Below are 576716 nucleotides of genomic sequence, written 5' to 3'. Positions count from 1 at the left end.
AAGCTGGGAAGAACCCACTATGCCTCCTGGAGTAGATGTTTGGGTGTCTGTAAAGGAAACCTAAAGCACAGCATATCCATAAAGCCCCAGATCTGGGCAGCTAGGATCCTGCAGATTCAGCTATGAGATATGAAGTTATGGTCAACATTTTCCCTCAAATTCCAACAGTATATGAGTGGTGGTGCATTCCTCCAAGCCTACAGTGTTGGAACTCCATGTCACCTGAGGTAGCCTGCAGTTCAAGGTCACCAATCGAGAAAATGAACTTCAAGGAAAGGAGGGCAAGATCAGAAATTCCCAGCAGGGAATTGTATGCAGTACGCTGTAAATTTCTTCTGTTTCTCAAAGGAGGAAAAGAGAAGTTGCATAACATTTTATTAAAAGCTTTAGAAAGTCATTACTACTTATTTGAAAGGAAAGCAGCACACGGAATTTTCATAAACTATAAGATATACTATAAGATATTGGCGCTTAAAACATTTTAAGGGATTTATATTTTCAAAAAAGGCTTTGATTTTGTGGCCACTTAAGTGATTCAAAGTTATTGTTCTGCCAAGTCAAATTCTTTTCACTTTGGGGATTTAACAGATAAAGTTAAAACAGAGAAAAAGAAAATAATGAAGAACATGTATTCAGACATGCTTTAAGCAGAAGAATAACTTTCTTTTTTAACTGCATAACTCTAACATAGTATAAAAGAACTAAAAACCGAAATCACTACAAGAAAATACCCTTTTCTGCTTGCACATTTCAGCCACAGGCCAGTGAAGAAAGTCAAGAAAGCTTGGAGATCCTAAATGGCTAAGTATCTAATATTTCTAACAGTTTTTCTCCAACACTTTAATTACTGTTTTCTGCCAGAATCAATAGAAGACAGAATTTCAAGCCATGGAGGTTACTTTCTACCTTTTCTCTTGATTTTTCTCTATGGCTTTTGTATTCTGTATGTGTGCAAGTTTAACTGCAGATTAATACATTTCCACTTCTTATTTTCCCAGTACCTTTCACCTGCATGAAAAGTTGGTTTCTAGGAAACCTCTAGAAGGTCAGTGATCTAACCTTCAGAGCACTTAGGGAAGAATTGTCACAAAAATACAAAACAGATACATTTATGACTTCCGGTAAAATATTTAAACAGAAGTGTGAAAAAGTACTAGGTTGTTTTCACATGAGATCCAGATAGTAGAACAAAGTCCATGCTCTATAACATTTTTATTCTTGTTAAAAATTTAAAAGGCAAGCTTCTAATGTCTGAGCATTAACTTAAGTCATAGTCAGTCTGTAAAACAATAGGAGAGATGCTATTAAAAGTGTATTAATAATAAAACAGATGCTTTAAAATAAGCTTAGTGTCATGGCAAACTCAGCCCACTTTGCTTTCCATGCAGCAAGACTGGCTGCGAGTTGCTGTGATTTACACAGGTTGAAGAGTGAGCAGAAGATTGTAGCTTTTTTTCTGAAAAAGAAAAGGGGGGGCTTGAGTATCCTGCTTATGTAACTTCTTTGGAGAAGTGCCAAGTGTAACTTCGGTCTTTGGTTTAACCCCTGAGAAAAGTTGCTGCAGACATACTTTACTTTCAAGGAACATTGAGACCTAGGTATGAAGTAGTCATGAATGAATGAAACAACAGTGAGTAAGACAAGCAGAGCTTTGTGCTGCCTGAGAGGCATGGCTGAGGAGTGAGATGTGATAAACATCAGCAGCCCCACCAGCATGCAGTTTCCAGAAGTGAGGCCTGACACTCACTAGCCCAAGATCCGAACACCAATGTACTGTAAGACCTCTTGGACCTAGCAAACCCTCAGCACCTGCTGGCAAGACCGCAGATCTGTAATTAAGCTAGACTCTAGAGCTAGAAGTAGTAGTTAGAAACACCTATGGTATCATTTTTCCTGCCAGTTTTCTTTGCTTATGTAAAGGGTCTCTATTAAAATATACCACAACTTTATAAAAATCCTACTCTAGATTTGAATAGAACATTGTAGCTGTTTCCGTATCTCCAGTGCCTGTGCTACATTTTTTGTGACACCTTGTCTTGACAATGCCACACACAAGCATCCCTTCAGGAACAGGTATACATGGGCACAGATGCACTGTTAGCACTTTCGTATCCATTCTAGAGCTGTCTGTACAGATGAAGCAGGCACCTAGACTTCAAAAGCAATTAATTTAGGGCTCGTATAACCTCATGGCAACTGTCTTTGTAACTACAAATGGCCCTTTGCTTTGTTCAGGTTTTAACAGATCTATTTGCTCTGTCTGCTGTTGCCAGTAATACAGGCTTATCAAGCACTGTACAGGACAGCTGAGCAAAAATACTCAAAAAATAAATCTTCCAAACAAAGAAGCAAAAATCAGTCTTTGTCAGTTACAGGAAATAAAACTCACTGTCAGTACTTCCTTTTCCAAAAGAGGCTAGATTCTTCCCAGTCATGGAGAGCTAAGCTACTCGCTGAGCTAAAGAGGTTCCTGCTTCTTGTAGTTATGAGTGCAAGAATGCATTAAACAAACCTGGGGCCAATACAATCAACTATTCTTCAGGCAATTCTTAAGACTAAGATTCAGTGAAATTACTTGTCATGTTTGTAGATTCAGTGAAATTACTTGTCATGTTTGTAGCAACACACTGCCTCTGGCCCACAGAAGTTCAGAACACACAAAGATAGTGAATTAATAAGCATGGATTTATATCCTGCCTTTCTTGTAACAGCTTCAAAGAGCACTAGCACATAGGTCTAAAGCTCTTGGACTGTCTCTATCTGATGCAAAGTAGTTTATAATTTACAGTGAAAGTATTCTTTAATACTGAGATTAGGAGCCAGTCATAAGTTGGTTCCTCTTCTACTTTCACTCACCTGATTGCAACTGAAGGCATGATTTAAAGGAAGATAAAGTTTGGATGGATAAAGGGACAGACATTTGCTGAGCATCTGCTGTCTCAGGGATTACTACATACTTCACTGTACACCACATCTTGTTATTCCACTGTATGGACTATTCTGGACTGGAGAGAGAGAGGAGAAATAAAAAGCAAATAAATAAATAAATAAGTGGAAATAAAATGAAAAAGAGGGAGGGGAAAAAAAATAAAAAAAGAAAGAGGCTATGCTCAGTAATCCTTAAATTACGAGACTTAAATTAGAAAACCAGAAAGAATCAAAAGCCCTTAAAGAGAGTTATAACAATTTATGGATTACATTGATTCTATAGGGAACCTAAACTTTTATTAGTTTCATATGCACAGTTTGTCCCCATATTATCTCTGGCCTCTTCTTCTCCTCAAAATCTGCATGCTATTAAATCCCACACCCTAAAGAAGATGACAGGCTCTGGCATAGGCCCCATCCCTACAACACATCCTAGACCTGCTTGATTTACAGTCTGATGAGAGCTGGTAATGCCAGCTCTGGGTGCTAGTCCCAGGGACTATAATGGGTGGAACATAAGAACCCACACTGTCACTGGATTTGAGGACAGAGTGAATTGCTGCTCAGAGACACATAAATACTTTGGGATTCAGATAATTATAAAATCATGCTTTGAAAAAGGGAGTGATTTTCTTTATTATCCTTGGAACATAACAGAAACATGGCATAATACCCCTATTCAACCTCACAGAACTAGGTTAAGTCCAGTGGAGTTAAGCAGAGTTTATGTTTCTATATTAACTGTATTCTTGTCATTTGTAATATGTCAAGGAAATCTGGAAGGTATAAGCACCACTGAAGGACTGTCTTCCCTGGGTCAACCTCCAGATTTGAATGACAAATGCTTATGTGTAGGATAAGTAGTCTTTGCTAGTGGGATATCCAAACAAGTATGTTCTCTTCTTATTTAGGGCCTGCTTCTCATAAGCTCTTTCATCCCTTCAAGTTCACTGAGGTCCTTTATATCAGCTACTGCTAGTAGCTGAGCTGAGGCTTATTAGACATAAAGAAAGGAAGATATGGTTTCTTGAGAACTTATCCAGGACTTTTGTCTTATGATGTAGGATTTCAGGACATAGTGTTGTTATAAACCACCTTCCAGAAGCACATCTATGGAGGGAAAAAAGAGAAATGAGGATTTTTATGCTAACATTTTTTTTTCTAGCAAAGTGTAAAATAAAAATGAGGGATCTTCTCCTGAATTGTGCTACATGCATCTATTTTTACAGGGATTGGAAACTTTATTTGCAGTATATGGCTGTAAGCATTTCCAGAACAGTTTTAGGACATAAGAATGCAACAGCAATTAAAACAAAAAAAAGTTTTACAATTAAAATAAGCTAAAAGATTATTGAAATTGAAGAAAAGTACAGATTTTGTTTGTGCTTAAAAGACAGGGATAAAATATGTATAGATACATGATAGCAATGCAATTACAATTAGTTTACATAAATGCAAACTCAAGAATGGGATATTCGAGTTTTCCAAAGCAGAGTAAATAAATGAGCATGGCTGAGTCTTTCTTTCTAACCACACTGTATGAACGATGTCTAAAGCAGGAAGTCGATGAAAACAGCCCTTGGAGTTTCTTGGTAATGGTTTACATTAAGGGTTATAAAAGTGTGTTGTTAGACACTATCCATGCAGTAATTAATCCTAATTATTATTAAATGTAAAACAGCAATAAATAGTTTAATAAGAAGCTATTTAATAGTTGTTGGGTTTTTTTCTTTACGCATATGCAAGTAACCCTGATACCTATTCTCTTCATATTTGCTTGATTCTTGAGTTTGCTGATAAATCCTAGGTGAACAGAGGGATCTCAAAAACGATGCAATAGAAAATTAACAGTTTCTTAACCACTCTATACAGTAAGATGCTGTAGAATTTTAAGTGTAAAAATACTGACCCTTTCTGGTGAGTGAATGGATTCTTATATTTAACATTTTGATTCAGCCCTGTACTCCAAGTGCACAGTAACTTGGATTTTATTATACACTCATATAAATAATGCAATACTTCTAATGATCTACGAACTTCAGAATGCCACACTGAAAACTGTCTAATACAATAAGAAGATACTATGCACTGTTTAAATTAGTAATTAAATTAGCAAGAAACATTAAGAAAATCAGACATCTATAAAGAAAATAAGTAAATCACTTTAGCAATGGATTTCTCTAACTCATCAAATTTATTTTGCATGTCTCAGGAGATTAATGGTATGTTGATATCAGAATGAGAGAAAGGAATCTGGAATCATAAAAACAAAAGTAAACACATTGTAATAAGAAAGTTTGACTTAACAATAATTATTTTGCCATTATACTAAAATAGCATTTAAAATGTGTTAAAACAGTAAGTGAACACAAAACTCATGATGAATCAGTCCCATGTATCTTGTTAATTTCTCTAATTCTTCCCAAAACTGTGTATGTTCCTTTTACCCGGGAAGATTTTTAAAAGAAAATATGATGCTAAACAATTGCCCCTTGATAGCCTTTACGTACACTGTCTTCCAGTCCCCATGGGAATTGATGTTTTTTTATCATTTTGTTCCTAAAAAATGAAAGTCTGAAAAGAATGAGTCTGATACAACAAGATCTGTGACAAAAGGAGGATTGGATGCAGATGTATGTATGTGAGTAGGTTTTATCTGGACAACTAATTATAACCAGGCTTGGCCTTGGATGTTCTTGATGAGTATTTTCCTTGCATCTTGCCATGGGTCAGTATGCATATTCTTGCTTCAAGAACTTAGATTCATCCACAAAACTTTCACCCACACAATAATGTATATATTGAGTTAATGTTGCTTGCTCAGCTATACATACAATCAGAAGTTTGTGCTGGTGCTAAAACACAGCCTTGCTCCTTCAATTTGCAGGTACCAGACACTAAATAATGCCTATCTGCATTTCTAATGTGTTCAAAATCCTCAAATCCCGCCTCTTGCAGCTTTCCAGTTATTCTTGGACTTCCTTCTGTGGACAGCTTGCCAATTCGTTTGAATGGCTATGGTCATCTTTTCATCTTCTAGTCAGGTCAGTACAATGGCTTGCCAGAAAAATAGCTCCATAGAACGACTCCCAGGCAACACTCTATAACATGATGATTCTTTCATCCCTGTGAACTTAATTAAAAATTGCTGCTGTGTTTTCCTTAGCAAATTTTTATTACTTCATCAAGAAACAATTTGGTACCTTCCATCATTCTGTTTATTTTGATCCTGTGATATCTGATTACTTTGTAGTGATTTTGATACTCTTGCAAAATAGTCTTATTTATAGATTAAGCACCAGCTGAACAATGACTGTCCAATCTTTTGTCTTGCCTGGGCCACACTGAGTGAAGAGAACCATAGAATCATAGAACTACCAAGGTTGGAAAAGATCCACAGGATCATCCAGTCCAACCATCCACCCATCACCAATAGCTCTCAGTGAACCATGTCCCTCAACACAACATTCAAATGTTCCTTGAACACCTCCAGGATTGGTGACTCCACCATCTCCCTGGGCAGCCCATTTCAGTGCCTGACCACTCCTTCTGTGTAGTAGTACTTCCTAACATCCTGCATGAAACTCCCCTGGCACAGCTTGAAGCCATTCCCTCTAGTCCTATCACTGAATACATGAGAGAAGAGGCCAACCCCCAGCTCAATACAACCTCCATTCACGTAGTTACAGAGAGCAGTAAGATCTCCCCTGAGCCTCCTCTTCTTCAGATTGAACAATCCCAGCTCCCTCAGCCATTTCTCATAAGACTTGTGCTCTAGACCGGAGCTTTGTTGCCCTTCTTTGAACACGTTCCAGGCCTCAGTGTCTTTCCTGTAGTGAGGGGCCCAAAACTGAACACAGTACTCGAGGTGCGGCTGCACCAGAGCTGAGTACAGGGGGACAATTACTTCTCTGTTCCTGCTGGCAGTGCCATTTCAGACACAAGCCAGGATGCCATTGGCCTTTTAGGCCACCTGGGCACACTTCTGGCTCATGTTCAGCCGAGCATCAATCAATACCCTCAGCTTCATTTCCACTGTGCTATCTTCCAGCCACTCCACCCCAAGCCTGTAGCGTTGCCTGGAGTTGTCGGCCAAAATGCAGGACCTGGCATTTGGTCTTGTTGAACCTCATCCCAGTGGCTTCATCCAAATGGGAAATCCAAAGAGGAATTGTCTTGGGCTGCATATAAAATACATAATAAAGCTAATGTATGTAGATTACAGAAGTTATTTTTTTTTTACATTTTTATTAAAACATAAAAAGGGAATAGCAGGAACATAAAGCTAGTGAAATATTTGACGTTATTGTTCTGAAACTAATGAGTCAGGGTGGTTTTAAAGGCAGTGGTTGCAATTCTTAGTGAGTGCCCAAGGTGCCCATCAGAAGTTTTTAATGAAATATTACTCTTCCTGTGCTTCATCCTTGAAAATATTTGCTCACAAATACATTCATTGCCAAAAAACAATTAAATGAATAAATGAGGGATATTTCTCTACTATGATAAGGCTTATAAATGTCTTATAGAGAGACATGACCCAATTTTTGAGTTGAATATCTGATTACAATTCTACACATTCCAAGGGGAGAAAAATTGAGAGTACATATTTATGTCAGCTGAGTCAAAAATATACCGAAAAAATACAATTTTTTTCAGAAACCTATTCTCAAATCCGTGTGTCAAAACAGAAAGTATGACTGCATATTTTTTGCTGTTCACGGGACTGTGTTTCGACAGCATTTCAAATTGCACACAAATATTTGCAGTCTCTTGAGTTACCATTACTCTGCATCCTCCCTGTGCCCTGGTTTCAGCTCAGTCAGTGCCCATGTTTGGTTGGGTCGGGCTGCTCAGTGGGGCACAGCTGCCCTCATAATGCCATGGGGCAGGGAGTGGGAGCAGGGCAGGCAGGGCAGTGCCACATGCAGCCTGCTGGGTGTGGGTTGGACTGGCCTGAGTTAAACCTTCCTGCTCTTTTATTTGCTTTTCCCTGGCAAAAAAAAAAAAAAAAAGAAAAATTGTTTTTTGCACTGCTACTCTGCGTCTTACTCAAAGACATGGTAGAAGATCAGAGCTGCCTCCTTTGCCTAAAATGCAGGAAATATTATGAGCTATGAAAGGTGTTAGTGCTATTCAGTGACTGAGGTGCTTCTTGAAGTGGCCTATAGTGTATCAAGGGCTTTTTGAGTTTTCAAACAGCTTCAAAAGATCACCACTAGCTGTATTATTTGTGTCAGTGCATTTTCCTAGTTTGGCCTAGTTCTGTGAGATGGCTCAGTATCCACTAGTCAGGGACTCACAGCATCACCAAGATTCCAATGGAGAAGCATGTTCCCTATGCCATGGATCATTCGGAATCATATTCCAAAAATTAGCAGCTTACTTTTCAACTGTATGAATCAGATCAGCTGCCTTATTTGGGTATGTTGACCATACAGAAAAATGCTGCTGCTTGGCACTAACAAGAAATCATCTTCATGAGCCCAATAAAACAATGAACACTGTTCTCTCTCTTTTCCTCTCTTGCTTGTTTTGCCCATCAGCACTAACCATGCCTCCCTTGCAAAGTGTTCGGTGTCACGTCAACAAATCTAACTGACCTTTCTCTACTAAAACACTCAGATATTTTCAGTCTCAAATCTCACTTGATGAGTTTCTCTAATTCTAAACCTGCTTCAAAGAGTAGCTGCACTAACACATAATCTATACCTATAATGTTTTCCACAGTTGATTTGGGTTTTTATAAACCCCTTGAAAAATGATAAAATTTGAAATGATAAGAAAGAAAGAAACATGGTCACCAGTACATGTCTGACTCATATGAAATTTAAATTGTTGAATAATCTGTCAATAGAGTTTCAAATGTTTGTGAAAGGTGGTTTTAAATATCACATTATTGACCGCCATGCAGCAGCTAACTCTGGGGCTGAACTGATCTCTATCATGTAATGTCTAAAGGCATTTCAAGTTCTTCAGCTGCAGAACCAAGGGAAAATGTGGTGATCAGATACGCAGTGTGATGCTATTGTAAAATCACAGTTGCTAACATGGAGCGCTATGACCATGTGAATAATTCAAGAGAAAAAAAAAGGAGTCAGTGGAGTTTGTGAACTATGGAGACTTGGAGGTAGATGACAGTTTTTCAGAAGTCTTTCAGAGATCTTTCTCCCTAATCCAAGAACTTTTGTAGCTTCTTCTCACACTGACATGGAGCAAAAAAGTGAACTGTTATTTTCTCACTTTTCACAATTTTGTCCACAGTAGTACTATTTCAAAACAATTTATCATTAAGCATGAAAAATCCTGATTTTTTAAAACACACATTTCGTATTTCAAATACACTATTTGCTATTGCAGTACTTAAAAATTTGAATAAATATATAGATAGACAGATGAAAATGCAAAAACAAAATCTTATCATATCCCATCAAAACATCATGACACAGAGACACAGAAATTGTTTCTTCTGGTTCTGATATTCTGTAGTTTAAAAGTATCACTGTTTAAGATTATTCCGTTTTCTAACAGCCCTAAAGGAATGATAGCCACACAGCCTTCAATTGCTCTCAGATATGTAAATTCCAAAAATTTTTGAAATTTTCACTGAACTTCAATTCTTGTCTCTTTAAAATACTTAATTAATATAAAACATGCTAGTCTGATCTCCTGCAGAGTCTTTCAGGGCTAGATCCAGCTTCCTTCATTCTGGAGAGATTTTTTACTGTTTACTTGATCAAGACTAAGGGCTCATGAATTACTGGGTCATGAGATTTAATGGCCATACAAACTGACTGCAGATTTAGAGTTCTTCTAGTCTCTCTCCTCATTATTTAATTCTATTTTACTTCTTTATTACCCTTTGATGAACTTGGTCTTACAAATTTAGATAGAGATTTTTTCTGAAGTACAGATACTTTTCATTTGGAATTAAAAGGCACAGGGACTAAACACACTATTTATTCTATTTGAAAAGGTCAGAGGAAAGCAAATTTTCAAATCATGTTTCCACTGTTAGACTAAGGGAATGAATAGAGTAGATTAGCTTGATTGGATTATTTTAGAGATACAAAGAAATTGGCCAAGATCATTTTTCTGTGAACATAATTTGATAACAGATATTCTCATAATTAGCAATCTGGCCACATTTATATAAAGAGAGGTCCTGCAGGTTGTTAGAGAGCTCTTAGGTAGCCATTGTTTTGTTGTTTGTTGGGTTTTTTTTTGTTTCATTTTGTTTGAGATCTTGATGCATATTTGAGATTTCCTAAGTCCTTGTATGTTATTTGGCTTCCCTGGGCCACACTGAATGAAGAAGAATTGTTTTAGGCCACATAAAAATATATAATATACTTAATAAGTGTAAATAACAAAAAAATATATATTTTTTAATTAAAACTTTAAAAAATTGGTCAACAAAAAACAAACAAACAAAAAAAACCTAGTGGAATATTTGACCTTGCATTTCTGAAACAACAGCCTAAGTGGTTTCACTTCTCAATGAGTTTTAGGTGCTTATCGTGGATTGTTATTCTAATTTTACTCTTCCTGTGCTTCATTCTTGAAAATACTTGTTCACAAAAGTACATACTGCCAATAAGATGTGATAATAAAGCAAGGGATTTTTCTTATTGGGAAATATAGGTCTCATGAAAGACATAATCAAATTTTTCTTTCAGTTTAATGTCTGATTGCAACTCTATCCATTCTTTCTGAAAATTGGCAGGTCATTTATAAGTCCCTCTTCTTCACCATCACCAGGGCACCCCAGGCATACACACTTGTAAGCAGGTTGAAATATTATTGGAAATCATTGTGTTTTACGTGCCAAGTGGCACAAGCATACTTTATATGTAATACATGTGGGTTTCAGTTTGACTGTGTGTGGTGATCGAGTAGAGTCAGCACTGCACTGAGCCCTCCACAGCGTGCTGTTGTCACCTACACAGTCCACTCTTGAGCTATGAGCAATGGATTCATGAAAAAATATCATTAAAAATCACATAATAATGTTAAAGTTTTATAATTTTGGGGGGACACATTACTAGCTGTTGAGGGCTGTGTGCAGCCTTCAGGCTACGGATTGGATATGCCTGCTGTAGTCCATCACAAACATCATAAAATCCTTTATAATTTTTAGTAAAGTATTTTTCTAAAGAGGTCACAAGATGATTTACACAGTGGAGAAACAGCGTGAGTTGCTCTGGGTTACACATGTAATTCATCACATATAGTTCTGAAAGTTGTTCTGGAATGAGAAAGGACTTATTTATTTGAAACTTTAAATGAAAAACATTCCAGCTTGAATGTGAGTTTTCTGCAGCATAAGAATGCAACTCCATAAATCACAGAAGCTATTAGACAGAAGAAGGAATGAAGAAAACAAGCAAAGAAGCTAGCTGAAAACTTGTTCTTCATCATGCTTGTTTGGTACTGTTCTCTGTTTATTGTGCTTCCAAAACATATGTGCCAAGGCCTAACACAGGTTACACTGTGGTATATCCTTGTTCTCTTCTAAAGTGTTAGTATGAATGTTTATTTATATGCCACAGAGGCAATGTGCAGAGATCAGAAGCAGGGCAGCTTTTGACATTATGCTTGCTTATCAAGATGCTTAACTATTTTCAGTGTGTGGCACCATAACAAAAATATACTTCTTGTCTTTTAACTTCAAAAATACTGTTAAAACATTGTCAAATTAAGTATTTTTGAAAAAGAAAATGTTATTGGTGCTTTTCTCAGATTCTGCTCAAACAGGCCCATGGCTTATAGTTAGGGAACTTAAAAATCCTTAGTCATTTGATCACATTCCAGTGAATATTCCCTCACCTTGTGTGAATCAGGTTTACCATGGTAGTTCCTAGTCATTCAGAATGCAACAGTTATTACCTGCCAGAAATGAGAACAAGCAATTTTTATGTATTTTCCACTTTTCATTTTTGAATGAAACATGGTTCCATCCACATGGAAATAATAAAAAAGTAGTCTTTTACTCCCACTCTTTTAACGAGTAGGGAGATAAAAACAACACTCGTCTCAGAAAACAGTGTATAAGCTAATGAGTTTGGCCCTTCACATCTTACAGACCTTGGAAGTGAAGCTATAGAGAAGTTCATCTGTATTTCAGTGGGGGAATAGGACAAATGCTGTTGACCTACCTCTCCACTGAAACTTATGGTATACTCCCAACATAGGAGACTTTGAAAAATTGAGTCTGTATCTCCATTTTTGCTGCGCTCTTTTTATTAATCTAATTAAGATGATATGTGGGAAAACACAATGAGATGCATCTGGAAAAAGCCTTTATTATCAGGCCCCAGTTGGCTGACCAGCTACCCTCATTGTCCACTGAAGGGAGTGTACAGCAGAGCACAGGCAGCCTGGAGTTTTCTGGGTTTCTGCATTGACAGTTTACTGTCCAGTGATGCAGAAGCTGACAAGGAGAGATGTTCTGCTTTCATACAAGGGATAACTGAGCAGGGATGTATAGGTTGAGGACAGTCTTAACTGCAGTGACTGTGGGATTGTGATACTAAGTATCGTGGGAGGAGAAAACAAGGCATAAAGCAGGAACACAACAATAGACTTCAAGAGAGTAGAATACTATTTCTTCAGCAACTTGCTGAGAAGTATTCTATTGGAGATTATACTGGAATGAGAGTGGTTAAGAAGTTTTGACTGATTTCCAAGGATTACATTATTCAAACTCAAAACAGTCCTCCCAAATTTAAGTAAGTGAAGCAAAGATAGCAGAATTTAACTGGATCAGTGAACAAGGAGCTCCTGGCAAAACTGACATAAAAAGAAACATTAAATAAGTGGTGGTAGGATCAGGTAGATCAATAGGAATGATAAGCATGCAGGAATGGGGTTAGCAATGCCAAAACCTTCTTATCTGAAGGGGGTAAGAAGGGCATAGAGAAGAATTTCTATGAGTATTTCAGCAGAAGGATGACTGGGGAAAGTGTGGGCCTGCTGCTGAAAGTGACAGGAGACCTGGTGACAAAGAACACTTGTGAGCCTTTACTGGTAAGACCAGCCTTCAGGAATCCTGTCTGCCTGAGACCTGTGGGAAAGTGTAGAACAAGGAAGAATTTCTCTCACTGGTAGTTAGGAAACATGCAAATTGATCAGATGTACACAAGCACATCTGATCTCATGAGAAGCTGCCATGGCTGCTGAGGTACCTGACCTACATAGGTTCATAGGTTCATAGGTACATTAGGTTGGAAAGGACCTACAAGATCATCTAGTCCAACCATCCTCCTATCACTATCCCTACCCAACTACTAAATCAAATCCTTTAGCACCTCATCTAAACGCTTCCTGAACAGCGCTAGGGATGGTGCCTCAACCACCTCCCTAGGCAGGCCATTCCAGTGCCTGACCACTCTTTCAGAAAAGAAATGCTTCCTCAGGTCTAATCTAAATCTTCCCCGGCGCAACTTGTGGCCATTCCCTCTCGTCCTGTCATTATTTATCAGGGAGAAGAGGCCCACCCCCTCCTCACCACAACCCCCCTTCAGGAAGTGGTAGAGTGCAATAAGGTCTCCTCTGAGCCTCCTCTTCTCCAGACTAAACAATCCCAGCTCCCTCAGCCGCTCCTCATAAGACTTGTGCTCCAGACCCCTCACCAGTTTTGTTGCCCTTCTCTGAACACGCTCCAGGGCCTCAATGTCCTTCTTATAGTGAGGGGCCCAAAACTGAACACTGTACTCGAGGTGCGGCCACACCAGAGCTGAGTACAGGGGGATGATCACCTCCCTGCTCCTGCTGACTACACTATTTCTAATACAGGCCAGGATGCTGTTGGCCTTCTTGGCCACCTGGGCACACTGCCAGCTCACGTTAAGCCGAGCATCAACCAACACCCCCAGGTCCTTTTCCTCTCTACATTCTTCAAGCCATTCTGCCTCAAGCCTATAGCATTGCATGGGGTTATTGTGGCCAAAGTGCAGGACCTGGCACTTGGTCTTACTGAACCTCATCCCATTGAGCTCAGCCCAGCTGTTCAGCCTATCCAAATCCCTCTGAAGGGCCTCCCTACCCTCAGGCAGTTACATAATGGAGAGGCTACTCTTTATGACTTCTGAAAAGTCACAACAAGTAGGAGAGATGTGAAAGAAAGCAAATGTCTGTCAGTCTTTAGAGACTTTTTCCTAGTGATCTTAGTCTTAGTAATGTACCAAATCCTCCTAAACAATATGAAGGGAACAAAGGTGAATGAATCATCAGTACAGATTTTTTAAGGGTTAACAATGCCTGACTAACTTGACAGCCTCTTACAATAAAGTGCTTGTCTTGATGAATGAAGAAAGAACAGTGGATATGCTTTATCTTGATATTATCAAGGCTTGACTTTCAAACATTTTCAATTCAAGGCTTTTGACACTTTCATCTTCTAGAATGCCCTTATAAGCAAAATAGTTAAGTACAGGCTGGATAATTGAACAGTGGGTTGGATTGTGTGAACTGATAAGCTCAAACACTTGTGATCACTTGCATGAAGTTCCCTTGGAAGCCAGTCCCTGTGGTAAGTGATGACATCAAAACTTTTTAACATTTTCATTACGTTTTCTTCATCCATGGATGATGGAAAACTGTGCACAGTCAACAGGTGTGCAGATGATACAAAACTGGAAGGAGCAGTTAATATTTACAGATGGCTGTGCTGCCATTGAGGGGAACCTAGACAGGCTGGAGAAATGGGGCAACAGAAATCCTGAGAAATTCAAATGGAAATGGAAAGTGCTGCTAATTGGATGAAATAACCCCATGTGCTATAGTAACCCATGTCTGTATTAGGATGGAATGCAATGGCTTTTCAAGAAAGGGACTGAATGTGAACTAGCAATGTGTCCTTGTAAAAAAAAAATGGTCAAAAACCTCTTGCTTTAGGAGGAGCACCAGCAGCAGGTCAAGGGAGAAGAGCCTTTGCCTCTGCTAGGCACTGGTGAGACACATTTCTAGTATTGTGTCCAGCTCCGGGGTCACCAGTACTGGAGAGACATGGGCATACTGGAGTAAGTCTAGCAAAGGTCCATGAGTAGGATTAAGACACTGCAGCACCTTTCACGCATGGAGAGGCTGAGAAAAGAAAAGAGTCAGGAGGCTCTTATCAATGTGCTTAAATGTTTCATAAATGTAAGTGAAGAAGATGTAGTCAAACTATTCTCAGTGATAGAACGGGTGTCAGTGGTCAGAAATAGAAATAGAGGAAATTCCATACAAGCTAAAAAAATCCTTCTTCGCTGTGAGCATGCTTGAGTTACAGAGAAAAGCTGTGATTTCTCCATCTTTAGAGGTATTCAATACCTGAATGGACACAGCCTTGACAAGCCTGCCCTGCCTGACCGTATTCTGAGTAGAGGGCTGAGACTAGAAAAAATTCAGATGTCTCTTTCAAGTACAACCATACGTACTGAAGTTATGGAGGCAGATTTGTTCACCATTCTTGTCTCCTTTCCATGAAAGATATATATTTGAAGAGATATGGGAGTATCTGAAGATATTCCTTGCACAGAAGAATATCTAGGTAGCATGAAATCAGTGTTGCTTGCTTAGTACCTCTGTTCTGTTTCACTGTCTCACTTACATAGGTGATGCACTTGACTGTATCACCTGCCTGTTCCAGACATTCCCAAACAGACCAACAGTCTCATCACAGCAGTTATTTGTCCACATAACTCTGAAGACAATGGTGGACAGTTAGAAGGGACACTGAAAAGTACAGAGGGAAGAAGAGACAGAGGAAAGCTAAGAAGAAAGCTTAAAAAGTGTATTTTTCTTTTCCAGTCCTTGCTATCTACATGTGCAGCTGGTTGTATTTTGATCTTTCACAGAGCTCTTACTCAGCTGTATTCAAGAGATAATGTGAACTGTGAGCACTCAGCCAATGTAAGATATCTCTGTTACATCAGGATGTGAAAAACAATTGGTAGGTAGGTCTTTGTGTAGAATTCTGATAATGTGGTTTGCATGCTTGTTTTTTCTTTGTGCACAGCTAAAAATTTACTGTAGTAATGTCAGTAGTACACCAATCCACCTGTAGCTAAGTCTATAAAGTTAAAAAAAAGACACGCAGAGCACGACAATTCTACTTCAAGAAGAACTGAGGTATTTCAGAGACCCTCCAACAGAAATGGTAGGATAAAAATTCTCCACATTGAGGAATGTGTGTGTAAAACAAAGTATTGCAGATCTTGAATAATTTCATTCTGATGCAGCCTGAACACAAGTAAGATTCATCTTACTTAAATTTAGGCATCAAAGTTTGAACTCCAATGTAATATTGTCAGCCATGATCCCTTATGTCAGCAGTGGGGCACAGACCCTCTTAGGGAAAACTCATCCAAGTCAAATGAAGAACTGGATTAATTGCACTCTGAAGGTGAAGCTGTTTTGCCTTTATCTACTCCCTATACATAGACCATACAGTGACCAACTCACATCTCAGATTTATTTAGCTTCAGTTTACTTATGTGCTCATGTTATAACTAATGATTGGCACTTAAAAAATAATAATATAATAAACAAAATAAGAACAGCCTACTCCCCTCATACTAGAATAATGATGTTTTAAGCATCTGGTCTACATATAACATCTGAATTCTGAGCAAAGTTAAAACAAAGTGCATCACTAAGAGGGTCAGAATACGCAAAACAAGGATGTAGTCAGAGCTGTGCTGAGTGTCAGACAGGAGGAACAAAGGGAACTATGCTCAGATATTCTGATTTGCCCTGCCATAACAAGGTGTATCTTAGTGGCAATATTGGATCTTTCCAAATTCTCAGTAGTAGACTGGAGCATAAATACAATAACTAAATATTGCACTCTCCATTATAAATCCATGATGGTTCATACCCTTGCAAGGAATTCAAAGGAAAAAATGTTGTCTGGACCAAAAAAGCACACTTTTCTATGGAAGGGTAGAAGAAAAGCCACTACCAGAAAGAAGGACCTTATGATTTGCTGAGCAAAACATGGTCAAGTGAGGGAACCCTGATTATTATCAAAGTGTTAAGAAAAGGTAGTAAGAGTGAAAGGTTCTACATAACAACTCTTTACTGCAACTTAGTATTTCTAGTGCCAAAATAAAATGAGTAGACTTACCTATTTGTTTGCATTTTCCATTGTATCTGCCTAAGGAGTTAAATAATTAATCAACAGATCAATAAATGTATGTTGGAAATAAATGTATGTTGGAAAATCTCTATTCTAGAAGAAAACTAAAGCCAAGTAGGGAAACAAACAAAGGAAGGTTTAAGAAAAATATCCAGCACAGTGAGGTTTGCAACCAACAAACTCACAAGTGAGCAGCCAAGGAAACTCTTGAGGGCATTGTAACAATGCTTACGTGAAAAGATATTCCTGAAACCAGCCAGTCATTTTCTCCAAACATGTCAAAGCAGTTTGCATTGTTCCTCCAGAAGATCTTCCCTGAGATTCGGGCAAGATCAGAAGAAAATACAATATTTCCAGAGCATTCATTGCTAAACAGCTCCATCATAATTCTCTTGTGCTGTTCTAATTGCAACATATTACTTCTGCAATACCTGCAAATCAGTTGTGCCATAGGGTCAAAGCTGTTCCCAGATTTTTATTTATTACTTTCTATGGTAATATTGCGCAATAACAGATAAACCCTATATTATAAAGTTGTTCTTTCTCCCTAAGGAACACTTATACATTTCTGATATTTTTAGTTGGTAGTGTATCACAGCAGTTCAGTGATCTTCAAAAGATTTCATCTGTTTGTACATGCACTTTCATCTTTACATGACTGAAAATGAATCAGTGTTCTTATGCTGTATTTTCCATGAGTCATCATGGACAATCCTTCTGAATTAGCAAACTCTGAATTGATACAGAATTAATAAAATCCCAGAAAGAATTCCTTTCCCAATTTCTAGTGGGATCTCAAGATAGACTTTAAGGTTAAGATTTTGCTCTTACTTATCTTTGTGTTAGATACAGGGAACTTTATGAGGTAAATGGAACCAGTCTTTCTATATCTACCATATAAGATCTTTATAGAGTCAGTCACCATGCAAGCTCTATCATTCACCACACTTCAGACTGTATGTTATTTTCATCCTTATTTGAATTTTTCTCTTGATTTCCTGTAGAGATGAGGGTTACACAACCATGCCCTGCTGATCTGAGAGTCAGTGGTGTCATGATCCAATTATTGGAGGAGATGGTTCAACATATATACCCAGGGGAAGATTAAGGCAGCAAACAAGGCCAAATGTTGCCCAGTGACTTATTGCAAATTCTAAGCTATTAAGGAATAAGGGGAATATGGGGAAGTTAGCAATAGTAAAGAGAGAAATCCTAGTAAACAGTTTACAAGGCATGGATAGTCACCACCAGGGATCCAGCAACGTCTCATTGATTAACGGGGAGGCAGCAAGTCAGTCAGTGACGCCTCATTGATGTGCACGTCTGCAGGTCGGTGCAGGGGATACCCGTGCTTCCTCGTAATTCTTCAGGTCTTTATACTCTCCATCACCAGCTAGTTGCTAGGGGCACTCCTGCCTACCCCGGCTATCAGGGGCATCGTGTCCTGTTCGTCAGGTGACAGTGGGTATAGGGTTGTCCACATTTTCTTCATCAGGAGGAACAGCACATCTGTCCTCTTACCGGTGTGTTTGTAGTAGTTAGCCATAAACTTCAGAAGCTTGATGAGCAGGTTAAGTCTCAGACGAGTGCCACTGAAAAAAGCTTTGAGAAGCCTTTCTGGCTTCTTACAAATGGGATCATCAGTCTTTAGAGTTCCTTTACATAAACAGTGGCGTTTTAACTTAATGTCTAGTTTCAGTCAAACTGGGGTAGTGAGTACTGTTCTTTTAAGCTCCAGAAAAATGCTATGCTGTTAGACTTAACTAGTCACTTTTTTACTTATTTTATGGAATTTTTATCAAATAAGAAAAATAACGTAGCACAATAAGTATTTGATGTCTGAGAATCCACAATGCATGTTCCACAGCTTCAGGAGAAACATCAGTTACTGCCTGCATCTTTCTAGGAAGGTAAAATAGAAGACACAAATCCACAGGAAACCAGACTTACAGGATGTTTGCTGTTATACATACATATGTTTTTCAGGTTGAAAATTTTCAGGAATATTTTTTTTTTCTTGTAGATGAAGTTTAGATGAAAAAGTATAATGCTTTTGAAACATAAAGGTGCAGAAAAAAGTGAAACACATTCCATTTGTTAAGACAAATATATGAATACAGTTCTGTTGTTGTTGTTGTTGTTTGTTTTCCCTAAACACCTAAGGCTAGAAACAGAAGGAAGATAAAGAGTGAAAATTCTTGACTGCCACTATCCTGAACAGCAAATAAATGCTCTTTGATAGTTAGTCACAATTTTTAAAGAAATAATTCATGGTTATAAAAAACATATATCTTTTCCAGGGTAAATCAACAGTCTTAAATAAATAAATAAATAAATAAATAAAAAGAAAGCAGAAGTAAATTAATGCTAATGACAGTATTTAGATTAGAATAATATACTGCATTGTTCAATAGTGAATTGGTTAATAGTAAATGCAAATATTCCTGGCATTACTAGAGGAGGTCGTGTGTTCATGTGAACATTAGATCCTAGCTATATCTTCTTCATCATCTCCTAAAATGATGATAGGACTTCTGTAATTTTTATGTCTGTTTTACTGCATTGCTATTAGTCAATCAATTTCATTCACATATGAGCAAGATACTGCATTTAAAATGCTAGTACTTCATACTTTCAAGTCCTTTGATTATTTCATTGATTGATGTTATGATCTGTAGCCAGGAAAAATTCAGTGAATGAAAGGTATTCTACACATTCAGAAAGCAAAAAAACTTAAAGACATGCAATTCTTTGTGGTATGTGGATTTGTTAGATTTGCCTCACAGCTTTTCTTCATAAAAACAAATTTTCTTGTTAGCTAAAAAGCTATTTTCATTTACTATATGAGTCTTATGTCTCTTTTGTGACGACTAGGTAAGTAGATTTTTTAAAATACAATAAATATTTCATTTATTTTTGACACCTGGAAGCCTTTCTTTCAAGTTACCTTAAGACCAGTCTTGATCGTATCTTTTTAATCCATTCATTAATATTCATCTGAGAAGAAGTTTTAAAGTTTATATTTTGACTTTCATATTGAATTAAATTAAGATCTTAAATTCAGAAATGATAATGCAGTTTATAGGTTAATTGAATTGAAGAATAGCTTCTGCATTCCTTTGTAGCTTCTGCTATGATAAAAATACACAGGTTCTCTTAACTTGAAAGCTGTAAATGATTTTCACCATAAAGCAGCTGTTATTTTATCCTGCTACCTTTGCTCCTTTTTTGTCTTTAAGATCTTTCAGTACAAACATGTTTAGATAAATGCACATAACTTGTTACTATTTCCATGCACAGGTAGTCAAATATTTGATTCATTTTCACAAACATGAAAAGTCAAGGGATTCAGGAAACTGTACAAATGCATAAGCACAAATTCTCTTTCTGCCACTTACTTGATTCTCACAAAATCCATTATCTTCTGAGCTAGCTCACATTATTTTTATCACTTGGCATACTCACATATATGTTAAATATCTGTTTTGAAAATTCAGAAGGAAAAAAAAAAAACAGTTTTCAGGGAGTTAATATGCACTGTTTATATAGTTAGTTTAGAAGATGAAAATTCCACTCCAGACTTTAAGAGAATGGCTGAGAACAGAATCACGTTCACGGGTTGATAGTGATAGGACAAGGGGAAAACAGTTCTAAACTGAGACAGGGGAGATTTAGGTCATATGTTAGCAAGAAGTTTTTCACTCCGAGGGTGGTGATGTGCTGGAATAGGCTGCCCAGAGGGGTTGTAGTTGCCCCATCCCTGGAGGCACTCAAGGTAAATCTGGATGTGGCTCTGGGCAGCCTGTTCTAGTGGTTGGTGACTGGTTGATATTTGAGGTCCTTTTCAACCTAGGCCATTCTATGATACTGATTCTATGATTCTACGATTCTCTTGCCTAAAGAAAGAGAATACTATCCACTTGTCTGTTTGATACTTATCTTTATAACTGTTAGCAGTAGCAAAGTGATAAGTTAATGAAATACATTTGATTTAATTATCCTGAATATTTTAGTAATGTAAGGGTAAAAGAACTAACTTCTTTTTAGCTAGATATGTCTGAATAAACAAATGCTAACAGAACAGTAGTTTACAGAAAAATATAATCTGTATTAAATCATCTTTTAAAAAAAATTAGACATCTGGCTTAGAAGTAAGAGCTTTTTAGTGACCTTATGGCTGTTGCACTTTCTTCACCAACTGCTATCACTATTACATACTTTCTAATGTGCTTTTAAATACATAATATCAATGGTGAGTTAATGCAGTATTTCCATTTTTGCACATTGAAATGTTTTAAATTAATGAACTGTTCTGATCATAGATACAGATCATATTTGGCATCTGTGGAGACTATGGTATTCTGACAGTCACCGTCTCAGCTTCACAAATAATGGGATCCTTTAAATGATAGTGCCCAGTGAATTTTCATCTATAATTCAATATGCAGTTACCATAACCATAAAGATTTAACTTTTGTAGTTCCTCTGAGTAACTGAAACTACACACAAGTGCAAATAAATCACAACTGAGACATACTCCTGCCTAACCTCAATGACCAATGTAATGCTGCCTGTTTAAAACAAAACAAAAACAGGGAATTTGAATGCTTGCAATTGAAGGATAGATTATGATAAAATGAAAATAAATAGCAAATATGACTTGCAATCTTATCATTGACTAAATACACCACTGAAGAACGTGGGATGTAACCCTGAATATGCACAGACTTAGGCTTTGTCAAGGAGGATTTTGACTAAATGTAGATTGGTGAGGTGGCTCTCCCTGACATGCATTTCCCAATTATGTTACAAGCCCCACATTTGACCAGGAATAACTTAATTAAACTGCCATAATTAAGCCATAAACCCAAGCTGAGTGAGAGCAGGCGACATGTTTTATCAATTGGATGACAGATCCTCTTTAGTAAAAGTAAGAAAGTCTCTTCAAGCAGCAAATCTTCCCCAGGAGGGCTGCTGAAACACAGCGCACTCATAGCCTGGCACTGACACCCTCCCATCCAGCTGAACTCAAAGCTGGATAGAAGAAGGGCACAGAAAAGCTGGAGACCCCTTCTCACAGAGACTGTCTGAAAGTATCTGCAATGAAAATCTTTATATCAAACACAATCATCTATTTGTGTTTTTGATCTTGAACAATTCTGAAAATATCAGGGAAGAAGCTCTGTCTTAACAGTGTAGAGAAATATTTTCTCATACAAAGGAGATATGATTATACAAATACTGTGATGATATATTGGATGTGCTAATTGAAAGTGAGCAGTTTTCATGCAACAGTAAGAAATTCTGCCCTCCACTCATTCTTATAACTGGTAGAAGAATAACTGAATTAATATTTCATTACTGGTCACATAAGTTTTGACTTTCTCTGAATGGAAGGATTGTATCCAGGCCCATAGATATTATCACTGATGTCTAATCTAGCACACATCAAGATTTCTCTGTGGAAACAGGAAGTATCAGGAATATGAAATAAGAAAAGGGAACTAAATCTAAGTATCTGCTGGAGAGTGTTTCAAGCAATGATTATCCTTTCAGCATTCAGTTAATTACTCAAGATGACTGAATGTGATTAGAATACCACTGATGATATTTAATAGCAAACATGAATTCATGAGGCATTTTCCAGAGACAGAACAAACAGCACCAACATGTTTCTGATGTTATTTCTACCAGCTTCATGAACACATGCAACTGGATCAGTCTCTGGCTACAGATATTTTAAGAAAATTCCAAACATCTCTGTTTAACTGCAGACTTCCTTGACGTTATGTATGATGAGATCAGTATATAGATCCTTGATTTTAATGATGTAACACCTTATTTAGAGCAGCATGTGTTTAGAATCAGATTTGAATGTGAGGAAGCCTTGGAGTTATAGTTATAAGATACAATATACTGAGAATAGAGTGCCCAGTACACATGGTGAAATATGAAAAAGGAAGCTTTATTTTCATGCTCACACCTGAAATGCAAATGTATAACAGATGTTTAACTGTCTCCTTTCTTACTGGTAAACTCAAATTCATCACATTACTAAAAGATATAACCCGTCATAATGGAACTGATGGAAATCCAGCACCACACAAGTGTCTGTAAGCAGTGTTGTGTCTAGTTTAATTCAAAACAGTGAAGTTGGGTCTTCCATTAGAGCAGGTCCAAAACAATTCTGACTGAGAAATCTCTGTGAAATGTCATATATTAGCCTGTCGATTCCTGCAGTTCTCAGTATGTAAGGCTTCTGTGAAAAACAAACATGTCTATATAGACTATGCATTTATATTTGCATTTATGTATTCATATATATATGAATTTGCATGAACTTACATATTTGGTTTTTTTTTCTTGTTTATGTTATATTGAAGTTGCTATTCTTTTGGTTAATTTCAACTGAATCCTCAGTCATCTCATTCATTTGGTATAGCACAGGTTTCTTACATTAGGCCACGCTGGGAATGGGGGGAAATAAACACTGGAGGAATATATAAGAGTGATTATGGGGCTGGAGCAAAGCAGTCAGGATTTTTCCAAGCCTCTTTTTAAATTGTTCCACCTAAGAACATACCTAGTGTGTTTGTGTTTTGAGTTACACACTCACACGAGGCATACAATATACCAGCAAAACTCTTCTTCACTGGGAGTAGTCCATATATTGAATAAGGTACTAAAAAACAGAAAAAAAAGAAAAGAAAAAGAAAAAAAATCAAATGTATTCATGTATTTTTAAAGCTCTTGGATTAATTTGTGATGTTCTCTTCATGTTCTTTAGGGTTTTGCAATCCTTTCTTATCTTCAACCTCCAGTAAAATGAAAGATTGGCATTATTCTGTGGAGTTAACATAACCTGTTTATTTGTGATCTCCTGCAGTGATGAGAAGAGTATATGAGAAAGACAGGTACAGGACTGGAAAGGACTCAAGGTACAGGAGAGGAAAGGACTTGACCTATGGTGAGACCAAAGCCCATACTTTTTTAAAAAGAAGGAAAATGACATAAATAACCAAAACAAAGGTCACAGGAATAATTTTTCACATGGATGGGCAATAAAAGAACATCACTAGAAATTATCAAACAACATGAAAGTTGAAAAGTCTCATATCAGCAGAAGCTGTGGTGTGTCAACAGGATCCATTCAAAGTATTCTTTTCTAAGAGTCTGTTTAACTGCAGCCACTTTTGGATATGGCAATTGTGAGGAGGGAGGAAATTCAGAGCAATTTTTGTACTGCACGTTTTTGTTCCCAGGGATCCATGAGACCTAACCCTAGAATTAGATTACCAGATGCTCAGGGGTTAGCTAATCTATTAAGTATTACATCTGCATTCCAGAGGTTTTATAAGAAATACTACAGCTGTGGATCTCTAAAGTGTCTCCTAAAGTGATGACTGACTTCAGAGATTATCACTCCCCTTTCCCTTAGAACAGGATGGAGCTTCTCCATTGGCTTCATACCATTGGAAAAGATTCTGGATAACTTCTGGCTGTTTAATCCTCACAGACCTTGAGAGCAGTGCAAGTGAAAAGTTTTCCTGTTGAATTCTGAGAATTCTTATGCCTCAGGTGCTCCTCTTTTCCTGGAGTGTCAGTGATGTGCTGTCAAGATTTTCGGGAGAAACTTGAAGGAAAATAATTTCCCTGAAGCTAAGATAAACTCCATGCCTCAGAGATGCAAGTCCAAAAAAGGATGAAGAAAGAGGGGAATATACATATAGACCTTTTTAAGGAAAATGATAGACTGACTGTTTAAAAAGCTATCTTAAAGAAATGCATCTACACTACAAGTATATTTAGCATATAAATAACAGGGAAGGTAGTTAAAATTAAACTTGGATTTAATAAATAGCATTTACAAAATGTATGCTACATGGTTCAATATACTACATGGAAAAAAATAACAATGAGTTTGAATGCTTAAAGTATATATGGTAAGCTCAGCAACTTTGGGCATTGCTAGCAAGAAAAATTTACTGCAAAAGATAGGTAGACCACAAACAGGATTCTCCTCTTTTCATTTTATCTTTGGCCTTTACTCTTAACTTAGAGCTTATAAAAACTCTTCAAATGTTTGTCAGTTCTCAGTTTGAGATAATGAAGGCGTAAACACTTACTCTATTTTTCTATAAATGATGATCTCTGCTCTCTCAGACAGATACTAAAGAAAAGCAAAGATGGGCAGTATGCCTCCGGGTGAACATCTTCCTTAGGACAAAGTACAAAACAGAAGACCATGATAAGACTTTGGCCAACAGTCAAGTGAGTTATATTCAAGCCGGAGTGTCCTCAACAGATTGTATTGTTTTTTTTTCTGGAAGAGCACAGCAGGCCAGAGTATGTTTGAGTTTTTATGCGAGAGCTGAATAATTCTTTCTCTTTTCTTATATACACACACCCAATGAAGTCAGATACACAAATGAAGGCTCCTGCATCCAAGATAGAATAAAGACCAGGACAGAACCCATCTTGAAAATGGAAGTGAGCAAGTAAGGTCAACAACTATTCAAACCATCACCACATATTCTCCTTGAATCCATACCAGTGGCTAGTTCACTTTATAAAAATTACTTTTAATGCGAGTCCTTATGGATTACTGGCAAACTATTTTGTGTTTAAGGTCACACATGAGACAGTGCTTTGATTTTAAGCGTATTGGCAGTCTTTTCCACTGTGATCATTCTTTGTAATCACTTGACAAGATGGAGATGGAAGAAAAGAACAGTAGGTGGCATACTTAAAATATGGTTTCTGACTAGCATAGTAAGCAACTGAATGTCAAAACAGATATCCTTTTGATCATGTATCAAATATGAATAGAAATGTCCAGCCAAAGTAACTTCAATTGTTTAATGGTGAGACAGTAAATCAACAAAATATCTTACATATTTATTTTGATTTGGTTGTATCATCTGTTGTTATACTGAATAGAGGCTTTTTTAGGAGGTGTCTTATCACTGAATTCAATAAGATGAAACATGAAATAAAGGTATTGTTTCTGCAGCTTCCATCCATAACATGCTTTTCCAGAGGAGCAGAAGATACCACTCCTTTGTTTAGACTCAGCTGCCTAATATATTTATGCATGTTAGGTTATGTTATTTCTAAAACAGAATAAGAGATTTTAATTTTTCAAGAGCTCCATCTCTATTGGATTTACACAGTTTGTAAAAATCTAATGCCAAATGAAGCTGCATATTTTCAGTGCTGAGGGATGAAGAAAAATGACTTAGAAAATTTATATTTGTTCAGAACAACTTATATCAATTTATTCCTATAAAACATCTAGGGTATTTCCTCTTGCTTAGCTGGCATATTTGATAAAAGAAGAAAACAGGTTGAAGAGTCAAGCTGTGACCACAGAAGAACATTTCACAAACATACTAAAATATTAACTAAAAATGGATGTAGCCAGATTCAGGTATAAATGATTCAAGATTTTCAGGAACAAGTGGTTAAGGAGGTGTTTGCAGCCCAATAGTCAGGTATCCATCTATCATCCCCACCGAACAATTTTAAAAGTTACCTATCTAGATACTCTAGAAGATCTCAGGAATTACGTCTAGACACTTAGAAACTGCTAATTATACTGTTCTTGTATATCTACCCACACTGTAGGAATGCATTCCCATCAGAAACGTTTTCAAAGCCTCATTAGTACGAATGGGAGGAGCACATCCACCATTTAGTAATATCAAAATGCATGAACTGTTCTCCCAATAGTGTCTGTCAGTAGGTGAACACATTATCCAGCTCAGGCAGGTTGTCTAGAACTTGGCAAGGGACAACGGCTTCCAAAGCATTAATAACATGACACCAAACTTGTTACTGACAGTTTTATATTTGTCTGTTTTATTACAGGTTGTAGGGTAAGGCGACTTGACGGAGCAAAAGCAGTTGCTTTTCCTCTGCCAAAACATCACTGTTTGAGAGGAAGAGAAAGAAAGGCAAAGTGTAAACTAACATGTTATTGGGAAGAATGGAGCAGATTCTACATTGGTGGATACAGAACTTCATACACCTCACAAAAAGAGGGCTGCATCTTAGGTTCATAAGTTTGTACTGTAGGTATGTATTAGCTTATTTAACAGCTACAGGAATTTAACTGTGTGTGAAATAAGTGAGTGAACTTGTAGAAGGAAGTAAAGTCATCCCAGAAAGCAGTTTGCTTTGTATTTCCAGTAATTCTGCTGGCGTGAGAGTAATGTTTATACAGCAAATCCTCACAGTCTACTTTTATTTTATGCTCTTTTTTAACTTTCTCCTTTCAAATTGCTTTATTGCAGTGGGGATTAAATCATATTTTACCAAGTGTGAAGGTATAAACTAATAGTTAGGAATGTGCTTGTTTTAAATATTTCTGTTTAATGCAAGGAAGCAGATACTGCTACAGATTTCAGTGAGCTTCGCAGATGCTGTTTTCCACATTTCACATGCACTAACTTTTCTGAATATTTAGAATTTATTCAGAAGAAAAGCATCTTCTTTATAGACTTGAACTCTCTAGCTAACGCAGTTGATACAGTTCTCATTTACCTTTCTTTTATAATCATCTCATCAGCCTTACTGGAGATGTTAATGAGATTTAGACCGGAAGGCTCCCAAAGCATTATCATTGTTCACACTAAAACACTCATGAATCTTTTCTGTTTCTGTTCCCATGCGCATACATGCAGGGTATTTCACAGAGTGAACGACATTCACTGACCAGAAGCAGTCTTCTGCACTTCCTGGCATTTGTCCTGACAGAATACCTGACTTGTTATCTCAACTGACCCTCTGACTTCGTCCCATGGTGGGACACCTCCAGAACATCAGGAGCTGTTTTGGGGTTGTTGTGGCACCCACCTTCACTCCTGCCCTCTTCTGCTTCACTTTGCCTAAACTCAAGGCTTGACAAAAGCAAGAGAGGCCGCACAGCACAGATCAGCTAATTGTTAAAATAATGGATAGCTCTAACCAAAGCCAAAACATTGCATAGCCATTTTGAAATAAATGAAAAAAAAACTATACAAAACTGTTTGACAGTTGTTGGTATGCTGACATGTAGTTTTTATGGTGAGGGAGGAGACACTAGGACTGTCAGTAATACAAAATTCTGCTCAGGCAAAGATCAATTAGTTTTATCTAATGGATGAGTTTAAAATCCATTCAGGATCTGTTTATCTGGTCACTTTGCCTGTTTGGTATAAACCCATTTAAAGCAGCAGCCACTGCTAGAAACACTACCTGGCACTTCTTCTCCCACATCTGTCAGCATCCTAAAAATAAATTTTAAAAAACCTTGTACTTAGCTTTTCTGTAGTAACAAACAAAGTAAGATACTGTTAATTAGCAACATTTGTTTTGTCAAAGAGTAAATCTGCATGTGAAAAACAGATGTGCTCAAGAGAGTAGACTGAAAGAAATTGTTCACCATGTTATCTAAAAGCAAAGCACAAAGCTAGAGTCTAAAATAGGAAAGTGGAATTTTGCAGCCATTTATGAGCCTTTATATTTAGGGATTACTTGCAGTATGGCACAATTGTGAACTGATTCAACAGATGGAAAGGATGCCATTGAAAGGGACCTGAACAAGCTCAAAAGTTGCATCCATGCAAAGCTGATGAGGTTCAACAAGGCCAAACCCAAGATTCTGCACTTTGATCAGGGCAATCCCAGATATGTGTACAGACCAGAAGATAGTAGCCCTGATGAGAAGGACTTGAGAGTTCTGATGGATAAAAAGCTGGACATGAGCCAGGAGTGTGCTCTCTCACAGCCCAGAAGACCAACAGTACCCTGAGCTGCAACAAAAGAAGAGTGGCCAACAGGGCAAGGGAAGGGACTTTACCCCTTTTCTCTGCCTTCATGAGGCCTCATCTGGAGTGCCATATTCACATCAGGGGCCTCCAGCATGAGAAAGATGTGGATCTGTTGGACCAGGTCAAGAATTGGGCCATAGAGTTGCTCAGAAGACTGAAGCACCTTTCCTGAGAAAAAAAGTTGAGTTATCTGGACTTGTTCAGCCTTGAGAGTAAAAGACTCTAGGAGATCTCACTGCAACCTTTCAGCTTGTAAACAAGTTGAAGAACAACTTTTCACACAGGCAGATAGTGATAGGATCAGGAGGAACATTTTTAAGCTGAGAGGATAAACTTTGATTAGATGTTAAGAAAAACCGTTAACTCAGAGGGTGGTAAGGCTCTAGCACAGGCTCCCCAGAGAAGCTGGGGGTACCCCATCTCTGGAGGCATTCAAAGACAGGTTGGATGGGGCCCTGAGTAGCCTGACCCAGCGAGTGACAAAACTGCCTATAGTAGTGGGGTTTCAACTGGCTGGTCATTAAGGTCATTTCCAACCTAAGCAATTCTATGAGACTGTGATTCTATTATAGGTGTTCTAACTTGTATTATCTCTTTCTTCTCCTCTTCACTAAAAAGTTACCCCTTACAGTAGGTCAGATGCCAGCAGCATTTTGTGATACAGCTGTTGCTGAGTCTCTTCCAGCCTCATGGTTGTAGTGGTGACAGGATTCCTCCATGGAAAACTCCTCCTATGAAGAGCAGATCATAGCCTTAAAGCAGCTTAATCTGTTCTGGATTCTTTCAGTGTTTGAAGCACACAACTGACTTTGTACATGCTATATTTATGTATTGGCTGGTATTTTTACAAGTATTCCTGCATTAAACTAAAACATGAGCATTCTCACAAAGTCCAGAAAGCATTTGCCAAAAATCCTAATGGTGAGTGTTAGAACAGTCCTGAACAGATTAAGTTTTCAGGCTCTTTTAGTGCAGGCCACTGAAGGGACCATCATATTTGACTTCTGTCTTCCAGGTTAATAATTCAAAGGAAAAGGAAATTCCAGATAAAATACTGGAACTGGAAGGGTGATCTGGAATTTCGAGTACTGAAAACAATCATGTTTGCTGGATATCCTAACTATTTAAATTCTGTACCATTTCTGTTAGTAAAGAGCCTTCAGAATGTAACCATCAACATTAAGTTTTACATGGTTCAGAAGACAAAAAAAAAATGTACCTGTGCTTATCAAAACTTCGCGAAAGATCCTTAAAAATAAAATGGCTTCTGAAAAGTGTACCAGTTGTAAGCATAAATGAAAGCATGGATACTTGAGAGTTTAAATCCTCTCTTGGAGAAACAAATTTTCCAATTTCCTTGGCTTGTCCTACCACATAAACCAAACTGGTGCTATTTAAGAATTATATGGTTTTGTGAAAAAAGGAGTTCCAGCCCTCACTTAAATATTAACATCAAGTGTTTTATAATAATCACACAGATATGTTTGATCATAAGTGTTTAAATGGAGAAGATAAATTGCTCCAAATACAAAAATAAAGAATTTGACTGTCAGAAATTAGGAGGCTGATTGGGTAGCATTAGCAATCCATGCAGAATGAACCAATTCTCCCAGTCCACAATGAGAATAGCAGTGTCTTATGAAGATGTCATAGTGAGCCATTATGATGGCTTTGACAATTCCACTGGAATCAAAAGAAGCACCTAAATATTTAACCCTCCCTAAATATAAGCTGCAGAACTTCTTCCACCACCATATTAAAAAGGCCATATTTCTAGAATGACATGCTCTTTGCCAGATATCTGCACTATGCATAACCCTCCTTAACTGATATTCAGATGACTAACAAGGCACCTGTACAGTTAGCATTATGTGTCACAGGACAGCCATGGCTAATTCACCCAATTGCCTTCCAACAGTGATGTGGGAAATGCACACTGGCATTAGCCCATTGTCTAGCTGGGACTTAGATAACCTGTTTGGCCTGTGGCTATTTGTTTAGAAAACCATATTAAGAAATGAAATATTCCTCTTTTCTGAATCCTCTGAAGAGTTCAGTAGGTGCTTATGGACAAACTGATGGGAGGCTGGTGGAGGCGGCACAGTGAGATAGTAGCTGAGTTGCTGCTGTGAATGGTGACGTAAATCTTGAAGCCAAACAGAGTTGGGCAGAGAACATACAAGATTTTGTATGGTTCATTTGTCCACTATTGTCATCTAAAGAAATAATGATCCGTTCATGACAAGGTGCACAGTGGCCTGGATCCTGGCAGGCACTTGGTTTTAGCCAGGCTAGACCGGTGATACAAAAAAATACCAAGTGCCTGCAAAAACATAACATGAAAATTGATTCTTCCTGGCTCTGCCACCTCAGCTGGTTAACAGCCACTCAACTGACATCTTGAATTGAATTAGCTATGAAGGTATTTTGCCAATTTCTTAGAACAGAAACAAAATCTTTTCCAACCTTGGTGATTCTACGATTCTATGATCTTCAGGGCCATTTGATTATAGCAGTGGAGCCAACACGGTTAATGCAGTTTAAGGTTGATACTTGTCAGTTAATAAACACAATTGACCATCTCTGACAGCAAATTGTTTCCTTAGGGCTTTATAAACAACCCTTTTAGCAGATTCATCCAATTCAGCTTTGATGGGTTTCCTGTACGTGATGAAACAGAATGTGACAAAAATACCATAGTGAATCACTGACTAAGGATCCTACTTTACAGAGCTATGTAAAGCACTAGACGTGAATTCCTTTGCGTGAAGTTAGGAAAAGGTCAGTGAATCATAGGTCTGCTAAATGTACTTAGAAGTGAAATCATAAAGGTCTCAATTTACGAGGTATTGTAGGGTTTTGATATTTCTTGGAATTGCTTCACCACTGAAAGGCCTTTAGGTAGCTATCATCCATGGGTTTCCAACCAAAGCAAACAACATCTGGAACACAGTTCTTTCCCCAACTTTCTTATTTATGTGTACATGCAGTTTCACTGAAAAAAAAAATTCCGTTGTGTTTCAAGAACAAACTCTTTACACATTCAATTTCTTGCCAACACACTGATGTTATAGAATTCACATGAATTAGAATTTCAACTAGCCTGAGGCACTTACTTAAGAATTAAATTACCAAACTTGTATGGGAGCATAGTGCCTGTGATTTGAATAATGAAACACTTAATATGATGAACTGAAAACAGAAAATTCTTAGAATTCCTAAGTGATACGTGATTCTCAGTCTGCAGCCAAAACTATTTTCCCATACTCTTTCTCCAAGAGACCTTGCTAGACAAAGCTCCTCTTTCAGTTTATACTGTACATGATAGACAAAAGTATCTCTTTCTGTAGACTGCAGTTAATAATTGGTATATTTTATTTTGTTTTTTGACTCTTGAAATGAAAAGTTCTTTGATTAATAGACCCTAAGAATCCCATATGATCTCAGGATGATTTTTCAGGAAGACATTCTTCCTAGCCTATCACCCACAGCTATTGCTGCTCTCCATCAGTTATTCTAGAATGTGCTAGCAGAATTTATTCGTGAGTCTTGGTATTCCAAATAAAATGGAATCAACATTTCATCTTTCTCAAGAGAGCTATGTCTATATATAACCAATGGTCTTTCATTACAAAAACCTTTCAAATCTTTTTAATGATTAGCACAGGAAATATTTGAGGATGTTGTGGGTGTTTATCTTAACTGTTTCCTAAAAAACTAAAACTGCCAAAATATTTCTCATTTTATCCAGAAGACTTCAATTTTAAAACAGCTCTGGAGAAAAAGTCATTATGTTTTTGCTATTAATATCATAAAAAATTTTGATATAACACGTGCCATTCATTTTCAGTGTTTGTGAGCAGTATTCCAATTGCATGTGTATGAGTGATTCTCAGACATTTCTCAAGAATTCACCTAATCCATGCAAAATTCTCTGGAATGAGAACTGTTCCACTCTAAACACCAAGCTTGCAGCACTAAGGTTTTTGGATATGTGATTCCTGGAATTTGAAACTCTTTCCAGGCATAAGAACAATGTATTGTAATTGTGAAACAGCTTATTATTGTTTTTGCTACTTCTGAGGTACTGAAAAGGTAGAGGGAGAAAGAATTCTACAGTAGAAAGCAAAACACAAATTTGGAAAGATAAGCACTCTGCAAACTATCCACTCACTTTACTGCTAGTCATATCAAGAAATGTAGAGGCTCTCAGGTAGTAAAAAGAGTAGAATTATTCATCTGAATTTTTGGTATGATTTGTAACACACATAACCGTAGTATCATCAATTACTTACTTTAAAATATGACTTCATTACTGCTGAGAGAAATACTATCATATCAAATAAGACACCAGAATCCCATTTCCCAATTCCCCTGTTTTTTACTACAGAAAACTACTATTATTCTGAGTATATGTTTGTTAAATATGTTTGAGTATATCGTATTCTCTATTATAACTCTATGAAACTTGTTTTCATATTCCAGTGTAATTCTTATACACTGAAATGTATATCTTCTGTTATCAACATGTACTGTGTCAGTGTATGAATAAATTTGTGAGTTTAAACCCTAGGGAAGAATGAATCATTTAAAATACAGAAAAGTAAAAGGTCTGCATTCAAGAATGCTAATACATTTCTGAAAAATACACTGAGTGGCTTTAAACATTTGCTAAACATTTGTTAAACATTTAGCAATTTTTCATCCATGACTGCAAACAAAATTAAACCATTTAGGACCCTCAAAGAACAACAGCTCTACCACTAATACAAACAGAGCTAGCCAAAGCTTTTGATATCCCTTTGGTCAAGTGTATGAGCAATTAAGTGGGCTGGCTCCAAATATCTCAATGTTAATGTCATCAGCAGTTTGCTGTCTTATTTCCTGCCTCCATTACTCTTGTACAAAGGCACAATCCAACTAGATTTTGTATCACTCATGAAAAATTTGAATGTTTCACTACTTAAATCCAGAGTGGCCTGAATAATAACAGGAATAATAAGAGGCCACAATAAGAGGAGTGGAGATGCCCTGAGACACAGTGATTACATGTGTCACATGCAGACAGCTAACAAGAGCCAGAAAAAAAGCTCTCATCCCTTGCAGTATTTCCTAAGTCTGCTAAAGCTATCAGTGTTCCCCAAATTACAAATATTTTCTTTTCAACACAAGACCTATAAAATCATACATCTTGAAAATCTGTTTCTACCTTTGAACAAGGATACAGCTGTTCTGTCTATCCAAAGGGTTTATTCTTTTAGTTCAATGGGTTTTGTAACACAGAAGTGTGTGAGGAGTCTGTTAAACCGAAGATCTACTTACCTTACCATCCAGTATCAGGTACATGATTGAAATCACAATCTCAAATAACTGCTTTTCTGACAATTCCATTCAATTGTGGAACAGTAGTATTTTAGATGTTAGGATTAAAGGCTGGTTTTTCAATTACACCAAAACAGGTTAAGCACAGGATACTAGGGTTTGGTGCAGTTTGGTATGTTTTGCAAATGAAAGCTGCCACATCTGCATATAGACGTCAGAAAGTATATGTGCTTAATTGTACAGGCTTCAGTAGTCTTCAGTGGCATAAATGGGACGTGACCAAACTCAACTAATTAATGAACTTTTACATCCCACCACTCTGAGCATGAAATGGATTAAGCAACCCCCCAGTAATTAAGTAACCCCCCCAGCTCCATTTTTACAAAACTCTTATTTTATAAACTTAAAATCACCTATTTTGTTTAAATGCAGCTTTAGATAGTATATCTTTAAGCCTCTGTTCTGTTTTCAGAGGTGAATTTAATGTAGAAATAGAGATATGCCTTATCATGAAAATAAAATGTGGGTGTTCTCATTCACTCTCTTAGAAACTGGTGAAAGTGAGAACTGGCTCTAGTTTTATTACCTACTGAATTATATAGTGCTTTATTACCTACTGAATTACAATGCTGAAGACACAGAAAAAATTGAGCAAAATTAGACAGCAATAATGTTTGCATGATACATAGCTATAAAAAACAGCAACATAATCCAAAGATTCATTAACCAAAAGACACTATTGTATGGTTTTCAGAATGCTTTTCTCTATTAGACTACATCCTATTTGCATAAATATAAATGTTCTGTTTGCATAAAATAAAACTAATTCTGGTTAAATATTAAATAATGGTATACTGATATATTCTGCAGTGATTTGTAACTTGTAGAATTACAGCTCTCTATAGCTTTCAAAAAACAATGTTTAATAATTAAAACATTTTTCATGTCCGTGTTAAGGAGTTTAAGGTGCAGGTATCAAATTCAGACCTGGTCTAAAAAGTCACTCAGGACACTGAACATAGTTTCTCTGTCTATCAAAAAAGTACAACTGGGGCAAAAGTAAAGCCTGAATCCTGTTTTTAAGTGCAAAATGTGTAGCTACAGTTTATTTTATGAATAACTATGATATCTGAAACTATATCTATTCCACAGTCACTATATTGCTACATATTAGTAATATACAATGTCTTCATTTCAATTTTTACAAAAAAATTCTTCTTAGTAATTCCTCCATAAGTCAATATGGAGATGTTTTGTTTGTCACTTTACCAAGCTGTAAGAATCAAGAATCATGTGACAGTGCTGCCACCAATGCAGGCTCACAAGTGTCTGAGCATATTCATAAACATTATGCTTCCCAATAAATGAAGAAAAACCTGCGGGTTCATGCACACACAGCTGGATATCACAATCATATATTATCACTTTGTTTTGGTGTTATCTTCTACTACAGTACCAAAGTACTTCTAAATACAACAGATTTTGTCCTAGAACTTTGAATTAAAACTTGGGAATGGGGAGAACAAAATTTTCCCTGGTTCTTTATTAAGATTAATTAATTCTTAACAAAGGAGAACAGAGATTTTATCCAGTTTACATCTCTCTACATTCCTCAAAAAGATCATGTCTATATACAGAGTTGGAGTGTTTCTTATATGGCCACATATGCTTACTTCTGCAAAAACAGGGTGGGAACAGTCATAAAGGCTTCACATTTTCCTGAGCTTGCTTATCAGCCACAATTATTCATTTTCTCTTTTTTTTTTTTTTTTTTTTTTCAGAAAGTTCCCTGTAATCCTTCTTTGACAGAATCAAGATCTACTCAGTTGCCCCTGAACTGTCATGATTATAGACTAGCCAAACAGGGAAAAGCAGTGCCTTGCAATTCATGTTATTGGTTAGAGCTATCATTTTTCAGGATGGAGCTTTTTAAGCAGGCCAAAATACTTCTGATTAGTAATGTCTTGCCTGTCAACTAAAGGAAAAGACAAGTTTCATCCATGAGGAATAAGATACGGCAGACCAATAGTAGCAGATGATCATTTGTGTTCAGACATTAAATGCATACACTACACACAATAACATGTGAAAGAAAGGGATCATGGCAGATCATCTAAACATTCTGTGCACTCTGGAAGATTCAGAAAAAAAAACCCTGCAGCTATGTCAGTAAAACGAGAAATGCTAACAAACTGATTTTATGGCTTGATTTACTTCTGCTGTCCTAGGGAGAAAAAAAAAAACAAACCCAAGCACCACACTTCCTACCATCAGGTCAGCAAAAGGACTGATGCTCCTTTTACTACTGCAAATTTCTATCTGGACCTAAGGCACAACATCAAGATTGCCAGACACACATGTGCAACTGAATAGGCATTTGCTTAGAATGTGAGTCAACACATCTGAACATTCTCTGTTCATAAAATCTAAGCAAAAACTACCTTCCTGAAGGGTCTGAAAGTAAAGAGGAACCATATAACATTGCCGCTGTCAGGACAACTTTCCTCTCTAACCCATCATGCTCACTGTCTTTGTTCCCAGTGAGTTACAAGGGTTTAAGACAGAGTTTATCCCACATCTTTTCTAGCAAGGGGAAAATCCATTGAGACAGTTCCCTCTTGCTCCGGAGAGGAGAGAGATTGTTTCCAAAATTGGTCACTGCTTCATGAAGCACTTGAAGCATTCAGCTGTAGATTTTCTTATGAAAACCCTGGAATGTAGAAGCAAGAGCTAACAGATTAGCAAACCCCTGAGGATCTGGTAAACTCATGCTGGGGTTAGGTCCTTATGAAATCCTAGAATAGAACTGCATCACAAAGGTACTCTGCATTTCCTCTTTTGTCATAGTGCTATAGCATTTGCCTAAACAAGTGAAATCACTCTTTGGGCTGATTTTCAAGTTGACTGCTATTTAATTCAGCAAGGCCTCTATCAGTGCTTTTTGAGTTGCCTTGTGCCAACTGTAACTTTCAAACCAAGCCGCTGAAGTTGGTTGGACTTTAATATTAATGTTAGTGGTAATGTTTGTCTGGTCCATGCACTTTTGATAGCTGCGAAGATCTTGCCTTCCAAATGGCACCATTATGGGGCTTGGGGTTGTTTAATAAAGATGATGACTTCTTGTGTGGCACCTCCCAGCTGTTCTCTGGGAAACAGTCCAGAGGGTGAGGCAGGTCAGGCAGATGTGTCCCACCACCCCTGCCATGGAGCAAGACAGACAGGGGGTACTGGTCAGCCCAAACCAAGCAACTCCTAGAGGAGAGGCATGGGCTTTTGCCACCTCCTGCCCACAGGAGTCTCCCACCTGGGAGACTTCCCATTTCATTAGCGAGCTGGAAACTCACAGATGGCCCCACGTCCCAGCAGCCAAAACTTGTGTGGAATGACAATCTCTTTAGACCCTGACATTAAGTTAACAAGGAGTTACTAAAGTATTTGACCATGCTTTGCATTGGAAACAAGGAATAGTGGTATCACAATGCTGCATTCAGACATCCTCCAGAAATCCATTTTTTCAAAAAATATTCTATGTGCTCATTCATACACAGATCATAAGTATTGTGACACTGTATATCAGACTCCTGATTTCTTGAGAGAGAGCCTGTTGTTTTTTTATGTTAGAGTATACTTTAAGCAATTAAGCTAATTTTTTCCCCAGATTTTTAGTATATTTCTAACTTATAGTGTTCCAAGAAAAAGAAAAAAAAAGTGCTTTTCAAAATGCTCAGCCTTCTTTGCTTTCTTGTATTCTTTTCTAGGAAATGTAATAAGCAGAAAAGTGAATAAGGAATATTGTCCAAAGGCTTCGAATTTTCAGAAGCAAAACTTACCAGCTTTGTTTTATGCACTGCAAAGGAATTTATAAATAAATTCATCTTCTTGGCTTCAGCAGCTAAGCCAGGACTAAATCAGTGAATACATGAAAGAACCCATCCATGTTCTTATAGCTACATGGGGTTGAGAACAAAGCTTGGTAATAAGTAAATATCAAAGTTGACCTACTGCCTGAAAAGCATGCATACAGATCTTGATTGCTATTGTCCTGAACATAAAAGGTTATTTAACAATAGACCTCTGTTATAAACCCTCCATGTTTTACAATACATGAGTGTTCATTTTTACTTGAAGTTTATAGAATACTGTAAAACTTCTGGTTTTTAGAGCGTAGGTTCAGTCAGCTATATAATACCTCCAGAGCCTTGCTCAATACCTTCTCATGGAGGTAAGAAATCATATCAAGTAAAATTATGTTAGAGGCAAGATTCAGCAACTCTGCTCCTACATGACACCTCATATGTTCTGCAATTGTTGGCTTTTGGGACTGCATTGCAGAATTTTAAACCTTTTTGCACCAAGTCTCTGAAAATGGTCTTAAAGCACCTTGATATTTTGCATCTGTTATACATTTATTTTTCAAGATTACTCAGGAAAATAAAACTGTCAGTTTTCATCTTATGCGCCATGTGGTTCAGGCATTTTAGATCTGACAGCTTAATCTCACAAATCTGGCAGTTTAGTCTCACAGTGTTGTTTTTCATTTTTAAAACAAAACAAATCAAACAACAACAACTAAAACCTATTCTTTAATACACAGCACATTATGAAAACCTCCATAAACTATCTAGCATGGTCTCAATTATAAGTGCTGGCAGATAAACTTCTGAATTCTTAGGTAGAAGACAACTATAATTCACACAAGGAGATCACACCATAAGAGATGCAGCTCAACAACTGTGCTACATCATTATTCTAAGCCAACAGCATCCCCTCTTAACCTGTAGACTTGTGGGAGTTGGATACTTTTCTATTATGCAGTCAGACATATCTTAGCAGAACAGACCCTTGAGCTACACTGGGCAACATGAAAGTAATAATAACACCAGTATCATATTTTCAACTCCAATGGTGGCCTTCCCTCATGGGTAGCACACTCTGTTAAGTAAAAGTTTTGCCAGTGTGGATATTAGCTGATGTGTATGGAGAGCTGTGTATTGATCTGAATCAGGTCCAGCTGAGAAGATGGTTAACCCCCCTCATAAGCTCTATCAAAACCAAGGTGGAGATGCATGTTTAGATGCACTTTCTTGGTCGCATTTATTATGCATTTCTCTGACTCATAGCAACAACAAAGGCCAAAAGTCACATTTCCTTTCTATATCTCTTCATAATAAGCCTATAGGTAAATGAAAACACAAAAATATAATCTTCCTCTGCCACTTGTTAGCTGAGCTGGTGAACTTAATGTCTGTGTAACACATTACAATTTTTTCTTTCTTATTATTGTCAGTTTCTGCTTTCCATTATTAAGAAGCATCAGAAACATAAAATCCTGTTTACTGTTGCATAAAAAATTACAATTCACTGTGTATTAGACAATATAATTTGAGGTTTTTCCCTAGGTATTAATCATCTTCACTCAGAAGTAAATTATTTATATTTTAAAAAGTAGCTAACAAAATCAAAATCTAAATGCATAGTAGAGTAAGTGGGAGGAAGAGACTATTTAGATTACTGCTATGGCAAAATAAGCCAGGGCACTTGCATTAGGCTCAGAGCTGGATTATCATTTTAAAATGACAAGAATTGTTTCACGGTGAGACCTGCAGCCCTTCTAACCCAGCTTTCCATTTCTTCATCTCACAGGCAGTGTGTGCCTCAGAGGAACGTAAAAGAGTTCCGAAGGAGAGCCAACATATCCAAAGTTCCCTACATTCATCTAAGATCTGATAGTTAAAATTCATCTTAAATTCTAGACCTTCTGCTTAGCAAATTCATTCCTTTCTAAATATCTACAGTTGTGACAACTCCAAACTTTTAGGTTTTAATCATCTAGTCTCATCTTTTAACTTCCTAGCTCACTGTCCTCTGATACTTGTTGTAATGATGAACTCCATTAACTTCTTTTACTGCACGTGTGGAAAGGAGAAGTCTTTATCAGTTAAGAATTTGATACTTTCACATAACATTAAATAGCTCTTATTTTGTTAGGTAAAGGATATTGTTTTAACTACTGATCTAATTTCAACTCACTGACCATTTTATACTAACTTTTCTCCCAGTTATTCTTATTTATTATATTAAATCTACTTTCTATGGTAAGATTTTTTTTTCTTCATAAAAAACATTATTTTGCATCTTATTTATTCTCAGGTATTCTTAACACCTGACTGACCAAAACTGATAGAAGGTGCAGAGATTACTGCTACATGTAGAGGAAAATATGCCACTATACAGATCAGTTCCACCATGCCTTTTATACTCATTCTCATGCCTTTTTTTTCCTGTATCTTGCTTTTTCCTTTTTTGTGTTGTCGATCATTTGGATTTTTTTATTATAACTACATTGAGCTATGGAAGATAGATATGAAAATCATTTTTTTTCAATGGTTATGCATTTGTTAATATTGAACTTTGTCTGCACACTTCCAGCTATGAAGGGAAGGGGACACACCCTCACCACATGGGTCTGGTGCTTATCTGAATTTCTCATTTCAAAGGTGGATTGGGACTCAACACAGAAAAACAGTTCAAGGAAGTAGAAGTCTTGTTGCCTTCTGTTTACCTACAATACTGCTGCCTTAGAAAAAGGGATATCTAGTTTTTACTCTGCTGAACTCCCATTTCAAAAATGTCTTTTTTCCAACCCACTCAAACCCATCCTTACCTGGAAGGCTGCATGTCAGTAGGAACACCTAATATGGAAGAGGAGCTCATGCCCATGCAATTCTGCTTTAGACTAACTCTTACTCATTTTCCAGAATAGTAGCATGTATTTATGTTGTATTACAATGAAGTTGCCTAAGACAGCTACTGAAAAAACAAAGCATACTCATGTCCATTTATTTTTATTTTATTTTATTTATTTATTTCATTTTTAAATTACGAACTTTGGGGGCATTTCCAAATTGCTGTATTAAAAAAAAATTATATAGTTGTGCAGCCCCTCAGTTTAAAAGCCTCATCAATTTGTCACCTTGGGACTTCACGTCCATCAATCTTATCACTGAAATATGTTCTGCTCAGAACAATCAATGAACAGTCCTGTCTATAAGAGAGTAATTGCTTCTAGAAACTTGAGACCACTATTATATAGTGGTTACTATAAACTAATAGAAAATAAATGGAAGGGGAACAAGAAACCCAGGAGAGCCCATAGGAAAACAATAAAAAAAAAACAAAAAACTTGTGACATAATGAATAAAGATGAAGCAGTGTTAGTAAGTTAAAAAATAACAAACAAACAAACAAACTCACAATGAGCAACTGTAGGGCGACAGACAAGCATATAGTGGAAAGAAAACATGAAATACAGACAAACAAACAAACAAACAGTACACAGTCTTCTGGAAGATAATCATACGTGATAGTTTAGGCTTATAAACCAGTGGAGATTAATCAAGTTTGCAACATAATCACATAAGAAAGCACATTCTCTCCCATCATATTTCTCAGACAGCTTTGAGAAGGGTGAAATGAAAGATCAGAAAAAGGTGAAAGGGATATTATTCTGTGACAGTTATCTCTTTAGAATGCTATTTTGGATAACATTAACATATTGCTAAACTTTGTGCTTGTGAATCATAGTAAGTGGATGGCACTGAAACCTGAACTCATCTTCTCTAGTTATTTGATGACATGAGGTTTTTATTGCATGAATAGTCTCAGATCCACTCTGGAAACAGAATTTACATGGGTGAGATAAGTTAGTGATGAATGATAGCCATTTCTCATTATTGCTGTTAATTGTTAAAGAAACATCTGATTTCAGAAATTGCAGGTAGGTCGACAGTTAGTAGCTCTAAAAAATGTACTGCAAATAACCACAAGAATTAACACTTTTAATCATTTCTCATTTAGCAAACACAGCTGCAAGGAGACTACCACAAAGATAATTTACATTCTGGTAGTGAGCTGAGTTGGTGATCATACAGGAAAGGTCCAGTCCCAAACAGTTGCCTATTTTTTCTGCAGTTACAGAAAAATGATTCTTAGGCAAGAAGCCTAATTGCTATTCACTTTAAATTTTTAATAAACATCTGTGTCTTGGAAGTCTAATTTCTTTCAAAAAGCTAATGGTTTTTGGCTTCTAAATCCTATCATTGCCCTTGCAGAATCTCCCATGGAGTCTGAAAATAATACTTTTACATTTAATATAGTGCATATAGACTATTGAGGATTGAACAGGGATGCATATGTATCATCTTTTATGCATTATCAACCGATAAAATCTGAGATTTGTGCACACTAAGGACCACTTGTAACAGAGATGCTGTTATATAGGAATCCCCCTTTGGCTTTCATTAATTCGATACAAATCTGAAAACTGCAGATTCAGCAAGGTTGCCTGTAGTAATTTAACTGGCCTTGTAGGGCCAGAACATTGATTTGTTGCACTTGGATAAAGACAGAAACACTGCAAGAGCAGGTATTGTGTTTGGAGGTCACTGACATCCCATCAAAAGCTAGCGTGCAAGGAGATAGTATTCCCGTCACATTTGAAAATAAAGACAGTTTGACCAATATGCAAGAAATCATCTCTCTGACTGTTATGCCCTTATCAGATGATGTTACAGAGTCAGCAAAAGTGTTCACAAATACTCTGAAGATGTGCAACATGTAGAATATGCAAACAACATGCTTGAATAGCAGTATGTCAAATCAAAATTATTTTCTAGCTGTAAAAGGGAAGACAGCTTTCAGCTAGTAAAGTCAGCAGCACCTTGGTACCTCACGACATGAGCAATTAGACTACAGCAGTGCAGTTAGCTCTTAGAAACAGCTGTAAAGAGTCTTTAAAAATATAAAATAGTTTTTGGCCTGAATTATCAATTATGCTCAAGCAAAACAGCAACTACTGATCCTGATTTACCACTCTCTATTCTTCGTGGCAGGCAGAGTTATACACACTTTTAGTTTGCCTATTCCTTTGTTAATTCAATGGCCTTGATACCAACAACGATATAGATCTACTGGGGTACTAAATGCGTTTACAGACATCTAGCATATGCCTCAGGCTGCCATATTTTGCTGCAATAATCTGGATTTAAAACCAGAATAGCTGTGACCCCTCCTCTAAGAGTTCACCTTTATTTAGAAAGTAGTCATGCCCTCAGACAAGGAATTGCTAAATTTTTACAACAGACAGAATGCTCAGTCTGAGTACTGCAAAATGTAAAAATATAACTTCTTTCAAAAGTTTGGTTTTCATTTATCAATCTCCAAAACTGCTAATAACAAGACAACCAAACGCAGTCCAAGTTTGTTTCAAATACTGCCTTAGTCATTATCCACATCTTTGTTTTCTACAGATTCTTCTTAGATTCTTCTTAGAGCATCACAGAACTGAATCCTTCCTTGCTCCCAGAGCGGCTGATGAACATACTCACCTTTCAGGACTGGTATCTCAGTCACATTTTAAAAGAAGTGCTGGCTTTTGTCCACCTCAAGAGATGACAACTCCCTGTTCTTGAGAGAGCTATGCTCTCAGGCAAGAAAAGGGTTCAACACTTTGAAAAAAGAAGTAAAAGATCTGTGGGCCTACAACTCTCAGAACTATGCTTCTTTAAACACAGACTTCTGGTTAGGTTGGCATGCATGGCACTGACCTTATTAAGAAGTTACCACTTCTCAGTAGCTACTGCTCAGATCTCCTTTTCCGGGAATAAAGTTTTCTTCTATCAAAAAATAAAAAAATAATAATAAAAAGGCCATTGCACAGAAGTACCACGCTCCATGCTGCAGAGTATTTTATTATGGCTTTAAGGAAACATGACAGTGAAATGTAGAACATTTATATGTACGAACTGAACTCTGCACAGAGAGCTACAAACATAGAAAGGGGATAGTGAGCCAGCAGCACACGTTGGCTATAATACTTTCTCAGATTGATTCAGAAAAATATTTCTAAACAAAAGCCTTTCTTTGATGTGTTGGTGGTGGTGGAACAGTAGCAGCAAAGAAAAGCTGCATTCTTGAAGCAGTAAAACAAATTTTGGCCAAGGTCTTTTCCACTAAACCATAGAACCAGTGTGGTCCTTAGAACACTCAGTTAAGAAACTGATCATTTGTTCACATCTGATGAAAATGTTTTCTTGAGGTATTTTCATGCATCTGACTGCATGCATGAGACTGTGTTGTGCATTTGCTAAGATGACAGCAACAGTTTCTCATTATAGAACAAAAAAAAATTAGAACTTTTTTATCACTGCCTTACTCACTGATCTAAGGACTGACTGTAGAAACTGATTACACAGCTGTGAAGGGGTTAGTTCTCAATTAAGAACAGTGCACTGCACAGTTCAGAAAGGGCAACTTTCAGTTAACTGTCTATTTTTCATTTTTAAATAAAAAATTTCCAAAACTCACAATTTGAGGATATCTTGTCCTCACAGGTAATGGTGTATATACAACCCCGTGCTGACTATAAGTAAAAGGAACAAAAGAAATTTACAAAAAAGAAAAAAGAAAAAAAGAAGGGGGTGATGGTGGGAGAAAAATAAAGGCAAAGAATGAGGTTTCCAGTTTTAGGTGTACCCTGTTAAGTGCAAGAAAGAAATTGGCTGGTCTCAGCTATTTCTCCATTCCTATTTCTATGCTAATAAAAATACACTACAGAAATCTCATGAGTTCTTTGACTGACTCATCTACCATTTATACAAACAGCAGTTTCCTACTCAAAGGCAAAAATTCTTGCAGCACTGCTTCTGCAGATTAGGAGCAACACCATACGCTGTCCCTAAGTTTCCTTCCTGGAAAAAAAATAATATAAGGAGAGGAAAAGTTGTTAGGATTTTTTTTAAGAGCTTTACTTGTTCACTGTAAGGAAATGACTGTTCAGTAATTTGCACAGTAACACACCCTGTCTAGCTGAGATACAAAGGGTATGTTACAATAAAAAAATATACTGAGGAGCCATTGATTGAGAGCAGTCATTTAATGTGTAGTCTGTTATAAAGATTAAGATTTAGTTTAGGACAATATTAGATCTTCACCTATTAAAAAAAAATAAAAAGATTTTGTTTCCCACCTTCCAGATCTTGAGTGATAGAAAAGGAGAAAAAAAAAAGAAACAGTAGCTGTAAACAGCCCTCCTTCACTGTGGAGCAATGGAGCTTTATTGACTGTCAGGCTTCCTCACTTGCAACCTAACTCCTAATTGTTACAGAAGTCTATAGATTAGATTCGCAGCTGCAAATCACAATGATTCCATGACTTTACTGGAGCTGCACCCTTTGAGAGCCAGACTATCCTATTTCCTATACTAAATGGTGAAACTGCAAGCCAGTAAAGTCTGTACTTGTTTTACCGTTAACCTCATCAGGGCCTTGCTCTTCCAACTCTCGGGAAATCACGATTTTGGGCTACGTCTTATCCAATTCACAAATAATTCTACAGCATGTGAGATTACATTTAAAAATAACCGCCATGTATTAGATGAGATTCTGATTTAACAGCAAATTAATGACTGTTCCACTTTATTTTCAATATTATTCAGTGTTTTATTTCAGTGGCAGCTAATTTCTTCTCAGTGATGTGGTGCATAATATATGCAGATAACTTTACAAATTATGACTGTGCTAAAATAATTCTTCGCCTAAAACATTAACTTTCTTATCTTTCTTTAAAATATTTTAATATCATACTCTTCTCCTTATTGATCCAGAGGTAGTAAAAACTGAACTGAGTACTGCTTTTATTGTTGTACGTGGTTCAGTTTCTAATGTGGTTATTAAGGAAATGATTTGTTAAAGAGCTTGCATTATTTATCTGAAAGAATAATGAAATTGTAATTAATGTACACTTGTGGTACCAGATGAATTTCAAATGGATAAATTCTCTCATTTCTCCCTGAGATAGAGGAGGTACTTCAGGATCAGTGGGCTATGTGACCAGCACCATCACACTAGTAAGTCATCCTCCAATTAAAGAAACTGGACACAGATAAAATTTCAGCAAAAACAGCACAGTTATCTGCAAAATTCTCTGTTGAAAACCATAGGTTTTGAGCAGTTCGAGTCTCAGCTCAAGTGAATTTACAACTGTTCCTGCTAGGTGCAACTCCAAAGTCCTACTTTCCTCAAGCCAGAGGTGACATAATGCAACACTTAGGCTACTGCCATGAATGTTTCTGAAATCCAAGAACAAAACCTTTTCTAGCGAGGGGAAAGCAGATTGCCTAGCCAGAGCTTTCTTCTAAGAACATTAGGAACACTGATCTTTATTTCTTGTTTGTCCAGCACTCTAAGCACTTAGTTACCCACACAATCAGAAGCTTAGATCTTTGAAATTCATCTTGCTATTGTAGTTGGTTGCAGCTAAATCTTTTCTAAGGTATAACAAGAATGCTATAATCTACTGTTCCTTTTTCAGTGGATATTCCAACGCTGGCAAAGGTTGAAGACATCAGAACTGCTTCTTAATTTATTACTTTTCAGATTAGATATCTCCCTTTCTACACCTTCTCTGTGATTTATGGTGCTGTAGGTTACAAAAGAGATCAAGAATTTGCTCTGCAAGTCCAAGAAATATCATGCAACTGCAAGGACTAAGAAGCTTTTACAGCTTTGTCAGAGAGGCTACAATAGCCTATGCTGTCATGTTTATGAACCTTCTTACCTTCCACCCTCATTGCAAATATAATCCCAGCTTCTTAGGGAGCACCAGCTAACTTAATGGAAATTACAGCCAGTATAACAAAACAAAAACAAAACAAACAAAACCAACATTGATGATTTACCCCAGTAGCAGAATTTACTGTACTGGGCTATAAACTATAAAGGTTCAGTAGTGGGAACCACTGCAATTACTCCAACATACACTGCTCAAACAATAACATCTTTAACTAATACAGCTTTGAAGTACTGTTCTTCTTGGTTTATTCTCGTAGATTAAAATCAGACAAGAAGCATAACTTTATTCTGAGCATGTTTATTCTAAGCATGTCTCTCTCTTTATGTCACATGAAAGTGTTACAGGAATTTCCTCTTCTAAAAGTAAAATACTTAGGATATTTTGTTGATTCACCAAAACACTTTAGCAAGCACTAAAAATCCATCAACTTCGATAGCATAAAATTCAGTGCATTGAAAAACCTTTGCAAAATTAAGGTCCAGAGAGTGAGTTCTACATATGAAATCTATGAATTTGTTACTTCCTAAAAAGAAAAAAAAAAAAAAAGAAAAAACAGCATCTTTTTACACAGATGTTCTGTACAAAATCACTTTACAGTGAAGAAAAATGACAGTCATTGGAACAACTTTTGTACACAGGCCATTTGTAAATTTCTGCCTATTCCCAAATTCTTTTAACTCAGTCTTCATGATTCGTAATTCAAGGTATAACCAGCTTTTCAGCTCTCTTGACACATTTGTAAAGTCTGACATATTCTACTTCTAGCAGCTCTAAGAAAGTTGCTACACCAATCCATATTTCATATGAACTTCCTAAAAAGAGAATGTCCTGTCTAAAGCATTCTGTCAGTTCTTGCTTTACAGATTACTGGCTATTCATATCCTGTTAGATTTCTTAGATCAAATTAAACTGGTATTACAGAATGTAATGTGATATCTGCAAAGATACAATTATAATTTATGTTCACCTCATGACAGCAGACTGCCAGCATTTTTATACAAACAAAGTCTTGATACTGCTCTCATGCACGTTGTACTTTGCTGAAATTTCTCCAATTTTGGTAGTTTTCTCTTAGTGCTCATTCACAGAAGTAACACAACAGGCAGATGTATCTTTCCCTTTTAACACATAAGAAACCATTCCCTGCATTCTGCTTTCAAGATAGTAGCATTACAATCCATTACTAGCCATTGAAAAAGTTAGAAATGCCTGAAATTGTATCCTTTTTAAAGATGAAATTGTTCATGTCCCTTCGCTTTTGCATGCCTAGAATCAGAGCTGAATGGAAAAAACAAACAATAAAACAAACAAACAAAAACTTTAGAAATGTGAATATCTGCCAGCATTTTGCTGCCTTTATAAAACTTTGCTTCCACCTAAATCTTACATTATTGTTGTCTATAGCTACATTGGCAAAGTTCAGCACTAGAGACCTTCACTATCCCTACATTACCTATTATAACAGCACTCTCAGTTTAGCCAGTGCTGCTTGGCACTGATTTCTTATTAAAAAAGTAAAACTTTGAAGAACATTTGGTCCTTTGTGCTGTCCAAGTAATACATAGCACTTGAGCTGCATTAGAATAATGAAATCATCTAGTCCACCTATCCAATCTAAATCCCACTGTCAATGTCATTGATGAAAATATTAGAGTGTCAGTCCCAGTACTGATCCCCTGGGGACAACATTCATCGCTGATCTCCATTTGGACACTGAACCATGGGCCACCACTCTCATAACCAGTTTCTCCTCCACTGAAGAGCCCACCTATCAAATCCACATCTTCCTAATTTGGAGAGAAGAATGTTATAGGGGATCGTGTCAAGAGCCTTACTATAAAGTCTAGGTAAATAATATCAGTGGCTCTTCCCTTGTCTACTGACATGGGTACACCATTGTAAAAATCCATTAGGTTGATAAGGCAGGGCCTGACCTAGCTGAAACCATGTTGATTGTCCTATATCACCCTCCCTTTCTTCCATGTGCCTTGGCATAGCTCCCACAAGGTTCTCCATGATCTTTCCTGGCACACAAGTGAGGATAGCAGGTTAATAGTTTCCTGAGTCATCCTTTCTAAACTTCTTAAAACTGAGTGTGATATTGCCTTTCTTCAGTCACCTGACTGCCACGACTTTTCAAATATAATAGACAGTAGTTTGGTGACTGTGTCAGACAACTCCCTCAGGACTCTGGGACGCATCTCACTGGGACTCATAGACTTATGGATGTTCAGGTTCCTCAGACAGTTGCAAACCTGATCATCACTCACAGCAGGAGAGGCATTGTTCCCCCAGTTTCCACCTTCTGAACCATCTGCTTGAGAGTATTGTGTACAGCAGTCACTTGTGAAGGCTGAAGCAAAAATGTTGTTGAATACCTCTGCCTTCTCCTTTTCCCTTGTTACTAGCTTGCCCGAGTTGCTCTCTAGGCAGGGTACACCCTTCTGGACTTCTCTTTTCTGGTTCATGTACCTGTAGAAGTCCTTCTTATCCTTCTTTATGGCCTTTGCCAAGTCCAGCTCCACTTAGGCCTTGGCCATCATGATCCCATCCCTACACAACCTAGCAGCATCCTATACTGTTCCCAGATTACCTGTAACTGCTTCCACTGCCTGAGCATTTTCTTTTTGCTCTCCAGCTTGACTAGCAGGTCCTGGTTCAGCCATAGCAATCTCTTGCCTTCCTTTCCTTACTTCCTACACCTGGGATGGAGAGTTCTTGTGCCCTAAGGAAAGCTTCCTTAAAGATATGACAGCTCTGCTCTGCCTTTTTGTCCTCAAGGACAGATTATCAGGGAAATTTGTTGACTAACTCACTGAAGAGCTGAAATTTGGCTTTCCTAAAACTATGCTTCCTGATTTTATACTTTACTTGATGGACATTCCCAAAGAATGTGAGTTCCACCATTTCACGGTCACTACTGCCTACGCAGCCTCCAATCCTGATTTTCACTTGCATTATTGAGCAACAGGTCCAGCACTGCATCTACCCTGGTAGGGCTGTCCGTTAGTTGGCTCAAGAAGTTATCCTTGATACATTTCAGGAGCCTCCTGGATTGTTTACAGCTTACCAAGATACTTTTCCAACAGATGCCAGAGTGGTTGAAGTCCCTCAGCAGAACAAGAGCCTGCAATTCGCAATACCTCCTGTAGCTGGAGGAAGTAGGCTTCACCAGCAGGTTCCACTTGATGAGGAAGCCTGTAGTAGATCCCAACCACAAGGCTTCATTTGTCACGTCTGTCTGTACTTGTCTAGCACCTCTACGAACTCTCACCTTGCTCAAGGTCATTCTTTAGGGACACCTCTTCACGTTCTATTCCTTCCTTTTGTTATACAGGGCAAAACCTTTCCCCTTCCTCATCTGTCCTTTCTGAACAGACTGTACTCATCAATAGCCACATTTTAGTCATGGGAATCATCCCACCAGTTTGCAGTGACAGCAACTACATCACAGTTTTCCAGTGGTACAGTGGCTTCCAACTTCTGTTGGTTTCCCGAGTTGTGTGCATTGGTGCAAAGGCACATCAGCTAGGTAGTTGGTCTTGTCAACTTCCTGGAGGACAACTCCTTAATTCCTTTTAAGTATTTACCTTTAGTCTCTCTGTTGCCTTCATCATCATAAGATACAGTATGTTGAAGGCCCCCACTAGCATCTTGTCCCTCTGATTTAGCTCTGCCATCTCACATTTTGTCATGTGCAGGCTCACTATCACCTCCTTCCACCTTGACCTAGTTTAAATCCCTGTCAGTGAGCCCAGACAGCTCCTGAACCAGAATCCTTTTCTCTCTTTGACCTGGGTGGACCCCATCCACAGCCAACAGGCCATGTGCTGAGTAAACTCCATGGTCAAAAAAGCCAGAATTCCACAGTGCCACTGACCTCTCAGTCGATTATTCATCAGATGAGTTTTTCTGGTCCTCTCAGTATCCCTCATTGACGCAGAAGGGATAAAGGAAAACACCACCTGTACTCCTACTCTGTCCACTAATTACCTCAGCCCATGAGGTCCCTTTTAATAATCCATAGGCATCTCTCAGTGACTTCATCACTGGAGAACTGAACTATTAGTAAGGGATAATAAGCAGAGAGGCAAATCAGAATAGGGAGTCTCCTAGTAACATCCCTGACCCAGTCCCCTGTTATGCAGTACACTTCCCTACAGGTAGGGGCAAGCTGACATAGGGAGCCCTCTGTTCACCTCAAAAGGGACAATAACCATGACAATAACCCTTCTTTCCTCATTGGTGGAGGCAGTCTAGAGATACAGAGTCAACGTTTTTGCCCTAGACAATGTTTTAGGCGGACATTCCACCAAATCCTCCTCTACCCATCCCTCCAATTGCAGAGCCACTTAGCTATTGCATCTAAAGGGCACCAGAGAAGGCAAAGTAGGTACGGAGGGGCGTTGCCTGCAATGCCAAGCAGGGACTAGTTTCTACTCCTCCTCGTGTCTTAGGTCCGCTCCCTCTGCACAATTTTGATAAAACAGGGGGTCCACCACTACGTGGGGTGCCTTTCTCGTAGATACGGGAGGGAGCTGCTTCACCAGACTATATCCTGCTCACACTCCATGATGCCCCTTAATCTCTCCACCTCCTCCTTGAGCTCTGCCACCATGCTGAGCACATCTTCCATGCTGAGCAGCCCTCCAATGGCAGCAACACGCTCAAGCACCCCTGCAGCCGGAGACCTGACCAGCCACATTTCTGATCAGGCGATCAGGATGGGTAGCTGCGTTGTTTTCGGCAAAAGCTTTCCTAGCAGCCAGACCGGTTCTCTCCCGAGCAGCGGATACGTGAGGGGGAAGAGACACCCCGCCCTCCCCGCTCGTGCTGCCGCGCAAATTGCAGTGCCACACTGTAACGTTAGGCCGTGTCCGCTCTATACTCAGCACTCCAGGGAGTTGCGCCGCCCAGCGGCCGCCTTTGTAATTGCAGAGTGTGATGTCGCAGCTCCTGGCCTCGCCCCCGCCGCCTCGGAGCTGTTGCCGCGCAAAAGCAAGGGCGCGCAGCAGCTGCTCGCCGTTGGGAGCTCGGTTTCCGAGCGCGCGCAGTTCCTTACTTCAGCGCGGAATGCGACGGCGCCAGTGCTGTCCGCCTATTAGTTTTACTTTTCACGGGTACAAAGCAAGCAGAGTGGACCAGAGTTTCGTTGCTTGTTCAGCCATTAGTTAATGAGGGGTTACTAACTGATAACTGATGGAGGGAAATGAAGAGTTGTCATTGCTCTGGATCAGAGATGTGTGAGAGTGCTGGTGCCTGTGCGGAAGTAACTCATTTGTGTGAGTGCCTGCTGAGAATAAGACTGCAGCAATACCAAATAAACTAAGATTAAACTACCAAGCGCTCTTTCATGAGCTAGCTAACTCCAGTTTCAGCTATTTCAGAGAGTGCTTTTTGGTAGTACCAGACCTGGTTGTGCAGCTGGATGTGCTCTGTTGTCAGCAGGCGAAAAAGAATTAGACCAAGAGGTCTAACACTGTGGTCACTGCTGTTCCACTCAGTCTGTCATGCTGCCTTCCCAGCTCAGGCTGCAGCTTTTCTCACCAGTCTTGCAGTTTTTCGGGATTCACTATAGTTTCATCTTCTGTTTTAGTCTATATTTCTGAAAGTAATAGCTATTACAGATTGAAATCTAGATCCAAGCAGAGGATCAGCTCAAGGTTTTTACTCAGATGGGGTCCAGCTATGAGAAATTACTGCTATAGCCATGGCCAAGATCTGCTCTGCAAATTTAGTAGGACTTCAGCAATACTCTTTTCTGCTCTTCTGTGTGTCTTTGCCTTCACTACTAACCCTACTAGAGGTTTCAGCTGCGGCATTTCTCCCTTTGTGGAAAAAAAAAATGTTTCTGGACAAAGAAGACATTTTTTTACAGGTGGTCAGATTCCTATTAATGTCTTGAAATGGAAGAATCCTATTCCCACTTGAGTCTGGAAGAACTGTATCATTCAATTCAGTGGAACTATTCTAACAATAATTTGCAAATTACCTGTTTAATATCATTGGTCAAATCTGAGGAAGAATTATTCTCATAAATACATACTTATGGAGATTTTCTAGTAACTCACTAGGGGAGGGGAGGAGTAATTCATTCAGAAGGGACCTATGAAGATCTTCCAAGTCCAACCTCCTAAACACTTCAGAGCTAACCAAAGTTCAGTCATATTATTGAGGGTATTATCCAAATCCCTCTTGAACAGTGACAAGCATGGGGCATCACCAGCTCTCTAGGAAGTTTGTGCCCATTTTTGTGCATCATCACAGTACAGAAATGTTTCTTTATGTCTAGTCTAATCCTCCCCTGAGAAAGCTTGTTCTATTCCCTCATCCTGCCATGAATTCCCAGGAGCAGAGCCCAGCACCTCCCTCGTTCCTCAGGGAGCTGCAGAAAGCAATGCTGTCACTTCTTGCCCTCCTTTTCTCACAGGACATGCCTCCCAGCACCACTACCAGCTGTGTTGCCCTTCTCGGGATACTTGTGAGGACCTTAATATACTTTTTATATTGTGGAGTCCAGAACTGCACCAGTGTTATTTAACAACTTTGTAGGTGATGTGCACAGTAAGATCAAGTGCACATTCAGCAAGTTTGCAAGTGACACGAAGCTGAGTGGTGCAATTGGCACACTAGAGAGAAGGGATGCTATCCAGACTGATCTGGATAGGCTTGAGAGTTGAGCCCATGCCAACCTTAAGAAGCTCAACAAGACCAAGTGCAATGTCCTGCACGTGTCAGGCCAATCTCAAGCACAGATACAGGTTGAACAGAGAATGGCTTGAGAGTAGCCCTGAGGAGAAGGATTTGGAAGTGTCAGTTGTTGAAAGATTCAACATGAGCAAGCAATGTGTGTTTGCAGCCCAGAAAGCCAGTTGTATCCTGGGTCACATCAAGAGAAGTGTGACCAGCAGGTTGACAGAGCTGACTCTGCCCCTATACTCTGCTCTCATGAGACTCCACCTGGAGTACTGTGGACATTTCTGGAACCCCCAGCACGAAAAGGACATGGAGTTGTTGGAGCAGGTCCAGAAGAGGGCCATGAAGATAATCAGAGGGCTAGAGTACCTTCTTAGAAAGAGCTGAGAAATCTGAGGCTTTTCAGCTAGGAGAAGAGAAGGCTTTGAGGGAGACCTTATGGAGGACTTCCAGTAGCTGACTATAGGAAAGCTGGGGAGGGATTTTTTATAATGGCATGTAGTAACAGGATGAGGGGAAATTATTTTAAACTGGAAGAGGGTAGATACTGGCTAAATATGTCTAGGTGAGACTGCATCAACAAATGTACCTCTTTTGGAAGGAGTATCACCTCTTTTGTCTTCTTGGCTGTGCTGTGTTTCCTGCAACCTGAATGCCATTTGCTCTCTTGGGTTCCAGGCATACTGCTGGTTCACACTGAGCTGATGTCACCAGCATCCCTAGGTCCCTTTCTGCTGAGCTGCTCTCCAGTCACTCGTAGTCTGTGGCTATATCCAGCATTGCTCCATCCTGGGTACAATATCTAGCATTTACTTTTGTTGCCTTTCATGCTATTGGTTCTTACCCTATGCTCTGATCTATGTAGATCTCTGCAAGGCCTCTTAATTATCATCCCAGGGAGTCCACAGCACCTCCCATTTTAGTATTGTCAGTAAAATGGCTGAAGATGTACTTTTACTCATTTGAACACAGAGTACAAGTATCGTTATCATTAGATTTAATCTGCTCTTAATCTGAGTAAATATGAATAAAGTCAAGGGTACATTTTCTTATGCAAGAATTCTGGACTAACTTTCCCATCAACTTCTACTGTATAGTACTGATCTGATGGATTGAATGTAGGTATCTGAACTGTAAGCTTTTATTAAAACTACTTTATAGAAATTCTTTAGTCTCATGTAAGCACTCCATGGCACTTTTGTAAGCACAGTTTAGAGGTGAAGGAATATTTGGAGAGGAACAAGCAATGTTATAACTTAAAAAAAAAAAATAGTTGTAAATTGCATTCATATTTTCCATTTCATGGCTTTGACTGAGGTAGATGACAGCCATGTAAGTTCCTAAAATAATCCAGTGTCATCTAGCTTTTATCTCAGCTGCAATACAATCCAGAGATTAAATGGTCAATTATGTGCCTGCAACAGCCCATTGGGCAATTTTCCAGTCAGATACACCTGCAGTTAACATTGCTGAATTTCAGTCCTATCTGAAAATTTACACCATGTTCACAGAATATAAAATGACTCTCGGAAATCTTCTGCTGAAATAAGTGAAAACTATCTGACCAGGATTGCCTGTATTTTTCTGCAGGGCTATGTTTACCAAACCTGCAGCTGAATGATGTTGTGTGATCATTATAAACAACTTTGTTTCTTATAGTGGCATTACATGTTGGTGTAAAATTATCTTAATGCAAAAGACATTATAATAACCTATTTGAAGTAATTACAAAATTGTCAGAGGTGCAATCATGATGTTGTCTATCTTCAGTAGTTGCACTGCCTGGCATTGTACAGATGGCCAAGGCAGTGGGGTTATGTTCTTCAAGTCTGCTGATGATACAAAACTGGGAGGAATGGCTGGCATATAGGAAGGCTGTGCTGCCATTCAGAGAGACCTGGACAGGATGGAATGCTGGGCATAAAGAAACCAGATGAGGTTTAACAAGAACAAGTATAGAATCTTGAACCTAAGGAGAAATAATTGCATGCACCAGTATAGGCTGGGGGATGGTCTGCTGGAAAGGACCTCTGAGGAGAGGGAGCTGGGTGTCCTGGTGGATGACAGGTTGGCCATGAGCCAGCTGTGTGCCCTGGTGGCCAAGAAGGCCAATGGGATCCTGGGGTACATTAGAAAGAGCATGGCCAGCAAGTTGAGGGAGGTGATCCTCCTCCTCTGCTCTGCCCTGGTGAGGCCTCATCTGGAGCACTGTTTCCAGTTCTATGCTCCCCAGTACAAAAGAGACAGGGATCTCCCGGAAAGAGTCCAGCAAAGGACCACAGAGATAATAAAGGGCACGGCACACCTTCATTATGAGGAAAGGCTGAGAGACCTGGGTCTTGAAAAAGGAAGACTCAGAGGGGATTTGATTCACATCTATAAACATCTAAGGTGCAGGAGGCAAAGAGTCTAGGCCAGACTCTTCTCAGCAGTGTTTGGTGATAAGATGAGCAGAAATGGCCACAAACCAAAGCATAGGAAGTTCCACGCAAATGTTCATAAGAACTTTTTCACAGTGAGGATGATGGAGCACTGGCACAGGCTGCACAGAGAGGTGGTGGAGTCTCCTTCTCTGGTGATGTTCACGACCTACCTGGACACCTACCTGTGCAACCTGGTCCAGGGAGCTGCTTTGGCAGGGGGACTGGACTCAGTGATCTCTAAAGGTCTCTTTCAACCCCTGCAGTTCTGTGATTCTGTGATTCTTTCCCAGCTTTTAAATCAGGATTCAGTATGATGTGAAATAGCTAAGCCACCTTAACTGGTTGCTTCCCTTCTCTTTCCCCACACCAGCCTTTCTCATTTTCATCCCATTGCTATCCTCTGTGCTATTCCAGCAGAAACAACTGTGCAACAGCACAGATTGGGAAACCAATCTGGAAAAAAAAAAAAAGAATACTGATTTTAACTGAGTTATTTTTTGGTTTACCATACCACAAAGAGCTACACAACTGTGGCAACGATTGGCCAAGAAATCACATAGTAACGTAGGATGCCAAAAAACTTTCCCTAACACTGCTGTAGCCTGTTCAGTGAGAATTTTTTATTAGACTACCTCTTTATTGGATGTTACTGACTCAAACAGCATAAAATGTGACTTCAGACTCACCTGCACAAGTAGAGAAGTTCATCATTAGTACACATTTATCATTATTACATCTGACAACAAAGAGCACCTGCGTTATAAAGGGACTGTTCAGAAAATCTGCTGTGTTTTCCATATATAGTAGTTATCTCCTGCTCTGCAGAACTCAATTCCAATCTCCCATTACTGTGTCATGGGTAACTTCTATGTTTCAGTCATGTTTGCTCCAGAAGGGGTATAATCCCTTGTCACCACACAGCATACATGGCGCCAAGCATTTACAGTGGTAAACTGTCCTCACCTCAGGCCAGTTTATGGTCTGATCATAAGCTGAGGTTTTTGGCATCTTGACTTGGCCCTTCTATATCCAGTATCAGTATTGACTAAAATATTGTCTCAGAAAAAGGAAATGTGAGGTGTTTGGGGATTTTTTTTCTTAAGGTCACACAAACCAGTGAGTCGAAACAATCCAGAAACTCAGTTTCTCAATTTGTTTAGAAGAGTACAGTGCTGTAGCCTCTGAGCTTACAAGTGCTTTTACTTTCATGTTGTATGCTTTGCTCTCCTGAGCCCCCATAAATAAGACTCTAGAAGCCCATTTGCTTCATTTGAGTCATTTTAACAGAATATTGAACAAAGCATTAGCTCCTTGAAGACAACTACTACATAATATATTTATGGATTTAAAAACTGGTATATATTCAGATTGTAAGGATTTATGTACTTGAGGAAAGATGGACCTAATGGATGTAATTTATAGCAAGCATGTTAGATTGATACCCTTGTTTATTGAGGGCAAGAATCTATTAATAATTGAAATACAACTCCATCCCTATTATTTATACATTCTCTACAACATAATTCATATTTACTTTGTAATAGTTTATCAGTACCATCTGCGTATTTCTACTAATTATGTAATGAAATATTTTTAGGGCCGTAGTGGATCTGCCTCCAAGTTTGAAATCTGTTGCCAAACATATAATCAGAAGTTTAATGCAGTATTTTAGTTTTTCTTGAAAGACAATATAAGTAAATAGCAAATGGACTAAAAATCACAACAGAGAATCCATGATGGGGAAAAAAAAAAAAAAAGAAGGAGAAGGAGAAGAGGGGAGTGGAGGGGAGAAGAGGGGAGTGGACGGGAGAGGAGGAGAAGGACTTGTACAGCAAACCTATCTTTGGGACAAGATACCTGCATTGTTTTGCTTGTCTTTCACAGCTCAAACTGTATAGAACTAGGATAAGGTGACAATGAACTCCTTGAAACATTATCTGTCTTATTGGTTTGCTTGAGCAGGATCTCTATCCAGGATCTGGAGTAAATGTATTCAGCCTGTGATTGGAAAAAAATTAGTCAAAGAAAGATACATCAACTGGTCATCTCCTATTTGACCTGAGACTTTGCAAGACATCAGGAGTTCCATTTCTAAACTTTAAACAAATAAATATAGTTTCAAGATCCATAAAGAAATACAAGAATGAGTGGAGCAATTTTTAAGTTCCTTGACAAGCCCCATCTAGGAGGATGTCATGAGTACATTGCTTACAAATAGAACTAACCAAAATTCATTAGCTGCTTTCTTTCAAAATGCAACAAAAATAGACTCCTTCACTTTACCATAGAATCATAGAATCAATCACCATGGTTGGAAATGACCTACCAGATCATCCATTCCAATCATCCACATATCACCAATAGTTCTCTCTAAACCATGTCCTTCAACACAACATCTAAATGTTCTTTAGATACCTCAAGGTTTGGTGACTTCACCACCTCCCTGGGCAGCCCATTCCTGTGCCTGACCATTCTTTTGGAGAAGTATTTCCTTGCATCCAGTCAGAATCTCCCCTGGTGCGACTTGAAGCCATCCCTCTAGAGCTATCACAGATTACAAGAGTGAAGAGGCCAACCCTCATCTCACTACAGCCTCCCTTCAGGAAGTTACAGAGAGCAATAAGGTCTCCCCTGAGCCTCTTCTCCAGACTGAACAATCCCAGTTCCCTTAGCTATTGCTCATAAGGCCTGTGCTCCAGACCCCTCACCAGCTTTGTTGCCCTTCTCTGCACAAGCTCCAGGGCTTCGATGTCTTTCTTGCAGTGAGGAGCCCAAAACTGGACACAGTACTTGAGGTGCAGCCTCGCCAGTGCTGAACACAGGAGGACAATTACTTCCCTGTTTCCGCTGGCAACACTATTTCTGATCCAAGCCAGGATGCCATTGGCCATTTAGGCCACCTGGACATGCTGCTGGCTCATGTTCAACTTATACCCCCAGGTCTGTTTCCTCTATGCAGTCTTCCAGCCACTACCCCAGGCCTGTAGTGCTGACTCAGGTTGTTGTAGCCAAAGTGCAGGACCTGACACATAGTCTTGTTGAACTTCATCTCATTGGCTTCAGTCCAGCAATGTAACATCCCCAGTGAATAAAGCAGTCATGTAAACAAGATAGCCTGAGATGCTAGCTCTCATCCATCTGACTTTCTGGCTCAAGCCATAAAATCACTAACCACTTGCTACGCATTATCAGAAAATGTAAAGTGAATCCTAAGATACGGGTGGGCATTCTCTTTTCCCACCAACTTAACCAGTATGTTATTTCTGAAAGAGGAAATGTTATATTTTTCTACTCAATCACATAATCTAAACAGGAGACAAGAACTCTGCTTGTAGACAAGAGCCTTGTCTAGGTGCAAATACTGGGGATCAACAACTCAAACCTATGTAAGTAGTCCTCAGACAGCATCTAGTACTCTAACATAGTAAGATGGTTCTTATCAACCCCTCAAAGAAAAGCAGAGGATTTCAGCACACTCCTTTCAGGTTTTTCCTACTGGCTTGTTCAGTAAATAAAATTTTTGCAGCACTGCTCTGAAACTTAAATTGCCATTATGAAGCACAAAACCTTAAGGAGTATGAAAGGAAAGAAAGCTGTGGGATTTATATTCTATTTCTGCACCACATCTTTGACTTCTAGGTGTTTATGTTTTGTTTGTTATTTGAATTCTCAATTTTAAATGGTATCAGGTCACCTTTTCAGCATACTCCTATATATTATGCCAGAAGAGAACTAAAAAAACGCTATTATTCAAGAATGATGTGATGCAAACATGTACTGCAGTAATTACAATACTGCCTCGTTTCAGACTTGCTCACTTTTTAGCTCACTTACAACGTGCTCTTAACGAGGTGTTAAGTATTTCAATTAAAGGCAAATGCTGCGGAGAGACCTTTGCACCTCACAGAAGTGCTACTTAAAAATTTCCTGCTCTCCACTCTCCAGCTGTTAGCAACTCCTTGTCTGCTGGAGGTTGCCACCCTTGCTGAACAATGTGTATGACGGATGCTTAATCCACTTCCCGCAAAAACAGCTGCACCAATTTAAACAGTTCATATAGTGGTTTGAATTAACTTTGTTTGTTTTGTATGATCTGGATTAGGGAGTATTCCAGGATCCTTTTAAGCAACCACAATTGTGGGAGGTGGAAATTTCAAGCCAGCCAAGACAAACACCCAGAAAGAGCAGGCATAATGTTTTCAGCTGGTGCTGGTGCACCCATGGAGAGCATCTGTTCATCAAATAAAAAGCGTCAGAGGCAGTAATACTGGAGATTTTAAAAACTGAATTATCAAAAATTATGAATTTGATATTAATCAAATTAGCAATGGTAAGTAATCTCTGATTCAACAGAAATTTGGAGAATGACACACTACCCCTGATACAAAATAAAGTTGGACAAGTAAACCCCAAAACAAAATACATTAAAACAATTTTGAAAAGAAAAAAAAATGAATTTAGATTGCTTCAGTGCGTTGTGTTGGGAGAGCACATCTTTTTTGAGGTACGTACAAATATTCAAATCAAATGTACCAGCTTCTGGTACTCCTTGACAGAAGCTGATCTGGGGATGTTGCTATTTTTTTCATGATTTGTTGTGAAAGAATTCATGCTTCCTATGTTTTTAAGAGTTCAGGGAAGTCTTTCCATAGGACAAATGGGAATTCTATAATAGCCAACAGGGTTGAGGGAGACCCTGTTTTACAGTGAAACTATGGAGACAGGCTGATTATGACTCTAACTCTAGGAAAAACTGGAATGGTCTTCTTCATACAAAACATTCTTACTTCATAAGTAAACACATGATAACTGGACATATCAAGATCCCTGTGACCACAGCTGAAGAAGGAGGCATCTCATATTTAGGCAAAAAGACAAAAGCCTGACAACACTCAAATTGCAATGCGGATTTACCTGGTATGGAAAGCCGTGCCTGTCTCTTTTATTTTAATATGATTTTGATATTCTGAAATATTGTCTTACTATCCACAGGCCCTTCCTCCTATGTCCAAGCCAAGAGCAAACATTTTTAATGGTGTCTTTATGAGTTTTATTATTGCTCATGAACATGAGTTGGTAGATTAAGTTCTGATTCACTAATCTATGTTGAAAATTACATGTTGATGGCCAAAATTTTATAAACATTCAAAATCAAATACAGTAATTTTGCTTGAGGCAGATGATGACATGGAAGACTTGGATTTACCCTACATGTTGCCCACATTAACTGTTATCATTGGAATAAAGTATACAAGAGACAAAAGCAAACTTACAAAATCGATCATTCTTGACCAGAATAGAAGTCAATTCCAGATCTGAATTTTGGAGTGATCACTGTAAAGTCCAAAAACTAAAAATATTAAAACATCTGTGAAGAAAATCTCTTGAATTCTGTAGGATTAATCCCTAGTCCTGTTTCAGATCGGAATTCTACAGCTCAGAAACATCTCAGCATTTGGGCCAGACTCTACACTATACAACAGTTTTTTTAAACATCTAAAAATTGAAGAAAATCTATATATAAAGTTAATAAGTTTCTATTATTATTTTATATTTCTTTGAGGCACTGCAGAGAAACTGAGCATGAGTAAATCAAGTTATTCAAATACATAGGAATACACTAACCAATCCTAAAAAATTTGAAATATTTGAAGTATTGTTTCATTTTGATGATTGACATTTGCAGCTTTAGATTAAATTATTGGCAGCTATTTATCATGGCCATTTTAGAAATGCAGTCATTAACATCTTTGTCCTCAAAGGGTACAAAAATGGGAGACTGCCTCCAAGAATCCATTTCTGATACAAGAAAGTAATAATGGAGCCAAAAATAGCATTGCACACTCTAGAGCACCACCTACTGGCACTTCTTCTGTTCACTCACTTCTAGAAACAACTAGTGCATCTGATTAATGTCTTTCTCCAAAGGTTTGGATTCCCTTTGATTAGATGTCATTGGTTAGTGGGAAAAAAATGTTTTAAGAGAAAGCAGAGAAGTTGAATAAAACAACAAAAAGCGGTGCAAATTCTTAATCTCACTGTAAATGCTGGAAAATCTATCAACCTTTTCCAAGTACAGAGAACATTTTTAGACATTTCCATGTAAAGGAATTTCAGATTCCAAAGGGTTCTGCTGAAGAGCAAGATTGCTCTGTGCACTGCTGTCTTCCCAATCCTGTCATCGCTAGTCATTCCTTTGGGAAAGTTAAAGGGGCCAAAGCTCTCCTCTCTCTCCCCAAACACACACGCTTTCACATCTTAATATCTCATGGAGCCATAGTGATTTCAGCAGATGTTTTCAATGGGCCACACAACTTCAGAATTTTGATTAGTTCAACTCTCAACTCCCAGCAGTATTGCTACACTTAGCATAAATTATTAATTTATTACAGACCATTTCAAGGGAACAGAGGAATAATTCAGCTGGATAAAGACATCAGCAGCAAAAAAGGAGATGACGCCTCCGACATAGTGAGAGGGAAATCTCCATTCCCAGCTTTTCAAATGAAAACAGGTGGAATGATGCCTCAACTGGATATGAAAATTCCCTAGCTGCATCCCTATATTAATTAATTACTCAGTGAATCAGATCCAAAGTCACTAAAAATAAGCAATGTTCAAGTTACACTGCTTTACATCAGCTGAGGAACTGTCTTGGCATTTCACAGGGATTAAGTTCAAGTTCTATCTTGCATGATTTTCTTATAGTTTCCAACATTTTTACAGTAAAAAGCCAGTTTTTGAGCAACATGGAGGATGACATGTTGTTTGTTTGTTTGGTTTTGGCTCATGAGAAGCTGTGGAAACCACCTAACAAGACCAAAGATTAAGTTTCACTAAAACAAGCAGGAAAAAGAAAAGATATGTCGTTCTTGTTCTAATTCACTGAAAAATCAAAGTTGCATTAAGAAAACAAATATTTACCCAGAATAAATATTTGGCATTTTACAGTTTTACCAGAGCACCAGAATGTTGATTTTACTATTTGCACCACAAGCACTGGCATCTGCTGCTCATATTTGAAAAACAAATAAACAAACAACACAAAAACAAGAATTTCCACATGTCTTATTTGATATTAGGCAGGGCTGAAAATGCCACAGTCTACAAGTTTAAGAACTTAGAAGAGGACAAAAATAATATTTGGTATGTATGTGCTTTACAAATTCCCCATAGTCGTAGCCATTGTTGTGAGCTATGCTGCACTTGTCAACTCCCAACCCCCCAGAATGGGTAGTGCCAACTTCTACCTCTGACACATCTGTGCAATATTAGCAAGGGATTTCTTCAGTCATCTGCAGAAAGTATGTAGCCCCATATAACTATTTCCAAAGGTATCCCCAATTACAGGTAAACAGTAAGTTGTGCAGTAAGCTGTCCTGCACAGCTCTTGGGAACTACTCTACCTTCTTATCTCTCACAACAACTCTATGTTAATTCTTAATCAGTATAACCCCAATCAATGTTATCATCTGCACTGTGATAGATTTCAAATAACTGTTCATAGAACTTATGATCTGAGATGGAGTAGATAGGATCAAAGGAGCTCCTGAGATCAAAGGCCAACAAAAACAACCAGAAAAACACAGTACTTAAAGCAAAATCACGTCTGAAAAATTGTAAATCATATTTATTGTCTTTCTCCACCTGTGATTCTCTCTTTTCCTTCTTCAAAGCCAAACAAGCCCACAGCTCTTCCAAGGCTGCAATGGGAGCTACGTCAGTAATGGAGTTACTGGTGCAGGAACCCTATGCACATACTGCCATCAAGTGCCCAACACATCTGTCTGCAGTGCAGGGTCCTGTTGGCAGCTACATGCAGAGGTATGCACACTCATGAGAGGAGGGAGGCTCATAAAAGGGAGTCCCTCTGGCACAGTGCCACAGAGTTGAAGGATCTGAATTTACAGGTATAGGCAAAACAATCCTCCCTGAAATAGCAGTGCTGCATAAGGTTTAAACAAGTAGCCATCCTTTCTATTCATGCTATTGTATATGTGTTTGCAAAACCTATTCCATCTCCTGGCATGCCCCAGAAATTAAATCTAAACCCTCTTTCCTGATTCAGCACTTAAATGTATTGGCAAGGGCTTCAGGAGAAAGCACACTTAAAGGTATGGAACTGTGGCCGGCAGTCACAGGGACTGGCACCGGTGTCCTAGATACTAAACAAGTTAACTTCATAGGCTAGTGTAGGTTAGATTATTCTCTATCTGTAAAATATTAGTATTTCAGTAATTAGCATTACTTACCTTAGTTGAAATTGCTGATCTCATCCTATGTCAGACAGAAAATTCTTTATTGGGAAGACTAGACATACAAACAAGCTAAGGAATAATTTCTGTAAAGCAGCAATTATGGACAGATCAGCTAGGAGACACAAGGTGATAATAGAGGGGGAATAGTGGAAAAGGAGGCATTCAGCAGTTTGGCTGCTGCTGTGCCTTGTCAAAGGCTCCAAGACCAGGGGTGACCTCTCCATCTGGGTGTCCTCCCAGGAACAGGGGAAGCCAGCAATTTCTCCCAAGTCACATTTCAATTCTTGACAGGAAAACTGATCCAAATGTACACCAACCACCGTACCCATAAATATGCATTAACAATATATTTTTGTTCTATTATTTTGTCAAGGGCTAAGGACATCCGTATGAATAGTTACGTAAAGCAATAGTTAGGATAATGCTTACATTTGCTTATATTCACATTTCAGACCTCAAAGACAATTTGAAAGATTGGTGCTTAGTAACAATGTCACTGTAGGATATACAGAAGCTTCCTACTCTGACAGAGTGTGGACTTTCTGGAGTACACCACACAAACACTGAATTTCCTCTACCAACAGATGTTACTCCACTGCTTAGAATGAGATAATTTACTGAAGTTAGTCCTCCCACACAAGAAAAAAAAAAGTAGGGGGAGAATTGGGCCTGACCTTTCATAGTTAGTCACCTCAATCACGGTAAGGACTGTATTACAGTTCCCACGCACTGTCCTCTGGTGCTGCCTGACAATTAATCTCACATACAGATGGTGCAGGGCAACTCAGCAAAGTAATTTGCTTCCAGTGAAATTTTTTTATTATGCTTTAAAGTACTTAAATGTAAAGCTTTACAAAATGAATACTGTGTCACGAATAATTAGACCTGCCCCTAGAAGAGTTAGTCAGAAACTCAGAAACATATATGCCAAGTATTTAGCTTACAGGTTATGTGTGGCCAGAAGAGAGCTTTTCTGATAGAGGCCCTGACCAGAAAATGTCAGCTGGTAATTTGTTGATGTGAGGAAAAGCCACAACTGGAAGCAAGTAATTACTTGTACTTCTACAGTGTTTTTACCAAAATGTCTCATGCTTTTTACTCATTATATATATATATAAATAAACACAAGGATAGATAGATAGACAGACAGATAGATAGATAGATGTGTATATAAATATATGCACATACACTTACGTATTTCATTTAGTGTTCACTATTCAAGTAGCATTTGCTACTTTTCTGGCACAAAATATAGTTTTTAGCTTTTTATGGTCTGCATGCAATTCCATATTTAACTAGAACAACTTTCTCAGCTACATAGTTATGTATTTCTTTCTGCTTTATTTTTTTTCTTTTTTTTTCTTTTGGTCTAGTGGTAAATAATTTAATTTTTTATCCTACTCTTCCTTTAAAGCAGGGTGTTACTCCAGAAGATGCCCTTGTCCTTCTGCATTGCTGTATGTTTGGATACACAATTCAGGTTTGGAAATTGAGCCTGCAAGGATTTGAACTTGACTTTCTTTCCAGTATTCTTCTTTCCCTCCTAATTCTTCAAAATGTTACTTTTCATTGACTAGTGGTTCTCAAGGATCACATCCATACAGTGCAAAACATGAAATTCAAAGATGTACAAAGAAATTGCTACCTGTGAGGGGATGCCAAAATTTAAAGCAACTACATGAGGACATGGGATCAGACCACTAAAGTGAGTGGAGGATATTTCCTCCTACAGACTTTGTGTAGTATGTATCAGTAAATTATGAAAGTGTTTCCTGTGTTACTTAGATCAACAAGAACGAGCTAATTCAGTGATAACATGGTTGCATATCACCAGTCATTGGATCTAGGTAGAAAAAAATCAGCTAGAGGGAGCTCTGTTGTTGAAAAAGCTGGCAGAAAAAAATTACAAATTTAATACAGTGAACTGGTATAGATGATGAGTTTGTCTGTCAAGAACACAAGGAAAAGTTGTCTTCATGTTATGTGATGTCATGAAACAGATTGCTTTTGCCAGCAGTATATTTAAGAAATTCAAAAAAGGTCAGTAGGTCAGCAAATATTTAACCGAAAGGGTACTAATGAACCATCAGCACACACTACCTGCAGTGTGAAAACTTGACAGATGTTGAACATGAGAGCTTTGGACTGTTCTGAAGCAGAACAGAATAAGGCTTGCTCTAAACAAAAATAAAAAATAGAACAAGACCTGCTTTAAACTACCTGTGGAAAGATTAGCTGTGGAAGCACAGGTTCTGCTGGCAGAAGGATTAATCCTCTTGGTGATTATGCTGTTTTTTCCAAATCCACTTATGTTCTACTAAATCCTTCACCTTGACAAGCAAGAGGGAGTTTTATGTTTCTTGGAGCTTAAAGCTGTATATTCTGAACTACTTGATGGAGAGGAAGTGGCAAATCCTTATAGTAAATTGTGGTTGGAATATATATATTTTTTTACTCTTTGGCATAGTTCCAAATTTGGCATCTCAGATGTCAGGCAAAAAAGGGATAGAAGTGAAAAGATGCTATGTTGGAGCCTCCAGTCTCCAACATAGGTTTCATTTTAGGTGACAAAACTGGTCCAGCAACAGTGCTGTGATGCTGAGGCACCTGCAGCTGCCCTACAAGTGTGCCCTAGGCCAAAACTCCCCCAAAAGCCAAACTCAACTTCTTATCAGGATGATAACAGCTTTTGCTGTGTTAAGAGCAGTGTGTTAACAATGGAATTTAGACTCTACATCTCATCAGCTTCTGTAAACACTTGAACTTCTGAACAGCCATTAAAAATCGAAAAGAACACTTTAAATGGTGCCTCTCCCTCCCCAGGCATCAGCAGCTTTAAAATAAATCCCTGGAGTTCTAAATGAGTGAATATGTTGACCTTGGCTAGTGTAGTATTTTAGAACCCAAGAAATTATCTTCTGAAACATATTACTTCAACCTCTGCATCTGGTCAAAAAGTGTAAAGCATACAAGTATGGAAAGTATGCCAAAATATGCTTAATCACATTTAAGTATTTCAGTGAACTGATTCTCTTGTATTTCTAGGAGAAGGTCCTTTCTTTTAAAAAATGTTGATGTTCCTATTTCTTTTAAGTTGCCTTCAGGACTCAAAAGATGACCTTTAATAGGATCATACTAGGTGATCCCATTATATCAAGCTGAGTGATGTTACATTTTCTCTAGTACATCCAGAGAACCAATATAAGTGAGAGAGTTAGCTCAGTCACTTCAAGTAAATATGGGTTATATTCAAACCCATTTGTATTCATTGTGTACACACTTTTTCTAGAAAAATCTTTTTCTACTTCACCTGCAAAGCACACACAATTCATATCCTTTTGCAGGCATGGTTAGATGTATTAAATGAAAAATACTTCTCATTGTAGTATATTATATGAAAAGTGCTGTACTTGAAAAAAATTACTTTAGGTATGGTACATCTCAGTCCTTTTACTGAATTTATTATGATAGTAAGAAGGCTCTGAGGCTAGAAAACTAGAAGTTGGGGGTCCTGGCCTGAACAGTAAATTAGGGCACAGGGCACAGTTCAGAGCTCTGTTGTGCTGAAAACATAAACTTGTTGAACTAAGAGTAAGCAGAAATACGTGGAACAACACAAAGATCTAAAAAAAAAATGAGATAGGACCTCTAGGACCTCTTCTTTTGCATAGATCACAAGGGTAAATCTCCCACCAGTACTGCTGGTTTTCAAATCTATGTGCAAATAACTTGGACTGCAGATAAATTTATGATTCCATGTACAGATTCTTAACCTGATGGACAGTGCCAACCCACAGACCACAGCCAGCAAAACTCTGTAAGTAGCATTAGCTAAATTACTTGTGATTTTTACAGCCATGAAGCTGTGTTTCCTGTGTAATGAGTGACTCCACAAGGAACCATATTAAGCACTGTATATTCACACTGCTTCTAAATTACTTTGGATCCAAGTCAATGAGTGATTTACCATTAAATGTAAGGAGTGAAAGCAAAGAGCCTTTTGTGATATTCTCTTCATTGCCCAGTAAGTAAGGACTCATTAAAGTTTCTAATTAAAGTTTCTGTTTATCAACACCCTCCTGCAGTTCCACACTCCAGCACCACTGTTAAATATGACAGGGAAACAATAACCACAGAAAATCGCTGTTGGGCTATGTGTGTAGATTTTTCCTCTAGACACACACAAGAAATAAAACAAATATTTTCAGGACTTTTGGTCAGAATCTTCGTATTTTTGATCCATGACTTCTTTTAGTCCTTTCAAAATACATTATAAATATATATATATATATATATTGATTTGAGCTGCTAGATCTTAAAGACCAAAAATATCCCTGAGATAATGTTGAATCAACAATTCAGAGCCAGTCACTAGCACTTCTATTTCCTTATGGAAAAAACACTTCAGGAAGTAAGCAAGTATCACTGTTTGAGCAGGTAAAAGCTATCACAATAATAAACATTGAAATATGCAAATGATGTCAGATCATGGACACATTTTCAAACAAGGAGAAGTAATTGACAGCATTTTATAGCTTCTTATGAAAGGAAATCTCCCTGAGCTGTACAGAGATTCACAGCCAAGGTGCGAGTGAAAAATTATTATTATTATTATTATTAATAACAACAGTAAGTAATGTTTTGCACAGTGTTTTGTACTTATAGGGAACTAAATCTCTCAAAGAGGACTGTCAGTAACTGTACTGATATAATTCAAGCTCTGCAGTGGTATCTAGACTGGATCAGATGACTGCTGAGCAGTAGGTGAGCTCTTACAGCTCTAATGATCTTTATAGTGTCCTGACGTATGTCCTACTAGCAGGATGAATTCTTTGGCAGCAAGTGCATGATCCACTGCTGTTGGTTATTTTAAACTGTCTACAATATATATCCCATCTTAACTGTACACTAAAGACTCTCCTATGTGTTACCATTTCTGCAGTTACTATATGCAGAAGTTATTCCTACTAGCTCTCATCTATGCATATTTTGATCACCTCCATCCTACAGGAACTGAATAGGGAAGCCCACAGTATTACCATCTATTATCCAAACAAGATATTAACTGACTTATTTCAGAAGATACATGGTGCTTATCTGTTTGTCTCTACTCTGGCACTGGGGCTGTCAAAAGTCCTGGCCCAGGTGGGAATCCAGGGTAGGGAGAGCTCCAGTAGCAATTAAGCAAGTGCTTAGTGACTAATCAAACTGAAAGTACAGTCAGGTAATCTACTGCAAATAGTCCACTGCCTCTTCTATACAAAGACTTTCTGGGGTGTTTCCCTGACTAAGCCTTCTAGGTATGAACCAAAGCACAGCCTTTGTATGCACAGCCCCTGCACTCCACAACTGTAACTACTGGAAAAACTTAAATTTCCTCTTCATATCACAGTTACAAACTAATTTCCATGGGTTTTGCCAAGCTCATCTTCAGAAAAAGTGTACCGAATAGCTGGGGTAAGAAGGGACCTCAGGAGTCCATTGAGTTCAAACCCCTGCTAAAGCAGGTACCCTACAATAGTTTCTCAGGTAGACAACTAGATCGGTTTTGAACACCTCCATAGAGGGACACTCCACAGCCTCTCTGGGCAACCTGTTCCAGTGCTCTGTCACCCTTACTGTAAAGTTTTTCCTCATGTTATTATGAATTTTTCTATGTTCAAATTTTAAGCCATTGCTCTTTGTCCTATCACTACACACCACTGAGAAGAACCTGGCATCATCATACTTGCCTCCTATTTCCCTTTAGGTATTTATAAGCACTGGTAAGATCCTCTATCAGTCTTCTTTCCCCCAAGCTCAAAAGATTTAGTTTATTCAGTCTTTTCTCATATGGGAGATGATCCAGGCCCTTTATCATCTTTGTGGCCTTCCACTAGACTTTTTTGAGATCCCTACTTTTTTTTCATTTAACTAAGGAGCCTGGAACAGGACACAGTAGTCTAAATGTGGCCTCATCATGGCAGAGTAGAGGATCACCTACCTCAAACTGCTGGCCATACTCTTTTTAATGCACTCCAGGATACCATTGTCTTTCTTGGCCACAATGGCACACTGCTGGCTCACAGCCAACCCATTGACCACCAAGTCACCCAGGTGCTTCTTTGCAGAACTCATCTCCAGCAGGCCATTCCCTAATCTGTACTGATCCATGTGGTTATTCCTACCCAGGTGCAACTTGCTCTTATTAAACCTCATCAGGTTCCTCACTGCCCAGCTCTCCAGTCTGTCCAGATCTTCTTGAATGGTAGCGCAGCCTTCCAGAATGTCAGCCACTCATGTCAGTTTTATATCATCAACAAACTTGCTGTAGGGGGACTCTCCCTTCGTCCAGGTTGTTGATGAAGATGTTGAACAGGACCAGAACCAGCAATGACCCCTGGGGAACACTGCTAGTTACCGGCCTCCAACTAGACTGTGCTGCTGATGACAACCCTCTGAGCTCTGCCATTCAGCCAGTTCTCAGTCTTTCTCAGTGCCCACTCATCTATCTCATACTGTCTAAGTTTCATAACAAGGATGTTGAGGAATAGAGTCAAATGCCTTGCTGAAGTCAAAGCATACAATATCCACTGCTCTGCCCCCATCTACCTAGTCACTGATGACATCACAGAAGGGCTATTCAGTTGGTCAAACATGAATTGCCCTGGATGAATCCATATTGATTACTCCTGATAACCTTATTCTCTTACAATTGCTTGGAGAGAGTATCCAGAACAATTTGTTCTACCACCTTTCCAGAGATAGAGATGAGGCTGACTGGGCTTTTGTTTCCTGGATCCTTCTTCTTGTCCTTTTTGAAGACTGGAGTGACATTGGCTACCCTCCAGTCTTCAATCACCTCTCCGCTTCACCAATACCTTTTGAAAATGATAGAGTGGTTCAGCATTCACCGCTGCTAGTTCTCTCAGCACACATGGGTCCATCCCATCAGGGCCCATGGATTTTGGCTAGATGCTCTCTGACCAGATTCTCCATGACCAACTGGAAGTCTTCCTTTCCCCAGACTCTCTCTAGTCTCAGTCTGTGATTCATGAGGGCTAGTCTTAGCATCAAAGACTGAAGCAAAGAAGGCATTCAGAATCTTCCCCTTCTCAGTGTCCCCTATTACCAAGGCACCCACCTCTTTTAGTGGAGACTCACATTTAATCTGGTCTTCCTTTCACTGTTGACATACTTAAAAAAAAGCCTTTCTTGTTATTCATTACTTCTTTTGCAAGGTCTCATTCCAGGAGAGTCTTAGCCTTCCTTGTTGCATCTCTACAGGCTCAGACAATATTCCCAGAGGGACAGGCTCTTTTTCCACATTTAATGGACCTTCTTCTTCTTCTTCCTTTTAGTTTATCCATGAGTTCCTTGCTCATCCACAAAGGTCTCCTTCCTCCTTTTCCTGATTCCTTATTCTTATGGATGCACTGACCTTGAGCTCAGAAGAAGAGGTGTTAAGGTGCCAAGCAGCTCTTATGGGCACTAGTCCACGGGATAGCTCCAAGTAGGTCTTCAAATAGGTCATAGCTGTCTCTCCTGAAAACCAGAGCAGCAATCCTACTTATTGTTTTGCTTCTCCCACATGAGATCTTGAATTCCAACATCTCATGACTGCTGCATCACAAGCCACCCCCAAACTTCACATTCAACAGCCATTCCTTGTTAGCAAAAACAAGGTCAAATAGCATACCCTTCCTTGTCAGCTCCTCCATCATCTGCATTAGAAAGTTATCATCAACACATTGCAGATATGACCTGGAAGTTTTGTGCCTCACTGTGTTGCTTATCCAAGAAATATCAGTATGATTGAAGTCACCCATAAGAACTAGTGCCAGTGATCACAAGGCTACTTCCAGCTATTTGTAGAAATCCTCATCTGCTTCCTCCTCCTGATCAGGTGGCCTGTAGTACACACCCACTACAGTGCCACATATGTTTGCCCACCCCTTAGCTCTTACTCAGAAGCTCTCCACTTGTTCATCATTCCCTGCTAAGTGGTGCTTAATACACTCTACTTGCTCTCTCACATAAAGAGCAAATCCACCTCCTTGCCTCACCAATCTGTCTTACCTAAAGAGGATGTAGCGATCCATGACAACAGTTAGCAGTCTTCTTGTTTTATGAGATGCACTAGAGTCTTCTTAACCTCTCTGACATATGCCCCTGAAAGACAGCAAATGTTTCTGGAGAGATTATCTGAGTGGAAAACGGGAGCCTCACTGCCTGACAGCAATGCGTCCCTATTTACAGAACCAGATTCAGATCAAGAGCCTTGTATCTGTTGCTCAAGTGACTGTGGGGATAAGGGAAAGACACCTCCTTCTCTAAGCAAAGATGAGGTTTTGACCCTCTTTATATTGGGTGCTACCATGTCCTGTAGCCTACATGTGGGAAGTCAGTTTGGTTGCTTTTGTATTTGTGGGGTGCGGCCCCACTGCTCCCGGCTCCACTCCACTGCATCAGAGCTGGGCCACCACAAGGAGGACAGCTGTGCCTGGCAAGAAGCTCCGTGGCAGGGAATCTCCCACACTCACTGAGGTGATATTCCTGTTTCGCACATCTGCCCCAGAGCCAACTACCTTGCAAAAAACGTGCATTACTTTAATAAGCATGCATTCACTTTAATTCACTTTCTACATCATCTAATTTTTTGTAACAGTAGTAAAGAGCCAGCTCACTGAGTAGAAAGACAAACCTAGAAGAAAAAATGTCAGTATCAAGCTGTGAGTCTGCACATGTGCCCAGAGCTGTATGCTGCTTGAAGAATGTCAACACATTTGTCATATCAAAATCAGTTGACTTAATTCTTGCCTAGAGGTTATGGTGATGGAAAAAATCTCTAACATGTAAAAGACAAAATTTAGTAAGTAGAATAAAAACTAAGCTAAAACTGCAAAAGAAAACATGGTATGTTAACATTTCAGCTCATCTTTTCCTTTGATGAAATTTACAGATTGATGATAGCTACACAAAAATTAAATGATAAGTATCAGAAGTAGGAGGTAGGGATTGATACAAACTGTAATGATGTTGTTAAGCTTGCTGGTGTTTGTTAATGGATAGCCCTGCAGTTTGTTTAGATTATGTTGTCTTTCTGTACCAAGTAAATAAGGAAGTCCTGGTAAGTCTTTGTACCAAGAAAAAAAAATAGAAGCTCTCCTTGGAATATTTTACTGAGTATATAACATACCTCCAGAAAAACTTCTGCATATGTAACAGAAGTAATGTATATAAGCTTAAGATATTTTGTGCAAGGAATAGGGCACACATGATAGAAGAAGCTCAACCTGCATTCATCCAACACTGAAAATAAAGAATGTCTGGTTTCTAACGCTCCAGCTTGAGTTTTAGAGTATTTCTTGATTGACTGCTTTACAGTATCATGGCACTTCCTGTGCATAAAAGGTTAGTAGATACAGTCCAAGTGACAGAAAGTCGATAAACTCACATTTACATCAAATACATTATGAGAGTCATATCCAAACATAATATATAGATGGTGATACTACAGATTTCTATAAAATTAAAAGAGCTTTACAACCCTAATTGAACTTCTCCCTGTTAAAACACTGAGGTTCCTGTCTGCAGATGGCCAAATAGTTTCTGAAATATAGTTGTTGAAGCTTCATAAGATTTCTATCCTAATTAATTTTCCTAATAATACTATTGGAGATAGCCTTTCCTATTGAAGTGTACACATATTTTCCCTTATTTTTTTTATTTTTTGTTTTCATTTTCTTTCTGTATTCACATATCATATGAATGTATTCACATATGGCCTAAAACAATCCATGCAGTGTTACTGTCTTTTACTTAGCCTGCATTGCTTGATTAATATGTCATATAGAGTACTTTTCTTTTTCTAACTCTCTGAAAGCCTGCTCCCTTTAAGATGTTCTCCTTGAACTCTGCTGAAGTTGCTGCTGATGTCTGAGAACCAGTAGTAGGAGGATTCCTGCCATTTAGCTTTATGTATGTTCTTGACAAAATATAAAAGAAAGTTGAACTCAAAATGCCTTTACTTTCTACTCTGAATCTTCTCCAAGATCTTCTGGGTTTTTTTTGTTCATTTGTTTTTCTGACATTTGTAATTGAAATCTCACCAGTCTTGGCAAAAATCTGTGTAGAAAATGATGTTCATTGATTGCAAGAATAACAACTCTGGAAAACTCTGGAGTTTTGTCTTTAGGTGGGGACTGATGCTGCTCTGCTCATCTCACGGCCCACTCCATTCCACTCAAATCATGTTAAACATTACCCAAGGGAGGGAAACAAGTAATATAAAATATTATACATACATACATACATACATACATACATACATACATATATGTATGTAAAAATATATGGAAAAGTATCTCAAGGGGAAAGCAGAGTGGAACAAGGAAAAAAGTGATTGGAGAAGTGACAGGAAGAGAGACTGAAGAAGAGAGGAGAGATAGGAAGCTGCTCTTCTTCCCACCAAGACAAGAATGCCTCTTGGTAGGCACTGTGCCTCACTTCTTGGTAAAAAGTACCCAGAATATCACTCTTTTCATATATTAGCATAATTGCAGCTAATGCACCTATCAACAAGCAATCCTGCACCTGTTCTGCTTGTTCCTTCAATAAATAATCTTTTATTTTAAATGTTTGTGAATCTGTGTAGGAAAAGGCCACGGAGGGGGACTCAGGAAGTCAAGCCTTTTTGAGCCTGTACAGTGAAAGGCCAGGACAGCAGGGGCTCTGCTAGTTGAAGTCAAAACTAGCTGGGGCTGAAAGCTTGTCCTGCGAGCAACACCTTGGCTATCATTTACCTGTATTAGAATTCAAGGAAAACATTTACAGGGTGTGGAGGGGAATTTTGAACTTTCTACTTCCTTAATAAATATACATGAGATTACTGGAAACATCTCTCATCTTTTTTGAGGAAAGAATCTACAGAATTTACAGTATCTTTTCTTTCCTGAAGTTTATCTATTTTCTGGGTTTCAGTCATAATTGTGATGAAGTAACAACAGCACATTGTGCCAGCTGCTTGCAAAGTTGTTAAGATTCACATTTCAAAGTTTGTTGAAATTAATTTCTGACACTTGTGCAATTGAAGTCCTTTTTCAGATTACTGTTTTAAATCAACAAAATGCTTTTATTTCATGACTTTCAAGGTGTGCTATGGAAAATATCAGCATTAATTCAACAAATTAATAAGCTTTTACCATTAGATAAAGGAGTAAGAATCCCCCAGGAAAATCAAATTTATGACTTCAAATAGAATGAACTACCTCCACTAGGAGGAAGCCCACAGGGAAAAATATAAATCTTATCTATACAGAAGACGGAGCAAAAATGTTAGGGTTTTTACTACTTTTTCTGTAAGAAAGAGGAGTCCTGAATACAAACAATGTGAGATTGTGGTTCTACTGACTATAAATCACACAGAAACATTGGATCTGAACTTAAAGTTTATTAATGAAGCTTTTAGAAAGCAGTTCTCCAATTGTAAATGCTTCCAAGTCAGTTTAATTTTGGCAACGTGCATCATTTCAGCACTTTAAAATGCTAAATCACTGGCATTTTAGTCACTCTAAAAATCCAGGTCTTCAGTGTCATCTTTTAGCTATAGGAATCACAATTTTGTCCAATTTTTTTAACAACTAGAATTGCAGGATGTGATAAGTTTCAAATAATTGTTTCATTAAATCTATGTCTTCATTCAAGTATTTAATCAACTTCATGCAAGTCATCAAAGGGAAGATCTTGAGTATATAACACTGAAGAGAAGGGAAGCCATCCAGACAGGTTGGAGAAGTGGGCTCATGTGAACTTAATGAGGTTCAACAAGACCAAGTGCAAGATGCTGCACGTCAGCTGGGGCAGTCCTAGGTATTTATACAGACTGGGGGAAGAACTCTTGGACAGCAGCCCTCTGGAGAAGGACTTGGTGTCCTGATGGACAAGAAGTTGGACATGAGCCAGCAGTGTGTGCTTGCAGCCTGGAAAGCCAACTATATCCTGGGCTGCATTAACAAAGGGATGGCCAGCAGGGAGATGGAGGTGGTTGTCCTCCTCTGCTCAGCTCTTGAGAGGCCCATATGGAGTACTGTGTCCAGGCCTGGGGTCCCCAGCACAAGGAAGACACAGAGCTCTTGAATGGTTCCAGAGGAGGGCCACTAAGATGATCAGACTGCAGTACCTCTCCTATGAAGAATGGTTGAGAGAACTGGGTTTGTTTAGCTTGGAGAAGAGAAGGCTCTGGGGAAACCTCAGTGTTCCAGTACTTGAAGGTAGCACATAAACAGGAGGAGGAATGGCTGTTTATATGGGTTGATAATGACAGGACAAGGAACAAGCTGCCCAGAGAGGTTGTGGATGCCCCATCCCTGGAGGCATTCAAGACAAGGCTGGATGTGGCTCTGGGCAGCCTGCTCTAGTGGATGGTGACCCTGCCCACAGCAGGGTGTTGAAACTATACCTCTTTGAGGTCCTTTTCAACCCAGGCCATTCAATGATTCTATTATATATTTAGTAGACTGCTTAATGATCTCAGCAAAAATCATCAGTCAGTTCCCACCTTGAGATAAAAGAAGCTTGAAGATCCTTTGCAAATAAAATCACTTACACAGAGGCTTGCAAATGAATCGCCCTTTCTCACAAGTTGCAAATTTCTTTCCACTCTGTCTGTACACTCTTACCAAATAAAGTTTTAGTTACAAAAGTCTATATTTACTACACAGACCTAACAGATCGCATACAAGTGGGAACATGTATATTACTCAGACCAGGAAGTCTGTAACCTCTGAGAACTTCAGCCAGGAAAGGAGGAAGGGACAGTGTTATCAGGAATTTAGGATTAAAGGGAATCTGCAAAATCTGATACTTTGAGAGACCTCACAGGGCTATGTTCCAGAGGATATTCCCTTCTTGTGAATAAGGAAAGATAAAGACTCCTCTGCCTCTTTTTGGGATAAAGATAATTGAGCATGCCTATTTGAGCAGAAATTTTCCCAGTTTACATATGTTTAACTATGTGGTACTTTGTCCAAAGGTACACCTTGCTTTCAATATCCTGTGAGTTTGTTAACCTAAAATATAACTCAAAGGAGTAATCTTGAATATAGAGCACTGAAATGATCAAGTCGTTGTAATCCTGACACTTCTTCAATGAAAAAGAACCAGTTTTAAAGATTATTTAATGTGTTGCCAGAAAAGAAACAACAGCAGAAAGCACTTGTGTATTTATCAAGATACTACTGTAGGACTTACTTAAAACTGAGTTCAGACTCAAGATTTTATCACTGAAAAGTCTGGATTGAAAATGACTCAGTGCCACATTTCCTCTGTCATGTTCCTTGTGATAGTAAAAGCATTTCCAAAACTTGCAGGAAGGCAGGAAGAAAGAAACAGCCGAGGTATGCAGTAATCAGAGGGACATTATATCAAACTTGTTAAAGATTTTAGCAGCTATTTTTGTTGCCAGATATGTGCAAACAGAAAGAGGCAATTAGTCACTGAAATTGCTCCATTCACAAAGTGTACACAAATAGGAAGAAGCGTTGACTTCAAAACCTGAGACACCAAAGATTCTTAATTATATATTCTGTTTTTCCATATTTGAACATGGAAAAAAACTACTCATCTTTTTAATCAGTAGTTAGATCCAGAGACCATATACTGGAAGCATGCTTTATATTATAAATAAAACACATATAGATGATTCCTCAGAGAGATGCATCACCTTATTTTTCACTTAATTCTTCTTTTCCATGCTAATCAATTGTGCCTTTATTCCGAAAACAGGACATATTTTTTGGTCTTTCACAGGAAGAAGAAAAACACATAACATTTTCAATTTCCACAAAGAAATCATGAATTCAGGAACCTACCAAGTACATAAATATATGTTGTTGTATCTCAAAGAAAGAGAATTTTTGTTTTCCTTAAGGACAAAAAATATATTTATTCAAAGTTTTTCAGAGATTTGTGTCAGTAAATGAGCCATTTTCAGTGAATTTGCAGAGAACTAATAGTGAATGAGAAGTCCATAGGAAAATAAAAAGTTTAAGAGATCTCACTAACTGTTCTAAGAACATAGCTTCTCTGTACAGGAAATCATCTTGAAAACATGTAGTAAGAAATTCTTCATTTAAAGGTGAGTAATGTTAGGACAGATAACCAAATGATCCTGTGTAGTAAGATTTGTCATGCAAACTAAAAATGCATAACAGATATCTGTTGAAGGTTTAACAATCGCTCCTTTTATGTTGTTTCTATTGTAAATGAAATATTTATTGACTATGAAAATAGAATCATGATAGCATCACAGAAATGGTGACTTAAAAATAGCTGTGTAAAAAAGAAAAAAAAGATGAAAACTAAAATGATGTCATAAAGATGTGGGTGGAGAAAGTTTTGTTTTCCATTCATTTTTTGCTTCACCAAGCAAGAAGCCATGTGAATAGACAACATGCCAGAGAGACCTTGCAGAGCATGCAGAAATTCTTTCTTCCTGTCACAAGAAACATTGAATTCAGTCTCACATGCTGGCCAAAAGAGGCTGTCCAAGGCAGAGAAGGTGGAGCTAGAAGTGAGCAAGTGCAACCTGAGAATCCCTCCACTTAATTAGTCTTCAAGAGGTAGTCACAGACCTCGTGGATGGATTAACCAGATTCTGGCTGCTGTTGCCCAGTGCTACAAGTAGATTTCAATATTCATCAAAAACTCTTGTGTCCTTGATAGGTACATGGAGCTGAAGGAGACCACTCGTGATTACTCAGGAGTGCAAAATTTGACCTTCCAGGTAAGCAAAGTTTCCTTTGTTTTGTGGGGAATATACTTAGAACAATGAACAATGCTTACTTCAGTCCCTGAACAAACACTCTACATGCTTTGCACTGATATCCTGCCAGAATACATAGCTTTTATCCAAAAAAAAACAAAGCTACAATTGACACAGGCTTCTCTTGCTCCCTCCATCTGTTATCTGGTATACTGGTATCTTTGAGAAGTGTCATGACTTGGTTAATATGTGATAAGCTGACAGGTCTCACAACTAACTCATCCAGTTTTCCTCTTATACTGATGCTGCTTTATTTTCCTCAAGGATACCTGATTTACAATTCTGTTGAGAACATCAACTTTATGCAGCAGAGAGTAAAGCAATGTACATTAAAAACATAAGAAAAATATTCATATAATCATAGCAGGGCATATCTTTCTTCCACGTGTAATGTAAGTGTAATGTAATTGTATGTTTTGCTTCAGAGAAGAATGCAGAGTGGAGGTAAGGAGTCAACACAAGGTTCTGCATATCATGCGCAGGAGGGAATGTTAATAGACATTTTAAAAATGCAGATTTCAAAAGCTGAAGCATAGAATAATACTATTTAATGTTTCTCAGTGCTTGGCATTCTTGCACTGTCATAGGAATGTCAGGGTGGGAACAAGCAGAAATTTCTGAATCTGCAGCCAGGCCAGTTCACTGTTATTTATTTCTGAAAGTAGAACAGACAAGGAAGTTGTGGCTCTGAAGAGTACTCCAATGACAAAATACTCCTTGCTCTTTCCCCACAGCCTTCAATCCTTGCATTGTCTCAAGAGTCCAGCTAATAGGAAGGGCAGCATGCTGTGGGTGTTAATTTCAGCCAGTGATATCCAATACAGAAGAACATTTGTGGATGTTAAGTATGATGTAGCACCAGTGACATACAAGCATTTTGTACTAATAATTAAATATTCATTGGGCTATATGATGCACACACACAAAAGGTTGATTTGATAATGTGCCAGTTGAGGAATATCTGGGATGTGAGGGAGCTAGGGGCAAGTGCCTACTCCCATTAGTAGTTAATAATTCACAGTAAGTGGGACTGTTTCAATAGGAAAGGGAGTGATAACACGATGGCCTGGTGATTAGGGCATTTTCTTGGGTAATGACAGTGCCCTCACTGCATTTCTACTTCAGAGCATGTAGACAAGCAATGTGAATCTCACTGTCCTTCATTTTGAATGGTTGAGATAAGAGAGAGCATCATCTTGGCTTCATTTTCACATCAAACAGGGGCCTAAGCCAGCTTCCAAAATCTGTGCATACAAACCCATAGAGGAGTCCTTCCGTAGGTACACAAGCTCAGTGCTGAGTGCTCTTGATCTTCCCAAACTCCAAATCACTGCATTCTTCAGCAGCCTCTATGGAATACAGAAGAGTGACTGGTAGTTTCCTGCTTTATGCAGGTACCTCACCTGGGCAGTGTGCAGGTAACCCAGGTGCCTCCTATCCTTCTCACAGCAGAAGTTTGCATGAGCCTGGAAGTCTCTGATTTACATAATCCAAATGCCATGTTATTGAGACCATCCATTAGGGAATCCTGGTCCTTGAGTGAGGTTTTATGTTTGTTTGTTTGCTTGTTTTTATGTGTGTGTTTTTGTTTTTCCTCACTTGGGACAGCAGAAGGACTAAATGTTTATGTTGTTTATCTGACTCAACATGTAACTCACTCTGAGGAAAATGAGATAGAGAAGGAAATAGGTACCTACAATTAACCACAGTAACGTCATAATACGCAGAAACACTAGTGTATCCCTTGCTTTCAGCCTACTTCGTTTTACATCTCTGATAGCACTGGCTAGAGGATCATCATCTCAGAATCATAGAATGATTTGGGTTGAAAGGGACCTTTAAGATAACCTAGCTCCAACCCCCTTGCTATAGGCAGGGACACATCCCAGTAGATCAGGTTCACTGCAGCTGCCCTAAGTATTTCCTACTGACAAGCATAGAATTGATAACAGTAATCCTGAAATTTTGATTTTATGTATCTAGTTTGTGTTTATCCTAATTTAAGATGCAAATGTTTTACTTAATTAGTTCCAGTGATTCAGATCTCTGTTAATGATGACGTTAAACGAGGAATTATAAATCCCTCAAGGAGCAGTAAGCGCTGGCTCATACAAAGAAATGGTAGGTGAGACAACACTCTGACTCACAGAGGAACTTGGTGTTAAAACATAAACTAAATACAATGCAAAGAGCAGATTGCAGCTCGTAAATATTTATTGGTCACTAGGTCTGATTGATGGTGTTAAAGTTTATTAAGTACTCAGAACTGGTTTCTGTAGCCTTGTACATCATGCTTTCAAGAAGCTTACCTGAGGAAAGATCCCTCTTTTATCTGCCTTCTATTGATGCTGCATAAGGACATTGATACTGCCATAATGTAGGCAACTTTCATAATCCATTTCATACAAGGATATATTCTTACAATATCTCTTAAAAATGTCTTTTATTTATCTCTGTATTTACTGCTGTTCTCTGAAGTTTCCTGAATATTTTTGTATCGTTTAATGAAGAGCATACAAACTGTTAAATATTTCAATTTCATGGACATTATTGTTACAATTTTCCTTGGAATTTATGAAAGCATTGTACTGTATACCACCATCAGACCCAGGCAGGGAAGTATATGATGTTTTCCCACATTTTTCAAACTTGATTTCCAAAGCTATCTTTATTTTAACTAAAAATATACTGCTCTGTTCGTTGCTGGAAATACTGATAGTCATACTTCTAGGGTCTTTTGTGCTCAGATAAAGTAAAATCCTAAAAGGATTCTTGTCCGACCACCAGTAGGTAGTTTGAATGCCACGAGTGCCCAGTACACACCTTGCTATCTTCTCAAAAACATGTTCCCTCTTTCACTTTTCCTAGATTTTGCTTACTCTTTCTCATGCACTTAATCTATTTATTTTTAATGGCTGCCACTTGTGCCAGTCCATCGTTATAACTTGTTCATCCTGCATTTCAGGATGCCTTTCAATTGCCTGTCTCAAAACAGACAACTTGAGCTTTTAAAGAAAAACTACATACTCAGAGGTCGATGAGCTTAATTCGCAGCCCATTTCAACACGTGAACGCTGTGATTATTTATTAGAAATGTTTCCCCTCGGTATTTAAAATTCATTTTCTATCTTTCACAGAGGTGACACTGGCTAATCAAAAACAATTCACGAACAGGGAGAGGGAAACCTCAGGTGGATGGTCTTAAATTGCACTGAAATAGCTAAGATTTGAGCTGTAAACTAGGTGGTTTCATTTCGATTGACTGAAAACAATCTATGAAATCCACCTAACACAAATTAAAACATTTGCTTCTGAACCATTTGCTTCTCTTTTGCACTGAGTTCCTTTAGGCACTTCGATTGTAATCTCAAAAGCTAATTTAATGATCCACCTTTAAATGCAAAACAGTTAAAGCAACTGCCTTAGACGCGCAGACAGCCAATCTGCTGTAATCACAATGTGACTGGGTGGAAAACCATCTGGAGTGGGCGCAGTTGCTAGAAGCGCAACCGAAAGCGAGTTTGAGCTCTTTCCGGGAACAGCTCTCGCTAGAAAATCAAGGAGGAGATAGGCGAGGAGCTCAAAGAATGTAGCTATTCAGAAGGCGAACAGCTTATCTGAGGAACAGAGAACTGTTTCACCATGAAAGAGCACTTTGCATATAAGTACAAGATAAATAAATCCACGCATTTGCTATTTAATCAAATATTCTACATGTGGGAAACTCCAATTGGAAAGGTTCAGTAGAATGTGAAATTCGTTTGATACTGGTCATACTTGCTATAACTCGAAACAAATGAACCAAATCTGTAACCTTTTCTGTGTATGCTTCCAGAAAGACGATTTTCATATTCAACTTGCAGTAACTTCCTGCTTCCTTGTGTCACTGTATACTGAGTGAATTCAGAAATGGCTTGGTACGGTGCTGTATCTGTGGCTGTAACAAGGCTACAGTGCTATGTACTTTGGAGTCTGAAATTCTGTTTTCTGTTACAATATAAAATTCAGGAGACCTTACTGGGGAAGTGAGTGGAAGGAAACACTGAGCAAATGAACCAGATGTTTTTCTGTGATGGGTACTCTGGCAGTAACATGTAGTAACTGTTGATAAACACACACCAGTTCATTATTAGTGGAAGATTATCTTCAGTAGACTCAAAAATACTCTGCAAAAGTAGATGAAAAAAAGAAAAAAAAAAAGAATATGGTGCTTTTTTATCACTTGAATATTGCTGTTCTGATAAGAAATTTGATAAGTTATTTTTTCTTCAAGAACTAGGGTCAAATAACATTTAAATAATATGCTTTTTCACCAAATAGGATAACAAAATTTAAAATATGAAGTAGGAAAGATGATTATTTGCCAATACATTAAAATGGCATTGTTTCATGAGTCTCATTCAGAGACTGTTTTTAGTCCCTTACTAAACCTCTCTGACTTAATCTTGCTATCAATAGTAATTAATCCGTTCCTACTAGATTTGGAATGTGGCAGAAATGAGTGCTTTATAAGCTTGTAGAAAATAATACATTGCTATCGTTCAATGTGCAGGCTATTTAGAGTTTCAGCAACAATGTCGTCTACTATATTGCACATGCATTCATATATTTTAATCACTCTATAAATTAAACTTTTCTGTGACGTGTAGTTGAGAACAGTGTTGGACAAAGCAACTTCTAGAGTTTTTTCCAACAAAAATTATTCTGTGCATTTTGTCTGAAGACAGTAATCAACATACTTTCTGCTTTTCACTTGTTCTTGAACAAAAATCCTAAGAAATCTGCCTTTTCTTGCTCTCAGTAACAAGTGCTGAAATCTTCAGGGAGAACATTCTGTTTTGTGTTTATCAGTTATAGAACTGCATCACTTCAACTTCACAGTTCCATGTGGTATTTCTTATATATAAAATTTAATTCCCAGAGTTAAGAATTGCTCTTGCTTTTTTCAGCTGTAGGGAGTGTTCAGTAGAGGCTTCAAACATGGGATGCATGTCTTGCTATAGGAAACGTTTAAGACGGCTTAATTACAAGACAGAGGAGTAACAGAGGCGCTCTTTCAAAAAGAAACGCTGCTCTTCAAAGGGAGCACAAAAAAATTTCTTTCCTCAAGAGAAAGAATGGAAACTATGTGTTAGCATTTAGTTTCTTAAAGCCATGGCAAGCGAACAGATGGATTTTGTGATGCCTTCCTCTTCTCTCAGTTCTAGAAACACTTTTGCTGACACTTTTTTGTGAAGTTAGGCCATCTTTAAGAAAAACGTTACTGAAAGTTGTGGTTGCTTTTAAATTCATGTTTCTGCTCAAAGGCAAAATTTAGTTTGTATAGAAGTATTGTTATTTTCTGCATTTATCATAATTTACTATGATTAAGGTTATTTCGTATTGTTCATCTGAAAACATTCATTTTCTTAGAAGATTAAATGTAGATAATTTACTGTTTTTTACTATTTAAATAATGCAATACTTCATTTAATAGAACACAGTGAAATGACTGTTCGATAGAAAGTAAGGAAAAAAAAGAAGAAAAAAGAAAGGGAAGGAAGGAAGGAAGGGAGGGAGGGAGGGAGGGAGGAAAGGAAGGAAAGGAAAGAAAAGAGAAAACTCATCTTCAAAATAAAATTGTGTAGAAATAGTGGAACTTGTTAGGACTGGCAGAAAAGTACAGACAATTGGTACACATTAATAAAAGGCATATGGCAGAGAACTAATGTAACAATGCTAACTGCTGCCTTTAAAGACACTCCTGAGCTTTATTCCAGAAGCAATTGAAATACATGATAAAACATTGTACACATTTGCTGTGCAGGCATTGACAGATAGCATTGCCTTGAAAAAAAAATGCTGACAACATGAGGCAGACCCAAATAAGCCATTTTGTTGTAATGGGAAGGACACATTTTTGTTAGTGTGTTAAACAAGTTCTGAGGCAATGAGTAGAAACGCTGCTTTAGGCTGAGAAAACAGCAGAGTGACACTAGCTGAGTTCTGTTCACAATCAACACAACATTGTGTAGCAGTGCATGGATATAAACACCTGCATTTTATATAGAGTTTTGCGTTCTTCTGTACGAGTAAAGTGAAACATGGAAGTTGAGAAATCATAGAATAAAACAGTTCTCACTAAGCATAAGAAAGGCTTTGGCTTTTGATTTGAATTGACACTATTTCTGGCCCTGTTATATCCCAGAATGACAATGAAGACACTGACACTGTAAATTGGGAAGATATTCAAGACAATTCACAGAGAACTGAGAATTCTGAAAGTGAGAAAAATGTACATACTAATCAGGTAAGCTTCTAGCTTATTTTCTTTTGAGAGGTGAAAAAAAATGCAGGTTTTTGAACAGCCTGGTATAAATTCCTTAACAGCAAGTTCAGTGTGAGTGGCTGTTATATCCAAGACAAATATTTTTGTAAACTGACACGGAAGCCTTTTTTTTTTCTCTGAAATAAGTTAAGGAAAAAAATACAGAAATCTGACATACCTCATAAGATTCTGAAAAAAGAATTTTTCTAGTGTCTGGCTTCATGCTAGATGCAAAATAGGCATCATAAATGGTATTCAGAGGAAATATTGTTGATAAAGAGTTGCTACAGAAGTATTTTGAGAGAAGTGAACTAGATGATCATTGAGGTCCTTTTCAACACAGGCCAATCTATGATTCGATGGTTTTCTCCTGAGAAGTTGAGAACAGAGAACCTGGAAACACAATTTGTTATTGATGCTGTCTTTCAGTCAGGACAGACATATTATCAAATATCTATGCATCCCCTACATGGGAAATTTCAGAAAAACACAATCCGAGGACAACAGCTCTGGCTAGTGACTGAGCAAAGAAAAAAAGGAAGAGAATACAGTACAAAAGCAATACTAATGACTTCATAAACATGTCTATTTTTGACTGTCTAAATCTACAGTGAGTAGGTAACTATGAAGATGGGAGTCATTTTTAAATAAAACTTCCTTTTTTTCCAAAAGCAGATATTTTCTAGTATCATTCATTAATTTTACACCCATAATCAAGAAATAATCTGTTTCCCTGAATTCTTGGTAAAAACTTTATGTATATATACATTCCTGATTTGTAGTAAAGTTTCCAAGTTTGATGATGGTATCTGAAGTCGCATTTAAGAAATAGAACTTTCCTGGTGTTGGAGTTCCCTTTCTTTCTTTCTTTCAATGAGTTTTGCATATGAACAGGAGCAGAAAATTCATGTTGCCAGAGAAATGAGTCTGCCTTCCTCCCGTCTCTCAAAGCTGAAGTGATTCCAACTTTGTTATGATAGAAGGTATCACCTGATACACAAGTCCTGAAAACTGGACTGGAATGCGAGATCCTAGGAGAGGAACATAGTAGACAATGTCTATATCTGCCTCTTCAAAAAATCAGCAAGAAGGAAAGCATCCAAAGAATGGAATAAATGAACTTTCAGAATTGTTACAAACTGATTAAAAAAAAAAAAAAAAAAAAAAAACCAACAACAAATCGTGGCAGTCAATGAAAGCTCGATTTCTAGAAGTCACTCTGAAAGTGATGTCTTCTGTTTATGCAGTGGCACTTGAAGAATGATCAGTCCTTAGTCCCATTAACAGTCCACAGTAAAATAGGAATTTATGTATGCACAGAATTTTGGAAGTCATATGAGCCTAAAAATGTACATATTTGATCAGATCCATGAGTCACTGTCTTTGGAAGTGTTCAAGAAACATTTAGATGTTGTACTAAGGGACATGGTTTAGTGGGGAAATATTGGTTGTAGGTGGATGGTTGGACTTGGATGGTCTTGGAGGTCCTTTCTTGGTGATTCTGTGATTCTGTTTATTTCCATGGAAACTACAACAGTTACAAAAAGCACAGTAAATCTGTTTGATAGAGGAAACTCTGAACTACAAAACTCTACTTTTCAACATAGTCACCACCATTAGCTATGCATTTTTTGGCAGTAATGAACAAGAGCCTGCATGCTGCACTTGTCAAAATCTGCACCAGTGGAAGTGAACCACGTTTCACAGCTGCTACAGTGGAATAGTTGCTAGGAAATTGTTGCCCACACAGCCCATCTTTCATTGGTTTGAACAGATGGAAGTCAGAAGATGACAAATCCAAATAGTACAGTGGGAGTGACAGGACATCCAAAATTGGCAATGTGCTTCTTGGTGCTTCAAATGATATGGGGCCTGGCATTATCACATTGCAAGAGAAAAGCTGTCTTCTCTGTCCTGACTCTGGAAGTTCAAGCCAACAGCTTATCTAGCATCACAACATAATGATCAGAGTCGATGGCTTGTCTGGATTCCAGGAAATCCAGAAGGATCACCCCTTTCCTAACCAGAACACAATCCACATCACTTTACCCACTGAGGCCTGTGTCTTGAACATCTTCTTTCCTCTCCTCCCTCAGGCTGGTGTTTGAACTCCAGCTCATGGCGGTGACAGCACAACTTGTCACCAGTGACAATGTGATTCAGGAAACTGTCACCTTGTACTGGTCCTATAGGTCCTAACAAACTTGCATACAGTGTTCTTTCTGTTCCAGTGTTCCCATCTGTAGGACTCACTTGGAGCAAATTTTATGATATTCCAAAGGTACTGCTATCATTTCTAGTGCAGTGAAGCCAATATTCCACTCTGTACACAGTTCCCTGATCAAAATCCACTGATATGTCCAGATGAGCTGGTGGACACTCCTAGATTTCATGGCGTGCCAGCTGTGCGTGGCTATCTGGAACATGGTTTTTCTTTCACAGCTCTGATGCCGCTGCTGAAATGCACCACCCACTGACTCACTGAGCTCGCATCTACTGTTTGGTCTCCTTAAATGTTCCACAAATGTTTGTCAATGTCAGTGGGTGCAGTTTTTTCCACTTGCAGGAATTTAATGACACACCTTTGCTTCATATACACTTCCATGTCAGACACCATTTTCTCAGACTGTCCTTCTGCTGCCATCTGTCACACGGCGACAGTATGTATTGTATTGGAATATTGGCAGGAAGGTTCAGCTCCTTCTACCATACCCTCTTTAAACCAGAGAAACCAATTTCCAACTGAAACTGTTCAGCTGACATGTTAAGTCAGTACTCTTTACAAACATACCAGAGATATGTGTACCCACACTGACACTTTCATAGGCATAGCACATCCTATGAGAGAAAAGCTTACATGAGGGCTTTGGAGCAAATCAGAACAGGCTTTCTGTGCCCCTTAGTGGCTGAAGTCTATGTCCTTCACACAGCCCGTGAGTTAACCTTAACAAGGACCACCACCTCCACAAATCTGAAATTACATTTGTCCAAACTAAATGTTTTGGAAGCCTTTTGGAAAGGATTTGGAGCCATTCTCTCTTTCCACTGTGCCTCTGCATGGAGTAAGGTACAACATGACCTTTGATTTCAGATTTTCTTCTTTTTAACATACATCTAAGACAGTATTTATGACCATAAGGATTAGCATAATATTCTGGATCTGTTAAAATGCATCATAAACAATGTAAAAAGACAGGCTGATGCTTTTTATAAAGGTAAAAATCACTGAATTAAAAAAAAAAAGAAGAAGACAAAAAAGTGATATTCTCAAGATGAATACTTGAAAACAATTTTCCCAGCTTTCACTGCCTGGAAGCTTTATTGTACCAATGTATTTCACGGATTTAAAGAACCTTGATGCAGGTGATGGGTGGTCCAGGGGTACTCCCTGCCTTAGGATGACACAGCAGCATGGGGGCAAGGAACAGGAAGGTACTGTTTGGCTTTGGCCACATGTGAATCAGATGCAATGGGGACAGTGGTGGAGAGAGAAGAAGGAGGTGTGGGACGTAATTATCACATTGCAGTCTAGGGAAAGGACAGGGTGCCATAAGGATCTCAGTTATCTACAAAATTGGAAGCATAGCTCTTCAACACAGAAGGCAATACATTCCTGATTTATAAAGTAGGCCCAAGATTTTTCTCCCTACAGATGCAAAAACATATGAGAAGTTAAGCCCAGGAAAAAATGATATTTCTATAACCTCTGCACTCTCTATCCCGCAGGAAAGAAGTCAGTCTTTTGCAGCTACTGGGAGGACTGCTTTCAGCTACCAAAAAATAACAATTCAGCATCTGCGTTTTCAGATTTACGTTGTTTAATAATAGCTACCAAAGAAAGACAGAAATGAAGTTTATGGAAAATATGTCCATACCTTAGAGCACAGTTCCACATAGCTTTACATCTGCATCCCTGTGGGATTTGTGGTAGGAGAGTGAATAGGAGTTTCCATGTCTCCTGTGTGCCATTTTAATCACTGGCCACGTGTCCATCCTTTGTCAGCTTTGCCTATCAGATGCTTCTTGAGAGATGCTAATGGAGGGCTCACCAGAACTGTCAGTGAAACGGCAAAGTCCTAGGATGGGCAGAAGAGCCATTCTGAAGGCAGGGTCCTGCTCCAGGGAATACTATGGCATACAAAAAGCAGCCTGCAGAACAAGGCTGCTACAAATACTTGTAACATAGAAAAGTTTAACTCCCTCACAGGTCAGCCCTGCTGGGACATTTCCGACCTAGAGTATAGCACTTTGCCCAGTACAGGCCAGTATGTACTCAGAAACACAGCGTGTGCCTTTGCAGAATTTTTCAGACACCACGGAGCACACAGCTATTCACATTGCTCAGGCTGGCTGCTAAAAAAAGCAGGTAGGAAAGCAGCTAGGCTGCACTGCATCATTCGTTTTCTGTCCTGCCTTTAAATGCCAAAGAGTCCCAACAAGAACTGCTGCCTGGCTGCAGGTGCCACCATAGGCTCTACCAAGAGCACCAAGGTACATACAAACAGGTGAGACAGGCACCTGGTGGGCTTCTGAGTGTCACCAAGCCAGTTCACAGAGGCATCTGTGAAGCCACATGTCTCCCAGACTCTGCAGGGATGTCCACCAAGTGTGACAGAGCTGAATGCATGCTGCAGCACTGACATTTTGGCGGAGAAATGGGAACTAGCCAGAACATGTAAGAGCACAAAATGAGATGAAAAGGAGCTTTATAATCTTCCTGATAAGAAACTGCCTTAGACTGCATATATACATATATAGTACAAGGTAAGATTAGAAATTTAAAGTGAGTAATGAGGTACAGGAGGAAATGTCAATATTTCCCTGACAAGGGAAGATCCAGGTATGAAACAGAAACAGTTTCTGGATTTTATGCTAAGCCTGCTGACAGAAGTGAAATATGCTTCTGGGTAAAGGCCAAAGTAGCCAACATGGTCTCACCAAGGGGAGGTCATGCTTGACCAACCTGGTGGCCTTCTATGATGTTGTCACTGGCTGGGTGGATAGGGAGAGGACGGTGGATGTAGTCTACCTTGATTTCAGCAAGGCATTTGATACTGTCTCCCATGACATCCTTTTATATTATAAAGCTAAGGATTTGTGGGATAGACGAGTGGACAGTGAAGTGGGTTGAGAACTGGCTGACTGGCAGAGTACAGAGTGTTGTCATTGGTGGTGCAGAGTCCTGTTGGAGGCCTGTAACCAGCGGTGTCCCCCAGGTGTCCATGCTGGGTCCAGTCTTGTTCAACATCTTCATCAATGACCTTGATGAGGGGATAGTGGCCACCCTCAGCAAGTTTGATAATGATACGAAGTTGAGAGAATTGGTTGACACGCCTGAAGGCTGTGCTGCCATTCAGCAAGACCTGGACAGGCTGGAGAGCTGGGCAGTCAGAAACCGGATGAAAATTAACAAAAGCAAGTGTAGAGTCTTGCACATAGGGAGGAATAATTGCATGCACCAGTACAGGCTGGGGGATGAGCTGCTGGGGAGGAGCTCTGTAGCCAGGGACCCAGGTGTCCTGGGGGATGACAGGTTGACCATGAGCTAGCAGTGTGCTCTCGTGGCCAAGAGGGCCAATGGCATTCTGGGATGCATTAAGAAGAGTAAGATTCTAAGTGCCTGTTTTTACATACCTCACAAACCCAGCATTCTGCCCTCCTGCCCACAGTGCCAGCCAGTGCCCAGCCCTCAGACCATGCCAGGAGCACAACAAAGCCAGAAGGAAGGGAAAGGTACAAATATTGTATGTGTCCCTGTGGACAAGATCACACTCTGGTTATTTAAAACTTGCCTGTATTACAAGCCAGATTTATGTGGATTATAGGGGCAAAAATGTGCTGTCTGGCCAAATTTCAGGTTTCTGTTACCAGGAATAAAATCCTTTCCCAGTAACTTTTCTTGGGAATAAATTAATTTGCTTTGCTGAATTTTTAAAGCAATGACTCTCTAGAATTTAACCATTTTCAACACATAAAATTTCCATTCCACCATATCAAAGACTTGCAAAGAGAAAAACAGCCAAACTAGTGGTCAGCCATTGGAAGTGCTAGTGAGCTAGTTTGTAGGCAGCTATACCACCCCCACCTGTAGCATTCACACTGCTTCATATAGATGCCTCTTTAGCTCCAAATAACACCGGAAGGTGATTGGTTTTTTTGTTTTGTTTTGTTTTATTTATTTATTTTTTCATTCGTTTCCTATTTCAAAATCATGTGGAAGGCTTGGGAAAGTTTGTAACTCAGAACACTGGTGAGTTGGCAGTCACAGTTTAACTACCACATTTGCCTACTAGTTATCACAGTGTTGGTGGCAGACAGAAGAGATGGAGCTGTGCACTCAGTGCAGAAGGGGAAGGTCTTGTGACTGTTTCAGCCATCTGCCCAAGGGGATCTCTGTTTTTCACATGTTTCTTAACAACCACGCATCCCTCTCACAGTGTCGGTACTGATCTGTTTTCCAGGAGGATGAATTCATCAATATTGACAGTGATCTGCATGAAAACAAACATGACTCAGCAGATGATGAGAAACTACGCTTGAAAGGGTAATGTCTTTTGGATGAGCAAAAATAACCCACTCACTTCAACACAGCCTAAGCAGTCAGCTGCCAGTGTTCCAGCTTCTGGAGCAAGGGCTCAAAACGTTGCTGCCATACCCTTGTGCAATACAGACTTTTGTATCACAATCTGAGTAATACAGAAACACATTGTGTATAAAATCATTTTACCCTTCAATCAAAATACTTGTGAAATTATGCTCCTAAAGCCTCACAAATTGAGCAAGCAGTATGCATTTGCATCCCAGAAAGACAATGACATCCTGGGTTCCCATCAGAAGAGAGGTAGCCATCAGAGAAGGAGGTGATTGTCTCCCTCTACTTTGCCCTTGTGGGGCTCCAGCTGGAGTACTGTGTCCAGGACTGGGGTCCCCATACGGGAAAGATGTGGAGCTTTTGAAGAGGGTCCAGAGGAAGGGCCATGAAAATGGTTAAAGGGCTACAGCACCTCTCATCTAAAGACAAGCTGAAGGAACTGTGTTTCTCCAGCGTGGAAAATTGAAATTTGTGGGGAGACCTCATTGTGGCCTTCCAGTATTTAAAGGGAGATTGTAAACAGGAGGGAAATAAACTTTTGGAAGGGTAGATAGTGATACAACAAAGGGGAATAGTTTTTAACTAAAGGAGGGAAGACTTAGATTAGATGTCAGGGAAGTTTTATGCAGAAAGAGTGATGAGGTACTAGAACAGATAGGTTGTGGATGCCCTGTCCCTGGGGGTGTTTAAGGCCAGATTGGATGGTGTCCTGGAAAATCTAATCTACTGCTTAATCTAGTGGCTGGCAACCATGCTTGTGGCATAGGAGTTGGAACTTGATGAAACTTGAGGGCTTTCCAACCCAAGCCATTCTACAATTCTAAGAAATTGAAAGAACAATTCTTTTACTTTTTATTTTTTATTTTTATTTTTTAATTAGTAAAGGGCTTTTTAAAAGAAAGGCCTTAAACTGTGAACTCTTACAGGAAGTCAAAGATTCATTATTGGTTTTCGTTTTACATAACTGTTTACCCCACTGCAAGTTAAGGGTAGAATAGATGTAAAAAACAATCATTTTGCTCTAGCAGAATCTTTGCCTCTCACGGAGCATTGCTATGTCTACATATTGAAATATGGTTATTTGCGGGTTAGTATTCTAATTAAAACTATAAATCTCATTAAGACATCCAAAAAAGTAAGGTAGAATACTTAAAATAGTAATTTATATCTTAATATTTTTTCCATCAGGTTGATGCTTTGCTTAAATCCTCATATAAATCGTACTGTAATTTTTCTGCTAATTTATATTTTTGCATTTAAATATACATCATACCATTTCAGCTTTGGACCTCTGCTTTTATCAGCTGATTCTAGGAACTGACTGGTTCTATGTCCCAAACAACAGTTTATCTAACTCAAACTGAACAACTAGAAATGATCTCATGCCTGTACAAATGATACAGTTATATACAGAAGCAGTAATTGTGAAATGATTGTTTATGTTTTTGAGCTGTACATACAGAACTTTCAAGACTTCTTACTATGATTAGGCTTTATGATGCCACTATATTATTAAAATATTGCTTTAAAGAGCCAGCAAATGTCACTAGATATCCTTAAAGTCTTTAAATTTTGTCTCATTTCTCTCCAGTGTTCTTTGGAGATTTTGTCAATCCTTTAGCAGTGCATGACATGAACACTTTCACAGATAAACACTTTCAGTCTTTCTTACCAAAACAAAAGCTGAGATCTGACCAAATGTCAGTGGCAAGTATCCAGTGTATATACAGAAATAAACTAATCATACAGTAAGTGTTGGCACACAAGTGCATAAACGAGGTTAGTAGGGTCTGCCTCCCCTCAGACCTGGGCCCAGGGGCTCATTGGACAGGAGAGAGCCCTGTCCAGAGAGGTTTTTGGGTTGAGGCGAGGTTCCATATTTGTCACACATTTTTGTTTATTTATACACTCATGGAGAGCCAAGGGATAACCAGCTTTTAATTCACAGGGCCTTATCATTCTCTAGGTAATCTTGTTCTTCCAGAAAGAAATGGTATCGTCCCCTTGGGCAGTGAGAGCTCCCTTGCAGACTGGAAGCTGAAGAGCACTTTGCCCTGTCCTAATTGTATTCAGGCTATGACTTGCTTTATTCCGTTGGGCAGTGCCTTAACAGGATCTAATGTTTTCATTCTATCTGCGTAAAAGGAGTATTCACAAAGTGTCCCTTAATTTTGAATGCATCGTTGATTTCTTTCAATAGATGGTACTGAACAGAGTGTGATCTGAGACACAAAACCTTTGAAAGGTCAGACTGTGGATAACAATGATAAGCGTGAGCACATTCACTCACAGAGTACAGGCAGATCAGAACAAGGAATTCGAGGTTGTAAAATGCAAGCAGTATTAGAATTGGTATGCAAAAATGTATCACATAAAAGCTCTCGTTTAAGTATGCGTAAAAGACATTTGCTTTTTCAGTCTTCAGTTAAGTAGAAGCTACCAGCAGTGTGCTGCAGTACAAATCAGTAGTCAGCCTTTAGCAGTGTTAGCAAGATAACCAAACATAAGGGAGACTATTTTCTCCTGCTACCTTTCAGAAACAGAGCATATATCAACATAATGTTCATATGTTTAAGATATACTAGTATCAACGTGATAATCACTAGACAGATAAAATAATGTGAGGGATAGATGCTAGATTAAATAAGAATTTACATGGAGTTTTAATCCTAAATAGTGATTTTCAATCCCAAACGACTCATAACACATAGTAACAGTTCATAGCTAATATATTTTCCTTTTTATGGTTTTAGTGGATGAACAATAAATCTGATAAAGTCATTCTGGATTATTTATGAATCTGTCTTTCCTTTCTCCTTTTATTTCTTCTCTTGTATCTAATCTTGCTGTTGAGATTGAGTGGATAACCTAATGTTCTAGCAAGTAAAAGCGAAGGACTGTGAGGCAACAGGAATTCTTAGAAAAAAAAAAAAGGAAAAAGAAAAGAAATATCAAAGCCAATCAAGGTTTCTCAGAGATTCTGTTACTTTTTGAAATAATGAACAAGAATGTTCCTTCTCTGCTGTTCAGAGTACTTATACAGCAGTACAGAAAAGTAGGGTATTCATGCTGAATGTCAACAAGTATCTGACTCCAAATACATCTAGTTTTCCAGCACATACAGTCTGGACAATTAGCAGCTCTAAATATTTGTTTGCCTTTGTAGACTGTAAGAGTGTGAGACACTGCTTTTACAGAGACATAAGCAATAGCTATGATTATCTTCTCAGCTTGAGCACTACTAAGGGATCTATTTAGCTACCACCTAAAGTACACCTTCATCATCAGCATATTTAACATTTGAAATCTGGTGAATTAATTATCATCAAAAATGCTGTTTCCCTAAATCTCAGCCTTCTTCATGAAAACACTTTGTGTTACCACTAGTGAGATGAGAAAAGAAAAATGAAATGGAGTATTTTATAATTGTAAGAACAGACACTAGAAAAATGTCCTCAGTATTAGAAATCATTTTACCTTCTATTAACTGAAGAGTCTTAGATGAGAGATTAGTATACATGGGCTGCTCCTAAAATAAAGCCATCTTTTTTATTGTGTTGGCCCAGAACGTCAGAGGCAGTAGGTCAGTGGTATGGCAGTAGAGGCTGAACCTTCCCACTTATTTTCTGTTCCTTTTTGTTGCTGTGTGACACATGGCAGCGCAGGGGCAGTCTGAGAAAATGGTGTCTGACATGGAAGTGCTGATGTAGCAAAGATGTGGAACTGAATTCCTACATTCAAAACAATTGCACCCATTGGCATTCATTGACACTTGCTGAATCTTTATGAAGACCAGACAGTGGATGCGAGCACAGTGAGGCAGTGGATGATGCATTTCAGCAGTGGCAAGAGTGATGTGAAAGACAAACCATTTTCAAGATGGCATACAGATTTTCACAAGTGCAGCATTCAGACTCTTGTTCACCACTGGTGAAATACTTAGCTCATGATCATGACTACGTTGAAAAACAGTGTTTTGTAGATGAGAATTTGCTCTATCAGATTTATTGTGCTCTTTGTAGCTTTCATAGTTTCAGGGGAAATAAATGGCAGGCCTTACTTTCAGAGCAACATATGTAAGTAACAAACAAATGTTAAAATCCAGAAGCATCTGTGCACACTATAATTAAAGATTTTTGCTTTATATTGATTATTTTGCATGAGTGCAGATAGAAGCTGCAAGCCTTGAGACAAATTCGACAAATTCTTTGTCAAATTTTCCTAGTAATTTTTCCTCTAAACTTGGGCCTTCATAACTACAGCAGAACTGCCACTCCATATGGCAGTGATAGATTGCACTAACAATCTATGTGGGTTCAGTAACGGGCACTGAATCTTTATCTACCATATCTAGTTTGCACTAACCTTGTAAACAGAGCTTCTCATAGAAGTAGAGCTGGCTGAAATGGCCTGCTAACTTTGGCCCATTATACAGATACCTGCACTTTTTACTTGTCCAACAGCAAACCAGAGAAATAATTACAAAAATCTTAGTAGGCTTCACAATGATATTTCCCTGTCACTTATAGATTCAAATTTAGCACTTACTCCAGTTAAAAATACTCCACTAGATAAATTTACTCCAAAAGTCAATTTAAACTGTTGATTCTGTGGAAAATACTTTTTATTTACAGCTCAAGTTTCTGTTCTGATTGTTTTTCATGTTTTCCTAGGTTTTTAGAAAAGAAATATGATAAAGCCTACAATTTTTGCAAGAAACATAGAACCAGAATTAACTATGTGGTGTACGGAGTCTTAATAACAGGTACAGTATTTTACACCCAGTGTTGGTAAACCCTTATTTATTTAACTATATGAGGTTGTAGACTGTGCTTGTCTTATATCTGACATAAAATAAAAATAAATAAATAAAAAAGACCACCAACTCTTGACTACCTTAAAAATGCATTTGAAATGGTATTAAGATGAAGTTAGTCACAGAGAAAGCTCTAAAGTGCTAACCACTCATTTCCAAACATAATAGGAGCACAGACCTTTCTACATTGCTCCTCTAGTATGTTTTAACTCTGATTAGCTGTTATTCAAGGCATAAAGGGTAGTTTAGTCTCTGTATCTACTCAATTTACAACAGTTCATGTGGCTTGCTAAATTACGTCAGGAACATGCTCAAAAAATATGAAATTACCTAGAAAGTGTCAGGGACCAACCTAGATGGGACTTAAGTCTGCAGGAAATGAAACCTTTTTGTTCTGACCTTTCTCCTCCATTAGCCACAGCAAATGTTTTCTACGGGAAATATTCTGATGTATGTCAGTGTGCACTGCAAAGTAATTTAGACATTCTTACTTGTTGCTTTCCTGATTATCCAGTAGGTTGGTTTGTTTCCTTCCACTTAACCAAGTTTCTTTTAAGATCTTTCTACTTGAACATTTAGTGAGAACACATAGACCTATAAAACATGACTGTGAGATAAGCATCAGCACAATACTAAGAGGTTATAAAAGATTTTTGCATTGTGAATATCCTGTTCTCCTAGCATCAGCTCATATTTATCATAGTATAAATCTATTCTGGCTCGAGAATGAAGGTGAGATCTAAGACTATGTCAAAGATTTATACCTTAACTCCATGAAAAAAAACTTGCCTTACAAAAATCACTAGTTCTTTCTTATTTGCTATAGACAATATATATTTCATTGCTATATATAGAGATTTATATTTTAATTATTAATTTATTGATTTTTTCATTGCTAAATATATAGATTTCATTGCTATATATAGCAATGAAACTACTGAATGACAAATTATTTCATTGCTACTTTATGAAATATATAAACTACTTTTAAGCTGCGCAATTATTGTAGAGGTCCATAAAATCAGGAAATTGTCAAATGTTTCTAGACATCACTTTCATCTTCTTATTGCATAAATTAATTCTCTTCTGAAACAAAGAAGATCAATTTTTCTTTATTCACTGTTTTTAATACATGAAAAGGCATTTGTGCATTTTCTCACATGATGAATATATTTGATATGAAGTTGACTTGGTGAAAGCATACATATTCTGCTTCCACATAAGAAAGCCACTGAAGAACAATTCCACCATTTCCAGTACAGTTCATATCAATGAGCATAAGTAGCAACACAACCCATGAAAGCGAAATTTCTCAATATTTAGAATAAGAGTTAGAAAAGCAATGGAAGCACTCATAGATAAGCTCAGTCCTGACTTTAACTCATGCCCTTTGCACTGAATTTAATATTTTATTCTCACTATAAATAGGCAATACATAACTGACATGTATACTTCTGTTTCTGTGGCAGCTTACTTGGCAGCAGTTATTGCAGCCTGCACCATGAATTTTCAGAGAGCCTTGCCACTGTTCATCATTACTGTCCTGGCCATCTTCTTCATCTGCTGGGATTTTTTAGTAGCAAAATATGAAGACAGAATTGCTGCATTTTTTTCCCCTGGAGAAAGATATTTGGAGAAACAGTGGTTTTGGCTGAAATGGTAAATATGAATGTCTACTTACTTATCCAGAAGAACAAAATGATAGTTTACTTTTACAGCTTTCTTTAAACTTAAAAAAACATAAGCAAAGAGAGTTAGATTAATCATTAAAAGGAGTATTTAACTTATCCCTGGGGAAATGAGTGAAAGGAGGCTCACTGAGATTCCAAAGACCAAGTGAAATATCTTTAATATAAAAAACATTAATATCCTTCACTCTCATCTATTTCACCTCATCCCAGAGGGAGATAGAGCTATAAGAAGGAATCATTCCAGGTTCAGGAAAATGACCGTTAATTAGTCTTTTTCTTGAGATTTTAAATGTTTTTTTTTAATTTGATTTTTAATTTTTTTTAATTGTAATTATGCCCCAGGAGTGTGAATTTCAAACAAAGTTGCTATAAAGATTGTGGTCCTTCTTCTCCTGTGTCACATCAGGGAGCAGCTGCACACAAACACCTATATTAGGTGGTTTGGCAGGGGAAGGAACAAACAGAGCAGGAGAGTCCTGATGGGTAGATGGAACAACTCAGAGGCACTAAGTGCTGTATTAGGAAGGCTTCATTCTTTAGATAGCGTGTTCCAGAGTAAGTGGTTAACTGTTGGTCACAGATCACCAAGAGAGAAAATCTCTCAGGTCAGAAAGTGTTATTCAGTGTTATTACATATTAAATTTAGCTAAATACCACTCAAAACAGTGAAAGCTAAACAACAGTTGGACATAATTAACATGAAATAAACAGAACTGTGTTTAGTTTTCCCCTCTATAAGCTGTATGTTGTATTTCCCTCTTTCAGACTGTTGTTAGCCCTAGTATGGAAACTGCACATAGTTCTTTGTTAGTGGAGACCACAGAAACAAGGAACACTGATGTACACATTGTTTTTGTCATTGTCTCTAGAATAACTAAAATTGCTGCAACTAAAAGATACTGTTCTAAACAGGCTACAGTCAGTTGCAAAGAAGTAAACAGTTTGCAGCCTGCTCTTCCGTGCTATGTATTTAATGTGCCCATCAATTAATCTGCATAATATAGTTTGAAATGAAATAACTGCATGATCAGCCACTCCTGCCCATATCTAAGAAATTAGTCAATGGAGAAGACAGAAAGGAAAAAGAGGATGGAGTGGGAAAGGAGGGCATATTTTTACGTTTCACTTAATAGAAAAACACTTAGGTCATTTGTATTTTACTGAATGTTCCCCACCCTTTGACTTTATACAGGTGCAAAACACTTCTGGGGGGTGTGGCTATGATATCAACATGAGTACAGGTTCCTACTTATGTACAGCTAAATGTTTCAGCTCAATACTTGTGCTCAGAGATCTCTTTCACAGAGATTTAAATGTGGGGGAGAGGTAGGATGGGAGGACTATCTGAGCTCCTCCACAATGTCATGCTTGACACTTTTTTGTCTTGCAGGGTACTGTGCATAGCTCTGATTTTAGCTGTCATTTTCTGGCTCATTTTTGACACAGCAAAGCAGGGATCCCGCCAGCTAATCTCCTTTGGTGGACTTGTGATGTATATTCTATTGATGTTTATATTCTCCAAATATCCAATGAGAGTGAGTATTTAGTCTATTTTGGATCTTTCTTATTTTAAGCTTAGTGCCAGGGCCATGTTCAGTGACAGTAACAGAAAACTTATTAAAACCAGAATTTAAGCTTGTCAGAACAAAGAGATGTTTCACTTTGAAGGAAAGCCATTTTGCTCTGACATCTTGGGAAACACTCATGGGGCTGTATGAGCACTTGCTGGGGAGGTCATTTCCAGTCCTTTGTAACTAGGTGAGGATTCATTTGCTTCCAGAGCATGAGTGTAAACTTGGACAGGTTGCTCCTTGCCTCTCCACCGCAGCAGGCTTACCACAGCTTACAGAATGTCACTTGTATGTGACAATGTACATTACTGTCATGTCAAAACACACTGCATGGAACTGGAGCTGTTGTTCTCCCTTGACTCCCACTGCAAAAGCAGTGGGGGGGAGGGAGGAAGGAAGGAAGAAGTGAGAGAGAGAAAGGAGAGAAAAAGAGACAGGAAGAGCCCTGTCAAAGTAACACTTGTCTGCTGCCATCATGTGTGTTTATTTCAAATATAAACTGTAATAAAGGAAGAACTGTCTCTCCTTCTCTTTTAACTTGCTTGCTTGCAGTCTGTGTTGGTGAAATGGGTATTTTCACACTTATGTAACCAGATTTTCAGCACTTAACTCAGATGGAGATAGCCACATCCCAGAGTTCTCCCATCAGGAGAGACATGCTCTGAGACCCCTGTTTTAGCAGCTGCTGCTATCCTGCAGACTAGCCAAACTATCCATTAAGCATTATATTGAGAAACATCTGAGGTACGTTATTATATGTTTAAATAACAGGTCGTTTCTCTGTTTTTATTTTCCTGTCTATCTAGGTTGCTTGGAGACCAGTGTTTTCAGGAATAATAATGCAGTTTATTCTTGGGCTTCTTATCCTCAGGACAAAAGTAGGGTTTGAGGTGTTTAACTGGCTAGGCATTCAGATACAGGTAAGCTACTGGACAAAGCCATTTATTTATTATGACATTTTCTGTCTTGAGGCTCTTACCTAACAGGCAGTGCAGCAATCCATACGCCCCCGGATGCTTTTCCCTCATGAGTAAAACTGAGTTCTCAGTGGTAGCTGACAACCTGCATTCAGTGTTCTCAATTCTGTTTCATCCTGATACTACAAGATCTCTTGCAACAGATTGATAAATAATGACCAGAATAACCCTGTTTGTTAATGTCTTTACTTTCCTTGGGATAAAATCATATCTTGAATCCCTCCAAATGCAAAACTGCTTTTGTGCCAAAGCCCGCATTGAAAATCCTTAGACTTGGTCCAACAAAAAAATACCCTTTCAGAAATCCCGATGTGCTAAAAAGCTTAGAGATTTAGCAAGGGAGAAACACCATTATCTTCAGAACAGTCCTAAATCCAGGAGTTTGTAATACATATGAGAAAGTAAGAAATGAGTAGGAGAATCCACCACTGGGACGAGGCAAATCAGCTCAATGCAAACAACTAAGAGATCTCTAAAGTGTTGCAGGATTCTGCCATAGGTATCTGTATAGGTAGTCTGCAGACACAAAGGTTTTTTAAGAAGTTCATTGTTGCAAAGTACTAAATAAGAAAAATCCAAAAACCAGATTAGAGGGTGCTCACTGAAGGACATTCAGGCTTTTCATTCTGAAGATACTATTCAGGCAGCTATTCTTCACAGTACAGATAATAAGGCGCCTTTAAAGTAAGTCAGTGCAGAATATACTGTTTCTGTTCAGGTGTGGAGGCCCGTGTCTGATGTCTATTTGCTGCTAATCTGCAAGCAGCATGAGTTACCTTGGTTTTGTCACCACATTCTCAGCCTCCCCCTAAAGAGAATAGCACAAGATCCTTGAACTGCACCACATCACTGCAACAAGTCTAGGAGCATTTGCGTGGTTATTTTTTATTATTTTTTATTTTTGTCAAGGACATGGAGCCTATGATTAATTTCATTTTATTTCTGTCTGTAGACTTTTCTGGAGTACTCTGACACAGGTGCTAAGTTTGTGTTCGGTGAAAAATACACAGATCATTTCTTTGCTTTTAAGGTAAGGCAGCTTTTATAAATACAGTATGGAAAGACGGGTGATAGAAATGAAAAGAATGTTTGGAAAATGTATTTATTATATGTCTTGTGATAAGAGTCTAGTAACCAGAGAGATCAGCTAAGCAGCAAACTCCTCTGTATTCTACTCTGTGCAGAAAATCTGGGAATCTCACATATAAAGGACTGTAGTTAGTGATCTTGTAGTAATGTCTGTAAGGGAAAAAAGGGTAGATTTCTGTTAGATATTAGGAACAAATACTTTACTCAGAGCATGGCAAGGTGCAGGCACAGACTGTTCAGAGAGGTTGTAAGTGCCCCATCTGACAGGTTGGATGGGGTCCTGGGCAGCCTGATCTGGTGAAAGGTGTCCCTTCCACTGTAAAAAAATAAAAATAAAAAAAAATAAAACCCACATCTCCTGCCTGTACTTTTCATGTCTCCGCAAGTAAAGGTTCTATACTATGCTATGCTGTCATATCCTGAAGTGCTCTGTAGATCACTGACACTCATACACTGCCTCTGTAGAAGTGGAAAGTCTCATATTTTTATACCAAGGAGAAGGTACCCATGCAGAAGCAGGGAGAACTGTATGAGTCATGTCAGCCATTAATGTGATCCCTGGGACATTCTCCATCTCTCCCTTAGAATTTGTTGGGAAAATGCTGGAATACAACTCAAGTGTGCTCTACTCCCTAGCATCTGTTGACATTCTGTCTGGTTTTGTTCCCACACATAGTTCCTGTTATGGCACTTGCTTAGTCTGAAATCGAGAGCACTTATATGTTCAGAATAACAACAGCAAGAAAAACACACTAAACATATCAGGTCTCTCATAGGAGCCATTTCTCTGCCTGGTACTTTAGACATCTGGCTATAGATTTACATAGCTTTTATCTTCTTTCTTACCTTGAGATATCAAATTGGAATATTCTTATATTCTTCGCACTTAGTTCTGTCACTTCTTAAAAGTGATAAAAAAGAAGATTCTACCTGTAAGATATGTTGTTACTAAGAAAGCTTGTAACAATTTAGAGGAGGGGGAAAAAAGCATTTCAGCAAGAAATAGAAAATATATTTTAATATACTATATAGGTGTAGCAAGTCAGGAAAGTTAGGAAAGAGTCTGGCATTGCTGAACCAGGACCTGCTTGTCAAACTGAAGAGCAAGAAGAAAATGCACAGGCAGTGGAAACAGGGACAGGTACTGTGGGAAGAGTATAGGGAAGATGATAGGCTGTGTAGGGATGGCGTCAGGAAAGCCAAGACACAGCTTGTACTAAACTTGGCAAGGGACACCTAGAAAAACATGGAAGACTTCTATGGGTACTTCAACCTGAAAAGTCCAGGAGGGCATACACTCCCTAGAGAGTGACTGAGGTAACTGGGAGCCACAGACAAAGAGAAGGCTGGGGTATGTCTTTTGCCTTGGTCTTCCCTGATAACTGCTCTCCACACAGCCCTCAAATGTTTGGCTTGTAGAAGGGGATTGGAGAAGTAACATCTCTCACACTGTAATTAAAGATCAGGTTTTTGACCACCTGAGGAACCTGAACATCCAGAGCGGGTCCCAGTGAGATGCATCCCAGAGTTCAAAGTAAATTAGCTGATGTAGTCACTAAGCCATTCTCAGTAGTATTTGAAAAGTTGTGACAATTGGGTGAAGTACCTGGTGTCTGGAAAAAAAGCAACATCACACCCATTTTTAAGGATGATAGGGATGACCTTGGGAACTACTGACCTGTCAGTTTCTCCTCTGTGCCAGGGAAGATCATGGAGCAGAGCCGCCTGGGAGCTCTGCTAAGGCACATGGAAGGTAGGGATGGGATACAGGAGAACCAGCAGGGCTTCACCAAGGGCAAGTCCTAGTCGTCTTTTATGATGCTGTAACTGCTTCAAGCAAGGGAGCTAGTTCTTTGTTGCAGATTATCTATGGAAATGTTACTGGCTTTTTCAGGGTGCTGTTTAAATTTCTTCCTCAGTTAAATCTTGTCTATCTAAAGGGATGTGGTAGGTACTAGAAGCTATACCTTTTCAAGAGTAAACTTTCTCGCTGTTTTTTTCACAGAGGGATATATAGTTCCATTAGTTTGACCAAGAAGGTATAATTACACTGCAGGACTTACCACTCTTCCCATGAAGAAACATGCTAGCCATTTATGTAGAGAATGATGAGGTCCATCTGACTTCCCCGTTATATTTCCTTTCATAGTTGTCTATCCACTTTTTTTGGCACCGATGTATTCTTTACCTACAGGTTCTACCTTTGTGTGTATCCAAGCTGAAATGATGAATAGGTTTGGTTTTCAGTTCTCCAACTTTGTTATGCAGTGAAGGCAGAAACTGTCACAAATGGAAAATAGCCTCTCAGTTTTATGAAGAGTAATGCTACATCCAGAACTACTTGCAACTCAAAAACATAGAAGCATGTTTTATAGTTCTCTGAGTTATTTTCAGAGGAATGTGTGATTGAAGAAAGGTGAAGGGATGCTAGCTGTCACCTACCATGGATAGAACATTGACTCTTGCTCCTTAAGCCAAAAACATTACTGCTGTTTCAACCGATAGCTCGTTTCATCCATTTGGAGTGAAAATCACTTACGATTTTAACATTTGATATACACAGCTGACTTTTGATTATCTAAATTGATTTTCCAGAGTTTATCAAAATTGTCGATTGTACTAACTCTCCTCTAGCAAGTAACAGTTTAAATTTGCTGGAAAGTTCTGAACTAACAGTGTGTTTTGTTTTGTCTTGTTTTGGTTTGGTTTTCATTCCATTTACTGCTTTTATTGATAGTACGTTATGACCTCATTTAAACACACATAATACCTTACTCGTGTTAGTGGTATTGTTTTAACCTTAATTAATTTGTCTGACTAATCCTGGAGACTTCTTAGGGATTTTTTCTTCCTTTTATGTGTTGGTATAGAAATGATGTGTTCTTGTGTGTTTTATTACTTGAAAATTAAGTGATACTCTTTTTACTCAGCATGAAAAACTAACTCACCTAATAAGTTGTCACATAGTAGGTTAGACATCCTTGAAATAGTTTTAAACCATAATTGTAAGGAAAATGTTCCTTCTACTTCCACCGAAGTATTGGGTTTCTCCTTATATTTAATAAGTATACATGTGTGAATTTGTTTTTAAGCAGAATCTATCTGTGCTTACAATCACAGAGTTCTTCAGTATGCTCAATGTTATCAATATAATGGAATAACAAAGGACAAAGGATTTTGCTATAGTGTGTTATTAAGAGCTATGCTGTTTGAGCTTTCTAAGATTCAAGATTTCCCTTTATTATAGGAAATCAAGTCAGTTACAATTCCCATTAGAATCGCTCAGTCTTCCAGTAGATTTCTGTCCCAGCACAGTTTAGCTGTTTAAACAGGATATTTTTTTTTAGAAATAAACACAGAGGAGCTGAGCTCTGAATTGTGAAATGCTATAGTGTGTATTCCATGGCTTTTGAAGTCTGTAGATGTCTTAGAAAGTGCTAACACCCAGTAAATGTTTGCGCTCACATAAATATGGCTATAAACAAATACTTGAGATACATGATAAATAATTCCAGCACAAATACATACAACAGTTCAAGAAGGTTGAAAGTTTTATGGCATAAATGCAAAGTTAATTATTAGTTTTCAAGACTTCTAAGTGAATCTCAAAAAATTTGAACCTTTTTTTCTTTCTAAAATTAGATGGCCTACAGAATCATGGACAGGAAAATCATTGTAGAAGTTTAATGATTTTATGCTTCCCAATCAGGTCTTGCCAATTGTGGTTTTCTTCAGCACAGTAATGTCTATGCTTTACCATGTTGGATTCATGCAGTGGCTCGTTGGAAAGGTAGGAATTGTTGACAGTAGGTTCTTGTTTGACTTGTATGAGATATATCTTGAATGCCTGTATCTTTTCAGGGAGAGACATATGGAAAATAGTTTGTTTTTAACTTGGCGATAGTTTTGAATGTTACCACTACAAAATCCCAACTGACACCACCAAGCATACTTTCCTCCCCAGACTTTTTCTGTTAACACCACAGGAGTTACTGGCTTTGCATGGCTGCTTCAGTGTAGCTCAGACACCACACTTACCTAAATCTTCCTTTCCATCTGCCCCACGCCTATTGTCCATCCCATAAAATGCAGGATTAATTCTAAATCACAGCTAGTGTATTGCTGCCTACTGCAAAGTATCACAGGAGTGATTGTGTACACCAACCTACACACAAACTCTCCAGAGATCTTTTCACCTTGAATAAGATTATAGAATCACAGAATAACAGAACCTTCTGACATGAAAGGGCCCTGCAGGGATCTTGTCCATCTCATGCATCCACATAGTACCACCTAAAAATCAAAGATTGCAATGCGTTTCCTCACCTCATACTTTGAGACTTCATTTTTGTCAGGTCATAGGACCAATGTCCAGTCTGGAAGGTCTACAATTAGTCTTTCTACCTATATGTACAATGAATTTATCAGATGAGAGAAAAGATATTTTTATTGGTGATAGTTGAAGCTTATTTCTGGACGTTCACATACACAGGATCGTTACATACTAACCACAAATCTCACCAATCTGAAATACTGTGTACTAAAATTTTTAGCCTTTATAAAATTCAACATTTTTTTCCCATTTGTATGGTCAAAGTCCATTTGGAAAGGTATGTAAGTAATAATGACACATCCAAATATCTACTTTAGTTAATTTAGTATATCAGTTACTGCCCAGGAGGAGCCTGATGTCTTTTCAGCATTTTACTCTCGATTCTGTTATATTATTCCACCTTGCCTTATTTAAGTATGCTACTCCTAAGTAAACACACATTATCTTGATGTTTAAATCATTAAATATTTATGGAGTCTCAAAACCCTGACACTGACATGATTAATTCAAGAAGTTAATGGATGAGGCATAGCAATATATTTGTTTTTTGTTTGTTTGTTTTTTCATTTTCATTTTTAATCACTTTAGGTTGGTTGGATAATGCGAATATTTATGGGGACAACTCCTGTTGAATCTCTTGTAGCTGCTGGTAACATATTTGTGGGACAGGTGAGTTACAGCACGGAAAAACATGCTAACATGAAGTTACTAAATACTGTGAAATACGGCTACTCAGCAAGCATCTGTGTATAAAAATAACCCTCAATTCATATGGAGTAAGGTCTATAGTGGGGTAAGACTAGTTGTTGATTCCCAGGAAGACTGAATTCTGCAAAGTTTCTAAGTTGTCTGTGATGTACAGCAGGACATGATTTGGGAAACACAAAAGAAATTCAGATATAAATGTAGCTGGTGGATCTCCCTTATGAGACTACTCCAAGGCTACTAAATATATATATATTTTTTCTTAAATTAAGGAAGAAAAGAAAAATGGGATGGAAAGGGGGCACATGAGGCAGATAGTGACAGAGAGAATGGGATTTTGGCTCTTCTGCACAAGGCCTTAGCCAAGAAGACATAGCACATAGTCCACCTAATGGGAAATCCTGTAAAACCCACACTGCAGCAGAGTCTGTCCAAGTCTTCAAGGGAGAGTGAAAATATCACTGAGTAGTGTCCAAGCCCAGAAAAACACTAACACGTCATAGTTGTTTTGTAACAGTCCTCACTCTTTCATACTTTTAGTACGTCCATTTAACACTATACCCAGGATATGTTCACGCTCATGCAGAAGGACTGAGAGCACCTGCCCATAAATACTGGCTGGTATGAATGTATTTGTTACACGATGCATAATGCTACCTGCAGCTCAGATCCATGGCTGTTTCTAGCTTTGGAGGCCTTTGGAGTAGAGTTCAAGTCAGCAAAAATCATCAGCAAGAGACAAGTTGGCAAAATTTTCCCTCCTGAAGAAAAAAGAGCATTCATTAGCACAAAGATTAACTAGTGAAAAACACATAGGAAGGTGTGATGCAACCAGTGATATTCCTGCCCATTTATTAAGAGAAATTTCTGAAGATTTATTAGGAAGTTCTTAATTTGTTGTTTGTTTTTCAATTCCAGACGGAGTCTCCTCTCATGGTACGGCCATACTTACCATATATCACCAGATCTGAACTCCATGCAGTCATGACAGCAGGATTCTCAACTATTGCTGGAAGTGTCTTAGGAGCATATATTTCTTTTGGGGTAAGTGAGGGAAGGAGAATTGAGAATGCATGGTTTAGCTTAAACCATTTAAGTATAAAAGCTAAGCTAAAATACAGGGAAGTACACCTGAGTTATTCCTCTGCTTCTTTGTTTTTCTTCCTGATTGAAGTAATCACAAAAAATTCCTGGCTTCTGATGGTAGAAGAATATAAAAAGATTTAAGTTGAGTAAAATTCTATCTTAGATGTATGGAGAATCTTCCAGCCATGGCTGCAAGGAAATTACTCATTCCTATATATTTCTACAGTCCAGGTGTACTAACATGGAATATGCTAGCTAGTCAGTGCCTCCTGCAGTGGCATAGATGAAAGCCTTCAGGAGTGGCTGCTAGCTATATGATCCTAATGAATCCATTTCTGGCTGAGGTTCTAGTAATGCTGTACACAGGTAGTACATGCCTTGTCTGCCATGAGGCTAGCAGCACAAGGTTAGACAGAAAAGAAATGCTGACAATGTGATTTACTATCAAGAGTCATCAAGGGATGGATAATAAATGTGTTCCATATCTGAATGAAATGCAGTGGAGAGGCAGAGGCAAGAAGGAAGGACTGACTGAAAAGACCAAGAAGCAAAGACAGAAAGGGCTAGAAATACTCCAAAAGCTAGTAAAGATGAATTTTTTTGTGTGTAGAAATTTATGAAAGGAGGAGTGGAAGGGTAACAGAAACTGATGTTAAGCCATGTAATTTTTGTAAAATGCACTTTCAAAGGACAGTAATATTTGGCTATTGAGGGACATACACGCAGTGTTACAGAAGCTAGCTCTCACTCTGCAGTTCTACTATTCTACTGTTCGGCTATTGCTACATCCAGGGCCTGGATTTGCTTTTGGTCTACCATGTATCTGGCTTTTTTGTTTGTTTCTTTCTTTCAATCTATCTTTCTTTCTTTCTGTTTATATTTGGATTCTCCCCAGTAGCCACGGGAGAAGTAGCTCTCTTCACGGAACAATCACTTTGTACTTTTTATTTCTTAGGCTTCTCCTGTCTCCAGTTATCATTCTCCAATTTTCTTTCTTTCCCTGTGAGTAATGTTCTTTTTAATGACTCCCAGTAGAAAAATTATCCAGTCATCTAATAATTTTAATTACTTTCTACATGTTTGTTTATGATATTCATGATGCATATTTTTTGCAACCCAAAATTCTAGGTTTCTGCCTCCCACCTACTGACTGCTTCTGTCATGTCTGCACCAGCATCATTAGCCACTTCCAAACTGTTCTGGCCTGAAACTGAAAAGCCTAAAGTAACTTTGAATAGTGGCCTAAAAATGGCAAGAGGGTAAGTTGATTTAGGTTCTAGGTTAATAGTAATAATCTTGTGAAAACATGCTTCAGAAAAGTAATTAACTCCTTACGCATAAAATTTAGGGGCAGGACATGATGGGTGGGCAGGCAGCAAATCAAATACATGCTTCTACATACCAAGCTAACAGTGGCTCCTGAACAGAAAAAGCATCTCTGCAAGGGCTGCCTGCAGAAGTATCGGTGCCCACTCCTTCCTTCCAGTAGTGTCTCAAGCAGTCACAGCACTAGGATCTGACACCAAGCTTGCCCAACTTGTACTTCCAACAGACTCCTATTCCCAGCAATGCCAGAATTTGTCCAAAGAAACACTGTCCCAGTAGCCCCCCAGCAGGATTCAAGGCAGAAATGTACTTTACCTGATCATTATTTTCCCTATGACTGCACAGACAGCTCTAGAAAAATGATTCCTAATCACATTCATGTAACTTTTAGATCTATGATTTGTTCCCGAGTTACAAAATGTTCATGCACTGAATTTTTTTCATTAATAAAGTGAATCAAATAACCTGCTGGAGGCAGCCAGCCAAGGAGCATCCAGCTCTATTCTGCTGGTGGCAAACATTGCAGTGAATCTCATCTCCTTCCTTGCCCTGCTGGCTTTCATCAACTCAGCCCTCTCTTGGGTGGGCAGTCTGTTTGACTATCCACAGCTGAACTTTGAGGTATGGTCTTCAAGTCCTTAATACACCATATATGTATATATAATTTGTCTTTCTTAATTTATGTGTCTGTGTGGTTTGTTCTTGTCATTTTTCTGTTGTGTTTCTTTTTTTTTTGTTTGTTTTTAATCTTAAAATTTGTATTTTTATGCATATATTATTTTAAAATGTCTTTACAACCAAAGGGAAATTGCCGTGTAAATACTTCTGTATTCACTAGTCCATGAAGAGCTTTCCTCTGGAGAGTTGTTGATAAGCAGCAGTGCACTTTATTGAGCATTGTATGCTAATACTTTCCTCCTCTGGCTTGGCTGTGTATTTGCCAAATCATTAATACCTCCTCCAGATAAACTTTGAAATGACGATTGCTTTACATAACCACAGCAAGTCCTTAATGCTCACCAGCTTCACCTAAATAAGGAGAGTAGTTAAGGCTGGACTTGTCACTAGCATAATTGTGAGACTGCCCCCAAATCAATCAGCTGAGAAAACAGACTTTAAATAGGACTTATTTTTTAAGGGTTTTCTTTAGCTCATCTTGATAGTCCTTTTTGACCCAATAGAATAATTCAATGGATTTGGTCTGTTTTCCAAACTCCTGATAAAATGGCAGTGTGAAACATGCATATAACATTATGATACAGGTGCTAAAGACATTTACATTGGCTTTAGCAATATAAAGATGCTACCCAGAGAACTTCCACAGATTATCCCACCTCTTTTTCGCTTAGAAAAATAAACTATACTGTGTTTCCTTGCATCTAATCATGTCAGGAGTACAGCTTTTATGCAGAAATAAGCCCTTTGTTTATACCAGATGGAGTCCAATAACCGGATATGTAAAGCCTGTTCATTAAAACACTTGATTTAATCAGCATATGAACCAGACTTCACTATTCTTTTGTTAACACTTTTAACTCAACCCTCTTTATTTTCTTCAAATACGCTGTCCATTCTGAACTTGTTGCTGTGGAAAAAAATGCACAGAGACTTATTTTAAGTGTAAAATCAAGGATATATCTGATTACTTTGTTAGATCTGAATTTTGGGTTGGTCTTTTAAAAGTTATTCAGTAATTCCCAGTCTCTTAGACATGCTGTCAGTAACAATTCAAGACCAATGTTCCTACACTGAAGGAAACCCACATTCACTTTCAGTTTATAGAACTTGTCAGATGTTATTGATCTTTGATCAGTTATCACTTTTGACCGGCTTTGTCTTACATGTTTTGCAGAATATTTGTGCATATGTCTTCATGCCATTCTCCTTTATGATGGGAGTGGACTGGGAAGATAGTTTTATTGTCGGTGGACTCCTGGGTTACAAAACTTTCTTCAATGAATTTGTGGCTTATGAGCGTCTCTCAGAACTCATTCACAATCGAGAAAAGGGTGGGAGCATGTACGTAAATGATGTGAAACAGTATATGACTGTAAGTAACATTTTCTTTTGCAGATATTTATTTCATCTAATTCTTTTCTGCTGCAGAACACTTTCCTAAAGGCCAAGGCTATCTTCAAAGTAACTTTTTTCTTAATTCATTCTTAGGTAGCACTTCCCTATGAGATACTCTCCTAGGACAATCCTGGGCAAGAACTGGAGGATATTCCTGTCCATAGGGATTTACCCAAGCCTTATGCTTCAGGAGAGGAATCCAAGAAGCTTTAGCTCATAGCATTTAAGATATTATCATCCTACTGTCCATGCCACAACTGTGCTGTATATTATTGTCCACATGCAGAAGGCAGCAGTACAAGGCAAATTACATGGCATTCGCCATGGATTTTTGTGCCACATAATTTACACTTATTTACACAGGAGCAAAGAACAAGGTGATCAAGACTGATTTTTGCAGCTGTGATTTTTGCATCCCCACTTTGTGAGCTTTGCCACCTCCACTGGTTCTTGCTATTCCAATCAAGATAAGTTGTCAGTGTGGAGGACTCTTAATTAGGAAACATACTTAGGTAAAAGGCTTAAATTTTCACTTTATTTAGTATGATACTGTGGTTACCTGCCTTGATACATAACCAAAACCTTGTTCTTGATCACTCTCATTCCTTATTCCTGGAACATATTTCAGAAATTGAGGTATTAAGCCAGTTAGTCTGATAAAATTCCCATACTCTTGCCCATGTTTCCATTACCAGTGATCCTGGAGAAAGATCGATGGCTAGATCAGCCTTGCTATAGTCATGCTATGTTCTACAAGTGAGTATGGCTGTGAATTCAATGAATGCTTAGATCTAGTCTGATTTAGATCCCATCACCTTTATTTTATGTTTTTTTTTCTTTTCCTTTTTTTTTCAGTAAAATGCAGTGTAAGGTTTCTTTATTGACATTTAGTACCTCAAAGAGCCATATTATCTTCCACAATAAAAACTTCTGAGATGCAGAAGTAATTTTGATTTATAAAACTTGCATGAGACCAAGTAATCATTTTAATTGGTGCAACCACTCATCTGAGAGTAGCATGGCTTCCAGTTCTAATTTCTGTTCAGTATAAATACTATCTAGTATCTCACAGATATTCAGACAGAGAAAGCAAACAAGCAGTCTTTTCTAATACCTCACCTGAATAATAACAAAGATTCCAATTTTCTAAGCTGGGAGAATGCAAGTGAAAGCAGGGAAATCACAGTACACAAAGCCTTTTCTAGGAAAAACAAGTAAAATGTGCACTTGAAGCACATTTCCCTGCATATGTGCGGGCTGATTGAAAATGTCTACAGAATGATTTTCATAAACAGGAAGGGAAATAGAAAATCCTTCAAATAAATAAGAAACCTACAAGAACACACATTCAGCTGTCTTGCACATAAAATACAGTAAACAGAAGTTCAGACCTGCCTGGGGCCAAAAGTCTATTTGCTAAGAGATGCTGCGTTTTTCCCCAAAGTGTTAGGACTACATTTGTCTCAAGATTTCTACCTTCATTCTACCCAAAGTCATTGTTTTCTGTGAAGTATCCCTTCATGTGGGCAAAGGGTATTTGTGTGTTGCCCAAGGGAAGGAAGATCACTAAAGTCAGGAAGCCAATAAATTACAAATAGGGTTTCATAAATTCATAACATTCTTCTGCCCATTATTGCATCAAAGCACCCACTCTGGAGAAAACACATTTCTATTTTCCCTTCCATGCACAGAGTGGAGCTTGCACAGGCACAGAGCAGCTGGGCTCGTGGAGCTCTCTGCTTGTGAGAGACAACGTAACAAAACTTCAGATTTCAGCAGTGTTACAAAGGCAAGCCAGCTATGAACAGCAAGATTAATTAAGGCTCCCTGACTCATGATATGAGGTTCAACAATGCCGAGTGAAAGGTGTTGCACTTGTGTCAGGGATGGACTGAGAGATGAACTCATCTCAGTTAGCAGCCCTGCACGGAAAGTCTTGGAAATTGTGGTGAATGGAAAGCTGGATATGAGCCCACAAGTGTGCACTTGCAATCCAGAAGGCTATCTATCTCCTGGGCTGCAGCAAAAGAGGCCAGCAGAGAAAGGAAGGAGATTGTCCCCCTGTATTCTGCCCTTGTGAGGCTGCATCTGGAATACTACGTCCAAGCCTGGAGCCCCCAGCACAAGAAAGATGTGGAGCTGCTGAAGAAGGTCCAGAGGCAAGCCACAAAGATGATCAGAGGGCTGGAACACCTCTCTAAATTCAGGCAGAAGGAACTGGACTTATTTGGCTTAGAAAAGAAAAGGCCCCCAGGAGACGTTTTTGCAGTCCTCCAGTAAATAAACAGGGCTTATAAAAAAAGGTGGAGATTGACTTTATGTGGTCTGATAGTGATAGGACAAGAGGAAACAATTTTGAACTAGAAGAGGGGAGATTTAAGTTAGATGTCAGGAGGATTTTTTTTACACAGAGGGTGGTATGGAATTGGAACAGACTACTTAGAGATCCTGTGGTCCCTGGAGGAGTTCAAGGACAGGTTGGATGGGGCCTTCAGTGGTCTGATCTAGTGGGTGGCAACCCTGCCCATGGCAGAGGGTTTGGAACTGACTGGGCTTTGAGATCCCTTTCAAGCCAAGCCATTCTATGAGTCTGTGAGTCTGTGAATCACACTGAAAAAATAGCATCTGAATTATTACTAGGAGTTAAGAATAGTTTTTGTTTTCTATTACTTGTACTCATCAATATACATGCAAAAAAATCCACCCCATGGTCTGTGAGTCCTCAGATATGAAAGCCTGCACACTTGCAGGAAGAGAATGAGCTAATCTTGTTGAAAGTCACACTTTGGGATTGCAACCGTGTGAAGTTTAATCATGTGATTTCAGTTCTCAGAGCCCAGGGCCACAGTGCCACACTTGCAGACTTCTAAATCAGCCTGAACTGTGTCAATTCATTCAACTTTGTATTTATTTCTTTTCCAGGTCCGATCTGAAACCATTGCCACCTATGCTCTTTGTGGATTTGCCAACTTTGGCTCCCTGGGAATGGTAATAGGAAGCCTAAGTAAGAATGCCATTCATGGATTGTTTATTTAGAGAGCAAATGCCAAGGAAACACCTAGAGGGATAGGCTGCAGGTGAAGCTTGGCAGCTTTAGGGGCTGAGCATCTCCCTTCCAAGAACTAGTACCCAGCTAGGCATGGGGGGGCTCCCCAAGGGATATATCTGTTGAGGTGCAGGAGATGAGCTGAGAATAAGGGGAGGGGACCAAGCCCTGACCACAAATCCCGCTGTCAAGAACTCATACTGCCAACCACTGCAGCTACTGCAGATCTTAGGCACTGGGGTAAGCGAACCATATCTGTAGCTCACTAGTCTGAAAGACAAAGGTAGTGATTTTCTCTGAAAATGTTACATATATACAATAGACTTAAAGAGAAATTTAAAAATGCATCAGGGCACTGTGTAAGAGCAGGATCCAGCTGTGGTGCCAGATCCCAAAGCAGTGCCTGGGTTCACATCTGAAAGCAGCTGTTGGCTGGCAGAGATGTGCAAACTGTCAAAGCAAACAGATTGCCCCTTTATGCACAAGCCAGCTTCTTAGCAGAGTAAGCAAACCTTACTTTTAAATGTCCCACTAAACTTATTTTCCTTCCTGATTTCTTCTGGTTAGAGCCACAGGGTGGGGCTTTCCTCACATGAAGGGAGAGCTAGCAGGTTAATTTTGTTTGTGTCTACATGTATCTATCACAGAAGTACAGAATTGAAGGGGTTGGCGGGGACCTCCAGAGATCACTTAATGCAACTGTTGCAGTGCTTGACTACTCTCTCAGTGAAAAGCTCTTTCCTTATATCCAAGCTACTATTTTATACACACTTTTCTTCCTAGCAAGCATGGCTCCCTCCAAAAAAAAGGAAATCGCTAGTGGTGCTTTCCGAGCGATGATTGCTGGAACTGTCGCCTGTTTCATGACAGCTTGCATTGCAGGTACTGTACAGGTGTTTGGTACTCGTGGTGAGAGTGCCCACAAGGCAGCAGTGCATCAGTATGATAAATACAGGGGGAAGATCCTGTTACTTAAAACTCGTATTTTTGGTTTCATGAGATTAGAAGTTAAAAAAGCTGCTGAAAAGATGAATGTATGAAATATTTATTTCTTCAATTTAACTTTTTTGTTACAACAATCTCTGTATAATACCTAACAAGAAAGAAAGATGTTGGCAAGTTATAGTTGAGATAAAGTCTCTCCTTTACATTGCTGTGTAAGTACAGAGCAGAAACAGAATTAGATGGAAAGTAGAATGCAAGAGAGAAGTGAGGGAAGCTGCAAAATTTTTATCTTAGTGCTAAAAGGATGCTTGAGAGTAATAGTATTCTCACATTCATGCTGAGTGAAGAATCACAAGGAAACAGCCACTTTGGGGAGGAAATGAGAAAAAACATGTTAGTCTCTCAGGAGATATGGTCAGGAATGATTCAGCAGGAAAAACTCATCCATAGTATTTTATGATGCATTTCACAGCTTTCTTTTTGGGCATGTGATAAGCACTGATATTTATCCAATGAAGTATTTCTTTATTTAGCTGAAGAAGAAGTCAGTCTATAGGAACCACAGCTTTCTTATTCCTTTATAATCACAGCAGCAACAAAAACATACATGTTGTAAGGATAATTCTGCTCTATTTTCTGGAAGTTATAGAGTTAGCTGAAATTTCATTAGTCACACCGCTCTCATAATGTTCTAATACATGACACTACTGTGTATAACTGAGGAATCAGGATGTCTTACTAAAAGTTGTCATTTCACAAAGTTGGCCTTAAGAATAAAATTGTGAAGAACTGCTGAGTAATCTTTCCAAAACAAAATCTGCCATGGAAAGAAAATAACATTCTCCTGGCATGGCACATGTTTTCATTATACCCAGAAGAAGGCAAAGGAGTCAAAGAATTTCTATTATCCCATGTAAGACACTATATTAAACACGTGGCCAAGTTTCACAGCACTAAGTAAAAGAAAGAGCTGTTATTTTCACGTTTCTGTGTCTTCATCCCTACATTGGATGTTACTGTTTGTACTTTTGGAGAATGTCTAGCAAAGCAGATAGATAAACCGTATACATTCTTTTAAAACAAAAGAAAAATATTGTATGTGTACTTACATTGCTATAAGTGTAACATAGCTCCGTTTCATTTATTGAAAGCACACTGGCCCAGTACTAGCACACATTTTTAGAAGCATGAGAAGATGTAAAAAGCCCAAATGTTCTAAATGCAATGGATCACCACAGTTTAATTTCTACAAGTAAAAAAAAAAAAAAAAAAAAGAATATTTGATTTCTTAATCCAGTTCTGTAAAATTTTTGAAGAATTTTAAGATTTTTGAGGGTTTTAAACTTGCCCTGTTTTATAGAACTGTCTCAAGGGATGATTTCAGATCAGCTAGAACATTTTATCCAACCTTGCTTCAGTGACTGACAGTCTCTAATCATATAATTACCAAAATTGTTCCTTACTTAACAGGAATGCTGGCTGTCCCTGATGTGAAAATCCCCTGCCACATTTTATTGCAAAATGCCTTCAACTCTACAAGTTCTCCTGCCAACAGCACAAAGCTTATTGAATGTTGCCAGCAGACCTTCACCAGGTAATGAGGGCCTGAGTGTCTACTGCCAGTAGGGCAGGCTCTGCTGCAGGTGTTCCTCACCCTACTTCAATACCACACCAGCTGGAGAAAGCACACAGGTAGGGGGGTGGACCAGTTCTTCCTGTCAGCAGCCCCTATCCTCTTCCTCAGGCCATCTTCATCTCCCAGCCACAGGCCTGGTGAAGTTGATGTTGGGAGAGAGCTGCAGGCAGAAAGGGCAGATGGTGATGAGACTCTCTGTCCCAGTGCCAAAGCCCAGGTGGACAAAGGTCTCGTTCAGCAGGTCTGCACATAGAAATGAGGAGCTCCTTATCTTTTTAGCATCCTATCTAAATTGTTTTGTTTTGTTTTTTTCACCTGCTTTTTGTGAACTTGCACTTTTTAAAGTTTTGAGTCTTACAATAATTTTAACACATTTACAGTCGCTTTTCAAAAAATATGTATCCATGTGTATACATGTGTTTGTATACATACACAGGAGTAAATCTGATTTCTGTTTTTCCCTTCTTCCCCAGTGCAAACAGCTCCCAGGAGAACTTCCCTGGAGGAAACTACTCACTGAATTTCTGGATAAAATGTTGCCAAATACTGAATCAAACAACTTTTAATTGCATTTGAATTAAGCCTTAATCTGGAGGGGGATATTCTAAACTAAGAGCTGTGTTAGTTGGCAGAAAGGCAGTTACAAGCTTCCTTTTCAACAACTGTGAATAATACGGACCTTTATTTCCTGTATTTTGCAAGCCTACTTCTTACAACATGTGTAGAATTAGTTCAAAAATTAAACTGTAATGAAAGCAAGAGACTTCCTGCTGTGGATCTGTTCTCCCATTACACTTCAGAAAAAAAGGAGAACATTTCTGATTTCATTTCTACTCTGAAACTGACGAATCTGTAGCATAAAACTACTCTAGGTAAGAAGAAAATCATACCCAAAGTATCTGACTTGCAATTACAGAAAGTTGTGAACTTCAAGTGATATTTTTTGTATTATCATCCTTTCTGCTCTTTTTTGATACTTCAGAAGTGGTTTAACTGCTCTGAGATAAATGCCTCTGTTCTCAGAAGTCTCTGAATGTTTCTTCTGGTAATTATGGCTACACATGAACTGAGCTGCATTACCTTTGTCACCAAAGTACTCAAACCAAGGGCTAACTAACCACTCTGTGTCAAAGTCCCTCTTTTTCTTCCCTCAGCAGAGAGTAGGAGTCATCCAGTCCATATCTGTATTCAGGAGGTTGATTCCTGACTCAGAAAGATCCAAATCACAAAGAAAGTTTCCTACAACAATTCATCTCAATCTTTGTTATCGAAGGCTGATCCCATGGTCACCAATTGGGTACTCACTGTTGTATTCCCACTAGAATCAACAAAGTGTGGATAAGATCAAGTCAGAATCAAACTCTATGAAAGCAACAATGGTGCATCTCAAATATCAAACACTAAATATCAGAGTATGTCTGTGGAACATTTTTTTTCCTGTGGTTATGTCTTCTACCCCAAGGTACTGTGTGCAGGATTCCAAATTTCAGTGAGAAGCCTTTAGTAAGTTGCATAATGAAATAGATGTTTTAATAAGGGGGGAGGGGGGGGAAAGGAGGTGGGAGAGAAAGCGAGAAAAAAGAAAAAGAATTTTGATAGTGAGTAAGTCTGACATTCCTTCAGATGCCAAGAATCCTGGTTTCATGCAGGACTGAGCTTTCCCAAGTTCTCTGTGCAGCTCTTAACCATGGCAGGGTCCTCAAGGTGTCTATCTGATTCTGCCTAAAAGCAAGATTTTCAGGAGCAGAAAATTCATTTGTTATATTCCTTATTTTCTTCTAGGATATAAGATTTATTTGTTATGTTCCTTTACTATTGTTTTCAAACAGCTGTACTACCTTCTTCACCTCTCCCCATGCAAAGCACTGTGCCTGTGTAAATATAATAAAAAAAAAAGATTGCCTACCTTTAGGTAAACAAATATATTATGAGTTTGCATAATAAAATTTATGTGTGTTTTTGAGATCTGACTGATGGATGAGGAGTTATCTGCCACAAGTGAAGAATTTCTGTTCAGAGGGGATGTCTATTATGCTTTTAAGCTCTACTCTTTTTATGGACTTAAGACTTGAAAAGCTTTGTGTAAATTGTTTTGCAAAATATTTGTGTGTCTAATACATGGTTATCCCTAAACACTGGTAATGCCAAAGACTTGGGGAAAAAAAGAACAAACAATATACATCTAACTTCCATTATTGCAGAGTCTGCTCTGGGAAAAGCAGATTAATAAATGCCAATACAGCTGTCTTCAGTGGGTATTGATTTGGATTTATCCTAAAGGGTCCTAGTTTCCTGTAAAATAAAGTTTATTGACTTAATTGCCTGAAATTATAAATGCCAATATTACTGCTGTTTCTGAATTTTAATATTAGTCTCCTGTTGGTAAGTGTTCTTCTTTGGCCTCATTCTCCAAGACTTAGGAAATTGTGTGACAACCTCTGTCTTCAGTGCTCGTAGAGTCTGTTCCTAATCCTGTTAATTGCAGATCTCGCCCAAATGCTTGGTGCAGATGTGTCTTAACGATTAAAACTGAGTGAATTTACAGTTTTTAGTAGCACAGTACTAAAAACTGTGTAATTTCACACAGGTACACAGTTCTTAGTAGCACAGTATAGCTTTCATAGGTAAGTTCTCAGCTGATATGAAAAACAGAATTATATAATTTCAAGAGAAATGAATCAGAGACAGTAACTCTGCCAAACAGGTTATCCAGCTGTTTTGCTGCTGTCTCAATCAAAAGATGATGCAGATGTTGCACTGCATCCTAAATGTAATAAATGAAGCAGAGAGAACTGGATAGACTATTGAGTACCACCATGCTTCCAGGTGGATATTTTTCCCCCCTCTTTGTGATGGTGTTAGGAATTCAGACTCTGTCAACACAAAAAGGAAGCCATGTATCTCGTATGTTTTAACATGGCAGCTTGGGCCCAGGGATATAAGTGCTCAGGAACACATTCCCAACAACACAATTGCAAATAACAATGAACACAGAGCACATGGCTACAAAGGCATTCTATTTGATCAGATGTTTTCTAGCACTCCATTCTTCTATAGATTCAAACTTCACATACATCTAGGGTTAAGCAAAGGGCAAAGCCTGTGTAATCATATCACAGTTTCAAAGATCCTGCAAAAATGAGAAAGCTTTGCTTACTTTGCAGTTATTGATAGGGCAGTGTGCTCTACACTGTAGCCAAGGCAGATGACAAACTAGTGCATAGGTGACCCAATGTGTCACCTTCACAAACTCCACTGGATGTCACTATCTGCCCAAAAGCCTTGTGAAGCTCGGTACTGAAGCATTTACAGGGTATTATCTAGTCACGAAAAATCACTGGTAACAATTCCAGGAAATGTTTTACATAGGTATACAACAATTCTAGGAAATGTAACACACAGCCTTTATTATGCTCAGAGCATATATGATCAAGTCTTAAATATAAGACAATTTTTCTCTGGCACTAGAATATGCAAATGAGAGAAAATGTTAGGGAACAGTAACATTTCTATTTTAACTTAATGAAAGGCTGTTGGGAAAAAAAAATAAAAATGCACTTTTAGAAACAACAAGGTTTTTTGTTTGCTTCTTTGTTTGTTTGTTTGTTTGTTTGTTCTAGTTCTAACATCTCCAAATAGCACTTCAAACTTGTTTAGCTTTGTAATCATATGAATAACTGTGTCAAACAGGCATGTCACAACTGCAGCAAGTAATGGAGCCTATCAAGTCTTCTCTGAAAGAAGTCCAACATTATTACCACCTCTTTGTGAGAAAAGGTGAGTACAGAGGGTAGTTTGCTAAGGAGGCAGAATATTAATAGGAATTCTTTTATTCTGTAGAATGAGGGCACCTTCACTAAGTTAATGGATGACACCAAGGTGAGTGTTCCAGATGATGATTCACTGGGAAGGGAAACAATGCAGAGTGACCTTGATGAGCTTGAGTGGCAGGCTGATGCAAACTTCATGAAGTTCAGCAAAGCCGAGTGCAAGGTCTTTTGCATAGGTTAAGGCAATTCTATGCATCAGTACAGACTGATTGATGGATTGAGAGCAGCTCTGCAGAGAAGGACTTGGGGATACTAGTGGCTGAGAAGCTTGACATGAGCCAGTAGTACACGCTTGCAGCCTGCAAGGCCTACGGTATCCTAAGATGCATCAAAAGAAGTTTGGCCAGCAGGATGAGGTTTGTACCCACCTTCTAAGCCCTTGTAAGGCCCAGTCTGAATTCAGGTCTTGAGCCCACAGCATGACATGCAGAGCTGTTGGACAGGTCCAGAGGAGGGCCATATAAATGATCAAAGGGCTGGAGCACCTATCTTGTGACTGAAAGTTGTTCAGCCTGGAGAAGAGAGCACTGAGGAGACCTTGTAGTAGCCTTCCAGCACTTAAAGGGGGAATATAGGAATGATGAGGAGGTACTTTTTACAAGGGTGTGTAGTGATGATAGGGCAGGGGTAACAGTTTTGATACAGAAGAGGATAGGTTTAGATTAGATGTAATATATGAGTGAGGTGGTGCACTGGCACAGGTTACCCAGAGAACCTGTGGATTCCTCATCCCTGGAGGTTCTCAAAGCCAGGTTGGATGGGGCCCTGGGCAGCCTGGTCTGTTGGCTTGCCAGAATTTCATCATTCCCTGAAACAGATATTGCTATGCAGTCTGCTATGTTAGACTGCTTTTCAGAATGCAGTGCAACAAATCCGTGGTTTCCACTTATGTGAGTCTGTGAATCAGTGCAAGACATTCACATTTGGCCTTGACCCAGGCAGCTTCAAAATTCTCTAAGCAACATAATCTATTCAGCATGGCTTGTAGTCAGTATGGTGGTTCTGAATTTCAGACCCATCAGCAATGGCTAAAGGCAGTGTCCAAAGCAAAGGTGCCCTGGTGGCATGTTTAGCACAGAGAATACAGAGCCATGTCTGTCAGCTAGCAGCATGAATATCTGTGCCCAGAGACAGCTGGCGTTTGTCTCCATATTCACTGAGGGCTTTAGGACACTGTTCATGCACGTAACACCAATCAGGCTCACGGAATAACAAAAGCTGCTAGGATTCTCGGCTGTTTGTTATCTGATCTGAAACATGAAAACAAGTGAGATGCTATGTACCTTTCATATTAGGTATTCTGTATCAAAATACTTTCTCATTTATGTCAGTCTAAGTTTGGGTGATCTTCTTTGAAATTTGAATTGTTTTATATAAACAAGAATTGAATTGTTATACTTATGTAAGTTAACCAAGATGAGAATTTAGTTCCTGGGATTTTATTCTGATTTTGAGTTAGTTTTCAAGTCATACCAGTTCACTAGCTAATGGAAGTATTTTAATTATGACAACATTGTGATGGTGGACTGTACAAGCTTTTGGTTTGCCTAATGGAGATCTGAATCAGAAACTTAAGAATATTCATGAAAACCTACTGATTAAAACCAATTTGAAACAACATCACGATACATTAAAGCATTTTCTTGTTGCTAAGGCATAGAGATTCACTATAGCAACCAGTGTGTTAATTCAAAAGGCATTGATCAGAATGGATGTGTTGCTATTGTGAAAACATATTTTCCTTTGCCTTTGGTACCAGCTGGCTAGCAGTGTCAGAAAGGTGTGAGCATGTGTCCTGGTGGCAAGTGTAGACTGGAGCTCAGTTCTAGATCGGGTCAGGTGAAATGAGAAAGTCATGTGTGGTTACTTACATAACTGTGCATGCTGATGGGATTAACTACATTTAAGAAATACTATACCTGAGTGCTGTTGTTGGTTTTCCACACGTTAGAGAAGTGTCTCTGCCTCAGCAGTGATTACATAACAATATCTGTAGTCCCTCTGTTAGGGAGAGCAGATCTGTGCCTGGAGGAAGAAATAGGGATTTGTGTCCAGCTACTAGTTCTTCCACAGACCCCATATATCCTTTGGAATTTTTCTCTGTGACTCTGTGATATCTCTGCTCCTAATATGCAAAATGAAGCAGCAGTCTAGGGATGCTCTTAGCAAATACAATACAATAAAAATGATTTGACAGCAAAAATTGTAGAGCTGGGTCTTTGCAGCTGTGGGATGACAGACCCACAATCTGTCTCCAGCCTAATTTTGTATAAGGAAGTAATAAGAAACTATGTATTACTTAACTATTTTCTGTCAGGTTCTTACAAAATAGCTACAGTTCCACCATCTTGATGCTTCTCCTAAACTGAACATGAGGAAACTGAAGAGTTATGAAAAGGGAAAGAAAGAAAAGAGGAGGGGAGGGGAGGAGTAATCCATGAAGTTAAACATTATTCTTGTGAACAATTCAACTAAAATCAAATGAGGTACTGTCTGTTTGTACTTCCAACATAAACAGAGGATTCTTGAGTTTTTCACCTCACAGATCTGTAGGTGGCAGAACGCAATCAGTGAAACCCTTTCAGAAAAGAACTTGCAGGGACAAAAGTATCTAGCATTTTCGTTTGGATATATATATTTCTTGTTTCTTGCATAAAATGATGGACTAAATATATTTATTAGTTGTCTACAATTTCCAGGTAATGTAAAAATATGGTACTCTTTGGCCAAGATAGTTTGTTTTAATTGAGATACTGTAAGCACCTTGAATAACTTTGAAAACAATATTTTCATAAAATGCTGTTCACCAGTTCCCCTAAATCACTTGTTATCTTTGTAGACTGTGATGAAGGGTGTTACTGCCTGTTAATAATAACAATGAAATATGAAATAATATGCTGGGAGGTATGGCTGGTACCCTGGAGTGCTGTGTTATAATGATTAAGAAGTATCTTGACATACTGGGGAGATTGGCACAGAGAAACATATTGACATACAACAGTGGCATGTGCAGGGTCCTGTACCTGGCAAGGAATAACTGCATGTATCCGTATAAGTTAGGGAGATGAGCTCTGCTGGGAAGGACCTGGGTGTTCTGGTGTACAATGACCATGAGCCAGCAGTGTTCCCTTGTGGACAGAAAGGCCAATGGCATCCTGGGTTACACGAAATAGAGCGTGGCCAACAGAGCAAAGGAGGCAGCCCTCCCCCTTACTCTACCCTGGTGAGGACACATCAGGAGTACTGGTTCCATTGCTGGACTGTCCAATGCAAGAGAGACAGAATTCCTGGATAGGATCCAACAAAGAGTTGCTAAAATGATGAAGGGACTGAAGCATCTCTCCTATGAGGAAAGACTGAGGGAACTGAACCTATTTGTCCTGGAGAAGAGAATGCTTGGGGGATCTGATGAACACATAAAAATATTTCAAGGGATAGAGGTGTAGAGTCTTGCACCTAGGGAGGAATGATTGCATGTACCAGTACAGGCTGGGGGATGAGCTGCTGGTGAGAAGCTCTGTAGAGGGGGACCTGGGTGTCCTGGTGGACAACAGGTTGACCGTGATCCAGCAGTGTGCCCTTGTGGCCAAGAGGGCCAATGGCATTCTGGGATGCATTAAGAAGAGCGTGGCCAGCAGGTCAAGGGAGGTGATCCTCCCACTCTACTCTGCCCTGGTGAGGCCTCATCTGGAGTACTGTGTCCAGTTCTGGGCTCCCCAGTATAAAAAATACAGGGATCTCTTGGAAAGAGTCCAGCACAGGGCCACAGAGACGGTGAAGGGCCTGGAGGATCTCCCCTATGAAGAAAGGCTAAGTGAGCTGGGTCTCTTTAGCCTTGAGAAAAGAAGACTGAGAGGGGACCTGATCCAGGTTTATAAATATCTGAGGTGTGGGGGACAAAGGGGCGAGGCCAGACTCTTTCCAGCAGTGTGTGGAGACAGGACAAGGGGGAACGGACAGAAACTGCAGCACAGGAGGTTCCACACGAATGTGCACAAGAACTTCTTTACGGTGAGGGTGATGGAGCACTGGCACAGGCTGCACAGGGGGGTTGTGGAGTCTCCTTCTCTGGAGATATTCAAGACCTGCCTGGATGCCTACCTGTGTGACCTGGTGTAGGGAACTGCTTTGGCAGGGGTGTTGGACCCAATGATCTCTTGAGGTCCCTTCCAACCCCTATGATTCTGTGACTCTATGATTCTATGATTCTATGAAGGGAGGATGCCAATGGGATGAATCTAGTCTCTTCTCAGTGGGCTCAGTGATAGGATGAGAAGCAATGGGCCCAAAATGAAACACGTGAAGTTCTGACTGTAGATGAGGAAAAATGTATTTCCTTTGAGGATGAAGGAGTACTAGAACAGCCTGCCCAGAGCGGTTGTGGAATCTTCTTGAGATACTCAGAAACTACCGGTACATAATCCTGGATAACGTGTTTTGTGTGTTCTTGCTTGGGCAGGAGGTTGAACAAGATAATCTTCAGAGGTCCTGTACTATCTCAACTGTTCTTCAATTCTATGAATAAACATAGTCACAGATGTTGCAGCACCTGGTCTTCTGGGAAGAATGTTGTGCACACTTCCACAGTAACATCATGTTAGTTGGCTACAGGTACTAAATGTTTCTGAATGGGTACACAGCTGGTGAATAACCATGAATATCAACGCCAGTAACAGTATCAAAGTCTGTTTTACTTTTATCTCCGCCGCCAGCCCAGCTTCCAGTCTGTCATCTTCTTTGATCTTTATGAACTGCCCTCAAATTCTGATGCAGTTTTTTTTAGATGTATTGTAGTGGTGAGGGGGAACAGGAGAAGTCAGCTCACTGCTGTTAAGAGAGTAAAGAAAAAACATATTTACAGTACATGCTCCATTAATAGCAGCTCTAGAAAATAATGTTCTTGGATAGGAGAGGAAAATGTTATATTGTGGAGAAAGTAATGATAAGATTAATTCTTATGAGATATAACTCAGGTAGGTGACTGTTTCTGAAGTGTCAGGCACACACTTATTTACAGGGAGTAGAGAAGCACCAAAAGCCTTCCTTGCCTTCCAAATATTAAAAACGCTACTCAGGAGCTTAAAAATTATTGCTAAAAATGGCAAAGTAATCCACTTTGTAGAACAGTAACCTGTTTGCGGTGATTGTGAAGAGCCTATATTGTATTTTAAAATCTCTTTAAAAGAGACTGGATATGTATAATGCCTTCAAAATCCAAATGAGGTGGGTCTCTCCATTATTTTCAATCTTGAGAAAGATCAAAGAATATGAGGCAAAGCACCTGCTACCTACTTTGGGCTGTTCTCATCTCTCAGAGCTGTGACTGTTAACAGGAACATTCAGGAAACGCAAGGGAATGTGATAACCCATCCCTCAGAATCCTGAACTGAATCACTCTCAGAAAACTCCTGGAAAATCAGGAAGGCCCAGAGATGGAAACAACATGCTGTTGAGACAAGATCGGTTAGATTTTGGCTTTCTTACATCAGCTTTTTCTTAATTTTTCTCTTCATTTCTGTAAGGTCTATAATGCATGTTTATTGCCAGTCGACTGAAGTCTTGGAAAGGAATGGGAAAGCTTTTACCAGCTAGGCCCTGCATCAGAAAGTCTCTGTTTTCTGTAACATTGCTAATAAAAGCATTTCCACTTGAAAATGGAAGGAAACATATTTTCCAAAGTTACTTTCAGCCAGATTCAAAGGTGTGTTTCTACTATGCAGTCTCTAAGTTGATGGTTCCCACTGGAAAAGTTGTCAAATAAAGACCAAAAGAAAATATAAGGATGTTGATCTAACTCACTATAGTGTTTTCTCTATATTCTTTCTTTTTCCAGGGATGCACAAGAAAAAAATAGTGATATCTTTCCTCTCTGTAAAGCCTGCTGCTTAATGTTCCCTCAAAAATATTAGCATCAAGCAGGAGTATTTTCTTCTCCATGTCTGAGTGTATCTCAACAACTAGAATAATTTAGTCTTTAGTTAATCACTGTAATTACTCTCAGTCCTTTGCAGTTTATTGAGGGTTCAGTACCGACTACTACTACCTGCTAACATTGTACAGAACTTGCTCCTGCATTAGGGGTCACCCTCAGAACCTTCTTACTCTTTAAACAGTCCCTACAATACCAATCAGTATCTGCTTTCAGCTACATCTAGATTTATTTATTCTCTGAGATAAGGACTTCATCCTCTGCAAACATCTCCTGTAATCCTACACCAGAAAAATCCATCAATAGTGAAGTCTGGCAAAAAATGTCTTCTGCACTTTATATCTGCTCACATATGTGTGCTTAATTCTGTGACAAAAATATTCCTCAGTGTATTTGATTCCTACAAGAACCACTTGTGGAACTGGCAGAGAGTGAACTTGATTTCTTTTATGTTTCATATTTGTCCACATGTAACTGTCCTAGATATAGCTCTGAGCACATCTAGTCTGTAGAAGACTAGAAGGCGCACATCGTGTAATACAACATAAGTCAGGTTAACTTGTCAACCACTGAAGAGAAAATGAGCTTAATTCCTAGGACTTGTGTGACTTTTCAACAGTGACAACAAGGAAAAGAATAAATCTGACAAGTTTGAATCTACCAAAGAAAGTACCAGCTGAGTCTGAGCTGTAGTGCTGCCCAAAGCAGAATTAAATGGCAAATCCTTCTCTCAGTTATTTCAAGAGAGGGCTCTGAGGACACTGTTTTTCAAAAGACAAAAAGCCTTCCCTTTTCAGATTGCCTTTACCAATATAGACATCGAAGAGAGACAAGGCCAAATCTTGAAGTCTTGGTACAATTGACCCAGGAACAATTCTGGTATTGTAAATTTTCACTGTTCTTTCTCAAAAAATGACCTCATTTAAGATTCTTGGAAGAACCTCTTACATTTGTGTGCCCCAGAACAAGTTGCTGCTAATGTTTTTTCCTGCATAAGACAAAATGACTGCCTTACTTGACACATCAATTGTAGCAAAGCATATTCAGAGCACAGTAGGTATACATCTGAGTTTATTAGCTTCATAGGACCTTGAAAAGCATTAATCTCTATTTTATTTTGCATATACAAATAAATAGGCTAAGCATCTACGGAGGGCTTTTGATTCATATTTTTTATGAAATAGAAAAACAAGATGCAGAGATCAAGGAAAAAACAGAAACCATTGCACAGAATAGTAATCATTGCAGTGTTATCTTGGATAAAATAAAGGCAGTGTGAATTAAAGAGCTGTTAATGATGTAGTGTAGTGCAAATCCAAATAAAATCTAGTTATTTTCCTAGGCAAGAATGTCACTGTACTGCACTTCTGTTCTATTAGTGTAGCATAGCCCTAAACTACACATAAAACAGTGTAGAGCAATCAGGTAATACCTCCCTTTTAATGCTGTGATACATGTTTAGTATACCATGGCAAGTTCTGTGTTGGTTGTCTACACCACTGGACACCAATAAGAGCTAAACTTCTCATTTGGGGTCGCTGATGAGCCCATGTTTCTGCCACAGGTATCCAACTGTCTCTCAGTGGGTTGGTATCTGAGTTTGTAGAGTTTTGACTCTTCTATCATACTAGCACCAGAAAGAACAGCTTGGAGGAGCTTATTTTTAATTAGTGTTAACAGTAGTTTCTTTATCACAAGCCTAGGCAGGCTGAGGCTAAAAATGTACGTGACTGACACAAGGACAGTTTATTCACAAATGAAAATCTGTAAAGACAGCATCTGTGTTAATTCATTTGTTTTGTTTGCTGAGCTTATAAATAGGCAGCTTTACAGTGTTCAAGAGTGAAAGAAGGTATAAGCTATGTTACCTTATCATAGAATCGTAGAATCATAGCAAATGAGGTTTGAGACCATCTAAAGAACCTGAAGGTACACAAGTCCATGGGACCCAACAAGATCCATCCACAGGTTCTGAAGGAACTATCAGATGAAGCTGCCAAGCTCCAGAAGAAGGTCACAAAGATCATCAAAGGTCTGCAGCTTCTTTCCTATGAAGAAAGGCTGAGGATGTTGGGCTTTTTTAGCTTGGAAAAGAGAAAGCTTCAGGAAGACTTCATTGAGGCTTTCCAACACTTGAAGAGAGCTTATAAACAGGAATGGGAGCAATGCTGTACACAGTCCAGTAGTGACAGAATAAGGAGGAATGGCTTTAAACTAAAAGAGGATAGATTTAGGGTAGATGTTATGAATAAATTCTTTACTCAAACAGTGGTGAGGCACTGGCACAGTCTGCCCAGAGAGACGATTGTTTCCCCATCCCTGGAGTTGTTCATCATCAGGTTGGATTGGGTGCTGGGCAGCACGGTGTAGTGGTTGGCAACCCTGTTCACAACAGAGAAGCTGGAACTCAATGAACTTTAAGATTCCTTCCAAGTGAAGCCAATCTATGATTCTATGACTCTAGGATCTTTTGGATCTGTGATGAGAACAGTGATGACAAAACACTAATGTTTTAGCTGTTGGTGAGAAGTACTTGTACAGAGTCAAGGTCTTCTCTGTTTCTCACACTGTGCCACAAGCAAGGAGGCTGGGGGTACACGAGTGTCTGGATGGGGACACAGCCTGGACAGCTGACCCAAATGAACCAAAGGGATATCCCTAATTTTATGATGTCATGTTCAGCAGTAGAGGTGGAGAGAAAGAAAGAGAAGGAGTTGTAGATGTTCAGTTACAGCATCTTTCTTTCTTCATAATTCTTTCTTCAGGGCTCTGCCTTTTGCTGGAGGTTAAAACACAGTTTTGATAATTATCAAATTTAATATACTTAAAACTATGTTTTTTCCATGATTCAAAAGAAAACAAAATTATTATCTTAAAATCAGCCTTCAGACTATTTTAATGATGCATTTGTAATAAGAAGTGTTATAATTCACATAGATGTTGAAAACTTCCTCCATCCTTCATTATGAATCTTATACCTGTATATAATTAAGTTTGTTGCCTGACCTTTTTCCCAAGTTCTACTGTTGTCTAGTTTCAAAACTATCATTGTTACAAGAAAAGCAGAGAGACTACTGGGAATGTTCTTTAGAGGTAGAATTCATTTTTCATCTTTGAACAACTTTATTTTACAGAATATTCTTTTGATTTGTCACAACATCTCTTTACACAGGTACTGTGATGAGGATTGAGAATGTGAGCTCTGTGATTGTGAAACCACTTTTTGCTTCCTGGTATTTCATTGTCAGCTTTCCAAGCTCGGACTCTCAAACTATCAGAGAGTAGAAAACTACAAAATCTGAGAGAAAGTGATAGAATATTGAGTGCATTCTTTTTTCATCAGGTAGATTTGCTGCTGTAATCATTCTTGAACCCAAAGAGAGATATTATTAAAAACACTCATCACTAGAAAACCCTCAGCAGCTAAATAGTCTTTCTAACTTGTCTAGACTTTTATTAAAGCCTTTCTTCCTTGGTCTGTTGTTACCTTGTCTTCTCTGGCTGATTTAAAACTCATCTCCGTTCTTTTCACTCTCTGAAAATGATGAAAAATTTGCCAGCTAAAGAAATTCTTACCACCTTCTGAAACTTCTTTCTTTTTACTTATCTGCTCCTGTCCCACTTCTCTGATAAGTTTCAAGTTACTCTTCCACTTTTGTCCTCCTGACTCATCTAAGTGATGTATCTATGTTGGTTTTTTTTCTGAGCCCACTGTATTCATTGTCTTTTGTTTTCTATTTCCTTCTCACAGTTCAGTTTACAGTTCAACCTTTTGGACAGTTAAATAGGCACTAGTCCCTCCTTGGCCACACAGATGCACTCATCTCTTTGTGATGAGCTTTACTCAACTCAGTGCTGAATTTCCTCCTCTCCTTTCATAGTATTAAATGCTGTTGAACAGGGAGAATTTGTTTAGCTCTCATGAAAACGAATGATTGAAAGCTTATGTAACTGCTATCTGTCAATAAGAGGGGGTAGTTCTTACCTGTCAATAAGAAGGGTCCAGATCATGCTGAGCATTACTAACTTTTCCAGTCTACCGCTTTGTCATAGTATCACCAAAAGGTAGAGCTTGTTTCAAAGCCAAGAGGAGTAAGAAGATGAAGACCCATCAGTTCTGCTGAGATTTTGGGCTAAATTTGTACTTCAGGTGTGAGGAGTACGTGTAAAAGATGATGAAGTAACAGATTTTTATATGTAGAACATTGACTTACTTGTCTGTCATTTACAATGCTGCAAGCACACAAACAGAAATTGTATAAATTGTGTAGATGCTGGAGATGTCACTGTCAGGGAAATCTGGAAGGAACGGTTTTACATACAACAGGCATAGTGAGAGCTTAGATGTTTCACTTGCCCATTTTGAAATCTCTAAAGGGAAAATCTTGAAATATCAGAGGTAAATGTGTTTTTACACAAGACTAAGAAATAAGCATTTTCTGTTAATCAAACAAAGTCTAAACTTACTAATAATATCTTACATTTCTGATATTTTTTCCTGAAGACTCAGAAAATTATATCAAACTTCAAAAAACTAGACTTTCAGGACATAAGGAGTTCTCTCCATTTCTTTTCCAGATGTAAATTTTCAACAGCCAATCATATTTTATTAAAAGAGAAAAACTGTCACTGAGAGCTACAGCAGTGCGGAAGCATACTGAGGATTTGATGACATAGTAAACAGAAGGGTGACTCTTGAGTGGTGTGCCACACTATGAAATCCTGTATAGTGTACAGCTAGCATTGTTGGTAGTGCAATTCATAGAGTGGTAGCTTTTGTCATATTTAAAAATATATACTTGTCCTTCTTCCCTCTAGCATATGCTTTATGTATATTCTCCACAGTCCAATTCAGTCGTAACTGTAATTTGTTTTTGCTCTGCCTGCTTTTATTTTCAATTTGGTTTGTGAATGAACCTAAGGGATTTTTTAGGGCAGAGAACAGAAAATTGCCTAATATGAAAAGCATGGCACTTTTGGCTGTAGGAAAAGGATGCTAACAGAATGTTCCTTCTAAAACAGTCAGTAAAAAAATAAAAAAAAGTTAATGATAATGATACAAACCATTTCCTTCAGGCATCTGAGCTCACAAATGGAGGCAAAGTGTCCGCTTCATGCTCAGCTGGTACAGGTTGACCTGGCTGCATTGGCTTAATTCAGCATGTAGTTTTAAAGCTTTCATGATAATGACATAAATTATACTTTTTTCAGTATTTATGTGACATTTGTATTCTAGGGCACAAGTCTCCTGCAAGCAATTTACATTGCTACCTACCAGTACCTATCAGGTACTATTAAAAAGAAAAATAGCTACAGATAATATTAAAAGAAAAACCATATTAAAAGTATGTGAAACATACATGTATTTGCCATATGTGATTTTGTTGCTCTTGTGATACACTGATAACTTGAGTTGGGAAAAAATAAATGGCAACCAAAGGATGGCTGCTGTGCAGCTTTATATCTCATCAAGAGAGAATTATACAGGAGTGTGTGGAGAGAAAAAAAAAATGTGAGCAGGAGCACAAGGCGAGAAGTGAAGTTAGAGAGAGAATATACAAGAAGAAAAGGAAGGAAGTCAAGGAAGAGAACAATGACAGGGAGAAACAGAAGGGGATAAAAAATGATGGAAGAAACAATAAGAAGGAAGAGGGAAAGGAAAAGATAAAAAATAATCAAAGTGGGGCAACAGAAAGATTGAAGAAGGATTTTTTACTGTGCATTAATCTCTTGTTGTTATACTTCCATGTGAGGAAAAAAAAATCAGACAATAAGAAAGCAGATGGTCCAGACTAAGAAAACCTTGGGACACGTAGTTCAAGAAAAATCTTTAGTGCCTTGCTATGGACCATGCATGGAGATGGTTCCCATTCCTTGTACAAAGACCAGAAGGGAAAAGGTAATCTGTTTGTAAAAAGATTATGGAAAAACATAGTGAAAGGATTTGAGTGTCCTGTCATTCAGTCAGGGAAAATTTGGTTCAGGTCAGTTAAAGGATTTCTGGAGCATGCTTAAGCTGTCTATAAAAACTACCACCCTAACTATCTTATATTTTTAGCAAAAATAAATAAATAAAAATAATAAATAATAAATACAAATATAAATATAAAATAAAAATTAAAATAAAAAAAAAAAAAAAGGAAAAAATCCTGGATTTTGCATTTTGGACTGATTCTTTTGATGATCTTGAAACTGTCAAACACATTTTCCAGCATGGGAATTTGTTGAAAGAAATGCTTTTTCAACGATTTTGTTATTATTTTGAGAAATCAGCTTTTTATGACTGAAACAAGGTGTTTCAACTAATTCCTGTTTCTCTGATCTGTAAAAATACTAATGTGATTTACTGCTATGGATTAAAAGGCCTGTTGTCATTATTTAAAATATAAGGCAACAAAATCTTCTATGCATTTCATGAGTAATAGTCCTTCTGTTGCTTTCTCTGATTAATACGATAAAGACAAAAATGAGTTACTATAATCAAATAATCTCTTTTAAAAAATTTTATCTGAACGTGACTTTCTATAATGGGAAAATAGACTTAAGTCCTTTGGAAAAGCATTTCTAAATAGATGAAAGTCTTCAGGATGTGTGAAGGCTTGACAAGAATTCTGCCAAATGTCTTGGCTCTTCACTGTTCTCAAAGGTCATGATGAATGTTTTGCACAAAATAGACCCCCAGTTCTTTAAAAAGCTTTATAGAATTTATTGGGAAACCATCCAAGTCAGCTGTTTTTCTATTATTTAGTGAATTAAAGGCCTCCTCAAAGATTGCTTTTTCTGAGATATCCCTTTTTGTATCTGTGCATGTAGGCATTTGGAGCTTGTTAAGGAATCCACTTTTTTTTTTAATGCATATCGGAGTAGTCATTTTCCAAACATATATCTTCACAGAGCTGCCTGTTTATTTTATATTGTTTATATTTATATTTTTATATAATTAAATGATAATGTAAACATATATTATTGTATATTATTCATTTTTTGTTTGTTTAAAGTTACTTTCCATTATCCTGAATTTAAACTGTACTTATTTAATTATTTCTAAGTGTACATTCTACATACTTTTCCTTCCCTATTCCCCATTTTCCAGTGTTGTTCCCTTAAATTATAATGCACAGCTTACTCTGTAATGGGGCTGGGGATCATTTTTTTTCTCTACAAAAGCTGTAAAATGGAAGATTTGTTGCTCTGCCTTGATAATGTGTCTGTCCCAAGGTTTGATTTTTCACAAACAAAAATTAGAGATGGATCGGTAATAGCTACCGTTTCTATAACAACTTGCATCTCAGGAATTAGAAGCACTCAAAAACACTATCAGAGTTTAAGAATGCCCTGAAGAGTTTAAGTAATTCTGTGGTATGTTGCTTCTCTCACTTGTTCTGCATAAACACAACGCTTTAAAATGAAAGGTAACTCAGTCAGCTCCTCATACTCTGGCAGCAGCACAGGGAGAGAAATAGAAAACGCTACTGTTGTCAACAGTCCATGCTAAGGAGGGAACTAGAGAGGTTCTTTGGTGGGAGCTCTAGGATTAAAGGATTTTAGGATCGGATGTGGGAGCTGAGGGCTTTCAAACACTGATATTGTTCAGCAGTAGCAGAGTTAGGTAAAATGTAGTTGTAGAATCACAAAGTCATTTGTTAGAAAAATATTACTTTAGCAACTATCCTTTCATGAAGCCTTCCTCATTAGGTTTGTAGTACAGCAGAGTAATATTTTGTTTTTGCCAAGGTCCAGCTCTTTTTGTTTATTTATGTTAAACAAAATTTCAGGTTGTTGAGCACTTCTCTTTAGGCTTTTGAACTCCAGCACTCCCTTTGACTTGCCATGTAAGAGCAGCAGATTTCATTATGAACTTCCAAAAGAGAGCTGATCTGCATCCCAGAAAAATAAATAAATAAATAAAGTGTTTAATTGATAAAAATTATAAGTAGAAGGGGAAAAAAAACAACATTTATGTCTTGTTTATTTAGTTTAACCTCTTAACATGAAAACAGCTCTTGAAATTATGAGAAACTGCATCCAAAGACTTACTTCCCTCCAACCTTTCCCTTAATATAATAATAATTAAAAATGAAACAACAAAAAAATAAATAAATCACAAAGCCTTTTCTGAGAAGTTGAGAGGTTTTGGAGATCCAGATTAAGTCTTTTCTTTCTCGCAGTCAGGTTTCTTTACCTAGGTAAAGTCACAGGTCTGTAAGATAATGTGTGTGAAGAGTAGCACTGGTTCCTATACTTGTAAAATGAAAAGAAACACATGCCTTTAAGAATGAGGGTGACTGTACCTTGAACCAGGTCTGCTGGTGACAGGTTAATTCATTAGTGTTCCTTCTGAACACTCCTCTTTGCTGAGCTGAATTCAGTGATGAAGTTTGGGAAATCCACACTTCTGTAGCTGAATACTCTTGCTTCACACTAATGAAAACTTTCCACCAGCTTTTGCAGCCAAGGTTTCTTTATCAATAGTTTAAGTAGCCCTTTTGATTAATTCCCTTTTTCTTGGTGGGTTTACTTGTGTGCTTCCACAGCAATACTGCAGTGTGTCCCTACACAGATCAGAGACAAATCTCTGATAGTGTTTACAAAATCTCTCATTTTCTGCTCCTTCATATGTTTCTTTAAAGAGTGTCCAGTACTGATACCAACATTGCTCGCACTCTATTTTGAATACTGTGAGACTGATAGTGCGTCCTTTTTGTATGTGCTCATTTGTGTAGACAGCAGGAGCGTTCTGGCAGAAGTCTGAGCACTTTAATGCAACCACGGCACAGGGGCAGCTCTATTTTAGCAAATTAACAGACTGAGGTGGGTCTGAGAGACAGGGATTTATCAGCAAATAACACTGCCCCCAAACAAGGGCACCTCTTTAAAATACTCCACTGCACGGGAAAATTCCAGCTTTTGATCACTCTTTGTGCAATAAAATCCAGTTAATGGCAAGCCTCTGTTTGCTCACTGCTGCTGTCTATTCCAAATGTCCAACTACCAGCATTTTTACTGAGAGTGGGAGCCATCTGCTATTACAGCTCACATAAAGAAGGCATCAGCAGAATGCAGGGGATCACAGCACTGAATGGTACTCACAGCACAGCCTGTATTTTTAAAATGGTTTGAGAGGGAGCACAAGTTGTACAAAAACACCATTTGTATGATAACCAGCTTTTTTCCCCTGGGTTCCTTTTAAGCTCTTAACATGTAGAATATATGCTTATTATTTACAGCTTGTTAAATAAGAACTTGAACAGCTTCAATTTGTTTCATTCAAGACAAGAGTGAAAGAGAAGGACATTTCAGATCTTCCTGATGAGGAAATACAATACACAGGACTACTTTATAATGTGTGATAGTCTAATGTCAGCACTTTCCCCAGTATTATTAAAACATGCTTGCATTGAACCACATTTACTGACTTGGAAATACTTCTGAGTTCAAATACCTTCCGCTGAACTGGAGGAAAGCTTCCCACCTGATTGTACCCCTGCAGTTTACTTTAGAGTTACACAGGGCATTTACTACAGTCTTGATATAAATCCTCTTTCTTCCTGTTCATGAGCTAAAGCCTTGTTACTCAGCTATCTTGTTATCTAGGACCACTGAAAATCATTCAGCTGAGGTTTGGGTCATTCTGTAAGTCCTCCACTTTACAGCAAAATTGAATCCTGTGTCTCTCAACTGTGAGTAGCTGTTTAGTGCCTCCTCCTTTCCTGGAGGAAAAACTTACAGAATGAGTAATGTACTGCAACTCTCCTGTAGTCATTACTTCAAAATTATTGTAATCAACATCCTTAACATCTTCAAGAACAACACACTGCACTTGTACACTCAAACTGCAAGTAGTTTTGAGCAACACTTGATGATTTCTGTGTAATTAACAGGAAAAAAAAGCAGGCAACAGAGTGAGAAACTGGAGGCCTAGATTCTGCACATGTACTGTTCAGCGTCATCTAAAACATTGGTATATTACATGTATTGTTTCGGTCACAAATATAACACATACCACCATGCAGGCTGCTATTAAGAAAATGAACTAAATCTCAGCCAGACTTGTTACTGGTGGTTGTGTCTACAGTCTCTAGGGTGTATTTCCTTGACTGGATTTCCATAGCCATGACTATTAGCTGAAAGACAAAGGACATCCCTCCTTCCATGACAAAGAGGAATGGACAGGAGTACAAAGCTGCCTTGATCCCTGGGTAGAACTCATCAGTACATCTAAACCAAAATGAGCTTTGACAACGTGCACTGGTAACAGTTCCTCCAGGCCTGGAAAGGTCTGAAAGACCTTTCACCATGTCTTTTCTTGGAGGATAGAGACTCCTGTTTAAGACAGGCTCCTACAAGGAGACACTGCAAGGTCATGGGTGGAAGTGCATGTGGAAACCTGAGAATAATTCCCCATTAGGACTGGTGGATAAATAAAGCAGCAAAGACAGCAGTGACCTGACTTCTTCAGACACTGCAGAAGAACACTCAAGGATGGACATTTTCCTGTCTAAGTGCTAACCTGTATCCTCACTGTTCTTCACTCTGGTTAGGCTGGTGATCCATGGAAGACATTAATTGAGGTTATACCCTGATAAGCCTGCAGTAGTTTTAGTCCATTTATGTCTGAGATTGGACAGAGCAATGGTAGCCATGAGTTTGTCTAATTTTGTTGACTTTTATTATGTCTTCATAGATGACTGCACCTACTTTTGTTTGTTTGTTGAGGAAGTTTTGGTGTTTTTTTTGAAAACCTGAAATCAGAGATGAAGATATAGCACTAGTAATAAGACTTGTGCCATCACTGGAACAATGAAATACAGGAGAGTGCAAGTAGAAAGAGCTGCTGGAGTAACAAATAATCACAGTAGTAATCATTATTGTTCAAGAACTTTTGACAACATACATTTTAAAAAATGGTTTGATTTTTCTGTCAAAGTGAGTTAATAGTAAAAAAATATGTAAGAACATGGCATAGTTTTATATTTAAATTAATTAATTTGCATACATGTGTTGAAAGAGACAAAGATCAACAAAGGGATAAAAAAATGCCTCATCTTAATTACTGTTTTCAGATGCTCAAAAAATGCCTGGCCTGCCATTGCTTCATCTGCTTTTTGCGGTTGTCAAGGGAAAAATGAGTATGATTTCTTGAGTACATCTAAACAGACACAGTGCACTAAAGATCAGGCCTTCAAATATCATATGAAGTGCTTGTATATTTTATATAATACAACGCTTAGGAAAATCATTTGTTTTTAGCGTGGTACAAGGAATGTTTTCTAAATGCAGTTATTAGGGCTTCATATTGCTAATATGAATATGAATATGAATGTGAATATGAATATGAACCATGCCAAATGTACAAGTGGTTTCAGGTGCTGAAAATTACAGTGGGATTTGAGGCTTCAAAATGGCAGAGGGATTTAGCCACAGAACTTCTACTAAATTCAATGTTAGGTGATTGGCTAGGGATTCTGTATAACTGCAAAATTTTGGTCTTTTTCTATCAAATTCTATTACTAAATAACATTTAATTTTTATTGCAGATATTTGATATCAAAAATGATAAACATTAGTTTCTAGCCTTTTGTTCAATTAATTTGCTTCTTCCCTGCTGTCTTTTCTTATTTATGCTAATAAGTAAAATACTAGCACTAGCTTTTTGAGAACTATTACGTTATTAGGAGCCAAAGCAAGGCCTGCTTGTGTTTACCTAGCAAAGCCTTTTTTATTTGAAAACACATGTACACTCTACTTAATTGTGAAACACAGCTACTGAACGAAGAATACAGCAGCCAAGCAGGTAAGGGGCTGAAATGTTTATAAACTCTGCTTAGTTCAAATTAGTAGTGTGGGCAACAATAGTGTGCTATGTTTTCATCTTCAATTGCACATATTAACAGCTACACATGCAAAACAAATTCCCCTTTGTGGAGAATGAATTATGTGAATGTAATTTATACCACCAATTTGAACTTGTAAATTTAATCCACTCAAACATGAAAAGGTTGTCGTGCACTGAATATTCCTGTGGTAGTTTAGTCTGTTTAAAATAAATGTTGAACAGCTGACAGAAAAACATGTCCTCCATATCACAAAAAAAGCTGTTTAAAAACCAATAATTTAATATAAATGCCTAATTAATATTTACTACCCAAGGATTAAACCACTGAATAAATTTTCTTTCTAAAATATTAATTGTGCAATCTATGTAGGTGGCAGGTATAGATGGCAAATGGGCAAGCCTAAAGCACGAAATAAATGCTACTATACTGAAAAATCCTTCCATGAAATAAGAGCATCTAGTACAAAAGAGAGCTTGACTTTCAGGTCTTCAGCATAGGAAGTGCATTTTCCACCACCCTGTAAATTTGAAGAGAGTAGAGGTAATATAATTTCCTTCCAAAAAAACTTTCATTGAAAAGGTTTTATGCTTGTAATGCAACATCAAGTATTTGTTCAGGTGTCCTACACTCTGAGGATCTTGTTTAGCAACTTGCTGGTAAACCATTAGCATAAAATGGAGAAATCTGATCAATACAATCACTAATTTTTATATGAATATGTATGTAACTACATATATATAAAATATTCATTAAATATGTATTAATTAAAATTTTATATTGTACATTCAGATAAAGGCAGGTGCATGTGATGAGTTCATCTGAAGGTGCAATCATTCATCAGCTCTCCATTTCTCTTCAAAAAGAAAGACAAAAATTACCTGCAGATGATTATAGTACATTGCAGAAACGTTTGAATGTTGTACATATGTCAGGAGACACAAATCTGATGTTTCACTAACCGTAATGAAGGCAAGACATGGTTTACTTTTCCAGATGAACTGACATTGAATAAGTAAACAATAATGACAAACACAGCCTTACTGTTGTTTAGCTTTCAATATACACAAACCCAGTCCTGGAGCTTATCTAACCTGTGAAAAAAAAATTGTATAATGGAGCCACAGAATATCCTCTGTTGTAAGAGATCCACAAGGTTCACTGAGTCCAACACCTGGCTCCACACAACAACTCCCAAAAATGAGATCATATGACTGAGAGCACCGACCAAACATTCCTTGAACTCCAGCAGCTTGGGGCTGTGATCATAGCCGCAGGAAGACTGTTCCATGTCCACTGCCCTTTCAGAGAAGAACCTTCCTGAATGTTGATCTTTTAAGTGGGATTCGTAGTCTTGTTGTATAGCTCACTTGTATTTTCTTCTCCTGTGTAGGCTTCCATTGCCTTTCTAGGGATTACAGTGAAGATAACTGTCCCATAGAACTTGAGCTCACTTTCCTGCCCCTTTCTGAGAACAGGAGTGTTATTTGTTCTCTTCCAGTACTCAGGATCACCTCCCTTTTGCCATAACCTTTGTGCAACCAAATCCAGCATGTCGCAGTCCATGGCAAGGGAGATAATCTAGACAGTTCTAAAGGTCTCTTCTAGACCAAGCCATTCTGAGTCTATGAAGAGGGGCCTCACAATGACATTATCTCTCTCAGAAGTTGTGGGTGTTTCACATGAAGCTCCGTGGACCTGTGCATGTCCAACTTGTTTAAATATTCTCTGACTCAATCTTCTTGCACCAAGGGTTTATCTTTCTTGCTCCAGACTTTCTTACAAGTCCCAGGGGCCTGGGGTTCTTGAGGATTAGTCCTACCAGTGAAAACTAAGCTAAAGTGGCAGCAGGCCACCAAGCAAAATTTTCAGAAGGGCTAAAGTCAGTGTTGTATATTTGAAATCTAGGAATGTAGATCTCCATTTTTTCAAATCTTTAGGTCAAGAAATTCTATTCCCTACATTTGTGTTGGCAACAAAGTCTTTTTGGTACACAAGTGTTTATAAGCAAGTAGATAATTAAGCATCTAATAGTCCAGGGCCATGGTGTCCATTTCATGTTCTGTTTGTTTTTCATAGAATAGAATCATAGAATCATCAAAGTTGGAAAAGATCTAAAAGATCATCCAGTCCAACTGTTCACCTATCACCAATAGTTCTGACGACACCACATCATTTTCTTAAGTTTTTTTTTACAAGCTTAGGTTATATTATTTTTATCTTACAATTCTTTGTTCTTTTTAAATTTTAAAGATTAGATCAATAAATGCACTTCTGAGTTTGTGCAACTTTTAAGATTTTTGCAAAGTCACCATTTACCAATAAAACACAGTCATAAATAAATAAATAGTATATTTACTATATTTTCTCATATTTCTGTATTAAATAAAAGCACAAGAAATAGAAAGATAGGTTGAGTATTATGTTCTTCTTAAGAGAATGAATTAAAAATTAGAATCAAGGGAATACCATATGCAGGTATCTCTGTTTTAACTGACATTTTCTGATATAACTTTTTTTTTTTGCATATGTTTTAGACTATTAATTTATGCTTTATTTTGCAGTCATTAGCTATGAGCTGTCACACTGAGCTGACGTTATTGACTTTGGAAATGTTATTTTCTGATTTTGTAAAAATATATACCTTTTTTATAGAAGCCTACATCTAACAGAAGAATATTCTCATTATTTAACGGTTAAATAACATTATGCCTAAATAGCCTCTGCACTTCTATGACCAAAGATACGCATAAAGACAACCACAGTAAAATCTGCTATTGCGTAAGTTTATTACTCCTTCTCATCTTCTCCTTTCAAGATTCTTTGCCAAATCCCTGTGGTCAGTCTTCATCCCTGAGATGAGGAGTAATTAGGAAGCATTGCTTCTTCAAGAGATTTTTCTTCCAAAGATGAGGAAACAGTGTTCACTATCTCCTGTCTTGATGTTCTTTGTTTAATAGGAGTTAGCATTTGCAGCTTGCTTTGAGTTCACTGATATTTGTATGCTGTTGGGACCTCTAAAATCCAGGTTAATTCTTGGTTTCCTTTGGGGATCTGGGAACTGTGGAAGGAGGAAGAAGTATTTAATCACACTTCACTCCGCCAAGTTTGAAACCACTGACCACATCCAGTTGGTTATTTTAATAGCACGATTGAAAAAAACAAAAACAAAACAAAAAAAACCAACCACCAGTTTGGAAGATAGCATCACATTATTAAAATGATCTAGAACTTTTTCAAGTCAAAATGGCAGCAGCTAGCACAGGTTACTTATTTTCTGTATTTAATCTATTATCAGGCAAGAATATAACTGTGTTTTCTCACACAGGTAGACATACCTTTAAAAAAAAGAGTTTTGTTTCTCTTTGGGGAAATATAAATTAATAAATCACATCTACTCATTCAAGACCAGCCTCTGTGTGTCTAAGAGCAAGACAAATCTGCTTTCAGGGCTTGTACATCACCTTTAATAAACAGCAATTTACAAGGCTCTTGCTCTTACCATGAGGACAGAAAGGTTACATCAGAGCTATATTATACTGTTCTGCTCAGCAAAATAAACTTTTGTGCTACCTGTTCCTGTTTTCACTGAATTCAATATTATTTTGTCATAAGCAGAAATGACAGCATTATTTTGCCCCTAGTAAAAAGAACTGCTGCAAAACAAGGAAGAAATCTGATCCTGGAAGAAAATCAAAGAAGCCAATCATGATATAATCTTCAATTACTTTATCAGATGAATAATACAACATATAGGATTTTATTTGCCCTTTCCAGAAAGTTATATTAATAAATATCCTCCCTTAAACAAATACAACTAAGATGTACTCCAAGATTTACTTGATCTAGTTAATTAAAGAGTACGCTGTATAACAAATGCATGAAGAGGTGCTCTCTGCATCTTAACAGTGATTTGAAACTGTCTGGTTCACCTGGATGTGTGCATTTTTTAAATGTCATTGGCAGGAGAAACTTGATTAAATGTAATGTTATAGTAAACAGGAGGCTCCTGTGAATGAATCTATAGTACAAGAGCAGATGGCACAGGTTACATCTATTTATTAGCAGTCGTTTTGCAGGGAGACTGAAAAAAGTAGAAAGAAAAGAGACAAACATGATAGGTGTAGCATGACACTAGGTATAATAGTTTCAAGCTTAAAGGTAAAATATGCTTAATTCTCCCATCTCTCTCCTCAGCCTTCAGCCAGAAAATTTTAAAATCCACTGTTTCTCACTGGGTCTTTTTTAATATCTGCACAATGTGTAATCTGCGACAACACTGCTGTGCAGTTGTTTTTCCATGAAGAACATGAATGTTATTATTCTTTCAGTGGAAAATCAAGGATTGGAAGTCATCAAACAGCGATGGAGATCTTTGCTGTGTGAAATTCATTCACCTGAAACAAAGCAAAATGAGTAGCTTAACTGCCGTCAAGTGTTTTCAGATGAAACTCCCTCCCCTCTTTGTTTATGGTACTGCTGCACTTTATTTCTTTAAGAATCAGAATGCTGTTTTTTTATAGAGATTGTTCTTGTCCTCTCTCCACAACCCCCTGAGCAGATTAAAAATACGTATTTTTAGTGTTTTAACTTTGTTTTCATCCTTAAAAAGCTAATGGGTTATGCAGTGGTCTGTGTTTGGAATATACCAAACCTATTATTATTGCCTTACAGCCCATTAAAATGGTAACGTATTATGGTTTTTGCTGTTTTTATGGGAACACAACTGCTAACTCTGCTGCGAATAGTATGATAATTACCTTTATACATATTATTTTTCCCATCATCTTTCAAATGTTTCAAATTAGTTGAAAAAGGGAAGCTTTGCTGACTATTAAATCAATCTTGCCTTATATCCTTTTGTAAGTGTGAAGTTAATACCGAGTGATACTGATTATAGCAATTGTATCCTGGCCTTGGTCAAGCCTAATTACTATTTCATGTGGTGTGGCACTCCATTGTTGTTTATTGAGGCCAGAGATAATGTGGCCTCTTTTTTGCTCAGCAGCCTTTGCAGGCAGCTCCCTGTTAATGAATAGGAAGAGTTGAAAAAAACCTACTCAGAGTCTCAAATGACCTCTTTTCCATTTTAAAAAGATATGCGGATTGATAAACACACTAGGATGTGTTAGTATCTATTATTCAATTTTACAATTAATGAACACCTGGCACAGGGAAAGTGAGATGGGTGTCTTCTTTCCATCAGTATTAATGTTGATGTCCAGCAGTAACCAGAAATCACACTGATTTCACCCTTTTAGAGGAGACAGAATTACAAAACAAAAGATAATTTTACTTAATATTAACATATATAGATTTAAATGTTAACTTTAAAGGTTATGAATTCATGCCTTTTCTTAAATATCACTTATATAAGGTTTATCATAGAATTGAAATAATACTAACAAGGATTGTGAAAGATCAGTTACATCAAGTCTGCAAAATAACAAGGACATAGGTCAAGAAGGGGTAACACTGCAGTTTAAGATAGCCAGACAAAAATCATTTTGTTTTGTCTAGCTGATGTTATCTAATAGAGCTGAATCAACGTGATGTTCAGATATAATTTTTTGAAAGTAGTCTTTAAATCACAGATAGAAAAGCTCGATAATTTTTGATTGACTACTGTTAAATGTAGATCCATCTGATTTTGTCTCCAGGTGCATCATTTTCCACTTTAATGTGTAGCATAGAAAATTTAAACAAGCACTTGACTACATCAGGCTTTGCAATCAAGAACTTATCAAAAAGATACATTGAACAAAATTAAGGGGAACAAAATGTTTTTTGAAAGCAAACATTTGAAACTCTGGAAATTCACAACTAAGACTTTTAGTATAATAAACAGAACAGGTGGAATCGTTAATCTTAGCTTTGACTGCAGCATAAAGGAGGATTTATGCACAAAGGAGTGGACTGTTTTTCTTCAGTGTGTGCAGGTGTCTATTTTTCTGAACACTGACTTTACTGTTTGTGCTAATAACAACATGACCTTCAAATTCCAATAAATTAATATATTTAGGAAGAAGCATTGATCTATTGACCACTGTATCTGATAAGCCAGAATGCTTTTCCACAGGTAAAGGGCAGAAAAGTGAGGAGGAAAAAAATAGGGGGGGCTTGCCAAAGAATGGCAATGAATTAGAAAGAAGTGGTAAGGATATATCTCTTAGCTGCAAAAAATGACCCACAAACTCAGGAATGGTCCAGACGAGGCATAAACTGCCCAATGTGTTAGAGTAGGAACAGAAAACCATAAAAGAGTAGACCACAAAATGTTTGGCATAATAAACACCTCTTAAAATGCTGTAGTGAGAACATATGCAACCTGCAGACTTTGTCACACGTGAGGATATTTCAGCTGATTTCCATATGCTGCTCTCCTGATAACAGACTGATTTATTCTCTGAGTTCATAGTTAAAGAACACTGTTCACTAAAAGTGTAGCAATGCATTGGAGGTACTGGTGCTATTTCAGCTCGTAAAATGTACCAGTTCAACAGCACAGCTCTGTATTTACATACCACCTCTCATTCTCCTTACCTGCTCCTGCCTCTCAGTGTACCCTGTCTATAAGTTCAATAGAATTCATAGAACTGCACAGCCAGGCACAGCAGTGTGGGAAGGAAGGGCAGAAATCCATGTCAATGCCTCTGGCTGAACATAGAATCATAGAATAATTGGATATTCCGAATTGGATCCATACAGGTTCACCCAAAAATCACACCATATGTCTGAGAGCTTTGTCCGAACAGTTATTGAACTTCATGAGCAGTTTCCCAAGGAGGCTTTTCCAATGCCTGACCACCCTCTTAGTGAAGAACGTTCTCCTAGTATCCAACCTGAACTTCCTCTGTCACAGTTCCATGTCATTCCCTCTGATTTTCTTATTGGTCACCAGAGAGCAGAGAGCAGCACTGCCCCTCCACTCCCCTCATGAGGAGCTGTTGCCCACACTGAGATCCTCTCTCATATCTCTTCTCTGGACTGCAGAAAACAGGGAACTTCAGTCGTTCCTCACAAGTCTTCCCCTCTAGACCCCTCACTGTCTTTGTTGATCTCCTCTGGACACTCTCTAATAACTATATGTCCTTCTCATACTGTGGGACCCAGTGCAGGAGATGAGGCCACACAGTGCAGACCAGAGCAGATAACCTCACCCCTCACCCACTGGCAGTGCTGGGCCTTGTGCACCCCAGATACGGTTGGCCCTTTGGGTTACCGGGCACAGTGCTGCCACCTCATGTTTCTCTTGCTGTTGAGCAAGACCTCCAGGTCCATTTCAGCATGCCTGCTGTCCAGTGTCTCATCCTTCAGTCTTTACACATATCCAGCATTGCCCCTTCTCAGGAACTTGCTTGTTAAACTACATGTGACTGATGATTGCCCAGTTCTCTAGTTTGTCTTGACCTCTCTGCAAGGCCTCTCCACTGTCAACCATGTCAGCCTCCCAATGTGAAAACCTCCCAATTACAACTGTAAGCAACCTTGCTCAAAACTCTTTCTAGTCCTGCTTCCAAGTCATTTATGAAAACATTAAAGAGAACTGGCCCTGGAATGGAGCCCTGGGTAACCCTGCTGGTGTGTGGCCAGCAGCATAATGTAAGCCCGCTGACATAGCCCTTTGAGTCCAACATATCAGCCAAATGCTCACCCATCACAACACAGATTGCAGCAGCTTGCAACTCAGAATAAGCAAGTCTTCCTATTTTTCATTAGACAAAGTGTTTTTTTGTACTAGGCTTTGATACCATCTTTTAAAGAGACAGTGGTAACAGCTGCTGTCATTAAACACGCACTTGTTTGACATGCATGGTTAATTTATCTGTTGTTTTAAAGGTAGAATAAAATACCAAATACAAAGTGGCATTAGAACTGGGGACTACAAAGAAAAACACACCGCGAGACTGTTTGCCTTTATGTGAAGGCAAAACAAGACTAGCAAAGATTAGTTCTGCGAACTACCTCTTTGGGATACAGACACTGAAAATAAATGTATTCTCTAGATACCTGGAAATTTATAGTAAGAAATTTGCTGTAGACTGACATACAAAGCTGCAGTGACTGTTCCCCTAAACTTGAACATGGTTGCTGGGTGCTAATATTCTCAGATTCATCTAAGAACAGTCAAATAAAGACAGTTGCTTTGGGTGATATCAGTCAATAAGAAAAGACTTAGATGTGGCTCAGTGAACCAAATTCTGCCCTTGGATAAATCAGTGTGATTCTCTGAATTCTTCCAGAGGCAACACCCCTGTGCAAGTCAATAGACATTCATTTAGTGCAAGATCTGATGACCATCCAAGTGCTGGGAGGCAGACAGGAACATCTTTTTTACAATCTTTTTTAAATACTACTGTCTTTTAACTGTTCTTCAAAACAGATAGATTTGCTTGCAGTCATCTCTTATGCATACTACAGTAGTTTTTGGACAAGGTCAAGACTGGGTATGTAGCTACTAGAACCATACAAATACAAATAGGAAGCAGCACACTGAAGGTAAGTGGATCTGTTTGCTGAAGTATTGCTTAAAAATGACACCTCAGTATCACATTTTCCAAATTTGTGCCTTTCCAGTGGTGACTAGGAATAACTACTGTGAAAAGTCATACAAGTGAGACTGAACATTTCCATAATGTGAACGTGTGCCTTTCCAGAGATCTTGAAAATATCTCAGTAGAACTGAAGTAAACAGTGAACATTACAGCAACAGAGCACGCTTAAATACATTCCAAAATAAGTTTTCTGGGTTTGGGCAATAAGAGAAGTATTTTTAAATCTTTTTAAATCAGTTACAGAACTCATTTTGAACCTCTATTGTCATTTAGAACTTGTTAACCTTATCTTGAATATTACTTCATAAATATACACAAATATGAATTGCTTGCTAAACAACATGCCAATGTTTTGCAAAGAGTTCTTAATCTTCTAGGATCATCTAAATGGACAGAAGTTCTATGTCAAGAAAACATTGCATGCTATAATTTTTTAAAAGTTGCAGGAGTATTAATGCTTTAGGTGATCTACATAATTATATTTGACATTAGTCCAAAAATACTTGTCACCATCTCTATTAGCAGTGACTGTATAACAGCAAGAGATATGGACTCAGAGAAAAGCGTACTAGCTTCTCTTATGTTTGATTTAGTGAAAAGTTATCAGCACTGGAAGATAAGCACCAGCATTTAAACCAGTGTAGATGCATGTAAAGTAAGCCAGCTGGGAGTTCACTGGCTTTTACAAGTAGCCTAAGTAGAGAAGAAATTGACTGAAACAGGGCTGAATTTGGCAGCAGAAAGAAGCAGCTTGTTCCACAGCACTATATTTAAGTAGAAGACAGAGAAGAAGGGTTTGAGACAGAGACATTTGAGATTGTGTCAGAAGGTAATCAAAAATCATATAAGCTATCTGCAAAATAAACATCTAGTATGCTTTTATGTGGGAGATTCTGACCAAAAAATAGGAGTTTCATTCAGAGCAATAGTGAATTTAAGAGATTCTAGAAAAAGATGGCTCTTAACAGTAATGCTTACAGATAGCCTGGTTTTTATTCAAAGGTGAGAGAGGGAAGGAAAGGGGGAGAGAGGGAGAGAGATTGGAAGGAAGGAACAACAGGGTGACTGAGGAAGTTTTCTTGATCATCTGTAGCTCAGGGTTTCTGGTTCTGTGGAGAGGTAAAGGAAAGCCATAACTGTTTTTCCATTTGAACAGGCAGACAGGAATATTTGAATGCAGCCTTCCCAGTGCTGGGGTAGATGGAGTAAGGGCAGAGAAAAACTGAGATGGGGTTATTTCCCTCTTACATACTCCAATGATTTACTCACTGATTGATTTATTTACTTGCAGTCAGCTGGTTCATGACATGGCACTGATGCACTGTTAAGCTGCTGCTGGATAATAGAGTGCAAGAAAATGCCCAGGAGAACAACAAATGTGAGCACTTAAATGTGCTGAACACCAGCAAAGCTGATCAAACCACTGAGCACGTGACAGCTCTGGTTGCTAAGGTGTGCTACAACTGGCCATTGTGCAAGACCTCAAAGCAAGCAGAGGCAGATTGTTTGCGAAGGAAAGCAACATGTGCCCAATGCAATAAACATGGAGTGGCGCACTTGCTGGAGAGTTGTTTCTGCTCAAGACTGCACTGAGACCTATGCCTCATTTTCCTGGTATTGGCTCTCCCACTGGTGCAGAGGCTCCCTTGCTAACATGTCCCTCTGTCCACCATGGTAGAAAGGCAGAGCCACAAGGTAAATTCTGCATCAGTCATTGGAATGATTGGGTCACCAACTGAAGTGATTTCACAGTGTTGTGAGAATACTGCAAAGCCAAGGTCTGTTTCAGGAAAGCAGATTTTGAAGATTCTGCTGCATGAGAATGAAACAGTGGGAAATGCAGTGTAGGTTTCTTCTACCAACAAAAGCAAAGCAGAAACCAGACTCTTCTGCCAGCATTCTCATTCATATCAGTAGATAATTACTGCATGCCTGTTTTACAGTGGCTTCTCAAAGCAGGTGTTTCTATTTAGAGAATTGCATACTCCTGAGAAGATACTATTTTTCCACCTTTGATCAGTATTGCTTGCATCTGATTAACGACACAACTGGGAGCAGAACAAAGATATTTCAGTTTTCAGTCCCAACTCTTATCCACTTACTAAGATTATAAGACTGTGAAAGAAAACATGTTTGCTGTCTATTATAGCATCCCTGCCACACCTACATTAACTGGCAAAAAAAAAGGAGATCAATAGATTTCATTATTATTCACCTCTAATTTGAACAATAAACATTTTTCAAATATGATTTACCATTTACAGAAGATTTTGCATTATTTACCATTAAGTTGGTTACTTGTTTGGGTATGTGACGTATTTACCAGCAGAAAATCCATACAAATGTAGTTTGGAAAAATCCTGAGGTGTACAAGTCATTGTTATGCCAGTGATGTGACTTTGGATTTAAGAAATACTTTTGTCAGGAAAGTATATTTTGTTCATAGTCATAGTTTAGTGATATAGGAAGAGATCAGACTACACAAAGCAGTTGCACTGGAGGATAATTCAGAATCTGCATTCTAGTAAACAAGGGGGTGAGCATAAACTGGGATGGGATTTCAATGCAATTTTCCTTAGAATGTATTTTTCTGGAACAGCATTTAGGAAATAAAATTCCTTCTTCTAGTTACTTCCCTTGTCTATCATACAGAATAAAGCAATTAAGAATAGTCTTATTAAAATGTGTGCTATAATTTAAAGCTAGCTCAATTCAGAAAACTTTTGATTTGTCTTCTTACATTTATGACTGTGATTAATCTGTTTGTAATTCCTTCCTGTTTCAGTGTTGCCATAGCAATTTCTGTCTTTCAGGTACCAAGCAAATTGATGAAAAGTACATCCTTTCTTGATAATGTGAACAGCATGCTTCTATAGAGGAAAATACTTCACTATTATGTGCACTAACATTTCGTCTATTGTAGCTACACTCCCTCTTTTCGGAAGTGTATCCATTAGGGCCCTAGCTTTATTAATTCTTTTCTAATCATGACATCAAAAGATTTCCTTCTCACAATGACATTCAAAAGACATGCTTCTCAAAAAGAGGATGGTAATCAAATTATAAATGTTAATTTATTTTTTTTTCATAACAGTTCTGTAGTATCCTTGTGCAAGCGAAGCATTTACCAACAAAAGTCTGCTACACATATGCCAGAATTCCATTCCAGTATCTCTGTAAACTGAATTACTTTCAGGCATCTGAAACCCTCAAAACAAAAAGAAATGCATTAGAAGATACAAAGTTCAAAAATGGTTTAGCTTTTTTCTTGCTTGTAAAAGCAGTGTCTTGTCAGAACTGCAAATAAATGTAAAGGGAAAAGGAGAAGGGATGTTGCACAGACTGATAGTTGTCTGCTGGGAAGGAGAGAGGTGGTGAGGTTTTAGATTTCTGAGAGTATGAGGTAATCTATGTCGGAAGGCACTTGGTCCGCAGTCCAGAACAGGGCTGGTTTGACATGATACAAGACTACTCCTGCATTTCATAGATTCATAGATAGATTCATAGACACATTAGGTTGCAAAGGACCTACAAGATCATCTAGTCCAACCATCCTCCTATCACTATCCCTACCCACTGAACTACTAAATCTTAGCACCTCATCTAAACGCTCCTTGAACAGCGCTAGGGATGGTGCCTCAACCACCTCCCTAGGCAGGCCATTCCAGTGCCTGACCACTCTTTCAGAGAAAAAATGTTTCCTCAGGTCTAATCTAAATCTTCCCTGGCACAGCTTCTGGCCATTCCCTCTCGTCCTGTCATTATTTATCAGGGAGAAGAAGCCCACCCCCTCCTCACCACAACCCCCCTTCAGGAAGTGGTAGAGTGCAGTAAGGTCTCCTCTGAGCCTCCTCTTCTCCAGACTAAACAATCCCAGCTCCCTCAGCCGCTCCTCATAAGACTTGTGCTCCAGACCCCTCACCAGTTTTGCTGCCCTTCTCTGAATACGCTCCAGGGCCTCAATGTCCTTCTTGTAGTGAGGGGCCCAAAACTGAACACAGTACTCGAGGTGTGGCCATACCAGAGCTGAGTACAGGGGGATGATCACCCCTCATGGGGCGTATTATGCACTCCATCCCGGACTTCCAGGTCAGGCAAAAAGTACCCTGAGGATAACTGCTCTGTCTATTAAAGACAGATGTGAAGAAGGCATTGAGAACTTCAGCCTTTTCCTTATCCTCCATGGTTACATTCCCTGCCGTTTCAAGTAAAGGAGAGAAATTCTCCTTAGTCTTTCTCTTAACTGTTAATATATTTGTAAAAGGATTTCCTGTTCTCCTTTACTGCAGTAGCCAGTCTAAGTTCAAGATGGGCTTTTGCATTTCTAACTTTCTGCCTGCAAATCTTGGCCAGTTCTCTGTAGTCTCCCCAGGTAGCCTGTCCCATCTTCCAGAGAACATACATTCTCTTTTTCTCCTGGAGTCTCAACAAAAGTTCCTGGTTCATCCACACTGGTCTTTTTCCCCTCCGTCTTGACTTACGGGACTCCGGGACTGCCTGCTCCTGTGCCTTTAAGATTTCCATCTTGAGGAGCATCCAGGCTTCCTGGACCCCTTTACCCCTCAGGAGAGAGTCCCAAGGGACCCTTGCAACAAGCATCCTGAACAGGTCAAAGTCTGCCCTCCAGAAGTCCAAGGTAGCAGTTTTGCTAGTCACCCTCTTGACATCACCCAGAATAGCAAACTCCACCATTTCATGGTCACTCTGGCCAAGACAATCCCCAAACTTCACATCTCCTACTAGTCCTTCTCTGTTAGTGAAAAGTAGGTCTAGCAGGGCACGTCCCCTGGTAGGCTCTTGCACCAGCTGTGTCAGGAAGCAATCTTTCACACACTCTAGAAATCTCATGGACTGCTTCCTCTGCGCAGTATTATATTTCCAGCATATATCAGGGAAGTTGAAGTCCCCCATGAGAACAAGTGCTGGCCATCGTGCAACATCTACTAGTTGCTTATAGAACACTCATCTATCTCTTCATCCCGACTCGGCAGTCTATAACAGACCCCCACCACGATGTCACTCCTAAAGACCATCCCTCTGATCCTTATCCATAGAGACTCTACTTTGTCATTTCCAACCTCAAGCTCTTCAACATCAAAACACTCTTTGATATAGAGAGCTTTGCCACCACCCTTTCTTCCTTGTCTATCCCTTCTGAAGAGCTTGTAGCCATCAATCCCCCAGTATTCCAGTCGTTGGAGGGGTCCCACCATGTTTCTGTAATAGCCACAAGGGGGTGGTACTCACACGTAGGTCACTCCTCCCTATGCCTGGTGCCCTGAGGTCTTTTCAGAGCTGGGGGGGGGGGGGAGCGGTGAAGGCGCCGTTGCCCTGGTAACGCCTACGCCACGTCAGCCTCTCGCGACAGAGCTGCCGGGAGCTGAAGGGACTACCCGCTCTCGCTCGGTTCTCGTGAGACAGGAACCTCCCAAAAACCCCCCTGTACCTCAAAATCTGCCACTGCAGCTCTGGCTGTGCCGATTTCAAAGCAGTTGATCTCAGGGATTTTATCCATTCAGGACTTGAAAATACTACTTGAAAATACTCCATTATGAAGATAGATCAGTTTCTTCAGGTCTCTTCTCCACTGCTTGGTTCTCCTTAAGGAGTAAATGTTTCTCATTATAGGCAGTCTTAACCTCCCATTTCAATTTTTGTTTGCTGCTGCTGCCCCTTCTGCATGGAATATTGTATGGAACTTCGCTCCATTTTCTCAGTGACCTCTCCATACTTGCCACAGGGCTGCTGCTAGGTGTCCCTAGCAGCTGTCCCTTCTCCAGCTTAAACTAGCCCCAGTCCTGAAGCTTCTCTTTGAAGGGCCATGCTCCAGCCCCCAATCATCTTGGCCTACTGCTCAACTCCCTCCGGTTTATCAGCATCTTTGCTGTATAGGGACCCCCAGATTGGCTGCAGCATCTAGGTATGGCCTACCAAGTGCTGAGTAGCAGGGGATGATCGCCTCCTGAAAGTGCTTCTGGGCCTCACTTCTGTTAAGATGCATGATTGACATTTGCTCAGCTCACTGCACATGAGATGCTCCACATAGCATCTTCCCAGTCATTATCAGGGTCTCTGCTCTCTTACAACTTGTTTCTACTGAGTTTCAGCAAATTTCTTTGCACTAGTTCATGCAGCCTTCCCAAGTCCATCTGAATGTTCACTTTTTCAATGAGCATATTAGCTTGTTCCCCACCAGATTAGGTGTCACACACAAGAGTGTCCACAACCTCCTGCTCCAGATCTGTCCCCTGCATTACACCACATTTCATCAGCCTCTGGGTAAATTAAGATCCATTAGCTACTATCAGTTATTTAAGCAGTTTTTGGCCATCTGATTGTACACTGTGCTGTCCTAACTTGAGTATACAAACACTGCGGGACACACTGTCAAAAGCCTTGTTAAAAGACATCCACTGCTCTTCATTTGTCCACAGATCCAAACATTTTATTATCAAAGGCAGTTAGGTTCGTCAAGCATTATATATTCTCGGTAAAATCATATTCACTGGTCCTAGTTTCTTTTTTCCCCTGCATTTGCTCCAAAGTATGTTCTAAGAAGACTTAACTCTTATTTAAACCTCTTTTCCTGAAGTTGACCGGTCTGTTGACAAAGATGCTCTTTCCTCATTCTCAGGTTGAATTCCATTTTTTTGTATAAGTTCTCAATTCTGAGTTGGGGTCATGTGTGGAAAAAAAAAAAAGCTGAACTCCCCTCCATATCACCAGCTGAACAATGAGGAACTGACCTTCAGAATCTATCAGCTCCCCTGCAATACTTTTCCTTCACCAGTAGGGTAGGCTATACAAAACCTCTAATGCACTCAACCTTCCTCTCCAGAGCCATTCAGCCCTTCTCGATATGGTCAAGGTAAACCTTGGCCGTATAGTTGGTGCTCAGAAGGAATGGGCTGTGGTATACAAGAGTCCAAGAGCAGAGCAAGACTTGTTCCTTCAAGCATCGTTGATTTAAGTCCCATGCAAGCAGCAAAATTCCCTAGCCAGCTAGTCGAGTCAGCAGGTGAGGGCCTCTAGAGTCCCTCGCTATCATTTGCCAATTCCTCTTGGTGCTCTAACAGAATTAGGGCTCAGACAGTTCTGATACTTTGCCAGGCAGGAGTTTTTGCCCTACCCCATCCCTCTCCCAGGGCTTTATCCCTGCTATGCAGCTGCAGATCTGCAGGTGGAGCACCAGCTGTATTCTTGCCAGCGGTCACAGGCTTCCAGCCCGTCCCCATCACAGGAGCTTTTATTAATCCCCGTTAGCCAGTCTCTGGATGCCTCTCTTTCGGCGCAGGATCTGTTCTCTGCAGAGTCTCTTCGAAGATCTCATCAGCTTTATATTTCGAGTTTTCTGTTTGTCTTCCCTGCTGCTGAGCAGTCTGCTCACTGAACTTCTTCAGCCGGCAGCGCAGCTCAGTGCCAGCTTTCCCTTCCTGTGGGACATCATCTCCTGCTGTAGCCTGGGGACAGCCTCCAGCCTGGCCTGGAAGCTTCCTGCTCTCTCTGGAGCAATGCCTGAGTCAAGGTCTCTGGCTTATTTAATGCTCCGTAGCTCAAGATACCTGAGCTGGGAATACTGAATTTGAAAATACTAAATATTTTATAAAAAAATCAAATGCTTCTCAGCTGGTCAGAGGCATTGAAGATAAAGGCCATTCTTAACCCAGTCATTCTGTCATAGTAATATGGATATTTTCCATTCATGAAGCATCCAGTATTTCCAATACTGCCTGCCTCCAAGCCTCTTAAGCAGAATAGCATTTTAGCATCATGCAGACAACTATTAGGGAGTATTCACTCTGCATCAAGACATTCATTACCTATTTTGCACCTGCAGTCCATGTACCTGACAGCACATGCAAAAGTACATCATACTGGAAGATTCTGATGCCATATTAGGATTTATATATTCTAATGGTTTGCCCAGAGAATCAGATGACTAAGTTCTGACCACTGAATCTTACCACTCCTGCTAGCTACTCTCTAGTCCTTACCACCAGAACCAATACCCAGTCTGAAACCCATTGCCCAATGTCACAGTCACGTGTTCTCGCTGAGGACTGTCTAATTTCAGGGACTCTCTGAATTCAGAGAAGTCTCACCATGATCAACATCTACCCTAAATTGCAAAAATCTAGAAAATTAGAAACCTAAGAATAAATTCTCTAGGCATCCCAGGCATCCCCAGTTATTTCCTAGCCCTGGATTTTTAGTTAAGATTTCTACTTCACACCACAGGGCAATAAAGTATCTTCATAGCTCTGGAAATGGAGTTAAGTCTTATGTTAAAATTAAAAATTCCTAATTAAAAAAAAAAACTTCATCAAAGAAAAAATAACTTTAAATGTGTATTCTGAATTCTTCCCTTCTTTGCTACCAAAATTTTTCACTATTTCAGTATGTAAGCCAGATGGGATTTTCTTGGACTTTTAAATGTTCCTTCTCTCTCTTTTGAAATTATTAAATACATAATCTCAGTAATATTTATTTTTGACAAATAGAGTAAAAAGGAATTTTAAAACTATTCGAAATATTCCAGGCAGCATCCATCTCACAAGACAACAACAGCTTCTATTAGTCAGTAAATTTCTACTGGGCAGATGTTGATAAAGAAAAGCACAGTAAGATCTTGAAGAACTAACAAATTTAATCAATATCCAAATTCTTTGGCAAAGATGCATCAAAACCTTCTGCTGCCTGGACATCAGCAGAAATATTTATCTTCATTTCAGTAAAGGAATTGTTCACCAAAATAAAAGAATTCCAGACATAGACCTTTTGTCAAAACTATTTGAAAACTTTGGAAAACTAATTTCCTATAGCTAGATTCACAAACATGCTTCTTCCCTTATGTAGTGCATAAGAGAAAAGCAAAAAAAGAGAGTACTTTCTGAGTCTTATTCTTTCAGGGAATCACACTGAGACATAGATCTGACAGGCCATCTTATACTTCTGCCTGTGAGTCTAGTCTGGAGGTCTGGAAGGGTGTAGTTGCCATTCAATTGCCAGCCCATCTAATATAATATCATAATCCTTAATTTGTTGGCACAAAACCACATCTGCCACCACTTACAAGGAAAAATGGTTTGAAACACTCAAAGACAGGTGATGATAATAGCAAATGCTTGAATTTCCCCAACTCTAAGGGAATAGCATATTGCATAGCCCTGCCTCAGAAAAGATTTTATGTTTGTTTCACAGTATACTGAAATGCATTTAAAGATAATGCAAGGTAATACTTCTCTAGAACTGTGGTTGAGGTCTCCATGAAACCAAACATTTTTCCCTTCCAAGAAGATGAAAATCACATATCAATAAACAGCTTAAGAATTTTATTCTACTGTCTTCCTCTTTTACTGAAATGAACAAATATACACACCTTCATATACCATATAAAGATGCACACACTTGTATATATACATGATTTTATAAACAGAAATACTTATATGTCAGTTGGACAAGATAATCTGGTTGGTCCTTTCCAACCTTCTGATTCTAAGATTCTATCATTTTGCAAAAATATCGGTGGTAAGAGAAGAATCAAGAAGAATTTCTCTCCTTTACTTGATGCAGCAGGGAATGTGACCACTGAGGATAAGGAGAAGGCTGAGATCCTCAATGCCTTCTTTACATCTGCTTTTAATAGGCAGAGCAGTTATCCTCAGGGCACTTTACACCCCGATCTGGAAGTCTGGGATGCTATGCACAGTTCACCCCTGGTGATTCAGGTGGAGACAGTTAGAGAGCTCCTCCTCCGTCTGGACTGTCACAAGTACATGGGACCAGATGGGCTCCATCCTAAGGTACTTGAGGGAGCTGGCAGGGGTGATTGCTGAGCTGATCTCAGCCATCTATCAGCAATTCTGGTTAACTGGAGAGGTCCCAGAGGATTGGAGGCTTGCTGATGTGACTCCCATCTACGAGAAGGGCCATAAGGAGGATCTGGGGAACTGTAGGACTGTCAGCCTGACTTTGGTACCAGGGAAAGTTATGGAGCAAATCACCTTGTTCTCAGAAGTTATTACTCGTGTTCATATGGAACAGTCTATGTTCCAATTTGACTCCCATTCTTTAGATATTCATAAGCACTGATAAGTTTCCAACCCTCCCCAGTCTTCTATTTCTCAAGGCAGAGCAGTCCCAGGTCTCTCAGTCTTTCCTCATAAGGAAGATGTTCCAGGCCCCCCATCATCCTTGCAACCCTCCTTTTCTAGAGGTTCCCTGTTTTGCTTGAACTGAAGAGCTCAAAACTGGACACAGTCCTCCAGATGTGGACTCGACAGGGCAATGCAGAAGGGGAGGATCACCTCCCTCGACCTGTTGGCCATGATCTTTTTAATATGCACCCCAGGATACCATTGGCCTTCTTGGCCACAAGGACACACTGCTGGCTCACAGTCATTCTGCTGTCCAACAAGACACCCAGGACATTCTCTTCAGAGCTTCTTTCCAGCAGGTCATTCCCTAACCTATATTTATGTGTTTACTTATTTCTCCCAAGGTGTAGGATACTGTACTTGACTTTGTTGAGCCTCATTGGGTTCTTCTCAATTCTCCAGCCTGTCCAGGTCTTGCTGAATGGCTGCACACCTGGTGTGTCAGCCACTCCACCCAGCTCCAAATCATCAGCAAACTTGCTAAGGGTGAACTCTGTCCTTTCACCAGGTCATTAACGAACATGCCAAACTCTTGTCCAAGATCAAATCAAACACTGACCCCTCAGGAACACCACTAGCTATAGGCCACCAACTAGATCCTACTTCATCCTCTGAGCATGCCTGTTCTCAGTCCTCCTCACTGCCCACTTATCCACCCACAGTGGTGCTTACTAGAGCACCTGAGGTCATTCACATTAGCCTAACCCTTATTCTCACCCATAAGCTCTCCACTCTCACATCATTCATCCCTAGACAGAGCTTGATACATTCCTGTTATTCTCTCACTGAAAGAGCAACTCCACCACCTCACCTCACTGGCCTCTCCTTTCTAAAAAGTACATAGCCATCCATGAAAGCATTCTAGTCGCCAGCTGTCCTACTATGACTCTGTGATCCCAGTGAGATCATGGCCTTGTGACCACACTCATGATCAGCATTTCTGGCAAAATCACTTCCCACAGTCACAGACAATAACTGGAGCTGCAAGACTGCTTATTTTAGGACAAAATACAGTATTACTTATTTGGTGTTTTGGCCCAAATTTGGAATTTGTGTGATAAAGTCAGCAAGCATCACAATTGATTTCTCATCCCACATCCTGTCCTGGAGTCATGAAAAGTCAGACAGATGTGCCCTCTGACCAGAGCCAATCTCTGGGAATTCTGTAGGCTTCTTTAGGAAGTGTGTGCAGGCGCTGTGAGTAGAATAGTGCTTCCTTTAACCACTGATGAGTAAATCTCTTTGCAATGTTTTCAAAACACATTTTCATGAAAACACCTGACTGTCCAGGCTGAAGCATATAATCCTACCTGGTGTAGAGAACCTGCTTTGGCAGGTGGGTTGGACTCAATGATCTCTTGAGGTCCCTTCCAACTCCTGTGATTCTGTGGTTCTGTGAAAAGGAACTAACTTAGTTCTATAGAGTTTCGAGAGGGGAGGTTTTATAGCATCTCCAGTCCTACAGTTATTTGAGGTGAACAAGAATAAAACTGAAAACTTAAATAATTTATCTAGCATTTCTGGATATTTCAATGCAATTCTACTTGTGAAAACACCTTAAAATTCAAAAGCTTGAGTATTATAATGAAACTGAATAACCTTCATCAACTCTAATAACCAATAATATTTTGCATTAACATTTTTTCTTTCCAGAGGATTACAAGACTGGAGTAAAAATATTCATCCAGATAATACTTTTTAGATGATCAGATGATCTCAAGGGTAATTAATTAAGCCTGGTCGTACTCCATTCATGCACATCATACCTATATATTATAGAGAATACAGCGCAAAGGTTAAGTAATTTTCTATTCTCAACCTGCTGTGGAAGATCTACCTCCTAACATTCAGTCCTATTATCTGAATGCAGCAAACTCGTGGGGACAACCATTAAGCCACAGTCAAAAAAATTACAGTCCACAAAAGCAGAAATCACTCCATAGGTCTCAGAGGAGAAAAAAATCTAAAACTAAGGAGTCAAGCTATATTTAATAAGCAACTTTCTAACTGTCAGAAAAGGGAAGTTCAAAATAATTCATCTTCTGTTTCAAAAAAAAAGAGGCACTTCAGTATTATGGCCATCAAGCAATGCATCATTCATTTATTATATAAGAGAGCACTATTATATCTGAAAAGTGGACTAATTATTCTAAAAGCATTAATCCATTTGTTAAGAACTCTTCACTAATAATGTAGTCTCTTTGCTGCTACCACAGTAAGATTTACTTCACACAGCCATAATCTGCTTACTGATACAAACACCATCTCGTTTTAGTTCATTTCAGGAAAACATTTTAGAAGTGCCCCAGGCTAAAAGGGATGATAAATAAATTTTTAGACTGAAAGCTGAAGTGGATTGATTAGGAGCAATTTTTTATGTTTTACACAATAAAACATGAACTGCATGGTTCATGGAGCCAATTTGCAGAGCAGCCTCTTTTCTCTAATTGCTGCTAGACTAATGTAGAAGCACACTACTAGGAAGCAGAGAAATCCATTTACCCAACCATGTCATTTAAGTAGAGAACACAAGTAGTGAATTTTTCCATTACTTTTCATATTAGCCTTGCTACATTCCACCTGTGACCCTCATTTTAAGAGTGCATTGCTCTTTTATACAATTTTGTAACTATAATAAAGGTCCTCTTCAGAATTTTTTGAAGTAGAACAAGGACATTTAAAAAAAAAAGAAAACATAATTAGGGACATAACCAATCTCACTAATTCCTGGTAATGTATTGTAAAACCAAATTATTTGTTAAAAGGTCTAATAAATCCCCATCTTCTGGAGCAGAAAAGAACATTTTCTCTATTTCCTCTAGCATTAGAGTCTAGTGACTCTTCTCTTCTCAATACTCACCCCGTGGTTGCCCCAGCTACTGAGAAATTTATTTTAAGAATCATTCTTTTATAATAGGAAATCGACATACCAAATGGACAGGCCCTATTTAACTCAAGATAGGATTTTTTTGTACTCTTCACATGAAAATAATCAACATATTGCAGCTGGAGAGGAAAAAAAAAGAGAGGCATATCCTTAGTTCCACTTATTGTAGCAAGTCAGTGTACACAAAATAATGGCTTTGTAATAAAAGTTTTGTGTTCCAGATGTTTTCTCTAAGATGTTTCTATTACTGCTGGAACTGCACTAAAAAGAATGCCACAGGTAGAAACTACTATAGAAGCAGGAGCTGAGTGGAAACTCACTGGAATAATAACATTTTTTAAAAAACTATTCTCATAAATGCCTAGAAAGAAACTGTAAATGTCTTTGAAAAAAGTATTCATATTTCCAGAATAAAAGCAAAGAGCACCACTGAGATTGTCAAGTTGCAGAGAGAGTTTCCTAATAACTGAGCTATGCCTACAGTGTCCCCTGACCCATGGGTGAAATACATTAAAAAAGTACAAAGTGTTTTGATTCTGTTACTCCAAAATATCTTCTATGCTACAGAAGAGCTAAATTAAAGGGATGATTTTGGAATAAATGCTCTAATTTGGCATTGCATACACAGAAGTCCCCATAATGCCAACAACTGCTACAGCTTTTGATGCAGCACAAAAACGATTGGTACAAGGAAAACAGGAGAACTGAAAAAAAAGGGCTTAGTTTTTTAAAGACAATAGCAGTACTTGTAGCACTTAAATATAGGTAACAACATTCTCATTGTTAATGTTCTGCTTTAAAACATAATTAGCGAAACTTGACTCTTGAAAATTGTATTAACAGTATTAACAGTAATAATTTAAGATGATGCTAAATATCTGCTACTTGTGTAACTATGGATTTCAATGTATTATTTAGACATCATAAGAGCATGGCTAGCATGGATATACATTAGCGCTGCAATACTTTCTGTTATCTTCAGCAGTATCTGGGCCTTTAAAACAAACGTCATCGTGGCCTGGTTGGAACCTTTCAGAAAAAGTAACATTTACAGATGTGAGTACGTAATTTACATCTTAATGAATATAATATGCACACATAAATATGAGACATAATACTTTAAAAGAATTGGCATCTTGAGAAAGGGTCAGTAGACTTGGACTGCCTGCTGTGTATGGGAACTGTTGAATTATGGCATGAACCACTGATTGATCACCTGAGGCAAGCACTGAGTCAGCCACAGGGCCACAGGTGAAGGTAATGTACTTGTGTGATTGGAAGGGGTGGACCCTGGCTCCACCTATCCCAGACCCCATTTAAGGGCTGACCACCACCAGGGAAGGATCTCTTGTTGGAAATCCCTCCTGTGTGAAGTCAATGGCAAGCCTCAACCATCGTAAAAGGTGAGCCACCCTTTACTTACCAGTAGTCTGTGTACCATCTATATAAAGCCTTACAGAAAGATACCATCCCCCCATGATAACTCTATCTGAATTCCTTCCTTTAGAACTATTCACCCTACAATTGGTGAAACAGGCAGGCTTAAAAAAACAAAAATCATAATATATATATATATATATTAAACATGTCCTTCATTTTGAATATTTTCAAATGCGGCACGGGGGAGAATGTTACTCCTCTAGACCAAACAATTCCTGGTCAAATTCCAGGGTTTATGGGTTCACCCTGTTATGGTTTTTCAACGGTTATTGAAAAATGGGGACCCCTGCAGGTTACAGGGAGTGTCTCTCCCTCTCCAGCCCGTCTGATGGACTATTTTCAGGGACTAGACAAGGATATTCTCGTTATGAAGGAGTGTTGGCTAGCTGCTTTTGTGGTAGCCTGGCCTCTAATAATGGCATTGCAAAAATTAGAAACAACAAATACTAACATAGAGTCTGAAAACCAATTATTAAGGGACCACACTGAAAAACTAGAACAGCAGTTGGGTACATTAACAACTAAAAAACCAGGACTGAGTGTCCCAACAAGACAGATACGCACTGCCTCAGTTGAGGATACCCAGGTTCCTGAGATAGCAGACCTGGGTGTTTCAGAGAATAAGATCTCTAAATCAGATCTCAAAGATCCATCTATGATAGATCCATTTGAGATATGACCAATCGTGACCCAAAACACAAAGAAAATGCAAGACAGACCAGCAGGGGTGCTTCCTGATCAATGGCCCCCTGCTGAAACGTGCTTATATGTAACAGCTCGCCCATACACAGCAAGTGAATTGATGACCATTCCAGTCACCCAAACATGGTTGAAACTGGGGGTTGGACATTTCCAGCCCTGGGAGTATGAAGTGTCGATTGCCCCAGTTCCAAAATACATCCTGGGCATAGACATTCTATGGGGTCTGGCTCTCCAGATGACTGTGGGAGAGTTCAGACTTCAGCAGAGGTACATTAGTATCCGGGCAATGTGGACAATATTGAGGGGCCATGTGAAACATGAGTCCATTTGTTTGCCGAAACCACAGTGGATTACTAATGTAAGACAGTATAGACTCCCGGGGGGGCAGGAAGAAATATCAAAGATGGTGCAGGAACTATTATAAGACCTGCACACAGCCCATATAGTTCCCCCATATGGCCAGTACGGAAGTCAGATGGAACATGGAGAATGACGGTGGATTATAGGGAAATGAATAAGGTCACGCCGCCCATCCATGCGGCTGTACCCAATATTGCCTCCTTAATGGACGCTCTCAGTAGGGAAATCAAAACCTACCATTGTGTCCTGGATTTGGCAAATGCGTTTTTTAGTATATTGATTGCCGAGGAATCACAAGATCAATTTGCATTTACATGGGGAGGCAGGCAGTGGACCTTTCAGGTCCTGCCACAGGGGTACGTGCACTCACCAACATACTGTCATAATTTGGTGGCACGTGACCTGGCTAATTGGAGGAAACCTAATAACGTAAACCTATACCACTATATTGATGATCTTCTATTAACATCTGACTTGCTGGAAGCAGAAGGGGAGGTGGCAGATTCATTAACTGCCTACCTAAGTGAGAGAGGATGGGCTATCCATCCTCAAAAGGTGAAAGGTCCAGGCCTGTCTGTAAAATTTCTGGGAGTACTCTGGTCAGGAAAGACCAAAATGCTAACCAATGCCATTGTAGATAAGGTTCAGGCATTCCCAGTCCCTACAACACCAAAGCAGCTGCAGGAATTTCTAGGTATATTGGGATACTGGAGTTCCTTTATATCTCATTTGGCACAGCTGCTGAGACCTTTGTATAGACTTACCAAAAAGGGCCAATTATGGGATCGTGGGAGAACAGAACAGGATGCTTTTCAACAAGCGAAACAGGTGGTTAAACAAGCCCAGGCACTGGGCATATTTGATCCTACCCTCCCAGCTGAATTGAGTGTTCAAGGGACTCAAGATGGCTTTGGCTGGGGCCTGTGGTAACGTCAGAGGTCTGTTCGGACCCCCATTGGATTTTGGTCTCAGGTGTGGCATGGAGCAGAGGAAAGATATAGTATGATTGAAAAACAGTTATTGGCTGCCTATTCCGCATTACAAGCGGTAGAGCCAATAACCCAAATAGCCGAAGTTATAGTTAAGACCACTTTGCCAATTCAGGGGTGGGTAAGAGATCTGACCCACCTTCCTAAGACAGGGGTGGCCCAGGCCCAGACAGTGGCACAATGGGTCACCTATCTCAGTCAGAGGATTTTATTTGTTTTTAAACAGAATGTGATAATTGAAGTTTTCCACTCCCAGCGTGTCATCAGCAGTCAGCTTCTTTGTGGATTCAGAACAGGAAATCACTCAATTTTCCTATTCAGGTACAGGGACCTTTTCTTCTTTACCATTTCTGGATAATTGCTCTTACATCACAGGCTTCAACCTTATGGTTACAATTACCCAAATAATCCATGCTTATAATAGAGTGTTTGCAAGCCGTGAAGAGGTAAAATTGCTGACAAGGACCGTGGCAGCGGAAGTCCCTCATGCAAATAGCACTCCACTGGCAAAATGGCATTGATGACTGGAAATGGATACAGAAAGGGATACGCAGTGGTGGCTGGGCAGAGAAGATGACACATTTGCAGGGTACAATCTGCTTTTATTAGGATAAAAACAAGCCTTTTGGATAAGCTCGCTATTTCTAGCTGTAGCTGCATCCACCGTTGGAACAATGTCAGGAATATTACAAATTCTGGTATTCAAATAAGAAAAATACTGAGTTTCAATCCTAGAACTTCCCAGATGCTTAAAATTTCAACAGTCATGAGAGAACACATTTAAAGGGATTCCATGTTCTTTGACACAATTTTTCCCTTCGAACCACGTAACTATTCAAGGCACTCCCGACCATTCTAGTCTAACCTGTTCCTAACGGCCTCTTGGCCACTGAGGCCCACCACCTCTCTGCATTCATGACAGACCTACTTGAGGTCGATGCAGGTAGTACTTTCACTAATGCTTTATGGTAATTTCTCGTCTTGTCACAGAAAAGATTAATTGCTTTCTGCCCTTAGTAATCCTACACTCATTTGGAATCTATCATGTTTTCTTGTTGCTCCCTCCAGCCTTCCTTGAGGCAAACATCTCAATTTCCTCTGACCCTCCATCTCCAAACCCATTTTCTCTGCTGACAAACTTTCCTACTCTTCGGATCTTCACTGTCTGGTTCACAGCTCCCCTGCATCATGCTTTCTAAAGCTGGACAGAGTAAACCTGTGTAAATTCACCAGTGCTGGCTGGTGGAGAACTATTTAGTGTATCATATTGATTTTGGCTAGGACGGAGTTAGCTTTCTTCACAGCAACCTCTATATAGAGCTGTCTTTCAGATTTGTGGTGAAAACAGTGGTGATAGTACACAGACACTTTCAGTGTTGCGGAGTGGTGCTTACACAGCACTGAGTTCTCCTCTGTTTCTTATGCTGCCCTGTCAGCGAGGAGGGGATGTTCCCAAGGTAACTGCTCTCCTAGAAGTGGCTGACCGTCTGCCTGCTCATGGGAAATAGTGAAGTAATTCCTTATTTTGTTTAGTGAACTGTTTTTACCATGACCTGTGAGATCTCACACTTCTATACTCCAGCTCTCTCTCCCATCCCACAGGGACGGAATTGGTAGCTGTGTGGGCTCATCTGACTGCAAGGGCCTACTCGCCACGTGCGTATTTTAGGTTACAGCCCATTACATATTTCCCTGTCTGATATCTGTTTTTCACAGCCACCTGTGGCTGAGGCTCTGCTGCTGTCCGATCCACCAAAACCCCTAACTGCTTTCCTGAAGAACTGCCTCCTAAGCAATTACTGTCCATACTAAATTTGTGCAGTTGATTGCTCCTCCTTAAGTATCTTATACTTGTTCTTACTGATTTCCATTTAGTTTGGGTTGGTCTTTTTTAATGTTTTTAAACTAAATATCCAATTTGCCAAGATCATTTTGAATTGTAGTTTAACCATTCAGGCTTTACTCCCACAGCAGGCTAAACTGAAAGAAATTTTAGCAGGAAAGGTTGAGTCATTTCTGAGAAGAAGATGGAAAAAAGTGCTCTTCTGCCAGAGATTCAAAGGACGGTTTAGAAATACTAATACAACCCCAGCTGTCAGATCTCCATGCTCATAGGCATGATATCTCCCACCCACGCACCTGTCCCTTTCTATCATACCATCTAGTAAAGCAGGACAACCCTTGACAGTGGAAGAAAGCGATTGTGGAGGGAGGACTGAGAGTATGAATCCTCAGGCAGTAGTATCAGGAAGTACACACAAAAGCCTCAGTATTTTTGACACATGTAAAGAGTACAGTTATGCTAGTCACATGCTTCTTGGAGTAGAATCCCTGCTTTACTTCCACTGTTTTCTTCCCATCATCTTCTCTTTTGCCATTCAAAACCCTGGAGCAATGAGGGAGTGTGTTCTGATAACTGTGAAATTAGCAGCCCCAATTGTTTTCAGGATTGCAAATAAATGGCAGAAAACAAACAAACAGCTTTTTCTGACCTAAGAAGTAATTCTACTTGGTTTCTTGGATCCAAAATATCAGAGCATAGAGGGAACAAGTAAAACATCAATTTATGTTTTGTACTATGATGTTCCAAATGAAAGCAAGACAAATAGCATCAGACACTTCAGTTAACACACAATTTAAAAAGACAGAAAATCCTAATTAATTTATGGTTTAAACAAAACAAAGGAGAAAAAGCAGTATTAACAATATATACAAGAAAATAAGGAGTCAGACAAGAAGACTAAATTCTCAGTGAGGCTGTGTGACTAAAGTACTTGGTTCTAGCAATATAACTATTTCAGTACTTATGTTTTTAATCTAATAAAGTTTTCCTTCAAAGGTCTCTGTTTACCATCACTGAAGTTAACAGTTCTCAAGAAGTCCTTTCGAAAGAATACTGTCCTTGCCATTTCATATAGCATTGCTGCAATTTCCAGTTAAGTATTTAGTTCATATTATTGTGATTAATCTAATCCTTTAAAATGTCCCGTTAGGATTTTAAATGATTTGGGTTTTGTGCTTAGATTAACTTATTTATGGAGGTTTCTTTTTTTGCTATTTTCAAAGATTTAAAATGAACTATTTATACAGGAACACAAGTAGATGATGGCATTAGCTGTACTTCTACCAGCGCTTGTGTGCATATCACACCTTATAAAAGAGGGTGTGTAGTGAGAGAATGAGACAGCAATGTAAAGAAACTTGAAACACAGCTTCTATGGACATAATATTTGTTTAAATGTAAGTTTAGCAGTCTCTGAATGGAAGACAGAAAGCAACAATTAACTCTTTAGCTAACATTTTATATTCTGAAATCCTTCCAGCATGGGTCTAGCTCAATTACTGTATTTTCTTAATTTCCACCAGGGACCATATTAATTGCAAAGGCTTATGGGATCCATAAGCCAGAGACTGCTGAAAGAAACAAGGAAAGAGTGCTATGCCTATCACATTACTGTAAGTATGCATTACCAGAGCTTTTCAGGGACACTGAACTACAAAAGCCTTCAGTGTTCGCCTATACAGACTTCTTGTATTATTGTTTATAAAACTAAGATTTATTAAAGTCTCTCACAAAAGGGTTTAACACACACTGGAGGTCTGGAAAATCAGTTTCTGTTTATATTACTATAAATATATAAACTATATGGTATTCTGAGAACTCATTAGGATACATGGCTGGAAAATTCACATTTGAAGTAGAATTGTTGTTAAGCAACTTTAAAATGTAATTAGAACTCTTCGCAGCATTTCATTATGAGGTTATTTCATAATTACTCAGCAGGTCCTAAGTATTTACTAATGCAGAAGTGACAGTACATCATAGAGTGAAATTATAACTGCACAGCTGGAGAAAATACTTAGAAAAATGAAGAACAGATAAATGCACCGATTAAAATGCATCAGGGGAACACTCAGCATTGAGCACCCTTACCTCCCACCCTCCAGTTGCGAATAATGGTACAAAATAGTGTGGTCATCTAATGTCTTAAGGAGTCTGACAAAAAGAACCAGCTGGTTCTTTACAAATGCAGCTTACAGGAGGTTAGGATGCTAGTAACCAGGAGGAAGGTACAGTCCTATACAACACAGAAATGGATGAACTGACACCATTTGTACAGTGCTTACTGCACAGCATGAGAGCATACAGGGATGGATCTCAACATCTGCTGAGACACACAGTTTTTACTGTGCAGGGAAAAAAATACACAAATCAACAAGAAAAACACAACATCTAAACCTACATATCTTTTTACCCGAGAAATACTTTTACCCTTTAACTTCTCAAATTCTGCCACTAAAAATGAAGTTACTACTACCACTGAGTCTGTTTAAATAACAAATTAATAAGCTGCTACCTTGAGAAAGAAACATTAGCATGCAGATATTATTTGTACATGCATTCACAGAAGTACAGTCTGTGTTTTGCATTCTTACATCTGAAAACATTACAGTTCAGTGAAATACTTATGGGAAAAAGTGATCCACAGTGCCTTCCTTCCAACTAGAAAAATCCCAATAGGAAACACAATTTAGGTAACTAATTACCCTTAAATTAAGCAATTTCTTCCAGTTTTGTTGGATACCTTCATTGGCAACTTTGATCAGAATAAATATATGATTTTCTTCTTTTGCTTCTCCTGCAGCTAAGTTGGGCATTACACAGTCAGGTATTTATTCAGTGCCCTGGAGAGCTTAGAATTTCCCTTTCCCCATCCCTCCCATCCCCTTTTGTTTATTATTCTTTACTACTCCTAATAAAACCATTGTCTGATTCAGGGAAAAAAAAACAGAGGACACAGTAAGCTTTTTCTCTCACTGTTACATTCAGAGCTTCTTAACTTCCTTCTCTTGTGTTCTTTACTTGGCCTTTTCCTCTATTTTCATACTATTTTCCTCCATCTGGTTACAAGGATGCCTGTTGCTATTGATCAGCAAGACTGCGCCTGTGGCTGGGGTTTCATACACCTTGAGCCAGCCCACGCAGCTTTTCCTCCTCCTGCTGCTTCCAGACCTTGCACGACTTACTTCCTTGTGCCTCAGGGGGCTGATTCAGGCTAAAATCCAACCCAGCAACAGCAGTTAAAGGCAGTTTATAAACACAGCAGCATTGCAATGATTTTTCCTTGTTTTTAACCCAGGAAAGAGTGGACCGTGTATAGACATGAAAACAGGGACAGAAAAGATCTAATAGCTTCTATCAGTAGTTGTACTGGCTCAACTAAATCTAAAGCGAATGCAGAAATGTCATGGCAAATTATCAACTCTTTTTTGTTTGTTTGTTTTCAGTAAGATAAGTTGCACCTAAATCTTAAAGGAAATTTATTGACTAGGATTCTGCAAACTGACACGAATATGAGCAGTCTAAGCATCTTTATACAGAGAAAATAATATCCATTGATTCCGTCAGTCTATGACAATATCACAAATAATGCAGTTGCACTGAAACCAACCCCCATAGAAAACAAACCAATCCAGTTTCCATGACTGAATGGCATCAGGTTACCCCAGACAGCTGACTGTTTCGCAGGCTTCTCCCACAGAATGAACATTTTTGTTCCAAACTTGCTGCATGAGACAGTACACTCAGTAAAAAACAAAACCCACAGTATCCTTAAGTTTTGACAGCAAAGCTTATAAACACTACAAAAATATTTAGGAGTGCTTGCTGAAGATATATTCTTGCCGTGAGCAAGTCCAACACAAATTCTGCTGCTGCTGCTGCCTCTGTCGATGTCACTAACACAATGTTTGAAACACTGTACCTGTAAAAAATCATTACTTCCTTGCACAGATCAGCAATCCTAGTTTAAATACGTTTTCCTATAGATATCAAATTAAAGTAAAACAAGAGAAAGCTCTTCTAATGTAGCTTCTTAAAAACCTTTTGCTCTTTGTTTACTATGTAGCTAAAGAAACATTCTGCTAAAATATGCTTCCTTTGTGACACTCTCACTAGTCACATCCCCTTTTAGCTTTTACACTTCCTAAATGAATTAGGGAACAGACATCCAATTTTCCAGCACACAAAACCTTCACAATGAAAATTTGGTTTGCGTCCTTCCATCACAGAACATCTTTCCTGAAGCTTGAAAATCCTAGTAGAATACAAAGTGAACAAACTTATTGCCTCAGGAAGACCTAAAGGAGTAAATTAAAATGGAAATACTGAATTTTTAGATTAAAAACTATTTCACAGAATAAAGAGTCTTCATGAAAAATGCTGAGCTGTGGATTGTCCAAAAGACTTTTTTCTTACCACACATTTTCATGTGCTGACAAAAAAAAAAAAAAAAAAAAAAAAACACTTTATTCCACAAAAAATAGCAGTAATAGTTCATAGGTTCATGGGAGTTAATTCATGCTTACAGAAAAGTGGGTGCTGTCCAGATTGCACTGTTGAAGCACAGCACAAGTTCGTAGCACAAGAATAAACTACTATTAGGAAAATATAAAAACTATGTAATAGATAAATACAGTCATGCTTCACTTCGCACATTTGCAACCGTCTGTGGAGACTGATTACTATCCTTACATATATATAAATATTACTTAGCAAAGAGTATTCATTATTATTTCACACCTTGATTTTTGCAGGGCCTAGTATATTGTTCATTAACTTAATAAAGGCCACTATGAAAATCTTATGAGATCAAACTAGCCCCCAGTTCTGTTTCTGAATGGCAGAAGTTGAAGAGCAACTAAATTATGAGTTTAAAATGGAATTGGGAAAGTAACAGTCACCTGACTGTCTTACACCTGCTAATACCAGATGTTTTTTTCTCTTGTGATTAGTCTTTTACTATCACCAACTCCAATAAACATGGTAGATATAGTATTTTGCTGGAGACAGGGGACTGTTTAACACTGTTCCGTCTTAGCTTTATGTTAAATAAGATTTGTGCTTTACAACACTGGTATTAAAAAATAAGGTTATAAACAAAAGCTTATGTAGTTATTAAGAACATAACATCAAACTAATTTCCCTTCACAACTCTACAGCAACACACTCAATAGCTAAAACATCTCTTTGGCTCCTGTGTTGGCTTTGCCTTCATTATCAAACGTAATCACTTTACAGTATTAAACACTTCATGCCCAGCAGCTTTTGTAGCTAAACATGTACATTCCTAGTGACTCCTAAAATAAAATCTCCCTTCAGCATCACTGCATCGTCTAATAAATGCTTTTAAGAAAATTTTATTATTATAATTTATAATATATTTTTACATAGGTTCTTGCTGCACATATGCTGGTAGCAAGTATATTTTGTCACTTTTTGTACTCAAGAATAATTTTAAGTTAAAGGGAAGAGCCCATCTTTACACAGTATGCATCTACTGGATGATTTCTGAATGCTTTAAGTTACAAGTAGATCTTTCTTTACTCTTCCTATTTAATGACATTTTCTTGTGAGAATCTGTAACTACACTAATACTTCTTACCTAAGTACGTGCTTAGCCAGCAGCACTGGTCTGTTTTTTTGTAAAATAAATGGCAGACTTGTAGTTAAATAATAATAATTCTTGCCTGTATTTTATACACGCTACACACTTGTTAAATGATGATTGTACTGCAATGGTAAATATTAAATGAAATTGTCTTACATACAGAAAAGTCATTTGTGAGCATCTAGCTTGTAATTGTAGTTATTTCCTCAGTACTGCTGGTGTAGAACATTTCCTCATAATGACCATAAATCACACTCCTTCCTGTCATAAATTCTCTGAATGCATGCATATTTTCACCTCAGTGTTCTGAGATCTTCTTTTTTAATATAAAAGGATACTTTGTGAAGGCTATGATTCTGTCAGTACTTTAAGATCAGGCTGTTATCTACTGCCTCATTCTTGTCCTGTAATTATCAACATCATTAAAAAAAAAACCCGTGACCCTTTATGCAGAAATAATAACCTGCTTCTTTTTTCCCCAGGGATGACTGTTCTCAACCAAGAACAAAATTCCAAAGACACATATACAAAGAATTTGCATAACACATCAGGGTGGTCCACGCCAGCTGGGTTAACTCCACAGGCTCCCAGCACAGCCTTTTCAAGGAGTTAGGTGCTTCTGAAAAGTGCAGAGATGCTCATTTAGCTAACACTAAATACCAGCTGTCTCCAAATTCCCACCCCAACTGCAGATGAAGTGCATAAGAGCTGAAAATTAGATGCTTTCTGCTACTCAGGTTCAAACTCCTGAGTTGAGGGAGATTTCTTTTCTTTGGCAAATAGACTTGTAGGAGCTTCCTTGGGAACTAGGGAAATTCTTTTGCCTGTAAAAGTCTCGAGCCTGTTACTCCTCGTACAAACATCTTTTTCAGTTGCTCATCCAGTCAGGCTTCATTACTGATGCAATGTTATTTGCCTGCATCCTGATCTTTTTCATCTTCTCAAAATTGTTAAAATCAATTACAGTTCTTGAATATAGCAGAAGAGTTACATTTTCTAAAAATTCATCTAGCACAAAACAGTAGGCTGCATATAGCCACTGTCTTTTTAGTAACTTCTTTTCCTGGACTCCATTACTCACGCTTCTTTAAAGCTACTATAAATCCATCATTATGATGACTTCTATTACAATACAAAATCTACCCCTAAATAGCTTACAGCTTACACCAGCCATACAAGTAGAGAGAGGCAGGTGATCAATGAGTAGATGACAGGCAATGCTCTTGGAAACCCAACCCTCACAGACAAGACCTGAAGATGGCATGACTGAGGGTAAGCCTGGCTGAGTGATCCTGAGACTGTGTGGTTTAAAATCCTACAAATAGTGAGCAAGGTTAACAGTCACAACTCTGAGCTTCTGGAAATCAGGTTGGAGCTCACTTAAGAGATCTACCTGGATCCAGTGAGAAACTACCTGGAAAGGGCCAGGGCAAGGCCACAGCTGCTTCCCTAGGACAAGATCTCCAAAGCAGGTCTAGGAAAGCAGCAGACACGAAGTCAGTGCCACGGAGGGCTGAGCAGGCAGACCATGCCTGAGCTCAGTGTGACTAAGGAAGAACACAGAAGGAATATTTGGAAGACTATGGAGACAGCAGGAAAGCACACAGGGACGAGCATGGCAGCAAAATGAACTTCTATAAGTATATTCAGAGATAGTGAAAAATGGAAGCTCACCATTCAGTAAGAGAGAGGACCTAGTGAGAAATGACATGAGGTACTCTGTGGGGTTTTTTTGTTTGTTTTAAAGTCTTGTTTATCTAGGGTTAATGCCTGCTTCCTGGCCTCACATTTCCACAATTCTCTTATCAGGATATACAGAAAGGCAGCACTGTGCAACACAGGAGACAAGACAGATAAGAAGCACAGTGTGTTTGTAATGAAGGCAACTAGTCATATAACAAGCTTAACTGGACAGCAGCAAGCAGCTTCAAGAAAGCAATCCTTCCTCTATTTTCAGTGCTTTGTGAGACCATATTTGGAGCAGTGTCCTATTTTGAGCTCACTGGCACAGGAAAACCACTAACACAGTGGAGCATGTCCACTGGCTGCCAAGGTGGTCAGAAGACCAGAGTACACATCACTCCCTGGAGAAGATAAGTGAGTTGGCTCAGTCTGAAAAACAAAAGCAGGACAGGTTCTGACAGGAACACACTAGTTTTGCTGTGCTAGAAAACCCACTATATGCAGGGAGGAGGAAAAAAGAAAAAAACAAACAACTGATCCCTAAGGAAAAAAGAATTAAACATGTACATGAATAGCAAAAGCTGATTTGTAGGAAACTTAAGCCTCTTCCATGGAGCTTTACAAAACTGCAGGCTGCCCTTAACCTCCCACTTCTGTCATTGTTGCTGTTCTGTTGCTCTGTTCCTTCAGGACTATAATGCAAAGAATTGGACCTGAAATCAGAAGTACTATTTACATTTTAAAGTCCTTTTTGCCCTTTTTTTCCCCTCCAGACAAATACATGTAAGTTTGCCAGCCACTAGGTAACTCAGAAACACTGTACTGTAATTCATTCTTTTCTATCTATGAAGAAGGAGTTGAAGTTACTAGTTTCTAAACAGAAATACTTGACATTACTATAGCAAGATACTATGAAATACACCTAGAACCGAATGCTATGATTCCCTAACTTAACTTTTATTAGAACTTCTCCTACCGATATGACCTGAAATATTCTTTCAGCATGAAGTCACTGAAATGCTCTTAGATAGAACCAGTACAGCACATCCTTTTGGAAGTCCTTTACCGTTACTAACCGGTACTTTAAGATGACATTATCACAACTAGCTGTTGCTTCCTTCCTTAGGATGCTGCCTTCATTCAACAAGATCACATTGCCAGGTTACAACGACATGCATCACTGTGGAAAAAACTTGTATCCAATAGGATTAGGCTAGTCCCCAAACTGTTCCTGCAAACCTAGTCTATTTGGAAGCCTGCCACATTCTTTGGTCTAGCCAGTGTTTTATTCTACTGTGAATACCTTTAAAGAAAGTAGGGCGGGCACAGTTAAGGAAGAGTGAAGGAGAAGATGCAAAGAGCAGGAGCTACTTTCTGATACAATGCTACATGCAGCTCTTGAGTTATATTGACTATCATCTTCATCAGCTTGTAAGGGAACTCTGAACCATTTCCAAGCGAAGTGCATTTGTACCTCTCCACTTGATCAGTAGCACAGATGGGGAGGTTGCAGCCTGTTTGTAGATTTGACAGGTGAGAATTTTGACCACCTGAAAGACAGACATGCACAGTGCTTGGCATGCAGAGGCAATATACATACATCCACATGTACTCACAGCACACAAGCATTATGATGAGTAATACCGAAGTTGGTTCTGTTAGCCAATAGTGTGCATGAACCAGCTACTGGTGAACACAACCAGTTATGTCACTGCCTGCACTGCTGAAATCTTATCTGAAAAAAATAAATAAATACGTACTTGTCATTAAATACATGCCAGACCTGGAATCAACACATGCCAGAAAACCAAACTGCAATATCTGCTGAGCACTGAATGAGAAACAGTACTGAGATTCACATTGTTGCATACATCCGACAACAGGCACAGAAGCCTTCTGGGAAAAGAACATTCAGAAAATGAAGATTTAGGAGGTGGGAGGGAACAAATCTGACAAGTAACATTGTCTCTTTCCACCAGGGGAAAAGCAAAGCAAGGAGGGAAGGCATATGAACTTCCTTCAGCGGAAAAAGCGATGCAAATGCAGAAAAAGAGTGACATGAGGTGACCAGCTAAGACAATGACAATACTTTATTTGTTTAAGCGCTTTGAATGGTTTGCCCTTGCTTTTCACAGGTAGAATATGCAGGATCATTTGTTTAGCTCAAACTTAAAGGACTTTGATACTCTTTCATGATAAAAAAAAAATCTCAAAATTAAGCAATTTCCACAAGTCCAAGAAGTGTAAAACTATCCCATAAAGTTATCCTAGATTAGTCAGCTGTATTACATTTTAACAGGATAACCTGAGATGAAGCTTGGTCAGTTCCCTATTAACAAGCACATTTTTTTATGAAGCAACTGAAGCTCCAGCATTATAGATTCCTTACAGAAATCTGTTTTTCTTCTTACAGTTCTAAATGATACAACTCTGTAGGCTCAGACTATTTAAAAAAAAAAAACAAAAAAACCCAGACAACTAACAGTGTTATAGTTTGCTCAGATTCTCTTCAGAGTGGAGAGAGAAAAGAAAGGAGAGAAAGTAAAGGAATACAGGAATTCACAAATTTCTAAGCTGTTGGGAACAAAGCATAAAAAGGCCCATGCCTCAAAAAGTTTCCCTTTCTCCACCTGCAGACATTTTTATCTCACTTAGCAAATTGTCTCTACTTTTCTTTAAGTCACCTGGAGCGTCAAAGAAAACCTCACAACTCGGGGCAAAACAGGGTAACAGTACTGACAGAGTCTCACAACAACTTCCAAAGTCCTAACAGCCATGGTTTAGAAAGAGAAAAGGGCTATGAAAAATTCACATAATGACAATCCAAATGAAAAATCCCTCTCCTCACTGCCAATTTTATATTCTCCACAAGCACTCTCAACACTGCACAGACTTCTGCTGTCATCAGTCCCCCTACTCCTGGAAGAATTCAGAACTCTACTCATTTCAAACAGCAAAATGAAGGTTAGAGGGTGGGATGAAGAAAATGAAAGAAAAAAAAACATTTCTTATCCTCTATATACTCAGAAAGACTGATATTTTTCTCTGAAGGTGACATAATAGCTTTCACCAAAGTTCATACAAAAAGTAAAATGTTTATTTTTATAAAAGCAAAAAAATAAATAAAAATTACTGCAAATATTAAGCATACAGGATATTTGTAGCACAAGTATTTAACAACTCTGTGGAGAGAACAGACTAGTAAACATTGTAGGAGCTAATGAATAAGTCTGCGAAGGTCCAAAACTATTATGAATTATTAACATGCAAAAATATAAATTCTTCATTTGTTAAAATAATTCTTTTCTGCTAATATCACATTTTTTTAATTGCCAAACATTTTAAGTATAGGTTTTTTTTTCATCCAATTTATGCATATGTAGGTTTTTGTTATGTTTTAAAACTCGAACACTTAGAAGAAAATCTTCTACTTCTCTACATTTCATGATCCTGCACAAACACCATGCACTCAAGTTTTCAAGCTGGCATATTCAGAAGTGAACATACACATGTCTATCTCAATTTACTCAACTGCTTTCCTCCACAACTAACTACCTTTTAAATATCAGACAAGAATTCAACCTTGAGAAAGATAAGAACCTGCACGTTTGTTCTTTACTATTCATTTCTTGACAAAATCTGCTCCTACATTATACCAGTCAAGAACACAGAAAATTCTGCTGAATGATACAAGAACATTTTAAATCAAGCCAGAACTATCTGCAAATTGATTTCAATGCTGTCACCTAAGAAGCACATTGAAAATTCCTTCCCACCAATTCACCTCCTACACTAATTTTTCCACTAAAAGAAAAGGCATGCCACTTAACTTTAAAATGTTAAAACTTTCAACAGCCTCTCGAGGGAGATATTAAGTTAAACATTTCTGTTAAGCTTTGCACACATTATTTATTTAAACGTTTCTTCAGCTGTTCTAGATGTCTTGCATCAATCTCCTGTAGAATTAAGACAGTGGCTTTGGACTGAAATGGATTAAATTCTATAGTCATCAAACAATAGAGATCTATCAGTTGTTTTTGACATCTCTCTAAACCATCCTTAAGCTTTGGCTGTAAAGCTGGATCTTTTCTCAACACGTGCATTTCAGGCACTGAAAATCCTATCAAACCTGTTAGAATATCATCAGCAAAATCTACCTCAAGATAAGCAGAACCGTCAGAAACTTTTGCTTTTATACCCCAGGAACCATTACTGCTTGTGAGGTTTCCAGTAAGAGTTACAATAAAGCACTTAACTTTCATAATTGTAACAGTTTCTGGCTTTTTTGCAAGGAGAAGGGAAATATATGTGAAAGGTGGAGAATTCAAATCAAGATCATGTGCATCCTCCAGTCTGCAAAGAACGTCCTGCTGATCTGCTTCTGGATCAGTTCTTGAGAAAGACATAGGATCCTTGTTCAACTGCCTGCTGTCAGGAGCATGACAGGATTGAGAACTGCTCTCATCTAGGCCTAAATCATTCTGTCTTTCTTCATGAGGATTTTCCAAAAAAACATCCACTGAGCTGCAGGCCTGATCTACACTGTTACACTGTAAAAAGCCACTAGTACTAGTTCCATTTCCAGTAGATAATGTTCTTACAACATTTTTTTGCTTGCTGGCAACTTCTACAGGTTTGTCTCTTTTATATCCATCATCTTTTTCAGAAGTTTCATTTAAAGATGAATTACAGGAGCTTCGGTACGTACGTGGAATTCTATCAGTACTTAAATTTACGTTTCCATTCCTGGCAACTGACGGCACTTCTTCCAGCTCTCTTCGAATCTCTTCTTCAAGAAGAATGTCATCTTCCAAAGGAAAGTCATTTAAAAAGGCATCATCGTACTCCACAGGAGGTGGAATTTGCTCCTCTGAACGAGGCAGAAGACATACTGATTCCTGTTGCAAAGTATTGTCATTGTGTGTAGTGAGTGAACCCGAGGTTGTACTAAAGTTGTTGCTTCTACTGCAGTATCCACTTTCTAAAGATGTTTCATTGTTTAAAATAAATTCATTATTTTCATCAAGACTGGCCAAGAGCTCTTCATCTGAGGGACCTAGAGTTTGTCCTAATTCATCCACAGGACTTGGAACAATTCGTTCATGACCAGGTTGCCCAACAGAATTAGTGTTCTCAGCTTCTCCAAGTAATCTAGCAAGGACTCTTTCCTGGGAATACTCCTCTAGAAGAGCATCCACCTCACCACCCAACAGTTTTACGTTTTCTGGTTTAAGCAAAAGGACTCCAAGACGATACGCAACATTACCGTGCACAGTGATTTTTGTTCCAGGTGGAAGGTTGCTATGGAGGACAGGCACTGGCTGATACTCCATGCCCTGGATTTGGTGTATCCCATCAGTTAGCTGCAGCATCAGCATTCGAGTAGGCTTTGCTTCCCAAGGCTTCTGGAACGCCTGAGTATTGGCTGTTATTTCTTCATTTACAGTACTTTTCCCTCTCATCTTCTGCAACTGGGAGTATGCTGGTTGGCTAACATCAAGCAATGAATCGATCTGCAGGGAGTAAAAGCCAGACAGCTCTCCTTTGGGAGCATCTAGGATGCCATCAGGCAAAACTGGATACTCCAAATCTCTTAGATCAGTAAGCAGCCATTGCTCAAATACCTGCTTGTTAATTTGAGCTTGACTTAAGTTACCACCACCATTTTCTTCCTGAATCCAATTAATACATGCTTCCAGCCACGACAAAGGAACTTTAACATGCCATGTGGATGAAAGCCAGGTTTCCACTCTCGCTGTGACACTAGATGTAGACATTTTCTTTCAAGCTAAAACAAAATAAAGAAAGACATATTTACACTTCTGACAACAGCTGAATTTATGACATATCTCTCACTCCTATCGTACAGCAACTTCCTCTCATTTAAAGGTACAGCTATTCTAAGTGCTGGAAAACAGAAGAATTTTCAACTAGAAACTCTTCCACCGATACTCAAAATAAGCATGCACTTACAACATTTAAATAAGTAAGCTTTAGTTGGCATCAGCAACCTATGCAGTTTGCTTGTGGAGGATCAGTACCTAACCCTTCTTGGCAAGTCCTTCTTTCCTGATAACTTAGTCAGAAGTACGCAACTGCTTCCCTCTCACTGTGTGTGGAAAGACCAGACCAAAACAACTTAAATTTCATGACCAGACCCAAGTATAAGAACGGTTCTCCTATTTATTTTTTTCTTCTTCCTCTGGTACTGCTTTTAACACTGAATTTACCTCAGGAAGTGACTCGAGACAGCATTCTCCCATTTGTGAGCAGAAGCAGAAGGCCCCAAACAGAATCACAGGGGTTGGAAGAGACCTCAATAGATCATCGAGTCCAACCCCCCTGCCAAAGCAGTTCCCTACACCAGGTCACACAGGTAGGCGTCCAGGTGGGTCTTGAATATCTCCAGAGAAGGAGACTCCACAACCCCCCTGTGCAGCTGTGCCAGTGCTCCATCACCCTCACTGTAAAGAAGTTCTTGTGCACATTCGTGCAGAACCTCCTGTGCTGCAGTTTCTGTCCCTTCCCCCTTGTCCTGTCTCCACACACTGCTGGAAAGAGTCTGGCCTCGGCATTTTGTCCCCCACACCTCAGTTATTTATAAACCTGGATCAGGTCCCCTCTCAGTCTTTTTTTCTCAAGGCTAAAGAGACCCAGTTCACTTAGCCTTTCTTCGTAGGGGAGATCCTCCAGGCCCTTCACCATCTCTGTGGCCCTGTGCTGGACTCTTTCCAAGAGATCCCTGTATTTTTTATACTGGGGAGCCCAGAAATGGACACAGTACTCCAGGTGAGGCCTCACCAGGGCAGAGTAGAGTGGGAGGATCACCTCCCTTGACCTGCTGGCCATGCTCTTCTTAATGCATCCCAGAATGCCATTGGCCCTCTTGGCCACGAGAGCACACTGCTGGCTCACGGTCAACCTGTTGTCCCCCAGGACACCCAGGTCCCCCTCTACAGAGCTTCTCACCAGCAGCTCATCCCCCAGCCTGTACTGGTGCGTGCAATTATTCCTCCCTAAACAACACAACACAGCCCTGCTTGCTCCTGTAGCACTGGAGCTGAGAGCTTTGTGCCTGACAGCATGGTAATATGAAATACCACTGCAATCTCGAGCTCCAGGGCAGGGTTAGATAGCAACAGCTGATGTCAGTCATTACCTGATGATCACTGGGGGCTAATAGGCCACAGCTTCTGCTTAGTTTAGGGCGCAATTGTGCGCGTTCAGGCTACAAGTAGCTCATCCCCAAGAACAGATGACCAAGGAGCTACACAGCGAAACCCAGCTCTCAGAGCATCTAAGGCACACAACGCCTAGTTTTAACCGTTATATCCCACAGCCATATAAACGATCACAAGACCCACTACACCTACACCACCACCAACGTGCGGCCGCCCAGGCAGGTCTCGAAAGACCCGCTGTGCGAGAAGCCTCGGCCGCGCTCCGGCCCGCACTTACCGCAGCCGCGGCGCTCGGCCCGAGCTCAGCGCGCGCCCGCACGCCGCAGCAGCCAATCACAGCCGCGAGCCGCGAGCCGCGAGCCGCGCGCCGTTTTAGGCCTCGCGAGAGCCCCGCCCCCCCAGCGCCGGGCAGCGGGCACCAGGCGGGGGTTCGGCGGGCGCCATTTTTTCTCCGCGCGTTCTCATCGCCGATCTCCTTCGTCGTTTCCCGCCGTTTCCGCCGCCACCGCCGCTCCCGGAGCGGCTTCCGCCCGGCAGGTAGGAGCACAACGCGGGGCGGGGCGCGGCGGGGCGGTGGAGGGCACCGCCCTCCCGAGTGCGTCCGGGCCGGCCTCGCCGCGGCCCGCTCGGAGGGCGGGGCGGAGCGGGGCCCGCCCGCCGCGCTGACGGGCAGCGCTGTCCCCCAACGGGGCGGTGGGAGGGCCGTGCGGGGGGGACGCGGCGGGACCAATCGGCGGGCGGCGGCGGAGCTGCGCGTTGGCGGCTGCTCCCCTTTCTCTGCAGCGCGCGCGCGGGGGCTGGCGGTGGCTGCAGGTAACGGCGGCCCCCGGCGAGGGGCGGGGGTCGCGGCGTTGCCCGGCGGGCGGCGGGAGGTGCGCGCGGAGAAGGCCGGGCCCCATCGGGGGAGTAACGCGGCGAGGGCGAAAGGCCCTGGCGGACTTCGGGACTTAGCAGGGTCTCGCGGGGCTGTCGTTGAGGCGGTATGGAGGACGAGAAGGGCGGTGCGGGCCCCGCGCCAGCGGTACGGCCGAGGCCGGCGGCGGTGTAGCGGCCGCTGTGGAGGGCGGGGGAGCGGCCGCCGCCGCCTCCTCCTTTCTGCGCCCGCCCTTGTTAACTCCGCGCCCGCGGCGAGCTGGCGGCAGTCATGGCGGCGGGGGCAGGGCGCTGGCAGCCGCGGCCTGCGCCGAGAGGCCTCACCGGGACGGGGCGGTGCCGCCTTCCGGCTCCCGGAGCCCTTCTTGCCGCCGGGTCGTTCCGGTCCGCGAGGCGACAGCCGCCAGCCGCCTTTGTGTTCCCCCGGGCGGAGGGAGGCGATCCCCGCGCGGCCGCGTGGTGGAGGCTCCTCCGCCGTCGGCTCCGCCTAGCAGCGGGCGGGCGCCATTGCAGCCGCCGCCATTTCTGCTGAGCGCCGCCACCGTGTGCTGGGGCGGGGGCTGCGGGTTACGTAACGGCGGCTGCCCGGGGAGCGGGTAGACAGCGGGAGTGAGCCGCGTCGGCTTTCCGAGGCGCCGTTCTCAGGGTTGCAGTCGCAAGTGCGGCCGCTCGTGGACGCTTCGTCCACCTGGTGTTGATGAAAACGTTGCGTTTGTCGAGTTAATCCTGTCGACTCGATTTACAGAGTAGGCTTTGTAACGGAGAGCACTTTTAAGTACACGTGACGGGAAATCTGGTGTGCGCGATCGGTACAGGAGACCGGGGGAGATTAAGCCCTGAATCGAGACGTTATATTTTATTTCCTTCCCCGCGGTGCTGTAATTTTTGGGATGGTCGGAAGTAGAATAACCGATGCTCAGGAGGGCTGACTGAGTCTTGTAAAAATCTCTTTCACCGCATAATAGCGTTTTGGCAATGTCTGGTTGAGACTCCTTAGCACACACGAGGCAGAGGCCAACCTTTCCCGGGAAGGTGCTGCTCCACAGCTTCCTCGTGTCCCTTACAGCACTGCTGTAGTAAATTAACGACTGGCTGAGAGTACACTGAAAAGTTCCATCCGCCTCCTTTCCTTTGTGGAAACCAAAGTGTCAAACATTTGTAGGAAATGAAACAATAAATAATCAAGGTGACTAGTGGATTGTGTGACGGTGCTGTAGAGGTTATCTTTTGGAAGAATTGAAGTTTCAAAATTATTTCTGTCTGGGCTTGCAAGTATTTCCAGATGGACTTAACAAAAGAAGGCATGCTAAAATGTCTGCTAGTTAGTTGACACTGAATTTATAAAAAACTAATTTTGACATTCACCAAAAATGAGCTGTTCTTTATTTGAAATTGTTCAGAACTAAAAACGAGGAGCAGATCTTTTTAAAATACAAATTCAAGGCACGTATCATATAACAATTTAAACACAGAGGAATAACGTTCTTCTCTTCAAGTATCTGAAAATCACAGATACTGACTGTAATTACTTCAAATATTTGACCAAATGTTTGGAAACTGATATTTAAGACTGTAGTTGTATTTGTAAGGCTACACATATGTTTAACATTCCTCTTAGTGGAATGTTAAAAAAAACTTCCTCATTTGGAAAGAAGGGCTTTACCACAAAAACTGGGGTCGGATCTCTTTTTTCTGGCTATAGTGAGAGTCAAGGCTGGAAGCAAGCGGAGTCACAACTTATCTGTACTGTTTTCATAGGCTTGGGAAGTGATAGGCTGTTGGATTTTGATCCCGCCCAGAATACTTGAGTTTTTCTCCGCAAGGATATATAGCAGTGGTAAGTTCCAGAAGCAGGCATTTATCCTTTGTTTTTGCCTTCAGTATAATGCACAGTTCACCTTCCTATGAAAAAGGTATGCTAGCTCTTTTATTCTTTGACAGGTTTTGCCTGCCCACCTAAGAAAAAAAGGTAATGGAGACTGAACAGCAGGAGGAGACCTTTACCAACACAGAGACAAATGGTAAATTTTTTAAAGGGCTACTTTTTTCTGAATTAAGCTTTTAAAATTCTGTTGTTTCTAAACATCTTGTTAAGCTTTAATTGTATGAAATAAGTTCTTATCAGGTCCAGTTTTCCATTCTGCATTAAATCTTCCCATTTCCATATTCTATCCGACTTACTTTTGAAGCATCAAAGCATGATTTTAATTTGGATGTTTTAGGGATTGCATAAATGGCTGCAACTATGTAAGAATATAAGTAATATCTTTTAACCTAATTTTGTTCATTGCAGGAAGTTAGGGCAGTAGTGCTGAGTTCATTCATGCTAGTTTTCCTGAACAGTGTTTGGAATTCTGTTGTCCTGTTATTTTGCTGTTATTTCAGTGTTGGACAAACTACCTGTGAACTTCTCTTTTGGAAGGTTTTTACCAATTGTAAATTGTAAGAGGAGATACTGGGTAGGTGTTGCTGTATTGTTTAAGACAGCATGTCACTAATGTGTCACCAACCAAGTGTGTAATATTCTCATTTAAGTCATGATTCTTGGTATTTAAATGGGATCTCAGTAACTGATGCAGGCTGATAAAGACGTGTTGACCTGCTATGGATACTGAGATTGGACATCGCTAACTAGTGCTGGGCTGATAGGAAAGAATGTGTGAGAAAGAGGATAAACTTGACGTCTGTTTCATTCTGTTTTGACTTAGAAAGTTAAATAAATGTATGTATTTCCTCCGTATGGACCTTTCTACAGGCAAACGTCCTGCAGAAGATATGGAGGAGGAACAGGCCTTCAAAAGATCTCGGAATACAGATGAGATGGTTGAATTGCGTATCCTGCTTCAGAGCAAAGTACGATATCTTTTTGTTATCACTCTGTTTGTAGTGTTGTTCAAGACAGTTTTGACAAAGTGCAGGTTGGAACATACATTTGAAAAGAACATGCTTTATTTAATATAAAACGAGTAGAAATGTTTTTCAGTGTGCACGGATAGTAGTAGAAGAGTATTGCAGTGGAATTATCGTCAGTAATTCTTTCAGAGGGTAAGTTATTGAGAATCTACAGGTTTAATTCTAGAAGATACAATTTCTGGAGAAACGGAGTAATAGAAATGAACAGCTGTCTTTCTTGCACTTGAGTAGATTATTATTTTGGAGTGGAGGAGGGGGAAAGGGGTTTGTGACTGTGCATTAGTCTTCAGAAAGGAAGTAGTTCATAGAATGGTTAGCCAGTGATTGTTAATTATGTGAGTGAGCTGAGATGAGAACTTGCTTGGGATTTTAGTAACTCTCCCTGACAAATTTCCTAAATCTGTTCAAATGCACCAGCAGGAAAAATTGTTGGAATAATGCCTTAGGGATTGCAAAAGTTTCATTAGCTTGTGTAAATTCTTACTGTAAGCTTGTTGTGTATGAATTTCCTCCGCTGCTTACAGTTGTTACAGATAATTTATGTTGTCTGAAGTATCTCAGCCTTTTGTGTTGGCATAAGGAAATATCTGAACTCCGTGCAGCATTTCTGACCAATAGTCAAGTTACATGGAAATGGTGGTGTGCAGTTAGCCTCAGGTATGAGCATGTAGTCCTTGAAACAACCTGGTGAAAAAAAAAAATATAACATGCTGTCTTGCAATTACTCTTCTTAGTTAATCTTAGTTAACTTAGTTCAACTTAGTAAACTTAGCTCTGCTAGTTTACTTCTGGTGCTTCTTTAGAAACACTAAGGAAATCAGTGATTGTTAATGTTGTCTTTGCTTTTTGCCCGACTTGCCACTCTGGAAAGTTAGTTGGCTTAAATAGATATAAACCAAAGGAAGCCCTTATAATTATCAAAAATGGTTTGGAGTGGAAAAGTGAAAATTGTGAAACATCACAAAAAACAACAAAAGGTTGAATTAGGGAAAACGCTGATGTTCATAGAATCCCCTTTTTTGAAAGTTGTCTTAACTGTGAAACAGGTCTCATGTTAGAAGCAGAGACTGAAGTTTGGAATTGAAACACTGCTAGTTGTAAAAACGGAATGTCCTTCTCTTAGAATAAAAGAGTTGTTGGCATTTTTCCTATGGGTGACCTTAGTTTGTTTCCATTACATCCAAACCTTTCAAAAGCAAACTCAAGTACCCTCCCGCTCCTTCACCCCCAGCAACAGGGTAGTGCGAACATAGATACGTGATTCTTGTAAGTTCAGAATTGTTGGCATAATGTGACTTCTGAAAACTCTTTTTTAGAACGCTGGAGCAGTGATTGGAAAAGGTGGCAAAAATATTAAAGCACTTCGTACAGACGTGAGTATATATGAGTTTGAACTAATTTAACACCTATTCTTTCAGAGCACTACATCGAAAGCTTGGTTGCGTTCATATTTAGAAGTGGGAGCAATTCAACTCTAGACACCAGTAGTCTAGTTACAAGCTATTTGTAGATTGTTAGAGTAGGAAACTTAATAATTAAAGCCCAGCTTGACTCATGTGGGAGAAGAGGTTTATATTAAAACCTCTTTTCTTTTGAATAGAATTCCACTAAATTACACACTTCAAGTGAATTAACATCCTAATGAGAAATACTGATAAACCTTAAAACCCTTAATTGTGCAATTCCCCATACGTGTGAATCAATTATAGTGCTACTGAATCCATTGCAGGTGGCTGGCTTAACCCAGTGATAGAGGAATTCGTTGACTTCCTTTTAAAAACAAACAAACAAAAAAAACACCACCACCACCACAAAACACACAGCACAAAACACGGAAATGGTCTGTCTATTCATTAACAGCTTGCAGATGGAACACAGAAGCATTAATATTAGGTTTACTTGATTAATTTATGGGCATAGAACAGTAGAGAAACACAGTTAAAAACATTGTTCAGTGGTCATGACTTGTATGCTTATTCACATTTAATAGTGGGTTGTCTCTTATTATTAGACACATGTTCAGCATTAATGTTATGTTTTTATAAAACTTGGCAACGCTTCTTAAATCCTGTTTGTTTACACTCCTGTACTTAACATCAACTACGATTTCAACAATTTTTTTCAAGCAAGACTCTGTTCAACACAGTATTTGGCAATGTGTCAGTACAAATCTGTTCCGACTAACGTCATAAATACAGCAAATAGGTTTAAACTGAAATGGTCAGGAATCATACATATGCTCTCTTCGGCAGCTAGTGGTTTTCTCGTTTTCTTTTTTTTTTCTTTTTTTTTTCTTTTTTGGTTTTACTTTTCTTAATAACTAGTACATCACCCACGTCCAGATAGCTTGGATTGGTCTGGAAAACTAACTTTCCCTATTTGCCCAAGGTCTTCGTAGTATCAGTCTTGACAGGTTTTGTGTCTGCCCTCATGAGCCAGCCTGCTACTGGAACATCATATGTTAAAAGTTAGTTCAGTCAGATAGCGACTCATTTTTAAGGTCCATACTGATAAGCCACAGTTCACGTAGCAATCCGTTATTGTGTTAGTCTTCAGAACAACGTAAGCTTGTTTCATTAATTGAGAGTAATGAGTATAGTCTGTATTAAATTAAAATTTATTGCTTTTCCCCCTTTTCCCTCTCCTTGTTTTTTTGGCCATATATCTCCGTTGCCCATGTACTGGATCGTCTTGCCCCTGCGTTGCCCACCATGACGTTGGCCCATCCGCCCCTGAACGCCCATGTGAAAACCCTGGTTGGCTATGCCCAAAAATGTGCTCGTTGCCAAACGGGTACCATACTTGACAACTTCCGATTGAATACCCATGCCCAATGCCAACATCCACGAACGCCAATGACCAATGCAGTACAATGCCAGTGTTTCAGTCCCAGACAGCAGTGGCCCCGAGCGGTATGTCCCAACAGTTTATGCCTCACTGCCTGATTAGAAAGAGAGAAATGTATTTTATTACCTGCCTTTATATAATTAAATAGTATCCCCTTATAGACGGTGTATTGTTTTTTTTCAAGTTTTCTGTCTTATTTTCCCCATTAAGTCTTTTTGTCACTGAACTTTTACGTGAGTTGCCCACCCAAACAATCCACTAATTTTATTTCAATGGAAGGAGCACAGCTTCAAGTGTTGCATATTCGCTGCATTGTAAATCAAATTGTTTCAAAGTAGTCTCTCGCTCTGTCTTTGTGGCCCACCTTGCTCCCTCAAACATTGCCTGTTCATAATTATTTCTGATGAAATGCTAACTCTGGTTCACTTTCCTTCACTTCTCATTTGTATTGTCCTTTTTTGTCGTGCATTTGTATTTGTTTTCTTGCAGAGCCCATTAGTAGCCTAATTTCTAACTGGTATCATAACCTTACTCCAGATACAATGTTCACCACTTGCATATCCCCACTTATACTACGAGAAGGTGTGCCAGTTTTACCGATGTAACAGCGAGGGTATCCTAAATTAGTGGTGGCGGGGAACATTCACTTCTGCTTTCAGTTCTGCGTCAATTTCTTGCCCACTTAATCTGAGCCCTTCCAAAAGCCCATTCTCTCTTTCTCTTTCTGTCTCTCTGCAAGACCTACCTAATCTTAAATTTATCATGCATATGTATTGGCTATAAACAAGGATGCATGTGTTCTGAATTCAGAAAACAGGTTTACTTTAAATGGGGAATGTTGACTAAGTTCTTCAGTGCAGTAAATCTTGTTTGAATTCTACTTACCATTATGAATAAAAAATTTACTTCTGCTTCTTCTTTTCAACTTCTCCATATTGTCTGGCACTGTGGGATCTGACAGCATCTTGAGTATAAGTGCAGATATAGAGACAATTGGAGAAATCTTGAAGAAGATTATCCCTACTTTAGAAGAGGTAAGTTTCTTTATGTGTTTTTCTTTAGACCCGCAAGGTTTGCTTTTAAAATGAGAATGATGATTTGATGCCTTCTAGTGCATTAAATTAGAAACTGTGAAACAAAACCATTTTAAAGGAGTACAAACCTCAAACTACATGTTGGCATCTTTTTTTGTTGGTTTGTTTGTTTTTTATTTTTATTTTGATAGATGACGGAGCGATCTCTAAATACTAAATGAATAATTGGAGCAGCCTTCCCCTTCCTCTTGCTTTTTTGAGCACTTGTCTCCTACCATGTTTAGTTTCCAGTTTGAAGTAGCTGGATTCTCATTTGTTCATAGAGAAAGTGTCGAATTCTGAGAATTTGTACCCTGCCTTGGTTTTGTAAGCTTATTTGTGCTTTTTGCTGTCTTCTGAAGTTGTAACAGAAAGTTGTGCAGTGTAATAAAAAGTAAGGAAGCAGGTCTTGACATCAGTTCATGCTGAAGCAAGATACTGTTATGTTAAGGGAAATAAAAGGTTACAGTTCGGCAGCTGACTAAATCATGCTATCTTCTGTGGAGGAAAAAAGCTGTTTCTTATTTCCTTCTTTAATGTATGTTTCTGACAGTATCAACACTACAAAGGCAGCGACTTTGACTGCGAGTTAAGACTTCTTATTCACCAGAGTTTGGCAGGAGGAATTATTGGTGTCAAAGGTGCAAAAATCAAGGAACTCAGAGAGGTACTGTTCTCTGTTCTTCCAAGGCTTAGCATTTGTTTTGTGTTCATAAAGAGCAGATGTAAATATCCTCTTTTGGATAGTTCCTTATTACCACAGTGTGTGTGACAGATATATCTTGAAATGAATTTTTACTGGAAGCATACATTCAGAAATAAAGAGATGGTTAATAATAGAGCCCTGTACTTCTCAAGCTTTTGTGCAATGTTACTAGTAATGTTTGTAGAGGACACTTCTTAATTTAAAAAGTTCGTCATACTTAGGAGGACCTACTGCATAGGCTAGATTCATATATTCATATTCAACAGCATAATTAATAAAGGGGAAAGAAACAAACCTATTTCCTCTAAATACAAAAATATGTAATTACAGAGCTTTAAAATATACATATCCTAAAATCACATTTGTTGTCAGGACTCCAAAAGCAAGAAAGTTCTTAAAATAACTGGAAATTCAGTTGCCTTTGGAGTTGTTTATTTAGAAGCGTTTTAGTGGGCATTCTACCCATTTTACTTTAATGAATTTATGATGTTGTTTGAAATAATATTTCAGAGTCTGTATTTTCTTTTCAATAGAACACTCAAACCACCATTAAGCTCTTCCAAGAGTGTTGTCCTCATTCAACTGACAGAGTGGTGCTTATTGGTGGGAAACCCGATAGAGTTGTTGAATGTATCAAGATTATTTTGGATCTTATCTCTGAGGTAATGTGTGTTAAATTTGATTTTTTTTTTTTGTCATGAACAATAGGGTCCATTTGGTTGGAACACTGCAACTTTCAGTTTCTGTTTTGAATTCAGTACCTCCTACTTTTCCAGTAGCAAAATGTTGGAATATTAGTTTTGAAATAGTTGCTGTTTTCCAGAATCAGGATGTGCTTACAAGCTATTTTTTATACTAGTGGGACATTATTCATGCTTCACTACATTAAGATGCAAAGATTGAAAATTAAGGCAACTGATAAGTGGTAGCAGTTTCTCTAACACAGTTAACAGGAAACTCACCAGTTCTTCCTTTCTTAGAAGCATTGTGAAATTAAAAATAAGATCTAAGTGTGTAAATTCACTTCTTTACATGCAGTACATTTAAATATGCTAATTATAATGGTGATAACTTCTGGTTTGTTTGTTTTAGTCTCCAATTAAAGGACGGGCCCAGCCTTATGATCCCAACTTCTACGATGAGACGTATGACTACGGTGGCTTCACTATGTTTGATGATAGAAGGGGACGTCCTGTGGGCTTTCCTATGCGTGGGAGAGGAGGTTTTGATCGAATGCCTCCTGGCCGTGGTGGACGACCTATGCCTCCATCAAGAAGAGATTATGATGATATGAGCCCTCGTAGAGGACCTCCACCACCTCCACCAGGTCGTGGTGGCAGAGGTGGAAGCAGAGCTCGTAATCTTCCTCTTCCTCCTCCACCTCCTCCTCGTGGCGGGTGAGTTGTTGCATAAATACATTGTATAAAATTCAAGTTATATTGAATTGTATTCAGGTTTGCAGTGTTGGCTTCACACTTCCATGCTGGTAGTGATTATGGGAGATTGTGTACAAATTCCTCTGAAGTGCTTAGAAATTTTTTGGGACTTGTTTTTTGTACTGGGCATGCAGCCTGCTAGAACTGTTGTCAATGTGGGGCTCCTCATGTCATTCACTGCCTGGCTAAATCAGTTACAATTAAAAGTGCGTGCAAATAATGAATGTGAAAATTTGAATGAGGATGTAGGAACCGGTTTGTGATGTGATTTATGTGGTTTTTCGTTTCAGAGATCTGATGTCTTACGACAGACGAGGCCGACCAGGAGACCGTTACGATGGAATGGTAGGAGTCGAAAATTCACATTGTTCCATTTTTGTAAGCACAGTTAAGCACATGACTGTCTAATGAAGGTACTATGGCTGAACACAAGCATGTTCATAGTGTTTTGTCTATAAAAACAATCCCCTCCTTCAAAGAAGTGTTTAAGAGAAAAGGATTATCTAGAACAATAACCTTAAACTCCTTCCGACCCCACCCCCCACAGCTGTCAGTGTCACATGAAGTTCCACAGTGCTTTATCCTGCAAGTTTTCATACACTGACATTCCTTTATATTTTGTTCTTAGAGAAAATAGCAGGAACGAGAGATGTTAGGCTTTTCAAGTAAAGATAACATGTCATAACAATCACCTTAGATTATTTTATTGACAGAAGCAGTCTTAATACTCATCTTAAAAGAGACAACTACAGATTGAAAGTATTTTATATTTTGTTATTAAATTTTGTTACATTAAATTAAGTACATTTAACTGCATTAGTACTAATATCTGCATGGTGGGGGACGGGAAGGAGGGTGGAATCTTGTGGTTTATGGAGGCTATGAAAAGTACCCTTAAATGTAACTTCTCCAGCAGTCATCTGCAGCTTATTGTAATAGATTCCTGTAGTTGTAATCAGAAGAAAAATTGTAGCTGTGATAACATTATTTTTCTCTGGCCTCGTTGGGTACCTTTCTTAAAATGGCAGATGAGGTTTTCTTTCAGATTCCTTAAAAATACTTTTTAATTTAATGAATGAAGATGAAATGAAGTATGAGTTAATGAGTTTTGCACATCTCCTCTCTGGGGAGTAATAGTTACTGGAAATATGTATTACAAGAATGTAGGATGCTCACTAGAAGTGCTGAAATGAAATTCTTGCACTTAACAGATACCAAAAGAGGTGTTGCCTACACTATTTAATGTCATAATAAACTGGAAGAATTAAGAAATGTACTGAAATGATTATTAATCTGTATCCATAGGTTTTCAAAGCTCAGTTTTTGTTTCTTCATATTTATAATCAGTGAAGCTGATCCTAAATACGTATGAACTGAGCAGCTTGCCCTTTCTTGGGTATCTGATTCAGCACAGTCTCACTTACCTTTATTTCTGAGTAGTAATGTATTCTGGAGTTGTTTCTTCCAGCTGGAATAGAAAAACAGTATGGATTCCTGTTCGGTACTGTTAATCTGAAAATTGACCTTTACTTTTTTGACTTAAGTGTCCATAAGAAAGTGGAATCACATCTACTTATTTTCATAGAACAAAAACACTTCTGTGCATTGTGTAGATAAAATAAAAGGGCAGTGTAGATGTGCTTCTCAGGCAGACACCTCCGAAATGTTGGAGGTGTTGAACGTAAACAGTCATGTTCTGCCAGTTGTATTTTCTAGTAAGAGGAAATCTGCAGTAGTTAAAAGACCATTAAGTCCGAATGTTGGACTGTGAATTTTTGGGATGACTGAGAGAAGATAGGCCTTGTGAATTCTGAGATGAAAATAACTCATTATAAAATAATGTTGATCTTCTTTGCCTATGGTAGCCTGGCTTACAGTTCTAATTGTGCACTGCTTTTGCAAGGGTTCATGTGACTTACTGTCTCTGTTCTGAGGGTTTTTTCTGAAGTACAGATCTGTATTGTTTCTCTTTGCTATACTACTCCAGATCAGAGGGCTTTGGGCCATGAAAACTGGAGAGAAAAAAAAGGGTATTTTTTTCCCCTCATCCCCATGGCTCTTCCAAATACATAAATACCCACAAAAAACCTATCAGCAGTAGGAATGGGCAGTAAGGTGGTTATGAATGAACTCTGGTAGGCAGTGAGGCGCCACACAGCCACTCACTCACTCCCATTCTGCCACATAGGTGGAGAATTGGGAGGGTGAACTTTCAAACCTGTGGATCGAGGTAAAGGCAGTTCAGTAGGTAAGGCAAAAGCTGCACACAACAAATTCAAAATAAGGAATTCATTTGCTGTTTCCCAATGGCAGGCAGATTTTGAGCTATTTTTGAGCTACTTAGGAAGAAGAATTACAATAGTTTCTTTCCTGTAGGAGGAGGACTTTGGGAGGTACTTCTTTCCCTTCCTTCCACCCCCAGCTTTTGTTGCTGAGCACAGTGTTGTATAGAGAGGAATATCCTTCCATTTGGTTGGTTTGGGTTTGTTGCATTTCAGCTTCGTGTGCAGCTCCAGCCTGCTCACAGGAGTAGAAGTGTGAAAATAGAAAAGACCTTGACTCTGCTCATCAGGAAGCTGATAATGCTCTATTTTTCAGTTGTTCTTATCACAAATCCAAAGCACGGTATTCTACAAGCTACTGTGAAGAAAATTAACTCCATCTCAGCCCAAGCTGGTAGAAAAATGGATAAACATACAAAGCCATTTCATTCTTTTTCCCCCTCCCCTCTTTTTTGCTTAACTGATGTTTATAGTGGTAAACATTCTAAATCGAGGTTTATAGAGAACTAAAGTAAAATAAGTTTCTATATGGGATGCATCTTCAGAAACTTTCTTGGAGTTTATCTTCAGTGTTGATGTACTTTTTACTCCTTTGGATGATTCCTTTTTGTTTGTTTGTTTTTTTAACTTAGGTATGTGTATGTACATACATTCCTGTACAGGCACTGCTGTAAAAGTTCATACACTTCAGAATGCAAAGTACTGTCAGTGTTCAGGACATTTGACACGAAGTATGTAAAAATCAGTAATGACAGAATATTTGACATCTCTTTTACTTACCCAACTAAATAGGGAAAAAATGAAAGTCTCTAGAAAGCTTAAGCATGAGTGTAAGTTAGAGTAACAGGTTTTGATGCTGATGAGGACTTACCTTCTGTAATAAGCAGCAAAAGTTAATGTGTTATTCATACTAAGCTCTTTGCCTTACCTAGCCAGGGTTTTATCTGATTTCTGTTCTAGTACCTGGAATTGTTAGCACCATTAAGCCTATAGACTAGAGGGTTTGATGATGTATCTAAAGATACCTTGCAACTAGGGTTTTAGAAGCTGCTTTTAGTGTGCAGGTGAATTTGTATGCATTTTGTGTTGAGTGTTACACACCATTTTTAACCCTGTGCTTCCTATAGAATTCTGAAAGTACTATATATTGTGTGTTTTTAAAAATAAAATTAGATTTCTGATGTCGATATGAAGCACTATACTGCTAACATACTGGTTATATTAGATAAACAGAAATTAATTAGAACATGAGAAGCTGTGTCCTCAACCTGCTACTGGCATCGAGGTGATCCCCGATAGTTGAGCCTTTATTAAACTTTTTCTAAAAATGGAGAGGATAAATGATCTTTTTATACCAGAATAACACTTTCTGATATATAAATTTAGTACTATAAGAACAAGTTTAAAGAAAAAGAAAAGTCTATTTATGCTTTGCTGTTAGTTGTCTGCTTATGTATGTTTGAGGAAACTGTGTCACCGCAATAGAAGTGAGTGACCAGTTACAGTTCCCTTGAATTAAAAGTACAAGTTAGCAGGTCTTGTAATCTAAGACTTGTACTTTCCTGTCTCTGTTGTACTGCAGGTGGTTCAGAAAAATGTTTCTTGGTACCAGCTTGTATTGGGTTTGTTTGCAGCTAACCTTTAAGTCTCTAAGACATGGACTTACATTTGTTATTCCTTTGTTCCTCTTACATTTTGTCTGAAAGATGATGCAGTGTCATGTAGATGCCTGTGATGACATGCAGCCACCAGAGCTGGTGAGTGTCCCTTGTCTTCTTTTCCTAGAACGTTCATTGAATTGGCTAAGTGATAAAGGTGTTTCTTGAGCTTGAATGTAGTCACTGTCAGCTTTCATCTGTTGAAAATAGTAAATCTTATTCAGAACTCTCTGGCAACTAAAAACGTGTCAAAAGGGATGTTAACCTATTAGAAATATAGAAGTATGTAGCAAAGCAGCCAAAATAGAGGATTTTTTTTTTCTGTTCCATTGTATCTTTTATAACCTGTTTCAGTGTTCTAAACAGTAATATTTTCTCCATAACTGATGCATTATAACTGAGTATATTTAGGGTATGTATTTTGTGTTGATTTCATTGTGTTGCTTTCCCCTGTATCAAACAGGAAATACTAAAAGTTGTCTCTTATTGTTGCATATTTGAGAGTATTCAGTTTGAAGAACAGGTTTTAGGAAGGAGAGTTCCGACAGGGTTCATCAGGTGTTTGCACTGTTGAGAAATAGTCAGGATGGAAGACATCAGACAGCAGTTCTTACCTCACACAAACACTGCAGCTGTGTTACTAACCTGCTGTCAGATTTATTTGCTGTCCTATAGTCTTGGGAGGAGTAGCAGAAATCACGAAGATTTGTTCTTTACAACAGTTTAGCCCAAAATGGGCTTCTGTAGTAAGCAGCAGCAGCGGAGATGTGTTTGTGTGTCTGCAGCATGCTACTCTGATAGCTCTCTGAATTAAGTCTTAAGCAGTAGCCTTTATTCTCTTACATGTTGTACTCTTACTATGACAGCTGTGCTGTGTTATAATCTATGCTGCTAAGCAGTATAATTACACTATATGGATAACTTGGAAACAGTTACAGAAGGAGTGGGCGAAGTAGGACTGTTGGAACTGGAGAAGAGAAGGCTTGGGAGGGATCTCATCAATGTATGTAAATACTTAAAGGGAAGTTGCATAGAGGATGGAGCCAGGCACTTTCCAGGGGTACCCGGAGCCATTACAAGAGTCAGTGGATGCAAACTAAAACATCAGAGGTTCCCTCTGAACACTAGGCAGCACTTCTTTACTGTGCTGGTGACAGAGCACTGGCAGTGACTGCCAGAGGAAATATGGTGCCTCCTTGGAGATCTTCAGAAGCTGCTTGGATGAGTTCCTGGGCACACTACTATGCATGCTCCTGCTTGGGCAGCAGTTGGAGCTGATGGACCCAGAGGTCCCTGCCAACCTCAACCATTCAGTGATAAGCTGAACGCTTTGGTGTAAATAGCTCCCATTTTGGTGTTCAAAACAATGTAGAAGATAAATGGGTTTTATGGGGGGAAAGGTTGTTACATTGGGCTAGTAGTGTGATGGGTTGACCTTAGCTGGCTGCTGGAGTTTGTTGAAGCTGTGCTGTCACTTTCCCTGCTCAGCAAGATGAGGAAGTAAGATGGAAAAGCTCATGAGATGAGATACAGACAAACAGATTACCAAGTACTGTTACCCAGTTTGGGGAATACTCATGTTGTTTGTTACCTTAAACTGTGCAAGAGTGGTGAGGGAGAAGCACAGAAATAAAAATACTTTTCCTATGAAATGGTCTTCCCAGCCTCAACTTCAGTCCTTCATTCCTGACTCTTTTACCTCCTTCCCAGCCCAAGCAATGCAGGGAGGATGGGCTGTGGTGGGTTGTCAGGGGGAATCTTTACAATGTATTTGGACGTTGGGGAAGTTCTTTGCAATGAGAGTGGTGAGGTGCTGGAGCGGGCTGCCTGGTGAGGCTGTGGATGCCCCATCCCTAGAGATGTTGAAGGCCTGATTGGATGGGACCCTGGGCAGCCTGGTCTGGTATTAAATTGGGAGATTGGTGGCCCTGCCTGTGGCAGGGGGCTTGGAGATTCTTGATCCTTGAGGTCCCATCCAACCCAGGCTATTCCGTGATTCTGCTGTAGTCAGTTCTTAACAGTTCTTCTCCACCACTCCTCCCTCCTCTTGCTTTCCCTTGATCCATAGTGTAGGCCCTCACCTGGGTTACCATCTTGCCCTAACTATACCTGAGCAGGTCCTCTGCATAGCCTGCAGTTCTTCATGAGCTGCTCCAGAATGGGACCTCCCAGTGAGGTACAGTTGTTTGGGAACAGACTGGGTCCTCCACTGGACATGTGTTCCTACCAGAAAAATGTGTTTCTGTCTGAACTCCTGAGATGGGCAGTAGTTCCTTCCAGGAGGCCTGCAGCTTCCTTCAGGGCATCTCCACCTCCTGCGACGTGGTGTCCTCCATGAGCTGTAGTGTGGATATTGGCTCTCACGTGGTCCTCCATAGACTGTGAAGGAATCTGCTCTGGTGGTCTAGAGCGCTTACTGCCCACACCACCCTACTGTAATCCTCTCCTTTGTGTCCATGGTATTGTTTTTCTCACCTGTTTTTTCTTACTCCTCTGTCTCACAGCTGATACACAACATGTATTTATTTAATTACCGTTTCTTAAATACAGTATCACAGAAGTGCCACAGAACCTGCTGGTAGGTTCAGCTCTTTACCAGCAGTGGGTCTGTTTTAGAGCCAGCTGGAACTGGCTGTATCTGGACAAAGAAGCAGCTCTGGTTTCTTATAGAGGCCATTCCAGCAGCTGAATTCCAGAAATTGAGTTGTAGAGAACTGCTCTAATAATGAAACAGTACAGTGAGGTTTTGTGCATTTAGAAGACACTAAATGAAATTAAATATTTGGATATCAAGTACCAGTCTCTGAATCCTAAAAATAAGCCAAGTGTGCTCATTATGGTGATTTGGAATTGATGCATGGTGTTTTAGCAGAACAGAATAACTCATGTCATGACAGTCTGTTTTAAGAAATGAAGGTCTATAGCCTAATTGAAATGGAGAGACAAAGTTGCAGAGCTGTGTTTAGAGTTGAGTTGTGTTTTAAGATTTAGGTGAATGGAGTAGGAGGGTCAGTCAGGCAATGGTAAACTTTTGGTCACTGAAATGGAGCCTTAGACTCTCCTGAGCTATTGTGGTAGTATTGATTAAGTGCTGTTCTCAGATCTCTTGTTTGAATGTTAGTTTAGTCCAGTGATTAGTAGGTAAGCATCAAGAACTGTCTACCAGCAGCTGAATTAGAAAGATTGCTTGGTAAACTGCTGTGACTGGATTGTTAATGTCATTTTGTCTTGCCTACTTGAGGTGTTGACAAGGCAGGACAAGAGGTTAATGAGATTAGCACCCCTTTTGTGTCATCTCGCCATCAGAAATTTCCTGGGGAAAGATGGCTGTTAAATTTTAGCACTTTTATGTTGCTAATAATGGGGGAGTGGTGAGACTTCCGTATAAAATAGGCTCAGAGTTAGCAGTGTCTTATTTAAAATGTAAACATGTTAATGAAGCATGTCTGTTCACTACTTAAGTGTTTTTCTCTTTCTGTTGCAGTTTGAGGGTGGCTCTGGATATGGTAAGTTTTTATACAGAACTTTGATATGTAATTAATTCTGAAGTTAATTAAAGGGCTTGGTACATACGTTTAAATCAGACTATTCTTACGCAGGGGGCCGTGGTTCATACGGAGATCTTGGTGGACCTATCATCACAACACAAGTAACGATTCCCAAAGATGTGAGTAAAGTCATCTTGCTTTTAACTTAGGTTTTTTTTTTTTTAAGATAAAGCCACAGAGATGCTTAGAACAATTGTAATAGTTAATACTGAATAATAAAAATGATCTGTGTAACTGGGTTTTCACATGATGGACAATTCCCTCAATTTTATCCCACCTGTATTTATGTACTTAGTGTTGTAGGGAATGTCTTGAGAGTGCAAGGGTGGAAGCTGCCATTGCAGCTCTTAAAATTAAACTCATGCTCAAAATTTGCTGTGACTTTTGTAGCAGTTGTTATGTCAAGAAATATTAGTAAAAGAACGCTTTGCTTTCTCCTCCAGCTGGCAGGATCTATTATTGGAAAGGGAGGCCAGAGAATCAAACAAATACGGCATGAGTCTGGAGCTTCAATCAAAATTGATGAACCATTAGAAGGCTCAGAAGATCGGATTATAACTATTACGGGAACACAGGACCAGATACAAAATGCACAATATTTACTGCAGAACAGGCAAGTTGAAGTTTAATGTTATTCTCCTTGTGAGTTTTAAATGTTTGTTTTTTCTGCTACGTTCTTCTCTGTAATAGATGTTTGTGGAAGACAGGTTTTAAGTAACTGTTTGAACCTAACCCCTCCAGCGGTAGTTCTGCCTTGATTCTCCTGTTTTCCATTCTCACTAAAATGAAGACGCCCTCTAAACTAATTTGCTGGAAGACACCCTAACCAAGCAGTCCACTCCTTTCTCTGGTGAAAACTGCTGCAAAAACAAAAACAAAACAAAAACCTACTTGTAATAAATTACATAGAGCCTGTAGAAAATGTAGAAGATTTCAGTGGATGTTGGTCTAGTTCTGTGTGGAAGACTAGTGATTTTGTTGTTTTTAGATAATTAAATTGACAACAAATCACAGTCTGCCATATGGCACAGATCATGCCTCTGCAGGACAAGTTGCAATCAGGACAATTTGGTGCTGTGAAGCAGCATTTCACACCTTGCTAGCGTTACTGGGTCATTTCTGCCAAATACAAATAACAGCTTCAGATATAATTTGCTAAGTTTTGCTATGTTAATGTGTTAGCTGTCAGCAGATTTTAATGCTTAACTTGAGTGTTCAGATTACTAATATATATATGTGTGTATATGTGTAATTGCTAGCAGTTAAGTCTCTTGTAACTATTTTTAATGTATTGCAAGTTTCTGAAATTTAATCTGTTGTAAGAATGTCATTGTTAATGTTGATGCAAGATGTATGGTCAATCATTCTAATACATGCTTTTTTCTTTTTCTTTTATAGTGTGAAGCAGTATGCAGATGTTGAAGGATTCTAATGCAAGATTATTTTTTCTTTTTTATAGTGTGAAGCAGTATTCTGGAAAGTTTTTCTAAGACTAGTGAAGAACTGAAGGAGTCCTGCAACCTTTTTTTTTTTTTTTTAATCTGCTTCTGTTTAAAAAGCCAACATTCCTCTGCTTCATAGGTGTTCTGCATTTGAGGTGTAGTGGAATCTTTGCTGTCCACCAGATGTAATGTTTTAGTTCCTTACGAATATTCTCGGGGAGGGAAAGGGCGCACAGGACTAACATGGAAATTTTGAAACAGCAGCAGAGAGAGTGAATATCATTTTTGTTCACTGTTGGTGGTAAATCGTAACGTTTCTTTGTAACTATTGTGAACACCCTGCTTTTACATACACTGTATCTTTTGAAGGGGAGAAGAATACTGGTAATGGTGTGTCCTTGGCATCCTTTGAGAGCAGTGTGCAGAATGTAATGCTCTTTTGTAAGAAACATTTTTGATTTTTCAATAAATTTAGTGAACCTATTCCTGGTGGTCATCTCTCTTTAGATATAAAAAAAAAGTAATATCTAAAATCAATACACCCTTTTTCTTTCCTCCTCCCCACAAGAAAATGCATAAGTGAAATTTGCTGTTAGGCTTGCTTTTATGCTTCTTTGACATAGATGGAGTTATGTGGGATTTTTTTAATGCCGAAGCTGTGTGAAAGCAATGGCTCAGCTTTGCTGTTTTGGGGAGAAAAAATGCAAAAGCATTTGTGTGAACTCAGTGTAAAAAAAAAAAAAAAAAAAAAAAAAAAAAAAAAAAAGACTTTCTGCAAGCGTTCGGCGGCCCTCTTCGCAGTGCATCTATATATTGGTGACAGTATATAAATAAAATATTTAAAAACGTTGTGATGTCACTGAGGAAACAGTGGTACACTGGTTTTAGACAGCTCGCTTGATGCAAATAACACTTAGAAATGGCAGTTGGTTAGCTGTTCTCAGAGCTTTCGTTTGTATGAGGTAGACATTCTTACAAATTGGCAAGTCGACAGTATATAACTCTGTAACTTGTTTTTGTTGTATACAAAACTTAACCTTGTTTGGTTTCCCTGCTGTATGTTTAATGCAATAGGAAATATGTGAGAAATAAAAAAAAAAAAGCCTCTTGAATATCTCATGTGTAATACCTTTGCATTTGTATTTATAGTTTACAAGTCTAAATTTCACTTCCGAAATAATAAAAAAATTAAAAACTGCAAACTGTTTTGCGCATGCGTATGAGTGGATTCCTTGTTGCCCTTTAGGTGCAGGTAGGACGCTGCGCTTTCCCCGCTGCTTTTAGTCTGGGTGGGGAATTCCGGCCTTCGTAGGAGGGGAGAGCTCGTGGGCGTGCCTAAAGAAAGCGAGGGCAATTGCCGAGCTGCTGGCTTTCCGGTAACGGGTAAGGGAGTCGGCGCGTTTCAGCCTCTTCCGCGTTGGGCGGCGCGGGCCTGCCTCTTTCGCGCATGCGCAGCGTGCGGCGGGAAGTGGGCGCTCCGCCGCGGGACGGCCGGCAGCATGAGGGCGGGGCCGTGGCGGCCGGAAGGCGTTCGCGTTCTCTGCCCTCAGGCGAGGCGGCATGCAGGCGCTCCCGTCGCCGCTGGAGTCCGCCCGGTTCATCGCGGGTCGCAGCCGAGACGTGTCGGTGGACGAGGAGGGGGCGAGAAAGGTGGCCGAGTCGCTGTTTGATAAAGCGTCGGAGGCGGCGTTCGGGCTGTCGGGATGGAAGTCGCTGCACGAGCTGAACCCGCGGGCCGCCAGCGAGGAGGCGGTGAACTGGGTGTTCCTGGTGGACACGCTCAACTTCTCCTTCTGGGCCGAGAACGCCGAGCAGAAGTGCCTGGTGCGCTATAAGGGGAAGGAGTACAGCGGCTACTGGGCGCTCTGCGCCGCCGTCAACCGCGCGCTGGATGACGGTCAGTGCGGGCGGGGCGGCGGGGAGAGGGGGGACGGAGGAGGGAGGGAAAGTCTAACATCTCTTTTTCACTCTGCTGAAGGAATTCCTGTTACCAGCGCTTCATACTATGCCACCATGACGCTGGACCAGGTCAGACAAGTGTTCCGCTCCGACACGGAGGTGCCGATGCCTCTGCTTGAAGAGAGGCACCGGGTACTGAACGAAAGCGGAACAGTTCTGCTGGAGAAGTTCGGGGGCTCATTCCTCACCTGCGTTAAAATGAGTGAGAACAGCGCTCAGAAGCTGCTACGTCTTGTGGTGGAAAACTTTCCTTCTTATAGGGATGAAGCTGTTTTTGAGGCAAGTTAGTTGAGGCGTTGAATTTTTTTATGGTACAAACCTATTACCGGCTGTGGCTTTAAAATACAGATTGTGATTTCTTCTTTTAATTATTTTCTATTTTTCTGGGGTGACAGTCTGTTCAGAATTTCTGTAAAATTTGTATATTTGTCGTGGCTTCTAATTCAGAAAAACAGAAACTGAACATAAAGATTTCTGTATAATTCAAGGGAAATACAGCATTATTTTAATATTCCACTCCAAATTGGTAAGGACTTTATTCTTTATAATGAAGATCAGACTTTGAACTGGTTTATCTGCTTACATAAGTTGTTATGAGTAACATAGATAGGGAAGAGAATTTGAAATACCCTTGGGCCAAAGTATACGTTTTTCTTAAGACAGAGCAAAGGTATTGAGATTTCATTTCTTGATTAGTCTATACCTCTGAAAACAAAATCACACTATTTGTTAAGAGTAAATTAATCCCCATCATCTGAAGTACAGAATTGGCCAGGAGCGTATCTAGTGATAATTCTTTTTTGTTTGGTTGGGTTTTTTTTCCTTTCACTAGTGGAGAAACAGTTTTTCATGGGTTGTCTGTCTTCTTCACGCTGTTATAATCTTATTTTTACGTACTCCAAGTAGACTGCAACTCTATTTTATGTCCTTCAAATGTGCAACACATAAGCTAATTTCTGCATGAGAAATCTGAATCTTAGCTTTTTCTTGTCTTTTTCTCCTTAAATTTGTACCTCTCTTTTTCTTTGTTTGCCATGAGGATCTTTGCATCTAATGAAGGAGATGAAACTCCATTAGTATTATGAAAATGTACACTAGCTACCAGGAATCTGTAACTGTTGTTAGTTAAACAGGAATTACTACAGGACAGAATGAACTCTAAATGTCACACCATTTATGTCAGAGTTGTCACAGTACTTAAGATTTTTGCAGCAGTGTCTCTGAAAGAAACTGATGGAAAGTGAACAGAGTGTGTTTGGTGTTCTCCAGTTGTCCCTATTCAAGCACCCTTTTTCTTTAAGCCTCAGTGACACGTAGCTGCTCCTTGCTCTGTTCCATCTGTGTTAGTTTGGACTCCAAAACACCTTAATCTAGCTCCAGTACAGCCCCTGTTATGAGATAGCTTGTACAGGCCTTAGGAAATAGTGCCCTGCAACACCGTTTGTTGGGCCTCGGAACCAACTACATTTTTTACTCACCTGTGATGCTGAATAGATGGCATCTTTTGTACTTCTTTGTCTCCTGCTATGAAGGTAACGTATTATCATGAAAAATCAGGGATTCTCTGTAAGTTATCGTTGATGTTACTGGTTTAATTTATTGGGATTTGTACACGTGAAGTCATTTTTTGATGACTTTTGTGATGAAAAAAGGAGGCATTTTTCAAGTGATAAATAGGGTATTTTTTTATCTTTGTAGTGTCTGTATTCATTGACATAATGTCTTGTGTGAGATGGTGCTGAGTGCTTAATAAGGCAAGACACCCTCAAAGCAGCAGCAAACTACAGAAAGAAAAGCTGTCACAAAAAATGACCCAGACTGTAAGCACTGACATAATACTGAGCACTATTGCACAAACACAGAAGCTGCTTTTCTACTTTCACTAAGCAAGCTGTGTTTTGAAGGTGTGTGAAATAATGCAGATGAGGTTTTACACCTTATTTGTTCTGAAAAATATATTATTAAGAAATCATAATATGAGGTGATATGGATTGTATTAGCAGCACTATTTCTGTGCAGCCAGTTGAGATCTCACCAGTAAAGATTTTCCTTCATTAAAAAGGGAAGTAGACACAGGTATCTGACAACATACTGCTGTTTTTCACTTACTCTTTCCCTAATAGAAACATGTATATGAGAGTAAATTCTGTACTGCAAGAAATCACATTATCACAGTCTGCTACAGCTCTCGTGTGATCTGACCTCCTAGAGGAACTTGTAAAATTAAGACAAGTTTGACTGCGTGTATTACCAAAAGTGTATAGAAAAATTTGTCATAGTTAGACATTACTGAATGTAGTTACACATTGTCTGTTTCAAGACAATGTTTTGCTTTAGTGCAGTGTAGTGCAAACAAAAACCACTGAAATCTTTTTTGTCCTAGTGTGGGTATTTCATATTTAAACATGATGCTGACTTTGAATACTGTTGAAGTATGAAAATTAAATTATTTATCAGGATTTTCACGTTCTGACATACTTTTGAGTGCTTCCAAGCTGCTGCATGCACTTTTTTGTTTCATTTTTTATGGAGATCATAAAACTCTCGTGCTCCTCCTATTCTCTGCTTTTCTTTTTAGCTGTGTTATCACATTTACGTGTTTCCCAACACAGTACCCCTTCTTTTTTTTTTTTAATATCCATTGGCCAGAATTAGCTCTGTCTCTTAACACTTCTTGAAGTAAAAGTAGTGGAGAAGTGGTAGCTTTTCTTGGAATGCAAGAATGGAAAAGTTGAGGAGAATAAGTGTAGGTTTGTTACCATCAGGTAAAATGTTCCAGTTTTGGACAAATTACACTATGTTTGAGAGGTAATACCATTCACACAATGTTTTTCTTGCTCTCTGTTAAAAAGATTGGAGGGAGAATTTACTATGAAAGCTTCCTTGTCTTTTCCACATAGAAAATTTTCACAAACTTCATATCTGTGCAGCATAAAAACTACCAACTGAAACAGTGAAAGGATAAATCCATGAGAAGCCCCAGACGGTATTTTTCTTCCAAGCTAAACTGTAGCATAAGATGAAAGGTTTGATTTAAAGTCTCTTTATGTTTTCTATAACAATGTAACTTACCTATCTTTCTCTAGTTTTCATTTTATGTATTTATTTATATTATTTGGCTTTATTTTCTGTTTCATCAGAAAAAGAAGGTGTCTTTCTACAAACGGGCACAAATACTTGTGGCTGATACGTGGAGTGTATTGGAAGGCAAGGGAGATGGCTTTTTTGGAGACATTTCTAGCCTGACTATATTTGCTGACTACAGAATTCCTCAAGTTCTTGTTCACTTAAAAGCCATGAAGTATTCTGAAGATCTGATGAAAAAGCTACGCAAAGGTTTGTTCCTTCCTTACTATTGTAAAGTATTCTTATGTTTTGAATCTGTCTGTTCCTTGGAATTAAGAGCTGGCAGGGGATGGATAAAGAGAATCTTAAGGGTTGATTTCAGAGTTTCAAAACAGCCACTGTTGATGGCTGCACTTTCCAGAATTATTATGGTTGTGATTTTGATATTTAGATATTAGAAATGGCAGTTACTTCATTAGTTCAAAGAACATGGAAAAGCATGGAGGTTCTTGTTTGTCAGAACTCAACACTAACTGCTGTTTATATGAGCAACAAGCAAGGTAAAAAGGTTAACATCCACTGTAAGAAAACATGCCATTGGTTTTGAAGAAGATAATCGTTCAGTTCTGGTTCCATCTTACAGTGCTTATTAACTTGGAGCAGGAATGAAGGAAGATACAATCCAGTTCTGTTCCCACTGCAAAATGACTGTGTTTATAGATAGGACTATTGTTAGTGATTTTAAAGTGGCACAGCAAATTCATCGAGCAACCCATGTGTTTGAATACTTGCATTGGAAATGTCCTTACCAAGATTTCGTGAAAAAGATTAATTGCTCTGTGATTGTAAATGTATCTTGTATGTATGTCTCTTCTCCCACAGGAACTGTTTTCAAGTCTGGAGACAGAGAGGAGGTAGAGATCCGTGGCTGTTCGATTTGGTGCTGTGCGCTGATCTGCAAACACTTGCTGGAGCTCTATGAGAAGAAGGGGCAAGACATGAGTGATCAGATCAACGCGGTTTTACTTGATTACTATCTCTGGGACTATGCCAGAGATCACAGGGAAGAGATGAAAGATATTCCATTTCATCGTGTGAGGTGTATATATTACTAAGTCCAGCAGGATGACTACTGTGCAGTTGCATTTTCCTTTGAATTACTATTCCTTTTTTTTCATACAGTGATCTGTCGTATGCTAGTTTGGAACTTACTAAATCAAACACTTTCTGATGGCATACATGAATAACTTGCTTGATTACTTTGAATCACGTACTGATTGAGAGTGAAATTAATAACGCGAAACTGATGGAAAATTTGCAGTGATACAGATTTTATTACTCTTGCTTTGAATTTGTGTATGGGCATATGAATGTATCTACGTACATACAGTTGTATATGTGTACGTGTATAGGCGTAGGTTGCTCTGAAAGTAGTGCCTTCTCTTTGTTTCCGTGGAAATTACAATGTGTATGTAGAATGCAACAACACTGACGTAGCAGATTCTCAGCAATAAAGCCCTATTTTTGCACATGGTTGCCACATGTATCTGTACATTTTTGCCAGCGGTGAACAGGAGCCTGAATGCCATGCCTGTAAAAATCTGCACTGAGGTGTTCCTCTGGCATTGTCCCCACTGCTGCAGTGTACCACCCACCACATCACTGTGCCCACATTCGTGTTTTGGTCTCTAAATATGCTCAGCTGGTGTTGGCAAATGTCGGTGGGTGCCACTATTATGCACGGAGGAATCATTTCCACCCCTTTGCTTCATACATGCTTCCACATTGGATACTGTTCTGTCATGCTGCCCCTCCGATGCCGTGTGTCACAGATGACCGAAATGGAACAGAATATCGTTGGCAACGTTCAGCCTCCGCTGTTGTACCACCACCATTTGGCCCTGACTCTGTGGGCCAATGAAGTAAAACAGGACGTGTTGCTTTTGGAGCAGCCCTGTACCTGCACGCGGCTGCAAACGCAGCCGTCAGTTGGCAGTAATGCCGCGCCTGCGTGTCCCAACGCAGAACTGACCCGTCCTTTCTCTCCTTCGGGGAAAACTCGCCTTGCATCTCTTGCAAAGGCGCGCGCGGATCACAAGCACCCGCCGCATGGGAGGGCGGGAGCTCCTCCCGCCGCATGGAGGCGCTGTGGGCGGCGCCGCCGGACGCTGCGGCCGTTGCCTAGCGAAGGGGCGCTGTCAACAGCGGGCGGCGGCAGTGGTCGGGCTGCTTCCGGCTCGCGGCCGCGCCGTGTCCCACCCGGCTCCGGCTCTGCGTTCGTTGTTCGTGATTGCTCCTGGAGGCGGCCGGCCCCGAGCTGCGCAGGTTTGGAGCGGGGCTGGGCCGCTCACGGCGCTGCCGGCCCGCTGCTGCTGCGTCCCGGCACCGCGGTGTTCCGCGCGGCGCCTTCCCGTGTTCGCGTGTTGTTAGGAAGTAGTACGCGGCCTCTCGGTCTCTTTTTGTCTCTCAGGCGGCTGCTGGGGATAATAAGAAGGCCCTCAGATAAATAAAAGCAAACATAGGTCAATACGTGGCTTGGGTTTGCGTGCAGTAAATCGTACAGCCACTCGTGGTTGGCCTGTTCTTTGTGATACGGGAGCAGCTCCAACCCCAGCTTTGCCTGCTTGATTTCCAGCTGCTCAGATTAACAGAATGAGGTTTTTCTTCAGCTCACAGATAGTTCCTTAGCCCCGAACTAAATGGGACCTGTGTGAGGTGCAGAAGCTGCCACTTTTGCAATCGCAAAAGGCAGTGACTCTAGAACTCCTATGTATATATTTTCAGGAAAGCCGAGTATCACACGCTTAGCACGTGAGTTCTGCTGGGCGGGAGCTGAGCAAGTAGGAGGCTCCGCATGTTTCCCTCGCTCCGTAAAGATGATGAGCACTGGGATGAGCCAAAAGCCGCAGTGAGGATCCAGCAACGCTTGGTAGATGCAAAGGCGAACCATGTTCCCCACATCTGTTTCCCAGGCATCCGTTTCCCAGGCAGCTGTGAGGAAGTGCTGTTTGTTGACGCTTTTCTGTGCGCTGCTACGCAGTGCTCATGTGTTAAGAGTGAATGTGCAAGGGACAGTATCAGGAACCACACATGCTAAAATATATAATTAATACAAGTTAATTACATAGAGCCATAAAGAGGCAGATTGAAACCAGATGATGCTTTGTAAATAGCAGTTGGCTACGTTTGAAACCATCCCTGCCTTGCAGGCAGCAGAACAGCCTGCTCTGCACTTCTCAGGTTACAAATGCGTGGCCCTTTTTAAGTGGAAGAGGGCTCCGAGGCGTATATATGTGTATAAATATAACTTTAAGAGGAAAAGAATTTGTATGAGTAATTTCTGTCGCCTATGCTGCAGGAACATAGCACTAGGAAGGTAAGAATCCCCATAAAGATGTGCTTTATCAATAAGTTTGTGAACAAAGCCTTGCAATACTGTTGCTTCATATGGCAGTATTAAGTTCATGGAGAAAGTCAGGCAACTTTCAGTCTTAAGTCTGCTAGCTTAGCAACTAACAAAACAAAATTATGTTATGAATTCATTTAAAAGTTATTATATTGTTGCTTTTCTAACAGTTACTTTTCAGCATTTAAAGATGCTTTGTATTCACTAGGAAACACTTTGACTTTCTGCCTCAGCAGGGAATTCTTATTTATTATGTATCTCAGATAACATTTTTTTTTCTTTTTTTTTTCTTTTTTTTCTTTTTTTTTTAGTTACAGGAAATTTTGACATGAACGCAGGAACCGTAACATTTACAGTGACTACGTGAATACTGGATGGGGAGCACAGAGATGGAGGCTGGCATGGAGGAGATCCCAGTTAAAGTTGCAGTAAGGATCAGACCTCTGCTTTCCAAGGAAGTACTTGATAACCACCAAGTGTGTGTGAGATTAGTTCCAAATACACAACAAATTATCATTGGAAAAGACCGGACCTTCACCTTTGATTTTGTATTTGGCAAAGCCTCAACTCAAGGAGAAGTTTACACAGTTTGTATTAAGCCTCTTCTACAGTCTTTAACTGAGGGATATAATGCTACAGTACTTGCATATGGACAGACAGGCTCTGGGAAAACTTACACTATTGGAGGTGGTCACATCGGTACGTCATAGAAAGACTTGCTCACTTTTTTGTTTGTGGATGTAGTTGTGCAAATTAAATATTTAATACATAGCAGATGGAGCTGGAGAATGAAGGGGTCATGAAAATAGGTATAGTAGAAAAAAAAAAAAGAAAGCACAAGAATGATCAAAGTGTATGTAACAGTTGAAACATTCTTGACACAAATTCTGTATACACTAAGCTATAAGAAAAGTACTGGAGAAAGAAACAATTTGGTTTTTTTTTGTGTTTTAGCATTTAGAAATTCTCAGTACTTTTACCCTACTGAGAAAGTATCTGCTTTAGGCAATAGCTTGCTAACTATTGGCTTCTTTTGTGAGTCTGGCAAAGGTGCTGATTTCATACTTAAGTTTCATAGAATGAATTCATAAAATCGAGGGATTGTTTGGTTTGGAAGGGACATTAAAGCCCACCCAGCTCCAGCTCCCTGCCACACACCAGCTCTGGCTGCCCTTGGTTCCTTCCTATCTGGCCTTGAACATCTCCAGAGCTGGGGCACCCACAGCTTCTCTGGGCAGCTTGTGCCACAGCCTCACCACACTATGTGTAAAGAATTTCCTCCTGACATCTGACCTTACTTTAAAACCATTCCCCCTTCTCATACCACTACACCTCCCAACAGAGACCCTCCCCATTTTTCTTCTAGGCTCCCTTTGAGTATTAGAAAGCTGTTATAAGGTCTCCCGAATGCCTTCTTTAGATAGAAGTTTCTGGAATAATTCAGAACTTATTTTTAAATCCTATTAATGGATGAAAACAAATATCCTGATCAACAGAAATGCAAATATTTACATAAATCCTGGGGATCACTGAACTCTTTGGATTACTTAATCCATCAAGTACTAAATTTTACAGACTTCTCGTTACCTTGAGTCTTTTATGCAGCAGGATGGCTACAAGTGCCTGTGATGTCCTTCTTTGTATTTCAGCTTCAATTTCAGAGGAGGAAAAGGGCATAATCCCACGGGCTATTCAGGAACTATTTCAGCATATTTCTGAAAACCATAACGTTGACTTCCATGTGAAAGTGTCTTATATAGAGGTCTACAAAGAAGAACTTTATGATTTATTGGAGTTGGAGACATCTGTAAAAGACTTGCATATCCGAGAAGATGAAAAGGGGAATACAGGTGGGATTTTGGATCTAAAATTTGATACATGTGGTTTCAGTTGTGTGCCCAAATCATTCTTTCTGTCTTGAAAATAGAGAAATAAAATCAGATGCTAAGGTAGAATTACAGTTTCTGCTTTTGTAAATTTTGTCTAGAAACACAGTGGTGCCTGATTATTAAACTGAATAAATATTTTAAAATTAAGCCTTCTCACCTTAAGGTTATATTTGTTAAGCTAGTGACTCCGTAAATATCAGCACCCATTTTACTCTGAGATGAGTGGGACAAAGAATAGTAGCATTTGATTTTATTTATTTATTTTTTTTGGAGCTCTGAAAATAACATTTATCCCATAGTTTTCATGTCTTCTATGGGAAGATGCTAGAAGAATCCTCCACAGAGTCTTTTTATTCTGAAACTGCATAACTTGTGTTTTGGTGTTTTTTTTTTCCTTTATTCTTTATATTCTCATTTTTATATTCACTATAATATTATTATTACTGTTGCACTGAGCTAGTATGACTTTCTTCTCTGCAGCTGGAAGAGGGCACTGTGTGCATTTGTAGTTAGTACAAAGCCTAGTCTGCAAACAATGTCATTGCTTCAAAATGGTGCAGCAGTATATTTCAAACTAATGCATCAGGAATGTTTGGGTCAATCGTGTACCTGGTATGATGTTTTCCATCCTTTACTAGAACAAAGGGTAAAAATTAAGCTGGTAGGAACACTTACTACCACTTCTACATCATAAGATTATTCAATCAGTAGATACTTCTCCAAAAGGCCCAACTACCTCATCTATAGAGAATGGAAATGCTGCTCCTGACATAGAATGGGAATTGTTTCTACTAATTTTTAATTTTCTGCCTCTTTTTTTTTAACTCACAAGGTAACCTTTGAGCTGAGTTTGCTCCTTGCAAATTGTGTATGGATATGTGTAAATGCCTAAAGGAGTGTGTTGTGTTTAGGATACTGTTACAAATGCTATGACGCAGTTTCCCCACATGTTAAGTTCCTGTAGGCTTCAGTTGTGCTATGCTTCATGGTTTCCACATGTTATTTTCTTAAGCTATGTGCTGTGACCTTATAATAATGCAGGCTTGTACGTTTCTCTGATTTTTTTCAACTCACAATTGCTGTAATCTGTCGCTGAAAATAATTTATTCTTATTTTCTTTGGTTTGTTTTTTAAGTGATTGTTGGTGCCAAGGAATTCCAAGTAGAATGTGCCGATGAGGTAATGAGCCTCTTGAAAAGTGGCAATGCAGCTCGTCACACAGGCATAACACAGAAGAATGAGCACTCTAGTCGATCTCACGCTATTTTTACCATCAGTATTTGTCAGAAACAATCTGCAGAGTCTCAGAAAAATACTGATGTTCTGCAGGATCCATCTTGCAAATCAGTCAGGATGATTGCTTCAAAGTTCCATTTTGTGGATTTGGCAGGATCAGAGAGAGTGACAAAGACTGGAAATACTGGTGAACGGTTCAAAGAATCCATTCAGATCAATAGTGGTTTGCTGGCCTTGGGGAATGTCATCAGCGCTCTTGGAGATCCTAAAAGGAAAAGTGTGCATATTCCATACAGGGATGCTAAAATCACTCATATTCTGAAAGATTCCCTAGGAGGAAATGCCAAGTCTGTCTTGATAACGTGTATAAGTCCATCTTCATCTGATTTTGATGAATCTTTAAATTCACTCAAATATGCCAACAGAGCCAAAAACATTAGGAATAAACCAGTTGTAAACTACAACTCTGATCAAGACCAGATTGATGAAATGAGACTTGAAATCAGATTGCTCCGTGAAGCTTTGCAGAGCCAGCAAGTCAGTAATCAGTGTCCTCATGACTTGAGCCAAGAAAGAATTCAAATCAGTTCACTAGAAGAGCAGCTCACCCAGGTTCAAGCTCAGTGCTTGAGTTACAGAAACTGCATGGATGAAGCTTTTCTGTTCCTGGTTGCGCTGAATGATGATGTTAGCTTAAAGAAAAGTCAGCGGGAGAGGTTGCAGAGTTGGATCACCATGATGCAAGAAGTAAGGAAAGAAGATGTCACCGTGCAGCAAGCTGACACCAGGACTGGGACCAGCGAAGAGCCTCATCATTTCACAGCCCTTCAGCTACAACGGGAACTCAAGAAATGCCAGGTATTTAAGCTGATTATTTCAGTAACTGTGAGAAGTCTGCCAACACTTGAATTCAATTTCAAAGGGTGTAGAACCTCTAAACCTTAATTAGACCTTACCTGTCTTTAATTTTGACAATACATTTCTAGTTAATTTATCTAATCCTCTGGAACACAGTTTTATTTTAGTGGATAATTGAATGGACTGTCATCTTCATCCTGATAGAGCTAGGTAAAGTAATACTGTATTTTTGTTAAGAAGTTTTATGATAGTTCTATGAGATTGGGTCTTTTTATCTGTTAGATTCTTGGTTTTAGCTATGATATTTTTAGTTGCCCTGTAAAGCTAGAAGTTGTTTAAGTAATACTGGTCAATGGGCCTAACAAAAGCATTACAAATATAATGCAAGCATTTTGACAAATACCTGTGTACTTAAAGATAACACTTTTGTGCTATATTTTGTAACTTACATCTAATACTACTTATACTACTACGAATACTACTACTACGTATGTATGTAGTATACTAGTAGAGCTGATACTATGAAGTTGCAAGTATCTTTTCTGGCATTATCAAATAATTTCCTAACATTCAGCAATCTTCTTACCTAGAACTCTTCCTTTTCAGTTTAACAATTAGGATTTTAGTTCACTGTTTTTGAAAAATAGACAGGTTTCCCTTTCTCATCATTTTCTTATACTTGCTGCTACTCACTTCTTGCTTTTAGAAGACATCACAGTTCTTTACAATTTTCTGAGTTTTCTGTCTGAACTGAGAATTCCAAAGCAAGGTAAGGGATTTTTAGTGTGCAGGTATCTCACGAGTATCCTGTCATGCTGATAATACTGAATAGATCTTTCTCAGCAGCTGATAGCTCCAGGTGATGACCTATGGGAGAAGAGCTTTCAGCTTTCTCAAACTTGATAGTATCTCCTCACAGAACTGACAAAGAAAAAGATTTTAACATCCCCAAACACATTCAGGAAGTGTGTATTTTGGTTGTACTAAGTTAAAATGTTAACTATGAGTAATAAAACATCTTAAATGATGCAGATATGAGGAGTACAATAAATAGAGCCTCAACTGAAAATTAACTTTGTGACTTAAAATACCTGTAATGCTAGTTTGAAACTGAGTGAAGTTCCAAGGTGAGCTCTTTTTGTACATATCAGAAAAGCTGACTTGAGTCTGTATTGCAGAAAGAGATAGTGCTCCAAGAAGTTGGAATTTTATAAAATCAGCACACTTACAGTTTTCACACTGAATTCTGGTAAGCCTGTAGTTTGTTCAATCTGCCAATTGCATTCACAACTTCTGTCTTTTCTTGGCTCCCATCATCCTAACTTACAGCTGTTTTATTTCTTCTGTGGCTTATTTAAAACCTCTGATTCCCAGGTTCAGAACAGCATAAGAACTGGGTTGAAACTGAAAGATTCACAGGTGAGCATGCTATCTACAGCTTAGGGAAGATGGTTAGAGAGAAGAAGAAATAAACAGTCAGAGAAGACTCTTGACTAGGGCTTTCCTATGGAGTATATGATGTAGTAGCAAGTAGTCAACCTATTCTTGTGTGTGCAGGTGTATTTCTCTGCTAACAGGTGTGATTGCCTGGATAATGTTGTCTTGTAGAAAAAAAAAAATAATAAAGGGATGTTGTAGCCTTAGATAACAACCAAACTCACACCCAACTTTGCATTCACACCTACTCCATCAGTGGGACTAGGGAAAAGAAAATACCAAAAACAGGAATGAAGCAGCTTGACATAAAGACAAGAAGATACAATTTATTGTAAAGAAACATTTAATTACTCATTTGGGAAGAGGGACACAAAAATATAAATATTAAAGAAACAACTTTCCTCCACCCTTTTCCAAATTCAACTTTGTGCCTTCACCCTAGACTTCCCTGTCACACAGCTGAGAGGTGATAGGGTATTGAGGGGTGGCTTATGGTGCATGGCAGTTTTTCTCTGCTGCTCCTCTTTAAACCTTCTGATTTGGACACAGGGTCTCCATAGCTGAAGTTCTTTAAGGAATATCCACTTGCTCCAGCACAGGGGCTTCCTATGTTACAGTATAGTTCAGCTGTCAGCTCTGCCATAGAGCATCTCCTTCTGACCCTGGTGTTTCTTCTGGTCTTTCTGACTTTGTTTTATTTCTTGACCTTCTTTTCCTTTCTTAAGTACGTTATTACAGAGATTACAGCAGCTCAGTAGACAGTAGATCAGCTGTGCCCTGTAATGCAGGTCTGTTTCTCTCCATCAGAAGTTTAAATATTTGGGCATGACAAAGGTTGTAGGTAAATTCACCTTCCTCATTTAAAATCACTGTCATGTACTTTGTGTAATGACATATATTATAAAATAATAGTATTAATAGTAGTATTTATATATAAAATATAGTATAAAATACTACTTTCTGGCATTCAAGGCCAGTAGGCTGGGATGGGCAAGAGGTGAGCAGGAGATGGGGCAACTGACCTAAATCAACTAAAGGGTTATGCCACACCATATGATGTCATGTAAGCATTAAAAGCTGGGTAGAACTGGAGTAGAAGGAGAAGAGAGGCAACTCATTATGAAAGAATCTGTCTTTTGGAGCAACAGCTTCACATATCAAGGCCTGGCTTTCCAGAGGGTATCTGAACACTACTTGCTGATGGGAAGTCGAGAATATTTTTTCCTCTTTTTGCTTCTGTATCTGGCCTTTGCTGTTCTTTCATTGAACTGCTTCTATCTTAGAAAACAAAAAAACAAAAAAAAAAACAAAAAAACAAAAAACAACCCTGCAAGTTTTCTGTCACTTCATTTTCTATCCCACCATCCTTTGGAGGAGAGGGAGTTAGAGAGCAGTTATGTGGTGCTGTCACTGTTAAACCACAACTCCTTACTTTTCTGTCATTTCATCCACTCGTACCATGCTAGTATCTGTATAACCTTCTTTACTACTACCTGTTATTTACTCCTCTTCTTCTGTAGTTGTCTTAGCTCTGAACAATGACAGAGCCCCATTGGGAGCCAAGGATACGCTTGTCAGCTGAGTTAAGTAGAAACGTTTCTATCGGTACATATACTTTGGAAAAAGTTCTGTCCTCTAAAGAGACATCAAGTTCTTGAGTGCTTTCTCTAAAGCACTTTAAAAGCTCTTAAAAATAATGTTGCCTTTTTGTGGATGAAGGATGTAGGTAGGCTAGCTGTGCAGGAGTATCCAGTTTTAGAATGGAGAAATATGGTGTTACCATATTTCTGCAAGTTTTCTGGTAGACTAACTACAGAATCTCCTTGAATCAGTATTGAATTATTTAACCATAAAAACACCTGAAGGAATGTTGTTATTTTTTTCATTTGAGCATATTAATGTTATGATCGATGCTGAGATTTTGTGGCCACATCTCACAGCACACTGAGGAAAATAGTTGGATTTAAATATCCCCTTCATAATGTTGGATTGTTGGTACATTATTCCCTATGGGAGAAATAAATTTGTCAGAAGAAAGACAATAGATAAGAAACAGAAGTGAAGAAATAACTGGTAGAATGCAAACACTCCTCAGGTGATTACCTGTTTCACCAGAGGGCCATGGTATTATAACCAGAGGGATCTTGCCAGCTGCTCCTGCTGGATACCTCTGAACATGAGCCAGCAGTGTGCCCTTGTTGCTAAGAAAGCCAATGGTATTCCTGCCTGCATTGCCAGCATGTCAATGTGGTGATCTTTCCTGATGGGACTGTATCTGAAGTACTGTATTTGGCTGTGACTGCATGCCACATCTGGGGGTGCATAAAGCACAGCATAGTCTGATGATCAAAAGAGGTTATTATCTTGCTCCATGTAGTTTTCATGCTGCTTCACTGTGAATATTGTATGGCGTTCTGGGCCTCATAATGTAATAAGGATGTTAAGGTCCTTGCAAGTAGCTAGAGGAGGGCAACACAGCTGCTAACAAGTCTGGGGGACATGTCCTATGATGACTGAGAGTAGAGGACTGTCCAGTCTGGAGAAGAGAAGGATAAGAGGTAACCTTACTGCTTTCCACAGCTCCCTGAGGAGACAGGCAGGAGGTGCCATGATCTGCTCCTGGGAACCTGTGGTAGCATGTGGGAACAGCACAAATCTGTGGAAAGAGGGATGATGTGGAAAGAGGAACTGGATGTTAGGAAAAATTTCTGTACTGTGGAGATGGTCAAACACTGTCACAGGATTCTTAGGAGAGATGGCTGATGCCCTATGGGGCAAGGTGCAAGAAGCATTTGGATGAGTCCCTCGATAATATGCTTTGTTGTAGTAGGCATGGCTGTTGGTTAACCCTGTCATGATCAGGCAGTTGGACTAGATCTTTGAAGGTCCCTTCCAAATGAACTGTTCTGTTCTATTCATTTTATCTTCTATTCTTTTCAGTTCTGAAGCTGCCAGTACTTAAGAGATGTGGAAGGACACAAAAATTGTGTCCACATGTAGGGACACAAAAATTATGAAGGGACTGAAATACCTCTTTGAAGAGAGGCTGAGAGAGATGAGACTTTTCAGCCTAGGAAAGAGAAGGGGATCTCATCAATGTCTATGAATATCCGAAGGAAAGGTGCAAAGAGCATGGAGCCAGGCTCCTTTCAGTGATGTCCATTGCTAGGATGAGAGGCAGTGGGCACAAACTGGAGCATAGGACATTCCCTTTAAACACCAGAAAGCACATATGTACTGTGCAGGTGACAGAGCACTGGCACAAGTTACCTAGAGAAGTTGTGGAGTATTCATAATTGGAGATCTTCAAAAACTGTCTCAGTCTAGGCCTGGCCTCCCTGCTCTGGGTATCTGCTTGGGCAGGGAGACTGGACCAGGTGGATGCAGAGGTCTCTGCCAACCTTAATCATTCTGTGATGCTGTGATTGGAGAATCTCCTATACATACATCAAAACTTTGTGGTTCTAATCACGTCTGTAAACAAAATGTATATATTTTTCATTTTCTAGTTCCCTTTCTCTGAGCTGAACTTTCATTTTATTATCCAGCAGGCTTTAATTACGAATGAAGAAATATTTAGCCAGCAGGATCATGAACTGATGATTCTACAGAGTCAGATAAAGGCATTAATACAGGAAAAGAAAGAACACCTGGAATCTTTAAAGAAGGTTGAAGAAACACAGAGATTACAGGTATCTTTCCTCTGGTACATATTACATATGTCCATATTGATCCATCTTTCCATTGTATGAATGAATGATTCTTTAAAGACAGACCCTTCAGGATATTTTGGGGGGCATACATATCTACCAATCTATAAGCGTTTTGTTTGAATCAGAGCTGTATCCCTTAATGAGGCAAGTCATCTAGTGGATGAGAACCAGCCTAGCTATGCCACAGCCTTTCTGTACAACCTTACTTCAATCATTTACTTTCTCTGTGCTTCTTAAAGCATACCATATACATCTCTCTCCAGATGCGTATTGCTAATACGTTGTTTTAGGACAATTCCTGAATTCATGGTTTTGAAAGACCTTCAAAAATTCTTTTGAATTATGTCAAGACTTACCAAGTACCTACTAAAGGCTTTAACTGAAAGGTTGTATAGAAACATATTTTGTTATGTCTTTAAGTATCAGAGTAAAGTATCACTCTGCCTTTTTACTATAGAAGACAGAATTTCATCCTTATTTTCTGAGTTCAGTATTCTAGAAAACCAAGTAACATAGTGGAAACACTGCTTTCCTCTTTCCCTCTCTTGATTACATGCTAGAGAAATTGTAATGGGTAGGAGGTTTATAGCATTTCAAGATCTGGGAGACTGTAAATAGAATATTTGATATTCTCCTAGTGTTGCCTGTCATGTGGATTTTACTTTTTGAAAGGGAACAACATAAACATGGCTAGTTAGTACTCTTTTCCTTATTCTTCTTTTTCTCCTTTTTCCTCTTCTTTACTGATGGGTTTGGGAGAGGCGATTAACAAATGGTAAGTATACTAATCATTATCTTTTTCTACCCTCTGTTGCTTTTTTCTGTTCTGTCACCTCTGAATAGGTTTGTTGTTGTTTTTAAACTCACTAAACATAATGTCAATGTATTACACCAATCCAATGCTTATAATATTAATTCTTGTTTATACGAGATAGAATTTATGAATAAAAATAGTTGTGCTTTAGGCAAAAAATCACAGCTGGTTCAGATCTAGAGACAAGAGAGGCACTTGAGAACTCCCAGCCACCAGTTTTTAAAACATATTAAAAACAATGTTATAATTAAAAGCAGATTCTTGTGGCAAGTGGTTTAACATTATATTCACAGGAACATGCATTTAAGTGATACATGATGGAGTAAGAACTAAATGTAGCACCATAGTAAATGCTTGTATGCACACCTATTTATGTAACATGCAATGTGTTGTGAGGATACGAGGTTAGCAGGGATGAAGGGTCTTAAAAGGCTTAAAAAAACCCAAACCTGCGAAGTGGAGTTGGCCTCTACTTCATCCAGAATCATAAAATGTGTGGTATTCATATGTATATTCTATCTTTTATGACTCAAGAATATTATGTATTGTATTCCAATGTCAACTTGTATTGTCTGTGTATGTGGAAAGAATTTGTAGTCTAAGACAACCAGACATAAAGGATAATAAAGAAATATATAATTTGAAGTAGGAGAATGCATATTTTTGCTTAACTACCACCAGTTGTTCTTCAGATTCCCTGTTTTTGGTAGGCCAGATATTAGAGGTATACTTAAAGGAATAAATTGAGTTGAAAATCAATACAATCTTGGCTTTGTTTGATGAATTAGTTCAGCAAATATAAGTAATTTTGAACAATGAACAGCTACTGCTGTAGGAAAAGCAGATAAGTTCATTTTTCAAACTAGCATTACCAAACATTTGAGACTGAGTAGGAGAGAATTAAGTATTTGATATACGGTTTTGTTTATTAATAGAAATAATCTTTTAAGTAAGACTGCTTGAAGAGGAAGCTTGTGCACAATTAATCGTTTGAACTTGAACCATTATGTTTCTTTTGAGCATGTTTTTTTAATTACCATTTTATTTCTTCATAAACACATAAATAAAGCAAACTGGGTCTAATAAGCATGTCATCTACTTCTCAATAGATGACTGAATATGCTAGCATAACCTATCTAGGATAGCTTCTTCTGAACAAAAAAGTCTCTTAACAGTATTTATGGGAATTTGAGAGGAGATAGGATTAATGATATGCCAGATAATTGTCAGCTTGTTGCAGAATTTGCCTATACACTGTAGAAAAATATAAGGTCAGTGGATGATTTGCCGTGTTCTTGACCTTTGTAATGAATTTTGCAAAGGTGAGTATGGTGTAGACCTGATGATCAGCAACAGTTCAACAGTTTTGCTTTTCTTTGTTGTTGCTTGTTTGCTCTTATTTTCTAATGAGATTGAGAAAATGGTGGAACAGCAAATCCTTATCGATCAGCTAAAGGGAAAACTAGAGAAGTTTACAGTTGTGAAAACACTGGACATGTCAAGTACTTGTGAAGATGAGACAGCTGTTGTGGCATCTGCAAGGAGGCCATACAGTGTTTTGCTTACAAAAAACCTGCTACACTTACGTCACCCACCTTCTGGGACAGACACACCAAAGGTAAGATCTGCTATGTTACGTTTTCGTAAATGGTTATAGTTTGGTAGTTAGATTAGAAATAACAAATTACTGTCAGTTGCAGTTTAGTTTCCCATAGTGAAAACTCTGAACAACTACTTTTACTGTTGCAACGGATTGTATGCTACCGTTGTCCAAACTGTATGGGCTTGCATTTAGAATCATGCATGGCTAGAGTTGAAAGAGAACCTTAAAAATCACCTAGTCCAACCCCCTGCCACTGTCAGGGGCATCTTTCATAACATCACATTGCTCGGAGCCCAGCTAAACAGACTTTGAACACTTTGAAAATTTATCAGAGTGATAAACCTGTAGTCTTTTCTGGTCTTTCCCTGGGATTTTGGAGGTTTCACATATGAAACATATCCAAAACTGAATTGATTATTCTGTATGGATACATTGAATATTTAGGGTAATTAGTTGATATCAGCATCTTCTTCTGCACTTAGGGCTGTTTTCTGAACACTTAAAGAACCTTCTGTTACAAAATAATCCAGAAATATAATGGTAAACATCTTTAATCTTGCTCTCAAGGTCAGGTAGTGAGAGATTGACAAAATGAAATACTACTGCAATAACAGTAGAGAGTTACAAAATTAATACAGGTATTTCTTGGGTGGCTTTTGGCAGGTATATACCAGTCCCCCTGCCTTCTCTCTGGATTGGATGATGGCAAGATTCCGTGCTCGCAGCCAGATGATACTGAGCTGCATAGAAGATCAAGATGAAGTCCTTCACTGCCATCTCTCTGATCAGAGCGATGATGAGGGAGAAAATACACACAGTAAAAAGAAAACCTCATTTAAGTAATTTTCTGTTCTTTATTTTTTATGTTACAGACATATATTTTGTTATATACCAAATGTAATACTACTGCCTGATCCTGTTATAATGTGAGGCCATCTTTGAGCCTACTTAAAATATTAACTTATGGGATGAGCAGGGCATGTCACAAAGATAAGTTTAAGAAATATGTATTTTTATTGTAATTAAGTTTGCATGGTCTTTGTTTTGGGTCCAGAATCTACCAAGAATAATGAGAGGTGGAAGAGGAAAGATGCTTGTGTGAGCTTTCTCAGTTTGGTATTCTCTTTTAAGATCAGATATTTAGCATGAAACTAGAAGATAAAATATTCCTTTTTGTTTGTGATGCATCATGTTTTGTATTCTTCTGCAGGCATTCAAGAAACTGCACACAAACACAAAAACAAGCTTCTCTGTGCTTTCCACTTGAGCTAGGTGACATGAAACGTCAAGTAGAAAATTCCAGTCCATCCAACAAATCTGTAGTACAGAATGACACACCCACAGGTAAAATGGAAGTTATGAGAGTAAATCAAATTAGATATTGTAACATCATAATGTGTGAAATTGTGTTCATCACATTTAGTTGTTTTTCCCATAAAATATCTGTCTCATACAAGTATTTTTTGTTATAGCTCAAGATAAACTTAATTTGTGATTTTTTTTTTCTTTCTTTTTGAAACTAACATCAGTCACCTTAAAGTTTGAATAATTCTCAGCAGCCAGAAAGTGCTTCACATATCAGAAAGCTATTTGGGTATTAATCTCTAGTGCTCATTAAAGGAAAGGAAGTGGATGCTGTTATTTTATCAGAGATTCACTGAAAAGGTTTAAATGCTATTCTACTTCCCACTCAGGGTCTTGAAATGCTAATGCATCATTTCTTTCTCTGTTTAGAACTAAGGCAGAGAAAAGGCTATTTGCACTGTTGTTTCCTTTTGGTTCTTTCACACTTCATATACTAGATGTCTGCACATAACAGTATTCCAAAGCACTCTCTTTTTGAAAAATAGTTCTCTTTCGTCCTTCATTTCCTTCATCTCCACATTACTTTGTTTATTTCAAGTCAGAAGTGGAAAAGGTTAGCTTGTATCATTAAGCCTCTGTCCTCGTCTATATATTATTCTATGTCACATATATGCGTATATGCCTTCTAGAAGCTAGTATTATAATGACCCTAAGGGTCCCTCCTTACACCTTTTAATCATGCTCTACTCTTGTGTACAAATTCTCTCGAGGCTGTCTTTTGGCATTCAGGAAGATTCTGTATCCAATGGTACCATGAGGCAGATTGCCCAAACTGGGAAAATCAGAGCAGAAATACAATCCAAAGTTGTTTACTCATTGCCAAGTTGGAAGTTGAGTATTAAATGAACAGCATAATCTTCTGGGGAAAAGAAAAATAATATCTATGAAATACAGGGTAGACATTTTGTCAGAGAGTGAAATAGGCATAACTTTATTTGGCACTCAAATGGTGATTTATTTGGTGACATCAGATGAGTCATTGAAGAATTCAAATTTGAGATTCCTTTGTCTCTGTCTCAGAATTTTAAAGGACCTATTTGATTAGGGTTGGAAAGTGTCTCAGAAATTCTCACTTTAACCAGAATGAAGTAACAATTAACTACATGTGGAAGTAATAAATTTCAACTGATTATCTTGCTTTTTTAAAATTATTTGCATATGGTGTCTTTCAGGTAAGGATGCACAGTCCATAAGCAGGAAGTATACTAAACTGGAGCAAGAATCTGAGCAGGCCAAAACAGAACTGGCTGAAACACAAAAGCAGCTTCAGGAGCTGGAGAGTAAGGAGCTGAGAGACGTTCCAGAGAAAGCCAGATTACAAAGAGAGTTACAGAAGAAGGTGGATGCAGCAAAGTTGAAAGTGCAGGTATTTTTGACACGACCATTAGGATTTGCAAATGCTTGTTTAAATGTCACCTTTAAAATCTTAACTGTCTGCTTGTGAAACTCTCACCAGCCTTAGGCAGTTGAAGCTGGTTGGACTGAGGTAGCCATTGAGAATGTGAATACAAGTATACTTGATGCTACTTAACAAATATATTGTTAGATACATTCCTGGTATAAAGAATTCGATGGTATTAAATACTTACATACCACTCTATGTAATACCATACAAGAACATACACAAGTAGATTACTTCAAGTGTATTAGCTAGTGTAAATTGCTGTTTTCTGGAAATTGTGTATAAATTCTGTCTTTAAGCAAGTCACCATGAAGGTTTGTGATTATGTGTTTATAATACAGGGTTCAATACCTGCTAATGATTAAGTTTAAGTTCTCTTGTGGGCCAGCTTGTGCACTCCATACCTTCTGGTCCTAGAATGGTGGGCCAAACAATCACTGCATAAAACACTGACTGGCTTGTTGCAGAGTTCAGGACCAGAACCTTGGTAAACCTTCATATCTCTGCACATTATCCTGAGCTGTTGCTTCTGGAAGAGTTCACTACCTTCACTGTGCTACCAAGTATGAACTGTATCTGTGCCTTTTCATGCTGCTTTCAGATTAGTTGTGCCTTTGCTGATTTTACCAGAAGGCCTAGAAACCACAGAAATAATAAGTGATTATTGTGGTAAGATTTAGTAAGTCTTGCTGAAATGTCCAAACTCGGTGAAATAAAGAATAAACCCAAGTCATGTTATAGTTACAACTTTTCTTGCTACTAAGGTGAAATTTGCCGTGAACATTCAGGCCTTACAGAAAAAGAAGCAAGACACTGAGAAACTGGCTTTGTTATCTAGCCAAAGTGAAGAACAAGCAAAGTAACTTACAACAGATTTCACATAGTTTTATGTAGTAACTTTATTGACAAATTCTCTGAAGAAATTATGTATACATATTTTGACAGAAATCTTCAAGTCACCTTTTTGTTCAGCTTATTTAAAGGAATGGTATTATGTGATATATAGTCTTGAGTTGCGGATTTACATGTAAACTAATGGTTGATATTTCAGTAAATATACTTGTTTAGATTCTGCTATAAAATGTATGTAAAAACAGGCTGACTGAGGCAGGAATAATTTTTTGTGTTTCCTTTTGTGTTTTGGTTCTTTTTTTTTTTGCTTTGTTTTTATTTGTTTGGTTATAGGAAGTGCAACTTAAGATGGAGCAACAACAGAAGTCTCTTAATCTCAAAGATGAAGAGATTACTGTATTTAAAAAGAAGAATAATCACTCTACAGGAACTTCACACAAGTCAGAGGTAGGAAATATTCTCTAAATCTGTGGGTCTGAAAAGAAAAAAAAAAAAAGCCCAGGTCATTTTGGTAGAATAGTAGGTGTTCTGTGCAGCAGTGCTACCTGCATTATTTCAGATCTGGACACTGGGACATGAGAATTTCATGAATTGTCAAAAGTCTTTCTGGGTGAAAATAAATTAAAAAAAAAGTAAAATAAACATAACTATTTAGATATATTAGCATTCTACCCACTGATAGGCTGTTACTTCAGAAGAAACTTCTCTGAGCAGGATCAGAACTTTTTTCTGTCTTGCAGCATCTTCACTTAAAGCCTTTCCACTAATAATTGGTCCTAGGGGCAGCTATAACAGAGTGAGGAAGGGCTAGCTGAATTCTTGTGGTACCTTCCTAACCTAGTTGCTCTCTTTATATACAAGGCACCTATTCATATACCTGATTACAGAAAAATAGTATTTTTCATTAGAGGCATCTGGTAAAAAACTATTTAAGGTGTAGTAATATAACATTGCTGAGCCTCCTTTTAAGTTACCCCAATTTCTGTATTATCCTGAATCAAAATTTTGTTGCAGATTTAATGTTAAGATTAGAAAAGTCATTTCCTCATACAGTTTATTGATTACTCTAGAAGAGGAAAAAGCAGAATCATAAAATTCTGACCTCAGAAGTTCCCATTAACTCTCTCTCTGTATCTCTATTTAAATTACAGAAATCAGAAGAGCAAAAGAAATGTCTGGATGAAGAAATGGAAAGAATTCTCCAACAGCACCGACGTTTAGCAGAGCTAGAAGAAGATTTAAAGAAAAGAGAAGCCATTATAGCCAAGAAAGAAGCATTATTGCAAGAGAAAGGGCACCTAGAAACTGAGAAACTGAGATCTAGCCAGGTAATTCAAGAAAAAAATACAAAACTCATCACAATTTTAGAGCTGACTGGAAGACTATAGAAGGAGAACAGCCAGATAATAGGAGAGGTTTAAGCCATATGACATGAGCTTCTAGCACTGACATTAAGTTGTGGTATGGCTTGGGCAAATCAACATTTTAAATGTGAGTAATACAGACAATCACTTTTATTCACATTTTGTCCCCAGATTCCAACAATAAAACAAAAAAATGAATACTGGAATACTGTGATTGCAGATCATTAAATAATGTTACCTAAAAATGACTTCACCAGTGTGGCAGAGAAATATTTCATGTTATTTGTTTATCAGTAGCAAAGGAAACAGAAACTTAAGTATCATTGTCAAATTCATTTAATGTATGTAGGAAAATCAACATTCAGTGGTTTCATTTCCTTTCATATTCTAAGTAAATTTTATGATAGCTGTCAACTCAGTTTGAACGGGGTCCCATTGCAAGAAGCAAGCAAGTCTTTCATTGTGGAAAGTGACTCACATTTGTCTCAATTTTATACTTACTGTTTCTGGGTGTTTTTTTAGGCTTTAAATAAAGATAGCATGAAATTGTCTTCTGACTTAAGTATGCCGGACCAGAAATTGTGTGATAAAGGTATGCAGCTTCAGGGCAGCACTACTGAAGACAGGACAGACATTCTGGAAAAAATCCAGGTTCTTCAGAAGGAAAGAGATGAGCTGCTCACAAGAAGGAATAGTGTGAATGCGAAACTGAAAGAGGGTAAAATGTTGTCAGCTGAAGTAAGTAAGCACTCTTGAAATAAATGTAAAGGTTTTAGGCAGTAATAAAACATTCCGATCATGACCTATGTTTCCCAGCAGCAGGTAAACAAGAACCAAGGAACTGAAGCTGGGTATTTTTGTTAACAGTAATGCTAAAATACTGTGATAACTTGTATGAAAGTAGCACTATGTAAAGTTTATATTTGGAGGGACTTTAGCTAGTACCTTGATAAATGTCACTACCCAAAGGTTTATAAAATTAGAAGTGATGGAATTGGACATACATCAGTTTATCTTAAGCAGTTATTATAATGTCAGGACATAGACAAAGTAAAGTATTTGAATTGTGATATTCCCTGATTCTTTTGAAAGGATTTTCTGGAAAAGCAACCTTCCCCTGAAGGCCTCCATAGAATCACAGTGAAAACTAGCCTAGTTGTGTAGTTGATCAGTATAATTAAGTTGATGATATTGCATACATTTATATAAAACATACAGATTTGCTTTATGTCTTGAGGAGCAATGTGGGCCTGAGTATGACCTGATAATGTGCTAAAGAGAGTCCTCCTCATCTCACTCCACAGAATCTTCCGCAGTGCTTCAGGCCATTCAATTCTACCACTTCTCTGAACACACTATGGTCACAAAACTCCTATCTTATCTGATTCATTCATGAATCTAACAGAAAACTAGTGCAACCAAAAAATATCAGTAAAAGTCAGACTGTGGAGAGGGAGAATGAAGGAATGATAAAGCTTAAACTTTTGTGGTGATGAACCAATTGTTTGAATTCTTTGTTCTGGAAGGCTGAAGAAAAAAATAGTTGTTCTAGATTTCTATTCTTCCTTATTTTCCCCATTTCATTCTCTGTAATACTACTACTAGTTTGTCTAGCTCTTAATTTCTCTTTTGAGAATGAAGTTAATGTCTTATGTAAACAAAGATTCAATTTGTACTTTTTAAGAAGATCTATGTTTCTGTACAGGAGGAACGTATCCTTTTCCAGTGGGAAGAAGGAACTGCAGCCCTGGAGGCTGCTACTGATGAGAATAAGAATGAAAATATTCAGGACGGACAGCACTTGCCTAAATCTTCTCAAATCCTTTCACAGAGTGAGGATAACATAATAGGAAAACTAGTTTCCTTGTCTGCTGCTGAGCTCAGAGCTATCCTCTTCAGATATGTAAACAAGGTATGCTTTGGCTAACGAGTAATATTTTAACTGATAATCTGCTACTGTTGTAGCTAATGAAATTAAATGGTGTCAAGTAGCAAAAATAAATGTAACAAGCTTTTTATGAAAGTCTGCTTAGGTTACATACATTTGTTGTTAACTCAGGTATTTTGAATCTTTAGTTAATGTAAATAGGATGCTTGTGCATTAACTTTGTCTATCTTGTTTTGAAGTCACCAGCTTAAAAAGTATTTAAAATCTAGACATTTCCTTGCTCCTGTCCACTGTTCTGTACTGCTAACTTTTCGAGTAGCAGTATACTTGAATATTGGTGTCATATTAAAATTGTTCCCACCTGTAGGCTTCATAAAGTTCAAGCTATTTTGGGGATGAATGTTTCTTTTTCCAAGTTCAGTATTAAATCCCTGCAAATACCCTGCTGTTTGCAGCCACGTGCTGAAGAATCAGACATCTGGAAACAAAATGAAATACTCTAGGACATGGTGTGTCTTTGTGACACTGGTGACTTAGATGTTTTTGTTAAGTTGTCTGTGGGTGGTACTTAGGTTGGAAATTTTCCAGAAAGAGGAAAACATTGTTATGTCAGTTTAAACACTGCACTGAGCATTAAAAAAAATCCACTAGTCCATGTGATCAAAATGTGCTGAACTTTTTTCTGAAGAATGTTAGCAGCAGGTAAATCTGCTTCCAGTTTGAGCTCACAGATCACGCTGTTAAGCAGTACTGCAAACGTGTGTATTAAAATGGTTAGATAAAAGAAATGTATTTCTTTCTTAGGTTGTTGGCCTGTGTAAGACTGAACGTAAGTTACAACTACAGACTGAAGAACAGGGAATGAAGGTTGGAGACCAGGAAAACATAATACGTGAATTGGAATCTGCAGTTGAAAACATCAAGTTGCAGTGTGACAGGCAGCTGACCCTAAAACACAGAGAACATGAGAAAAAACTACAGTTGATACTACATCATTTGAAAGGTGTGTGTTTGTTTGTTTTCAAGGAGGGGATGGTACAGCAAGCATCTTTACCTGCAATTGAGAAATAATGTATTTCATCTAAAAAAAACCAACCAAGAACTATCTGAGGTACAAGGATACATTTTGGCTGTTACTCTTCTGATATTGTGTAGGATGCTGATGAACTGACACAAGGTACCTGCATAAGAGAAAAAAAAGGTACTTTTAAAAAGCTATCGGAATTGACATATTTTTGTGTTGAATTTGCTGACATTGAAAGGTTGAAATTCCTGCTGATGTTTATTTTCTCAGTACTCCTATTAAAATTCAGAAATGAGGTTGGCGTGGCCTTTTTGATCACATGTCATGCTAGCTTACATGTACACACTGGAAGCAATGTACCAGCAAGATACAGGGCATATTCCACCTAGCTGGGCATCTCGATTTTTAGCACAGGGGAATAGGTGTTTCATTCTGAAACTAATTTTACTTGTCCTAGAACAAGATGGTGAAGGTACTAAAGAAACCTTGAAAGAGTATGAAGTGAAAGTCCAGCAACTGGAAAAGGAGTTATTTTTCTACAAGAAAACCAGCAGAGATCTGAAGAAGAAGTTGAAGAGCCTGCAAGAGTCCTCCCACCGACTAGTTGCCCCCACTAAATGTAAGTACATTAACTTAAGATGCTATTGCAACTGTCTGTAGACTACCTGAAGGGAAGTGAATGCACAATGTACATTGGATAGACATAGAAACTGTATTTTTACTGAATTAACTGTTCTCCAGAAATGTACTATACCTCCCCTAGTTTCAAAGGAGAGACAACGTTGGCTTGTAACTGCAGCAGTGGTATATCAGTCACAGTTCTATGTTCTTGTTCATTTTTCTCTGAATTCTAGCATAATTTCAGCAGTAGCTGTCTCAAACTGTTGTGATTAAGAAAATGGCATTTTTGCTGTGAATAACATGGTAATTAACAGCTTTGTAGTATGCCACACTTCAGATGTCAGTATTATAAACCCTTAATTGACTTAATTCTGCTGCTAGCACTTGGTTTCACAGAAGTTACTTATTGGGAGATTGTCTGTGAGGAGCTCCATACTTATAGTTACTAAAAGTAACTTAATGAAGTACTCTTAACAGTGTTTGAGAGGATGAGAGAAAAGATTCCATTTAGATATGTCACACCTCACAGTGGTACCTCACATGCACAGTGCAGCCTTCCTGCCTCCGTGCTTCTTTTTAAAGCTCAGTATGACTGCTTCTTCCTCTCATCTGATGCTTCTCTTTCTTTCCACTTGAGATAATGCTATGTCTTTTAACACATAGATGTTGATCATGTTTCTCCAGCATTCAGGCCCTAAGGCAAGATAAGATTAATTACTCTGAAGTACACTGTGATGCTGTGGACATGAATATTCTAGAGGTTGGATTGTAATTGAGCATGAGAAAGATCATTCTATGTTTAGTATACAAAGAAGCTTGTAGATCTGGACATGTTTCCCTGAGGAGAAACACAAATCCTAGCCAAATTGCAGCAAACTACAAAAATGAAAGGAAGATCCCTTCGCATTTCCTTTTTTTTTTTTTTTTTTAATGTGTACATTTGCAACATTTGTGATCTGTATTTTTGTATAGTTACTTTTCTTATGAATATATTTTCAGCCATATTACATTGTGATTTAAAACATTTTTTGTTGGGCTTTAAAAATAATAAGAAATATATGAGTCTGTTCAGCCTGAGGAAGAAAAGACTGAGGGGGGGGGATCTTGTCAGTGCTTTTAGATATCTGAAGTTAGATGGGAGGCAATAACATGAGGCCAGGCTCTACTCAGTGGTGTGTATTGATAGAACAAGGAGAAGTGGCCTAAAACTTGAGAACAGGATGTTCTGTACAAATATGCAGAGAACTTCTTTGTGGTAAGAGTGACAGAGCACTGGAGCAGTCTCCCCAGGAAGGTTGTGGAGTCTCGTGCTATGGAGATATTCAAGACCCATCTGGATGCCTACCTATGCAACTATTGTAGGGTACCTGCCTTAGCAAGAAGGTGGGATTTAATGATTTCTTGAGGTCCCTTCCACCTCTGCTATTGTGTAAATCTGTGACAAAAAAAAAAAAAAAAGAAAAGAAAAAGTGAGGTTAGTGTGACTTTTGATGACCTTCACACTACGGGTTACACACGGTGTAAAATGATACCAGCTCACTAACCATTCCTGATGTCAGGTACTCAGAAAAGTTGAACTTTTGCTGATGCATCTCCTGATAAACTTTGTTTTAGGTAACAGTGTTGGTGACAAGGCATCCAGTCAAGCAGAAGTTGCTTCTGAAGAATTCAAGTTGAAAGCCAATAGTCAAGCAGGAAAAATAAAAGAAGCAGAGAGAACAAATATTTTAAGAGCACCACAGAATTTGTACAAGCTTGGAGAAGATGTATCCGAATTTGGATGCAACAAAGAGTGTTTGTCAAGCACTGTTGATGACAGACAAGGAGAAGAAGCTCAGCCTCCAAAGTCTCAGTTTCATCTGCCTTCTGTAATCCAGAGAAGAGAGGCTGTAACACAGTTTCAAGGAGCAACCCCTGTAAAAGTATCTCGGCGAGAGCTACGTCGTATCCCTGCCTCGGAATTATCTTCGAGGCTCTCCAGCCTTGGAGCTGGTGCCAGCGTTATTGCTCCAGATTCCATTGCAATGGACAAAATGTAGCATCACTAACACATTGTTACCCCTTACTGAATATTTAGTATCTGTCGCTGCTGAAGCTATTTTGTTAGATTTCTTTGTTACATAGCAGCAATGAATAAATGAGTAAGTCTGCTTTGGTTCTTCTGGCTAGTAGTTACTTGTGCTGTTCACACAGCCTCAGTGAATCCTGGATAGATTTTAACAAACATGGTATCCATGGGCATGTGATTCAAAGTCCTTTTAACACTGAAGAAATTACACTACTTTATTTTTTTTCCCACTGATCTGGAAAAAACAAACAAACAGTTTTTCTAAAACTGTGCTGTGATTTGCAGAACCACAGAACTGTAGGGGTTGGAAGGGACCTCTGCAGATCATTAAGTCCAACCCTGCTGCCAAAGCAGCTCCCTAGACCGGGTTGCACAGGTAAACTGGTACTGTACTTGTGTAATTTAGGTTTCCTGGAGCAATGGTCGCCTGTCTTGGGTCAGAAACAATATAAAATTACTTAATTTATTGCAAGATACAGCTGGAAGATACAGATTCCAGAGTCTTACCCAGTACTGATCACGTCTGATTTCTGTATGCTTTTTTCTAAACACACTTCATGCAAACTATGCCCGAGATCAAAACTGATGGCACAAGATAATTTGCTATTTTAAGGACTGTGAAAGACCTTTTTTTTTAAACGATACTTAGTTACCGTAATTTAAATGTCCTATTGTATGAGCTGGAAGTGACAGGGACACGAGGGAAAAAAGAAGGGAGGGAGGGAGGAAAAAAAACTGCACCGTTAAAAATAATAATAATTAAAAAAGCAACGGCAACAATTTGAGGAGGAACGGTGACCTTACTAAATCTAACAAAATCGAACAATTGTGGGAGAGACAAAAGCTTCCAGACCAAATTTGAGAGCTTATGTTAGAAAAACTGCGGGGGAAGCACAGGTACCGCATCTCCGCGGCAGCCGAGAGAGCTCCGCCCCTCTGCCGCTCCCCTGCAGAGCATGAACTCTGTAACTCCCTGCATGATGTGCTGATGGGGAACACCGGCATCACAGCCACAAAACCACAACACTCCCCTACCAAAAATAGATCTTATCTGCAAAACGGTTGTTAGGGCCCAATTGTGAAATGAAGAGAACTGCTGATCTCATGTTACGGCTTTGTTTGTTGCAGCTTTTAAACAATTGAATTTTAGGAACGTCAACATGTGGCGTTTGGTTTTGTACCACTAGAGTAGGAAAAAAAAGAAAAAAAACAAGAGAACCAAATTCATATCTTTAGGAAGGATAGACAGACAAATACATAATTTCTTTGTCCCTATTGCTCGTGTCCTTTCATTTAGAACACAGAGAAATTATTCTTTGGATTTCTTACCTGCTTCAGAGCAAGGACTAGACAGATCTTTTGGATTACTGTTGCTGGTAGTCAGTTCAGGATGAAAAGCAAAACTGTTTTGCATAAGTACTGTGCTCACTGAGAAGTGTGCACTTCACAGCTGCACGAACTTGAAGGCAGGCAACAGGAGGGCCACAATTACATGAATTTAACACTTCTATCCATAAACCTCTCCTCGTAAAAAGAAGCGCTTTTGAAAGTAAGTTTAGTTTTATTTCAGCAATGGATTTCAAGTGCCGATGTTTGAAATGTTGTGGCTTACTAGACATATTTAGCTAAAGAATTTTTACTCTGCTGTTGTTGTGTATAGCAGATGTGGTAATAGAAGAACTGCATTTTTCCATGCTGCAAGCAAAGAACATATTTTTCTGCATCAGAGATGTTGTTAACAACATGATAAATGGATTGATTGTCTTGTGCAAAAAGATTTTATAAGTAGGCTGCAAAACATTATATTGTTATTAGTTACATAAACCATTTAACAAGTCTAATTACTGTATCATCATCAATTACTGTTATTTTCTCTTGTTCAGCTCAACTGTGAGATAAGGACTGGGGGTCTTTTTGTTTGGTCGTTGTTACTTTCATGGAAGAAACAACAGAATCTGACTAATATTAAGTTAAATATTAGTGTATATATATTTCACTCCACATTTGTAGTCAAAGAGCAATAAACAGAAACAATAAATGCAGTTTAAAATGCATACTTATTTACTACATCTCCTCATTAAGTGAAAGAATTACTGAAAGCATTTCTACTTAGGATAATTCTGCACATTATCGTATATCGCAAACTACTCTACAAATAAATACCAGTTTGTCTTGTTCTTAAGTTTCCAGAAATTAAAAGCCTGTTCTTGATGGATGTAAAATAAGCAAAGGAAAATAAAGTACAATTCGATCAGTAGTAGATGTCTGCTGATGCTTTAGAGCATGGGTGCTCAGCCTTTGGGCTTTTCTGGCCTGTACTGAGAGAAGAATTGTCTTTAGCCACATGTAGTTTGTTCCAAAAGCAATGCTTCCTACTTATTTATATGCTAAGTACAGCAGATGCAAAGAGTACAAGAACACTGCTTCATACAGCTAGTTCTCAGCTACAAAACACTGGTTTTCAACACAGTCCCTACCATTACCTGTGCATTTTCACCACTGATGAGCAGGAACCTGCATGCTGCAATGTAAAAAGTCTGCACCATCAGAAGTGACCCACTTGTCAACCTATGTTGCTGAACATATCACCCTCCACCTCGCCATGCTCACATCCACTGTTTGGTGTCTGTAAGTGTTCAGCAAGAGTCAATGGATGGCTACCATTCTTTCTGCATCGAGGATTTCAGTGGCACCCGTTTGCTTCATATGCAATTCAGTGTCAGATGGGATTTTGCCAGACTGCCCCTCTGCTGCCATCTGTCACATGGCAACAACATGCAACGGAATACTAGTGGGAAGCTTCAACTCTACTGCTGTACCACCGGCTCCAGTTAATGCGTATATGTAAGAGAACTCACCTCATTTTTATTTTTAATTTAAAAAATATTCAAAGGAGTAGCAAACCACATGAAACTACTGAGAATATAGTTGATGGACCTTGCTTTGCTGAAACTGATGTGTGGACGGACTGGATTGATGTGCTGAGTCAAACTGCATGATGTTCAACAAGGCTGAGTACTGGGTGATGCACTTGGGTCCTAAAAACACTGTGCAGTGGGGTTCTTCACTGGGGAAGAGTGGCTGGAAAGCTGCCTGACAGGAGGAGCTGGGGGTATTAGCTGGCAGCTGGCACCTTGGCTAGCAGAGTGCCAAGGTGGCCAAGAGGGCATACTGTCTTGTTTCAGAAATAGCCAGCAGAACTAGGGAGGTGACCGTCACTTTTATATGGCACTGGTGAGATACTGTCATAAACGCTCAGAGTCCAATCAGAGTTTTTGGAATATTTTATTACAATCAAAAGGTGAAAAGCAATAAGCAAGCAGCGCTGGGTGTGCCGGAGAGTCTCACTCCACCAACGACACACACCAAAGAAAGAATACCTATTTAAAGGTATGGTTCATACATATTCATCACATTCCAAACTCTGGTTTATAGAGAGGATTACACTTAAGGGTCGATTTTGCTGTAAATCTTCAAACCTTGAAGGGGGAGAGCCCCTCACTGGTGTTTTGTTAGGAGGGACATCCATTTTGAGGGAACAGGATGTCCATCCTGTTTTCTTATCGATAAGCTTAACACAGCTGGCCCAACAGATAAATCAGTAAGGGGGTAGCACCTTTGGAGCCATGTGGTCCTTTTCCAGTGATCAGCTTCTCCAAGCTAGGTACCCCGAAAAGGACTACTGGCCCCTATTTACAACCATAACAGAGACATTAAGGCACTGCGACAATTATCAAGATGATTTGCAGTTGAAAATTTCCCTGAAGCCCCTCTTCTTCAAGTGGCCTTTATGGATGAAGGCTGTTTCCTATTCGTCCCTTGGTGCAACCCAGGCCGGTCTTTGCAAGGTCTGCATTAAAGATGCTTATCTCTCACTCCTTCGTGTGAGGATTTTGCTTTCTTTGTTTTGCAAGGCTAGTGTTTGAAATGCAGATAGAGTTCTATCTTTCCATGCCTTACAAGGAAATTTTACTCAATTAAATAACTTTATATGCCAATTGGAATTAATGCCAGTTTAAAAGTATTGTGTCAGCAGCTTTGACTTTCTATCTTTGACACAAATCACCTTTACGTGTTTCACAGGTACCATACCTCCAGTTTTGGGCTCCTCACTGCAAATAGGATACTGCTCCAGCATGTACAGAAGAGGACAACGCTGGTGAAAGGACTCAAAAACAAGAGCTGTGAGGACCACTTGAGGGTACTGGGGAAAAGGAGACTGCAGGGTGTCCTTGTCATTCTGTGCCTACAAGGAGGCTGTAGATAGAATAGTGTCAGTCACTTTTAGTGACCGGTAATAAGAAGCAGAGATACATTCATGTTGTGCCAAGGGTGGTTTAGACTGGATAATAGGAAAAGTTCCTCAATGAGGACCGTGGACAGGCACTGACCCTGGCAAGTGGTGGAGTCTCCATTCCTGGAGTTATTATATAAGAGACAAGTGAAAGTGGCACTTGGGGACATGGCTTGGTGATGGGACTTTGTAGGTCAGGTTGATGGTTGGTCTTGAAGATCTTGAAGGTCTTTTCCATCCCAGATTATTTTGTGATTCTCTTTTCTGCTTTATGTAACTCCAATAGAGCTAAAACAAAACGTTTTTGTTTTTTAACTCTCAGAAAATATGTAGTTTCTCTTAATTCTGATAATTAAAACCAAGGCTTTATCTGATAGTCTCTTATTAAAAGAATATTACAAAGAAGGATAATGTTATTCATTGGCATTTATGGCCTTCACTGATATTTGGCTTAGGTGCAGTATGGTAAATAAGACAGCGTGGACTTCATTTGCAGTAACCTTATGCAATTATTTTACTTATTAACAGCTGTTTATCAGCTAAAATAACTACAGACCAAAACAAAACAACAAAAAAGATGATTTATTCTGATGCTCAGCTAGTAACTGTGAATACAAAGCTATGTCCAGAATTCTGTTATAGTTATGTGAACACAGTGATGTCAGCTGGCTGCATTTCTTTAATGAACTCTTTTCCCTTGCATAACAGACTTTTTACTTACAAACTACATATGAATGGTAGTTGTAATCCCACGCAGGCAGTTTGCAGAAATCCCCTGACCTGTGGAAACATGAATTGCATCACTTCTGAGAAGCAACTCTTGTACTAAGTGAAGTGTTATCCAATCTGTATGAAAGCAAACAAAAAGAAAACACAATTCTTTTGTCCTTAGGTGAGTGTTAACAGGTTTTAACCACAAAGAGGCGCTGGCCGGTCGGGACGCGTTAGGAGCACACGCGCGCAGCGGGATCGCCCCCGCCCCGCCGCGCCCGCACTCCCCCCGCTCTCTGAGACTTTGCTCTGGCGGCCGTTATTTTGACCCCGGCAGGATCCCATACAGACCGTCCCGACCCGGCTCTAAGGCGGCCTTGCAGCTCGGGGCCAGCCAGCGGCCGATAACCCCTCCATCCCAGCCCCCTCTCCCCTGCCACCACACGTCCAGCCGCGGCCGTTCCCGCTTCCCGTGCCCCGTGCCATTACAGCCTCCCGCAGAGGGGCTGCGGCCGTTCCGCGGTCTCCTCACAGCGCTGCCGCGACCCGGAGCGAGTGTCTCCTCACAGCTTTTGGTCGGCTGGCGTAGAAGGCAAAGGTAACTGAAGAAAGGAGAGCTGGCGATCTCGGTGGCTGGCTCACAACTCCCTGTGAGCGCGATGCCTGTCTGTCTGCTCACCAGAACCTTAAGTGGAGTAAGCACTGTGTGCTTACAAATCACAGCGTCAGGCATGCTGAAGCAATTCTACGTGTCACTAACGGAACCAGCTTGTTGTAATCTATTGCTTTGCTATCCAGTTCCAAAATGACCTGCTCATGGAGGCTGATGTGATTTGTAGGGGAATATAACCAATAAATAAAGCATTAACAAATTAATGGTTGATAGGAGTAACGTATGCTTCTACGTTGCCTTAAAATGATGTGGTGTATGTGTATCGTGATTCAGTTTGTGATGCAAGAAGCTGAATGATTGGTACTTTTTCCTCAAGGAGCTGTGCTCATGGTTCTTCCTGCAGTTTGGAGCAGGCTCAGTCTGCTGGTGACATGTAAGCAGAAGGTTTTGAAGTGGAGTTATTCATTGCTGCTGCCTGTCTATCTATGTCATGATGATGTTGCAGCTTTGAAATCCAGTGCTTAGTGATCTCTTAGTAGCACAGGAATGAAGGGCTACTTACTGTGAGGCACTGGAGTCTTGACCATACAATTGCCAACACAAAACCCAAGTGGAAGCAGTACCATGTACTTGAAAGCATGTTTTGCCTCCTTTTCCTCCTCTTGTGACATTTTCACTGTTACTCCATGTGGGAGGGATCTCCAAGAAGAGATCCTTCCCTGGTGGTGGTCAGCCCTTAAATGGGGTTTGGGAGAGGTGGAGCCAGGCTCCACCCCTTCCACTCACACAGGTATATCACCTTCACCTGTGCCCCCATGGCTGACTTGGTGCTCACCTCAGGTGGCCAATCAGTGGTTCAGGTCCTGATTCAGCAGTTCCCATACAGCACCCACTCTTGAGTCGATCCTAAAGGAAAGAGAGTGTCCCGTGACCGCAGACAGTTTTTTTCGTTCCCTCTGAGCGTAAACACGTAAAAATGCAAAGCACTGCAAAGTCCTCTGGGGAATGGAGTTCTTTTCTGAGACATGTACACCTGGAACTGTCGATGATCCTCAGAGCTGGAGCATTAACTCTTTGTAGGTTCATAGGTTCATAAGGTTGGAAAGGACCTACAAGATCATCTAGTCCAACCATCCTCCTAACACCATCCCTACCCAACTACTAAATCAAATCCCTTAGCACCTCATCTAAACGTTTCCTGAACAGCACTAGGGATGGTGCCTCAACCACCTCCCTAGGCAGGCCATTCCAGTGCCTGACCACTCTTTCAGAAAAAAAATGTTTCCTCAGGTCTAATCTAAATCTTCCCCGGCGCAACTTGTGGCCATTCCCTCTCGTCCTGTCATTATTTATCAAGGAGAAGAGGCCCACCCCCTCCTCACCACAACCCCCCTTCAGGAAGTGGTAGAGTGCAATAAGGTCTCCTCTGAGCCTCCTCTTCTCCAGACTAAACAATCCCAGCTCCCTCAGCCGCTCCTCATAAGACTTGTGCTCCAGACCCCTCACCAGTTTTGTTGCCCTTCTCTGAACACGCTCCAGGGCCTCAATGTCCTTCTTGTAGTGAGGGGCCCAAAACTGAACACAGTACTCGAGGTGCGGCCGCACCAGAGCTGAGTACAGGGGGATGATCACCTCCCTGCTCCTGCTGGCTACACTATTTCTAATACAGGCCAGGATGCTGTTGGCCTTCTTGGCCACCTGGGCACACTGCCGGCTCATGTTAAGCCAAGCATCAACCAACACCTCCAGGTCCTTTTCCTCTCTACATTCCTCAAGCCATTCTGCCCCAAGCCTATAGCGTTGCAATTTCAACTCCAAATGCACTACATGATGTTATGGTGTGGAATACCAATGCCAAAAATCATAAAACCATGACAGTCAGAAATGCTGCTTGTTACTTCTTGTATGAAATTGAACAGGGCAGTATTAGTTTACATGTTGGCTGCTTCATCTCTTAAAAGTGAAATTTCACATTCCTTTTAAGTAAGTAATTCTTCTAAGTAATGTTTTTTGCTGTGCTGTTGTTGTTGCCTGTCGGTATATCTGAGCACATTTGGAGTTACTGTAGAAGTTTGTACTTGAGAAAGTCTGGAGTTAAATCACAGAAAGAGCCTGTTGAGTATTCTGTAGGTTCTCAAGTGAGTTGCTTCTAAACTATTACAAAAGAACATGTAGACCAACTAAGCAGACGTTCAACTTGTCAAACTACAAAGATTGCTTCTGAACAACATACGCAAAAAGTGTATGTTTTACTAAACCTCTATCATAGTACATCAGCATATCTATTGTCTGTTTTTTCTGTGTAATTTGTCATTGCCAGTGAATATTCCACTTTCAATACTCCACTAGTTTTCCAAACCCTGCAGGGAAACACTGCAATTTGTCAAATATTCCTATATCAGAGATGTAAATTTTTTTACTAGATAAATGATTTGGATTTTGAAATGTCATGGGGATATGGGCACAAAGGGCAACTGCAGGCATATGTATTTTAGTTCTGCATCTCCTCAGCACACCCTGTGTTTTGCTGTAAAAACAGGTGGGGTAATTAATGGCCAAAATGTTGGGCTCACCTTCCTGCAGGGAAAACTGCTTATTGAATTTCCAGTGACTTGCAAACAAAACTGAACTTGTAAAAGAAGAAATAAGGCAGCTTATCCCAAACTGGAGCCTCCCTACACAGAATACCAACTTCCTTAAATCATGTTTGTCCGGGGCGGGGGGGGTGGGGGTGGGGGGTGTCACAGGCTGTGGGGGCAGAATTTGAAACAGATCCATTCTATTTGTGTTATTTCCCCCATAGAACATGAAGGCCAGTTTCTTTAGAGCCTACCACTTTCAGTTTTTTTCCTCACTAAATGCCGTCTCTCAGGAACAAATGCACTAGCTTAAAATATCTCTTTTATAGTTTTACTTTTTATTTTTAGAGTAGTTCTTCAGACATAAGATACTACAATGTAGTTAAAATACCAAGTACTTTTAATTTCAACGCTGTGCTTTCTGAGCTAAAACTTCTGCGAACAGAAACAAGTTTTCACTTGTTCTATCAACAATGTTTTCACATTTATTTCTGTGCTTTTTTTCCGAGGAAACTCTTCACTGAGAGAAGCCAGCCGAGTAGAATTTCAGACATAGCAATGGCACATGCTGTATCCAGTTCAATTCCTACCACTGCAACTCATTTTGCCTTACTGCACCTGGAAAGTGATACTGAGTCAGAGCCTGAAAAAGGCAAAAGTGGCCAAGCTGCTGGCAAATCTCAAGCATCAGAGGGTAGATCTTCTACAAATCAGAAAAGAAGAGAGAAAAGGAGAGAGAAAAGGAGAAGAAAGAAAGAACAGCAGCGAATTGAGGCCAGTGAGGTAAGAGGGTTGCACTTTCAGCAGTGGATAGGGTTATTATCTAATAAATAACTTTCTTTTTTTTTTCTTCTTTTTTTCTGCCCCTGTGAAATCCCTGTTTTGCTCTCTTTCTCTGAAAGAAATTCTACGAAATCAAATTGCATTTTTTCTTTTTCAAAGTAGTTCTTCATACAGGTTGGTGTATACCTTGTCTGATTAAACAGAAATGTAGCTAAAACAGTAGAGCAGGATAAGGAAGTTCCTGACTGTAAATCAATGATAGATTGTTTTTGTGCCAGCTTTGTGTGTAATAGAAGGAAACAGTATATCTGTTGATGTCTATGCTTTTAGCAGCAAATGTCTTCAAGTTCCAAAATGGCCAGATTTTCACTATCAAACTTTTTAATTTTGTAAATAATTAAGATGGCACTGTTGTATTCATGTGGTACACCAATTAAAGGTAATTTTTAATGACAGATTCTTAAATAGGACCAACTTCAGATTGTTTAAAAAATTTAATGACTGCCTACCCAATTGTTTTTCCAAGCAGAACCTCTAGTCCCTCTGCTGATTGATACCAAGACTGTATACCATGTTTTCATTGGTATTGTATTCAATTTGGTTCAGGTGTGAGCACACAGTAAGATCTCAACCAACACAAACACTACAGCATGACATAAATCTATTCAAAGTATTTTCACCTGGCAATATGTATTTATTTTATGTGACGTGACTGGTGATCCTACTACTACTAAGAAAAATTCTCTACTGTGGTATGTAGTGTGTTTAACCAAACAAAAACGTAGCCCAGGCTATAGAATAAAGCACATGCAAGTCTGTTGGCATGTGTCTCAGTGCCTTTATTAGTCTGTTAAGGCTCTTTCTTATTAACACTATGATTAATGTGAAAAGGAACTTTGTTTTTCAGCTCAGAAAACTTTAAAAAAAAATTTCTTGGAAATCATCCCACAAAGGTTGTCTCTCTCAGCATGAACAAGAACTGCACACTACAATGCAGAAAGACCCTCAGGAATAAAACTGTCAAGATGTCACCGTTTTATGATTTTTTGGTATTGGTATTCCACATCATAACATCATGTAGTGTATTAAGAGTTAAAGAGTTAATGCTCTAGCTGCATTCTGAGTATACCTGAGTGTATACATTCTGAGTGTATTTTTTGTAAAATTGCACTGAATGTATCATCAGAGTTGGTAAAAATCTCTGTATTGAAGACAATAATTGACAAGTAGGTTCAAATTGCAGTTTGTGTGTTTATCAGAGTGAGGAGGTATGGATTCAAACTCTTCATATTCAGAAGGCATGAACTGCTAGTCTCTCACTTCAGTATTTATTCTGTCCGATAATACAACACTGATGAAGAGGCAAAATTTGAATGATATGCTGAGATGAATGTGGTATTCAACTGAAAAACCATGGCTCCCTGCTTCCACAGAGATACTATGGAAAGGGATGCTCTTCTTCAAAAAGCATCTACTCTGTGAAGAGTTCCTTTTAGTATGTTTATTCTTCAAATAATCATACTATTGACACTTTCCATTTCTAGATGTCTTGACAAAGGCAAAAATTAGATTTGTCTCAACTCAGACACTGGTTATCAAATGTGCCCCTCAAGTATGTGAGAAAAGGAATGTGGTTTCTGGACTTTGGATAGGCTTAAGTGATAAGCAAAGTTAGTGGGCCTATAGCTGTCTATTTAGGAACAGTGGGCCGTGTATAGAGACAAGGCTGAATGTCCTTGGAAGGCTTTAGCGCTGACGACTGGCTTCGAGAAAGGACAGGTCTATGGTGCAGCTCAGCTTTGAAAGTAGTGACCTTAGTTCTATGCACAGTCAGCTTCACTCAGGCTGTCTTGAACTGAATGACTACTAGGTAAATTAATAGAATTATTTTTGTACTAGAGATCCCACTATACAGTTGTTTAATATTTGTAACAACACTGTGGTAGTATGAAATATTGATAATTTAGGATCTCACATGCTAAATTAGTACTTAAACACATTAAGTGACGAAAGCCAAGCTCATATTCCTTGCGAGCTTACTTGGTTTTTTTTTTTCATGTCACCTGTTCTGTTTTTGGTAGTCCCTTTTCCCATCCCCATTCTCTCTGTCTATTTTTGTGCTCCTATGGATCTTTTCAGTGTAACAGCAAATAACTACCATGGTCAGCAATTCTTGTGGCTAAAGCAGCTGAAATTTTGGAGGGATGTTAGTCTGTTCATTGTCAGTTAACAAGCTTATAATTACTGATCCTGGAACTAAAAGAAAACAAGCTCATTTTAAACAAACAAAATACCTTACTCTGAAAGAAACCTCACAAAGAAACCAGACGAAACCTCACTCTGCCTCTACAAAACATCTCCTTCGCAATTTTTGTTTTCCATTCTCCTTCCTGTATGCAGCACTCGGTCCCTTTGGTGAGGCTATGAGCAGTGCAGAAGATGGGAGACCAGGGTGAGGTGATTCCTTCACTGTAGCAATCTTGAGAAAACCATACCTCTAGGCTCCTCCCAGCCAGGCTACTTCTTCACTCCTCTGACTCTGGTTTACTTGCCCAGTACTCCCTCCCACCCATTTAAGCTGTTCTCACAAGGGGTACAAGACATTGTGCTTAATTTGCAAGCAGATTGTGTCAGCTTTCAGCGTATCTGGTACCATCTGGTGATGGTGCCCCAGTAGTGGTAGGTAAAAAAGAGGTACTTATAAAATTAATAGAAGATGATGCAAGTAAAACCAGAAGCTCACGCTGGATTAAATATCATTGCATCAAGCACTGAGAAAATTTATGTGCAAAAGTTTTAAAAATGGATGTCAAGCAAACTGTCATCAAAGCTGTGAATTTCATAAAGTTCAAGGGATTGAATCATCACCAGTTCTAGGAGTTCCTTAAAACTATGGATACTGATGGTGCAGACATCATTTATTTTACCAAAAGAAGGTGTTTAAATCAGGAAAGAATGCTAAAAAAGACTTTACAATTTGCAAAGTGAAATGAAGTCCCTTATGGAATCAAAACGATAAATTGAGCTAGAATGTGAATTTTAAAATTGGCTCTCCACTAGAAGTTTTTGGTGGATTTCACCTCTCATTTAAATGAGTTAAACATCCATCTTCAAGGAGAAAATTACCTTATCTGTACTATGTTTCAAACAACAAAAATAATAGAAGGTGCTTACTCCTTTCTGTGCAATGAAAGAACACAGACTTTCTTTTATGATGACACTTTTCATCCCTTAACAACATCTGAGTTTCCTGTCAAGACTAAATCCAAAAAAGATTTTAAAGAAATCTAATATAAAAAAGTCTTCAAGGTGGAAACTATATTCTTTAGATATTTGTATTATTTGCTGTATGTGTACATCCACTATGCAGTTTTGCAGAACAAGTTATTGTTGATAATGCTATTTACCACATCAGTGAAGCTTTTTGTTGACTCTGCCAATCTATGCATCGGAACAGAAATTTTAATATGGTCTTAGTGGCTTTTTTTGTTGTTGACAAACTAGTCACAGTCTTAATTCTTTTCCTTATCTGACATCCAAAATGTTTGAAGCTGATCTTGAAAAGCATTACTGCTAAGCAAACTGGAATATGAAGAGCACAAAAAGGTATTCATAGGGCTCATCCTTATTTAAAAACATAAAAAAATGGAAAATTGAGCTTTGAAAGTAAAGTATATCACTCTTAAAAGTGTTCTTTTCTTATGTACATCTGGGATAGTGATAGTTTGCTAGAAAATATTAGTGCAGATGTGGGGGGAAGTGGTATTCAAATTTAAGTGGATAGCACTTAACAGCAAGTCTGATTTTAACAGGAGATCAAGTCAACTGATAGAGCACTGCTGTGCACTAATAGCTCTTACTTCTCCTAAATGAGTAAGCATATTTTGAAAATAAAGACACAGTGGAGCTGTTTTTCTGTTTGCTTTTTTTTTTAGAAGGAAGTGCTAACTTAACACTGTATATTTAGCATTCTGCCTTTTTGCATTTGACTACATTATATTTTCAACTAGATTTTTTTTCTGAAGTGAAATGAAGAGCAGTGCTCTACTTCAGAAAGCAGAATTGTTGTTCAATTGCTCATATGTGCCTTAGAGTCTTTAAACCAAAATGAAGCCTGCAAATTGTTGCTCAGGCTAAAATTTCCTTTAGTATATCATTACCATATTTCTCCTTTATAATGCTTCAGGAAAAAAAGGAAAAAGAGTATTGAAGAAAATTATATCAGTAGGACTTTATTCTTCTAGGATCATGAAAACACTGAAGGTACTTCACCTCAGTCAAAGACTGCGGATAAGAGAGAAAAAAGAATGAACCAGCAAGGAAAAGACAAACCTCTCACTGTGTCCCTGGAAGATTTTCAGTCAGACAGTAATATAGGTATTCCTTATCATACTGTATGAGCTGTTCTACTTGGAATTTTGATAGTGTGTATGCTAAAAGCAAAACGCCCTTCTGTCTTTGTTCATTAATACAGTGTTAGAACAAATTCTAAACAAGTTGGAGCTAATGTCTACTACTAAGACTAAAAGTTAAACATTCACTATGTAATTATGTACAAGTTAGATCATCAGGGAAAAAAAAAAAAGAGGAGGTTACAGAAAACCAGATTTCACATATCCCTGGAGCGGAAGGTAGATTCCACATTCTTTCTTTATAAATCTGTGTTGCTGTTTTCGTTTTGTTTTTGTTCTTTGCTTGATTTGTGTGGGCTGTACTGAGTTTGCTCAGGCAACTGAGTTTTTCAGACTTGGCTAATAGCAAGTCACTATTTGCCTTTCTTCAACACTGTCTTTCATTAAAATGAGTAAATACTGGAAGTATTTGCATATGCTCATTTTTACATGTTTAAAATTCTTCTGTGTCTATAGAGCAGAGATTGTGAATTTTAGTGAAGAAATTAAGGTGGAGTCTGGAAAAGGAGGAAAGTAATTTATTTTCTAAGGTGCTCTGTCTAAGTATATTTTTATCTAAATTACAATATTTTCAGAGAATCTGAATGTAGGAAAGAGACTGATAGCACAGTGTTAATATCTTAACTCAAGCGAATGAAAGGCATTCAGATATACAGTGAGAAACACACTATGAAAGCAAACAAATAGTAAGTTTGTGTACTAACAACACTGTCCTCCACTTTAACTGAAGCAAAGGTATACAGGAGGCTGCTTTTGATTTTAGTAGTAAGGAAGAATAGGAATGCAAACATAGAGATCAGCCAAAATATAGTCTTTGCTTCTAATCAAAGAATGTCAGGGATTGGCAGGGACCCTGAAAGATCATCTAGTCCAATCCCCCTACCAGAGCAGGAACACCTAGATTAGGTCACACAGCAATGCATCCAGGTGGGTTTTTAATGTTTCCAGAGAAGACCCCACAACCTCTCTGGGCCGCATGCTCCAGTGCTCTGTTACCCTCCCCATGAAGTTATTTCTAGTACTTATGTGAAACCTCCTATGTTCCAGCTTGCACCCATTGCCCCTTGTCCTGTCATTGGATGTCACTGAGAAGAGTGTGGCTCCATCTTCCTCACACTCACCCTTTACATATTTGTAAAGACCAATGAGGTCACCCCTCAGTCTCCTCCAAGCTAAAGAGGCTCAGCTCCCTCAGCCTTTCCTTGTAAGGGAGATGTTCCACTCTCTGAAATGTTTTTTTCTTTTTTGATGAGGCTTATAGAGGTGGGTTAACATTAAAGAGCTCCTCTGTTACTTTCAAAATAGCTTGTTTTAATGGCAAACAGTATAAGATTTGAGAGACTTACCATTGTCATTTTTTCTTTCTATTCTTTTCAGATAATGCTGCTAAAAAACATGAGGTAAGTCTGAATTTTTTTATTAAAGTAGTTAGAATACTTATTTTGTTTAGGAGGTAATTATTTGGGCTCTCTGTATTGCCAGACTGCTATATATTCCCAAACTGACTTATTTGCATTTAGAAAAATTTTACAGATGTGTATTTAACAGAGATGTATGTCTGCACTTACAGCACTTGACAACACAGTATTGGCTTTGTTTTAGATCTAGTGCTTGCTTATTTAGTTTTCTGATAGTCTTACACTTTGATGCAACTTGAAAATGTAAAAGCATGTTCAAAAAATAAGGTCTGTTGTACAAAACCAAAACAAAGAAAAACAACAACCAATCAGATAAGAAATTGCTACCGTGCTTTTATGTTGTGACTCAGAGCACAAACATAAAAACAGAACATAGCAGGGAGAATAGTTAACAGTTACATGAAAACAAATCAGTGAGAGCATAGTGGAAAGTGTAAAATTCTAATTTAATGCTTTTGTCAAATTTCAGAATCAGTTAAATGTTGACTTCTAATTTCCAAACTCTTCAATTAGTATCATTCATAATGTCATATTCCATCAAGTTGTGGAAGTCAGAGTATTCTCAGGATCTATGAGATTTAAATAAATAAATCAGCATGCTGTCTCAGCTTCCATTACTTAAGCAATTTTTAAAGCATGTTGTTTTTATCTCAATATTAATCCGTATAAAGGGAAATCTGTTACAACACTTATTTTTAACTAGAACCTATTCTCAGACTTCAATGAACAATGGAGGATTTTCCCGTAAGCTGGAAGATGATGTTCACAGAATACTTGAAAGAGAAAAAAGAATAGTGCAGCTCACTGACTGCAATGAATAGATAACTGCAAATCTCATGAGCAGGACCAGGCATGTAAAAAGGGAATCACTCTGAAGTGAGAAAGTGCTTAAGAATTAGGCGAGAGCCCCTAAGTGAAAGAAAACACTAATCAAAGCATGATAATCTTAAAATAAGCAACAATTAAAAAACCAACTAACTGAGACAAAAAAAACAAATATTAAAAACCTGCAACACAAGCTTTTAATACTTTTATCTATCCAAAGAGATATTTAAATCGCGTGTGATCCAAGAACTTGCCCCACAGAACATGCCAATATCTATTTCTGCATTACTTATTCATCCTTCTGGCATTTGTGCAGATATGCTTATGTAATTTCCATCAATGATGATAGTTTACAGTAAGAAGAAATAAGTTGCCTTTCACAGCAATCAAATTCAAATTGCTCCATTATTAACAAATGATGCTTCCTTGTTTACAGGAGAGTGGCATGAAAGATGAAAAAACAGAACAACTACAACTTGAACTTGAAAAGAAAGACACAGAAATTCAGCAACTTAAAAATATAATAATTCAGATGAAGGTATGTAGCTTTTAATAACGTCAGAATAGTAAACAAAATCCAACTTCAGTTACATCTTAATACATACTTCAAGTGTGTGATAATCTGCAGAAATAGTTTAGCTTGGCCTTAGATTATCTTTACAAAGCAAAATGATTCCTCTACCACCGTGTGAAGTAGTCCATCCAGACAAAATTCATCTCACTTTTTTTTTTTTTCGTGATCAGAGATTTAGTCCACTACTTGAAGTGCTAAAAGAGAACATTGAAAGAGTGACTATTTTGCCAGGTTTAAGGGGACACTTTTAAAGCTCTAGTTGCTCCCATGTTTTCAGGTTTTAAGCACTGTCTGGGTAGTGTCTAGAGAAAAAAGGGCAAAACATCCCTGAATAACAGTTACTGTAACAAAATAAAGCAGTGTGGAATTACTTTTAAATTATTATCACTTGTATTTATTGGTTAAGGTAGACAGAGCAGGTTAATTTTGAAAGTGCTCTGATGCTTCAAAGGAGGCTTCTGCATATGTGCATGGTTCCGTGACATTAAGTAAGTGGACATCCCTCTACCTAGACCAATAGCTTTTTTTCAGGTTTGCAGTTGGTCTGGAAGGTAAGCAACTATTTTTGGAAGTAAGATTGTTTATTGAGATCTGATGTGATATTGAGTGAGAAGTTGTAGATTCTTTTTTGAAGAAAAGAAGGATATAGAACTTCATAGTGAAGAGGCTTTGTGACAGAAAAAGTAAGTTTACCATTGAGTTATATGGCTACAAGTGACAATGGTAATCAGTTAAGGAAAAGACTGTCTGAACAATAAAGTGTAGTTGTCAAAATCATAAATAAAAAAAAGGGGGGGGAGGGTGAAGGAATTCCTGAGGTGGAAAGAGTTAATAAGGAAACTGTAACTAAGAACTGTAAATTATAAAATCATCTGTAGAACAGTGAGATCTTATCCTACTAACCAAGTAATATGACAAACTATTTATATTATTCAGAAAGTTTTGTAATTATGTGATACATGTGTACTTTTCATTGGAGAAGCCCTATAGCTTCTGAAGCAACGGGCCTATGTAATTTTAGGCAGATTTAAACTGCAGTTTCCAGTGGCATAGCTTTATTATTTTAACTTTCATTAGAATTTGTGCTTGCCTTAATTTCTTGACTTTGCTGTGAATCCATTTTTCCTATCATATTACTTTGTCTGTGGCTTAATTAAATCAGAGATCAGATGCAGCAGTCATAATTTTCAACTCTAAAAAGTTTTAGTCATGCTTATTTAAAGAACACCTTGCTATAGTGTGTACGGGATAATATTTATTTTCTTCATACAGATGAAATATAAACAAGTAAAAGCAAAAAATGCACAACCTCTGAAGACGCTGCAGGAAGGCAAAAGTAAGAGATTCACCAGGATATTTGAGAGCTCCTTCTGAAAACCTAGAAGCAACTTACAAATAATTTTTAAAAATAAGTGGTCACAGTGACAGCTATAAAAAACTAGAAGGCTATTGTTTTGCAGGAATTCCAGTGAAATACCACAACTGAACTACACAATACTATATATCCGATGTTATATCATCAAATAACTGGTTGCATTCTGATACTTTTCTGTGAAATTTAAGCTGCCTAGTTATAAGTTCATAAGTTCATAAGGTTGGAAAGGACCTACAAGATCATCTAGTCCAACCATCCTCCTAACACCATCCCTACCCAACTACTAAATCAAATCCCTTAGCACCTCATCTAAACGCTTCTTGAACAGCGCTAGGGATGGTGCCTCAACCACCTCCCTAGGCAGGCCATTCCAGTGCCTGACCACTCTTTCAGAGAAAAAATGTTTCCTCAGGTCTAATCTAAATCTTCCCTGGCGCAACTTCTGGCCATTCCCCCTCGTCCTGTCATTATTTATCAGGGAGAAGAGGCCCACCCCCTCCTCACCACAACCCCCCTTCAGGAAGTGGTAGAGTGCAATAAGGTCTCCTCTGAGCCTCCTCTTCTCCAGACTAAACAATCCCAGCTCCCTCAGCCGCTCCTCATAAGACTTGTGCTCCAGACCCCTCACCAGTTTTGTTGCCCTTCTCTGAACACGCTCCAGGGCCTCAATGTCCTTCTTGTAGTGAGGGGCCCAAAACTGAACACAGTACTCGAGGTGCGGCCGTACCAGAGCTGAGTACAGGGGGATGATCACTTCCCTGCTCCTGCTGGCTACACTATTTCTAATACAGGCCAGGATGCTGTTGGCCTTCTTGGCCACCTGGGCACACTGCCGGCTCATGTTGAGCCAGCATCAACCAACACCCCCAGGTCCTTTTCCTCTCTACATTCTTCAAGCCATTCTGCCCCAAGCCTATAGCATTGCATGGGGTTATTATGGCCAAAGTGCAGGACCCGGCACTTGGCCTTATTGAACCTCATCCCATTGAGCTCAGCCCATGGTTTAAGAATGTGGCACTTTCAGTTAAACAGTGTTTTGCCAGTGACTTGATCAGTTCTGGACTGATCTCACAAAAGTATATCAGATGACGGTAAATGTTTTATTATATATATGCAAACTGTGCTTTAAGCTGTTGGACACAAGTCTTTTGCCGTACATTCAATAGGGACAACTAAACCAGTGTATCACATATGAAACTCTGATAATTCTTTTCTGTCGTAACTCTGTTTGTAGTTCCCTGATTTAAGCATATATGTATGTATATATTGTTTCAATCTTTGAAATGAATTACATTGCTTAAATCTATGTACATAAATATTCCAGTAAATTTATACTAATTGAGCATAGTTATCCTTTAATATCCCTAATCTTCCATGAAGATTTGGTTGGCCCACAATACTAATTTTCTCACAAAGTTGCTTTTGCTTTTCAATTTCTTAATTTGGCTCTTGAATGTGCTGTAACTGATTTAGATATTTTTAACTCAGAAATACATATATATATTTAACGTAAAGCGTGCTTATAAGTAATCTAAGCCTGTTGAAGCATTAATAAGATGATTGAGCAGCACAAATTTTAACTGGTCATTACTTTAGGTCAGTCTCTGAGTGAAGATGAAATGTTTTCATGTGAGAGTAGAGAAAACCTTTGGAATTTCACTTCCCTACATACATGGAATATTAATGTGTAATAAAAGAAAGCAATCTTGTGGTTTTACCAGATCTGATCTTGCATCAGCTGAAGCTATTCTATTTTCCATTGGGATAGACAGTCCATAGCAAAATTGAGCCCTGATAAAAACTTGTTTTCTTCATACTGAGAATTTTAACTTATCCATGGATACTTCATAGGCACTAACTAGTTTTAACAGATCCATACTTCAGTAGATTCTTAATACCAGTGTGAACTTCTGTGGCTGTGACCGAGCTCATGTGAGGTTTACAATCCCAAAATTGTATTCTATGGCCAATACTCAGTTTTCTGATGGACATCTTTCACAGTGGATTTCTCTAAAAATCCATGCTGCTTACATGGTTATGTATCGATAAGCAGTAGCTGAAGTTTATGTTCAGAACTTCCCAAGCTGCTACTAATGGCTTTAATAACAGTTACTTTTGATAGGCATCTGCCCTTCCTTCAGCAAAGGCAGAATTAATCACAATAAAGTAATATCACAGTTCTGTTACAGATGAAGACCTGCAAATATAGAAAAATTATCATGCTGTCTCTTTCTCTCTGTAGTGAAAGAAGAAATATTCAAAGAGGTGGAAGAATTACAAACTATAATGAATGAATTGATCTTACAGGTAAGTGAGAATATTTATTTATTTATTTATTTATCATTTAACAAATGCTTTTTAAGGCAATCATGGGAGAAAACTGAAACCAATACTTTAACCAAAAGATCTTGCGTTTCATTAGCCCAACCCAGTATGTGTCAGATACTCACTTAAATCTTTTTTCTGTTAGGATGGCAGACATCAGCATGCTTAAAAGGATTTTGAATTCACAGTACTTTAGGAATACCATCCTTTTGTAAACAGAGATGGGAAATTCTGAAAGGTGTTTCAGAAGATGATTTTTTTCCTGTTAGTTGTTTTAGTGGATTTTTTTTTGTTGGTGCTGTTGGATTTATTATTATATTATTTTGCTTTCTTTAGTCTCTAGTTTGGAAAATGCTGCTCTCTGAACAAAAGTGAGCTAAAGATTATTTGCAAACGTGACTGTTGGCAAGCCATCATAGTGAAGAGCACACAAAATGTTTATGCTTAGTTTTGGTTTGCAGCTACTATTCTAGGTTTTTACTCTGTGTAAACTTACTATATAACGTGGTACTGATTTTTAAGGATGAATTAATCTTATCTCTACTGTGTAATATGCATCAGTTAAGTGTTCTGTGGAAGAAATGAAAGCGAAGTCCAAAAGTCAGAAGAGTTTCTGACTTTATGGCTTTCATATAACATAAAGGCTAACTAGTAAATGTTGCATGGGAAATAATGGTTGTTAAAGAATATTTTGCTTGTACTTCTAATTCATGTGCAATTACACACACATTTAATTGCTTTTTCCCGCAAATCCAGCATGTGCTACTGATTCACCCAAGCCATGGAGGACCACACTGACTTAATTATATTGACTTAAACGTGTAAAGCATGCTTTATAAGTTAAGTGTTCTGTATGTTTTTAGGTGACTACACTTCATGTTGAATTGGAGCAAGCAAGGACCAGAGAAAAGCAACTGCAGGCAGAATTAACAAAATATCAGGTTATTTTGCATAGTGTTAAGTATGTTAGTAACTTTGTTTTGGTAATGTAACGGAGACTGTGTTGAAGTAATTTACTCTGAACTAACCTGTTAGTTCTGACTTTTGTGATTCAAATTATAATTAGTAGTTCAAGCTGCAACTGGGGGCTGTGCCAGGGAGAAGGACATAGTAGCAGAACAAAGCAAGTTTTGGCAAGTAGAATTCTGTTTTTTATTTGTAATTTGTACTGAATTCTGTACTTTAAAACTATGAACTATGCTAGTAAATAGCAAAAGCAAGATGTTCTCTTCATATTCCATCCTTGCATGCCCTATGGACTTCATAAATGTGTCTTTTCTTTTTCACCACATTCTTTCCTCATTTCTGTATTACACCCCTAGCCAAATGTTTGTAGGAAATTCGTAACAAGTTATGTTGAAACTGAACGTTAGGATTAGTGCCTTGCTGACTATGCATGTTTAACTTGTCAACTTAAGCAAATGATGTTTAGTGAATTTCTGTGAACTGCTATGTAAGTGGTGTGATGCTTAACATTCTGGCACTTCTGAAAACAGCAAATATTTGATCCCACGAGACTGAGGTGCATATATGGGCATGGCTTGGTACAACTTGTATTTTTCTTTAGCTATGATATTTCGCAGAGGTTACAAGGAGAGACTGCATTTATTATATGATAGAACCTCCCATGATGGTCCTGTAGACTTCAGCAGCTTGACTACTCAACTCAAATTGTTTGGGGTTACGTTTGTTTGTAGGAAATCCTGCCTCTTTCTGTTGACTTTTCCCTCTCCTGTCACTTTATCATAACTAAGCAAGTTCCTTCTTACAGCTGTTTTGCACTGGTGCCAAATACAGTAGTGTAAGGTAAACAATCCCCAAGGATGGTACTCAAACAGTATAGAAGATGATATATTTAAGTAGGTCTATATAGATGGTACACAAATAGCAATGCAAAGAAGATGGCTCACCTTTAGGATGATAAAGGCTCACTGTGAACTCCATGTAGGAGAGAACTCCAAGAAGAGATCCTTCCCTGGTGGTGGTCAGCCCTTAAATGGGGTTTTGGAGAGGTGGAGCCAGGCTCCACCCCTTCCAATCACACAGGTATATCACCTTCACCTGTGCCCCTGTGGCTGACTCAGTGTTCACCTCAGGTGACCAATCAGTGGTTCAGCCTGTGATTCAGCAGTTCCCATACAAGGTAGTTCAGCTTTATGGTGAATCTGAGTGTGTGTACTGCTGATTGAAAATAAAGTAAATTTGTTACAGTCCAATTTATTCACATTGCTGTTCTTACAACTATTGTATTTTACCTGTGTTGAATACTTCTTTGTAATCAGACAATTTTCAGTTAAGAATTTTTTTTATTACTTATAATAAGCTGGATTAACAGGGTAACAACAGAGACTTTGCTAAAATATGTGGTCTTCATTATGTACTTCGTTATTATTCCAAAATCATCACCCACTCTTTATTTCAGCTCACCCCCATTATAATATTATTTAACCTTCACACATCTTGCTGTATTTTTCTTTATCCATCATGACTTTATTCCCCCCCATCTTTTTCCCCCTCTTTTTCTTCTTAATTTGCTTCTTTAAAGAAAATAGTCTTATCTGCCATGCAGGGATTGTTTCTACTTTCCTTATTCTCCACTGTAATCCTCGCAAGGAGACCAGGATGACACTTCTTATTTTTGTGATATTGTATTTTGATAACACTAGACTCACTTTCTTACTTGAAAACCATTCTGAATCAGGAGGACACATTTCAAAAAATAATAAACCAAAAATGTGTGGGTTAAAAATTAGAAAAAATAATAATAATGAAAAAATAAATGTGATTTTTTTTTTAAATCACCAGATGTTAAAAGGGATGTGTGCCTAGTGGCAGAGTTTGGAAAAAAGATGAGCTACCAAAGGAGAGAAAGCATAAGTTATGGTTCACTTGCACAGACTTGACTTACATACAAAACTCTATAGAAACAGACAGTATGCCTGCAAAAGAGCTGAAGAATCCAGCTGATGTTAGTGCTATGCCAGTCTGTCATTTTTTTTAACATTTGGAGAACAACTTTTATATGTGCAGATAATAAGACAAGGGGGACACTTTAAGAGAGGGGAGATTGAAGTTAGATTTAAGTGGAAATACTTTTCTCAAAGGGTGGTAAGGCTGTGTCACAGGCTACCAAGAAAACTTCCAGATGCCCCCTTGCCTGGAGCCATTCAAGGGCAGGCTAGGTGGGGCCTTAGCCCCACAGCAGGTGGGCTTGAACTAGGTCCCTTCCACCTAACCTGTTCTGTGATGTCAATTATTTATCATTTCAGTATCTCAACTATTTTCATTGATTTATCAGCATCTGGTATTCAGATGGGTTCATGTCTCATAATATTTGTATGGTTTAACAAAGCTACCTTTTTTCCCTTACTAATTGATGTTACTTTAATTAAAAATAACTGCTGATAGAAAGTGTCATGTCTACTATATTAACTATGTTTGTTTTTACTCTCTTACAGAGTAAGAAAAGAGAGGAAAAGCACTCATAATATCTTCTTTGCCACCAGATTCAATGCAAAAAAAGAAAAGTAAATCTTTCTTCAGGGTTTTGCAGAAACATTTGTATTTGTTGTACAACTGCTCAAATATGAGGTTTTTGAAGAGAAATTAACTAATGTTACTTTAATTAATATTCTGAAAATTTGATTTGTTGTACTTTCTGCTAAAGTGAGAAAACTAGCATCCTAGTAAAGCTCAAACTTGTAATGACATTAGTTTTTCACCATTCAGTACATATTACTCTTGCATGTCTGTGTTTGAATTCTTGCTTCTGTAGAATTTTTGAGTTAGATAGCTTCACTTAATCAGAATATAAGGAAAGGTGAGGTGATAAAAAGGCTCATATTCTTCAAACATTTACACTGCATTGGTTCTAGACTACTTTTAAGGCAGGTGTACTTACTGGTGGTCACAGTTGAGAAGCTTTGGGTTTTATTTCTATCAATGCTCCTTTTATAAAGGTCTCTAATGCCTTCCATAAAGTAAAGAGAAATCCCACAGTGAGACACAAGCATTTTATTTTTTGGAATTGCTGATGAGCTGACAAGATGTTGCTCTCTGATTCAGCTGTAACAATTCATTATGCCTGTGTTTTCCTCTATTAAAGGCAATATAAACCTAAATTAAAGGCAATATATAAGGCAATAAGCACAGCGGTCAGTAGAAGATCATTATTGTTTACTCAGGAACAGTGTATAATGCAGTGTTTTTTGTTTGTTTGTTTGTTTGTTTGTTTCTCAATTTAATCCCTCTAAATAAATCTGAACAAACAGTTCTAACCTTTGTTCTGGCAAACCTCAATGGAAAACCTGATACATTTATAGTGTTTTTTTTTTAAGATCCTACAAAACTGGAGTTCTGTACTTTTTCATAGGTTCATAGGTACATTAGGTTGGAAAGGACCTACAAGATCATCTAGTCCAACCATCCTCCTAACACCATCTCTACCCACTAAACCACTAAATCAAATCCCTCAGCACCTCATCTAAACGCTTTTTGAACAGCGCTAGGGATGGTGCCTCAACCACCTCCCTAGGCAGGCCATTCCAGTGCCTGACCACTCTTTCAGAAAAGAAATGCTTCCTCAGGTCTAATCTGAATCTTCCCCGGCGCAACTTGTGGCCATTCCCTCTTGTCCTGTCATTATTTATCAGGGAGAAGAGGCCCACCCCCTCCTCACCACAACCCCCCTTCAGGAAGTGGTAGAGTGCAATAAGGTCTCCTCTGAGCCTCCTCTTCTCCAGACTAAACAATCCCAGCTCCAGACCCCTCACCAGTTTTGTTGCCCTTCTCTGAACACGCCCCAGGGCCTCAATGTCCTTCTTGTAGTGAGGGGCCCAAAACTGAACACAGTACTCAAGAGCTGAGTACAGGGGGATGATCACCTCCCTGCTCCTGCTGGCTACACTATTTCTAATACAGGCCAGGATGCTGTTGGCCTTCTTGGCCACCTGGGCACACTGCCGGCTCATGTTAAGCTGAGCATCAACCAACACCCCCAGGTCCTTTTCCTCTCTACATTCTTCAAGCTATTCTGCCCCAAGCCTATAGCATTGCATGGGGTTATTGTGGCCAAAGTGCAGGACCCGGCACTTGGCCTTATTGAACCTCATCCCATTGAGCTCAGCCCAGCTGTTCAGCCTATCCAAATCCCTCTGAAGGGCCTCCCTACCCTCAGGCAGTTTGACACATCCTCCCAACTTGGTGTCATCTGCAAACTTACTGAGGGTACACTCAATTCCCACATCTAGGTCATCAGTAAAGATATTAAACAAGACGGGCCCCAAAGCTGACCCTTGGGGGACACCACTCATAACAGGATGCCAGCTGGACTTAACTCCATTGACCACTACCCTCTGGGCACGGCCCTCCAGCCAGTTCTCCACCCAGAGAAGAGTGAACCTGTCCACACCATGGGCTGCCAGTTTCCTCAGGAGAATACTGTGGGAGACCGTGTCAAAGGCCTTGCTGAAGTCCAGGTAGACTACATCAACAGCCTTTCCCTCATCTACCTGTCTGGTCACCCAGTCATAGAAGGAGATGAGGTTGGACAAGCACGACCTGCCCCTGGTGAACCCGTGCTGGCTGGGTCTGACCCCTTTATTGCCATGCACGTGTCGTGTGATTTCCCTCAAGATCATCTGCTCCATAACTTTCCCTGATACCGAGGTCAGGCTGACAGGCCTGTAGTTCCCCGGGTCTTCCTTACGGCCCTTCTTGTAGATGGGAGTCACATTGGCAAGCCTCCAATCTTGTGGGACCTCTCCAGATAACCAGGAATGCTGATAGATGGTAGAAAGCGGCTTGGCAATCACCTCTGCCAGCTCCCTCAGCACCCTTGGGTGGATACCATCTGGTCCCATGGACTTGTGGCAGTTCAGATGGAGGAGCAGGTCTCTGACCGTCTCTGCTTGGATCACAGGGGGTGTATGATGCGCTCCATCCCAGACTTCCAGGTCAGGGCAAGTACCCTATGGACAACTGCTCTGTCTATTAAAGACAGATGTGAAGAAGGCATTGAGAACCTCAGCATTTTCTTTATCCTCTGTGGTTACATTCCCTGCCTCATCAAGTAAAGGAGAGAAATTCTCCTTAGTTCTTCTCTTACTGTTAATGTATTTGTAAAAGGATTTCCTGTTCTCCTTTACAGCAGTAGCCAGTCTAAGTTCGAGCTGGGCTTTTGCATTTCTAACTTCTTGCCTGCAAATCTTGGCCAGTTCTCTGTAGTCTCCCCAGGTAGCCTGTCCCATCTTCCAGAGGACATAGACTCTCTTTTTCTCTCAGAGTCTCAACAAAAGTTCCCGGTTCATCCACACTGGTTTTTTTCACCTCTCCTGTACATTAAAACCTGGTTATCAAAAATGTGTTGTCTTGGTTTTAATAGTCAGGAATACAAGGAATATAATGTCTATTTTATAGCAAAACATTGGAGATCTTGCATGTAAGCTGTACAGTAGCTAAACCACCTGAGTGAGACCTTGCCTAAATTTAAAACTGTGCTGCTGACTTCAGATTGAACATAAAACTGAGTTTACCTAAGGCTGTCTACTGATACTGTTGGTTTGTTTCAGCTTCACTTGAATTGGTATTTTATTTTGATTCAAAATAGTGTCTTGTCATGGTGAACTCTTTTTCTGTTTAAGCCACTTCAGATGAATCCTGCAATTGGAGCAGAAATTAATGAAGGAAAAACTGCACAAGTGTTTGGAAATAAGTGGGGGGAAAAAAGTACAGATAGAAGAAAGTGGTAAAGAAAAAAGCAAGTGGAAAGAAATGAAAGGATATTGTTTAAGAAAATAGCATTGAAGCTGAGAAAACCCAACACAGAGTAACTTGAAATGCCAATGAGTTACGTCAAGCAGGTATTTCCTTTATTTACAGTGCTGGGTGCATGAACATCACTCACCAAATGTACACCAAAGAGAGAGACTGACTACGTATTAAAAAGGCAGAGCACATACATACTCATTACATTCCAAGGGCATGAACAGAAATTCCAAGAAATGATTGACATGTCTGGTGGTCATGGGATTAAAGCTAAGAGCCATTTTCGCTGTAAATTTCCAACCTTTAAGGCGGGGATAGCTTGAACTGGTTCCCACTGATTTCACATTGAGCTGAGGTGTCTGTCCTGCCATTTTATCTTCAAAAACAGGACTTCTATTCTACTTTCTTATCTTTACTTGACAACATGTTTTGGGACCTCCCCATTTTGTTCTTGAGCATTTATGCAAGCCTCCTGTCCTTCAGCTTATATCTCAAGACATTCTCATAATATACTCATGATCCAGTATCCTAACGTGGAATAAGAACTCCCATAAAATTGTTTGCCGTATTATTTTTACTTTTTCCCATGTGTTATTATAAGTCGCATTCTGAATCGTCTTACTGTGAGCACACATTCATACAGGTAACCGAATCTTTGTCTCTGTTATCTGTACTGGAATTAAGATGCAGAAAATAGTTTTCTGCTCAAAGTACCTCTTAATTGCCTGCTTTGCTGCAGATATCAGGGTCCGAGTGGATTGCTCTCGGGCGGGGAGCACGACAGGACTCAATACATGAATGATCAGGCTTCAGTTTATTACCTGGACAGCCTTATTCTTACAGTGTTTAAGACAGGGCCGTACAGAGAATAGCACATAATCATTGGCTGAGAGCCTCAGAGAAAGACAACTTTAAGCAGTTCCCAACAATTAACAGCAGTGAGAAACCATCCTGAGGGAGGTAACTCTTGATATCACCCTAATCCTAAAAAACCCAAACAGGAATGCATCGGCGGCGGGTGTGAAAGGCAGTGCTGGCAGGGCGTCCCCTGTTTCAAAGTGCACTTTTCCTCTCCCACTCGCCACAGACCATCTTCTGCTTTTACCTTTCTCAAGGTTCACACAGTGTAGTTTCCTTTGAGCACCGTATCAGCATGGCCAGGGCATAACACAGAGCACAAAGGGAACACCTGCAAGCGAAACAGAATAGACTACCAAGGACAGCTTACTCTAAAAATACCTATAGTTACAATTATCAGCAGTCCTGTGAAGCCTTCTTCACTGAAAGCAGGCTGAACAACATCATCACAGAAGTTTCCCACAGACGTCTTGACAACTTGGGTTGCTCAGCTGAAGCAGTTCATGTCCACTTTGAGTTGTTTGTCACTTGGCCCAGGAGCATCATGACCTCCTATCAACATCTAATACTTTTCCATGAGCATATAGTCTGTGCTGCAGTGCAAACTGTGCTCGTACATATCACCGTGACTTCCCTGCTCCTGCAGCCATTTCCCAACACTGCTTAATTAATAACTTTTGATAAATTCAAGTTCTTATTTTGCATGAATATGTAGTATTCCTTGTTAGGTACTCTCATTGAATACCACAGATGCCCAATAATCCAAACTGTAAATCTCTGCTAGCCTAACGTGGATAGCAGTTGTGCTTTTTTGGTACAAACTGTACTCAAGCAGCCATACAGTTAGCATGAGCAATTGTACTTGTAGACTAAGAGCAGCCTTGGGTGAGGAACATCACCTTGCACTTTGATCTGGTTGATTTCTGCTTGAAATCACTGCTTGATTGAGCAAAGCATTACTTCATTGTGGCCACCACTCTGTCGAAGCGCTCTATCGCACCACAAGTCAAGGCTGTGTAGAGTCACAACTAACATGGGAAAGGAATCAATGTGACAAAGGAAAGACCCAGTGGTTAAATATGCCTAAAAGCATTTTTTTTTTCCTTAACGAACTAATTCTCTAGCTTGGTCAAAACTTGGAACAGCCTTCTGCCAGCTGTTGCTGTATCTGTTTTAAAACTTCTTGACAGATTCGGAATGAATTTCATTTTAGAGAGTTGGAGGCAGCTTGGTTGCGTTACTAACCACCGTGCTGTATGTGGAGGTCCTACAGAGATGATCCAGACAGTGGAACAAGGAGGCAGCTCTGCTGCTGAGGAGCATCCTTCAGGGAACTGAATTGTTACTGGAGGATAAGCAGCAGCAGGTGCTCGGCTTGGAACAGAAAGCCAAGTTCACGTTTTGTGCTAAAGGAGAAATAGGAATCTTGAATTTAGGAATATTGCTAACTAGACCCTGGCTTGGTGACAGCAGATTTAATTAGTGATTAATTAAGTTGATTCGGCTCAAGCTTGAGGATAAAGTGCCTCCCAGCTACGGAGTGGTGCCACAGGAATTCTACTTGTAGACCACTAAACGTTCGATATTTATCGCCCTTTAAAGCAGCGCCCAACGAGAAACAGACAGCCAGACCCGGGCCACAAGCCCATCCTGTCTGGCGGAGAGGGAGGGGGGAAAGCGCTTGCTACCACTGCGCCTGCACTCAGGTTGCGCATGCGCACAAGGAGAGCGCCCCGTCCAGCCCCCGCCCGGGCAGGCAGCGCCCCTTTCTAGTAACTTCCCCGAAGCGCTGCGTCATCAGAGCGCGCCGCGGCCAGGCCGGGGGATGTACGCCCGGCGCTGCGGGAGCGGGCACGGACCGGCGGGCTGAGGCGGGAGCTGCGTGACGCGCCTGTGCTTGTCCGGAGCTGCCGCGCGTTGGGCGCTGGCCCGGCTCTGCTCGCCATGTCAGACAGCGCAGACAGCCCCGCGGGGCGCCGCAGCCCCCCGGAGTCCCCTGCCCAGGGCTCAGCTGCCGACGAGCCGCGGATCATCAAAGTCACGGTGAAGACTCCAAAAGAGAAAGAGGAGTTCTCCGTCGCCGAGACCAGCAGCATCCGGCAGGTGAGGGCCGGCTACGCGGGGCCGGGCCGTGCCGGGCCGGGCTCTGCTCGGCCGTGTGCCGGCTCCACACAAGGCCCAGGTCGGCTCCTGCCGCGTTGCCTGGCCGGGCTGACTCAGGTGGCAGCGGGAGGAGGCTGCTTGCTTGCCGCCGGGTCGCTCGTAATCTTGATAAAACGTCCCTTAAAAGCATTAAAAAAACAAAAAAACAAAAAAAGCCAAACAAGCCGAGAACGCCGCGGCGGACGTCTGAATTTTAGGGAAGTTGTCTTTTTTTTCTTTTTTTTGATTGGTAGACCGTAAAGTGGGCGCTGCAAGCTTCGCTTTAGTGTGCTCGTTATAGATACAGGGCGCTGCACGGTGATATTGCTTGATAACTGATGTGCTGGGGTCCTTTTTTCACACTCTTATGAAAGTCTGTGCCCTTTCCCCCTCCCCCCCCCCCCCCCCCCCCCCCCTTTGATTGAAAGAAGTAGTTACATTTGCTGAATCGTTGACACAATTTCCTGTAATGCTGGTGTTCTTCCTGGAGGCAATCTGTGCCGGTATTGATGAGGACTTTTGCTTGAATTACAGGGCTACCAGTCATACAGGAACTACAGTCAAAGCCTAAGGTAGATCCTGTAAAGTCAGCCGCCTGCTTGTGAAGGAGGTGCATACTGCTTTGCTAAAATACTCTAGAAGGTGCAGTTGCCTGGAGGGGATTTACAGCTTATTTCCTTTCTCTAAGACTTGTCTGAAATGTTCTCTGAGGTACCATTGGATGAGGTGACTCAGTTCGACTTTTTTTTCCTTCCCCTCTTGTGTGTGACTGGTAACTGCAAACCAAAACGTGGGTGCATACATGAGCAACGCTGGCACAGAAATCCAGGATTAAAACTTGACAGCCTCACTGACAGGTTAGAAAGCTGCCATTACTTTATTGCAGCACTGGGTTACACGGTGGATTGATCCTCCTAGCATGCACACCCAGGATGTAAAGCACACAGATCTCATGCATTTCAACGTGTAAGTACACATACAATTTCCATGAAGTGCCTGTCTATTCCTAGAATTGGTATATTTATTCAAATGTCATGCCCCATGTGTGCTCAGTTAATATGGGTTTCTTGTGAGTGGTAGTTTTTAGGTACTTGTTTCTTGTGAGTGAGGTAGTTGTGAGGTTCCACTGGGAAGTGTTGCACAGGCAAAAGGTTGTGTGGGCCAGGCCCCATATTTAGTCGAGAACTTATTTACAGAAACCATGGCTATTTACTTAAGCTTCACATTAGCACATCAAATTAGTTATGGCATCTGTATTGCCAACCCTAGCAAGGTACAGTATACCTCCTCAGAGCCTGTGAGCTTCTGGATGAGGTTCTGCTTTCAGGCTTCAGATGTCCTACTTACCCAGGAATAACAACCTTCTCTGAACAGAACGTCAGTTTCCTGAGGACTTAGAATTAATTGCTGGAGGCTCTGAATTTATTGCCAGGTATCTCCATTGCTGTCAAAATGCAAAGCTTGATATCATTCCTTGTGGATGAACCAGAAGACACTGTGTGATTATCAAAGGAGAATACTAGAGACGAAGTAAAAGCCCTGATTGTAAGGTGTCGTACCAGCTACTTGGCTAGAAATTACACTTTCATTCTACCTAGTTGCTGTTAGGGGACAAAATGTTGTATTACTTTGAAGTTTTTTTCACTTACTTTACTTACAGGTATCCCAGAAATAAGTTTAATTGAGGTTCTCCCTCCAGCCACTGGGGAGGTGATACTCTCCTGTCTTTGGTGGTCTTTTCACAGCATCTATCTTATACTCTGTCTGCAAGCTTAATCTAGGCATTTCTCCCAAAGGTAAACTGACTGTGTTTGTTTTTAATGTTGTTGAGAGTGTTCTGTCTGAAGAGGCTGCTTTTTTTCTCTTCTAAACAACGCTGTTAAGAAGTTACTGTAAAAATCTTTGTGTTTTTGTTTTTTTCTAAGATTCATACACCAGATCTAACAGAAGGATTATGTCTGGCACCAAAACCAGTGTAGTTGCAATGTGTACTTCAGGAAATGTAAGCAAATATACTGAAGGTCAGATATCTTAAAAATTTAGTAAGATTTGTTTTAAACATTAAGGCCAGTTGGGATGTCAGGTTTTTCTTTTGGCCGTTTGTCTGGGTTTTTTTTTTTTTTTTTTTCTTACAAAAAGCAGACACACAATTTTAAGTAGTTAATAGAACATGCTGCTTGAAATATAATTTTTGTCCACTTACCTTAAATGCTAAACATTTGACAGTATCTCCATCAAAGGTACATGTTGTATTTGCAGTTATATCTTTGTTCCCATGAAGTAAGATTGCCTCCGGGGGCACACCACTTGCTGTGGGTCCTAAACATTGTCACAGCTAACACTCAATGTTAGCTGTGGTGTCTGGTAGTGGCTAGCATTAGTCTGTTTTTCTTAAACTGTAATAATGAACTGTTAATAGTAAGCATCAGCAGTAAGTATGATGTTTCTAGAGTTGGCCCTGAAAATAGGTTAGTCTCAAATAAAAAACAAATTGCACATCTGTTCAAATACACCTGGGATCAGTATGTGGTTTGTCATCTTACGATAGGTGGGCCAGATGTTTCTGCTATATTTGCAGATGGGGAAAAAAAAGAACTAAACACATGGAGCAAAATGAAAGCTATTCAGTTTTGTATTTCTATAGCTTATGTTATGACTCAGTGATTTTTTTTCTTTTGCGGTTGTTTCAGAACATTTCCAGAATAAACTCTTAAGGTTTTCAGGTAAATATTTTGAGCTATTAAGGCCAAATGGCTATACAATGTGTATTATTTGTTGCTCTCTTGATATAGAGACATAGAGCATTGCAAGTTGGAGGGGACCCATGAGGATCATCGGCTCAGCTCCTGACTCCATACAGAACCACCCAAAATCAAAACTGTGTCTGGGTGTGTAGTCCAAATGCTCCTTGAACTCTATGAGCTTGTGTCTTTGTGTGCTGCCCTGAGCAGCCTGTTCCATGCCCACTGCCTTCTGGTGAAGAACCTTTTCCTGATAGCTGGTATGAACTCTTCCTGGTGCAGCTTTAAGCTATTCCTTTTTATCTTGTCACTGGCTGGTGGAGAGAAGATGTCAGCCTCTCCATCTCAGCTTCCCCTCATGAAGTTGTGGACAGCAGTGAGGTCACCCCTCAGCCTTCTCTGAGCTAAACAAATCAAGTATCCTCTGATGCTCTTTATAAGTCATGCCCTCTGGACTTCTCACCATCTTCACTGATCTCCTTTGAATACCTCTAATAGTTTTATATCCTTCTTATACCACGGAGCCCAAAACTGCATGCAGTGCTTGAGGTGAGGCAGCACCCATGGTGAATATAGGCAGACAGTCACTTAACTCGACAGGTTAGCTGCACTGTGTTTAGTATACCTCAGGATATGGTTGGCCCTCATGTGCATGAGGGCACATTGTTCTGTCTCTCATTGAGTTAAACCATTAACCAGAACTGTAGGTCCTTTTCTGAAGAGCTGCATTCCCGCTGTTTGTTCCCCATCCTATACATACATACATTCAAGATTGAAGAATCCAGCATTTGCTTTTGTTACGTTTTGTATGGTTTGTGATGTTCAGCACTCTGATTTGTCAGTCTTTCTTTAAAGCCTCTACCCTCAGGGGAGTCAGCAGGTGCTCCTAATTTAGTACTGTCCAAAAACATGCTTGATATGCACCCAACTCTAGGTAAAGCAGCTTTCCAACTATTCTCTGAAAGTCTTCTGGCTTTTTTCCTATATTGAAAACTTCAGTAATGGAGTCGTTGCTGATCCTGTGCGTCTAGAACATGGAGTATGCAGGTTACAATGGAAAATAATCTACAAGTACAAAGCCGCTTTGGAAGGTTGCTTGATTGCAAGTGCTGCCCATCTATCTCTTCTAATTTTGTTTTGGTTTTTTCCTTGGGAAATTTATGTGTGCTCAGTGTGTCTTTAATCACTCAGTACGAGGACATTCCATGGGGTCCTCCTTCAGGTTGCCAACTTGCATAGGCTTCCCGTAGACTGCAGCTTTCCAAGCTCTGTTCTGTACCACATGATCAGGCACTGCTCCCCATGGGTGGCACCTCTCTCAGCCCTCCTGCCCCACAGCAGGCTGCTCTCCAGGGCTGCAGCTCTGCCCTAGGGGCCCCTGTGTGGGTATCCGTGGGCTGTGCCTCCTTCAAGCCTCATCCACTGCTGCCCTGTGGGGTCATTGCTGGGCTGCAGGGAGGAAGCTTCTGCCCCATGTCTAGAGCTTGTCTAGAGCTCCTGTCCTTCTTCTACACTGACATTGTTTCCCTTGCATGTTCTTGCTCCTCTCTTCCACCTGCTATTTTTCCCTTTCTTCAGTCAGCTCTCCCAGAGGCACCGTCAGCTCTGGCCAGCGGTTGGTTCCTTTTGGAGCAGCGAGAACTGGCTCCAATCTGGTGTGGGACTCTGCTCACAGAGGCTACTGCAACTCTCCAGCCTGACTAAACCTTGTCATGTAAACCCAATAGAGCTGCTGTGTTGGTAAATTAAGAACGAACAAACAAACAAAATCCCTAAGAGGAAAGTATGTTGACCTTCCTGACAGTTGGCTTAGTTCAGTGCTACTTCTGAGTTCTATTTATCTACCATGGTTTTTGGCAAGTGTTTTTGAATAAATGGCTGGCAAATATGGTAAGATATGAACACATTTAAAAGATAATATGAAATATTTTGTGTGCAGATACTTCTATGAGAGTAGCAGCTTCATTTTGATACTGATTTTTTTTCTTTAAAGTTTTCCGTGTCAACAAGTGGTCTTCCTTGTATGATTATAGGAGGAAACTTATTTTGCTAGCATCAGTCATCCTTCATTTTGAAGAAAAGAGGAAGGGGAGCATAGAACTGTAAAAGACAGTTTGTACTGCTTAAAATTGTCAACAGCAGAGAAATACCCATGTGGATTAATACCTGTTGTAGAAATAGCATGAAGTATTCTGTGTATTTCAGAGTTCAGCCAGCATCTGTATCTAGTGACTATAAACTTTGGCTATATAGGAAGGTAAATGAAAGTATGAGTAAGGCTTGAACAAAACTTTACAAATTGTGGATTACATGGTGGATTATATGTCTAAAGAAAATGGCATTTATCTCCTTGTTGCTGGTGAGGCTAGTAGTTCCTTTCATCTGACAGACTGAAAAGAACATTAACTGCTGACTGTAGTTCATTCATGTTTTATATTCTGTATCACTTCAAAGCTTACTAAAGTCAAACAATTCGGAGATGTTTAACTGAGTGGATATATGAGTAATAATTCTACTAGCAGTAACTCACATAGCAATTTTTCCTCAGGAAGAATAGAGAAAAATACTATATGTCTTACGGTGTTTCATGAGAAAAAGGAAGCATAGGACAAATTCTCAAAATGCAGCTTCTCTGTACTCTTACTATTAGCATGTGATATTCTTAGGTCTATTTTCTGCCTTCGTGGCTTGCTAGAGAAGAGACCCGTTCTGTTGCAAACACAGTACTTTCCATCAGGAGTTGTGGATCCCTTTTTTGGAGAAGGGAGGAACTGTTTCTCAAAGTGACATTTTTATCAGTTTACGTTGATGGCAGTGTTTGGGGGAATAATGTGATCGTGAAACTTCCATGTGTATTTGACAAGGGTATGGGAAGACAGTAACTCTCCAAGTCATAACAGACAAAAAAACCCAACATGTATGAAGCCTGATTTTGGGTGGACTTTCCAGCAGTGCTTTGTCTGCTGCAAAAATTGGTTGTGCCAAAAGTGCTTTGCTGCCTGTAACCACAAATTCTTGTCCCCCCTTCTTGTATAGCATCCAAGAGTTGTGCAATGAAAACTCCATTTTCACTGATTCCCTTTAATTCAGAGTCATGAGATTACCCGATATGATTCATCTGGAAGGGAGGCCACAGCCATCAACACTTGTATTGCTGTAATGTATTTGGTTCTTCGGTTCTGTACTTCCTGGGTTTGGAAGACTTTTGATTCCATTGTATAAAATGTATCTGGAGCTCATCAGTGTTAGCCTCTGTTGAAACTACTGTGTGTGGGTGTAAGAGGCTGGAGTATTGTTAATATACTGAGCTGTGCGCTTTAGCAGAGAAGGCAGTTGAAATTTTAAATGGTCCTGGATGTGTTATGAAACAGCAGTTATGAACAAGGTAATGTCATTTGACAGTAGTTTTTGTAACAGGACTGTTATTTGAGGAACTGCTAGGAGTGTAAATTGCAGTTCCGCCACGTAGTAGACGTAAACGTTGGCTTCATTATCACGTTTGAAACAGTTTGGTTTGGGAAGACTGCAACTTCTTTTTTTTAATGGTCATCTAGATGAAGTTGTAGCTTAGTATTTTCAAAGTAGTTGCAGTTTTTAGGAGCCTGTTATGTGCTGACTTTCAGCGGTAACTGAGTGCTAATTCCCCAAGGCCTCTTGCATACTGTTACAGAAATTTCATTTTTAAATATGTCTCATTAAGTCAACTTGAGAAAATTTGGGAAATGTTTTTTTCATTTACTTGTTTTCATCCTTTTATTCTTTGTTCACAGCATCCATGTGGATGGAGAATAATGTTCTTGCTGTTTTCAGTGGCAGTGAGTCAGCAAAAAGCTGTTGAATCATAAGCTGGTAATATCTCAAAATACTGTTTGCATTGGAAGATTTTTTACTTTATCTGAGCCTTTTCACTTTGATGAACCTTCCAAAGCTGGCTTATTAGGTGATCAGATATTAGAAGACAAAGGTTTAAATTGTGGGTATCCCTTGCAGAGTGGCTGTGCAAAAGGTCTGTTGTGGTTGACTGTTCATGTGCATTCAGATGTGTAGGTGCTTTGTTCAGTGACAGTTTTTAACTGTAACTAGCTTGCGTAGGAGTTTTGCAAGTTGGATTCTCTTTATGTTAGTTTGGGCTTGGGCAGCAGCAGCGCAATGTTCATCTGTATCCTGCAAAAACCTTCAGAGGCAGTCAATTTGAGCAGATGTAGCAGAAGCCTTAATGATTTGTTCATGTCATAACATGGAAACAAAGAGTAGAATTCTGTTTGTAGAGTGTTGAACTGAGTTATATTTTAAAGTACTGAATTTAAGAATATTTTGTTTAGAAACCAAGAGTGTGAAAGATGAGAGTAAACAATACTGGAATTCCTGTGGAAAACAACAAAGAGTAAATGCTCACAACATGAAAAATGTTACATTTCCTGTGTTAAAAACAAAAAACAAAAAAAGCCAGTAACGAGGTGAAATGTGAGTGCAGGCCTGGTGCTTCAGTACAAACAGCTCTAGATCTGCTCTAATTTATGTCACATCTATCAGTTTCTGTGCTTTGAGGAGACTGTGACCTTGAGTTAAGTCATTCTAATTAAGAATGATTTCTGTTTTGTCTTCCTGGGAAGCCGGGCGTCTGTCTTGAAGTTAGTCTTGTGCTTCAGTCTGATGCCTATGTCCTATGTGCTTATTTCCCCTGATTCCTCTACTAATGTTGTTTAAAAGTTATTTCACTTCCTACCTTATTTTGAGTATATTCAGTTACTATACCAATAAAATGGAATAGTTCTGTGAAAATGTTAGGCATTAAGTAGAGCAAACCACTATTCTTAGTAATGTTATGTTGAAGTAAATCATCATTTTTGAACAGAATTTTTCAGTGGTATTACAAACTTAATAAAACTGTTGTTTGTAGTGTTAGATGCTAATAAAAGAGTTCATGCAGTGGGAGAATTGTGTAAAGTCTTTGCTTCCAGCCAGCTACTGAGACTTACTGCTTCCACTCCTGGTTTTCACAGGTAACAAAGGAGTTTAAAACATTAACTGTAGCTTGCTGATAGTGTTACGTAGTTGAACTGTACAAAGGAAAAATGTAAACAATACCAGAGTTCATTTTATTAAAAACACCTAAAAACGTCCCATCGTTATCTTCATTACTTCCTTTATTTTGTAGGTTGTGTAGTGTAGATTGTAGATTTAGTAGGTCCATAGGTTCATAAGGTTGGAAAGGACCTACAAGATCATCTAGTCCAACCATCCTCCTATCACCATCCCTACCCAACTACTAAATCAAATCGGCACTAGATGTAGTAGTCTAGATGTAGTCTAGATTTGTAGATAGGGAAGTGATATTAGTTTGGCATTTGAAGTTCTGCTTAAGAAAAGAGAATTGATATAGTTGTCTCCATTGGTTTCATCTAGGATCTTCCAGAGTTCATGGTGCTTTTTCTTAACAAAGTGCTGTAGCGCTGTATCTCCCAAATTATTTGTTGCATGTTAGGGTGGTGAGATACCCTATAAAAACTGCACATACAAAAGATCTGCGGGAGTAAGAATGCAATTGCAGTTCATTTATTTTTATTCCTACTCTGTCTGAATTTAAAGGAAACTGTGAGTTTCCCCTTTTACTATATGAGAATGGTCTTGCATTTAGTTTAGTTACCAGTAACAGTGCAAGATGGAGACTAAATGGAGAGATGCTTGCCCATAGAGTATGAGGAAAATTGCTCTATTCACCCCTCCCTAAGTCTTCTTCATAAAGCAAGCAGTAGTGATCTGTGTCATCATAGAAAGGTTTGGGTTGGAAGAGATCTTAAAGATTATCTTGTTCCAAACCCCTTGCTGTGTTAAGGGCTGCCACCCACCAGATCAGGCTGCCAGGAACCCATCCAGCCTGACCTTGAACGCCTCCAGAACTGGGAGATCCACAGCTTCTCTGGTCAGCCTGTTCTGCTGTATAACTACCTTCGTATTAAAGCATTTCTTCCTAATATCTGGTAGAAATCTCAGTTTTAAGCCATTTCTCCATGTGCTATCACTACATACCCCTGTAAAGAGTGTCCCTCATCATCTTTCTTGCAAGCCTTCTTTAAGTACTGGAAGTACAGTGAGGTCTTTCCAGAGCTTTCTCTTCTTTGGAGTGAACAAGCTCAGATCCCGAGCTTGTCTTCATGGGCAGCTTATGTTCACATGGGAGGTGCTCCAGCCCTCTGATCATCTTCATGGCCCTTCTGTGGACCTGCTCAAATGGCTCCATGTCTTTCTTGTGCTGGGTGCCCCAGGCCTAACTGCAGTATTCCAGGTAGAACCTCCCAAGAGAACACTCCAACCTAGGTCTAATCACCTTATAGTATTTGCAGGGATTATGTGATTCTGAAAACTGGCACACGCTGGATGATAGCCATTAAAAAAAAAACACAAAAAAAGCTGAAAAAAAAACTTCTACTGAGAAAGTTTTGTAGGGTTCTTTCCTGCAAATGTATGAAATGATTTCTTGCCTCTGTCTCTAAAAACAAACAAACAAACAAACAAAAAAAAACCAAACAAAACTGTGCTAGTCTCACAGGCCTGTTTTGCTTTGTGTTATTTTTGATTATTAAAAGTAGTCATCAAACTCATTTACAGAATGAATTTCATGACATCACATCTAGATGGTATTCTTTTGTGGATAAAACGTGAAGCATGGCTCAGTAATTGCAGAAATCTCAAGATGCTGAATTCAGGTGAAGCTGATGAAAAAGACCTGACTGACTTCTTTTTTTTTTTTTTTTTCCCTCCTAGATGTTAGTTTGTGTATATAAATTTGTGTATATAAATATGTCTCAGTTAACTGAAATTGTCTCAGTACTCATGATAGATTTGCCTTCCTGGCTGGGAAAAAAAGATCTTTTGTGAATTTGGATTGTGCACATACATCGCTGTAGAGTTTTCTTTTTGATTCTGGTACATTTGATTTTGCATTCATGTTTTAGGTTAGTGGTTTTTTTTTGCAGGTCATCTAAAGCAGGGTCGTATGGTAGTAGTGAAAAGGATGTGTATAGCCTTTATGCCTGTGTCATAGTAATACTAGGTAGCATGTAGCTGTATTGTATAAAAAGTGTTTTGTTTCCTTAACCTCATGGACAAACAGCTGCTTCTGGAAACGTGTGGCAAGGGTTGTTTCTGAACACTGTTTTTGCTACAGCATCAACTTTATGATGACAATTAAGTTGAGGGTCTCCCTGACATACCATATCGTGAAAATCTGACAGCATAAGACATCAAGATAGCAAATGACGTTATTCTTTGGTCTAGCACAATGTTTTTATGCATTAGTTTTCTACCAAACTGAGTGTTTCTTCTGTTTCTTCTACTCCGGAGTGTGCATTCTTGGGAATAATTAACTGAAAGTATGAAAAATAGGAAGCAACTGTCTATGAAGTTGTTCTGCAGAAAGTGGTCTGTAGAGCTAATACTTGTTAAATAAGTCAGTGCTGTTATTTTCCATATGGGTTGCCGCATCTTATAAATGGGAATGTATCTTGCAAGATGCTGTTTATCCTGTTATCCTACTAAGTGTAAGAATTTAAGTAGAAGAAGGAGTGTGAAGCTCTGGAGTAGGTTTCTTGGGAATAAAGATGGAGTCTGTTCCTGGGGACCTTGGTAAACAGGCTAGATAAATGCACCAATAATAGTTCAGGTAGGTAACTCTCTTTGGCAAGGAATGGTCTCAGTGACTTGCTGGAATACTGACAAGCCTAGATATTGTCAGTAAAAAGGCTGTTTAGAAGTTGTTTCTATAAGAACCAGAGCTAAATATGTGTGATCACACTAAACTAACCTGGGGCTACTTCCTTCCCAGAGATTTATCTCTATTGTCTGACACTTTTTTTTTTTTGCATGGTTTTTTTCTCTTCCTGTGGAATAAACCACTCCAATTAGAGTCTCATGTTCAAAGTGTAATACTTGGGGATTTTTTTTTAAGTCCTGACAATTATAAAATGTAGTTATTAATAATCTACTGTAAGATTAATATTTGAGTTTTCCATAGGAGTGAGAATTTTGTAGAACGTGTGGAATTTTTCTTCTGAAGTAGCTGAAATTTAAAATGCCAAATAGGGTGAACTTTTGGAGTTTTTCCCAACTGACTAGGATACCTTCAAAAATAATTAACCTACTGACTAGTCTTGTTTAAAAATGTACCCGGCTTTGATATAATCAAGTCGTTCCTTTTCATTTTTTCCTGCTTTTTTCCCTTTTTACTTTTCGTGATTTTTTTTTTTCGTCGATGTAAAAATTTCTATAGATTGATAAAATCTCAGTCAAGTATAACCTGGTTACTATTTGCTAGGAAGGCAGGAAAGTATATGGTGGGTTTCCATGTTCTCTTGTGCTGGAGAGTGCAATTTTGTGGTCAGCTCAAGTATGTGGCTTTTCAACATGACCTGGGCTGGAACTGTTTCCTTTGGTTATGTTATGAGTTGGCTGAGAAAATGGGGCCAACTGACAAGTATTTTTTGCCTGTGTGAAGAGGAGTGCTGGTTTTAGGGCATGGAAGACAGCAAAACTGTCTGAGAAGTGAGGATACTTCTTTGGTTTGTTCAAGGAAAAGTGTAGACATTCACTGTAATTGGGGTATTCTACACACAGTCTTATCAGCAAAGGATAAATTCTGTGGCTTGTTTTATGTGTATATATATTAACAAATGTATCAGTATATATATACTAATACGTAATCATGCGTATAAAACTATGTACTTAGTAGAACATGTAAATAGTGCGTGTATATATATATATATATATATGCTAGTATGTAGTTATTGTCATGGATGTGTGCCTGAAATACTAAATGTGAAACACTTCTCATATTTATTGCATGGAAGGGGAATGACTTGATTGTCTTTCTATCTTTGTACAAAAAAGAACCCAAACATCGAGTGACCTTAATGAAGTATTTCTAGATAGTGTAAAGCGGAAAATGCAGAGCAAGTGCTTTAGTATATTAAACTGGAATCAGGTCCACAAGTTATTAAAAACATAGTTGTTCAGTATATAATTGTGTAAGTGTATAAAATTAACTTTCTTTTTAGTTTAAGGAAGAAATTTCTAAGCGTTTCAAGTCCCATACCGATCAACTTGTGCTCATATTTGCTGGAAAAATATTGAAAGATCAAGATACTTTGACTCAGCATGGGATTCACGATGGACTCACTGTTCACCTGGTTATCAAAACACAAAACAGGTAACATTACTGATAAGCAATTTTCTCTTTTCCTCTAAGAAGTCAAAATACCCTTAATTTCTGATGTGACAGCTTCCTGTTGGGCAAACTTAGATCTGACTACACAACTGTAGTCACCTTGTTAGTCATGGTGCAAAATAAGTCTGAAGTTAAAATGCTCTTTTCATAGACCTCTTTTACATTTTAATCATATTCATGTTTCTGAATTCAAGTAATAGAATCTTAGAATTGCTTGAGTTTGAAGAGACCCTTTAAGATCATCTAGTCTCAACTCCTTTGGAATGAACAGAAACACCTACAGCTAGTTCAGGTTGCACTCTTGCTTTCGCCACTTAACTTCGCTAGTATTGCTGACTGTTGACTGCATTTTTACAGCTGTCTTAGATACTAGCTTTTAGTAACCACGTGTATCTGTTAAGCAGCTTTCCTTTTGAAACAAAAAAAAAAAGTGAGGAATCCTTTCTGTTTTGGTAAGTTAAGGAGAGAAAGCTCTTGAGAGAGAACTGCTTTAGTGTAAACAATTTATCTGCCTGAGCAGAAAGTCTTTATTTTCTTTTTTTGACATATTTTGTTTTGGTGAGGCTACTTCTAAATGACAATGAAAAAGACACAAATTTGAGCTATGCTATCTGCATATTACTTGTGAAATGACCTGAAGAAAAAGAGTTGACTAAAAATCATTTTTGTCAAACACGGTAAGGTATTTCTCATTTGGGTCTAGTTTATATAGTCAATAACATGCTTGTTTGTTCTGGCCTGCATGTGTTCTTGCTACTTTTCTACTACTTCCTATTTGTAGTGAGGGGAAAAGATCAGATGTTGGAGGGAAAGAACATGAGTTACCTGTTTACAGGAGTGTTGGTGGAATCCTTTGTAAGGAAGTACTGATGAATTGGTAGAAGAACTGGCAAAACTTGCAGAGCATTTCATTGTTTGATTTTTTTTATTTTAGTGACAGAGAAATCTTAGAAACTTCAGGGAAGCCTCTGTATTAAAGGCATCTCTCAGACTTGTATTTTCATTTGTTTTTGTTTTGACTTTGCATTATTGAAGAAAGCACAGAATTTTCTTGTACAAGAAAGATACTGAGATGAACTGATCTGTAAAATGTAGCGTATTGTTTAAGCATCAGGACTGTGTGGGAGGTCTGCATGCATGGATTCTACAAGTTATTTTACACTTTCTGATTTTCATAAACATCTACATTTGAAAACTGTTTGTTGTACCAGATTGAGCAACTGATTTGGGTTTAAAACTAGACTCATTGAGTAGAGGCCAGGTTAGCTTTGAATCAGCTGAGTTGTTTTTTTCTTACACCATATGGCTGCACCAATACCTTTGCCTCTACAAATGACGGTTGCAGTGAGTATATGAATTAGGCAGCTGTTTTTACTCCATTTTTAGTTATGAAGATTATTGAGATTTTAGTATTTATCTTGTAATAAGGCGTTAATAGAATTTCACATTCAGTAAGCCATCCTTACTGTATCCTTTATGGAATATGTTAGATTTCATTAGGCTTTCTTTCTTTAAGCCCTAAGCATGTAATCATTACTGTCTGATGGCCTGCGAATATAGAAGGGTAAGGCAAAGAATCCCTGTAGCCAGGTAAAGACTCAGAAAGCAATACTCTGTCAGTACCTTAGGTGTTGCATGAGAAGGTGATAGTGGCTGCAGTGATGCCCATTCATTTTCTTAATGTTTGAAACTTCTCTTCTGAAGAACATGATGTTACAGATATCTGAGAGGCTTATTACAGGAAACCGTCTTGAGAGATGTGATACTGAGAAATTATCAAAATGAAAAACTTGAGATTCCTGAGTGTGACATCCTTGCTGTGTTTAATGACATTATTTAAATCACCTTGATACATTTGTAATTTTAAAACTGTCTTTTTGCTTTTTAGATCACAAGACCACCAAGCTCAGCAGACACATACCAGTGGGAGTACTGCTACCACATCAACATCAAGCAGTAGTACCTCAACACCAGCTTCAACAAATAGTAACCCTTTTGGCTTGGGTAAGAACATTTGTTAGACCTCCTGGTCAGAGGGGTGGAGCACCTCTCCAACAAAGAAAGACTGAGGAACCTGAATTACTTCATTCTGGAGAATAGAAGGCTCCAGGAAGACCTCATTGCATCCTTCCAGTACTTAAAGGGAACTTTATAAACAGGAGGGAAACAAGCTTTTTACACAGTCTGATAGTAATAGGACAGAGTAGAATGGTTTTAGGTTTAAATTTGCTTCCTTAAAAAAGGAAAAAAAAACCCAAACTGGAATTGAAAAAGCTGTGTTATGTAATTGTGTTTTTAGATGTAACTAATTCTATAGCTATCTCTTAAAAATATGAACATTTTCTATTTGGACTCAGCAAAGGAAGGGAAATAAAAGCATTATTTATTAGTTCTTGGTGCAGCAGTGAAAAGGAAAAACTCTTCTTTTAATTAGGATAGGCAATATACGTCATATTGTGGTCTGTTTTGGTTACAGTCTAAACAAGAGTAGATAGGTGAATGGCTATCAGAAATAGTCTGGAACATGTTAGGAGGAGAAAAAAAAATCAAGGCCTCGGTATTCAAGCATCACTTCTTTCTAAGCTGTGGAAAATGAGAAGTTGTTAACATTATAATATGTTCTATTTCAAAGCAATTTCTTGTCTTTTTTATAGATTTTTTTATTTAAAGAAGCAGACTTAATGAATTGACTGCTTAATAACCTCACAAAGATGGACTTTCCACTAGATGTCATGATTTTTAAATGTGGGATATATCCAAGTATTTTGCATTTACAAAAGACGTGGTTCTATTTAGATTTATTATATAACTGAATTTACATTTATTGCTTTTTTTTTTCTTCTTCTAAAGGTGGTCTTGGAGGTTTGGCAGGCCTGAGTAGCCTGGGTTTAAATACATCGAGCTTTTCAGAGTTGCAAAGTCAGATGCAACGACAACTCATGTCCAACCCAGAAATGATGGTTCAGATTATGGAAAATCCATTTATTCAGAATGTGCTTTCGAATCCTGACCTGATGAGGCAGTTAATCATGGCTAACCCTCAAATGCAGCAACTGATACAGAGGAATCCAGAAATTGGACATATGCTGAATAATCCGGACGTAATGAGGCAGGTATGTAGGAAGGTCTGAGTTTGTGACTTTCGATTATACTGTAACTGAACAACATAGCAAGAACTGGACATACTTAGTTGAGTATTGAGAAACATCTTTAAAGAATTTGAGCTTTTTAGACAGTCAGTTAAATGTCACTGAAGGCAACTTATGTTTATAGTTGTTGTCTGACATAGATTTAGAAAATCTGCAGGGTGGTTTTGGTAGATGTCACTGACTGTATGGTAATACCTTCTGAGTTTAGAGCTGGATACAGTTGTATGCACTTGAAAGCTCCTGCTGTCTAGCCAACAAATTTACCACAAGTAATAATTCTCTGAAACGGTACTAATTTCCAGTTCACCTAACTGTGGGTACTTCCCTGTGTGGTTCTAAAGTTGCATGGTATGTAAGATGTGTTGTCTGGCAAAAGGTCTCAAAAAGCAAATGAAGGCATTTGAAAATGTGGGTGTTGAAAGTATGGTATAAGCCGTGCACTGTAATGATGTTAGAAGAACATTTAGTAAATGCTTCTGATGGCAGAAGTATATTGTGTTAAAAAAGGCAAAGAGAGAAGAAAGAATAATGTATTCAAGGCTTTTCTTCTGTTTAGCAGTGCTTCCTGACCCAACTGGTATAATCACAGCTGTGGCGGTACACATGCTAAGTGTCGAATTCCTCTGGCTCCTACTAAGCTGACATCTTGATTTCAGCTTTAATCATAATATCAGAGTTAGACACTAGTAAAAGAGATGCTGTCAGATGCTGACGTTTTCACTTTAGAATGAACTTCTTATTAATACAGATTAAACGTTCCACTTCCTTAGACAATAGAACTTGCTAGAAACCCTGCAATGATGCAGGAAATGATGCGAAACCAAGACCGAGCCTTGAGCAACCTTGAAAGTATACCAGGTGGATACAATGCTTTGCGACGTATGTATACAGATATTCAGGAGCCAATGTTGAATGCAGCACAGGAACAGGTGAGAAAAGATTGAAGGTGCCACTGAGAATAAATATTTTTCAAAAATGGGAGAATATAAACTGTGTAACTTTTCAAATGTGTACTTGGCAAAGTTTTCTTGAAGGTTAAATTCACAACATGGCCTTTTCTTTCTCTTGAGAGAGAGAAAGGGAAGATTTTTTTATCTTTTATGTATTCTGTGCTTCTTTAAGTTTGAAGTAGTACAGATTGTTTTGTGGGTCTGAGAAGCTATTTTGAAGTTGATAACTTTTTAGATTTATGTAGAACTTTTAAAATATAAATTTCTTTACTTCTTGGACTTGTAAAGTTATGAGGTCCAGAGCAGTTAATAAGGATGTGTTTAGTAATCTTTAACCTAAAATGGGAGAAGATTTAACAGTTGTAAACTGCTGTGGGATTTACAATCTTATCACGATCAAAGTACTAGTGTAGTAGAAATTCTGCTTTCAGAAAGAACTGAGATATTACTTGGAGAAACTAGATTTTCTTTCTCCATGTTTACTCTGTGTTATTTAAGACTGGTGAGTATAACTGATCAAAAGCCATCAACATTTATCTTCCTGATAATTTTGGAAAGGTAACTTGCTGTATACATCAAACTTAAAAACTGTTTGCTTCGCGGATGATACATGTTTGCTTTTCCTTTGTAGTTTGGAGGTAACCCATTTGCTTCTTTAGTAAGCAATGCCTCATCAGGAGGGGACAGTCAGCCATCTCGTACAGAAAACAGAGATCCTTTACCAAATCCCTGGGCTCCTCAGTCCACTTCTCAGAGCTCCACAGCAAGTACCAACGCCAGTGGTGAGAACGCTGACAGTAATAATGTTGGAAATAACACCTCCAGCAGTACGGGACAGAGCTCAACCTTACCAAATTTGGGACCTGGACTTGGAGGTGTGTTTGTTACTGCAGTTGTATATGTTTGTATGTACTGGGAAATTTGCTGAAATGATCCTTTGATTAGAAAGAGAAATTTTGATTCACAGCTTTTATTCCTTTAGTACAGCACTTGATGAATATGAAAATTCTCTGTATCAAAATGCGAAAAGTAAACTTAGAATACAGGGTTGACTATTGCCCTAAAACAACAGTGATAGGGAATCCCTGGATGGATGATGGTATTCTTTCTCTTTGCTGACAAACATGGAAACTGTTAATGACTTAGGTGCCTAGTGGGCCTACTTGTTGGATACATTTTTCATAACTTACTTTTAGGAGGCAGATGCATCTGTATATGCAAAACCACATTAAAGTGCATTTTGGGCACTAGAATTTGCAGTAAAAAATTGGTTATAGGTTACTGGTTCTAGGCAGTTTACTTCATTTGATAGTATGTTTAATAAAGTGACATTTTATTGTCTTTTTTTAAGCTGGTATGTTCAACACACCAGGAATGCAGAGCTTGTTGCAACAGATAACTGAAAATCCACAACTTATGCAGAATATGTTGTCAGCACCTTATATGAGAAGCATGATGCAGTCATTAAGCCAGAATCCTGATCTTGCGGTACAGGTGAATGCATCTGATATAGCACTGTATTGATGTGCATTGTTGTTTTTTTTTTTAATTATGTTTATTTTTTATTTTGTATGCATGATGGTTTAATGTTCACTGCAGAGTGACGGTAATTGAGCAACAATCCAACACTTGTCTGCAGTGAATGGCTCAGTTTTTCAAATATGTTAATGCCTAACTCACGTAAATTATTACCAGGTTACCTGTAACAGTCTATTGCAGTGAGTTTCTTCTATTTATAGTTGGGCATCTGCCAGGCGTTCTTCTGAAATAACTTCTAAGTTTGTGTATGTTCTGTACAGCCCTGAACTTGTGACCTAGTACAAGAGCCAGATAGAGAAAACAAATGCTTGTACATTCAGGTAGATCTGCTTACTTGTAAATAAATAACCACAGTACTCTGAGATGAGAGAAGTGAAAGGGTAGAGTTGGTGCTGTTTCTATGTGTTACTCTGTTTTACATTGCTTAAGTGACTCTTGCTGTAGAATTACAGATACTGCTGTTCTGTGAGTAATATCTTAGAACTGTTTTCACATTTCAGTTAGAGAAATAATAGCCAAAGTCAAATGATAAACCAAGGTAATGTGTTTTATTTTCTGTATTGAATGCTGGCCTGATCTGATTTTCTGCAGATGATGCAGAGCAACTATTGTTTAGGTGTGTAGCAGAAGCTGGGAAAAAGTGGATCATCTTATGATATAAATGAGATTGTCTGGCAAGGATCTGGCAATTTTTCCACATAAGAAAAGATAACAACAGACAAAATCCCTACGATGTCTTTATGAACCACCAGCATAACAAATTATGGACAAAGGAGATAGTTGTTTGAGAGTTTGAGGTTTTTTCCTAGATGATTATTGTATTCTTTATCATATTCTCTGCAATTCATGTTTTTTAAGTAATCACTTTAAAACCCACAGTGATTTTTACTACTTGATCTTTGGATGTAAATTATTTTTGTCCCATAGATGATGCTGAATAATCCTCTATTTGCTGGAAATCCTCAACTTCAGGAGCAAATGAGACAACAGCTTCCTACTTTCCTTCAGCAAGTAAGACAATGTACTAGATATTAATAAATGTCTGTATTTCACTGAACTTTTTTTTTTTTCAGCAAATTGGTGTGTTTCCTTGGTTTGGTTAAAAGCTAGAGTCTGTTACGTACATTCTTGTTAGCTTTAGACACCAAATTATTTTGTTCCTTGATAAATAAATTCTTGCTTAGTGTCTCCATCCTTCCAAAAAGTTAAATCTTTTGATGGATATTTTTATTTGATTGGCAGAACTGTTTACATTTGCTCTTGCTTCTTTGCATAGGAAGATTGATTCATACTGCACTATAGCCAGAGAACACTTGTTTGCTGTGTGTTTTGTTCTGTAAATAAACAAAAGTATTAGTACTTTTTTTCCACAGAATAATCTTGCACTGTGTTTCTCCTACCAGTTCCACCCCACCTTAAGTATTTGAGTGAAGGCATTTTGCAGTGTGCCTAGAAAGATCCAAATCAGCTAATTCAGAGTAGAGTGAGTTCTGAAGAAACAGAACTCTATGAGAATTGCCTTATCTTCCTTCTGAACACCACTGTGCTTGTAGCTCGGGTGTCTGCATGATCTCAGTCATCATAGTGAATGGTGATACTGTGTTCTTTGAATAGGAGTAAACAAAATTTTGGGGAATTAAATGTGTAATCCAGTTGCATAACTTTATCATTAGACAGTCCTTAGAGATTTGAGTAAATTTGCATTGCTCTTACTGCAAGCAAGCAATGTTACAAGTAAAACAACACACCAAGAATTACATTAACAAGTTAATTGTTCAGAATAAATGACTGAAATTGTTTCAATTGTGTGAATGTCTGCAGTGTTTTGTAATGACACTGTTTGATGAATTAATATCACAATTATATTTTTAAATCTGTGAATAAGTGCTAATTAGTGAAGACACAACAGGAATCACTAATGTGATCCTTTTCCTTTGATTATTTCCTCACATTGGTATCACCTCGGGATTTATGGTGCAGACACAACCGCTCCTGTCTTTGCTCTATTGGGCCAGATGATATTAGGGCATGAAGTGAAGTGGAAAAGCACCTCAGAATGTTGATAATATTGCAGTTCATACTTCCTTAGCTATCTTTTAGCTTTATGGTTTGTCATCCAGTCCAATCATATAAGGTGTTTCTCTGTATAGTGGAAGGTACCTTTTGCAGTAAGAGACAGTTATCCAGCAGAAGTGGGAAAACTCATCAGTGAGCTACTCCATCTGCAGGTTTTTTGAGTATTAACAAGAATTGCTGGTACTCAACAGCTGGAGTTAGTGGTGTTAGTAAATATAAGGTCCAGGTCAGATCAGTATTCCAGAAATTGTTGGGTGACCAACATACTGGGTAGGAAGCCACAGTTTAAAGATGGTCATCTTAAAAAGAATAATTGCAGTAGCTCGCTTTGAGGAGCCCAGAATGCTTTCCTCTGAAGATCATAAAATCACCTAGGTTGGAAAAGACTTCTAAGATCATCCACTCCAACTGTCCACCTCCCACTAATATTTTTCCACTAAATTGTGTCCCACAGTACAGCATCTAAATGTTTCTTGAACACCTCCCTGGCGGCCTGTTCCAGTACCCAACCATGCAGTTGGGGAGGTATTTCCCAGCGTTCAACATGAACTGCTTCTGGCACAACTTGAAGCCATTCCCTCTAGTCCAATCACTAGTTACCTGGAGAAGAGGCCAACACTAACCTTACCACAGCCTCCCTTCAGGAAGTTGTGGAGAGTGATAAGGTCTCCCCTGAGCCTCCTCGATTGAACAATCCCAGCTCCTTCAGCTGTTCCTCATAAGGGCTGTGCTCCAGACCCTTCACTAGCTTAGCTGGCCTTCTCTGAACATGCTCCAGGACCTCAGTGTCTTTCTTGCTTAGAAGAGCCCAAAACTGAACACAGTACTTGAGAGGTGCAGCCTCACCAGTTCTGAGTACAGGGGGATGATCACTTCTTTGTTCCTGCCAGCAACACTATTTCTGATCCAAGCCAGGATGTCATTGGCCTTCTTGGCCACCTGGGTGCACTGCTGGCTCATGCTCGGCTGATCGTTGACCAGTACCCCCAGGTCTGTACCCTCTGTGGCAGTCTTCCAGCCATTCTGCCCCAAACCTGTGGCATTGTCTGGGGTTGCTGTGACCAAAGTGCAGGACCTGGCACATTGATCTTGAACTTCAGCCCATTGGCCTCAGCCCAGCAATCCAGCCCGTCCAGATCTGCCAGCTTCACCAGGAGAATACTGTGGGAGGCAGGGTCAAAGACTTTGCTAAAGTCAAGGAAGACCACATCAACTGCCTTTCCCTCATCCACCAGACAGGTCACTCAATCATAGAAGAAGATCAGGTTGGTCAAGTAGGACCTGCCCTCCACAAACCCATGCTGGCTAGGCCTGATTGCCTGGTTGTCCCACACATGCCATGTGATTTCTGTCAAGGTGATCTGCTCCATAACTTTTCCTGGCACTGAGGTCATGCTGACAGGCCTGCAGTTTCTCAGATCCTTCCTTATGACCCTTCTTGTAGGTGGGAGTCACGTGGCAAGCCTCCTGTCTTCTGGGACCTCTCCAATTGACCAGGAGCACTCATAAATGACAGAAATCAGCTTGGCTATCACCTCTGCCAGTTCCCTAAAGCACTCTTGAAGGAATCCCATCTGGCCACATGGACTTGTGGCAGTCCAGTTGGAGTAGCGTGTCTCTGGCTGTTTCCTCCTGTATCATAGGAGCTTTATTCTGCTCCCCAGCCAAGACTTCTGGGTCAGAGAGTGGAGTACCCTGTGGATAACTTGTCTGACTTTTAAAGACAGATGTAAGAAGGCATTGACATCCACAGCCTTTTCCTTATTGTCAGTGGTCTGCCACGTCCAGTGGCAGAGATGGAGATACTCCTTGGTCCTCTTACTGTTGATATATTTGTAAAATAATTTCTTGTTCCATTTTACCCCAGCAGTCAAGTTGAGTTCAGGCTGGGCTTTTACCTTTCTCATTTTCTTCCTGTGCATCCTAACAACTTCTTTGTATTCTTTCTGAGTTGCCCGTCCCTTCTTCCACAGGGAAGATTCTGTTTTTCTCCTAGAGCCTCAAGAGAGCCTCCATGTTCATCCACATTAGTCTTCTTCCCCACCAGCTTGTGTCGTGGCTTATGGGGATAGCCTGCTGCTGCACCTTTAAGATTTCCTTCTTGAGGAGCAAACAGCCTTTCTGGACCACTTTACATTCCAACACTGAATCCCAAGGGACCCCCCCCTACTAGTCTCCTGAGCAATTCTAAGTCCACTCTTTGGAAGTGCAGGGTAGCAGTTCTGCTGTCCCCTCTCCTAGCTCCACCAGGAATCAAGAGCTGTACCATTTCATGGTCACTCTGTCCAAGACAGCACCTTTCCCTGATCCTTACCATAGGAGTTCAACCTTATAGCCACAAGCTCAGTAACATCAAAACTCTAACAAGAGAGCAGTACCACCACTCCTCCTTCCTTGCCCTTCCCTTTTAAAGAGCTTGTAGCTGTCCATTGCATCATTCATGTTTCTGCAATGCAACTATGTTATAGTTTGCCTGCTGCGCAATAGCTTCCTGCTCCTCCTGTTTATTGCCCATGCTGTGTGCATAGGTATAGATGCAGTTAGGTGAGCCCCTTTGCCTCACCTCCACAGTCCTTCTAACGCTCCCCTGAGCATCTCTGGCAGGCCCGGTTTTGTTCCCTTCCCCCTTCATATCTAGTTTAAAGCCCTGCTAGCTCCTGAGGATCTGTTTCCCCCTCAGAGACAGTCCTCAGGCCAGGTGCTGAGTAGACCACCCTGTGATTAGCAATTAAATATTCGGTAACTTTTTATTAGGTACAATGAAACTTGATTAACAGATATTCAGTGTTGTTGGTTAGGAGTAGTGTGACATAGAAAACTAATTGTAGAATGAGGACAGACTAGTACACTCCTGCAGCTTTGAGATGTGATAGCCTCTTGAAGAGGTATTGAAAATTTTTTTTGTGTACTCCTTATTTGAAAAGCTTTGTCCACATTAGAGAAAGTTCGCTGTTCACCTCCTGTGAAAGTTTCGTCAGGAAACCCCCCAAACTCTCAATAATTACATGTAAATATTCAAATTTGACGTTAAAAATCAAGTTCTGAAAACATACCAGATTCTGTAAAACATGAAGTGGTTAAAAATTAAAACTGAATACTTGTATATGATTCAGTTACAAGTCTCTGTCATTTTCTTAGATGCAGAATCCTGACACGTTATCAGCTATGTCAAACCCCAGAGCAATGCAGGCTTTGCTTCAGATTCAGCAGGGTTTGCAGACACTGGCAACAGAAGCACCAGGACTTATTCCAGGGTAAGACTTGGTGTCAACAGTTTTAGAAACAGCTTTTCGCTTGTGCTGCGTTCTCTTACGCTTCTTTTATGGGTACAGATTTTGTCATGTCTTCATTCTACCTTTTTTTTTTTTCCAGTTTCACTAAGCTTATTTTGGAATGTTTTCTGACACAGTGCATTTTTGAACAATTATGATGTTATGGTTTTGTGATTTTTGGTGTATTATTGATATTCCACACCATAACATCATGTGGTGTATTGGGAGTTAAAGAGATAATGCTCCAGTTCTGTGGTTCATTGATAGTTCTGGGTGTACCTGTCTCAGAAGAGAAGAAGAACCGCATTCCCCAGAGGACTTTGCGATGCTTTGCATTTTTACATATTTCTGCCCAGAGGGAAAGATAAAAACTGTCTGCGGTCACGGGACGCTCTCTTCCCTTCGGGATGGAGCTCAGCAGTGGGTGTTTGTTGCAGCCGTCCGCCTTCAGCGTTAGCATAAGGCCTTCAGTTTATCGGACACTCTCTCTTGCTCATTTTATTTGATTCGTTCGCCTCAATTTCAATTCTATTATATTGTATTGTGATATCTTATTTAGTAAATTAGCTTTCCTCCTCAGATCGTTGCCACTGTTTTGTTCCTAAGCCCATCTCCCTTCTCCTTTTGCCCCTTGCCCTTCCCCGGGGTGTGGGCCCGTGGGTCCCCTGCCTCAATTGTCACAGCACCGGGTCAAACTGTCCCGCAAACCAGTGACAATTTTTTGGCACCCAACATGGGGCGGTTTAGCTGCCTTAGCTGGGCAGAGACATACTTTTAGAGTGAATCTCTGTCTTTTGTTAGGAAGCTTATCTGTACTGCAGGTCCTGTACGGCAAAACACGACCTTGAAGTCCAGGCGTACTGCCAGTTCTTCTGGGATATTTGTAAACTTTTCGGGTGCTGCCAGCTTGTTTGAGTAAAAGAAAAAATTGTTTTTACTGTTTCTGTTAAAACTGCCCTTACAGGGGTTGTATTTCATTGCTTTTTCCCTTTTAATGCTCAAAACGTACTGGAACTTGGTTAAGCTTGCCATTCTGGTCCATGGAGTCTGGTCCCTATACAATAAACTAAAAGCTGTGATGGAGGCACCTGCCAGATACCTGGGCACCCCAGCTAATGTAACAAACCATACCATGTTAACAAACCAAACAATATTTGAATGAGTGTCCAGGTTCTCCTCTCAGTTCCTTATGAATTTTCAAGATTACAGCTTAGGGACTGTGTTAACGATTGGGATATCAGTCCTCTTGAATATATCCCTTATAATAGCACTTTACTCCATGTGGAGGAAGCTTTTCCCAGAAACAGAGAATGTTGAATGGCAGGGAAAGTGGAGAGTTTTAGGAAAGAAATTAGAGGCATGGGGTTCCCCGGTACCTTGGGATTTTACTCCTGAACACTTGCAGGATCCTGAGGAGCTAGGCCTGTATCTGAGTAAGGGGTGCTGTGGCTCAAAAAGATCTGAGGTGGAACAGCTTGTTTGGGGCTTGGCTTATGCTTTCTGAAGTTTATATACTGTTGTAGAGAGAGAGAGTGTCCAAACTGAGGCTTAGACCAAAGAGGAAAACCTCCCAGTTACACCTGACCAGCCAAAGGAAGCACCGGTATCAAAGTTGGTTGCCCTGGTGGAAGGCCAGAAATGGAAATGTGTGTCCTCACGCCTAGAAAGCAAAGAAGAAGAGGTGGTGAAAGAAGAGGAAGATACAGGAGAGGGGCCCTCCTCAACCCCACTGCCACCGAGAAAGACAACAAAGAAAAGTGAGAGACGTGGAGGATATAGTGATGATGAGGATGATGAGAGAGTCAAAGCTACCACGTTTCGTCGACCCATGAAAATGTCTGAGATCCAAAGCTCAAGAAAGGAATTTGAGGATGAAAGTATTGTCACTTGGTTGCTTCGGTGTTGGGACAATGGGGCCAACAGCGTGTCCCTTGAATGTAACGAAGCTCGCCAACTAGGAAACATTGCCCGTGACCCAGCTGTTGACAGGGGGATCAGCAGGTATATGGATGGAATCACCAGCCTCTGGCAACGAATGTTTGTAGCTGTGAGGGAAAGATATCCCTACAAGAGTGACCTGGCACCTAAAGTGAAAAGATGGAAAACTATTGAGGAAGGCATCCAGTATTTGAGAGAAACAGCTGTGGCGGAAATGCTGAATGATCTCACATTTGATCCTGAAGATCGGGACCATGATCCGGAGAAAGTAAGGAGTACACCCAAAATATGTCAGAAGCTTTCAAAAACAGCACCAGAAAGGTACGCCGGTACACTAGTGACAACGTTCAACAGATATGAGGACCAAGACAGAAAACCCCCAGTTTTTGAACTGATTCTTACACTTCAAAACTATGGACAAAAATTTCCGCCATCACACACTTCCATTTCAGCCATATCAAGGTTAGAAGGACAGATGGAAGACGTGTTAGAGAAAGTATCCTGACTGATTGATAGGGTTGAAATGATTGCAGCTATCAGAAGCAAACACCGTCCTGCTCGAGCAAGTGACAGCACTCACTTCACTCACTTCATGTCACGTGCGGCTCTGTGGAGTTACTTACGTGCAAATGGAGAAGATATGAAGGAATGGCATCAAAAACCCACCCCTGCACTGCGAGCACGGGTGAGAGAATTACAACACAGACCAACGACCAGTGAAGTTGTTCCTGTCACTACAGGTAACCAATAGAGGGGCCCTGCCCTCAGCCAGAGGAGGGAGAGGGATAATAGAGCATATTGGACTGTGTGGATTCGGTGGCCTGGCACATCAGAACCACAAAAATATGAGGCACTGGTGGATACTGGTGCACAGTGTACTCTAATGCCTTCGAGTTATAAAGGGACAGAGCTGAGCTATATCTCTGGAGTGACTGGGGGCTCTCAGGAATTGTCTGTGTTGGCGGCAGAAATAAGCCTCACTGGTAAAGACTGGCAGAAGCATCCTATAGTGACCGGACAGGGGGCTCCATGCATACTCGGTATAGACTATCTCAGAAGGGGGCACTTTAAGGATCCCAAGGGGTACCGTTGGGCTTTTGGAATAGCTGCTGTGGACACAGACAACATTAAGCAGCTATCTGTTTTACCTGGCCTATCAGAAGATCCGTCTGTTGTGGGGTTGCTACAAGTGGAGGAGCAACAGGTACCAATTGCTTTAGAAACGGTACACAGACAGCAGTACTGCACCAACAGGGATTCCTTGCTCCCCATTCGTAACCTGATTCATCAGCTAGAGAGCCAGGGAGTGATCAGCAAAACTCACTCACCTTTTAACAGCCCCATATGGCCGGTGCGTAAAGCCAGTGGAGAATGGAGGCTGACGGTAGATTACCGTGGCCTGAATGAAGTCACACCCCCACTGAGTGCTGCTGTGCCGGACATGTTACAACTCCAGTACGAACTGGAGTCAAAAGCAGGCAAGTCATTTGCCACCATTGACATTGCCATTGCATTCTTCTCAATTCCTCTGGCCACAGAATGCAGACCGCAGTTTGCCTTCACCTGGAGGGGCGTTCAGTACACTGGAACCGTTTGCCCCAGGGGTGGAAGCACAGCCCAACCATTTGCCATGGGTTGGTCCAAACTGCATTGCAACAGGGTGGTGCTCCTGAGCACTTATAATACATTGATGATATCACTTTGTGGGACAATATAGCACAGGAAGTCTTTGAGAAAGGAGAGCAGATTATCCAGATTCTCCGACTAGCTGGCTTTGCTATCAAGTGAAGCAAAGTGAAAGGACCTGCAAAAGAAATTCAGTTCCTAGGTATAAAGTGGCAAGATGGACGTTGTCACATCCCTACAGATGTGATTGACAAAATCACTGCCATGTCTCCACCCACAAGTAAGACACCCAAGCTTTTCTGGGTGTAGTGGGCTTTTGGAGAATGCATGTTCCAAACTACAGTCTCATTGTGAGCCCTCTCTGTCAGGTGACGTGAAAGAAGAATGATTTTGTGTGGGGCCCTGAGCAGCAGCAGGCTTTTGAGCAAATTAAGCAGGAGATAGCCCGTGCCGTGGCCCTGGGGCCAGTGCGGACGGGACAGGATGTAGGGAACATCCTCTACACTGCTGCTGGAAAGGAAGGTCCCACTTGGAGTTTGTGGCAAAGAGCTCCTGGAGAGACCCGAGGCCGACCCCTTGGATTCTGGAGTCGGGCGTACAGGGGGTCTGAGGAGCACTACACTCCAACTGAGAAGGAGATCTTAGCCGCGTACGAGGGGGTTTGAGCTGCTTCCGAAGTAATCGGTACTGAAACACAGCTCCTTCTGGCACCTCGACTGCCAGTGCTGAACTGGATGTTCATAGGAGAGGTTCCCTCCACCCATCATGCTACTGATGCCACCTGGAGTAAGTGGATTGCACTGATTACACAGCGAGCTCAGATGGGGAACCTCAACCGTCCAGGAATCCTGGAGGTGATCATGGACTGGCCTGAAGGTAAAAAGTTTGGAACAACACCAGCAGAGGAGGTGTCACGTGCCAAAGAGGCCCCACCATATAATGAACTACCAGACAATGAAAAGAGATACGCCCTGTTCACAGATGGATCGTGTCGCATTGTGGGTACGCACCACAGATGGAAATCTGCTGTGTGGAGCCCCACATGACGAGTTGCAGAGGCCACTGAAGGAGAAGGAGAATCAAGTCAGTTTGTAGAGGTAAAGGCCGTCCAGCTGGCCTTAGATATTGCTGAACGAGAGAGGTGGACAGTGCTTTATCTTTACACTGACTCATGGATGGTGGCAAATGCTTTATGGGGGTGGTTACAGCAATGGGAACAAAATGGTTGGCAACGGAGGGGTAAACCTATTTGGGCTGCTGAACTGTGGAGATACATTGCTGCCCAAATAAAGAATGTGGTTGTAAAGGTGCGCCATGTAGATGCTCATGTTCCTAAGAGCCGGGCAACTGAGGAACAACAAAATAACCACCAGGTAGATCGAGCTGCCAAAGTTAAGGTGGCTCAAGTAGACTTGGACTGGCAACAGAGTGAATTATTTTTAGCATGAGACCTCAGGCCATCAAGGAAGAGATGCAACATATAAGTGGGCTAGAGACGGAGGGGTGGACTTAACTATGGATGCTGTTGCACAGGTTATCCATGACTGTGACACATGCGCCACAATTAAACAGGCCAAGAGGATGAAACCTCTTTGGGAGGAAGGCTGATGGCAAAAGTATAAATATGGGGAGGCGTGGCAGGTTGATTATATCACCTTGCCACAATCTCTCAGTGGTAAGCGTTATGTGCTCACCATGGTAGAGGCAACTACTGGGTGGCTTGAAACATACGCAGTACCCCATGCTACCGCCCGAAACACCATCTTAGGGCTCGAGAAACAAGTCCTGTGGCGACATGGCACTCCTGAGAGAATTGAGTCCGATAATGGGACTCATTTCAAAAAATTCTCTTGTAAATACTTGGGCCAAAGATCATGGCATCGAGTGGATTTATCATATCCCCTATCACGCAGCAGCTTCTGGTAAAATTGAAAGGTACAATGGGTTGTTAAAAACCATGTTGAAAGCAATGGGTGGCGGAACATGTAAGCACTGGGAGAAGCATTTGGCAGAAGGCACCTGGTTGGTCAACACTTGAGGATCCATCAGTTGCAATGGTCCTGCCCAATCCAGATCTCTACCTACTGTAGTGGGAGATAAGGTCCCTGTAGTACATGTAAAGAACATGTTGGGAAAAGCGGCTTGGGTCCTTCCAGCTTCTGGAGAGGGCAAACCTCTCCGTGGAACTGTTTTTGCTCAGGGACCTGGGTCTACCTGGTGGGTGATGCAGAAGAATGGGGACGTACAGTGTGTACCACAAGGGAATTTGACATGGGGAGAGCGCCCTTAGTAATTCTATTACTATGTATATATGTATGTTGTGTGTGTTTGTATTTAATGCTTGTTAATCATTGTTTCTGTATGTATATATATTAAGCATGATGTAATGATGTTAAATAAGGGGTAGAATGTTATGGTTTTGTGATTTTTGTTGTATTATTGATACTCCACATCATAACATCATGTGGTGTATTGGAAGTTAAGGAGTTAATGCTCCAGCTCCGTGGATCATCAGTAGTTCTGGGTGTACCTGTCTCAGAAGAGAAGAACTACATTCCCCAGAGGACTGTGTGATGCTTTGCGTCTTTACATATTTCTGCCAAGAGGGAAAGATAAAAACTGTCTGTGGTCACGGGACGCTCTCTTCCCTTCGGGATGGAGCTCAGCAGTGGGTGTTTGTTGCAGCCGTCCACCTTCAGCGTTAGCGTCAGGCCTTCGGTTTATCGGACACTCTCTCTTGCTCATTTTATTTGATTCGTTCGCCTCAATTCCAATTCTATTGTATTATATTGTGATATCTTATTTAGTAAATTAGCTTTCCTCCTCAGATCGTTGCTGCTGTTTTGTTCCTAGGCCCATCTCCCTTCTTTTTCCCTCTTCCCCTTCCCCGGGGTGTGGGCCCGTGGGTCCCCTGCCTCAGTTGTTACAGCACCGGGTCAAACTGTCCCACAAATGGGTGACAGATGAGTATTGTCTTTGCCTTAGTATGTTACTCAATATATCACCTACTCTGTATTTGACAGAATTTTTACATGGTAATTAAATACAGGATGATTAGAGACATTATAATTATGCAAGGGTTTATTATTCAAGTTTATTGACTTATTTCTATTTTTGTCACTTGTGCAGATTTAATCCTGGTTTAGGTGGATTGGGAAGCACTGGAGCTCCTACAGGGTCCAATGTACCTAGTTCTGTTCCCAGTGATAGTACAAACCCAGCATCAGGAGCTGCTGAACCCAGTCACCAGCAGTTTGTCCAGCAGATGTTGCAGGCACTTGCTGGTGCAAATGCTCAGGTAAAGTTAATACTTTACTTTTTACTGCGATCTAGATTTTTTTATTATTATTATTAAAGTTTTCTCTTAAAATGAATTAAATTTGCAATTTGAGGGGAGAGTTCAGAGTACTTCTGGTAAAAAGTAAAAAAAAAAAAAAAAGGCAACAAAAAGCAGAAGAAGCTTAAAAATGGTGTTGCAGTTGTGCAAGTAAATGCTAAAAATCATTAAATTTGAGTAAAAGTGTCCTCTGAACAGTTAATCCTTTTAATATACTCATTTTTATACCCTTCAATTTCTGAAATGCCTGGAAAGAAGCAAATTGTGGTGATGAGGTTTGCTGATAGTTGAACTGTGTGCTCAGGCAAGAGCTTAAAAATGCATGCAGAAGGCACAGCTTTGTCAGCAGTGCTGTCTGTAGCTGTGACAGCTCTGTGCAGTGCTTCGGAATAGCCACTCCAGTTATTTGTGTTCTGAATTTGTTTTATGCTCCATGGACATTCTGTGGGCTGAAACTGCAGTGCGTTTTGTTATGCTGTGAGCTCTTAGGCTATGGCTTTGCTGTTCTGCATAGTTGTGCTTAGGGAGGAGCAAGTGGTGCTCGGAGAGACTTGTTCAGTGTTTGGTTGTCTTTATTTTCTGTTGTCTCGAACCACATGTTTGGAGCTTTTACTGGCAATAGTTTCTTGATGGATGAAACTGTTGAATTAGAACAAAAGAGCAATTAGCTGTAGCTACACAAGTTTTGTGTTAAGATCTAAAATTTCACTGATTTAAAGTGACTTATTAGTATTACTCCAGCACATTGTTTTCCTATAAATGTTCTCATTCAAAAATGCTTTTGAAGTGGAGAATTTTGCCATGAGTTTATAAATGAGCACAAGTGTGAGTTTGCTTTAGGGTGAAGCTTTCCAACAGTTAGAATTCTGGTAACTGAAACAACAAATACTTGGAAGATTAAAAGCAGGTTGACGACATTAGCATCAAGAAAAGAAAGCCTGAGACATTCGCCACTGCCAGCAGTGACATCATGAGAGTTCTGCTGTCTGACATTACTAGGTTCAGTTATCTCATTTTATAAATTATCTATTTTATGCATTTGTAATTATATATATATGTATCTATGTTATTCAATATGTAACATAGAAGGAGAATGGGATCAAATGTAGATATGCCTATTATCTGTAGCTATACTAAAAAGTTATTCTTACAGCATAAATGTACCAAATTCTGTTTTTTTTTCTTCTCTTTCTGTAGATTAGGAATGCTGTGTAAGTGTAGATACTCTTAAAACACGATGCTATTCAAACAATGATTTGTATGCAAATTGAATTTGTCATGGTCTAGGTTTAGAAGCCAGAATTTTGTAAAGACGAGGAGTGGTACAGAAGCTACTGTGTTCAAGTCTAGTACTTTGCCAGATGTGTACTTTGGTTTTACAACTTGAAATTTTGTTCTCAACAGTTCCAAACTCCAGAAGTTAGATTTCAGCAACAACTGGAGCAGCTGAGTGCGATGGGCTTCTTGAACCGTGAAGCAAACCTGCAAGCGCTAATAGCAACAGGTGGGGATATCAGTGCAGCCATTGAAAGGCTCCTTGGCTCTCATCCTTCATAGCAGTGTTTCTTTAACTTGAAAAAATGTAATTTATTTTTGATAACTGCTCTTAAATCTTTAAAATACTTGCTTTTGTTTCATTCTGACTCTTGGAATTGTCTTGTTATAACTAAAATCAACCTACATTTTAAGGTGGAGTGCAGTAATTTTCTGCAAACAATGGGGATCAGTGAATTTTCTCTCAGTTGTTGCATGCATCACACAACTTCTGTTTTGCATTATTTGTGATTTCACAAAAGCTTTCACAGTTGCGTGAACATGTTTTGTATCACTTGCAACTGTCCAGTTTATTTCCTGCCTACACATTAGCCTTCAGTAGTAATTTAATGTAGAGTACAAATGAAAAAGAAAAAAAAAAAGATTGAAGCTATAATTCGTGGTTACCAATACTGCTTATTGTGATTTCAGCATGTATTTTTTTTTGCTAGCAGAACACTGTAAGATTTATACCACTTGAATAATCTACCATTTTTGCTTTAATTTGTATAAAATATAAACACAGTATATACAGTGGAGACAGCTCATTTCTAGAAATTTACATGTTGCAATAGAATAATATTATAAGTAACCGAAAAATACAGGAAAAAAAAAAAAAGTCATATACCATGTTTTCAGTGTAGAATCTTCCTGCCTCTTTGGTAACCATCTCAGCAAAAGAGCTTAGGCAAGTTCATTTAAAATAATGCAGTTACTGTTCTGGTTATTTCGTTAAATCTAACTTTGGAAACTTGCATTGTAAAATCGTCTCAATATTCACAAAGATTAACTGTAAATTACTTCAATTGCTGTGCAACTTAAAGGGGTGCTGCCTTGTGCTCAGAAACTGCTCGTACGGCTTTTGGGTTTGTTTCTTGAGGTTCTAACATGCATTGATTTTGTAATTGGAAGCATCAGCGTCACACACTGTCATCATGTGATACTCTGCTTACTTTCAAGCTCCATGTAAAAAAAAAATACTGTGTATCTTCTGAAGTTTTACTGGTAGTAATCTCTACTGTGCACAGATAATAAATAAATTCAAAAATCTTTCAGCATCTCGGCTCGGTGTGTTTGCAGCTGATGAGTTGGAATTTAAGATGGTTGATGAGTTAACAGCTGGCCTCTGAGTGTGAGCTCAGGAATATTTACCAGTCTGGGGCTAAGACTTGTAAAGAACTCTCTGCATATGCACTGAAGGGGAGAGTCTAAGACATCTGATATTGAAGAGCACCACTCTGTCTAAAAGTGGGGATGATGCAATAAAATATACTGCTGTGTGTTACTGAATGGCATTTTGTGGGCACTGGCACTGAATTCCTATGAATGTTGGTTTGAATAATCTTTTGATGGAAAGTATAACTTCAGTTTGTTTTAAAAACATCACTTGCAAATGGCTTAAAATTATTAGCATGAATTCAAAGTTGCTAATCAGTTTAATGAAACAAAACTGTAATAGGAAGTAAAGTAGTGTGAACGTTTTCTTGCAACAACATCCATCAGCACTCGAAGTACTTGAGATGCACCCTGCAAACCAAGACCCTGCATTTGAAGTAAAACTATATTAGAATTGAAGAAAAGGTGAAGTTTGACCTAAATTATACAGCAATCCCTTGAATGAAGTTTACTTCCTGAGGTACAGCCAATATTTATCTATTTCCAAGTGGTAACAACAGTAGCTTCCTTGTAAGCAGTGGTAGAACACTGACCATCTGCCCAGGGTGAATTCTGCTTTTGCCACAAAGTGAAATAGCAGTGGGTGAAACCAGGTTTAGAAGTCTAGAATTGTTTGTGTGGATAAATGAAGCTTATGTACAGAGACCGTTCTGGGATCTTCCCCTGCACGTGCATGCAGCCTCCTTAAAGCCTTGGGAGCTGTGGTGTGTGATTGGTGCTTTAGGTGACTGTTTGTCTTTTCCTAGAATGTAAGCAGACAGAAGTAAGGCTTTCTTACCTTTCAAACTGGGGATAATGCACTGCTTAACAGGTTGAGAACCATCTCTTAAGTGGTGTCCTCAAATAGTGGAGCTGGGATCCACAGACAGCCCTGAGAAACGTGTGACCAGAGATCCAGTGTTCTTCTCAAGTGACTTCTGCATTCCCGTGACCTCACACATGAACAGGCCCTGCAGAAGCCCAGCAGGATTTCCCTGAAGTCAGGGAAAAAGCCAAACACCGCTGCAAACCACTGTGCATTTAGCTGTGAGATTCAGACATGCAGCACCGTGATAACAGTTTAAGAAACAGGATATCACAACAGCTCAGTCCAGCAAAGTACAGAAACCTTGTATTTGTTGGAATAAAAACAACCATCAGCTGCAGCTAATAAAAAGTTTCCTAGTACTCAACTTCTAAAAAAAAAAAAGCAGAAAGAGAACCTACTGAAAGTAATGGCTTCCTGGCTTCTACTCAGTTTTGCAGTTCAGTGGTGCAGATCCCGTGGGCTTTTTGTTTTTTGTTTTGGTCTGTTTCTCTCTGGAACACAATGAAGTGGGGCAAAAGTTCCTCCTGTTCTGAGATTCTGAGTAATGCCGGCACTTGGCCCTATCTTCAGATCAGGGTTCTGCAGAAAAAGAGGTGGTGCACTTTGAACGGCCTTCTGCTTTCAGCCCCTCACTGCCTGCTGCCCTTTCTTGGAAATGTGAGGTTCTTGTGAATGAACTATAACTGGCTTTGGATGCTGACAATGTCCAGTTAATGTGGAGGCAAAAATACTGAGGTGTCTTCTTCTAATGGAGAGATACAGGTGAGAATCACTACGGACATAGCAGGCTCAAGTACTTAGCTACAGTAGTGAAAACTGCAACTGTCATTCATAACATAATTGGCATGTTAAATAGTTCTCTTAACATCCTTCCCTTTCAGTCTCATTGGAACTGTGGAAATATTTTGATTTTCCTCTAAATTAAAGGCAAATGCATTAACGATTAAGAAATGGAAACCTGCTGTCATTGAAGATAGCAATAACCAAACTTGAAGCAGCATGAACTGCAAGAAGAATATACTTTGTTTAGGAAAGGCAGACTTCCAAGCCAAGGTGCTTACAGCTGAGGGACCTGCTAAGTGCCGAGCACAATTTGCTGTTAGTACCAGCTAATTTGGGAGCATGGGGTGAGAACTGGAGTCTTGCTTTTAAAGCACTCATGCAGTTTCTTTCTTGAGGGTCTAAATCATGATTGTGGCAGGATGCAACTGCTTTCCCATGCATCATAGTGTCCTGAACATTGCCTGTCACAATGGGAAAATAAATAAGTAAATAAATAAGTGGGCGTAAACGTGTAATAGGTGGCACGCAGGAAATGTGAAGGCTTTGTTAAAAGCCAAGGCACCACAAGAGGGTGCCATTTCTTTGATTTTTCATTGTGCTTAAACATTTACATTCTGGGTCACTTGGTCTGAGGCTAAGAAACATCCAGATGTCTCTTGCTTGTAACTCTGCCTCTGAGAGCTTGCAGTGCTCATCATTCCTGCTAAGGGCAGGAATTTGTACTAGTACACCAGAAAGCATTGAATGCTAACACGAAATGAGAAGGCAAAAGCTTTTCAACTAGTTACTCAGGTAAAAATAACTCCAGAGGTACTTGGAAGCATGACTTTTTAATTCATCAATCCTCCAAAAAATTTGCCTGACACACAGACTAATTTGTGTGCAACAGTACATTAATATGATGCTGTTAGGTCCAACTTGTAGAATCTTTCCTACAAAAATTGCTTGTGGAGTTTTCATTAAGTTAAGCTAAGAAGGTACCTTCTGTTTAATAAGATGTAAAGTTATTTTAAAAACAGAAACAGAAGAAAACAGCATCTACATCTTGTAGTCCTAAATTCCATCGAGCTAGGTAACCGTGTTTGGAAACTCCTACTGAAAAGAAAAAAATAAAGTATTAGAAATTGTTTGCCCCTAAGACTTAAAGGTGTTGTACAAAAACCTATGTGTTAAAATGTATTGGAGTAAGCATTGCCTGTGATGGATGACTGGAGCGTGCCAGAAAAGAGAAAGGGAAGTGAACAAATATTTAGAAGAAGAAAAAGTCATTCAATCTTGTATGCAGTACTACTTCACTGCTTGTCTTGCTATATACTCTGTCAAAAGATAGATACATTTTATATGTTTCAGACACTACTTAGGAGCCAGGATGATGCCCCTGGTATTTATTTACATAACTCTTTATACAGTTGTATTTTGTATGTTACTTCACCACTACCACCATCACCTTTTTCCCTTTGTATCTTCTGCCTCCTTGTTCAGTAAAAGTATTAAAGATCAGTTCTCTGGGGATGTTGTCAAGAACACAAACACAGAAACTAAAACATGTTAAAAATCTGTCAGTGAGACACTGTCATTGTCAGGTGTGGAACTTCATTATGTGTATTCCTCTCCTTCATACTTGTAGCAAAATAAATGTACTGCTTTAACAAAGCTATAAATTAAGCCATCACTTGTTAGATGTGCCTGTCTCCATGTCTGACAGTAAAAATTGGAAAATAAATCCAATTACTGTGTGTGATTCTTGGTGCCATTTTCAAAAGTGGGCTGTGTATAGACACTAATACAAATTTTATGTTCACATAGTGAGGAATTTAAAAATTGGCAGATTTTTAGAACTTCGTTTTGTATGACTCTTACAGAGCCATGACAAAAGTTCCAAGAGTAGCAAACCAGTTCTTAACACTGTAATTCACTTAAATATTGGGAAAATGAATCACTGCTTTGATTGACTTAGAAATTATTAAAATGACTCTTCATCAACCTGATATTGCTAAGGGAATTTCTGCCTGTATAATTTAGAAACTTACTTTGGAAAAGCCTCACCCTGAAAAAATGGCTTGCTCAATCTCCAGCACTATCTCAGGAAGAGATTTCTCTAGACTGACAGTAATAAAGTTTTCTGGTGCTGCAGGAGGCTCCAGAGCATCAAATTGAGACTGGAGAAGTTTCAGTGGCATGAAGTGTCCTCTCCTCTTCTCCAGGCGCCGAGCAATGAGGTCTGGAGGACCATCCAGATGAACAAAGAGGATCTTCAGTGCTGCATTTTCTCCTGGTTTCTCTGATGGGTTGTTTTCAATTGCAGATGCTCCACTAACTAAGATATGTCTGTAGATTTTCTTCAGTGCCGAGCAGGCCAGAACTGCATCTTGTCTAGATGACTCTTCTCTATCAAACAGGAAAACAAATGGCATATTGTCATGAGAGACAAACCCTGTATCCTTGTAAAGGACATCCTTGGGACTGTCATTGGTAAACCAATGCCATGTGCTTCCATGTGTCTGCAATTACGCTTCAATTAGTCAGCAGTGCAGTTATGCACTGTTGATTTGGGGAAGTTTCTGGAGTTAGGCAGTGGCCTTGGGCTGCCATGTTACAAAAAACATTGGATCTAACATAATAGTATAGATAATTTCTCAAGAAATTAACATATGCTCGAACAAGGTATGATCACTTGGTGTGCACATGGAATCAATGGCCATTGTCCAAAGCTAGAGCAAGGAGAGCATTAAGGTGAAATCAGATTCAGAGGAAGCTGGCTAGATACGACATTCTGGAAGAGTAACTTTTGAGATATCTATGTAAATAAAATCCCGTCTACTTTGGGAAGTTGGTGGCTGATGTTACAGAGCGATTCCCCTTCCATCTACCCCTAATAGATTCTGTGATCCAAGAAAGAACATAGCATACTGGCAGCAGGCTGTAAGTAATGGCCAGTTGTTGACTGTGATAGTCATCCTTTGTTTGCAGTAAAGGTGCAAGCAGGCTAAACTAATCAAGACAACCTATGTCAATTGCCAATCTCTACGGCTTTCAGCAGGCCCCTTTCCAGACTAAATCTCACCCTCTCTTTATGTTTCAGACCCCAGATGCTTCTGAATAGGCAGCAAATTGCCCCACAGGTTTATTGCCAGCAGTTTAGCACACTTCTGCCATATGAAACTCAGAAAATGGATTCTGTATCCAAGTTACTGAAAAATTAAAAGGATATCTGATAATGGCTACAACTGAGAAAAGATAAATCCAAGGAAACAGAGTGCAAAGTTCGGTATTTGAGCATTCTAGATCTCCTTGGAGCTTCACAAAATGGTTGAGATTGGAAGGAGTCTCCAGAGGTCATCTGGTTCAAAATCCTATGTTCATGCAGGGACACCTGCAGCGGACATCATGTTCAGACAGCTTTAGAACACGGATGGGGATTCCACCACCTGTGGGCAGCCTGCTTGCTGCCAGAGCTCAGTCCCCTTTACAGTTCCTCTTTATGTTCAGGAGAAATATCCCAAGCTTCAGTTCATGCCCACTGCCTCTTGATCGGTTACTGGTAACCACTTGAAAGAATCTGGCTTTGTCTTCTTTGCAGTCCACACTTCAGATATATGGCCATCTTGGTGAGATTTCTCCCCATGCCTCCATGTTTTACAGTCCCAACTCCCAGGCTTTCCTTGTAGGAGAGGTAGTCCTGTCCCTTTGTCTTCACAGCCCTTTGCTGGGCTCTCTCCAGTAGCTCACGTTTGTACTGGGAAGCCCATAATAAGACACAGTACTCCTTCCACCTGCTGGTAAAACTCCTCCTAAAGCAGCCCAGGATATTGTTAGACATCTTTGCATCAAGAGCTTATTGCTAATGTTCACCTTTTTGTCCACCACAATCTCCAGAGCCTTTCCTACCACACTGCTTTCCTGCTGGGCAGCTCTCGGCATGTCCTGATGCTTCAGATTGACACTTCCCAAGTGCAGGACTACAGTTCTCCTTGTTGAACTGTCAGCCAATTCTTCTGCCTGTGTAGGTACCTCTGAATGCCAGCACTGCACTCTGACACATCATGCACTCATCCCAGTTGAGTCAACTGCAGGCTTGCTCTGGGTACACTCTTGATCCAGATCACATACGAAGATATCAGACAGGATCAAATTCAATCTCTATATGTGTAGCACACCTCTAGTTACTGGGATCTAAGTAGACTTTGTGCCAATGATCACCAGTTTCTAAGCCTGGCCTTTCAGACAATTTTCAGTCCAACTCACCAGCCCATACTTCATCAACTTCTCTATGAAGATCCTATGTGAAATAGTGTCAAAAACCTCACTTACTCCCAGGTAGACAATATCCACTGCTTTCCCCTCTATCTATCTACTAAACCAGACATTTCATCACAGAAGAGGATCAGGTTTGTCAAGCATGACAACACCTATGTAAATCCACACTGACTACTCTTGATTCCTTCTCTTTCACATGCCTGGAATGGTTTCCAGAATTAATTTCTTAATCGTCTTCGCAGAGATCAAGGTGAGGCTATCCAGCCTGTAGTTCTCTGGGTCTTTCCCTTGGCTCTCCTCTTGAATATAAAGTAGTAACATTTACTTTATTCCTGTCATCAAGCACTTCTCCAATTTGCCGTGATTGTTCAAAGATCACTGAGAGTAGCATCAAAATGACATTTGCCAGCTTCCTCATCAGGGGTGCATTCTGTCAGGGCCTGTAGACTTGTTAAGTTCACTCTGCTCAAGTATTCCCTAACCTGGAGACCCATTCTCTTCTACCAGGAGATGATCTTCCCCGTTCCAGATCTAACCACAGGTGTTCATGGAAAAGCCTGGAATTCCTTTGAATTGAAAGTGCTTCTAGCATTCTTTGCAGGTTATTTGTCTCTGCTTTCTCCTTCTGTATGCTTCCTTTTTGGCCAGGAGCTACTTGTTCATCCTCAACCGCCCCCCAGAATTTCTGTCTGACTTTGTGCTTGCAGGGATGGATTGCACTTGGACTTGGCATAGGTAATTTGTGAACATCAGCAATTTTTCCTGGGCTCCTCTTCCCTCAATGTCTTAATCCCATGGGACACTTCCAATCAGATCCTCGAAGTAAGCCCTCCTCAAGTACAGGGTTGTGCTCTTGCTTTTTACCTGCCTCACGCTCTCAGGAATCTCAATGCCATGGTCACTGCATCTAAGGTTGTCTTTGAGCTTCACATCTCCAATAAGCCCTTCCTTATTACTATGTATGAGATCCATCAAAGCATCTCTCCTCAATGGCTTGTCTGTCATTTGAGTTGAAAAGTGTCACTAATGCACTCCAAGAACACTCTGGATCGCTTAAGTCTCACTTTGCTGTTCCTGTAACAGTCACCTTCTGCACTGCCAAAATGTTGGCTTGCTCTTTAATCCTCGCCTATAAGCTCTCAGCTGGCTCCACATCCAACCCCAGGCTGTATGTACTTCAGCTATTCCCTCACATAAAGGGCAGCTCCTCCTCTTTGACTTCCAGGCCTTGCCTTCCACAAGAGCCTGTATTCCTACAGTGCAGTACTCCAGCCATCTGAGCCTCACCACCAAACACACCGTGAGTCCAACAAGACCATAGCCCTGCAACTGCACACAGTTCTGTAATCTCCTGTGCTTACGCCTCATATTGCACAATTAGTGTGCAGACACCTCAGAGGCACTCCTGCATTTCCCAGAAAGGGTCTGCTGCTGTTTTTCCCCATTTTTTTCTCCTCAAGAATCATTCTTTGTTGACAGTTCCTTGCTTACGCACAAATGCTTGAGGTGATGCCATCTAAGCCCTATCTTGCTTACTTTTTGTTCTCTGTTGTTCACATCTCTCCAGGCCCACTGTTTGCCAACCTTATCCATCACAAGGCTGCTGGTAACTCTCTCTCTCCCCTGTCATTCCTACTTTAAAGTCCTCCTTTCCAGTTAAGACATCCTTCTGGCAAAGACAGCTTTGCCTCACTGAATGAGCTGGACTCACCCCTCACTTCACAGCCAATTGCAGGAATGCAATACCAGTGTCCTCCTTCTTATACCATTTGTCTTTATTGGAAAGATGGAGAATGCCAACTGGGCCACCATGACCCTGATTCTTCTTTACAGAGCAGGATCCTCAGGGGTTCAGCACAGCATATTAAATTAAAGAAGAGTGAGTTTAAAGCTACACATCTTACTATTCTCACCTTCCAGTATAAAAAACCTTTGATTTACCTTTTCCTCCGAACAGCTGAGGTAGGACTGAGGTTAAAAAGTATATAATTACTATAATCCAGAGCTAAATAAAAAGTTGATCACCTGACAAATCTCTGAATACAAATATCTCTAAAAGGAGAGTCAGTGTTATAACTACCAGATACTCATGCATTTGGGACTGCATCTTACTAAAACCAAAAGTATTTTAGATTTTTTTTATCCTACTATTATTGTCATTGTACTCTGTGTTACGCCCTTTTTAAGTAGATAACGTTGGCTTTACTATCAAACCAGATCCTTGAAATGATCCACAGGCAGGAGAAAGAAGAAACTTGCTGGCAACAGTTTTCCCAAAATTATTGTTCAGGAATTGTCACACCCCCAGTAATTGTTATGGCACCTTAGATTACTGGAGATAGAATGCTTTTACTAGCTGCAATAGTTTGTACATTACCACATAAGTTTCAATTTTTGAACCTTTTTTTCTTTTTTAAATATAGTTTTGTCTTTAACCCCAGTTCCTTAAATCTAGAGATTCTCTTACCTCTTTAGTATATCATGCAATGCACAAAGCCATGGAATCCTGTCCTAGAAACAAAACAAATTAGTTCAAAATTGTATGTGAAATTGATTTGAATAATCACTTTCAACATCTGAAGCATTTGATCAGCAATAATATTTATAGCCAGTTCATTTTTTGTTGTCATTCTTCCTAATACAGATTTGCTACCTCTGCTTGCATGCTAAGAAGTGCAGTGCATATTATCAATATGACATTTTATGGGGGATACTACTTGTTATGTTACATACACCCAGAGATATCTTATGGAGTTAAATTGTTTTGAAAGTCAGATAAATTCTCCCTAGCCTCTACAATACGATTCAATGTAGTCTGCTCTCAGAATGGTTATTTCTTGTCCCTTCTCTACAACACTGAGGCTGTCAGGAACTACTCCAAGGTGTCAAGACTGATCTAAACTTACGTTACCTGAAATAACTTGGCTATATAATTTTTATGCCAGCAGCAACCACAACTAAATGCACTCATAACTGCAGTTTTGTAACTCCTTTGCTCAGTACTCTGGCAAAGGCAGTGTGATTGATTGGCTTCTTAATATAATCTGATCTTAAACCTTAAGCTCTCAGCAACTTTTGTCATACCAGCTGAGCGGTAAACTATTGATCCCATTTCACCTTTCTCTGCAGCTCCTGCTGGATGAGGGCAACAAATGAAAATACAGACAGACAATCGCAATGCCTTTTTGTTCTTATCATTACGGATTCACTTTCCACTGCCATTCAAGAAGGCCCTTATAGTTCCACACTACTGATGTTACACAAGAGATATTTCAGCATTGCTTGGCACTACACGCCCATAATGCTGAACGTTCAATTATGCAGTTCTGCTTTACAGACATAGTAGGTTTTATGAACTTCCAGCCAGATTGAAGTTTTCAATAAATATTTAGAACATTTTTTTTTCAGTGTACTGAAGAACTCCCAAGCTCAGCCTTATGTTGCTAGAGATTTTCTGGGAAATGTTCTTAAAACCCATTTCAAGTAAGAGCACTAAACAAAAACAACAAGAACAACAAAAACAGGGAGTAACTACTACAGTAATTGAAAGTGGTGTGCTTCGAAAGAGAAACACAAAAGACCTTTGTGTGTCTTCATGTACTTAATTTAAGGCAGAAACTTGTGATCTAAAGCTGCAGTTCCATACACTGATGTAGAGGAATAGCTCTCTGGGATCCACCAAGAGTGTGGTCAGCAGGTCAAGGGAGATGATCCTCCCTCCCTTTTTCTGCCCTAGTGAGGCCACATCTGGAGTACTGGGTCCAGTTCTGAGCTACAAAGACAATGAGGGGTCTGGAGTATCTCCCTTATTACCTTATGAGGAAAAACTGAGAGCTGGGCCTATTAAGCCTGGAGAAGACGGAGAGAGGATCTTATCAATGCTTATAAATATCTAATGGACAATCAAGTGGATGAGGCCAGGCTCTTTTTGGTAGTGCCCAGTGACAGGACAAGGGGCAAACGGCCCAGAAAATTCCATCAGAATATGAAAAAGAACTTTTCTGTACTGTGAGCGTGACTGAGCACCGGACCAGGATGCCCACAGGGGTTGTGGAGTCTGCTTCACCTTGGACAATTTCCTGTGCAACCTACTGTGGGGTACTTCCTTTAGCAAGGGGTTGGACTGGATGATCTCCAGAGGTCCCTTTTGATCCCTGTGGTGATTCTTATGAACTACAGACCTAGACAACCAACCTATGTTTATACATGAAATACAATGTTTTGTAATGTGATTTGTCAGAGGCCACAAAGATGAAGTAGTCTTGATGACTACTCTGTCAGAATTCATACAAATTACCTCATCATTTAGCGGTATTCCTGCTGCCATCTTCTTCTTATTCTCTGGAGAATGATAGTCATCTGCATCATAGAATTTCCATCCCAGCTAAGAAAAAAAAAAAAAAAGGTCATTCAGCCAAATCAGATTTGGAAAGATCCTATTAAAGATCACAGAATTTATCAAGACATCTAAAGGCTAGAGGCCTCTTACACCTCAGCACGAATCACCATTAATGCAATGCCATTTACCACAGCTACCAGGTCAGCATAACAGCAGCAGTGGTTGACACATAATAGCTGTTGTTTCAAGAGGATGTTGCGTTGGCAATAGCTGCCCAAACCGGCTTCAGTGAGTCGGCAAACTACGCTGTGGCAGGGTCACGACTGAGTGCCAGTTGTCCAAGAGCTGCGGGTTGTCAGACGGGAAGTTAAGTATGGACCAACCATCCAAGAACACAGTTCAGCCGTACCTTCGCTGCCAAACGCGACCCAACCGTGGTTCTGCAAAGAAGCACAAAGGCACTCGTTATTCCATCACCTCTGAGCGGCATGACTGCCAGAACTCACCCCTACACCTCGCTAGGGGGACAAATCTTTACTTACAGCCGCAAAACAAAAGCGGCCGTGACTTACAAGCCCACGCTTACCAGAACCAAACCAGAGCCCTTCCCGCTCGTCCAGCCGCGGTGCTGGGCGGGCTGCGGGTGAGCGCCGCGCGTCGCCGCCAGCCCCGGGGCTCCGGACCCCCCCTCCCCACCGCCCGGTACTTACTTCCCGGAGCCGCTCACGCCCATGACCACCACCAGCACCATGGCGAGCCCCGCCTCAGCCCCGCCCACTCCGCGCGTCCCTCCCCTCAGCCGCCACAGCCCCGCGTCCACGAGCAGCGCTCCGCCGCCGTGCGGGCGGGCTGGGAGCTGCTGCACGAATGGACCCGCTTACGTAACACCGCCTGACAGGGGTCACGTAGAGCAGGCACGGCCGTTTGTTGGGCACCCCTCGCCCTCTGGCTCGTGGACTTCTGCCCTTACGTCGTAATTATCCCATCGGTCCGCGGCGCGTTGCGCGGGAGCGGCTCCGCCTGGCGGATGGGTGCCGGCACGGAGCGCTGCCCGACGGGGCGAGCCGGCACTTGTTGTTTGAGGGACTTCAGTTCGAGTTTAAGCGAGAGAATACACGCAATACGGCCGTGACTTCACGTGTCGCTGTGTTCCAGTGCAGTCTCTGTAGGAAAACAATCACCGCTTTCCTGCCTGGCTGATTTTCAGCTTCTTATCGCCTCTTCACCTAGGGCTTGATGGCATCAAACCCGGGGTGAAGTGACCGCTGCCTGATGCTGCGAGGGCGAATGTGGCACAGCAGCAGCTGGGACTAACACATCTCCCCTGTGGGCAAAGAGCTGGTGTCAGCATCTTTGCGGAAAATGTTGCAGTCTGAACAGAGATTACAAATGGCAAGAATGGGTGAGTGGAGCAATTTCATTTTTCTTCTTGCTTTTTTGCAAGTGTTGTAGTACGTTGCAGGGAATGGCAGTTGTTAAGAGGCCTAAGTAGAGAGATTGTCACTCGGATAGGTGTGGGGTGGCTCAGGCCTGCACCTCGTGCTCACATTTGCCTGCAGCAAGTATAATGCCAGAGATACTGCAGTCATTAATTCCTCTAGCACAGGTGTCTTTACCACATGTAAGAGGCAGCATTGCTTTGCTAGTGGGCATGGCAGAGATTTATGGCTTTGGATAAGTCAGTCTACTTGGGCAGTTCTAGTGGCTGAACATCTGGAAATTCCAGTCCAAAGTCTATGGGCAAGTAGACATGCACTCAATTTGCAGGCAGCAGAAGCTCAGTCATCTCATGTTTCTAACAGAAAAAAGGCTGGCCTGGTGGTGGGAATAGATGCCCTGACACTTAGGAATAGGGAAAGAGGTATCCAGGAAAAAAACTGCAACAGTGCTCGGACACCAAGGGTAATTGTATCATAGAGAATGCTCTGCTATAGCTGTATGAGCCAGCTGCTGATGTTTTAGGGGCTGCAGCCATCAATAATAGCAAGTAGATGGTAAGTATGTTATGTTATGTGTACAGAACTGGTCCACAATTGCACTAGTTCTGAATTTGTGTAGTTTCTCATACAGTCATCATTATTTGGTGTCTATCCCATGTTTCTGCATGAGAAATCATGGTTTGATATGACAAAAGAGGTCTCAGATGAACATGTTTAGTGATACAATATAATTAATGATACCAATCTATCTGATTACATTTAACTCTCTCCTTCCAAAATTCCTTTGCTGCTTTCACTTGTATACATTGACAGAAGAGTATATTTATTTTTTCCTTAGTTTATGTAAAATTATCTAATAGACACTGATATTACAAAATACATGTATTGAAATGTTTTTGAGATTTGAACTTAAGGGAAACCATCTCCATATTTTCATTACATACATCACTTTTTCTCTTACAGAGAAGGGCTGTCTAATTGGTTGCAGAATTAAGAAGTTCATGATGCACTGAATATAGAAAAACAAATCAAACCTTATATTTGGGTTAGAGATCCAATAGCAGTGATGATTCTTAATGAAATGAATAAATTCTATTCTTCTTTACTGCACTTTTATATCAGTTCCTCCTTTAAAGGAATAAAATTACTGAAGCAGATTATATCACTAGTTTCTCAAATAGAAGCCTTTCTCCAAAATTGCGAAGATTGAGTCAATCCCATTTTCTGAAACCAGAACAGATAACAGGACTTTTTATGAATCAAGCTGAAGAAGGAATTCTGAAAGGACATTAAGTATCTCAGTAAGCATGATTTTTCTTTTCCTTTGCAGAGCACTTTGGAAATGTTATGAAAGATGAATGTCTGTCTGTCTGTCTGTCTGTCTGTCTGTCTATCTATCTATCTATCTATCTACTTACTTACCCATATTATCTTATCTCTTGACAAGTCAGCAGAGATTCCACATGCCTATTAAGACTTCCTTAACAATGAGCCAAGCCTTCCAGGTTATTAGACCTGGAGCAGCCACTCCTCAAGTTACTGACAGACCACAATGATTATTTTAAGGTGTCCAGTGACCGAATACAAATTATGCTTTTAATAGCAGTATGATTGTTCTAAAGTAATTGAATTTTCCTGACATCTTTTTGGTTTATTGACTGACTGATTGTGAAGCAGAGGGGAATGTTTCTTTTAAATGAGAATTCTTGGGGTGCAACAATGAACAAACTTGAAAGTATCTGTGATCATATTAACCCTGGAAACATTACCACAACTGTTGTTTTCACTCCTCAAATTAAAATATTAATTCTTCTATCGTAACAATCTTTGAGATTTTGTTTGCTGGCTACTCCACCTACCGAGCACAACTAGTTTTGTGATAAACAATCACAACTTCGCCTGGTTTATTGATACCAAACAGAAGAACGTTGGACATCTTTTTCTTATAATGCATAACTTTACATCTTGTAAGAAACTCCATCACTCCAAGCTGGAGTGACATCATATGGCAGTTATTTTTTGCATCAGTATATTTGCAGAAAGTCTTCCATGGAGCTCTCTTTTACTTAAACCTGGGCTAAACTACCATGGGAATGTATTTGCATGGCTGTGTGAGCAGCAGTGCACTGTGCAGACACTGTGAGGAAACAGAGAGGGAGAAAACTAATCAGATTGTATAAACACAGAGCCTAGAGGTAATGTGAGGGCACAAGAAGGTGATGACATTCAGATTTCCTTCAGATGTGGTTGACTTGATTTGTGCAAATATAATTCATGTTAATAACCAGCTGGACAGCTGACTGAATAAAACTCAGCCAAAAGGTTGTACTAACAAAATCATACTATGTATACTTCAGTATCCAGAGTGAGATGTGTTTAAGCAAATTATAGGACCACTGAGGTACATGAATCCTTTTGTTTGAGTTGAATGAGGATTTTCCTTCCAGTCCATCTTAGTTGTAGATAACAGTTTTTCTTTTTATTGTCTTTTTATTGTCTTTTTTTCCCCAGCTTTATTTAATAACATAGAGGAGCTTCATTTTGATCTTTGTTGTTCATGAACATATATATATCTCTGGAAATTTATTCTGATGACATAGTTTCTTTGAAGACCATTTGCCATAGTTGGCACAGGTACCTTCTCCCTGCTATTTGAAATTCTTATTTCCCACGTTGGCAGAGTACATAACTTGATTCTGAAACTTTGATGCAGTTATACAAATAAGCTGTCTGGTTTCACGAATTCCAAAGTATGTTTACATAATCAAAAAGGTAGACAATGAAATGTAAATATCTTAGAATGCTTTATTTACCAAGAGAAATTAAGATATGCTGGTAAAGAGCAAAGAGACAAGAATCTTAAAAAGGCAAAAACTCTAGAATATTTGGCAGAAAACTCATCACATGCTTCTAGCCCTTAAAGACTTTCTCTGTTTCTGTACTTTAAAATATTTTAAAATGATGTTTATTGTCTATTTTATGGTATTTTCTTAGGGTCACTGGTTTGACTGATTGCTTGATAATGAATGCTTGGAAGTAAAAAAGGTTTATCATCTACTTTAATTAGCTGTCTAATTTTAGGGAAGGGTAGCAAAAAGAATTAAAGAAGTCTAGCTTTCCTAGAAGTATATATTTTTAACTTTACTGCATGTTCATCCTTCCTGAAGATGCTAAAAAGGTCTCTTGTGTTCAGAATATTGTAAAAGGCAAAGTGAAAAAAAATAGAAAATTAAGAAAGCAGGGTTTTTTTTTCCCTTTTCATAAAAAACATGCTCTCTCTGTTTCTAGTTTCCTAATTGAAACTTAACACAACGTGATGGATAATTACTATAACAAAAGATAGACCTCTTAACACTTTTCAGCAACATCCAGCATCACGGACATCTGTTTCTTATAGCGAGGGCTCAGATACATTGGGTAATCCCAACTTTCTGAATGTTAAAGGAGAGAATGGCTGTCCTTCAGGCAGCTTAAGTCCTAAATTATCTTTGGGGCTTAAATGAGATCCTGGATGTAGGTTGACCATAAACACGAACTGGAGTGTTCATATGTTCACTGTAAGTGTCACTTACAGTGGGGTGTTTTGTTGGTCACAATTAGTCCTCAATATGAAGTAGTGATATATTTTTTCAGTATAATAATATATATATATATATTATATATATAAAAAATCTGATATATATAATATATCAGATAATAAATATAAGTAGTTTAGTGGGTAGGGATGGTGATAGGAGGATGGTTGGACTAGATGATCTTGTAGGTCCTTTCCAACCTAATGTATCTATGAATCTATGAATCTATGAGGACAGTGAAAGAGCCACATATGTTATCTGCCTGAACCTTAGTAATGCCTTTGACATCATCCCCCATAATGTCTCTCTCTCCAGATTCGAAAGACATAGATTTGATGGTGGATTGTTTGATGGATGAAGGACTGTCTGCAGGATTGAACTCCGAGAGTGGTGGTCAATAGCTCAATGTCTGGATGGAAATCAGTGATGAGTGGTGTCCGCCAGGGGTCAGTGCTGGGACTCTTTAATATCTTCATAAATAACGCTGACTGTGGGGTTGGGTGCACCCTCAGCAAGTTTGCTGATCACACCAATGTGTGGGGTATAGTCAACACTCCTGAGGGAAGAATTGTAATCCAGAGGGACCCAGGCAGGCTTGAGCAGTGGGTCTAGGAGAATCTCATGAAGTTCAACAAAGCTAAGTCTTGCACCTTGATAAAAGCAACCCCCATTACCAATAGAAGCTGGGTGATGAAAGGATTAAGTACAACCCTGCCAAAAAGGACTTGAGGGTACTAGTGGACAGTAAGCTGCACATAAGCCAGCACTGGGCCCTCGTAGCCCAGAAGGCCAACTGTATCCTGGGCTACAACAAGGGAAGTGTGGCTAGCAGGTTAAGGAGGTGATCCTGCCCCTCTGCTATGTGCTGGTGAGGCCTCATCTAGAGTACTGCATCCAGACAGGGAGTCCTCAGTTGAGGAGAGACATGGACCTGCTGGAGTGTGTCCAGAGGAGGCCGCAAAAATGATACATGGGATGGAGAACCTCCCCTATAAGGACAGGCTGAGAGAGCTACAGCTCTTCAGCCTTGAAAAAAGAAGGCTTTGGGGAAACCTGATAGAGAGAGGCCTTTCATTGACTAAATGAAAGCTACAGGAAAGAAGGGGACAGACTCTTCGGGTCTGAGTTGATAGGACAAGAGGAAATGACTTCAAATATAAAGAAGGTAGATTTAGGTTGGATATAAGAAAGAAGTCTTTTACAGTGAGGTTGGTGAGGCAATGAAACAGGTTGCTCAGAGATGTGGAAGCCCTGACCCTGGAGATGTTCAAGGTCAGGCTGGACCTGAGCAACGTGACTGAGCTATGGATGTCTCTGTTCATTTCAGGGGAGTTGGGCTAGAGGGTCTTTAAAGGTCCCTTCCAACTCTATAGATTCTATGATTCTATAATAAATGAGATTATAACCAGCTTCTCCGGGATTACTTTCTCACTTTAAAAGCATCTTGCCTCCACTGGAAGTATAGCATCTTCAACAGATTTATTATATTTTAACTTCTTGTATTGTTTTTGTCCTCTAGCTCTTAGTGTGTAAAATACATGCACTGCATTTTTCAGCATGATTTACAATAGCAACAGTGATACTGATGTGGAATTATTAATTCTGAAAGCACTCAAAGCACTATTAAAATGTAGCCACCTGCTGGCTTTCGAAAATGGAAAGGAGAAAATAAACACTTTAAAATGCTTCTCCAAAAAGTAAATCTAAATTACTTTTACTGAGCAGGTAGCAGTGAAGTCTGTGTCTGGTGGTTTTTTTCTGAATTCACTTAGTCCACATCTCTTTCCTGAATAGTCAAGTCTTCATTCTGCAGTCACTTACAAGCACACTTAACTCTTCTGGCATACAGCTTGTCAGATGCAAAGTTGTTAGCAACAAAGGTTATAATACTTTAATCCGTCCTTACTAGCTATTGCATAACTACAAACCTAGATCAATAAGGAGCAATAGTCCACAAAGTAATTTGGAAACAAATTAACAACAGAAATCAGAAACTATAAAGACAGTTGTATCAGAAACTGAATTTTGTTGCATGTGATTATTTCAAAATCAAGATGCTAATTATTATAATAACAGATTCTTTATAGAGATTATATGCTGGCAATATAAGCAAACCTGAAATACTTGTTGCGTATGATATATGTTCTTCCTTTACTCCTTCTCTGTAAACGTTCAAGACCTGCCTGGACACTGACCTGTGCAACCTGGTCTAGGAAGCTGCTTTGGCAAGGGGGTTGGACTCAGTGATCTCCAGAGGTCCCTTCCAACCCCTGCAATTCTGTGATTCTGTGTGCTCACATGCCACGAAGGCCAACAGCATCTTGGCCTGTATCAGAAATATTATGGCCAGTAGTGATTGTACTCAGCTCTGGTAAGGTCGTGCCCCAAACACTGTGTTCAGCTTTGTGCCCTTCATTAAATGGTGAGGTGTTGGAGTGTGTCCAAAGAAAAGCAACAAAGCTGGTGAATGGTCTGCAGAACAAAACTTGTAAGGAGTGGCTAAATAACATTGAGAAAGTAGCCTCAAGGAGAGAGTCTTTACAGCCACTTGAAAGGAAGTTATAGCATAGTGGAAGTTGGTCTCTTCCAGGCAACTGAGACTAGGACAAGAGGAAATGGATTCAAGCTGCATCAGGGTTTGTTTAGGTAGGAAAATTATTCACTGAAAGGGTTGTGAAGTATTGGAACAGGCTACCTAGGGAAATAGTTGAGTCACCATCCCTGGAGGTGTTCAAACATGTTTATGTGATGCTTAAAGATATTGCTTAGTGGTAGACTTGGCAGTACTAGGTTAACGGGGGATGATCTTGGAGATCTTTTCCAACCTAAATGATTCTCTGATTGTACAAAAGTGACCAAAACTAGTCCAGGCACTTTCAGATGTTTGAAAATGCTTGTGCAAGCAGATATGGAAGTGGAATATGGTTGCAAGCAGTTACGTTCTACCCTGGAACAAGTAGGTGTTATTTCATTGTATGCTCAGTAAGCTAGGCTTCGGGCATTGGGGCAGCTCCTCAAAGGCTGGCTCTGAGGAGCTAGCTGAACTGACCACCTGTAACTTGTGTAACTCTAGTTTTTATCTATTTTATGACCAGTGTTCGTGTTATAGTAATGATCAACTTTTAGTCTTGTTTTTAACTTCCCAGCAATAGTAAAGTTCATTTGTTGAAAACGTGGGATTATTTTGAATTGGAGCCTTAGTAAAAGATCACTTATATAAGTATTTTGCACAAGAGGGGTAATATAGGTAGACAATACCCGCAAATGTGCCTCTACATGAACATTTTAGATGGGAAAAAACAATATATATGTTGCTATATTCTTAATCTGTTCACACAAATATTGTTGAGAAAGCAGAGCTCAGATTTTCATCTTGGTCCACAGATGCAGTAATCCTTTTATTTGGATTATTAAGTAGCTGGTGGAGGAATGTTCTTTTTAATTCATCACAGATGAGTGAGATAGATGGTTATGATAGACACTTCACATTCAGCAAAATACATCAATGTTCCTTTAAATAATGAATCAACAACTGTAGATATCTGAAACCACCAGTTTTGTCACATGCAAAACCTGTTGGTCTTCCAGCAGCGTAAGCTGAAAGGTTTCTTTGAGGTTCTTAACAAGCTGGGTAACTTGCTGCATTGCTTGTATGAAAGCAACTGTAAAGAAAATACTGAGTGGTATTTGGCAAAAAGTGGGGTCCTCAGATGAGACTCCTTGTTGAGGCTCTACAGGGAATGAGGAGAGAGTGCACTGCTTGCTCTATTTTTTCTAGCAACAATGCTGGAAAAAGAGGACTGAACAAACCCTGAAAAGAGAGGAATCTACAAAAGTTCCCACTGGCAGAAACATCATAGCTAGTCCTAGGAATCAGTGAACTTTGACAGCTGTCTCACTGACTTAGTCCTCTCTGAACCAAAGGCTCTAAAATGATGTTTGCCCTTATGGTAGTTACCTTGAATGGATTAAAATCAATGGGAAGTTTGTTCCAGTAACCAGCTTTCAAATGTGATGTCATCAATACGGTCTAACTCAGATAAATGCTGAAAGACACTTGATCTTTCAGGTGACATCTACAGGAAGTTTGCTAAGAGGTTTGTAAATTCAAGCCATCCTTCTTTGCTGAAATGGAGTACTGTAATGTTTTTCCCAGCACTTCCCGAATCTCTGCGCAGATGAACTGCATCAGTGAAAGCAAGAGCATTCTTCTGACTCGCCCCAGCTCCCCCTTGTGAGCTGTGCTGGTGAGCGCAGGCAAGGAGTGCCGTACGAGTTGTGATACTCCCCTGCCGAAGTCAGTAGGAATTGAGCTCTTTCTGCCGGTATAATTGTGGCTTAATATTTCACTGATAGCTCTGCATTTTTAGTGGATTTGTAGTGAGATCATGTTTGACTCAAAAAAATTTTCTCTGAAGCGCAGACTCGATAATCCTGGTACTTTGGTGCCACCATCAATAATGCGATATTTCACAGATCTTGTTGCATTTTCTTTCACACAATGAACCTGTAATGTTTTTGGAATATAAAAGGAAGAAGAAATCCTATGCGAATTAATTTTTCAGCTTCTGGCTCAACTCTGCCCTCATTGTGATCTGCAAGACTACTTTTTAAATATTTTTTATTTGTAAATTATCTTTAAATGATAAACCTTAGAGTTACAGTAATGAGAATTATAGATATATGAATTAATATTTTATATAAAGTTTCCAGTATTGAGATTTCTCTGAATACAAAACATTTGAAGATCTTTGTTATTATTTTTGAGGGACATGCTGTATACCCAGTCCAATTCTATTATTTGATTGCTAATTTAAGTTTGATCTCTGGATACATTTACACAAAGAAGAAAACTGCCTTGAAGGCAGTTCTTCTGAAGAAAGCAGAGTAATGTGTTATAAACTTGGGGCCTTCATATCAGCAAGTTTTTCCTGTGAACTGGGTTCTTTAGGAATGATCCAAGTCTTCTTCTATACAACTGGATGTCTAGGCGACATAGGAAGCACATTTTTCCTGTGAACCTTTGATTCTCACAGCTCAGACTTCCCTAACTACAGCTGCCTTAAACAGACTCCTTGGAATACTGTCTCAGTGCTAGCTAAGGTGATAGAACAAGGGGAAATGATTTCAAACTTAAAGAGGGTAGATTTAGGTTGGATTTAAGGAAAGAGTCTTTTACAGCGAGGGTGATGAGGCACTTGAACAGGCTGCCCAAAGATGTGTATGATGCCCTGTCCCAGGGAACCCTCAAGGAAAGGCTGGATCAGGCCCTAGGCAACATGACCAAGCTGTAGATGTCCCTGTTCAGTACAGGAGAGTTGGACTAGATGACCTTCGAATGTCCCTTCCAAGTCTAAGGATTCTGTGATTCTGTGACTACTAAATTCTATAATTTAGGTTCACACAGAATCACACAGAAATCAAGGTACTACTCAAAGTCATCAGTGCTGCCTCCTGCCCCTGAATCTAACTTCATAGCTGGCAGCAATTCCTATTCAAACAGAAAGTGGGGGCCAGTCAGTATCCTTTACTGTGTCCTAATGCTGTCTGCCCTAAGCGTATGAATTCAGATGCCTGTTAGATGAACAGGGAATGAGAATGCAGCTATTACCTTGTATGCTTACAGACAGTCCTCAGGGTGATGAAGCGTACTTCAAGCGTGTTTCTACCCAACAACATTTATTCTTGCAGCCCTGTTCATGTGGCTTTGTGACCCTATTGGATTGCTCCAGCTCCGTAGGGTGAAAGCCAGGTAAGCACTCCAACAGCTTCCTGGTCTTGGCAGCAACAGCAGTCTGGTAGCCTTCCATGGGATCAGTGTATGAGAAGGATATTCTGGCTTATACTTATCCATCAGCTCAGCATTTGCGAGTAACAGAATTGAATTTTTGGGCATTGCTTTGTGTTTTCTAAAACTAGCTGTACTATTTAATGCCACGCCTGAAGTACACGACTCTCCAGCTGAACTTCTCATATACCAGCCCCATAAGGATCATCAGGGCTGCACACTGTGGCAAAAACGGGTGTGGCTCATTCAGCAACCCTGGTTTTCTGTATGATTTGTAGTTGTACAAGACATTTAAGACCCTTCTATTAGTAGAAAAAAGGCCTATCACATTTGTGAGAGACTGGAGTCCTAAAATCTGACTCACAATACAGCCCAAAAGTTGAGATCCTTCAGCTCCAACTGGGTAGGGCATTTGTTGACATTGCTTTATTCTTTTATGGGATGGAGGTTTTTTTGTTATTGTTGTTCATTTACTTGCTGCTACACACTGCCATATTCTGTGGCAGTAGTACGTCTGACAGTAGTATGACAGTATTCTGTAGCTGTATGCCTGTGTTAACTGACAGAAATCTGCTACTCGTCTTGCAGGACTCTCAGGCACTTCAGATCTACATGGTGCAATGTACTGCAGAAGCAAAAAAAAAGTGTCAAAAGACATGAGTGGCCTGTCGTTAAGCCAGCTGGGCACATTCTGCTGAGCTGCCTTTAGCTTCAGATGACCATCAGCTTGGCTCCCTCCCTGCTCCTCTTGGGAATGGAGAGAGGCAAAAGGAAAGGAGAAAACACATGGCGCAGGAAGAGAAAGTGCCTTCTCTGTTGTAGGCAAGGAGGTCTGTTACTTCAGGGTAAATCCACATGTGAGCTAAAATTCCTGCATCTGTTGAGCTCCCATGCTGCAAGACCAACAGTAAAAAAGTGCCTCTTTATTATTAGGGTGTCCACAACTGGTGTCTCAGCTAATAATGACCATCTTCCTTAATTTAGGACTGTTGAGGTGAATAATCTTTCTCAAGTACTTACTGTTCGCTTCCCTATCCACTACACAATTGGAAGCATTTGCCATTTATGAGAAGCATATACTTAGAGATGGTGGTTGGTTTGTTTTATTTTTTTTTCATGTTCCACATTAGAGGGCTTTGCATATTTATTAGCCGGCAGCAGTGAATATTATGCACTTCTCATTTGTTTGTGGTTCCTGCACTTCCTGCTCTTAGCAGTCCAGCAGAAAAGCCAAGGGAGGAGTGCGTCGGTGTAGTGGATTTCTGAAGAACGTTACCTTCAAGCAGAAGTGTTTATGAATATGGAAGTTTACGTTTCATCAAAGACAACTGGGCAGAGTGACTGAGGTTCGCCTCGTGGGCAGCCTTCAGCTCACTTTTCTCTCTGTGGCACTCCCACGTCCTATTCACACTGCTTTTTGCGCCACACAGAACAGGGACGCAACCCTTTTCGGCCCAGCACCGATCCTTGTGTCAAGAATGGTCAGCTTTAGGGACAGCTTCACACGTAACTTGTAGGGCTTTGTACAAACTGACATATGTTTGTGACGGTGAGCACAGAGAAGCCACCAGGTGCTTTGTTTTCCTTCCCACTTGGCACAACAGATGGGTTGAGACAGTTGCTCCCTAATGGACCCGTCCTTTCCCCTGAGGACACAAGTTTCCAAGACTTGCACTCTCTCAGGCGAAGTTGCTTTGTGTCCTCTCGTATTCCCTCACCGCACACCCGTCCCGCTTGGTATTTTTCCCTGTATCTTTCCCACTCGGCTGGGCTGCACTGGGGCGGCCCGCAGCCCGTCTTTCCTCACAGGGGCAGCTGCCCGGTCACGCAGGCGAGCCCCACAGTCAGGGTGGGGGGGTTCCCGGCCCGAGGCCCGGGGGCGGTCGCAGGAGGATGCTGCGGCCGGGGAGCGGGGCGCGGGCTGACGCAGCGGAGGCCCCCGCCGCGGCGGGCGGGCAGGCGGCGGGGCGCCGCGGGGCTGAGGGGCGGTGCCGCCGAGCCGAGCCGAGCTGTGCCACGCCGTGCCGTGCCGCGGTCGGCCGGGCGCCGCTGCAGGCTGGCCCCTTGCGGCTGCCTGCGGGGCGGCGGCGGGCGGGCGACCGGGATGATCCGGTTCCGGAGCTCCAGCATCAGGTCGCTGAGCCCGGAGATGAAATGCACCGTGCGGCTGCTGGACGACTCCGACATCTCCTGCCACATCCAGGTGCCGGAGGGGACGGAGAGGGGCGGCTCCGCGGACGGCGGCTGCGGCCGCATCGGGAGCGCGACGCCGGGACGCGGCTGCGTTCCGGGCCCCGGGCGGCGGCTCGGCACCGCGGGCAGCGGCGGGGCTGCCTCCGCGCACCTGCGGCTCGGTGGGAGTCCGCGGCCGCTCCCGGAGCCGCGGGACGCTGCCGGCGGCGCGGGGGGCGGCGGAGCGACGAAGGGGAGCCGGGCGTGGGGCGCGGGCTGGCGGCGGGGAGAGCGCTCGGCGGTGCTTCCCGAGGCCAGCAGCGGGAGCAAGGCCCGCGGCGCGGGAGGGATGCTCGGGAGGCAGCGGGAGACGCGGAGTTCTGGCGTGCGTAGCCGCCGGTGTAAGGCGGAGGGTAACTTAGAGAGAGGGTAGTATAGCGGCGACAGCGTGCGGCTGAGAAGAAAGCAAGTTGGCGGCGGTCACCGTTACGCGGTCCCTTAGTCCATTGCTATTCCTTCGAGGAATGAGGGTGGAGAGGCAGAGGGCAGGAGTCCTGCTGCGGTGGGTGGGTGGGTGCTGCCTCTGTCGAGGGCTGCCAGCCGGGCGGCTGCGAGCCCCTGGGCACTGCTCACCAGCGCATCACTGAGGTGAGCTAGTGGCCAGATCGGAGACGAGAGCGGTCCTTTAGGAAGTTATTGGACGCTCACAGTTGGTCTTCGGGCTCTTTTTCCCTGTGGCAGTACGAAGCAGCTAGAACTGTAAATCAAGGCAGCAGTCCTGTACAAGGACCAGCCACATCTGGAAGCAGCGTGCTGTGAGGTGTGAGGTACCTCTGCGCTTGAACCAAGTGCTGTTTCTGTTGGTTGTGGAGCCATTTCGTGCTGGTTACACTCAGCCTCTGGAGTCTGGAAGTAGCAGGAAATAACCAAAACATCTTGCCTCTCTATTGCTGTGGTGCTCTGTTATTGAGTAGCGTGGCTTTGAGATCACAGCTTGAATGTGCAGGGAGCAGAATGGCCTGCAGAGTCTTTTCTCAGAGGTTAATACATCATTTATCTGATTTCTTTAGAAATGAGTCTCTAAGCGATGAAGAACTTGAAAATGTGGATATGAGGTGGCAAGGATCATTACACCTCTGCAGTGTTAAAGTGCAGAGATTTTCTTGTGCTGCAAGTGTGCCCTTTGGTGCCCACAGGGCAGGAGTCAGCCAGCTCTGCATGGTGCCGTGTGGTGTAGGGCGAGCAATGGCTTGGAGTGTCCAGGTTGCACTGGGGTGCAACACATCGCCATTCCTGATTCCATGTCTTGTATGTGCAGGGGAATGGTGTTTTACACCACAACTTAGAAGGGTTTAAATGTTCTACTTCGAAGAGTAATCCTGAAAATTGAATTATTTTGTGAACTCTTCCAGAACTGGCTTTCCTGAACATGTGCTCCAAAAATACATGAAAGGTGGGAGGGGCTCAGATTTTCCCTGTGACTGAAAGGTACTGAAATTCTGTGCGTAAATGCAGATCCTGATGTTAGGAAGTGTTAGCTTGTGGCCACTTCAGAAACGTCCTGGCAAGGAGGAGGTGGCTTCCTGCTCTGAGTTACATTGCACTCTTTCTGTAGCTTTGAACTGCATATATACGTGTAGGTAACTACTCCCCCTACCTATATGCAGAGGAGATATAACTTCACTGTACAATGTATTTATCCTCTTAGACATGTGAAACTCTTGAAACAACTTTCTGCCTTTAACGTTTTTATCAGATCTGTATGTGAACTTTCTAAAGGTGGACATAACTTTGTAGGAACCTTCACAGCACTACAGTTGTGTTAGTGAATGGAAAAAAAAAAATATTTCAAGTCTATTGATGTAGGCACATGGATGTGTTTTTCAGTGAGACTAAGTAGACCAGACTGTGTGCTGCTGGGTTAACCACAGCAGTGCCAGGGCTGTGCCACCTGGAACAAGATGGGCAGCTGTGTTTTGGTCATGTCTTAGTTTCAGCATGGATTAAGTTTTCTTCGTAGTGCCTGGTATGATGCTGTGTTTTGATTCTATGAGAAAGACAGTGTTGGTGGCACACCACTGTTTATTGTTGCTGCTAAGCAGTGTTGCACAGAGCCAAGGCCATTGACAGCAAAGGGCACAAGGAGCTGGGAGGGAGCAGAATTAGGACAGCTGACTCAAACTGGCCGAAGGGATAGTACCATGTGACACCATGTGGAAGGAGTTTTGGAGGGTATGGAAGTTCATCACTTCTGCTGCTTGGAGGTCTAGCTGGGCATCTGTCAGGGTGATGAGCAGTTGCTCGTACAGCACTTGTTATATACATTTGTATACGTATGCATATAGCCATACCTGTTTTCCTTTTCTCTAAATAGTTTTATCTGAAAGAACGAATTCTACTTTTTTTTTTTCCTGATACTCTCCCTCATCCCAGTGGGAAGAAGGTAGTGTGTGAATGACTGTGGTGCTCAGCCACCTGCCAGGTTAAACCACAGTAGTCAAATCAGTGCCCAGGATGGCACTCGAAGGGTTGAGAGGAGAGCAGATCTGACTGGAGCATGCTAACACAGGGTGTTGTGGTTGTTTGACAATTGCTGGTCACAATGCTGATTTTTTTCCCTATCACCGAGCTCTCTGAGAGTCTTCTCATGGAACTATACTGCATAGCACCTTGCTTGTTGCTTATTTTCCTTGTTGCATTGTTTGTCATATCTGGGGGTTGGATTAAGGTTTTTATTTTATTTTGCTGTGTGGCTCTGGCTTATATCATGATAAAATTGGCAGCTGAGAAACTAATGTTTTGTGCATGTTCATCACTGCAGTCATCTTTGGGCTTTGTAAGCCATATTGACGCTATTAGTAGTTAACTCTTTGCCTCATTTCCTTGGGGAGTCCAGCTATGGAGGAGGTATGGGAGGACTCTTTCCATCGGTTCTTCAGCCTCCCTTTCACTTCTACTCTCCCCAGAACTCTAGAGCTAGTTACAGTAGCTTCTGAGGGTGTTGAATATCTGTAGGATGTTCAAACGAGCATTCTCCTATTGTTGTGTGTCATGAATGTGTTTCAAGTTATCTTCAAGATTAAGCAATTACTTCAGAACGTCACCTAGAGATCTGCCCCAATGCAAGATAGCTTTGAGTGGCAGGGAGTGTGGAATGGTATGGGCTGGTACCTAGGCCAGTGGGTATACCCAGTGGTTTAGAACCTCACTTCTGAACAACTGCAGAATCCTGAAAAACTGGTGGAGTATTTGGATGAAGTCTCCCAGTGCTCTGTCAATCCTGAAGAGGCACAAATCCCTGCAGGGGTCTGGCCTATGCCAATTGATCTGGTCCAGCCCACTCAAAACTCCTGGGTACCACAGAAGGTGATAAAGTCCCAGTGGTGCACATAAAGCACATGCTGGGCAAGATGGATTAGGTTATTCCTGCTTCAGGCATAGGCAAGCCTATTTGTGGGATTGCTTTTGCTCAGGGATGTGGGTGCATGAGGTTGGTAATGTGGAAGGATGAGAATGTCCACTGTGTAACTCAAAGTGATGTTTGATGAGAACAGACAATAATTTAAATTGTGTATATTAAATGGCTACATAATGCTGTATGCCATCATTATTGTGGTTGCTATTTGTCTTAGCAGTATTACAGTAAGAACTACCCAGGTTGAGGAAGAATGAACTCTGATGGAGTTTCCACATGCGTTAACCCAACCCAGCACTGAATCTTCCTGCACCAAAGGTCTGCTACCACAGAACTCAAAGTTTGGAACTAAATGGATACTGTGGACAGTTTAAATGCATGGCCCATAGACTGTTGAAAAAATGTGTGTCTATGTATGTAAAAAAAAAAGATAGGTGATGGTAATTGGTTAGAATGTGTAGAAATGGTGGAACTTGAACGTGTTGGAAATGGTATGGAATAAGGAGTGGATGTTATCTTGCCAGAGTGCCTGGTATGGTGCTATGTATTGGGTCTAGGAGAAAAACAATGCTGATAGCACATCACTGTTTATCATTGCTGCTAAGCAGTGTTGCACAGAGCCAAGGCCATTGACAGCAAAGGGCACAAGGAGCTGGGAGGGAGCAGAATTAGGACAGCTGACTCAAACTGGCCGAAGGGATATTCTGTACCATGTGACACCATGTGGAAGGAGTTTTGGAGGGTATGGAAGTTCATCACTTCTGCTGCTTGGAGGTCTAGCTGGACATCTGTCAGGGTGATGAGCAATTGCTTGCACAGCACTAGTTATATACGCTCATATATATGTATGTATATAGTCATAGCTGTTTTCCTTTTCTCTACCTTAGTAAACAGTCAGGAAAAAGTTCTACTTTTACTTTTCTGATACCCTCCCTCATCCTAGTGGGAAGGAGGCAGTGTTTGAATGACTGTGTGGTGTTCAGCCACCTGCCAGGTTAAACCACAGCAGTCGTTAAGAGGGTAAGAAGGCCTAATTCTGTATTGCTGAGAAATGCCAGCAGAGTCTCTTAAGGACCCAGTTTGCAATAAGGAATGATGAAATTCTAGTTGTGCATTTCCAAGGCTGATGGAGTGGAGATGTGTGGCTTGTCTGAATGATTCTGTATGTAGCTGAAGTTATGCTGTATTTCAGCCTTCTCAGTTTTGCCAAACTTTGCTTTCTCAGTTACGTCCTTCCAGCTTTCATACATGATGGTCAGAACCACTTAAGTGCTCAGATGTCTGCAAATTAGAGTCTTTGTATATACACCATAGAATGTGTTTAAATGCTGCATTTTTGTGCGTGTGTATATGGTGTTTTTTTTTTTTTTTTTCTGTGTGAATTTCATAGCATTTGGGTAGGAGATTGAAACAAAAAAAAAATATATGTTAAAGTTTTCAAAGGAGTGCTTCAGCCTCATAGGAGGCTAGCAATGCCTGCTTGTGAAAGTTGAATTTTATTGCGAGCAGTGTGGCAGCGGCACGTTGGGCAGTGTGAGGAGGTTTGGCAATGATTCTTGCATCTGTGAGCTCCAGCCAACTGGTTATCGAGCTGTGTGATGCCATGTAGGTCACCAAGTTGCTCAAGGCTAGGGCTGCAGCTCAGTGGTCGGGATGCAGTGTGCCGTCCTCTTCATCTGAGGGACTTTATGAGTGCAAATTAGCTGGAGTGGTGACAGGCACAGCACAGAGCTGGAGCCCCAGGGATGCTCCACTAATTCTTGTGATGACATTTATTTTCCCATGTCTTGTTTATTTGTGGAGCCCCTCTGGGACCTGCATTGGACAGGCAGAGGTGAAGCTGTAGCGGCGCAGCTCAAATGGAGAAGTTATGAAAAACAGCCTTGGGGGGCAGTGGCCACTGTCTGTTTCTGTTTGCAAAAGAGAAAGAGAGGTGACCTGCTTGCACAGGCTGCCTGATGGAGCACAGAGCCCAGGCCTGAAGGAGGGCAGTGGGGGAAGTAGGTCTGCAGAACTGCTGGAAGCACGTCAGGAGCACAGGGAGACCTCCTTTCTGGAGGTACTAATGAGATACTTATTTTCTGAGTCACTGAGATAACGAACACTTTATTCCTTTTGCAGACTTTTTGCAAAAACCTCATGCATCTGGTTAACCTTTTAGCAACAATAAGCTAAATGTTAATAGGAAATAAAAAGCGTGGAATTTATTTATTTATATATTTATTTATTTTGTGTGGCTTATTCTGGAAGAGTACTTGTATCATCAGTAAAGTCAAGGTCCTGTTATGTTACTGTGTTCATTATTACGTATGTGAGTACACATTGGCTTCACTGGCATGCTTAAAATAGTGTGTGGGCTTAAGTATACTATGTTAAGCTGAAGTGATTCTTGAGCATGCTACTACTGTTCCATTCATTTTTTTTTTTTTGAAGTATGAGTAAGTGTGTATGAGGAACTGCTATAGCTCTAAATTTATTTATCTGTGTGAGAAACTTTCTCTGAAAGGGTTGTCAGGTGCTGGAACAGGAAGCTGGTAGAGTCACTGTGCCTGGTGGTATTCAAGGAATTTTTAGATGTTGTACTGAGGGACGTGGTTTAGTGGGAAATATTGGTGACAGGTGGATGGTTGGACTGGATGATCTTAGAGGTCTTTTCCAACCTTTGTGATTCTATGATTCTGTGTTAAAAATAAATAAATAAATAAATATATAAGCCCACTCTCTAGAAAAAGGCTGTATTAAGAATGTTATTCAATTCTAAAATAAATAAAAGTTCTACTTTACCCCTTGAGCTGCTCATTTCTACGTTTGCCAAACTGGAAATGAGGTTGACATAAATTAGGTTATGTTCCTTATTAATGGCAATGGTAGTGAACTTTGCTTTTTAAGTATGTGTTTGTAGAAATATTCTGTGTCAGCTTCTTTCTGCAACTCAGCCCAGATCTGAGATTGCATAGCAGTGGGACCTTTACAGGACAGTGGCTTTGCTTTATGTGAAACTTCCCAAACAAAAATCTGCACTGGTATTCCCAAAATTATCACCATTATATATCTGTCTACATGATTATTTGCTGTCATGGTATGTCCTGCTTTTGTGCAGGTAGATTATATAATTTTAAGAAACTTGTGTAGAAATTGCGAAGAGAACAAGTGGAGCAAAGCTTCAATTTATTTATGGTCTGTGATTAGACTTTATGCCTTCTTTTGTTTAGCTGAAAATGAAGGTGAGAAGATCTAAGAAGGATAAATTATTTCTGCCCCTGATGATCCAGTAGAGTAAGATGGTTTTGTGTATTCCTAATTCTCATACAGGAGCAGTTCCTATGCAATAGGCACTCCCTGTAGTTCAGCTAGGAGGTTTACTTTACTAGCTTGACATATTATTTTATATTTTATTTTATTTTATTTTATTTTATTTTATTTTATTTTATTTTATTTTATTTTATTTTATTTTATTTTATTTTATTTTATTTTATTTTATTTCCCCTTTCAAATGTGGCGTACACTGTTCTCTCTGTTTTGTTAATGCACTGGTATCTGGAAGCTTTTCTTCTTGTTGAATATTTTCTTCTTGGTCTGTATCTTGCAGATACTAAGTTTAGTATAAATTTCTCAGCCACATTTTTAATTGCTTTTAGAATTCTCAAGAAGAGTGTAAAAAGCCAATAGGACATGCTGAAGCTATGTGGTGGAGGAGCATTGTCCATGGGGGAAAGAATCTCACTGAAGCTGTGCTGAATATGATTTAAAAAACTAAGTGGGAAAGGGAAGGATGCATGTGAAGTGAGGAAAGCAGGGAGGACAGAGATGAGAATGAGCCACAGAACCATAGCTGAAGAAAGGTTAACAGATTATGTAGACAGCAGGCAGGAGATTTAGTGAATTTATATTTATCCTGTAAGCAGTGTCAGAACTGTAACCATCCACTGCCTTTAGCTGCAGGGATGATGCTGTAACAGTTCACAACAGTAAGATGAGATAAGGAAGAGGATGCAAGTTATGAGGGATTCTGTGCTGTGTTTTGTTGACATATTTTAAAAGCTGCATACTGGGGTTTATTTTTTACGCTCAAGCCCCTAACTGTACAGATACAATGGGTACACTTGGCAAGAGTTGCAAATGAAAAGCCTGTCTAATTAATCTGGGACTGGAGGTTAAACCTACGTCTGTGGTCATTTCCTTGTTATATTAAAAGTCTGCAGTAATGTTTTCTCTTTTTAATAGTCCTTATGGGTGTGCTCTTAGTTTCCTCCTGGGCTGAGAGTGAAATAAGAAAGGGGAAGTGTTACTAGAAAGCTACTAGAGTGTTGAGAGTTCTTACCTATAAAACGTCTTCAACGGTTTCTTGTATGGGTGGATTTTAATAAGCATTTGTGAAGATCAGTGGATGCTTATGGGTGCTTTCTATTTTTCAGAGGAGGCAGGGAGGCACAGATCTGTGTGTTGTACCAACGTCCTGCTACCAATTCACAAACTCTCTTGATCATTTTTATCATTCTTACATAGAAATCCTTAAACTTCTGGGTTATGCAGGACTTTATCCAATTTATAATTATCTGCAGATGAGTTGCTTCTGTGTTACATAAAGTTTACTAATGATATTGAATTAGTTTTTTCATTTTTTTCTCACTCCATATTATCTGGGTGATGAACAAAATCTGAAAATTCTGTGTTGGTAGGACAGTACTTTCAAATTTCATTATACCTATGTTTTCCCTGTGAATTATGTTTTGGCTCCTGTAAAGAAAGGTGGGGGAACTTTTATGTGTGTGTAAGGACTGACCTGATGCTGGATTGAAGAAGAACATATGTTTTAATAAAGACAAATAGTGTGGTTTAACATTTCAGTGTACTGGTGAGGTCTGGTGCTGCAGGCTGGCAGGAAAAATACGAAAAGTGCAGATATCATCACATGAAGTTAACTAGTTAACAGTGACAAGCTAAAAGGATAGCTACTGATTTAAAATGTTGTTACAGTCTGTATACTTTTACTCTCTTTTTACTTTTCCTTACAGATCTGAAACAAATTTTTTATGTTCTTTGTTGTAGTGGTGTTTTGACACTGGCTGAACAGTAGAAGTGGAGCTGTGGGAATAACAAAAGGAACTGGGAGTATGCATGACACAGTGCAGCATAGGTTAGCTCTGCAAACTTCAATTTGTTGTTTTGATTCTGTGCAGTGGAAAGTAGCACCTGTGAGATGCAGGGTGCTTTCCACTTGCGCCAGCTTTTTGTCTTGAATGGGCTTTTGGCACCTCAAGATCTCAGTTTTCTTGGCCCTTGAGATGTTCTCATCATCTTCAGTATGTTTGTACTGATCTAGCACGAGGCAACTGAGAAGCTGTCATCTGGAAGTATCAGTTGGCCGACAATTACAGCCAAAACTAATCATTGGTGAGATAGCACTGGTTTCACTTTTTAGCTGTATTTGCCTAGGTTGATTTATCTATACAGTTCAGACTGATTTAACAAATACTACAGTGTCCCTGAAATTGTCTTTAACAGAAGAAAAGATTTATGCCTTTTCTGTCAATAAGGGCAATTAGGGAGATCTGGATGTTGCCCCTAAGGATGTTGCTGGTCCTCTGGAACAGGCAGTATGTAAGAAACAAAGCTGAAACGCTTAGGCTTGAGACTGGAAGGAATGGTAGCTTATTTCATTCTTCTTCCTTAGAAAAGCAGTTGGGTTGTGAGGACTGGAGGGTGATTAAATAAAATGCTGATAAAATGCTGTCTTCTGTAGTACAAGTCTCTGTCCTTGGTATTTTGGCTCATCAAATCGAACATACTAGAAATGCCGTTCACTTTGTCTAGGCTTTTTTTGTTGTTTTTTATTTTTTATTATTATTTTTAATGTGTATTTTTTCCCTGGCCTTTCCCTTTCCGTGGCTTCTGGTATGGGTAATATCAACCTGCTGAAAGATTATCCACATAGTCTTTCTCTCCTTTTCTTGTTGTCATCAGATGACTTCTGCTGTATCTCTACTGCATGAGGAAAATCTCCTCATGATCTTTCCTTCAGTTAAAGCTGCTTGTCTATTCCTTCATTGCTGTTTGCTTAATTGCAGTATTTTTCTCTCATCTTGCTTTCTAGAGTTTGAAAATTGTCTTTTTTTCAGATTGACTTACATTCTTCTTACTGTTTTAATTTTGTCTGATAATGAAAACACAATTGTAATAATTCTGTAGCAAATAAACTGACATTACATCTTTTTATTTCTAGAATAAAAACAAGCAAACACAACTGTTTATTCCTTCCATCTTCCACTTTCAGTTTTTTATCCTTTCCAGCTGCAGGCACTCTGCTGATAAAAAAACAAAAACATTCCTGTTTTCTTCTTCTCAGTGTTTAATACTTTGATTTTGATGGGGGTGAACTGATAATCAGCTCTTGCTATTTCAGTGTGCTGTCAAGATAGATGCTGTTATTCAGCTCACTTAACCACTTCAGTAGTAGGCCAAGCATGAATAACATCATGCTATTCATGGTTGCTGTTCATGAGAGTACTGAGTATCTCAGTAAAGAAGGACCCAGAGATGAAGAATGTGCGTCAGTATTCTAGTAGTGTTATATTTAGAGGAAAAAAATTCCCGAGTGGAAGCAGTGCTGGAAACTGGAGATAAAATGGATCATACAAATGTGTATAAGAGTAAGCAAATGTACAAAACATCTCCAGGTTCTTCATGGCCAGAAATGGGAAAATATGAGCTGCATACGATAAGCCTTCTTTTTCTGTGGAAAGCTTCACTAGAATAAGTGCAAGAGCCACAAGAATTGGAAATCTGGCTATTCAAACTTAAGTAAAAATGGACAGCAAAATGATAGCTCTTGAAAAGCTTCCTTTGGAAAAATGTAAAATGAGTCAAAGTTGTCATTAAGAACACTTGTTATTTCTCCCTTGTTTGCTTAAACCCCAGGAAGAAAGAAACAGTCTGGACAGTAGACTTTTTTGTTCCTGCAAACATTGTCTCACAGTGATATTTTTATTGGGAAGAGAATCATACCTTAGGAAGAAATTTGACATTTGCATTGGGCTTGATGTTGTAACAAAAAAACTTAAAGGGCCTGTATTGCAAACAGCTTTTGATATTTCTGACAACATTTTCTAAAATCTTTATCATATGTTTGGTCTGTATCCCTTCATTTTTTTTTGGTCTCTCACTTTATTACAATGAAGGCAGAAGAGAAAGCAGATTGGAATACTGTCTCCCCCCACCTCTCCCCAGAATCAAATGCCATAAAGAGAATTTACAAACTTAATAATTTAAAGAGCCTTAAGGGCAGTAGGAAGTAAACTCAGTGTTAATGGTGACATCCTATGGAAATTAATGCATAAAGTTCAGGCTAAACTGGAATATATCTATAAATATTGAAGGTGCAGGAGGCAAAGGGACGAGACTGGATTCTTCTGAGCAGTGTGTGGCTATAGGATGAGGGGAAATGGCCACAAACTGAAGCACAGGAAATTCCACACTGATGTGTGTGGGAACTTCTTCAGAGTGAGCAGTGGCACAGCTGCACAGAGAGGTGGTGGAGTCTCCTTCTCTGGAGACATTCCAGACCCGCCTGGATGCCTACCTGTGCAACCTGGGCTAGGGAGCTGCTTTGGCAGGGGGTCGGACTCCATGATCTCTAGAGGTCCCTTCCAACCCCTGCAATTCTGTAATTCTGTGATATGTGTTTGTATGTACTGGTATATAATGTTTCTATGTTTCAATGGAATGTTTCAATGGAAACTATTATATTGCTTTTGTCTCTGAAATAGGGCAGCTGTGTTTGAGCTGCCTTATGCAAATTGTTCCCAGGCCTTCATTGCCCAGAGTGGCTTGGGAATTGGTCGGGAGGAATGGAATGGTGATTGGAAGAGGGAATGGTCTAAGTGCATGGGAATGGAGTTCCACACACCAAAATGATGTATGGGTTCTAGAAGAGGTGCAATTGCAGTTCTCCAAAAACCAACAAAGAAACGAAAAAGATGTTATGGATAATGGAAGACATTTTTTATGCTTCTGATATTAAAACCTGTGAAGTATTAACTGAATTCATAACACTGTCATTCTACATGGAAAACCTGAATTATTTCATGCAGCATCATCTATAATTAGTTATGGTAAAGTGAGGAGCAGTATTAGTTTCAGTGAGTGTTGACAGAATTTCTGTGTTTAGGATCTGCAGTTGTAGATGGTTTTGAGCTTGTAATCTCTCCTGGGATGACAGATTCTTGAAGATGATGATAATGAGGGTTGCTATTTATTACTTTTTTTTTTTGTTTTTTTTTTTTGAATGCTCTTAGCAACAGGGCCTAATACAAAAGTACTCTCAATGATCAGGAAATCAGTACCTAACACTATGGTGCTTTATTTATTTTTCGTTCTTTCTTTCATTCATACAGCAAACTCTAAACCCTGTAGTGGAGTAAAAAATGAGACATGGCTATTTTTTTGATAGTAACTTTGAAAATGCAGATGTAGCCACTTCAGAGACTTGCTACAAGACCTAGATTTATTCCTTTAGGCTTGTCAGAGTAAAGTGATACTTACGCTTCTCTTCCACTCTGTCTGTTTGAAATCGCGTTGTTGAGATAAATACTTCCGTCTGAGAGTGGTGGTTACTGTTGTGCACAGGTGGGGCAGTTACCTAGGGTTTGAGTTAAAATCTGAAGCTGTGCACTATCAGCCTGAACTCAGGTGACCCCAGCAATTTTCCTTGAGATATTCAGCATGCCAATAGGTGGGGTGCACTAAACACACTGACTCTGCTTTCTCCTGTTCATGTGAATTTCCTTGAGCTTCATCCTGAAAAAAGAAGGGAAATAACAGAGGCTTTTACAGACAGTGCTGTGAATGTTTCAGTGTGCAGACTCAGCCATTCACATAAAATTACTCCAGCAGCTTGCTGAGCTTCAGTCAGTTGCTAGGTGCAGAACCAGAGAGGCTTTTCTGTTTTGACTGGAGAATCCACTCACGTTGCCAGGATTTCCGGATTAGTTTTCTCATGCGGTCTGACAGTTTGTACTTCACAGGCATCAGAACTGGAAAGACTTGAGTAGGAATCATCAGTCTCAAAATGAAAAAGTTCTGTAGGCAAATGTGCCTTAAAGCAGAAAGAGTAGCACATCAAAGTGAAAAGTGAACAGTAACCTCTGCAGTTTCACTGCAGTGTGGATTACGTGCACCAGTTAGTAATTTTCCTCCTGTAGCTTATTGTGAATCAGAGGTTGTTTTGTATCTTGCACAGAAGAGTTTATGGTATAATTTCAAGGAAAATGCAATAAGGGGATGCATAATTAGCCCTGTGATGATGAGGCTGTACAGAATAATTTGTGTACTTCTTCCAAGTTGTAACTTCATCAAGAAGGGGGAGGGGAGAATGCTACTGTCAAAGAGAAAATTCTAAGAGTTGGATGCTGGTTTGTGTGGGTTATAAAGCAAGATGCATTTGTAGGGATTTCAGCATTGCAGAGAAGATGGCAGTGCTCACTGTTCTTCTGGTGTTTGCATGTGCTGTTTGTGTTAGTCTCTTTCTTAGCTATGCTTTCTAGTGAAAGAATGTATACTTAGTAAATCTGTAATCCAAACTGGCAAGGTAATTCTTACTACTCTAGTCTATTTCTTCTTGCTGATGACTTCATGTTTGTTTTAAGGTGACAGAAATGAGCTGGGTTGTAGATCAGGTCATGTAGATAACCTGTCATCTCCCTCCTGTGTAGAGGCTAATGCTATGCGTAAATATAAAAAGAACCACATGGAGCTGGGCCGGATTTGAGCAGGAGTTGTAATTCCATGCTGGAGATTCGTTGGTTTTGATATCTGTTCCAGCCTTTCAGCAACTCCTTGCTCAGGGCAAAGCACATCAGTACCATGCGTAAATCCAGATTTCTTCAATTCCCTTCTGAGCCTCATCAGCTAGCATCTCTCTTTCATTACCCTTTTCTTCATTCCTCCAGTTTCTAAACCTTTTCACAGTGTTTGTAATTCTTGGTACTTCTAAGTTACAATTTTGCACTTTTTTCCTTGAAAGTGGAACAGGATGTGTTAGATGAACAAGAGAAATATAGATATGTTAACAAATATAATTTCCTGGTTTGCTGATTCCTGAGGATGTTAAAAATATGTCACTGAGAATGTTAACAAAATAATAGTAATAACAATAACAACAACAACAATATATATATATATATAGAGAGAGAGATACGTAGATTTATGTTAATTGTTGCTTAGTCTTGTAGACTTTTTATTTTTTCCCCAGGATGCTTTTTTTGCTTCATCATTTTGATGGTGATCTGGCATTAGTTATTAGACTGTGATTAGTAGACATGCTATTTTTTGAAATTCAATGTTTTTAAGACTCTTTTTGTAATCTTTTGTTGTTTATTGGTTCAGTGAACTGTCTTGTCTCATTTCTTATGTTGTTGCTGCTCTTGGCCATGTACTGTCTATGCATGGTAATGTGTTTACGTGTGTGTTGTGTATATCCTATAACCTACCTGTGTGTTAATGGTCTGTGCAACTGCAAGATTTTTGCATTATCTTTATTTTTTTCTGTCTTTGTTTTGCCACTGATTTATAACAATTCTGTTTTCTAACAGTGAGGCCTCATGTATCTTGGAAACTATCTTCACTTTCTTACTCATTACCTGATTTGTTAACAGTTTATTTTCTTTTATTTAATTTAACAGATTTTTAGCCATTCTTTACATTTCCACCGTTAGGCGAAATTCCGAATGACACTGGACCGCTTCAGGAATACAGGAAGTGTTTTTATGTCTTCAAGCTTGAAGTGGCTTTCACACAGAATCAGGAAGCACAGATAAATTTTGAAAGTTAAACCTCCCTTCCTCACTTGGTGAATTTCTTTTTAAAACTCTTAGCACTTGCTGACACGCTCCTTGAATGAATATTCACACATTTTGATTTTATTTTTTGTATACTGAGATTTATAGAGATGTCCTGTCTTATTTACAGAAAATTATGTACAGTTTTCTGCCATGGTCTGATAAAACAGTTTAGTAGATATCTTGTGTCATGAAAAATTACATATAAACAGGATGTTTCTGTATTCATAACTGTAACATTTATCATTTTTTTTTTTTTTTTCACTCTGGAGTATTTATGATGATATTACTTTGTTATAGAAGATGCTGTAATCTAAAAATAGCAAGGGAGTGTCATTTCTTCTTCAGTTTTATCAAGGTTAGCTAATATTTTGAGGATGAAAGGACTTTGTTTTATTCAGTGAGATTCTGTTAGGTTGGTTTTGATAGCTCTGAATAGCAATATCTTCTATTGATTAGGAAGATGAAGGTTTGGGTGTGGATGCTTTTCCCTTGTTCCTTTCCTCACCATTCACAGGTGGAGTGGAGCTTTCAGGCACTCATTTCCAATAGTGATTCTGCTGCCTTTCTCAAACTTAGAGAGACTGTGCTTCACTGGTGCTCCAAGAAAGGTGGAAACTAGTAGGTGCTTTCAGGGTAGGCCCAAGCAATAGTGATTTCTTCTTGATGTCCAGGTGGATCACCAGCTAGATCTCTGATGTCTTTGATCTTCTGGCCCACAATAACCTCTGTATTTTTCTTACGGGATGCCCATCTCAGAGGTAGGTGCATCCCTCCTGTAACTCCAAAGCTACGCATTGTTGGACATGTGTGGCACTGAAGAGTGATGTGCATCCTTACTGTCTTCTGGCAAGATTGTCTTTGGTCCGTCTTCATGACCTAGCTGATTTGTGGAGGCATATGACTGGTGGAAAATCTGGTGTTGTACAAATCCTTTCTTTTTCTTCTTCTTTCTTTTCTTTTGACTTTAACTATAGAAGTAATCAGTACCACTCTTTTATTCTCAGTGAAGCAAACCTCTGCTTTCCTTTCAGCCTTGACCACACATTAGTCTGTTTAAAACACAGCTTCATTTTTTTTTTTCTGTTCATTGCATCAAAATGTGGTTTTCCCCCTTTTCCAGTTTCTGGTTTGTATTCGTTGTTGCTATTGTTTTCTTCTTTTTCTATTATTAATATTTTTTATTATTGTTATTGAGTGCAAACAGGTAGGCATGGTGATAAGTAAATTGTTTTTGAAATTTCTAATTTGCTAACTTGACAGTGTATAGAGAATAGAAGAAAAGCTGTGTTCAGTGTGAAAATGCAGGGCTGCTTTGTGCCCTGCACAAACATAGAATCACGAATCACAGAATTATTTGAGTTGGAAGGATCTTTGTTGTTAGCAGAAGGGACATTTCTCTCCCAGTCCCCATGTTCAGATGCCCCAGTCCACATGCTCCACAAGTGTGTTGAGAGCAGTTGCCAGTGAAAACTGAGGAAGGCCTTGACCTTCTTGACCCCATCCCTACACAGCCTAGCAGCATCCCTATATTCCTCCCAGGTTACCTTTCCCTGGTTCCGCTGCAGAGAATTCTCTTCTTGCTCTTCAGTTTGACCAGCATGTCCTGGTTCAGCAAAGATGGTCTCTTGCCTTCCTTTCCTAACTTCCCACACCTGGAGTTGGAGATCTCTTGTGCCATAAGAAAAGCCTCCTTAAAGATCTGACGGCACTGGTCTGCTTCCTTGTTCTTGAGAACAATTTCCCAGGGGGCTTTGTGGGCTAATGTTTGGCACTTTTTTGGGAGGTATAGAAGAAACTGCATTTCCCAACCTCTTGTTGCTTCCTCTGTCTCCAGAGGATTCGTGGTTTATGCAGAAAGTAAAATGTTTGCTTGTGGAAGATACTGAGTTTTTTTTCCTGCAGGCTGAATGATGAGTAAAAGTTAAGAATCCAGGAGGAAGTGGCATTAATGAGCTGTTTTCCAATAGTATCCATACAGAATTGATACGACTTGTTAATTAAAACTGGATCCACTTCTTCAGAATACTTTTATTTTCAATTTGAACTATGTATCCTTTCCCATGAATTCCTGAAATGGAACAACTGTTTGTATGCTCAAAAAAAAAAAAAAAAAAAAAAAAAAAAAGGGAAGTACTCTGTCCTCCCAAAGGTGTGCTGGGATTTCTTCAGTGTTATTTCTTTACAGAAATATCATGAGATGAGTTTCTTGCCAAGGGAGAGAGTCTTCTGCCTTATGAACAAGGCAGTTGTATATTTCTGTTCAAAGTAAACATCATTCTGGCACATATAATGACTGCAAGATATTTTGTGCACTCTCTGGAATAAACAGCACACAGGGCTGCGTCAGATGCTTAGTCAATAGATAATGCTGTGCCTTCTTTTACACGTCTTTCAGCTTAATCAGAGATCAAAACCGAACTCCAGCACTTGAGGGCATGTGGGGAGGATTTTTGACACTCTGGGGGAAAGCAAGTCTGTAAAACCTTCATGATGCTCCTTCATCTATGCAGATTTGCTTTAACTGGTGCCAAGTCTGCTGTAATATTGATGACATTCTTTGCCTAATTAATGTCCTAAACGTAATGGATTGTATGCTGGTAGTGTAATTTAGTCTTTGTGTAGGGAGAGCACAAATGGTGAAGATTGCACATGATGATGTGAATTCTGACTACAGATTTGACACGCAACATGCTTTCTGCTAAGTGAATGAAAAATAGTTTAATCTCTGATTTTTGTTCACTGGGCTATTCCATGGCATAACTGGCAGAAAAAATTTCATTAAGCAGATTCTAGAACTGTTCCCTGACAGCAAGGCAATTAATAAAATGTTGCAAGCTATCTTTGTAGATAAATATGCAGGTCAGTCTGAAAGTAATGCCTTCTACTTATTTCCATGGCAACTACAACAGATACAAAGAGCAAAATGACACTATTTAATGGAGCAAATTCTCAGCTACACAATATTTTTCAACATAGCCACCACCCTTAGCTATACATTTTCACCAATGGTGAACAAGAATCTGCATGCTATGCTAGAGAAATCTGCATGAATCTCTGAAACATGGCTTATCTTTCATGTCGCTGTTGCCACTGCTGAAATGCATCTCTCACTGTCTCATTGTGCTCACATCCACTTGTTCAGTCTTCATAAACATTCAGCAAGCATTGAGGAATATCAGCGAGAGCTGTTTTTTCCACATGGTGGATTTCAGTGATGCATCTTCGCTTTCATTTGCACTTCCATGTCAGCTGCCATTTTGTCTGACCGCCCCTCTGCTGCCATTTCTCATCTGGCAGCAAAATGTAATGGAGTATTAGTGGGAAGGTTCATCCTCTGTTGTCGTATCAGCAACATCTGGCTCTGACATTGTGGGTCAACATAATAAAATAGAGTGCATTATTTCTGGAGCAGCTCTTGTATGTTGAATGACTGTCTTTATCAGTAACAGTATGAGAATTTCTGGAGGTAAAGACTGCCTCTTGCTTTCTATCCACCCTAACCACTTCTGTGGTTTGGAGATTTTGCAGAGTGTTTGTCAGCTAGGATGCAACAATGTTAAGCAAGTCTGTGTGAATGTTTAGTCAGGCAGGATAGAGTAGGTAGTGTTCTTGGGATTTTTGGCTCAAATTTCCCCTGGAGACACTGAAGGTCAGGCTGGACCACGCTCTGAGCAATCTGATCTAGCTGTAGGTATCTGTTCACTGCAGCAGAGATGGACTAGATGACCTTTAAAGATCCCCTCCAACACAAACAATACTATGATTCTTTAAATTTGACTGAATAGGGGCCATGGGGAGCAGTGGTTGCTCAGGAATTGCTCCTGGGAAGTGGACTGGTTCATGTGGCCCAGTCCATCTGAGAAATACAAGGTGACATTAACAGAAATGCTAATTTCCATGATGTTTTCTGTCCACAATGGTCAATTAATTCTAAAATGTCTGTTACTAGTGTTCCTATGGGGTGCACTGTAAGATGCATATCTAGATTTTAAGGATAAACGTTAATTTTGGGGTCGTTCTGTAATGGAAGCTGTTTAATTTGAAGCTTCCTAAAAGCTTTGCAACAATGAGTACAAACTTTCTAAATCTTGAATAGAAACACTAATACTACCCTTCTGTACTAGGTGTGTTCATGTGGGAGCATCTTCCCTACAGCTCATGAGGAGCATTTAGTTCTTCAGGTGTCTGAGTGGAGCATCCACCAGCCATCTGGAGCTCATGTGCTGCAGAGCAGGTGAGTAAGTGTGGGCTTTACAGCATAGCAGTGTGTGGAGAAATAAAATATTACTCTGGTTTGCTGTTTTCCTCTTGAGCCTTTCCTGCTTTGCAGAGAGGTGTAATTGTGCTTGCATTGATTATAGTGTAGCTATAATACTCCCTCCTTGTTTGCAGGGTCACTGTGTCCCTCCAAAGTGCCTGGGAGAGGAGTAGCCATCCAGACTGTCTCTACGCTGTCATTGCTCCAGAGCTGGGGAGTATTCACTGATTGAAATTTCATCATGTCCTAGTCCTTAGTGCGTTGCTGCATCTAGTGATTCTCATAAGCAGAGGCTGGGGCTTGTACGCAGCAGTATTACTGCAGACCTCAGATACCTCAGGTAGTTGGAATCATTATGTTTGCTGTATTATTTGCAAGATAGTCATTTGGGAGTACAAATAGAGGCCACAGGACAGGAAGCACTCAAAAATTAGCAAAGACAAATTCACCTACTTGATAAATTGATAGTAATTTCCCTCCATGCTAGGAATTTTTTTTCTTTATCATATTACCATTTCATTTCATTTCTATAATTCAAAAACAGAACCCAAAACTCAAATGCTTTTGTTATCTCAGGATATCTAGCAAATGCAAGGACCTTAGAGCTAGCAAGCAAAGGGCAGCTTGACATGGGAACTAAAATGAAATGCGTTTCCATGAGCAGTGATAGCAGTGTTCACTGTGTTAGGAGAGCCTAGTGACTCCATTTTGCTTTGTGAACAGAATGTAAAATACACTTCCAAGGTATGCCTGAGGTCATAGACACCCCATGGTGAGTCAAATAAATAAAACAATATTACTTCTAGATGAAATGTCTTACTTGAATTTCTATGTTCTATAAATTCATGGCAACTGAGAGTGAAAACTTAATGGTATAAATCCTTTTTGCTAGTTAGTACAGTTTTATGTGTTGCATTTGGACAGTGTTCACTGAGGTAGGCAGCAATCTGCTTTATTTTTGATTGCAGGAGAGTTTTATTCTGAGCCTTGATCCTGAGTGTTGGACTGCTGCTTAGGTGTGCTTGGGCATGCAGAGAAATACTGCTGGAGACGATGATGAGATGGTCTCAGGATATAGTCATTGTTTCAAATAAAACAGGTTTAGAAGATTTTAATGGTGTGTATTTTGTGTTCCCTCTTTCTTGACTGAAGGACCTATGTGGAAGAAAAGCAAAATTACTTGTTCTGGAAATTCAAGAAGACTGGGATTGCTGAGAGGTCACTGATTGCTGTCTTCTCTCCTCTAGCAGGAAGAAGACAAGAAGGTGAGAGGGTCCTGATAAACAGAGGTGAATTACAGCTGAGGACAGATGGATTAAGAGTGACTGGTAGAAATAATGAAATGTGTAGGGGGATGCACAAAGGACAGCCAGAAGCAGTAAACTAGGGAAAAGATCTTTGCATCAGCACCTGGAAAGAATACCAGGGGAGCTAAATTTTATTTAGCGAAGTGAAAGGTTGTCATACAGGGATAATCTAGTCATAAAATGCTCGTAACAAAATAATGTCATTTAATTATATCCTTGTCTACATATGAGCTAGGAAGAATAATGTTTATTTGTAAAAAGAAAGTGATTTGAGAAACAAAGTGGGTGAGTGTTAGTAGAACATCAGCTTTGTAATTCTTCAAAAATTATTGATCAATTAAGTGCTTTTTAAAAGGCTTCTTTGACAGGCCAAGGATGCAAGGGCTGTGAAGCTGGTTGTATTCTATAATAATCAGGTTTCCAAGAAGGTGATAAATTTCTGGATATTTATCAGAAGGATCCAATTTTCAATTAAGAAATGTTATGCAATACTTCTCTGGTTTGAATTTGGCATGGAGGATCCAGCATGACATGTCCTTACCCAGTTCTGTGCTGGGAGGGTTACCACCTTGAGGATAATGTCACTCACATTTAGACTTACCCTGTTTTTGGCTTGTCTGTCCTGATATCTATGGACTTTAAAGGTAAACTCATTTCTGTTGAGCTCTTCAGCTACTACAGAATTGCTACTTTTTTGTCCAGCAGATATGTGTACTCTGTGAATGGTGTGATCTTTAATACAGTCAGCTGCTTTTAATACTTGAAATAATGTTGAATTCTTTTAAGAGTAGAGAAAGGCTGGCATCTCTAGTAAGCTGGAAACTTCTGGTGTGCAGAATCCAGGGGTTTTAATGAAGTGGTAGTGAGCACTGCAATAGGGTAATGGTGCTGATTATCTGCTTATTATCTTCCATTGGGATTTGCAGCTTTGGAAAAAAAAATGTTGAGGCACTAGGGAAAATGAATTTAGAAAAATAATGTAAATATTTCTGTTGATTTGCATCAAGAATTTGGCTAGCTGAAGTTGAATTAGACTAGATTAATTTAGTTTAAAATTACACTAGATAAAAGTCCTTAAAAATGAGGCAGCCAGCTTAAACATCATTGCAGAAAGATTTCAAAGTAGGGGGGAATATGCTAGAAAACTAAAAAGCTAAAGAACTGGAATACTTAATACTTTTTAATGAACATTTCATGGTTGGCTTTTAAGTTATTATTTAATGTGATAAAGGACTGTCTGGTAAAGAATGCCAACAGACTGAATTTTCAATTCTTAACTAGAAATGTTACAGAAAACTCGTCACCTTCTTACTCCAGTATTCATGAATTACTCAGAGATACTATTTGTGAGATTTTAATATGGCACGCCTGAATTATGAATATGTCTTTCTTACTTGAAACAGATTTCCCCTCAATTTTATTGGACAATGAGAAGTAAATTTTATGTATACTGTTCTTAATGCTGACACCGGAGAAGTATGAATGGGAAATGCAGATATACATACCTTTCATTATGTATATAAAACAACTTAAAGTATTTAAAAGGTGTTTCTTTTTTCATCCTTTGTAACTAGTCTACTTGACAGATTGCATGTTAGTTAACTGCAAAGCATGCATTGGACCATTTTCTTTGAGTGGAGTGTCACTGAAATTCATGTACTTTAGCATGCATTGACACCAGTTACATTGCATGTAACTAATTGGATGGATCATGCTTGTCCAGCTTCTAATAAAAGGGATAATTAGAGAAGTTAGAATAAATGTGTACTGTTTTACAGCCAATATGTGTTGCTGGGGAAGAAGGTTATAACTTTATCATCTCCTGGCAAAGGTATAACATGAATAATATGTAAAACTCAGAATTTGTCTATTTAGATTAAGGTGTGTACAGCTATTATTTGCTTAACCAATTAGTGACATCAGTTAAAAACAAATTTTTAATGCAAAACATCCTTCAGGAAATGGAGCACTGTTTTCAAGTGTGAAACTTTAAAAGCTTAGGGTGGGAAAAGAAGAGAGAAGTTAATGTGTAGATTTTAATTTGGAAAACTGGTTAGGTCCTTTTCCAGAAATCCTCCAAACTGCATTAGGGTGAAAAGAACCAACTATATGGTCTGAATGTGATGAAATAAGTATGATTTAGGTTATATGGAATATACATTGTTTGCATGAGCAATTGATGACATCTGCGTGGACTTGTGCGAAGCGTTTGATTCTGTTCCTCATTACATCCTGGTCATCAAATTGGAGAAAAATGGATTTGGTGGATAAATCACTTGCTGGATAAGAAGTGTGGATGGTCACACTCAGAGAGTTGTGGTCAGTGGCACAGTGTCCAAGTGGAGACTGGTGTGAAGTGCTGTTCCTCAGGGATTGATGTTGGGACTGGTGTTACTTAACATCTTTGTAGACAACATGGGCAATGGGATCTTATGCACCCTCAGCAAGTTTGCAGATGACACCAAGCTGAGTGATGCAGTTGATGTGCTGGAGGGAAAGGGTACTATCCAGAGGGACCTGGGCAGGCTTGAGAGGTGAGTCCATGCCAACCTCATGAAGTTCAACAAGTCCAAGTGCGAAATTCTGTATCTGGGTTGGGGTGATCTCGAGCACCAATACAGGTTGGGCAGAGAATGGCTTGAAAGCAGCCCTGAGCAGAAGGATTTGGGAGTGTTGTTTAATAAAAGATTCAGCGTGAGCTGGTGATGTGCACTTGCAGCCCAGAAAGCCAACTGTATCTTGGGTTGCATCAAGTATGAGCAGCAGGTTGAGGGAGGTGTCTCTGCCCTTCTACTCTGCTCTCTTCGGGACTCCATCTGGAATACTGTGCCCAGTTCTGCAGCCCCTAACACAAGGACATTGAGTTGTTGGAGTAGGTCCAGAGAGGGCCACGAAGATAATCAGAGGGCTGGAGCACTTCCCTTACAAGGGCAGGGTGATAGAGTTGGGGCTCTTCAGCCTGGAGAAGAGAAGGCTCTGAGGAGACCGTATAGCGGTCTTCCAGTACCTGAAGGGGGCCTATAGGAAAGCTAGGGTGGAACTTTCTATAAGGGCATGTAGTGACAGGGTGAGGGGAAGTGGTTTTAAACTGGAAGAGGGTAGACTTAAACTAGATATTCGAAATAAATTATTTACCGTGAAGGAGGTAAGACACTGGAACAGGTTGCCCAGTGAGGTTGTGAATGCCCTCTCTCTAGAGGCATTCAAGGACAGGCTGGATGGGACTTTGAGCAACCTGGTCTTAAAGGAGGTGTCTCTGCCTATAGCAGAGGGGTTGGAACTAGAAGATCTTTAAGGTCCCTTTGAACCCAAACTATTTTATGATTGTATACAGCTGTCACCATTGTTTCCCAAATATTGCTTGGAGTCAGAAACTGAAATCTATGTACTTGCTTATAATTTTATTACATTTCATAAGTTCATAAGGTTGGAAAGGACCTATAAGATCATCTAGTCCAACCATCCTCCTATCACTATCTCTACCCAACTACTAAATTAAATCCCTTAGCACCTCATCTAAACGCTTCTTGAACAGCGCTAGGGATGGTGCCTCAACCACCTCCCTAGGCAGGCCATTCCAGTGCCTGACCACTCTTTCAGAAAAAAAATGCTTCCTCAGGTCTAATCTAAATCTTCCCCAGCGTAACTTGTGGCCATTCCCTCTCGTCCTGTCGTTATTTATCAGGGAGAAGAGGCCCACCCCCTCCTCACCACAACCCCCCTTCAGGAAGTGGTAGAGTGCAATAAGGTCTCCTCTGAGCCTCCTCTTCTCCAGACTAAACAATCCCAGCTCCCTCAGCCGCTCCTCAAAAGACTTATGCTCCAGACCCCTCACCAGTTTTGTTGCCCTTCTCTGAACACGCTCCAGGGCCTCAATGTCCTTCTTGTAGTGAGGGGCCCAAAACTGAACACAGTACTCCAGGTGCGGCCGCACCAGAGCTGAGTACAGGGGGATGATCACCTCCCTGCTCCTGCTGGCTACACTATTTCTAATACAGGCCAGGATGCTGTTGGCCTTCTTGGCCACCTGGGCACACTGCCGGCTCATGTTGAGCCGAGCATCAACCAACACCCCCAGGTCCTTTTCCTCTCTACATTCTTCAAGCCATTCTGCCCCAAGCCTATAGCATTGCATGGGGTTATTGTGGCCAAAGTGCAGGACCCGGCACTTGGCCTTATTGAACCTCATCCCATTGAGCTCAGCCCAGCTGTTCAGCCTATCCAAATCCCTCTGAAGGGCCTCCCTACCCTCAGGCAGTTTGACACAACCTCCCAACTTTGTGTCATCTGCAAACTTACTGAGGGTACACTCAATTCCCTCGTCTAGGTCATCAATAAAGATATTAAACAAGATGGGCCCCAAAACTGACCCTTGGGGGACACCACTCGTTACAGGACGCCAGCTGGACTTAACTCCATTGACCACTACCCTCTGGGCACGGCCCTCCAGCCAGTTCTCCACCCAGAGAAGAGTGAACCTGTCCACACCACGGGCTGCCAGTTTCCTTAGGAGAATACTGTGGGAGACCGTGTCAAAGGCCTTGCTGAAGTCCAGGTAGACTACATCAACAGCCTTTCCCTCATCTACCTGTCTGGTCACCCAGTCATAGAAGGAGATGAGGTTGGACAAGCACAACCTGCCCTTTGTGAACCCATGCTGGCTGGGTCTGATCCCCTTGTTGCCATGCACGTGTCGTGTGATCTCCCTTAATATCATCTGTTCCATAACTTTCCCTGATACCGAGGTCAGGCTGACAGGCCTGTAGTTCCCCGGGTCTTCCTTACGGCCTTTCTTGAATATGGGAGTCACATCGGCAAGCCTCCAATCTTGTGGGACCTCTCCAGATAACCAAGAATGCTGACAATGACCAGGGCCATTTTATTGAAAAAAACAAAACAAAACAAAAAAAGACCGTAAGTGTAATGGAAGTAGTTTGAGCCTGCTCTTCTTAACAGAAAAGAGATTTGTGATACTGTATCTGTGTCTTCTGTTGAATAAGTACTGATAGGTGAAATGTGGGCAAGAACAGCAGCTGCTTTTTTAAAATGTTACCGCTATTATAGTCAGTGCTGGTTTTATGAGAGACTGAGAATGTGCTCCCAAAATCACATGAGCATCACAGTCAGCTTTGATAGTTTATTTTACATAACAACTCTGAGATCTTGTCAGACCAAATAAATAATTTGTATGAGGCTGCACAGTTCTCATGAAGACAGTTGTTTGCAAGTAGTCAGCACACTGAAGGTGTTTGCTTTACATACTGTAACAAAGTGTGATGCAAATAACGAGTGGGAGTTTGCTGTGATAACGGTGTTAAGACTGTCCCTGTGTCTGAGCCACAGTGAATAAAAAAGGCAAAGTTATAAAATATCCCACTGTCATCAGAAGTCAGTAATCCAAAGTTGCTAGCCACAATTAGAGTGCTGGACAAACACCAACCACATGAAGTTTAAAAAGAACAAATGCCAGAGTCTGCACTAAGGGTGGACAACCCTGACTGTATGATCAGGCTGGGAGATGAGATGATGGAGAGCAGTTCTGTGGAAAAGAACCTGGGCAGCGGGTGCAACCTTAAGCTGCTGCAATTCAGAGAGTGTTTAGACACTGCTCCCAGGCACAGGGATTGGGTTTTGGGCGGTCCTGTGTGGAGCCAGGAGTTGATGGTCCTTGTGGATCCTTTCCACCTCACAGTACTCTATGGTTCTACGATGGTATGATTTGCACTGTTTTCTCTGCATAGTATGTTAATAATCAAATGATGTAATATGAAGTGGAAACTGATCTTTGATATATCTCATCATACAGCATTAAAAACAATTGCTAAAATGACAGACTGCATAAAAGCTGACTCCCTAATGATGGTATTTATTTATCTGTTATTTACAATATGTTTCTCTTGAGCAGTCATACAGACTGTTCATCTCAGTGACTTGTACAAACTTCATGAGGTGAGGAAAGCCATTTTCCTCCTAAGCACTGTGAATGAGATGATAATGAGAATATGGCAGTTCAGAAACACACATGAAACAGTAACATACAGTGTCTGACTCTTCCTCTGTAGACATTACTTTCCTTTGTTTGCTATATATTTTTTTTAATCTAAAAATTTTAATTAATCTGCAGGATTCCCTTCCATCCATAATTAGACATTTATTTTGTTTACATTTCAGTTGAATTTTCTAATGCTCATCCAGTCAGAAAACAGAGAGTGTTGATCATTCTGTTACATCCAAGCACACGTGCTTAATGATATAATTGCATTAAATATGTATATTCAGTACAATGGTCAGTTAATTTTTTAAGGCATGTCAACTGAATTAGTTTTAAGAGAAAAAGCACAAGTATTAAAATGCAGTTGTTTTTATTGTATGTCTGCTGTTTCATAGTTGCTATTGTAAATCACAATAAAGCCACCATCACATGTGCAGTTCATTTCAGTATGCATAATGGCTGTGGTGCCAGTTTGAATTCAAATGTGATAGGTAAAAATAAACAAGGAGAATCCCTACTTGCTGAGAGCTGAAGGTCCTTCCCTGTTACTGTTAAGTATGCCTACAGGGGGGTTTTGTAAGTGGTTCCACCTTTGCAGTTATTATTGTGGGCCAAGTCAGTGCTCATGCACTGTCTGCCCTGCTGTATGACTTTAGGTTTCCTGACCATTCTCTCTGTTATTTGGTAAAATAGGGTGAACTGTCAGCATAAGGGGAATTTTCAAGGTTATGTGGTTAGTCTTTTCTATAGGTTAAGTCTTTTCTATAAATTGCTGTGCTTAGGAGGAAAAAAATGTACAACTCTCATTTATTTACATTTACTAAAACATCTTCGGTGTAGGTGATTTTTCTTTGCAGAAAGCTCAGAAAGGTATGACAGACCTAATTTTTGTGATTTTCCTTTTGTCACAACAAAGTGATCTCTGAAAGCATCTGAAAGTAAAGAGCCAGAATTAAATAGAGATTCCTTTCAAAATAGTGCTCTGAAAAGTAGGAAGTCAGTATTTTTGGAGATTCAAGTATTACTTTGTTTATGGACAGGCTGAAAAGAATCAGAGCCATTAAGCATATGGATTTTTGTAATTATTTTAAGAGCAAATACTTTGCTTCTGCCATTTTCAGTCATGTAAGCCTGATTTATACTGTATAAAACAACTAAGTAAAGCATATTATTCAAGTGGGAGACTGCAAGCACCCATTTTTCAGCTGAAGGGAGGGAATTTTGGAGTGTGCAATCTGTCCTGAAATATAATTTATAGAAGGGATTAACTGTTATGAAGGTTTCTGCAATTTCTGCTGAATATTTCACTGAATGCTACGTAATAATACTGTAGATTGATTTACTGGCCACTGAAGATGTTCTTATGTCAGCGAAGGTTTCTAAGTAAATACGAATGAGTGCATAATATTATTTAGTTGTAAAAGCATTTATTTATTTAAAGAAGGCATATGTGCCTGAGTGGAGAAAAGCAGATACGCTGCTTGGTGAGAATTTTTTCCTTTTCCAAGGAATGCATCATACTTTGGGAAAGATGCTAAGTTACTGTTAAGCAATGTTATCCATATCCTAGGTATATGGCAGCCGTGCACTGAGGTTCTGAGGTCTGCCAGTAATCTTATTTATTTATATTATTTCCCCCCACTTTATTTCTTCCTGAGGGCTACTTTTATCATCAGAAATTTTTGATTCAATTGTTTCAATCCAGGACCATCTGGTAGTTTAAAAGAGAAATCCTTCCTGCCCGTTACCTTTTGATGAATAACTGAAGTCTCAATCATTTGTCATCTGTGGTCTTGAATCACTTTTGACTGTGTATATTGTTGCACAGTGTTTCAGGGAGAACATTAATCACTTCATACAACCTCTCCCACACTTTATATGGGTATTTTGCTTAGTCCATCAGAAATAGTGCAGTCAGCTGAATGAGGGAGGTCATCATTGCTTTGTACTCAGCTCTGGTGAGTCTGCACCTCAAGTACCATGTTAACTTTGGGCCTCTCACTACAAGGTTGAGTTGCTTGTGCTTGTAAAGCAACTAGAAAACAAGACATATGAGAAACAGCTGAAAGCACTGGGCTTATTTAAAATGGAGGAAAGGAGCCACATTTCTCTCTATGACTGCCTAAATGGAGGCAGCAGTGAGGAGGGTGTTGGTCTCATTTCTTATGAGACAAGTGGTAGCGCATGAGGAAAAATGTTTAGACTGGATGTCAAGAAGAGTTCATTTGCAGAAAGGGTGGTCAGCCATTAGATCAAGTTGGCCATGAAGGTGTTAGAGTTCTCATCCCTGAGGTATTGAAGAGGTGTGTGGATGTGGTGCTTAGACACGTGGTTTAGTAAAGGATTTCATAACATTAGGTGATGGTTGGACTTGATGACTACAAGTGACTTTTGCAATGTGAATGATTCTGTGATATCTAAACTTGGTTATCTAATTTAGTGATCATTTTTGTCATTCAGTAATTCAGAGGAATTTGCTCTCATTTTTTTGATACTCTAAGTTGGTGGTTTTATTTTTATTTTTTTGGATTGCATGCTCTATATACTTCCACAGAAGGGAAAATATTTCCATTCATAAATATTTTAAAACTCCACTTTCCATTGCAGTCATTCTGTGAATAAAGAATCACATCTTCCAGAAATGCTTCCCTGGATGCTTCAGTTTGTGGCTGTTCAGGAATTTATTTTCTTACTCATTTATTCTTTTTTCCTCCTTGCTTTTAATTTTGTTTCAGATTGCCAGCGAGAATTCATATACCTCTGTAGCCTTAAACATGACTGAGACTAATCTAGCGTCTGCATTACCTACTTTCCCAGAAAAAAAAAAGCATGTGAATAAGTAGCATTCCACAACATAAGAAAAAGGACTGAACAAATAATCTGTTGTAGTCATTTTTCCTTGATAGGTTTTTACTATGTGCCATTCTTTCAAATAAATTTTCTTCTGTGATACAGGTATGACAAATTGCTAAGCTGTGATTGCTACATGATAATTATAGCCTTTTGTATCTGTTGGATACTATACTTGTAGATTACTATTATGCATATACTATTGGATGATGATAGTGATGATGTTTATTATTATTATTTTATGCATTCCAGTACAGGTTCCAGACATAGCGACCAGGTTAATTAGAAATGTGGAGCTATTGGGTGCTACGTTGAAGATATGCCATGCATTTCAGACATCCTGTGATTCTTAAGTTAGAATGTATAATGGTAATGTTATTTCTTTTTTTCTTTTTTTTATTCTTTTTGTTTAGTTACTTATATTATACAAATAATACTGTCCTGGCTTATGTAATCTTGGTTCTGTATGAAATGTAAGTATGTTTATTATTGCCGAGTATAGCAAGAATCCTTCACAGACAGTTCTGTAACCTGAGATACTTAATTCATCCCTTATCTCTTCTGTTCAGTGATACCTACAGTGAGAATTTTTACTTACTCTTGTGTTTCCTGTATACTGCATTGCCCTTCAGTGCACCTCTTACCCCAGAATCTGCTTTTTAAAGGAGTTGCACAGGGTGACATAATATCTGATTCATCTGCGGAAGCCGAACCTGGCTCAGTTTCAGAGGCTGGTCTGATCTGAGGTGGACAACACAATCACAGAATGTCAGGGATTGGAAGGGACCTTGAAAGATCATCTAGTCCAGTCCCCCTGCTGAAGCAGAAACAGTTGGAAATATGCTTTCTTCTAGTTGCTATTGCCTCATTCAGTGTGCTATTGCTGGCTTGTGAAACAGAGCCACTCATAATATGGTCAGTCACTTGTTTTTTTAACCTGTCTGTTGTCATCCTGGCTCTCTTACTCGAAGCCATCTCTCCTCTTCACTGCATATGAATAGTTATGAGAAAAAGTGGCTAGGAAATTAAGATGCACTCCCCTAAAACACTGGAGACAAATTGTTTAGCTTGATGCAAATTCTCCCAATCATCAGTTTGTTGAGAAATTACATAAATTTCATTCACACTGGCTAAATACAGCTCTTAAATTGCTTGTGAGGACCAACTTCCCAAATAAACTCAATTCACAAGCTTTTGTTGAAAATTCTATGTCCTTTTGGTGGTTAGAGATTATACTGACTTTGTCATTGAGGCTTTACTCTCTGAATATCATAGCTAACAAAGGATACCTAATTAATATGAGTCCAGTGAAAGTAAATCTTGCTGTCCATGAGGTCAGATGTCAGGGAATAGTTGTGCTGCAAATGCCAAAAGGTGCTTCTTGTTTTTGAAGCAATCAGGAATTGAAGCAGAACAATTCAGTTACTTCCCAAAGCCATGGGAGAGCAGGAGAAGAATTTCATGTCAGAAAATAAGAGGCATTGCTTATCTGGGCCTTTGGTGGTGCCTTGACAAAATACAGGGCTGGCTGTGGACTGGAATCTGCCATTTAAAATCATTTTATGCCTCGTTTTACATGTTAGAAATGCATAGACAAAAGCAGCTAGTAGAGACAGCGGAATTGTTTAACATCTATTGCTTTCGCTTTCAAAACACTGAAGATCTGTTTGAAAAAAAGTTGAATATATGCACAAGTAGAAGGCCTAGAATAGTATTTTCACTTGTTGGCAAGTACTGCTGTCATTTTATAAAATATAGTTAAAAAAAAGAGTACAGTCTACTACTACTGCTGTTGACCTTCACTTCTTCTTCTTTCTTGCTGTATTTGTTCTGCTTTGTTTGCAGTGCTCTTTTTTAGCCATTTGTAATGATGCTTACTCATAAATCTTGCTTAGAGAATACTGGAAGAAGTTAAAGGGGAAATGACTGAGATGAAGCATGACAATTAAGAAATAAATGAGAGTGGAAAAGATAGTACTGTGGACAGAGACTAGATTAAAAACAAACAAACAAAAAACCTACTCTTAAAGCTTTGAAGAAACATAACAGTGGTAACTTGCAACTTTTTCTCCTTTTCCTTTTTTCCTTTTCATTTTCCTTTTCCTTTTTTTTCTCTGTCAAGCTACTTAATGATACTTTTGAAAGATCATGATCAAACGCCCTTGTTAAAAATGGTTTAAAAAAAATATAAAAACAGTCTAGAAAACCTAAGCAAATTAAATGTTGTTTGTTTTTCAGAAATATGGAAGATAACATATCTCAGTCTGCAACTCTGTGGTTCTGTGGTCTTTCATTTATATAATTTGCACACAAACATACACATATATATATGAATTTGCTTGTAAAACCACATACAAGTTCAGAAAAGGGGAGATGAAATGTGGTCATAGAATTGTAGGGCTTGTAAGGAACCTCTTGAGATCTAGTCTAACCTCCTACAAAAAGAGGTTCCCCTACAACAGATCACATAGGTAGGCATCAAGATGAGTCTTGAATATCTCCATAGAAGAAGACTCTACAACCTCTCTAGGAAGCCTGTTCCACTGCTCCATCACTCTGACAGCAAAAAAGTTCTTCCTGTTAGCATGGAACTTCCTGTGTTCTAGTTTCTTCCTGTTAACCTGTGTTCTACTGTTGTTCACCCTTTATAAGCAAATGAATTGGGCAATAGGATTCTCTTTTCTTGAGAAACTGATTCAGGAAAGTGTGGTTGTGTCTGTGGGTCTTGTGTATTTTCAGTGAATATCCCGATGTCATGGGATGTCTTAGGATTTTATTTCTGTTTTGGTCAGAGAGTTGGTGTCAGTAACACTTTCCTCAGTGCATCATATTTGATTAGCAGACATCGCTATGAATTTCTTAGAGAAATTATTAGGGAAGGAATGGACTGACTTTTTTAAATAGAGGAGTTTAACCCACTTTTAACCCACTTTCTAAGTGTATGTGATTTGTTTATAAAGTTGCATATAGATTTTATGTGTTTTATTTATTTATTTATTTTAATTATCTTCACTCTGGACTGTTATAGTTTTCCCTTCCCAAGAAGACAGTACAGTGATGTTTCCTGCATTTAATGCTTGCGTGTTAGATGATGTTTAAGAAAAATGTGTCAGGCTGTTGCTTCCCCTTTCTTAGTAATAAGGTCTATTTTTTTCTGTCATCATCTCCTTTTAGTTAATTAGCTGTTGACTGTGTTTTTACCAATGGCACCTCAAGCCATTCAAGTGTGCTACAGGGAGGGGGCAAACTGATTTGATAGCTCGCTTGATACTTTGCAAACCCTTCTATATCCTTGAGACAGATTTTTTCTTGCTTCGCTTGTTCAGTTCTAATTAACTGTTAGTGTAGACATCGGAATGTCCTGATGGCAAGGCCAGTTAGCTCTGAAGTATTTTGTTGATGTGCCTTGAAGACTTTCTTGTCTATGCAGGACTGTTTCAGGCTGTACCTTCCTAGGACAGTATGAACTTGGCAAAATGCTTTTATCTCGGTGCTTTGTGTGCAAAACTAGGAAGTCTGATACTTGTTAATTTTTTAGCGCTGGCTGTGGCCTTACAGACAAATTGTATGAACGAGGAGGATCTCCTCACCTTGAAATGTTTAGTCCATATAACTTCCATAATTTTTTTGACGAATTCTTACAAAATAGTCTATTGTGGCTTATTTTCTGTAAGCGCTTCCACAGAAGAGTACAGTTTGATTGCTGTAATTGTTTGCACCATTTTCTTGTATGATTTCTGGAGTTTAAGTGTATGGCATGTTCATGGGAGGAAGGTCAAGGCTTTACAGTAACCTTAGTGCTCAACATTTCTGAAGAGGTAGTTCAACTAGCTTTTCATGCATACCAGTTCTCTGTGTGTCATCAGTCCTAGTAGGTATACATGAGTAAAAATTGTGATTAAAAGTGGGTCAGGTCACAAAATGTCTGGGTGGAATTGAGTTGCTACCCTCAGGGTAATTTTCAGAAGCCTGTTTTCTGCAATCAATTTGACTCCTTTCTCTTATGTGATTGGAGCTTCTCTTTTTCACAGTGGGGAGCAAGGCTTGATGGAAAGAGCCATTGAAGGTGACAGATCAACTGTTGTACAGGTCAAGTTTCTGTATTAGCCGGTCTCTCTTTTTAACAAAAACATGAAGAAAATATAGCGTATGGGGAACCAAAGGCATGACCAGCTGAACTGTGTCCAAATTACATTTCAGCAAAAGACATCAGCTGTGTCAAATACTTGTCAAAGGAGAAGACTAATTTAATTGAATCCATCTTTCTCATGAGATGATTTTCTTCCTTTGTTTATCGCAATAAAGGTAATACTGTTTTAATGCTGTTTACTAGGCAAGATATGTACTACTGGGATTGACTGAAAGGTCTTGGTGTGGTGTCCAGGTAAACATATGTAGAAGGTTAACACAATTGTGCTTAAACTCAGTTTTCTGGGCATTTTAAATGGAGCTCCAAAGCAACTGGAATCAGTTGAATAATATATTGTAAAAAGTAATAATGGGAAGAAATGAATGAGAATACTGATTGTGAGTTAAGCCTGTGTTATAAAGATATAAAGATTTAATAAAGAGAAAAAAGACAAGATGAAGTATGCTCAGCTTTTCCAGTTGCAGACTCTACTTTCGAACTGAAACTTGCCTGCTGTAAAAATGGTAGAGTCTTTATTCAGTATTTGCTTGTACTGTGATTTTCTTAGCCAAATGATCTATATAGATAATTTTAAGCCAGCCATAGAATCTTGGGTACAGTCCAGATACTCTTCCGATTTCTGCTAGAAGAGTCTTGTTCAGAGCTTCTGGGGTATTTTTACCTGGCACTGCATTGTGGCACTTAGGCACATGCCAAATATTGAGTCTGCTTGTGCTACTGCTAATGTAGCATGTGCTTTCCCTTTCTTTCTCTTCTCTGCATCTGAGAAAAGAAGAAGCTGTAGCTGCTAACAGGAGATGTTAGGAAAAAAAAACTCCACCCCAACCAAATTATCTTCCTTCTCAGCTTCAGTAATTTCCTTTTATACCTCATCTTGAATGGAGAAACAGGAAATGTTGCTGGTAATGAAAGTGTCCCGGTCTTAAGTGGCCACTGCATATTTTCTGAGAAATGGTATTGCACATGGGATTTTCAGGGTTCTATAAGCAGGCTGGGAAGATCTGTGAGGAGGATTCAGTAGCTAAAACATGAGAAAAGCAATTGCAGATACACTGGGAAATGCTTTTATTTCAAAATTGCTAAGTATTTCAAAATGCTTTTATTTCAGAATTGGACTACTGCCTCCTTTTTTACATTGTAATTTCAACATGCTTCTAGCTGATATAATCTTCTTTTAGAGAAGAGATTAACACTGAACATGGTTTGGAAACCGGGATTATAAGCTTTCATTTGGAATGCACATTTGCTTTAGTTGTACAAGGTCAGCCTCGTGAAATGACATGGTGATAGAAGGAAAAGGAAATAGAACTTAAAATAAGAAGTCTTCTTTTTTAAGGTTCACTGGCTACTGTATGTTGCTAAGACTAGTTATTAACCTAGAAATCAAGGACACTATTAAATTTTTTAGGAATTGCATGTATTCCAGATTGGTTTCTGTACTTAGAATCCTGAAGTTCATACTGAAGATAAAAATGAGGACACTAAACAGCCCAGCACCTTTGAGAGCAATCCTGGAGAGAAAGGCTTACCTTCTTAATTGGGATTTTGTTTTGATATTTTATAGGCAAAGTTTCCAATAACTTTAGAGTTTTGCTTCTCATCCAGTCCTGAGAAGTGATCACTGCAGTGGTGTTTACCACAGATTCAACTAATGGTACATTAAAAAAGAAAATCAGAGAGATGTATTGAGGAGAGTGTTGTTGCATAATAAGGTGAACAGTCATGATGCATGAAGTCTTTCTGTCAAGGTAAGAACCAAGGAGGGATGTGGTTTTCCAGCTGATCATACTGAGAGACAGAATTGTAGAAGTGTATCTGAGATTTCTGCATGCCCAGTATCAAGGCTTCTTAATCTTGCAGGTCATTTTGTGAACGTTCTGTTCTTTACTTTTCTATTGAAGAAGGACAAGTAAAGGTGACTTGGGGTACTGAGTGGGATGATTGTTCCCAAAGTTTTCTATAAAGTAGTAACTTATTTCAGAAGATAATTGATCCACTAAAGAATGGACTCTAAAATGCTATTGCTGCTTTGGAATTTTTCTTCTCTGTAACTATCATGTGAAGGTTTCTCCAAAAGCAGTGCCTCTTATTATGTTGGCCCACATCAGAGGCAGCTGTTGGTGGTGTGGCAGTAGAGGTTGAACCTTGCTCCCAGTGCTCCACATTTTGTTGCTGTGTGAACAATGGCAGCAGAGGGGTAGTCTGATAGAATGGAATCTGGCATGGAAGTGAGTATGAAACAAAGATGTGGAGATGAATTCCTCCATGTGGAAGAAATGGTATCCACTGACGTTCATTAATGCTTGCTGAACATTTATAGAGACCAAACAGTAGTTAGCACAGTGATGTGAGTTGTGTGTTTCAGCAATGGCAACAGCAATGTGAAACGCAAGCCATGTTTTCAATGACTGCACAGATTTTTACATGCACAGCATGCAGTCTCTATCACTCATGAAAACAGGTAGCTAATGGTGGCAGCTAGATTGACAAATAGTGTTTTGTAGCTCAGCATTTGTTCTTACCAAACAGAGTTATTGTGCTCTTTGTATTTGTTGTAGTTTGCATGGAAATAAGTGATACAGTAATGTTCAGAGCAACATATGTATTATGCACAACTTTTGTATTTTACTTTTAGCGTCACATTTCAAAACAATTTCTTTTTTCTTTGCTTAGCTATCTTCAGTAACACTTCAAATAGGACTTGAGATGAAAAGGACAAAGTGTGTGGCAGGGAGGAGCAGGTGCAGTTTTGAACCTGGAGAAAATTTGCAGACAGAGCATCCCTGCTGACATCCAAGAAAGGTCATAGTAGCTTCAAGAAGTGCTAGTGACAGCTGAGGCTTGATAGAAAGCTTATTCTGTACTGAAGTCAAGTTTCTACAGTACCAGCTGGATTGAACTACTGATGAGTCCAATTCCTTTGAGATCCTGAGTGTTAAGCCTTGAGAGTATTCAGCCTCAGTGTTTTCAACAAAAACATTTAGAAGAAAATCTTTAAGGTAGATGGAGCACTGGAACAGGCTGTCCAGAGAGGTTGTGGACATACCTCCTAAGGAGGTATTCAAGACACGTCTGAATGTCTGCCTGTGTGACTTATTATAGGGAGCCTGCTTTAGCAGAGGGGTTGGACTCGATCTTCTCTTCAGATTCCTTCCAACCTCTTTAACTCTGCGTGTGATTCTGTATGTGAAGAGGAGAATCTTTCCTAAGGCAATCAGGTGTCATACTGATCTTACCAGAAGTCATTCTAGGAGTCCTGTTAAGGAACATTTGCTGTGTGTGCTGGTAGTGTTATTGTTGCAGTGAAGGCATCCCTCCATAGGAGCTGCTTCTACAAGCAGGCAGGTCTCAGTTTCTGGAGTGGTTGTGGTCTCTGCACAGCCAAATGGCAAGATGACGTGAAGAATGTTCATAGGTTGAAAAATTCAGGTGAACATGAGTTATAACTGCAGTCAGCCATATGAGCATGAAAATTATCTCCCATGGGATGTAAACAAGAACAAGAGTTTGGTCTATTCTTTGTCCACCAAGGGAAGCATCCTCTAGCTAGATGTAGTCTCTCTCTCTCTTATTTCTCTCTCTCCCTCCCCCTTTCCTCTCTTTCTTTCTTTCTGTTCCTCTCTCACTGTCTTTCAAACAAAAAATATTTTTTTGTACTGGAGCGAGAAGGAAAAGAGTAATTGTAGAATCATGGAATCTTGAAGATTGGAAAATACCTCTGAGATCATCTAGTGCAACCAGCAGCCCACCAATGCCATGCCCACTACCCATGTCTCTTAGTGCCCCGTGTACATGAATATCCATGTTTCTTGAATGCCTTCAGAGATCCTGATGCCACCATTTCCCTGGTCAATCTGTTGATGACTTAACTACAGACAAAATTGTACTGTTTTATGTTATCAACATGTTCCTAGACTTAATTTCAGACATAAAGCAACTTTGAAGATAGACTTAGCATCAGATTTGTAAGATTTACTTCATGCTGTAGAATGAAAGTATATCTGTACTTGTTGCATAAACACAGATTTATTGTTGAGCTTCTGAGTACCAGTCTCTACACTTATTACCTGCAGATCTCAGGTAGTAAGACTTGTGGAAACCCAGATGCATATCTGCATGTACCTTTTGTGACTGTCTTTCAGACCTGCTTTGTGCCTTCTTTATTTATTTAGTTGAAAGTTGTGCAGAGCTTTCTGTATCTGTGGCATTATATTATTATTTTTTAAAGGAGAAATTGTTACTTGAACTAGTGATACCTATTTTAATAAGGTAAACACTTTTGAGGGCCAAGTAGAAACAGAACAAATATGAATGCAACAAGGAGTATACACTGAAATGCGAGTAGTGGCATTTTAAGAATGTTCTCAGCTATTTGATATTAGATAATTCAGACTCCATGTATTTTACTGTAAGGACCTTGGCTTCAGTCCCTCTGCATAATGCAGTCATGTTTGTTCGTACTGACACCAAAGCGGTTTTAATGGAGCTGGTGAGATCTTTCTGATAGTTTTTTGTGCTGTCCTATAACTGTTGTTCTTAGGAATGTAAACAAAATATTTGATCTTGAGTCACATACTATAAAGAGGTGAATTCTTAGTGGGAGGCAAAACGGGAAGGTAAAACAAACATTACTGGGTGTGGAAGGCTTATAGTTATATCAACATCGAATCGTAGAATGATAGAATGGTTTGAGTTTCAAGGCACCTAAAAGATCATCCAGTTCTAAGACCCTGCTGAGGGCAGGGTTGCCACCCATTGGATCAGGCTGCCCAAGGCCCCTTCCAACCTGACCTTTAATGCCGCCAGAGGTGGGATGTCCACAGCTTCTCTGGGCAGCATACACCTGTGCCTTACTGCCCTCTAAATAAATAATTCCCTACTGACATCTAACCTAAACCTCTCCTCTTCTACTTCAAAATTGCTCCCCCTTGTCCTGTAATTTTCAGACTGTGCACAAGGTCTGTCTCATCATACTGCTTGTACTCAAAAGTGTGGAGTACTGTATATTCTGTTTTTCAGTTACCTTATTAGTGGTGATATTTAATAATATTTGCTGGAGATGCTGCACACAAAGTTCTTTTAATATGTTGGAAAACATTTATCTTCTGCTCAGAATTAGCAGACGTCTTGGATGTATCTCATGTTAATTAGCACCAGTGTCATCAAATTTAAGCTGCTGTTCTATTTTTTTCCTATTATTTCTAGAAATTTCCACTGATAGAAGCAGTTCTTTCTGTCTTTAGATAGATCCTCATTCTTTTATTTTTGTAGCTAGACTTCATGCAGTCTTTTTAACTATTTTTAACTTTTGTAGCAGAAGTATGCTACAGTCGTTCATTCTCTTGCCTCTTGTCAGTTATTAAACGTATACCTTAGAGGAACTCTAGTGTAACCATGATTCTCAGAGGATTTACTTATGCTTTAGGGTTTGTACACTTGTGGGCTTCATCCCATGTTCCTAATGAATAAATATTTCCTACATCCATACGTATGAGAAGCTATTTTGCATATAGTCATTTATGACAGCTCCTGAGAATGTAAGTGGGAGGGCTGGGAGAGAAGATAAGCCTCTTCATCCTAATTAAATTTTGAGTTTCTGTTTTGATGTATTTTTAATCTTGTTATTGGTTGATGTAGATTAGTGGTTTTGATGCAGTATATTTCTTCAAAGATATTTCACAGGTTAAGTCAGAAGTTGAACAGCTGTTTGTGGTGAGTTGCTGGCACACAGGAATAATTTCAGAGGTGTTAAGCTTCCTGGTTAGAAAGAGATATATTGATTAATTTTGGAAAAGTAAGTAACTAAACAGCAAGTAATTCACTGTGAAACAGAGCTTTGCCTTAAAAATGAGACTTGGGATTTAGTAGCTTGTCTAAGAGCTACTGACTGTCAAATACAGTAGTTTAAGTTGTTTGCAAATGAGCTACAAACGTGTTGCTATATAACGTGGAACAGTTTTGAACCATAAAGCTGCTGAAAGAATCTGTAATGAATTTGGAAATTAAATGGGGTGGCAGTATCTGTGTGTGCTTGCGGCCTGGAAAGGCCATCTCCTGGTCTCTATCATAAGAGGGGTTGCCAGCAGGGAAGGGGAGGTGATTGTCTCTCTCTGCTCTGCCCTTGTAAGAGCTCCCCTGCAGTACTGTGTCCAAGCATAGGGCCCCCAGCACAAGACCTGGAGCTGCTGGAGTGGTTCCAGAGGAGAGCCACAAAGATGATCAAAGAACTGCAGCATCTCTCCCATGAAGAGAGTTTGAGGGAGCTGAGATTGTTCAGCCTGGAGAAGAGAAAGCTCTATGAAGACCTTATTGCAGCCTTCTTGTTCTTGAAGGGAGCTTATAAACAGGAGGGGGACTGACTTCTTACATGTTCTGATAGTGACAGAATGAAGGGGAATGGTTTTAAAGCGTTCGCTTCCTTTTCTTCCCTCTCCTTCTCTTCTACTTTCTCTCCCTGCTTCTCCCTTCTAAAATATAGCAGTAAGTCACTGGGGAGCAAGCAATTATAAAAATGTAAAGATGATACTCACTGTTACTTTATCTCCAGTGTCGTTGTGTGTAGTTTACTTGGCAAAAATACTGTATAGTGTTTTCAAGGAAGGGAAGAGGGATACAACAAAGAAATAATTCCTTTATTCAAACTTTTACTGTAGCAAGCTGTTTATGTACCTGCTATTTACTAATTTTACTGTTTCTTAACATGCACTTCAATTCTTGTGAAAATCTGTAGTTTTCTAGAGGATATAGACACTAATTTAGGAGGAACATGAGGTTTTACGTCTTTAACTTAAAAATAGGAATTTTCTGATAAAATACATCACAGTACTGCTGTCTGAGAGAGATCAGTATTAATTCCATGAATAAAAAAAAAAAATGCAGAACTTAAATTGAACATCATAGCTACAGCACAGAACTGCAGGGGTTAACTTCTTGTGCTTACAGATGAAAATTGGTATGCAAGTGGGAATTTGAATAAGTGGTGGGAGGCTTTTATCCCTACTCCCCCGAAAAGTTTGGCAGAACTTGTATGAAAGCAACAGGACACAGTCCTCTATTGTCCTGTTAAAGAACAGTGGTATTCTGTTGTATCCCCATTAAATGCAACCTCTGTGGTATTTTTAACAGGGAGTAAATTCCTTGTTCACGCATGTTTCTGAAAGAATATGATAAGCAGATGAATAAAGTTGTAGGTTGGTGTTACATCACATAGCTACTATCCAGACTGGTTGGCAAACAAGCAAGATTGTCAGCTGGGGACACAAACTGGCATTTCTGCAAAACATTATTCTTCTGGGGCCCATTGTAAATATGCTGAACAGACTTGGTGCAGTGAGCTGATAAAGACCAAAACGGGTACGGAGAAGGATGAAATTAAGGATGTGAGCAGTAAGTATGAACTTACAGTGCCAAGCAGTAGGGGTCTGCCTGCATTGGCAGCCTGCTGGATGTATCTGTGTAGTTCACTTGTTCGTAGCGCACGCAGAAGAGGAGAAGGGATACGGTTATGCGTAAATGTTGAATCTCAGCTAATTCCCTTAAATTCAGATTAGGAAAACAACTGAGATGTAAAAACCTAAAGGCCAAAGTATAGCAGCTGTGGTTTTCAAAAAATTTCAAGAATTCCAGTTTCTCTGGGTTTGAATGCCAGGTGTGAGATGCAGGCAGGCACTGGACTTGCCTCCACCAAGAGTGAGTGAAGTTTCTTCTCACTGCTGCAGGTTCCCATCTGAATCTCAGTTTCTAAAACCAGCCTCAGAGTGTCTTGATTTCCTTGGTGGTAGTTTCCATGACAAAGATGCCATGAGAATGACAAATCCATTAATGTTTTAGAAATGCTGTGGCAATGGTATGGCCTTGCATTATGCTCTAAAGTGAAGGACTGCAGAACTTTCTGCATAAGATAAATGTGATAAATGACCTATTTGTTAGTGTAATCTAGGCCTTGGTTAATCAGGCTTCTGCAGCTCTTATTCATACAGATCCTTTGAAGGGATTCTGTCATACCAATTACTTTTGCCTAAGAAGTTCATGGTCCTTGGTCTGCTGATTCTGACAGCACAAGCCATTCTCTTAATCTCCAAGGAAACTACTGCAATGTTAAAGAGATGAATTTTCAGTCATTCAGTACTGCTCGTTCAATTTGTATATCCAGGTATTAAGTAAACATTTTTAAAAAGGCAAACCCTGTTTTCATGCTTATTTTGTTTCTAGTTACGTTTTCTACTAGAGACATGTTCCATTTCAGCATCTTCATCTCCCTAGTACAGTTGTGAGCTTTGGGATAGACCAATGGGAACCTAGTGCACAGTTTGTAAGTAGAAGGATTTTAAAAACCTCCTTTTTTGTTGCAGAAAATATTAAACAATCTCTTGGGACATAAAAGCCTACTGTAGTGAATCTGCAAATAAAGAGGAGGAAGGAATTTGGAGGGGAGGAATACTTCAGTGCCGCAAACCTTTCAGTTTCTCTGATGAACTAGAATTTAATTCTCTTTCTTTTTTTTTTTTCCCTCTTGTTTATCTTATTTCCTTAAGGGAGTAGGCACTGAAGACTTTTTTTCCTTTCGCTTTGTCTTGCCTCAGGCTTTCACACTGGTCCCATGGTGATTGCAGTTTTTTGAAAACTGGCCCAGAGAACACTAATCCATGGTGGTGTGTTCATCATATTCTGTACTGCGGTATTACCACTGATACACTGCTTATCACAAGGCTAAAAAGCCTGAGGTAGAATCAGACGGGCTGGAAAATAATTACTTGTGTACACTAGAGATGGCTCTTTTGTGGCTGGGTTAGACAAACAAGTCAGTGTGATAATACGTAGGTCTTCCCCTACATTATGAGCTTAGATGCTCATAATGTTGCACAAGTTTGACTTTCTAGAAGTCTGTAGCCTTCCTTCTGTGATAGTAAAAGAAACGTACTTCAGGTAAAGTAATGGAAATTTAGGTTTCATCTAATGTCTTCTGGACTTTTTAGATGTTTTAATGGTTAAGTATTTTAAAAGGCTGTGTGTTTATGAACCTAATTCTTGTACAAGAAGACAATATTTTTCTTCACAAAAGGATTGAAAATATATTGATGAAGCCAGACAGTGTATAGACTCCTTGTAGCCCTTGTGCCTTAACTAGAATAAAAAGAAAGTGGCAAGAAACTTCGTACTGAGTACTGCTGTAGCGCTATGAAAAATGAGAACTAACCAGAATATCTGCTCTTCTGTGCAAGTAGCGTTGATGTACAGTAGTAAATATGGTTTGCTTTCATATTAAGGTACTTTTGTTATCTCTTGAGATAGAAGCCTGTGTTTTTGTAATAGGAAGCCCCAGGGGGCAATGATCTGGGCTATTCATGCACAACGCTGAATGGCCATAGAGTGTACAGTAGTTGGCTGCTTGAAGTCTTAGACAGAAGATGATCTCCTTGCTTATTTTGTCAAATTATTTTGCACTATAGAAGCAGATGTTCATTCTAGTTAGAGTCCTTCATTCAACCTGGCTCAGCTCTCAATACAGTGCTTTTATACTGTCTACCTACCCCACCACTGTGTAGGGACAGAGGTGGTGGAGTAGCCCCGGGCTTACAGTAGTTAAATGAGTTTCATCCCATGCCTGGTCTGGGCCTCACTGGTCCCTGGGATGAGACGCTGGAACACAGAAGCTTGTTGTAGGCCTCCTGTAGGTTGCTTTTTTACCACTGCTCTGCTTGTTAAAGGAGCAATATGGAGTAGGTGTGAAAATGTCCATTTTTTTTTTCCTGCTGTCCCTCTGATTTCTTTGTCTTGCAGCTTTTCTATGTGTCTGAACCGCATTTTTATTCAGCTTCATACATGCTGTAACCAAGAGGAAACATCAGGATTTAAGCATTTCCCCAAGTGAGGCAGAAAAGTAGCCAGGCTTAAAAACTAAGAAGAGATTTGTTTAGGTAAATTTTAAACTAAATATAGCAAATAATGTGGAGCATAAAGAGTGATCACATATGTTGCAGACATTTTTCAGTGCTAATAATCAGCTTTTTGTATCCAGTCAATTTTTTTTCCCCTGAAATAATTTAAAAGTTACTTAAAGTGCGGTTGGACTGAACACTTCGAGTAAAATCATCCTAAATATTCTGTGTGCTTCTGAAATGCTATGTAGAACAGGTCAGATTTAAAAATCTGAAACTGATGTTTGCTGAAAAGCCTTGTTAGCCTGATTCCCAGGCAGATTATGCAAGGAGGAAGTTTTCTACTTTGTAGAGCCCTTCTGATGCCAGTAGCACCTCTTATTGGCTTCAACCAACTCCCAAGAACAACTTCAGCAATATAGGACCTAGTAGTATGCACTCAATTGAATAATTGAATTGAATAATTAATGTAACCCTTCACTGGATGTGCACAGAAAAATAGAGATAAAAATTTAATCATGGAATTACAGAATCATAGGAGTTGGAAGGAACCTATGGAGATCACAGAGTCCAGACCCCTGCTAAAGCAAATTCCTGACACCAGGGAAGAGACACCTACAGGTAGGTGTCCAGATGGGCCATGAATCTCTCCTGATAAGGAGACCTCACTATGCCTCTGTTCCAGTGCACTCTGGCAGTAAAGAAGTTCCTCTTAATCAGGAAAGAAATATTTTGCTTCTTGTTGCTTCTTTTTCTGAGAAAGAAAATTGTGCTTTCTTTTAGAAGGTAGGAGCAGCGAAACTCCTTTCCAGTGCCCCTGATAATGCATTTCCCTTTTTTAGGTAAACTTTTAATGAGAGTTCAATACAAATTTTTAAATTAACACTCATCATTAATTTTGTATATGTAGTTTATCATCTTATTCTTTAAACATTTTTTAACAAAATTTTCATAGATAGTGTCTTTTGTACCAAATTGTTCCATAAAAATGGTCAGTGTATACAAAAGAAGCAAGAATTTTCTATCAGCTCTTGTATGTATATATAAGTATATATACTGTATATACTATATATACATAGTATAATCAGGATTCTCAGTGTTTTTGCAAGTATAAGTGCTATCAAATATAACAGAGCATGAAAATGAGAAAGAGATCACGCAGGCAGCGGTGCTGTCTGTTACAAGTTTTACCTAAAAGAGTATCAGGAAAACCTCAGAGGAGAAAATGGTACTGTTTGAGTTCAGTGAACTTGAGAAAAATGTGCTTGATGTTAGCAGCAGGCTCATTCACTCTTGGCTGTTCATAGTGGTGCTATGAGAGATCTTTTAAAAGTAGATCATGGTCCAATTTAAATGCTAGTATCTACTCCATGCTGGTGCGGTTTTTTGTTTGTTCAGTGATTTTTTCTGTTTCAATTTTCCCATCACCTTCTTCATGTTAAGACACTTCTAGTTTGTTTGGTTGTTTTGTTTAAAAAGAATATTCAGAAGTGCCTCAGGGAAAGAAATAGGGATCTTCTTTTGAGGTCGTAGTGAGGTCTCTAAGTGCCATGAGCTGTGGAGCATATGCTGTTCCACATTAGCCATTTGTGCAATGACACCCAGAGGAGTACTGGTGAAGTAACAATGGTAGGTGGATAACTGAAATTCATGAAGCCACAGGACAATTCCTGTTACTCTGCCATTAGAGTTAATGCATGGAGGGCATGGCTGCAATACTGGGCAGAGTACTGCTTTGAATTGGGATATCATTGCAGTCGCTCATTTTACTGCATAAATCACACACGCAAAAAACATTTGCTTCATCTTATACATAAAGATGACTCCAAGTGCTCCATTTTCTGGTTACATTGTTTTATCTAAATGACTTATTTTTCAGCTGTAGGCAACAATATTTAAATAAACCCTCAGTGATACATTAATTAAAATTATTAAAGTGCTAACTGTGAAGACCTTGGCCAAGTTGTTTTAATGTGCACTTACTCATTTGAAGATTCTTTGGAAGTATTAAGTATGCCAAAACATTAAGGTGAAAGTCTGGCATTTCTTGGAAAGAATGGTTAAAGATCATACAAAACAGTCAGTCAGTTTATTCACTTTCTAAGGGAATCTCAGTGAAAATTTAAAGCCTTGTTGCTTTTAAAATATTTAAAATTTATGGAACTCATTGGTCATCTTACTTTTAAACTAATGAGCATAAAAGCAGAACTAATTAATTAGTTTTTCATCTCCAGAAGCTTTAAACTTAATCAAAATTAAAGAAATCAATACACAGTTATCTTTGGTTTATATGAAGGGAGTATGAAGAGCTGAGGCCACAATTTTCTGTTTCATTGCATAATTAATTCACATAGAGAAATTAATTCACCCTTGAGGGTGCCATTCCTGGTGTTTTACTGGAGTTCATACCTTCCATTGTACAACACTCAGTGTAATTTCCCATGACTGCACTAACTGATAACTAGGGATAAACCTACTTTTTCTTTTTCCATTGGGAATATGGTTAACTTTTCAAATATTCTGCAGCAAGGAGGTTGAAATGATCTGAAGTGATTTTGTATCAGACATTTTGTCCTTGGTTGCTCCTGTGTGTATCTCAGGATCCTATGAATGCTGCACCTTCATGCTCCTGCAGTATATCACTCTTTGTAGTTGCTGGTAATAAGCTCTATGTATTTGTACTCTTTCCAGTGAATGCCTCTGAGCTATTGCTGAATCTCTTGAATGCTGCCAGCATCTTTGTTTTTACCTGCTCTACACTGAGGAAATACAAGTCATCTGGGTCAGGAGGACCTTGGGACTACTTCTTTCCCTATGTGGAAACCTGTGGCTGTTTTTATACATTTTCCTGAGGAACAGGCTCTCCAGGATAGTGGTCACAGCCCCAAGCTGCTGGAGTTTAAGAAGTGTTCAGACAATGTTTTTAGACATAGGGATTCAATTGGGGATGTTCCTTGTGCAGCTAGGAGTCATTCCTAATGATCCTTTTGGGTTCCTTTAGACTTGGTTATTCTGCAGTTCTAGGTATGCACGTGACAGTAACCTGGGACATGTGTGTATTTCAGATCTTCAGAAATCTGTGTGGTTTGCAGTGCTGCATTTTGTGGTTAGTGCACTGAAAACAGGAAAAGTTCAAGTTGAGAGGAGACAGGTCAATGTGGAAAAGCATAGAGGAAAATTGGTGACTCTTGACCATGTTGTATATACTTTGAATTTTATTGAGACCAAAATGAGGGAAAAAATTGATTCTACTTCAGGATTTGTGTACCAGATATAGCTCCATAAATTACCATGAAGAGGTTTTTTTTTTTTTGTGATGTGCAAATAACAGCTTGTATGGTAGTCTGAGACATTGACCTGAAAGTAAAAAATGCTTTGGTGTTTTTTGTTTTGTTTTGTTTTGTTTTCCTTTTTCTGCCATAATGGCTGTGAATTTGTTCTACCTCAATAAAATGTGAAATTATGGATGTATTTGACCTTTTGCAGAATTAAGCTCTGAAATTTTAAAAATAAAATGAGTCAGACTTGTAGATCAGGGTCTGTGATAGATGATAGATAACTTAAAGTACTGTCTTTGCAGGGTCGTTTCCTTAAAATCAGACTTTGAACTAATTTAAGAAATGTAATTCAAAACCTAAATTATTTATTAAATTAGAATGGTTTATTAAACTGTCTCAAAATTCTTCTCTTACATGTATTTTTGTAAGTAAGAAGAAACCTATCTTGGTAGCTTGAAAGTCTGAGTTGTCAGCCCAGAAGTTAGCATTACTGAGATGGTTCATAGTATGTTGCCTTACACAGGTTGTACTACTACTCTCACTATTATGTGCTTTAATTGTGGGATGCCTAAACTGAGTTAGTATTACACACTTGAAAGAATCTCCTTTTCCTCCATCCCAGATAGTATAGCTACTACAGAGCTAGTCTCATAACATTTGTCAAGACCAACCTTAGTCCACTGCTGTATGCCTCCCTCCATGCCCTTGAAATGTTTTCCTCCTCCAGTGTCATATGGCCCTATATTCATCTGCCATGTACTGCAGCATTCTGGCAGTACAGTCATCGCCCTGTACTGGGCTATTACTCAAATGATTGGTTGGGGGATAAAATGTTGTCTGTATTTTCTTTATGTGCTCTTTAAGGTATATTGGGCTGTGATTAATGGTCAGAACAGGACCTTGAATTTGCTTTGATCTCTGAAAAAACAGTGTACGTAGTGAGTTTCTGCACTTAATCGTTTTATGTATTTTCTGGTCCTTTAGGATGACAGTAAGAGCTTAGGCCATGTCTGTTCAAACTTCTGGCTTGCCTGAGCTGCACTGAGTGAAGAATTGTCTTGGGCTTTATAGATGTAGGTGCCCAAATGTAAGGCCTCCTATTTGTTACCATGGAAACTACAACAGCTACAAAAAGCACAGTAATACTGTTTGATAAGCAAGTTCTCAGCTACAAAACACTCTTTTTCAGTACAGTAGCCACCATTGGCTGTGCATTTTCACCAGTGAAGAACAAGAGCCTTCATACCATGCTAGTAAAAACCTGTATCAGCGCAGGTGACCCACTCTTGCTGTAGTCACTGCTGAAATGCACCACCCACCTCCTCACTGTGCTCACTGTTTGGTCCTTGCAAACTTTCAGCAAGTGTCAGTGTATGTCAGTGGGTATACATTTTCCACATAGAGGAATTCAATGAGAAACCTTTGCTCCATACTCACTTCTGTGTCAGATGCTATTTTGGCAATCTACCCCTGTGTTGCCATCTGTCACGTGGCAACAACATGTAGTGGCATGCTGGTGAGAAAGCTCAGCCTTGACTGTCATACCACCAACATCCACCTCTGGCACCATGGGCCAACATAAGTAAAACAGGATGTATTACTTAATTTTGGAGCAGCTCTCACAAAATATATAATACAGGTAATTCCTGTAAGCAACAAAAGTTATTCTAGTTCTTATTTTTTTATTTAAACATATTTAGTCGAATGTTTGATCTTGTTTTTGTGAAGCTAATCTATTAATGTCTGGTTCAGTGGCAGTGACTGCAATTCACAGTGAGTTATTAAGGTGTTTGTCAGAGATTTTTGATGCAATTTTACTCTTCCTGTGCTTCAAAAATATTTTTTCATGAATGTACATACTGCTAAAAGCAGTAACAGGACTAAGGTGTGATTATGAAATGAGGGATATCTTTGGTAAGAGAGGGTTAGAAGACCTATGTGAAGGAGAGACGTGTGATCCAATTTTTGATTGCAACTCTATGCAATCAATTTGAAAATTGGCAGGTAATGTATTTATGTCACCTGAAAATAGAGTCACAAACGTACAAAAAACTGATTATTCTTTCGGTACTCTTGAAACCTATTCTCAAATTCCTTCATCACAGCAGAAAGCACGGCTGCATATTTTTTGCTGTTCACAGTGCTGTTTTTGGCCATTGCATCTAAATGCATACAATTACTTTCCTTCACTAGAGTTGGCACTGCACTGTACCCTCCCTGTTCCCTGGTTTTAGCCCAGGCAGTGCCAATTGCACACCAGTTTTGTGGGGTGTGGGGGGAGAGCCCCTGCCATGATGGCACAGGGCAGAGTGTGGCTGCAATTGCAAGCTGCGTGGCCAGCAGGCTGTAGACTGGACATGTCTGCCTTAGGCTTTCCCTTAGGTTAAGACCCATGTAGCAGAGCTACATAGTTATGTTTCTGGGAGATATGCTGTGAGGTTCTGTGCTTCTGCTCTTGACTGTTTCTTCTTTTATGAGAATAAAACAAATACAAACAGATATTTTCCATCACTGTGTTAGGCAACCTTGCAGTGTTCTTGTCAGCAGACACATTTCCTGGCCTATCCTTAACACAGCTTCTTTCTCAAAGAGGTCATATAAACACCTGTGCTTTTTGCATGGCCAGGAAACAATGTCCCTTATTACTATGAATACTTGATAAGAGCTTACCTCTAATTCTTTGATTAATGGTTCAGACTTGTCTGGAGCAGTCCTGTTGTCTTAGTAGAAATGCTGGTATTATTGCACCAGAAGATGGAATGGATGGTGATTAGATTATCATAATGTCACTAAGCACCCAGATATTGTTGCTGTGTTTTGAGGTATTCAGTTCTAAAATAACATAATAGGAAGGATGTGGATGCTCATTCTTCGTCACTGTACCTAAACATGAGGCAGTGTAATATGGCATTTTGTTTGCTCATGAAAAAAGAAATTGACAAGAAGGAAAGCAGCAAAGCAGAAAACTGTCAAAATGTAATTCATTAAATCTGTGCAGTTTGTCTCCAAATTTTTACAGAGCGTTAAAATTTATAAAATGGAAAAGATTATCTAATGTTTACAATAGATTATAGGAATCAAAACTATTTATACCATTTGTGTAACATTTGGACAGGAGACGTTTTTCTTTTGCATGCTGTAGTTGAAAGCAATGTTATTCTTAGTGAAGAAGTTATTTTGAATTTGTATTTCATTGTTTGAGCCCATTAAGATGTCTCAATAAAATGTGGCATACTTATTCCCTATTCAGGTATAATGCTGAAATAAATTTATTATTTAAAAAAATTAAGATCTTGGATAAAAATGACCTTTAAATGTTTGTTTTTTCACTGTCTAGACAGGAGAATATTGCATTAGGAAAGTAAAATCTTTGTCTTTGACATAGATTAATATCTCTGTTTTCAGAAGAAAAACCTGAATTTATTCTTATTTATGTAGTCCTGACAGGATGCTGTTGAAAGCTGATTGTTTACCGGTCCTGTTGGGTTGGATTAGTTCATGTAGGGCAAGTCATGCAACATAGTTACTGTTCTTTTCCAATATTACCAATAGCAGGTAAACAGAAAGCATCCCATGCAGGGCAGAACTGGCTTTTGCATTCTTACTTACTTTCTGCTATTTTTGTGGTGGGTTAAGGAGGAGTTTGTGTTTTGCTTGTTACTTTTTTTAAGTTCAAGCAGAGATTGTGTAATTTTGTAGCAGCTGAAACTTTCAGGTGTGGATTGAGTATCTGCAGTTTTACTGCATTAATGAGAACTCTCAGTGCCAGTGTGCTAAGCATTGCCCCTAACTCTAGATGATGTACAACAGGAGATGGATGTTGCTGTGGAGGAAAGTGGAATGGTTGCTACTTGACTGTGCAGTTGAAAAGCTGACTTTTGCTCTTGTAATTGTACTTGCAAAGTTACTCTTGTAACTTTGGAGCTCTCCAGCAGAGTCCATAGGTTGGAGTGGTAGGTTAGGATGGGTGAAGAAAACAGGGAAATGTTTTATCAGAAGAAATGAAAAAAAAATAGCCATGTGGTATACAGTGGGTAGAATTTCCACATTTTTCTTCAGTTGGAATCTGTTTTCTGTTTGTTCCCTTAGCATAGTTACTTTTTAGGCAACTTGATAAAATAAAAGATTCAACTCAGGTGCTGGGTGCATAGCTCTTTGGATTTCCCTTTCCTGTTAGCAGACGGGATTCAAACTCATTTTTGCCATTGATGTAGGGTAACATTAGAAAGGTACTGTAGCAAAGTGAGAAAGGAACCACAGGCATCACAGAGCTAGGCTGACATCCAGTCCCCTGTGGATTTGGAGTTGAGGCGAGCACCATTATTTTGTCCTAGGCTGCCTACCTTCCTTCTGTTTCATTAATCTGTCAGCAACTTCTTGGAAATGGGAGCTTCAGTGCAACAGCAAACACTTCTGCTTGAGGTCCACAAAGTATCTGCAGTCTGCAAAAGCCAGTGGAGCGGTTGGGGAGGGTCACTGAAAAGCACTGAGACAAAACCCATACTTGAGCAAGGGGCTGGAAGCTCACTGGATTCGGCAGTTATGTTCTCACTTCAAATAATGGCTTCACCCCATAATTATAAGAATCTACAAATTGGTAGCTCTTAGCTGAAATGATGTTTAGAACAACTAACTCTTTCAGCATAAATTAAGCAGCTGAACTAATTACAATGTGGTATTCTCCTCAAATGGTTTGTTGTTGTTTTCATACTTTTTGGAGAAACAGTATCTAAACTTTACAGTAGTTTGATGTATCAGAAGTTGGAACAGTGACATTTTGCCTAATTTGGAAGGATGATGCTGATAAACAAGGTAGATGCAGTTTTGTTGGTCTAGGAAAAGTCTCATCCAACATGGTGCTTCAGGATGGCTGCTCATAGCCATTTTAGGGACTCAGTAAAATAAAAATGAGATTATATTTTAAAAGCTTTTTAGCAAAAGTCATGCTTGAAACTTTGAAAAAGATTCTGGTTCATGAGAATGTGGACATTATTAAATATGACAGCATATATATATTTAAATATAACTGGTTTTGAATGCTGTCAAATAGATCATGGTCCATCACTAAATCCATCTGATGAAAGGAGATTGTTCTAGGTAGCTCTGATTCGTAAAGTATTTTTATTTTAGTAAAAAATACTTGCAAGCAGTTATGGTACTCCTTGCTGTCACGCAGACAATTTAACTGAAGCATAATTTGTGCATTTGTTTTTTCAAAGCTTATAATGCAGTAGAATAAAGTAGAATAAAAGAAAGTGACATACTTTCAATCTCTTTTTTTTAAAGTTGTAAATTACTATTGACTGCTACAGCTGAAGATAAGCTGTACAAAAGTAAGATTATTGAGCTCAACAAAAAGTAAAGCTGGCTATGAATGGGGCATAAAATGGATAAAATTGTATTTTACAAATTTACAAACAGCTAAATGATCTTATGTCCTTTAATCCTTTTCCTTGATATCTTACTTATATAACGTGTGTATGTACGCATGCTCACATAGACACACATTCTTGAAACTGTGGTGTGTGTGTGAGAGAGGTGTCAAATATGCATTATATCCGAGACAAAGAAGTGCACTTTGTCACTTGAATATGTGATGATGTTCAGCATTTTTGATCTGTGAGCCTATTATAGGATCTTAAAATTAATATTTCAAGACTATAATCTATTATATTCCATGATAGCTATCTATGAGTGTGTAGTGCAGCAACTCCGTGGGGTCACTGTATAAACAGGTGGAGATAAATATCAGCAGATAATTACTGAAATGTCTTTCAACCACGTAATGAAGCTTTGCCCTCCATTTTATTTCTGGTGTCTGTGTACTGCTAACTACTTACATCTGCTTTCATGTAATGCCTGTAACTCACTGTATATTACAGCACATGATTGGAGCTTGCTAGATGAAATTCATTCACTTTGGTTTTACGTTTTCTGCCTATGCTGGGAGTCTTGGTGGACTCCTCCCACATGATGGATGAAATCTGGCCACATGCTGCTTCATGCCAAGGACCTGCCTCCCAGCCTGCATCAGGTGCATGGCTGTGTGTTGTTTCTGCATCCCAGAGGAGATGTGCAGGAAGCTGAAAAGGCCTGCTTGCTCTGCTTGCCCTTGCCTGTGCCGAACTGTTTCACATTTTGTTTCCTGAAGATCATTTTTTCTTTGTTAGGCGGACAAACAAATTCTAAGTTGTCTTGTGCTGTAAAACAAAAGTACCTTCTTTGGTATCATCTGCTCATTTACGTATCTTCTTCAATTTTGAAAGAGAAAATAATTATGAAATAATTGCATACGGAGGTTTTGCAGTCAATTTTGGCTCAGTGGGTATGGAGCTGTCAGTGCTTTGCTTGTTATAGCCCACATGTCAGCACTGTGCTGTCTCTCGCTCTTTCTGAGGGATTTTTTTGACATAAGCCCATATATGCCATAGGTGATCTGGGTGAAGAGAAGGGAAGTAACATTCAGAACTATTTATTCAATTTTCAAGTTCCTCGTTTTTTTTTTTCCCGATTTTCATCTTCTGTTTAAGAACTTTGACTTACTTGAAGGGACTTATTTAAGGGAACTATGCACTACTTAGTTGTCTTCAGAATGTAATTTTCTGTGAGTGGCTTTCTTACACATTAATTAAATGAATAAAGGTGTTCCTGTTTAGTACCTTCCTCTGATCTTATTTTAATGTGTTAACTTCAGTTGTAAAAGGGAGCAAGGACAGTTAAGGGAACCTGGTCAGTGTTTATAAAGGCCCTTTGCATTGTACACAATGACTGAATATCTTTACAATGCCTTTGTAATATGTCAGCCAGTGTGGAACAATTATTTGCCTTCTCTTGAGCTGGAAGTGCACTGTGCACTCCCTGTGCCCTGGTTTCAGCCCAGAGAGTGCCAATTGCACATTGATGTTTGATGTGAGTGGTGGATGCCATGCCGAGCTGCTCAGTGGAGTAGAGCTGTCACCATGATGGTGTGGGGCAGGGATGTCTGCAGGTAGGTTGTTCCAAGCTGCATGTGGGCTGTAGGCTGCAGGTTTGGCAGATCTGAGTTAATGAAACAAGTTTGTAGAAGTCTTCTGTTTGGATGTCTGCCACCTATTATTTAATTTAATTTTATTTTTGTCTTTTGTTTTTTATACTTAAAAGAAATGAAGAAGTAACTTCTGTTTTAGATTTAGTTTATGTCCAGTTGTTCCTAGAAGAATCATAAAATACCACAGTTATAATTTCCTGAGGTGATGCTTAGAACTGAAAGAGGAATTTGTTCTGCTTGTGCTATCAAATAGAGGTCTTATTTTTGGTAGTGCTAATGTTGCAGTTCATGTATCATTCAAGGACTGAATGACCTCCATAAAAAGAGAAGGAAAGAGAAAAATCTATCCAATTCTTCCCCAACTACAAATAAGGATTGCTAGCTGAGAACTTTTTTTTTTTTTTTTTTGCGTAGAGACTTGTATACAAAGCTAGTATAGCATAGTGTATGAATTCATCCTCTGATGCCAGTAACTGGCTTTTATTAGACACTACTGGGGGCCATTGGCATATACATTTCATCAAAGGAACGCTTCTGTAGAATTGTCTTTCTCCACAGTTTTCAATCTGTCATAAATTTGCTTTTCCTGACGATTGAATACCTTCATGCAAATTTCATGTTGTTTGTTTTCCTTCACAACAGGCCTTTAGCATCTTACGCTACTACAAGATGGTGGAGGTAGTGGTGGGGAATATTGATGAAAGCATTATGATATGATTATATGGTATGACTATCAGATAGTTCAAGTTCATAGCGTGGTGAGTTTTCCTCAGCTAGGCAGAAGTTTTTTCTAGGCCCTTATCACATTAGATCAGTGTATGAGTTACACTTTCAGCGGTTTCTCTGGGAGCTGTTGACTTTGGCACCATAGTTGAGGATCAGGTGACACACTGTCTGATTTGCAGTACTTGGACTGATTCAGCGTGCTTCAGGGGTGATGTTACCTGACCACTGACTACTCAGCTGAGCTTGTGACTCTTGAGTAATCCACCTAATAGTGGGTGAGATTGCAGTACTATCTCGTCATACATTCTGTTCTTCACGTAAGCTCTTAGCGTTGCATATCACTCTGTTAGCCTTCAAATGGGGATTAATCCAGTGCTTTTCCTGTCTATCTGGGGATTATCTTCTGTGATCTTCCTTTTCTTTCTTTTTCCTTCCCATTGCAGGCTGGACAGCCAGTGTTGTGCTTGCAAGCATTCATGCTGTTCTTCCCCAGGAAGAGAAGAGCAGAGGGTTTAACCTCAGCTCCAGGGGATGTGCGAAGCCGCTGGTGTCAGTATGTTCAGGGGCTCCAGCTGCCTGTGGCAACAACAGCTTCACTGTTCTATTCCTCTGTTTATCCAGCTTGCCCTTCTCTGCTGTGGTCCTGCATTGCCATTTGGTGTAGAAACAGCAGTGTAGCTGTTCCTGCATAATACTCATCATCTTTTGGTTGCAGTGTGGGTGGCTGAGGTCTTCCCCTGCCTTTGCTCAGGGAAGTGTCTCGATTGGTTGACAGTACATTTTCACCAGTTTTCTTTTTTGAAGTACTTGTTTTTGTGTATGAAGTGTGCAGTGCTTTCTAGCTGTTAAAAACTGCTTAAACAACGAGTTGTTTTTTAGAGCAGAATTTCAAAATAGGGGAGTCCTCATTATTTGGAGCCGCTAACCCCACTGAGAAAATTCTTAATTGTACACGTTCAGAGAAGTGGGTTTATACTTGCGGGCATGTGGATTTTCTTTTCTTTTTTTCTTTTTTTGTTCTAAATTCTTATTTGTCTTTTAGATTGTTTTGTAGATTGGGGCTGGGACCTCCTTCTTGGAATCTCTCATGTGCTTTGCTAGATGTGAGATGATGGTGGCTGCTACCTGCATCTTCCACATTAGTTTTGAACTGGAGGATAGGAGAGAGAAAACAGTGTTAGCTTTCTCAAATAATGCTGGAAATCGAATAAAAGGATTGGAAGATTTGTTGACAGAAGCACTCATTGCTTTTAAAAAATCAATAGTGCCTCAGATGGCATCAGGAATGCTACACTAATGGAAGCTGTTACCAGAAGTGAGCAGTTAGAGCTGCCAGCCTTTTGTGAGGCCACCGCTTCAGGGATGTAAAACCTAAATGGACAAGTATTGCCCATGTGCAGAGGGACAGGAAATGATGATGAGTGCCGTAAATGAGCATTGTGGCTGTGGTTTCTTCGATGTCTGCCTGGCTGGCTGGCTTTGGCTTTTGAGAATTGCATATGTGAACTATTAATATTTCTTTCTATCATTTATAATTTAGTCCTAGGTCAGAGCAATTTACTTGCAGAATAAAACGGGTCGAGAGATGATGGTATGAAGCACATTCTCTCTCCTTTTGTACGTGTTCATTCCTGCTGCCAGGATTTTATTGCATGATGGAATACAATTTTCATTTTCCATATGGTTTTGTATTTATGATAGTTTCCATTGCATAGGCTAGCATGATAGAATTTTTGGTTTTTTTTTTTTCTTATTATTACTATTTTATTTTTATCCTTTATCATTTAACAATATAATCTTAACAATAACCTCTAATTTGGAAGAAGGCAGAAATACAGTCTTGTGTGGACAAATCTTTCCATCCAGCTATTGCAAATAAATAGTGCAAAACCAAATAGAAATGTGTAACCTCGAATAACACCCTTCATTTCCCAACAAAGTTAGCAAGCCACAGGAGCTATCTTTGATAAATTTATTTCTAGCCTCCCTATGGCAGATATTTCTGGGTGAGTTTTCAGTGCTATGTACACTTAGCTATGCAGTTTCATTCAAGATTAATAGAGTTTCCACAACTGCATTTGCACATTGCTTGTCATTGCTCTTTACTTTTTTCTTCTCAGCATAGATACTTTTTTCTTTGCTTTCTCCTTTATCTTTGTGTTTGTGTTCTTATTGCTCAAATGGGTGGGAAGATACATACATACATATATATATTTAATTTAGTTCTATTAATTAATTTATAGCACTTGGGGCTAAACTGATAATTAATTAAGGGCTCAGAAATTTGAGCTTCAGGACTGCTATTTTTGTGAAAATTATGTTCTTCAAAACTCATTTCAGTCTAGCAAATGAGTTTAAAATGTGGAGGGATGTCTCTTATGAGTGAGAAATTGTTGTCTTATCTCTGTTGTTAATTTCTAGCCTTTCCGATAAAATAAATCCATTAGGCATTTTGTGGGGGGAAAACTGTATTGTAGATGTGTATTTTTATGCGTACACATCCACTTTTTTTCCCTTTCTAAATATCTCTTGAAATTTATATCTTAAGATATTGCACTTCAGAATAAAAACACTGTGGTTTCTCTTAAGTTCCTATTTCCTGTTGTTATTAGGGAGAAATAGAACTTCACAGAAATCTGGGACAGACAAAGCCTAAAGTTTAAACCTTTTTGCAACTTAATGCTTTTGGGGTTTTTTTTGGTGTGCGTTTGTTTGTTTTTGTTAACGATAAAACATCCCATAAAAATTCCTTTAGGAAACATGTGTAGCTTATGTGTAGCTGCTGTCATTTGTAGTCTCAGTGAATCCATAAATCAAAAGAGCTGTAAGAAGGTTGTTCAGGGTGCTGGAGGTTGCCAGCTTGGAGCTGAACCAGTGCTACCTTGCTGCCTTTGGCTGCAGCAGGGCTGTGATTTCTCTCCTGATACTGCTCTTGGGTCATGACTTAAAAATCTGTCCAGAAGATTTGAATTTTGAGTGGTGCTGTGTGGGAGTTGGATTCAGTTATCACATCAGCATATTGTTTCATGTTGGTTTAGGGGTATGACTCTTGCTTATGGTAAGAGAGGTCCAGGGCTCATAATCCCAAACAAGCCCTTGTTTTGGGCAGGGAGGAACCTGATGAGGTTCAGCAAGAGCCCAGTTGCACCTCAGGAGGAATGCATATGCACCAATACAGGTTAGGGGATGACCCGCTGGAAAGGAGAAGAAGGAGCACCTGGGTGTCCCTTTCTTCCTGGAGGCAGCAAAGTTTGACCAGGACCCCAGCAGAGTGTGCTCTTGAGGCCTTGAAAGCCAGGACAGGTGATGGCTGGGGAAGCGGTGTAAATGTGAATCTCTGACGCTTTTTTGTCAGCTGTGGCATTGCGTTAGTTCATTTTTCACTGTATAAAGTTGCTTTATGGTTTACTTTCTGGGAACAACTTGTTGTTGTTGTTGTTTCCATTTTCTGAGCTGGTTATGTTTCATAAGTTCATAAGTTCATAAGGTTGGAAAGGACCTATAAGATCATCTAGTCCAACCATCCTCCTATCACTATCTCTACCCAACTACTAAATTAAGTCCTTTAGCACCTCATCTAAACGCTTCTTGAACAGCGCTAGGGATGGTGCCTCAACCACCTCCCTAGGCAGGCCATTCCAGTGCCTGACCACTCTTTCAGAAAAGAAATCTTCATTCTATGGAGATGTTACAATAGTTCTTGAATTCAACATTTATTGATTGATTGATTGACTGATGGACCCATAGGGCTTTGAAATACGCCATGTACTAAGAAAACAAGTGTTCAAGGTATCCTGGGGTGCCTGGAAAGAGCATGGCCAGCAGGTCAAGGGAGGTGATCCTCCCCCTGTACTCAGTCCTGGAGAGGTCACATTTGAAGTACTATCTCCAGTTCTATCTACATTTCCCACAGATTCCAATAAAGAGTTTTCAGGCACTGGAATGGGCTGCCCAGGGAGGTGGTGGAGTCACTGACCCTGGAGGTGTTCAAGGAATGTTTAGACATTTTGTTGAGGGGCAAGTTTTAGAGACAGTTATTGGTGATAGGTGGACGGTTGGACTGGATGGTCTTGTAGGTCTTTTCCAATCTTGGTGATTGTATGATTCTAGGAAGAGAAGGCTGAGAGGGGATCTTGTCACTGTTCATTAATATATAAAGTGCAGAAGTCAAATGGATGGGGGTGGACTTTTTAGTGACTTGCAGCAACAAAGCAAGGGACAATGGGCATAAACTGGAGACAGGAAATTCCTTCCAGGCATAAGGATGAACTACTTTACTGAAACAGACTGCTTAGGAAGGTTGTGGAGTTTTTTTCACTGGAATTCAAGACCCACCCAGACAACTCTGCAATCTCTTGTAGGGAACTTCCTTGAGCAGGGAATTGGGCTCAATCATAGAATAGAATTGCTCTGGTTTGCAAAGACCTTCAAATCATCAGCTTCAACCTCAGCTTAACCTTGCAACCTTAACTTGAACAAACCACCTCTAAATCATGTCCCTGAGCATCACCTCCTAACAATTTGAAATCACCTTCTGCTCTTGCTGCATTACCTTTCAGGTATTTGAAGTGTGCAGTAATGGCTTCCCTCGGCCTTCTCTTCCCCAGACTAAACAGCCCCAGCTCCTTCAGTTGCTCCTCACAAGGGCAAATTCTTAAGACCCTTCACAAGCCTTGTTGCCCTTCCTTGCACCTGCTCCAGCACCTCAATGTCCTTTCTGAATCAGGGTGCCTAAAAATGAACTCAGTGGGGCCTCCCCAGTGCTAAGTACAAGGGGAGGATTACTTCCCTAGTGCTGCTCACCACACTTTTCCTGATATAAGACAGGATGTCATTGGCCTTCTTGGCCACCTGTGCACACTGCTGGCTCATATTCAGCCAACTGTCCATTAGCACAGCAAGGTCCCTTTCCATTAGGCAGCTTTCCAGCCACTCCTCCCCAGGCCTGTAGGGTTGCCTGTGGTTGTTGTGGGACCTGACACTTGGCACTATCGAAACTCAGACAGTTTACCTTGGGCCATGGATTCAGTCTATCCAGTTCCCTCTCCAGTGCCTTTCTACCCTCCAGCAGATCAGCATTCCCTCCTAACTTAGTATTGTACACCAGCTCTCCAGAGGTCCCTTCCAAGTCTTGTTATTCTGTGATTCTGTGAAGATTATGTTAAATTTATATGCCAAGGTACCTTCCTTCTCTGTGTCCTCATTGCTTCCTGTTCAGCTCCCAGGGGCTGATTTTCTACTAACCTTGTTCCCTTAGCATGTGCCCAGTGCTGTTTGGTGAATTTCATCACTGTGTCACTGGAAAAAAAAAACGCAAACACAGTGAAAGTGCCCCCAAACTGAAATGGACAGGGAATTGTTCCCAGGTGTCCTTTTACAGCTGCATTTCTGCAGGCTCCAGTTCCAAGCCACAGAACAATTGATGGCAGGTCTGAGCCTATTGGGATTCAAGATGTTTCTCTTGCAAAAAGCCTTGAAGAAGTATGGCTGCACCAGCAGAGCAGGATCTTGCTCTGCCAGAACAGGAGTCGAAAGTGAGAGAGATGGCAGCTGAGGGAGCAGTGTAACTGTAAATCTCTGTTTCTTTCTGTCAGCTGTGATGTTGTACTAGTTCATTTTTCAATGGGTAAAGCTGCTTTTTGAGTTATAATCTGGGAACTTCTTTTTTTGATTTGTTTTCGAACCTGACTGTATTTTGTTCTATGAAGGTGTTGCAATTGTTCTTGAATTCAATATTTAGGCTTTTTTTTTAGGTCCATAGGACATTCAAATATGCCATATGCTAAAGAAAGCAATCATTCAAAACCAGACATTATTTCTGCCTTGCCTCAGAGCCAATTATTTAAGTAGAAATATTGGTTTAATTATTGCATTAATTTCTAGTTCCTTTTTATTTTTTAGAGTGGATTTACATTACTCTTGCAGATGCTTTGGTTTATGAACAGCTTTACATAGAGTGTCCCTGTGGGATACTGTTCACACAAGTAAAGACACTTATGGGAAAGGGATTGAAAACCCTGCACAAATAATGTTATGTTTATAACATTGCAGTGTAAGTGGTTCCTGACTGATACCAGCACAGCTGGCAGGGCTTCAGTGGTTAGGTAACAGAGCAGAAGTGTTTTTTAATCTCCTTGTGACTTGCTTCCTTGTGACGTTATGCAGATAAACAGACCCAGATCTTCACAGTGAAACAAAAGCGAACAGAGGAGAATGGAAGATTTTAAACTTCTGCAAATGGTTTTCCTTTCACTTTCAGAATTCTGAAACAATAGTAAATGTTTTGTGGTCTCATTTTACGTCATCAGAGAAGGATTCAGCTGGCAGAACAAGATATACTCTCCCTTGATTTTCAACTTGCACAAGGAAACTAGGAATAAAAAAAAAAAGAAAACTCAGAAGCAAACACAACTGGGTTATTACTTTTGTATTTGATTGAAAGTGCCCAGGAGCCACTGAGACCTTTGTTTGGATTAGTTCCTGAATAATAACAGAGTTTTTGCAAAACTGGGATACTCAATCATAAATTTTTAGAGTAGCAGAAATGGAAACAGTAATGATAGTATAGGACTGTGAAAATAAAGCATCTCTGCAGTGTCATCAGTTCCTAGAGCTATGGGAGAAAAAAGCAGGCATGATTGTCCTGTGAGTTCATTGATGGAGAACTGTATGACCATGTTTTGTTGGAATGGAAAAAATCCATTGTTTTGCTTAACTTTTTCCCAAATGAGGCTTAAAAAGCAAATTTTCAGTTATTTGCAAGTTGATCTTCTGTGTACCAGCATTCTGTCATTTACAAGGTATTATATGCCTTGCATGTGTGTTGGTTTGTTTTGGGGTTTTAGTGGTATTAAGGTCAGATATTCAAATATAGCCTTGGGAAAAACATCGATCTTGTCTGTAGCTACTTATTTAGACAGAAAAAATAGCAATTTTTCATATTATTTATAGGAGTCCCTGAATACATGTTTTTATGTACTCATGTAGAAAGACTCCATTACAGAACTTTAAAACTTTTTAAAAACACTTCTCATAGAGTCATGGAAATCTGAAAGTATAACTCAATGGAGAAGAAAGAGTAGAAAGAAAGAACAGTTAACAGTGGAGCTAACTAAATATTGTATTTGAATTGAAAGGTCTAGGAAAAACTGGCTTGATTAAATAACTTATCACTCTCATTGAAAAAAAAGATACTGATTAAAATTCTTTAATCAGTATATTTTTTTATATAGGTGGCTCTCTTGCATCGACACTCTGGTGCCAGTTGTTTCTGCTTGGGTTGCTCTCATCTGCTTGAGAATACTTGATCATTTCTGGGTGCAGTATGGTATAGTTATCTGCCTTGAAGCCTTTGGAATTCTGACTTGGTTTTTGCTCAGATTCCTATGGCTTGTTGCTGACTTTTTTCATACTGTTTCAAAAAATGGCTTTTTTGTGATGTCATTTTGTTATGTTCTGGCGAAGTACAGAAATGCAGCAAAAAAAATATTTTTTTTGAGTTTGTAGGATACTTAAAGAAAAAGAAATCATTTAATTGGAAAGCTACATAGAAACTGTGTGAAGTTTCAGGCAATATTTTATATTCATTATTCTGTGACCTAAATACATTCTTGTGCTCATTTGTGGATGACTGGCAGTTCTTAATTTAATTTATCCATCTTCTTTCACAAATTAGGATAAGCTTTGGATTTAATGTATTCTTTTGTACTATAATATGTAATAAGAATATCAAAGAATACAGAAGGCAGCAAAGATTATCAGATGCTAAAACTCTGGAGAATTTGGAGCATTGTTAGCGCAATCTAGAAAATGTTTATGGATTATGTTCACAGAGAATGTTGCCTGCCCCTCTTGACACCATATCTGTTTCGAATTTTTTTAAACAAGTATTTTAAAAGTGTAATAGTGGAGTAGTTAATAGTGTTTCTTGCAACAGCAGTCATTACATGATGTATGCGTTTAGGTTCTTTTATCAATTTAGACACTTTTTATAATGTGTGGTAAAGAATCATGTGGAACTTGAAGCCTGAGTGAATAACACTATTAACTGAAGTATATATTAACCAAAGGTGGACTTATTAACTATTCCTTTTTATTATCTGTGAGGGTTTAAGGATTCCTAGAGCATGAATTTATCTTGGAGGCTTTTGTTTGCTCTTTTTAGTTTGGCTGATTTCTATCATCCACCTTTCAAGGAAGAAAATTGGGACAGCAGTTCATTTAAGAAAGGGAGCTTTGTCATTGGACTGAAAATCCCAGTATGTGTCCTAGACTTTTATCTAATTCCACAAGAATTTGTATGTTCCTGTGATTATTTATGTGGATGAAGCCAATGACTTGTTAAGTGAATGAACCCATAGAAACTGGGAGATCTACTGATTCTTCTTCCAGCAACATGCTTTAACGTTATCAGATGAAAATACAAATAGTTCATTTTCATCTTTTACAGCATTTTAAAATTTGGATTCATTTTACAATGATGTCAATAAAACCTATATTCGTGTTTATCTATTCCTGAGTCACTGAGGAGCTTTTATTCTCTATTGCTATTTCATTCACTGTATGTTCATCTTAAAACTATGTGGAGCTGCAATTTCACATACATTTTTTCACATTTTTTTGTTTTTGCCTATGTATTGAAATGTCACAGTGCAATTTTGTCTTAATATTTTGATTCTGATTCTCTTGCACATAGCATAGTCACAAAAATTTGCAGAGACTTCTAAGATTATAAGAGAGAAAATGCTTCAGTGAGACATGGCTGCATACATGCAGTCCTGTAGTAGAATTTTTTTTCTCTCAGTCACAGGAAAAGCAGTTTTCTTCTTGAGCTTTCCAGTCTTCTATCCAGGCTTTGCCTTTTAGGGAAATTGTCTATGCTGTAACTAGCATGCTCATACCTGTAACTGTGTAGTGTAAAAAGTCAGTACCTGTTAATGTTTCCTAACAGCAAACAAGTAATTGTTTAAAATGTCTGGAGGTTGTAGAGAAACAATTACAGAAGTAAACGAGTTGCTGCTATGTTGGAAGGAAAAAGGTAATGCCATAAGTGGCAGAGCATGAAGCTGAGCAAGTATGTTCAGAAACACACTGGGTTAACATCCCGTGACACTGACTGTTTAAAAGAAGGAGAACCAAGAGCAGAAGTACATGGCACAAACAAAGTAGTGATATCCTTTGTGCAAAAAGTAGCACATGGAAGAGTAAAGGACATGAAGAAAAGGGTTAGATATGTGGGAAGTAGGAGAGAGCAGAAGGAAGGTGGGGGGAGAGTAGGTGGGTTATGCAGTAGGAAGGGAAGCAGAGGCATCACATCCATGGAAAGACACCTGAGGAGAAATGAGCAGTTCTCTTGTGGCTGGAGGTGATCTCAGGAGGAGAGAAAGTCCAAGGGACAAGGACGTGGTTAGTGCAGCATCCCCCAGCACACAGGGGGAACTGTACAGCACTATGGTGATGGCTTAACTGAGAATGCTTTATATTTACTTCATGATGGAATGTACAAGTGGCTATATCTGTGTCAGAGTGTCATATTAATTGAAAAAGTAGCTGAATACCTATTAAGATAGAGCAGTAGTATTCAAGACACTTCAGACTTGAAGCTGCATGCTGTATCAGTTCTGAGGTCCGCAGTTCAAAAAAGATAAAACGTTACTGAAGAGTCCAACAGATGACCACAAAGATGATGAGGGGCCTGAAGAATCTCCCTTATGAGGAAAGATGGAGAGACCTGGGGTTGTTCAGCCTGGAGAAGAGTAGGCTGAGCGGGGCTATCATCAGTGGTTGTAAATACCTAAAGGGCAGATTTCAGTGAGGCCAGGCTCCTTTTGGAGGTGCCCAGTGACAGGACCAGGGGGAACAGGCACGGGAAGTTCCACCAGAACATGAAGAAGAACTTCGTACTGTGAGAGGGTGACAGAGCACTGCAACAGGCTGCCCAGAGAGGTTGTGGAGTATCCTCATGCGGATGTATTCAGAACCAACCTGGACAGTTTCCAGTGCAACCTTCTGTCGGGAACCTGCTTTAGTGGGGTGGTTAGACTAGATGATCTCTAGGTGTCCCTTTCAACCCATAGGATTTTTTAATTCTTTGATTCAGTATCCTGTGTTATATTTGTGAAGCAGTACGTCTCATCTGTCTGTAGTGGCCATGCTTGGACACCTTGGACAGTTGCGGTGTTCTTCCTACCTGAGCTGTTCCTGTGTGAAACCCAGGAGATAATGACTTCCAGTTTTGTAAAGGACCTTGTGAAAATGAAGGAGCTACCTGTTAATTCTTGCATAGCCATGCTGTTCATTGTTTAGACTGCCTCTTAGCTTCTTAAAGAGAGACTGAATAAGGCATAGCATTTAGTTTTCAAGGAACTATTTGTAGGAAAATATTTTTGTATGTTGTGATTGTGCATCCCATGTAGTTTCACTTTTGTAGACATTAGTTAAAGTATTCAATTGAAGGACTCTGGTGGAAGGAGGGGCAGAAATGTGGAGATCTGAAGCTGATACACAGGGAAATACCTCTGCCTCCTAAGGATTAACTGTTCTAGGCATACGCTTTTGGCTCACTGTTAGTGCTTACACATGCCACAGTTTGCTGGTTATATGAGTAAGAAGAAATGTGAAGTTTCATGTTGTTTCTCCATGTCAGCTGGTAGATTAAGGAGAGATGTGCAATGCTATGAAGATTGAAGAAAGCAGAAATAAAGAATGGGGTTGTTAATAAACGTCGTCTGTGGAGCAGGTTTCCTTATGGCTGTTGGTACCCAGTGACAATGCAAGGAGTAAAATGTGAGGTCATTCTTCATATTACTGGTACTGTAGTGCTGTGATTGAGTCTCTTTTGCTGTGGGCATTGTATAAGCATCCAGTAAAGTGCCAAAACTGCTTGCAAGTTTGGGGACACAAAAAGCTACACCATTTTGGAATTCTGTGTATAAATGAATATCTGTTATGTCATTATAGCATCAGGTGGAAATGAGGTGACCAGTAATATATTAAACATAATAAATGAGCAGCTGTTACAGTAGCATGAGTTTTCCTGAGGCAGAAATAATACTAGTATTTTCTTAAGGAATTGCTTTGGGAATGTGCAGGGAGAATATCTATTAGTAATCTGCTGCATCTTTCAGAGGAAACAAATAATGAAGTTCTCTTGTGAATAACAATGAATATTATGATCTGTTTGTTTTTTTTTGTTGTTGTTTGTTTGTTTTGTGACACTTGGTTTAGGTGTTATTATAGACAGTGATTTAGAATGTGAAGAATAATATATCAATTTTTTCTCTTTTTACAGAGGGAAACAAAAGGCCAGTTTCTCATAGATCACATCTGCAATTATTACAGCTTGCTGGAAAAAGACTATTTTGGCATTCGATATGTTGACCCTGAGAAGCAGAGGGTATGTATATTAACTCTGGGCATGTTTGTTTTTAAGTAATGATAAAATATTGTTCTTTTTTTTCAACAAACAAGCAAATTCTAATGCAAACTTAAGTGTCTCTGAGCATAATCCATAGATGTTCCACAGAGTAGCATTATTAGATTTTTTTTTCCCTCACTTAATGTATTTAATTTCAGTTAAATTGATATATTCTGCTTTGTGTAATTCTTCTGAAGGTAGAAGAGATTTATGGGCATGACTCAGAGGTAGCACAAGATAACCATAGGCCATGGCAGTGCACTGCAATTTGGCGTTTCTCTTTTTTTGTCAAGTATGTTTCTTGGGAGATGTACGTAGGATCCTGTTGAGCTTAACGACTAGAAATAGTCGTTCCAGTCTACTTTTCACAGAATTAATCGGCTTAGTTTTCAGGGTGTGGAATGTTCTTCAGGTTGGTTCTCCCATTGATCATCCGTACATTTGCACAGTAAAGTTGACTAGCCTCTTCTCTGAGCAGCTTTATGGACAGTGATCAGTCACCTCTCTTAGGTGAAAGGTGATCCAGCAGGCTGTAGGTGATCTGCTAGCGTCAGTTCCTGTTTGGTTTGACGTGACTGTTACTATGTGAGAGCAAGAAGGGATGGTCAACACAGGAAGCAAAAGTCTTCAGTAGTGAAATTCAGAATTGCTTCTCCTGGTCTCAAGATTAACATTTAAATATGACTTAGCATGGAGGGCACGTACAAACATTTAATCTCTGGAAACTGTCACCTCTTTGAAATTGGTATGATTGAGGAGGGGAAACATAGTTTTCTGAGTATGTCTTGCAACACCAAAATTAGTTATCTGAAAAATTCTGAAATAAGCACTCTGCTAAAAATTACAAAACTGGAATAGCTTTGCTGAGCTGCAGCAGGTGATTTCTATTACATTCTCCTTTTAAAATAGTCTGCTTCCAGGTCTGGGACTCCCAGCACAAGAAAGACATGGATACACTGAAGTGCGTCCACAGAAGGCAATAAGGATGATCAGAGGGCTATAGCACCTCTCCTCTGAAGACAGGAATTGGTAGTTGGGCTTGTTCAGCCTGAAGAAAGGAAAGCTCTGGGGAGACCTCATTGTGGCTTTCCAGCACTTATAAGGGAGCTTATGAACAAGTTTATGAACAGCTAATGAACTTTTTACACAGACAGATAGTGAGAGCACAAGGGAAATTGTTTTGAACTAAAATAGGGGAGATTTAGATTAGATGTCAGGAGGAAATTGTTTACTCAAGAGGCAGTGAGGCACTGGCACAGGCTGCCCAGAGAAGCAGCAGATACACAGTACCTGGAGGTGTTCAAGGCCAGGCTGGATGGGCAGCCCTCTCCACATTAGGGAGTTGGAGTCTTTTATGTCCCTTCATCCAAAGCCATTCTATATTTCTTTTATTATATTAAAGTAATAGCAGAATAATTAGCAGTATTTTTTATGAGTGAACTTGATTGTTTGTGACCATAGAATCACTCAGGTTGAAAAGTCCTCAAAGGTCATTGAGTCCAACCACAACCTAGCCATACTACCCTAGTAAAGCTATGGACATTTCAACTGGTTGGAAATAATAGGAGAAGTAGGTGAAATGCTGGATTAGACTATGACTAGGTAGGTTCTAATGACTACATACTTTTGTAGGGCTTTGCCCTGACAGTCACTTAAAAATTTCTTTGGTAAAGCTATTTTCCTTAACAACAGTCAAGAGGGTATATATGTGTGTATATATCCATATAGTAAAAACATATACACATATAGTATAAGCATATACACATATAGTAAAAACTTTTATTTTGCCTACTACAACAAAAAATTGTCAGAGAAAACTCTAAAAACCCACTTTTCCATTTTTCAAGGAGATATTAAGTGTATTGACTAATCTAGTATGTTGTTGTCTATACAATTGCCCATTAAGTTTATGAAAGATTATATTTTATACTGAAGCTTAAATTTGCTCTTAGGTACTAGTGAAACACAATCTGAGAAAACTTAAATGTTCTTACATTAAAAATCTTCTTTTCCCTTTCTATCAACTTAAAATACTTAGTACATCCTGCAGTAGCATGGTTTATATCTGCTGGCCCTCTCTTCAGTTAGATTCTGTTACACAAAATTCTCAATCCTACATTTTTCATTTATGTGTTTTTAAATGCTTATTTATAATTACTGTCAAGATTTTAAACTGTCTAATTGCAATTACTAAAGAGGATGGTTTGATATATATATGTCTGGTGGAGGACTAAGGCAGCAAACGAGGCCAAGATGTTGCCCACCTGATTTATTACAAATTCTAAGCAGTTAAGAAACGTGGGGAAGATAGGGAAGTTGGTGATATTAAAGAGGGAATCCTAGTGAGCAGGTCACAAGGCAAACGTAGTCACCATTATGGATGCAGCAACACCTCATTGATTCATAGGAGGCTGCAGGTTTGTCAGTGACATCTCGTTGCCTTGCACAGCTGCAGTTCATTGTAGGGGGCACCCATCCTACCACCAGGCTTTTTGGTTTTTACCCTCTTTCTTCTGCTCTGGTGCACCTCTGGTTGCTCAGGACACCACCACCTGCTCCTCCTGTCAGGTGATCAGCAGTTGATCATATGGCAATCACATACCTGCTACCTGGTGGACTGGTGGGCATGTGTGCTGACTCCATAGTGGTCATTTTCTCCAAAACAAACCCAAAAGTCATCTTGACCTGCAAACATCAGCCAAGAGCCAGTTCTTTCTTGTCACTCAACATGAGTTCTTCTTGTCAACCTGTCATGGTCTCAGGTGGGTGCCGCTGAACCATCTTTGAGACAGTAGTGCTTTCTCTCAGCTTCTCACATAAGCATATGTATAACTCTTCTAATTAGGTATTAGTAACTTCTTTTAAGAATTATGACATGAATGAAATTTAATTATATGGGACAATCCTTAAAACAATCCCTGGATGATGAGTTGAAGTGGCATACACTTTTATTTTAGGTTTATTACAAATCATGAAAATAAGTAGTTTTCAAATGCAGTATCTGCCTGTACCTTGTCTTTGTGCTGCATGTTTTTCATTTAATTTTACTTTTCAAGATAGCATTTCTAGATATTTGTACACATAACACTTTCTCTTGGAATGGATTTTTACTCTACAAAAAATCCTGTCCAAAGGACTAAATGTGGACAAGTTTATAATAAAGAAGTACTGGTTTTATGTTGTCTGTTTTTGAATGTGAACTTGTGGTCTGCGTAGCTGAGTTTTATCTCTGTATCAGATATGTGAGTACCTCCAAGTTAAATGCAGGAAAACAGTGAAACTATTACTGCAGTTTTTTCCCTATCAACAAAAGACTATTTGGATCTTATTCTACAGGAGCAATCTCTTATAATGACAATAACATTCTGCTACAATGACATGAATAAGTAAGCTGAAGGCTAAACACTATAGCTAGATGAAGTTGATCAGTAAATGGATTGGCAGAAAATTAGAAGACAATAACAATTTAGAAATGGTGAATAAGTGATGACTACTATGTATTGGTAATTTTTCCATGCACTAGCTGTATAGTGAGGCCAGCTATTGCACTATCACCCATTAGGAAGTACAGCATAGCTAATTCTGTACCAAAGGCCCCAGGCTGACAGAGCACATAGGCCCAACTTCACACAGGCAGATTTTTTGACAGGTCACCTGCTCATTTCAATAGTAAGGCCGTTGGAGAATCCTCTTTGTAGTCTAGAATACATAATGTATAACAAACCTGGACAGAGAATTTGTTTTACCTTACAGCCCAAATTGTTCAGCACTGTCTCAATATTTAATAATAACGGAAATTGGAGGCTTCTGTCCTAGAGTAAGAGATTCCTTTACAATGATATAATGTTTCTGCTTTTAATGGGGCATGTACACAAAATGTGCAGCAGTGCCTCATCAAAGATTCCTTGTAAAGGAGTCAGCAAGTCTTGGGTACAGTTGATCTCTGCTTTAACAGTAGCAGCTGTTCTTCAAAGTGTACACTTGTTTCCATGTGAGAGTGGTGGAGGTTGACAGAAAGAGACAACAAAAAATTTCCAACAGAGCTACATTTTTGTATAATGGTTTGCAAGGCTCCATGCAGCTATAGAAAGAGAATGGTTGAGTGACTAAGCCATAGAATAATTAAAATTTTGATGCTTCACTGTGTATATGAATCTATCATCCTGTATACAGTTAATCATAAAAATTATGTGCTTCTGTATAAAGTACTGATATGCTACTGATGGATGCCTACAGGTAAGGTTATGCTGTTCAAAAAAGTACTGTAAAATTAGAAGAGAAGGACACAAGAATAACATAAAATAGGAAGGGTTTTCATATAAAAAAGATGGATTAGACAAGTACAGTTAATCCAGGAAAAGATGTAACAGAGTGAGTAGGAGGTATAGTATAAAATGAGTTGGAGAGAGTGACTAGGTGAAGGTAGGTAAGTAATTCTTAGAACTAAAGGCACTTAGCAAAATCATGAAGTAGCAAATGTGCCGAAAGGCTATTTTTTAAGTATTACTCTTAGTCATAAATACATTATTGTAAATGCCACAATTATTAAAAATAATGCAGAAAAATAAATATTTAGACAAATTGCTGAAAGTCGTCAAAGACTCACAAATACAAGGAGCCTAAAATGAGTGCTTTTGCAAGAAAACTAGCTGTGACGGGGGAAGGGGATAAAACAGGGCTCACCAGTAAAAAGTCCTGGGAGGCTGTGCTGGAGCAAGGGGTGAGGCAGATGTCTCAGCTGAAGTGCATCTATACCAATGCATGCAGCATGGGCAACAAACAAGAGGAGCTTGAAGCCATTGTGAGGCAGGCTAACTATGACCTTGTGGCTATTACAGAAACATGGTGGGACCCCTCCCACAACTAGAGTACTGGGATTGATGTCTACAAGCTCTTCAGAAGGGATAGATGGGGAAGAAAAGGTGGTGGCAAAGCTCTCTATATCAGAGAGTGTTTTGATGTTGAAGAGCTTGAGGTTGGAAATGACAAAGTAGAGTGTCTATGGATAAGGATCAGGGGATGGTCTGTAGGGGTGACATCGTGGTGGGGGACTGTTATAGACTGCCTAGTCAGGATGAAGAGACAGATGAGGTATTCTGCAAGCAACTAGTAGATGTTGCATGATGGCCAGCACTTGTTCTCATGGGGGACTTCAACTTCCCTGACATATGCTGGAAATATAATACTGCGCAGAGGAAGCAGTCCATGAGATTTCTAGAATGTGTGGAAGATTGCTTCCTGACACAGCTGGTGCAAGAGCCTACCAGGGGACGTGCCCTGCTAGACCTACTCTTCACTAACAGAGAAAGACTAGTAGGAGATGTGAAGGCTGGGGATTGTCTTGGCCAGAGTGACCATGAAATGGTGGAGTTTGCTATTCTGGGTGATGTCAAGAGGGTGACTAGCAAAACTGCTACCTTGGACTTCCGGAGGGCAGACTTTGACCTGTTCAGGACGCTTGTTGCAAGGGTCCCTTGGGACTCTCTCCTGAGGGGTAAAGGGGTCCAGGAAGTCTGGATGCTCCTCAAGATGGAAATCTTAAAGGCACAGGAGCAGGCTGTCCCGGAGTCTCGTAAGTTGAGCCGAAGGGGAAAAAGACCAGTGTGGATGAACCGGAAACTTTTGTTGAGACTCCAAGAGAAAAAGAGAGTCTATGTCCTCTGGAAGATGGGACAGGCTACCTGGGGAGACTACAGAGAACTGGCCAAGATTTGCAGGCAGAAAGTTAGAAATGCAAAAGCCCAGCTCGAACTTAGACTGGCTACTGCAGTAAACGAGAGCAGAAAAGCCTTTTACAAATATATTAACAGTAAGAGAAGAACTGAGGAGAATTTCTCTCCTTTACTTGCTGAGGCAGGCAAGGTAACCACAGAAGATAAGGAAAAGGCTGAGGTTCTCAATGCCTTCTTCACATCTGTCTTTAATAGACAGAACAGTTGTCCACACGGTACTTGCCTGACCTGGAAGTCTGGGACGGAGTGCATCATACACCCCCTGTGATTCAAGTAGAGATGGTCAGAGATCTGCTCCTCCATCTGAACTGCCACAAGTCCATGGGACCAGATGGGATCCACCCAAGGGTGCTGAGGGAGCTGGCAGAGGTGATTGCCGAGCTGCTTTCTACCATCTATCAGCATTCCTGATTATCTGGAGAGATTCGGCAAGATTGGAGGCTTGCCGATGTGACTCCCATCTACAAGAAAGGCCGTAAGGAAGACCCGGCAAACTACAGGCCAGTCAGCCTGACCTCGGTATCAGGGAAAGTTATGGAGCAGATGATCTTGAGGGAGATCACACGACACGTGCATGGCAATAAAGGGATCAGACCCAGCCAACACGGGTTCACCAAGGGCAGGTCGTGCTTGTCCAACCTCATCTCCTTCTATGACTGGGTGACCAGACTGGTAGATGAGGGAAAGGCTATTGATGTAGTCTACCTGTACTTCAGCAAGGCCTTTGACATGGCCTCCCACAGTATTCTCCTGAGGAAATTGGCAGCCCATGGTGTGGACAGGTTCACTCTTCTCTGGGTGGAGAACTGGCTGGAGGGCCGTGCCCAGAGGGTAGTGGTTAATGGAGTTAAGTCCAGCTGGTGTCCCATTACGAGTGGTGTCCCCCAAGGGTTGGTGTTGGGGCCCATCTTGTTTAATATCTTTATTGATGACCTAGACGAGGGAATTGAGTGTACCCTCAGTAAGTTTGCAGATGACACCAAGTTGGGAGGATGTGTCAAACTGCCTGAGGGTAGGGAGGCCCTTCAGAGGGATCTGGATAGGCTGAACAGCTGGGCTGAGCTCAATGGGATGAGGTTCAATAAGGCCAAGTGCCGGGTCGTGCACTTTGGCCACAATAACCCCATGCAATGCTATAGGCTTGGGGCAGAATGGCTTGAAGAATGTAGAGAGGAAAAGGACCTGGGGGTGTTGGTTGATGCTCGGTTTAACATGAGCCGGCAGTGTGCCCAGGTGGCCAAGAAGGCCAACAGCATCCTGGCCTGTATTAGAAATAGTGTAGCCAGCAGGAGCAGGGAGGTGATCATCCCCCTGTACTCAGCTCTGGTGCGGCCGCACCTCGAATGCTGTGTTCAGTTTTGGGCCCCTCACTACAAGAAGGACATTGAGGCCCTGGAGCGTGTTCAGAGAAGGGCAACAAAACTGGTGAGGGGTCTGGAGCACAAGTCTTATGAGGAGCGGCTGAGGGAGCTGGGATTGTTTAGTCTGGAGAAGAGGAGGCTCAGAGGAGACCTTATTGCACTCTACCACTTCCTGAAGGGGGGTTGTGGTGAGGAGGGGGTGGGCCTCTTCTCCCTGATAAATAACGACAGGACCTGAGGGAATGGCCACAAGTTGCGCCGGGGAAGATTTAGATTAGACCTGAGGAAACATTTTTTCTCTGAAAGAGTGGTCAGGCACTGGAATGGCCTGCCCAGGGAGGTGGTTGAGGCACCATCCCCAGCGCTGTTCAGGAAGCGTTTAGATGAGGTGCTAAGGGATTTGATTTAGTAGTTGGGTAGAGATAGTGATAGGAGGATGGTTGGACTAGATGATCTTGTAGGTCCATTCCAACCTAATGTACCTATGAATCTCTGAATCTGTGAAAAGACCAGTGACTAAACCAGCAGCTACTCTTGTTCTTTTATGAAAACTGTTTGCTTCAGGCTATTTTCAGGGGCAGAGTGCTGAGTTAAAAAGGTACTTTTCCCAACCAGTGTAAGTTTATTTATGAAACCTAAACAAAAATTTGACATAGCGTGAATATGTACACACACTTAATTCAGCAGTAATTCTACTAACTGAAAAATCTTTTGTAAAGATTAGTAATCTTATAAACTGAACCACTGTGCATTCTGTTCTAGTAAAAGTAAAGATTTCCATCATTGTAAAGCTATTCAGGTTGTGAGAGTGTGGCAGTTCAAGCATACATGTAGAAGTTATGGGTCAGCTGAGCTGTTCTAACTTACAGCACTGGGCATTCTCTGAAAAAGTCAGTGCAATTGTGGTAACAATGGTGAGACTTCAGAAAATGTGTAAATAATTTCCAGCTCATAATTGTACAAAAGGTGCTTCTGTTCCTGTAAGTTTTGTTACAACAGAACAGTATCAATATTCTTGCTTTAGAGTCTCCTGAAGGCATAAAAAAAATGATGTCAGCCCTAGGGCATGAAGAAGGAGGCAAGCAAGTACAGTGGGTCACTTTGCTCTTACAGAGTAGGCACCCAATCAATTTCTTTGTCTGAAATCTGCCATTAGCTTTGGATATTGTTAAGATTTTTTATTTACTAATATATGGATGAGGTTTAAGTAAAATAATTTTGTTAGTTTTCTAGCAGTCATTCCATGCATTTCGTCATATTCCTATTATCTTTTATCCCTGGAAGATTTCATGTCTAGTCCATTATTGGACAGAGCATTACTGTGATGTCTGCTGGTTCTTCTACTAGTTTCACCACAGCATATCAGAGCAATGTGTATTGCTTGCTCAAGAAAATTTAAATATTTATATTTCAGCTGTTTATGTTGTCCCTTTATTACTGCTAATCTTGCAAACACATGGATTGAATCAAAACCATCTACTGTTAAGGAACAGGGGAGATATCACTGAATTTGTTGGTCAGGTCCCAACTGCCTAGTTTGGCAATTACATAGAACCTTAGCTTTGTTTTAGGCCAAGCTTGTACTGGAGTCCATGAGAAAAAGAAATGGAGCAAACATTTTTTTCAGCTGTAGAGTTGCTGTCACAGTGTGGAGGAAGAATGGTATGCGAATTATAGTTTATGGCACCTGACCCCTTACAAGGGCTCTGAGAATAGATATAGAACATTATGTGCTCCTTCCTTCCAACTTTTTCTTCTAGAAGTCTTATCTCTGTGCGGTACTGAAACCAAACTCAGTCTTATTTTAGCTTTGCAGTAAATGATTTCATTCGAAGCAGCTTACTGGTTGCCATTTCTTTGCTAGAAGCACATTAGTGTTTGCAGAGTTAAATCTACTCACTAGAATGGAGCTTTTACCCTTGTGTGTGGTGTTCTTGCTCAGTGGAAACTGCTAGCACATCATCTACTCAGCATTTTTGAGTAAGAGGCAGACACCTGGCCTCACTAATGACTACTCAGTGCTACCTAAATGCTGATCAAAGGTGAGGGTTGCATTTACAAAGTAAAAATTACTCTACTCTGACGTGCAGTTTGCAGTTGCTAGGAACCCTCAGTGGGAGGGCCTGCAGTTACTAAAGGACAGATGTAGAAAACACCTTTTAAGCATATTTTACAATTCCAAGACCAGAGGTGATTATCTGTAATATTTGCTTACTCATAGCTGGCACTTGAAGCATCAAGAGTCAGTAGCTGTCCTTCTGACTGATCTTCAGTATCTCTAAACGACTTGCTCTCCACCTTCTGCTTCTGCAAGGGCGTCTGGCTGACCATGCAGATGCCCAGCCCCCATACAAACTATTTTCATCGTAAGATATTAGAATTTGTTAATGTTGGACTTGAATCTTGTTGCAAGGTCTGTGGTAATAATAGGTGCTGGCTGGATTAGAATTGAAGTCTTCTCTACTGGGTGAGGGCTGCGTTGCTAGCATGCCATCTGGGAAATGAGAGACTCAGCCTCTGCAGGAATGCTTTCTAATCTTAAAGGTTGGAAAAGATTCTATGGTCATTAAGTCTAATCATCAACCCATCACCACCATATCCACTAACCATGTCCCTAAGTGGCACATCTACCCTCATGAAAAGATGTAGGCCATTGTCAATTAAACACCCTCTGTGGAAAAGTGAAATTTACGAGACAAATATGAAGCAGTTTGTTCTTTTTTTTCCCAAGGTTTGCACTTTTCCCTAGAAGAAAAGAAATTTAATTCTTGGGTTAGGTTCCAGCATAATTTGCTTACTTATTTTATTTGTCTTATGAGATTCAAAAAAAGTTTGAAGCACCTGTGGTCCTTTCCCACGAGGCAGTGTGATATATGGTAGTAGTGAAACATTTTTGTAATTGAAGATCTAAAATGATTTTTTAAAGTCGCTTGAATAGTTAACTCAGAATGAAATGCTACGTTTTCCTTTTGATTTTTTCTTCTTCAGAAAAAATGTTGAAAAAAGTGTAGGTTTAATACATACAAAACTTATTTTGCAATGCTTTTCAACTGAAATTTGCTGCAAAAAGCCTTGGGTGAATTTATAGGAAACTTAATCTAGCCCTAGCAATAACAGCTAATTAATCATGGAGTAAATATAGCATGACTATAGAAGAGATGAGGCACAATTATTAATTATTAATAGTTAGCGCTGTGGACTTGAAGATAAATACTTGAGGGAAGATCTTACCTACAACTAAAATTGAAATATGCAGATAAATAAAGGGGGGGGTATTTTCAGAAGTACTAGCATTGATGAGGTGTTTATATTCCCCTGACATTCCGATAGCACTAGAAACCTAACACTGTATCTTTAAAAATCTCTAAAAATCATAAAGTAACTACTTAGTTTTTGGAAGATTCAACTGATTTGCCTACATATTTCCGTCAACAAAGGTCACCATGGAAATCTGAGCTTCTGAAACTTTTCTGTTGGTTCCCTGACCTCCCAAATGAAAATCCAGACTGCTTAATTGCTCCATTTACTCTGTTTTTAACTCACAGAAGGCAGGCCTTAGTGAAACATGTGTTCACTTCTGGAAGTTTGGCACATGAGTAATGTTTTATGTTTGCACTTCCTGATTTAAATAGTGTTCAGGGATATTTTTTAACAGAGTCATAGAACTATGGAAACATAGAATCACCAAGGTTGGAAAAGACACAGGATCAGCCAGTCCAACCATACAACCATAACCAATAGTTCTCACTAAACCATGTCCCTCAACACAATGCCCAAACGTTCCTCGAACACCTTCCAGGGTCAGTGACTCCACCACCTCCCTGTGCAGCCCATTCCAGTGCCTGACTACTCTTTCAGAAAAGCAGTATTTCCTAACGTCCAGCCTGAACATCCCCTGGCACAGCTTGAAGTAATTCCCTCCTGTCCCATCACTGGTTACACAAGAGGAGAGGCTGACCCCCAGCTCACTACAATCTCCCTTCAGGTAGTTACACAGAGTAATAATATCTCCCCTGAGCCTCCTCTTCTCCAGACTGAACAATCCCAGCTCATTCAGCTGTTCCTCATACGGCTTGTGCTCCAGACCCCTCATCAGCTTTGTTGCCCTTCTTTGAACATGCTCCAGGGCCAGTACTTGCTCCATTCAGTTCTTGACTCCCTTAATTAAATAAAAAAGATAAGTGCATTAATTATTTTGTCCAGCTTGCCCTTTCCTAAGTCATGAATTGTGAAAATATTTTCTTTTTTTTTTTTTTTTTTTTGTCTTTGCTTTATGTTAGAATAGGTAATTACTTTTTCAAATAGCCATAAGAGCTGACCTGTGTGCTGGTATTTCAGCTTGGCCTTTCAAAAAGACATATCAAACATAAAATGGCCTGCTCTTGCTAGATGAAAATATTGAGAAGCTTCTTAATTCTCCACTCTGGGAACATTACAGGTCTAAACCTTGTCCAAATTCCTCTTCTATTTTACTTTTGAGCAAGAACTGTCTGGATCCTGGTGACAGTGAGGTGGGCCTTTTGAATAGGTTAAGGAAAGTAAATTTGCATCTATGTGTCTTAAGTGTTTTCCTATCTGTTAGTTAATTATGGTCTATGAAGTGCTGCATCAAATTTCTTTAATTACTTTATGTTTTTATGAACAACCAGATCAAGATAAAGAAATAACACTTTTGTGTGATCTGAATAAGAGTCAAATGAGCTATATTGGTAAGTTGGTGATCCAGGTATTATTTTCTCAGTAATACTTCACTCCTTCACAACAAAAATAAATATACCGAAGAGATGGGAGAGAAGGAAATCATGAAAATATTTTTGGTTGTTTGAGGCTTGGGATTTTTTTCTTTTATTTAAATGTGAATACTAGGTTTCCATAACCATCTCACAGCAATAATAGAGTTTCAAACAGAAGTACATAATAATGCTTATCTCCAAATCTTCAGTATTGCTGTTAACTATATGTGAGAGTTTCTGAGAAGCCATAGAATTTGTAAGTGCTCTTTTAAAGTTATTTTAAATATTACACATAGTTGTACAGTTACCAAGTTTTCTTTTTGAAGTAGATGGTGGGGTTTTAGAGCTACAATGAGAAGGGTTAAAACCACAGCTCCTCCCCTCCCTTTGGTCTAAGGCCCTCCAGTGTTGATGATGCTTATTAAAGCTGAATAGTATGCTTTTTGACCAGCTGCTTCTGCAGCACAAATCTCATTTTAGTGTGGAGATTTTTTGCTTACTGAAAAAATCCTTGTAAAAATGCTTTTGGCTGTAGTCAGAAGTGGTACTTGAATATCAGCATGTTCTTTTGTTAATCAGAACGTCCTCCTGAACAGTTCAGCTAGTGTTAGCAGGAGATGCTGTGGCTTTTTACTGAAATGTGAGCCTAGCTTTTCATCACTGAAGCATTTGGGTGTATTTTCCAGGATAATGGAAAACAGAAATGTTTCCTTCCATTGCAGTCCTTCCCCACAAAGTTAGATCCTACTGATAGGCATCATTGCCTCTCAGTTACGCTTTCGCTGTCCTCAAAGTAAAAAAATTATGGAAAATGCACCTTTTGGATAGAATTAAGTCTACCTTTCAAATTTTCAGTTATTTCTAGAAAAGAACAGCTGTATTCTTAGAGTACTGTATTGAGTGAGAATATATTATTTATACACGCCTTAGTTACCTGTCGGGTTTCCAAACAGTTTATACAGTGCAATCACATTATAGCAGCATGGAGATGGTTTTACCAGTTTGTGTGCCCGGTGAAAGAAAAATCCCACTTCCTATTTTTGGTTCCAAGTACATTTTCAAGGATTTTGCTGCCTCCTGTGATCTGTATTAACCTCTGATCTCTGCTTTGCCTTTCCAGCACTGGCTTGAGCCCAACAAGTCCATTTTCAAGCAAATGAAATGTAAGTGTTAAGAGCTTGTGTTTTAAAATGTTTGTCAAGTGCTCAAATGTGTTTCTGTGCTTCCATGCAGTAATCTAGAGTGCACTTTATTTATTTCCTGTTGGAGAGAGGCCTTTCAAGGCCTATCTAGGATCTCCCCAAATGCTTTTTTCACTGTTTTTTCACAACTCTGCACATAAAGAGCTTTCCCTTATTGTGCAAGGATGGAGCCAGGGGCCACCTGACGTTTGAGAAGTGCCAGATTTAGTGAGGAGAAGACTTGTATGCTCTGGCTCTCTATTTCAGTTAGCTTAGTCAAACACAAGAAGGTGGCAGTGAAATATGGAGTGTGACAGACTACTGTGGTTACTGCCTTTTGTTGTTGTTTATTTATTTGTTTGCTTGCTTTCCACGGTTCAGTGCTTCCTGCCAATGTAGAGCATTAGTTTAAAATCATTGTTGCAGACAAATACACTTTAAGTGCTATGTGGCTGTCAAGCAATCCTTAAAACAGAAATGTATCATTTGAACTGTATTTGAAATGTTATGATCTGCTCATCCATTCTGTTAGATGGTCCAACTGTGAAGACTTCATTGTTAAACAGAAGTACTTTAATACTCAGAAGTTTATATCCAACAGCAGAAGAGGCTGTTTATTTGGCTGTTGCTGAAGACTTAATTTAGGGCTGTGGGAATTGCATCTTGTCTAATAAAAGTTGTCTATCAACTTAGATTATGAAATGAAGGAGAGTTGTACTCACATACCTCTTTGTACGCAATAGCTTTGTTTTTTAAGTACAAATACAAGGAATATTTTATATGGGAGACTGCTTATTTTAAAATGTTATTAATCTAAAGAGATTGTCAAATATGTAAAAACAATTCTCCCATTAATGCTACAGTAGTATATATTGCAAGATGTGCATACATATGCATATACGTGGGCGCACCTATGCCTAGCTTATTCACTGTGTTATAGCTCATGGTGTTTAGTGTCTGATGTTTAGGTAGCAGGAGTTTTGTGCTCTTTGCATAGCGACATGTTCAGAAGCTCTACCAATGGATGCACTGAGTGTGTATTGATTTATTCAAAACAACTCTGTGTACATATAGATGTTGTGTAGATGTGATTGATGGTAGTTAATAAATTTCAAAGATGCCGTGATGTGATGAACTCATTGGATGGCCTGTGCTGGCTTTTGAGGTTGACTCCTAATCAAAACTCTGAGGACTGAAAACAAAATGTTTATAGAGAAGCAAAATTATTGAGGTTATTTATCATTGTGGAAAGTGATAGATCTCAACAGTGACAGCAAAAAAGAATTAGAGGCCAACAGAGATGTTTTCTTATCATCCTAAGATTTAGGACAGAAATAGTCTTAAATGTGCAGTTGACATTTTGTGAGCAACTTCACTTTAATACTAGTGTAGCTTAATTTTATTTTTTGTCCCAGATGAAGGACTTTAGTTTCTATGCTAATGCCTTAAGAAAAGAAAAGAAGGATATATACATATATATCTATCTTACATACTTGTGTAGAATAGAGTCCATGTATATTATGGATAAATATATATCTCTCTCATACAGGTTTCAAGAATGTTTTTGTACATCAGGAAACTACATTTATTTTTCTAAAAATATACTATATTAGTATAGAATACTGAATTTCTAAACGCACACAAGGTTAATTCGTGTTTTGTTAAAAAATATTCAGTTTACCATGAAAATACTTAGACCCAGAAGCTTGTTCATGGATTACTAGTATTAATTTTAAAAGTCTAACAGCCTCAGGTGACTCAAGTGAGGACTGAAATTAGTAGCAGGTGGAAAACATGGAAAGTGAAGCGATGAAGTGACTGTAATAGGACCTGCATTATGACTTCTATCATTCTGACTTCTGGGAGAAGTGGTGGTAGAAAGCTTATCACAGTTAGATGGAGGTTTCCTTTCTTTCCATTAAGGAATTCAGAAAACATTGAAATGATGTGCTTTGTAAGAACAGCTACTCATTTCCTCTGATGCAAGGGTAGTCTGTAATTAATACTAATTATTTAAAATATTTTAAAGTCATTTGAATACTTGGATTTACATATGGTTGGAAGGCATTTGGATACATGCAACAAAATCGTAAAATGCCGCATGCTTGATCTCAGCTACTATGCTGTTTGAAAAACAGGTTGTTAAAAATGAAGAGGAATCAAACACTTCTAGAACTTGATATATATCAAGTCTTTCATGTATTTTTAAAAATATTTTGTCTCTGATATTTCAGATTTTCTGTCAATGAAGGAAATGGTAATGTAAATGTGTAGGGTTTTTTAGGCTTATCATTCCTGTAAGCTCTTCATATATATCACCAACTTAAGTGATGTAGGAGGTCTTGCTTAAAAATAGATGCATTGAGTTCCATGTCCCATGTCCGTCTGTTTCATTCAGGATGTTGGATGTTTGTTTTCAGCTAAGAGCTCCTTACTATTTAATGCACCTGGGATAATTTATCTTAGTTAAAGGCAGTCAGAATCTTAAAAAAAATACTATCTGTTGCCACAGAAAAACTTGCACAGTGTTTGTGCAAGTTCTTTCGTGAGGGTCTAGGTCAAGCAGTGGAAGGTTTCAGCATTTCACGTAATTAAAATAGGTTTTATTCTTCCTTTGCCTTCATCTTTTATGTACTGTTAACACAAAATCTGGCAAATTGATAGCCCCGTTGCAATGGATTTTACAGTCAGTACTGTTTTGAGTGATAAAATCCTTCAACATGATTATAACTGTGAATTGTTTTTACTAAGAGAGGAAAGCCTGCAGTGTTGGATGTTCTGACAGTCCTTGGGCATTTCCCTATACCAGCTGCTCCTTATCTGATAGATAAAGGACCAATTGGAGAGAAAAGGCTTAGAGCTACAATAACCCTGATTTTATTCAGTTCAGTGTTGAAGAGACATTCTTCTGAAAACTGAGTTCTGTTTTGGGAACGTTCGTTGTTGTTGCTAGTGCATCCACTTGAGCAAGAATTAGAAAGTAATTTTAATTTCAAGGAACTGAATTATTGGGCTTGACAGTCTCATTTTCTGAGCTGATACAATCCATTGACTGTCTTGCTTTTCACAAGAAGAATATACAGAATGAGAGAATGTGAGGTTCTCTTTTGTGTTTCTCTAGTGCTGTAAATCTGTAAGAAAAAGGCCTTTCTAAATGTTTGGATATCTGTGTTGGTTTTTGGAGGAACATTATGTTTATGGTATATTTTAAACTTAAGTTAGAAAAGAAGGTGGATAGTTGTACTTGTTTTCTCTATCCCTCGTGCTTCAAATGTTTGTTGTGGCTTATTTTCTAATTGAGAAAAATGGCCTGGAAAAAAGAGTTGTCCTTCCTTCTGTAGTTGAGGGAGGGTGTCTTGTTGTAACACTTCTGGAGATTAATGGAATGTATGGTGTCATATTCTTTCTAATATTTCAAAATGCAATTTGGAACTGTGTCATTTGTGTGTGTTGTAGAAAAAGGACATCTATTTAGCGGGCTACAGTAGCCTTGTTTTGTGTAACTTGCTGCTCTCCTAAGGAGGAGTCTAGGAAAAGGCTTCAAACTACTTTGTCCAGTCTTATGTGTATTCTGAGTGTTTAAATACACTTCTATCACATGCAGCTGTGCTACAAGGATAATGTTATAAACTTAGCTATTGACTGGTTGTGAACTTTCTTTGCTGTGATACTCTTTGCACAGGGGAGAGTCATTGTTGCTTTTCTGTGGCTGTCTCCTATTATCAGTTTGACTCTTCTTCCACAAGTTTACTTTCTTGGTCACAGGCAAAGTTTTAATCACTTCACTGACATAAAAAAATTGCTTAAAGATTTAGGATCTTCTGTAGGCTTTTACTAACTAGGACCTTTCTACATCCCTGTTTCAAGCAGAAAAAATTCTATCAGGAGACTTGACTCTTCTTACTGAGGAGGAGTTTTTCTTAACCATTTAATACAAGCTACCTCTTCTACCAAGTTTTGTTTTAAGTGGAAGCATTTTCCGCAAGTGCAATATTTTGTCCCTTACTTAGTTGTAAGAATCCTATTAAGAGGAGACAGACCATATAAAATGACAAACATTATGCTTTGCTTTGTTCTGGTAATGTGACTCCTTAATTTCCCTTCATGGGACACTGAGTTTAGATTCTCAGTACAGGGCAGGAAGGACATAGCAACACCGTATGATTTACAGAAAATTCTCAGTCTCTTTAAGACAGTCCTGCCACATAAGATGAAAAAGCCCACAGAAGCCTTTATGCTTGCTTAATCCCTACACTCTCTCATGAGATTACCTTAAGATCTGTTGGTTACCTTGGCTTGTGTGATAGTGCTGCAATTTTTCTCTTCACAACATTTACTTTTTGAAGATGCAGGATTTTTCTTATTTCTAACTGGAATCTAAAAAACACCATAAATGTTATCAGATAGTTCTGAGGGCTTTCCCTACCATGCCTGATATATTTTAAACCCTCAGTGTGGTTTTCAAGATGCCTTTTTTAATTGGAATATTGGTCTTTCATTTGCTTTCAACCCCTTTTTAATCACTAAATGATCACTTTGCGTTAAGTAGGATCTTGAATGCTATCAAAGATGCAACAGTAGGATAAAGTTGCATTAATTAATGTAGAGCTAAGAGACACAAATTGCTGAAGTTAAATCTTTTCCATTACTCTTATTTTCTTTCTTACTTTTTTTTTTTTTAAGTGAAAGTGTATTTAAAGCCCATGGCTGATGTAGTAGGAATAGATAAGTTAGTCTTATTGAGTACTGAGATTCTTTAGAGAAAGAACAATTCTTTCTCTAACTTCCTTAGCTAAATTTAATTAACATTTCCATCTATTTTTGTTGTCTTAGCATTACTGTTATGAGGACTAACAATTATTTATAACATCTTCATATCTCATTGTAACTAGATAAAAACCCTTCCTGTTTTAAATTGCCAAAAGAACAACAGCAGCAACAACAACAAAATAATAAGCAGTCCAAATTTTTTTTGTACCACTTGTGAGATGCAAAACCATGTATAAATTGATGCTAGAATGCTTGTATTTTGCACATGCTTTTGCCTTTGTTGTTTATTCTGTTCTCTTCACGTGCATTTATAGTATTTATTTATTTATTTTCTTAATTTATTTTATTCCCTGCCTGATTATTCAGAGATAACCTTCACATGGGCTTCTTTTTGTAGGACTCTCGGAGGCCACTTCTTGAGAGTGGCTGAGGCAATGTTGTTTGCTACTGGTCTCATGCTTTTTCTTTATAATGTTTCAGCTCATCCACCATATACCATGTGCTTTAGAGTGAAATTCTACCCTCATGAACCCTTGAAGATTAAAGAAGAGCTCACCAGGTATTATTTTTGTCTCTGCATTTAATGTGAATTATTTTACCATCTCAAAATACGACAGCTTTTTGGGTAGACTAGAGTTCTCACGGTGCTGAAATGCACTATTTGTGCTATTGGTAATCTTTTATATTTATTGTGTACCTGTGGACTTTCAAAAGTAGCTTAAGGGGACTTTTCCTAACATACAGAGAAGCACTGGTGCTGTTAGAGAGCATTCTGAAAGAGAAGCAGTGATCAAATGGTTGGCAAGGATTATGCTGACTCTTCTGCATGGAAGGATTTTGGTCTGGATTAAGTTCCTTTTTGTTTCTTAGGTTTTCTTTTGTGTGTGTTTGAAACAAGCTGTGAATTTAATTCAGTAACATTTCTCTTTCAACAGCAACATGAATTTTCTTTCTTTTCTTTTTTTTTTCCCAATTGATGTGTCTGTCATTAGAACCAGAAACACCACAGTATTTTTAAGCCATGAACAACTTTTCTTCAGAAACTGATGTGGAAGTGAAATATATTTATACTTTTAAAGTAGAGCTATGTCTATGTTAGAAGTTTTGTTGTGTATATTGGAACTTTCTAATGCTTTGAAAACATGCCTGTGCAGCAGTTCAGTTGTATGTAATGAATGGGATTTCTGCCCTTCCTTCTAGGTATTTTTCAACAAAATCGTTGAGGAAAAAATGTAGCAGCTTTTTTTGACTTCTGCACCAGCTGTGCAGGACTGTATTAACACAGTAATAGTCAGCAGGTCACACTGCTAACTATTAAGTGTACACTGCAGAATTACAGTGCAGTGGAGCATTTGCTGCCTTGAGACCTTCATTGCTACTTCCCTAGTCCTTGCAAATTCCTGTGCTCACAAGTCACTTTGTGAGTGGGAGTGATCCCAATATCCTTGGTCTCACAGTTAAAGTTTCAGGAACGGCGTGCATTCTCCCAAATGGTTGGTTTACAATTTATAAAGAGCAGCTAGAATGTGAACATCCTGTTCATATTACAACTATTTATCTTGAATCAGGTACTGAAACTGTTTAGTGAGGGAACAGAGTGTAAACAAGGAAGTCAAGAATTTTTCAGAATTTGTTACTGTTGGCCTTTGAATGAATATTTTACTTTTCACAAGACTTAGTTTAAACTTTCTAGGAAGTGAAAGATCTTTCCTCATTTGAGACCCTTAATTAATTTTTTTTCTTTAACTTCTTTGATGCTCACTCAGGAGACATTTTATCAAAACACTAAGCACCTTGAATAAGCTCATTGATATATATTGTGCAGTCAGTATATTTTAGTCTTTGCTAGAACACTTTAGAAACCAATTTGAAGTCAAGCTGTTGTTTGAAAAATATTTTTTTGATCTTTTGTTAGAAGTATTACTAGTAAGGTACTAGATTGCCTTAAAACAGAAATAATGTTTTTTCATATATTCAACTAAGGTAAATGATACCTTTTTGTATCTGATTAGCTTTATAGTGTCCTGCTGTCGCTGTTCAGGAAGTTTTGCTTGTTTTCTGCCCAGGTCTCTTACACAATAAGAAGGTATGGGAAGTTCTCATGAAATGAGCAAGTAAAGTATAAAGTCATGTAACTTGGCTCTGAGAGTTTGTTTCATTGATTAAAGAAGGAGGTCAGATTCAATATAATCGTTTGAATTGGTTGGATTTTTTTTTTCTTAATTGCAACGGCAAGTGAAATACAAGAAGAATGCCAATTGATACTTGACAGAGGGCAGTTGTGAAACCTGGATGGCTGATGATCTGTTTGGTGCAGCTTTTTTTCATGGCAGGGTTGTTTTCAATTTTGTGAAATTTTCTGTTTCTGTTTCTGAAATTTTGTGAAAATTTCATGTTTCAATTTTCTGATCACATGTTCTTTGCAGTGTATACTTAAGATAATCAGAAAATAAATGAGCAATACTGCCAATCCTTGACTTAAAGGCCACTGTACTTTATATTATTGGTCAGGTGAGTCATGGTATAATAGTGTATTTGCATTTCGTATTCTGTACATGCCTAAATGTGTCACAGATCTGCTCTCTTGCTTCTTCAGCCAAGTAGAAATCTGATGGGTGTCACAGTCCCCACTTAGATGAAGAAATTAAAAGACAGTAGGACTTATCTTACCACATTGTCATATTACCGTTTTATCCAGAATATTAATTAACCTGGTCTAAATCCCTCGTGAATTATTGTCAGTGTAGTCTTTGTAAAAGTCATATAAGACTAAATCTTCAATGGAGCATCTTAGAGATATCAGGGAGATGTACAGCTGCTTAAAAGAGCTATATATTTTTAAAAATTCCATGGCAATATTTGGTATAAAAATCATATATTTGGTACATGAAACTATATGTATGGGATAAATTCTGTAATTTCTGTGAAAATAGTGTAAAATAGGGAGAATATTTCTAGAGTGAAGAAAATTGAGTATTCTCCTCAGATTACTGCTGCTTCATTTCTGACCTGCCTTTGGTAGACGACTGTAATCCTTGAGGTATTATCTTGTTTTACAGTAGGAGATGTTTTCAGAAAACTAACCTAGCTCAAGTCACTCCTCTGTCTACAGTATTATAGAAGAGAAACTGTAATAATCTGAAAATGTGTGCACGCCACATATGCAGTGACTGGGAATGCTCTGGGCAAAGCATTGAACTATGAGCTTGCCTGTCATTACACTTAGTTCCACTGTTCAGGACATGTGTGAATATTGTCAGTCACGTTATACCATTCCACTTGCTTTCTTTCATCTTCCCACTTTTTAATTAATGATAACTCCCATGCTTTTGAAATAAAATCAGTGCCTGCTTCTGGATGTTAAAACGTTTTGAGATAAAATATTGCTAAATAAGAAATTCTGTGAACTTCAAACTAAGTTTCAGTATAGTCCTGGAGACTTAGATTCTGTGGTCCTTGATCACAGTGTGCTCTGCAGTTGGTTAATGGCTACAATTGTATGTGCCTCTGAATGTAATTTCAGGTGCTCTGAGGGTTCAGCAGATTGCAATACAGACAGTGAAAGCAGATTTTTGAGTAGTTTGTGATCTTTTATATAGAGAGAAATACTCGACCATAGTGGGAAGAGCAGAAGTTCTCTGCTCTGAGGACAGACTTTCTGAGAGTTGAGTTTGACTCGTCTCGTGTAGTATCTGGTGGATATCAGACTTCTGAATGGTACATTTGTGGTTTTCTCACAGATGATCTGGCAGTCTTATGGGCAATACGGAGTCAGAACAAGGTTCCTAAGGTTTTGAAAACAACATTTAACTGACTCATCTTGACATCTCTAACTGGGAGTAATAACTACTGTTTTTCAATTAGGCAGTAGCAGTGTAACAAGCAGGGCCTCACATCTCACTTGTTTCCTGCCTCACATGCCAGTAAAACATAGGTTCAGTTTCTTTCTGATTAAGAAATGTTTTCTGTTTTACATGTTTTCTGGCTTACATTCCACAGGACAGAGTGGAGGACTCGATGCGTAGACTCAATATTGCTGCTACTTTCTCTTTCCTCTTTATTTCCCTTCTCTTCATCTTTTACTGCACTGCATTTCAATTGCTTTTGCATACGCCATTATTGTCTTGATGAAGAGAACATACAGGGTTCACTGTAATGGTTAAGATTATTCTTCTGGCTTGACATGCAAAAATGTAAGATTGCCAGGAAAGGAAGTTGTAACTAAAGAGGCCATTCAACCTCCTGTACAAACAGCATCCTAGTACTTCTTTTGCAAAGCATGGATGTTTTTTGCTCTGTGCATCTCTTCACTGTTTGATCACAGGTCAGAGCCTTGGGTGAGTCCACAGCTGTGTAAGCATGAAATGTTACATGTGAACAGATTGTGAACAGTCATGGGAGTGTGAACAGATGGATCCAGTGACCCATCACATATGGGCACAGATTTCTACTGTTTACTTCCTTTCAGTGTTCTTGTTTAGGTAATAAATAAATAAGTCTTTTTTTTTTTTTAATGTAAAAAAGCAGCCCAAGGCCTCATGCCTTCTTATCTCTAAATCCTTACATTATATAGAGTGTGCATAATTAAAATGAGAAAATGTGAAGTCATTTGAGGTCCCAAAGGATTGATCTAAAATGCTACAGATAATACTGTATCAACAGTAATCCACGATTACTGTAGAAAAAACGGGTCATGGGTGAGTAGCTAGTGGAATTAACCAAAGATGGATTATTGCAGCTAGCTGTCATCATGCACTTTTTTCCTAATCCATGTTTTCTAATCCAAGAAGCAGTTCTTCAATCACTAGGCTGTCATAAAACAGTGTAATAGGTACTTGGTACAAGAGAAGCAGATGAAAAGTGCTTAACTGGAAATCATATAAAATAGCAAAGACTGAGGGAATGTAAACATGGCAAATCAAAGGGCCCTGAGTGAGCTAACTGAGGAAGAATAGTACAGTTGTATGCATGCAGGGCTTAACTTACCCTGGTGCCATCCAGCTGTACTTGATGCTGTTTTTTGCTGGAAAAGTCCGGCACTTTTTCCTCCAATAGCGAGGGGTTAGTTTAGAGCAGTAATGCTCCTGTAGTATCTCAAATATGTATTTGGAAGATAAAGTCTCTCAATAAGCTGATCCTTCCAACAACTTTCCTCAAAGCATGCAAAAAAAGGTAGTGATTCTTCCTGGAGAAGCATGTTAATGGAAAAGACGCTTACAGAAATAAATTAACAAGGTAGCTCATGTTGCCTTGTTAATAACACCATGTTTTGGTGTTAGATATTTGTGTGTGGATCATACAATTGTCCTTTTCTGAGTAGAAGGGCTAGATTGATATTTCTCATGTCTGAATGCAAAGGTCATGCTTTGAAGTCACGATGACTATGTCCCCAGTTCCTCATTTCTCTACTAGAATTTGGCTTATGGCTGATAAGGTGAATTGAAAGGGCAGCTACTGTACATTACTGTGATGTGCTTGTTAATAGGAGTAATTTGTGGGTGTTTTGAACATAACTGTCATGTTTTTGCGTAAAAACAAGAATAAAAACAACAAAAAAAGTCATGATCTTTTTATACCCAATAAAAATTCACTTATGTTAGGTACCTTAACTTGTGCTAGCAGGAATTTTAACAATTATGTTCCTGCCTATTCATTTTAATAACTTTTTCTGGCTTGCACATTTGGCTTATAATTACATTTTTGGACAGAATTGTACTGTTTGTCTTGACAGCCTTTCTGTCAGTTTACTCCCGTGTAAGTACTTTCTTTCATATGCCTTAAACAATCCTCTCATTGGACTGATGTCTCTAGGCTCTGTTAAGATTTGGTGATTAGCAGCTCTTCATTCACCTTTTCTTCTGCCTTCATCGTGTTATAAGGCTGAGTTTAGTTTCCCCTCAACTCTCCTTGTAAGGAATGTTCTGTTCTCGCACTTGTTTTAGTTGTTCTCTTTATCAAACTCAGCTCTGTCCTCTGTAAGATGCAGAGTAGAGGTAGGTACAGCATTTAAAGTGTGATTACAGGAAGACTTAAAGAAGCAGCAGAATGTTCCTGTCTTGTTATCAGTATTTTTCTCAATGATGTTCAATTTTTATTGTTTTATTTGACTGTTGCTGCACACTGAGTTGATAATTTCAGAGACAATTTGTGCTGACTCCATGAGCTGTCAACTATGTTTAATAAACAGTGAATTGAATGATGGCTTTTCTTTAAGCTATCAAAGTACTTCACAAATATTTGTAAGTAGACAAATCATACATTTTTTAGAGAATATGTGTTTTTACTATTTGTCTTACTATCTAGGTGGCATTGTAAAGCAAGTAACATATATCTCTTAGTTGTAGAATTAAATACTAGCATGTAGTCATTAGTACTTAGGTTATATTCATATGCTTTGCCAGGAAACTAGACTTCAAGCAGTGTAACTGATACTAGCAACTGTAGAAAACAGGATGCAAAATTATGGTCCAGGCTAGTGTACATAAAGAGCTCACAAAACTCTGGTGGGTGAGGAGGGCTTCCAGTCCAGGAATGCCATAAACAAAGCCTTTACACTCCGCTACTCTGCACCTGAGTATTCAGTGTAGCTTGGGAAAAAGCAGAACAGTCAAAGTCATACACTGCTGAGACAATATTTTTGGAAACTTTACAATGTCTCTCAAGACAGCCACGTCTATTGGCAGAGAAGGCTGTGGCAGCTCCAGGTGAAATGCTTGTTACTGTAATAGAATGAGAGAAGTAACTTAAACAAAAGATAACATGATGCAGACAAACTACAGATTATAATTGTGGGAAAGCTTTCTTTCTTCATTGAATGTCTTGAATAGGTAAATAAATAAGCAATTAGTTGGAAATGTGATGTCTGAAAACAAGAATAGACATTACTGACCCTCTATCCACAGTTCCAGAAAAAGTTTGTCTAACTTAGAGTTGAGTCATCTGTATTGCAAACAGATAATAGATGGAAATGAGGTTATTGAATGATAGACAGTTGTGAACATAAATGCTAGAAGCATATGTTTATTGGCTTGCCGCTAAGCCTGAGTTCTTAGTCAGGACTGTAAGTCAGGTTATACATTGTGCTGGGGCTTGCAAAAACATAGTGGTGGAAGTGCACAAGAACCAGAAAAAACAGATTAAATCTGTAAGTTCTTTGAATCTGTTAAGTATAGCTAGTTTTAAGTATGTACATAAGCGTTATTGAAGTAAGTAGTCAGGTGTTTGCTGACCTTGGACATAAATTACTTTATGAGGATTATAGAAAGTGTCTGAGGTTGAGACAAATTCTTGCAAAGCTCACAACTTTGACTTTCAGTATGAAGTGCATATAACTCCTTTCAGGAAAACTCCATAATGTCTAATTTTTGTCCTAAACTGTCCTGGCTCCTTTGCCTGAAGAAGATGAGTAACATCCAATGGAGCTTGCTGAAAAAATCTCTGAAAAAAAAGGCATTTACGATCTGCATGGATATTTGCATGGATTTTTCCCTGCCCTTTATCTAAGCTCAAGTGCTTCCCTGGTGTCCCAGCCAACGATTTTTTTCAGTCTCTACTGGGAACTGCACTCTGTTCTGCATTTCCTCTCTTGCCTTCTGTCTTGGAAATAACTTTTTTTTTTTTTCTTTGAAAGTGCAATTTAGAACCATTTGATTAAAGTTTTTGAAAGATGTCAGGCCACAACAACTTCTCTTTACCTGCATTTCAATGGTCAAATACAGACAACAGCATAGTAACAGAAACTTAGTTGCAGAAAAAATAAACTCTAATATTCTCGTTTTAAAAATTGTTAATGTAATGGGAATGTATGTGAAATGAAGTAGGAAGGCAGGTGAACAATTTAACAGATCCAACCTCCTTAGCAAGTGAAGCCAAACCCCTTTTGTTTTTGGGAAAAAAAATAAACGGAGCTGCTTCTTCAGACTAGCAAGTGCTAGGAATTACACATTTTTAAAGACAGATGAATAGCATTTATGGACTACTTTTGGGACAGAAGTATATGATGGCTTGAGCTCAGCTCTGTAATTGCAGGGCTATCATTGGGAAGAAATCAGCACTGAGGTCTATGTTCCTTTCTCGAACCTTGTGACTTACGTGTCTCACTTTGGCCCCTGCAAAAAAGTGAAGATTAAACTGGGAGCTATTGAAAAACACCTGAAAGGGAGTGCAATCTATGGATACAGCCAATATGGGTTCACAAGAGGAAAGTCCTGTTTAATGAAATTAATTTCCTTTTATACAAGATTGCTGATGTAGTTCACCAAGGGAAGCTGGTTGATGTAATCTTTTTAAATTTCAACAAAGCTTTTGATACTGTTTCTCACAGTCTCCATGTGGACAAAATGTCCACTATACAGCTAGACAAAAACATAATGCAGTACGCAAACAATTGGCTGATGGGTCAGACTCAGGGGTTAATAGTAAGTGAGATTCCATCAGGCTGGTGGACAGACACTTGCAGGATTCCACCAGGGTTCTATTTTAGGGATAGTTCTCTTCAGTATTCTTACAAATGATTTGGGTGCAAGGGCTGAATGCATACTAAGTGAGTCTTCAGATGATACCGAATTGTGAGGAACTGTTTACTCTCTTGAGGTTAGAGAGGCACTGCAAAGAGATCATGACAGATCAGAAGGCTGAGCAATCACCAATGGAATCTAAAAACTGCAGATGCTGAATTCTGCACCAGAGATGGCATAACCCTGGATGTATGTACAGAATGAGAGAGAGCAGCACTGTGGAATGGGATCTGGTTGACAGCAAATTGAACATGAGGCAACAATATGCCCTGGTAGCCCAAAGGGCCAACTGTACCTGGGAGGTACCAGCAGGTGAGGGGAGGTGTCTGCTCTGCTCTGCACTATAAGGCCTCACCTCCTGCACTGGGTGCAGCATTGGTTGTCACTTCAGAAGAAGGACATAAAACTATGAGAGAGCATCCAAAGGAGGGCTACAGGTGAAGTGTCTAGACAGTGAAATGTGTGAGGAGCAGCAGTGATCCCTTGATTTGTCCAGCTCAGAGCAGGGCAGGCTGAGGGGAGTCCTGATGGCGGCTGCAGCTCTCACAGGGAGAGGAGGGCAGTGCTGAGCTCTGCTCTGTGTGACAGCGACAGGGCCCGAGGGAACGGCATGGAGCTGTGTCAGGGGAGGGTCTCTCTTCAATTGAGGGTGCTTGTGCACTGGAATGGGCTCCTCAGGACATTGGTTATGGCATCAAGTCTGCTGGAGTAAAATAAGCGTTTGGACAATGCTCTCAGATGCAGGGCTTGAATTTGGGTGGTTCTTTGTGGAACTAGAAGTTGTTCCTGATGATCCCTCCCAGCTTGCAATATTCAGTGATTTTGATTCTGTTTTCTTATAAATGCCACATGTACGCAAACTCCCACCCAAACACCCATGTTCATCTTCATGGAATTCTAGTGGAATGCATATAAAAAAGTTTTTTGCCTCTTTCTGTGGGGTTTCTGTTGCTGCTGCAGTCATCTTTGATCCTAAGTGCTGGTGTGATATCATAGTGACTCACACAAACCTGTGTTTAGGACTTTCCCCTTGAATTAATGAAACATGTTTTAAATTACATTAAATCAATGTATGAGCATTTTGGAACTTGCTTTCATAAAATTGCTGTCTATGGGATTTCTTTTCTGTGGGAGGAAGTGGGAGCGAACTTGACTCTTGAATATGTGCTTTGAGTAGATTCCCAAGGATTTTCCATTCTCCCTTAGCTTTGACAATAATGGCCTGTAATGGATGGCTCAAATTTGACAGTACTGGTGCGTGGTCCTGTTATAGATGAAAGAATGTCTTGTAAAGGTTAATTTCTCTTCTTTTAAATGACAAAATACTTGCAGAATAGTTAATAGTTGATAGAATTTGCTCCCATCCCAGCTGCTGGAGAGTTGTACCAGGTGCAACTCTGAGACTCATATTCACAGTTCTCACCTCTGCTTTATGTCTGCACATATGAGTTTGAAGCAGCAGGTTAATAAGCTTTGACACAATCCTGTTTGCTTTCTTATCTCTTTATAGTCATTTTTAAACTCAGAAACCATCAATGTACAATGTCTTGGGATACGTGTTCACCTTACAACAGACTGGCAAAGCATGCTGTGAAATCCTGCATGGCTTTTTCAATATTTCTTGAAAGGGGAAATGCAATTTGGCCACTAGCTAATGGTCACTCTTCAGATGACTGCAACTTGATTATTCACCCTGTCAAAGCTTACAAGAAATGTAGCACAGAGAACATGCTCATTTACGCAAGTTCTGAGTGGTATCTGAATGAATATACATTTGTTTTTCAGTAAACTCTCCTTGCAAATCAAGAATTTTTACTACATCTCACTGAGGCCATTGGTTCACCCTGCTGCAAGTATATTGTCTTCATAACTATGCACAGTCAAGCACTGCCAAATTGTGGAAGTGAAATAAAGATCAGCTACTGAGTTCTGCCTACAGGGGCAAGGGGGTGTTGTAATTAAGAGCCTTGAAGAGCAAGATTCCAGCACGAGTTCATAATACTGTAATAGTGAAGAGATGTGTTCACACTAAAAACAAGTTGCTTTTCTTTGTGATAGTCCTGTTTTTATGTAGCATTTAGTAGCAGAATAAAGAAAGGAGGCAAATTTCTCATGCCTTTTAGATAATACTTCCACTCTTGCTCTAATCTACAGCTAGTGTTAGATTTCACATAAGCTGCTGAGGAATCTACTAACACTGCTAAAACCATAGAGTTGGTTGACTTTTTCTGGCTAGAACAACTCTCACACATTGTGTTTTCCATGGGGTGAAACTGCAGTGTGGTGTAGCTCTAATTAGGGCTGTGACTGAGGAGGTGACTGGTTGCACAGCTGGGCTGTATGCTGAGCCTCTGCCGACCAGGCCTGGGAGGCTGCTGTGGGGAATGAAATGCAGAAGGGAAAGAGATGGCCTCCCAGCCACACCTCTCCTCTAGCTCTTCTAAATAATCCTGCTCTGTGGCAGGAGACCGAAGACAACTGTAATGAGCCATTTCTTCTCATTGGTACTGCTTTCTGAGGAGCAACTCCAAGAGGAAGGGAACTGGTAGCTCCTCGCAGGCAGGTCTTTTGTGGTTTCCTGCACTGCCCAGGGAGTGTGGTGCCTCAAAATGTCTGTGAGGATCCCTCACAGATTAAAGAAAGATAAAGGAAGTAATTATTCACACTGTGGTCAGTGTGCTGTGTGAAGCTGTATTTAATGAGAGGGTCTGCTCAAGAAAATCTGAAATAGTTTAATTTACTTCACATTGCTAATGAGCTGCATGTTTCTAATCAAATACTCTCCATGCTGTGTGTTAGTGGGATTTTGTTACTTCTGCTGCCATTATTTCATTTTTCATAAGAAAAAATCTTTTAAGACCTAGTTTTTCCTACTGTTTCCCATTACCTTTTTCCCGACTGCTGAAGTAGCAAGAGAAAGATTCAGAATAGTTGCACAGATGGTTTCAGCTGAATCTGCTATAGAAAAATATCACATTATTTCCTTTTTTTGTTGTTTGTTTTTTAATATTTCAGGTACCTCTTATATCTACAAATAAAGAGGGATATTTTCCATGGCCGTTTGCTGTGTTATTTTTCTGATGCTGCCTACCTGGGTGCCTGTATTGTTCAAGGTAAGTACAAGCAGCAGATTTGTGAGAAATAATAAATAACTCTTATTATTACAGAGTAATCAATATACAGAAAAATGCAAAATTGGTGTGAGATTGGTAATGAGGAAAGCAATAACTTTTAAAAAATTATTTTTATCTTTTTACCTGTTCTGTTTCCCTGCATTGGTGTCTGTTGTAAAGTGTTTAAGTAATTCAGCTTATGGCCAACTGATGACAAACTGGAACTTCAAAAACAAACCAACAGAAAAACTACAGAAAATTAAAAAAGTACCCTGACAGAAGCGAAAAAAAAATCTCACCAGCTGATTGACTTAGAATTAGACTTAAAAAGTATGTCATCAGTATTAGATTACCATTACAAAGAAAGCAAAATTCTGTTCTTTCGCTATCCTGAGTGTAAATATAGTGCGTAGCAAGCAGGAAAAGGTTCTATTCAGTGCAATTTCTTGTGGAGGAGATTATCATTTCATTTGTGTAATGTTGTGATGGGGAAAACATGAGGAAAAAATTTCTTTAAGGGTTCCATTGCACTGGAATAGGCTGCCCAATGAATTTGTGGAGTCTCCTTCTCTAGAGATTCAAAACCGACCTGTAGGAACCCTGCTTTAGTGTGGAGTTGGATTAGATGATCTCCAGATGTCCCTTCCAAATGACTTGTGAATTCCTTGACAAAGCAGTAGACAGAATTCAAGGAGAAAGGTATTTATCTTTTCCTTTCTCCCTATAAGTTACCAAAGTCAGAATTGAGATAAATAACTTGGAATGAAAATAGTTAGCTAGATGTCCAATTAGGGACTTCAAATGTGTGCAAGTTCCCTTTATTCTACCTTAATCTGAATGAATCTCTTCATTCATTATGAAGCGGCTTATCCAAAACAAGATCAAGTCTACACCTTGTTATGGGAGTCTTATCTGAAAAAGTAGAATCCAAATGGCTCACTTGAGTATCTAAGTGATTGTGTTTTAGAAGGGGAACCAGGCGTCCCACCAATAGTAGAGACTGCTTTCCTCTGCTGGAACAGAATTAAGTCAACTTCTACAAGTGGAAATAAATTGGGGTAGAAAACAGCATGGTATGGAATATGTTGGTTTTGTTCTGCCTAATACCAGAATGATAAATAGTAAAAAGGGGAGGGTTTCCTATGTCTTCTTTGCAGACTATGTTCTGCTACAGATGATACTTTAAGATTGCTAATTACTTCTGCAATTATTAAAACATGAAATTTGATTGAAACTCAGTGATTGTAGTTTCAGCTAGGTAAAAGTTCTTAAAATTAGCATTTCTTCAGAGGTGCTTCTTTCTTACAGTCCCTGTATTACACTGTTTACCAATTTTTTTTCTTCTAACTTTGCAACTTAATTTTTCTGTTCCATTTTGTGTTTTGAATCTGTTTAGCTGAACTTGGTGATTATGATCCTGATGGACACCCAGAGAATTATATCAACGACTTCAAGATTTTTCCCAAACAATCACAAAAGCTTGAGAAGAAAATAGCGGAAATACATAAAAATGAATTCAGGTAATTTAGAGTGCTGCTTACTGAAGTCAGCTAAGGATTATTTTATCTGTTTCCATGTGTATTAACCCAGGAGGGTTTATTCCTTCAATTTTAATAGGTGCTCTACCAGTGTAATGTTTAATATGCTGAATTTGAAAATTCAGTTCCAGCTTAGTGGGTTTTATTTTCCTGTTAACCTTCATTAATTATAGCTGATTTCCACATGTGTGCTGGTAATTTAGACTGTGTTTGCTTGAAAGATGTATCTGGTTATTGGGAGTAACTCACATCATGGGTGCTGCAGTTGATTAACAGTGTCAGCTTTCAGTCAGGGATGAGCTATGTGGAGACCGTCTTATCTTTTGGTGTGAAATATCTAAACGTAATTCAATTACAGAATTCTAGATAGATACTGATTGTAATGGAACTGTAATTAAATTCTTCTATCACTGTTTTGTTAACAAATATATGAATTATACAGAAATGCATTTAATTTAGTTCTTTGCAAATCAAAGGAGGTTGAATTCAGAACTACGCACAAACTTTTTCTGTCCTGAACTTTCAATTGTGTGACAAGGAGGAGTGGACAAAGATAGATTAATCTCTCTTCCGGTTTCAAAGTTGAATGCATCTCTAAGTACTGTATTTCAGAAGAGTAGTAGCAGAGCTTTGTGCAACTGTACCCCCTTCAGGATTGTCAGTGAGTAACATGCACATAGCAGATACAGAAACTACTCATCATGTTGCATGTTAGAGAATGTTCCTCTGAGAACCAGGAGGGGAATAGGATGTGAAGAAAATTAAGTAAAATCAAACTATTGATTAAATAAATTAAGAGGATAATTTCCATTCAAAGATCGTGAGATTCATTACACTTCCTTGAAATATGCCTATCTTGTTTTACAAAACAAAGATTGTGAATCAATTCCTCTCCTGCACCAAAAAAAAAAAAAGGAAAGAAAAAAAATTATCAGAGGAGTTAAAAGTGCGAAACTTTTTTTTTTTTTCTTTCAGAAATCTATCATGTGTGTCATTCAATCATAAGGTAAAATTAGTGGTGAAAGTGTCTTCCCTTTTTTTTCTTCCTTAAACTTATGTGTTTTGCTTGTATTTCTTTCAGCTGCAGATTTCCAAAAGCTAAATTCCGATTCTAAATTTTTCTTCATTTTCTTTTTGGTTTGGCAAGATCAAACTTGTCTTTTATTTAAAATTAGACAAGAGAGAAAAAGGAAGGCTTGTTAGGGGAAGCTGATGGCTTTTTGTATCATACATCTCTTCCCTGAGCTGTTAGTTTCTCAGTTGTGTTTTTCTCTTGTGCATAATTCTGCCCACACATCATGAATTTAACCTGCTAGTTACTCTACTATGAATAATCAGGCACATTTTTAGCTCATTTTAAAAAACACTATTCTGATTAGAATAGTATTCCTCATCCTGTGACAGTGATTGTTACAAGTCTTCACTCAGGTCAGTCTAGGATTCTGCTGGGGTCCATTCCTGGCCCTCTGTTCCTTCTGCCACTGCCTGTGAGAATATCCCCTGAATGTCAGTAATCTTCGTGAGGGACACCATTAATTATTTCTTTTGGAAATTCAGGCAAATTGTATCAGCTCAGTTTCCTTTTCCTGCTGATTTCTTCAAAGAATTCCAGGAAGTGTTTGAAGAACACTTCAAAAAATATTTAAAAGCAGAACTTTATATTGATATATAGCAGAACTTACCATACATCTCATTTCTGTCTGTGTTGGTAATTCTCTGTAGTAGGTTTTACCAATTTGTACACTGTTAATATTAGATTTAGTGGCTTATAGCTCTTTCCAGCCCCCAGGAGCAGTTTACTTCCTACTCCTTCTCCTTCCTGACTATTTTTTTTTTTATTATTATCAGCGTACAGTGTTCTTCATATATTTTTCTGGCTGCAAAGACAGTTTGAGAGCTGTATGCATAGCTTCTGCTTGGTCCTGGCAATTTGCATCCATAGCTCTGTCTTTCCAAGATTGATAACCCTATTACACTCTTTTACATCAAGCGTTCAGTTGTCACATAAAAGTTTTACCTTTTTCAGAATATTTAATTCACTGGATCTCTATTCTAGGAGTACAAATGAATAAAACATATCTATCATACAATGAACTATATGCAGAAAGGGGTAGTGCTAGATAATCTGGTGTCTAACTGTAAAAAGATTATTAGAAAAAACACTGAGTTGTCGAGATTCTGTTTCTAATTTATTGGCATGTGTTTCACTGCATTCAGTAGAATTTTTTTTTATGGAATTGGTATTTTGCTTCTTAGTGAGTATTGTTAAAATTGCTGAAGAAGGTCCCCAGGCCTCATCTTTAAAAGGCTCTTGAGTCACATGTTAGTGAATAGAAGAACAGAAGAGACAAAACCATTTTAATCCAGTTGCCATTTGGTGAACTTTGAAAGAGTTACTTCTGAGTGTCATCACTGCAGATGAATCTGTCCCTTCATTTTCTTCACATATGTAAACAAAAACTATGGCATCTGTCTCCTGCAGCAAGATTCTGTGTAATCAAAGCCCTGTGGCTTGGGGGAGTGCTAGTTCTTAGTTGAATCCTATCAGCGTCGTCATCCTCAAGGTCCTACGTTATGCTGTAGGAATTTGCCTTTTGGAAGTCACATGAGAACAGTGAGAAGAATGTCTGGGAAACAGCCATAGGATGCTGTGACAGCTGCCAGTGACTTAATGAGTTTTTTGTGTCATTTAGAAGTCTTGTTCTTATTAGTTAGAACAGATGAATGACATGATGTTTCTATTTCTTACTTTGCCTGTGAAAACATCACTAGAATTTAACAAAATGCAGCCTTTCCTATGGCCATCTTCTTCACCTGGTTGCAAAAATTATGAACATGATGGATAGACAAATGAGTGAAAGCTTTGTTGAGTTGTGTTTCATTTTCTTGTGAGTTGTAACTAGTTGTTCTCATTGAGAAAGGGAGAAGCAATTTAATTGATCTTTACCAGTGACTGGGCAAACAAATGCTGTGATGTCATATTCTCATACCAATTAAGACCTCTTTTGAGACATGACGTACTGCTTAGAGAAAGAGATTATGGCATAGCAGCTTAGAATGTGTGAGTATACATTAGGAATGGATGTGAAATGGATGCTTGTTCTTGAAAGATTCAAAGTTTATTTGATCATTACATGTTTTGATATGGATGCAACAGCACAGCTACTGAATTCATAGCTACTTGCATTTCTGCTTGCCCATCACTTTTAACAGATTGGAAGAGATTTTGGCCATAAAAACTTGATATTCAGTGAGCAGAACAATATATACTTTCTTCTTCACGTGAGTTGAATGCTTATTTGTGGTGTTTCCAGGTTATTCATTTCATATTTTAGCTAGACTAATGCAAGTGTCTATAAGGCTGAATTGTAAATCACGCAATGTTTTTTATTTTTCGGTTGTCTTTCAAGAAGTACATGGAACCACACATGCAGTTCTTAGATATTTTGGCAGTATTTTGTCAGTATCAAAGATACTTTATGCACTGTATGAGCTTCAGTATATAAAGCTGTACTTTATTTCTAGTGACCAAAAAATCCCAGCTTAACAAAATTGAAAATATTGTGCAGATCTGAGGGAAGAAAACAAAACCACAAAAAATCTAACCCACCAAGCAAACTTAGGCAGAATCACAAAATCTTGATAGAGGAGGGGTAAGTTGAGTGAAAGGCCATTTCTTCAAGCCAAAACCAGGGATACTAAGTTTACTTTTGTTGTTGTTGTTTGTTTTGTTTTTCTTCGTGTGAAAAGATCACCCAGGTGTTCTTGATCTCTTTGGTATTTCAGATCTTGTTTTTAGCACATTAATTATTTCACAACTGTATCCAAAACAGTTGTACTTTTTACTGTATGCTTAAGCAACTTACTTTAGTTCCTGGCACTGTTTTGATTGTTGTTATTGGTTTTTACAGGCTCCTCTTACAAGTAAACGGAGTCTATAAATATAAACATACCTGTTGTCAATTTCTAATTCCAGTTTTACTTCTGTTTTGTTACAAGTGTGTCATTTGTTTTAAATGACAGATTAAACCTTCAGATGCTTTTACTGCATTCACAGTGCCTTCTGTTTTCTCCAGGATAAAAATTTATTCCATCTCAAATCTTGTGTGTTTAGTCAGAGTATTTATAACTCTGATAAATTTCCATCTTTTGAAGGATACCTGTCAACCAGAGCTTCCTGAGACCAGACACCTGTAAACTATAGAATTCCAAAGATAAGATCCATATAAAACCTGCAGAAGGGAACATCTGTTTGTTGGAATTGTATTTATTTCTCCTCTTTTTGGAAGATATGCAATGAAAGTACTTAGCAGTTGAGGTGAAAGATATTTTTTTGTATCCCACCTGCAAACTGCTTCTGACATGAAATATGAAGTCACGTAACTTAAATGAGTGTATTATGTAAACAGCTATTGATTTACATATAAGCCCCAAGGAAACATAATCTTGCCAATTAAATTATGGAGCAATTCAAGTAGCTACTTATCAGTTTAATTTCATAGGTAAATTCAAATTATTTATCATTACTTGGGAGTTACTGATGTGGGTACAAGCTTTAGGTAGTTGACTGCTACTTACTTGGCTCTCCTCTCCAGTGTATGACATTTTCTAGGGAGAAGGGATTTCCTCTGAGACCATGAAATCACTGACATGTTCTGTTCATAACTATCTTAAAAAAAAAACAACAAAAAAAAAACTTTTGAAGGGTAGTATTTTCGTTAATACCAGATTAACAAATGAATGCTTGTCTTTGATGAAAGTTAGATGAGAAGCATTTAAATTTGTTTTGAAAGATGTGTAATATATACACAGTTTATATTGTTACTATGCACTGTTGACTTAAGCATTTTTAACTTATCTGCTCGAATTCTTTTATTTCCTTTACAATACCATTAGTTACTATGGGTGCTTGTACTGGTGTGAAGATAATAGGGTTTCCTGGTCTACACTGATCTGCTCTCTAGTTCTCATGCAGACATGGAACTGCCAGTGAAGTTGTTGGCAAGCTTAACTATGATTATTACTATCAGAGTATATCATGGGAGCTTGTCTTAGGAGACTTGGCAAAGGTTGCTAGAAAATTATTTTCTTTGTAGGTGTTGATACTGTTTAATCCAAGATTAAAGCAACTTTTTGCACAATCTTAAACATATTAAAAAAGAACTAAAACAGAATTCCTGTTTAGTACATCTGGACCAAAGTGGATTTCATATAACATTTAAAAGCTTCTTTCAATTAGAAGTACACATTATCTGCCTTTATGCGTTTAGTGCTGGTACCACACTCATTGGCACATTACATTTTGCTTCTTGAACCACACTAATCACGTTGTATCCAATGGCCTCATACAGATGAGAGTAATCCAATAAAAACGACATATGTTAAGCATCAATACTTGCAGTCATACCATGGAAGATAGAAGCCTGTTGTCTGGAAATTTATTGCCTTTTACACTGATGGAGAGGATTCCGGAAAAGAAGAGGATTTGAGCTTAGAGATAGCTGACTCATACACTCAAGTAGTCAAAATCTTCGTAGTTCTCATCTGTGTGAAGTACATCAAGGACTCTGGAGAGTTGAGGAGAAGGAGGATGTGTAGAAGGAAATCACAGGCAGATTGTCATGCCATCTGCTTGGGTTCCCACCTACACTACAGCTGGGGCTATGCTGAACGCCTTCTTCATTTCAGCCTTGATACTCTGAGGTAGCTCACTTAATTTCCTAGTGCATGCACTTGTATTTGTCATCACCCTGTATATTGGCACATACTATTGTGGTCAAAATTATTCTTTCTAATGTAACAATCTGTTTTTAACATGCTGTTAATTATGTTTTAGTGGGTGGAAAACATTGTTTCTGTTTAGCTGTGTTTTCCTGGTGTATTATTCCACTCCATAATTCTTAGCAGTAGTAATTTGACTGAATTTGACTGAATTAGAGCAATGACTGTAATGCGTGCTTCATAGATAGATACAATTTTCCTAGGATGGCTTGGGTTGGAAGAGACCTTGAAGACTATCCATTTCCAACTCCCTGCCATGAGCAAGGTTGCTACTCACTAGATCAGACTGCCCAGGGCCCCATTTGACCTGGCCTTGAATGCTTCCGGATGTGGGTCAACCTCAGCTTCTCTGTGTAACCTCCCCAGTCTCTATGTAAAAAATTTCCTTCTGACATCTAATCTAAACCTTCCCACTTCTACTTCAAAATCATTCCCTCTTATCCTATTGCTTTCTGCCTGTTTGAAAAGTCAGTGTCCCTCCTGTTTATACGCTCCTCCTTTTTTAAGTACTGGAATTACAATTAGATCTCCCCAGAGTCTGCTCTTTTTTCAAGCTGAACAAGTCCACCTCCCTCAACCTGTCTTCACAGTATATTGCTCCAGCCTTCTGAGTATCTCTGTGGCCCTACTGTGGATTCACTCCAGCAGCTCCACATTTTTTTGGCAGCCTAAGGCCTGGATCCAGTACTCCAGGTGGGGCTTCATGACAGCAGAGCAAAGAGAACAACCACCTTGCCCTGCTAGTCTTCTTTTGATGCAGGCCAGGAGATAGTTGGTCTTCTAGGATGCAAATGGACACTGCTGGCCCATCTCTAGCTTCTCAGCTATCAGGAATCTCTGAGATAGGCTGATAGTTAATTCCCTCTGTAGGAGCTGCAGAAATGGAAAAGGGTGTAGTGTACATCTCAGCAGTTATGAATGCTAGTTACTGAGCTTAGGTAGACCAGAGTGTCAGAATATAAGAAGATATATGTGTGATATGGGATCAAACTAAAATACTGCATAAGGTAAACCAAAATGACTACCTGCAATCCTGAGTTGGTTAAAGAAGTGATATGTAGGGATAGCATGTGCATTCTTGCTTGCTTTATGAATCAATGTTGGGGATGTATCCCTAAATGTAAATAGTCAAAAGTGGTAAGGATTAAAATACAACCGTCATAATCCTCAAAAGAAAAAGAAGCATTGATATAGACTGGTTTAGCAATAGGGATCAATGTATTAGTTTAAGGACCAATATATTAGTTTAGGAATTAATGTGTGCTAGTTCTAAAACTTTCCAGTTTAGCTTTGCTCAGTATGTGGACAGTCTTGTTTTTCTGAATGATCCTTACTTCACTGAAGCACTGAAGTCCCAATAGAATACTTTTGTCTTTGCATCCAGCATTTGCAGGTACTTTTTCTTGGGTTTCATATAAATTATTCTGAGTTACAGAGTACCAAGATAGAAAGCTGCTTATTATGGCATAACAAGTGATGGAAATTTGCCAAATTTGGGGAAAACAGCTAACGAGTCAGCCAAAGGACACTGTGAGGAAGCTGATGACAAAAGAAATGAGAATGAAGGAAGGAGGCAAAGGCCCCCAAAGCGGTCTTCTGCACATGCCCAGACAGACATTAACATATATTAGTGAGATCTTGGAAAAGAATGAACATGTATGCCATGTATTGCATGTGTATGTCTTCATAGTTTAAATGTAGAACCTGAATTCTGAAAGGGAGTGCTTGATTAGTCAAGTTGCCCAGTACATATCCTGAGAATAAAGGAATACTGACTTTCTAACACCACATTGGATTTAGGGAATTTTCTTCCTGGATTTTTCTGATGACTCCTCAAGGCTGTCCTCAATGACTTCTTCTTCCAGTCTGTACACATATCTAGGGTTGCCCCAGCTCAAGTGCAACACCTTGTACTTGGCCTTGTTGAATCTCGTTAGGTACTCACGGTCCCACTTTTCAAGCTTGTCCAGATCCCTCTGAATGGCATCCTATCCTTCTGTTGTATCAACTGCACCATTTAGCCATCAGCAAACTTTTTGAGGTTGCACTTGATCTCACTCTTCAGCCTGTTGATAAAGATGTTGAAAAGTACCATTCCCAAGACTGACCCCCTTTGGAATACCACTTGTCACTGACCTACAACTAAAAGTAAAACCACTGACCACCTTTCCCTTTTCCAGTCACTGTGGGCTTTGCCTGATAGCCACAACTTCTTGAGTGTATTGGAGAGTGGCTTGGCAACTACATCGTCCATTTCCTTCAGTGCCAGGTGCCATTGTCCTCTGTGTGGCAGTGGCATGCTGGCATTGTAGGGGTGGAGCCAGGAGCAGTGGCAGGATCACCCCCTGTGTGTATAAAACATACCAGTAGGGAGCAGAGCAAAGAGCACGGGCAAAAAAGGCATGGCACATTAGAAAAGTGTGGCATGGCAGTCTGCATGGGCAGTTTGAGCAGGAAGGGTGAGGAGGGAGAGTATCACTGTCCACTCAGGAGATCAGCTCACCTACCAGCTGCCTTGCAGACAACAGATCTAGCCATGAGATTCTGCCTCTAGGCAGAAAGCTCTGGCAAGAAAGAATGTGGCAACTCAAGTGGAGTACGACTAAAAATGTGGCAGGTCAAGTCTCTGGCTGCAGTGAGTGCCTGAGCCTTGTGCTGGTGAAGAGTGGCAGGGATTCCACCTGCATGAGATGTGAGTAGGTGGATTATCTACTTAGTGTGGTGTGAAGCTCAAGGAGGAGGTGTAGAGATTAAAGAGTACCAGAGAGTGAGAGCAGGAGATAGTTTGGTGGAGTAACTGTCTGCTGAATCTGCAAGAAAGACACTGGTGTGTTACCTCCCAAACGGTGGTGGACCCCCTGTTCACTGTTGACAAGCAGAGGGTGGTGATTTAAGGAAAGAGGAAGAGTGGGAACAGGTTCCAGCTTAGCATCACAGTAGGAGGTATTTTGCTCCTCTAAGCCCTGCCCAGGGTTTCCAGGTTCAGGAAATGAATGTAATATTGATTAGAAGTATTTCAGTATTGATTGATCAGTACTGTTTATAAGTTGTGAAAAAACAGCTCCCTTGTACCTAGTCTTTTCCCTGAAGAATGATGTGTATGCTGCATTCCTCAGAGCTTTGCTCCTCAGAACCATTTTTTAAAATTACCACTATGTGCTTAAAAACAGTTAAAATCAATGAGCATTACCTGTAATTCTGGATTCATTTACTAGAACGTGGTAGGAGTTAGATGCTGTTCTTTGCTTTGGTGTTTTTATGCCATAGAGAGTACTTCCAGAAGCATTATGGTGGGGAGCAAGTTTGTCCCTTAGGGATTATGCAGTCACAGAAGTAAAGTCTGATTCTTCACAGATGAACCAGATGTCTTTTTCCTCCCTTCTCAGGTCTTTCTGAGACAGTAAGAAAAAAAAAACGTATCAATCCATGTAATGTTTCTTTTTGTGAGAATTACAAGAATGATTCAGTAGATGTTTATTTTAATTGAAAAATGCGGCTTGTTTTCTTGCAATAATGATATTATTGCATGAATATGTAGGTGTCCTTTTGTTCTCTTGGAAATAGCAGTCATAATTATGTTCCATTGTGTCATTGTTTTCTTTACCAAGATAGTTCTTTTCAGCCTCTTGGTGAAATTTTGATTCAGATTCCACACATTAGCATGCTGATGTATTTAGATGCATGTTAGATGTATAGGAATTTCTTCATCTCCTGAAAGGACCCATATCCTTTGCTTCTGCCCTCCTCTCCACCAGTTGTTTGAGAGAAGGCTTTAAGGGGTAGGTATATCTAAAACTAGCTGAATGGATCTACTGTGCTAATAACAACTCATCTCAGTAGATGTCCGCATATCATGGGAATAGATTTCAATTTAAGTACTTTAAAACAACATCTATGCTAGAAGTTTGTGTCTGTTGAATAGGCTTCAAGGTCTTTGTGTCACTGCATCAGTTATTGAAGTACAATTGAAATACAAATACCTAAACAGACTTCGGAGCAACTGTGTCAGCCAGATATGTGATGCCGCACAAATAATTCAGAGGGTTCTGGTTGAAGGAGTTATTTAACAGACACATATTACAGGGTGCAAGATATAAAATTAAGCATTTAATAGACTCAGTAAAAGAAGTTGGTTATTGCTATAAAGCAATTACTTAGGTTTTTCTCTTTCTCTGTACAGTCAGGACGGCAAAATGTTTTGTGATAAAAGTTCAAATTAGTATTTAAACTTTCTAATTTTCTAGGCCCTAGGTTTTATATGTTTCTGCTCCATTTCAGCAGTTCAGCTAATTGATAATCTCTTTTTATATGCAGACCTGTTTAAATACTTTTCTCTCTCCAGATGCCAGTGTCCTGGGCAGTTCTAAGGGCAATGTTAGTGAGTGGGGAATGTGCAAAGCCTTGCCTTGCTGCTCTAACAAATTGAACCACAGACTGAAAGCAATTTCATTTGATAGTGTCTTCATTTAGCACTTTTCTCTGAAATTATCATCACCATGTTGCTATTACATCCATCATAGCTGAAACACAGATAATTTTAGTAGATTTCAGTTCTGTTTTAGTCCTGCTATGTTCTTTGTACCTTTATTGTATCTAAAGTATTAGCAGACAGATTATATGAAAAGCATCTCTAATGTCTGCTAAAATCTTATGAACTTAGATCAAAAGTAAACCTACTCAGGATTTTTAGTGCTATCATTGCATAGCTGTTAGTTTCAAACATGGAAGGTTTAAAGAAACAGGTAGGTAACTCTGAGACCAGTATGAGATGGAACTAAACATGTAGTTTCTTAATGCAACATCCTGTCTTCTTTAAAGGAAATCTAGATAGCCCTTGTTCTACTGAAGGATGTTTTGTAGAAGATCTGGGGTGTAGCAAGAACAGGATTTCACAGGTGGGCATCATCATTTAAATAGTCATTGTTGTCTCTCCTGAGACTACAGCGAAGGACATTCTGGGGTAACATGAAGGATATTTGGTAGAGATGGACCCTCCTGTGTTATTTAAAGCTTTATGACTGTTTTTTTCCAGGTTTGTTAGGAGAAGAATATGAAACGTTTCTTGGAGCCAGATTGTTATGTATATGTTTAATTCTGTGAATTAATTATCTTTAAACACCCTTCAAACCATAAACATCCAGAAATGATATCTACATGGGGCTTGCTCAAGTACTGTATATATCTTCTGTATTTTCCAGCTGGTTACTTTGATGAATGTAGAGCTGAAACAAAAGAGTGCTGAATAGTTATTCTATTTATTAACAGTTGTTTATTAATAGTAGATTAATAATAGTGTTTCAAAGCACTTCATAAGTTAGCAAGAGAAATCGCAGAACACAGATAAAATGACTCAAATAAGGTCATTGAATTAGCACTGAGAATGTCACTGAAAATGCTTTTTGCTGTTATCACAAAATAATCTTCTCAATTTATTGAAAGGAATTGATGCTTGATCATGGGCATCAGGTAACCTCAAATGAAAGATACGAAGGGGAGAAAATTCTAGAGTCAGCCAGCAAAGCAAGTAGATCATTGCTGTGACACATCTTGAAAGTATTCCCCATGTGCATCCTGTCTTTGAAATTCTTCAGGGCTGGAGGCTTTTTGAGGAACGAACAGAGTTTGTGCATCCTCTTGTGTGTAATCCTCGTGAGCCTAAAGGAAAAAATAAAGCCTTCTGACAACTTATCAGTCTTACTAAGGACTTTGTTTGATAAAAATTTTATTAGGAACTTTCTGATTGATTGATTGATTGATTCCTGTCATGAATAATTCATTGCTAGCAGTGGTGGAGATCTAATTTTTATCTTATTTCTTTATTTTTAATTTGTAACATGTTTCTGATCCTGCTGAAAAACTGTCTGGAGGGAGATGGCAACTAGAATGGTTGCTACATATAAAAGTGGGATTCATCTTCAGTTTGGTATTGAATACATGGTGACTAAATTGAAGTAAGCACATCTGGTCAAGAGGAGTGACTACACTTTAATTGCTTCATGGGCTGCATCCTCCTTCAGGCCACACTGACTTCTGCACCATGGACTTCTCCATGTCTGTGTGTGGAGATCTGCTCAGCATGGTGCCCGTGGGCTGCAGCTGCCTGCTCCTCCATGGAGCTCTTCTGGGCTGCAGGGAACTGTTCCTATGGGCCTGGATCTCCTCCTGCCCTCCTTGTGACTGACCCTGTGGGCTGTGGGGCTGTTCTCTCATATTTCTCACTCTTCTTTCCCAGATGCTGTGGTGAAGTAGGTTTTCCTTTCCTTAAATCTGCTTTCCCAGAGGCACACCAAGTGTTGCTCAGGGCTCAGCTCTGGCAGAAGTTGGAGTCTTTTGCAGCAACTGGAGCTGGCTTTATTCTGACATGGGACATCTGCTGGGCTTTGCTCCCACAGAGGCCACCCCTGAAGGGCTGTGGTTGTTACTGTGAGAGATTGTTTGAATAGAAACTTTAAAGGCTTTAAAGCAAAGGCAATAAAAGGTGTATCTATTGTGAAATTAGTGATTAACATTAAAAGGTGGCTTTTGTTTGCTGACACCATTCACTGTAGATATCTTTCTATTTATTGAAGAAAGTTTCATCACTAAATTACAAATGAAAAGCATATTATGAAGGTTGAGTATTATTCCCTTGGTAAGAGATGAATCAGGATATTTTTTTTCGTTTTATGTTACACAGATCTCTTTTGTGCTTTGTGCTATTTTCTTAAGGCTTTCCACGGTAACCATTTGATCTGGTAGCATCAAACTTGTTAGTTTCGTCTGCATTTTTTTCAAGCATCACAGCTCTTCAGCTCTTTCCACCTGATATGCAGAAAGTCAGCATAGTTTCAGGGATTATCAATGGGAAGAGCACAGTAATAATGTTTGGTTTTTTTTAGTGTGACTTCTTGCTTTAATAATGATTGCAAGGTTTTTTTCCTTTTGGAAATGCCAAATCCAAACAACTCAAACCCATAAATCACATTATTTCTGATTGTTTATCACTTCTCAGTCTTTTCAAACTAAAAGACTGACTGCTTTCCTTGGTGCCAGCAAAGGGAGTTGTGAAAAAATTGGTTTTGTAAGGTATTATTTTTTTCCTATGAGGCTCAGCTTCAAATCATCAATCAGATATAACATTTGTTTGACTTCTCCCTATGGAGCATAAGCAATTAAGTAATTTAGGTCAATTTAGTTAATTACTTCTATTTTGTGCAGTTTGTAGGTACATGAAAGAAGCTTGCTCTATCAGAACTCAACAATTATGATTTATTAGTCTTGAAAAGAAACAGAAAATATCTAGAGAACCATTGAAAAGTTAGTTAGGCAAAATAAGTGTGTTTGGTTTTGTTTGCTGCCTTCATGCTGTCTTTTTAAATATGTAGCTATGCAAATGCATGTTTCCAATTTTTCATGTTCCCTTTTACACATGCCTTTCTCTATTAGGTACTGGTGAAGGAAGAAGAAAGGTGCTTCTTTAATTTTGATGGTTTAAAAAAAGTTCTGAAATGAAAGCCACATTGGGCATTAAAGGACAGTGGAGTCCAGATGAGAATGAGTTAAAACCTTAAAACAACAAAGTTTAATGACAGTGATATTGCCATAGGGCATTAAGGTGTCAGATTCAAAATAGGATTTGATATCTGTAAGTATGCTAGGATCATCTTCAGAGTTCAGATGAACTTTGGACAGGTTGCTGAAACTTGTATTATTTTTCATCATTGCACTGCACGTTTGTCAGTAAAGTATGATCATTCCTGTATTCCTTGAAGGATTGTTGGTGCTCCATTTCTGGGATAATGTGAATGAGTAGGATTTATGAGGCCTGGCTTTCTAAAGGTCCTGAGCAGTGCTTGTCATAAAACCATGTATCTGTCAGAATCACAATCTGTAGTCTTAGAAATATCTAAACAGAATAATACTTGGAACAGTTCACTGTAAAACAAGCATTGCAGATCCAAGTTAGGACTTAGAGTAACATAACTTAGAAGAGTGAAAATGAAATCATAAAACTTCATAACTCAAGGTTTCCATGCCATGTTTGAGGCTTTAGTCTGTATTCACAGTTGATTGTAGACACCCTAAAAATAGGGGCATATAATGGAAATGCTGACAGATTCTAAACTATCATGGTGGTAACAGGCCCTGCTATAATTAGGTGTGCATCTGAGTAGACTGTAATATGATTGCTGTGTTTATACCCTGGAAGGAATGTTTGTTAATCTGGACAGTCCTTTTAGATGAGCAAAACTTTGTGGAAAAAAGATGCTGAAGTTTACTTAATATTCAAGGTGGTGTGCCTTTTTCAAAAGGCAAGAAAAGGCTGCTGGATATTCTATTACTCTGGTTAACTGCAAAACATGCATGTATCTCACAAGTGATTAAAAAAAATAAAAAAAACAACCTATCACAATTTACCTGAAAAGATGCAGCATTGTGTAGTTCAGTTCTGGTGACAGTACAAGTTTTATATCTTTACACTGTAAACTGAATATTATTGAAATTGTTTGTATTTCATTAAGAGTTTTTCTTTTCAGAGGTCAGAGCCCAGCTGTTTCTGAATTTAAGTTGCTCCTGAAAGCACATTCATTAGAAACTTATGGCGTTGATCCTCATCCTTGCAAGGTAACAGGTTTTTTTGTTTGTTTGTTTGTTTTGTTTTTTAACATTTAATAAAAAGCTATTAATTGAATTTATTTTGCTCTATTTTTTTTTTTAATTTAGACATAAGAAGGGAGTCAGTTATAAAAGAACTTACCCTGGTACTGCCTTTACCCATAGAAGAATGTTTAAATCTGTGCGACAATCAAAGAAGAAGGAGACTTTCACAGGGCAATATAGTAGAGTGTCAGACCAGAAGTTATGACTATATTTGATAGTTTCTTTGCACTTACTGCAAAGGTTTTGTAAATGCTCCAGGTATTAAATACTTGTTTGCCAGGAATTTGAAGATTCAGGCTTACTGTTATCCAGAATTAGAAGCAAATTGTCAGACCTCAGCAGAATAGTTTTTCTAATACCATCAAAATATGTCAGTCTTAGGAAGAACAGCAAATTAAGTGATTGTTTTGTGGTTCTTTAAAAAAAGGTGATTTCAGTTACAAGTTCTGATTGTCACTTACACCTATGTTTTTAATTACTTGGTTTTATCTACATACTCTGCAGCCTGTTAGTTTTAATGTTTGCTGCTTCATTTTTTAGTAGCTACTTTTAATTTTAGGCCACCTTGTACACTGTCTAATTTAGTCAAACAGCAGAAATGTGGATTGTTGTCCATTTGGCTGCTTTGATGACGAGTGCCTTCAAGCAGTCACCTCTAACATAAAGCTGCTTCAGATTTCACACATACTATGCTAGGAATGGTGCTTCTGTGTGAAACAGAGGGTCTGATTCAGAGATGAGTGAAGTCAGTGACACTGTAAACTTTAGTTCAAAGCTGCACTGCAGATGTTAAGAGGACATCTCTTATGCTGGTGCTTGGGACAGAATCAGAATTCATTCTGTACCTCCTCTTTATCTATGAAGCAGGACTTACAGAGTGGGGACACACTGAGTATGTGGCCTGTGATGAAAGAAAAGGTTTTAGACTTCTGGAAGTCTAAAGCACGGTGGCCTACAAGATGTTCCTTCCAGTTTTTTTGTCTCTTTCTCAGGAAACAAATTAGTCTGTGATTATTATTCTTAACTGAGCATAAAGCACAATAAGCCAGATAAACTTTAACAAGGTGAGGGTCTGGGACTTGGGATGGGCAGGAACTCCAGTTAATACCAAAATCACCTGATTCTTAGCTCAGAAAAGATGAGGCAGAACTTTCATTGTGGAACTGAACATTTTTCAAAAATGTTATTTCATAATTTAAAGGCAACCATCACTAAATGTTCTCGTTAAACTCAAGAGTGCTTGCTTACTTTAGTAAATGTTGTCTTTTAAAGGTACTGTCACAGTAGAAATCTCAAAAAGGAAGAAGGTATTGTGAAATCTTGTTTTGCCTCAATTTGCTGTAAGTCTTTGTTCCTTAGAAGTGTACAGCTTGAAAGAAAATTTATTTTGAAAAGGAAAATAAAATACAGGTAGCCTATAATTATATTATATAATTATAACTTCTGCCATCAGTAATAAATGCCTCACTGGATAAAGGCAAAATTATATTTCTTTTTTCTCTTTTAAGGACTCAACAGGGACAACTACATTTTTAGGATTCACAGCTGCAGGATTTGTAGTTTTTCAGGGGAACAAACGAATTCATTTGTTAAAATGGTAAGCATGTAAAAATGCATTCATATTCAAGAGTCTTATCTCCTGTGTCTTCCTTTCTGTTATTTTCAGCTGTATTTGCTTTCTTTAGGATGAACCACTTAAATATTCCTTCTCTTGCTTTACCTTGTTTGTTTGTTTTTAAAGGACCTCAAATAAGAAGCAGAATAATTTGATTTTGTTCTTCCTGCACTGAAAATGATTTAACAGAGTACATTAGTCAACATAATGTAAAAACACTAAAATGAGTAAGCTGATTTTTCAATTTTGCTAAATTACCAGTGAAGTGTATTGACAGAGATGTCTGGAAAAGTTTACAAAAGTCCACCTGCACTTTTATATGACTCTTAAAAAACTGATTGCTTCCTCATTCAGTTAACTTCCTTCAATTCAGAAGCAGTACTTGATGAGCAGAGGATGAGGTGATGATGATAATGCCTTTGAATTGCTATTTTTCTTATAGGAGTGGACACTTGGACAGTTGCCTTTTGAGTCTTTCTTTTCATTGTTTTCCATTTTGTGTTTTCTCGAAGAATCATAGAATGATTTGGGTTGGAAGGGGTCTTTAAGATCATCTAGTTCCAACTCCCCTGCTATAGACAGAGACACCTCCCACTAGAACGGGTTGCTCAAAGCCACATCCAGCCTGGCCTTGAATGCCTCCGGGGTGAGAGCATCTACAGCCTTGCTGGGGAAACTGTTCCATTGTCTCACCATCTCCACAGTATATAATTTGTTCCAAACATCTAGTCTAAATCTACCCTCTTCTAGTTTTTTCCCCTTGTCCCTGTACTACACGCCTTTATGAAAAGTCCCTCCCCAGCTTTCCTGTAGGCCCCTTTCAGATACTGGAAGGCTGCTATTAAGGCCCCCTGGAGCCTTCTCCAGGCTGAAGAGCCCCAGCTCACTCAGCCTGTCATCATAGGGTTGGTGCTCCAGCCCTCCAGTTATCTTCTTGGCTCTCTTCTGGACACTCTGAGAACTTAATATCCTTCTTGTGTTGGGATCTCCAGAACTGGATTTCCTCTTCTTACTTTGTCCTTCTCTCTCTTTTTTTTTTTCTTTCTTTGATGGAGGGTTTTTTCTTTTCACTTTTTTCTCCCCTCTTTTTTCCTCCTTTTCACTTCTTCTCCCCCTGCCCCCAGCTATTTCCTTTAAAATATTTGACTTAGTTGTCCAGTCTCAGCAATGTTTAAGGGAGAGATAAAACTGAGCTTCTGCAGATGGCATGACAGGAGGTGGCTGTACTCTCAGCAGTGTGGTGCAGAGCAAGTACAGGCTCAGAATTTCATGAATCACATTTTGATCCTGCTGCTGAACTGGTGCCAACATCATATACCTAGAAGGGCTCTCAGCCTTTCTTGTGGGAAGGAAGTGGCTGGAGATGAGGAAATGGTGAGGCAGCTGTTTACATAGAGATGGGTTCTTCTGTGCCTATAGAAATGTCCCTGAGAGCTGAATAATCTGAAATTCTCGGAGTTTTAAAGTCTGTGTAGTTGTACATTTAACATTTGTTTCTCTATGCAGCTCTGGGGAATGTTTATCACATACTGTGCATTTATGATCCTGGATTCATATTGTGTGTTTCCCTAAGGTTAGGTTGCTCTAGTAGGAATGCTCAAGTGGTGTGTGTTTTTAGCATCATGTCCATTAACTGTTGTGTCATCCTATGATGGAGAGAGTATCTCTTGCCAAGCTTCTGTCTACTACACTATGGGAATTGAGCTTCAGAGTACTTTATTTTTCTTGTTTCCATGCAAAAGTAATGTGACTTTTTGGAGATCTGTATGTATAGTCCACTGACATGTAAACAAAATAAAATATTGATAGATGAAAAGCCATCAAGTTGTCTCAGTGTTATGCTGGCTATTGGAAGGTTGATCTGATGAGACTGATCTGGATACAGTGTAATGCTTGTACTGCTCTTTTCATTTATAAAACCCAGAAGTGAGTACCTTTCATTGGTATTAGCTGATAATTATACCACTGAGTAAAAACCAAAATTCATATTTGAGATTTCCTTGTTTTCAGATTTTACTGATCTTATCCCACAAAATCTCATCAGATTTTGAGAACAGACAGCTTAACTATTGATTATGAAGGGCATTAATTATGATGGACACACCAAGAGTACAATAATAAAAAGCAGTAAAATATACTACACACTTGAGTTTGCATTGGGTTTTAGAAAATAGTTGGTTCTGTAAATTATTGTCACTGTAATGTATTGGTCATGAACTCTTTTAGTGCGTTGGTTCAACCGAAGTGTCTTTGGATTCCTGGTTTACCTTTGAATTACTGTTGTATTGTTGTTTACGTATGTATTTTATTTCATGAATAATTTTTGATTCAGGAACTGACTGATCTCTGTATAACGTTCCAAAGCATATTGCATCTTTGCAACCTGCCTCCCAAATCACTTTGGTATTGAATAACGTAACTTACCTCTGAGTAACTTCACAGTATAACAATTGTGTCAAATGATTTAATCAAGAAAAGGAAACAGTTTTGTTCTCTTACTTCAAAAGATGATCTTTTTTCATCTTTACATCTTTCCACTGGAACTGGACTTTTTTGTTGCTAGTGATAAATGATAAAGCAGAACACTTTTTAGAAAATTTCTGGACTAGCATCCTACTTACCTCCAGAGCCATTCCCATTTCAACTGTCCGGCATCCAGAGTCCTCGGAGAAGACTGCAAAACTACAGTGTCTTCATCTCAGCTCTGGTGATGATGAAATTTCCATTGCAATTTAATCAGAGATAATTATATTTTCTTAATGTGGTGCAGCATTATTCTGTATCTAGATTGTGCTTTGAACCTGGGTTAAATTATAATATAGAACAACTCGCAAGACCAAATAATAAGTGCTGTCAACACTTTTTCTTCTCCAGCATCTCAAATGAATATTTTTAAGGTGCTTAGGGTTGTAAAACAAATACTCTGCTTATTTTCTCTGCTGTAAAAGAAATTAGAATATTACATACTTTTGTGCTGAAGGTTGTAAGACCTCTCTTGAAGCTTTTGTCTCTTGAAAGCCTGCTTGATGTTTGTGAATCAGTGAGGTCTGCATGCAAATTAATTTTATACTTTTCTATTATCTATGGTAAATCGTTTTTCTCTTTCTAGGTGTGATGTCTATAAGCTGAAATTTGAAGGGAAGACTTTTTATGTATTTGGAGCTCAGAGAGAGGTCAGGTTTAATATTTTTACAGAATTCTGTATTTGATTTAGAGTCAGCTTAAACATAATATCATTTTTTTTAACCAAACTTGAGCTTCTATGAAGTATAATGAAAATCGTACTTCATTTTGTATCTAAAATGGAATACAAATGAATGTGAATATTGTTGCTGTCAGAAAAGAGTCTTATTTGCAAGGGGTTGAGATGTTTGTTACTTAACCTGCATGCAGTGCTGAGTTGATTGCACCTGGTTTTGATTATCTGTCTAGCCAAGTTTTAATGGGTTTTAAAACACTAAAGCTGCACCTGCTTACTCTGTAGCATGAACAGCATCTCATGCATACTGAACTCTGGATCAGAGTGAAATATTTTTGTCTATTTAGGATCACTTTCTGAAGTCTTTCTCAGCTAAATAGGATGAAATCTGTCCTAATTAGAGTACTGTCATTGAACTCTTACAATTAAAATCAGGGAAATTTTACATACAACATGCTCTAATCAGTGCTTCTCCTTGGGCAGAGTGATTCTTTGGATGCAGTCTGGGTGAGGAACAGAAAATGGAGGAAGGAAGCAGTACCTGAAGTAGCTGTTTGTATGGTAGCAAGGAGGATTTCATGATAGGATGTAGTGAACAGGGGAGAAATAGATGGTAAGAGTACAGCAACTGTATAATGGCAGAATATTGGGCAGAAAGAATTTGATCCTTTGGTTTTGGGCTGAAGGCTGTCAATACAGATTTGTCTCATAAGTCATTTACATGTGTGTTCTTTTCTACCCCTTCAGAGCATTCCTTCTTATTTCTGAAAAATGTGCATGAGTAGCTTGATTATCAGCTACGTATGAGATATATTTCTTTTAGTAAACCACAGATGGAGGATACACAGGAAAATTTGGTCTTCAGTGTATATGGTTATTAGTGATAGCCATCAGTATGAATGCTTCAATCTTTCAGATTTAGACTGTTTGATTTTTTTTTTGTCATCTTGTACTTGCACATAGAAAAAAGCTGTGCTGACATTCCATACCTCAACACCAGCAGCCTGCAAGCATCTTTGGAAGTGTGGGGTGGAGAACCAGGCTTTTTACAAGTAAGTAAAACTGCAGTCCTCATCTATACTAAACGGAAAAAAATGTGTGTCACTAGAAGACTATTCCAAATGAAATGTTCAGTTTCAGAATTCAAAATAGAAACAAAAAATATGCAAGTTCAGAGGGAATATTATTTTATTTCATGCCAGTACTACAAAATGTTTAGAAACATAAAGGTGATGTTGGATGGACATGGTACTGAGCTTGTGTTTAGAAATTTGTTAATCTTAGCCCTGTATACTGTATATATGCTGTATACTTCCCTTTGGGTAGGCAGTTTTTTCTGCTAGTTAATCTCTCCTTACACTATCATATTATTATTTTTATTAAAAAATTTTCTTTGTAGGGACATAGAAACACATAGGGAATGGTGTAAGAGGGACTCATCACCCTTACCCTATAACTGCCTAGGAAGAATGTATTTTCTACCATGGATGTTAATCACTTACTTTATTTTGGAGGAGATTCCTTCTTTTATTTTAATATTGATAATGTATCCTTATAATTCAATTACTATATTCAGTGAGAAAGCCATAAATATGAAATGCTACAGTAGAGCTGCTAATTCATCTCTATGGTGAAAAATAGAGTTTTAGTTATGACTCAGTCCAGGCTCTGAGTTAATGGCAGTGATTATTTTCAACTACTTGTAAGCCATAGAATATTGGCCGCTAGGATTTGAGAATGCGAGACTCATATGAAATCAGTTTGCCATTTTGAAGACACCATACATCAAAGAAATAGCCTGCCTGAGGTTGTACTCTTCTATGATCTTTGTAGGTCAGACTTTGTTGAGATAAAAGGCTGCTACATAATTTGTATTTAAGGAGAAGTGGCATGATGGTATGATGCAGGCTACTTAAAGTTGTCAGCATAGAGACTCCAGAAATGCATCTGCTTTTAGAGACAAATATACTGCTTCTGTATTCTTTATTTGATAAGTGGGAAAGCGGAAGTGAATAGCCATGTTGTCTTCTCCTGGAGTAAACTTGTCCAATGGGTCGTTGGATTATTGCAGTCTTTCATCATAAGAATGAAAGTCCTTAGAGATGCAGCAGGTGTTTTGCATTTCATTTTCATGTTTCCCTATCCAGGTAGTCTCACTTTATTTTCAGTTATCCTGCACTGTCTAAATTGTTTTGTGTGACACTTCATATACAGATTTGCTTATAGGTCTAATAAAAAGTGAAATCATTATTACTTTGTTGTATAAAAGTAACACAGATTGTAAATGACCTTGTTAAGTTTTGCACACCCAGTTTCTTCAGTGTTGAAAATACGACAGCCTTTGTTCTTTTTCACTAAGGTATGCAAAATCCAGCCAGATCAAGACCATGTCCAGCAGCAAAATATTTTTTAAAGGCAGTAGATTTCGTTACAGGTGGGTGATTCCTTTTTCAATCTAAACTGTTTCAGAAAGTTAAAAAAAAATAAACAACAACAAAACACAGTTATTACTTGTAGCAAATTGCAGTGTTTTCCTTCCTTCCTGAAGAGCTTTGCAAAGCTACTTCTGGTCAGGACTGAAAATAGATTGTATTGTCCCTTTTGGGTCTCCTATAAAATAATCTTAATGCAGACTTTTGTCAAAGAGCAGTTGCACTGTAATGGGGACCCTGATTTGGTTTAGCTTCTAAGAAACAAAAATGTGTGGCTAGTATAGATCATGTTTAGTGTAAAGCAGTGTTGCTGGACGACTCTGGAAAAGGGGTACATTACTGGGATGGTCTTAGAAAAACCTAGAATTCAATTAGAAGAATCTGTTTTTTCTTCAGTAACGTTGTAGATCATTTATCAGCAGAGTTTTCAATTTTAGACTTCTTTTGAGTGTGTTTTTTCATTCTCTTTTTAAAAAAAGATACATTGATTATTCATATATGTATAGCTCTTGACATGTTACGAACTCATTTTAATATTTAATTGCTTGAATACATAATTCATATTTTAATCTAGTGGAAAAGTAGCCAAAGAGGTGGTGGAGGCAAGCTCTAAAATCCAGAGGGAACCTCCGGAAGTTCACAGGTATGTCTTGACATTCAGCATTACAGTTTAAGAACAAAAAAGAATTATTGCACTCCTCAGACACATTCTTTCCTTTTCTGTGGGGTGTAATGACTGTCATTCTGAACCTCCATGCTGAGACATTTGGAAATGTGTGTTGCCAGTGGCAGAAAATTTAGACAATAGTGTCTTATCTCCTACAAAAGGAAAGTTAATTTGTGATGCTTTGAAGCTAGCTTTAATTGGTTAGATAATTAGCTTATATTATTTTCTGTGTTGGGACATAAAATCTTGTTACATGATTTTGACAGATAAGTACAATCTCATTTATTTCCCAATTCTTTCCCAGTTTCAAAAGACTGTTTTGTTTACTCATATGGGAATATTTAAAGGTATACTTAACAGCTTCGCCCTAGTCCAGTAAGCTTAAGATGCAAAAAGTTTGTTCATTATTTAAGAGAAAAAAAATAGATTTGTTAGAAGTAATCATCTGGATTTTATGAGCAAACTAATTATTTCTAGACTTTATCACTGTTTTCTTGACAATGAAAATTGTCAAAACCTAATTAAAGATAACAAATTATTTCTGAAGAGGCCAGCAAGAAAGTCTGATTTCATAGAATCATCTAGGTTGGAAAAGACCTTCAAGATCATCAAGTCCTGATATCTTTACCTACTGAATCCCGTGCCATGTTAGTGCCACACCCACTCATCTCCTGAAAAGCCTTCAGGAAAGCCACTTTCATGGGCAGCCTGTTCCAGTGCATGATCAACCTTTCTGTGAAGAGAACCTTCCAAAACCTCTCCCAGTGCTGCTTGGGACCATTTTGTCATTCTCTATCATATCATATGTCACCAGAGGAAAGAGACTATAGTGCTATTTAAAAACTGTTTACAAATCTTAACTTTCTGAATGTTCTGCAGTTATATCCTTAGTTGACTGTTTTTTTGTTTGTTTGTTTGATTGAGGGGGGTTAAAAAGTATATTTGAATATGGAAACTTCACCTACACTTGAGAGAAAAGTGGATTGTTTTTATTAAAATATAGAAATATATCTGCAGAAAATAGAATATGTTCCCTGGCTCTAGTACGGAACAAATGAGCTCATGCAGGTATGTTTTTCCGTATGTTTTTACAGATCATATTTAAAAATCCTGTAAATGATGTTCTAGAAAGTGTTATCTGGGAACACGGAAGGCAGGATATCAGAATATGAGTCCATCCTTGAGTCAGAATACGTGGGCATAAAAATGAATTTTAAATGAAATCAGTTACGCAGATAAGGAAGTATCTTGTTGCCTACTTTATGTAGGGTTTCTTTTTTCCTTCTGTGGGATAAAAAGAGATTTTAAAGTAAAATTATTTCTTACATTTTTATTTGTTTTCAGTATTATAAAGAGTACATTGTTGAAACTCTCCATGTAAATAAAAAAACAAATTAAACTTGTAATATTTATAGTGCAATGCCACACATATTTAACATCCGTAAATACGAATGTGTATTTTTTTATGATTATCCGTCCTACAACTGCTTGCATTTAGAATATTTTGGTAGCTTCAAATTCAGCTTTTTAGACTGACTAAGAAAAAGCCTAGTGACATGAAGTTTTTTTGTGATGCAGGTTTTGAAATGGGGGGAGATATATATAGCCTGCTCTTCTAATAGATTGGTAAAATCATAGAATATAAGTTTCAGCTCCAAAATAAAAAAAAAGAGAAACTAAGAAAAAGTGAAAAAAAGACAGGCTTTAGTAGAAGTTAGTTTGGATTTGGAGCCTGAAAATGAGATTTTCTTCAGTTGCAAAGAAGCTAGTGGAAATTCTATGATTGTAGGTATGAAGAAATAAATATGATTTTTTGTCCCTTTTTGCTCTCCCCTAAAGGTCAGTTCAGTGATATCAAGGCTGTGTAGAGAGAAACGGCTCTAAGGTGGCTCCTATACAGTGTTGTATTTGGATATTACATTTAAAGAATTGTAGACTGAAAATCTGCTGGAATGTATAGTCATGAAGCATTAACAGGTTTTTTTGTTTATTTGTTTTGTTTTTTTGCCTTCAGGGCATTTTTGAAGGAGGGATCTCTGTTAATAAATATTGGAGTCTTACAGGTGTTAGCAGGCACAGTTCCCATTTTGGGAGCGTCTTCATAGCTTGTCTCAACAAACACAAATATCCAGTAGATAGACAAGAAGCCTGCAGAGGTACAGCTGGGTTACAGTGATAATAGTTAGCATTCATGTCAGTGGAAAACTTCACTGGATTGCGAAAATTTAATAGTTATTAGGGACTGCTCTTTGTAATGCAAATGAGGACGAATGTTGCTTTGGGTGTATGTTAATGAGAAGAGAATCATAGTAATTGAACAAGAAGTCTTTTTTATCCCCACAGAGTATTTTCTGACATGTCATGTGACTTAGAACAGGACATCCTTATTTTTCCAAAACCCTCAGCAATGTGCAGTCCCTTCACTTCCCATACATGTTTTACTCAGTATGTTTATCTGTGTGTCCTTGAAAGCTGTCTTTTTGCAAACTCGAAACATACTTGTGAAACTTCAGCTCTGCTCCTGGGTCTGCTGCCTTTTCTTTCACTGGCAATTCTAAGACAGAACCTAAACTGGGATAAGCTGAGGGCAGGTGAAGAGAATGCACCATGAGCAGTATTACTAAGCTATGCTAAATGCAAATCTATATACCATTTGAAATCAAGTAGAATACTCTTTCCTTTCATCTTTGCTTCTGTCAAAAATATTTTAAAATGTAATGGTTCAGCTCTTGCTTCAGGCCTGTAACGTATAAGTCCTAGACAATTTATTCTGAAGGACTATTTTATTTTCTCAGTAACGTGATTTTAGGCTAGTGCACCATGTGACCAAAGCAAATCAACTCCTTAAAGTTTCCTGGGAAAGTTCAACATGTGTTATTAGGAAAATCTGTTAGAGGCAAGTAAAACAAGAAAGAAAACCCATATGAGCACCTGAAGGCATGGTCTAAAGGCAGTATTTGCAGTGCTTCAGAACAAAATCTCTGTTTACCTGTTAGCTACAAGGATAGAGTTGTTCTCACTGTATTCTTTACTTTGCAGTGCTCAATCCATAACAAGTCCTTCACTCAGTCCCTGAGGCAAAGTAACATCAGCAAAATGATTTGTATCCTGTCTGCCTTCTTGAAGCCAAATACTCATGTCTGCTGTGTGGTATGGAGAGGAGTGACACACTGCAATATTGCATGAGGTCGGAAGGCGACATGCTGCACAAAGCACAGAACCATTTATTATGCTTCAGATGTTGGAGAGTTTATCTGCTAAGGGTGCAACGTAACATGGGCAAAAGCAGTGTTCATTGTGAAGAGCTTGTTATGATATCTCAAGGCCTACTGTAATTTTTGCAAAATGATTCTGAAATGAGATATGTTTATTTGACTCTGGTAAGTTTATTTTTGTGAATAAACTGACCCTGTTTTCCCTTTCTTTTAGAACCAGCATTACCCAGAGTCGCAGCTCTCCCTCCCTGAACAAGCAACTCATTATTAATATGGAACCTCTGCAACCACTCCTTCCTTCTCCATGTGAGGAGGAAGAGGTTCCTTTAGGTGAAGGTGAGTCAGTTACCTAATTCCTGGCAAATGCTTACCAATATTTATTTGGAAATACATGGAAAACCATTTAGTTTTGCTACTGACTTAGGATAAATTGTAGTGGTTTCCACCAGGAACACACCATTAAGGCTCAGTATGTCACATTGAGGTACGATCACTAGGTCAAAGAACTATGCACAAGCCTCATGCAGAATACTTTCTGAGGAAAGTTACTGCCATTAAATATTGTTTATCATTTTTTTTCTTGCAGTTATGTGTAGTAACCCTTTACTAAAAAGTATCTGCTGTTTATTTCTATGTATGTTAGTTTATTTCTGTTTTAATGCTAGGGAAAGAAATCTCTAATTCAGTTATATGAGCAAAAGAGGATGTTATTTGAAGAACAGTTTAAAAGACTTTTGTAGAACAAGGCTTTATACCTTTGTGTTCATTCCTTGATATTTTAATGATCACATTAAATATTTCTGAGATGCAGTCCTTACAAATAATGATATGAACGTCTTGGTCAGTTTAAATGAGGATAATTGCATTATTTGTAACAAAATGGTAGCCAACTAAACAAAAATGTTTCTTACTTGAGATATAGCAAGCTAATAGTATCAGAAGCTGGGAAATGCAACCTTTATTGCTAATTTATTTCATTTAATTCAGGGGGATCAGAACAGCTGATCTTTTGCAACTGTATTCATTTTCTTGGAAGTATGTTTTGAATTACATTGTGTAGGAGTCATGAAATCCTGATTTGTTCACTGTTGGGAGTTTATGCACCGAATGTTGTAGAAGTAGGATGAGTTAATTGTCTGTGTACTTAGATTATAATAATCAGAACCAATAGCTGTGTAATTTTAGCTAATTTTAACAATTATTTATTTACCTCTGCTGTGAAATACCTGTATCTATTGGAAATTCACTTTCTGGCAGCCAAGAATCAGCTACTGTGTTCCTTCCTGCTAGGGGGTTCCCACTATTGCAGAGTAACAACAGATTGCTGTTTTACTTATAACTCTAAGCAACGAAATCTATTTCTGGGAACTGCTGACTGTATTTACTATATGCTCACTACAGAGTGCTGATGTGCTTCAAATGCATATGTTACGTATGCTAGACTGTTTCCTTTTAGGTGAGTAGATTGTTGTCATCATTACGGTTCAGTAGAAATACTTGTCAGTGGGTTTTCTGTAGAATTTAATATCTCTAGCTGCCATTTAATGGTATTAAGCTCTCGCACATTATATTTTCTGCAGAGGGCTTGGATGTATTATCAAATTGCAGTTAAAGCTGATCTTGCAGCTTGGACAGACACCAGCTCTCCTCCCACCTCCCCACATGCCGTGCCCACATGCATCTTTTTGCTGTATGTTCCCACTGTCTCCCTTGCACCAGCACTAATCACCTTGGAGTGAACTAGTACAAGGAGTTAAAATATTAATAATAACAGTTCAGTGGCCCACTTCTTGCTGGCTCAACCTTTAAGAGACTCATGAGAGTGATCCAGGCGAGGTGATGTGCCAAAGGCAATGACAGGAGGAGGAGCTCGTAGGCTGAGAGAGAGAGGGCAGCCAGCTCTGGGGCTGACATAACTGTAGTGGAAAACTGCTTTTAGTGCACAACACATGTCAGACAACATTGGCAAGTCTTTAGATGGTGGGGCCTGAGGGGCAGACAATCTGGGGTTCTTTCCAAAGTGTCTGTAGATGCTGCTGAGCACAGCATGGCCATGCCAAAGCTGGCTGTGGGGCAGGTCAGCTGTCTCCAGCTGCGTAGGCTGGCTCATGCAGCCTCCAGGACCCACACTCACACTTCTGCAAGGTCATTATGCTTAACCTACATTCAAGGTGCTGATGGCTGAGACCTTCATGTGATGTTGCACTAATGTTGTGTAGGCAGAGGCAGACAACTCATCAGCAAGGCCAGCCACAGTGCTGTTGGCAGTTCATGCAGACTCAAGGCAATGCAATTTTTCTCTTTTAACTGAACAAAACTCACTTGTTTTTAATTTTATATCAGCTTTGTATATTGTCAGCAAAACATGTGGCCAAAAAACGGTTGGTTGCAGTGTTATCCTTTTTAATTGCTGGCTTGAGTAAGTACCTTTGCTTCTTAAAGCTAGAGGAGAGGTTTGAAATTAAACTAACAGAAACTGTGAGGTGAGAGGGAAACTTTTTTGTCAGTCACTGGTATGTTGCTAGGGAACAAAGCAATGGGGCTAGAAATCTGCAGGGGATTTCGAACAGCCTGCCCTGTTATCCTTAGCGTAATCCTTTCAAATGTAAAAACCCATATTGCAACCAAATAGGAAAAAACAACTATAGCCTACCCATTCTCCCATATGAAATTTCATCTTCAGATAAGAAAATGTGTGCTAATTGTGGTCATAAATGACTACTGTTTGTGGGAATTAAAATAATGGCTATCTGTGATACCACTGTAATATTTATTTCAGCAGATGGCACTTAGATAAAGGGATTTGAAAACAGAAATTTGTTAGAATGGCAGCAAAAATGAGTTTCCCTGTTGTTTTCTCATTCCTCAAGATCTAAATCTTCACTCAGCCTTGAAGGGCTGTGTACGGGTGTCTAATTGCAAATTTAACTTCCAGATTTGAATTGGTGTTCCTACTCAAAAGTAATTTTTGCTCTTTAAAATTATAGTTATATAGATGAGTTACCTGAGAGATTGGACACCAGACAGTATTTCTTTTATGAAATTAGGCAGCAAGCATGCCAATGGAAAGCTGATGAAAGCTCAGAGAATCTGAGCCTTTTAGATGTAAGCTGTCTGTAGTCATGTTGAGAGTGGATTTGGCTTCTGTGCAAGACATTGGCACCCAAATGACAGTGTGTTTCAGAGGTAGGATTCAGGAGCTGGGAGCTGATGTCTCACAGAAGTTGCAGTAACTTTCAGATGACAAATCCATCCAAATTGGGATGTCTTAGTAAGTGGGTCTAAGAAGAGCTACAAGAATGAGAATGATGTATTTCATGCACAAATAGAAGACTTCTACATGTGTTTTTAACCACATTTTTACCTTACTGGGAACTAACTGGAAGTTTGTAATTTGCAAGTTAATGAAACTATTTTCACTGACGTCCCTGAAAAAATATAGGGATTTGTTTAAAATGTATGCCAGCAGTAGTGTGCAGGCTGGGCTTGCTGCTGAAATAAATGAGATCTAATGCATTTTTCTTATTTACGCTTAACAAGCAACACTTTTAAGTGATTTTCTTAGGATTTCTCAGGATTTGGGAGAGAAAATAAAGCAAAACAGGATTCCTACAGATGAATGTTTTCATCAATTACTTTCTGATAGTGACTACAAATATTTTATAAAATCATAATTCCATCCTGTCTTCTGTAACTTAGTTCCAGTAGGTTCTAATAACCATTTGGCTAGGCATTGTTACATAATGAACTCTCTTCAGAAATAATGCTAATATTTCTTCTTCTTTCCTTATTTTTTTTTTCTGTGTGTGCTCTTGGACATTCTGAACATTCTCCTCTAGTTTTTCTATTCTTCTGTGTGATCTGCTTTGTGCTTTCATACTTTTTGACTTTCTGATGTCTGCATTTAATTTATAGAAATCAAATGAAACTCCAGATTTTTTTTTTAATACCTATTAGCACTACAGCTTCTGACACTTGATTCCTTTCCACCATTGTTATTGTGTTTTTGTAGGGTTCTAGTAGCAGAACTTCTCAAATCTCTTCCCCTTTCATGCAGTGTGTTCTTCCCTTCTTCAGTTTGGTATGTCCGTCTTCAGAAAACTAATCTGAAGTTGTCATGCCTCAGGTTTTGCAGGTCAAAGTGACTGTCCTCCATAGAAAGTTATTGCATGGAATTGAATTTTATGTGAATGACTATCAAATATACTTGTAGAGGTCATTTCTACCTTTTGAACTTTGATGACCTTCTTCTCAAGACACTTCATTGTGCAGGTTTTGGAGTATTTAGAAGTGGGTTTGCAGAATATATCTTTGTTACAGATAGCCAAATTTGGCCACTTCGAATGCTCTTATCAGATCCTTCCTATAGTGTGCTCTGCAGAATTTTTTCACTAAAGTGCAGTTGAACGTTAGACTTGTTTTTCTGGTCGCTGCAGCAGTTCTGTGGCTGCCTTCTTTCACTGTCTGATTTGGAAAGAAGATTAGTTCCTGTCCAGATGACTTGGAAGTTATTTTTCAGGAGCTAGCATAAGCTGCAAGCAAGACCTTGCCTGTCTGAGTAAAACAATCATTAGATTAATACCTTTATTATATGTTAATGTATCTATCTCTCAGATGTGTGGTTTTGATAACTGACAAAAACTTCTCAATGTGCTCAGGTTTCATACATAAATTATTTTCTTGGTGACACTGACTTTTCCTATCGAAGCAATCAAAGTGAAAGTAGCATGATTCAATCATTCTGCTAGTTGGTGTATCTTGTGCTGCATTTTAGAAAAAAGACAGTTGTTGGGAGAGACTAATTCTAAATTCCTTCTGTTTAAAATCCACATTCCTTAATATTTACTTGCCCAGATAGTTCAAAACTTTTCAGATTTGCCTGCTGAAGTGGGTGAAAATTTTAAAGATTCTTTTTTCAGGTGAAAATCATATGTCTGCATGTATCTGTGCTGTGTATGTAAAGCTCTTATGCTTTCCTTTATTCTGTACTAGTAGCTGTCTCTCAAAAAGGATCGTGTTACTGACATTTATTACTACTTTACAATGTGCAGCCACTACGTGTTTTAACTGAACTTATTTTTGTGTCACTGAAGTATAAGAGATACTGTATTGATGGTAATTATCTGGCCGTAACAGTATCTTATCTTTAAAAAATTGAGTGTTTATAGCATCTGATAAATGTGTGTGGGAATGAATGCACACCAGCTACTGAATATGCATGGTTGTCCGTTGGAGTATGTTGATTCTGTGTACCATAGCACATGAAATATTAATCCCTAATGCAATAGTCCCCATAAATATTAAAAATATGCTGTAGTAACTTAAAATTCTATTAACTATCTGTGCACACTTTATGCCTATAGATCAAGAACACTGTAACAGACTAGTCAACTTTACTCCTGTGCATAAATTAGTGTTGTTGTATGGATTTTTAATGGAAAAAAAAGATTGTTTTAGTGCTTGCTGTTTCTGTATGGTAGAACAAATGCACATCTTTTCAACATTGTTAGTTTTGAAACCTTATTTGCGAGATTTGAGGTGCGGTTTACTTTAATATGTCATGTAGGGAGAATTGGGAGATGTCTTGTGTCCTATGACATGAAACAAGCTTTCCCTTGGAACTGGTGGAATCAGTACTCCCATTAGCTAATTGTACCTCATGGGTGTATATTTTTAAATGAAATTGTAAATGGTAGCATATGGGAGGCCGTCAGATTTCTTTGTTACAGTTCTTTTTTTAGATTTCTATGGCCTGCAAAGGTAATTAAATTTTCATAATTTTCCATTAAGATCAGTAGAAACCAAAGCAAACATCCTTAGCTCACACTTTATATAAATATAGAATTTTTTACTGTTTTTTTTTTCTGGTAATTTTTTATTGTTGAGTTCATTCTCTCATCTGTGGAATAAGGTCTGGTCATCGTAAGTATCTTCTTCTACTGTGCAGTTTATCTTGCAAATTTCTAGGAGTCTCCTAAGGAGTGTTGTGGAATCAGGAGATGAACACATTCATCATTATGCCTATGGTCAACAAACTCACTTGGATTTACAGTTCTTTAACCATGTAGATTAGCCCTTACTGGTCCAAAACCAGCTTTTTCACAAACGAAGCCAACAATACCGAGTACAAAGGATGATTAGCTCTGCCATCTTCTCTTTGTAACACATTTATGGATTTGCAGATTTTCAGATGCTTACTGCAATATCACTACTTCTGTTAGTAATAGCTCACTCTTTGCCATCATCATACTATGGTACTTGTGTTCAGCATATGTTAAAATAGATATGCTTGAATAAAAGATTCCTGCTCATTTTTTTCACTGGTGGGAGGAGGATACTAGCTTTGAGTAATGTTTTACTCTTGTTTTCTGGTTTGGGGAAGAGATTGTTTTGATTTTTTTAAACCACAGGTTCTGATTTTAAGAGAAGATACAGAACTGTGCAATTTTCAACGTCCTCTGAAACTCTGCTTGAATGCTAAGGATCTCTCTAACACAGTTTCTGCTAGTGGTGAGTGTTTCAGCTGTGTTGCTAACTAGAATAGCAATTAAAAAAGGAGGAAAGTGGACAGAGATGCAAAATCAATTAGTTACTAAGAATGATGTTGTTACCTTCCTGTCTACTTTCTGCAAAAACAAAACTAGAAAAAGAATTTCTGGCCATTCAGAGGGGATGAATATATTCCTCATCTGGAAAATATTTGCTGAAAACTGTCTTCCAGCCACTATGCAGGATTCACTGCTGATAATCCGGTTATGTAAAGTCTTTTTTCTCTCCAGACAGACCCTTTTCTGTACTTGCCCATAGTCAGTAGTAAAGACAAGGAGTTGGAGATGTATCTACAAGATTTCAGTGTAAATCTCCCTTGTTTGTCTGTGAGCAGTGATTTGAAATATCTCTGTTAGTTCTCCTTTGCATGAGCATAGTCACTTAACATATAAATTATATATGTGTATTCTATATGAATGCATTTTGGTGGTCCAAGTGCCATCTGCCTCCTCAGGCTTTCTCTTGCAGTGCTTGCCCTGCAGGAGGAAGGAGTGAAAAGGAGCTTTGCTGCATATTGGGAGCATATGGGCCTTGGAGGCAGGGAAAGGGAGTTACTGCTGAAATATTTTCCAAAAATCTCCAGTGGAGTAGATGTCTTTAATGAGAGAAATCACTTGGTGTAAAATACTAATTAGCAGGAGCGTTTCCTTTCCTTCCTTCTTTCCCACATATTTGCAAGCATGATTTTATAGTGCAGGGAGAACAGGAATTCCAGATCACAGATTCAGGCAGCACATCATAAATGATAAAGACAAGTATTTTAGAAAGCGAGAGTCTACATCCCCTCATACATTCCTTCTGTCTGTGATGTCAGTCAGAGCCCAGTCAGAGCTCCTCTCCCACTAGGACAGCATGATGTTGTGCACATGGTTGCATTCCAGCTTCCAGCTGGAGCAAGTGATCAGCAGTGATTATCTATGTGTCATGCCTTTTTTAGGAGCCCACGTATCCCTGCTGCATAGGACACAGGAATGGCCAGCCTTCTGAAGCACTGCTTATATCTACTCGGTGTGTTCAGTAGTTGCCCACAACTGAGAACTGGAGCATGTATGCAGAGAGTAACGTTTTCCCTAAATTTAGGATTTTTCTCCTTTTATTTTTTCACAGACAGGTCAGTTTTGATGTGAGGCTTGAAATGAAAGCATTTTCTTCACATTGGTTCCCGTAAAACTAAGGCCTTAAACACAGCATGGGGTTTTTCCCTTTGCATCTATACATTTTCCACAATTACTTTCCAGGTGGCAGTGGGAAATTGACATCAGCTGCCAAATTAAAGCTCTTTAGAAAAATAATGGCTGCTGTGTCATTTTGTTCTATAGAAAACAGACCCTAAATGCTGGCCCTTTGTTTCCTTGCAATATGTTTTGATGCCTTGGATATTTTTATACTTGCGTGTGTGATTCAGCTGTTACACTAGCAACTGCTAACTGAGATGGACTCTGTGGAAGTTTGCATTGTACATTACAAGGTATTTAGAAGTGTTTAAAAATAACCTCTCATTCTGTTCCCCGCTGGGATATTTTTGTTGGCCGTGTTAGAAGCTTGTCATTTGATTCATTGAGGGGAACTTGTGCTGGTCTTATCAAACACAGTGGAAACTCAATGAAAGGTTGAAGCCAGTATGAGTGGAGTTTTTACAAGAGTTTGAGAAGAAGGATTCAGAGTCAAAATGGTGAAATGCCTTGTAAAAATCCAAACCAAGAGAAGCATTCATTTGCGGATGGTTAACCACTGTAACAAGGAAGTGTGCATTCGATTACTGCGGCATGGCTCCAAGATCACAGCCAGAAGGGCTGGTAAATTTAAATTTATTGATTTATTTACTCATACTTTTATTTTTATTTTTCCATCCATAGCTGGTTATGCTAATAGTGATCTTTTGGTAAGAAACTGTGCTGTGCGTAATGAAATATTACACTGAGAATAATACATCAGAGAATAAGGATGAATTACAGACAAAAGAAGAGTTACAGAGGAAGAATGAATGAGAGAAAAACTTAAATGAGATTTGTTGTAATATTTTACTGAAATAGTAAACTGGAATTATATTTTAGTAGATATATATTTATTCAAGGGAGAAATACTTTTAAAATGTGTTTTCTGACAAACTGAGTAGTTCTTAAATTTGAAGATAAGTTGATACATTATCTTGAATGTTAGCTGAATAAAGCAGTGGACATATTTCAGCTTGCTTGACTGTGACTGAATGATTTGATTTGCCAGATCATAACTTTGTTATTACTGCTTTTCTCAGTACTGAATAATATAATATCCTGAATATTAATATCAAGAAGAAAGAAGGAGCCTCTTTCAGATCTCTTTTTCATTATACATAAAAGAATGTGACTCGACAAAAAGTGTTGTTCTGGATAGCAATCAAAACTAAGCCTTTTATCTGCTTTTATACCATAATTATTTTTTGCCAAAGACATATTGGTCCATCCGTTGGTCTGTACGCCTCTGTTTTGTTAATGAAGTATGACACTTCAGAATTTGTTTTTCTGTGCTTTCTGTAATACTTTTTTCTACTTTTCTGATGTGGATAGACAGGTTTCAGCTTCTTGTGCACCTGTATCGTGCCTTGATGTTGCAACATCATTTCAGATATGGGAGTTTACAGGACTTTTAATTGAGGGTGTCCTGGAGAAGAGCAGAGTATTGTTATGCTTGTAACATTTCAAATCAAAAGAAAGTAAGCATGACCGGTTATGGGAGAGCCTGCTTCTTTCAGTGACTTCTTTCTGAGGGGCAACAGCTCTTGTCAGCCTTTGCTCGATGAATTCAGTACTTGGGGGAAGCTGTAGTATCTGTGAGAGTGGCACCAAATACCCTTGTTTTAAAAATTCATTAGTGAAATTTGAAAAATTATTGGTCTTTACATGATTTTTGCATTCTTATTTCTCAGACAGACTCCTAATATGTACAAGCCATCTTGTACCAGGCAGTAGTCTAATAATGGGTTTGTGAACTGGGGTTACGACAATTCCTATGAACCTTGATCTTGCAGTACAATTTATAGGATGTTATCCCTTTTAATATACACAGGGATAAAATCTGCATATCAGCTTATAAAACCTAGGGACTGTGGTCAGCTTGTGCAAAACTCACGAAGGAGGGAGGCATAGGCTCCCAAGCCTCGTTCTGCATGTCACATTTCAGAAAAATGCTGATTTATGCTAGAAGTGCTCAGTGAGGTTGCTGAAATGTCCCACATACCTTTTTCTCATAGCTTACACAATGGTTCCAGTTCTTTGCAGCCTTGCTCCCCTTGCCTCTTACTAGACCGTGAGTGATGGCTGTCCCTTGACCAGCTCCACTCCTTTCCATGCTCTGCTGACTGACAAATCTTCCCTTCTCATTCCTGTTTCTGTTGCAGACATTTCTCCCTCCCTTGTACTCACCTTAGCCTTGTCACTGCTTACTCCTAGTTGAGGGAAGGATCAGCGCTGCTCAGGTAGGCTTTTAGGACAGAAGTGGATAGAGACTGCGTATTCTAGGAATCCTGTTGTACTTTGCCCTGCTTTCCTTTTATTTCTGTGCTGTGCTCTGGGTGCATTTTGCAGGATGTGAGGAGCAGAACAGCTGCCCGTAGCAGCTGTGGCAGTAGCTGAATGCTGTGACACAGTGCAGGCCTGGAAAGCCAGTTCCAGTGCTGCAGTCACAGCGCTTGCAGCTGATGTGAGCTGGCAGCTGTGACAGGGCTTTACTCCCTTCTGAAAGTTCCAGTAAGAATAAAATTAACTGGAGCTGCCAACAGGAAAGCTGGGTCACTACCTAAAATATCTAAAACTGTCATTGATTTACTCTCCTTGCAAAGCCAGATTGTTTTATGTGAGCATGGGAAATGGCTAGGATATAGCCTCCTACTTCTGAGGGCTGGGCATCTGGCTGTGGTACAGATCCTCCTTTGATGTAGATCCTCTGAAGGAAAATATTTGACTTATGTGTCATTGTAGATTCTGTTTCTCTTTCCTTCTTTCCTTTGTGACCTCCATGCACTTTGCTCAAATGAAAGTTATTCTCACCTTGAAGTAGGTTTTGTCTGTAATTAAAGTAAGTAAAGGAATGCACAAAATTTCTAGAGGAAGGGACCAAAGAAATAGGAAGGAGCCACACCTGTTGCAGCCTGATAGCTGTACTTGTACACACACTTATACAAAATATTTCAATCAGAGAGATCATTTGCTGCCCTCTTTCTGGACCATATCTAATTTCTCCCCTGTTTAAAATAAGGAATTTTTTATACCCATTCCCTTCTCCTCTGTACGAGTTCTAGTTCTTTTAAAGATATGTAATTATGTTTGCCTATCTGGTCAGTAAAACTGCGTGCAGTATACCCAGCTACAAGACAAAGGACAAACTGAATTTTTTAGTAAGAGCTTGTGTTTTTCTGGAAAGCTGGCTTTCCAGCAACTGCAACTTCTTAAGAATGGTGGAGGTGGAGCTGCCCTTCATCCTATGAATCCTCAGCTGCTGTTTTTGGCTCCTTTACAGACACTAGCAGCTGGCAACATTTATGTCAGACTGCTTCCATATTCATGTTCACAGCATATGACCACTGTAAACTTCTGTTTTATTCAGCTGTTCATGTTCCTACCCACAGTAGCAAGTTTGAGTTTTGGAGGAATCCCAACATTTAGTGAAAGGGAAGTACAGAGTTTTGGCTTGTATAATGAGATTTCTCTGGCTCTCTAAGATTCGTCCAGTTGCCAGAAAAGTGTAGCAAAGTTTTGCTGTACATATATAATGAATAAAACTGAACTTCTTACTTAATATGACAGTAATATGTATCGTAAGATTCTGATCTGTGGAATATAAATTGATAGTTAAAGGAAGAAAAGAAATGAAGTGATTGTATGCTCAAGTTACATTTCTTCAAATCTGAATATAATATAAATGTTAACTATTTTTAAAGAAACAGTAGACGTTTCAAAATCCAGCCCAAACATACAAAATTATTGTCTTGTTAGGGTGACAGCAAAGTAATTGTTATGTATGGATAAGAAGAAAACATTAGCAGCGAATTTGTAGAGTTAATTGAAGTATACTGGCTTCAGGCTTACCTTAAATTCTGTGTTCTTTCTTTCTTGAAGACTTAGAGGATTTTGTTTTTAAATCATGCGTTCATCACTGTGAATAGCTGTCACTCTTTAAGAGTATCCTAAAAACAAATAAAATAGTAATAGTAAAAAAGTTGAAGGTCTTTTTTTTCCTCTTCCTTCTGCTTTGATACTAGGAAATAAGAGGTGTTTTTTTTTTTTTGTTTTGGCTTGTTTTGTTTTGTTTTGTTTTGTTTTTTTTAACTACCATACTAGGAAAAGAGCATGGGGTGAGAAGGGGTGGCAGTGGAAGCTGTTTTGGTCTGATATGTGCCATTCGTTAATTGTGATGCTTTGGAGTTACCAGCTCAAACTAAATAGTGGACTGTAAACCTGATGGATACTTTGAAACTGTGGCACATTAAATTTTAATGCAACCTCCTTAAATATCATTGATCTGAAAGGGTAATCACAAAGTCAGAGGACATTTGCCAGCTACATGAGGAAAAAAAGCAATATTAATGAAAGTTAATATGATCTTCCTTGTTTATGCTCACTATGTGTGTTATGCACACTAGAATTTACTCTGGTGAAGGAGAGAAGACTCTGAGCCACAAATTGAGGTGACCTTTCTTTGGAATAGTTGCAGCTGTCCTCTGTATGATGAGAAACATGATGGACAGACATATTACTGACCTTGGAGGGTCAGAAATATATCTAAGCAGGTATAGAGAGGCTTATGGCCAGGATTCAGAAATTTGGGAGGTTAAATTTAGGACCTTTACCTTTTACTCTATTGGGAAGCATCTTTGAAAAGAAATTTGTAGCACTTTCATATTTAAATATATATGTAGATGTTTACTGTTGGGGTACAGTGTTTTAAAAAATTGACATGCACTCTAGAATAGATGCAGAGGTTTGATGATCCAGCACTACTGGAGGGTTACAAGATGCTTAGGAGAAAGGTCACTCTAAATCTCCTCACCTCAGAATGTCCATACTCTGCTGGGCCTAGTGTCATTCAGTTTGTGATGACTGTAGCAAGTGCATTTGTCAATACAAACACAGGTATCAACTGTATGTTCCAGCACAGAACATTCTTCATTTGAAATATGATGAGTTTCTCAAGTAACTATAATAGAAGAGGACAGAGCAGTTGAGGCAAGGAATTAATAGCTGTCGAATTAGGGTAATAAGGAGGCATCTTCATTTTCTTTATTGAGGGCACAGTTTCATTTCATCTGTGCAAGATCTGCTGGCAAGCAGCAGCTGGTGAAAGGAGCATTCCTGTTCTCTCTCCAGTGGTGGTAATATGCTGCACTCTTGATAATATATAAGTTAGTTCAGGAAGAAAAACATCAGACAACTAATCCTGGAAGAAAAACAGTTATTTTCATAGGTTAGCTTTACAAATTGTCTCTATCAGGGATCAAATGAGACAGAATGGAAACAGTCTTTCTGGCTGAGACTGACTATTTGATTGTGAGGTCTCACCTGGAGGCACAACAAGCTTATTTCCTAGAGAGCGGCAGAAATAATAAATTATAGCAGAAGAGATCTGTCTGGGCCAGTTTGAAGATTTAGAAGGGGAAATGAATTTTAGCATCTAACATGCTTTACTGAAGGGAGGATGCTTCCTGAGGATAGAGTCCTACATTGAAGAGGTGTTCTCTGATGAATATAAGATATAAAGCTAAGCATTAAGAAGGGAATCCAGAAAGCTGTCCTGTCAGATAAGGAGTATCAGGAATGAGCTGGCTCATTCAGAGAGTGCTTTAATGTAAGTCAGTTTAATCTGTGGTTATTCTTTTTTTCTTCTGACATTTCTAAGGTCTTTTCAACATATTTGTAATGTTATATACATGTTGCATTTATTGGCATTTCACCCCAACTGATCTCAAGTTAAGTATAATTTTAAAGTTACCAGATTAGCACAAATAATACCACGTGTCTGCAAAGACTATCTGGGGCTTTGGTGGAAGTGTGGTCATGTGCCTTTGTAGCCCAGGATGGGTCTGTGGTTGGGTGGCCTGACATCAGTTATGGTGAAACCGAGACTGCCATGGTCATGTCCTGTCCTGAGTGTGCTAGCCATGGTAACAGTAAAAAGGAAAGCAACAGGAAAGAAGATAGGAGATTTTAAGACCTTGTCATTTAAGAAATGCAAAATCTATAACAGTGAGTACTGTATACAGTGAGTATTACCTATGACTCTGTGATACAGTTAGGGCTTGTTGCTAGTTTACTTATCAAGTAACCACTGATGCAGGAATATACTTCTCCATCTCATCAGAGGGAAGGTAGGTTTCAGAAAAAAAGTTCATAAATTGATGAAGTGTATCTGAAATTTTTAAGTCACTGAAATGTTAAAGGAAAATGTGAAATGGCACCTCTCTCCAAGTGAGATTCTCAGCACCATTTTGGTCAATAATAGCTGAGTTACTGTTTTAAGATTCTACCTTAGATCTGTGATCCAAGTCAGCAATTTCTGTTTCATATCTTTTACAGAGATTTACTGGTGAAAACAAATAATCAGGCTAATTTGAGTTACAAATACTAATTTGCCATGTTTTTTCCTGAGTTTCTTGTTGGACAAGTCACATACCCTCACTGTGTTGGTTTTACTTGATGTGTCATTATTGCATTAGTCATTTGTAAAGAAAGGGAGATGTTTAACTTCACAAAATGGAAACTATTAAGTATTACTTTATTATATAAGATCGATATACTTGACACTGCAAAAGTTACCCTTGTTCCTCTTGCGCATAGATGGCATCTGATGATGTTAACAGGTGTCAGACATGGTATAAAGTAAAAAATGAAATTATTTCACATCATTTTTCCTAGCTCCAGGCTTGGTTCACCTTCCCTTCTCTTCTGTTACTGACCACGAAAAGGAGTCACTGCAGTGTTCCTGTAGCTGCAGAACAGATAGACTTTTTTTTTCTGATTCACTACAGTTAGTATTAAACTCAGGAAAAGGGTACTAAGTTGTGAGAATTCAGGCAGGGAATTGGATCATAAGAAACAAGCATACCAGTAATAAGAAAGACTGCTCCTTGTGAAGGAGAGAGAGCATCTGAAGGGAGAGGGACAAAAAGACTGCAAGTATGAGGAGAGGAAAGATGACTGGAAGTGAAATGAGATGTGAGGAGGGGAAGCTTACTAAAGATGTAAAGCATTTTCAATCAGTTTTAATCATATAATCATTACATGGTATGCAAACCCACCTCTCTTTTTATCCTCCTGTTAATATTAATTTATCGTGATAGTCCATCGTCTCTTCTAATGCCATGTTCTGTCAAAAATTCCTAACCTCAGCCATAGTCTTATAACTATTTCTGAGACAAATGAAGAGAAAGTTGGTCTTATCATTATTATTGTTATTATTCCTACTATGACACCAAATAGCACCAGTTTACCTCTGCACTTGGTATTCATTTATATCAGAAGCTTGACAGCCCATCGAAAATGAACAGTTCTGTTTATATCACACTGGTATTAGTACTAACTGCATCATACAAATTTAATTGGATCTCGTGTACTGCAGTGCTATAAAAGATGTTGTCCTCTGTTAGTGATGAAATTTTCAAAGGGCTTTTCCAGTGTTTGTTGGTTGTGTAAAATGATTGCAGAATCATCTTTCTAACTTACATAAAATACTATTGGATTTTTTTGCCGCCAGGAAAGCAGAAACTTAGGATCACTGTTTTCATCTATGTACTTTTTTTTTCCCTTCCCTTCCCTTCCCTTCCCTTCCCTTCCCTTCCCTTCCCTTCCCTTCCCTTCCCTTCCCTTCCCTTCCCTTCCCTTCCCTTCCCTTCCCTTCCCTTCCCTTCCCTTCCCTTCCCTTCCCTTCCCTTCCCTTCCCTTCCCTTCCCTTCCCTTCCCTTCCCTTCCCTTCCCTTCCCTTCCCTTCCCTTCCCTTCCCTTCCCTTCCCTTCCCTTCCCTTCCCTTCCCTTCCCTTCCCTTCCCTTCCCTTCCCTTCCCTTCCCTTCCCCCTAACCCCCTCCCTCTCCCCCCTCCTCCTCTTTTTTTCCCCAGATATCCAACTGCCAAAGGAAGATGAGATTCCAGTACCTGTGACTTCCAGCTCCCCAGTTAAGAACACTGGGGAGAATACTGATCATGCCATCGAACAGGAAGAGAAGATGAAAGAGGAGCCTTTAACTATCTCAGAACTGGTATACAATCCCCGTGCCAGCTTGCTGCCCACTCCAGTTGATGATGAGGTTGACATGCTCTTTGATACCTGTCCTCGAGCAGAGAATGAGAAAGATGATACAGATTCATTTGAGGAACTGGAAGCAGATGAAAATGCCTTTATGATTGCAGAAGAAGAAGAGCTGAAGGAAGCCCGAAGAGCGCTTAGGTGGAGCTATGACTTTCTAATGGGCAACATAGAGGTGAATGCTTTCGTGAAGAGTTTCTCCAGACTTCTCCTTGTAGGCCTTGGACTGTTGTTGCTTGTGTTCCCCCTTCTCCTTGTTCTCTTGGAGTCAGACCTGCAGATCTCTTTTCTCCATGAAATCCGTCAGACACCAGAGTTTCAGCAGTTTCATATTGAATACTACTGCCCACTTAGGCAGTGGGTGGCTTGCAAAATAAACTTCATTTCTGACATGCTGGGCTTTTAAACTTTAAAGAAATAATTATACAACTAAGGGCTATATTCAAAATTTCAGTTAGTGCCAGCTTTTCATAATGCCCCTGTGGCCATCAGTAGGTAGCTGACTTCATGTTCAGTTATTATCAGACTTTTGGGGATCTTAAGTTTCCTTTGCCCACTTATATTGCTCTTTTAGTTACAGGTTTATAAACTCACCTTTCAGTAACTTAGAAGAACCTTTATTTTAATTGCATTTCAGTTTTTCTGCTTACTTATTACATTATACAAGATGGGGTAATGATCTTAATCATCCTTAACTGCAGAATCCATTAAATGTAATGAAACTGGAAGAAAAACTTTTTTGAATATACTCCTTAGTGCAGCAATCTCTTCTAAACAATGCCTATGCCTATACAAGCAATGTTTATGCTGGGGTTTTGGTTTTGGTTTGTTGTTTTCTGTTTGTTTGTTGTTGTTTTTTTTTTTTTACATTTTTATGTGTTTAAAATATTTTGGTAAATTTTTAGCAAAAGATAACTTCTGATGTTATTTAAATGTACAGATTAGTAAGAATAATGCACAAGAACATGAAGTTTATTTTTAGTGTTTTAGCAATTATTTGTTTTTAAACTACTGGCTGGAGAATGAATGAGATTAAAATAGCTCTGTAGGAGAGACAGCAGTTTGGGAAATATATAGAAAGTTCACTCAGGTTCAGTAGGGGCTGCCTGGGGGAGATAAAATGACACCAAGTTTTCAGAAGAATTTCTGAAAGGCTTAGTTGTAAAGTTTAGGGAAGAGAGCAGAATTGAAAGTAATGATCCTTCCTGTTATGTCAGTATCAGTGCTTTAGAAAGTCTCTATATGATTGTCCAGGTATGTTTTGGAAAAGAGTGAGTCTTCAGTCTAAATGTAGATTATTGTACATAACTTGGAGGAAGACAATAGTAAGTAGGGGAAAAAAGAAAGAAAAAAAAAAAAGAAAAAAAGCCAAAATCCTACCTAAATCAGTAGATGAGTGACCTACTTTGAAAAAAAATGATAGAGAATAAACATATATGCATTTTTAAAAGCAAAGCTTTAGACTGTACAGTTGACATGAAAGTATTCTACTGACTCACAGTCAAAGGATTATCCTCAATGCCCTTTATTACTAATCTCCAAGACAACATATTTTCTGTGTGTACTGATATGCTTCCTTTTACATATAGCAGCATACCCACCCTCTTTCCCTATTAGTGTAATCCCGGTTACAGGACTTAATGCTGTTTCATGTAAGATGAATTTGTATATCTAGTTATTCCAGTATTGCTTAGAGAACATGCTTAAGTAAAACCTTGTCAATAGCTGAGAGCATCTGAAGGCCCTCAGATGTACCAGAGAGGTTCTATCTAAAAAGAGAAAGCTTTTATTGATTTTATTTCCCTTGATCTTAGAACAGATGTATTCCATATTTAAAGTCGAGGGAACTCTGATTTCAACCTCAGAGTCTTTTTCTTGCTTAGAGATCTATGAACGGAAGACGTATGTGAGATGGTTTTATTAAGATATACATTTAATATATTGTAACCACATCTCTTAATTCCTACTGAATAAACTCCTTTATTTTCAGTATCAGAGAATTGGCTTGGCTTTCTCACATAAGCCTTTAGAAGTGTCTAGTTTGAAAATGGCAGTTTCCTTACAAGACTTCTTTCCTTTCTAAATTTCTCCAGTTTGAAAGGGTGAGACAGTTACAGGGTTCAGGAGTTCCTTTTCTCAGTGGAAAGCTTTCTGATTGCTACTCATTTCCCAAGCAACAAAGAAAGGCTGAAGTGAATTTCTCTTGTCTTTTTCCCTGGCAATCTGTTCAATGGAAGAATCATTATGGATTACTTCTTTGATGAGGATTTCATCTTGTGCTACTTGTAGCTAAATGATATTTTCCTATGAGGTAATAGTCATTCAGCCCAGTAGAAATGGAGAGTAAACTAAAGTAGATATTGGGTCTTAACAGGAAATAATTCACTGATGCCGTTTTGAAAAAAAAAGGTATCAGAAAAGGTGTTGTGTGTGGTGAAAACTGTAAGAGCTGGTGTCCTGCTGGACTAATGGGACAAGATTCCATGCAGGCTCCCATTTGAGTCTGACAATTGCATTAAAAAATAAATAAGTAAAATCCTGTGCTCTAAAATATAATCTTGTCCTTGTAAATTATAGCGCACAAGAAGTGGGAGTATTGTTTCGCTTGATTTAACTCTATCAGAACATGATTGAGTTGCATGAGAAAGTAATCTCAGAGAATGTGCAGTGTAGTGAGGTCTTACGTAGGGTTAAATGCAAGAGTATACGTGCACATGTACTTACCTTTGCTACCTATGTGCATACATCCAGGCCTGGCCTTCTAAAAATCTTCCTTTTCTTTCCATCGTTCTCTAGATATCAGTGTAATTTAAATGAAAGTCACGAGAGTCCTCTAACATTGAAGGCCAGGAGTACCTAATGCTCTCAGAAGCATATAGCTGGGGATACTCAGACAGAGTAGCAGTCTAGCATTTTCTTGGTGAGGATGACAGCTGGATTATGGAGTATCTGTAGGTACAGTATTGTGCATTCCTGTCTGTGCTTGGACTATATTGTAAAATGTTATGTACTTGAAATCTATTTTGTGGTTTGTCTAACATTTATAAACACAACTCTGGGAAGAATTAAATATGGTTTTATTTCATTGGAGACTGGGGGGATAATATATCTGTAACTCGAGCCTTATCTTTGTACAGTGAATTTCACATTTCTATGTCAACATCCTGATTGTTTTGTATGTTGATATGATGGCAGGAATCCCTAATAAAAATACACTGGAGAAAAACTTTCTGCAGTTACGACAGTTCTTATGATGAAAGATGTTTTGCTTGGAACACTTTCTGTTGAGAATTAGTTGGTGCAAGAAATAATATTTGTGTATCCACTAAATAAAATTGCTATGCAGAGAATAGAAATCGAAGAGTCTGGTTTTAAAGTTGGACCCAGGCAATTGACATATACGTATGCAACCCTGTGGTAGGCAGATCTGACTAGAGCATTGCACAAACAAACCTGCACAGCTTTTGGATGGAGCTTGCTTACATTTAGAAGTTTTTTTAGCTCAGACATTGCAAAAGTATCTGATAAAAAGTGTGTAGTCTGCATAGAAGCAACAACTAAGAGGTGTGAGCAACAGGAACACTATTTTGAGAAGATAAATCAGAACCTAAGACAATTTTTTGAGCACGTTAAAAATGTAGACACAAATATGCCCGCACTCTACATAAAGCACTGAAATTTAAGTGGATTTGAACTGCAGAGAGCCAAGACTACAGAATACAGACAGACCTATTTATTCAGTTGGATGTAGGTTGTAACTGCTTTCAAGAGGTTGCTTTCTAGCTTTAACCTATGAAAAATGCAGCATGTCCACCTGTTCACGTGCTTACTTGGATTCTAAGTGCTTAGCACAATTTATGAAAACAGTTCATGTAGATAGGGCAGAAATTCAGCGGTTGTCATAAACTCATCACATTTCAGTGGCTTGTAATTTGACAGACTAAAATTTAAATCTTCTATTAAAATTACAAGTCACTGAAATGCCATCCCAATTGTGCTCTGGACAAAATCTGGAGCTAATGGTTGGTTACTGTAGATAACTGTTAGCATTTGACAATACACATGTTGGCCAAATGGGAGATCACAAGCACTGGAATGCAAGAAATAGCTAAAAGTCAAGGTATGTTTCTTGAAATTTCATTTAAATCCCTTTTGCTCAGTCGCAAAAGGTGAAGAGAATATTAAGCTAATTTGCTTAAATGGACAAGAAATTGAGGTGGATTAGGTTATATCTCTTTGGTTGTAGAATAATTAGCTATATTGACTGAATAGGACACATAATGCTGTAAAGAGTTGTATACACAAGAATAGGGAAGCCTCTCAACTAGAACCCTACATATCCTATTAAGAATCTGTGGTCAAGATGTGTATTACATACACATCTAAAATATTTTCTGATTTTCAGTATTATGGATAATAATAATCTTCTAATGCAAAATTTCAAAAGGGACTGGCAGGTATTTTTTCACTAACTGTCAGCACTGTGAATCTGATAATGAAAACTAAAATGTCACCTGCTGTGTCCAGTAGATTTCTCAGATGAAATCTTCTTTCACATTCTTCTGCATTTTGCTGTGTAACAAGATAGATAAACCTTATGAATAGGAAGAATGGACTTGCAGCCAAATCCAAAAAGGATCTGAGCACAAAGTCTGCCTGAACCTTGTTTTTGGCATCTAAGCCAACAGATATAATCCTCACACAGAAGTTCTAAAACCACTAAAAATGCCAATCTCAGCAACATAGTCATGTACAATCACCTCACAACACCCACCTGTCCTTTTTTTGCCTGATGGCTTGCAGCATGTCAGTTGTAGGCCCTGGTTTGCCCACAAGGAACAGTAGCAAAAAAAAAAAGATTTCAGGGTTGTCAATGCTGTTATGAACAGCCATGAAAATAAAGTAAATGTCAACTGCTGCTGAAAAATAGATTTGAGTCAGCTTTGCATCATAGCTGCCTACCTGTTCTAGTCATTTCAACCTACTGCTTTTTTGGACTAGACCTACTGTTAAAGCCTGAGTTGTGTTTTCATCGGGCAGCCCATCAGAAATATTGCCAACACTATATGGCCTTTGAGACTGTTAGTTCTGTCCTCACGGTTTTCTCCATCTAAGGTGGATGGGAAGTCCTCTGCCCTTCTCTTCATTCCCCTTCTCCCCCCTGAAGCTGCTTTCCTGAGAAGTTATTTTGGAACCAAATAACTGAGTCCTGAGCTCAGGTGAGGCCTGCTCTACCTCCTCAAGGCAGGCTGCATCCCTCAGTGGCACATGCAGACCCAGGCAGTGCCTTCTGTGGGTGCACTTTGGTACTGGGCCTGGCTGACAGCAGCCCCTCACCTGTAGGTCACAACCACCAGGTCTGAAATGGCTGCCTTGAAACTGCCTGTGCCTTGAGGCAGCAGGGCCATCCCAGCCTCTGGAATACTGCTTCTTGCAGTGGAGTTCCTTGACAATAGGACAGGCAAAATCTGTGTGTTCACGAGGCTATTTTCATTCTTCTCGTCATTTACAAATAACAGCCATTACACTGAAACAGTTCCAAAAGCAATCTGGCAGCTTTTGAGAAATTCTCATTTCTTTTTCCATCCTTTTTGATTATGAGCTGCTTTAGCTTATAATTCCATAGACCTGTAAAATATGGACAACTGATTCCTGAATACTGCATACTGAACAATTATTTTCCATGATGCGTTACAGATGCATTTAATGTCCTTATGTATTTGTTAAAAATGATAGAATTATAGAATGGCTTGGTTTGAAAGGGACCTCAAAGATCACCCAGTTCCAACCCTCTGCCATGGGTAGGGCTGCCCCTACCAGCTCAAGCTGCCCAGGGACCTGTCCAACCTGGCCTTGAACACCTCCAGGAATGAGCCACCCCCAGCTTCTCTGGGAAACTTGTGCCAGTTCCTCACTGCCCTCTGAGTAAAATACTTCCTCCTTATATCTAACCTAAATCAACCTTATTTTCATTTAAGGCTTGTCCTGTCATTATCACACCATATTAAAAGTTGGCCTCTCACCTGTTTATAAGCTCCTTTCAAGTACTGGAAGGGCACAGTGAGGATTCCCCTTACCCTTCTCTTTTCCAGAGTGAACAAGACAAGCTCCTTCAGCTTTTCTTAATAATGAACATTTTCCATCTCCCTGATCATCTTTATGGCCTTTCTCTGGACACACTTCAATTCTAATTTTACAATTAATCCCATTATGTTTCTGTGATAGCAGTCTGATCATAGTTTTCTAAGTGCACCATGGTTTCCAACTCCTTCAGGTTATTTCCATGCAGTGGTGTAGAGGCACTTCTATACCAATCCTATATACAGCAATTTTAATTAAGTGCTCAGCTCCCAAGTTGACTACAAGAGAAAAGAGGGAAAAATATGTTAGTTAACACTATGATAAGCTACAAGCTGGATATACTTCAGAAATGCAGACTCTTCTTGTTGTTTTGAGTTCCTTCACATCGTCTATATCCAGTTTCCTGCTGGATGTTCTTAACGTGTTAAACCAATGGAATGGTGACAGCATGGTAGATTAAGCCTGTTGAAAATGCTGAAGCTTATCAGACAGGAAAAGCTGTTTTGGTAGTACTGCATTGGACTGAAGAAAAAAAATCAACAAACAGATAACTAAAGTTGTAAGGAAGTATTGCAAAATATCACCAGATATTCTGGTGTTGGTTGTGACAAAAGTAATCATGGTCTCCTGCATCCGCTTAATTGCTGTTATGATGAAACACTGCTAACTTAGAATTGCAATTTGAGGCTTTATGTAACAATTTTAATCACCTTCCAGAAAAGAAACGATGATGATAAAGGCATAAAAGTCCTACTCAGTAGCACTGTCATTCAATTCTCTGACAACTTTAAAGTAACATATGAAACACAATCATCCCAAAGAAATCCAGCACCACCATCTGACTTACACTTTATTGTTCCTAATCAATTATCTTATTGTTAAGCTGAATGTATATATATATATATAAAAGTGACTTAACTAACTTTGATTTTTTTCTTCTCATTCAGGCCACAGAAATTACTGGAAGTCATATATTACTCATATAGAGTAATATCCTAACTCAGTTTATTGTAAATGTTTGTTCTGTCACAGATCACTGTAAGGAAGCAAGATATTTTATTTATTTGTGTCTATCCTTTCTGTTCCAAACTGATGACTAGGTAGATTACAACAACACAGGTGCTCTAAATATCTAATTCACACACTGCAATTGCTTGTTTGCCTCTAGATGGAAATCTTACATCTAATTTCTCTGAAATAATGGTAAAGCAATAACATTTCAGATTTTTAGTACTAACCACATTTTTATAAATGTGGGTTTTTATTTCTAGAAACTTAAATCTATTTTGTCTTTAGCCTTTCCAACCTCGTTCCTGGTTGCTCTGGCGATGTTTCCGTGTTCTTCCAGGTTACCTGTGCTTGCAGGGCTCTGTAGGGGTGCTTTTTGTGTTTGAATGTGTTTATTCACACAGGCTTCTTGGCATTTTTGCCTGATGCCCTCATAATTGTGGAGGTGATCTGTGAAGATTAACCAGCTTCCTTGGGCCTCCAGAGCTTTATTTCTTCATGTCCAGAACTGTGATCTTGACCTCCTGTCTGCCCTCAGAAGCTTGAACTCAACCATTTTTTGATCACGACAGCCTTTGTCCTCCACACTTCCCACAGACCCCTCATTTTTGTTATAGAACAAAGTTCAGCACATCACCTAATTGGCTTTGCTACCACTTGAAGAGGATTATTATCACTACATTACAGGAATTTCAAAGGTTGCTTATACCTTGCTGTGTTGTCCCTCCCACAGATACAGTGGTAAGGTCACAATGTCCCCTCTCTGAGGCCAGTAAATATGAGTCTTCTATCATCTGCCTGTAGAGGGTCTCATCTGCTTGTTCTGTCTGATCAAGTCACCTGTGATAAACCCTTCTACAGTGTCACCTATTCCCGTCTTCCTTTTAATCCACAAGCTCTCAGATGGCTCCTCATCCATCCCCACGCTGAGCTCCATGCGCTCAGAGGCTCCCTTGGATAGATGGCAACACACCATACTAATCTCTTCTTACCAAAGAGCCTCTACCCAAAGGACATTAACAAGTTCCTATCGGGCCTGAAACTGGCACATAATCTGTTATGGCACATAGAGAGAGGGAAGTCAGTAAGACATTCTGGGAACTGTCGGTTAAGCTACAGTTTATAAAGAACCTTTGCTAAGAAACTGTTGCCTATTACTTGAATTCTGAACTTAAGCAAGATTTCTCGAGGATTAAGAGCCATCTTTACCTCCTGTGGTGCTACGGAGGAGAAACGGGAAGTGAGCGAGTGTACAAGATTTGTAGACTGATGGTTTCATTACATGAGGTTAAAAAAAAATTAAATAAATAAAAAGACTGTTTCCGAGCGCTCTCTTGTGGCGCTACAGAAAAGTACAGAAAAATTGGTGGAAAGGTTTTCTCGGAATTGCATTTTGTGTTTCTCGTTGTTAATTGTTGACTATACTAAGAACGTTTTTTGCAAGTAGGTTTTATTGATGCGTTTGGAATTTTAAGTGTAGATCTTTAAAGTTTTTCCATTCTGGGAATATATATGTATCTCGCACTGTAGCACATTAGGCAACCTGTAGATCACCAGGAAAGCTTTGTCTGTGATGGGATGGAAACAAACTCCTTTTAAGTCCTCCTCTGGCTTGATGTGGTTGCATGAATCTGCACTTTCCACCTCTTTACACCAAGTTCAGCTTTGGTTATACCTCAACCCTACTTGTAAATGACAAAAATGCATTAGACAATTGTGTCTGGCTGATACTGCTATCCTGAGTGAATGCAGCTAGGCACAGGTCTCCTTTAGTCCAAATGCATTCGCTCACTTTATTCCCTCCTAGTCCAATGTTTTTTTACTTCCTTTCTCCCAGATGCAAAGTAGAGGTGCAAAGCAGCACTGCAGGGCTCTAAGTGTCCCAGAGATTAGTGGAGGCTTTAGTCGCTCACTGCTACATCACAGAAGTAGCATTTACTCAGGCCTAATAACTTCTGATGTGCATTATCCTCATAGATTGATCCAAAAGGTCAAAATAGCACATAGTGCTATATTTCTATGTAGGTATCTATTTTTCAGCAGTGTGTAGTAGGAAAGGAAGATTCAAGTTGGAAAATTTGGCATGGATTAAGATGGTGCCAGGGAGAATAAATGGAAAATGAAGGAAGAATAAAGAAGGCAAAGCAGTTATATTGTTGGTTTTTAGCATAATGACAAACTAAAATACTTCTTTTATGGGGTGTTTATTTATTTATTCATTTTCTCGCAAAAAGAACAATCACCAGAGTGAGAACAGAGCCTTGCAGTGTGGAGCAGCGTGTTCTTCTAGTCAATTTGGTATGAAAAGTTCCTGTCAGTTCAGGTGATCTTCACTGGAACTGTGGAAGTACCTCTGCTGTGCTTCTCCAAGTGGCCTAAATTAGAAGTGATCACCTTCTTTAACTCATATGGCTGCTGTCTTCAGTATTATGGGAAAATTATAATTTACTTTTTTTTTCCTACCTGTTGCTCCCTGAAGAAACCTTTAAGTGATTAACAAAACAAAACAAACAAACAAACAAAAATCAACCGTAAATGGAAGAAAGTTAATCAGAGAGCAGAAGAGAGCAGAAAAGTGTGGAGACCTTTCCTGAGATCAGACAAGGACAGTGGTCCACACAGCTTATACAAGCATACTACAAAACAATACACCATTCTGATCTCCAAGTGGTCTCCAAAATTAAAAGCATGGTACTGTTTGATCTTTTTTTTGATCTTACTTTTTTTTTAAATATAGATAATATTTGTTTTTGTTCTTTTTTAGCATTAAATAATACCTCTTAGTAGTAAAAACTAAGACTTTTATTTGAGTCAGAGAACTTTGGGTTTAATCATCATTTTAGGAGGAAAAGAAATAAAAGAATATTTGAGAATTATATTTGGAGAAGGCAGGTATGGAATAAAAAACATGGGAGAGGCTTACTTTGAAAATCATTAAGAGGTGATAACCTGAAAAACAGGTTTCTGAGATTAGTTAGTATTAAAAAATATAGGATAATTTTCTCACCAGATCAGATAGTGTTTGCAAGATAAAACTAACTTCCGTGTTCTTGGATGTTGTTCTGTGCACGTAGGATTTGTATGTTTATGTTATTAGCAATATTATTGTTATTATTTTAATTGAAGATAAATGAGTATGGTTTGCATTTCTTGCTGAGCCAGTTAAGATTTTGGGTGAATTACTTGGTTGCTTTTCTTGTATCTACCAAATGAGATAATGTATATCAGCCGCAGAGTCAATATCAGAAAGGTAGGAGTGTACAATTTTAGTTAGAAAATTATCCTTGGTGTGTGCTGAGAATATCAAGTGATTGGATCTTAAGAGAATTGTGTGGAAAAGAAATTTTGGCTGTGGAATAAGATAAAAAAATAGTTCAAAGAAGTTTCAGATCAAGAAGATCTGTTTTTCCTACCTTTGCTGTCTGTCAGCGACATCTCTTATTTCATTCTGTATCTTACTTACATGACTTATGGCTATAGGTACCAGTTGTCATCTCTGCTGTGTTTTACAATATTTTACAAAATCTTATGATATTTAATTTATTAAGCATATAATTTGCTCTCTTTTTTATTGTAGATGTGATCCACACTTTGTAAATATTAGAGATTCTTTTCCATGTTGCAGTGATGGATGCAAATTTGATTTGACTGTCTTTCTGACTGGCTTGTAATGCTTCATGCTGCCTGTGCTGCTGGCATCAGATGGGCTGTGTGGATTCACACCACTGACTTTGCTGATGTGGAAGTAGTTCCTGAGGCCAGTAAGCATGCAAGAACACTTTGTTTAATCAGAGGCTGAGCAAAAGAGTAGTTTTTTTACTGACTGGTTTGATAGCTGAGCTATTCTTCATGAATGAAGTAGCCAAACTACTGGGAAAAAAAAAAAAGTAGCCAAGCTGGAATATCTGTGTCACTAGTGAAGTCAGCCTACCCTTACCTTTAATTGGATGAATGATACTATATGGCCTGTAAGTACTGACTAGACTTATTTGTGATCTGCTTAATATGACTCAGTCTGTCTTGGTGAGTTACTTGGGCAAGAGACTTAGATCAGTATGGGCACAGAAGTCTAAGGATATACAATGATTTCACTTAAATGCCATTATGAACTCACTGTAGTGGCCTTAAGCCAGGTTTTGAAGAATCTGGCTTGCCTTGAATGTAACTCTGTTAATTTTACCATGGGAGAATTTTTTCCAATAGCAACCTCTGAAATAATTTATCAGTTATATTAAGTTGGAGAATTGAACTTTTGAATCACAAGTCCACTCTTAGATACGCTTTCAATTTGATTGCTTTGCTTCTCCATTTTTATTCAGTTTGAAAATTGTGGTCAATTACCTTTTAGGGTATTGCCTTTTTTTCCCCCTGAAATAAAAAATAAATTAAAAAAAGTAGCTATACAGAATCAGAAAATCATTTAGTTTGGAAAACATCCTCAGGATCAACAAGTTCAACCATCCATGTGGACTACTGAACCCAAACACTGAAACATGACATTTAGAGTCATGTCCAGATGTCTCAAGTATCGCCAGGGATGGTGTCTCCTTTGCTTTCATGTTAGCTTATTCCAATGTTTAACTACTCTGACAATGAAGAAATTCTTAGTATTCTATCTAGTCTTCTTCTGATGCTTGAGGGCATTTCCTTGTGTCCTACTACTTGTCACCTGAGAAAACATACAGACATTCTCCTTGCTGCAGCCTCTTTAAAGGTAGTTGTAGGGAGTGATGAGGTCTCTTCCCAACCTTCTCTAGCCCAAATCAAACAATCCCAGTGTCTTGAACTGCTCCTAATAAATGGGGTTTCTTCTTTTCTCAGCTTTTATTATAAAAGCAATGATGCTTTTATTTGCACACACTCAAGCAACCTAATATCCTGTTTACAGTGAGGGGCCCAAAACTGAACACAGTACTTAGGATGTGGTCTTAGCAGTGCCAAGTGCAGCAGCGCAGTCATTTCCTCAGCCCAGCTGGTCATACTATTTCTAAGGCAGGTTAGAGTGCCATCGGCCTTCTTGACCACCTGAGTACACGGCAGCTCTCATCTCAAAAGTTGCTTGACTCTTTCTGCAGAGTTTATATGAACATTTTTTCCTTCCTGATCTTCTGAAGATCAACCAAGTTGGTCTTCTCTGCTGCTGGTTTGATGTTTATTGCATTGCCACAGCCTGCTCCTGCGTTTCTAAAATTTCCTTCCTGAAAATTGTGCAGCTTTCCTAGACTGCATTTTCTTTAGAGCTTCCTCCCAGGGTACTCTGTCATCCAGGTTTCTAAACGGGCTGAAGTCTGACCTTTGGAAATTCAAACGCTTTAAATTAAATATCACCTAATATTTACTTTTCATATATACTTTTGGCCGCACTTCATCCAGGGAAGACAAGTCAGGAAGACAAAGAAGATGCAGGTAATGAAGGCATGATGTTACAAAGAAAATTACATTACCCTCATAAATCAAGTATTAACAAGAATTTTTGGTAGTAGGGAAAGCAGTGATTGTTCTGAGAATGATTCAATTTAGCACAAAGTGATCAAACTACAGTTGTCAGAACATACTTTCGTGACACTCTACAGTGAGCTGGATGACTACAGTATACACATTATTTGTGTTTCCATCTGTTGTAATTGTATCCATAAATGATACAAGATAAGCCCTTTATTGTTTGTGTACTGTAAAGCTTCCATAGTGTCTATGGAAAATTTTTGTTCAAAGTTCTCAGAACTTCATTTAATTTTGATTAGCAAGCAGCCTAATATTTAAGACAATGAATAGAAATAATAATATATTTTGTATTTGAAATATAAAACTTGTACAATTAAATAGCAGAGGTTGTTTAGAATGGATCTGACTAGCACTTATACTAGACATAAAAGTAATGTAAAATAGGTTTAAAATGAGATAAAGGGTGACATAGTCATGAACGAAAATCAAGTCTCCTGAAGGGAAATGGCATGAGAAAAAAATATTTAGAAAGTAGTTGAGGAAAAAAAAATTGAAAAATTGCACACGTAACAGTTACTATTCTTTATTTTTATTTTTGTAATTTCAAATGTAAATAAGTCCCTTACAGCCCCAGTAGATGGGATGCAAGCAGGCAGGCTGAGCCTTTCTGGGCTAGTGTTTTTTGAATCTTCCTGTGTTCAAGTGAGCACTAGAATTGTCTGAGATATTTCCCTTGGCAAGGTGCTTGTCTGCATCATTGTCAACCCTCATATTGCCCACCCAAAGCCCCACAAAGGCTGTCAAACCAACGGATTTCTTTCAGTCTGCCACCTCAGCTGTGAATTTGCATACATCATAAATCTCTCAGACTGAACCTGGGACAGATAACTTGGTGGTCCTCTGGGCTTGTACTCAATTAGTCATGGTTATTTTCCTTTTATTTTCAGTAGTGTAATTGGGAGATTGGAGACTTAAATACATGAGCTGGTCTTTCCTTTCTCTTTCTTTCAACATTTGCCTGATTTCCTTATTTAGGGAATGATCGTGTTCCGCATGAACTCACTGATACAATTTTCCTCACCTTCTAGAATGTGTTTTCACAAGGGGCTTTAAGAAATGTCATCATATTATGGAAATATGGGGTATGGAAGGGACCTCTGGAGATTATCGAGCCCAAATCCCTGCTTAAGCATGTTCCCTGCAGCAGATCATGCAAGTAGGCACCCAGGTGGTCTTGAATATCTCCAGAGAAGGAGACTTCACAACCTCTCTGATCAACCTGTTCTAATGCTCCACCACTGTGACAGTGAAGAAGATCTTCCTTGTAATAACATGAAACTTCTAAGAGCTAATGCTCTTGTACTAGTGGTTAGGAGCCAGCGCTCTCAGCGTCAAAGCCCAGGTTCGATTACCCAATGGGGAATATCCAGAACAGAATGCAGCTAGAGCATTAACTCTTTAAATCCCAATACACTACATATTGTTATGATGTGGAATATCAATAATATAACAAAAATCATGAAACGATAACACTGTGTTACTGTTTCTGCTGTATGGGCAGAATAGAGTGTGAGCTTGGAGATATGACAACGTGCGCATTTGTGAGGCAGAGGAGATCCTTGCTTTGCCTGATTTTTGGCTAGAGGCTGAACCAAGGCTGCTGAGATGAGTTTCTTGTATGAAGTTCTTGTTTGCGCAGATGTTATCATCTGGTGACTGAAGTAATGCAAATAGTCCTTTGTCAGTATCTTTTCATTGCTCTTGGGCAGAATACATTCTGAGTAGTAAAACGGTACTGCTCACTAGTTTGCTGGAGAGATATGAGGCCAGAGATTACTGTCCCACTCCTTGCCATGGAGAAGGACTCTTGCCTTAGTTTTTCTCCTCACTTTATGTAAGATTCAGATAAAAAAAAAACATGTTTTTCCACAAAATGGAGATAAAAGCTTATTGTCATTCTTAAAACCATACACAATACTATATATTTTGAATATAAAATATATAAAATAGAATTCTATAGGAAAATAACAAAAACCAGCAACAAAAGTAATTTGAAATATGAATGCATTTTATTTTTGAGAATTTTAGAATTTTTTATTGGAAGTTTTGTCAAAATGAAACATTTTTGCAAAAGCGTATTTTTACTAAATTATCAATTTGAGTGGAAAGCTGCTCTCCCAAAATATTTCAACTCCCTCATTTAAACAAAGTAATCCATGCAATGTCTGCACTCAGAAACTTCTTGAACTATCAGGTTGCCATACCCATGTGTCCTTCCGCGTTACAGCATCAGAGAGCTTCAGGAGGAGAGAAAAGAAAAAGAAAGGTTTTTGCACTTTTCCCTTCTTTCTCCCTAACAATTATGATGCTATTATCATCTAAGTACCACATGAAATTTTCCAAGCTGGATGTATTTGGACTTTTTTTTAATTGCTTTATTTGTGCTTTTTGACATTTTGCTGTTAGTCTCCATCTTGAACACTGTACAACCTGTACTGCTTTGATAGTGCTGGATTTTAGTCTTGGCTAGAATTATGTGATGTGCTATTAGTCATGCAGCATAACAAACACAGCAGGCTGGGCCATCTAGTCCACTCCCAGGTGCTGCTGCCAGCTCTTGATTGCAGCATTAGTAAAGAAGTTAGAAGTAATAAAACCATATGTTAGAACTCTTCATTATTCCTCTTAAAGCCTCTCTGCACTTAATCGCTGCAAGACTGCTGTTTCTTGTTTTTCTTCATTCCATTGTATTTTTTTTTCCTTGTGAGCCTGTGAGAGATCTTAGTAATGATGTGTAATGATGCATGAGAAATGTAGCAGATTGTGTGCAAAAAGCTATCAGTTTCTCCAGGGGTCCGTGCTGGGTCCAGTCTTGTTCAAGATCTTCATCAATGACCTTGATGAGGGGATAGTGGCCACCCTCAGCAAGTTTGCTGATGATACAAAGTTGGGAGGATTGGCTGACATGCCTGACGGCTGTGCTGCCATTCATCAAGACCTGGACAGAAACCAGATGAGATTTAACAAAAGCAAGTGCAGAGTCTTGCACCTAGGGAGGAATAATTGCATGCACCAGTACAGGCTGGGGGATGAGCTGCTGGAGAGGAGCTCTGCAGAGAGGGACCTGGGTGTCCTGGGGGATGACAAGTTGACCATGAGCCAGCAGTGTGCCCTCGTGTCCAAGAGGGCCAATGGCATTCTGGGATGCATTAAAAAGAGCACGGCCAGTAGGTCAAGGGAGGTGATCTTCCCCCTCTACTCTGCCCTGGTGAGGCCTCACCTGGAGTACTGTGTCCAGTTCTGAGTTCCCCAGTATAAAAAAGACAGGGATCTCTTGGAAAGAGTCCAGCGCAGGGCCACAAAGATGGTGAAGGGCTTGGAGGATCTCCCCTATGAAGAAAGGCTAAGTGAACTGGGTCTCTTTAGCCTTGAGGAAAGAAGACTGAGAGGGGACCTGATTCAGGTTTATAAATATCTGAGGTGTGGGGGACAAAGTGGTGAGGCCAGACTCTTTTCAGCAGTGTGTGGAGACAGGACAAGGGGGATTGAACAGACACTGCAGCACAGGAGGTTCTGCACAAATGTGCACAAGAACTTCTTTACGGTGAGGGTGACGGAGCACTGGCACAGCTGCACAGGGGGATTGTGGAGTTACCTTCTCTGGAGATATTCAAGACCCACCTGGACACCTACCTGTGTGACCTGGTGTAGGGAACTGCTTTGGCAGGGGGGTTGGACTCGATGATCTCTTGAGGTCCCTTCCAACCCCTATGATTCTGTGATTCCTAAGAGACTTCTAAATGAACTTTACTGCCTAGAAACAATTTTGCACTTTGGTCTCCTGTTTCTCCTTGTTCATTCATAACTGCAATGAGCAAGAAGTTGCATTAACAATGAAAAATGCAAATTAAAACTTCTTCAACCCTGGTAGTATTTATCTGTATGTATATATTATTTGTTTCTGGAGTGCATCCTTTAGAAAAAGAATGCCAGACTCCAATGAAGCATGCTGTTGTCAGAGACCATAACCATACATGAGAGATACCCTTTCATCCACATTTGATTTTCTTTGTTGCACGATGCCAGTGTTGCTCTTAGTATTGGTTATCTAATAGATGACAGTTAGTACTGAGTGTGAAATCAGTACGAACAATGTAACGTGTTTTCTGACACTACTGGAAGAAACCTGCATGCAATTCTGTAAAACAGGTAACTCATAAAAACTGAACAATAGAATTTTAATGATCTACTTTGCAGAGGCAACAAGGTCATGTTAGTCAGTTCTTGAAGTTGCTCATATTCTGTTGTCTGTATATAAAATACATATTCCCTTCAGTGTCTGTGTAGCCTGTAACTCCTAATGATGGATGAGAGAAAAATTTCAAGCTTTTAGAGTCTGTATTTTCCTTTCTCGATTAGAAAGTATATAGGTACTTATTTTTTAATATTGTAAATAACAACAGAGAAATAAAGCCTAGCTTTTCACACAAGGATAACTTTTCAATATTCCTCATTTTTTTTTTAAATTGTAGTTTACTTCTCAAAATGAGTGCCATTAGAAGAGATGTTCTGGTAGTTGCAATCCCACTTCCAAGTAAGCAAATTTCATGCAGTAGGGACAAGAAACTGTAGGATTGTTTTATCAGCCTATAGGCTGAACTATATTGCATATATCTAGGAGTACAAAGGCTGCACTTCAGTGTTAAACATCAGCTTCTCTCCTGCTGGGGAGCCTGTGGTGATTGTTACCCTTACCCCATCCCCCTGTCCTTCTGCCATCCGTAGATAAAATTATTAGAAGTTTGACTCTGAGCCACCAAATGCAGGAGAGTCACCTCTGTAAAGCAATTGAGAATGTTATTAACTTTACTGTATTAGATTTTTTACATGTCAGCTATGAGCTTTTTAACTTTATCCCTTGGAAATTCTCCTCCTCTTCCCTCTCCATGAGTTTGGGAGACATCTTTCTGATATACACACACTCTTGCTAAAAGGGGGTTAATAAAAGGCTGTACTTTGTGCTTTGCTTTTTAGTTTAACCATGCAAAACAGTGTTATTCTGTTGTCATGAGATTATTCAGAACAAACATTTTTCTTGTTCTCATTGCTGAGATAAGCCATCATACTGTGTGGCTTTCACTGAGTGAAAATTAGGACACTTTTTGAAAACTTGTGAGAGTAAATAGTCCCTTGAAAACACAGAATTGCAGCCTGATTGAGGTAGGTGGAACTATAAACTGTCTGGACCAGAGCCTCTGCTTTTATAAGGATCAGCTAGTGCAGCTTGCTCACAACTGCCTCCAGCTTTACTTTAAATATCTCCAAAGATGGAGATTCTACAGCCACTGCATGCAACATATTCAATTGTTTGATCCATACCAGTTTATAGTAAGATGATGTTTAAAGTGGATTTCTTTGTATTGATAGTCTCAATCATTGTGGTAACATAGAAATGCATTTTTGGAGAGAAGATGGAAAATATCTTTGATTTCATGGTCTTAATTTCTCAGGAGCACTGTGGGTTGCAATGTCCCTCTTTTTGTTTTGGTATGTAATTTAAATATTAGAGACACCCTTTTTCCCTAATCTGTGAATCTCGATACTACTGGAAAATGAATTTAATCTAGGCTTTTAAATGTGCTCAGCTCTTACAGTGAGTAGAGTGATATTCCATAGTGTTCCATTTTTAAAGACAATCCTAATTTAGGTAAGCCACTTAGACTATAATAAGGATTTGCAAAGTGTTTTATGCTAGTTATTTTTTAAAATCAACTCATTGATAACATATAATTGTTAAGTGGCATTAAATTGTATGATAGCAGATATTGGTATACTTGATTTGTACCTTATGATGTATTTAATAAAAAAATTGGAGGAGAAGAGAAGAAAAAGAGGAGAAGAGAAGAAAGAGAGAAGGAAAGAAAATGAGAGAGAAGGGAAGAAAGAAAGTGACTGAAAGAGAACAAGAAAAAGAGGAAAAGAAAGGGAGAAGCAGAGAGGGATGGAGTAAAGGAAGAAAAGTAGAATGTGAGTGAAAGAAACAGTGAGAAAGTAACACAGAGAGAAACAGATGAAGAAAGAAAGGGATAAGAGGAAAAGGAGAGAAGGAGAGAATAACATACTGAATATGTTTTATTTAAGCTGTTTAAATCCTTTTCTATAAATACATAGTCATTACTAATTTGCACCTAGTTAAAATTATAGCTCACAAAATCCCCTCAAGTTTCCCTCTTGATTTCATGTTTTTGTTTTCAAGTTCTTCCTGACATGGTTACTGTGGATTTTTTCCAGGTACCGTAACTATTTCTACATGAAGTATCCAGCTTGGATGTAAACAAAGAATGAAAAATACACAGATTTTACTTGAGCAAGTTTTCTTTAATAAAAATAGCTGTCCTCCTTCAGCAGAGAAGGTAGAGATTCTGCGTACTTAAATGCATATACAGGAAAGCATACTTGACATTTTGATTGCCACATTTCTTTGCCACAGTACTTTGTTTGTGACTAGGGAAAGTCAATGAATGCAAACTTCTGCCATTTCTTTATACAGTTAGCCAGAATCTTCCAACTGTAGGGAAGTTGCACTTACTAAAGAGAAATAACAAAAGACTGAATATTTTCCTTTGTACAACTGTATTTTTCATTCATTGTTCTCAAAAACTTAAGTAAAAAATAGAAGCACCAGCTAAATTTTATCCAAAGAGGAAAAAGGCCAAAGAGGAACAGTTCAGAAACAAAGCAAAAAGAAATGAATGTGTGCTTGAATGACCTGAATGGTTAATAGGAAAGAAAACTTCTAAAATAAGAACAAACTCAAGGCTATGACTAAGGAGGCAAACAAAACTGCAGGTCACCTGTTGTAGGTAGTTCTGTCATGGCTCATGCCACGTTCTCATGGTGAATTCCTGAGCAAATACTTACACCTTGCCCAAACAAACGTTGAGTGTTGCATTTCAGTGGTGCTGAACAAATGTTCTAGTAAATAAGCATGTTGTTCTTTCAGAGAGGAGGCAGCCGCGTTGGGCAGGAGCCCTGCAAACAGGCACAGATGTCCTGGCTTTGTGACAGAGGAAGCAAGCAGGCTTCTGGGTAGGATCTTCGTTACATGCTGACATACAGAAACATTTCACTTAGGATGTGATGAAGTAAAGCAAGCTAGTCAGCCAGGCATGGAAAAACACCAGTCAGAAAGTGGGATTTTTCCTTCTGTACTTGTATTTTATTCTGCTTTTGTTCTGCATGTCATGCACAGCTAGTTTCACAAATGAGTGTTTTCTAACATTAAATTCTTCTGCATGTATATTCCTAAGTTATCAGTCTTCTGTTACTAATATCCTTCTACTAACATTTTCCTGAGATGAGGACACTTTAAAGGTTTGTCTATCAGTATCTCACTTTGACTTTTCAGAATAATGTAATGTCACAGTCAGTCCGTGATACAGTTGTGTATTTTTTATACATATTCTTAAATTCTTCATAGCTCCTGTATAAGTACAAGTGCTGCTCTGAAAGTAATGCCTCCTAAGTTATGCTGGCCCACAGTGTCAGAGGCAGATGTTGGTGTTTGAAGCATTCTGCCGATACTCCATTACATTCTGTTGCTGTGTGACTGATGGCAGCAGAGGGCCAATCTGACAAAATGGTGTCTGACATGGAAGTGTGTATAAAACAGTGGTGTGTTGCTGAAATCCTCCACACAATAAATAAATAAATAAATACATAAAATTACCCACTGACATTCATTGGTGGTTGCTAAATGTTTCTGAACATCAAACAATGGATGTGAGTACAGTGAGGCAGTAGGTGGTGTGTTTCAGCAGAAGTGACAACGGCATGAAAACCAAGCCATGATCTGGATAGCATTGCACGGCTTTCATACCAAGAAATGAAGAGCATCTTGATCAGCTCATCCATGCAAATTGGTGGCTTGTGATCAGGGAACTGTGTACAGGGCTAAATAATGGCTTTGGTGCATTGGAAATGATGGTGGTGATGTTGGAATACTGCAAATTTTTGCACCATGTGGGTCCCATGATTTCTCATACAGGAACAGAAAGAACGCTTAATACAAGTTTGTCAGGATCTATTGGATCAATACGAGGCTGAAGGCATTTCTACTGGTGACAAGATGTGGGGACACTACTTCAAGCTGGAATTAAAATGGCAGTCCATGGAGTGGTAACACGTGAATTCCTCTTTCAAGTTCAGCCCTGACTGGGTAGTGATGTGCACTGTCTTTTGGTATAGGAAAGGGCTTATCATTCTACAATTCTTGGAATCTGCACAAACCATCATCTCTGACTGCTACACTGCAATGGCAACTGAGCTGAAGGCTCAAACTTCCAGAGTCAGGCCTGAGAAGACAGAATGATAACAAAATAAGAACGGGTCCCACATCCATCAGAATACTGTGGAGCACGCTGTCAGTCTTAGCTGAACTGTCCTACTATACCCAGGATATAGTGTGAATTTGACATCTTCTGACTTCTATCTATTCAGGCTGATGAAAGATAGACTGCCTGGACAATATTTTCCTTGCAATGATGCCATCATAGCAGATCTGAAACAGTGATTCACCTCTGCTGGATGTTTGTGAGCATGACATGCACAGTCTTGTTCATAGCTGGCAAAAGTGGTGGTGGCTATGTTGAAAAACAGCATTTTATAGCTTTACTGCTTTGAAATCGTTTATCAAATAGAGTTATTGTGCTCTTTGTATCTGTTGCAGTTTCCATGAATATAAATATGAAGAATTACTTTCAGGGCAACATATGTATTTCAGATAAATATAGATCATTGTCATTCAGTGGTTTCATTTTATCAGATGGTTCCATAAACAATATTGGCAAATACTGAGTAAAACTAATTCTAGGACAGTGTTTTAAAAGTCTTTCTGCCAGCATCTAGATGTTATTGACAGAAAGATTAATAGTGAGCTTACAAAGTTCCTCTGCTATTGCCAAAAATATGGAAGAGCTAGTATTCTGAATATGCTGAGGTAAGAAAATCCTGGGCTTCTCCAACAAACTGCTGCTGTAGGTTATACAGACATCAGGGTTACTAATATATATTTACTATTTCATAATTTCTTATATTTAAGAAAAAAAGCCTATATTAGCTTATTATCTGTGTTTTGTAAGCAGATAAATAAACTGCTGAGACAGACTGAATTAGAAATAATCATTTAGTTTCACAAAGTGCAGGCAGCTGGTTTGAGTCCTTCATAGTCTCTCAGCTAGTTGTGCTCAACTCTTTCACGCAGCAAAAGCGAGAGGCGCCTCTGTCTAATCTCTGCTTTTTGTTGTCTGCTGCTTATACACCTGAAAATCCACACCTGCTCTGCATCTAATGCTTACTTCATAGTCTTAACTTTTGTCCTTAACATTCTTATTCTTTAATAATCTGTATTAATGATGAATGTTATTTTTTAGAACAATTGCCATGTAAAATGGGTCTGGGCACTGAGCATGGGATGTAATCAGGCACAGCCATGCAGAAATTGTGTTAGACTGAGTGCTTACATTATAGCTGATTGTTTAAAACAGCAAGTTTGTTCAGTTCATCTCTATCTTCTCTTTTATATACACCACACATCAGTTTGAATTGTACATACAAATTGCCTAGTCATATGTAGTACAGTGTCAAGCTGTGGCTTTATTTAGAAATCAATGGAGGGTCTTCCAGGATGTATTGATTTCTAGTAATACTGCTGGTACACTAACACCTAGCCCAAGTAACTCAAAATGCAAAAAGCAAATAACAAGCAAGAAAACCTAGCTATTCTACAATCACTATATTAATGATAAAAGACAGCATTATTAACATAAAAAGTGAGCATTGTTCTTTCTCAGGTTGTGGTTTGTTTAAATTACTGTGACATATAAAAATCTACTGGTAGAGTCACTTTAGTATGACATACTAGTTCAGGAAATGCACAGGAAGCAAAGTATATATTTAGAAGTACTTTGTTTTCTAGAGTTCCTAATGCAAGATTTGCTTCTTGTTACATCACTGTCACTATATGTGTATATATAAACATACATCCCACTGTGGGATTTATACAAAACGTAAAAAAATAATCATAGAATCACAGAATATCCCAGATTGGAAGGTATCCATACATCATCAAGTCCGACTCCTTTCTCCACACAGGACCGCTCAGAATTCAAACTGTATTTCTGAGACATATTCTGATTCATATATTCTGGTGGAAGATTTTAACCACCCAGATATCTGCTGGGAAAACCATATGGCAAGATGCAAGAGATCCACCTGGGGAGAATAAAGGGATGCTGTCCAGTCTTGCAGAGAGGGGATCAGGAAAGCCATGGCACAGATGGAACTGAATGTGTTGAGGGATGATAAAAACAACAAGAAGGGATTCTATAAGTGTGTTGGCCTGAGGAAGCAGGCCAAAGAGTATGTACTTTGTTAAATGAGAAAGGAGAACTGGATATGACAAATACGGAGAAGGCTGAGGTACTGAGTTAGTTTTTTTGCCTGTCTTCACTGGCAGTCAGGATTCTCATATTACTCACATCCCTAAAACTCACATAGCTGGGTGTCTAGGTGGGAACTGGGGGAGTAAATACCACTTCCCCACTGTAATGGCAGAGCAAGTGCAAGACTGCCTCATGAGACTGAATGTATACAAGTCTATTGGGCCAGATGACGTGCATCCCAGTGTGCATCCAAAGGTCCTAAAGGATTTGGCTGATGTGGTTGCTGAGCTGCTCTTAATTATATTTGAAAAGTTGTGGCTGTTGGGTGAAGTCCCCAGGGACTGGAAAAAGGGAAACATCAATCCCATTTACAATACAGTGAGGAAAGAGGACACAGGCAGCTACAGGCCAGTGAGCCTCAACTTTGTGACTGGGAAGACCATGGAACAGATTCTTCTAGAAGTCATTTTAAGGCACATGAGGAACAAATAGGTGATCCAAGACAGGCAACATGGCTTCACCAAGTGAATGCCATGCCTGACCAATGTGGTGAACTCCTGTGATGTAATGATGATTTCAGTGGACAAAGGGAAGGTGACCAGTGTCATCTACCTGGACTCGTGCAAAGCGTTTGACGTCCCCCACTACATCCTTATCTCTAAATTGGAGAGATACAGATTTGAGGGGTGGACTATTTGGGGGATAAGAAATTGGTTGGAAGTCCACAGATGAAGGGTTGTGTTGCATGGCACTATATCCAGGTAGAGGACAGTGATGAGCAGGAGTCTATCTTGGGACCAGTGTTCTTCGACACCTTCGCCAATGACATTGATGAGGGGCTCAAGTGCACCCCAGCAAGTGTGACGATTACACCAATCTGAGTGGTGCAGTTGACAAGTTAGAAGGAAGTGAAGCTATACAGAGGTACCTTGATGAACTCAAAAGATGGGCCCATGTGAATCTAATGAGGTCCAATGTAGTAAACTGCAAGGTTTTGCACTTGGGTTGGAGTAAACCCAGATATATATACATTCTGGGAGAACAGCTCCTTGAGAGTAGCTCTGCAGTACTCTTGCAGCTTGGAAGGCCAATAGTATCCTGGGCTCCATCAGAAGAGGGGAAGCCAGCAGGGACAGGGAGGTGATTGTCTCTCCCCACTCTGCACTTGTGAGGCTCCATCTGCATTACTGCATCCAGGACTGGGGCTCCCATAGAGGAAAGTGTCACGGTGTTGTCCGTGACAGTGACCCAAGGGAAAACCGAGAAGGGAGAGGGGAGAGAAAAAGAAACTGCGTCAGTGGCCGCGCGGCCGCCCGAGCAGAGCCGCGCTCCGGGAGGGGGAGGGGGAAACGGCGGGAAGGGATGGGTCGACAAGAAAACAACGGCACGATCTGAGAAGGAACGGTAACTTTACTAAATCTAATAAAATTGAACAATTGAAAGAGAGAGAAAAAGTTTCAAACCAAAAGCTATGAGCTTACGCTAAGGAGGACCCGCAGGGGAAGCACACGTGCTGAACCTCCACGGCAGCCCAGAGCAACGCGCCCAGACCGAGCGCCGCCTGCATCCGGTGCGGAGCTCCGCCCCTCCCCTCTGCTGCTCCCCCAGCATTAACTCCTTCACTGCTGCATGATGCTCTGATGTGGAATACCGGCATCAAAACCACAAAACCACAACATTCCACCCCTTATTCCACATCATCACATCATGCTTAACACACATCTATACATAACCAAACAGTAATAACATGAGTTACATAGAAACATATATATATATATATACATACATACACATGTAATTACAGACTGCATTCCCCCAGCATCAAATTCCCTTGTGGGACACACTGGACGTCCCCATTTTTATCCATTACCCACCAGGTGCACCCAGGTCCCTGCGCAAAAACGGTTCCACGGAGGGGTTTGCCCTTTCCAGAGGCTGGAAGGACCCACACCGCTTTTCCCAACATGCTCCTCACATGTACCACAGGGACCTTATCTCCCTCTATGGTCTGTAGGGAGCTGGACTGTGTAGGACCCTCTCGGTTGACTGATCCCCTAGTGTTGACCAGCCAGGTGGCTTCTGCCAGATGCTTCTCCCAGTGCTTGAATGTCCCACCACCCATTGCTCTCAACGTGGTTTTTAACAACCCGTTGTAGCGCTCGATCTTACCAGCAGCTGGTGCATGGTAGGGGATATGGTAGATCCATTCAATGCCGTGTTCTTTGGCCCAGATATCCACAAGAGAATTTTTGAAATGAGTCCCATTATCGGACTCAATTCTCTCTGGAGTGCCATGTCTCCATAGGACTTGTCTCTCGAGCCCTAAGATGGTGTTTCGGGCGGTAGCATGGGGTACTGCGTATGTCTCAAGCCACCCAGTGGTCGCCTCCACCATGGTGAGCACGTAACGCTTACCATCGCGAGTTCGTGGCAAGGTGATATAATCAACCTGCCACGCCTCCCCATATTTATACTTTTCCCATCGCCCTTCCTGCCAGAGGGGTTTCATCCTCTTGGCCTGTTTAATTATGGCACATGTGTCACAGTCATGGATAACCTGTGCAACGGCATCCATAGTTAAGTCCACCCCTCGGTCTCTAGCCCACTTATAGGTCGCATCCCTTCCTTGATGGCCAGAGGTCTCATGGGCCCACCGAGCTAAAAATAGCTCTCCTTTGTTCTGCCAGTCCAAATCGATCTGAGACACCTCAATTCTGGCAGCTCGATCTACCTGATGGTTATTTTTCTGCTCTTCAGTAGCTCGATTCTTGGGCACATGAGCATCTACATGGCGCACCTTTACACCCAACCTTTTTGTTCGGGCAGCAATGTCTTTCCACAGTTCAGCAGCCCAAATAGGTTTACCCTTCCGTTGCCAGTTGTCCTGTTCCCACTGCTGCAACCACCCCCATAAAGCATTTGCCACCATCCAAGAGTCAGTATAAAGATATAGCATGGGCCACCTCTCCCGTTCAGCCACATCTAAGGCCAGCTGGACGGCCTTTACCTCCGCAAATTGGCTTGACTCTCCTTCTCCTTCGGTGGCCTCTGCAACTCGTCGTGCGGGGCTCCACACAGCAGCCTTCCATCTGCGATGCTTCCCAACAATACGACACGATCCATCAGTGAAGAGGGCATACGTCTTTTCATTCTCTAGTAGTTCGTTATATGGTGGGGCCTCTTTAGCACGTGGTATCTCCTCTGATGGGGATGTTCCAAATTTCTTGCCTTCAGGCCAGTCCATGATCACCTCCAGGATTCCTGGACGGTTGAGGTTCCCCATCCGAGCTCGCTGTGTAATCAGTGCAATCCACTTACTCCAGGTGGCATCGGTAGCATGATGGGTGGGGGGAACCTTTCCTTTGAACATCCAATTCAGCACTGGCAGTCGAGGTGCCAGGAGGAGCTGTGTCTCAGTACCAATTACTTCAGAGGCAGCCCGAACCCCCTCGTATGCGGCCAAAATCTCCTTCTCAGTTGGAGTGTAGCACTCCTCTGAACCCCTGTACGCTCTGCTCCAAAATCCAAGGGGTCGGCCTCGGGTCTCCCCAGAGGCTCTTTGCCACAGACTCCAAGTGGGACCTTTCTCTCCAGCAGCAGTGTAGAGGATGTTTTTCACATCCTGTCCCAACCGAACTGGCCCCAGGGCCACAGCACGGGCTATCTCCTGCTTGATTTGCTCAAAGGCCTGCTGCTGTTCAGGACCCCATGCAAAATTATTCTTTTTCCGAGTCACTTGATAGAGGGGGCTTACTATGAGGCTGTAGTTTGGGATGTGCATCCTCCAAAAACCTACTACACCCAGAAAAGACTGTGTCTCTTTCTTGCTAGTGGGTGGTGACATACTGGTGATTTTGTCAATCACATCTCCTGGAATGTGACGACGTCCATCTTGCCATTTTACTCCTAGGAATTGAATTTCTTGGGCAGGTCCCTTCACTTTGTTCCGTTTAATAGCAAAACCAGCACCCAGAAGAATTTGGATTATTTGCTCTCCTTTTTTAAAAACTTCCTCTGCTGTATCACCCCACACAACAATGTCATCAATATACTGGAGGTGCTCAGGTGCCCCACCCTGTTCCAGTGTGGTTTGAATCAGCCCATGGCAGATGGTTGGGCTGTGTTTCCACCCCTGGGGCAAACGGTTCCAGGTGTACTGAACGCCCCTCCAGGTGAAAGCAAACTGTGGTCTGCACTCTGTGGCCAAAGGAATAGAAAAGAATGCATTGGCAATGTCTATAGTGGCATACCACTTGGCTGCTTTTGACTCCAGTTCATACTGCAGCTCCAACATATCTGGCACAGCAGCACTCAGTGGGGGTGTGACTTCATTCAGGCCACGGTAATCTACCGTCAGCCTCCATTCTCCACTGGCTTTACGCACCGGCCATATGGGGCTGTTAAAAGGTGAGTGAGTCTTGCTGATCACTCCCTGGCTCTCTAGCTGACGGATCAAGTTATGAATGGGGAGCAAGGAATCCCTGTTGGTGCGGTACTGCCGTCTGTGCACTGTTTTTGTAGCGATAGGTACCTGCTGCTCTTTCACTTTCAGTACCCCCACAACAGACGGATCTTCTGACAGGCCAGGTAAAACAGACAGCTGCTGAATGTTGTCTGCATCTACAGCAGCTATTCCAAAAGCCCATCGGTACCCCTTGGGATCCTTGAAATGTCCCCTTCTGAGATAGTCAATACCGAGTATGCATGGAGCCCCCTGTCCAGTCACTATGGGATGCTTCTGCCAGGTTTTACCGGTGAGGCTTATTTCTGCCTCCAACACAGACAGTTCCTGAGAACCCCCAGTCACTCCAGAAATATGAATCAATTCTGTCCCTTTATAACTCGAGGGCATCAGAGTGCACTGTGCACCAGTGTCCACCAGTGCCTTATATCTTTGTGGCTCTAATGTGCCAGGCCATCTAATCCACACAGTCCAATACACTCTGTTATCCCTTTCCCTCCCCTGGCTGAGGGCAGGGCCCCTCTATTGGTTACCTGCAGTGACGGGAGCAATTTCATTGGTGGCTGATCTCTGCTGTAGTTCTCTCACCCGTGCTCGCAGTACAGGAGTGGGTTTTTTATGCCACTTCCTCATGTCCTCTCCGTTTTCTCGTAAGAAGCTCCACATGGCCACACGTGACATGATGTTACTGCCGTCATTTGCTCGTGCAGAGGGGCGGTTGCCTTTGGTGGCCGAGACTTTCAACAGTTTGATAAATTGCTTCATCAGATTCTTTGCGTCATGCTCGTCTTCATCAGGTGTTTCCAATACTGACACAGGTTCATCCCTATTCATCAGTAATGACAGTTCGTCCAGTATAGTTTTCTTTATCTCACCTACTTCTTCTGCTACTATAGCTGCAATGGAAGCACGTGATGGTGGAAACTGTTGTTCAAAGTTTTGGAGTGTAATAGTCAATTCATAAACTGGGAGTCTTCTGTCTTGACCCTCGAATCTATGAAACATTGCTACCAGTGTACTTGCGTACCTCTCTGGTGCTGTTTTTGAGAGCTTGCGATATACATCAGGTGTGCACCTTACTCTATCAGGATCACGGTCCTGGTGTGGATTGTTAGGGACGAAATTGGGATCATACAGCATCTCTACTACGGCTGTTTCTCTCAAAAATTGGATGCCTTTCTCCACGGTGTTCCATCTTTCCACCTTAGGCTCCAGATCATCTTTGTAAGGGTATCTATCCTTTACAGCCACTAGTACTCGTTCCCAGAGGGTAGCGACTCCATTCAGACATCTGCCAATTCCTCTGTCGATAGCTGGGTCTCGGGCAATGCTTGCCAGTTGGCAGGCTTCGCTGCCATCTAGGGACACGCTGCTGGCACCGCTGTCCCAACACCGCAGCAACCAGGTGACAATAGATTCACCCGAGCGCCGTACAAACTCCTTTCTTGAACCTTGTATTTCAGTCATCTTTAGGGGCCGACGAGTAGTGGTAACAGTGACTCCATCATCATCGCTGTCTTCTCCATGTCTCTCACTTTTCTTAGTGGCCTTTTTAGGTGGTGGTGGTGGTGGTGGTGCTGAGGAGGGCCCCTCGCCTGGATCTTCCTTTTTTTTCTCTGCTTCTTCTTCTTTCCGTTCTAGGCGCAAGGACGGCCGTGTCCATTTCTGGCCTTCCACAGGGGCAACCAACACTGATACCGGTGCTTCCTGTGATTGGTCAGGTCTAACTTCGAGGTTTTCATTTTTGCTTTGGACCTTGGTTTGGAAACCATTTCTCTCCAGAATATCAATTATGGCTCGATAAGCACAAGCCAAACCCCAAACAATACATTCCTTCTCAGATCGTCCTGAGTCACATGACTCCTTACCTAAACACTCACTGAATTTCTCAGGATCCCACAGGTGCTCAAGATCAAAATTGCATAACACCGGGGGTCTCCACGCTTCTAATTTCTTTCCTAATTTTTTCCACCTTCCCTGCCATTCAACACTCTCTGGTTTTGAGGAACGCTCCCTCCACATGATGTAAATTACTATTGCAGAGAGTGCATGCAGAAAAACAGATAACACAGTTGCCGGGCTGACATCTTGAATATAGGTAAAGATCTGAAAAGAGTAATTGGAAACCGTTCCAAATGCCGCATAATCCATCACGTTAGCCAGGGTGTTTAGGTAGGAGGCATGTAACCCCCTCAGCACACTAAAGTAGCTGTATATCCACATTACTCCGGTGCTGAACACGAGGAGCTTAAAAAGACGCCAGCATGCTATTAGGTACATGAAAAACCTTAGTCCACTCTGCACCAGATTTACAATGGAGTGCCAATACTGCACTGCCCGCATCCTCCACCAATAATTGTCACGGTGTTGTCCGTGACAGTGACCCAAGGGAAAACCGAGAAGGGAGAGGGGAGAGAATAAGAAACTGCGTCAGTGGCCGCGCGGCCGCCCGAGCAGAGCCGCGCTCCGGGAGGGGGAGGGGGAAACGGCGGGAAGGGATGGGTCGACAAGAAAACAACGGCACGATCTGAGAAGGAACGGTAACTTTACTAAATCTAATAAAATTGAACAATTGAAAGAGAGAGAAAAAGTTTCAAACCAAAAGCTATGAGCTTACGCTAAGGAGGACCCGCAGGGGAAGCACACGTGCTGAACCTCCACGGCAGCCCAGAGCAACGCGCCCAGACCGAGCGCCGCCCCGCATCCGGTGCGGAGCTCCGCCCCTCCCCTCTGCTGCTCCCCCAGCATTAACTCCTTCACTGCTGCATGATGCTCTGATGTGGAATACCGGCATCAAAACCACAAAACCACAACAGAAAGATATGAAGCTGTTGGAGAGGGTCCAGAAGTGGGCCACAAAGATGATCTGGAGCACCACCCCTATGATGACAGGATGAGAGAGCTGGGCTTGTACATCCTGGAGAAGGCTGCAAGGAGATCTTATTGCAGCTTTCCAGTATTTAAAAACAGATTATAAACAGGAGGGGAATCAACTTTTCTCTGGAGTAGACAGTGATAGGACAAGGGGGAATGGTTTTAAGCTCAAGGAAGCAATATTTAGATTGGATGTCAGGGGAAAATCTTTACAGAGAGAGCAGTGAGAAGCTGGAACAGGGTGCACAGGTGGTTTCCCATCCCTGGAGGTATTTGAGACCAGTTGGATGGAGCCCTGGACAACCTGGTCCTGTACCAGATCTGGAGTAGGTGGCCCTGCCTCTAGCAGGGTGGATGGTATTTGATGCTCCTTGGGGTCCCTTCCAACCCAAGCCATTCTATGATTCTATGATTCTTTGAGAGCATTGTCCAATCACTTCTTCAATTCCAGCAGGCCGGGGACGTGACCACTGCACTGGAGAGCACATTCCAGAGTCTGACCACCATCTTAATGAAGAACCTTTACCTAATAACCAACCTGACATCCCCCTGATACAGATCCATGCCATTCTCTGAACGGTGGCTATGCCTTGGACCCTCTCCATTCTCCTGACAGCAGACACTATTTGTTTTCAAACTCTTCTCTGATTGGTATATATGAATGATGTGAATACAGATCTTATATTCATGCAATTCTCAGAAAGCTAACCATGCCTGTAGCCTGTGATGCTATTTGTTCAGTGACCATGCATACACCTCATGGCATTAAATAAAGAATGATAGCAATGTATGTGCCTCCTTTTCCTGGGTGAATGGTGACTGTTCCTGTGCCTCACTTCATCCTCTGAACAATAGCCACGTCTCTGAATTTTTTTGTAAATTTAATCTGCAGTTGTTTGTGTGATCACATTTGCATATACTGTGCATTAAAGGCACATGTTATCCTATGGACAAATAAGAAAATTATTTTTGTTTTGCTTTAGAATCAATTGGGTATTTGAAACAAAGGACAGCGAATAAATGTGAATAACTGTTAATAGGACCTTAGAATAGTTTTGAGAGACTGTGAAATCCTGAGCTGTGTGTGTTTAAAAATGGGAAAAGGGAGGATATTTAAATGGCTGCAACCTGCGAGTTACGTGATATTTCCCACTAGCAGGAAAGCCTTTAGAACATATCTGAATGAGGCTGGTGCTTGTTGAAAACTTAGGCAAAAATAAGGTTACAAAAAAAGCATATAAATGTAACAGCTATTACCTTATAGCCCTTCTGTTTGAATGGAGAATGTATATAAGTCGCTCTGGATGTAATGCCTCCAATTTATTCCTATGGAAATGGCAGCAGACAGGAAGAGCACAATAACAGTAGTTGACAGAGCAAATTCTCAGCTATTTTTCAATGTATTCACCACCATTAGCTATGCATTTTTGCTAGCAATAAACAAGAGCTGCGTGCCATGCTGTCAAAAAATCTGCACAGTGGAGGTGACCCAACGTTACTGTCAAATCTGCTGAAACACACTGTACACCACCTCACTGTGCTCACTTCTTCTGGTTGGTCTCCATAAATGTTCAGCAAACGTCAGTGAGTATCGATGGGTGCCACGTTTTCCTCATGAAGGAATTCAATGACACACCTTTGCTTCTTATGCCCTACTGGTCAGATATCATTTTGTCAGACTGCTTCTCTGCCATCTGTCACAGAGCAACTCTGGAAGAATATTGGTGGGAAGGTTCAGCCTCCATCTACCATCTCACCAACATCCGCCTCTGACATAGTAGGTCAACATAATAAAATAGGAGACAGTCTTCTCAGAGCAGCCCTTTGTAGGTAGGTGTATATTCTGGAAGCATTTGCTTTCTCATTCTCTTATGCACAGAGCCTAGCCATATGCAATCATTCATCTTTTTTTCTTTTGCTTGATGCTCTTTAGGTATACCTCTACATATTTAGCAGCCAATTCAAAGAATAGTTTAGTTATTTATATGAGCATCATCTGAAAAAAATCATTTTAAAATAGGGAAGACTGAGAGGTAATTGAGGTGACCTTTATTAGTGTCTTGCCACGCCCAGACCTTTGGGCTAGGGCTGTGTGAAGGTTTACCCTGAATCAGTGCTTCATTATGAGGTTGCTATGGGCACTGGTATACAATGGTGCTGCAAACACGAGAAAGGACTAAAGTTTCTAGGGTCCTAACAGTCAAAACTCACCTTTGCTATAGCAAAACATTAACATCTGAACAGACACTAGAAATCATTTGGTTGTTAATTTACATATAATCTAGAAAACTGCTCAGATTTTTTTCTGGGTGATGCATTTATTATGTCAGTTAGCTGAGAGTGAGTCAGTGTAGTGTGCTTAAAAACAGTGAGCAGTTCTAAATAAAGAGTCACAGCTGGAAAGAAATTAAGAAAATTCCTGGGATGTAAGATCCTTTCAACACCAAGATTTAAAAAAGATTTTCAAGCCATGAAAAGACTTGTTTAGATGAAAATCTTTTACAGATGAAGACCACATCCAGGAGGGAAGTTAGAATATAGATTTTGAATTGATTCATGAGTGTGACCTGAGAAGAGTGCTTTAAGATCATGAGTTGATACTCATGATACATCAAACTCATATCAAACTTGAATGATTTTATTATTCTTCTTGTGTTAACCCAGATACACAGAACCTTGCTAAACAGGCTCTGGCAGTGCAGAGCTTATTAACTGACATCAAAGACATTGCTTATTTGGAAGGAGCTGAAGTTGACATGAGCTACCTGAGCAATACGATCATTTTCTGGGAAGTAAACAGAGCATGACTGAGGTTGAGCTGTTCTTTACGCAAAGCCTGACACACATCCTAGAGGAAATGGCTAATGTATCTTCAACTTTTGGCAAGCAGAAGGTAGCCTGAGTTCTAACATAACATTCTGAAGCAAATAAAGAACTTTAACAAGCGCCATCAAGTAATACTTTTTCCTCGTGCAGTCAGAGTAACACTATTATGACAGTGATAGAGTAAGGTTTTTTTTTTTTGTTTGTTTTTTTTTTTTTAATCAATAAAACTGGTTGATTTGCTCCAGTGGTTTTGTTCAGAGGTTTCTGAACATTTTATGTTCAGAAACAAAAATGCATCATTGAAATAAGTGACTTTGACATAGATCTTCCTTCTAAGAGAAATAACCTGAGAAAAATCCAAGAGATGTCACAATTGGCTGTAGCAGCTAATCATCTTTCAGAATAACCAGTACTCATCATAATCACAGTTTTAAGTTCTCTAAATATGTCTATAATAGTCTCAAATATGCCTTGCTCTAAAAATGTGTATACAAGATTGTGCTGATAGAGTTACACAGCTCTTCCAAACTTAATATTGTTGCATGTTAAGGTGACGTTTTTGGTTAATTAATTGCCAAATCAGCTGTTTTCCCAGCATATTACGGTACTGTAGATGTGTTCACAGCTACTGCACTAGGGACAATTCCTGAAAAATTTCCACAAGCATTAACATGAGCCTGGAAACACAGGGAGCCTTGAGGTGAAAAGTTTGCTTTTTGCTACAATCCAGCATTAAACAGACTTGTGCTAAGCAGGTCTCAATAATAAGTCATATTCATTGGCACTAATCTTTACAGAAGAAAGTTTTTAGAAAATGATGACCAGTGTTCCTGCTTATAGCAGGGTCAACTAAGAGCAGCTTGCTCAGGGCATTTTCCAGTTGTGTTCTGAATACCTCCAAGGTTTCTGAATACCTCTGCAAACTCTTAGGGCAGTATATTCTAGTGTTTGATCCCCCTTAGAGTCAATGTGTTATTTCTTGCCTTTCAGTTTATATCTATGGCCTCCTGTCTTCCCTCTGGATAACAATGGCAAAAGTCTGGTTCTATATTCTCTACACTCTTCCTTTGTGAATTTATACACAATGATGAGATCCCCTAGAGATTTCTTCAGGCCAAACAGTTCCAGTTCCCTCAGATTATTTTTCTGTGACAGATGCTGGGTCCCTTAACCATGGATTGTCATTTTCCTGGCTGTTTGCTAGGCTGGGTTTCTCTGCCCATGTTTCTCTGGCACTAGGTGGTACCAGAGCTGCAGCCAGTTAGCAAGAGTGTCTCTCCAGTGCTGAGTACATAGAAAAGACCACCTCCCTTGACCTGATGGCAATACTCCTTCTGTTACAATTCAGGACTCAGTTGTTGGCCTTCCTTGTTGTCAGGGCCCAGAGGTGATTTGTGTTCAACTTGTCCTCGGGATCCCCAGGTCTTTTTCTGCCTGGCTGCTTCCCAGCTGCTTGACTCACAGCTTGTTCTTGTATGTGAGATTATTTCTCCCCAAGCCTTTGCCTTTCTGTTTTCTGCTTCATGAGGTTCCTGTCAGTCTGTTTCTCTAGCCTGCTTCTTGATGGCAGTACAGCCATCTTGTATTTGAGTCACTTCTCCTAGTTCTACCATCTGCAAACTTGATGAGGGCTTGTTCCTCTGGGTCATTAATGAGGATGTTATTTGGTATTCTCTCCAGAATCAACTTCCAGTACACTTCTATGCCACTAGTAGCCATTTGCTCACCCTTATGCTGCTGTTCCATAAACCTCTGAGATTGGCGTTTTGGCCTGTTCTCAGTCTACCCTCTGGTCCACTAATCTAGTCCGAACTTAATCAATTTGTCCATGTGGTTTTCCTTTGTGGCAGTGAATTTTTATCTCAAATTCAGCAGATGGATAGAAGTAAATGGAATTCTGATAGAGCCCTGCAGAAGATGCATCAAAAGGAAGAGGTTTAATAGTTGATTTGTTTTCCCTTGTACATTGTGGATTGTTTTACTATTTCCTCTCAATTGTTTAATATATCAACAGGCAGATGAGAAACTGCTCTTGTTTTCAGCCACTTTCTATTGGATAGGTCTTCTAACTTATTTCAGTGGATGTCATAGCATTACCTTCCTTTTTTGTCCCGTACTGCTCTGTTATAATATGCTGGTTCCCAGTTTTGTATTTGTAAATCAGAAATTACAGAGCACAACTCAGTTTAGAATCCAGAATACTTACTACAGTCAAAATTGATTCAATCTCAGGTTTTTCAGATTCTCTGTATTTATGCCTTTATTTATAGCATGTATTTATAGAATCTCAAGCTGATCTACCTGTGAGCTCTTTTTCTAATACTTTCTCAACAATTCAATGTTTTTAGAAACTGGTTTTCTTCTCCTGTATGAACAATGTAACCAGATCTTTTTGGATGGAAATCTCAGATCTGATAATTTTGAAATTCAATAACTATTTTAATAAATAATCGTCAGTACTTAATGACCAACAAATCTGTGTGCAAAAGTTCTGAAATATTTTCAAATGCAGAACAGAACTATGCATTGAAAAGTTTTGCTTTACATGCAGTATTAATAGTTTACCATCTCTATCTGGAAATAGTGTCAGAGCACTTCATTTTTGTTGCTAATATGATTCAACTCTTGTTTTAAATGATATTACATCTGTTAATATATTTTCTTTTCCTTTTTCTGGTTTTGTTGTCAACTACTCTCCCCTTTTAAGATTAATCATCTTTTTTTTTGTTATTTCTAGTTGCTGCTTGTAAGTTGAATTGGTTGTTTAGGTGTAGAAGATGGGAACTCAGGAGTTCTGCCAAATGCATCACTTGTTAGAATTTCCAATATTAGTTTATACTTCTTATCTAATAACTTGTCTTCTCAGTATTCTTAACTATGTCTTAACTAGTCCTTTTGAGTATCTTATTATTTTTAATTGCTTGTTGAGACTATCTTTTGTCTTTTCATATTGAATACAAATGTGTCACAATACCTGTGCTACAGTAACTGCTTCTCTAGCAACCACTACTTTACAGGCTTGCAGTTCATCCATGATTTTTCACTATAGCAAGATGAAAATTAAGGGTGCCTACTGCCTTTTGTAACACCTTTGCCTTAGTAGATTAACACATGTAATGTTAATAAATGTGATGCTCCAGTATTCAGTATTGTATAAAACGTCCTATGTGTCACCTAACTTGAAGACTCCACAAGTTTCCAATTTTAATTCTCATACAAAATAGAAGTTTTTAAAGAAAGAATTATTATGCTGTTAGAATCATAAAATCATAGAATTGCTCAGGTTGGAAAAGACCTTCAAGATCATCAAGTCCAACCTCAATCTAACCATGCTAACTTGCCTCCGACAACCCACCACTAAATCATATCCCTGAGCACCACATCCAAACAATTTTTAAACACATTCATGGATAGTGATTCCCCCTGGGTAGTCTATTCCAGTGCTTAACACTTACAGCACTTAACACTTTTTACAGCACTTTCTGTAAAGAATTTCTTCCTTACATCCAACCTAAACTTCCCCTGGTGCAACTTGAGGCCCTTTGTCCTTGTCCTGTCACCAATGAGAAGAGACCAACTTTGCTAGACAAACCCTGCTCTTGCTGCAGTCGTCTTTGAAGTATTAGAAGAGAGCAATAACGTCTCTCCTCAGCCTCCTTTGCCCCAGACTAAACAGCCCCAGTTCCTTCAGTCACTCCTCATAGATCATATTCTCAGGCTCTTCACAAGCCTCTTTTTCTTCTTTGTTTGAAAAGCACTCACCTTTGCATATAAAGTTCATCTTTAGTTCATGTTCTATTTGAATGATTGATTTATTAGTAGAAAGGCATTCTGTGTATATCTGTTCTAGACCTAATTCTTTACACGGAGTCTTTCAATAAATTATTTTTATACTGTTATGTCATCCAAACAAAGTAATACAAATAGTTTTGTACCTCTTGGTGTATCATGGTATCATGATCTTTTTTTTCCACCCAGGGAGGTAGATTCAGATTCCAGATTACCATTACTTGAACGATGAGTGGCTGATCAATTTATGACTCCATTATTATCAGTATTTCACTCTAACATGGCCATGATGCAACATGCCAGCTTAGTGATAAAAGCAGTTCTTTCCACACTGCAGAGTATCTTAAGGTAATTGAGGTTTTCTGAAGGAAAAAGTGTTCTTCTTTCAGAAATGTAATATAGTTTATGTGACAATTGTGTTTCAGGTTTTTAAAAATGTACTACTTTTCTACTACAAATATATTTCAGTAGTGATGTAATATTAATAAAGATCTGTTGGTCTTTTAATTCACTTTTTAATGTTTTAAAGCCTATCATGTATTCTGTACAATGAGAACTGTTGTGCTCTTTTGTTATGATTACTTGTTGCCTCACATATTGATAGTTAAATTTAAGATGTTAGTGGTAGGTATGCTCACTTGTATTCCATATATTATTATTTGAATCAGCACTGGCTAAATCCTTGGAATTAGTAATAGATTTTACTGCGCAGAAAACCACTTGATAGTAATTATAAATACTACTATCCTACTGTCAATTACCATTACTCCTATTTTATAAACTGAAAAGTATCTCAAAGGAACATTTCTTAGCAATAGGCAGATGACAGGAAAGAGCTGTTGGTTCAGGAAAGCTTTATTCTACTGAACTGAAATTCTGACATTCATATGTTTTTGTTTCTTAAGATAAGCTTTCTTCTAGGACAGCCTTCTCTCTTGCTTGTATCTTCTATATAGCAACATAACTGAGACTGGTCCTGATTTATAACATTATAGACGTAAGCAGATTCATGGTAACACAACAATTTTAAAACTAATAAAACTCTCATTTGAAAAAGATCTGAACAACATAGGCTCAAGGAGTGGAGCTGATAAATCTTCCTTACTTATGCAAGTGGAATGAATCACCCAGTGCTTCTTCAGCAAACGCTACCACTGAAGGTGAAATGCTTTAGGACTGAAATGTCTGCTATGTGATGTGTCAGAGGGTGCTCAGTTAACTGTACATCCTGAAAGAGTATTTTCAGGATAAGTGTATTTTCACAGTAAGACTGTGTCTCTGCAGTAAGATGTACTTCTGAGTTCCACTGAGCCACAGCTCTGTATTCATTTCCATGAACCATTTTAAACAGCATAGGTGTTTGCATATTATACTGTTGTGGCTTCAATGTATAACTTGTATTTACGGTTGATTATATTAACAAAGTGAGAAACAGAATGTTTCTTTTTAACTTGCAGTTTAGATTATATAAATACTATTGAGAAATTGTGGCTGCTTTGTTTTGCACGTCCAGCTGCCTGTTGAAGAATACATCTCTGTTAAAGTTCCACTATTGTGATAAGTTTGCAGTACAGTTAGAAAAATAAATCCCTACATCCTGGAGCTAAAGTAGGTGAGATAAATAGTGAACAAAGTCCTTTTGTGGACTTTATATAATACTTTATGCCCCACTTCACTAGAACGGTTGCATTTCACAGTGGGTTAGAACTTAGTTTCACTTTGCTTGTCTTGATCACTAGTTACTTATGTAAAAAAATTATTCTGAAAAATGAAATGCACCAATTTCTGTTTGGTTCTCAATAATGTTCAAAATATGTTGCTATAATCTGCAAAGCTTTCATCTTGTTTATATTTCATGGTAAATCAGGAATAAAAATGCATCTTGTTTTAGAGAAATCTTAGCAGAAATATGTTCATCTATATGCAGTGTTGCACTGTGGAAGGAATCCTTGAGTTTGGACTAAGATGGATTCGGGAAAGATTTAAGTAAGCTGTTGTAGACAGGAAGGAACAGACAACAGCTTTTAGCACAATAAAGCTCAGTTTATTCCCTGAGCTTATTCAAACTGGGTTTTATGTGTGTAGGTCTATATTTCCAATATGTACAACAAAGGAAGGACTGATGTGAATAGTTGTTTCTAGAATCACCTAATACCTATAGCACACATTTACCAGCAGTAAGATTTGTCTTACTGTCAGTCCTGGGTAAGCACAGTATGTCATATCTAACATGATGCAGGACAGATTACTGTTCAGAGGATACATGTAGAGGGAACCTTTCCACTGCATTATATTGGTAAAGTATGTTCTCTGAAAAAGTCACTTGATAGTGCCACGCTGTAATTGCATGGTAAATACTCACCCTCTCCATATCAATATGCAAAACTGGAAGAACACCAAACATCACACAACTTATATGTGAAGGATAATTTCTGATGTGGTGAGTGGTGGGGAAATCGTAGCACATACAAGGCATCAAAATATTTAGAGAAAGCAAATGCCCCTATGTTAAACAGTCATGTTAAGCATGAGCATAAGTATGTTAAGCAGAGAAATTTACACTGATAAGGATAGGCAGTGTTAACATGAATAATTTTAAGACAAGGCACATGAATTGGATTTCCACAAACACACATGTCTGACATATTACTGGAAATTCCCTTACCACAACACTTATATGAACCCATTTCCAAAAGAGCTGAAATAAAATTTGCCATAAACTTTTGTTAAGTGTATGCAAATTATGTAGTTATAAAATTAGTCATATTTTATACATGGAATTACTTGATTCTGTGCTTTTTTTTTTTAATCAGTATGAAATAATAATTCAAGAGCTGTTTACCTATTACAGATGAACAAAATAAAATGTTTTAACACAGAATGCATTTCATTTAAAAACATTCACTGGCTTGGATTAGTGCTAGCAAATTTAAGCCTTTTATTTTTGGCCTTCTTTTGTGTGTGGAAAATTGTAATATTTCATAAGATGTAACCACCAGAGGGAGCCCATTTCACCTTATATTTTACATACTGTCAGCAGGAGACCTTTTTTGGGGTTAAGATGCTGAATAAACTAGAGCTTTCCCTTTCAATCACTAAAAGAAATTGTATGAATAGTTTCAAGAATTTATTCTATAAAAGCAGTAATAGGAAGATTAAGGACAATGGATGTTATATTAGGTGGGCAGGGAAAAATATTGACAGATAACTTGGGAGAAATATTTACATAAATTTTGATAAAACATAACCAGAATCATCTGGATTAAATTATTGATTTTATCCAGATAAATGGGGAATGTTTTATCCACAAATGGGAAAGTGCACTGCATCTTACAGGGAAGGAACACGTCAGACTATACTTGGATAACATAGTTATTTGCATCTTCTGAAGCAATTGTTTCATTATATGTACTTTTCTGTAAGTTTCAAAACACTGAATGGAAAATAATCTATTCTGATAAAGTAGTTATGGGATACATTTACTAGCATTTAGTAGTTCTGTATTCCATAATATTAACATTTGATTTTGCTGTCTGAGAAATGGTGTTTTGCAAAATTTGGACTACCTATTCACTCAGGTTTTTTATCCATTTAATGTAACATTTTGGATTAAATGCACCCTCCACAGATGGCATCTGGAGCAGAAATTTTCTTCCTTTTCTTGTCATTTGTAGACTTGGAGTTTCAGCTAAAATTTATATAACGATCCTCTCGACAATGTTCAAAAGCAGATATGAAGAGTCTGTTTGCACATCTGTTTAGTAACTAGTTCTTTCATGTGCAGCGGAAACTATGACTCAGATGTCACACCTTTTGAGCTGACTCCCGACTTGAACTTGTTGAATCCCTTCTTTCAAACCCTGATCCTCAAATGAGTTTATGCCCTTGCATCTTATTTTCTTAGAGGTCAATAATAAGAAGGGTGAGCTAGAATGTAAATGGAAAAATAAAGAAAGTACTGAAAAGTAATATTGTTGTTCATGTCTTTAACCTCAACTTCAGTGGCAAAAGATACCTAAAAAAAGGTCTAAATCTAAAAATAGCCAGTATATGACACAAAATGCTGTAAGGCAGGAATTTTCAGTAAAGTCTCTGAAATGGTGATATGGAAATTCCTGAATCTGTCACAGACTTCTTACATTATTTGAATGAAAATTCTCAAGGAGATATAAGAATCAAGAATTCCTATAAGTATTCCTCATTTCAGAAAGGTAAAACTTCATTTTTATTTATTTATTGAGGCTGATAATGATAATTTTGCTCTCCGAGGTTGGTGAAAAGGTATGTTAATTATTTTTCAATTTTTCACAACAGAAAATGAAAAAAATATTTTGATATAGATGTGTAGAGGGAAGAATTTTGGCTAAAAATAATGCTTCCTATTTTGTTATGTTATCGCACAGCGTCAGAAATGGATGTTGGTTGGACAGCTGTAGAAATGGAATCTTCCCACCATTATTCCATTGCATTTTATTGCTGTGTGACAGATGGCAGCAGAGGGAGTGTCTGACTAAATGGTGTCTGACATGGGAGTGTATATGAAGAAATGGTCTGTCACTGAATTCTTCCATGCGGAATTTTTTTTTACTTTCACTGATTCACACTGAACACTTCTGGAGACCCAGCAGTGGATGTGAGCACAGTGGGGCAGTAGGCAGTGTGTTTCAGCAGTGGTGACAGGGACAATGGTCACCTCTATTGGTGCACTGCAGCTGTGGCATGCAGGCTTTTGTTCACCACTGGTGGAAATGCATAGCTAATAGTGGTGACCATGATGAAAAATATTTTTTTGTAGCTGAGAATGTGCTTTATCAAATAGTGTGATTGTGCTCTTTGTATCTATGGTAATTTCCATGGAAATAATTATGAGGCATGACTTTTGGAGTGACCTCCATTCAGAACATTTTTAATCTTTTTGTTACAGCTAACATGTTAAACATGAGTGCAAGAGGAAGACAATGCCGAAAATATTTAAATGGAGTCCAATGAATCAATTCAGTGGAAGCAATTCAGTTCCAATATCCAATGATTTGGAGATGGCATGGGTGAACTGTTCATCAATAATTGATTTTACAGTTATACAGAATGCAATAAAAATCTGTTACAGCATTTCCTTTTGGAGGGAAATAACAATAAATACTTTATTGATTTGCATAATGAGAGTTTCCTGCCAGAATAGAAGTTTTTTTACTCTCATTGAAAATTCATGTTCATATCCTGTCTTATAGAGAAATGATTTGTGGCACAGTGATTCTTGGCATTTATAATTGCTTTTGTGCAGTAGGAGTCAATATGCTCCAGATCTGGACAGAGATAAATCAGTTTCCAAGGGGACAGAATGTCAAAGATAAAAAAACCACAGGGGATATCTGAAATGGAGGGGTAGCCACATAATACCTGGAAGCAGTTGTCAGGCTCTGGCATTCAGCCGGTTGTAACCAAGAGGAAAAAAAATAGGCTTATGGTCTTCAGATTGCTTTGTAACAAGCTATTAGGGAGAGCCATCTAAAATGATTATCAGCTGCAAACCTGCATTTTTTTCAGAATGTACTGTAGAGCTGAGGCTCCCAAAGGCTTCGTGGCATAGCAGTTTGAATAGAGGGTTTAAGAATCTGAACAGATTGTATAGTAGGACTCAAACTCAGGCTACACCAAGCTTAATAAATGTTGTAAATGTACGTTGCTTGTGTGTAAGAGTGAATTTGAAGCTGCCTGCCACAGTGAGATGCCACATCTACAGATGAAACAGCAGTGAACTAACAGAATAATTGCTAGGGATTTTTAGCCATCTGCTACTTTCTGACAACTCCTGGATATCAAAAGACACCAGCAGTCAAGTTACACTGTATAGTGTCTGTAAATAACTACCTATAGCTACCATAGTACCTACACTCTCACCTATGAAACAGGAATTCCGAAGATTCAAGAAAGGCAAGTAAAAAGAATATAAACAAATATAAACAAACTAAAATTTATTTGTGTAACAAAATAATGCAGTCGTAGAATAACCTGAGTCAGAAGTAATCCTTAAGACTCCAACCCCACTCCACTCCACATAGGACCACACAAAACGCAAACCCTGGGTCTGGGAGAAGTGCACAAACGTTCTTTGAATTCCAGCAACTTGAGGCCGATCCATGCCCGCTACCTCCTGATGCAGACCCAGTCCCTAACCCCCAGCTGCCCCTCTCCTGCTCCCCTGACACAGCTCCATGCCGTTCCCTCGGGCCCTGTCGCTGTCACACAGAGCAGAGCTCAGCGCTGCCCTCCGCTCCCTGCGAGAGCTGCAGCCGCCATCAGGCCTCCCCTCAGTCTGCCCTGCTCTGGGATGGGCAGACGCAGTGACCTCAGCAGCTCATCACACACCTTGCCCTCAGACTCTTCACCGTTTTTGTAGCCCTAACTGTTCCCTTAACGCCTGTGTAGCTGCTGCAATACTGTGCTTGCTTAGGAGAGTTTCAAAGCAGTACTCTCTTCGGAATAAGAACTAATGATAACCTACCTCTTTTGACAGTAGACTTGTGTCTAGCTTACAGCATAAATCATCACAGCTAGTTGAAGGTGTGTTATTCTACAGTTCAGATTCACATGGCTGTGCCAGAGCTTTTAAATGTCAATTGAGTCCTGAGATTACCAGTAAGTGATGAGGACTGTGTTTTGAGATCAGAGATAAATCACTGAACCTTTAATTTTCCTGCAATCTGCCCTCTCTGGTAACCCATCTACAACCCTTAGTGCATGTTCTTTCCCCTAAGAAAATCCTGTGCCGTAGCAGGGCTAAGAAAACTGGAAGAGCAGAGCTGAGCATATGAACGGATTATTGCCTAGCTTTATACAATTCCAATTGGTTGATAAGCTGTGTAACAACCTTAACATGAACCTAACTGAATTTTCTATTTGGGAGCGTTTAACAAGCATTAAATTTTAATGATTAGGTAGAAGGTAAAATCAAATTCTGTGAAAAGTATGAGTCTGTTTAAGAGCTGCTTTAGCATATTTGGGAAAAACTAATAAGATGCATGAGAATGAGAGAAATGAGCTAATACTTTGCAATAATTTGGTGTTTATATGCTTTTTATAATACACGTCTAGGGATAGAACCACGCAATCGTTAAGTCATAGAATAGCTTAGTTTGAAAGGAAGTTCGTAAGAGTTACAACTCTCCTGCCATGGACAGGGCTGCCAGCTGCTGCATCAAGCATTAGATCAGGCTGCCCAGAGTCCCATCCAACCTGATCTTGCTGGTATGAGACATCCACAACTTTCCAGGGTAGCCTGTTCCAGTGTCTTACCACTCACTTAGTGAAAAACTTCCCCTTGCAGCTCATCAAAATCTCCTTTCCTTTAGTTTAAAATCATTCCCTCCTGTTTATCACTATTGTCAAGTGTATGGAGTTGATTTTCCTCCTGTTTATAATCTCCCTTTAAATACTGGAAGGCCACAATGGGGTTGTCTCAGGACTTTCTCTTCTCTAGGTTGAACAAGATGAGTTCCTCCAGCCTGCCTTGGTAGAAGACTGTTTCAGTCCTCTGATCATCTCTGTAGTTTTCCCCTGAACTCACACCAAAAGCTCCACATTTTTTCTGAGTTGGAGGCCCCAGACCTGGACACACTACTCCATTCAAGGCCTCACAAGGGCAGAGAAGATGGGGACAATTAACTCCTTTGCCCTGCCTGTCAGCATTCTTCTGATGCAGTTGGCCTTCTGGGCTGCAAATGCATACTTCTGGCTCAGGTTCCAGCTTTTTGTCCATGAGGATCCTTAAGTTCTTCTCTGCAGGGCTGCTTCCATTGAGTTCTTCTGCCAGCCTGTACACATATCTTGCATTATCCCTTCAAACTCACATATCTCTTATTTAGAAATAATAACGTGTTGTGGAACCATGTCAAAGCCCTTGCAGATGTCCAGGCTGATGACATTAGTTGTTCTTAATTTGCCAACAAATGCTGTTGCTCCATCATAGAAAGCCACTAAATTGGTCAGGCATGATATGTCCTTGGTAATGCTGTGCTGGCTTTACCAGATCATGTCCTTATCCCTCATGTGCCTTAACATGTCTTCTAGGGGGATCTGTCCCATGGTCTTTCCAGGCACAGAGATGTGTCACCAGCTGGTGGTTTCCTGGGTCTTCCTTTCTCCCTTTCCTAAAAATGGGAATGTTTCCCTTTTTCCAGCCACTGAGGACTTCATCTGACCGCCATGACTTTTCAAGTATGATGGAGGGTGGCTTGACAAGTACATCAGCCAGCTCCTTCAGGATCCTGGGATGCAAGTCAATGCCTTGACTTAAACTCATTCATTCTCATAAGGAGCTCTCAGACTTGCTCTGCTTTTATAATTGGGGCATTTTGCTCCACCAGCTCAGACTTAGAGGTTCAGAGTTCTGAGAGACAAAAAACCTGACTCTGAGTGAAGACTGACACTTGTTGAACTTGTTGAATACCTCTGTCTTCTCCATGTCTGTTGCAGCCAATAAACCCTGAACACATTTCACACCCTTGGAAGGGCTGCAGTAATTGTATGATTTTGAAGACAAATAACATCTGAGTGTGCACCAGACAGGAATCATACCCAGGTTGCAAGAATGGGAACCTTGCATGATACCTCTACACTGTACTGGCAGCCCAGAAGGCCAACTATATCCGGGGCTGCATCGAAAGAGGGGTGGAAGGCAGGGCAAGGGAATTTCTTGTCTCCATCTTCTCTGCCCTCATGAGGCCCCATCTGGAGTAATGTGTCCAGGTCTGGGACTCCCAGCACAAGGAATAAGTGGAACTATTGGAGCAGGTCCAGAGCGGGGCTGCAAAGATGATCAGAGACCTGGAGAACCTCTCCTACAAGTAGAGACTCAAGGGGCTCAACTTGTTCAGTTTGGAGAAGAGAAGGCTCTGGGCTGAAGTCACTGTGGCCTTATTGTACCTGAAGGGAGCTGATAAACAGCAGGGAACTGACTTTTGACACAGGCATATAGTGACAGAACAAGGGAGAAATGTTTTAAATTAAAAAAGGGACGTTTAGTTTAGATGTCAGGAGGAAATTCTTTGAAGATGGTAAGGTGCTGGCACAGACTGCCTAAATAAGCTGTGGATGCCTTGAACATCCCTGGAGATATTCAAGATCAGTTTGGGTGGGGCCCTGGGCAGCCTAATCTGGTGGGTGGCAACCCTGCCCACAGCATGGAGATGGAGCTGGATGATTTTTAAGGTCCCTTCCAACCCAAATCATTATATGAGTCTATGAGCCTGTAATGGAAACACAATATTGTTTATCTATTTGATTTTGTTCAGTATTAAGATTTTAAACCTCTGAAGATACTTAAATGTTTTCTGCTAGTTTAGCATCTATCTGTGTTTTTAATATAAAATGGCATAAAAATCTCTTCATATAATGAGTTGTTGACCCTTAATCTGACCTTCCTATTCCATATCATGCAATGAAATGAACTATTACAAATAAATGCATATCAAAGCATAAGTCAAGATTCTGCTCTTTATAGTGGTGCTACTCTCCTGAATTGGACTTGCACACGATGAGCAAGATCCCTGGCAAGGGGAAGTTAGTATAGTAATAACTGGTGTTACTGGAGCATCTAAATCCATTGGCCATCCGTCAGGATTTCATCTGATTTGGACTGAACTATTTTACTAATAAGACTTTGTCATCTGCACAACAACAGCAATATCTTCTGTAGCAATTTTGACACAATTTTCAGTTGGTGTTTCCTTTTCCAAGGTTCGACATAAACAAAACCACTTTGAGGAGTGATTTTCCTGATTCTGATAGCTAGTGAACACGGTCTGATGTAAATTTCACAGGGAAAACTGGACTTCCAAAAAAAAAAGAGAAAAATATTCATTGATTTAGAACAGGGCAGATGTGTACTGAGCTCCCACAGAAGGGGCCCTGAAGGCAGCTTTGAAGGTAAAAGGTCTATTCATAGCAGTGACCAAAAGCTCAGGACTTCTCTGCCACTGCGATGCTCCAGTTCTGTGTGACTCTTCCACAGGTTCCACAACGACTTGCAGCATGTCTTGTGGGCATACATGTACTGGATTTTATCTAATTTAGCTAAGCACTGGTATCACTATAGAGTGAAATGCTGTGCAGTTATAAGCAGTTCTGTCCCAAGTTATTTTCAGATGTGGTGCAGCTTTGCAGCTGCGTGAGTTCAGTGCTAGCTCAGGCATAGCTTTCGAGCTGTGATCATGGTGGTGACTGTGTACACATTCTGAGCACTTGACTATCAGGTATTGGTTCCACTTCCTATATATCTTGCTACAAGGCAGGCTGAAAGCAGGTGGTTGCCAAGTGCAACAAAATATTTAGATACATGCAAGCCAGCCAGGATCCATATCCTGTAATTAACGTTCCACTGCAGTTCCTGACAGTTCTTCCCCAATTCTCTTCAATCACTTTCAAAAGAACACCTGTTCATCTGCTTACATGTTGATCTTACATTAAATATTAAGCTCCTCTTGACTCAATCCTGAAGCTCACATTTTATCAGAGTGACCATAGTTATCTGCAAAATATGAAAACAAATTAAACAGATTATATAATACAGAGAGGAATTCCTCTGCTTTTGAGGTCTAGAAGAAATTTAGAAGTAGATGAACTAGGATCAAAAGTGATGGAGTCTCTTCCTAGGATGGAATAAGAAATTGGAAAAGGGCAAAATAATCATGATCTCATAGTATGTAGGACTGCTGGGTTTCTAAAATTTGATTTTATGTTATCAAAAAGATGTTAAAGGAAAACATAAATAAGAACAAACTAAAAAATACCAGAAGAAAATAGAGTAAGATAAAGTCCTGCTCAGGAGGAGTGATCTATTATTTCATATCCTACTAAATCCATGAAAGTAATACACGGTAAATTTGAATTTATTACAAGAAGTTAGAGCAGATACTTTCTTATCTGAGTGAATATTTGTCATGTGAAGGCAGCTATAAATTCTACCACTGTGAATACCTCTCTCAATGACTCCTCTGAGGTCAATGAAATTGGTATTGAACTGTAGTCAGATTTGTTTCCAAATACAAGAAGGCGTCTAATTAATAATTTCAGTTAGTCACTAAACATTCTCCATATTTTCAATAAAGTTTGATCCATATGAATCTTGATTTTAAAGTTCAGCTGCTAAGTCTTAGGTAGCTGCCACAGCTGAGCAAGTGATTTAATAGTAGAACATTCTACAGAGACAAGTTAGGAGTCAAGAGTGAAGCAATGTGAAGTGTTTTGTTTTTAATCTATTTGGTTAAAGATACTCTGACCTTTGGCAAGTCACCTTTTCTTAAGTAACACAAGATTATATTATTTATTTACCTCTCTAGGAATCATAAAGGCAGTTTAAGTTGCATTTCAATAGATATTTTATTGATGTGTTCCTCCAATGTCCCTCAGAAAAAAAAAAAATAAATATATATATATACACACACATATATATATTGTTCAGTGCAAGGCTATTTTATTACAGTATACTTGTGTGTGTGTGCGTGTGTGTAGAACTGTGCAGAAACAGATAAAGAAAATTTCCTCATTCTCTCACCCTGAATTCAAACCTGAACCTTGATTAATGTCTGTACTGTCATATGACCGAAGGCACCTTATAAGAAATTGAGGAAAGATGGAAAGTAGAATTTCAGCAGGATCTGAGTGAACAATATGAAGCTGCATCAGGAGATGTTCAGGATTAGGGTTTTAGGGAAATGTTCTTCACCAAGAAGGTGATCAAGCTATGGAACAGGCTCCTCAGAGCAGAGAACTCACTGGAGTTCAAGAGGCATTTGGACAAATCTCTCAGACGTAGGGTTTGAATTTTGGATGGTCCTGTGTGGAGAAAGGGGTTGTTCCTAATGATTCTTGTGGATCCCTTTCAACTCAGCAAATTCTATGATTCTGTGATTGAATGATTTGTTCAAGCCTAAAATTTTACTGGTTCTATAATTTTTATTTTGGAAATTATAGATTTTATTAAATAGGTTTATGTTCACTTGATATTTGCATGTTAATAAGCTATAAAATAGCTTTTACTGGTTTTCAGGCTAACATGTAACTTTCAATCTTCTTGTTTCTCCTTCTTCATTCCTCTTCTCTAATGGATTCTGAATGTGATTCACTAGATTAGGATGTCCAGGGCTCCAATACAATCTGTCTCCTAAAACTTCTGAGTGTGGGGCATCCAAAACTGCACTGGGAAATCTCTTCCAGTGTCTCACCACTCTCATAGTGAAGAATTTCTTCCTAATACCTTATCTACCTCTTTTAGTTTAAAGGGATTACCTTTTGACTACCACTTCACTCTTTGATGAGTCCCTCTCCATCTTTCTTCTTTTAGTACTGGAAAGCCTCTTTAGATTATAAATTCCAACTTTCTCAGACAGTCTTCATAGGAGAGGTGCTCCAGCCCTCTGATAATATTTGTGGCCATCTTCTGGACCTGTTCCAATATTTCACATCTTTCTTCTGTGAGATTCTGATACAGGAACTCATATTTAACTACCTGTTTCTTCCCCAGGCCTTGTTGTTGAGATTTCTGTTTTGCTTGCTTCTTCCCACATTGTACTAAAACTGGACTGCAGAGAATCAGATTTTCTTCTTTGTCAACCTATACAATCATTTCTTTCTGAGTCATGTCCAGAATATTTAGGAAAAGAAATCTGAAACAATTTAAGAAGTTCTAGATTTATTATTATTATTATTTTTTTGCTTAATGGTCTTAGATTTGGTATTTCTAATTTCATCCATGTTCATTCAGAAAACTACAAGTATTTAGCTTTCATTCACTAACTGCCACATGCCTAAGGTTCATGGATAGTGACTGTTCAAATCTGCAGATGACAGACCCTGGTGGAGTCCCAGTCAGTAGCCAGGAGTGTTTATTATAATGAAAAAATAAAGAAAATGTTTTTTGAAAAATATTTTTTCTTCTATTAAAAATGTATTACAGTTTTGCTTATTTTTGTGGGATTATGGACAATGAAACATGGCCTCTGAGCTTAATCTTCTGTGTAAAGGATATACAGTGAATGTCCCTGAAGAGTAGATGTATGCTAATCATACCACATAATTAGCATCATTTTCACTTCAAACAGGACATCAGAATCTCATGGTTAGGGCAAACAATGTATCACGGTGATGCAAATATGGAGGTTTGAATGGTGCTTGCTGTGCAGAGATCCACAGATACTTGGAGGATTCATTATTTTCATTAAGTTTGCTTGGAAGAAGTCACTGACTAAGCAAAACTGTGCATGCGTGTAGAGTACTGTCTTAATAGACTTCTTGTTCCGCCTGTGTATACTCTTCAAACGAAAAATAGTGAGTCAGATTTTCTCTGCTCTTCATCCTTCTATCCTCTCCCTCCCTAAATAATTCCTGCTGTCACTTGCTCATGTCATCCTTGGAGAAAATTTGAGGGTCTCCATCATATTATTTATGATTAACTTGTTTTCTAACCATTTAAATTCTCCCTTAAATGTGACCTAGATTCTTCTCAATTAGAAAATCTTTCATGCATACCCCAGATCAAATCATTCTTGCTGCTAGTAAAACATTACAGCAGAAAAAAACCCCACACTTTTAAAATGTTTCATGGTTCAATTGCTGCCATTATGTTTGCAGCTGCATTTATTTATTTTCTATTTAAAAATCGAAGTTAAAACACCTCCTTGTGATACATTGTCTTGGTACAACTTTTATATATAAAATATTTTTAAATTTATATTGCATGGAATTAAATCAAAATATATTGTTATTTAGATGTACGTCACACTTTTTCACTAGTAAGTTGAAATAGTGTAACTGAAGCACAAATGTAGTTTTGGAATATAACTCTAGTTACGCAAGTCCTCTTAAAATCCATTTAATGATTATGTATCATTAAATAATTAAGATTAGGAAAAAATATCAATAATCACTTATATTTCATTCTCTGATTCTTTGATCAGTATTTACATACCCACTGCTGCTGTTGTTTCTCATCTATCCACAACGTAATAACTGCTTACTTTGCAAAAATAACTTCAGAATACTCCCTAGCATCTTTTAATGTGATTTACCAACTTAAAGGATGAATACTTTATGTATCATCCCATCACAGACTGGTTTACAGTTATCTTTGTTAGTCACTCAATCAAAGGCAGATAATCTTCCTGGCATGACTGTTATTAAATCTATTGCATTTCTGTTTGCATATAATTATTTACACCATCAAGACATTTTAATTTTTAACAAAATTTATATTTTTCAGTAGCAAAAAAATGCATTATTTTTTAAAGATTTACAGAGAACAAGATAAAGCTATACATTTATTATGGGTCCACTTCTTGCTTACAGTTGTAGATCTTAGTATTCTGTTTGTATTAAAATGAAACTTCTAAATGAAACAATTATTTACATATAAAAAGAAAATCACCTTTGCTGGTAGAGTTGGTTTGTCACAGATTTCAGAGCTTTGAATTGAGGGAAACTAGAACACATTATGAATATACCCTCTTTTCATTGTGATTCCCTGCTTTAAAGAGCTAGGAGACTTCTAATTAAGATACAGAGGGCAGAATAGGTAGAAGAGTAAAAAAAGCCTCTCAGTACATTTTCAATTTCCTATCCTTAATCACAGTGTATTAGGATTCTGTTCTGTGTTTCACATGTAGCTATAGTAATGTATTTTTTCCTGCATTTATGTTTCTTTAATAAAGCTCAGTGCTACAAGACTACCCATTTTATTCCTGTTGTTGTCCAGTCATAAGTAGCTTATGGGAACTTCTCAGCTAATCCTGACCATTATTTTTCCTGTGATGAAAATAATTAAATTTTGTGTTGACAACATATGCTTTTGGTGATTATACTTTGCTTGCCATTGAGCCTGAAAATTTATAGGGATCACTTTAATCGACTTCAGTGTCTATGAGTGCCTTTTACTTTGATGAAATGGCTCTCTGCTATTGGATTGTACATGTAGGACTTTCTGTATTTGAAAGCGTTAAGCAAGTGTTTGCATTTATGCTGTAGTTAGGTGATGTGAGTATTCTAACTCAGAAATCATGAGTTTGTTTTCCAAGATTGACTGCTCTCATCTGATATTTCTAAAAAGGTAAGTAAATGCTACTATTTATTTTAAATATTTAAATTATTTTTCCCTACTTTATTAGGCTACACTAACTATTCTAACCATTCAAGAGATTTCTGAAGAAAAAATGCTTAGCTCTGATCTCGTGCCGCTAGTGTATTTACTGTTTTGGGAGCCAATTTTTTATGTAACATTTATTGAGAGGAAGGTGGAATGTACTCGCATTCTATTTGGCAAGGGCAAAATGGAAAATTGTAGCTTTCCTATTGTTTTCCTCTCTCAGGAGGAAAACATCTGTGTCATCACATCATTATGTTCAGGAGAAAGCAAACTCTCATATTTCCATATCCCTTCCACATAATTCCTTGTAGTTCTCTCGCTCTTCTTTGAAAGTCACTAAGGCAGAACTTCTCAACTTTCATGTTTTGTGGTAATTGGAGTATTTATGTAGTTCAAAGTGTTTTTATTTCAGTTGTGTCTAGGAATGTTCACCTTTGAACTTACAGAGCTCAATATAAATGTTTTTTGGGGGTTTTCCTTGTTACCTTTAAGGATCTTAGATGTCTTTTTTACATCTTTGACAATGACATGTACAGTGAGATTGAGTGTTACCCAGCAAATCTGCTGATGACACCAAACTGAGTTATGCAGCTGACATGTTGGAGGGAAAGGATGAACTGGAGAGCTTGAGATGTGGGCCTGGCAAGCTTCATGAAGCTCAGCAATGCCAAGTGCAAGATCCTTCACTTGGATCACAGCAATCCAGAATGCTAATACAGGCTGGGCAGAAAATAGAATGAGAACTGCACTGCGGAGATGGACTTAGGGGTACTGGTGGATAAAAACCTGAATATGTGCCGGCAATGTGTATGTGCAGGCCAGAAGGCCAACTGTCTCCTGGGCTGCATTAGAAGGAAGGCCAGCAGGAAGAGGGAGGTGACTGTTCTCCTCTATCCTTCTGAGGCCTCATCTGAAATACAGCATCCATGACTGGGGCAGTCAATACAAGAAAGTCATGGAGCTACTGAAGTAAATCCAGAGGAGGCCACAAAGTGGACCACACAGATAGAGCTGGCAACAAAAATTTGGAAATTGTTATTCTTAAAGAAGCTTCTTGGGAATATTGCACTATTTGGTCAAACTGTAAATATTTAGAATATTACTTTTATTCAGTCTGAATGTAAAGAAGAAATCACTAAGTTCCTGACTCAGTGCCACATATCTGTTGAATGCTTACATTTGCTTTTAAGTAAACATTTACATTGGTGAACTACATGGAATACATGCATTTTTTAAAGCTGCAGTGGAACCACAAGGTAAAGACCTGTAATTTCCCCATTAGTGTTACTTTTCAAGGATGATACTCATGGATTATGGCACTGTCGTGGTTGAAGAGGCAGTCATGCAGACTTTTAGGCTATCAAGGACAGCCCTGTGGTTTTGTATGCATTCGCCTTTCTTTTAAGATTTTAAGCAAAAAAACTATTCCAAACAGCAAACATCCTTACCACATTTTTCTATTAACCTGTGAATTGTTTCTGAGTTCCCTTAACCAATACAGCCAAAGGTTTATATCTGTAAATAGATTAATACATATTATGCCCTTAAAAACCGAGTTTTAAATCTTATTTTCCACAAACAAAACAGAAAATAGGAGCATGTATCCTTAATCTATCTACAAGTAGCTAACATATAGCCAGAGCCGAACATTATCCCTGCAGTCAATGAATTTTGGATTTTGTCTGCTCAAGAAGACTGCTGAATCTTATAAACTTAAGTTGACCTTATTGATCTGTAAAAATACATTTCTTTTTCTTCACTGAATGCTACTGTCAGAGAGTAACTTTCAGTGCTAATTTAATTAAAGAAATGCTTACAAGAGTGTCCACCCAATTAATAGCCAAATTCTGTAAATTAAAAAAATCCACCAAATTAACGTCATCAGAATTAGGTTTTTTTCTCAGTTGTTATTAGTTACAATTTTGTATGTGTGCTTTCTGTTGATTTATTTATGCTTTCACTTTCTTACTCTGTTGTAAAACAGGCTACTTTCCTTTAAATGGGCGATTAACTGACACATTATCAATTTTAATCTAATTGATTGGATTGCAATAAATGATTAAAATTCACTACTCAGACATAATTATATTTTGAAAATAAGCACTAATTATAAAAAAAATAATTGAAAAGAAGCTCTTACAGCTTACTGCTTAAGGCATATGATTTGTAGTGTAGTATGTGCTCTTGTTAAAATAGCACATGAATGAAAAAGACAACCTAAAATGAGAATGACAAGCCTATTCCAAGCCTTAGGTTACACTTGGGACTAACCAGTAAACTCTTCATTTCCAGTATTTTTCCAAAGCTCTTAGTTGCTGCGTGTTGAATTACTGTAGTTTCTCTCAGTTTTATTAAATGGTTTATATAAAAATTAAAAAAAATTAGAAAAACAAGTGTTTCTATATCTAAAGATGATTGAATAAATTTGTTTATTGCTGTTGATATGCCCTATTTACTTCCTTACATTTAAGTACCTTTTCACTGATTAAATGTTTCAGACTCTATAAATTCTGATTCTTCGGGACATGTCAATTCAAATCAAGACTTCTTATGTCTTCTTTCAAGCTTGCTATTGCAAAAACCTGAGGTCCATGATGTCATTTACTCAGATGTAATTAAAGAATGTTCAAGCTGCAGTTCAGAATGCATACAATATGTTTTGAAGGAGTGGGGTTGCAGACTCCAAAGTGGAATAGCACATGAAAAATTGTTCTGTTGGGCAAGTTACAGAAACTTACCAATTAAAAATTACTAAGCTCTTTCACCTTTCACTTAAGTAGTTCAAACTAAAAGCTAGAATAATTTTTTTGTTGCTCGCTATTTTTCTTAATCTCTCTTGCTTAAACCTGACCATGCTGAAGTAGTGGCAAAATTCTTGATGCACATGAAAATCTTCTTTCTTACATACAGACAGGTTCAAGTTCCATTACCGAACCCACACGATTGCAATGGGGCAGCTGTTAAAAAATTCCTTACCACTTCTTACCACTATGTAAAATGGGAACAGTGAAGAAGGAGGGATTTCTTTTTCTTTAACTTAGTTATCAATGTATTTTTATATTAATAGAATCATTGAGTAGCTTGAATTGGAAGAGACCTTAAAGACTATCCAGTCCAAATCCAGCCTGGCCTTGAGTACCTACAGGGATGGGGTATCCACAACATCTCCGAGGAGCCTGTGCCAGTGCCTCATCACCCTCTGAGTAAAGAATTTCTTCCTAACGTCTAATCTAAATCTCTCCTCTTTTATTTTAAAACCATTCTTCCTTGTCTTATCACTATCAGACAGCGCAAAAAGTTGGACCCCCTATTTACAAGCTTCTAATCAAGTACTAGAACTGCAATGAGGTATCCTCAGAGTCTTCTCTTCTCCAGGTTGAACAAGCCCAGCAACCTCAGCTGCTCTTCATAAGAGAGTTTCTGCATGGCTCTTAATATCCTACTCCGGACCCACTTGAACAACATATATCTTTCTTTGCTGGGGACCTCAGGCCTGTACACAATACTCTAGATGGGGCCTCATGAGGGTCTAGTAGAGGAAGACAGTCACCTCCACCACCCTGCTCTCCACACCTCTTTTGATGCAGCCCAGGAGACAGTGGGCCTCCTGTGCTGCAAGAGCAAACTTCTGGTACACATCCAGCTTTTCATCCACCGGGGTCCATAAGCCCTTCTCTGCAGAGCTACTTTTAATGAACACATCTCCCAGTCTGTATATGTCTGGTATTGCACAACCAAAGTGCAGCACCTTGCACTTGGCCTTGTTTAATCTCATTAGATTCACATGGGTTCAATTTTCAAGCTTGTCCAGCCCTCTCTAGATTACAGTCTGTTCCTTTTGTCTCTTCAACCACACCATTCATCCTGATGTCACTGGTAAACTTGCTCAGTCCCACTGACTATGTAATTTTGAAGAGCACTGGTCCCAAGACTAATCCCTGGAGAACACTACTTAAGACCTGAAGGTTATTTTCTAGAAGTGTGCTCTTTGGCAATCATTCTCCAAAATTAATCACCAACTGGTGTCCTGTGAGAGCAACTGTTGCTCAGTTGAGAGAAGCTCAAAGATTATATCTGTACTAGTAAACACATGTACATGCCTGGGAATATTCCTAGGTGCTACACTGCCTGAGGAGCCAGCTGCATGGCCATTCTGTTTTAGGAAGTGTCTCTGAGCCATTCTAGCTGTGGGGGAGTTGCTCAGAGAATGCTACTTAGAACAGACCATGATTGTGCCAAGAAATGGTCCGATATTCTCACTGTAGCAGTTATAAATTGTAGGAAATAGCACTGACATGCTGAGGGTGGAAAATCTGACTGTTTAGGCTGGATATGTGGATGAAGTCCCTCTTCCTAACCTTGAAAGTTACACATTAAATTCACATGTAATTAATGATATTTACAAATCTGATAATTTCTAGAGATTTTTCCTTTCTCTGTTTATTCCCCTTTCTTTCCTTTAATTTTTACTAGAGCATGGAAAATGAAATTCAGACTTCATCAATATTGCTTAGATTTTGCATTTAATGTTTATTCATGGCTTTCAAAATATAAACTGAAATCAGTCCTCATGGTGTTATCATATGTAAGTCTCTATGACTGTAGAATCTCAAAGGTATTTGGCAGAATCCATGTTTAACTGTTTTTTGTTTATTGGTCTCTGGGTGTGCCTCTAAGGTCTCCTCTGAGCCTCCTCTTCTCCAGACTAAACAATCCCAGCTCCCTCAGCCGCTCCTCATAAGACTTGTGCTCCAGACCCCTCACCAGTTTTGTTGCCCTTCTCTGAACACGCTCCAGGGCCTCAATGTGCTTCTTGTAGTGAGGGGCCCAAAACTGAACACAGTACTCGAGGTGCGGCCGTACCAGAGCTGAGTACAGGGGGATGATCACCTCCCTGCTCCTGCTGGCTACACTATTTCTAATACAGGCCAGGATGTTGTTGGCCTTCTTGGCCACCTGGGCACACTGCCGGCTCATGTTAAGCCGAGCATCAACCAACACCCCCAGGTCCTTTTCCTCTCTACATTCTTCAAGCCATTCTGCCCCAAGCCTATAGCATTGCATGGGGTTATTGTGGCCAAAGTGCGGGACCCGGCACTTGGTCTTATTGAACCTCATCCCATTGAGCTCAGCCCAGCTGTTCAGCCTATCCAAATCCCTCTGAAGGGCCTCCCTACCCTCAGACAGATTGACACATCCTCCCAACTTGGTGTCATCTGCAAACTTACTGAGGGTACACTCAATTCCCTCGTCTAGATAATATAACCTTTCATCTACTTAGATATAAAACGCCAAGTACACCCAGGAGCACAGAGCTTCTGCGCTGCTGCCGGCGCTGGGAGCATAGGGGTTCCGCGCTTTGGCTCCACTTCTCGAGTTTCCAGATCTCGTGCTTCTCGTCCTATTCTTTTTGCTTTTGCTTTCCCTTTCTCTCCTTCTTTTTCCTCCTTCCTTTTCCCCCTTCTTTTTCTTCTTCTTTTAATTCTTCTTCTTTTTTTTTTTTCTTTCCTCTTCTTCGTTTCCTCTGCACACAACTTTTCCCTCTCGCTGCTCTCCGATCAGCCCACGCGGGACGCTCGGGTGGAGAGGCGGCTGGCATATAAAAACACTGTGAATTTCTTTTAACACCTTCCTATTTCTTCTTGCCCCGTTGCTCTGTACTTTTTTTGCAATACTGTTTATTTGTACGTTGCAGTAATTAATCATCCTATTTATTTGCTCATTTTTTGCTTATTGTAATAAATAATAATTATAATAATTCTCTGATGTTTTTGAATACACCTATTTTTATTTTCCAAGCAATAGAGAATTCACTTTGTTTAGGTGGAAAAAACTGAAATTAGTTGTGTTCATGTTTTTCAGCACTTACATCCTAACTGTGAAATAACTATTTTCAAAGTAGTATGAATTCAGGGACTGAATTCTAATGAGAGTATCATCTCAAATGTTACTCTGATCTTTTATAAATACAAACATCTATGTATCTTCTCTCTAGTACAGAATACAAAATTTCTTTCTGGCACTGAGACCAATGGACATGATACTGCCCTTCTCTTTATTTTTAACTGACTTACCTTCCGAAACATGGTGTTCACATTAGAACTGCCTTTTTGTATCTCCCAAACTGTGTCTGTTAAGGCAGAGAAATCCTTTTGTTCTATGCTGGGGGATTGTTCTAAGAAATTTAGCAGTGTAGATGATGGTGTTCCAGTATGTTTGCCTGAGATCTGGTGCTTCTAAAATGGCTGGTTGCAGTCAAGAAGTCTGAGAAACACCTTCCACACCTGCTTTCAGTGGGGCACTGAATCTTTCCATCTCACCCATTGAGAGTGCAGATGCCTGAAGTTCTAGGCAATACCCAGAATTTGACAAGTATGAACAGGAGAAGGTTTTGCATGATGAAATAGTGGCAGCCACTTTCATCCAACGTAGAGCAGAAAGAAGTACTGATTTTGTTTTCTTTACATAGCAACCTAAAGATAACAGCATCACCCACAACCTTGAAGTTTGATTCAATCCTCTCTGTTTGAATGGATTAAAATATGTCTTTTTCCATAAAAGGAATCATGTCCTTTAGGCTGTTTCATAGCCAAGAAATTTAATGGATACCATTCAGCAAGAATCTATGAAAATAATGAATTGGGGGGAGGGAGAAGGGGGGGGGGGGGGGGGAATGAAGAAGGAATAAATATACATTGGCATAGGGAAAGCTGGGATCCATAATACCTTCCAAAGACCATTATATAGTTCTAAAGGACTTTAGAAACAGAGAAATGGTACTTTGAGCTCTGGATTTGAACAGTTATATGCTTCCTAACATAATTATATTCTAATATATATAGATGTTATATATCCATAATAATAATTAATAATCTATAATATATTATTATAATAATATAGATACATTATCTATTATAATCTATATTATAATTTCTAAATTATATGTTTTTGGTTAGGGCATTTTACTGAGGAAAAAGAAAGGTAACTTCAAATTGCTTAAAATTAGATGTAAGTTATAATGAGTTAAACTTGGTACTTCAACTTTGAGGGAAATATTCCACATATAGGGCAATAAAGAGTATTAGAAGGAAGATGAAACAGATATCTCCCTGCTTGTAATGAAACTCTACACCACGTAATGTTTTTGAAAGAGCTCTGGCAACACTGCAGAAAAAGTATAAAACCAATCCTAACTGGAAGAAGATATGCCCAACATGTGAGCACCTTGCCAAGAAAGGGCACATCTATGTTCTTTATAGATTCAAATGCATGTGAAGAATTATGTTTTGAAATGTCAGCTTCAAGAAGAAAGGAATTTTCAAGGAGAGTGCTTTTTTTCTTGCAAGTTTTACCAACACTGCAAGAAAAAGAAAAAAAAAAGATGTAATCAAAACCTGTAAAATAATTATAATTTGCTTTCAGGACATTCCTCACCTCTTAGGCAGAGAAGCACTTTATACTCCATTTACCATATGTGATTTATTCAAATTAAAGGTCAGCTGAACGGTTTGTGCTCTGCTGGATCATGTCCTTGCCCTGGGGCTTTACTTCAGTCAATAAGGAAACATGGTTTGTTAGCAGGTGGATTTGCATTCTGTTTAGCTCTATCACAACTTTGGCCTATGCAGTTTACATCTTCAGATAGACGTAAGTGCAGGCATATTAAAACCATTCTTGTCAAAAGTTTAAATGGATCACAGAATATCCCAAATTGGGAGGGACCCACAAGGACCAATGAATCTAATTCCTAGCCAAAATCCAAACCCTATGCCTGAGGACATTATCCAGATGCTGCTTGGACTCCAGCAGCTTGGGGCCATGCCTGATTCCAGTCCCTGAGGAGCTCGATCCATGCCCACCACCCTCTGGTGAAGAACCTTTTCCTAACATCCAATCTGACCCTACTGAGGTTCCAATGAAACCTGAACTTTTAACAAAGACTTCAAGAAAGAGAATGGTCTTGACTTTTCAAGGCATAGCGTATAGAATTCTTCTATGCTAAGCACTAAAATATGGATCTTTTGGCTGTCTGATTTGCATCCAGCTTTTTTGCTCGCTGTTTTAACAGTGTGTTCTGAATTACAGGTGGTGAGATAGTAGCACGTCGACAGTGTAGACGCTGAACTCCGTGCTTCTCATGGGTTCCTTCCAAGACAGTGTACTTTCTATAATTTTACATGCAACTCCAAAGCTGTCAGCAAGAATCCGGAAAACCGTGGTAACCCGGGACCCGCTGCCGTGAGCATAGCGTTTAAACCCCGTTCCGCCACCTCCTCGTCTAGACCTGCGGCCCGCCTCCATCCGGCCCGACGGGCACCGGGGCGGAGCGCGGAGCGGGGCGCGGTGCCGCCCAGCCCCGCCGAACGCCCGGCGGAGTGTTGCCGCCAGCTCCGGCCGCCGACTCTCGCCCCATCCCGGCCGCGGGCGCAGCTGGTAGCGGGGGCGATGGACAGCGAGGCGGCGGGGGACGAGCAGTCCCGCCTGCGCGCGCTCTTCTTGGCCTGCGACGCCAACGGCTCGGGCCTCATCGAGCGCGAGGACTTCGCGGCGCTCTGCGCCGAGCTGCGGGTGCGGCCGGCCGAGGCCGAGGCCATCTTCCAGCGCCTCGACAGCGACCGCGACGGGGCCATCACCTTCAGGGAGTTCGCCCGCGGCTTCCGCGGCGCCACCCGGCGGCGGTCCAGCGGCGGCCTCGGGGAGCCGGAGCCGGAGGGCGACGAGGCGGCGGCGGCGTGGAGCGCCGCGGGGCTGGAGCAGCCCTGGAGAGACTTCGAGGTGCGGCTGGGGGACGAGGCCAGGTACATCCCCAGGTACGCCCAGGAGCACAGAGCTTCCGCGCTGCCGCCGGCGCTGGGAGCATAGGGGTTCCGCGCTTTGGCTCCACTTCTCGAGTTTCCAGATCTCGTGCTTCTCGTCCTATTCTTTTTGCTTTTGCTTTCCCTTTCACTCCTTTTTCCTCCTTCCTTTTCCCCCTTCTTTTTCTTCTTCTTTTAATTCTTCTTCTTTTTTTTTTTTTTTCTTTCCTCTTCTTCGTTTCCTCTGCGCACAACTTTTCCCTCTCGCTGCTCTCCGATCAGCCCACGCGGGACGCTCGGGTGGAGAGGCGGCTGGCATGCACATCGCGGCATCTCAACACTCCAGTGACATGCAACGCCGGTGTGGACGGGGTGAGGGGGAATAAGGGTAAATCATGCCTGCCGGCGCTGAGCCGTTCGGCCGCGTTTCGCTGCAGGGCGTTGGCAGTAACCTGCCTGAAACCGGAGGTGCTCCTAGTTGCTTCTAAAGTGTTGCCAGTAGAAATACAGTGTAATTTTGCTTCGCATGAACGTTGCACTTCAGACCGAAAAAGAAGCGATCAGAGTTAAAAGGTCTTGGCGGGAGGTGTTAATTAGGATTGATGCGTGGCTGTAGGCAAAGGAACTTATGCAGAACTGAAGCGTGAGATGCACGGGAGACAAGTCTGTTAAGTTTTCTGCACCGCATACGTATCGAGTTACAGTTTGCTGCTTTACACATTTCAAATCATAGGAAAATATATAATCCCAGTCCTCATATAATGCTCCTCAAATCACTTCCTAGTCCAGAAATGTGGTTCTAGTCTGTTTGTCTCTTCAGTGATCTTCTTAGAGAGTTGCAGAACCCTCATGTCCACAACCTGAGCAAATGTTCTTTTTTTTTTTTTTTTTTCTTTTCTGAGAGTGTAACTAACACTGCTTATACTGGAATATTCCATGCATGTCAGTGACTTCTCAGTGATCCGATCTTTTATACCTAGTTTGTGAAGCCCTCCCTCCTGTAAATTGAGACAAAGAGAAGTAAAGCCTCTTGTTAGAGAGTCTGCAGCAGCAATTCAGAACCTAGCCTAAGGCCAGACAGAAACTCAATTGGTGATGTAAGAATGTGACTCAGATCCAGCGATGGCACGTGAAAGATACTTTCCTTTCGGCACTAAGCCCATCTCAGCACTGCAGCAGTAGCAGTGTGAGTGCAGCCAGACTCTTTGCTGGAGGGGAGAGCAGGAGACGGGAATGGCCCTCTGACACCTCACTGTGCAGACATGTCGTTTCATTATACTACTTTGGGATTCTAATGCGTCAGATTGCAAACAGAGCTGAACGTCAGTAATTAAGTATGTGTGCCAGGTGGGCTGTTGCTTGATGTAAATGTTTCCCATTCGTGCTCGGCTTTGTGAATACCTTGGAACACCTTTCATAGTTGACTGTGCTTGTTAGGTGTGTGCCAACGTCAGCCCAAGAACAGTGTGCCCTTTGTTTTCCTTGTTCTTTCTCTCTGCTGTCCTGAAGCTGTGGAAGCAGACCTCTGTTGCAGCTCAGCTGTTTTCCATTTGTGGCACACTTTTTTTTTTTTTTTTAATTGAAATATTTGTATAAGTTTTTCTTTATGTGAGTAGTCCCACTGAAAATATTTGGATCAAGTATGTGAACAAAGTGAATATACTAAAATTGTCAGAGGAGTCTAGGCATGGAAGGGTTATAAATGGAAGAATAGAACAAAATTATGAAAAATACTTCAAAAGAGTTGCTTGCTATTTTACGTAAATTATTTACTTTTAGTTGTTTATCTGTTCAATTTTTTCTTTATCTGTTTTCAAAAAGACAGACTTATGTTAGTATGTAAAACAGTTACTGTTCTTGCACTGTGGTTTATCACCTTTCAACTGTTTGCAGTTACATCTGTTGGGAGAAAAGTAACTTCACAGAGGAAGCTCCTCCAGTTGGGATGAGTGGAATCCATTTTACTGATCTCAACCATGTAGAAATTGGGAGGTTTAGTCTCTTGCCACACTATCAAACGGCACTGGCAGGTGCTTTCATGCAGCTGTGTTTTCTACAGAAAAAAGCAAGGCATGGAGGTAGAGAGGGAGGGGTGAAAATCAAAAGGGAATCTTTTGCTAGCACACATGGTTTAGCCTCTTTTTCTGCAAATGAGCTTTTAAATACCATGAGTAAGCCACCATAAAGGCATGCAAACCCCAGTAACACCAATTAATTTACTAACTCAGCCCTTAATGGAAAAGTAGACAACAGATAGACATTGTTTACTGTTAGGTACTGCCTGGTTCCAGAATATTTTGAATTCAGTTAATGTTTAAAAAATACTGTTACTATGGGATGGATCAAGCCTCTCTGTAGTTTGGTATATGTGTTACACAGTTCTGTGTGCTTATACTGTGATCTCTTGTATTTAAACAAGGTGGAATGACATCAAAAAGTTTATTTTCAGCCTAGCTTCTTCCATCCCAATCGGAGAAGATCTTCAGGGCTAGGTTCAATTGCTGTTCATTGTCTTCTTGTGTATTTAGTGGACAGTTGTGCCTTGAGCACAAAAAAGTAGAAAGTCATTCCAGGCTGGTGGTCTAGTATAACATGAGAAGCCAGATGTTAATGTTATTGCACAGAGATAATTTCATAAGTTGTTTTTTTTTGCATTCATTTCATTTAAAATTCAACTCCTCCTCCTTTGTTATTAGACACAAATGGCACTGCTTTCCTTTTGGATGTAGTGAATTGCCAACCAGAGTATAGCTGTGTGAGCTGCAGGAGATCTGTTCTGTTGGGAACTCAGAACTGTTTGCTGTTTTATTTGTCTAAGTGTTTGCAGTGACATGGGAGCAGAAAAAGCATTCAGAAATTTATCTATTTGGTGCTCCAGGCAGGAATACTCCAGTGTATTGCTTGTGCTGGGAGGCTTTAGGCCTTGGCTCTGTTAGTTAGTGTTCCATTCTGTTTTAATGTATGGATTTCAGTGGTAGTGTGAAAAGGTTGCCACTACTCCCTTAGCATGCATGCTAAGCATGTCTCCTTTAAGCGTGTCTCCTGATGGAAGTGCTTTTCCATTCCCCATCCTGGAGCAGAGAATGATCCAACATCTGCTGGCACTTCAAGAGAATTCTATGACAGTTGTCTGTGTCAGTAAATCATAGCCAAAAACTACCCAGGAAAACAGTTCTGAACTTTTTATTTTGAAGATCTTAAATCAGAAATAACTAAGATTTTCAACTGTTGTGTATGTCCTTGTGTATTGCAGGAATAAATGGAATCCCTTTTAACAGGTGATATTTGTGTGATATTTGGCAAATTGGATTTGTATAGCAAATGTGGATTTGGAGCCATGATAAAATGAGAAAAGAGTGTTGTTTTTAACATTAACTGCTTGAAGTGCAACGACAGGTGATAGTCATGGCATGAGGTGAGAGGAGAAGAGCTGCAGAAAAACCAGTCCAGAACCTGTTCCACTTGTGCTGAAGTGAACCGTAATGGATTTTTGACAAAGCCAATACAGAGCACAGCTTCAGGTCTTGTTGGCAGATTGCATTTCCTTTCAAGAGATGAGGAACTGTGGAGGTTTCCTTGGAAATGGATGTGTGTTTCTCAGTGAGGCAATGAAAGCAAAGCCTGAGGAAAAAAACAGCTGCTTGGGACCCTTTTGTCACAGTGCTGGAGAAAAGGATCCATGCTGCAATAATCACATCTTGTCTTTTAATGCATCTTATGACAAGGGACTGGCAAATGCACTCTGATAAAAGTGTGACAGATGCATTTCTATGAACTAGAGGACTTTCTGAGCCACCTTAGGTCTTCCCGCTTGTTTTTTTTCCTTTTAATCTGAACAACTGTTTTGTGAACGAACTTAGGCTCTACAGCATTTGTTTTCCTAAAATTTTCATTATTCAGAATCCTGTGCTGTATGTCCATCCTTGGGAATGGAATCCTTTTCCACAGACTTCATCTTTTCCTCCTATCCCACAGGCTTTTTCTACTCCAGCTCCACTACCTGCTCCAAGCTACACCTTTGCCTTTAGGCAGGGAACAATACTTACTCCCACGGAAACATTAAAAATTCCTTCCCCGAGAATCAGCTGAGGCTCTCTTGTGCAGACTCTCACATGGAGGTTGTAGATTTGTTCTTCTTTTGATATAATTCAATCTATGAAGGAACAAGTTAGAGCAAAAAAAAGTTAATGTAAAAAAAAAACACACCCATGTTTCAGGTTGAGAAACACCTGGAAGTTCATTCTGTATGAAAATTTCATGGAATTATGTTTCCTCAAGGCACTTAATCAAGAACGTATTTGGCCAGATCTGTTAAACCCACACCCCACAGGCAGTGTTCAGCCTGGCCCATCTTGCTCTTGCATCTGCCTCCTACCCCATGCAATCATGGTGTTGGCTCTGCCTCACAGAATGGCCTGGCCCAGCTTCAGGTGGACTCCCATCCCTCAGAATAATTAAACATCAATGTGCAGTCAGCACCATCTGGGCTGAAACCAGGGCATGGAGAGGGTGCACTGCAATGCCAACTGAAGTCATGGCAGATAACTCTATGCTTTTTGATGTATTAGCTAAACAGTCCTGTGAACAGCAAAAAATACACAGCTATGTTTTCCATTGCTGTAAGGGAATTTGAGAATACGTTTCAAGAGCTTCAAAAAAGTAATCAACTTTTTAATATATTTTTGACTCCTTTTTTGTTCAACATAAATACATTTTTAAAATAGAACGTATGGTTACAATGTGCTATTCAACAAAAAAATCTGATGGTGTCTCTCTACAAGACTTTTATGAGAAAGAAAGTTACCTCTTGCTTCACAATCACACCTTACTCATGTCATTGCTTTTGGCATCATGCACATTTGTGAACAATTGTTTTCAAGGATGAGACACAGATGGACTAAAATTTCATAACAAACATCTAAGAAACAACTTGAGAGCTAACTAAGAATTGCATACGCTGCCACTGAACCAGGCTGATGCATTAGTTTCACTAATTAGAAATAAGGTAAAATATTTCACTTGTTTTATTATTTTTTTCTCCCTTTTTTCCCACTTTTTAATAAAATATTAAAAATTAAAGCAAGTTTTGTTACTTGCATGCATCAACTATATTATGTATTTTACAAGAGCTGCTCTGAAAATGATGCTGTTCATTTGTCTTATTCTTTCAACTTATGATGGTGGATGTTGGTGGTATGTCAGTAGTTAACAGAGGTTATTGATCTCCAGTGTAAGGACAATTGTCAGATTGTAATGCCCCCTTCTCTAACTCAGGCCTTCTTGGCTGAGATCTTACATTTCATCCCTTTGTATCCATGTTAGAAGGGAGGTTCTACAGACATTGAGTGATTTTACAAGCTCCGCTTGGAAGGAAGTGTTGCAATATAGACCATTCTAAAGCTTAGAAACAGGAGCACATTCTGCACCTATAAAAATAAAAAAAATAAAAACATGTTTTTCCAGTGCCTGAAGGACAATAACAGTATGGATAAGGAAGAGGACAGAAGTGAAGAGAAATGTCAGAAAAATGTCAAGGGGTTACTTTGAGTCAATGTAAAGATTTTTGTTGTAGGACAAAAGACTAGGACCTGATGGAATATCATGAAGCTGTGACGGGGAGGGTCTGACTGGATATGAGGAAAAGGTTCTTCACCATAGGTTGCTAGGCATGGAACAGGCTCCTCAGGACGGTGGTCATGGCCTCAGACCTCTGAAGTTCTAGAAGTGTTTGGACACCACTCTCAGACATATTGTCTGATTTTTGGGTGGTCCTGTTTGGAGCCAGGAGTTGGACATGATGATCCTTGTGGGTGCCTTCCTACTTGAGATATTCTGATTCCATACTTTGTTCAAGTTTTCTTACCTCTTGTCCCAGTGAGGTAATATCTTTTCTTAGTATGTTACAGTTTGTAAATCTCTTTATCTTTCTAAAGCAGATGCAGGTAATTATACACCAAAGAGTGATGGAAAAAAATATTTAAATTGTTATCATATAAGGAGAAGTGGTATTGTAACATCACTGGCAAATCTTTGATTTTCTTCTTTTTTCCAATAGCTTACTACAGATTGCCCTTTAAATGGAGGAAAATGTTGCTTCTAATACACTCATTTAGGTGAAATTAAGTGGACCACGTAACACAGTCTGCTTTCTTTGTAAAGGGAACAGATGTAAGAATCTGAGCAACTACTTAGTCATTTTTTGATGCATTCCACCAACTTTCTTTGAACTGCATTCAGAGTGTGGACCAGCTGGCAAACTGCCACACTGTGCATTCAGCCATCCAGAATAGTATGAGCTGATATGAATTGATTTAAATGGAATTATGCCATGTAACGTAATCTAAGTATCTGATATCTCTAAACCGCATTTTTTCTTATTTTTTTCCTTTTCTCTGCTCCTCCTTATTCTACTTTGCTATTTTACATATATTATATTACATATGGCAGATATCCTCAGGACAGATTTATTTTCTTTCTGGAATGCATTAACTTTATGTAATACAAAAACTCCTATGTGAGGATGTGAAAATACTGGCTAATTACTTGTATTAGAGAGAGGGGAAACTAAAATAGTTAATCCTTCTAGTTGAAGTAAGGAAAAGCTGGAGCTGTACCTGTCTAGTGTACTGTACTTTTTCAAGCCACTAATGCTTTGTGTCTGTACTTTGTAGAAGCAGCTAAAATGTGTGTGAGGTAGGCAGTGAAAGCATACAGTTAGAGGGTAAAGTGGGACGATTTCTTTCATTTTGTGTCTTTGCATTTGCAATTTTGGTGTGGAACTTAAAGGGATGCAGCTAAATCCATTTAAAATGAGATTTTTTCTTTTATAAAAAAGCTCATTTTAAAGGGCTCACCTGGGCATTTCACATGAATTTTGTTGAAACTGAACAAGAACTTTTTAGTTTCCTTTTTGTAGTGCAAAGACTATTGAGTGTTCAGCAGTCATCACAGTAAAACACATTTGTGAAATCTTCCTTGATAAATAATTTTGAATAACAAATATTTAAAAAGAAATAAAATGTATTTACTGGAAGCTGGAAATACATTTGGCAGTGTCCATTGCAACCACTGCCTTGCTGCAGTATAATCACTAATAGTGAAAAGTGAAAATAGAAGTGATTTAAAATATGGGAAGAAATGATTAACAGTAGTTCATCTTAGCATCATAGAATGATTTGGGTTGAAAGGGACTTTTAAGATTATCTAGTTCAAAGCTCCCTGCTATAAGTGGGGACACCTCCCACTAGACCACATTATTCAAAGTCACATCCAGCCTGGCCTTGAATTATTCCAGGGAGGGGACATTCGCTGCCTCTCTGGGCAACCTGTTCCAGTGTCTTACCATTGTCACAGTAAAGAATTTCTTCCTAATATCTAGTCTAAATCTATTCACTTCCATTTTAAAACCATTTCCACTTGTTCTGTCTCTACATGCCCTAATAAAAAGTCCCTCCCCAGATTTCTTGTATTCCCCCTTCAGGTACTGGAAGGCATAAGTGCTTAAGTAGTGTTCCATCAATTCTTTGCATGACTAATTTCTCATCTGTTTTTCTTCTGCTTACATTAGTTGTTGAGTCATGTTTTTAACTAAGATTTCCAGTAAAGCTGCCATAGAAGCACTGAGGTGAGCATCACTGGGAGTTTCAGAGGCCGATTTCAGACTGAAAGAGCCTTGCAGGTGCTTTCCAGGAATTCTAAATAATTGTGTTTCAATGGGCATTGTTTTGTTTCCTAACCCTCATAAAACAAGGTTGCAGATATTTTGAGTCCATCTGTATGGTAGCCAGTCAGTAGGCTGAGTAGGAAATATAAGAATTTCTTTTCATCACTCAGGCAGAACTATTTTTTGATACTACATCTTAAAGCAAGTAGACAATGGTATGTCAGTGTCACAGCAGTGTAGGGAGACTGATTTTTGTCTTCATTTCTGGTATGTGTATTTGCATAAGCTTTTAATAAAAAGCTGCAAGAGAGAGTGACAGGCATTCTTATAAAGAGAATAAAAATTACAGGAATTCCTTACAATATTCTACTACAGGTGTTTTTGATTCTAGCACAAAGTATTGTAGGGAAAGGCCAAACTAATAGTTGATTCTCCAGTTCCGCAGTGTAAGACACTGTACCTTCTGTTGTGCTACAGCCTCTAACAGCCCGTGAGGCAGGGGATTTCTGGTGATACACATGTTCTGCATTGTGTTTATGGTTTTTTTATTCCTAAAAATCATATATAGAATCATAGAATTGTTTGAGTTGGAAGAGACTCTTAAAGGTCATCGAGTCCAACTCCTCTTCACTGAATTGGAATACCTACAGCTAGATCAGGTTGCTTGGAGCCTTGTCCATCCTGACCTTGTGTGTCTCCAGGGATGGAGCATCCACCTCCGATCTGGGCAACCTGTTCCAGTGGCCTAGATTGCACTGAGTGTATCTGCCATATAAGATGGATAACTCCTAATTTAGACTAGATATTAGGAAGATATTTTTGCTATAAGAGTGAGAAAACAGTAGGTTGCCCAGAAATGTTGTGGGTGCCCCCTCCCTGAAGGCATTCAAGGTCAGGCTGGATGCAGCTTTGAGCAACTGGTCTAGTGGGAAGTGTCAATGCCTATAGCAGTGGAGAAACTAGATAATCTGAAAAGATCCCTTCCAACCCAAACCATTCTATAATTCTGCGATTCTGCCCACCTCACTGTGGCTAGTGTAGCCTCTGTTTTACAAACCACACTGCTAAAGGAGTTGATGAACATCCATGCTGTGAGATGTGAGAGGCATTCTTCAGCAGCTACTTCCACATATGCACAGCAGCTGCTTCTGTTTAAAATCTGAAATTAAACTGGAATAGTTTGTTAGCTGTTTTAGTGAGGTATTTGCAGCTTTGAAGGACAAACACTGAAGTGCTAAGAATTCATGAAATGCAGCATATGTTACTGTACCCAGCTATCTAAATAAATGGAATTTCAAATAGAGAGATTATGAGAGATTGCATTTCGTAATGTTTAAAGTACAGTCATGCTCCAGCTTCAAGGCTTATCAAAAGGAATGGAAGCACAGTTGGAATGCTATAAATGGTATCACCTCGAGACGCTAAACTTACTGTTTGTCCAGCTGCTTGTACTTGGAAGTCATTGTTTAAGTACTACAAATCTGCTATATACTTGCACTTTAACTGAGATCTGGTGAAAATGAATCACCAACATGTTTTGTGGTATTTACTGTCATCAGAATCATGCTAAAATTCTCTGTTGTGCAGTATTCCTTCGGTGCAGAAATCTCACGTACCTCTGAACTTAGTACAGAGAAAAAGGGGTGTATTTTAAGAGATAAGTCTTCTTGTTTTGTTTCATTCTGCTTTTAGTATCTCTCTTGGAGCTGTTTTAACTCAGTGTGATTCCAAGGGAAAATGCCTGTGACTGTTTTTTAAAGGTGAAATGTTGAGTGAATATACATCAGGGGAGTTCTTTAATGATATATGCTTTTACATAGTTTGTAGCGTCTGATCAGATAAACCTGTTCAATATTGTGACTATTTGTGAACCTTGATATTTCTCTGTTTAAGTACGTTATGAAAATGGATTTGTATGCATGCATAGAGTACAATGTTGCATTTAAATGAACTTCTGGAGTTGCTAAGTATGGCTAAAATTGAAGCCTTTTTTCTTTTTTCTTTTTTTTGCAAGAGTGTACTTGCATGTACACACAAATTCCCTTGGCCTCAGTAAATCTGTATTTTTATGTGCTATTGTTACGTTTCTGTATATTAAAATAAACATCTGCATTTCAGCCACAAACAGATTTTACGATTTCTTGAAATATTTCAGTTGTTTAAAATAGGACTCTGAGCTAAAATGACAATTATACTACTGTTGCCATAAAATAGGTTATACTTACAGTGGGAAAATCATATGGAACAAAGTTCTAGAATGCTAATAATCTGAACTGTAGAAGTGCTTTAGGTGTGAAGTCACAGTGATTGCTGATAGCATGGTTGTAGTTAGCGGGTTAATCAGCACTGCCTTTATGGAAGATAGAAGAGTGTCAGCCATCCAAGAAGGAGAATCTTTAAATCAAAGGTTAAACTTTCTGGTAACAGTAAAAAGATGACAGGCATTCATGGTGTATTATAAATGCTGTGGGACTAGTAGTTGCAGAACATTATATTTGTTTGCCTTTCTGCAACCAGTGTGCTGTGCTTCCTCATTACTAGCCTGGTTCCTGCATGTCTGTAGATGTGCTCTCTTTTTGTTGCTTTTCCCCCTTTGTTTAATCTGTAAGATCTTGAATACTTGCTCATCTTTTGGTATATTACCTGCATGGCAATCAGCTTTGCTTGTCCTTGGGACTGCTAAATTCTGCTGTAGAATTATCTCTGATATAAGTTGCCTTATAGAAGCACCATGTAATGCCAGCTGTGACATGACATACTGTTGTACTGTTGACCAGAAATCATAGCTGTTTATGTAATAATATGTGGAACAATATTTTGGTGCTTATGCTGTTATTTGTCTTTGCATCTTGTCAACAATTAAGTTGTAAACAACAATTAAAACTGTGTACAGTCACTTGAAATGAGTTCTTATCAAATAAGAATCGAAATATTTTATCCTTACATTGAAGCAGCCTTTAAGAAGCAGTATGAATTTCCATGGAGCTGTTAATTACTCAAGGATCTACAGTGACATTTTTCTTTGACCCTTCTGAAATGAGTGTTGTCTTTCACGTAGGAGTCATATATGGAATTAACTTTTTACCAAAAAGAGTTTTTTTTTGTGATCTAAAACAAGGCTGTCACTATTAGAGGTATAGACATCGGGTGCAAAATAGTTTGTTTTAAATGAGAGCTAGGTTCTCTGTTCTCATACAACCCCAATCAAGTTATTTATACAGGAGATGTGAAGGAAATCCAATAGCTAAGGGAGCACTGAGCTTTATGTGGATAGCTGTGTTTTCTTCTAAGCTTTCATGGATAGTTTTTACATCAGGTGAGTTGTGCAGACCATGCTTATTTATTTCCATATTGTTGCAGGGTTATTGTTTGCTCATTTTACTCCCTGTAGTCATGTCACTTTATTTTAAAAACATATATTTCTTTTTCAGACAAGAGCAAGTCAGTGTTCTGTATCAGAACATTCACATAGTAGAACCAAGATTAATCCAGCCTTATGAGCATGTCATTAAGAACTTCATCCGGGAGATCAAACTTCAAAGCACAGAGATGGAAACCTTGGCCATTGCTGTCAAAAGGTATAGTGAGTCTTCTCCCAGTTCATTTATGCAGTTACTTTTCTCTCTATCCTATGTTTTGTTGGATTAATCTACTATTGGGTAGTGCCAAAATATGCCAAACAGAATTCTCATAAACAGAGTTCAGAAGTTGTTTACATACAAACATGTTTGTGTAAATGTTCCCTGTTCATGTTTTGGGTAGGTCCTGGCTTTGTTCTTTCATCTAATGCCTTAACCATTTTGACTACTTTTCATGTCTGTAATTTTCTGGTTTAGCATACATTCCCATGACAATTTCATTTTAAAAAACATACTTTTGCTTCTCCAGCTTCAAGAAGATTAGCTCAGTGCAAAGATCTTGTATGGATGCTTCAAGTTGCTGTAGTTATTGTCTTGAAGCCTTGTCATAGGATAACCAGAGGGGCTTTTTACCTTTGTAATTTAATTTTAATTTTCAGTGTGAGATCTCTTTTACACTAATCATCTGCTATCAGCTATAATTTAAAATCTAATTTGCATGTATTTTCAAATTGATTTGTGATTTTGGTTCCCCACCATATCAGTTTCAAGGTCTGGCCATTGTTAAACCTTGTTAAAAATTGTTTCCATTGTTAAAAATTGTTTCCATATTTGTCTATCTAATTCATTTCAGCAATCACATTCACACAATTTTCTGTCAAGACACAGGGCAATTCCCAAAACAATATTTACTTTAAAATTTTAGAGCTCAGGATAAAGCAGCAGTTCAGCTCAGTGAGCTGGAAGAAGAGATGGAACAGCGGATACAGGCTGCAGAGCATAAAGTTAAAAAGGAGGTGAGTATTTTTTGTTCATACAATTTCATAGTGACCAAACTCTCTGTAGATTTATACAAGATTAGTGGCCAGGTAAGTCTTTGGTGCTGCTGACTGACTTAGGGGCACTGCTCAGATGTAATAAAGCAAGAAAAAAAATCTCCTCTGTAAGAAAATGTTAATGCAAAGGAGTTTATTTCCCAAGAACAGTATTGGTAACTGATTAGGAAAAAATGGCCTTTCACCAGAAAATGATGGTATCTACTCCAAGTAGCACAAGAATTTAAGTAATTAATGCTTGCTTAGATCATTTGTTCCTCATTTATACTTCTGACTGAAGCAGTAACCTTTAATTTTCATGCTAATGCTTTCTGATCCGGCAGTTGTAGTTTGGAGACTTCTAGAGGAGAGAGGGTGTTAGTGATAACAGAGCGTGTGGGCCTGGACTTCTCTGTTGATGGAGAGTTTTCTTGTTTCAGTGTGCTCAGGTTTTAGGTGTAGTTTCAACTCACTTGCAATCTTGATGCTAAGTACAAGAGTCCTTTTCCCCTCTCATATTGAAAACACGAGAAGAGCCACAAATGACTGTCTAATTCTAAGCAGAAAACAGTATAAGAAAGTTGCTCTGCCTGTCTTGCCTGATTCCTGTTGAACTGTTCCGAAATTTATGTGATATATCTAGCTTTGTAATAAGTGTAAGAGTAACAGTTCATGCAAATTATTCTAATGTGGACAAAAGAAGTTCACTAGTTAAAATGTGTGTTCTGGCCTTGATCATTAATTCAGTAGGAAAAACTACCTACTGAACCTTTACATGCCCAGTGTGTGTTAAAGATCCCATCCCAGCAAAATAGCATATGTGTATTTAACTAATTATAATGAAACTCTCAGAACAGAAAGAAAATTACTATTCCTATGGAGAATATGCATTTTTGTTTATAAAACATAGGGAACATAGCTTTGGAAAATTGCTGTTCTGCTTGAAGCAGTTAATTATTGGAAAAAGCTCTGCAAACATTATTCCCTACTGTAAAAAGGTGATTTGGTTGTGTGCATTCATTCAGTCTGAAAACTGCAGCAATTCCATATGATCTTCACATAAATGTCTGCTATCTATCATCTGTACACAGTTTATGTCTTAGTTTCTAAAAATTACCCTTTTGATGCCAAAAAAAAAAAAACCCATAAGACCTCAAGTTTGCAGTGCTTATGCTAGATCTAGTCTTTGGATTGAAGTGATGAAGAAATGGCAAGGCAACAGGTTGCAGATCTCATCAGTGTTAGTTTTTAGATTGTCACTGAGCTGGAACAGAGTTTTCAGCTTTCACACCCAGATATCAAAGATGGGCTGTGACTTGTTCCCACAGTGCTTTTCTCATTTTCACTCATATGCATTCATTGTAGCTCATAGCTCCTCATACTCCACTCCTAAAACGCCCTGAAAGTAAATGTGAGATATTTACTTTGTGGGTTTGTGCTCAGCCATTAATCTTAGAGTCTGTACTCATGACCATTGTTTGTTAGCGTGATCTCACGCCACTGTGACACCTGCTTCTGCATGATGGCATCTGCAGCATGAGCCTATCCTCTTTTATTTCTCCAGGGAAGCAAGTAATTACTGAACAGCACTTAGGAGTCTGGTACAGGGGCCAGCAATCAGAGAATCCAGCTTAAGCTGATTACTTGGACTGATTGATTATCATTTTAACAGACAGATGTCAGCATCTGACTGCATTCTGAGCAGAGTCTGCACCTGCCATCTCTTGTTTGAAAGCACAACCTATCAGGTTGGCAGCACGTCCTGCCACTGCTATCTGTCTCCCTGTCCTGTGAACTCTATACCTCCACACCTAGGAGCTCAAGGCAGAGCTGAATGCTTTCCTATCAGTCCTAAAGTCTTTGTCTCAGTCCCATGTCTCTTTGAGTTAAAATGGTTTCCCCAGTAGTGCAGTTGGTTTAAGACCAACTGCTGTGTGAAACATCCATGGCTAAGGATGCTGCCATCAGCGTACCTTTCACTGGACACAGGCCTGTAATTGACAAATGCCTGAAAGCAAAGAAAAAATTGAAGTAGATGAGTGAATTTGAAGTGACTCATTGCACAGTAGTGTTGTTTCTAGCATGTTGTATCCCACGCCTCAGAAAGCTGGTTTGAAAGTAACGGTGCAGTGCTCTGACCTGCATGTCTGCCTGTACAGACAGCTATGTATGTAATACACAACACACTGATGTACATGTAAAAATGAAATCTAAACTTTTTTCTTTTGGCATTAAGACATTTAAAGTGATGAGTGCATGAAAGCAAGCACTGAATTCAGGACTGAACCCATATCTTTGTTTTTAGAAGTGGGCTGCAACAGCAGAAGCTGTGTCTGTGGATCTAAGGAAGGGGTGGTTGTCTTAATGTGAAGACAGAATTACACACATTAATCTACTGGGAAAAATGTTTGTCTTTCCAAATTTGTGGATGCATCTTTTAAAAAACATTTGAAACCTGTCTCAATGTTTAATAAACTAACACATATTATAGGAGAAACAAAGAGCTGAAGAAGCACTAAATGAACTGAAGCGTCAGCATGATACTGAAGTTGGGGATCTTCAGGTGACGATAAAAAAACTTAAAAAGGTAAGCAACTTGAACTCATGCCTTGCATTTGTAGTGTAAGAGATGCTGACTTTACAAAGAGTTTTTCCCAAGATAGATAATCACAATGCGTCCCTTTAGATTTATGTGCGTAGGTAAATGGCAACTTCAGGTAAGTTTGATTTGTGTTGTAGTTCTGTGATGTTGTATACATTTTGTATAATTTACTGAAAAACTTAGTGAAGAGACCACATAGACAAACTGTCTTGCTGAATAATTTTCAAGATCCATCATGATACTTGCACTGCAGTTATCTAGTCTTGTATGTGACACATTAGAAACATCTAATACATTGCCTCTAATTGTAATAATAGAGTTAGATGAAATTGGCAATACAAATGCAGTATATTGAACTAATACAATGTTTTTGTTGCTGAGCACTTTTCTTTCAAATTGTAATGGTTCAGGTAAGTTTAAGCTCTAATTTTAAACAGAAGTTACTAGTGGAATTAGTTACTATAGTCTAAATGTAATTCCAACTTGATCATTTAATTCAAAGCCCAACTGAAAGATGAATTGACATCTTAGACAGGAATATTGGTTTGAACTATCTTATAATCGGGATGTTTAGTTTCTTTTGTAAATTTGACCAGAATCTTTGCAAACATTGAGGCTTTATTCTTGTTTCTTCACATTGAATTGAACTTAAAAGAGCAATGATAGAGGAAATTGCTCACAAGAAACATGAAAGCTTTTGTTAAACATACTCTACAGAACTGACATTAGATGAAGTAGTACATATATATATATGTATTTATGTTAGTGGGGATACAGCTGTTACAGTCTTCCCAGTTGCTGGGTTTTGTGTTCTAAGTTGTCAATACCTATAGCAAATTCCAGAGTGTGAAGTAGAAATTAAACATTTGTAATGTGTTAATTTAAAAAATCACACAGAAGACCAGAAGTTTTTAGAGTAATGCTCTCTATTCATGCAGCTGGGAATACTGCAGATTTTTACATCTTTAATAGCTGCAACATATTTTTGGGGTTATACGATATGATCTCCATTACATTTTACTTATTTTGAATGTGAATGATCAAGTATGTATGTTAATTGGGTGATTTTATAATACTTCTAGCTTGAGGAGCAATCCAGAAACATAAATAGCAGGGAAGATGTGATTGAACTGAAAAAGAGAATACATGATGTGTTGCTGGTAAGAAGTGTTTATCATTAATACAGTAATTTAGCTCCAGTTTTATTATTCTTCCAATACAGGTTGTTTTTTTCGTATTTAATACTATTTAATAAAATAAATTAAATACATAATTTAACAAATAAGAGAGAAACTTCTAAGGTTATTTATAGCTGTATGAGAATCTCTAACTTGGAAAAATATTAAATTCTACAAAATATTCATACCTATTCTGGGTATCACATTTAGAAATGGCTTAAAATGGCAAAATCCCATTTTTGTTGGATTGTGAAATCCAAAAGTCAAACTTCAGTGAATCTTGCCTACTGCTTTACTGACTTATCTGATGTTTAATTCTCTTTTCCCATATCTGCTGAGATTACCTGGTGTTTCATTTTTATGTATTATGTTGTTGTTTATTTAAGCATTACAATGCATCAGCATTTTATGAGATGACTGACAGCTAATATTTAATATCTTTCTTTTATACAGGAAAATCAGAAACTTAAGAAAGACCTCTTAGAAGCACAAACAAATATTGCTTTTCTTCAGAGTGAGTTAGATAGCTTGAAAAGTGAATACGCAGATCAGACTTTAAACACAGAGAGGTAAATGCTTTTACTTGATTATCATAATCTGTTAAGTGAGTAACTTATTTTCTAAATTTGCTGTAGGTGGGTGAATATTTGACACCATACAAAGTCTACCATGACTACTGTTCATTTTGCTTGTCAGATATCTGAAAAAACTAGTTCTGGACATGATGCAAACACTCATAATTGTTCAAGGAATGGGGATAATTGTTCTAACGGGGATTTCAGTTAGGAGTACAAGCTTTTTTCTCTGTCAGATTTTTGATCTGAAGAGTATCTCTATAGATGATAGTAGAAATAGTTTTGGAAGCCTTCCAGATCCATCTCATCTAGTTTGTCTGCAGCAAATAAATGCTGCTTCTAGATATTCAGACTGATTTAGAAGAGTCTTTATGATAAATGTTATTAAACTTTTATCTTTATAAAACACAAAAGGTATTTCAGAAGTCAGTGAGTCCTTTCATATGATTATTTCTTTGATCACAGAATCATAGAATTGTTTGAGTTGGAAGGGACCTTTAAAGACCATCTAAACCAACTTCCTTGAACTGAACAGGGACGCCTACAGATAGATCAGGTTGCTTAGAGCCCTGTCCAGCCCAACCTTGAAAGTCTCCAGGGATGGGGCAACCACCACATCTCTGGACAACCTCTTCCAGTGCTTGACCACCGTTATCATAACGAACTTTTCTTACATGCATTCTAAATCTCACCACTTTTGGTGTGAAACCATTTTCCATTGTGCTATCACAACAGATCCTGTTAAACAGTCAGTTCCCTTTCTTCTTATAGCCCCACCCTTATACTTAAAGTCCACTTTTCAGGTCTCCATCGCAGCTGAAACTGTGACATCCTCTTGGACCAAGGCATTCTGACACAAGGCTGAAGCAACAGGCTCTTACCTTTATGAACTTTGGATGCTGCCCCTCATCTTGTGGGGCTATGGGATGCCCAAGGCCTGTCTATCCAGCCCAGACTAACCCAATGATGCCACCCTGCACCCCTCACCTTTAATTTTCATCCATATTTTCGTTGAGATGTACTGGAAGAGACCAGTGAAATTAGTAAATGATCTTATTTTGTGTAAAAATGCTATTAATGTATTCTGGAAATCAGAATTATCTATTATTTTATTTTATTTTATTTTATTTTATTATTTTATTTTATACTATTTTATCCTATTTTATTTTATTATTTTATTTTATCCTATTTTGTCTTATTTTATCCTATTTTATCTTATTTTTTGTAGAGATCTAGAAATGATTCGGGAGTATACTGAAGACAGAGATAATCTGGAAAGACAAATTGAAATACTACAGTAAGTTCTCAGCTGTTTTGTTATATTTTTAATATAGGCATAGGTAAACATTTCTATAGCTCTACAAAAGACTGAGATGAGATTTGGGAAATAATATCAAGAACTAAAATGGCTCACGTTCTCATAGAAGGTAGCCTGCTGATCTATATCATTTCATCTTAAGTTTGTATTCTGTGTACTTGAGACAGAGAGAATCATAGAATTATAGAATTACCAAGGTTGGAAAAGACCTCCCAGATCATCCAGTCTAACTGTCCACCTATCACCAATAGGCCTTGGGTTGGTAGAAAATGGTGCTTGTTTTAGCTGTGCCCTCATACCAGCATGACTGCAATGGAAGCAGTGGTTTCCTTTTGTTGTTCCTGGGAAGCAGGAAATACAGCCCTTGGAATGACTTGGAAAAATATGGGCAATTATGGCTAGGCCATTAGAAGTCATTTAGAATGTGTATTCTCAGTAAGAGATGGAAAGTAAGTTAGTGCAAGGGGGATGGATCTTTGCACTGACAAACCAACTGCTTGGGATGGGGCACATGCTGAGGTCAGGTCAGTCTACACAGGGCCAGGTGCCGCCAGTGGCTGAGCCCCTTGCTAGCTGGTGCTCCAGAAGCACAGAGCTGGGCTGTCTCCCATCTGGGTTTTGAGCTTCTCTCTGGTGTTTTTGTTTAAGCTTCTCCTTTACTTAAACAATAAAAGGCATATATTCTACAGATACATTTAGCAGGCTTAATTCATTTGAAATGGTATTAGTTACCTTTCTGATTTTTCCTTTTAGCCTAACATAACTGTGCACCAGATGACTACTGTACACTCCAGTTTTTGTCAGCCTACCTATGTTCTGTTTGTGTCTTCTAAATCAATCTTTAGTTTTTCTGCACTGATAGTTACACAAAGACTTAGACTTTACAGTGCCTTCTTTATATTTGGTCATTTGTTTCTGCACACAAGAACAAAATTCTGGTCCCACATTAGTCCCAACTAGTCACCTAAAGCGGAATAAATTTTTTTTTTTTTAATATGTATTTTTTCAGATTTTCTTTGCCTTATGTTATGTAATTTTTATTTGTTGTACTTCTGTAAGTTAAACTATATTTCCTTGTTAGATCAGCTAATAGAAAACTACATGACAGCAATGATGGTTTAAGAACTGCTCTTGAAAACAGTTTCAGCAAGTTCAACAGATCATTGGTATGTAGTTATAATTTTGCTATGTTACATGAGTAGCTGTAAGAAATAACACACCATATACATGTCTGTTTTGTATTTCACTGCACACTAAGAAAACTGAGCTACATTCAGTGACCTTATTCTGGGATTACATTTTTGTGGTTGGATTTCAGTTGATTTTAATGTGAAACGACATAGCTTTTGCTACAGCAAAGCTTTGGGTGCTTTAAAAAATAATTTGTAGCCAAATCTATCTGATATTTATTTCACAGTGAAGGAAATGTGTTTGAATTATCTATGTGGGAGCTCTTTATCCCTGAAAACAAACATTTTCAGAAAACTACCTTCTTAGTAACAAGATCTGAACCTAATTTCAACTTCTGTCCAGGCTAACAACTAAGAGATACTGTTGATAGTAGGAACCTCACTCAGATCTTTTGGGCTCTTTGGGATTTTTTTGCACCTTTTTTGGAAGTTTTCTGGTATTAGGAAGCCTTCTAAACTATAAAACTATTAATTGGGAAAACTCTTGCATCACTGGAAGTGTAGATAATGGTTTAAAAATAATTTAGACAGAATAATGGTCCCACAGTCGCAGTACTGGACAGGAAGACTGAAAACAGAACTTTCTTCTGACATGCCCCAAAACATACACAAGGAAAGTAAATTCTATCTATCCCAGCTAGTGGCATTTCTGTTTTCACTCTAGTAGGAAATACATAATCAGTGTAATAATCCTTTTGGAAATTTCATTTTCTTATAATTGAATGTGGCTAGCAGGTCCAGCATGAAGGCAAAAATGGAACCTAAATGTTGTATATAGTGGTCTTTAGACATCTAATCCTATTTAAAGAATAAGTGGTTGGATACACATGAAAATGCACAGCAGTCATTTTGTTGATATACGCTTTAATCATGATGAATATGATGTTTGTGTTCGTCAAAGTTATTATGCATTTATTATTTTCCTATCACAGCGGTTGGCAAATACCTCACCAGGAAGTACTATTTCTAGAAGCAGTCCCAAGTGTAGTGGGGGACAGTCTCCTCTAAACCCACGTTATGACAGGTAAGCCAGATTTGCTTCTACTAAGTTTAAAAGACCAGGTCATCACAAATGTCTTAAAAAATCAAATATTGTTGAATAAAAGAAAAAATAATTTTTCGTATTTTGGAAGAAATATGTGACCATAGCATGAGATCCACATTATGGTGAACTCAACAGCAATGTCTTCAATGACATCAGGAAGTTCAGGAAAATTTTATTCATTGGTAATGGTGAATTAACAGATAATTCAGACAACATCTCTGTTTTTAGTTTAATTCTAAATCTCCCCTCCTACCACTCTTACCTATGTTCCTCAGTATTTAGGAAATAAAACAATTTTGGTCATATTTCTATCTTGAGTGTCTGTTTTTCCCATATAATAATTATTACAGAGGCATATTGGCCTAATTTTTTAGAATAAACAACCTCACCTCCCACTGACATGCAGTTGTAGTGAATGCACTTGGATATTAATAGAGTAAAAGCCACAGAAACAAGAACTTATCTAAAAGCAAATATCGTTATTAGTCAAAGCTTCTTTGGTTTCACACCTACCAAACTGAAGTCATTGATGAGTTCATGTTCAGACCATTGCAGGGGCTGTCATTGACATCACAAACCTCTGGATTCAACTTTGAGCGCTCTATATCATGCTATTTTGTGAAACTTTATATTTCATTTTTATTTCTTTAATTACTGGAAGTGCCATTAAAAATTTGTGTCCTTATTCAATTGATAAATTATTTTATCTTATTGTTCTTTTTGTGTTACTTCAAACCCTACAGGATTGGAGTTGACAGTAGCCTGTGTTTTATGGCTTTCCTGTGAGATGAAAATCTTTAGTAGGGATTAAGTTGGCTTCTGCTTTGCACTAGTAATATCCACATTTGTTCAGTAATGCTATTCTGCTATCTCTTATGTGTTTGCAGGCTATAACATTTTACTCATCACAAATTAATTCCTTCTGCTGAATGCAGATAAAACCTATTTTGCTCTGTTGAGAAATACTGAGAAGGGCAATCATATCTAAGTTGCATATTAGATTGAATAATTTTCTGAAGTTAGGGAAAAATTAACTAGAATCTCTCTGGATGTTTAGAATATGGAATCACAGAATATCCCAAGTTGGAAGGGACCCACAAAGATTGTCAAGTCCAACCCCTGACTCCACAGAGGACCACCCAAACACAAGCAGTCTTCTACCTGCTGCAGCCTGAGTCTCCACCCACTGCCCGGGGCAGCCCATTCCATGCTCGACTCCCTCCGATGCAGACCCAGCCCTAACCCCCAGCTGCCCCTCCCCTGACACAGCTCCATGCCGTTCCCTCGGGCCCTGTCGCTGTCACACAGCAGAGCTCAGCGCTGCCCTCCGCTCCCTGCGAGAGCTGCAGCCGCCATCAGGCCTCCCCTCAGCTCCTCTGCTCTGGGATGGACAGACCCAGTGACCTCAGCCGCTCAGAATCACAGAACCACAGAATTGTGGGGGTTGGAAGGGACCTCTGGGGATCATCTAGTCCAAATTATATGATGCTAATATAAATGAACCAGTATGGAATAGGAATTTTCCACCCTTCTTGAAGAACCAGAGTACACGGCTCCTCACACATCATGCCCTCAGACCCTTCCCAGCCCTTTTTCAGATGCTCTAACAGCTTTATGTTGTTATGTAGTGGCACCCAAAACTGCACCCAGTGCTGGTGGTGAGGTCGCACAACACAGAGCAGAGTGGGACAACCACTTCCCTCACCTGGTATGCTGGGCCTTATGCACCCCAGAGTACGGGTGGCCTTTCTGGCTGCCAGGGCACGCTGCCAGCTCACATTCAAGTTACCACCAATCAGAACACACAAATCCCTTTTTGTGGGGCTTCCCCACATAAAGCCAGGGCTGCCCCATCCCAGGTACAGAACCCAGCAATTGCTCTTCTTCATGCAGATGGGGACCACCCTCAAATTTGTCCAGATTTTGGTGCACAGCCTTTCTATTGTCAAGGGAGTGCGCACTCTTCCCAGCTTAGCATCATCCACAAATTTACTTAACACAACTTACAGACCTTTATTGAAATCAACAGTGAAATCATTAAAGAGCAATGGCCTTAAAATGGAGCCCTGCAGAATCCCACTGATGACAAGTAGGGCAACTCTCAGGCCATAGCCTCCCCTTGCCCAGTATTTTGGTTATCATGGGACATTCTTAGAGTCACCCTGCCATGGCCTTATGATTTAACAAGCCACCTCCCTGCAAGCTGCTTTAAGTATATGGACCTTGATGACAGAACACCACTTGCTGACCAACTTGTGGCTGGAAAGTACAGACTTGAGACCAGGAGTTCCTTAGATCGATCCTTTCCTCCCATTGTGGGAACTTCAGCTTCTAGAGAGCAGTAGTGAGACCAAGCCAGTGCAAGTAGACCCACTGGAGAGCAATGTAGAGCCCATGGAGGTGGACCTACCTGCAGAGGATGTACCAGTGGCCATCTCCACCAGGCCTAGGCAAGCGCTATAGCATCATGCTCATCCAAAGACATCACTATATCCATTGGTGGTGCAGCAGAAGCTCTTGATTTCCATCTTGGTGTTGAAGAGTCACCATCTACCAGAGAGCTCCTGGGCCAGCTGCTGCTGCTCTCTAGAAAACCTCTCTAGAACCCCTTCTTCCCCATCCTCATCCCTTCCTAAGATCTCTCACTTGGTTTAGTGCTGTCCTTCCAAGCTAGTTTAGAAGACAGTTTATGTGGTAGGAATTAAACTTAATAGACAGGGTTAGGCATGTTGTTAGAAATTGTTTATCAGTATCAGAAGACAAAAAAGAGATACGAATGTCTCAAAATCTGCTAACTTTCAATAGTTGGGACTCCTGATAGCAGATTATAGTTTTCAAATACTGATCTGTATTTAATCATGTTCTAAGCAATTTTCATTAGAAAGTATGTTTTTTCTTCTTTAGCTGTAGGTACACTGTATCTAGATCTGTCTTGCTTGAAGTGCATATGAATACCTAGTATGGAATCCCTGCTTCAGGGAGGCTGAAAATTCACTAATTAAGGCTTTTATTTCAGTGAATGCCTAGCAAGCTTGACTATGTAATAGTGTGCACCTTCATTTGTATTTCACTGATTTGCTATAGGCTAGCAGATATGTGAATAGAAAGAGCATGAATACTGTGATATTCCACAACAAAGACTGTGCTTGTTCCTATCATTATTCATTAGCCTGCAAAGATGAAAATTAGAGACTTCTGCATGTTATTGGATGGTACAATAAAGTCCCTAACAACTGTATATGTTGGCTCTTCTGTGGTATGTACTGGAAGCTCCCAGCCTCTTTGGCAGCAATCCTTATAGACAGTTGTTGATACTTTCTGTTGTAGCAGGGAAGTGCTTCTGTCTGTTCCCATAGAACAGAGCAGAACTGATTCTTTTTAGAGTATAAATAAAAAAACATTCTTACTGAGATTTATGTATTAAGTTTGCAATATGAGCATCCAAGGACTATGATTAAAAACAAAAACAAAAACAAAATAAGGTAGTACCATATATTTTAAATGTTATGGTTACCATTTATAGATATTGAACATTCCAGAATGGAGTAGATTTTGTTGAAAAAAAAACCAGTTGTGAAATAAAATCTATTTGTTCTGTTGTTTTTCTTTCTCAACACTTGCTTTTTAGGTCATCTCATTCTTCTTGTGTGGATGAAGATTATGATTCCTTAGCCCTTTGTGACCCCATGCAAAGAATAAACTGTGAAGTTGACAGCTTACCTGAGAGCTGTTTTGACAGTGGTTTGTCCACCCTGAGAGATTCAAATGAATATGATTCAGAGGTGGAATACAGGCATCAAAGAATATTTCAAAGACCACAGTGTATGCAAGAAAACTATGGTGGTGATGCTTCTGATACAGATGTAAGTATGAGACTTAACTGCCTCTCTGGGAAACACCTTAGGCTGGAGGCAAGAAGGAGATAGATCTTTGACCATTGGCCATATAGAACTGAGAATGTGGGTCATATATATTTAAGTAAAATTAGAGGTTGACTTGTGTAACATTCTTTTAATTGTTACTCCTTTAAAGAAAAATGTCTGTTTGGATTTATTTTGGTAGACTTTTGAAGCAATATTTCATTTTTTAAGAATATTAGTATTTTTGAAGATTGTCCATACCACTCCAATTTAGAAATAAGGACATGATGTGGGACCATGTCAAAGGCCTTTCACAAGTTCAGGTGGTCTACATCAGTTCCCCTTCCTTTGTCCACCTATGCCATCACTCTGTCAGTCACTGAAGGCCAAAGAAGCTTCATAGAACCAAGAAGTTCCTATTCTTCAGAGTTTGCTAGTGTTTTCGGGGTGCAAAAAGGAAAACATAGGAGAACTCTGAAATGCATGAACTTGCTGTAGAAGTGGCTATTAGTATTTATTTGGTTTGGAGAGTATGTGACTGAAGACAGCTGTTTATATTCTCACAAGGAAGAAGAGAAAAATCAAAGTTTCAGCTGAACTGCAAAGTTGAGTTAGGTTCTTTATTTAATCAAAACTATTAAAAACAAGGGCTTCAATCAGTTGTAGCTGTATCATTGCAAGCAGAAAGCATATTTTTGCACTAAACCTAACATGTTGACTTATACTTTCAGGTTCCAGAGATCAGGGATGAAGAAGCATACAGTCCTGATAACAGCAGTACAATATTAGACTGGAAGCCCTCAAGACCAGTAAGTCGAAGCAGCTCAGTTGCTTCAACAAGGAAATACATATCTGCTCTGACTCCTCAGGTAAGCTTCTCTCTAGGAGGAAAAAATAAAATAAAATAAAATAAAATAAAATAAAATAAAATAAAATAAAATAAAATAAAATAAAATAAAATAAAATAAAATAAAATAAAATAAAATAAAATAAAATAAAATAAAATAAAATAAAAGCTATAAAGAACTGTATTTTAATTAGTTCTATATGAGATGAATCAGGCAATTTCCTTGTTTTTTCTTTGTTTTGTTCCATTTTTTCTTTTCAGTCAGATGCAACAGAATGTACTCCAAAATACCAGAGTTCAGAGAAGGCTTACAAGATCATTCTTGCTGGAGATGCAGCAGTGGGAAAATCTAGTTTCCTTATGAGACTTTGCAAGAATGAATTTAGAGGCAATACCAGTGCAACCCTCGGTACAGTTGTTCTTCTTAAATACTGAAGTGAATATTACTGTTGTTACGTAAAGGTAGTGGATAAAAAGATTACCTCCTATAATTGCTAGGTTGTCCTGCAGTTTTTAGGTGGTGAGCTCTAATTGAGCATTTAATCTTAGAACTGCTTAACTGATATTTGGAGTGCATAATGGGACAGTACTCTGATTTGGTTACTCTTTGTAAAGCTTAAAGGCTGCTGCTGAACAAATCAGAGTGCCAGTAAAGGGAGTTTCAATTTAATGAACTTGGAATGTATGTCTGTGCTTTTTTCACAGATCTGGTCTCATTCTTTAGTCTTTCATGATATCCTTTGATGTCTCTTGTACTGTTCTTTATCTCAATTTCTACAAAGTGTTGGTGGAACCGGAGGGATTTCTGGCTGGCTTATTGTGTATATTGCTCTAGCTGCCAGATAACAAACTTGACTTACCATTTCCAAAGACTGAATTTTTGCTTTCCAGTCAAGTCATAGTTATGTATTTGTTTTGTTGGCTTTAATTTAGGACTTTTGTTATATTTTAATTATAATTTATTTTTTCCTTAGTTGGGATTTGAAAAATAAAGTCTGTCTTATAAAACATTTTCACCTATAGAAGTGTTTTGCAAAATGAAGCACAGTGGATCTTGTTTGTTGTTCATAATTTGTATCAATGCTCCTGGGAAAATGCCAGGTTCAAATATTCCTTTAAATGTTTTTCTAAAGACAAATTAAATATGTGTTTCCATATTCAGGGAATTATTGAAGTTCAGAGTTATCTGAGTGAATCTCTCTATCTAGTACAAGCAGTGTAGTTTGAAATAACTTCTATATCCTCTTACATGCAGCATAATGTTTAACTTTCTGTGATTTTTTTAAGATTGATAATGTTTTTTATTAGACTACATAAAATTATTCTTTTCAGGTGTTGATTTTCAAATGAAAAGGTTAATTGTTGATGGAGAACCTACAGTACTACAACTGTGGGACACAGCTGGGCAGGAGAGGTTAGTGATTACTTACAACTTAATGTTTTGATCTTTTCTAAATTAAACTTGGATTTTTTCCTCTAGGTGAAAAAAAAAACCAAAAAAACACTGCATGCACTGATTATAAATAAGTCATTATAATCAAATGTAGATGTCTGTAGGAAGATGTAACTGTGCACAGCTGAGAATTAGAGACAGGTGTTGTATTTATTTGTTAGCTTTCGTGATGCCTGAGATAATTTTTCCTCTCCTCAGAGGGAGCTAAATGAGGTTCAACACAGCATTAATTAAATTCATACATCCCTCTCCTGCAATACAAAAATATGGAGTAGGTGTAAAATGTTTCTTCCGTTTTTTCCTATTACTGTCTTTGTTCTTACAAATCTGTATTTCTGACAGTATTGTATTTGAGATAATCTTTACTGATATTCTCCTTGAAGTTCCTGATTCTAATTCACTGAATTTAGTACATGAAAAATCTTTCTTTTCCCAGAGACTCAGAAAACATATGGGAGAATTGTACAGATTACTGAGTATGCCACTAATGTTCAGTTTTCTATGTAGAATTTTCACAACATCCTACGTCACTTAATTGCAGAGCCATTACTTTACTGACATCTTGTAGGGCTCATCAGGAGTTTAATCTGAAATATTGCAAGTCATAGAATCATCGAATCACCAAGTTTCGAAAAGAACTCTATGATCATCTACTCCAATCATCCACCTATCACCAATATTTCCCTCTAACCATGTCCCCCAGTACAACATCTAAATGTTTCCTGAACACTTCCTGGGTCACTGACTCCTCCACCTCCCTGAGCTGCCTGTTGCAGTGCCTGACCACTGTCTCAGAGAAGTACTCTGGTGTAACTTAAGGCCATCCCTTCTAGTCCTATTGCTAGTTACATGGGAGAAGAGGCTGACTCCCAGCTCACTACAGCCTCCCTTCAGGTAGTTGTCAAGAGCAATAAGGTCACCCCTTAGCCTCCTCCAGACTAAATAATCCTAGCTCCCTCAGCCACTCCTTGTAAAGTCCATGCTACAGACCCCTCATTGAGGCCGCTTGGACACACTCCAGGGCCTCAATGTCTTTCCTGTAGCGAGGGGTCTGAAACTGAACACAGTACTTGAAATGCAACCTCTCCAGTGCTGTGTTCAGAGAGATGATCACTTCTCTGCTCCTGCCGACAGCACTATTTCTGATACAAGCCAGGATGCCATTGGCCTTATTGGCTACCTGGGCACACTGCTGTTTCATGTTCAGCTGATAGCTGACAGACAATCCCAGGTCAGTTTCCTCTATGCAGTCTTCCAGCCACTCTGCTACAAGTCTGTAGTGTTGCTTGGGGTTGTTGTGGCCAAAATGGATGACCTGGCACTTGATCTTGTTGAACTTCATCCCCTTGCCCTCACCCCAGCAATCCAGCCTGATCAGATCCCTCTGTAGGGCTTTGCTACCCCCAGGCTGATCAATACTTCCTGCCAACTAGGTGTCATCTGCAAACTTACTGAAGGTGCACTCAACACCCTCATCCAGATGATCAATAAATATACTGAACAGGACAGGTCTGAGTCAGTTTTATCTGTTCAGTGTCAAAGCTCTGTACTGTGCTGTATGTATTTACTTTTGCCTACAAGTATGTGACATAGGAAGTTGGAGACACAGTCATTCTCTCACATTATTTTTTGAACAATATTTTAATATGTAATGTAATTACCTAGTTGTTAGACAGTTGCTAAGTAGACTGTGCTATGTTAATTCCTAGAAGTTATTTTTCAAATGTAGCAGGGTAATCCACTATGCAGTGTAACTCCCCAGCCTTACACAAGTCTTTTTTTTTTATTTTTTCCTAAAAGATTCCGAAGTATTGCTAAATCGTACTTCAGAAGAGCAGATGGTGTCTTACTCTTATATGACATAACATGTGAAAAAAGCTTTCTTAATGTACGAGAATGGGTGGATATGATTGGTGTAAGTACCTTAAATACCTGCATCTTTAAAGCTATGTTTCGTTGCTCTGATGTCCAACTATCTGAGGAAAGTAAGTGTGGGAAGGTTAATCTTTGCTTTAGAATTCCAGAGGCCTTTTAGATTGTTTTGTTTAATAGGTAAAACTTTAGTAATTCAGGAATTAGCCAAACTGTAGTCTCTTGTGGAAATACAAGCTGAATGTTCTGTTGGTATTAAAGTATATTCTGATCCTTAGTGCTAAAATGAATGCATTTTATATATGAAAGATTATCACTGTTCCCATTCACTTCCTTTTGGAAGAAACATGAGAACCCACTTCAAATATCTTCCTCTGGATGACTTGACTATTCCTTGCTTCTGCATTTTAAATAAATTCTGTAAAGTAGCTATTCTTCAACTGAAATTTTCAGTATTTCTATCTGCTACCACTTGTTTATTTTAATGCAAATTTGAATTTGATGAAAATAGTTTTTCTATTGTAACACAGTTGTTTAATTGGAGGGAAAATTTGAGCAAAATTCCTCTTTCTAAGGCAGTGTGGGTTTTTTTTTTTTGTTCGTTTGTTTTTGTTGTTTTTGTTTTGTTTGTTTTTAATAATAATATAGCAGTTGACCACTCTTCCCACAATACTTTTGTCATAAAACATTTAGATATATTAACTATTTCCACTAAAACATACAATTTGTGGTTGTGTAACAGGGTTTATGAGTATGGATGCACTTCTCTGCAGGCTGATATTTAAAATGGCTTCTTGGAGCATGTACCATCTCTGAACAGTTATATAACAGTTAAATTATGTGCTTTCTAGTAGTGTGTAAGAATTTTTGTGGGAATGAAGTCATTATAACATGATGCTAGTTAACTTTTTTTATTCTGAGAATTCTAGCAATAAGAAAAAAAAATTCTTTGCAGGATGCAACTCATGAGAATATTCCAATTATGATGGTAGGAAATAAAGCAGATCTTCGCCAGGTATTCACAGAACAAGGACAAAAATGTGTACCTGTAAGTTATGGAGAAAAGCTGGCTATGGTAAGATCTATGATTATCCTTTCAGTATAAAATGGTTTAAATAACTTAATATGAAAACTCCATGAGTAATTTGTAAATAAAAGTAATTTACTTATTCAGATCTAGTTATTAGGATTCACAATTTTCATTAAAGATTTTTTATTTTGATGGTGCTTGCTGAGCTAAATTTTGTCCCAGTGCAGCTGAGCTGAACTGTTCTATTTTCTGGGATATTCTTCTTAGTCTTCATGTTTGGAAGGCGAATGGACTAGGAGACAAAGTTTTTCATCCTCTAGTAAGAAACTGGTAATACAATTTTGCCAATTGTAGTGCCACCTACATTAGTAGATGGATGAGAATCTTGTTCTGTCTTAGAACTATATATGAAGTTTGAAGGACAAACATCATATTGACATTTATTGAGTTTGAAGGACAAACAATGATTATCAAGTCCAACTCCTGTCTCCACATAAAATCATCCAAAATTCTTCTAGAACTCTGAACACTGTAATGGGGAGTCTTTTCCAGTTGTTATGGTTTCACCCAGATGGACAGCTGAACTCACCACAACTACTCTCAAAAGAAATGGGAAGATGAAAATATGATGAAAAAAAAAAAAGGCTTATATTTTGAAATAAGGATAATTTAACTAAAGGGAAAATAAAAAAAAAACAACAACAACAAACAAAACACATTCAAAAACCATGCAGAAGCAGAGAGAGAGAGTGAACATTTGATCTATATTTTCCATTAGTAATCAGTTTTTGGTTGTGTCTTGGGAAGCAGGGCCTCAATATCCATAGTAATTGTTTGGGAGGACAGATTTTTTTCTAACAAGATATTCATTCCAGCCTCTCTCCCCTTTCCCCTTTTTTCCTGATTTTATTGCTGCATATGACATATGGCATGGTATTACATATCCTTCTACTTTGTTTAGGTCAGCTGCCCTCAACCTACTGGTTTGCTTGGAGTAATTTGGAGATAGTCTTTATGCTGTGCCAGCAGTGGTTAATAACAAAACATTGGTGTGATATTTATTCTGTTCTAGCTTCACATGCAGAGGACAAAGTTGGGGGAAGATCAAAGTTGACCCAGACTTCAGTGTAGCCTTCACTCTGCTGCCTCTCCACTGACTACGGGCCCCGGCACAGTGCCAGCTCCGCACTGCAAGCTGCCAGAAGGCAAGGGGTGACGGTCCGATCCTGCCTCACACGGGGCACCATTTGTTGTCACCGTTCTGGAAGGTCAGACCGTCGGGGCTAGCGATCTCCCGTGCTAGGGTCACTGCCATCACAGACACCAATATGGTTATGTAGAAAATAGCAAAATGGCATTTAATAAGGCACGGCAGCTCCTTATATACATATATCTATCATCGTCTACACCCCCTAGAGCATGCATCATACATCGCTCACAGAGCAAGGGAGGGCCTATCGCGTCTCATCCCGGTGTCCCAGCCACGCCTACTACAGCACCCTCTGCTCCCTGTGTGGAACTGTGGGCTGCCATGAGGCTTCCTGTCAGCATTCTCCTTTCTAGGCTAAACAAACTCAGGGACCTCTGCCACTCCAAATAGTTCTTCTTCTCCAGGCTCTTCACTGTCTTGCTCTTCTTTGGATGCTCTCTAACAATTTTATAACTTTATTAATATAATGGCACCAAACCTGGTACCCAGTGCTGGAAGTGAGGCCTCACAACAAAGAGCAGAGTTGACAGCCCCTCCCCTCTCCTGCTGGCAGTGCTGGGGCTGGTGCACCACAGGGTATTGTTGTTTCTTATGCTGACTATGTTCAACTTGCTGTCAGACAAAACCCCCAGGTCTCCTTCCATGGGACTGCTCTCCTACCTCATGTCCCCTAGTCTGTACATATATCCAGGGTGACATGTTTTTCTCTATCTGTATGCTGGACATTTTGATATTGTGAGAAATGGTATTGGAATCTTTCTGGAAACCAAAAAATCAACTGTCTTTCCTTTGTTGGTAGTTGTGTCATAAAAAGTAAGCTTGCTGGAAAGGAATTTCACCATGTTGACTATGACTAATGACTGTCTTGCCTTTCAATTGCTTGTCAGTAACAGGAAACAGAATAATCTCTATCATTTTACTAATGTCTGAAGTGAGACTGGCAGGCCTACAGTATATTATCTGAGTCTTCTTTCTTTCTTGCTGTTCTTGAAAACTGGAAGAATGTCTACTAACTTTCAGTTGACTGGCACCTCTCTGTACTCCAAAGACCACTGAAAAATAATCGGTGGAGGTCTTGAAATGACATCAGACAGCTCTCTGAGTATTCTGGGATGAATTCTGTTGGGCTCTGTAGACTTATATGCATCTGGCTGAAGCTGCAAGTCTTGCACAAGTTAGAGGCTGAATTCATCATTGCTGTGGTCCTCCACCTCAGGACTACAGGGGTCCGAGTGCCCATTGTTGATGTTGAAGACAGAGGCAAAGACATTAAATATCTGCTTTATATATGTCCCTGTTTGTGAGGTGACCATCCTTGTCAAGTAATGGACCAGTGTTAACTTTGGTTTTCCTTTTACTGTTAGCGCATTAAGAAACACCATTGTTTTGGTGTTTTACCAACGTTGTTTTACCTTTTAAGTGGATTATTTTCACCTTTGAGAGACTATTTTGCATTTCTGCCATGTCTATGGAAAGAAAAAGAGAAATGCTCTGTGATAAACAGCATGGACAATATTTTTGCATACTTTTATTTTGGATAAGAGATGTACACACCACAAATTCTGGGAAAAAAAAATCTAGGGAGTACTTTTGTGATTTATTGTAGTAGGGCAAGTAGAATGGCAGGTAATTATGGAATTATGTTTCTGCTGAAGCTGCAGGTTGAGCTGGAATACTGGAATGATGTAGATTATGAGTAGCTAACAGGCTGAATTCAGTAACCTATCCTAGCAACTCTTCCTGTTTTGGAGTCTCGTGGTCAAAAAAATGGAGTTCAGACATTAAGCCTATTACATGCTTTTAACTCAGTTTGTTAATTCTGAATGTACTAAATATAAAATAATTTACAAAATACTTACTAATATAACTAAATACTGCTGTTACAGTAAAAATGATGTTTAAAATATGTTTTTCCTGTACTGAATGTATTGGAGAATGAGGAATACCAGTGGAAATCCCTTTCATTTAAATCCAAGTGTAATCACTCCTTTCATTATTGAGGAAACCATTTTTAATTAAATATATATATCCAAATCAGACTGTTTTCAGATGAGTTGGCTTAATATTTTATTTTTTTGCTCACAGACTTATAACGCTCTCTTCTGTGAAACAAGTGCTAAAGATGGATCTAATATTGTAGAAGCAGTTCTTCATCTTGCTCGGTAAGTAGTCATGTTCCTATTTTCAAACGAGCTCAGCTGAATATGTTTTATAAAGTAAACATTATATGTTTACATTATAAATTTACATACAAAGACATGCATGCACATATTATGCCAACATTGAATTCAACAAATGAGATTAAAAAAGGAATGCTGTGTTAAATCTTCATAGATAAGTGCGAGGCAGACTTTATTCTTAGTATAATCAGTGGTTTTGCTTGCAAATGTTACATGGTTGTCTTATTTGTTGATATTTAAATTAGAGCTTAGTTATGGACCTAACAATTTTAAAACTTGTTTGGTGCATGAATAATATGTTTAATGGTACATGGACTTACTTTTTTTAATTCCTTTACTTCTGGTGAGTGGCCCTGTGGAGAAGGGCTTTGGGGTCCTGGTGGACAAGAAGCTGGACATAAGCCAGCAGTGTGCAATTGCAGCCTGGAAAGCCAACCATATCCTGGGCTGCATTAACAAAGGGATGGCCAGCAGGGAGAGGGAGGTGATTGTCCCTCTCTACTCAGCTCTTGTGAGGCCCCATCTGGAATACTGCATCCAGGCCTGGGACTCCCAGTGCAAGAAAGACTCAGAGCTCTTGGCATGGGTCCAGAGGAGGGCCACTAAGATGATCAGAGGACTGGAGGACCTCTCCTATGAAGAAAGGTTGAGGGAACTGGGCTTGTTTAGCTTGGAGAAGAGAAAGCTCTATTGAGACCTGTACTTGAAGAGAGCATGTAAACAGGAGGGGGAACAACTGTTTACACATGTCGACAGTGATAGGACAAGGGGAAATGGCTTTAAACTAAGACGGGAGATTTAGGTTAGATATTAGGAGTAAGTTTTTCACTCAGAGGGTGGTGATGCACTGGAATAGGTTGCACAGAGAGGTTGTGGATGCCCTATCACTGGAGGCATTCAAGGCAAGGCTGGATGTGGCTCTGGGCAGCCTGCTCTAGTGGTTGGTGACCCTGCCCACAGCAGGGTGTTGAAACTAGATGATCTTTGAGGTCCTTTTCAGCCAAGGGCATTCTATGATTCTATGATTACATCCATTTAGCAACGTAGTATTTCTATGATGAAGTATAAGTCAAACATTACACTTACACAACTTTTCCAAACTATTTTGTGCTAAAGTATTTTGAAAGGCTGGCAGTAAGAAATCCTCAAGCTCAGATTTTTCAGTTTTACTCATGGAACTCAAGGCTAGAATTAAAACTTTATTAATTTTATTTTTTTACTTAGATCATGCAATAATCAATCTATATGACATCTGGTCAGAATTTGTTTATCCAGTGTTAAAACAAAGCCCGAATAATAATAATCCTATTTGGAGAGCATCATTGCTTCTTCACATTTGATTTTCAAGAATACATTTATTTCCAAGAAAAGAGCCCCACTGGAGATGCTGCAAGAGCACAGGTGTTTTTTATTCTGGTAGTGTCAACATTAATTGCTGATTTAAATGACTCATTTCCTGGAACCTGTGACTTATAAAATTGGAGAACATACACAGTTACATAACATTAATCACACTTGGAAAATTCTAATATTTAAACATGATAGATTTGTTTAACTGTCTCAAGATTAAAAATGTTTTGGCAGTAGTAGCATTTCTTCTCAGAACCTCCAGATTTTTTTTTTTCTTTGGTAGGGTCATGGTTCCTTAAGTGCTTGAGACATTACATAGAGCCTTGGTCTGGAATGGTTGGCAACAGTTTCTTGAGTTTAGGAATACATGTTCTTTGAAAGAAACATTTTATTTTTGCAGTAAATAAAAACCAAAAAACCCCATATCATTATTCCTCCTGAATAACCTGTTACCTCTTTGTAGGATTATTTTCTCCTATTGTTTATTGAATACTTTGATGCTCTCAATGAAACTTCATGAATTTTTTCTACTGTATATATATATATGTGTGTGTGTGTGTGTGTGTGCCTAATACATATACATGATAGCAAGAAATTCTAGGACTTGCTTTTGAGTTTCTAGGAGGTCCTATCACAGTGGCCCTGTAGAGATGCAAGATTTCTCATATATACACAACTTTTAAATCTGTGTACAAAACATCCAGTTTGTGTTTTTCCTCTGAGAATGAATTCATACTTGAAATTGCAGGTGTTAAGTTCTTTATTTTCAGCTATGAATATATCCTCTTGCAGTAATATACTGAAGCAAAAACATTAAAGAAAAATGAGTAAAAGAAAATAAAAGGGATAAAAGAACATTGTGGAGTTCTTAGATATCAGAAATCATGTACAGTGATTTCTATGGAAAACTGATTCCATTTTCCAAATGAAGTCTTAGAAGACGTGTTGATTCCGTGGATTAAAAATTGTATTAATATTTTCCTGGGAGTTAGATGATGTTGAGCTGTGTAAAATATACTGGAAGAAACAAAATAGTGAACTTGAGCTTTAATATAAAAATGCATTAATTGACTACATTTTTATTGTCTGGTTGTTTTTTTACTCTTCTTTTTTTCCACAGTGAAGTGAGAAAACAAAGTGATAATCAAGATGATACGAGGTCAGTAACCAACCTGGCTGGGGCACCTGTCAAAAAATCAGCACTCATGAAAAACTGCTGCCATGTTTAAGTTACAGACACTTTTCCTGGCATAAGTAATCTGTTTATTGAAAAAAAATGAAACAAAACAAACAAACAAAAAAAGCTAATGACAAATGAAGGATTTCAGTAGTTGGGAAAAAATCCAGACACTCCTTTCTACAAATTCATATTTATACACTTGCTTTGACCCTTAGTGTCTGTTTTCACTCTTCTTAAGCAACAAAATTCAATGAAGCGAGCTAAGAATGCTACAGTAGTCAGTGCATTAAATATTGTGATATATTTTATCTTCTTTTTCTGCTTTTTTCTTTACATGCTCATTATTTCTTACAGTATATGATAGGACAGTATCATATATCTCTCATAGGAGAAGAAAAAACATTCTTCCAAGAACTTTGATGAGTTTAATCTTTTTGCTTGTATCCACGTATCTAGTTATTTGAAGGCCTTGACTTACACCTTCATGAAGAATCTCCCAATAAAACCCTAATCCATTAAAAGATTGCCTAGTTACAGGTAAATCATGTTCAGGACAAAACGTGGAATGGTTTTCTGGGAGAAGACAGTGGCAGATATGTAGGCTATTGGTGTAATTTTACAGCAGTAATTTAGAATTTATTTAAGATGAAGAATTGAGGTTTGATTGGGAACTGAAGAGGAGACTTTATTTCTAATCCTACACAGCTCAAAAGCAAAAGGATCATTTGCATGGACCATTACAGATCCAAATTCTAGAGAGGCCTATAATACTTGTGATATGCAGGATGAGATGACTTAATGTTTCGATACCTTTTTGTTTGTTTAGACTCGATCACTGACAGTGTGATAGAGAGATGTGAATTGTAATTTTTTTCAAAAGCTTTTCATTTAGATGTTAATTGAGGGACTGTAATGGTACAGAGGAGTTTTAACGTATATTCTTTATGCATTTTTGAGCTTTAGATGAAAGAATTACTGCACAAACACAAGCATCTGTATGAAACAGTCATTAAAAGAAATTGATGGAATGAATGGCAGCCACTTGTCTTAATGAGAATATTGTTGCCTGACTTAAGAAATTTCCAAAATACTCAGCAGTGAATGATAGTTTAGGGGTATGGATTTTTAAATTCTGAGTTGTTACTGGTTGTCATAGTTCCCAACATTAGTTCAGTGTAGGAGAAATTGTAGGTATTTCTATTGCCAACAAACATAGAATCCTAGACTCATGGAATGGCTTGGATTGGAGGGGACCCTCTGCCATTGGCAGGATTGTCACCCACGCCAGATCAGGCTGCTCAGGGTCCCCTCCAACCTGGCCTTGAATACCTTCAGGGATGGGGCATCCAGACCTACTCAGAGCAGTGCATTCCAGTGCCTCACCACTCTCTGAGTGAAATATTTCCCCCTGACAATGAATCTGAATCTCCTATCTTTTATTTAAAAAATAAACCACTAGGTAAAAATACAGATCTGTTTCCCTTTTTGATACCACCTGCTGCTGCCAAGAACAATTTGGCTGTGGTAACTTTCAGTAGCTGAATAGATGATTTAAATTCAGAGGCTGTAGCCTGCTGAAAGATCACTGTCTACCTTCTCTTCAACAGTGTAGTTCATTGTAGAGTGCCCTTTACAAACATGGCTTTCAGATCTCCGAAGTTAGCAATGTGTGTGTGTGTGCAGTAGTTCCTTTCACATCTGAGCTTCTTTTTATACAGAATGGTGTGTGAAGGTTCATTCCATGTGGAGAACCAGGTTGAAGGACATGAGTTCAGGGACTTAATTTTTCTTTCTCTTTGATTAGGCTATGGGTTATTTTGGATACTTTTTCTCATTTATTTTAATGAGCAAAATCTACTTTGCGTTGTTTGGCCGAGCTATATAAACCGAATCACTTTTTGTAGACTATGTAATTTTGATGTGTCTCATGTAAAGCAACAGTGTTTTATTTTTAAATAAGATTCAGGGTTGGAAACTGAGAACAAAGTTTTACCTTGGACTTGTTTTATGATCAATGTACAAATCACTGGAAAAAGCACTACTGAATGGGGATATAGCTGTAGCTCAGTTAGAACTATTTGTTAGAAATCCTTAGATGATCAGCTCTGTCAAGTCTAAATATTCACATACTACCAGGTAGAATGAATTTGTGTTAAAGCAAAAGAACTTGGAAAAATATATTTATTTAAGTGTAGAAACAAAAGCGTGTTTTTTACATGGAATTAATGAATATTTAAGCTTTTCCGTTGCTCTGATTTAAAAAATTACTTTGTCTTCTACCTGAAATGTAAAATGACAAACACCAGCTTTATGCTCCGACATGGTTGCACTATTGTACTTTAAATGTTTTTATTGTTTTACATAGTACTTGAGAACTATTCATTTAACCATAAAAAGCTATTTTTTTAGTTAGTGAATGTATTCCCTTAATACATGTATTTATTCAGAAAGGAAAGGCTTTTCATGTCTTTCTTCACAATCTGTAAATAAATTATTTTTTTTTTCATTTGGTTTGGAAGTATTATTTTGTCCTGTATTGTTTTTGACCTTTTCTAATTGTGGCATAGTGCACATTTCTGAGACAAGAATTTCTGTTAAGATACTCTGGAAATGTGATCAGAAAGGTGTTGTAATGACCTTGTGGCTTACATTAGTGCTTTAATGCTGCACATTTGGGTAATTGTTCTTAAACGTGCAATTATGGCCTAACATGGATTAAAGGATTTTCAGTATATCTGTTTTTGTACAGACTGCAAAATCCTCTATTATTTTAGGAAAAATATGTAACAGTTTTGTATCTGTATGCCTGTTAAAATGTGCTCCAAGGAAAATACAGTCCACTCCTTCAAGGAGCATCATGCAGATGTGCACTGACACAGATGCCCAGTTCAGCTAATAGATTTTGTGCCAGAGCAGGCGATCCGTTCTGGTACAGATCCTTGTACAACAGATTCCTTGTTCCCCAGACTCCTGCTGTACAACAATGCTGGGTAACTTTCTAGGGAAAAATACTTCACTGAAAGACCCTGATTCATAAACAAAAGGGAGTTAGTTGCCAATATATTTTCTATAGACTTTATCGTCTTTATTGTTACGGAAAGAAACTTACTTCTGAAATGTTTCATACTGTAGTAAGTAATGAAAAAAAATAAATCCAACATCTCATCTGCAGTTCAGATATCCTTTACCACTGCTTGTTCCAGATTTGATATAGCATGATGCTATCCCTCTGATCATGTACAGGCGTCTTATGGATTAAAGACTGTAGAATTTCTCTCCCACTGTATTAGTATCTGGCCAAATTCTTTCTTACCAGTATCCGTAGGACTGGTAACGTTGGTTGTTGCCTGTTTTATTATTTTTTCCATACATTTCTTGCTTATTTTTTTGAGAAAAGCTTCCTTATGGTTAAAGAGAAATTGACTCAGATGTATCCAAAATGTTGGGAAAAATGTATTATATTGTTTGTAAAACGGAGTCAGTTTCCTACAATTTCTGCCCATTGAGTTAGAGCTGTAGGGGAGTGTGTATGAAATTAATCGAATTAATCAAGTGGCTGAGTAACCAATAAACACAAGCTGCTGAGGTTTCCCACAGCAAACTGAAGTGTTTAAAACAGCGGTGTATTTCCTTACTAGTATGGGGAAGAAATTCAGTGCCAAATGCACATGCCAACTTTTACTGAAACCGATATACGTAAATAAGGATCTAAACTGTTAAAACTTTGAAAACTTCCTACTGTTTACGTTTAGAACTGTGGTGTTCATGAGCTTTGTTCTTCCTCGAAACAACAGATCACTGCATCCACTGTGATTTTGTATATGTTTGACAAGAACTCCATTCTCTGTACTGAAAATTACCATACAATAAAATACACTTCAATAGCTAATGCTCCGTGTTGTATTTTCTTTTGTCACTGCTCATGGGCAGTAGTCTAGCTAAAAATCAATCAGTCACAGTGCCTGTGACTAGCCAGCTTAATTCAGGACTGATGCAACCACCTGTAGCTCTGGCTGCCCTGACTTCTTTCCCTCATTGAGCAGTTATCAGTTTATATCTCTGCTGAGAGATGTCCTTCGTAGACATCACCAGCAAGGCTGGATCTTCACAGAGATACTTTAATCCCTGTCTCCACTAGTATGTGATAATAGTATCATAAGAAAGAAAAAGATAACAAGAAATAAGCATACTGCAAACATCATATATGTAGGGCTCTGGATTTCAACAGGAAAATGCTTAGGGGGCTTTGCATCAAAGAAAAAAAAGCCTCCCAAGTATAGATAAAATGCTCAGATAGAACTTGCAACCTTAAATGTTGCTATGATTTGGACTTAAAATTATTGTCTGCTATCTTCTTGAAAATTAATTCTTAATAGATAGAATACTCTGTAAGTATGGTTCTTATTAATTATAAAACAGAGAACAACCTCCAATAAATATTGTAGACTTTTAAGTTCTCACATCTGCTGGCAGAACTGCCCTGATTTAGCCTTGAAAGAACAGCTGCTGCTTTCCTGAGTACAACTGACAGCTGTACTTGTAGAGCTTTGACAACTTGAGCTCCTTGAGGTGAGTTTAGTGCAGCACTGGCTGGCAGTACACTGTGTACTGTGTATCTTTCTTTCTGTCAGTTCTTGAGTTTTAGATTTGTGATGTTATCCTACTTACTCTGAAGTCTGTTGAAGAATTGCTTAATGTATTCATCCCGTGGCCATGAAACCTGTAAGAATTAAAATGTAATTTTCTCTTCTGCATAATTTGCGCAAATTAAAAGTTGTTCTTGAACCAGAAACATTTAGCTGTGTTTAGTGCCTAACACTATCACTAACACTATCATAATCAGAAACAATTTTTACATTCCTGTATCAGAGGCCCATACTTTACTAATTCTGTGGTCTGGGGAGTTCTAGTTCATAAACTAGTGTCACTGAAGGAAAATGAGATGTGCAGCATCAAAAGCTGGTTGTCTTATACAAAGAATAATACGTGGTAACTTTCTATTTACACTTTTCTATTTCTTTGTGCAGATTAACACTGACTTTGCTAAGAACTGTTGTTTTCCTTCTGCAAAAGATTGGTAAAAGATGAAACAAAACTGCATGACAATAGGAAAATAATTAAGGACAATCAAAAACAGAGATCCTTAAATTACAGAGGAAATTCCCCATACAGAGTTTTTGTTACCTCTGCTCCTCAGTCCAATTCTATATTTCTTTGAAGGAAAATTTTAAATTGTTTGCAACAGAATAAAAGAATTATGGGAACATTTAAGAGAGAGGAGAAATGGAAAGCAAACAAACAAAAACAAAAACAACACCAGAGCTACAACACTGAGGGCAAAATACTGACTACCTTATGGACTATTATTTTTTTTTTATTTTAATTTTTCCCTTCCCTTCTTCTTTGCCTTTCCCTATTTCCTTTCCCTTCTCCTTTCTCTATTTCCCTATTTCCTTTCCTCTTTTCATCTTTCCCTTTTCATCTTTTCTTTTCTACAGAAATTGGCTCCTTTAGTCTATAGACACTTCTGTAGATTCTTTACCATTCTTATAGCATCCTTCTGTTCATGACAGAGTCATATCTTTTCAGAGGTGGTTGTTACTGCAGTAACAGAGAAAACTGTTAGACATTTTTTGATAAATTTATGAGAAAATTTCCCCTTACAAAGTGCCTGAGGTTTTGACTGATTTTATTGAATTAGCCTACCCACCAAAAGTAAGCTCCAATAAGTCTGTGCTTGCTATTTTTGAAAATACTTTTGCTATTCTTTGCTGTACCCCAAACTCAGTACATTGTTCTGATGCAGCAGAGTGGCAGCATTAACATTGTCTTTAGCCATAGATGAGGGCCACAGACTTCCCATCTCAACCATAATCCATCCCTGCCAGCTGTGTAGCTCTTCCCATTCTTAACTATAATCATTGAAAAAACTTTTGGAAATCAGAACAAAAATGCATAAATGAATTATACTCTAAGACATGAATACATGGACATACTTTTCCACATCTGTATTCAAGTAATCTGAAGTGATTAAATCTGAGTGGTAGTGTGAGGCCGTGCAGTGACTTGTAACTTGTTTTTGCACGGGAGACTGGAAAATCATGAATAGTTAACATATTTATATGCTTTATGTAAGCTACATATGTTTTTACATACAGATACATAGTACATATACTCTCATTTTATATAAAGACAAATGTGTGTGTGCGTAATATGCCTGCAAATGGAATGTGAAAGAAGAGCTAATATCTTTCATTTTAATATTAAAATCCTAGATCACAGGATCCAGTGGTTTTCATGAAAGGTATCATCAGTGTGTTCTATCTATCATCTTTTCCTCTTAAGTGGAAATTCTGCTCTGATTCCAGTCTGACTCTGCTCTGTCTTGCTCAGCACAAACTGGCAAAGCTATTTGCCTTTGACTTGAATTTTTGGTATTCTATTGCCAAGAATTTTTTGCTACCCTTGTACATAAAAGATGTTATAACAGCTGTAATATTCTACTCTGCAACTACTTGGGAATGTGCATCGAAGTTTTGAGTATAGCAAGGCCTCAAAATGACACTTTTTCAAAGGTTTTTGTGAACAATTTAGGTTGTCCGAAGGAATAAGTAGTGTCTTTCCTTAAGACTTCATGGATCATTTGAGCACAACAGTTATCTCTGAGTAAATGTGCTTGTTGAAGTGCAACAATGAATAATTGGAGCAGTGGAGTGCTGTGATGGGCATGAAATCTGTACTCCTTAAATGAGGAACGTGCACAGATCATTTCACGTGTACGCAGAGGAGAAAATTTTTTCAGTGAATGGAACAAATAGGTGGAACAAGTGATGTGGAGTGTGAAATATCTTTAGTGATTAGCTACTGATAGGATTTTGTTGAATGAATGTGTTAAAATTGTACTTTCAAATAATACATTTGAAGTAAGATGGGGGGCTTTAAAATCCCTGCAAACAAATCACAGAAGTATGAATATAATAACTTAGCAAATGAATACTGACAGAGGCATATGCAGATCTAAACTGAGTCTTTTTCTTTAAATGCAAGTCCTGTCAATATTTTGTTAAGATATAGAAATTTGTTAAAACCAATCTTTCCCTTACTTTTGCCTTAGATTTGAGATTTATGACACAATCAAATAATTAGGACATATTTTAAATATTCTTTAAGGGAAGTGTTATATCATAGAATCATAATACTGTAGAGTTGTAGAATGGATTGGGTTGGGAAGGACCTCAAAGATGATTTGGTTCCAACCCCCTGATGCAGTCAAGGTGCTGACAGCTAGATCAAACACTAGATCAGGCAGCCTAGAGCCTCATCCAGCTTGGTCTTGAACATCTTCAGGATTGGGGCACCCAAAACTTTCTTGAGCAGCTTGTTCCTGTGCCTCACCACCATTTCAGTGAAAGATATCCCATGACTGGTCATGAACAGCCCCCTCCTTTTGTTCAAAACCATTCTCACTTAACTATCTAACCATGTATAAAGTTGATTTCCCCCCTGTTTATCATCTCCCTTTAAATAGAAGGCGACTAAAGGTCTCCCCAGAGCCATCTGTTTTCCAGATTGAACAAGCCCTACTCCCTCAGCCTGTCTTCGCAGGAGAGGTCCTACAGGCCTCTGATCACCTTTATGGCCCTTCTCTGGAACCACTCCAGAAGCTGCATATCCCTCCTATATTGGATCCCAAAGCTTGGACATAGTACTCCAGATGGGACTTCACATGCACAGAGCAAAGGGGGACAGTCACCTCCGTTGCCCTGCCTGCTATCTTTCTTGATGCAACCCAGAATACTGTTGGTATTCAGAGCTGCTGTGGCTCATTTTAAGTTTTTCACCTACCAGGACTCTTAAGTCCTTCCTGGCAGGACTGCTGTCAGTGATTTCTCCTAGTCTCTACTTCTGTCTGGGAGTGCCCCAACCCAAATGCAGCACCTTGCACTTGGCTTTGTTGAACCTCATTAAGCTTACAGGGGCCCACCTTTTGAATCTGTCAGCGTTCCTCTGGATAGCATCCTTTCATTTTGATATATCAACTTCACCACTTAGCTTGGTGTCAACTGCAAACTTGCTGAGGGTGCACTTGATCCTATCATCTAGGTCACTGATGTTACAGAGTACCAGTCCCAAACGGGTCCCCTCAGGACACCACTTGCTACTGACCTCTACCTGGACCCCTTGGAGTGGGACCAAATTAGAGGCCTTGCACAAATCCAGATCGAATGGATCAGTTGCCCTTCCTTTGACCACCAGTGCCATCACTAAATCATAAAAGGCCACCAGATTAGTCAGGTATGATCTGCCCAAATACTTGCAAGACCTAAAGTTGGCATTTTCTTCAAGCCTTGAAGTTCTCTACTTCTATTTTTAGTCTTTTTACATTTAACATTATCCTGTGTCTTTGTCTGTCTGTCCTATGCTCCCACTGTTGCTGTCTCTCTGCTTTTCCACACCCTGCATAGATCTGCTCCCAATTACTACCTTCTTAACTTCCCTTCACTAATATTCCTTTGTTACTTTCCATCACTTCTGCTTCACTGCACTACCAGGGCATGAGCTCTGCATCCTGCTCTGTCTCTGCTGTCTCTGCTCTGCCTCAGGGTAAATTTTCTCAAATAATCATGTCACAGTTCCTTTGGCATCTAGTTAAAAAGCATTCTGGGTGGTGGATGGCTGCTCTTGAGAGTGGTTTAGCATTGGTTTGATTTCAGATTGGAAAATCTGTGTAGCTGTTTTTATTATGTCTTTTTTGTTTGTTTGTTTTTCAGATAGGGATTGACTACAAAAGCACTGTACAGAAATCTAGAAGAATGCATGTGTGTATGTCTCAGGAGTTGATTATTATTTAGATAGTGATGGTATTTAGCACTAGATTAATCAAACTAATTACAGACATAAAAGTTTCTAATAATAGGATAAAAGTTTTGCTGCATTCACCTGGATTCTTGTAGCTCTCAGTTAAAAATTTGGAATGTGTTGTGTTAGTCAAATCACATGTGCATGAGAAGCTGAAGCCTTTGGCAAGCTGAAATACTGAGAAAGAAAATGGTGTGAACAAGGTGTTGGCTTTTTTTAACCAAAATTAAACTGATTCAAAATATGATTTTAGTGAGGCTAGCTCTGTAGGACAAGTTTGTACAGTTAATGATACAGGCAAAAACATCATTGATCTGTTGGGCCTGGATGTGTGCTCTACACATGTTCCTCAATTATAAAAGGTTTGTTTCCTTTCATCCTTTCTTTGCTTATTCATCTTCTTCTGTAGTATATGGGAAATGGGAGTATGAAGCACCCAAGTAGCATCTATGGTGCACCACAGATGATGCTCCACCAGATTGCTGCATATGAAGATAAATAATGGGATTTTTTACTGATGTGTTTTTTACTATGTTGATAAAAATGTTATAATTTGGCTGAGTTTACTGCTAATTACGCTGGTGGAAAATATAGGTTAAAGATTGTGCATCAAGGAATTGCACATTCAGAATTGTTATTAACATGGACAAGATCCCACTAGAGTTAGCATCTATTTGCTGAACAAAAAATCACTGTCACAAAGTACTGGCAATTTTGAAACTACTCTATTGAAGACTAACAAACAACCTTGAAATGAACACATGAATCAATGAATTAGTTGCCATGTAATATAACAAATGTTCTTGACTGCAAGTGTAACTTTTCTGAATTACTTTTTGCACAATATTTTAATACAATGCAGAAGAATCACTGATTATGATCATTTATTAATAGAAATATTTATTTATTTTTTATATTAAAGTGTCACACATCAGTAGCTTTAACTTTTTTTACATGCCATTTCTTATAGGAAAAAATCAAAATCTTTATCCACAATTTTTAATGAATTCTGAATACTTTTCTGTCATTGAAATTTAAGCTGCAAATCAACCTGAATTACAATATTTTTAATGCTGACAGATGAAGCTGGATGGCTTATTTTTTGTCTGTAAGTAGCTCTGACAGTTCTCATTTTTTAACTTAGTGTATTCGTTGGCTTAGTCAGACTCTATTGCAACAACTATATTACACTGCATAAGATAAGGCTTGTTTGATTTGAATACTTTGTTTATTCAAGTGATATTTTAAAAGTAAGATTTCAGTTTCATTAATAGGTTCCATCGTAGTTCAGCAAAATGCAGGTGATATTCTGCTCAGAGGGTTAAGGCACCTTGTGAAGCACTTTTCCAATTGCTTGTTCCCCGTAGTCACTAGAGGGCAGCATTACCCAATAAAAAAATACTCATCCTGAGTCTTTTTATTTTTATTTTGCGTTCCAAAAGCAAAAATAAAAATATCATACATGGAGTCAAAGAGTAAGCCTCTCTATCAGAGCACTCGTTCTGTGTCAGTTAAATTCAGTACTTTTTTCACTAAGTCTTCTGAATGTCTTTTTATTTCCTTGTGAAAATAACAAGGCCAAGCTTCACATTCAAAATCATATCTCCAGAACTTATTTCCCATGACATACGTTGGTTGGATTGCTCTCATGTTGCAGTTTGTGATTCTGAAGATATGTTGGTGGCAATGGGTGCCTTCTGCTTTGTTGCAAAAATGTTTGGATTAGTTTATTTGATTGCTTTCATTTGTTCTTAAAATTATTATTAATATGAAGTGCTCTAGGGCAGTTTTATTTCATTTCTTCACAGTTTCTGCATGGAAGAAAATAACGCATTCAAAGTCCTCTGAGTGGCAGCATTGCAGAAATTAGAAAAGGGCACCACATGTGTTCTGGAGTATCACATAAGCTGAAGAGATTTCTTCTTTAGAGTCCCTTAACATTAAGCTTGATAGTCTCAATTTTCTAAATTCAAATTATCCAGTAATTAAAATATAATTAAAATTAGTCCTTCACATTGAGACTGTTCAGGTTAGATTTTTTTTGTTGTTTGTGTAGTGACATATGTTAATTGGCAATTAACTCAAGTTAACTAGAACAACTGTAAATTCGAAGACTCGCTTGTCCCAAGGTACGTATCCATTGTTCTTTTCTTCCTTTTCATCAGTACAGCAAATGTTTGCTCTTTATCTTGCTGATCATCGTAGTAATGAACACGTTTGCAGTCGGAAGCAAATTACCACCATGCCAGCTTTTCCATGTGCCATGTAAACCACCTGCAGTTGTGGAAAAAAAACCTATTCATTTAACTGGATAGCCTTTGACACTGGAAAAAGACCACTGCAGAGGATGGGGGATCAGGTGAGGGCTGGCCCCCTGTCACTCCCAACACGCAGCATCTCTGTTTCTGAGTCCTGTTCTAGTTTATGGGACAGGGAGTGTGTGCAGCCTCTGGTTAACTCCAGTGTGGTATTTGAAAGCCAGCATTCTCTTTATTCACAGTACTTACTGGGTCGCTTGATAAATCAAGCATGTGCTCTCAGAGTTCAGGTTCTATGACAGTTAAGACATACATATGCATACCTATTCATTCTTCTGCAATAACTCGTTAATATATGCTAATGCCCCTCTGGGCATGCACAGTCATATCTACAGTGGTTGTACAACCACTCACTTCCTCCCTTTTATTTCTTCTTCCTCTTGAGCACAGTTCTGTTTGGTTGATCTCCAGCTATTTTCCCCCAGTTTGTAAATTTCCATTACTTGTTATGCCATAATGCACAACTTTCTATCTTGGTACGTTATAACTCAGAACAATTTATAAGAAATCCAGGAAAAAGTCCTTGCACCTGGTGGATGCAAAGATAAAAGTTGCATATTGTGACTTCAGTGCTTCAGTGAAGCAGGATCATTGAGAAAAACAAGGTTGTTCAGACACGAAGCGAACAGCACACACTGGCTCCTTTTGTGAAACTAATATATTGTTCCTTTTGTGAATATATTACCCTGCTGTAGGTGCCGGGGCTGGAGGTAACTCCACCTCCCTCTGCCTTGAATGTTCACATGTGCATGTTGACCCAGACACAGCATTTCATCTGACACTGAGTGGGATGAAATTGTATAGATTTGTATAAATTACATGGTTTTGGAGAAACTTTAATGATAATTTTTGCCTTAAAAGAAGATTTGAAGATCAGCCATCAAGCAACACTCAAATCTATGACTGACTTTTGAATGGGGTTCCTGTAGGCTTGGGAACTTGGGCATCAGGGTCTAAGTACTCTATATTCCTCTGAAATCTCCCTGGAGAACAAATGCCTATACATATGTGGATGTAAGCTGGTCAGTGTAAAGAGCAGGCCAAGAAGTAGGTCTAATAAACTCATATACTGGGTGTAAATTTTGTTATAGTCTGAACTAAGTCTCCTTGAAGACATAGACAAGTCTGTAAGATGTTGGGTGCTGACACTGCTGTGAAATGATGGTGTTTCCAGAGACAAAATGGATTGGGAACTGCTATTTCTCCTTTGTCTGAAAATGTGGAAAAGAAGAATAAAACATCACCACACAAAGATTATTTTTTATACCTCACAGATCAATGGCTTTAATTTCTGACTTGTTTTCTACTTGTTTTGGAAGGAGGTGAGTGGGAAATAATAAAATCACTTTTAATCAAAGCCAACTCTCTTTGTTGAGGGGTTCTGATGTCAAATGGTTTAAATTAATATATGCATATATATACACACATATATATATATATACACACATATATATGATTTTTTTTTCCAAAATGAAATGCTTAAGAGGTTTCAAAAGCCATGTTTCAATTATTGTTTTTGTGTTGCTTCAGTAACTCTAGAGCATTTATCCATGTAATAGCATGATCTTCTGCTTCACTGGTTATATAGACCTCATGCTTCAATAACTTTGTCTGATAGGATTCAGATGAAATGCTGCCTAGTATATTTTGCATTAAAAAGCTAATTTACAACAAATAAAAGAGCAGGCATTTAAAAAGACATAATCAGTTTGACTTCAGAATCTAATCAGATTTCAATATATAAATTAAAATATTCAATGGAACATTTTTTATAATAGATAAAAATATTGCTGTGTGTTATGATATGTATAAAATAGGAGTTATTGGCAAATATACTTGCTATAAATGAAAAGATCTTGATCCCTTCTCTGCATGGAAACTCTTGATTTGTAGAATATTTTAGGGATTGATTCTAAAGGTTCATTCTGACAGGCAGGTATCTCTGTGACATTAACAGAGTCTTCACAAGTGGGTGGTTGGATAATGATGAATGGGCATCTGATTTGCTGATCTAGATCAGCCTACAAGATTATAAGCATAAAGTTACCAATAGTACAAAGTCACTGAATTGAATTGACTATCTTAGTAGATGAGTACAGTTAGCCACAGAAGTGGTACATACGTGTTAGCCTGCACATTTCTGCTAGCCCAGTGGGCGTATATGCATCTCCAGTCACTTGCAATTCCAATTAATTATTTACTTTCATTATGCACCACAGACAGATGAGAGTTATTCTGGAACAAGTAAATGTTGGGAGATGAAAGACTTATCAGCTGTGAATTCTGATATGTCACTGAAATTCCAGCTCAAATGGTGAAGATTAGTAATTCTGTGAGTACAGCAAAGGAGAACAATTGCATTTCAATGTATTCCATGCATATGTAGACTAATAGCTTTGAACCACAAATGTGGAATTCAATCCAAGCTTGAAAGCAATTGATTGCAGCTATGGATGTGACAGGTATTCAGGCAATTCTCTTTTGGTGGATGCTGAAGTCAGTTGGTTCTACTTGAGATTGCCTACAGACTTCTTAGATTCACTCAGTTTCTCCCTCTAAAACTTAGCTAATTAGAAGCTAGCACTGTCTAGGAGCATTTTCCACTAGTTTTCTTCCAAAGTGACTTTCCTGCAAATAGGAAAAATGTGGGAGAGGACATGTTTTGGGACAGTTGACCCCAACTGACCAAAGGTATATTCTGTGCCACATAATGCCATTGTCAGAAATAAACAATGGGGGAAAGGAAAGGAGGTAGAGATACTGTGGTTGTGTGTTTTGTCCTCACTAGAAACCATTACTCAAGCTGAGGTTTGGTTTTCCAGGAAGTGGCTTAACAACTGGTTTCCTATAGGAAATACTAACTTCTTTCTCTTCCCTGCATGTGCATCTTTTGCCTCATTTATTAAAATGTCTTTGACTCAATCCATAAGCTTTTCTGCCTTTCTTTTGGTTTTCTATCCTTCTCAAAGGAGAGAGGTATAAATGAGTGGCCATACAAGTGTTTCGCTTTTTGTGTGGGTGAATCCAAAACAGTCCTTTTTGTTGCCCAACATGGGATGCAGGAGATTCAAGATAATATCAGATTTGATGGTAGTGTTGACTGTAGCATGCTACACTGAAATTACAACTGTTAAAACTGTTTAACTGTTAATTAGCATGATCCTGTTATTGCCATAGGCCTCATTTACACCGCTGTATAGTACAACCTATGACTTGTCACTTGCTCCTTCATTTCTACTTTTTCATTTTTTTTTGTTTGATTTACTGCTTATTACCTTATTCTGCTGTGCCTGGGAAAATCTTAGTAACACCATGCAATCATACACGTTGCTATTCCTGCCATACTGGACTCAGAAAAGAAGGCTGAAAGTGTTCTTTGCTGAAATAGACAAAACACTGCTAGCAGGTCAAGAGAGGTGATCCCTCCAGCATTGATGGGGCCATATCTGGCTGTTTCCCTTCAAGTGGGAAGACATAGGAGTTTTCTCTGGTTGAAGAGCTAGCCCGGAAACACATGTTTCCAGCTTGATACAGGAAGCTGGGAGATGATACCACTGTATCCTGTGAAGGCAACATACAAGCTGTCCTCACCTGACTTTCCCTTATCTTTGCTGATTTAATTTTGCAAGGCCTCGAAAACAGAAACAAAAAAGCTCCTGCTGAGATCCTCAAAGTTGTCACTCCAGAAGAGCAGGCTTGACTGCTTTGTACTATAGTAAGTTATCTGCTGTCTCAGTCATCATCTGAGCACCACAACCTTGGAGGACCCACCACTACCAAAGACCAACACCTGACACCAAGACATCACTGGATCAAGGAGTGGTGAACTGCTTTGCTTTGCTGTGTTTGTATATCTGTCTCTCTCTATTCCTATCTATTCTCTTTATCTTCTTTTACTTCTTTTACTAGTAGCCGTTGTCTAATATTGTCTTACTTGTAACGCTTATTAGTCATTAGTAGCTAATTAGCCAATTTTACCTCCAAGTAGAGTATTAGTTATTGTGAAGAAAGCTCTCAGTGAACAGTTGGGTACTACTCCTATGAATCTTGGGTGACTCCACTGCAGTAGCGACCCCTGCTGACTGGGAGAAGCACGACTCAGGAGATAGAAAAAGATTCAACGTCCTCGAAACAACTCTCTACAACCTTAATCATCCTGTAAATTAGACCATTTCTATTCTGCAGTGTGAAACCAAACAAAACTGCACAAGACAAGTACCACATTTAAAATCAAGCTAAGTATAGTAAAAAGTATTGATGAAGAGTCGATTCAAGTTAACAAGCTGGTATGAGAAGTAATCTGTTTTCAAGTAAATAGCTTTCAATTTACAGTATATATGGAAGTTTTTAGTCACTCTTGAAGTATACTCAAAACTGGCACATACCAGGTTTATTCTGATCAGAGAAGTTTGCAGGTGCTGGCAATTATTTGTTTATTTATTTACCCTGGGAAGAGTATGACGATCATAATTCTGGTGCCTGTTTCTACTACACTTCTATTTTACTTTTTTCTCAAAAAAAAAAAAAAAAACAGTACTTGTTTAGTTTTAACCTCAGCAAGTAGCTCAGCACTACACCTCCTCTCTCACTCTCCCCAGCTGGGGTGAGGAAGAGTCTTAGAAAGGTAAAAGTGCAAGAACTCACGGACTGAGATGAAAAGTTTACAGGGCAAAGCAAAAGATTCCAGCAAAGCCGAACATGGAGTTCATTCACTTCTTCCCATCAGCAGGCAGATGTACATCCATTTCCAGGAAAGTAGGGCTCATCACATGTAGTGATTTCTTGGGAAAACAAATGATTACTTGGTGACCACTCCAAACATGCCTCCTTATTCCTTCTTAGCCCCTGCTTCTAATGCTGAGCATTATGCTTATGAATATCCCTTTAGTCAGCCGTCCTGGATGTGTCCCCCTTTCTTGCTCACCTTCAGTTTCCATTCTGGCAGTGGTACACAAGCTGCAAAGTTACTGGCTTTGTGTAAGCATTGCTTTGCTGCAACATCTGCAGTTAAATGACCACTGACTTACTGTTGAATTGTATTTCTTTTTTTTTTTTCTGACTTATTTTTGTTACTTTCTTCAAGAACAAAGGATTAATTTGTGGTATGGGTTAAAATGTGTTTGACATCCAACACTTTTCTATCAAAATATAGAAGCTATTGATCTGAATGGATTTTTTTTTTAATAAGATTACCAACTGACAGGGCTTTACAGTAGTTATGTTCTACTACCACTGCTAGAATAGCCTTTATGTACTAGAATAATAACCTTTATATAATAATAATCTTTATACAATAGAAAACAATGTAATTGTTGCCAGCAACTCACAGGTAATAAAATTTCTTGATGTATGTTGCAGTGATAATTTGTGTGAAAGATTAAAAAATGGATAATACTACTGTAATCATCACCAGAGCTGTAAATCATGAAGTCCAAAGGGCTGAATCATCACCAATTCCAGGAGTTCATTAAAAGTACAGATGCTGATTATGGGGACATCATTTACTTTTCTGAAGGAAGGTGGCTAAGCTGGGGTAAAATGCTGTAAAGATTCTATGATTTGTGAAATGAAAGCAAGTCATTTATGGAATTCTAAGGCAAATCTCTGTCAGAACATTAAGATTGAAGATGGCTCACAGATTTACCAGTTTTGATGGATTTGGCCACAGATTTAAATGAGTTAAACATGCATCTTTTAAAGTTATTTGTGCTATTTTTCAAATCTTAACATATTCAAAATAAAACTCAAATAATGGCAAGCTCAAGTGATTTTATGTGTTTTGTCACACTGGCTAAACACAGTACAGAGAGCAGTGAAAAATATGCAGCTATGCTTTCCATGTTGATAAAGGAATTTGAGAATGGGTTTCAAGATTGCTGAACAATCATCAGTTTTTTGCTATATTTGACTCCATTTTCAGTTTACATAAATACATGACGTGCACATTTTCACATGAAAAATATAAATTGCCATCAGGTATTCAGCTAAAAAATCGAATCATGTCTCTTTACCAGTCTTTTATAAGCCTTCTTGTACCAGGGGAAAATTTGCCTCACTTCACCATCACGTCTTATTCATGTTATTGTTTTTTGGCAGTAGGTACATTTGTGAACAAATGTTTTTAAGGATGAAGAATAGGAAGAGTAATATTTCATCAAAAATCTGATGAACACCTTGAGAGTTCAGTAAGAAATGCATCCACTTTTATTAAAACAGATTGATGCATTAGTTTCACAAAATTAAGGTAAAATACTTCTGTAGCTTTATGTTCATGGTAATGTTCATGCTTTTCTCCTTTTAAATATTTTACTGAGAATATACATACAAAAAATTTTTATTACTTATATTCATATTAACTATATTATGTATTTTATGTGGCCCAAGACAATTCTTTTTCACACACTGTGGTGTGGACAAGCCAAATGTTTGGGCACACATGGCATAGTGTACCAAGTTTAACTCACAAAAAACGATGTCCGCATTCAGCTGTCAAGATTTGTATTAAACATCAAAAATAAATAAAGAGGAAAGTACTACCTACTGGGCATGAGGTAATCTTCTGATCCGTGCTTCAGCAAATAGGGCTGTATTGCTACTACTTTTAACCAAACACACATTTGGGAATTCCCTGGAGCAGAAAGGTCAGGTTTGTAGTTTATCTATTTCAAATATGAAAGAGAGAATTAAGTAGTATATGAAAATAATGATTTTTGCTGGTTGGAAAACCGATTGCATGTCAAAGCACTGATTTACTTACAGCTATGAACTCTACGTAGAATTTGGAGCACTAAGGAATGCCAGAAACTAGCTTCCATTGCATAGACACCATTTAGTTGAGATCAGCTAACTAGCCTGTCTCATTTTTCTCATTTCAGAGTAATCTTTCAGAGAATGAGCAATGTTTTGTTATTTTTCTGTAGCTGTTATCAGCTATCAGAATATATAACGGATCTCTTAACAGATTAGTTTTAACAGATCAGCAAATGATTTGTGCTCATAACTTGGGAAGCGTGTTTTATACAACAGCAACATCCTTGGCAGATTGTATGTACAAATATTTGTGTGTATTAAAAATCTGGCTGCTGTCCCTTCATGGTTTCTATTTCTTTCAGTATTTTGTAATTAATGTAGTAATTATCTGTCTTTTAATGCTATTTAATTTTAAGTAGAATGCTCCAAATTCTAGAGATGAGTAACTACTCTTCTATTTGATCCAGATATAAAATTTGTCCTTGTAAACTTGGACATCCTTTCACAAATACTTCATTTTAATGTGTATAGTACATATATATAATATTTTAATGTATGCAACCCTTTGGATCTCACTAGACTCAAAGTGGCTTTGCCATGACCTTATTGAACATAAGAGCAAATACAGAGAACCTACATTTGAAATACAGTGGTAGCCAACATATTGACAAGTTCTTAATCTATGAAGGAATACTGAAGAGGTTATCATATCCATCCAAAGTATGTAGAAAAATCCTTCTCTGCATAAGGCTGTTTCAAACAAAAAAATATCCACTTGAATTGATTAATGATGGTACTTACCAATTATAAAGTTTTCCTCTTTAAGTTGCTTCAATCTTTAATTAAGTTTTCAACACCTTGCCATCCTCCACCATTCACCCTTCCACCCATTGCTGGTACTTTACCATTCTCTAATTTTCTACCTAAGGTAAAAGAGCTCTGCTGTATTTTGCATATTTTCATTTGGTGGTTATCTACAAGCTTCACGTGATTCCTCAGTATGTGTTTTAATATTAATTCATCATTGAGCATAGACCTATAAATATTTGATTGCTTTTGAGTGTCCATCACATTCTAGCAAATTCCATATAAATTTATCAGAAGATTTTTCAGTCTGTGCTAGATTTACCACTGTTGATTAATTAAGAAGGTGCCATGTATAAAAATTAGCACCAAATAAACAGGCAGCGATGGCTTCAATGATGTAAATAAATGCATACAATTAATTCTGCCTTCAACTTTACAACTTCGCAGCATGTAAATGTTAATAAAATTATTATGAAGCTTACAGCTTGCATCTGTAATGTGATTTTTAATTACCTAGATGTGACATAATAATGTGTAATTGAAGCAGAATGAAAGGACCCTCACTGTGTATACAGGCCCTCCCACAAGTGTAACAATGGGTTCTTTTCCCCTTTTGTGTTGTGTTCTGTAGTACAATAAATCCTAAAGCTCTAACAGTCCACTTGGACAGCCACAAATCTGTGGAGCCAGATTGAATCCAGCCAAATGTGCTGAGGAAGCTGGGGGAGGTGATTGCCATGCTGATTTCCACCATCTATCCGCATTCCTTGTCAACCAGAGACGTCCCAGAGAACTGAAGGCCTGCCAGTACGACTCCCATCTACAAGAAGGGTCATAGAGAGGATCCAGGGAACTACAGGTTTGTCAGCCTGATCTCAGTACCAGAAAAAGTTATGGAATAGATCACTTTGAGGGAGATCACATGGCATGTGTGGGACAACTAGGGGATCGGGCCTAGCCAGCATGGGTTCATGAAAGGAAGGTCCTACTTGACCATGACTTGTGGATGAGGGAAAGGCTAATTGGACATCATCAAAGCCTTTGACACAGTCTTGTACTTGGCTTCGACAGGTACAGTCTTTGCTGGGTGAAGAACTGGTAGGATGTTTAGGCCCAGGGAGTGGTGGTAAATGGAGTTACGACCAGTTGGTAACTGGCCGCTAGTGTTGTTCCCCAAAAGGTTGGTACTGGGGCCTGTCTTGATCAGTATCTTCATTGGTGACCTGGATGATGGGATTGAGTGCACTCTCAGTAAGTCAGCAGATTACACCAAGGAAAGGGAAGGAAAATGACAATCTGCCTGGGAGTAGGAAAGCTTTACAGAGGAATATGGACAGGCTGGATCACTGGCTGAGGCCAAAGGGATGAAGTTCAACAAGATTAAGTTCAGAGTCCTGTACTTTGACCACAACAACCTCAGGCAAGGCTACGGGCTTGTGGTAGAGTGACTGGAAGACGTGCAGAATAATACGCATCTGGGAGTGTCTGCTGACTCTAGGATGAATGTGATACAGCAGTGAGTCCAGGTGCCAAGAAGGCCGATGGCATCCTGGCTTGTATTAGAAATAGCGTTATCACAAGAGCAGGGAACTAATCATCCCTCTGTACTCAGCACTGGTGAGGTCACACTTTGAGTACTGTATTCAGTTTTGAACCCCCCCAATCTAAGAAATTGAGGCTCTGGAAAATGTCCAGAGAAGGACAAAGAAGGTTGATGAGGGGTCTGGAGTAGAAGCCTTATGAGGAGAATCTGAGGGAAATGAGATTATTTAATCTGAGGAAGAGGAGGCTCAGGGGAGACATTATTACTCTTACAACTGCCTGAAAGAAGGTGGGGGTCAGCATCTTCTCCCACATAACTTGCAATAGGACTAGAGGGAATGGCCTCAATTTGTGCCAAGTTGTTAGAAACATTTATTCTCTGAAACTGTGGTTAGACACAGGATGCCCTGGGAAGTAGTGGAATCACCATCTCTGGAGGTGTCAAAGAAATGTTCAGATGTTGTACTAAGGGACATGGTTTAGTGCGGAAATATTGGTGGTATGTGGGCAGTTGGACTGGATGATCTTGGAGGTCTCACATAGAGTTTAGTAATTTCCTGAACTGGAAGTAGTTTAGTTGTTGTTTGCCTTCTCTGCAACTAAGATGAAACAGAATGATGAATAGCATGTATTTGATATTTTCTCATTTCCCAACATGTATATCAGCTGCAGCATTGCTGTCTGAAACAGGACTTCAGTTCTAAAGGAACAGTTGATGTGTGGCAGGCTTACCTGTTATATCAGGGATTTGATTCAGTAGTTTAGTGGGTAGGGATGGTGATAGGAGGATGGTTGGACTAGATGATCTTGTAGGTCCTTTCCAACCTAATGTATCTATCAATCTATGAATCTGTGAATCTGCGTGTAGAGACGTTGTGTGTTAACTTTAAGTTTTCCAAGGCATTTCCACGTACTCATAGAATCACACAGTTGTTCAGGTTGGAAAAGACCTTCAATATCAAGTCCAACCACAACACAACCATACTACCCTAACTCCAACAACCCACCTGTAAACCATGTTCCTGAGCACCACATTCAAATGATTTTTAAACTCATTCAGGGATGGTGACTCAATCAGCTCCCTAGGGAGCCTATTCCTGGGCTTAACAACACTTTCTGTAAATAAGTTCTTCCTGTCACCTGACATCAGCCAGACCAACCCCTCTCCCTGTAATCACCTTTCAGGTATTTGAAGAGAGCAATAAGGTCTCCCCTCAGCCCCCTCTTTGTCAGAATAAACAGCCCCAGCAACCACATCTGCCAACTCCCTCAGTACTCTAGGATGCAGTCCGTCTGGCCCCATGGAATTGTGACTGTCCAGCTTTCGGAGCAGGTCCAAAACCATCTCATTATGGATTAAGCAGGGCCTATTCTGTTCCCCATCCCTATCTTCCAGCACAAGAGGCTGTGTGCCCAGGGAGCAACTAGTCTTACTATTGAAGACAGAAGCAAAGAAGGCATTAAGTACCTCAGCCTTGTCCTGATCCTTGATCACTGTGTTCCCCTCTGCACCCAACAAGAGATGAAGATTGTCCCTAGCCTTCCTCTTACTGTTGATATATTAATAGAAATACTTACTGCTGTCTTTCACCTCAGTGGCCAAGTGCAGCTCTAACCGGGCATTCTAATTTTCTCCCTGCACAGCTTCACTATGTATTTGTAATCCCCATAAGTTTCTTGCCCCCTCTTCCAAAGACAATAAACTTTCTTTTTGTTCCTGAGCTCCAGCCAAAGGTCTCTGTTCAGTCAGACTGATCTCCTTCCCCATCAGCTTGTCTTCCATGACCTGGGGATGGTCAGCTCCTGCACCTTTAAAATAACTTTCTTAAATTATTCCCAGCCCTCCTAGGCTCCCATGCCCTCAAGAGCTACCTCCAAAGTGATTCTCTCAACCATGGTCCAAACGAGACCAAACTCTGCCCTCCAGAAGTCCAAGGTGACAGTTCTGCATCCCCTCTGTGCCTCAAGGACTGAAAAATCTATTATTTCATGATCACTTTGCCTCAGATGGCCTCCAACCTTTACATCCTCCACAAGACCTTCTCTGTTAACAAACAGAAGAACCAGGATTTTGCTTCCACTTGTTGGCCCTTTCACCATCAGGGTCAGGACGTTATCTCCCACACATTCTAAGAACCTCAGGGACTGTTCCCTTTCTGCTGTATTATTATTCTAGCAGATGTCTAGGAAGTTGAAGTCTTCCATGAGAGCAAGGGGTAGAGACCACGAGACTTCACTCAACTGTCTATAATATATCTTATCCACCTCTTCACACAAGCATAAAACATGCACTTACAGCAATTGGAATACACTATTTGATGAAGATGTGGAGGTAGAACCATGATTTTTCCTTACATCTAACTTAATTTAAACCATAATTTGTGGGATATCACAGGTCTGCAACAACATTTTTACAGTAGATTGGAAAAAGATAGAGAAGAAAAAGGAAGTCCTTTCACTGTGAAAAGGTATTACAGTTCGAACCTTATCTTAAATTTCCTGTAGAAAACAAGCAGAACCCCAAGCCACCATATGACAGTGTAATTAATGTTAAAATACGCAGAAGGTAATTAAAAAATGTTAGGATTCTTCATATATAAAGACCTTCAGCTAAACACAAGTTAAATTGAAAATAAGCACTTGTAATCATCTAGATAAGGGAATTTATTGTCTGAAACACCCTAAAAGCTGTTTTGAATTACCCTGTGTACATTACGTACACTGATATTCTCATGTGAAGATTATTGTATATTGATCGGACACTGTCAGTTAATTACTTCTTTTGGGTACAAAAGATTCCAGTGAAGCTTTTCTCCATACAAATAGCAGAATGCTTTTGATTAGCCTCAAGTCAAAAATCCTAGAAAGCCTATTAAGGCAGGAAGGTAGTAGATGTTGTTTGTGAACAAAATTTTTTGAAATAACATTTTTTGAAAGAACATTTTAAAAAATTTGTTTAACTACTAAAAATGACAAGTTATGAAAACATGAATTTTGGACTCTTCAGTTAAAATGCTGCAGAATTTTTGCACCTCTTCACATTTCTTTTCCCTCTTCTCTGTATAGCAGAACAGTAAGGTCTGGGAAAATCCTAGTAAACCATCTTGGAGCAGCTAGCATTGATTTCTAGTGGTCCAGACAGAAGACAACACCCTGGTTAAAGTAACCAGGATGTAGAGTGGTGGTGTCAAGTACACCACTTGGTACATCACATGTGCACATTCACTTACAAAACTTGTAGGTATCTAACTTGGTGATTTTATCCTGAAGTGTAACTTACAAAAATGGGAAGTCTTTTACAGTCAAATCATTACTGCCATTCCCTCTCTGGGGATTTGAAACTTCAGGCTAATTCCTTTGTGTCAAAAGGAGCGCTATGTAACAATGTAAAATAGTGAAAGTAGTACATCCTTTTTTATGATGTTGGCTCATGACATCAGAGGCAGATGTTGATGATATGGCAATAGAGTCTGAACCTTCCCCCTGACATTCTCTTACATGTTGTTGCTGTGAGACAGATGGCAGCAGAGGGGCAGTTTGACACAAAGGTGTCTGATGTGGAAGAGTGGATGAAGCAAAGCTGTGTCACTGAATTCCTTAATGCAGAAAAAAATAAGTACCAACTGACCTTCATTGATGCTTGCTCTGCACTTATGGAGACCAAACAGTGGATGTGACTACACTGAGGTGGTCGGTGGCGTGTTTCAGCAGTGGTGACAGTGGCTAATTCCACTGATGTAGATTGCCATGATCCTGGTGTGGAGCCTCATTGCTGGCAAAATTGCAGCTCTAACAGTGATGATTTGAAAAACAGTGTTTTATGGCTAAGAATTTGCTCTACCAATTAACATTATTGCACTCTTTGAACATGTTGCAGTCTCCATGAAATTAAATAGGATCAATCTATGTATGATCTCACCAATGCTGTCAGCAGAAGACACACAGAAAAGATCTATGTATGGATAAACAAAGTCCAGTATGGACTTCAAAATTTATTCCTTAAAAGTGAAATAAATAGTAGACGCAACAGGAGTTTTCATCACTGTCTGGGACAAAATCGCAGCAATCCAAAATTATTCTGAACAAGAAAAGCACTAGCAAATATCAGCTCAGTCACTGCTCCTAAGTCTCAGGTACTTTAACACAGCTGAACAAACTGTTGTGTAAATCCACAGTACCAGTGATCTTCTACCATATACAAAATAATGTCCAAATATTGACTGAAAAATATCTCACTTCTGTCCACTTTTTGAGACAATATACCAAATCCATATGTTAAAAGCAAGAAAATTATCTAAGCCTGAAGAAAATTTTCCAATGATAAGTATCCTGTGATTAACATCTCTTCCACTTTTCAGTATATATATATTTTAATCTAAGAAAGGGTTAAAACCACAGGATATAAGGGAGCAGTTAGCCCTCATATGAAGATGTTTCACTGCAAATGGCACAACAATATATAATCATCATTTTTTTTCATGGTGGACAGGTACCAACTGCTCAGCCTTTATGGAGATATTTTTTAATTCAGAACATAAATTAAATATTTATGACAGAACTGCTGAAAGAAAGTCAAATACTGCTGGCAAACAATTCCCTTAATAAAGTTCAATCACTGTAATGCAGACTGTTGTCAAAGGGTAAGTGCAAGTTAATTTATTTATTTATTTATTTATTTTAAGTTTTGTTCTCTTTTTTTGTGACAGTCATACTGGAAAGAACTGATAATCTGAACGGATTCCTAGCTCAATCCTGCTCTCAGCTGATCTGAGTGCAGTTCCTTTTCCCTTTATTTACTTTTACTACCCCTTTGTAGGTAAGCTTCTATCTTTAAAATATATATATTTAAATACAAACACACAGAGAGATAAAGATATTCCCATTCAGTATTTTTTTATCTGAGTTTTGAAACTATTCAAGGCAGATCATAAGCCTTTAGAGGTCCAAATAAAATAGGCAATAATCTAAGTGTAACTATCCACAACACCACAATATCCTGTTGTTCCATTTAGGTACAAAGCACTGCTGGGTCATCAGCAGGCAGAACAAAAAAGATGCTATGTCTCTGAAATGCAAGTTTTAAAAATAAATAGAAATATGCTAAGAAACATTTTTTAAAAACTTGCTTTTAGCCCAGCTGAGTACATTCTGTCAGCTTTTCTTCCTGCCAATATTGTTTTAATATCTGCAAAGCATAATTATCGGGGATACCAAAATTAAGTGTAGTTAGAGGAAAACTGAGACATGGTTTGGTGGATGGAGCACCCCACAATGACATTGTGCTGCCAAATTTACTGGAAACAAAATACATAAAGAACACCTGCAATACCAGAAAATCTAAGAACATCTAGTTCAACTATCAATCCACACCTATAGACTGTGTCACTCATTGTGACATCTACCCTCACCTTGAACATCTCTTGTGGTGGTGATTCCACTGCCCCTCTGAGCAGCCCATCCCAAACCTAACCACTCTTCTGGAGAAGACATTTTATCACATATACAATTAGAACATCCCACAGTGCAACTTAAGGCCATTACCTCTTGTCATATGCTGTGGATAGACAACTTACATGGTTAAGAGCTGATGACTTGGCTACTCTAACTGCCTATCTATCTGTGGAGGATTAGAAGACTGTGTTGGACTATAATAGAAGATGTGACCATTGGGGTCAGATGAAAGTCAGGAGACATTCAGCGAGAAAGCAGGTGGGACTGCAGAGTCGAGATGAGTGAAGAAGAGTAGGACCAATTGAGAAGGAACAAGGAAGAGTGAAGCAACAAATCAGAAGTAGCCACTTGGCTGACATGACCCAAACCAAAGTTGTTTATCACAAGAGTTGTCTGTCTATGTTTGGAAGAAAGAGTCTTTGTATTACGACTCTCACAGAGTTGTTGTGAAGTCTGCTATTTCCCTCCCGCAGAAAAAAATTAGATAAATATGTATGACTTTATTTAAGAACCATTAGCTAGTCTTTCTTATTTATCTATTCATCTACTCATTTGTTTATTTTGTTTATTTAAGAGTGCTGTTGTCCACAAAAAATCCTTAATTCTTTCACCCTGTTCTTTCTGAGGACAGGTATTTACTGTTACAGCTTGAAATCTATTCAGGGATTGTACTTGCATCGTCAGAATCATGCTCATGCTGTTCAGAAACTTATGAATGACATTTCTCTGAATAGGTAGACCAAACTGCTAATAAAGTCTTTCATAGAGTGTTCTGCACAATCAAGAAAATAGATCTTTTCACGGTGTTTCTTTCACCTCTTTCTAAGAATTCTTTATAGGACAAAATTACAGAGTTTTTTTCTTCACCTTCATTCAGATTTTATGTTGCAATTCATATGAACCTTTTCCTTAGAATTTCAGAAGATGTAAGTGATAAATGCTCTAGAATGGAAAGGGAATTAAGGGCTTAATTAAGTGCTCCATTTCTCTTTTCAGCTTTCTTGATTCATTTCACAGCATTTGATTTCTCATTAACATTCAAATACTGGATGTGAAAGACTCAGACAGGAAGAAAATTTTCCAGCTCTCTGACTAGAAAGGTACTTCAGGCATTCAGAGGTGGTACACTAAATGAAAATCTGTAGCTCTGAAACACCATGAATCAAGAAAGAGAAATTTAGAGATGAGACAATAACTCATGCTGCAAAATCTGGGGAAACTGTCTTTAATAAACACAGTATGAAAACAAACTGCTGTCATTGAAGTGCTGGTAGAAAGCAATAGAGGTGAAATCAAACACAAACACTAAAAAGAGGAGCACTTAGGGGAATTCTGCACAGAAATTGTCACGCTAGGGAGATCCAGGAATATTTTCAAGGAGATGAAAGTAAAAGTTCAGCCATGGAGTTACCAGGGGAACTGAGAGAAAAAAAGAAGTACTTCTCATTCATACATTTACCTGCTTTAACAAATGGAGAAATAGAAGTACAGCATCACTTCCACAGGCTTTTTCTTTTAGCAGACTCCATCGGTTTCTAACAAGTGATAATCACTGCTAACAAGGTGATAATAAAATACTCCAACTAATTCTGATGTCCCAGTGTAAGAGACTAATATTTTATATCATTGCCTCAAAGTTTGCTGATGAACATGTCCGAACATGTCCAAGCTTGACCTGGGCAAGGGTTGTGAAATCCCTTGTCTATGGGACAAGCGGATGGGCATGTCCTGGGGCAGCCTAAGCTGCAGCTCAGTGGCCATTGAACACTCTTTTGTGGAACTCACCTCCAGGGGGAGATAACCATCTCTGGCGATACCCGCCTGATGCCCAAGCAGGAGGGGTTCGAGGGGTTCGTCACGTAGACTGGAGAAATCTGGGAGATAAATAGAGGGGTCCTGCAGCCACGAATTTGGAGGGTTTTCTCTTTCTTCTTCCTCTTGGAGAAGCTTTCTCTTAGTAGAGACCTCCCGAGCTGATCACTGCCTGCTGCTTCCCGGAGAGGCCTTCTCTTTGGAGAGACCTCACGAGCTGATCACTGTTCGCTGCTGCCCCTCCGGGGGTTGACCCCTCGCCGCTTCTCCCGTGCTGACCCCGCACCCCTCCTCCCGTGCTGACCCGGTGCCGCTTCTCCAGGACAGCTGCTTGCTGCTCAGGGCTGCCCGTCGCTGCTGCTGTTCTCCCCACTTCTGCCGCCCCTGCTCTTCTGCCTCGGACCGTCGGAGCCGCTTGCAACCGGACCGCCCCTGGGATCCTGGCTGGTGACTATCCCTGCGTTGTACAAGCCCTTGCTTCTTTCCTATCTTTCCTATCGCTCGCCTTCCCTTCCCCATCACCCTAACAGTGTCCGGTTTCCCCATCTCCCTGGTTTATAGTGGTAATAAACTGGTCGGACCAACATCTGAACCGTTGTTTCTTAATCTCACGCTGGGTATATACATAGTCTAAGAACCTTCGTCGCCCTCCTTTATATTGGAGCGTGACACCCAGTCAGATGGGCCAAGAGCAGAGCAGTAAGAGGCCACCAGGCTCTCGCACCATTGGGAAAGAGCACTGTGCAACCCTAAACAGGCACAGCCTTAGCAGCAACACCAGCGGGGCTATGTCAGCTTTGGGAGCAGGCCCTGGGCCTTGTGCAGTGAGCTAAGCATGGATAGAGGCTGCAGAGAAGGAAAAACTTCCCCACTTGGAGAGAAGTGGCCAGGGAGATGGTGTCATTAATCTCTTTGGGGGGTTTCCAGCCCTCACTGGATAAAGCCCTGAACAGCTAGATCTGGCCCAGAGCTGGGGCTGTGTAGGGCAGGGGTCAGGCTGGAGGCCT

The 576716-nt window shown here is 39.1% G+C and overlaps 10 protein-coding genes across 14 annotated transcripts; 8 read left to right on the top strand and 2 right to left on the bottom strand.

Annotated features, from left to right (window-relative positions):
• Positions 1-78899: 78899 nt before the first annotated feature.
• On the top strand, positions 78900-117764 carry SLC28A3 (solute carrier family 28 member 3). The gene is made up of 18 exons (XM_065745484.1): positions 78900-78956; positions 85183-85284; positions 91764-91846; positions 96568-96659; positions 98180-98369; positions 99792-99936; positions 100779-100892; positions 101902-101979; positions 105748-105828; positions 106960-107040; positions 107995-108120; positions 109291-109421; positions 109941-110109; positions 111341-111538; positions 114484-114565; positions 115391-115489; positions 117023-117146; positions 117662-117764. The coding sequence occupies exons 1-18, from the start codon at positions 78900-78902 to the stop codon at positions 117762-117764; spliced, it is 2055 nt and encodes a 684-aa protein (XP_065601556.1).
• A 58868-nt stretch (positions 117765-176632) lies between these two features.
• Positions 176633-180542, bottom strand: RMI1 (RecQ mediated genome instability 1). Its single transcript, XM_065745529.1, has 2 exons — positions 180464-180542; positions 176633-178793 (listed from the first exon to the last, which is right to left on the bottom strand). The coding sequence occupies exon 2, from the start codon at positions 178780-178782 to the stop codon at positions 176911-176913; it is 1872 nt and encodes a 623-aa protein (XP_065601601.1). The 5' UTR covers positions 178783-178793; positions 180464-180542; the 3' UTR covers positions 176633-176910.
• A 2210-nt stretch (positions 180543-182752) lies between these two features.
• On the top strand, positions 182753-199447 carry HNRNPK (heterogeneous nuclear ribonucleoprotein K). 4 transcript variants are annotated; one of them, XM_065745569.1, is made up of 15 exons: positions 182753-182896; positions 183001-183080; positions 183803-183912; positions 185289-185345; positions 186841-186884; positions 187781-187853; positions 188446-188559; positions 189132-189260; positions 189691-189995; positions 190325-190379; positions 194023-194073; positions 197459-197480; positions 197559-197641; positions 197966-198135; positions 198982-199447. In XM_065745569.1, the coding sequence occupies exons 2-15, from the start codon at positions 183032-183034 to the stop codon at positions 199010-199012; spliced, it is 1293 nt and encodes a 430-aa protein (XP_065601641.1). In that variant the 5' UTR covers positions 182753-182896; positions 183001-183031; the 3' UTR covers positions 199013-199447. The 4 variants fall into 4 exon arrangements, with proteins under 4 accessions (XP_065601641.1, XP_065601644.1, XP_065601640.1 ...); XM_065745572.1 differs by having other exon boundaries at positions 182754-182896; positions 183815-183912; XM_065745568.1 differs by having other exon boundaries at positions 182755-182896; positions 198921-199447.
• A 1075-nt stretch (positions 199448-200522) lies between these two features.
• Positions 200523-205319, top strand: QNG1 (Q-nucleotide N-glycosylase 1). Its single transcript, XM_065745543.1, has 4 exons — positions 200523-200861; positions 200943-201202; positions 204064-204259; positions 204872-205319. The coding sequence occupies exons 1-4, from the start codon at positions 200525-200527 to the stop codon at positions 205102-205104; spliced, it is 1026 nt and encodes a 341-aa protein (XP_065601615.1). The 5' UTR covers positions 200523-200524; the 3' UTR covers positions 205105-205319.
• A 2391-nt stretch (positions 205320-207710) lies between these two features.
• On the top strand, positions 207711-229640 carry KIF27 (kinesin family member 27). Its single transcript, XM_065745645.1, has 14 exons — positions 207711-208094; positions 209045-209245; positions 210420-211378; positions 216364-216507; positions 218754-218960; positions 219609-219784; positions 220156-220289; positions 221483-221676; positions 222898-223011; positions 223716-223892; positions 225634-225840; positions 226621-226819; positions 227298-227459; positions 229076-229640. The coding sequence occupies exons 1-14, from the start codon at positions 207770-207772 to the stop codon at positions 229498-229500; spliced, it is 3624 nt and encodes a 1207-aa protein (XP_065601717.1). The 5' UTR covers positions 207711-207769; the 3' UTR covers positions 229501-229640.
• An 8651-nt stretch (positions 229641-238291) lies between these two features.
• Positions 238292-258931, top strand: GKAP1 (G kinase anchoring protein 1). The gene is given in 10 exon segments (XM_065745482.1): positions 238292-238509; positions 242014-242072; positions 242075-242115; positions 242754-242877; positions 244299-244321; positions 245601-245702; positions 247011-247074; positions 249356-249420; positions 250302-250399; positions 258664-258931. Coding segments are annotated over 10 exon segments (1062 nt in total).
• On the top strand, positions 258859-291637 carry UBQLN1 (ubiquilin 1). 2 transcript variants are annotated; one of them, XM_065745574.1, is made up of 11 exons: positions 258859-259164; positions 270998-271149; positions 273056-273171; positions 274018-274280; positions 275087-275245; positions 275898-276141; positions 276618-276760; positions 277733-277816; positions 282020-282135; positions 288847-289015; positions 290459-291637. In XM_065745574.1, the coding sequence occupies exons 1-11, from the start codon at positions 259006-259008 to the stop codon at positions 290609-290611; spliced, it is 1758 nt and encodes a 585-aa protein (XP_065601646.1). In that variant the 5' UTR covers positions 258859-259005; the 3' UTR covers positions 290612-291637. The 2 variants fall into 2 exon arrangements, with proteins under 2 accessions (XP_065601646.1, XP_065601645.1); XM_065745573.1 differs by lacking the exon at positions 275087-275245 and having other exon boundaries at positions 258917-259164.
• Positions 291638-295189: 3552 nt separating this feature from the next.
• IDNK (IDNK gluconokinase) lies at positions 295190-302704 on the bottom strand. The gene is made up of 5 exons (XM_065745644.1): positions 302661-302704; positions 302360-302390; positions 301909-301995; positions 300079-300122; positions 295190-295742 (listed from the first exon to the last, which is right to left on the bottom strand). Exons 1-5 carry the CDS (start codon positions 302699-302701, stop codon positions 295397-295399), a joined length of 549 nt encoding a protein of 182 aa, XP_065601716.1. The 5' UTR covers positions 302702-302704; the 3' UTR covers positions 295190-295396.
• Positions 302705-314765: 12061 nt separating this feature from the next.
• Positions 314766-453878, top strand: FRMD3 (FERM domain containing 3). The gene is made up of 14 exons (XM_065745643.1): positions 314766-314955; positions 379934-380038; positions 393006-393048; positions 398317-398395; positions 409368-409465; positions 410862-410985; positions 425301-425388; positions 426933-427021; positions 430149-430212; positions 431202-431290; positions 432598-432672; positions 433245-433313; positions 436767-436888; positions 452186-453878. Exons 1-14 carry the CDS (start codon positions 314857-314859, stop codon positions 452776-452778), a joined length of 1737 nt encoding a protein of 578 aa, XP_065601715.1. The 5' UTR covers positions 314766-314856; the 3' UTR covers positions 452779-453878.
• Positions 453879-512872: 58994 nt separating this feature from the next.
• Positions 512873-548275, top strand: RASEF (RAS and EF-hand domain containing). The gene is made up of 17 exons (XM_065745646.1): positions 512873-513239; positions 524319-524465; positions 525172-525262; positions 527772-527867; positions 528965-529042; positions 529514-529629; positions 530864-530932; positions 532035-532119; positions 533076-533167; positions 536817-537051; positions 537780-537917; positions 538157-538304; positions 539228-539309; positions 541149-541263; positions 542176-542295; positions 545546-545622; positions 548111-548275. The coding sequence occupies exons 1-17, from the start codon at positions 512875-512877 to the stop codon at positions 548217-548219; spliced, it is 2163 nt and encodes a 720-aa protein (XP_065601718.1). The 5' UTR covers positions 512873-512874; the 3' UTR covers positions 548220-548275.
• The last annotated feature ends 28441 nt before the right edge of the window (positions 548276-576716 follow it).

Source organism: Cyrtonyx montezumae, unplaced genomic scaffold (assembly GCF_038088225.1).
Source record: "Cyrtonyx montezumae isolate F1298 unplaced genomic scaffold, pur_monq_1.0 scaffold_36, whole genome shotgun sequence".
Lineage (NCBI taxonomy): Eukaryota > Metazoa > Chordata > Aves > Galliformes > Odontophoridae > Cyrtonyx > Cyrtonyx montezumae.
Note: the sequence above shows the minus strand (reverse complement) of the source record. Positions and strands in the feature narration are given on the sequence as shown.

Bases quoted from the DNA above. Each gene is read 5' to 3' on its own strand.
- RMI1 (XM_065745529.1), bottom strand. From the start codon at position 178,782: ATGTCTACATCTAGTGTCACAGCGAGAGTGGAAACCTGGCTTTCATCC.
- HNRNPK (XM_065745568.1), top strand. From the start codon at position 183,032: ATGGAGACTGAACAGCAGGAGGAGACCTTTACCAACACAGAGACAAAT. The intron at 189,261-189,690 runs GTAATGTGTGTT...TGTTTGTTTTAG, and splicing joins TTTTGGATCTTATCTCTGAG to TCTCCAATTAAAGGACGGGC. The intron at 194,074-197,458 runs GTGAGTGTCCCT...TTTCTGTTGCAG, and splicing joins ACATGCAGCCACCAGAGCTG to TTTGAGGGTGGCTCTGGATA.
- RASEF (XM_065745646.1), top strand. From the start codon at position 512,875: ATGGACAGCGAGGCGGCGGGGGACGAGCAGTCCCGCCTGCGCGCGCTC. The intron at 538,305-539,227 runs GTACAGTTGTTC...TATTCTTTTCAG, and splicing joins CAATACCAGTGCAACCCTCG to GTGTTGATTTTCAAATGAAA. The intron at 541,264-542,175 runs GTAAGTACCTTA...AATTCTTTGCAG, and splicing joins AATGGGTGGATATGATTGGT to GATGCAACTCATGAGAATAT.
- SLC28A3 (XM_065745484.1), top strand. From the start codon at position 78,900: ATGGAGCTGAAGGAGACCACTCGTGATTACTCAGGAGTGCAAAATTTG. The intron at 91,847-96,567 runs GTAATGTCTTTT...ATGTTTTCCTAG, and splicing joins GAGAAACTACGCTTGAAAGG to GTTTTTAGAAAAGAAATATG. The intron at 100,893-101,901 runs GTAAGCTACTGG...TTCTGTCTGTAG, and splicing joins GGCTAGGCATTCAGATACAG to ACTTTTCTGGAGTACTCTGA.
- QNG1 (XM_065745543.1), top strand. From the start codon at position 200,525: ATGCAGGCGCTCCCGTCGCCGCTGGAGTCCGCCCGGTTCATCGCGGGT. The intron at 201,203-204,063 runs GCAAGTTAGTTG...CTGTTTCATCAG, and splicing joins GGGATGAAGCTGTTTTTGAG to AAAAAGAAGGTGTCTTTCTA. The intron at 204,260-204,871 runs GTTTGTTCCTTC...CTTCTCCCACAG, and splicing joins GATGAAAAAGCTACGCAAAG to GAACTGTTTTCAAGTCTGGA.
- KIF27 (XM_065745645.1), top strand. From the start codon at position 207,770: ATGGGGAGCACAGAGATGGAGGCTGGCATGGAGGAGATCCCAGTTAAA. The intron at 223,012-223,715 runs GTAGGAAATATT...TTTAAATTACAG, and splicing joins GAACTTCACACAAGTCAGAG to AAATCAGAAGAGCAAAAGAA. The intron at 227,460-229,075 runs GTAAGTACATTA...ACTTTGTTTTAG, and splicing joins ACTAGTTGCCCCCACTAAAT to GTAACAGTGTTGGTGACAAG.
- FRMD3 (XM_065745643.1), top strand. From the start codon at position 314,857: ATGATCCGGTTCCGGAGCTCCAGCATCAGGTCGCTGAGCCCGGAGATG. The intron at 433,314-436,766 runs GTATGTCTTGAC...CCTTTCTTTTAG, and splicing joins GAACCTCCGGAAGTTCACAG to AACCAGCATTACCCAGAGTC. The intron at 436,889-452,185 runs GTGAGTCAGTTA...TTTTTTCCCCAG, and splicing joins AGAGGTTCCTTTAGGTGAAG to ATATCCAACTGCCAAAGGAA.
- UBQLN1 (XM_065745574.1), top strand. From the start codon at position 259,006: ATGTCAGACAGCGCAGACAGCCCCGCGGGGCGCCGCAGCCCCCCGGAG. The intron at 271,150-273,055 runs GTAACATTACTG...TTTGCTTTTTAG, and splicing joins GTTATCAAAACACAAAACAG to ATCACAAGACCACCAAGCTC. The intron at 275,246-275,897 runs GTGAGAAAAGAT...TTTCCTTTGTAG, and splicing joins TGAATGCAGCACAGGAACAG to TTTGGAGGTAACCCATTTGC.
- IDNK (XM_065745644.1), bottom strand. From the start codon at position 302,701: ATGGTGCTGGTGGTGGTCATGGGCGTGAGCGGCTCCGGGAA. The intron at 302,391-302,660 runs GTAAGTACCGGG...GCTTCTTTGCAG, and splicing joins GGCGTGAGCGGCTCCGGGAA to AACCACGGTTGGGTCGCGTT. The intron at 300,123-301,908 runs GTAATTTGTATG...TTTTGTTTCTAG, and splicing joins GAATACCGCTAAATGATGAG to GACAGGATTCCATGGCTTTG.